Source organism: Homo sapiens, chromosome 3 (genome assembly GCF_000001405.40).
Source record: "Homo sapiens chromosome 3, GRCh38.p14 Primary Assembly".
Taxonomy (NCBI): Eukaryota; Metazoa; Chordata; class Mammalia; order Primates; family Hominidae; genus Homo; species Homo sapiens.
The window spans coordinates 183,008,420-183,582,007 of record NC_000003.12 but is presented as its reverse complement, the minus strand read 5'-3'; the positions used below and the strand labels follow the sequence as shown (position 1 = coordinate 183,582,007).

The 573,588-nt window shown below is 43.0% G+C and overlaps 5 protein-coding genes, 6 long non-coding RNA genes, 3 other non-coding genes and 3 pseudogenes across 44 annotated transcripts, besides 38 other annotated features; 8 read left to right on the top strand and 9 right to left on the bottom strand.

Moving 5' to 3' along the window:
* Positions 793–1,087: a silencer, noted in NCBI's record as "tiled region #1359; K562 Repressive non-DNase unmatched - State 22:ReprW". NCBI's record gives its function as "represses a minimal TATA promoter and a strong SV40 promoter by Sharpr-MPRA in K562 cells {active_cell/tissue: K562}" and the evidence as "EXISTENCE:reporter gene assay evidence [ECO:0000049][PMID:27701403]".
* Positions 1,758–2,007: an enhancer, noted in NCBI's record as "active region_20895". NCBI's record gives its function as "activates an Ori minimal core promoter by ATAC-STARR-seq in GM12878 lymphoblastoid cells {active_cell/tissue: GM12878}" and the evidence as "EXISTENCE:reporter gene assay evidence [ECO:0000049][PMID:35858748]".
* Positions 18,467–18,967: an enhancer, noted in NCBI's record as "H3K27ac hESC enhancer chr3:183280829-183281329 (GRCh37/hg19 assembly coordinates)". NCBI's record gives its function as "activates a minimal SCP1, AML or CMV promoter by ChIP-STARR-seq in naive H9 embryonic stem cells {active_cell/tissue: H9 hESC(naive)}" and the evidence as "EXISTENCE:reporter gene assay evidence [ECO:0000049][PMID:30033119]".
* Positions 18,968–19,468: an enhancer, noted in NCBI's record as "H3K27ac hESC enhancer chr3:183280328-183280828 (GRCh37/hg19 assembly coordinates)". NCBI's record gives its function as "activates a minimal SCP1, AML or CMV promoter by ChIP-STARR-seq in naive H9 embryonic stem cells {active_cell/tissue: H9 hESC(naive)}" and the evidence as "EXISTENCE:reporter gene assay evidence [ECO:0000049][PMID:30033119]".
* Positions 21,284–21,333: a silencer, noted in NCBI's record as "silent region_14942". NCBI's record gives its function as "represses an Ori minimal core promoter by ATAC-STARR-seq in GM12878 lymphoblastoid cells {active_cell/tissue: GM12878}" and the evidence as "EXISTENCE:reporter gene assay evidence [ECO:0000049][PMID:35858748]".
* On the top strand, positions 26,302–94,457 carry KLHL6 (kelch like family member 6). Of its 3 annotated transcripts, NM_130446.4 has the most exons (7): positions 26,302–26,647; positions 53,998–54,163; positions 73,500–73,949; positions 82,181–82,418; positions 87,727–87,929; positions 89,301–89,514; positions 89,780–94,457. In NM_130446.4, the coding sequence occupies exons 1-7, from the start codon at positions 26,355–26,357 to the stop codon at positions 90,079–90,081; spliced, it is 1,866 nt and encodes a 621-aa protein (NP_569713.2). In that variant the 5' UTR covers positions 26,302–26,354; the 3' UTR covers positions 90,082–94,457. The 3 variants fall into 3 exon arrangements, with proteins under 3 accessions (NP_569713.2, XP_011511576.1, XP_011511575.1); XM_011513273.4 differs by lacking the exon at positions 26,302–26,647 and having other exon boundaries at positions 53,998–54,203; XM_011513274.4 differs by lacking the exon at positions 82,181–82,418 and having other exon boundaries at positions 87,727–94,457.
* Positions 29,273–29,442: a silencer, noted in NCBI's record as "silent region_14941". NCBI's record gives its function as "represses an Ori minimal core promoter by ATAC-STARR-seq in GM12878 lymphoblastoid cells {active_cell/tissue: GM12878}" and the evidence as "EXISTENCE:reporter gene assay evidence [ECO:0000049][PMID:35858748]".
* KLHL6-AS1 (KLHL6 antisense RNA 1) lies at positions 29,682–33,273 on the bottom strand. Its single transcript, NR_046687.1, has 2 exons — positions 33,045–33,273; positions 29,682–29,955 (listed from the first exon to the last, which is right to left on the bottom strand). It is a non-coding gene; the product is annotated as a KLHL6 antisense RNA 1 (long non-coding RNA).
* Positions 40,920–41,029: an enhancer, noted in NCBI's record as "active region_20894". NCBI's record gives its function as "activates an Ori minimal core promoter by ATAC-STARR-seq in GM12878 lymphoblastoid cells {active_cell/tissue: GM12878}" and the evidence as "EXISTENCE:reporter gene assay evidence [ECO:0000049][PMID:35858748]".
* Positions 48,073–48,152: an enhancer, noted in NCBI's record as "active region_20893". NCBI's record gives its function as "activates an Ori minimal core promoter by ATAC-STARR-seq in GM12878 lymphoblastoid cells {active_cell/tissue: GM12878}" and the evidence as "EXISTENCE:reporter gene assay evidence [ECO:0000049][PMID:35858748]".
* Positions 48,852–49,111: an enhancer, noted in NCBI's record as "active region_20892". NCBI's record gives its function as "activates an Ori minimal core promoter by ATAC-STARR-seq in GM12878 lymphoblastoid cells {active_cell/tissue: GM12878}" and the evidence as "EXISTENCE:reporter gene assay evidence [ECO:0000049][PMID:35858748]".
* Positions 62,892–63,392: an enhancer, noted in NCBI's record as "NANOG-H3K27ac hESC enhancer chr3:183236404-183236904 (GRCh37/hg19 assembly coordinates)". NCBI's record gives its function as "activates a minimal SCP1, AML or CMV promoter by ChIP-STARR-seq in naive H9 embryonic stem cells {active_cell/tissue: H9 hESC(naive)}" and the evidence as "EXISTENCE:reporter gene assay evidence [ECO:0000049][PMID:30033119]".
* Positions 65,399–65,678: an enhancer, noted in NCBI's record as "active region_20891". NCBI's record gives its function as "activates an Ori minimal core promoter by ATAC-STARR-seq in GM12878 lymphoblastoid cells {active_cell/tissue: GM12878}" and the evidence as "EXISTENCE:reporter gene assay evidence [ECO:0000049][PMID:35858748]".
* Positions 68,586–68,635: an enhancer, noted in NCBI's record as "active region_20890". NCBI's record gives its function as "activates an Ori minimal core promoter by ATAC-STARR-seq in GM12878 lymphoblastoid cells {active_cell/tissue: GM12878}" and the evidence as "EXISTENCE:reporter gene assay evidence [ECO:0000049][PMID:35858748]".
* Positions 72,981–74,180: an enhancer, noted in NCBI's record as "CDK7 strongly-dependent group 2 enhancer chr3:183225616-183226815 (GRCh37/hg19 assembly coordinates)". NCBI's record gives its function as "activates an origin of replication core promoter dependent on BRD2, BRD4, P300/CBP, MED14 and CDK7 cofactors, with strong dependence on CDK7, by STARR-seq in HCT116 cells {active_cell/tissue: HCT116}" and the evidence as "EXISTENCE:reporter gene assay evidence [ECO:0000049][PMID:35650434]".
* Positions 82,854–83,050: a silencer, noted in NCBI's record as "fragment chr3:183216746-183216942 (GRCh37/hg19 assembly coordinates)". NCBI's record gives its function as "represses an EF-1alpha promoter that drives an FKBP-Casp9 reporter gene in an ReSE screen in K562 erythroleukemia cells {active_cell/tissue: K562}" and the evidence as "EXISTENCE:reporter gene assay evidence [ECO:0000049][PMID:32094911]".
* Positions 101,528–101,577: an enhancer, noted in NCBI's record as "active region_20889". NCBI's record gives its function as "activates an Ori minimal core promoter by ATAC-STARR-seq in GM12878 lymphoblastoid cells {active_cell/tissue: GM12878}" and the evidence as "EXISTENCE:reporter gene assay evidence [ECO:0000049][PMID:35858748]".
* Positions 103,274–103,809: an enhancer, noted in NCBI's record as "H3K4me1 hESC enhancer chr3:183195987-183196522 (GRCh37/hg19 assembly coordinates)". NCBI's record gives its function as "activates a minimal SCP1, AML or CMV promoter by ChIP-STARR-seq in primed H9 embryonic stem cells {active_cell/tissue: H9 hESC(primed)}" and the evidence as "EXISTENCE:reporter gene assay evidence [ECO:0000049][PMID:30033119]".
* Positions 118,807–119,157, top strand: TVP23CP3 (TVP23C pseudogene 3; annotated as a pseudogene).
* On the bottom strand, positions 125,995–134,400 carry SNHG33 (small nucleolar RNA host gene 33). 2 transcript variants are annotated; one of them, NR_038302.1, is made up of 4 exons: positions 134,243–134,400; positions 129,496–129,930; positions 127,915–127,996; positions 125,995–126,809 (listed from the first exon to the last, which is right to left on the bottom strand). It is a non-coding gene; the product is annotated as a small nucleolar RNA host gene 33 (long non-coding RNA). The 2 variants fall into 2 exon arrangements; NR_038301.1 differs by having other exon boundaries at positions 134,061–134,357.
* Positions 128,062–128,194, bottom strand: SNORA63E (small nucleolar RNA, H/ACA box 63E). The gene has a single exon (NR_145763.1). It is a non-coding gene; the product is annotated as a small nucleolar RNA, H/ACA box 63E (small nucleolar RNA).
* LOC124900564 (small nucleolar RNA SNORA81) lies at positions 129,276–129,441 on the bottom strand. The gene has a single exon (XR_007096340.1). It is a non-coding gene; the product is annotated as a small nucleolar RNA SNORA81 (small nucleolar RNA).
* Positions 130,018–130,149, bottom strand: SNORA63D (small nucleolar RNA, H/ACA box 63D). The gene has a single exon (NR_145727.1). It is a non-coding gene; the product is annotated as a small nucleolar RNA, H/ACA box 63D (small nucleolar RNA).
* Positions 134,198–134,733: an enhancer, noted in NCBI's record as "H3K27ac hESC enhancer chr3:183165063-183165598 (GRCh37/hg19 assembly coordinates)". NCBI's record gives its function as "activates a minimal SCP1, AML or CMV promoter by ChIP-STARR-seq in naive H9 embryonic stem cells {active_cell/tissue: H9 hESC(naive)}" and the evidence as "EXISTENCE:reporter gene assay evidence [ECO:0000049][PMID:30033119]".
* Positions 146,637–147,577: an enhancer, noted in NCBI's record as "OCT4-NANOG-H3K27ac-H3K4me1 hESC enhancer chr3:183152219-183153159 (GRCh37/hg19 assembly coordinates)". NCBI's record gives its function as "activates a minimal SCP1, AML or CMV promoter by ChIP-STARR-seq in primed H9 embryonic stem cells {active_cell/tissue: H9 hESC(primed)}" and the evidence as "EXISTENCE:reporter gene assay evidence [ECO:0000049][PMID:30033119]".
* On the top strand, positions 153,389–403,967 carry MCF2L2 (MCF.2 cell line derived transforming sequence-like 2). 7 transcript variants are annotated; one of them, NM_015078.4, is made up of 30 exons: positions 153,389–154,106; positions 192,229–192,312; positions 202,597–202,711; positions 240,378–240,468; positions 243,089–243,208; positions 258,657–258,773; positions 263,791–263,940; positions 270,236–270,360; positions 270,979–271,093; positions 272,173–272,292; positions 281,812–282,003; positions 284,841–285,032; positions 286,531–286,708; positions 292,788–292,888; positions 305,051–305,136; positions 350,991–351,057; positions 352,227–352,342; positions 353,642–353,711; positions 357,818–357,910; positions 358,570–358,662; positions 362,084–362,152; positions 365,914–366,039; positions 374,185–374,400; positions 375,794–375,886; positions 376,054–376,132; positions 386,753–386,786; positions 388,912–389,009; positions 401,849–401,937; positions 402,316–402,431; positions 402,505–403,967. In NM_015078.4, the coding sequence occupies exons 1-30, from the start codon at positions 154,031–154,033 to the stop codon at positions 402,626–402,628; spliced, it is 3,345 nt and encodes a 1,114-aa protein (NP_055893.4). In that variant the 5' UTR covers positions 153,389–154,030; the 3' UTR covers positions 402,629–403,967. The 7 variants fall into 7 exon arrangements, with proteins under 7 accessions (NP_055893.4, XP_016861432.2, XP_016861434.2 ...); XM_017005943.3 differs by lacking the exons at positions 386,753–386,786; positions 388,912–389,009; positions 401,849–401,937; positions 402,316–402,431; positions 402,505–403,967 and adding an exon at positions 382,580–383,905; XM_011512585.3 differs by lacking the exons at positions 153,389–154,106; positions 192,229–192,312; positions 202,597–202,711; ... (3 more) ...; positions 263,791–263,940; positions 270,236–270,360 and having other exon boundaries at positions 270,367–271,088.
* Positions 153,560–153,639: a silencer, noted in NCBI's record as "silent region_14940". NCBI's record gives its function as "represses an Ori minimal core promoter by ATAC-STARR-seq in GM12878 lymphoblastoid cells {active_cell/tissue: GM12878}" and the evidence as "EXISTENCE:reporter gene assay evidence [ECO:0000049][PMID:35858748]".
* Positions 170,113–170,407: a silencer, noted in NCBI's record as "tiled region #15184; HepG2 Repressive non-DNase unmatched - State 24:Quies". NCBI's record gives its function as "represses a minimal TATA promoter and a strong SV40 promoter by Sharpr-MPRA in HepG2 cells {active_cell/tissue: HepG2}" and the evidence as "EXISTENCE:reporter gene assay evidence [ECO:0000049][PMID:27701403]".
* Positions 181,117–181,618: an enhancer, noted in NCBI's record as "NANOG hESC enhancer chr3:183118178-183118679 (GRCh37/hg19 assembly coordinates)". NCBI's record gives its function as "activates a minimal SCP1, AML or CMV promoter by ChIP-STARR-seq in primed H9 embryonic stem cells {active_cell/tissue: H9 hESC(primed)}" and the evidence as "EXISTENCE:reporter gene assay evidence [ECO:0000049][PMID:30033119]".
* Positions 204,493–204,542: a silencer, noted in NCBI's record as "silent region_14939". NCBI's record gives its function as "represses an Ori minimal core promoter by ATAC-STARR-seq in GM12878 lymphoblastoid cells {active_cell/tissue: GM12878}" and the evidence as "EXISTENCE:reporter gene assay evidence [ECO:0000049][PMID:35858748]".
* Positions 204,593–204,652: a silencer, noted in NCBI's record as "silent region_14938". NCBI's record gives its function as "represses an Ori minimal core promoter by ATAC-STARR-seq in GM12878 lymphoblastoid cells {active_cell/tissue: GM12878}" and the evidence as "EXISTENCE:reporter gene assay evidence [ECO:0000049][PMID:35858748]".
* Positions 282,833–283,127: an enhancer, noted in NCBI's record as "tiled region #12547; K562 Activating DNase matched - State 5:Enh, and HepG2 Activating non-DNase unmatched - State 21:Repr". NCBI's record gives its function as "activates a minimal TATA promoter and a strong SV40 promoter by Sharpr-MPRA in K562 cells, with weaker activity in HepG2 cells {active_cell/tissue: K562 | HepG2}" and the evidence as "EXISTENCE:reporter gene assay evidence [ECO:0000049][PMID:27701403]".
* Positions 284,622–285,446: an enhancer, noted in NCBI's record as "H3K27ac hESC enhancer chr3:183014350-183015174 (GRCh37/hg19 assembly coordinates)". NCBI's record gives its function as "activates a minimal SCP1, AML or CMV promoter by ChIP-STARR-seq in primed H9 embryonic stem cells {active_cell/tissue: H9 hESC(primed)}" and the evidence as "EXISTENCE:reporter gene assay evidence [ECO:0000049][PMID:30033119]".
* LOC107986160 (uncharacterized) lies at positions 285,393–295,952 on the bottom strand. Its single transcript, XR_001741040.3, has 3 exons — positions 295,802–295,952; positions 294,140–294,403; positions 285,393–285,862 (listed from the first exon to the last, which is right to left on the bottom strand). It is a non-coding gene; the product is annotated as an uncharacterized LOC107986160 (long non-coding RNA).
* Positions 295,484–296,683: an enhancer, noted in NCBI's record as "BRD4-independent group 4 enhancer chr3:183003113-183004312 (GRCh37/hg19 assembly coordinates)". NCBI's record gives its function as "activates an origin of replication core promoter dependent on BRD2, P300/CBP, MED14 and CDK7 cofactors, and independent of BRD4, by STARR-seq in HCT116 cells {active_cell/tissue: HCT116}" and the evidence as "EXISTENCE:reporter gene assay evidence [ECO:0000049][PMID:35650434]".
* Positions 295,717–295,776: an enhancer, noted in NCBI's record as "active region_20888". NCBI's record gives its function as "activates an Ori minimal core promoter by ATAC-STARR-seq in GM12878 lymphoblastoid cells {active_cell/tissue: GM12878}" and the evidence as "EXISTENCE:reporter gene assay evidence [ECO:0000049][PMID:35858748]".
* Positions 295,787–295,996: an enhancer, noted in NCBI's record as "active region_20887". NCBI's record gives its function as "activates an Ori minimal core promoter by ATAC-STARR-seq in GM12878 lymphoblastoid cells {active_cell/tissue: GM12878}" and the evidence as "EXISTENCE:reporter gene assay evidence [ECO:0000049][PMID:35858748]".
* B3GNT5 (UDP-GlcNAc:betaGal beta-1,3-N-acetylglucosaminyltransferase 5) lies at positions 308,623–328,755 on the bottom strand. Of its 7 annotated transcripts, XM_047449057.1 has the most exons (5): positions 328,536–328,755; positions 324,568–324,680; positions 316,434–322,950; positions 315,884–316,042; positions 308,623–312,510 (listed from the first exon to the last, which is right to left on the bottom strand). In XM_047449057.1, exon 5 carries the CDS (start codon positions 312,207–312,209, stop codon positions 311,073–311,075), a length of 1,137 nt encoding a protein of 378 aa, XP_047305013.1. In that variant the 5' UTR covers positions 312,210–312,510; positions 315,884–316,042; positions 316,434–322,950; positions 324,568–324,680; positions 328,536–328,755; the 3' UTR covers positions 308,623–311,072. The 7 variants fall into 7 exon arrangements, with proteins under 7 accessions (XP_047305013.1, XP_011511529.1, XP_047305015.1 ...); XM_011513227.3 differs by lacking the exons at positions 315,884–316,042; positions 316,434–322,950; XM_047449059.1 differs by lacking the exons at positions 315,884–316,042; positions 316,434–322,950; positions 328,536–328,755 and adding an exon at positions 327,775–328,187.
* Positions 315,080–316,279: an enhancer, noted in NCBI's record as "CDK7 strongly-dependent group 2 enhancer chr3:182983517-182984716 (GRCh37/hg19 assembly coordinates)". NCBI's record gives its function as "activates an origin of replication core promoter dependent on BRD2, BRD4, P300/CBP, MED14 and CDK7 cofactors, with strong dependence on CDK7, by STARR-seq in HCT116 cells {active_cell/tissue: HCT116}" and the evidence as "EXISTENCE:reporter gene assay evidence [ECO:0000049][PMID:35650434]".
* Positions 318,202–318,906: an enhancer, noted in NCBI's record as "NANOG-H3K4me1 hESC enhancer chr3:182980890-182981594 (GRCh37/hg19 assembly coordinates)". NCBI's record gives its function as "activates a minimal SCP1, AML or CMV promoter by ChIP-STARR-seq in primed H9 embryonic stem cells {active_cell/tissue: H9 hESC(primed)}" and the evidence as "EXISTENCE:reporter gene assay evidence [ECO:0000049][PMID:30033119]".
* On the top strand, positions 323,592–323,708 carry RNA5SP151 (RNA, 5S ribosomal pseudogene 151; annotated as a pseudogene).
* Positions 329,453–332,791, bottom strand: LOC124906310 (uncharacterized). The gene is made up of 3 exons (XR_007096189.1): positions 332,438–332,791; positions 331,143–331,224; positions 329,453–329,473 (listed from the first exon to the last, which is right to left on the bottom strand). It is a non-coding gene; the product is annotated as an uncharacterized LOC124906310 (long non-coding RNA).
* Positions 347,692–347,905: a silencer, noted in NCBI's record as "fragment chr3:182951891-182952104 (GRCh37/hg19 assembly coordinates)". NCBI's record gives its function as "represses an EF-1alpha promoter that drives an FKBP-Casp9 reporter gene in an ReSE screen in HepG2 liver carcinoma cells {active_cell/tissue: HepG2}" and the evidence as "EXISTENCE:reporter gene assay evidence [ECO:0000049][PMID:32094911]".
* Positions 347,900–348,100: a silencer, noted in NCBI's record as "peak4957 fragment used in MPRA reporter construct". NCBI's record gives its function as "represses an SCP1 promoter by STARR-seq MPRAs in K562 erythroleukemia cells {active_cell/tissue: K562}" and the evidence as "EXISTENCE:reporter gene assay evidence [ECO:0000049][PMID:32103011]".
* Positions 402,658–402,747: a silencer, noted in NCBI's record as "silent region_14937". NCBI's record gives its function as "represses an Ori minimal core promoter by ATAC-STARR-seq in GM12878 lymphoblastoid cells {active_cell/tissue: GM12878}" and the evidence as "EXISTENCE:reporter gene assay evidence [ECO:0000049][PMID:35858748]".
* SNORD3P4 (small nucleolar RNA, C/D box 3 pseudogene 4) lies at positions 407,001–407,071 on the top strand (annotated as a pseudogene).
* LAMP3 (lysosomal associated membrane protein 3) lies at positions 418,195–459,793 on the top strand. Of its 4 annotated transcripts, XM_005247360.6 has the most exons (7): positions 418,195–418,388; positions 419,278–419,401; positions 427,617–428,326; positions 429,505–429,633; positions 441,413–441,470; positions 446,121–446,291; positions 449,052–455,224. In XM_005247360.6, the coding sequence occupies exons 2-7, from the start codon at positions 419,353–419,355 to the stop codon at positions 449,189–449,191; spliced, it is 1,257 nt and encodes a 418-aa protein (XP_005247417.1). In that variant the 5' UTR covers positions 418,195–418,388; positions 419,278–419,352; the 3' UTR covers positions 449,192–455,224. The 4 variants fall into 4 exon arrangements, with proteins under 4 accessions (XP_005247417.1, NP_055213.2, XP_047303923.1 ...); NM_014398.4 differs by lacking the exons at positions 418,195–418,388; positions 449,052–455,224 and adding an exon at positions 457,794–459,793 and having other exon boundaries at positions 419,274–419,401; XM_047447967.1 differs by lacking the exons at positions 418,195–418,388; positions 449,052–455,224 and adding an exon at positions 442,205–442,310 and having other exon boundaries at positions 419,274–419,401; positions 446,121–446,254.
* Positions 419,064–419,273: a silencer, noted in NCBI's record as "silent region_14936". NCBI's record gives its function as "represses an Ori minimal core promoter by ATAC-STARR-seq in GM12878 lymphoblastoid cells {active_cell/tissue: GM12878}" and the evidence as "EXISTENCE:reporter gene assay evidence [ECO:0000049][PMID:35858748]".
* Positions 419,886–420,095: an enhancer, noted in NCBI's record as "active region_20886". NCBI's record gives its function as "activates an Ori minimal core promoter by ATAC-STARR-seq in GM12878 lymphoblastoid cells {active_cell/tissue: GM12878}" and the evidence as "EXISTENCE:reporter gene assay evidence [ECO:0000049][PMID:35858748]".
* Positions 422,008–422,507: an enhancer, noted in NCBI's record as "H3K4me1 hESC enhancer chr3:182877289-182877788 (GRCh37/hg19 assembly coordinates)". NCBI's record gives its function as "activates a minimal SCP1, AML or CMV promoter by ChIP-STARR-seq in naive H9 embryonic stem cells {active_cell/tissue: H9 hESC(naive)}" and the evidence as "EXISTENCE:reporter gene assay evidence [ECO:0000049][PMID:30033119]".
* Positions 423,208–423,497: an enhancer, noted in NCBI's record as "active region_20885". NCBI's record gives its function as "activates an Ori minimal core promoter by ATAC-STARR-seq in GM12878 lymphoblastoid cells {active_cell/tissue: GM12878}" and the evidence as "EXISTENCE:reporter gene assay evidence [ECO:0000049][PMID:35858748]".
* MCCC1 (methylcrotonyl-CoA carboxylase subunit 1) lies at positions 465,812–566,790 on the top strand. 13 transcript variants are annotated; one of them, XM_047448586.1, is made up of 19 exons: positions 465,812–466,534; positions 487,403–487,449; positions 489,463–489,599; positions 495,220–495,315; positions 509,521–509,642; positions 510,651–510,798; positions 510,888–511,009; positions 524,586–524,697; positions 529,768–529,849; positions 536,468–536,595; positions 540,258–540,441; positions 542,873–542,982; positions 544,574–544,790; positions 547,931–548,017; positions 556,204–556,253; positions 559,454–559,591; positions 561,771–561,878; positions 564,671–564,742; positions 566,442–566,790. In XM_047448586.1, the coding sequence occupies exons 1-19, from the start codon at positions 466,497–466,499 to the stop codon at positions 566,568–566,570; spliced, it is 2,127 nt and encodes a 708-aa protein (XP_047304542.1). In that variant the 5' UTR covers positions 465,812–466,496; the 3' UTR covers positions 566,571–566,790. The 13 variants fall into 13 exon arrangements, 10 of the variants coding, with proteins under 10 accessions (XP_047304542.1, XP_047304547.1, NP_001350809.1 ...); NM_020166.5 differs by lacking the exon at positions 465,812–466,534 and adding an exon at positions 482,512–482,656; NR_120640.2 differs by lacking the exons at positions 465,812–466,534; positions 544,574–544,790 and adding exons at positions 482,765–483,520; positions 552,819–552,915.
* Positions 467,755–473,783, bottom strand: LOC105374247 (uncharacterized). Its single transcript, XR_924772.3, has 3 exons — positions 473,614–473,783; positions 470,840–470,931; positions 467,755–468,011 (listed from the first exon to the last, which is right to left on the bottom strand). It is a non-coding gene; the product is annotated as an uncharacterized LOC105374247 (long non-coding RNA).
* Positions 482,447–482,586: an enhancer, noted in NCBI's record as "active region_20884". NCBI's record gives its function as "activates an Ori minimal core promoter by ATAC-STARR-seq in GM12878 lymphoblastoid cells {active_cell/tissue: GM12878}" and the evidence as "EXISTENCE:reporter gene assay evidence [ECO:0000049][PMID:35858748]".
* LOC124906309 (uncharacterized) lies at positions 548,024–551,424 on the top strand. The gene is made up of 2 exons (XR_007096188.1): positions 548,024–550,778; positions 550,837–551,424. It is a non-coding gene; the product is annotated as an uncharacterized LOC124906309 (long non-coding RNA).

The following is a 573,588-nucleotide window of genomic DNA, read 5'->3' as shown; positions in this document are numbered from 1 at the left end:
CCACCTGCCAATTTGTAATTTCAGCAGTTTATTCTAAGCTTGGAAAAGCTGAGTGCACTTACCATAGGCCAGGCACCTGCAATAGAAAGGTTGGGCGGGGGGACAGTTTCCACTGTTTATGGAAGATGACGAAGAAAGTCATTGTGCTTGATTTTCATTGTATCATCATCAGAAAAGCAAAAGCAAAGAGTCAATGGCTCTTTGAAATGGCAGCTGTCTTTCAGGAGGATGAACATTAGAGAAAAACAGCTATGAAGTCAAGGCCTCTGCTCAATGAATAAATAGCCCATTTGTTCCTTGAAGGGTTTGCTTGAAGGCCAGCCTGGGTAACTTGGGGAGGAGGAGCTGAATGGCTCATCTGAAATCCTAAGGCAAATTTGCACTTGGGGGTTGGTGGTGACTGAAAAGATGGGAAAGGAGAAGGAGGGAGAGACACAAGCAGGGCCAGGGTGTCCTGGGTAGGGTATGGGTAGTGAGATATGTCTAGTTCTGGATGTTTTTGCAAAGGGACTTTTTTTTTTTTTTTTTTGAGACGGAGTCTTGCTCTGTCACCCAGGCTGGAGTGCAGTAGCACGATCTCAGATCACTGCAACTTCCACCTCCCCGGTTCAAGCAATTCTCCTGCCTCAGCCTCCTGAGTAGTTGGGATTACAGGCACACACCACTATGCCCAGCTAATTTTTGTATTTTTAGTAGAGACGGGGTTTCACTATGTTGGTCAGGCTAGTCTCGAACTCCTGACCTTGTGATCTGTCTGCCTCGGCCTCCCAAAGTGCTGGGATTACAGGTGTGAGCCACCACGTCCAGCTGCAAAGGGACTTTTGAGAATGAGTCGTCTGAGGAGTGTCTGAGCTGGTGCGGGGCAGCTCCCTCGTTCTCCTCACAGCAGCAACCTGCAAGTGAAAGGGCTGGTCCTGCTGAAATAACACCAGCGCCTAGATAAAGGAACAACCGTGGGGACAGAATGGAGACCCTCAATGCAGAGGAGGCTGGGACTGAGAGCTGCAGGAGCTGTGTGCACAGTCCTCCCTGCCCTGCCCCATTTGCAGAAATCTCAGGGAGAGTCCTGGACTTTCCACAGGACACAGGAATGGGATTGCAACCTGTTTTATCTAGACCTTAAAGGAGCAGAGCTACTCCAGCTGACACCAGGCCACATTTCAAGTCAGGTTTATTGAATGATGTGTTGGAGGAAATGCTTAAGATTCTGCATTTTCCTTATGCCTGAACTCTGAACCATTACCAGTTTATGGACATATGGAGGTAGTTGAAGTCAAAGGATATAGAGATTAGCTTATTTTAAGATAGTGAGTGACTAGGATGAGGGGATTTGTTGACCTGCTTCTTGAGAAAAGTGACTTATTGGGAACTTAAGCTCTGAGGCACTCAAAGGCCAGTAGACTGCACTTCCTGAGTGATAGAACTTTGGCAAGTTGTCGGAACACTGACCTTGATACTTATCCAGGGAGGCGCAGCGCCTTAGTTTCAAACCGCACGACTGGAGACTGCTCATTTTCCATTTCTGTACTGCCGAGAGCTTGGTGAAGTCACAGGTTTTGAAGAGTTACAGAGTTATTTGGAGGAAATAAGTTGCAATCTTGGAAGAGATTTGAGGAGTTTGAATCATGCTTAAGTTTCTGTGGCTGCCGCCGGAATCTTAGGAAATGATTTCCATACAGCTTATTAATTTCCCAGAAAACTGGTTTCCCTAGTGATGAGTGTTAATTTACAAGACCTGTAATGTAACTGCATGGATGGATTTTGCACCCAATGAGTGGGCCACGGAGTGGGTGGCAGGGCCCCCCTGTGGGAGTATGCTGAGGGGGCGGACTGGAATTAAAATCGGTCCACTGAGCTGTGTACCCTTGAGGGAGGCTGCATCTGCGGGGGAGGAAGGGTTGCCGTTTTCGTTTTCTTTTTCTTTTTCTTTTTTTTCTGAGATGGAGTCTTGCTCTGTCGCCCAGGCTGGAGTGCAATGGTGTGATCTCGGCTTACTGCAACCTCCACCTCCTGGGTTCAAGCGATTCTCCTGCCTCAGCTTCCTGAGTAGCTGGGATTACAGGCACGAGCCACCATACCGGGCTAATTTTTGTATTTTTAGAAGAGACGGGGTTTCACCATGTTGGTCAGGCTGATCTTGAGCTCCTGACCTTGTGATCCGCCCGCCTCAGCCTCCCAAAGTGCTGGGATTACAGGCATGAGCCACCGCGCCTGGCCAGGGGTGCCTTTTTCTAACACATCCACCTGGAGGTACCTTCCCCAAATTTGCCCAAGGGTGGCATCTAAGCAGGCAATTGAAGGACCTTAGTAAATGATGCCACATGAGGGTAGGCATCATTGTCCCCCTTTGGCCATCCTGACATGGTAATGGGGGTGGGAAGCCCCTAAGCAGGTACCCACATAGAGAGAGGCCAAGGAAAACTTGGATGTACCTTCACATGGATCCCTCGAGATTGATCAGTTCTCAGTGGCTCTGAGAAAACTGAAATACTTTAGCAGATGTTATTTAACTTTGGAGAGCAAATTTCCGTACGTTTCTGAATTAACATGGGTTTACCTTATCAATGTATTGCATTTTCAAAGATAAAAATATATTATGCCTTTGGGAAGCTGAAGTGGGCGGATGACCTGGGGTCAGCAGTCCGAGGCCAGTCTGGCCAACATGGTGACACTCTGCCTCTACTAAAAATACAAAAATTAGCTGGGCGTGGTGGCGGATCACGAGGTCAAGAGTTTGAGACCATCCTGGCCAACATGGTGAAACCTCCTCTCTACTAAAAACACAAAAATTTGCTGGGCATGGTGGCAGGCACCTGTAGTCCTAGCTACTCAAGAGGCTGAGGCAGGAGAATCATTTGAACCCACGAGACGGAGGTTGCAGTGAGCCGAGATCGCGCCACTGCACTCCAGCCTGGCGACAGAGCAAGACTCCATCTCAAAAAAGAAAGAAAGAAACAAAAACCTAATTGAATTAGAAAAGCCACAATCGTTTCTCTTTAAATCGAGTGAGAGTACATACCTAATTATCTGTTGGGTGTACCCACATCCTGTTCTCACTTAGGATGAATTTTGGAGAAGAGCAAATTTAAAATTATTAGTTATTAAAATGAGAGGCTAATAATATCTAGACAACAGGTGGTACTCAAAGCACTTCTTGGTTGGTTTATGGAGAGCTCTGCGGCTTAGAGAGGAGGACCGTGGTCACCAGTTGAAGTGGGATACTGAGACATGTGATGGCTTAGAGAGAATCCAGTTACCTACAGTTCTTCATCATCGAGATGACCCTTGTATACTTCAGACTCAACTTGTCTAAATGTAAACCCATCATCTCCTTCCTCAAACTTGCTCTGCCTCCTGCACCTTCAGTAAAGGATATCACCATCTGTCCAATGCCCAAAGTAGAAACTTGGATGTTTTCCTTGATTTCTCCGTTTTTTCCTACCTTGTCCCTTGCTCCCCAGGTTGCATCATTTACCGAATCCCATCAGCTCTACCTTTTAAATATTTCTTGAATCCATTCACTTTCCTCCATCCCCTCAGCCCCTTCCCTATTTCAGAGCTCTGTCTTCTCTCATCTGTGGGCAGCAGGAAGCAGCTTTCTGATTTCCTCACCTCTTGTCTTACCTCACTTCAAGCCATCCTCCACACCATAGCCAGGGTAGATCTTAAGTGTACATCTGATTGTCACTGGCTTTCTTAAAGACCAGCGTCCTACACTGCCCTCCAGTTCATGCCCAGGGTCCTGTGGCTCACATATTCCTTCAGGAACAGGCTCTGGGACCTCTCCAGTTTTACCTGTTGGCCACCCCAACCTCCATGCCACAATCAGCTTCCTTTAGATCTCTGAATGCCTCTTGCTCCCTCTTCCCTCTAAGCATTTTCTTTTTTTCACGTTGGTCCCTTTGTTTAGAATGCTTAACACTCTCCTATGTCTTTCAGCTTTCAACTTAGATGTAACTTCCTCCATGAAAGCTTTCTCTGGCTTCCTCGAGTCTAGGTCAGGTTCCCCTGTTACAGGCTCCCGGAGCATCCAGTATGCCCTCCATCACAGCCCTCACTCTGCATCATCTCTGCCGCCTAAGTCCCCAAAGAGACGATGAGACGCTTGAAGGTGGGGCTGTGACCGTCTCAGTGTTACGTCTCCAGCAATTACTGTATATATGGCTGGTACTCAATAAGTATTTGTCTATAATTGAGAGTCCACAATGAATGATTGCCCTCAGAAAGATTTGGTAGCAAATAGATTACGATTAAAAGAATTTTTAAAGGCATTTTTTTCCAACTTCATCTCTCTTCTTCTTTGCAGTTCGATCCTGCAAATGCTGTAAAGTTTTGACAATGAACGCATGTATGGGATAGCCTGGTATGATAGAAACAACTCCAGGCTTGGAATTCTAACAATGGCCAACATTTGTTGAACTCTCTATAATATGCCAGGCTATGTGCCAAACCCATTACATGCATTAACTTCTTTAGTCCTCCTAATAGCTCTGTGGGATAGCTACTCATCTTCATTCAACAGAGAGGAAATAGAGAGAGGCACAGGGAATCAGACCTCAGCTCAAATCCCTGCTCTGCCACTTACTGGCTGCATGACTTGGGTGAACAATCTCTCCCTCATTTCCTGAGCTATAAAATAGAGGTACTACTCGCTGATTCCTTGATTTGCAAATTTTAAGTTTTCTTATACCCCGTACATATCACACATGCATATTACATGGTGGCTTTTCATAGGTTAATTTCGAAGGCCACCGATACATTGCTGTGTATCAGTGGACAAATGACCTGCCACATGGTTTTGTTCCAGCCTGCCAGCCATTAGTTCAGCTTTAGCAGTGATCCTGTATGTGTGTTCAATTATTTAAATAATTGACTGTACCTTGCCCTCATTATATTATAAAAATGTGTGTAATGGAAATAAAATTCTGATACTAGTGATTATTAGAATAACTAACAATTATTGAGCACTGTGTCAGCGATGAAACTCTTGTCCCTCAGCTTCAAACTTGTCTCCCACTCTTCTATATTTGGCTGTGTGATGCAGGGGCTGGAACTCTGCAAACTGCATTTTTCCTTTGTCCCCTTCTTCCTGTTAGGCTCTATTAATAAAGGACCATTAGAGGGAGGTTGCAGGACTGGATGAGAAAGAAGGGACGTTTTCCCGTTGGCTTTCCATTTATTTCTGGTTGACTTCCTGTGCCTGTCACTATCATCCAGCAATGCTGCTTCTTCAGTCTAGCAGAAGCAGTTCAATCCAGCTTGCAGTTTTTCCAATTGGCAAAGCCAGCCTCATTGCATCTCTGAAGAGATGGCTGACAGCCAGCCGGTACCTCATCCTCAGAAGTCTGTGTCTCAGTCCCATGGGACTCCCCTCTGAGCTTCTAAGTCTTAATAACGGCAACCTCTTCCCTTTGTTCTCTCAGCCCTACAAGCTGCTTCCTGCAGTTTTTACCTCTGTGATAGCTTATTGTTCTCTTTTTGCTTTTTCAGTTACATCGTTCATTCTTTATTACCTAGCTAAGCATTCTCTGTGTTAAATTCTCACTGTTAAAACAACTCATCTGTTTTCCATCTCCTAACTGGACCCTGACATAAAGCATTTATCCAATTCACTTCATTCTAAGAATAATCCTAAGAATCTAACAATAATCCTAAGAAGTTGCTTATATCTATTTATCTATTGTAATTTAAAAAAATTTGTCATTGTTATTATTATTATTTTACAGATAGGAAACTAAAGGATACAGTGGTTAGGCAACTTGCCCAAGTTTACACAGCGAGAAAGTGGCAGAGCTTGGCTTTAAATCTACGCAGGCTAGTTCCAGGGCCCTTCATCTTAAACGTTAAGCCAGTGGTTCTCAAACTTAAGTGAGCATTACAATCACCTGGATGGTTTCTTTCTTTTCTTTCTTTTTATTTATTTATTTTTTTGAGATGGAGTTTCCCTCTGTTGCCCAGGCTGGAGCGCAGTGGCATGATCTCAGCTCACGCCAACCTCTGCCTCCCAGGTTCAAGCAATTCTCCCGCTTCAGCCTCCCTAGTAGCTGGGATTACAGGCGCCTGCCACCATGCCCGGCTAATTTTCGTATTTTTAGTAGAGATGGGGTTTCACCATGTTGGCCAGGCTGGTCTCGAACTCCCGACCTCAGGTGATCTGCCCGCCTTGGCTTCCCAAAGTGCTGGGATTACAGGCATGAGCCACCGCGCCCGGCCTGGATGGTTTCTTAAAACCTGAGTTTCTGGGTTTCATCCCCAGAGTTTCTGATTCAGTGGGGCTGGAGTAGGGCCTGCCCGAGAATTTGCATTTTTAACAAGTTCTCAGGTGATGCTCCTCTCAGGACCCAATTTGAGGACTGTACCACTGGGCTATAGATGTCAGGTTTAATGTAAGTAAGACAAAGATGGAAACAATTAAGCGGGCTTGACGTTGTGACTATCCTATCCTCAATTTAAGCCCATTGGACTTAAATCTGCCAAGTGTATATTATAAAGGAAAAAAAGTAAATGTTGAATTGAAGAGTTTGTCAGCCCTATGAGCTAGGTACTATTACCATCAATCTTATCTTACAAATGAGAAAACTGAGACACATGAAGTTTAATAACTTGTCCAAGATCACACAACTAGTAAATGATAAAGATGAGATTCAAACTCAGGCAGGCAGTCTGACTCCGAGTACCTTCTCTTAGCCATTGCACTATACTAATTCTCATAGGAGTGATAAATAGCAGTGTATCTCTGGGGAAAAAGAACACAACTTTTTTTTTATTTTTAGAGATGGGGTCTCATTTTGACACCAAGGATGGCACTCAGTGGCGTGATCATAGCTCACTGCTACCTCAAACTCATGGGCTCAAGGGATGCTGTCACCTCAGCCTCCTGAGTAGCTAGGACTACAGGTGCCTGCCACTGGGCCTGACTAATATTTTTATTTTTTGTAGAAATGGAGACTCGCTTTGTTGCTCAGGCTGGTCTCCAACTCCTGGGCTCAAGTGATCCTCCTGCCTTGGCCTCCCAAAGTGCTGGGATTACAGGTGTGAGCCACCACACCCAGCAGGATACAATTTATAATACTAGGATTGTCCTGGGAAAGGTTGCTGGTTCCCTCTGTGGACCAGCTTTACCAGGAGAGGGTCAATCAATGCATCCTTCACTGGGGACCTTCCAGGCAGCCCAATTCAATAGCACTCTGCAAATTGTGTCTGCAGTTGTGAGTGCAATCCTGCCCTTCGGCAGGCACAGTGGACCGCTGGAGTGTTACAGAGAGATCCTTCTCTAGACGGAATTAGGTAGCTCTCCTTTGATACTAGTAGCACTCATAAATTTAACACAATTGAGACAAAGATGGTCAGTTTTAAGCAAACTCAGAGTGGTGGGTTTTGTTTTCTCATTTGAATGTACGTTAGACATAAGCCCATTTGCTGAATTTTTTTTTAAAATTTTTTATTTATTTTTATTTTTTGAGATGGAGTTTTGCTCTTGTCACCCAGGCTGGAGTGCAATGGCGCGATCGCGGCTCACAGAAACCTCTGCCTCCCAGGTTCAAGCGATTCTCCTGCCTTAGCCTCCTGAGTAGCTGGGATTACAGGCATGCACCACCACTCCCCGCTTTTTTTTTTTTTTTTTTTTTTTTTTGGGACTTAGTCTTGCTCTGTCGCCAGGCTGGAGTGCAATGGTGTGATCTCAGCTCACTGCAATCTCCACCTTCCGGGTTCAAGTGATTCTCCTGCCTCAGCCTCCCAAGTAGCTGGGATTACAGGCGTACGCCACCACACCCAGTTAATTTTTGTATTTTTAGCAGAGACAGGGTTTCACCATGTTGGCCAGGCTGGTCTTGATCTCCTGACCTCGTGATCCACCTCCCTTGGCCTCCCAAAGTGTTGGGATTACGGGCATGAGCCACCGTGCCCGGCCTAATTTTGTATTTTTAGTAGAGACAGGGTTTCTCCATGTTGGCCAGGCTGGTGTTGAACTCCTGACCTCAGGTGATCTGCCCGCCTCAGCCTCCTAAAGTGCTGGGATTACAGGCATGAGTCACTGTGCCCGTCCTGAGTGTTTGATTTTTGAGAAAAAGAACTAAGTTGAAGACTAGTATAAAATGCTGAAAATATATGATTAAAGATTGGGTTGAGGCTGGGCGCAGTGGCTCCTGCCTGTAATCCCAGCACTTTGGGAGGCTGAGGCGGGTGGATCACTTGAGGTCAAGAGTTTGAGACCAGCCTGGCCAACATAGTCAAACCCCGTCTCTACTAAAAATACAAAAATTAGCTGGGCATGGTGGCAGACGCCTGTAATCCCAGCTACTCAGGAGGCTGAGGCAGGAGAATTGCTTCAGCCTGGGACATGGGGGTTGCAGTGAGCCAAGACTACACCATTGCACTCCAGCCTTACAAGAGCAAAACTCCATCTAAAAAAAAAAAAAAAAAGATTGGGTCTAAAAGGGTCCATACAATTTAGGACTTTTTATTTTCTCCTAGTAGCCTGCATGTTCCACATTCTATGGGAGTTTTTCTGTCCACAGGTTGGCCGTATGAGGCTGGACGCTCCTTGAGGGCAGAGCTATTCACTTCTATATCTCCTTGTGTCTAGCACCGTGGCTGGCACATGCTTGACATTTGATAAATATTGCTTAAACTCAAATTCCGGAAAGGGGCCAGTTTAAAAGTCCTCCTTGTTCATATTTTCTTGGACATGGTGATGACTCAGAACGAAGCCCACAGAGAAAGGGGCAGCCTGGTGAAAGGGGTGCACTTTGTCCAATTTAGACATAGAAATGACTTCCCGTTAAAGTGGGTTATTTTGAGAGGGTTAGAAATAATTTACATGTCAGTCAGTCAGTAGCCAAAATGGTTTTCATTATGTCTGGAGGAAATTCATGTCTCTGTTCTTCTTTGCCTAGGGTTTGAAACTTTGGTTATTTATTAATAGTTGCTATTTATTTAGCACTACTGTATGTCAGGTGCGGTACTAAGAACTTTCCATAATGAGCCCTCATTTAACAGCCACAACAAGGTGATGAGATGAGTAATCCATTTTATAGATGAAGAAACTGAGGATCCAAAAACTTAAGGAAATTACCCGAGGCCCTACTCTGGTAGATGCTACAAGTGCTGTTCAAATTCAGGTCTGTCTGACTCTGGAGTTCACGCCCTTTCCAGTGGGCACCGGTCTGCCTTCCTGCTTCCTCAAATAGGGCCCCAAGACCCCTAAAATGAGGTGATGGATCTTCTGGCTCTCCCCACACTAGGATTCTGTCTCCAAGTCTGAACACTCAAAATCCCAAAGATCTCTCTGAGAATGTGATGGCTAAAATTTTCGGTCTCCGGTTTGAATCTGATAATATACCTTCCCATACCATGCTGAAGGAGCACTTTGCAAAGTGGCAGTGGGACAGTCAGAAGTGAGCAGGGAGTTTTAAGTCCTGCCACCCTCAATTTCTCTTGCCATATTTGTACCTGGAAGGATTAGTGTAATGATAAACTTATTATGGATAAATTATATTGGCTATTTAGGGCATTTTGAATAGCGTTTTCTTATATATGCTGTCTACAATGCTGAGCAGCAGTGCTGTTAACCCTAACTGGGACTTGTCTGAAAGTCTTTTTTAAATGTGTTAAATGTTTCTACGTATTTTTTTCAGAATTATAAAACATCAGAGCTACTGTGTCATATTCAGGTTCCAAGACATTAAGTCTAGAAGAACTTTGGTTAATTCAGCGATCTCTGAATAATGTGGACGATACTCCCATGAAAATATATGAAAGCTTTCCTTGAAATGTAGAGTGAAAAAGCAGATTTTATTAACCTATTATTTTCCTCATTTTCCCCCTCTCATCTAAAAATATATTAAAATTCTGTAGCTTGAGAGTTCAAACAGACTTGAACAGATTTCTTTACTCTAGATGAAGTGTCTTAAAGATGGAAAGGCCTATTGGCAGCTTCAGAATGAGAGTGATTGGAAGTCCCTGGCCCCTAACTTCCTGCCCTGTGTGATACCTTGGTCTTGTCCTTAGCTGATCAGGTTCACAACATTAATTCTAATGGCACCAGCACAGCCAGAGGTGACCATCACTTGGGGGGATTTATTTACTCAATTGGAGGTTGTTGTAAGATTGAGTTCTTGAGGAAGCAATGACAGTGGGTGTAGGTAGCAGTGGCATCCAGTGCCCGGTACCAGCAGGGTCGGTGGTGCAAACTGCAGCATCTCACACTGGGGGATGATGAGAGTGGTATCCTAGCCAGGCAAGTCCTTTAGAGTGATTTTGAGCCTTGTTTTTGACTGCATCTTTCAAGTCTAGTTCTTCCTCCATGCTGGATTTTTGTGTGACCCCCATATGGTCCCTCAAACATTTTAAATTTAAAACATAAAAGTGGCTGGGCGCAGTGGCTCATGCCTGTAATCCCAGCACTTTGGGAGGCCAAGATGGGTGGATCACCTGAGGTCAGGAGTTTGAGACCAGCCTGAGCAACATGGTGAAACCCTGTCTGTACTAAAAATACAAAATTAGCTGGGTGTGGTGGCGGGCGCCTGTAGTCCCAGTTACTCAGGAGGCTGAGGCAGGAGAATGGCGTGAACCCGGGAGGCGGAGCTTGCAGTGAGCCAAGATCGCGCCACTGCACTCCAGCCTGGGCGACGTTGTGAGACTCCGTCTCAAAAAAAAAAAAAAAAAAAACAAACAAAACAACAACAACAACAAAAAACAAACGAAAGAAAGGTACTTTTTTTAGCTGATTTTTTAAACTTTTTTTTTAAATGTTAACATTTTAAAGTGTATGGTCCAGCAGTGTTAGAGTACATACACATTATTATGCAGCCAATCTCCAAAACATTTTTTTCTTTGTCTCTCTCTCTTTTTTTTTGTTTTTGTTTTTGTTTTTTGAGACGGGGTATTGCTCTCTTGCCCAGTCTGGAATAGATGCAGTGGTGCCATCACAGCTCACTGCAGCCTTGACCTCCTGGGCTCAAGCAATCCTCCTGCTTCAGCCTCCCCCGTAGTTAGGACCACAGGTGCAAGCCATCACACCTGGCTGAATTTTTTTTCTTTTTTCTTTTTTTTTTTTTGAGACAAAGTCTTGCTCTTGTCTCCCCAGGCTGGAGTGCGATGGCACAATCTCGGCTCACTGCAACCTCTGCCTCCTGGGTTCAGATTACAGGCGCCTGCCACCACGCCCGGCTAATTTTTGTATTTTTAGTAGAGACGGAGTTTTACCATGTTGGCCAGGCTGGTCTAGAACTGCTGACCTCAGGTGATCCATCCGCCTTGGCCTCCCAAAGTACTGGGATTATAGGCATGAGCCACCGCACCCGGCTGGCTGATTTTTTTTTTTTTTTGTAGAAACGAGGTCTTACTATGTTGCATAGGCTAGTCTTGGGAACTCCTGGGGTGAAGCAGTCCTCCTGCCTCGGCCTCCCAAAGTGCTGGGATTACAGGCAAGAGCCACCGAGTCTAGCCCAAAACATTTTTCATCTTGCAAAATTGAAACTCTGTACCCATTAAACAGTAACTACCCATTTCCCCCTTCCCCCAGCCCCCGGCAACCACCATTCTTTGTGTCTCTATGAATCTGAGAACTCTAGGTCCCTCATATAAGTGGAATTATGCAGTAGTTGTCCTTTTGTGTCTGGCTTATTTCACTTAGCATAATCTCCTTAAGGTTCATTTACATTGTAGTATGTGTCAGAATTTTCTTTCTTTTATTAGAACCCAGAAACAAATCCACACGCCTACAGTGAACTCATTTTTGACAAAGGTGCCAAAAACATACACTGGGGAAAAGAGAGTCTCTTCAATAAATGGTGCTGGGAAAACTGGATATCCATATGCAGAAGAAGGAGACTAGACCCCTACCTACTATCTTGCCATACAAGAAAATCAAATCAAAATGGATTAAAGACTTAAGTCTAAGATCTCAAACTTTGAAACTACTACAAGAAAACATTGGGGAAAATCTCCAGGACATTGGTTTGGGCAAAGATTTCTTGAGCAATACTCCACAAGCACAGGCAACCAAAGTAAAAATGGACAAATGGGATCACATCGAGTTAAAAAGCTTCTGCACAGCAAAGGAAACAATCAACAAAGTGAGGAGACAACCTACAGAATGGGAGGAAATATTTGCAAACTACCCATATGACAAGGGATTAATAATCAGAATAGATAAGGAGCTCAAACAACTCAATAGGAAAAAGTCTAATAATCCGATCAAAAAATGGGCAAAAGATTTGAGTAGACATTTCTCAAAAGAAGACATACAAATGGCAAACAGGCATAGGAAAAGGTGCTCAGCATCACTGATCATCAGAGAAATGCAAATCAAAACTACAATGAGATATCATCTCAACCCAGTGAAAATGGCTTATACCCAAAAGGCAATAACAAACGCTGGCGAGGATGTGGAGAAAAGGGAACCCTCCTACACTGTTGGTGGGAATGTAAATTAGTACAACCCCTATGGAAAATAGTTTGGAGTTTCCTCAAAAAACTAAAAATTGAGCTACCATATAATTCAGCAAGTCCACTGCTGCGTATGTACCCAAAAGAAAGGAAATCAGGATACTGAAGAGAGATCTGCCCTCCTGTGTTTGTTTCTGCACGGTTTACAATAGCTAAGATTTGGAAGCAACCTGTGTCCATCAGCAGATGAATAGATAAAGAAAATCTGGTACATATACACAATGGACTACTATTCAGCCATAAAAAAGAATGAGATCCAGTCATCTGCAACTATTTGGATGGAACTGGAGATCATTAAGTTAAGTGAAATAAGCCAGGCACAGAAAGATAAACACCCCATGTTCTCACTTATTTGTGGGATTTAAAAATCAAAACAATTGAACCCATGGAGAAAAAGAGTAGAAGGGTGGTTACCAAAGGCCGGGAGGGGTAGTGGGGAGTTGGGGGTGGGGAGGTGGGAATGGTTAACGGGCACAAAATATAGAAAGAATGAATAAGACCTACTATTTGATAGCACAATAGGGTGACTATTGTCAATGCTAACTTAATTGTGCATTTTAAAATAACTTAAAGAGTATAATTGGATTCTTTGCAACTCAAAGGATAAATGCTTGAGTGCATGGAGACTCTATTCCCCATGATGTGCCTGTTTCACATTGCATGCCTGTATCAAAACATCTCAGGTACCCCGTAAATGTATACACCTACTATGTACCCACAAAAATAAAAAAATATATAAAAAAGAACTTCCTTCCTTTTTAAGGTTGAGTAATGTTCCATTCTCTCTATACCACATTTTGTTGATCCTCTGTCAATGGACACTTAGGTTGTTTCCACCTTTTGGCAATTGTGAATAATGCTGCTATAAACACAGATTTTTTTCTTTTTAAATCCAAGATGCAAGCAAGATTTACATCCCAATATTCTGTTAATAAATTCTGCTTCTCCTAAAAATCAGTTAACGTTGATCTGTTGCTAGTCACCAGGGACTCAGACCAGCCAAATGTACGTGGGACAGCATACTACACTGTATGTGGTAGTGCTTGACTAATAAACCTGATTCTCTGTAATCCCAGCACTTTGGGAGGCTGAGGCGGGCGGATCATGAGGTCAAGAGATTGAGACCATCCTGGCCAACATGGTGAAACCCTCTCTCTAATAAAAATACAGGCCGGGCGCAGTGGCTGACGCCTGTAATCCCAGCACTTTGGGAGGCCGAAGCGGGCGGATCACGAGGTCAGGAGATCGAGACCATCCTGGCTAACACGGTGAAACCCCGTCTCTACTAAAAAAAATGCAAAAAATTAGCCAGGCATGGTGGTGGGTGCCTGTAGTCCCAGCTACTCGGGAGGCTGAGGCAGGAGAATTGCTTGAACCTGGGAGGCGGAGGTTGCAGTGAGCCGAGATGTTGCCACTACACTACAGCGTGGGCAATAGAGCAAGACTCTGTCTCAAAACAAAAACAAAAACAAAAAAAACAAAAAAAAACCTGATGCTAAATACATTAACTCAGAGGGGTGTTGGTGAGCGTGAATGCTGCTTCCACACCTGATGTATCCTGGCATTAGCCTCACACTACTGGCCTCTCTCCATTCTCACACTCCTCCCTCATTCTGCCACAAGGAAAATGGTGAAAATAGATGCTGTGTATATGGCCCAGCCTTTTCTTCTCCTCCACCTTTGGGAGTGGCTACTCTACAGCACTTTCTGCTTTGTAATTCTGGAGGTGAGATGGGGCAGGAGCCAGCCCTGATTCAGTGTTGCCATAACTGTGTGGATAATCTGTTGATTATACTGTTTGGCTCTCCGACTTAGCTAGAACGAAGTATTTGGTACTCATCTCCTAACTCTTTGTTTTACTTCTCAGCTGGTTCATCTCCAGGATGAAGGGGGGAAAGGTTGCTGCTTTTTTGGGCCCTTAAAACACCTCAATTATCTGAGAGACACCTGGATCCCAAACTTGACCATCTACCTACATGGTGAACCATTTCCTGTTGCATAAGTCTGCTCAGGACACCAAATTGCAATATGGAAGATGGCTAGATCTGAGCAGACCCATGTAAGAGAAATTTCGTGTTGCCAAAGAGATATTAGCATCAAACTAATTTGGCTTTCCAGACTCTAGGGACATTCCTGTTGAGATCACTAATTCCAGCTATGAGAAGCAGAGTATACCCCCGTCCCTGGCACCCTCTGCTACAGATACAAGGAGAATTTTTACGTTTTCTTTCTAGATTCCATTTAGAAAAAAACTCCAAACACTGCTTATTGCTGAAAACCTGGGAAAAATGGAAAAACACAAAGAATAAAACAAAAAAACATACAAAAGCTTATCACCCAGAAATAACCGCTTTAAAAGTTTTGGCACACTAATTTATATCTCCGACCCAAATGTCTTTCAGTTCTAAACTTGCATATTAAATATCCTACCTGATAGCACGTCTTGAATGTCACAAACTCTCCAGACTCAGCATGACCAAGCATTAACTCATACTCTTCACCCCCAAACCTGTTTCCTTTCCAGCGTTCTCCATTTCAGAGGGTTGGTACCTCTGTTTATCCAGCTGTTCACACTAGAAACCTAGGTCATTCTTGAAAATTCCTGTTCCTTTACCTTCCACATCCAATCCTTCACCAAGTCTTATTGATTTTAGCTTTGTTTTTTATTTTTTATTTATTTTTTATTTTTGAGGTGGAGTCTCACTCTGTTGCCCAGGCTGGAGTGCAGTGGTGTGATGTTGGCTCACTGCAACCTCCGCCTCCCAGGTTCAAGCTATTCTTCTGCCTCAGCCAACTGAGTAGCTGGAGTTACAGGCATTACAGGTGCCCGCCACCACGCTTGGCTAATTTTTTTTTTTTTTAAGTAAAGATGGGGTTTTACCATGTTGGCCTGGCTGGTTTCGAACCCCTGACCTCAAGTGATCTGCCAACCTTGACCTCCCAAAGTGTTAGGATTACAGGCGTGAGCCACTGTGCCCAGCCATGATTTTGCCTTTGATATTGCCCTCAAATGCATCTACTTGTCTCTGTCCCTAGCACTACTTCCCAGTTCACGCTGCCATCACCTGCCACCTGGATTAGTGTGATAGATTTTGGACTGGCTCTCTTCTCTTTTATCTCATCTGTGCTGGCCCTTAGTAATTTGTTCTCCATACTGAGACAAATATTTTCAAATTGCAAATTTTGATTATATCTTCCACACCCCACCCCACTTGCTCCCCCAGTCCCTTGGTAGTTTCCCATTGCTTGTAGGATAAAGACAAAACTGCTGAACCTGGTCCCTAGGACCCTGGATAATCTGGCCCTGCCTACCTCTCCCATCCCACATCATTCCCAGCCCAAATTTTCTTCACTCCAACCACTTGGCCTTCTTTCAGTTTCTTATACTTGCTGTAGTCTCTCCTCCAATGGGGCTTTGCCCCTGCTGTAGCCTCTTCCTGGACAACTCTTTTCCCTGCTGTTCATGTGGGTGGTGCATATTCTCCCATCACATCTTGGTCATCAAACAGGCCTTCACTGACCTCTTTGACCACGTCAAATTGCCCCTGAGAAAGGTTCTTCACCAAGTGCATCTCCCTCATGGCATTTAGAATGATTGCAATGTGTGTGTTTTTTTCTTACGATTGATCTCCCTCATTGGACTGTATGCTCCTTGAGGGTAGGAACTGTGTCACTTTTGTTCAGCATTGTATCTGGAGAACAGATTTTTGCACACCATTATATCACTAAATATTAAATATTTGATGATGAGTGAAGGCCTTTCCTTGTGGTCTTTTCATATATATATATGAAAATATGATTATGTGTGTGTATACATACACACACATAATCATATTTGCAAAAATGGCAACATAATGTACATTACTTTTTTTTTTTTGAGATGGAGTCTGGTCCTATCGCCCAGGCCGAGTGCAGTGGCGCGATCTCAGCTCACTGCAACCTCCACCTCCTGGGTTCAAGTGATTCCCTTGCCTCAGCCTCCTGAGTACCTGGGACTACAGGTGCATGCCACCAAGACTGGCTAATTTTATTTTTAGTAGAGACAAGGTTTCACCATGTTGGTCGGGCTGGTCTTGAACTCCTGACCTCAAGTGATCCACCTGCCTCGGCCTCCCAAAGTGCTGGGATTATAGGCGTGAGCTTCTGCACCTGGTCATAATGTACATTAGCTTTTTATAGCTTCCTCCCCTTAGCAATAAGTGAACATTCGGGGGCTGTTCTTATTGACAAAATCCACTTTTTGGAATTTTTGCTGTTTCCCATTTACTCCTTGACTCTTCATTTGCAAAGTACACTTTAGATTTGGATATGGATAGCAGACCTGAATTAGCACTGGCTGCAGCTATGGTATCTGATCCTTTCCTAGGGCCCATCAGTGCACCTGGTGACATCTCTGGTCTGTGGAGGATGGGAGCGCAGAGGTAGTATGTGGGGTCAGATGGATGAACTCCACACCACTGCTCTGCTTCTGTTTCAGGGAGGCTCATTTGGATGAAAAGAACAGAGTCTCAATCAAGCCACATTGAGAAATGTGGGCCCAGGCAGAAATCTCTCTAAAATTCATGAGCAGAGCCCTCATTGGAGCAGGAGGGTGGGTCCAGATCCACAGTGGGCTCAGGACTTCAGCAACAGGAGCCCATGGTCTTCCTTCCACCCAGCCTCAGGGTGACCTGTCTCAGCTACTTTCTGCATATTGGCTTCAGTCTCCTTTTTATGCCTTCTGGGTCCCTCTGCTTACTAACAGTTTTTGCTTTTCAGAAGTTTGGCTTGCACAGGGCTTTAGCTTGCCATGGCTCTGACCCTACCTCGTGGATCTCTTGATGAATCCTTTTGCCTCCTGTTTCTGCTGCCAAATGGCAAACTCTGTGTTCCTTATTTCAAATTTCAGAGAGAGGGAGGGAGGGAGGGAGGAAGAGAGAGACTCCAATGGTTCTATCTGATTTTTTTTGAGACATGGTCTCACTCTGTTGCCCAGGCTAGAGTGCAGTGGTGTGATCATGGCTCACTGCAGCCTCCGCCTCCCAGGCTTCAGAGATCATGCCGCCCCAGCCTTCTGAGTAGTCGGAACCACAGGCGTGCACCACCACATCCAGCTAATTAACAAATTTTTTGTAGAGACAGGGCCTCCCTATTTTGCCCAGGCTGGTCTTGATCTCCTCGGCACAAGCTGTCCACCTGCCTTGGCCTCCCAAAGTGCTGGGATTACAGGCATGAGGCATCAGGTGAGGCCCCATCTGACATTTTTGAGCCAGCTGTACGTGTCCTTGAACTAATCTCTGTACTTGGCTGTCTTTGGGTGGGGGGCGCTCACTCTAGTCCAAGTAATAAGGGGAAACAGCTGAGTCATGTGGTACCGGAAAATGGCTTCCTGGGGAATAGAGGATGTGGGCTGGTAACTTTTCATTAGAATAGGGCATGGGCGGCCAAACACTACTACTGACTTACCTGTGTGACCTGGGACAAAACAGCCAACTTTGGTTTTAAGCCTGGGTTTCCTCAGTTGTAAAAAGGAAAATAATCTATTTTATCAAGTTACAGGATAAAAGGATATAAAATGAGGAAAGGTACACAGAACACTTTGTAACATCTCAATAAATGGTGCTCTTAGTACTAGTATCATCTATAAAATACTTTTTTTCAAAATGGCTCTCTAATTCAGGCTCTTTAAAGGAACATTGTCCCAGATGGATAAATCCTTCTACGGATTGTTATGACTCTGGTTAGAATAATGTTCTGATGCAGAGGGTTGGGTGATGGAAATCTTTATTTCCCTGGGGAGGTGGTGGTGTATGGACCCATCTACACTGACTATGTGAAAATGATCCAAGATAACATGGGAAAAATAGATGGCCTGTAGATACTAACAAAGGGCATTGAAGGAGTTTTTGGTCTGAAGCCAGAAGCCTGATTTAGAATCAAATGTACACACTTTTTCTTCTACAGAAGGGTTTGCATAATAATAGCTAATGCTTACATAGTGCTTAATATATGCCAGCCATTGTTCTACAGGCTTCACGTATTTCCTTATTTCTATAACACATTGAGGTGGATACTATTATTACTTCCAATTTGTAGGTATATGAAACTGAGGCATTGACCTGTTTTGTTTTGTTTTTTTCTCTTTTTTTTTTTTTTGAGACGGAGTCTCGCTCTATCGCCCAGGCTGGAATGCAGTGATGCAATCTTGGCTCACTGCATCCTCCGCCTCCCTGGTTCAAGTGATTTTCCTGCTTCAGCCTCTGGAGCAGCTGGGACTGCAGGTGCGTGCCACCATACCCAGCTGATTTTTGTATTTTTAGTAGAGATGGGGTTTCACCATGTTGGCCAGGATGATCTCAATCTCCTGACCTGGTGATCCGCCCGCCTTGGCCTCCCAAAGTGCTGGGATTACAGGCATGAGCCACCGTGCCCAGCCTTGAAACTATAATCAACTGACCTTACTTTGACCTTATGCCTGTCTGCAGTCCTTGGTTCTCTGGGCTTGTATTGCTGTTCCTCTAGGACTGGAGTCTTGCCTTGCTCCTCCCACTTCCTTCCAGAGACAGTGTTCTTCCATGAACTCCAAACCGGAAGGCTAGCTCCCTTAGGGCTGCCACCAGACCCCTTAATAACTTGGGCAAGCCTGGTCAAGAGGCAAACCAGGACACAACGCCATCCTGGGACAAGCGTGAGGCTACATGGGATGGTCCAAAAGTTAGTATCTGTCGGGAAATTCCCTTTATGAGAAAACTAGATTGGCCTCAGGGCAGGTATAGAAGCTGGAAGGTGCCAAGCTGGGCTGCAGAAGTGGCTTTTTTTTTGCTTTATTTTTTTTGCTGATGGGAGCAGATGTGGCTTCTATAGCGAGAACTTGGAGGTGAGGACCACACTGGGGTCTGCAGAGGAAGAGTGGTACAGCATTTGGGCCTGGCAGATGAGTGTCCCAATACTGCTCTGCCTCTGTTTCGGGTAAGTGCGTTTGCCTGTAAGGAGCAGAGACACAATCAATCTACTTCATGAAAAGGGGGTCAGGCAGAATCTCTCTGAAATCCAAGAGTAGAGCCCGAACTGGAGCTGGAGGGAGGTGCACATGCAAGGAGGCCGCAGGACCTCGGCAATCTAAAGAGGAGGGTGGGGTCACAGTGGGGTGATAGTGAATGTTCAGCAACTGGCTCTCAAGGACAAAGCCCTGATTCATAGCATTTATCAATTTCTATGGTGTAAATATCCCTATCATGGCTAATTTCAACCAACACCAAGTCACTGCCCTTGAAGTGAGGAAGAAATGCACAAAATCAACTCCCTAGGGTCAGTACAAGTCTACTGCAGCATACCAAATGTTAATTTTGATTCTTTTCTGAATTTTCCAGGTTTTCAACAAGGTAACTTATTATTGTTTCATAACCAGAAAAACACCCAGCAAAAGTTAATTTTTTAATAAAAGAAATGTGGGGTTTTGGGGTGGGATGAAAAATGGGATGTGGTTTGTTAAGGACAAACTTCCCTGATTTCACTACTTGTTGAGGGTAGACGGTCAGCCTTGGCTTTTACCATCTCTTGCCTCTATGCCTTCTTTTTCTTTTCTTTTCTTTTTTTTTTTTTTTGAGACTAGGTCTTGTTCTGTTGCCCAGGCTGGAGTGCAGTGGTGTGATCTCAGCTCACTGTAACCTCCACCTCCCAGGTTCAAGTGATTCTCCTGCCTCAGCCTCCAGCGTAGCTGGTATTATAGGCCCCCACCATCATGCCTGGGTAATTTTTTTGTATTTTTAGGGGAGACAGGGTTTCACCGTGTTGGGCAGTCTGGTCTTGAACTCCTGACCTCAAGTGATCTGCCCACCTCCACCTCCCAAAGGGCTGAGATTACAGGCATGAGCCATAGCACCCGGCCTCAATCAATCCTACCTCAGCCTCCCATATAACTGAAACTACAGGCATGCGCCACTGTGCCCTGCTAATTTTTGTATTTTTGGCAGAGACGCTGATCTCGAACTCCTGAGCTCAAGTGATCTGCCCGCCTCAGCGTCCCAAAGTGCTGGGATTACAGGCGTGAGCCACCACACCCGGCCTTACTTCCACCATTTTGCGGACATTGTTTTAAGGAGAGGTTGCTCAGAACCACCTGGTAGGGGTCTTGGGAATACCTGGCTTTCCTAAGTTCAGGTCCGCAGCGGACATGTCAGGGTAACGCCTAGGGACCAGGCTGGGTGGTCCTGAATAGAAAGTTAAAAAATTATAACTCATATATGACAAGCCTTTTATTACGTTGACTAGAAACATTATGCTATGGAAAGCGTGTGTTGTACGCAGAATTTGTAAGAGGAAATAAAGCCTTAATGCCGCTCTTTTAAAAAGAATCCCCTCTGGATGAAATTATAAAACACTTGGCTCTGGGTTCTGCTTTGTTCTTGGATTTTGATATTTGGGCTCACCACTTCCATCAGGCTTGTCTTTCTCCTCCGGCAACTTCCCAACTTCCTGTTTGGGATTCAGGCAGACCCCGTGTCATTGTTTTGGATGAAGGCATCTATCTTTCGTTATTATTATGACGGGATGTGGTTGGCAAGAGGAGTTGGCCTGAGGAGCCCAGGGCCAGGCATTTGATGAGCAGGAGCCTGGGAGCACTGGGCACCCTTGAATCAGGCGGAGGAAGAGGCCAGGCCAGCGGCGTCTGCGGGAGGCCGCGATTGGGAGAGGCCGGCACACTCTACCTGGGAGCTGAGGATACTCAGAGGAACCCTGACCTGAGGTAAAAGCTGCAGCTTCTCTGTTTTCTGGGCCCTCAGGTATTAACTGGAACCAGAAAGAGGCCACAAGATGGCAGGCAAAGCTGGTCTTGTCTGAGGCATGGGTGGATATTTCATTTGCCTCACACTTATCAGGAAGACGTGAAGTCCTGAGTGTGCTCCTTCAGCATGGGGTGGGGTGTCAGGCGCTGGCTCAGGAGCTGGAAGTCTGGAACTGCAGTCCCATTCAGCTACTAACTAGCAAAGTGCTGGCATCAATGCATGTTGACTATTATTGTTATGGTTGTTATTACCTTTGTGTTGTCAAATAAAACATGGAAAATGATACAAACAAATGTATAGCTTAGTGAATTATTATAAGGCACACAATACTGTTGTAAACACCACTAAGGTCAAGAAATTGAACTTTGCCAACTACCCCAAATCTCTTTCACGTGTCCCTACCCAAACACAGCCCGGTGAAGGGACATGTTTGGTGTGTTCCATCCAGGTTTTGGCTTGGGATGTATTTAGTTGGAGGATGCCTCAAATGTTAGACCCTCAAGTGTAGATGTTAAGTAAGCAGTTGGATACCAATGTTTATCTAGTTATTGTAGCACAGAGCCTAGAGATAATCCAAGTTATCCAAGCCTGGAGATTATCCAAGTTATCTCTAAGCTTTGTGCTGTGATAATTAGATAAATATTGGCTTACTATTTGTTGAAACATCATTACAACCATCAGAAACATTAAGAAAAGATGTCTATTTCCCAGAACACAAAGAACAGGCAAAGATATATTAGGAAAAGTAAATGAAAAGAAAGCAGGAGTGGCAATAGAAACTCCAGACAAATCAGAAAATTATTTAAAGAAAAAAATTAACAGGATAAACAGGGATATTTAATACTAATAAAAGGTACAATCAATAGCAAGGATATAACAACACCGTACTTTGAACAGAGATTTAGAGCATTAAAATATATAAAGCAGAAGAGAGTGACTAGGGAGTAAGGTTTGATATCTATGTATAGGAGAAAGGTCACAGAAGCTGGGGATAGGGTATGGCATGGAATCTGTGTTGACCCTACCTCTTTCAGTGAGGCCCTCTTAGCTAAGCAGGAGGCCACCAGTGGGGCCAAGTGGGAGTCCTGGAGCCCAGCTCTGACATATGCAAAAATCTTAGACCCTCTTGAATTCCCACCTTTCTCCTCCTACCCTCCTGTCCTGTCTTACCTCAGTCTCCTTCATTCACCTGGCTTCATCTCTGCTTCACCTTGACACTGAAGTCTAAGGGCAGATTCAGTTTAACTAACTGGACCCTCCATAGTTTTTTTTTTTTTTTTTTTTGAGACGGAGTCTCACTCTGTCACCCAGGCTGGAGTACAGTGGCGCGACCTCGCCTCACTGCAAGCTCTGCCTCCTGGGTTCACACCATTCTCCTGCCTCAGCCTCCCAAGTAGCTGGGACTATAGGCGCCCGCCACTACACCCGCCTAATTTTTTGTATTTTTAGTAGAGATGGGGTTTCACCGTGTTAGCCAGGATGGTCTCGATCTCCTGACCTCGTGATCTGCCCGTCTCGGCCTCCCAAAGTGCTGGGATTATAGGCGTGAGCCACCGTCGCCAGCCGACCCTCCATAGTTCCATTGAACACAGCTTAACATATGACTTTTTTTTGCTTTTTTGTTTTGTTTGTTTGTTTGTTGAGACAAGGTCTCCGCTCTGTTGCCCAGGCTGGAATGCAGTGGTGAGAACATGGCTAACTGCAGCCTCCACCTCCTGGGCTCAAGCAATCCTCCCGCCTCAGCCTTCCAAGTAGCTGGGACTACAGATGCATGCCACCATATATGACTAATTTTTTTATTTATATTTTTTGTAGAGATGGGGTTTTGTCATGTTGCCCAGGCTGGTCTGGAACTTCTTGGCTCAAGCAATTTTCTTGCATTGGCCTCCCAAAGTGCTGGGATTACAGGCGTGAGCCACCACACCTGGCCCAAGCATATAACTTTTGGAAGCTGACCTTGGCCGCCTGCCAGGTCTCAATTTAAATTCATGACTATTAATCTTAAAAAGGGCGAGAAAGGAAAGATTAGGTCAGATCAGAAAGTAAAAATTTGCCCTCCCATTCATCAGGCTAGGAAGTCAGACACAGATGAAACATTAAAAAGAAACAACGTTTCTTCAAAGATTAGGTCAGATCGGAAAGTAAAAAATCTGCCCTCCCATTCATCAGGCTAGGAAGTCAGACACAGATGAAACGTTAAAAAGAAATAACGTTTCCTTAAGTGACTCCTTGCAATTATAAATGTGTCATAAGGATACCCTTCGTGGGTGACTACTTATTCTTACTGAGAAAAATTGTTTTCTAAAAATCACAGACCATCAGAAACTTTGTTGTTTGCCATTGTGTCAGTAAGAATGAGATCTCATAGTTGTCTGGAAGATCTAAATCACTTTGACACTGGGAAGCAGTCTCAATTTCCAACTCAGATACGGGGCTTCTGAATACAACATTCCACATCTATCTCAATTTTGTAGTTTCCAGGGAGAAAAGACTTTGGGTCCACTGTAAAGTCTAGACTTAATGTTTATCCTTTTACAGATAGTCCCACTGTGCTTTGAACCTATCTTGATACTGTTCATTTACATTTAACCTAAACTTGGGGCAGGTGCGGTGGTGTGAGCCTGTAGTCCCAGCACTTTGGGAGGCCGAGACGGGTGGATCGCTTGAGCCCAGCAGTTCAAGACCAGCCTGGCCAACATGGCAAAACCCTGTCTCCACTAAAGATACAAAAAATTAGCCAGGTGTGGTGGTGCATGCGTGTAGTCCCAGCTACTTGGGAGGCTGAGGCAGGAGAATCGCTTGAACCTGGGAAGCGGAGGTCGCAGTGAGCTGAGATCGCACCACTGTACTCTAGCCTGGGCAACAGAGTAAGACTCCGTCTCAAAAACAAACAAACAAACAAACCTAAACTCCAAATTTTCTTGTAATTTTTATTAGAGTAAAATAAACCTATAAATGTATTCGGAAAGAATTGGTCCTTTTAATAATATTTAGTCTTTCCATAAAGGAACTTGGTATATTTATTTAAGTTTTCTTTCGAAACTCTTAGTAAAGTTTGTTAGTTTTCTTTATGTTGCTGGTTGCTGTTATTGCTAGGCATTTACATATGTTTTATTACCATTGTGAATGGCATTATTTTTCCATGACTTTTTTTTTTTTTTTGAGGCAGAGTTTCGCTCTTATTGCCCAGGCTGGAGTGCAATGGCACAATCTCAGCTCACTGCAACCTCCACCTCCCGGGTTCAAGCGATTCTCCTTCCTCAGCCTCCCAAGTAGCTGGGATTACAGGTGTACGCCACCGCGACTGGCTAATTTTTGTATTTTTAGTAGAGATGGGGGTTTCACCATGTTGCTCAGGCTGGTCTTGAGCTCCTGACCTTGTGATCCCCCTGCCTTGGTCTCCCAAAGTGCTGGGATTACAGGCATGAGCCACCACGCCCGGCCGTCAGGTTTCTTTATATGCTCCATTATAATCTTTTGGGACCACAATTGTATATTCAGTCCATCATCGATTGAAATGTCATTGTGCTGGGCATGACTGTACTTGTGACCGTTAATTTTAGATGTCAAGTTTACTGGGCTAAGAAATACCTAGCAACCTGTTAAAGCATTACCATGGGGCGTGTCTGTGAGGTTGTTTCCAGGAGAGATTAGTGAGTCTGAGTGGACTCGGTAGAGAAGATACACTCTCAGTGTGGGTGGGCACCATCCAATCAGCCAGGGGCCCAGAGAAAACAAAAACAGAAGAAAGGTCGATGTCTCTATCTCCTGAGGCTGGGATACAGTCATCTCCTGCCTTGAACAACAGGACTCCAGGATCCCCTGCCTTTGGACTTCAGGACTTACACCAGTCTCCCCACCCCCTGGATTCTCAGGCCTTTGGCTTTGGACTGAGAGTTATACCATCTTCTCTGGTTCTGAGGCCTTTGGACTTGAACTGAGCTCTCAGCAGTCTGTCATGCGACTTCTCAGTCTCCATAATCACGTGAGCCAATTCCCCTAATAATTTCCCTCTGCTATGCCTCTCTAGGTATCCTTTTGGTTCTGTCTCTCTGGAGTCCATCATCGACTGAAATATCATTATGCTGGGTATGACTGTAATTGTAATGGTTAATTTTAGATGTCAAGTTTGCTGGGCTAAGAAATACCTAGCAACCTGGTAAAGCATTACTGTTGGGCGTGAGAGAACGCTAACTGATACGCTCCTATAACTTCCCCAGGATATCATGGGATTTTAATAATGACAGTTATTACTACTTAACTGAGACATGCAGAGGTAATGAAAATACTTCAGGATCCACCGTTAGATGCACGGTCAGTAGATGTTGGGCTAATCTGAGACGTGCTATGGCAATTCGGTGTAGACCCACCCTGACTCATCCTCTGAGAAGATGCTGTTGATGGAGTTTTGGAAACCATTTCTTCTGTGCCCCCAAAGCATATTCGAAACAATAGACATTTTTTTTGGTGGGGGAAGACATGAAAGTTTGCCATGACGTTGTTTTCCCCTGGGTAGGGAGGAGGATGAAGATAGACGATCTGCAGTGCCGCCAGAAATGAGAATGTCAGGGATAAGTGGGGTTTCCATGGTTTACAAAGCACGGTTGTTGGATCATTGTGGGGTCTCAGACTCCTGGGAGGAGGAAGTGGGAGGATCATAGACTGTCTCCTGTCCATCCCCTCGCTGACGACTTGGGTTATTGAGCCACTAGGAGTACAAATGTGAAGCAGGAGGATTATAGACTGTCTCCTGTCCATCCCCTCATTGACGACTTGGGTTATTGATAGCATTAGGAGTACAAATGTAACAGCCACCACCGGAGGCTTCCTGCTCACGGATATGAGGTGGGAGATGCACCAAAATAAACACACAGCACTCACAGTGGACTCTGAGAGGACACTCCTCTTCCAGAACCCCCTCCCACACACCTATTCTAAGTAATTTCTAACCCTGTGATTACTCACAGAAAGAAGAAGAATAGAAGTTGCTGGCATTTGTAGTAACAGGATGAGAAAGTGCGAGACTTCCTGTTATGTGTGTGTGACAGCTGGTGATAAGTGGAGGGCCCTGCACAGGAAATCCGCTCAGCTCCTGCAATGGGGCCTGCCTGACACTTGGGCGCTCCTTCAGTCTCGATGTTGATGGCAGGACAAAGGGGCGCCTGGACCATGGGTGATGTGGTCGAGAAGAGTTTGGAAGGGCCCCTGGCACCTTCTACAGATGAGCCCTCCCAGAAAACAGGAGACTTGGTCGAGATCTTAAATGGGGAAAAGGTCAAATTTGACGACGCGGGACTCTCCTTAATTCTTCAGAATGGCCTGGAAACCCTGCGAATGGAAAACGCTCTGACAGATGTCATCTTGTGTGTGGACATTCAGGAATTCTCCTGCCACCGCGTGGTGCTTGCCGCAGCCAGCAACTATTTCAGGTCAGCATGCCTAGGACCAGAGTCAAATTGGGTGCAAGTTGCAAGGAAGAGGTGTGTTAGTGTGAGAGCCCAATCTTGAACAGTTGGCCATGATATTTATGGTTTACATATATATTAAGGCTTGTGTGTCTACTTAAAATATAAGAAAGGACACTATCACACTTTATTTTATTATTTATTTATTTATTTATTTTTGAGACGGAGTTTTGCTTTTGTTGCCCAGGCTGGAGTGCAATGGCGCAATCTCGGTTCACCGCAACCTCTGCCTCCTGGGTTCAAGCGATTCTCCTGCCTCAGCCTCCCGAGTAGCTGGGATTTGCAGGCATGCACCACAACACCCGGATAATTTTGTATTTTCAATAGAGATGGGGTTTCTCCATGTTGGTCAGGTTGGTCTTGAACTCCCGACCTCAGGTGATCCACCCGCCTCCGCCTCCCAAAGTGCTGGCATTACAGGTGTGAGACGCTGCGCCCGGCTTATCACACTTTAAATTTTAGGATTTAGGCCACATTAAAAGAGAGATTGGCATCATTTAAAAGCAATGCTTACATTCTATAGTAAACCTTTTGTGTATATTTCCTTGTTCCAAAGGATGGAAAATTACTGAAGTCATGGGGACTTTTTTCCCCCTTGGTCTGACTGGTGTTGGAAACATAATGTTGTCTTTGTTAATCAACAGACATAGAGAAAAAGGATGTGGCCCCTCTTCTGGAGTTGTCAAATGACTTGTTACAAATTAGGGGCTTCTTTATGTGTAGGCAGTGTGGGGAAAGGGAAAGCAGTTACAAAGATGCTTTAGATGGGAGAGGCCTCTAGTTACGATAAACTGGTGATCTCATAGTGGGAAGGCCTGAAGTCAGGAGACTTGGTTCCTTCTTGACAGTGAAACTTTAGGCAAGTCACAAAGTGCTCTGAATGTCTGTTTCATCATCTGTAAGGTGAGCACAATGATGATCACCTTTCAGGGCTGTCATAATTAAACAAGAGCGTGAAAAGGGTCCTACACAGTGTCTAGCATATAGTAAGTAGATGCTCAATATATCTTTCTTGGAATTCTTTTTCTGATTCTGCTTGATTCAGCTAAGGATGACTTATTGAGTGTTTCCCATGAGCACGTCCCTGGGGTAGGAATTTTATAGCGCTGGGAACCCAGTGAATACACCTGATCCAGTGTTCTCCATATCAGCATGGACATGGGGGAACCAGCCTGCAAGGGCAATGTGGATAATGAAGAAAGTATTTGGGAACTTGAAAAGAAATACCCTTAGAATTCTTCTTAATGAGATTCTTCTTAACTCTTGATTCTGGCTGAGGAAATTGAAAACGATTAACCTATGAAAGTATTATGGAAAGCGTTTTCTTTCTTTCTTTTTTTTTTTTTTGAGGTGCTTGGGGGGAAACGTTTCTTTGTAATTCATAGAGCAGGATCAGCAGGTTGCTGTGGGACTCATTAGGTCTCCTGTGTTGATAAGACAAGGGGATATCTGGGTTTGAGGGAAGCAGTGGCTGCTGTGTGCCAGACAGACATAGTTATCTGATTTTATTTTTGTAACAGCATGATGAAGGTGGCTGATATTTCACAGATGAGGAAATGAAAACTCAGCATTATATATCTGGTCATTGCTGGAGCAGGGACTGGGTATGTTCTGGAAATCCTTGTTACTGCAATGCAAGCTGCCACTAGGTCTGGGACTTCATTCCATGGGAAGTGTGTAAAATATAAAGTGTAAACACAGCCATCAAAATGGGTTGATATAAACACATTACTTTCTCCACCAACCTTGATCACGTGCTTTCACGTTGACTGCAGCCCCTCTCAGGAGTGAGTGAAGTCAAGTTAGCTCAATGCCCTGGGGACGCACATTTAGGTTGATCCTTTTGTATCCCTTGCTATCATAAAATGCATACCTGGAAGCAGTTTTGTTAGCGGGTTGGCCTGGCTGTGGACCAGGCCCGCTGGCTGTGTGCCCTCGAGTTGATCACTGGTCTTCTCTGGTTCTTGGGTTTCTCATCCTAAATGGGAATTTGGGCTTGGGTCCTTCCAGCCCTGCTGATCCAGGATACTTAGGGAAAGTCTCTGCCGGTCGTCAGAGGAGGCAACGGCAATGAGAAGCTGGAGAACATGAGGGTGAAGGCATCTGACTGTGTATACAGAGCCTCTCCCAAAACTGCCTGGTCATGAGAGGAAATTCCTTCAATTCTTCTCTTCAGAGAAGTGACTTTTGCTTCTTCTCTTGGGATTTTCAACGTGACTTTCCTTCTACAATGAATACTGTCCTGGAGACAGGATTCTTTCTTCCGGTGCTACTATTCCTATCAACTCCTGTTTGTGGAGCGCTTACTGTGGGCCAGGCCCTGTAGCTTCTGTATCACATACTCTAGTCCACTCCACCCTCACAACAACCTGACAAGGCAGGGAGTCCTATCCCCAGCCTACCGACGGTGAGCCAAAGTCCAGAGTGTCACAGCAAATAAAAAGTAGCCAAGCTGGGATTTAGACCTAGGACTGACGTTAAATCTGACACACTCTCTCGCTTTGTGTCTGAGGTTTTGAAAGGGGTTCTTCGTATGCTCAGGTTTAGGGAGGTCAAAGAGTCTCTCTGTCTGAGAGGCTTTCTTTTTTTTTTTTTTTTTTTTTTTTTGAGACGGAGTCTCGCTCTGTCGCCCAGGCTGGAGTGCAGTGGCACAATCTCTGCTCACTGCAAACTCCGCCTCCAGGGTTCAGGCCATTCTCCTGCCTCAGCCCCCTGAGTAGCTGGGACTACAGGCACCTGCCACCACGCCCGGCTAATTTTTTGTATTTTTAGTAGAGACGGGGTTTCACTGTGTTAGCCAGGATGGTCTCCATCTCCTGACCTCGAGATCCACCCGCCTCGGCCTCCCAAAGTGCTGGGATTACAGGCGTGAGCCACCGCGCCCGACCAGTCTGTGAGGCTTTCAACACAGCTCTCTGTGTTTTGGAGGGCCTGGAAGCTGGTTATAAAATTATGTCATTTTTTTCCTTTATTCACTGAGAAAATAATTACTTTCCACTAAGGGACTGACAATAGTTTATTAAACAGTCCCCTACGGACAGACATCTGGACTATTTCTAATCCACATTTTGCTATTACAAACAATGTTGTAATGAATAACCTGAAACATGAGTTTTTTTCATATGCATTTCTTGAAGGGGGTTTGCTGAGTCAAATGCATCTGCAGTCTTAGCGGTTATTGCAACTTCTCTTTCATTGGGGTTGAATCATGTTGCGTTCCCCCACGGCATCACCAAAAGAGGGTGTCATCCAACCGCTGAAGTTTTACCAATCTGATAAATGAGAAAGAATATCTCAATTTAGCTTTAATTTGCATTTTTCTTATTTTTAGTAAGATCAAACATCTCTTCGTATGTTTAAGGGGCATCTGCAGTTCTTTTTTTGTTGAACTGTCTCTTCACTGCCTTTCTGTTTTTCATGTATTTTTTTAAAATTAAATTTTATTTTTTATTAAAGATATGCAAATAGTAAACAAAGCGTTAAATAGTATTTAAAGGCTTATAATGAAAAAACAAAAATTCCTATTTCCTCCTCCACCCTGTCTCATGCGCCAAAGGCTACCACTTTCAACTTCTATTTGTTTCTTCTGGCACTAGCTCTATATTTCTGCAAAATACACTTATACTGCTCTTTCTTGATTTTTCAGTGTTAGACATCATTCACTGATTTCAAATAAGGATTTAGTATCCTTACCTAACCTCTTACCATAAGCTTTCCTTCCCTGTAATCTTTCAACATAATGTTATCACAACAAGAGTTTACATTATTATGTTCACGAAAACCTTGTTCTCTGTTGAGCCAAATTACTCAATGATCACGTTTCTTTTCTTGTAAACCTTTTGTCTTTCCTGAAGTTATTAATTCACTCATTTTTTCATTTGCTTTGTTTTGGGGTGTCTTTTGCTCACAGGCTCACAAAAATCTTTCATATGGTCCAATGCATCAAACAATCTACCAGTTCCATTTCCTCAGAATCCTCCTGCCTTGCATCATGTTACACATGTTCCCTGGATTTGCACGCTGGCTGGGATTCACCTGCTTCTCCATCATTCCCCGGGACTGTCTGCTATGTTGAATGGAGCCTTCTCCCTTCAACCCCTATCTTTCTCTTCCCTGGTTTACCATCTTACCCTGATAAGCACATTCTCCAATAACTTCCTAAGAAAGAGTGCATGGGAAGTAATTTTTTTTTTTTTTTTTTTCTGAGACAGAGTCTTGCTCTGTCGCCCAGGCTGGAGTGCAGTGGCAGTATCTCCGCTCATTGCAAGCTCCGCCTCCTGGGTTCATGCCATTCTCCTGCCTCAGCCTCCCTAGTGGCTGGGACTACAGGCGCCCGCCACCACGCCCAGCTAATTTTTTTTTATTTTTAGTACAGACAGGATTTCACCATGTTAGCCAGGATAGTTTCAATCTCCTGACCTCGTGATCCACCCACCTTGGCCTCCCAAAGTGCTGGGATTACAGGCGTGAGCCACTGCGCCCAGCCCATAGGAAGTAAATTTTTAAGGCCTCGCATATATTTTTGTTTTGTTTTGAGACAGGGTCTTGGTCTGTTGCCCAGGCTGGAGTGCAGCAGCTTGATCATGGCTCACTGCAGCCTCCCTGGGCTCAAGCAATTCTTCCACCTCAGCCCCCCAAGTAGCTGGGACCACAGGATGTACCACCATGCCCGGCTAATTTTTGTATTTTTTTAGTAGAGATAGGGTTTCACCATGTTGGCCAGGCTGGTCTGGAACTCCTGACCTCAGGTGATCCACCCACCTCCGCCTCCCAAATTGCTGGGATTACAGCTGTGAGCCACCCACCACGCCTGGCCTTTCTTTGATTTTAAATAACATTTTGATATTTCACAATGATGTGCCTTGGAGGGGTGTGTGTGTGCGTGCGTGTGTGTGTGTGTATGTGTGTTTTACTCCAACCATTATGCTATGCATTTGATGAACCCTTTTAATCTGGAGAGTCACATCCTTTAATCCTGAACATTTCCTCATATTACTGCCTGGTAATTACATGGTTACTGTTTTCCTTGTTTACTATTTCTGGATCACTTATTCAGTAGATGTGGACTTCTAGAACAGTCTCTAGCTTTCTCATCTTCTCTCTCCTGTTGTCCATCCTCTTATCTTTCTGTTTTACTTTCTGGAAGATTTTTCTCAATTTTATCTTCCAACCTGTTGAGAATCTCAGTTTTTAACTTCCAAGACTTTTTTCTTGTTTTATGTATGAAGCTTCCTTTTTATAACATCCTGTTCTTGTTTTGTATAGGTCATATTTTCACTTAATCTCTTTGAGGTTTATATTTTTTAAAAAACCACTCTTCTGTTTTTGTTTGTTTTTTACTGTTTGTTTTCACTGTATTTTTCTCTTTGTTTTTGTCTCTTTTATTCTATTTTATGTATGTATTTATTTATTTCCTAGAGACAAGGTCTCCCTATGTTGCCCAGATAGTTTCAAACTCCTGGGCTCAAGGGATCCTCCTGACCCGGCCTCCCAAAGTGCTAGGATTACAAGCATGAGCCACCACACCTGGCCTCTGTCTTTTATTTTAGAGGCTATACTTAAATATCTGGTAGTCTTTGGATATCTGTTCCTATTTAAGAGTCAAGCACTAACATGGTGAAACCCCATCTCTACTAAAAATACAAAAAATTAGCTGGGCGTGGTGGCACATGCCTGTAGTCCCAGCTACTCGGGAGGCTGAAGCAGGAGAATTGCTTGAATCTGGGAGGCGGAGGTTGCAGTGAGCCAAGATCATGCCACTGCACTCCAGCCGGGGCAACAGAGCAAGACTCAGGTGTCCCGACCTGACGAGTGCCATTCAAGTTGGATTTAGCCATGAAATAAGTTACAAAAAACTTTACATTTATCAGCACTTTGGGAATTTTGAAACTACAGATAAGGGATTATAGATATATAATGCTGAAATATTTACTATCATATTGGTTCTGATCCACAATATTGGAAAATATTAAAAGTGGAAAATATAGGGCCTGACCCTGGTGTTACAATCATTGGCTTCACTTGAGTTCTCAAGTGTACCCACTGTGGCAGCAGCAATCCTCAACACATTTGCTGTTAGCCAGATTTTTAATACAGACCTACATGGCCTTAACTCATTCTTGTTTTTCTTGGCACTTATTCTCTTTTTTAAAATTTGTTTAAATTTTACTTTAAGTTCTGGGATACATGTGCAGAATGCGCGGGTTTGTTACATAGGTATACACGTGCCATGGTGGTTTGCTGCACCTATCAACCCATCATCTAGGTTTTAGGCCCTGAATGCATTAAGTATTTTTCCTAATGCTCTCCCTCCCCTTGTCCCCCACCCGCCGACAGGCCACGGGTTGTGTTGTTCCCCTACCTGTGTCCATGTGTTCTCATTGTTCAACTCCCACTTATGAGTGAGAACATGCGGTGTTTGGTTTTCTGTTGCTGTGTTAGTTTGCTGAGAATGATGGTTTCCAGCTTCATCCATGTCCCTGCAAAGGACATGAACTCATTCCTTTTTATGGCTGCACAGTATTCCATGGTGTATATGTTCTTGGCACTTATTCTATCACCTGGGCTTTCTGACTCTTTTCTGACATCTTACCCCATTATGGAGACAAAGCTCAGGATTACAACATCTACATGTGGCTTAAGAGTAGTCTCTTGCCCCACTTTTCTGCCATGCAGTAATTGGTTAATATGTAATAATGATTAACAAGTGCATAGATTGTGCTCACAATAACCTTCCCATTCCTGGCCTTATGCCTGATTTTTGTAGCTGGCGGGTAAAGTCCTCTCAACATAGCCTCAAGGAACCAGACCTAGAGACTGCGGTACAAGACAGGAGTGAGACAGGAATCCAGACAAGGATTCCAGGCAGCAGCATCAACAAAGGAGATTGCTAATGACTCAGCCTCAGCCTGGAAGCTTTTCTATGCATGAAGGAAGGGCCAGTCATGAGACAGGGCAGAGAAAAGCCTGATAACCCCTCCCCTCATCACTAGGACTCCCCTCCCTCTGCCAACCCTGGGAATCACAGCAGGGCTGCCCTCACAGGTCACTGTCACTTACAGAGTGTGCCATATTTTGCAGTGAGCTGGGCTTCCCAAATGGTGAGAACCAGTTTCTGGTTCTAGCCACAGTGAGGTCCCATATATTTTCAGAGCGCACTGTCTTTTCACCTTGCACACCCTGACCCTGCTTCCTTGTCTCTTTTTTAACCCTTTGATCCAGACTGATGTCCTAAGGCATGCTGGGTCCTTGCTGCTATGGGGGTCTGTCAGCTCAGCCCCCAGACATAAACTGGAATGAATGTTCCAACAGTATCCTGCCTGTGCATGTGTGTATGAGCACAAGGAGGCTCTGATTTTTACATTTCCTCCTCATTTTCAGCTTATGTAGCCTACACTAGCAAAAGAGTCTTGGGGAGCTGAGGGGTCATAGGAAATGACCTGTTAGCCACATTTCTGTTCTCTGTGAAGAGGCCTGTTTTCAGTTTAGACATCATGGGGAAACCACTCTTCCCATCAAAGTGAGCTCCCCCAAGGATGAAATGGACACCATGCTATCTACTTGATATTATGAAGACTGAATGAAATAAAAAGAATCCAGCAAAGTGCCTGAAAAAATGTAGGCCGTCCATATTCCAAACTGGGAAAAAATGCTTAATGCAAAGATTACCACGTCACGTATAAAAACAAAATACTGGAAGCAACCTAAATGTCCACAGTGAGAGAATGATTTTCATATTATGCCTCTGTTGAAATTGGTAGCAATATAATAAATAGTCATTATGAAAAGCATGGAGCACCGTAGGAAAAATATTATAATGAAAACAGGGGGCAAAGCAAGATGCAAAATTGCATGTAAACTATGGAAAGATATGCATGTGAGAAAAGGTAGACAAATAACACCAAAATGAAAACTGTTAACATTATCAGAAAGCCCCATAATCCCTTACCCAAAAATCTGGGAGCCAGATGTGCTTTGCCATTCAGAATTCTTTGGATATTAGCATATCTTAAATGTTATATAGCACCTCCAGCGCTCTTTAGTCTAATGCATTAGTACTTCAGCAGTGAGTATACAAATAGTTGTCCTAAGTGGAATAAATAAAGACTCTGAGGTCGGGTGCAGTGGCTTACTCCTGTAATCCCAGCACTTTGGGAGGCTGAAGCTGGTGGATCACCTGAGGTCAAGAGTTCAAGACCAGCCTGGCCAACATGGTGAAACACCGTCTCTACTAAAAAATATAAAAATTAGCCAGGCACGGTGGCGTGTGCCTGTAGTCCCAGCTACTCAGGAGGCTGAGGCCGGAGAATCGATTGAACCCGGACGGCGGAGGTTGCAGAGAGCTGCGATCATGCCACTGCATTCCAACCTGGACGACAGAGTGAGAGATTCCGTCAAAAAAAAAAAAAAAAAAGACTTATGGCACTGGGGTTTCAGTCCGGACTCGCCACTTGTTGGCTGTGTAAATCTTGGAGGAATTGCTTGGCTCCTCTGAGGCTCAACGCCGATGTCTACAATAGAGCGAGGCTAACAATTTACGTCTACCGATCCCAGCAAGTTGTGAAACGCGAATAGTAAAATGGATTCATTTATTAATTTATTTGCCCCAACACTTTATGCGTGGTAATAAGTCAGATTTCTTGGTTCTGAGAAACAGAAATCAACTCTGGCTTATTCGAGAAGAGGAATTTATGTAAATGATAGTAGGAACTCATAAAATCCCCAAAGAAGTTTGGAGAACCAAACCCAGAAGACAAACAGGTGCAAGGGAGGCTAGACAGGGGCCAGGACCGCAGCCCGAAGCCACCCAGGACTCCTGTGGGGAGGACTTCCCTGCTGCTGTACAATGCTGGGGCCACAGCTGCACAGCTGCAGCCACTGGCACTGCTGTCAGGGCTGTCTCTGGAAGCTGGAGGCTGCTGCTGCTTGTCCTGCCTCCACCCAAGCAGGCTTTCCTCCGACTGGGCTTGTTGATATCAACGGCTTCCAATTCAAAACTATTTGCTAGGCCTGCAATATATGCAGAATAGATGTTAAAGTATCATGAAAACTACACAGTTATGAGGGGATTCCGTGACCCTTGTCACATAGGCATCAGAGATATGGATCCTGAGACCCAAATATGCAAGAAGGTAATTATTAGCACGTTCACTCCTCTGCTCCCTGCAAAACTGTGAGGAGCCCTGGATACACTTGTAGGGATGTGTGGCATGAAGGCATCATCCATCATGGGTGGACTAAAAGCAGGTTGAAAATGCAAGCCATGTGAAGGCAGTGACCACCTTATTCTTCTCCTCGATGCCATTGCAATGGCTGACACTCAGCAGACATCCTGTAAATGCGTGAAGTGAACGAACGCTTGGATCTTCCTCCTGCAGGTCCAGTCACTGATTAAGTAGCATCCTGGCCAGAGCAGGAAGTCCTCACAGAGTTGTGTGGGAAGCTATTGGGCAACTTTAGAAAAGGGAAAGATGATAAAATGTGGCTATCACAGGAAAAATGGGAAGGAACAGTTCCAAAATCCAAAATGCCTCAGAATATTATGGATTGAACCGGTCGCTCATGTGACCACCTGCATACAGATGTGCCATGCATACAATGTGACTCTTGCAGTTCTTTTGTTTTTTTGCACTGGGAGTGGGGAGAGGGGTTCTGCACCAGGGCAGAAGTGCCATTAGGTCCTTTGATTTTTCAAGGAAGTGTCATCTCTGTCACCCCTACCCATGATGTCTAAACTGAAAACAGGCCTCTTCATAGAGAGATCCACAGCATGTGGATATTATTCCAATCAAGATTAGAAAATCTATTCTTCAATTTTAGATAATCTTCCATGCAGCTCCCAACTAAAACACAACAGAGAAATATTTTCATCATTCATAGCTCAAGTTGTGAGCTTTATCCCTGCATCAAACCCATGGATATGCAACTGTCCCTCCATGAAAATGTTTTTTCAGGACAAGGGTCTAACATGGTAAGCACCAAACAGTCCACGAAAAGAGCTGGCCACATGCAGAGCCTTTGTGTTTTTGGTAAAACTGCCATGAGCGCAACATCCATTTGCGCTGCCTCATATTCCTTTATTGGTGAGCATTTTTTGGTTTCGAGGGATAGGAAATCAAGTCAATCAGCTTAGGCAAAGAGAAAGGTATTTGGTCACATTATCAAATCATAGGAAGGGCTGGGATGCAGCAGAGCCCAGGGAGAAGAGGAACCAGGCCCTTTCGTGCAGCCTGCGTGCTCTTTCTCCACCCCTCACTTGGCTTCTCTCAGGTTGGGTTTCTCAGGCTGACTTCTGCCACACGGTTGGGAGTTTGCCTATTGGCTGCTATGAGACTCCTAGCCTTGGCTCTGGAGGGAAAATGAGGGACTTTCTCTACCTGTGGCTTGAAAAACCCCTGGGAAAGACTCTGATTGGCTCAGCCCCATTCAGTTACCCAATCCTAGGCCAATCACTGTGCCAGGGAGGTGGGGCACAATGATCAGCCCAGCCTAGGTTAGGAGTCCACCCTTGGCTAAAGAGCTGTGCGTGTGTGTGTGTGTGTGTGTGTGTGTGTGTGTGTGTGTGTGTGTGTGTGTTTGAGAGACAGAGAGAGAGACAGAAGATAGAAAGGCGGAGAGGCCTGTAATGACGTGAGAGCTCCCGCCTGAATCACATGATTTGAGTGGGGCCTGGATGGGGAGAAGAGCATTTCCCGATATGGAGAGATGCTGGACAAAAGGAAAAATAAAGTCCGCTAAAGAGGGGTAACAAACACTGCTTTACTTTCTTATTAGCCAATTTGTCGCACTTTTGCCTTTGCTGTGACTGTCAGGAAGCTCTGTGGATTAACTTTCCTGAGCCTTGGTTTCAGAGACATATTCTCCTTCGACTTTAATTTCTTAATTCTTGTGTTCTTATTTTTATTGTTACTGTTTTGTGTTTTATGATCCCTCTGCTTCTTTTGTAAAAGCCTTCTTAAATGCTTTTGGTGAGGCCATCTCCACGTAAAGATAAGTCTCCTTTGCTGTGAAAAAGTATCACTTAGGCAACCTACATGTCCTCTGCTAGCTGTAAAGGTTAGCATTCTTTTACTGTATTTAACTTCTATGGAAAACGTTAAGGCCACCATAATTACAAGAGTGCTGATACTGCTATGGCTTTTTTTTTTTTTTTTTTTTTTTTGAGACTGAGTTTCGCTCTTGTCGCCCAGGCTGGAGTGCGATGGCCTGATCTCAGCTCACGGCAAACTCTACCTCCCAGGTTCAAGCGATTCTTCTGCCTCAGCCGCCCGAGTAGCTGGGACTACAGGCGTGTGCCACTATGCCCGGCTAATTTTGTATTTTTAGTAGAGATGGGGTTTCACCATGTTGGCCAGGCTGGTCTTGAACTCCTGATCTCAGGTGATCCGCCTGCCTCGGCCTCCCAAAGTGCTGGGATTACAGGCGTGAGCCACCACACCCGGCCTGGTGCTACGGCTTTAAAACACAATCAAACCAAAACTAACAGGTTGCATCATAGCCCTTTCTGAAGAGATGCTCTGGGATCTACAATAAATAATAGACACTCAGCAGGTTTGCATATAATGATTCAGGTCCAGGGTCCAGTAAGACCTTATTGGATTGAAAAGATCATGTGTCTTGTAGAGTAAGCTCAGGTTTATGGAGGGCTGAGTATCAAGGGCCTTTTGGTGTTGGGGGAATTTTGGGAGAGGTGGAGGCCCAGTGGATAACTCCTGGAAGGTGGAATTTTATTGTATTATTGTGTATAGCGAACGCAACACAAAAAAATAGGACAGAAGAGAACAGAGATTAGGGAAAGTTAGGAAAGTGTCAGGTGACTAGCAGTGTCTTTAAAACTCAGGATAGCAGGCTGGGTTGGCAGACGATGTCTGTCTCATTAGCAGGTGGGCCTGGAAATGGAGGGGGAGAGAATTCTTAGTAACTGCTATGAAAATCCTCACTCCTCCCATGCTCCTCCAGTGTACCACCGATGATTAGCAGGCCTTCAGTTAAGGAGCACTGCATAGTATTATCTCTCTCTCTCTCTTTTTTTTTTTTTTGAAATGGAGTTTCGCTCTGTCGCCCAGGCTGGAGTGCAGTGGTGCGATCTCAGCTCACTGCAACCTCCATCTTCTAGGTTCAAGCTATTCTCCTGCCTCAGCCTCCAGAGTAGCTGGGATTACAGGTCAACACAACAAGATAGTTTTTGTATTATTAGTAGAGATGGGGTTTCGCCATGTTGGCCAGGCTGGTCTTGAACTCCTGACCTCAGGTGATCTGCCCGCCTCAGCCTCCCAAAGTGCTGGGATTACAGGCTTGAGCCACCTCACCCAGCCAGTATTATCTCTCTTAATGTGCAAATACCTGGAGGGGAAGGAATGCAAAATGTTAAACTTTCAGAACTACAGTGCTGAGTGGACTTAGTGAATTTCCATCCATCTGTCCATCCATCCATCCATCCATCCATCCATCCATCCATCCATCCATCCATGTATCCATCCATTTGACACAAATTTATTAAGTGCCTACTCTGTGGCAGGCACAGAGTTTACAAAGATGAATAAATTATGGTTCCTGCTTGACCTGGAAATCATCATCTAGTTAGGACAGAGAGATAAGTAAATTGATGTTTACTGTACAGGGTGATAAGTGCTATGATGCAGCTCTGCACAGGGGTTATGGTGGAGCTGGGGACAGGGGCTGTGAGAGGTTTGCTACATGGGAGCTATAGGAGCTTACAGAAGGGCATTAAATCAGACGGAAGAAAGAGCAGTCTGAGAAGGCTTCCTGGCAGAGGTGATATCTGAACGGAGTTTTGAAGGATGAGTAGGCATTGGCCAGAAGGGGCCAGAGGGGAGAAAGGAGAAGAGAGGAGCATTCCAGGCAAAGAGAAGCACATCCGGGAAGGTGCCACGCAGTGTAACCACAGGTAGAAGAGTAGGTTGAAATAAAGGACATGCACAGGCCAATAAGGCTGAGAGACAGGCATGGTCAGACCGGGAAAGGTTTTGTTGGGTGAAGCTGTGGAGTTTGAAACATGACTTACAGATAGTGGGAAGCCGTGGAAGAGTCTTTAAGTAGGAAAGAGATGTGATCCAAGATCTCCCTTAAAATAATCCTTTGCACTGTGGGTATGGAGGGTCCCATCAATCTAGGCAGACCCTTAGGTAAGTTGCAAGAAATTTCAGTGAGAGGAGATGAGGGTTGGAATTAAGGTATAGGCAGTGTGGTTGGGGAGAAGGCCTCCAGCAACATTCACATCCTCTCTGAGGGCCTGCAGGGCAGCCGGACCACAGAGAGCATGAGGGAGAGGCAGCGCTGCCCAGCAGGGAAGGGTAGGGGGAAGTGAGGTTAGGAGGGCTGGAACACAAAGCAAACTGACTCCACTCTTTGCTGAGGACCAGCTCTGAGCCTCAAGATTGGAAAGAGAAAGAGAAAGTGGTCTGACCTTATCAACCCTTCTCCTGCCCAGGCTATCCCGTTTTAGAGCAAAGCTCATAAACAAAACATCTCAAGTTCTGGACTTGCAATTCTTGAACACCTTGGAGATAGAGCCACAGCTATTATTAAAATATGTTCCCCTCTCTTATCCACATCTCTGATAGAGACCACTGCTGGCTTTTAGGGTGCCTTCCTTTGGTTTTTTTGTTTGTTTGTTTTTGTTGTTTTGTGTTTTTTAGAGGCTTGCTATGTTGCCCAGGCTGGACTTGAACTCGTGGCCCCAAGTGAGCCTCCTGCCTTGGCCTCCCAAGTAGCTGGGACTACAAGCATGTGCCACCACACTCAGCCCCTTCCTCTGAATGTAAATAAGTTACCTGGGAGGACCAGTTAGAAATGGGGGCCCCTTTCTGGGGGTTGCAATCCACGTTAGTGCACAAGGCTTGGCAGGTGTAGGGGGCGCTGGATTTTAGCTCAAGTCAAGCCTGGCCTGTGCACTCCTGCGTGTAGCCCAACTGTGGCAGCTCCTCCTTCACGTCTAGATTCATAACTGCTCCCCATCCCCAGCTGGAGGAGCTCCTGTCTTCTGTCCCTTTCCCTCTGGATTCTGTATCATGAAAGCCCAAGGGACAGGCCTGGCAGTCCAGATTCCTCTGTGGCAGCTGGCGGAGGGAGCAGCCTAGAACGCACATAGGATCATCTTTGCCTGTCACAAGGGATACCTTTTATGACTGGAGGAGCCTTAGCATTTGAATACCTTGGGGTAAAGACTGGGGCCAGTGCCAGCTTGCAAGTTTCTAAGTGGTTAGAACCAGGGAAGGCTCAGAAAAAATCTTTAAGCAGAGGCTGATCCCTAACTTCTGGACAATGACATGGTCACAGGGAAGCCACAGAGTCCTGGAGGTGGGAGTGGAAAGTGGAAAAAGAGGGTCATGTGGAGCCTCCGGGCAATAGCCTGGTCGGGATGTGGTGGTGGACGGCGAGCGCAAATGCGGACCCTGCTCCAGGCCCAGAGGGGAAGTGAGAATCTGAGCCGACCTCGTTGGTTTGTGAGGGAAGTGGGGTTTTGTTAGGGGAAGCCAGGTTTCATCTTCAGGAAGGAGGTGGAAGATGTGTAAAAACAAAAGCAGACAAAGGTAAAGAATAATCACCATGTTTTGTAAGTTAAACTCTCAGGTAGGAGAGCTTAGGGTAATCATCAATGGGGCCGGGTGTGGTGGCGTGTGCCTGCAGTCTCAGCTACTTCGGAGGCTGAGGTGGGAGGATTGCTTGAGGCCAGGAGATTGAGGCCAGCCTGGGCAACAGAGAGATCTTGTCTCAAAACAAACCAACAAGCAAACAAACAAACAAAAACGGGCCTGGAGTTCCAATTCAGAGAATCGCTGGGATTTCTTTTGTCCAATTGTATCACTCCGCCCTGCGAGTGACAGACATTCAGCTCAAACTGGTCCAAGCATAAAGGGGAAAAAATAATTTATTTGCTCATGGAATTAAAAAAAGTCTGGGGTAATGGTTTCAGGTATAGTTGGGTCCTTGTGCCCAAAGTAATGTTACCATGACTCAGTTTCTCTCTCCTTCTTAGTCCCGCTTTCCTCTGTGTGGGTTTCTCTCTCAGGGAATGTATTCACACATGAGGACAAGCAGGTAGCCAGCATCTCCAAACTTTCATGTCCACCAGCTCAGCAATTCTAGTGGGAAGAGACAGCTTCTCTTTCTCAGTAATTCCAAAGAAAGTTCTGGAATTGGCTCCAATTGAATTGGCTTCTTCCTATTCCCATCCCTGAACCAATCATTGTGGCTTGGGCTTGGACGGTGGGGTGTTTCCCAACGGAAGATCTGAGTACTCCTGCTAAAAGAGACAGGAGTAAGTTGGGCAGACAAAACAAAAACTGTCCATTGTATCTTTGTGACTGTATCGTCACTAAAGCCTGACCACAAGTATATGTTGTAATTGATGTTCTTTCTTGTCTGATCTTGCAGACAGAACAAGTCCTTCTTTCTGTCATAAACTTGGATGGCAGAATTTCATGGCAAGCTGAGGCATCAGCAATGGTCTGGTGGGACTTGGAGGGATTCTGCTTCCCTAGGAACATGGCCAGAGTTTTCTTCTCCACAGGGGCCGTGGGCAGTGTCCTTGAGGAGTGGTGAACTAGGGCAAGAAGCTTGGCAGAAGGGAGTTGTTTTTTTGTTTTTTTTTTTTGAGATGGAGTCTCACACTGTCACCCAGGCTGGAGTGCAGTAGTGCGACCTTGTCTCACTGCAACCTCTGCCTCCCGGGTTCAAGCAATTCTCCTGCCTCAGCCTCCCGAGAAGCTGAGATTACAGGCACCCGCCACCACACCGAGCTAATTTTTTGTATTTTTAGTAGAAATGGGGTTTCACTGTGTTGGCCAGGCTGGTCTTGAACTCCTGACCTCGAGATCTGCCAGCCTCGGCATCCCAAAGTGCTGGGATTATAGGCATGGGCCACCGTGCCTGGCCCACAGAAGGGAGTTATTCTGAGGCCTGCTGATGCTTAGAGTCAGATCGGGGCAGCTGTAGGCTTCCAGCTCCTCTGTCAGTTTGGAGCAAAGCTGGCAAACGGAATGGGATTGCCACCTGATTCGGGAGGCAGCCATAGGCCTCATGGAATTCTAGGAAGGCTGTGTCTTAGAAGATGAAAGGAAGGATCCATAGTGAGGGAGGACTTTCCGAAACATATCTTCCCTAGCACTATGGCCAATTGTTTCCATGACCTTGATCTTCATTCAGTCTCCTTCTCAGGAGGAAGTAGGGGTGACCTCTTTCTAGGGCAGAGGTTCTCAAAGTTTGCTTTGCAAAGGAATTATGAGTCGGAGCCAGGGACACCTAATTAAATACATACCTCCAGCCCTACTGCTAGAGATTTGGCTTTAGTAAGTCTAAGGTAGGTGGGGTACAGGATTCTGTATTCTGAATAAGCAACCCAAGGTTCTGATGCAGCTGGTTCAGGGAACACATTTTGAGATCCACCTCTTGAGGCTGGAGTATCTGAGGCCAAGGATGTAAGCAGGACTCCAGTATTGAGACAGGATCCATATGATAAAACTTAGGGGACAGCTTGAGCTCAGAAACAGGGCAGAGCTGAATGTTTAAGTGCTTCCCTTGGTTAGTATTGGCTCAGGTTTTGGTGCCTTGAACTAAGAAGTGCTGGGGACCATAGAGAGAGATGCCATGTCATGCTAGGTCACACTTGCATCTGCTGACTCCCTGCTTTCTTTGCAATGGAACCCCCTTTGATTGACTTCATTGTGTTTATATCCAATAATCCTTTCTTAACAATAGTGTTCATTGTGTAGTACATGCTGACTAGTTTAAAAAACTTTTAAACTGATTGTATACATATGGACATTGTATTCTTAAGTAGAATTTAACTCATTTTGCAACTGATGTTAAAGCCACCGCCACACAGAATATCTCAGTGAAACAGGGGAGTTCGTTCCTGGTATAAACGGGGAATGGTGAAGAAATAAGAGGAAGGACAGAACAGGGGGCAGACAGGTGGAGCCGGTGTAGGAGTGAGATAGTGGGAGTGATAGGTGTGGGTATTTGTTTATAGGGTTAGAATTAGGGTTACAGGAGGCAGGGAGTTCAGAGGTGTGGAGTTCTAGGGAAGGGGTCAGCTATAATGGAGTCGGGCTGGGTGAAATATTCTGAGTTGGTGAAGTTTAGGAACTACAGGAGCTTGTAGAGCTCATTGAAGTAGTGCAGGTACGTTGAATGTTCGAGTGTCCTCTTCAAGCTCTAGGCCCTGGACTCGGGAGTGTGATAGGAGTTCCCTAGTGGCGGTGGAGGGCCTCATCCTCCAGATATATTTGATAATTCTTGGAGGTACAGATTCCTGTCAAAAGCAAGTGCAAAGGGACTAGGAAGGACAAGTTGGTTGATTCATTCATTCACTCACTTTCCCTAGGGACCGTCCCTACTTGGTGGTGGCACTGCTCTGGCCCCTAGATACAGTGCTGAGCATGGCACACCCTCACTCAGCTGGCATTCTAGTGGGGTGACAATAATTAACAAATAGATAGGTAATCTAATTTCAGGATGTGCAGAGCTATGAAGAAAAATAAAGGAAGCGAAGAGGTGAGGGAGTGGCGATTTTAGATTAGGGGGAGTGTCGGGGAGAGCCTCTCTGAGAAGGCGATGTTTGGCAGAGACCTGAGGTGAGGAAGCCTGGTGGAGAATGGAGAGGCGTGTGGCCAGGCAGTGTTTGTGGCATGGCCTGACTTCATGCTGGGAGATTCTTGGGCCTGTGGATATTTTCATGACTGTTGTGGGAGACAAGCTTGCTGGGTCAGGCTCTATTTTGGGGTGGGCACTGACTCACCGCCCAAGTGTTGGGCAACTGGTATGCTGCTGTGAGATTGTTTCTGCTGTAAAATGAGGATCTTCCTAGCTACCTCTGTTTTACAACAATCTCATGAGAATTGGTCAGTGTCTTTCTAGAAAGTGTTTTTATTACACAATATCTTGCATGTATGCCACAGGATAAGTTGTCAGCAACCAACTCAGCTGTGTTCTCAGAGAGCAAAGTTTGGGCTGGTCCATTGAGCGCTGACACTGAGTTGATCCCCCGCAAAAGGCCTTGAACTCCTGCTGATTTTCTTGGTTTTCGTGCACTGCTGAGCTCCTGATTCAGAGCCTGAAGCCCTAGGTTCTGATTCCTACTCTATTGCTGACAACCCATGGGGACCAAGCTTTGTCTGAGTGTGTCCATGGATCTCCCAGAGGAGCAGCAGGAGGCCTGGGAGTATAGTCTATGAGGAATATGCAGATTTCCCCTTAGTTTCATCTTACCCATGTTCAGCATGGTGGCCATGGCCAGGGTAGTGTATTTAAGTGGCAGAAAATTCATGAAAATATTTCAAAGGGAGCAGAGAAATGCTGGGCCTTGGGGAGTCAAAGCTGGTTAAAAAGACCCCTGGAGAGAAGGACACTGTCTTGAGGGCACTTTCTTTCTCTCCCACGAACTGAGCTGAGATGTTTAGGCCGATTCGTGCACAGCGCTGGCCCTATGCTTGCTCTGGATGCATGGTCGACAGCAATGCAGCAAGTCAGACACGCAGTTACCTGATACGCACCCGGCCAAATGCTGAAGAGATAAGGGTTGTGAGTCAGTGTGGTGCTTGGTCCACTTACCCCTAAGTGTCTCCTACCAACCTTCCAAGATTCCTCTGATTTGGTCCAAAATACTTTCCCTGATTGAGTGCTGACGAGGTGCCAGGTATCGTGCTAACGCCTTGGTGTACTTCATCTTGCTTATTCTTCTGTGCAGCTCACTGAGGTGGGGACTATTATACCATTTTACAGATGAGGAAGCTGAGGTTCACTCACTTGCACTAAGTCACACAATGAGTGAGCATCAGAGGTCAGACTAGACACCAGTCCCTCCTCTGCCTGCCAACAGCCAGGTGGCTGCTCTTTTTCCCCTGCCCTCCCCAGGCTCCCGGAAGTCCCTTGGCTTGTGCACATGCAAACTCACACATACACAAAGCCAGATGTGCTGGAGAATTTACCTACTCCTGGATGGCCTGTAACCAAAGACAGTCAGTGTGGTCAGAGAGTATCACGGCCCTTGCCTCCTGGTGGGACAATTCAGAAGTGTCTTTTCCAGAGGTCCCTGCAGGATCAGGCTGAAGCCACTTTTTGCATGACTTTTGTCTTGCTGGGCTTCCTCCCCCCCTTGTCTTGCCCCCCTGTTCCCTTACGTCACTAGCAGAGGGGGTCTGCTTGCAGGGAATCCAGATGCCCGGTCAGACATGGGCTGAGCTGGGGCAGCATGTTATTAAGTGACTGTGATTCCAAACAAGAATTTGGGGCCAGGCACAGTGGCTGACACCTGTAATCCCAGCACTTTGGGAGCCCGAGGGGGGCAGATCATGAGGTCAGGAGATCGAGACCATCCTGGCTAACGTGGTGAAACCCCATCTCTACTAAAAATACAAAAATTAGCCATGCGTGGTGGCGGGCGCCTGTAGCCCTAGCTACTCAGGAGGCTGAGGCAGGAGAATGGCATGAACCCGGGAGGCAGAGCTTGCAGTGAGCAGAGATTGTGCCACTGCACTCCAGCCTGGGCGACAGAGCGAGACTCGTCTCAAAAAGAATTCGGAAGCCGTGGCTAGCAGTGACAGCCCAATTAAGAGTCCAGATGACCCTAGAGAGCCCAATAATATGTCACATGGGAAACACATTGACTTCATTTAGGAGCTCCTTGGAGTGCAAAGCATTAACTTAAACCATTGGAACATCCCTCCTTTAGACTTGATTATACAGATTCAACCAAATTAACCTCTCACTAATCTTCAAGTCACAGTCCGGGTGAAATAACATTTCTAAATGTCATGTTGGTGGGTCTCTAGAGATGTGTTGCCTCAGTTATATGAAGCTTATTTGACCCCATAATTAGTGCCCACCCTGTCCTGCTGAACTTCCTGTTTCCCATATATTTATTTATATGACATTCACGAGGGTGAAATTTGCTTTGCCTCCTGAGATGACTGTAGGTCTGGGTGACCCCAACACCTGAGTTCAGGACTGATGGCAAGAGCTGCACTGTCTAATATGGTAGCTACTAGCCACATGTGGCTGTTGGGCATTTGAATTGTGCCTACTCTGCACTGAGATGCTTTAAGTATAAAATACGCATAAGGCTGGGCACGTTGGCTCACGCCTGTAATCCCAGCACTTTGGGAGGCTGAGGCGGGCAGATCACAAGGTCAGGAGTTTGAGACCAGCCTGACCAACATAGTAAAACCCCGTCTCTACTAAAAATACAAAAATTAGCCAGGCGTGGTGGCATGAGCCTGTAGTCCCAGCTACTCAAGAGGCTGAGGCAGGAGAATCGCTTGAATCCGGGAGGCTGAGGCTGCAGTGAGCCGATATTGTGCCACTGCACTCCAGCCTGGGCAACAGAGAGAGACTCTGTCTCAAAAAAAAAAAATATATATATATATATATGTATATATATGCATACATATATACATACATACATACATATATACATATATACATACATATATATGATGGTCTTTGAAGACACAGTATGAGAAAAAGAATGTAAGTTATCGCATTAGTCATTTTAAAATATTTCTTACGTGTTGAAATGATATTTCAGGTATATTTTGGGTTAAATAAGATATGTTATTAAAGTTGACTTTTATTTTTTTCTTTTTACTTTTTAAAAATGGGGCCGGGCATGGTGGGGCTCATGCCTGTAATCCCTCACTTTGGGAGACCGAGGTGGGTGGATCGCCTGAGCCCAGGAGTTTGAGACCAGCCTGGGCAACATGGTGAAACCCCATTTCTACAAACATTGCAAAATTAGCCAGACATGGTGGTTCATGCCTCTAGTCCGAGCCACTTGGGAGGCTGAGACAGGAGGATCACTTGAGCCCTGGAGATGGAGACTGAAATGAGCTGTGGTCGTGCCGCTGCACTCCAGCCTGGGCAACAGAGTGAGACTCTGTCTCAAAAAACAAACAAACAAACAAAAAATGTGGTGACTAGAAACTGTAAAATGCTATAGATGACTCACATTACATTTCTATTGGGCAGCCTTGCTCTGGACACTCCAACAAAGGGAGGCTTAGAGAGTGATCTTCCAACTCCTCCAGGGAAGATATGCTGAGCTGAGAAGAAATCATAGGCTGTCTCTGAGAGCAGATTCTTTATAAAATCAGGAGGCAGCGAGGCAAGCCCTATATGACATTACTTTTAAAGTAATGTCTTTTAAAGTACTTTTAAAGTACTTTAAAAGTACAAAGTACTTTAAAAGTAAAGTACTTTTAAAGTACTTTAAAAGTAAAGTACTTTTAAAGGCTGGTGATTACGGTTCTGCAGACAGCTCTGTGCTGCTGGTCAAGAGGGTTTGTGGCTGAGGAAACTGGTCTGTAAATTGGTCACCTGCTCTGATATCATCACGGCTCCCCCAGCTCTGGGCGGGGATTTCTTCACTTTACAGAGGCCCCGGAATTCACCTTCGTTCTTTCTTTCTTATTACCATATTCTTGTGAGGAGAAAGAGGCCAGCTGAGGGAAAAGAGAAGAGGGGAGGGAAGGAAAGGTTAGGAGGGTTACCATTGATTAAAACAACAAGGACAGAGGGGGAAGGACGGAGGCGGAAGGACAGAGGGGGGACGATCACCTTGACTAAAACAAAAGGTCCAAAAAGTCAGCAAGTCAAGTGTCTAGTGATTTTCTGTATCTCTGTCTCTCTCTCGTTCTCTCTCTGGAAGTCTTTTGACTTTTGAATGTTTCTGGGAAGCCATAAACAGTTACCTTTGTTTTGCAGATTAGGAAAAGGGGTAAAGAAATGGATGAGTGGCCAGGCACGGAGGCTCATGCCTGTAATCTTGGCACTTTGGGAAGCTGAGGAAGGAGGATCTCTTGAGCCCCAGAGTTCACCACCAGCCTGGGCAACAGAGTGGGACCTTGTCTCTACAAAAATTAAAAAAAAAAAAAGTTGGGTGTGGGTGCCTATAGTCCTAGCTACTGGGGAGCCTGAGGGAAGAGGGTCACTTGAGGCCAGGAAAAGAAGGAAGAGAAAGAAAGGAAGAAAGGAAGAAACAAAGAAAAAGAGAGAAAGAAAGAAGAAAGAAAGAGGGAAGGAAGGAAGGAAGGAAAGAAGGAAGGAAGGAAAGAACTGATGATTGATTTCCAGAGATAAATAGGAAGTGTGGGATAGAGAGGAGGGGCAGGACTTAGAGGTGTAATCCCCTCCGTGTTGAGATGGAAGTCCGAGCGTTTGGAATTACATCACCAGAGCTCCACCCAGGGCCTTTGCATTTCAGTGACTTGGCTGGGAGATAACGGCTCCCTAACCTGTTCATGTGTCTGTAGCTTAGAAAGTCCAGTGACTAATGTTTGGAGATGTTCCCTAGCGGTGTGGCTACTGCCTCAATTAGTACATTTTCTGAGAAAAGGCTTTGACATTGTCACAAGCCTCCCAGCTCTTTATGGGTTCATCTGATACTTGACTCTAGTGGCACCCATCACCTGCAAACAAAAGTGAGAACACATGTGCTTAAAATGTTCTCTTTGAGTCCTGCCTTTGCTCATCAACCTTCAACGGCTCACCATTGCTCACTGAGTGAAAACCTAACTCCCTATCCTGCCTTCAGTGCCCTCCACAAGCAGGATCCAGGTTATCTTTCCAGACCATTGTTTCATCCCTCTCCTGTCCCCTGAGCTTCAACTGAATCACATGTCTGCTAGTTTCTCTTCATGCCTCATGCCCTTGCATCTTTATGGCTTTACTCACTGTGCTTGTTACCTAGAAATCCTATCCATAATCTTCACATTTCAGAATTTTCCTTCTCTATGAGTAGCCATTCTTGGCCTCCACAGCACTTTGTAGGTCTCTTATGGCCCCTCGTAGACTGTTATTTGGGCATCAATGCCCTTGCTAGTTTGTGAACTACAAGGGTCTGGGGTGGATACAGACTGCCAGTATTAGTCAGCTTGGGCTGCCATAACAAAATACTATGGACTATGTGGCTTAAACAACAGAAATGTTTATTTCCTCACACTTCTATAGAGTCTGGAAGTCTAGCATCAAGTTGCTAGCATGATCTGGTTTCTGGTGAGGGCTCCCTTCCTGGCTTGCAGACGGCCACCTTCTCACTGTGTCCTCACATGGCCTTTCCTCGGTGCGTGAGCAGGAGTGGTGAGGTGGGTGTGGAATCTCTCTTTCTGTTCTTATAAGGACACGAATCCTATCAAATTGAGATCCACCCTTATGATCTCATTTCACTTTAATTACTTCCTAAAAATCTTATCTCCTAATACATTCACATTAGGGGTTAGGGTTTCAACATATGAATTTTGTGGGGGACACAATTCAATCCATGACATTCCATACTTGGCCCCCAAATTCGTGTCCTTCTTATATGCAAAATACATTCATTATATCCCAACAGCTTCCCAAGTCTTAATTTATTCCGGCATCAACTCTGAAGTCCAGATTATGGTCTGAATATCATCTAAATCACATATGGGTGAGACTTTATGTATAATTCATCCTAAAGCAAAATTCCTCACCAGCTGTGAACCTGTGGAACAAGACAAGATGTATGCTTCCAAAATACAATAATGGGACAAGTGTGGGATAGACATTCCCATTCCAAAAGGGAGAAATATGAAAGATGGGGCTGGGCACGGTGGCTCACGCCTGTAATCCCAGCACTTTGGGAGGCAGAGGCGGGCAGATCACAAGGTCAGGAGATTGAGACCATCCTGGCTAACATGGTGAAACCCCGTCTCTACTAAAAATACAAAAAATTAGCCAGGCGTGGTGGCAGGAGCCTGTAGTTCCAGCTACTTGGGAGGCTGGAGGAGAATGGCGTGAACCCGGGAGGTGGAGTTTGCAGTGAGCCAAGATTGTGCCACTGCACTCCAGCCTGGGAGACAGAGTGAGACTCCATCTCAAAAAAAAAAAAAAAAAAAAAAAACACAGACAAAAAAAGAACAGAAAGAAGGAAGAAGTGATGTGTCCCAAGAAAGTCCAAAATCTAGTGAGATAAATTCCATTAGATTTCAAGGCTTCAGAATAATCCTTTTTGGTTTGATTGTCTTCCCTTCTGGCCCACTGAGGTGGCAGTGTCACCTCCATGGCTGGAGGTGTGAGTCCTCCCAACAACCCCTCCCCCGACTCCCAGGTGTCTGATGGAGGCTGTCTGGCTTCTTGAACCGAGGCAGTGGTCCTGATTATCTCTGAATCACCCTTAGGGTAATTTTTCCCTCTTCTGGAAGAATAGTGAGGGCTGGGTGCAGTGTCTCACGCCTGTAATCCCAGTACTTTGGGAGGCCGAGGTAGGTGGATCACCTGACGTCAGGAGTTTGAGACCAGCCTGGCCAACATGGCGAAACCCCCCATCTCTACTAAAAATACAAAAATTAGCCAGGCGTGGTGGCGAGTGCCTATAATCCCAGCTACTCCAGAGGCTAAGGCAGGAGAATCACTTGAACTTGGGAGGCAGAGGTTGCAGTGAGCCGAGATGGCACCACTGTACTCCAGCCTAGGTGACAGAGTGAGACTCTGTCTCAAAAAAAAAAAAAAAAAAATGCATGTTCACAGCTGAGTACCTCATTGTTTTTTACCGTCAAATCCAAGAAGTCTGACAGCCTTCCTTCAATTGTCTTGTCTCTTCCCCTTCAGTTCAAACTGGCAGTGTTTCTTTCTGTTCCTATAATTCCATAAGCATTTTATTAAATGATAGTCCAGCCACATTTTTGGCGTTCTCTTCAGAACATGCTCCCTCATTTTTCTCAGAATGGGTAGGCTGAGAATTTTCCAACTCTTTAATTTTTGGTTCCCTTTTGCCTAAACATTCTTTTTCTAATTCACCCCTCTCCCCTTGCATTTTACTACATGCAGTAGGAGGAACAAAGCTGCTTCTTCCATGCTTTGCTCAGACGTATCCGCAGCTAAATATCCAATTTCATTGTTTGCAAGTTCCACCTCTTGCAAAACAGCAGAACACAGTTTAGTCCTTTCTTTGCCACTTTATAACAAGGATCACTTTCCCTCCAGTTTCCAATACGTGTTCCTCATTTCCATTGGAGACTTCACCAGAATGATCTTTAATGCCCATATTTCTGCCAACATCCTATTTGTGGCAATCTAGACTTTTTCTAGCTTTTACCTCAAAACTCCTCTAACCTCCACTCATGACTCAGTTCCAAAGCTGTTTTCACATTTTTTCAGTATTTGTGACAGCAGCGCCCCACTTCTCAGTACCAAAATGTGCCTTATTCAGCTTGGGTTGCCATAACAAAACACCATCGACTGGATGGATTAACCAACATACATGTATTTTCTCACAGTTCTGGATCCTGAAAGTCCGAGATTGGAGTGCTAGCATGGGTGGGTTCTGGTGAAGTCCCCTTCCTGGCTTGCAGATGGCCACCTTCTCGCTGAGTCCTCACACGGGGCAGCACGTGCAAGAGAATTCTGGTCTCTGTTCCTCTTCTTATAAGAACATCAATCCTATCCGATTAGGACCTCAGCCCTATGACCTCATTTTTCTTAATTACCTCCTAAAACCCCTATTTCCAAATAGAGTCACACTGCGGGGTTAGAGTTTCCTTTCTTTCTTTCTTTTTTTTTTGAGATGGGGTCTTGCCCTGTTGCCCAAACTGGAGTGCAGTGGCACAATCTCAGCTCACTGCAACCTCTGCCTCCTGGGTTCAAGAGATTAGACATGACTGGCTAGTTTTTGTATTGTTGTAGAGATGGAGTTTCACCATGTTGGCCAGACTGGTCTTGACCTCAAGTGATGCACCCGCCTTGGCCTTCCAAAGTGCTGGGATTACAAGCATAAGCCCCCACCCCCGGTCCCCCACCTACTTTTAATTCATGCATTCTTGCTATATTTTAGGTACCATATAAGTTTCCAAAATTCCAGAAATGTTTTCAGAGCATGGTTCAGTTACATGCATTTTAAAAATAAATAAAATTGCTCACACATTCCCTGGGAAGGACCAACAGTTTAAATGTCAAAGTCCAAGAAGCATGATAAATTCTTATGGGCTTGGCATGGGGCCTGGCATGGGGTAAAAAAAAAAAAATCTCTATATCTCTCTTTTTTAAACTTTTATTTTAAGTTCAGGGGTATTTAGGTTTGTTATATAGGTAAACTTATGTCATGGGGAGTTGTTGTACAGATTATTTAATCACCCAAGTGTTAAGCCTAGTACTCATTAGTTATTTTTCCTGATCCTCTCCCTCTTCCCACCCTCTACCCTCCGGTAGGCCTCAGTGTGTGTTGTTCCCCTCTATGTGTCCATGTGTTCTCATCATTTAGCTTCCACTTATAAGTAAGAACATGAGATATTTGGTTTTCTGTTCTTGTGTTAGTTTGCTAAGGATAATGGCCCCCAGCTCCTTCCATGTCCCTGCAAAGGATACGATCTCGTTCTTTTTTATGGCTGCGTAGTATTCCATGGTGTTTATGTACCACATTTTCTTTATCCAGTCTATCACTGGTGGGCATTTGGGTTGATTCTATGTCTTTGCTATTGCGAATAGTGCTGCAATGAACATACACGTGCATGTGTATGGTAGAATGATTTATAGTCCTTTGGGTCCTAATCCTTACAATAAACTTAAAAAATAGCTATTAAAATCCCCATTTCAGATGAGAAAACTGAAGGTCATGGAGATTAAATGACCTGTCCAACTCCTGGGTTGGTGGAGCTGGTGTTCAAATCCTGGTCCATCCAATGCTACGATAAAACCTACATCCTTTCTATCCTCTTCCCCTGCAGCCAAGATGGCGGCTAAATATCTGGAAGTCCAGCCGTGGGGAGGGAGCAGGAAAGGCAGAATCCAGAGGCGAGACAGAGTCCTGAAATGAGGGAATTCAAGGCTCCAGCTGCATCTGGGAACCTACGGACATTGGGTTCAGCTGCTGGGGTGAGAGGCAGCTACAGGAGCCACTTGCACTTCTGGCAGGTATCTGGGCCTCAGCTGGCCAGGCCAGAATGTGGGGCCAGGCTCCAGGCCAAACGAGAGCTAGTGTGAGAGTCAGAAGCCCTGTTTGGGTGCTGGGTGGAAGAGAAAAGATGAAGCTTGGGGATTCCACAATGCCCTCAGATGAATCTCCTGCACTTTGAGCCAATAAAAGCCAATAAAATAGATCTGGGACTGACTTTGGAGATCACAATCGGGCATGGAGGAGCAGGGCAGTTCAGTTCAGCTCGGTAAGTACTGATGAAATGTCTAATGCGTAGGGGGTGCTGGAGAACAGAGAGCCACCAGCCCAGGACCTGACCTTGGGAAACCCCCTGTTCTGTGAGGGCCTGATGAGTCTGAAAGGGGATCTCTTTAGGCCTGGAACCAAGGGTCTCGGCACGATTCACATTCACACATTTCTCTTCCAGGGCCATGTTCTGCAACGATTTAAAGGAAAAGTATGAGAAAAGGATCATTATTAAAGGGGTTGATGCTGAGACCATGCACACTCTGTTGGACTACACGTACACCAGCAAGGCGCTGATCACCAAGCAGAATGTCCAGCGGGTCCTGGAGGCTGCTAACCTCTTCCAGGTGTGTGAACAAACTGGCTCAGTGCTCTTCTCTGAAGCAGGTGAATGCAGTAATTCTCCAGAGGCCAGACCTGGTCTAGCTCCCAGGCCTGTACCTGGGACATGGACACACACACACACACGCACACAAACACACACACACACACGCACACCCCTAGCTGGGCTTGTGCTTACTTGAAAGTTAGAAGATGCTCTTTTGGAAAATTTCTCAGAGGGAGTGAGATAGGGCATTGACTCCTTAATAAGATGAAGCCAGGGGAGCTTTGTGCCTAGAACCTAGGCATGGGTCCTGACTCCAAGAACAATAAGTACAACTTGCAGAAGCTTAATTGGAGCCAGTGGCTCTTCTGTGGTTTGGGGTTACTGATGTCTCCTGGTTTCATCGAGGGTGGTGTTTATGTTTCTGTTTTCTGTTCTCCTTTCAGTTTTGGGTGGCTTTTCAAAAGAGCTATAAAAACTTTTTAAATAGTAAAGACTATAATCTTTTGTAATGTATGTTTCAGATATTTTCCTGCTAGTCACTTGACTCATCATTTTAAAATATAGCTTTTTTAATGTACAAAAGTTTAAAACTAGTACTTAGTCATAGCTATTGATCATTTCCTGGAAGACTTTTGTCTTTGGTGTGCATTTTTAGCCTTTCCCTTGCTTGATCATATCCTTATTCAATTTCATTTAGTCTTGTTATGTTTACAACTTTAATATCCTTTTTTTTGGTTTGTTTGTTTTTGTTTTTGTTTTTTTTTTTAGAGAGAGTCTCGCTGTGACGCCCAGGCTGGAATGCAATGGCACCATCTTGGCCCCCTGCAACCTCTGCCTCCCGGGTTTAAGCGATTCTCCTGCCCTAGCCTCCCAAGTAGCTGGGACTACAGGTGCATGCCATCAAGCCCAGATGATTTTTGTATTTTTAGTAGAGATGGGGTTTTACCATATTGGCCAGGTTGTTCTTGAACTCCTGACCTCAAGTGATCCATCTGCCTCAGCCTCCCAAAGTGCTGGGATTACAGGCATGAGCCATCGTGCCCAGCCAACTTTAATATACTTAGAATCACTTGGCATAAATTATTTTTCTCCATTCCCCCCACCCCTTGCCTCATTTTTAATTTTCTCTCAAGTGATGAACTTCCATAGAGATGTTAGTTTTAATGAGAACAGTGGGAGAGGACAGACATGGTGCAGAGACAGAGTGAGCTTTATTTGTTGTTGATTTCCCTATTCCGGTAATCCCTTGCCTCAAAAAATCCTAAATATCTTTTACTTTCTAGGCAGAAATTAGCAAGTTTCTTTCTGAAGCGATTGTACTCAGTTTCCTTATAAGTGTCAATTCTTAAGAAAATAAGAGAAGATTGCTGTGGGCTTCCAAATATCTATTTAACCCACTGATTTCTGTTGACTCTGGGTTACTTGCTATGAAGTCTCAGACAGAGAAAACTGGGGTCATATTCAGGCTTCACGGCATCATAAGGGACAGAAGTTTATAGGTTGTTGAAATAACTTTGTGGTTTGTAAAAATTATTTATTTATTTATTTATTTGAGATGGAGTTTCACTCTTGTTGCCCAGGCTGGAGTACAATGGCACAATCTTGGTTCACCGCAACCTCTGCCTTCTGGGTTCAAGCAATTCTCCTGCCTCAGCCTCCCGAGTAGCTGGGATTACAGGCATGTGCCACCACGCCCGGCTAATTTTTTTTGTATTTTTAGTAGAGAGGGGGTTTCCCCATGTTGGCCAGGCTGGTCTCGAACTCCCGACCTCAGGTGATCCGCCCGCCTCGGCCTCCCAAAGTGCTGGGATTACAGGCATGAGCCACCGCACCCGGCAAAAAATTATTTATTCTTTTGAATGGATAAAACATACTCCCATTCCAAATTCAGAACCCCGGAAGGGAAGCAGTGACACTGCCTGTTTGCAGTGTCCTGCTGTTCTTCATATTCCATGCATATAGCAGTCTCTATATGCATATCACTCCCACTCAGGCTTCCATTTTTTCTAACACAACGTAGGCACACTATACATCCTGTTTCGCATCTTACTAGTTTTACTTCACATTCTATTTTGGGCATTGCCGCAGGTCTGCGTGTGGAAACTACCTTGTTCTTCTCAATGGCAGCATGATATTGTTGGGGTCACATTAGATGTGAAACATGTCCAGTTATTGCTAATGATCTCTTATAAGGCAGAGTGGCAGAGTAGAAAGAACACGGGCAAGCAGACCTAGGTTTAAACCCTGGGTCAGTCACTTATTTGCTATGTGGCTGTGGACCAGTTACTTAAATTTTCTGAGATTCAGATTTTTCATTTGTAAAATTAGGCTGATAAACACCCCACCTTCCAGGGAAAGCTATTATGAAGTTAGATGAGATGATGTTTTCAAAGTACAGCATATTTCCAGGAATGGACGTGTCTTCCCATCAGTTGTGTGGTTTTTACTTTACTTTGGATAGTTTGTGCCTTGGATAAATGGGGCTGACATTGAGCTATGAGAACATTTCCCTAAGGTATTCCTAAATTTTCCCCCCCGGGTTAGGATTGTAAGAGACCATGTTTAAAAGTGTGTGTGTGTGTGTGTGTGTGTGTTTTTTTTTTAGAGAGTCTCACTCTGTTGCCCAGGCTGGAGTGCAGTGGTGCAATCTCGGCTCACTGCAACCTCCGCCTCCCGGGTTCAAGTGATTCTCCTGCCTCAGACTCCCGAGTAGCTGGGATTACAGGTGTGCACCACCATGCCTGGCTAATTTTTGTATTTTTAGTAGAGACGGGGTTTCACCATGTTGGTCAGGCTGGTCTTGAACTCCTGACCTTGTGATCCACCTGCCTTGGCCTCCCAAAGTGCTGGGATTACAGGTGTGAACCACCATGCCCAGCCAAAAGTTTTTTTTATCATGTTCATACGATACATGATTAGAATGATGAAATGAATCAGTGCTTTATTTTAATTAACTCAGGGTTATAGGTAGAGAAAAGTGTGCCAGTGATGGCATTTTATCTGGTCCTTTTACAACATCTGCAGAAGTCAGTACCACCTCTGTGGGACTGAAATGAACAGGAATCAGATTATCTCAGTGCTCCCCGCCCCACCCAGTAATAAACGCTTCTTAATTTTCACCATTGGTGTGACTCAGCTGCCCTTAGTGTCTTCCTGTTACCCACCAATTGCTTCTCTCCCAGAATTTCCTGGTGCAGGAAGAGACAATCCGATGACCAAGCCAATCAGCTCTATCACTGTTTGGGAAGAGCTTTTCCTACCAGGCCAGGCAACGTCATGAGCTGCTGGCCAGTTTACAGCGTGGGTGCCTTGGGTTTACAGACCAATCAGCGATGCCATGAAACAGGACAGTTTCTTTTAGGAGGAAACTTTGGGTGTGGCAGGTACTGATTGATCTGCCCACTAGAAGAACTTTGCAATCATCTGGCCGTAATGCATTGGCCAATCATGAGGAGAAACACATTTTCCCCAACTAGTTTTTGGAAAGGTAAAAGTAAGAGAAGCATCTAAGAGGAAAGGCCTAAGGGACCTGTTCTCACATGCGGTGGGATCTTTGAAATGAATGCCACCCAGTAGGGGCTCTAGAGAAGCCAAAGGTCTCCCTTTCCTTAACTGGACCTTCAGGCTTCTGAGTCGTAGGTAAGCAAGCCAGCCCCAAACTATGGACCTGGGACAATGGCTGTAAGGACTTGGCAAAATTTTTCCATCTTGAAGGAGAATGATTTCTCAATCAGGGCACTGCCATGTTGTTTGAGAAGTTTGCCATGTTTGTTACTTTCATTTTTATTATTAAAAACTCATGAGGCCGGGCACAGTGGCTCACACCTGTAATCTCAGCACTTTGGGAGGCTGAGGCGGGTGCATCACCTGATGTCAGGAGTTCCAGACCAGCCTGGCCAACATGATGAAACCCCGTCTCTATTAAACATACAAAAAATTAGCCAGGTGTGGTGGTGGGCGCCTGTAATCCCAGCTACTCAGGAGGCTGAGGCAGGAGAATCTCTTGAACCCGGAAGGGGGAGGTTGCAGTGAGCTGAGATTGCGCCACTGCGCTCCAGCCTGGGCGACAGAGTGAAACTCCATTTAAAACAAAACAAAACAAAACACCTCATGAAATGTAGCCAAATACCACCTGTACCCCAAAAACTTATGGAAAAAAAACAAACAACAACTCATGGGAAAAAAAACCAACTCATGAAAGAGTAAGGGATTGGGAGCTTATCTGCAGGCAGCAAGAAGATGTGAGGTCAGGGAGACCATTCTCACCCTGCATTTGGTCTGGGATGTAAGGATCCCTACGGTACATAACAGTTGGTTAGAAGCAGCAACTTAGGAGAAGAAAACCAGGCTAAGTCCCGTGGCCAAAGTGAGGAAAAAGGGGGATGCTGGAGTGGGAGCTTGGTCATCTGGCCTGGGCCTGAGAAGAGCCCAGGAGGGGCTCCCACAGAACCCTCTGGGGCAGTGACATGGTGGCAGTTAGAGGAGACATTGGTGAAGGTCCAGTGTTGCTTATTTCCCTAGGATTGCCTTTGTTTACAATAGGATGAATGCGCATGAGGCTAATGCAGATGAGACAGCCACGTGGTCAGTGTCTGACTTGATGGCCTGGGTTGGCTCCTTGGCTTATGCAATGCCTGGGACATAGCGGGCATGCTATGAATATTGGTGGAATACATGAATATGTGAATAAATGCACTAATGAGTGTGTCACTCTTGTTCATTACTAGCTGGATGTAAGGACTTCTCAAAAACTGCTCAAGAAGCCAGGCGCGGTGGCTCACGCCTGTAATCCCAGCACTTTGGGAGGCTGAGGCAGGCGGATCACGGGGTCAGGAGATCGAGACCATGCTGGCCAACATGGTGAAACCCCGTCTCTACTAAAAATAGAAAAATTAGCTGGGCCTGGTGGCGTGCGCCTGTAGTCCCAGCTACTCAGAAGGGAATCGATTGAACCTAGGAGGCGGAAGTTACAGTGAGCCGAGATCGCACCACTGCACTCCAGCCTCGTGACAGAGTGAGACTCCATCTCAAAACAAAAACCAAACAAACAAACAAACAAACAAAAAACTGCCCAAGACTCCAACAGAAATTACTTGGTCTCCTTCCAGGCGACACTAAGAAGCCCAATCCTGGCTCTTGGAAATGGTGTGGGCCAAGAAAGGAGGAAATATTTCACAGGCTAATACTAATAATTGCTTCATTTTATAGGTGCCTGATGAAGTGCCAGGCACCTACTATGATATACTATGTACACACATGAATTTCTGTTGTCATGGACAGAGACTCACAGATTATATCTATTCAACACCATAGAAGCCAGTCAATCTAGGCAAGAAAACCAGCTGGATTATTTCCTTGCTATCATCTACATAAAATCAGCCTGTTGACTATTTGATGCACTCCCTCTCACACTTAAATTTGGTCAACCAGTGTTGCTGTGTGGCTACTGTAAGCATTAAGCAATCAGGGTTAGTCTACTGGGTCCACATGACAGCCACAGTGGCCCTTTTCAGAGCATTCACCAGAGTCTTTTTTTTTGAGACAGAGTCTTGCTCTGTTGCCCAGGCTGGAGTGCAGTGGCGCCATCTCGGCTCACCGCAACCTCTGCCTCCTGGGTTCAAGCGATTCTCCTGCCTCAGCCTCCTGAGTAGCTGGGATTACAGGAATGTGCCACCACACCCAGCTAATTTTTGCATTTTTATTAGAGACGGGGTTTCACCATGTTGGCCAGGCTGGTCTCGAACTCCTGACCTCAGGTGATCCACCTGGCTTGGCCTCCCAAAGTGCTGGGATTACAGGCCTGAGCCACCGTGCCCAGCCAGTAGCAGCTATTTTGCCTGAACTACATTGTTTAAAGTCATGTAAGTCTAGCCAGGCACGGTGGCTCACGCCTGTAATCCCAGCACTTTGGGAGGTGGAGGCGGGCGGATCACCTGAGGTCAGGAGTTCGAGACCAGCCTAACTAACATGGTGAAACCCCTGTCTCTACTAAAAATACAAAAATTAGCCAGGTGTAGTGGCGGGCGTCTGTACTTCCGGCTACTTGGGAGGCTGAGGTGGGAGAATCGCTTGAACCCGGGAGGCAGAGGTTGCAGTGAGCTGAGATCACACCATTGCACTCCAGCCTGGACGACAGAGTGAGACTCCATCTCAAAAAAAAAAAAAAAAAAATCAGGTAGGTCTTTTTACCCTCAATGTATAGATGAGGGGCATAAAATTCAGCAATGTTAAGGAAACGCTAAAGTCTCCACAGCTAGTAAGAGGGGAGCCTGGATTTGACTCCTGTGGTCCTGTGCGTAGCCTGTGTGTTCTCCAGTGCACATGCTCTGTCCATGCCTCAGAGTGACGCCTGAAACAAGCCATCACCCTGAAGGCAGCTAGGGCCTCCGGGGAGGGTGTCCTCAGGGAGGACTGCCCAGTGCAATGTTCTGAGAACCAGCAGTGCTCTGTGCGAGTGTGTCGGGGGCAAGACTGGCCCAGCACCCTCTGGGGAACCTTGGATGCCTGGGGCCACCTGTAGGGGAAAGAAAGAGATCAGACTGTTACTGTGTATATGTGGAATGAAGAAGACATAAGAAACTCCATTTTGTTCTGTACTACGAAAAATTCTTCTGCCTTGAGATGCTGTTAATCTGTAACCCCAGCCCCAATCCTGTGCCCGCAGAAACATGTGCTGTGTTGACTCAAGGTTTAATGGATTTAGGGCTGTGCAGGAGGTGCTTTGTTAAAAATGTGTTTGCAGGCAGTATGCTTGGTAAAAGTCATCGCCATTCTCCAGTCTCGAGAGTACCCAGGGACAGAATGCACTGCGGAAGGTCACAGGGACCTCTGCCCAAGAAAGCCTGGGTATTGTCCAAGGTTTCTCCCGACTGAGACAGCCTGAGATATGGCCTCGTGGGAAGGGAAAGACCTGACCGTCCCCCAGCCCGACACCCGCAAAGGGTCACACTCTGTGCTGAGGAGGATTAATGAAAGAGGAAGGCCTCTTTGCAGTTGAGATAAGAGGAAGGCATCTGTCTTCTGCTCGTCCCTGGAAATGGAATGTCTCGGTGTAAAACCCGATCGCACATTCTATTTACTGAGATAGGAGAAAACCGCCTTATGGCTGGAGGTGAGACATGCTGGTGGCAATATTGCTCTTTACTACACTGAGATGTTTGTGTAAACTCAAACATAAATCTGGCCTACATGACATCAAGGCACAGCACCTTTCCTTAAACTTATTTATGACACAGAGACCTTTGCTCACACGTTTTCCTGCTGACCCTCTCCCCACCATTACCCTATAGTCCTGCCACATCCCCCTCACCGAGATAGTAAAGATAGTGATCAATAAATACTAAGGAAACTCAGAGACCAGTGTCGGCGTGGGTCCTCCGTATGCTGAGCGCCGGTCCCCTGGGCCCACTGTTCTCTCTCTATACTTTGTCTCTGTGTCTTATTTCTTTTCTCAGTCTCTTGTCCCACCTGATGAGAAATACCCACAAGTGTGGAGGAGCTGGCCTCCTTCACCCGCAAGCATCCCCAGAATGAGTCTGCTGCTGGCCATTTAACAACTCTTTTGTCTTTATATTTCTCGGTGTTTGATCTCAATTGTTTATGCTTTTATTTTTAGGTATAACTTGCATTTAGTAAAATGTACACTTCTTAAAGTGCTTCCAGCTTGATGATTTTTCACATGTGTATTTCACCATGCAACCACCAGTCAGATCAACATTGACAACAGCCCTGGCATCCCAGAACTCTCCTTCACAGCCTCCCTAGCCAGTCCTTTCCCACGCTAATTACTGCTCTAGCATCTGTTGCCATGGGTTAGTTTTGCCTGCTTTTGAATTTCATATTGTTCTTTTTGAGTCCTAACTAGTACAGAGGGTCTGAATCTTAGGCTACAAACTCAAGTGTGCCAAAAAGAATGTGATTTAACCTATTATTTTTCTGTTTTCTTGTTTTTTTTTTTTTTTTTTTTTTGAGACAGGGTTTTGGTGTGTCACCTAGGCTGGAGTGCAGTGGCACAATCATAGCTCACTGCAGCCTTGAACTCCCAGGCTCAAGAGATTTTCCTACCTTGGCCTTTCAAGTAGCTGGGAATATAGCCATGCACCACTATGCCCGGCTTTTTATTATTATTATTATTATTATTTTAGAGACAAAGTCTCTCTCTGTTGCCCAGGCTGGTCTTGAACTCCTTGCCTCAAGCAATCCTCCTGCCTCAGCCTCCCAAAGTGCTGGAATTACAGGCATGAGCACTGTGGTCGTCCAAACCTGTTATTTTTCTATCATTGAACTTAATTTCTATCCTGAGCTCTCATTCTACCAGTGGCAGAAATCATAGGTAGTGACACAGGAAAGTTTAATCAATTCAGGATTCGGGTTGCTTATATAGTTCCAGGAAACATTTATACAGTGCCAGGGCATTGAAAAAAGAGGCATCTGTCCTGGGCTTACCATGGTCATTTGCATTATTGGTCCATGTGGCACCCACTGGAGCACCTGTGTTCCCATCAGTCTCTCTCTGATTTTTCATTCCTTTCTCACTGACATCAACAAGTCCCCAGTCCTACCTGATTCTGGTCATTGGTCCTTGCAGGTCACTTTGCATTCTCTCTGTCCTGTTTGCAAAGCCTCTTCAGGTCTGGCAATCCTCTCAGCTACATCTGTGCCCCTCTCAAGACAAAAGACACTTCCATTCCCTCTCCTTTACAAATCCAGAGCTACAGGGGACGTGGAGCAACTGCCACAGGGCCCCTTTGTCTGGAAACAATACACTCTCATCTCATCTGCTGCTGCCATACCGGACTGCTGCTTTTCTGCTTTCAGCTCGGCGATCAAGGCACATGTTCTTTTGTTCTCAGATTCACAACCTATAAGGGACGTTTAGCATCCCCCTCACTCTGGAGATTTGGCCTGGGATGGGAAGCAAGGCATCATCTCGGGAACCCACCCCTGCTTCTCACTCTGTTGTTAGACAATCTCTCTCTTGTCCCTCTTCCTTGCCTGGGAATCTTTATTGCCTCCAGGGTGGGAAAAGCTGACTCTTGCTTTGTCATCCGTTCTCTCACGTCTCCTGTTTTGGTATAAACTTTGTACCCAGACTCTTTAGGACTCTGGCTTTTGAGGCTGGAAGGGGTAGGTTCTTACCACTAACTGGTATTTCTTTCAAAACCACTTCTCTAGTTTAAGTTCTGAAAGTCTATTTAGAAACTCAAAAGCCAAGAATTATCTTCTTTTGCCTGCTCTATCACCCCTTCCCTGAGTAAGCCTGTGCTCGGTTGCTGCCTATAGGTTGTAAAATACAGGAAGTGGGGTGTGGGGTTTTTAATTGTAATGAAAATCCATATCGCTACCAGATTCTGACTTTAACTGCTCCCTAACTACCACAAATTACTAAGCATGTTCTAAGTGCAAGGTGTTTTGTGAGAAGCTGTCAGGAGAATATAAAGATTAAAAATGTGGAGTACAGATCACATTTTTGTAGCAATTTTGTCCCCTACATATCCCATTTGATGTTGACCATGTCTCTGTGGGCGAGCAGGCTAGGTAGAACCATCAGTGTGAGCCTGCGAGGTGAGTTTTATGTTCTTAGCACTTTCCAGATGAGAAAACTAGCTGAGAGAGAGAGAGTGTTCAGCTCATCAAGTGGTGGAGCTATGGGTGGAATTTTCAAGTAAACCCAGAACTTCCAACTCCATATATCCACTTCCCTCCACTATCCCTGAAAGATTCTCAATGAGCCTCCAGGCCATTGGGCAAACCAAGTAGAGCCCAGGGCAGAAAGGAGGGGACATTGAATTGGACCTCATAGGATGGTGGCAGTAGGATTGGGAGAAAAGTATTCCAGGCAGAGAGAACCTGGAAGTGGACTTGTTTCAGCCTTCTCTACCCACCACCCCACCTATTGCAGCTGCCTGTGTTCACGGGGCTGCTTCTCAGCACTTGTCTTCTGCTTCCATTCCTGCTCCTGTGCCCTACGCACACACACACAAACCACACCCTGAGCATCAATCATGTCCGAGATGCAATCATTCTACTTAATCTTTACAACAGTGTTTCTCCCTGGTCCTTACCTCATTGCTGGGCTGAATCACTGAGCCCCAGCCATGCCACTTGCCCCTTGAATATGTGGGTCACATGTATTGCCTGTTGTGCCCTGCTAGCCTGCTGGGGCCACCACCGTCTTCTCTGGAAACTCAGGGGCTGTTTGCTGATTGAACACAATTGTAAGCTTGCCACACTGCTGGTCTTTTCCCCAGTCCACTTCCACAGTTGCCTCAGTCCCTCAACACCTGCCCTGCCTTAGTGAGCAGGTCTTTTGCAGGTCTTAGTTCCTTCCTTTTCTGCCCACTCCATGAGGCTTCCAGGAACCAGCAGGTTTCTCAGCCAAGTCTAGAGCAAGGACTGAAAGGAGTGGCTAGAGGGAGCAGAGAATGCCCCTCCTGGGGGACTGTGAGACATACTGCCACGGGAACGGAGCTGGAGCATCGCCCGGGAGAGGGGAAGAGAGGTGAGGATGGAAGATTAGAATCAATGGTAATTCACAAATTTTTAGCATGAAGACCCCTTTTAAACACCAACACAGACCTCACAGGAGAGGAACTTTACTTTTAGTGTCTATTGCTGGAGAAGAAAAGTTTTGACAAAAAATTTACAATTGTCTGGGCACAGTGGCTCACACCTATAATCCCAGCACTTTGGGAAGCCAAGGCAGGCAGATCACTTGAAGCCAGGAGTTCGAGACCAGCCTGGCCAACATGGCAAAACCCTGTGTCTACTAAAAATATTATATAAAAATTAGCTGGGTGTGGTGGTGCGAGCCTGTAATCCCAGCTACTCGGGAGGCTGAGGCACAAGAATCACTTGAACCCGGGAGGTGAAGGTTGCATTGAGTTGAGATCACACCATGCACTCCAGCCTGGGTGACAGCATGAGACTCTGTCTCAAAAAACAACAACAAAAATTACAATGAATTCAGAAATACTTTGAAATAAATTTAAATGTTATTAATCTCATCACACCTTCACACATGCTGATTTGTCGGAGCTGAAGGTAAGAATATCAATGTCTTTATAGACCCTTTGCAATAACGCCAAAGCCACTTGGACACCATGATCAACAGAATTGCTGATGTGGACTAAAATAGGACTTCAGTGATTCTGAAGTGGATTTGAAGGCACCTTGAGGGAGACATGGAGTCACATGGGTGAAGTCCCCTAGGACCTCAGATTTTGGAGAACGTCATGGGGAAGCAGAGGAGGGGCAGTGGAGATGAGGAACAGGCAGTGCTTTCTCTTGGAGGCAGACACTTCTTGTGGGAACTGCAGCCACGTCTCAAGTGGTTTCTTTGATTGTATTTTTAGTCTCCTCATTTGAGAGTCAGGTGGCTGGCTGCAACCTTTTGCTCACATGTCCCCCCAAACAGGAAGCTGGCTGTCTTTTGCCATTATCTGTCATCTCTCAGCTCTGACAAACAAGTTCATGTGTCATCGGGACAGGCCGAGACAGAAAATTTACCTTGAAGTCTTGAATAATCTTGAATGTGAAGAAGCAAAAGCATATTTAAAAGAAACCCATTTCTGGTTCCCATGATTGCCCTGCGCATCATCAGTTTCCCAGCCATTGGTTGGGATCATGTGATGTTGCCCTACACCCCTCACACTAAAAGTGTTTATTGAAGTATATTTTGGAGGAACTTAGGCAACTTGGAGATCCCCCACCTGCCTCTGTCCTCATAAAGCCTCTTCAGACTCTCCTGGCATTTTGTTAGCTCAACAATGCAACAAGTTACAAAGGCACCACGATGCTGACTGGAGCATCAACTGTACTGCCTCCTAGCAGTGTGAACTTGCATCGCTCTTTGAATTCTCTATTTGCTCCTTTATACAAATGCTAATTCTAACACCTTCCCTTTTTTACCTGTTAAATAAAATACACTTGTTAAAAAATAAAATTTATTTGTTAAGTGAAATAATGACTGGGAATGTGTCTAGCACAGATCTTGGTGCATACTAAGTGATAAATATGTCCTTCCTCTGTCCCTCTTTCTCTTCTTTTTCCAGACTTTCTGCTAGATGCTGCTAGAAATAAATACCCAAGTATGACCTAGAAGCTGCTTTGAGATGCTTGTCTCAACTGACCTTAGTACTCTGGGTGCTCCACAAAAGGGGAAAGCAAGGTGCCCAGTGGAGCACAGAGGAGGGAGGGATTCCATGTTGGGGAATAGGAGAAGCCGTCAAGGAAGAAGTAGCTTTTAAGAATGAACTTCATGAATAGGTAGGATTTCTCTACAATTCTTCTTTTCCTTTTTATTTTTAGTTTTTTAGAGACAGAGTCTTGCTCCGTCACCCAGGCTAGAGTACAGTGGTGTGATCATGGCTCACTGCAAACTTGAACTCCCAGGCTCAAGCAATCCTCCCTCCTCAGCTTCCCAAGTAGCTGGGACTATAGGCATGCAACACCACAACAGGCTAATTTTTACATTTTTTGTAAAGACGAGGTCTCACTATGTTGCTCAGGCTGGTCTTGAAATCCTGGGCTCAATTGATTCTCCTACCTTGGCCTCCCAAAGTGCTGGGATTATAAGCTTAAGCCATTGTGCCCAGCCCTTAAACAATTATTGACCCAGAATTTTAAATGTCCAGAGGTGGGGTTCCAAGCACCGTCTAGTCAAGACTCTGGCTCTCTTCCTCTCTGGATCTTTTGACTTAGCTCTCTCTCTTGTGTTGGTTTTGTACTTAGGTGGAAGGATACCAGGGAGTAACTCACCTGTCCCCTGCCAACTAAGTTCCCAGAAAAATGCCACATGTGCAAATGTTCACATACTATTGTAGGGGTTCACAGACTTTCTGGATCGATCCATTGATCCCAGATGTAATAACTCTGAATCAAGAAAATAGCCCTGGCCGGGCATGGTGGCTCATGCCTGTAATCCCAGCACTTTGGGAGGCCGAGGTGGGCAGATCACTTGAGGTTAGGAGTTCGAGACCAGAATGGCCAACATGGTGAAACCCCATCTGTACTAAAATACAAAAAAATTAGCCAGGTGTGGTGGCGTGCCCCTGTAGTCCCAGCTGCTTGGGAGGCTGAGGCAGGAGAATCACTTGAACCTGGGAGGCAGAAGATGCAATGAGCCGAGATCGTGCCACTGTACTCCAGCCTGGGCAACAAGAGAGAGACTCCATCTCAAAAAAAAAAAATTAAATTAAATTTAAAAAAAGAAAGAAAACAGCCCTGTGTGGATAGAGTCATGGCTATAATATTTATGTCTTCCTTCTTCTTGAGGTAAACTTACAGGGGGATTTCTCTGTTGAAAATGGGGTGAGCTATCCTGAGTCTTTCCTTAAAAAGTTGGGCTCTGGAGTTGGGCTTGTCTGGGTGAGGCGCGTAGGATCATAACAGATGGTGATGATGAGGAAAGGCAGCTCAGGCCGAGAGATGGCAGGAGCGTGGAAAGGCACTGCAACAGGGCAGCTCCAGGACTGCTTGGAGGAGGTGAGGAGATGGGTGCAATTGTGGCTAGAGTTCTGAAAGGGAGGTTCCTGGTGATGACTGACAGCCAGATTGTGGAAGATTGAAGGGGTGGGGGTAGGACTGTCCTTGGTTTCAGGCAATGGAGTCCCTGGACTCTGGTCCATAGCATTTATCTCAAGTGTCCTTCCACACTCCGTGTTGTATTATTTGGTTAGCGTCTGCTGCCTCCACTGGTCTGTCGGCTTCAATGAGCGCAGGCGCTTTGTCTCTGCTCACCTCTGTACACCCAGCACTAGTTGGGAGCCTCCTACATAATATTAATAGATGCTCGCAGCCATAAAAAAGGATGAGTTCATGTCCTTTGCAGGGACATGGATGAAGCTGGAAGCCATCATTCTCAGCAAACTAACACAGGAACAGAAAACCAAACAACGCATGTTCTCACTCATAAGTGGGAGTTGAACAATGAGAACACATGGACACGGGGAGGGGAACATCACACACTGGGGCCTGTCGGGTGGTGGAGGGGAAGGGGAGAAAGAGTATTAGGACAAATACCTAATGCATGCAGGGCTTAAAACCTAGATGACGGGTTGATAGGTGCAGCAAACCATGGCACACGTATACCTATGTAACAAACCTGCACATTCTGCACGAGTGTCCCAGAATTTAAAGTAAAATAAAAAAAAAGAAATACATGCTCAATTCACATTCGGTCCATACACAGGTAGCTGGATGGATGAATTGCCAGGTGGAGTGAAGATCAATGCTTCTTCTAACAAATGTGAGCTTCAGTACTTGATTTGATTCTCCTCTGTGGTTTCCTTCTTTGCTCATCAACAGCCACCAAGCAGGAATAGGAACCGGCATCTTGTTGGCTAGTCCTTCCTGTGTCAGGGCAGATCAGGTCATCTGAGCTACCCAGTGACGTGTGCAAATGACGTTTGGCATCTGCCAAGCCTTTGTCCCCCACACACATTTTGTGACCTGCAGCAGCTTGAAATAGTATAAAAAACATGCATTTTTGGAATCAGAGATGACTGGTCCAAACTTTGCTTCTATCTTTTATTAACTGTAAGTCTCTGAGGAAATTACTTCTCTGAATCTGGTTTCCTCAGGGATGATAATAGATACCCTTTTCATGGCATTGTGGTGAGGATTGAGTAACTCTTACAGTTAGTATGTAGAGTCTGGCCTATAGTAAGTGCTCTTTTAGTGTTTACCTTTTATTTTCTCATTGCGTCCTTTAAAAATCACAATAATGTGTTTATTTTACGTATTTTTTCCTGAGTTTATAATGTTCATGCTCAGTATAGTAAAGTTGTCATACAACAAACTCTAAAAAAATTAATAACTTTATCTATAACCACTGCTAACATTTTGTATGTTACCTTCTAGTATTTTCTCTATAAATGAGAAAGTTGGTCTATTTTAGGTAGGTATTTCTTACACACAATTGGAGAGGATAGGAAGTGGTGAAGAGGGTAAAGTAATTCTCCCTTTCTTCCCTGAAATTGGATGGGAATTACAGTGTGAGCCACTGTGCCTGGCCTCTATGACTTTATTTTATATATATATTTATTTATTTATTTATAAAAATAGGATCATAGTCCCGGCCTGGTGGCTCATGCCTGTAATGCCAACACTTTGGGAGGCCAAGGTGGGTGGATCACCTGAGGTCAGGAGTTCGAGACCAGCCTGATCAACATAGAGAAACCTCATCTCTATTAAAAATACAAAATTAGCTGGGTGTGGTGGCACATGTTTGTAATCCCAGCTACTTGGGAGGCTGAGTCAGGAGAACCTCTTGAACCCGGGAGGCGGAGGCTGTGGTGAGCCAAGATCATGCCATTGCACTCCAGCCTGGGCAACAAAAGCAAAACTCTGTCTCAAAAAAAAAAAATATCATAATGTACATAATATGATTTGTGAAGTGCTTTTCTCATTTTATCTGCAAATATTTCAGTTATGTCTAAAAGATAAGGATTCTTCTTAAACATAAACATGAAACTATTATTGCACCTCAAATGAATAATAATTGTTTCATTATCACCAATAGAAACAACTACTGTTATCAGGTCTTATGTGGCCTCCCAGAGTAGTCTAAGTTCCTAGAAATATCTACTTAATTTTCCTCTCCTCTTCCCCTCACGCAAACGCTGGCATGGTGATCGTGGTATTTTGCACTGGGGGCTACCATTTAAGTGAGTTTCCTTTCAGCTCTCATAGATGTCTCTGTGAACAGGGCCAGATAGGGTTCTGGTGTCCAGTTCTGAGGGCTCACGAGGCTTGGTCTTTGTTGCATATTTTTAGTCTTTGAACTGAAAATCTGCCAACGACTAAACAGGTGTTAGCAGCCTTGTTCACAACTGTTTCCACGGTTGCTCATGCAAAGAGCAGAGCTGCCGGCAGTTGAGACCAGCAGACATGGGGTTCTGAGGCAGAATTCAGGCCTTCTGCAACTTTGCATTGTGTAGGGAAAAGAGAGATCAGACTGTTACTGTGTCTATGTAGAAAGGGAAGACATAAGAAACTCCATTTTGACCTGTACCCTGAAAAATTGCTCTGCCCTGAGATGCTGTTAATCTGTAACTGCCCCAACCTCTTTGCCCCAACCTTAAGCTCACAAAAACATGTGTTGTATGGAATCAAGGTTTAAGGGATCTAGGGCTGTGCAGGATGTGCCTTGTTAACAAAATGTTTACAGGCAGTATGCTCGGTAAAAGTCATTGCCATTCTCCAGTCTCAATAAACCAGGGGCACAATGCACTGCAGAAAGCCGCAGGGACCTCTGCCCTGGAAAGCCGGGTATTGTCCAAGGTCTTTCCCCATGTGATAGTCTGAAATATGGCCTCGTGGGATGGGAAAGACCTGACCATCCCCCAGCCCGACACCCGTGAAGGGTCTGTGCTGAGGAGGATTAGTAAAAGAGGAAAGTCCCTTGCAGTTGAGATAGAGGAAGGCCACTGTCTCCTGCCTGCCCCTGGGAACTGAATGTCTCAGTATAAAACCCGATTGTACATTTGTTCAGTTCTGAGATAGGAGAAAAACCGCCCTGTGGCGGGAGGCGAGACATGTTGGCAGCAATGCTGCTTTATTATTCTTTATTCCACTGAGATGTTTGGGTGGAGAGAAGCAAAAATCTGGCCTACGTGCACGTCCAGGCATAGTACCTCCCCTTGAACTTATTTGTGACACAGATTCCTTTGCTCACATGTTTTCTTGCTGACCTTCTCCCCACTATCACCCTGCTCTCCTACTGCATTCCTCTTATTGAGATAGTGAAAATAGTAATCAATAAATACTGAGGGAACTCAGAGACTGGTGCCGGTGAGGGTCCTCCGTATGCTGAGCGCTGGTCCCCTGGGCCCACTGTTCTTTCTCTGTACTTTGCCTCTGTGTCTTATTTCTTTTCTCAGTCTCTCGTCCCACCTGACGAGAAATACCCACAGGTGTAGAGGGGCTGGCCCCCTTCAGCATTGACCCTCGGAGAAATGCTTTATTTATTTATTTATTTATTTATTTTGAGATGGAGTTTTGCTCTTGTTGCCCGGGCTAGAGTGCAATGACACGATATCAGCTAACCGCAACCTCCGCCTCCCAGGTTCAAGCATTCTCCTGCTGCAGCCTCCTGAGTAGCTGGGATTACAGGCATGTGCCACCACGCCTGACTAATTTTGTATTTTTAGTAGAGACGGGGTATCTCCATGTTGGTCAGGCTGGTCTCCAACTCCTGATCTCAGGTGATCTGCATGCCTCGGCCTCCCAAAGTGCTGGGATTACAGGCGTGAGCCACCGCGCCCGGCCTAAAAAATGCTTTTTAAACTGACAATCCTATGTGATCTGACACAGAAAGATAATATTTTGCAATAGAGGTTGATCCAAAAAGTCAGGGATGTGTTCCCTGGAATGCTCTGGAGTAAAGTCCAGAGCCTAGGTCACCTTGGTCCACTCTTAGAACCAGTCCTGCCCCACTATCAACCTTCAGGCTCGATAGCCCCACTCCCCACAGCTCCTGCCAACCCTCCCCAGTCAGGTCTGTCCTGTCCCTACTCTCACCAGGACCTGCCTTCAGAAGGCCTCCCCCACCCCCACCAGGTCTTGCCCCCTCAGCCTCCCCTTTCCTCTCCCCCCATTAATCGATCAACCCATGGGCACCAAGAACTTGACCCTATAAGGAGTCCAGTAGACGGGGAAGGGAGCTAGGAGGTTGAAATTGTTCAAAGCTAAGCTCCAGAGAACAACAAATAAGAATGAACCAATGCATTTGAGACATGTCATCTGTAAAATGGATATTACAAAATATAATGGATATAACAGTGCTTTGTCATCTGTAAAGTGCCCTACAAGCACAAGGGACTTGAATTTTTATGAGGATGGTGATAACTTAAAAGTGGGACCTGAGAGCCAATCAATAATTTTACAAATTGATTTTTTAATGACAAAAGCGGTACGTATTCATTTTAAAGGATATATAAATAAATAAAACATATAAATAAACAAAAACAGAAAAATTCTCATAGTCTTCTTAGAGTGTCATACCTTCTATTATTTATATAGTATATTCCCTGTCCATCCCATGAGACCTGTTTCTGTGGGAGAACTATGGTTCCCTTGATGACAAATTTTGCCATGTGACTTACTCTGGACGGTTTTGTGTAAATGGATATAGCATGCGCCCCCTCTGAGCAGAAGCTTTAAAAGCCTCTGTGTGGTTCTGCCATCTTTTTCCCCTTCTGTCATGGGACCAGCATGTCTCAGGTAAGGGCTTTCCATCTTCCTGGCCCCTGGAATGAAGAGCCCCGTGAAGAACACATAGTGGGTAAGAGGAACATTTATTGTAAGCCCCTGAGACGTGAGGGTTGTTTGCTGCTGCAGCAGAATTTGCCTTAAGATACCTGATAACCCAAAGAGATAACAACCATTAATATTTTGACCTACATCCTTTCATCTTCTTTCTATGACTTTATTCTGTGTATGTTTTCTTTATAAAAATAAGGTCACAATGTACATATGATTTGTGACGTGCTTTTCTCATTTTATCTGCAAATATTTCACTTATAGCTCTAAAAAATAAGGATTCTTCTTCAACATAAACATGAAACCATTATGGCACCTAAAATGAATCATAATTGTTTCATTAGCACCAAATATTAGTCATTGTAAACATTTCTCCAACTTTAAAAAATATATATTGTTTAAATCAGGAATCCAAATAAGATCCATACTTTGCAATTGGTCAATGTGTCTTAAATCTCTGTTTATCTTTAGGTTCTCCCTCTCCTTCTCTCTCTCTTTTATCCCCTTGTAATGTATTTGTTGAAGAAACTGAACAAGTTGTTCAGTAGAGTTTTCCACAATCTGGATTTTGCTGATCATGTTCCCATGACGTCTTTAGCAGGTTCCTCTTTCCCTGTATTTCCTGTAAATTGCTGAGTAAATGTAGAGGCTTAATCAGATCCAATGAACAGATTTTAAAACTCAATACATTATGAACATTTTCTATTTCATTTAATATTTTCTACAACATGTGTTTTAAGTATCTACAGAGCTATCGACTGTATGAATGAATTATATGTATTTAGCTAGTCCCGTAAGTGTCTCATTGTTTTAAGTCGACTGTATGAATGAATTATATGTATTTAGCTCCTCCCGTAAGTATCTCATTGTTTTGTCGACTGTATGAATGAATTATATGTATTTAGCTCGTCCAGTAAGTATCTCATTGTTTTAAGTCTACTGTATGAATGAATTATATGTATTTAGCTCATCCTGTACTGTTGGACATTTAGGTTGTTTCCAATTTTTGGCTAATACACATAACTCACTGATAAACCTCCTTGTGGACTCACCATTTTCTGGCCTCCTTTCCACCCTTTCTATTTCATCAGTTCCTGCGGATGGTGGATGCCTGTGCCAGCTTCCTCACTGAAGCCTTGAACCCAGAAAACTGCGTTGGAATACTGAGGCTGGCTGACACACACTCGCTGGACAGTCTAAAGAAGCAGGTTCAGAGTTACATCATTCAAAACTTTGTGCAGATTCTGAACTCTGAGGAGTTTCTTGACCTGCCCGTGGACACTCTGCACCACATCTTGAAGAGTGATGACCTTTACGTGACCGAGGAGGCTCAGGTGTTTGAGACCGTGATGAGCTGGGTCCGGCACAAGCCATCAGAACGACTCTGCTTACTCCCCTATGTCCTCGAGAACGTGCGCTTACCGCTTCTGGACCCGTGGTACTTTGTGGAGACGGTGGAAGCAGATCCTCTCATCAGGCAGTGCCCAGAGGTCTTCCCGCTGCTCCAGGAAGCCAGGATGTACCACCTTTCTGGCAATGAGGTGAGTAGAAGATAAGAGGTGCTATATTTAACCAGCGAAGTAAGGAGTTAGCTAGGGGCTCACAGAGATGCAAGCAAAGCGGATTCAAAAATCCTTAGGGCATTAAGGAGAAAACACTGCCCTGTTCATTGCTGAGTCGGTCAGTTCCAGAAGCCCTGATTCCTGATCTATGAGGCCGATCCCACGTGTTCAGACAGTTACTGAGCGCGTTAGGTGAGATGTAGAAATCACCCAGCACCATGCCTGGCCCGTGCTTCCTCTTCCCAGTTGTGGAAGGGTGGGAGGTTGGGGGTCACACTGCACGCACAAACAAGAATGTGCCCTGGGCCGGGCCTGGTGGCTCACACCTGTAATCCCAGCAGTTTGGGAGGCCCAGGGCGGGTGGATCACGAGGTCAAGAGATCCAGACCATCCTGGCCAACATGGTGAAACCCTGTCTCTACTTAAAAATACAAAAAAATTAGGTGGGCATGGTGGCATGCACCTGTAGTCTCAGCTACTCGGGAGGCTGAGGCAGGAAGATCACTTGAACCCGGGAGGCAGAGGTTGTAGTGAGCCGAGATCACGCCACTGCACTCCAGCCTGGGCAACAGAGGGAGACTCTGTCTCAAAAAGCAAAGCAAAACAAAACAAACAAAAAACAAAAAAAACAAGAACGTGCCCTGTCTAGTCACTATTCCATGGGGGTGCTGCTCTTCCTTGCCCACTCTGGTGAAATCTTGTGTCTCTTGTATATACTCTGACATCACTTTGATTTAGACTCTCACCATCTGAATTTCTGGAAATTTCTCAAAACTCATCTTCCTCCCCCAAGTCTGGCCTCCCTCCAATTTATTCACCAGCTGAAAGATCTGAAACTCAAGTCTGATCATCTTGCTCCTGGGCTTGCCTTCTTCATTGGCTCCCCATCACTTTCAGAATAAAGCCCATACTTCCTGCCTACGTTCCCAGAGCCTGGTCTTGCATCATTAATCTCCTGCCTGCTTCTCTAGTGTCCTCTCCAACCTCCCACTTCTGCTCTAGTCCTAATGCACAGCTTGTGGTTCCCCAAAGTGGATGTGCTTTTTCTGCCTCCAGGTCAATCTGAATGTTGTTCAAATGCTTTTCTCTTCTTCATCTAGCTGACTTCTACTCCTACTTCAAAACTCAGTCCAAGCATCACTTTCTCCAGAGACTTCTCCTTTTATTTATTTATTTATTTATTTATTTATTTATTTATTTATTTATTTTTGAGAGGAGGTCTTGCTCTGTTGCCCAGGCTGGAGTACAGTGGTGCAATCATAGCTCACTGCAGCCTCGACCTCCCAGGCTTAAGTGATCCTCCCACCTCAGCCATCCAAGTAGCTGGGAGTACAGGCATGTGCTACCACACCCGGCTAATTTTTAAATATTTTGTAGAGACAAGGTCTCACTATGTTGCCCAGGCTGGTCTTGAACTCCTGAGCTTAAGTGATCTTCTCATCTCAGCCTCCCAAAGTGCTAGGGTTACAGGTGTGAGCCACCACACCCAGCCACTCTCCGTGTTCTCATAGCACTTGGTGCATTGCTCCATCACAGCACCAACTGCTGCATGGCAATGATTTGAATTTATTATATGTAAATATCTCTAGACTGGGAGCTTGTTATAGTAGGAAATATGTCTTATTGCACTTTACATCTCTAGATCTTAGAAGAGAGTCCTGAGACTGCTATATAGTGAATGAGTAATTAGTAAATGCTTGTTGAATGATTAAATGGGTACTACGAACGGTGAATAAACATGTCATTTGGATCTACCTGGTTCTCCTTAACAATTCCTGAAGAAGATTTTTCTTCAGAACTTTATAAAGACAAGAACAAATTTAGTGGAGAGGAAGTAATGATATAGGGACAGTTTGTTAACAGTTTGTACACATGAACACCCATACATATATCTCACTATGCAGTGGTTCTGGGATTAGCTACCAGGCTTTCTTCATTAGGCCATTGGTAGAAGCCTTAGCCAAACGTGGCCCAGGAATTGTCTGTCTGAGGTTCTTTTAGAGTTTCTCCCTTTTTCTGTGTGTTCTTTTCTAGTTTTTTTGTTGTCCTTAGATCCACTGTTCATTCATTCACTCTGCAAACATACCCTTAAATGTTTAGTAGAATTTACCAGAGCCTGGTGTTTTCTTTGTGGAAAGTTTTTAAACTATAATGTATATCTCTTTAATAGATATAGGACTATTTAGGATCTCTGTTTCTTCTAGAATGAATTTTGATAGTTTGTGTCTCAAAGAATTTTTTCATTTAATATAAGTTGCTGAATTTATTGGCATAAAGTTGTTCACAGCATTCCTTTATTATCTTGTTAATACCTGCAGAATCTATAGTGTTGTCACATCTCTCATTCCAGATATTGGTAATTTGTGTCTGCCCTTTTTTTTTTTCCTGATCAATCTGGTTAGAGGCTTATCAATTTTATTGATTTTTCTCAAATAACTAATGTCTAGTTTCATTTGATTTTCTCTATTGTTTTTCTGTTTTCTATTTCACCTATTTCCACTCTGATCATTATTTTCTTTCTTTCTGCTTAGTTTGGGTTTAATTTGCACTTATTTCTGTAGTTTCTTAAGGTGGAAGTGGAGGCCACTGATTTGAGACTTTCTTTCTAATATTGGCTTTCATGCTATAAATTTCCCCCTAAAAACTACTTAAACAGCATCCCATGTATTTAAGCACGCTATGCCTTCATTTTTTGCAAATAAATCCTGAACACCAATTCCTTGCCAGATATGGCACCAGGTACTGCAAAAACAGTCTGTGTCTTACCCAGGTACTGCTAAACAGTCTGTGTGTCAGAGAAGATGGGACATTTAACAAATGAAGGGTGATGAGTGGATTGATGGGGGGAGCCTAGGAAACCACATAGGTCCTATTCTATGCTGGATGTCTAGCAGACAGCCTGCATATAATTGCAGACAGGTTTCAGTCTCCGTAACTGCCCTCAGTTCAGCATTTATTCAGTGTCTCCCATGGAATACTACACAGCCATAGAAAAGAATGCAATCATGTTTTTTGCAGCAACATGGATGGAGCTGGAGGCCATTATCCTAAGTGAACTGACACAGGAACAGAAAACCAAATAATGCATGTTTTCACTTATAAGTGAGAGCTAAACATTGAGTACACATGAACACAAAGAAGGGAACAAAAGATACCAGGGCCTACTTGAGGGTAGAGGATGAGAAGAAGGTGAGGACTGAAAAACTACCTATCAGGTACTATGCTTATGTATGATTTCATCATACGGATGATGAAATAATCTGTACACCAAACCCCCACAACACACAATTTACCTATATAACAAATCTGCACATGCTGAACCTAAAAGTTAAAATAAATAGCACTTTAAAACAATTTAAACATATACTGTGCCTTGATCAACTATACTTCCAATATTTTTGCTATTTTTGTTTCTGCTTCCTATTTTCTAAGTCCTTGAAATGCAGATGATAAAGATTTTCTCTGATATAAAAGGTCCCTACCCTGTCTTCTGCAAAATTGCTGCAATGAAATATTTTTATTGCCTTTTGTATTTCCGAGGTGCTGGGGGCAGAGTCAGACATTATAAGCTTTAGATTTAGGAGGAGAGAGAATTCTGACATCTGGAAAATTCTTCAGTGGTGAGAACCTGGGCTTGGAGTCAGGCAGAGATCTGGGTGTTAATCTTGACTCCACAATTTATTTACAGTGTAATCTCAGGCAGTTACTTAGCTATGCTAAGGCTCAGTTCTGATCTGTAACATGGGGGTAATAATACCTACCAACTGATAGAACTGTCTTGAGAGTTAAGTAATGAATGGAACGCTTAGCACAGTGTCTGGTACAAGCTAAGTGCCCCACAAATGGAAGCTGTTGCCATTGCCACTTGGTTCGTTTATTGTTGCTCCATCTCTCACAATCAATCATTTTCCTTCTCTGGGGTTAAAACCAGTCTTTTCACTGTGTCTCAGGTTTTTGTGGCCTTATTTTCCCAAATCCTTCTCAAGGCACTTTCTCATCTTCATTTTATAGTTTGGACAACTGAACCAACCAACCAGCCACCATGACCTCCTAATTGGGGTCTCATTGCCAGTTGATTCCCTGAGTCAGTCTGCTCCCTGCTGGAATGGTCTTGGGTTGACTCCTGATGACAGTAGTGTGAGCCTGGAGGCTACTCTGTGAACACATTTCTCCCCGTACCCTTCATTTACCAAACTTTAACCCTCTTGTCCTATCATCATCTTTCCCATTTTTGTTTTATTTTGTTTTGTTTTTTCTTCAGACAGACTTTTGTTCTTGTTGCCCAGGCTGGAGTGCAATGGTGCGATCTCGGCTCACTGCAACCTCTGCCTCCCAGGTTCAAGAGATTCTCCTGCCTCAGCCTCCTGAGTAGATGGGATTACAGGCATGTGCCACCACCCCTGGCTAAGTTTGTATTTTTAATAGAGACGGGGTTCCTCCATGTTGGTCAGGCTGGTCTCAAACTCCCAACCTCAGGTGATCTGCCTGCCTCGACCTCCCAAAGTGCTGGGATTACAGGTGTGAGCCACCGTGCCCAGCCCATCTTTCTCTTCTAACCTTGCCCATCCTCTAAACTGGTGTTAACAACAGGAAATTTTAGAACACACCAAAAGCAAATGTCAGTCTCCATTTGATTTGGGAATGGTAGCTGGAACCTTCATTGAAAGAGAACTTTGGGGACAGAGGAAATTTGCCTCTTCATTTAACTGCCTCTTAAGTTTTCAGACATGAACCTGATCTATACCAAACATTACTCTGACATGTGTGATGTGGGGAAAGGGGAGCAGAGGCTCCAGCCCAAGGACAGCTTTGCTGAAACAATATGCTCACTCTGTCCCCTAGTATAAGATCTGTGGACAGTGAGCAGTCATTAAGGTGCAATTATCTGCTCTGTTTTTAACAATCTGAAAATAAACTGGTTATGCCTGATTGTTGCATGCAATTCATTGGCAAACACTTCCATATGTCTGCAACAAAGTGGCACGTCTCAGACTTCAGATTGACATTTGTCATGGCTTTGGGGTTAGTATTTTGCCAAATGTAGCTGAACTTACAATGTGGTAATGATGCCACCACTCGGCAGCTCCGTGGTGCTGAATTATAAGACAGGTCTCATTACCCTAGCCAAGCCCATCAGCTAGATGATTGTGTTAGTTCTCAATTGCTGCATAACAAATTACCCCCAAACTGAAAACTTTAAAATAACAAACACTTACTATCTAACAGGCTCTGAGTGTCAGAATGTAGGAGTGGTTTAGCTGGGTGCTTCTGGCTCAGGGTCTCTTATGAAGTTGCAGTAAAGCTCTTGGCTGGGGCTGCAGTAATCTCAAAGTTCATTATGAGATTCAAGCTCACACTTACTGTACTGTTGGCAGGCATCAGATCCTTGCTGGCTGCTGGTTGGGAGCCTCAGTTTCTTGCCATATGGGCATCTCTATATCAGCTGACCTCCCCCAGAGCAAATGACCTAAGAAAGACTGAGAGAGCAATCAGGATGCAAGCTGGTAGTGCCTTTTATAGCCTAATTTCAGAAGTGATGTATCATCACTTCTGCTGTAATCTGTTGGTCATAGAGACCAATTCTAGAACAGCATGGAGGGAACTACACAGATGTGAATACCAGGAAGCAGGGATCACTGGGGCCATCGTGGATGCTCACTACCACAATGATTTAGACTGAGTTACCTAGCTTGCCCATTCATTCACTCATCCATTCACTCATTTTTTTTTTTTTTGAGATGGAGTTTCGCTCTTGTTGCCCAGGCTGGAGTGCAATGCTGCGACGTTGGCTCACTGCACCCTCTGCCTCTTAGATTCAAGTGATTCTCCTGCCTCAGCCTCCCGAGTAGCTAGGATTACAGGTGCCTGCCACCACACCTTGCTAATTTTTTTATTTTCTTTTTTATTTTTAGTAGAGACTGGGTTTCACCTTGTTGGCCAGGCTGATCTCGAACTCCTGACCTCAGGTGATCCACCTGCCTCGACCTCCCAAAGTGCTGGGATTGCAGGCGTGAGCCACTGCACCCAGCTCACTCGCTCATTTAATCAATGTTTATAGATGCCCACAAGCTCCAGGTACTATTCTTGGTGCTGAGGATCCACTGGAGAAAAAGGGCTGTTCCTGCCATCAGGGGCCTTACGGTAAATTACAATGAAGCATGAAAAGGGCCGTTGTGGGGGAAATTCAGGGTTATGAGAATGTGTGCAAAGTTAGGAATGGCTTCCTGGAGAAAAGGGCAAAGTGACATGGTAAATTACTCACAGTGCCTTAAAGGGTAAGTGGATTGGGGTGGTAGCATGGGAAATTGAGAATAGAATATTATGGGGAGATCCAGGCAGCAGGCAGGGACCCAGGAAATTTAGCCAGCAGGAGGAGAGCCTTTCGTAGGTCAGGACCAAGGAACGAGGTGCCAGCCCTGGGGGTCAGGAGGTAAGATCACGGCTAGTCCAGTCCTCCTAGCAGCCTCTCAATCACCCAACAGGTTACTGGGTCAGGAGAGCAAGCATTGCAGATAAGACGAGGGGAGCTTCGGAGTGGAGGCTGAGGCCTGGTTCCCGGAAGTGAAGAAAGGGTCATAAGGGAATGAATTCAGGGAGGCCGGTGCTTTTTTCTAAGCATTGCCCTGAAACACCTAGATCCCCTCCGAAAGAGGACCACATAGATTAGTGCTGGTGGCTGTGCCTCAGCTGTGGGGAAGGTGGTTTAGGGACAGGAACCAGGGCTGACACCTGAAGAGAAAGTTGCAGAGCAGCAAAGTTTGTCTTTGGTGCCATTGCCCAGATCCTGTCCTGCCAGCTTGGTGCTCTCATGGTGCCTCCAGGTTCCCTGGCCCACCCCTTCACCCTTATCCCGGCACTGTTCTGCTGTCCATACCGTCAGGGCCAGCCCATTGCCTAGGCTTTGTCCAGCCACACCCATCCCCACTCTGCTGACCTGTAAGGAACAGCCCTGCCACAAACTTTACGGCCGTGGTCCAGCCTCAAGAACGGAGGATGCGGAACTCACTGTACCAGGCTCCTAGGCACAGAAAACCAACCGAACAAACAAAGACTGTTATGGAAAAGTAGAGGCTGGGAGTTGGCTGGTCTGACTATTTGTGGCTCTTGGTTGGATTCACTATCTGAGGGCTCAGTCTTTGCTACTGTAACCTATTTGTTACCACCTATGGGCAGAATCGAAGTTCTGTAGTCTGTGTTAGATCAGTCTAATTTTGCGGGAAAATTGGCGACTTTGGCCATCTGGGAAACGGTTGCTGCCTCTCCGCCTTGTGTCAGCACACCTATGGAACCTTCATCATGGAGCCCAGGGGATCAATGGAACCAGGGAAGGGCAGCTCTTCCTTTTATAGCAGTATCAACATGGCATCTACCACTGCTCCTACAGGCATAATTAGCTGTTGAGGGGCGAGTGTGTGCCAGGTGCTCTGCTCACGCCTCTACCTCATACCTTATGAATGCTCACAGTCATCTGATAGCACAGCAATGATTACAAGCAGTTTACAGAGATCGTGTTACTTCTCCAAGGTCACATGGCCATAGGTGATAGAACGCTGGTACATTTGACTTCTGAACCTCTGCTCTTTCAGCAGGGTTCAAATACCCATAGTATGGATTTCTTCACTTGTTCAAAGCTCTGAAAGGTCATATGCTGTATGTTGGAACCAGCCTTCCTCCCTCCCTGGCCACACCCTGATTCCTTCTAGTTCTTGTTTCCTAAGTCTCTGAATGCTCTTACGTTGTCACTGTCCAGGATGTCTCTTCCAGAAGGCTGATGGTGAGCAAAGTCTGAGGTATCATCAAGAAATTAAAGCCAAGGGGGAATGGAAAGTAGCGCCAAATAAAATTCCAGGATTTAAGGTTTCAGAGCAGGCAGGAGAGGAAAGGCAGGAAGTGCATCTGATAGTAAATAGACCCTCACCTCTTAAAACAGCAGCAAAAACAGGCAACATGTATTGAGTACCTGTTATGCACCAGGTCCTGGGCGAAGCACACTGTGTACATTATCCCATTTAACCCTCACAACACACCTATGAGGTAGTTACCTCTGCTATCCCGATTATACAGATGATGAAACTGAGGCTCAGGGAGGTGAAGTCACATGGTCATACCGTGGCAGATATGGGAATTGGACCCGACTCCTAATGGCTCCATAGCCCGAGCTCTGAAACTTTGTGTTGTCCCTGCCTTCATGTACCCCCATCGATTTCCAGATCATTTCGGAACGCACCAAGCCCAGGATGCATGAGTTCCAGTCTGAGGTGTTCATGATCATTGGCGGCTGCACGAAGGATGAACGGTTTGTGGCAGAGGTGACCTGCCTGGACCCCCTGAGGCGCAGCCGCCTGGAGGTGGCCAAGCTCCCGCTAACAGAGCATGAGCTGGAGAGTGAGAATAAGAAGTGGGTGGAGTTTGCATGCGTGACATTGAAAAATGAGGTCTACATCTCAGGTAAGCAGGAGTCATGTAAAGGCAAAGCAAGCTCCAGTAGCACTACATATATTCCTGAGTGGCAGCCAGGCAACCATCCTAGAAGAATTACTGTGAATTGGCAATGATCCGGCTCTGACTGAGACAGGATATGGACCCAGGAGCTCAGGTGGTCTTATCTTGGAGAGTACATTGCTACTTAATAAACAAAAAACTGAGCAACATTGTACTATTTTTTTCTTTTCTTTTCTTTTCTTTTTTTTTTGAGACAGCGTCTCGCTCTGTTGCTCAGGCTGGAGTGCAGTGGCGCAATCTTGGCTAGCTGCAACCTCCGCCTCCCGAGTTCAAGTGACCCTCCTGCCTCACCCTCCCGAGTAGCTGGGATTACAATCAGGTGCCTGCCACCATGCCCAGCTAATTTTTGTACTTTTAGTAGAGACGGGGTTTCACCATGTTGGCCAGGCTGGTCTTGAACTCCTGACCATAGGTGATGCACCAGCTTCGGCCTCCCAAAGTGCTGGGATTACAGGCGTGAGCCACCTCGTCCGGCCAGCGTTGTACTATTAATAGAAAACCTGGGGAGGAGGCAGACAAGTCTAGTCCTTCCCAGAAAAAGAAGAGGGAAAGTGGTAAGGGTTTATTCAGTGTCTGCTATAGGCATAGGCCCCTGAGCTACGCAGTGGGAATTCAGTAATGAGTAAACACGTCTGCCCTTCCCCTCCCATGTCTATTAGGTTGTACTTGGGTATAGTTCAGTAGGGCCCAATACTTTTTCATTACGAAAGTGTTTGCTTCAGTATTGATCGTTACTTTGTGTCTGCCTTTCCCATTAGACCTGGAGTTCCATGAGGGGCAACACTATAGCCCCTGTACCTAGCACTGTGCCTGACCTCGGGGTAAATGTTCAGTAAATATTTATTGAATGACGCAGTCTCAACCATCTTTACTGAGTGGGAGATACATTTATACTTTAATAACATTTAATTGCTTGCCTCTCACATCAACTCTGCAAGGTAGGTGTTTTTAAGGTAGGAGAAAACAGAGGCTCAGAGAGATACTCAGACATACCTAAGGTCGCACACTGGTAGGTGTCAGGCAGGACTTCAACCCAAGTTCTAAGCCTAACGCCCACACTCTTCCCCATCACATCAAAAGCCACCTGGCTCTCCCTGGGACCCTAAGGAAGGAGACAAGCTTCCCTTCCCCTTTCTTAGAGGCTTTTCTTGAATCTGAACTTGTGGGGAAAGCTGGACCCCAGAGCGTGTTTCCTCCAAAATCAAGGGCAGGTCATTCTTTGGATGCATTTATACCATTGATTAGGTTCTAGCTTTCTTTTAATCTTGTAGACGTTTATTTTATTTTATTTTTTATTTTTTTGAGACAGAGTCTAGCTCTGTTGCCCAGGCTGGAGTGCAGTGGCGTGATCTCGGCTCACTGCAATCTCTGCCTCCTGGGTTCAAATGATTCTCCTGCCTCAGCCTCCCAGGTAGCTGGGATTACAGGCACGTGGCACCACATCCGGCTAATTTTTGTATTTTTAGTGCAGATGGGGTTTCACAGTGTTGGTCAGGCTGGTCTTGAACTCCTGACCTTGTGATCCACCCGCCTCAGCCTCCCAAAGTGCTGGGATTACAAGCGTGAGCCACTGCGCCCGGCCTTAATTGTTGTAGAAGATCCAAACAATACTGAGCACGTAAAGTAAAATAGGGCAGTTTCTCTGTGCCATCACAATTCTATGGGTTTTCATTTTTTACAAAAATTGTTTTCTATTTGCTCAGGGTAAATAATTTTAGCTGCTGTTACAAATCCTAAGTCTCAGTGAATTAACACAATAGTATGCAGGGGTCGGGGCAGGACAGTCTGCTCCACTCAGGCACTCAGGGGCCTAGGGGCCTGCCATCTTCTGACACTGCCTCTTCCTACACATGGCCTTGATTTAGGGACAAGAAAAAAGCTAAGGGAGTTGAGAAGTCACACCTGCTCATAAAAGCCTCAGCCTGGAAGTGCCATCAATTTTGCTCACATTCCATTGGCAAAAACTAGCCACATGACCTCCCTTACCCTCCCCTCACCCCCTCTGGGTGCAGGGACCTGGGAAATGTAGTTTAGCTGTGTGCCCAGGAGGGATCAACAGGTGTGGTCATCATAGTCAGTCTTTGTCACATATACTACACGTGTTATTCTTTTTTTCTTTTTCTTGAGATGGAGTCTCACTCTGTTGTCCAGGCTGGAGTACAATGGCGAGATCTCGGCTCACTGCAACCTCTGCCTCCCAGGTTCAAGCAATTCTCCTGCCTCAGCCTCCTGAGTAGCTGGGACTACAGGCACATGCCATCATGCCTGGCCAATTTTTGTATTTTTGGTAGAGAGGGGGTTTCACCATGTTGGCCAGGCTGGTCTCAAACTCCTGACCTCAGGTTATCCGCCTGCTTTGGCCTCCCAAAGTGCTGGGATTACAGGTGCCCACCACCATGCCTGGTTAATTTTTGTATTTTTGGTAGGTGGGGGGCTCACCATATTGACAGGCTGGTCTCAAACTCCTGACCTCAAGTGATCCGCCCGCTTCGGTCTCCCAAAGTGCTGGGATTACAGGCGTGAGCCACCACGCCCGGCCCAATTTTTTTTTTGTATTTTAAGTAGAGACAGGGTTTCACCATGTTGGCCAGGCTAGTCTTGAACTCCTGATCTCAGGTGATCCGCCCACCTCAGCCTCCCAGAGGGCTGGGATTACAGGTGCGAGCCACTGTGCCCAGCCCACATGTTATTCTTTTGTCATAAATTTGTTGTTCACTTTTTAATGATACAAGCAATACCTGAAAGCATGCTTGTTATACACGGCTAAATCAACAGAAACTTGTACTTCAATTAACAATATCATCTGGACATGATGACATGTTGGTTTAATGGATATACATATCAAGTGATATAGTTATTACATGCAAAGCACATGGTGGGAGCTTAATTATGTTGGCCAGTATTATCACTACTGTTATTCTTTTTACCAGCTATATGGCAGTCTACCAAATGGATAAACCATAATTTTTTTAGCTTTCTTTTTTTGGTCTCCTTAAAAAATATTGCAGTAGGCATTCTTAGACACATATTTTTTCATACTTGTGCTGCTACTTGGAAAGTTTCCTGGAAGTGGTCATATGTGAATTAAGAATTTTGTATATATTGTGAAATTTTCCTACAGAAAAGTTGTACCAATTTACAGTTCAATCAGTGATGAATGACAGTGCTCATTTTCTATATCCTTGCTAACGATTTTTATTATTAGTCATTTAAATTTTTAATAGACTAGAATGGTAAATATATATTTACCAGATAATTGTATTTATTTTTAAAAATTATCTGTTCATACTCTTTGACACTTCCTATCAGTTTTTGTCTTGTTCTTACTAATTTTTTGGAACTCTTCTTATATATCCTTTGCTATTTGTGTTGCAAATATTTTCTCCTAGACTGTGGTTGTTTTTTACCTTTATATACTTGTTTTCTGTCCTATACAATTCTACATTCATGTCATGCTTAGAAAACCCCTCCTAACCCCAAGGTCATTAACATAATATCCTATACATTTTCCAGTTACTTCTGTAGCAGTAACATTTGAATTTTATTTTAAATGTAATGTAAAATAAGTATCTAACTTAATCTTTATCCAAATGAATAACCAATTGTTCTAATAACATTTATTTAATGATCTGTATATATTTTAGTCCGTTTCTGTGCTCTTGTTTTTAACTGATCAGTTTGTCTAGTACTGCACTGTTTGTATTAGGATAGCTTTATAGTATATTTTAATATTTGATAAGGAAAGCCTCCTTCTTCCCTTTTCTTTTTCAAAAGTTTCTTAGAAATTTTTCCAAACTTACTCTTCCCAGTGAAATTTAGAATTATCTCATCAAGTTCCCCTCAAAAGTCTTGAAGGCACTGAGTATATAGATTAACCTAGGGAGGGTTGACATCTTCACAATAAGGTGTCTTCTGATTTATGCACACAATATGCTTTCTCAGGGTTTTTTTTTTTTGTCCTAAAATAAAATCATAGGTTTTAATAAAGGTTGCATACATTTCTTTGAAAATTTACATTTATTTTATACTTTTTGATGCTACCTAAATGGGATCAATGTTTTGAATAAATGGAGACCTCTGAAAGGTACCCCACCCAAAGGAAAATAGCCAAACTATATGAACAAAAGATTCAAGGAAGAGGAAGCTCAGCTTCCCTCATAGTAAGCGAAAACCAAACTGACATAGTTTTTTTCCGTCAGACTTCAAAAAAATAAATAAATAAAAGAAAGAAAACAAAACCACCACCACCAACAAAAAGTGGGTATGAGGAAAAGTCAACCACCACAGCTGCGGAGGATGCCTTGGCTGCACCTATAAAAATTCAGGGTGCACATGGCTTTGACTTAGTAAACCCACTTCTGGGTTCCATGCTAGAGAAACACCCCTGACACAGAATGTGGTCAGTAATGTTCATTTCTCCACTATTGCACACATGTAAGTCTGAAAAGTAAATCTTTGCTTTAAGTAGTTGGTGGTAGTCTATGCTGATGGGAAAATGGAAACACAAAGCTGTTAAATATTTGATTAAAATCACCCAAAAAGTCAGTTCTCCTTTGTCTTTGTCTCTTTCCCCAGCTGCTGAATTTTGTATTTTCTGTTTTTTAAGAGAGTTGCCTTCAAGAAAATGTTTACCAGATCACTCTCAAATGATCTATTGTGAGCATCTCATACTTTTATAACAAAAATTATTTAGAAATAGGATAAATCCCACTGATTGTTTTAAACAGATCAGAGCGACAAACCAGGAGAATGTTGTAGGATTTCTTAGTGATTTTTCCAGGTCTGTATCTTTGCTTTTTGGTTTAAATAAAAAGTAAACATAGAATTTAAGCTGCCATGTAATTTGCCTTCTGCACAAACCCCACTGTCCCCGCCCAGCCTTGCTTCCTGCTCCCTGTGAGGGCAAACACTGAGTCCAGGCTCCCTCTGGTCCCTACCCACCCAGGCTGGCTTGGGTCCTGCCCCCTGAAGCCTTCTCAGGGCACTGCTCACTTAGCCACCTCTTCTCTGAACTCTCGCAGCACTGAGGTGGACATGACACAGTGTGGCACATCATCCATTCTGTCTCTCCCTGTTCCCCTGCATTTGCCTCATCTCCCCTGCCAGACATCACACACCTGCTGGGTTTCTTGTATCTCCCCTCAGGGTAGGGCTGGCCTGGGGACCTGGCACTTTTGGACATGTGGGATATTATGGGAGAAGCTGTATTTCTGACACATCTGATGGTTTCTTAAATGCTTTGTATCTCTTGCAGGTGGCAAAGAAACACAGCATGATGTTTGGAAATATAATTCTTCGATCAACAAGTGGATTCAGATTGAGTATTTAAACATAGGCCGCTGGAGGCATAAGATGGTGGTGTTGGGTGGCAAGGTCTATGTGATCGGAGGCTTTGACGGCTTACAGAGAATCAACAATGTGGAGACCTACGACCCCTTTCACAACTGCTGGTCAGAGGTATAGGACACGATTTCTACCAGTAACTGCCTGTATTATTACTTCAGTGCTTTTTTAAAAAGCTTTGGAACGTGCCTGCCGTGGTGGTCAGCTTTCTGATCACTTTACTTCCAAGGAGAACAGTTTTGGTGGCTCTGAGCTTCCCTCCTCCTAGGAGCTATTGCTTCAGTATTGCTGATCAAGTCACAGAAACAATGTCCTTCCAAGTGGTGAAGGTCTGTGTGGGCACCTGTCCTAATTTGGACAGAACCCCAGATGTGCACAGAGGCTCACCCTGTCCTTAGATGGGAGATCTCTTGGTCTGCATGTCTTGGTGTAGAGTCTTGTCTCCTCAGATGCCTTCTCTCCTATTCTTCTCCACACTGGACACATGCGGATCACTTTACTACACCGTTTATGAACCCAGAGTGATTTGGTCATGTTAGAAATCATCCCTTCTTTATTTTCCCATGGATGATGAGCCACTTACAGGCCTGCATGTCAGACTTTAGTAATGCAACCTCAGGTATATATCAGACCCAGGAAAAGAAAAGCCACCTCATCTCATTTCCAGGTTATTCCCAGTTTCAAATTTTCTTTCTCCTTATCAGATCAGATGTCCAAGCATGTTCCAGCTTAATGGAATGTACAACACAGTCATTGTAGGCACAAGCAAAGGTAGCCAGGTCACCACATCTAGCCAAGACTGTCAGCCTGAAAAGTGCTATATTGAGAGCCCTTAACATGTATGGGGGACATGCCCAGGATCTTCTCAAAACAAGCCCTATCACAGAGCTGCTCCACGATCTAAAAGGATCCTGTAAATAAATGGGCAAGAGGCTCTTGGAAGTCTCCTTTACTGTCCTGGGGTTCACAGGATAGAAGCACACGTCTGACTTAATCTCAAAATCCTCAATGCTGCCCCATAATGGAAGAGTCTGCTTACCTGTGGCCACCGTTTCAGCTTTTCTTCCTAGATATAAGCACCAAGGAAAATCAATGCTGGTACATAGTAGGCATTCCATAAATATTTTTCGAGTGGATGAGCACATGAATGAATATGAATATGCATGTATAAAACATCATTTTCCTCCCACACTGGCTGACTTCATCTGTATAAACTTATTCTTGCCTGAGAGCTGGATTCCGGGAGAGGCTGGCACATCCCAACACACAGCTTGCTCTAGCTTGCGTGGAGCCTGGAGGGAGGGTGGGAAATGCATGCTTTCATTCTTGCTGTGTCTTAAGAGGAGTCAAGCCCATGGGCCTTGTGACTATAGGCAAAAGATGCCCAGTTCTGTGTCCCGGAGCTCTGTCCTGTATCCTGGGAGCTACTGCAGCAATCTGGGCAGCATGACTGACAGCTTCTTCTTGTGCCCTGTGCCTCTACAGGCCGCACCCCTCCTTGTCCATGTCAGTTCCTTTGCAGCCACCAGCCATAAGAAGAAGCTGTATGTGATCGGGGGAGGGCCCAATGGGAAACTGGCCACAGACAAGACTCAGTGTTATGACCCTTCCACCAACAAGTGGAGTTTGAAGGCGGCCATGCCCGTGGAGGCTAAATGCATCAATGCAGTGAGTTTCCGGGACCGCATCTATGTCGTTGGTGAGTAATGGCTTCTTATTGGTCTGAATGGCTTAGAACCTGATGAGCGCCTGGCTGCAGCACGTAAACGGTGTGTCGCGGTGTCTCCAGCGCTGGCAACTCACTGCCCCTAGGACCCACTCTGGCTTTCAGGAGAGCCATCAATCGACTGTTTCTCTTGGCAAGAGGGTAGACTTGGCCTAATCAGAAGTTGAATTTTAGTGGTTAAGAGGGAAGAAACCAGAAAAATGGAGCGATGCCCACCGTGTTTCCTCCCTCTCCTCAGGTGGGGCCATGAGAGCGCTGTACGCCTACAGCCCGCTGGAAGACAGCTGGTGCCTGGTGACCCAGCTCAGCCACGAGCGGGCCAGCTGCGGTATCGCGCCCTGCAACAACCGGCTCTACATCACCGGCGGGCGGGACGAGAAGAACGAGGTTATCGCCACGGTGCTGTGCTGGGACCCCGAGGCCCAGAAACTGACAGAGGAGTGCGTCCTGCCCCGGGGCGTGTCGCACCACGGCAGCGTCACCATCAGGAAGTCGTACACCCACATCCGCAGGATCGTGCCCGGAGCAGTGTCTGTCTGACGGCAGGATGGGGAGCTGGAGAGCCCCCCCGACCCTCAGCGTACCCGCCTCACCTCTCACCCTCCTCCAGTCCCACTTCAGGCAGCAGGCTCGAGTTTGAGGCCATACATCAGGGGATCCCCTTGACTCACTTTGGGGGAACCTTGGAAGTCACAGTTTGGGGTCACTTGAGACCGGCCAGGAATGTTTGCATGACCTACCTCAGGAGGGGAGGCGAGGAAGAGTAATATTTAGCATTCAGGACCCACCCACCCTATGCCGGCTTCTGTGCCAGGCACTTCCTTTTATCGGTTCATTTAACCTGGTGACTGGCTCTTATCACTTCTAGTTTACAGGTGAGGGAACCAAGTTTCACAGAGGCTAAGTGGCGTGCCCCTGATCACTCAGATAGCAAGTAGCTACCCCAGGAGTCTAAAATCCAGGTCTTTCATCTCCGAAGTCAATGCTCTTTCCACCATGCTGCCTATCTCAGAGCAGGAAAAACAAACAAAAAACAACAACAAAACCTGGCTCTTGCTGGGCGTGGCGGCTCACGCCTGTAATCCCAGCCCTATGGGAGGCTGAGGCGGGCGGATGACCTGAGGTCAGGAGTTCAAGACCAGCCTGGCCAACATGGTGAGACCGCCCCGTCTCTACTAAAAATACAAAAATTAGCCGCGTGCAGTGGCAGGCGCCTGTAATTCCAGCTACTCAGGAGGCTGAGGCAGGAGGATCACTTGAACTTGGGAGGTGGAGGTTGCAGTGAGCCGAGATCGCCACACTGCACTGCAGCCCGGGAAACAAAAGTGAAGCTCTGTCTTCAAAACAAAAACAAAAACAAAAACAAAAACAAAGAAACCTGGCTCATTTCTTGTTTCGGCAAGTCTGCTAAAAGATTCACTCAGCACAGCAGGGAAATAAAGGTGTTTCCTGCTTTCTTTCCTTTTCTTTCTTATTCTGCATCCTCCCTCGTCCCCGCCCTTTACCAATATTTAAACCAAGGAGTCATTTGGGCTCCTTGCCAAGAACATCTCATAGGTTCTTCCACTTGAAAGGTCTGGGGGATGGGCTTGGGAAGGCCTGTTTGCTTTGAAAGAGATGAAATACTTGTGTTCTGTCCTCCTCCCATTGAAACCCTCTTTTTTTTTTTTTTGAGATGAAGTCGCCCAGGCTGGAGTGCAGTGGCATGATCTCGGCTCACTGCAACCTCTGTCACCCTGGTTCAAGTGATTTTCCTGCCTCAGCCTCCTGAGTAGCTGGGATTACAGGCACCTGCCACCGCGCCTGGCTAATTTTTGTAGTTTTAGTAGAGACGGGGTTTCACCATCTTGGCCAGGCTGGTCTTGAACGCCTGACCTTGTGATCTGCCCGCCTCGGCCTCCCGAAGTGCTGGGATTACAGGTGTGAGCCACTGGGCCCGGTCTTTTTTTTTTTAAATGATCATAAGATGGCCCATTTTGGACCGGAACTGTCATTGCCAGACAGAATTGTACCTTTAGCACATTCTGGTGCCCTGGCCTCTTAGTGTTCACCAGTTGTACTGCAATATAGACAAGATGTCTCTAGAGACTCAAACTACTGTTTTATTAAAAAAGTAAACACCTGAGCACAGCTGGCCTACACAGGAGCGACAGATTCTCCTTGATGGTACACTTTCTAGTTTTTACACAGTGATTTAGGTCCACGTTCCTGATACCCCATCCTCCTGAAGCCTTCGTTTTCAAGACTTTTAAAAAGCACTTCTACTTGGTTTTTTGATCAGTGTAGCTCAATTGTGACTTAAAGAACAGAATCTGTCCTTCACTGTAAGAGCTACAGCTTTCAAATGAGCTCACTGGAAATTCATTCTAATCCCCAAGCTGGAGAAACAGGTTAAGAGATCCTGTTTCATATGCTGTATTTAAAAAGCAACAATGATAACAACATAGTAACTGCGTTACCCAATGGACTTTATTTTCATCATATGATTTCAATTCTCTTTATAGAGTTTTATTTCATATCCGGTGTGGCTTGTTCTTTTCAGCAGTTTGGGAAGTTAGTTATTAGAGTTGATAGTGAATTGAATTTTCATTAAACAGTCACGGTTAGAAGAAGCTAATATTTGAAACAGATTTTAAAAACTTGAAAAATTACAGGTGAGATTTCTGTTTATGCCAGATTATTGAAGATAAATATAAATGTATGTTGGTGTGTGAAATGCTCTGTGCCTTAGAAGCGTGACAGTTCAGCTCTCTGCTGTGGAAAGTAACACAGGGCAATAGAAACATATTTGTGGAATTTTAGAACAAACTATTGCTGACTCATGAGCACTATAATAACCATCAGGAAGCTCCCAACTGAAGCAATGTAACAGTGTAATCTAGTTCAATTCAGCAAACATTCATGGAGTTCTTCATGTCTGTCAAGCCTTGAGGACACCCACGAATGGCAAATCTCCACGCTAGACACTCAATACAGGTAAATAGGCCACCAGTTAATATTCTTGTTTTTATTTTCTTCAAGTTAGCTAAAAATGAGATGCGTATGAAGTGAGGAGGCTGGATCCAAGTCTTGATTGCCTTTCAGGGGGTCAAGGTGGTAAGCTGTGCAGTGAAGTCAACCAGTGGCCATGGCTTACATGTTTGTCTCTTTGAGATCGCCACCAGAACCATTTGTGAACTGATTTGTGAAGGAAAAGTCAGTCTTACTCCAAAGACTATTGCAGGGAGGAACTTCCAGAGAGGAAATCCAATGACAATGGTACTGGCATACACAGGGAGCCTCCCTTCAAAAAGACAGCGCCCCTAGTCAGGGAGGGGATGGCGGTCCTTTGATAAGACCCATAGGCAAACTTCGAGCCCATCAGCAGGTCAACCCTATGCTGGGAAAGTGAGGATTTGGGATTTCTGTGCTATAAACCTGATTCTAAATGTAGGACCCAAGTTTCTGGACTACTTCAGAATACCTAAATGAATCATGGAAACACTCTTTATGATTTTTTACAACACCAGATATGCAGGTGAATTGTGGAAAATGTCATGTAGCTGACACTCAAGAAATAGGGATTCCTAATAATGGCATGGGTAGGGAACAGATACACCTGGTTAGAAGGTCTAGGGTTCTGTATATGAAGCTGCCAGTCTGTAGCTCTTCGAGAAAGAAAGTTCAAGTCATTTGGGGGAAACTTAAGAATAGTCATCAGGGTTTTAGCTTCTAGGCACCAGCCAAGGATGAGAACTTCTAAAATCTAAAATCCATTTCAAGAAATAAAGACGAACACATTTGCAGGAAGGTAACTGTTATAACCCACACCATCAGCAGGGGGAAAGCCAAGCTGAGAATAAACCCAGAGACAAAGAACCCTCGGACTCAGGCAGGACATGGCAGGATGTTCTGGCACAGCAGACTGGAGACTGAGGCAGGGCCTGTGAGTGGACAGAGCACCCCTGGCTGGGAAGAAGAAGATGGGGTAGGAGGAGGTCAGGTTCCAAGGATGCAGGTCTGGAAAATGATATCGGAGGCCCTGGAGTTTGTGAGCTTGGCTCTAGTCCCAAGAAGGGTGAGGGAGAATAAGGGTAAGGGAGTATTCTAGGCAAGGAACTAAGGAAGGAATCCCCTTCTTAGAGCAGAGGCACAAGTTAGAGCAGGCCCAGCATTTGGGCCAACTTACTGTGGGGCCTCTGAGCTGCTCAGCTGGGTCTCCTGTCCTAGAGGGAAGGTGGCCCAGAGTCTTTGGTGGAGCGGAATCTGTAGATGAGGTTAAGGGACTCCAGTTGCCAAGGTTGATCTGAAACAGGCAGGGAGCTAAGCTCATCAGAACACCAACAGATTCATGTTCTCGTCTTAGCTTTCATCTATTCTGGTCTCAATGGCTTCGGGAAACACACATATACACATACACCATGCCCTTGAACTCAAAGCAAACTACGCTCTCAGGGAAATACAAATATCACGTTCTTATAGCTGTAAAGTATAGCTTAGCTATTTATAGAAGACTATGAGGTACTGTTGTGAGTTATTTGCTTATCCTGTTTTATTCTGAAAAATGAAAGTGCTCAATAGAATTTTTAACGTTGGCAACACCATAAGGATTTCTTATGTTAAGTCCCAACTTGGGGTTGCAAAATCATTTTTTCCCTTAATACCTGGGTGTTGTATTAGATCTCATAATTTGACAAGTTAACCTTTTAGAAATCCACATATATCTCAAATCTGGCTACTGCAAAACCAGTTTTGACAGGTCAGATTTTCATATGTATAGGTATAAATAGCCAACACTCAGTGAACAAAATCCTTTAAGCATTTTGGTTACATAAAGTTGTATGTTTTAAGTGATCAAACTAAGAATATTGTTTATAGGTTTTAAAAACCAAACCAATAAAATTTTTATTTATTCAATAAAATATGCACAGAACAGATGCAAATGTGTTATATACAATCATGAAGTTTTTTTTTTTTTTTTTTGCTGTTTTTAGTTTATATAAATGAGTGGTGTCTGAATAGAAATTAATTTAGAAGGTGGAAATTTAAAACGTTTCATTTGGTTCATGGGACTTTAGATAAGTTCATAGGTTAAAATTCACCAGGTTTGATTTATAGAATGTCAAAGAGTAGACAGATTTTCCCTCCCTAAAGATGCATTGCCTCGCTGAGCAAGCTTTTACCAACCCATATGCAAACTGCGTGACTCTTCTCTTGCCTGGCCTCAGCTCTTCTTACAGGAGACCCCCTTCTAGGTTTTTGATTACAGGTCTGACCTTTTAGCCTGCGTCCACCATTGTTCCTGTGTTGTCTCTGAAGCCCTCCCTGGTCTGTGCTTCTCAAATTGGGGCACGTGTAACTTGGGGTATGAGACTTCCCTTTAATCACTGGAAACCTTGTTATCAATTTAGTTTGTTTTGGTTACAATGCAAGACTCCTGTGTATTTGAAAAGGAAAATCAGAGGCTTTAAAGAAATCTGGGGTTCCATGAATAGCTTCAGACCTTCCCCTCTGGGCATCCCCAGAGGTAGATGTTCTGCCTTAGGACTTCTTGGTGGAAACCCTTGGGAATCACAGACCCAGCTTCCTCACTGGTGGGGAATGTTCTGGAGTGATCTTGGGCCCTGGATCTGAGTGCCAGTGCACCAGCTGTGAGTCAAACGGAGTTTTGACCTTAACTTTGCTGCTGAGCCTTCCAATTTCCCCGCTGGGTCTAAGTGATAATCTCATGTCTGGGCAGTTTGGCCGGGGCCAGGCATCTGCCCAGCTTTTCTTAGTGCCTCCCCCTGCACCAGCTCCTCCCTGCTGGTGTATGGCATCTTCTGGACCAGCTCCTTTTCACTGGACGTGCAGCCTTCATACAGGATCTCAGTTCTCTCCCGCCCTCCATAGGCCCATGCCTTATGTTCCGTTCCTGCATGTGGCCACAGTTGAAAACTCTTTGGTGCTGGGGATGAATCCAGGTCCAGTCCCACCCTCCCCAGTCTCCCCACCATTGGCCTGGCTGCTTACCAGTCACTCTGTTTTTCACTTCCATGTTTGTTTACTGGCACCTGGGGATTTTCCTTTTCTCTTTGCACATTCAGATGTCTGCTTTGTTATTGATTCCCACATGAAACGCTGCCTTGAAACCCATGCCCAACCATCTCTACTCATCTGCCTGGATAGAGAATATGAGACTTCCTGCTTATAAATTCTTTGGGAAAGTTAAAGCTGGGTAGAGGGAAAAGGGGGTGGCCTTTGATGTGTAAGACAACTGGAAATCTCCCTTTGTAACACGAATCCTGGTTCCTCCACGTTTGGCAGTGGAAGGAGAAGCTCCCAGTGGGCACGGAAATTTGGACCTCATAGCCCCAACTCTTCCCTGTAAGGAAAGAGTCCCATACACAACTCTTCATTTAATTTCCTAAGGAACATCAAAGACCAGACTGGAACAGTTAAAACTTTACTTATAACTTAAACATAGGAAGGGAAGATACTCTAGATTATGAGGATGACAAGAATCAGCTATCTCTGAGAAGCAATGTTTGTCTTGAGAAGAAGTGTGTGTGTGTGCGCGTGTGCATGTGTACGTATATGGTTTAAAAATAAAAATAAACAAGCTGGACATTAGTTAAAGCAGTGAAAACAAATTTTATTCAGTAACTGCTGACAGTAGCGGAAAGAGCTGAGCTCTATTCTGATTTGTGCAGAGATGCTGACTGGGCCTTTTAAAGGGAGAATAAGGGAGGCAGGAGGTGGAGCGAGCAGGTTCAGGTAGAGTCAGGGAAGTGAAAAATGACAAAGTGTTGGGCAGAGTCAATATGATGAGACCAGCTGTGTCTGCTAGCTGGCAGTTCTCGAAGCTAGGATCCTCTCTCCTTCCTGATAATTACCTTGAGGGGAATGGCTTTCAGGTCCTTGAGAAAGACACCCCTGAGCTGTAGGCAACACATACATAGTAGCTCAGAGCAACAGAGGAAGGATTCACAATGGTAAGCCTCCTTTTTTTAGTAAATGCTCTAAAAAAGCAAGATCAGGGGCCTGTTGTCAGATGTTGGTGGAACAAACTCAATTCTTTTGACAGCCTTAAGCTTTCCCAGACAGCAACTCAAAAGGGGGCTGGGCCATCCCAGGGACGTGGCCTCAGGCTGCTAGAAGCCATGCGATGGTTTGGTGAAGTCTCTGAGCGCAGGGTATGAGTGGAGTGTTGGTACTGAGAGTTTCAGTGTCCCAGGTATACTTACCTTATGAAACAGATACAGTTAAAAGAACAGGTGTGCCCACCACCTGCGCTGCTGTTGGCAGCATTTTAAAAGAGAACTGACCATTTTCTACAATCCACCACAGGCCCACTGTGCGAGGCCAGGAGTGCCGAAGCCCCTTCTTCTAGAATCTGCTGAAGGCAACTAAAGAGAAAAATAGTACTAAAGCTTCTTTGACCCATACAGGCCAGAGCAGTGCTTTCAAACTTTCTTGAACATGTATCACAATAAGAAACACATTTTCTGTATTTCCTATTCTATTTTTTTCTTAAAATGCTGTTCACAAGCCACCAAATTAATTTCATCACCCACTAAATGGGTCACAGGTCACAACCCATATCTGAAAGGTACAAGGCTGGAGGGCACTGACCTGGGCAGACAGGGCAGGGGTGAGGGGAGATGAGGGTGGCAAAGCCTGGTGTATTAGTCCATTTTCATATGCTGTGAAGAAATACCCGAGACTAGGTAATTTATAAAGGAAAGAGGTTTAATGGACTCACAGTTCCACATGGCTGGGGAGGCCTCACAATCATGGCAGGAGGTGAAGGAGGAACAAAGACATGTCTTACATGGCAGCAGGAAGGAGTGCCTGTGCAGGGGAACTGCCCTTTATAAAACCATCAGATCTTGTGAGACTTACTCACTATCACGAGAACAGCACGGGAAAAACCTACCCCCATTATTCAATTACCTCCCACCAGGTCTCTCCCATGACACCTGAGGATTATGGAGCCACAATTCAAGATGAGATTTGGGTGGGGACACAGCCAAACCATATCATCTTGATTTAACAAAGCGGCAATACACAGAAGGCAGAGGGAAAACCTGACTGCGCAGAGAAATCTGTAAGTCTGGCCTTAGATAAACAGGATTTTTGTTGGTGAAATTCTGTTCTTTGTTTTTTTGTTAGTTTGTTTGTTTTGTTGAGTTTTTTGAGGTTTTTTTTTGAGTTTTTTGAGTTTTTTTGTTAGTTTGTTTTTTTGAGTTTGTTTGTTTTTTTCTGTCGCCCAGGCCGGAATGCAATGGTGAGATCTCAGCTCACTGCAACCTCCACCTCCTGGATTCAAGCAATTCTCCTACCTCGGCCTCCTGAGTAGCGGGGATTACAGGCACCTGCCACTACGCCCAGCTAATTTTTGTATTTTTAGTAGAGACAGGGTTTTGCCATGTTGGTCAGGCTGGTCTCGAACTCCTGGCCTCAGGTGATCCGCCTCCGCCTGCCTTGGCCTCCCAAAGTGCTGGGATTACAGACATGAGCCACTATGCCTGGCCGAAATTCTATTCTTTCATAGTAAAAATGTAGTAATAGGAGCATCTATTGAGTAATTTCCCTGAAACATGAGACCAAGCCAGAAATAGAAAAAAAAAAAAAAAAGAAAAAGATTAGGACAGTGACAAAACTAGTCTAGGAAGAAATGCTGAGGTTTTTAATTGTCAAAGTGCATTCTGGTAGAATGTCACATTCCGGGAAAAGGTCACTGGAGGAATCTGTAGGAAAAATGATGCCTTAGATTTTGTTCTGAGTTCTAAGTAGACATTAGTGAAAGAAGGAATGGGGTGAGTCTTTGTGAAACAATGCAACAAATATTCATTGAGCGCCTACTACGTGCCAGGCATGATTTCTGTCCATCTGTGAACAAAACAAAGCCTCTGCTCACATGAGCTAACATTCTAGTAGAGAGAGACAGGCAAGAATCAAACAAGCATATAATATAATGACAAGTAGAGATAAATGTCCAAAGAAAGTAACTCAGGGGAAGGGTGATGCATGCTACTTGAGCTAGGATGAACACAGCCAACCTTTCTGATAGAGACACTTAAACAGAGGCTTGAGTGAAGAGAGCATGAGAGGCCTGAGAGTATCTGGGGAAGCTTACTCCAGGCAGAGGGAAGAGCTAATGAGGCTCTGAGGTGGGAGGCTTCTGTGTATTTAAGGAACAGTCATGGCTGGGCACGGTGGCTCATGCCTGTAATCCCAGCACTTTGGCAGGCCAGGATGGGCAGGTCATTTGAGGTCAGGAGTTCGCGACCAGCTTGGCCAACATGGTGAAACCCTGTCTGAACTAAAAATACACAAAAATTTAGCTGGTCATTGTGGCATCCCTGTAGTCCCAGCTACTTGGGAGGCTGAGGCAGGAGGATCGCTTGAACATGGGAGGCAGAGCTTGTAGTGAGCCGAGATTGCGCCACTGCACTCCAGCCTGGGTGACGGAGTGAGACTCCATCTCAAAAATAAATAAATAAATAAGTAAGGAACAGTCAAGAGGCCTGTGTAGCCGGACTAAATTCAGAGCCATGGTAGGGAGTCTCAGAGGCCTGTGTAAGCACTTGGAATGTCATCAGAGTAAGGTGATAGCTCTTAAGACAGGTTCAGAAATGCTAGAGACTCACAAATGTTCCACACCTAAGCTTGTGGCTTGCAAATCCAAGTCAGCTATGTTCGCAGGTGCGTAACAGCAAGGAATTGCCACCCTGAGCCCAATGTTTTTATGAATCCAACGTATATTGAGTTTGTTCTCCAAATCCATGCTCTGTCTTGGGCATGATCCTGTTCTGGGCACTCATATTACGGTGGGCTGGGGCTGACTCTCCAAATTGCCTACTCACACACCCTAGGGTTGTTGGGGAAGCCTTTCCAGGAGCTACGATCCCAACTCATTCCCAGTGTAGGTGGAAGGCAGTACTTTGATCATGTGACCGCTTATCCATTCAGCATCTTGGTGACAGTGGGAACATCAGTGCTGGTGTTAGTGGGGATGGGCAAAAGGGGACAAAAGCCAGAACTCTTAAGTTAGTGTGCCCCAGGAAGCCCAGTTAATTTTTGAAAAGATCTTGTTGGCAGCCTAAAATCATGTGACCTGAGATCCAGCACATTAAAAAACAAACTAATAAAAATTTCAATGGCTAAATGCAAACCAACAAACTATTTTAAAAACCTGTAGGCCGGGCGCGGTGGCTCATGCCTGTAATCCCAGCACTTTGGGAGGCCGAGGTGGGCAGATCACGAGGTCAGGAGATCGAGACCATCCTGGCTAACACGGTGAAACTCCGTCTCCATTAAAAATACAAAAAATTAGCTGGGCGTGGTGGCGGGCACCTGTAGTCCCAGCTACTCGGGAGGCTGAGGCAGGAGAATGGCGTGAACCCGGGAGGCGGAGCTTGCGGTGAGTGGAGATCGCACCACTGCACTCCAGCCTGGGCTACGGAGCAAGACTCCGTCTCAAAAACAAAAACAAAAAACAACAACAACAAAAAAAAAAACCTGTAAAAGAACGTGTGGCAATTCAGATGCAAGCTAGAAATTAGGTGCTGAAATTTTTATTTCCAATTTTAGAGACTTCATCTCCCTGGGAGGTGGGTTGCAATCCTCAGCAGGAAGCAAGCCTGGAGATGTGCTGAGGGTTAGAAAAGGCTGCGGCTTTGTTACTCACCTCCACTCTAAGTCACCTCATCCTGAAAGTACAGTAATAATAGACTATGCCTCATAGAGTTTGGGTGAGGATTAGACGAGATCGTACACGTGGAATGCTTAGCTCATCGCCCAACAGATTGTAAATGCACCGCACATGTTAGCTGCTGTAATTGTCCTTACTTGACTGAAGGCCCACGGGGCTGGGGGCTGTTTTCTTGCTGGTTTTTATATCTATAGCACTTAGCACAGTGCCAGGTACACAGTGACACTCCAAGAATGTTACTATATCAACACCTACCGGGAGAAATGTATGGGTAGGGGTGGGGCAGTGTGGGGGTCCTGAGGAGCTGCCACCCCAGTAATTACCACCACCATTATTGATCACCTCTTGGACACTTTACACACGCCAGAGGTTGAACAATGAAAACCATAGATACCTTTTTGGACTCTGCCATATTTTTTAAAATTGGCAACACAGGGGTCATATCCCTACTTCACTGGACAGAAAAGAACAGGTACTGTTCCCTTTAGAAAAGGGCTCGTAAGCCAGGCGCGGTGGCTCACGCCTGTAATTCCAGCACTTTGGGAGGCCGAGGCTGGCGGATCGTCTGAGGTCAGGAGTTTGAGACCAGCCTGACCAACATGGTGAAGCCCCGTCTCTACTAAAAATACAAAATTAGCTAGGGGTGATGGCGCATGCCTGTAATCCCAGCTACTCGGGAGGCTGAGGCAGGAGAATTGCTTGAACGCGGGAGCCGGAGGTTGCAGTGAGCCAAGATCGTTCCATTGCACTGCAGCCTGGGCAACAAGAGTGAAACTCCATCTCAAAAAAAAAAAAAAAAAGAAAAAAGAAAAAAGAAAAGGGCTTGTAAGTCTGGTTTGCCAGTGTCCACTGACCTACTTGGTCCCGAAGGCACTTGAGTTTGCAGTCTCTGACGTACACCATTTTGTTTAATTCTTGCATGAACTCTGTGAAGTAAATTGATGCTATATGGATGAGAAAACTGAGGCTCAGAGACTTCCCAGAGTAAAGACTGAACGCAAGTGTGGGGGTCTCCAAGGCTGGCAACGCTTCTGCTCTGCCCATCGCTGCTTGCAGGGAGCGGGTATATGGAATGCCGTGAGGTGATGTCGCAGGTCTCATCTAAGTCCATGCTTCTATGATTCAAAGATTTTAGATCAAGCATGTCACAACTTTAGAGTCACCATGAAAAAAAAATCTGGAAATACTTATTACTAACTCACTCTGTGATCTGTGCAAGGCCAGGGACCTGTGCCATAAAACCCCCTAGTGGTTGAAGGTGACTTCTGAGTTTACTTCCACCCTAACAGACTCTCATACAGGAGGAAAGGCTGCACTTTTTTTTTTTTTTTTGAGACAGAGTCTCACTCTGTCACCACACTGGAGTGCAGTGGCGCGATGTCGGCTCACTGCAACCTCCGCCTCCCAGGTTCAAGTGATTCTCCTCCCTCAGCCTCTCGAGTAGCTGGGACTACAGGCACGTGCCACCACACCTGGCTAATTTTTGTATTTTTAGTAGAGATGGTGTTTCACCATGTTGGCCAGCATGGTCTTGATCTCTTGAACTCATGATCCGCCTGCCTCAGCCTCCCAAAGTGCTGGGGATTACAGGCATGAGCCGCCGTGCGCGGCCGGGCTGCACTTTTAAAAGTGTCCACGAGGGGACAAAAGATGACCACAAGCTCCTTAGTTACACTCCTAGTGATGGGGTGCCGCCAAGGACAGCCTGGGGTAATTTTCCTAAAAGGAAAGAAGCTCCTGTCTCAACTGCCAGACCTAGAGCTCTGTTGTGTCCTCACGGTTCCCTGCCAGGCCTCCCCTCCCAGAGGGAGCTCTTAGAGTGACTGCAGCTGGTCCTATCCCGGGATTATTGAGTCTTAGAGGCCATTGATTGCAAGATAGCTGATCCTGTGGCAGGAAAAATGGTACAATGCCTTAATGTTAGGCTTTCACAATTCATAAATTGGTCCTGCCAGCTTTTCTTTGCTTTGGAATTTGTCCTCTACCATCAGGGATTTGGCCACTTGCCCTACCCTTCCCTTGCATTGTTTAGCATAATCCAGGCTGTCCTTTTGCGGGTTCTCGGTAACAAAGCGTAATACAGCACTGTTTTCTTAGGTGATCTACAGCACTTATTTGTTACCTTGCAAGAAAGTATGAGGCTTTCTTGAAAGCAGATTCTCTAATCCTCAAGGCGTCTGAGAACTGCAGCCCTGGCTGAAAGCTGCTCATGAGAGACCCTGAGCTAGAGCCACTTAGCTAAACTGCCCCTCAGAAACTGTGAGATAATAAATGTTTGTTGCTTCAAGCTACTAAGGTTTGGGAAACTGATTACATAGCTGTAGAAAACTAATACATGGGGAATCGGTGAAGGGTGGAGGGAGGGCAGCGGGGAGTCTGCCTCAGGGATGTGCCCCCCACCTTCATCCTCCAGACAGGACTTCGGAGCACCTGAGGAAACCCTGAGAGACTCCTCTTTAGGGAAGTCATCCAGCCCCGGGGTCCCCTTATGCCAGGAGCAAACAGTGAGGACAGGAGAATGACCATCTATCTTGCTGAAAGCTCTGTGAGGGAGAGATGGAGGGACAGAGGGAGCCGTGCCCTGGATGAATAGGAAGGGCTGTGTCTCCAGGGTCCATGGCCTCTGTGCCCTGGATGATGCTGGGGCTGCTAGGGACCACAGAGCCACCCCCTGGGAGGCTGGGGTTGGCCTGGCTCAGGGGCCTTTGTCAGCCATAGACACCCACAGCCTGGGGTAGACAGGGCTGGCAGGCAACACAGGAACTGGAAAACCGGACAAGCTCCAGCCCCTCCGCAGGGTAAATGACAACTCCAGGTAAAATGATTAGCTGATTCCAGCCCCTCTGCAGGGTAAGTGGCACCTCCAGGTAAAATGATTAGCTGGTTCCAGCCCCTCCGCAGGGTAAGTGGCACCTGGGGTAAAATGACTGCCTGGAGCTGGCAGCTGCTTTCCCCTCTCTCTCGCGGGCCCTGCAGGGAAGCGTAGGAAGGGGAGGGGGCACAGCGCTGGGCACAGAGGGGCTCTCAGACCCTGGACTGAACTGTTTCAGGGGTCATCTAGCCCATTCCCCGCCTCCAGGCGAGGATTTGCCTGAGCCTGGAAAGAGGAAGGATCCTCCCAGCCCTGTCAACCCCAGATTCCACCTCCCTGTGGGGGGACTGTCAGCGCAGGCCCTGACAACCAGAGAAAGACACAGGACCCAGCTGGGCCGGTGACAGCAGGAGCTCCAGGTGCCACAGGTGAGGGTGGGGATGCCTGGAGCACCACGGGGGGCCCAGTTAGTCTAGAGCCAGGTTTTCCATACTCCTTAGAGTGCAACCTCAGGGAGACGCAAATTTTACCCAACACAGAAATACATTTATAGAATTCAAACACAAGCAGACGAAACAATGTTTACCCTTACAGTGTGTGAAGTCCTCATCTGTCCCACCTCATCCTATCGTGCTCTATTCTATCCTAGGAGACAAAGCAGGAGGAGGGCTGCGGAAGTGGGGGAGTCTTATCCAGGCCCTTGGGTGACACGTCTCTCCTGATAAAAACTGCAGCTGCTCTGGGCGTGCCCTCGCCTGTCTCCCCCCAGGCCCTGGGTTCCTGGCAGCAGAGACAGTTACCTATTGACCAGGCATCCCCCAGGGCTCCTGGAAGAATCCCAGAATTCTCAGAACCAGAAAAGCTTAGACAGCATCCTGCAGGCAAAGCCCCTTGTTCTCTGGGGAGTAAAGTGCGGCTCACAGGGTATCCCACCAGGGACAGTGATTGACCACCAGGCTGTGGGCCCTGTGGGGACTGGCTGAAGGCCCTGTGGGAGCTGAGTCAGGGCCAGGACCGGGGTGTCCTGACTCCTAGAGAGCAGGTTCCTTTCCTCACTCAGGCCTTCCAGTCCCAGCCCTGGGCTGATTTTTGCTGTCTTATATCATCTGCATATTTATTCCCCTGCTGGATTCACTGGCCATGGGCTCTGTGGTCCTAACAGTCTTAGGGACTAAGGAGCTGGCAGCACTGAGGGGACCCCAGAATCTCAGACTCAGGGTCTGGCCTCACAGACATGTGAGGGAACAACTCAAAGGCCCATTGCCCAGTGGCAAGAGGAGGCAATTCGGAGTCCGTCAGACCTGAGTGCAGTCAGACCTGATTCTCACTCTGTCACTTACTAGCTGTGTGATCTTGGGTAAGTCACTTAAGCTCTCTGAGCATCAGTTTCCTTATCTCTAACATTAGGATAAAAATATCTATTGTGTAGGGTTGGTGTAAGGATTAGCAAAAATGTATATGATGTGCAGTCCATGGCACATAATGGGAACTAAAAAATAGCACTTGTTAGCCAGGTGCAGTGGCTCATGCGTGTAATCCCAGCACTTTGGGAGGCTGAGGCGGGTGGGTCACTTGAGGTCAGGAGTTCAAGACTAGCCTGACCAACATGGTAAAACCCTGTCTCTACTAGAAAAAAAAAAAAAATTAGCCGGGCATGGCGGGCACCTGTAATCCCAGCTATTTGGGAGGTGGAGGCAGGAGAATCACTTGAACCCAGGAGATGGAAGTTGCAGTGAGCCGAGATCATGCCACTGCCCTCCAGCCTGGGTGACAGAGTGATACTCTGTCTCAAAAAAAAAAAAAAAAAAAAGAAAAGAAAAGAAAAGAAAGAAAAAAAGAAAAAATAGCACTTGTTATGACTATTGTTGATAGTAATTACAATAATACATTACAATAATACTAACTAGAGGGTCTCAAAAGTACTGTGGGTACGGCAGGTGTGCTATTACTTAGTTTTGGAGGAGATTTGGCTGCCATAGTTTTCATCCTAGACAAAAACGAACTTTTCATAAGCACAAAGGGGAGAAAGCAGATTACGTAGGTTATGAACAGCCTTAATAATAGAAGAAGAGGAAAACACCTACCTTAAAACCAAACCCAGGACACAGGCTCTTGCCAAGCATTCACCTTGGTTACAAGTGATAATTGGATCTTGGAAAATGAACAGAATGATTCTGGTCCCAGGCGAGGTCCTGTGATATGCTGGGAAGACATATCCCCGTTCTCTAGAACACTCCCAGTCCATGTATCAGAGTACATGTAAAGTGCGTGAATAGGTAAGGACAAGAAAAGTAGGAAAGGTCGGGAAAATCAGGTTAAGGACTGGGAAGCATTATATCTCTTCTCAGAGGACATCTTCATAGCTCATAATGTGTAGACATTAAATGACATGGGAAATTCAATTTTGGGGCTTACTGTTTTATCTAGAATTGCTGTTTTATTTTCACTAATTGAATGAGATCTCTTAACAAGTGAACCTAACATGTTAGAGAATTTAAATTATCCTGATCAAAAAATACATTTTTTGGTAAGTTATATAGTTTGAAAACAAAATTGTGACAAGATCAATAATTTTGCTCTAAATTTGGCATCTCCCTGCTTGTCCACTATGAGGAATGGGACCTCACAGATCCTACCTGCAGAGGCTGCTCTTCCCACACAGGTTTAAAATAAGGAAAATAGTTAGAAGGAAATAATTCAAATGTTCCTAGCATAAAGAAAACACAAAGCTGGGTGAGGTGTCTCATGCCTATAATCTCAGCACTTTGGGAGGCCAAGGCAGGCAGATTGCTGGAGCCCAGGAGTTTGAGACCAGGCTGAGCAACATGGTGAAACCCTGTCTTTACTAAAAATACAAAAATTAGCTGAGCATGGTGTTGCACACCTATGGTCCTGGCTACTCAGGAGGCTAAGGTGAGAGGATCACCTGAGCCTGGGAAGTTTGAGGCTGCAGTGAACCATGATTGTGCCACTGCACTCCAGCCTGGGTGACAGAGTATGGCAGAGAGAAAGAGAAAGACAGAAAGAGAGAGAGGAAGGAAGGAAGGAAGGAAGGAAAGAAGGAAGGAAGGAAGGGGAAGGGAAGGGAAGAAGGAAAGAAAGAGAAGAAAGAAAAGACAAATATTTAAGGTGATGGGCATCCCAGTTACCCTGATTTGATCATATGACTCTATCAAATTATCGCATATACCCAGAAAATATGTACATTGATTAGGTATCAATAAAAATAAAAGAAAAATCTAAAATAATAAAATGAGGAAACTGTATTTTTGTTTTGCTTCCATCTACATTTTTCTTCTCCTTTCAGAAAAGAAAAGTAAACCATTTATGCACAGCTTTTAAAGGACCCTCTCTAGCACAAGAATGGAGGCTGCCATTTCCCCATCTGATGGCCTAACCCTCAGGGGCTTTTCTCTTATCTCGGAGGACCAAACGGTATAAGAGGAAGCTTACCTAAGCCAGGTGCTGGACTATGAGCTTCTCCTCATTTATTCTGCACAGGGAGGCTTTATATAAAGAGTCTCTTTCATTTTGTTTAAAAGCTGTCATTTTGTTGCATAGATATTTTGTAGGTAAGAGCTCTGATAGAAGAATTTCAAAGTGTCTAAGTTGGCCAAGTGAAGATTCTGGCCAAGAGACTGAGTCTAGGGAAGCTAGTCCCAGCAAGAGACCTCTTTTGGGTGCCAGAGTTTCCATCTCTGGTAGTGAGAGCTAATGTGACCATCATATACTTCTTATGCAAGGAAGCAGGAAACATCTGGGTGAATGAATCAACACGGAGCATGGTCCAGAAAGGAAAAGCAGGAGCTGGGGGAACCCATGATGAAAATAGCCAGAGGTAGAAGGGTTTGTCTTCTCCTTTCCAGCCTGAGCAGGTTGCCATATAACTCAGCACCAGGGCCCATTTTTTCATCTACTGGGCACCAGGCATGATGCTTGGTGCCTTACCTATCACTTAATCCTCATTTACTTACTGTCCCTTGATGTGGGTACCTTGAAGATGGTAAGATGCACAAGGCAATTGCATTGAGCCACTAGGATTATTTAGTCAGCCTTATCTCTGTAGCCAACATTCTGCCAAGGGAAGGGGGCACTAACACAGAAATATAAGCCATAGTCCTAGCCTATATAGGACTTGCTATAATACTTCCATTGCTGAATTATTTTTTATTTTATTTATTTATTCTTTTGAGACTGACTTTTGCTCTTGTCACCCAGGCTGGAGTGCAATGGCATGATCTCTGCTCACTGCAACCTCCACATCCCGGGTTCAAGCGATTCTCCAGCCTCAGCCTCCCAAGTAGCTGGGATTACAGGTGCCTGCCACTATGCCCGGCTAATTTTTGTATTTTTAGTAGAGAAGGGGTTTCACCATGTTGGCCAGGCTGGTCTTGAACTCCTGACCTCAGGTGATCCACCTGCCTTGGGCTCCCGAAGTGCTGAGATTACAGGGGTCAGCCACCGCACCCAGCTCCATTGCTGAATTATACAAACTGGTTTCAAAAAGAAAAATAATTTGTCCAGCACGAATATCCAAACTTTGGAGCTTGTTTCTGGCCAATAAGGATCTAAATGGAATCCAAATGTCTTTTTATCATGCATCGGATTCAATAGAGAAAAGTCTTTGGACACACGGAGGGAAAAAACTTTACTCTGGTTGAAAGTATTCCGCTTTGATTTAGTTATATCCTGTGATTTAGCTAAGCCATGAACTAATTGAGCACACACAACTGGGAGAATAATTAAGTATTAGGAGAGAATTTCCCCTTGGTGTTTTATTTGTGAATTCATACACTCAATTCCAACTACTTCCTCTTCCAAAACCAGGTTAAAGTTGGACCTCATGATCCTTTAAAAACATAAATCAGATCACAGCATTTCTCTGCTCAAAACCCTCTAATCACAACCATTTCACTTAAAGCAAAGGTTCTCAAAAGGTCTACAGAGTTGTACATGGCCTAGTTTTTCATGATTTATTTCCCTAAGTTTGTCTGGTTTCTTCTGTCTTTTTTTCTTTTTCATTTCATTCTTCCTTTCTTTTTTAACACATCATTTCTACAAATAAGAAAAGATTGCCCTCTGCAGCACTCTCAATCGTCCTTCCCTCTTTCTATTTGCTACTTCAGGGGTCAGAAAATACAGCCTGTGGACCAAATGTCTGTTTTGTGTGGTCCACAGCTAAGAATGGTATTTACTGGTTTTTTGTTTGTTTGTTTGTTTGTTTGAGACGGAGTCTCACTCTGTTACCCAGGCTGGAGTGCAGTGGAGTAATCTCGGCTCACTGCAACCTCCACCTCCTAGGTTAAAGCGATTCTCCTGCCTCAGCCTCCCTAGTAGCTGGGATTACAGGTGCCCGACACCAAGCCCGGCAAATTTTTGTATTTTTAGTAGAAATGGGATTTCGCCATGTTGGCCAGTCTGGACTCAAACTCCTGACCTCAGGGTTCTGCCTGCCTCAGCCTCCTAAAGTGCTGGGGTTACAGGTGTGAGCTACCACGCCCTGCCTACATTTTTAAATGGTTGAAAAAATCAGAAGACAAATACTTTTTCATTGATGCATGAAATTATATAAAATTGAAATCTCAGTGTCTATAAATTGTATTGGAACACACCCACGCCCATTTGTTTTCTTACTGTCTATGACTGCTTTTGTGCTACAAGAGCAGAATTGAAGGCTGGGCATGGTGGCTCACGCCTGTAATCCCAGGCGTTGGATTTGGGAGGCCGAGGCGGGTGGATCACCTGAAGTCAGGAGTTCAAGACCAGCCTGGCCAACATGGTGAAACCCCTTCTCTACTAAAAATACAAAAATTAGCCAGGCATGATGGTGGTGCCTGTAATCCAAGCTACTTGGGAGGCTGAGGCAGGAGAATTGCTTGAACCCAGGGGGTGAAAGTTGCAGTCAGCCGAGATCGCGCCACTGCACTCCAGCCTGGGCAACAAGAGCGAAACTCCATTAAAAAAAAATGAGAACAAGGGCTAGCAAAACGCAGGAGGTAGCAAAACACAAATGATTCCAAACCTCAGACAGTGAAGCAAATGCTCTTCTTTCTTGGATTGCTTCTCTTGACCCCACCCACCTGTTCCCCTGCCCTTTCCTTCTGATGGGAACTTGGGATGATCCGTGCTGCATGGGGGAGGAAGGGCAGGTGAGGAGGGACGGGACCTGGGCTGACCAGCTAGCTGTTCTGAGCTGCCATGGGGTCTGTCTGGAATTTATAGACATTAGGTGTTAACCTGGTATCTCTGTGCCTCAGTTTCTTCTTCTGCAAAATGGGGAGCTCATCACCCCCTCATAGGTTGTGAGGCTTAAAGAGCTACTATATATGTTAAGCATTCATAACAGTGCCTGTTGTATAATAAACACACATGTGTGAGGCTGTTCTTGAATTGCTATAAAGAAATAGGTGAGACTGGGTAATTTATAAGAAAAGAGGTTTAATTGGCTCATGGTTCTGTAGGCTGTCCAGGAAACACAGCTCCAGCATCTGCTTCTGGGCAGGCCTCAGGAAGCTTTTACTCATGGTGGAAGGTGAAGCGGGAGCAGGCACTTCACGTGGCCAGAGCAGGAGCAAGAGAGTGTGGGAAGGGAGGGGCCACACACTTTTAAACGACCAGATCTCACGAGAACCCACTCACCATCGTGAGGACAGCACCAAACCATTCATGAGGGATCTGCCCCATGATCCAAACACCTCCCACCAGGCCCCACCTCCAGCCCTGGGGATTGCAATTCAACATGAGATTTGGCAGGAACAAATATCCAAATTATGTCAACATGAAAATAAGTAACCCGAAAAAGGAGAACTTTGTTTCCTAAGTGGGCAAGAAAAACCAGGCCGGGCGCGGGGGCTCACGCCTGTAATCCCAGCACTTTGGGAGGTCTAGGAGGGTGGATCACGAGGTCAGGAGATCGAGATCATCCTGACTAACACGCCGAAACCCCGTCTCTACTAAAAATACAAAAAATTAGCCGGGCGCGGTGGCGGGTGCCTGTAGTCCCAGCTACTCGGGAGGCTGAGGCAGGAGAATGGCGTGAACCCGGGAGGCGGAGCTTGCAGTGAGCCGAGATCGCGCCACTGCACTCCAGTCTGGGTGACAGAGCGAGACTCCGTCTCAAAAAAAAAAAAAAGAAAGAAAGAAAAAAAAGAAAAAACATGGACAAAAATTATATTTAGAAAAGGAAGCAGATGTTAGCAAAACAATTGTGTCTCAAGAATAAATACTCAGGGCCAATTAAGAAAAGCAAATGTTTGACTTCTCTGAGACCTACTTTATATTTCAGCCTTTTTAATGAGTTTTGACTTCTGCATAATCAGATTAGTTACTGGGAATTTTAAAATGACTTTTAGTGTAACTCCTTTAGAATTTGATAACACTCTATAATCTCTGTGTTATCAGTTTCCCGAGTGAAGATTCAGGGCTCATCTTTGCCTGTTTGTTCACTTGGCATTTCCCTGCTTTTATTTTTTCATGCTATTGAACAGAAATCTACACCCATGTTTAACTTGTGAGGAAAGATATAACAGTTTATATCTTTCAGCAATAGGTGGGGATCTTGTTGAATTTAGACAGTAGGTCTTACGTTGCCAGCAGTGAGAGAGAATAAAATAATTCAGATTTTCCCTCTGTCCCATACCTATGCTCAGTTGGAATTTAAAGTCTTTGAACTAATGTTAAATCAAGAACTAATTCTAATACAAATGCTCTGTGCGTGTGTGTGTGTGTGTGTGTGTGTGTGTCTAGAGGGACAATAGCTCCAAATGGCCCCTAATCTTTGCCCATGACTTGAGGTAAAGTTTCCTGGCTCAAGTCACAGCCACCAAACACTCCAAGACAGCTACTGAGTAGAATTTTATATTTTCTGTTCAAACAAATTGGAAGCTCTCAAATTGAATTAACAAATGATACAAAAACTGAGAGAAAATATCATTTTCTACACTTAAAATGTGGGTTATAAGTGCAAACTTTAGGTTGTTCCCTTCTTACTTAGGTGGACAGGATAAATCACTACTACTAAATGGTAACCATTTATGCTTCCCAGTGTCATTTACTACAATGGATTTACTAAGAAAAATCTGTGAAGTTGAAATTACAAGCTTTTCAGTAAATACTGAGTGATTTGTGATTTTTAAAAACATGTCAGTATGGCTCTTGGACTAGTTTTAGCAGGAGCATATTTGTTTAAAAAGGAATAGATCACAACAAACTAAAGAAAAAAATAATTAAAATGTAGAAATTGATGTAACAGAGAATTTACAGGTAGTTTTATCTTTCTTTTCTTTTTCTTTTTTTTTTGAGGTGGAGTCTCACTCTGTTGCCTAGGCTAGAGTGCAGTAGTGTGATCTCGGCTCACTGCAACCTCCGCCTCCCAGGTTCAAGCAATCCTCCTGCCTCAGCCTCCTGAGTGGCTGGGATTACAGGCACCCTCCACCATGCCCAGCTAATTTTTAGTAGAGGCAGTGTTTTGCCACGTTGGCCAAGCTGGTCTTGAACTCCTGACCTCAGGTGATATGACCATGACTTTTAAGCCTGATTCAGTTTCATCTTTAATACTGATGTGACTCATGGAGCATTCTGAATATCAGATTGATTTTTAATTAGAACGCCAGTCCCATTTCCTAATTCATATGAGCCTGTTCAGACTAGAACAAGAGACCTAAAATTTGAGTGTATTTTCCATAAAGAAGACAGAGAAGGCTGGGTGCGGTGACTCACACCTGTAATCCCAGCACTTTGGGGGGCCAAGGCGGGCAGATCACAAGGTTAGGAGTTTGAGACCAGCCTGGCCAATATGGTGAAACCTCATCTCTGCTAAAAATATAAAAATTAGCCAGTCATGGTGGCAGGTGCCTGTAGTCCCAGCTACTCAGGAGGCTGAGGCAGGAGAATCACTTGAACCCAGGAAGTGGAGGGTGCAGTGAGCCAAGATTGCACCACTGCACTCCAGCCTGGGTGACAGAGCGAGAATCCATCTCCAAAAAAAAAAAAAAAAGAAGACAGAAACATTCAGAAGAGCAGGTTTCATTATTTCCTCAACAAAGAGAGAAAACTGGAATCAGAATGGAATGATTAAATGAATTAATTTTTTTCTGATAGTCATAGAATATCCCCTGATTACAGTACACTAGTTTTTCTTTTGAATAGTGTTACCTACTTACATGAACTTTGGGGGTTATTTATTTATTTATTTATTTGAGACGGAGTCTTGCTCTGTCACCCAGGCTGGAGCATAGTGGTGTGATCTTAGCTCAGTGCAACCTCTGCCTCCCGGGTTCAAGTGATTCTCCTGCCTCAGCCTCCCGAGTAGCTGGCATTACAGGCGCCCGCCACCACGCTTGGCTAATTTTTGTATTTTTAGTAGAGATGGGGTTTCACCATGGGGTTTATTTTTGTTTTGGCAATGATCAAGCGTTAGGATCACTTTACAGTTGGATAGAACTTTGGATCCCCCTATTGGTGTTCTCTTCAAATTGCAGGTTTCCACTAAATGGTTCACGGAATTGTGAGTCACCAACAGAATTGAAAAAACGAAGCAGGAAAATATGTATCACCTATAGCAAGAGTAAATATTGTTTGGTGCAACTTTGTTTCGGTTATATATCTATGAATGCACAATCAAGAGCACCTTTAAGTCAGAAACCTTCAGTATCCAGGAAGCTACAGTAAGCAGGTGGAGACCAGGGTGTGCCCAGTGAGGCCACAGGGTTCCCAGGAAACCCTTCCCAGTACATGAACAGTCCCAATTTTAAGCAACGGGCGTGGAAAGTTGGGGAAAATGTATAAATCCATATGGCAGCCCCTCCCCCATAGGCCTGAAAGCAACACTGGTTTTTTTTGTTTGTTTTGTTTTGTTTTGTTTTTGAGACAGAGTTTCACTCTCGTTCCCCAGGCTGGAGTGCAATGGTACGATCTTGGCTCACTGCAACCTCTGCCTCCTGGGTTCAAGCGATTCTCCTGCCTCAGCCTCCCAAGTAGCTGGAATTACAGGCATGTGCCACCATGCCCGGCTAATTGTTTTGTATTTTTAGTAGAGACTGGGTTTCGCCATGTTGGCCAGGCTGGTTTCAAACTCCTGACCTCAGATGATCCACCCGCCTTGGACTCCCAAAGTGCTAGGATTACAGGCGTGAGCCACCGTGCCTGGCCGCAACACTGTTTTTAGTGGTGAATAGATACAGCATAGATTAACTGCTTTCCAGAGTTGCTATGGTCTTTTTTTCCCTCCTGGTTATTGATGTCGGCCATTAGGGTTGGCAGTTTACAATAATTGATTTGTGCATTACTCTAAGTAATTTGAGCATTACTCTGAGTGATGCCATCCATGTGTGCATTACTCTAAGTGATGCAACTTAAACTCATGACCTAAGTGCATGATAAGTGTGAGTGTCAACAGCTCATCTTTGATTTGGCCTGTGGATTCTCTATTGTGTTTAGTATTGAGATAGTGCTAGTTTAATTTTAACACAGTGAGTAATGTGATCATATTTTCTAAGAGTTCAGGAAATGAAACTGAGAAGGATTACAATACCAAAGCTAGCATGATATAAACATCATCATAAAAGAAAGTTAAATGACTGTTATTTTAATGATGGATGGAAGGACTGTTTTCTACACTGTATCAAGCAGTACATCAAATTGCAGCAGCAACAACAACAAAATAAGGATAAGGAAGGTAAATAAACAAGACAGTACATTCTGCACACTAGACAGAAAAGCATTTGGGATTAAGAGCGGTGAAGAAGGGGATGGGAAAGCATATATGAAGACTGAATCTCACATGTCTGAGCTCAGACAGGCAAGTCCTTCTAAATCAATCAAAAATTTCATCCCCTCCCAAAGACACTTACCAGTTGAAAATAGCAGCTGCTAAATAAGTTTGGGCAGAACACGTGAATGACCATATATTATCATTTCTTTGATTGCTTTGTGAGACCCAATAAAATCACATTCAGATGACTGATTCAGGTTCCAACTAAAATCTCCCAAGGGTGAGCAAAAGGGATTTTTTTTTTTTGACAGGGTTTTGCTCTGTTACCAGGCTAGAGTGCACTGGCATGATCATAGCTCATCACAGCCTCCATCCTGGGTTCAAGTGATCCTCCTGCCTTAGCCTCCCCAGTCGCTAGGACTATAGGTATGTGCCTCCATACTTGGCTCATTTTAAAATTTTTAGTAGTGATTCATCACTTGCTATGTTGCCCCGGCTAATCTTGAACTCCTGGCCTTAAGCGATTCTTCTGCCTTGGCCTTCCAAAGTGGTGGACTTACAGGCATGAGTTACCACACCCAGGCCAGAGGAAAATTTTGATAATGGATATATTGGCCCCTTACAGTGGAGAACTGCCATCTGTCAGATATTACTACAGGGGTTTTCTACACTGTATCAAGCAGTATATCAAATTGCAGCAGCAACAAAAAAATGTTCTCCCTCGTTTGTAGGTACTTGGTTTGAAAAATGCAGTTTGAAATTATCTTCTTTATTTCTGTGAAAATTTTCATAAAATGGGAGAAAACAAAAATTGTTGCTATCTTATCCAAATAAATACCAACTGGACTTTGACTGTCTCTGCATATATTTGGCAGATAGTACATATAATTTTGGCAAACTCGATTCTGTTTATGAACTTCTTAACAGAATGCAAAGATCTTACCTGCGAAAAATCCTGCATATCCTGTATACATAACACTGTTAAAAAGGGGTGTGATTTGGGAGGCCGAGGCAGGTGGATCATGAGGTCAAGCGATCGAGACCATCCTGGCCAACATGGTGAAACCCTGTCTCTACTAAAATTACAGAAATTAGCTCGGTGTGGTGGTGCATGCCTGTAGTTCCAGCTACTCGGGAGGCTGAGGCAGGAGAATTGCTTGAACCTGGGAGGCGGAGGTTGCAGTGAGCCGAGATCGCGCCACTGCACTCCAGCCTGGCAACAGAGTGAGACTGTCAAAAAAAAAAAAAAAAAAAAAAAAGGGTGGGGTGTGTGATTTGCTTACCGTGATACTGAGGGTTTTCACAATGAAAGTTTTGGTCATTTTTCAATGTTCTCAAAATGTGCAGAATCACTTAATGAAATTCTGACATTATAAAAATGGAAGGAGATGGCTTCCTTAGATTGTGCCTACAAGACAGCTATCATTGTTGCCAGCCATATGTTAACAGAAGCAAAGGACCTGACTGACAAACAGCTGATCAGTCAAAACAAGCCTGTGGCTGCAAAGCGAGTGGGCACCCTTGGAGAGCTGGAAACAAATTCCTGCAAGTCTGAAAACCTGCTCTTGCTCCTAAGTAAATCCCAAGTATTCCATGCTCAAATACTTTTGTTGAGAGGATACTGAGCTTGATGTCCTCATGGACTGGCACCGGGAATCAGTGTAATGGGGGTTGTATAAGAGCAGCGCAGCAAGGCAAAGTGAATTTTTACACTAGAATGTGTTCAGTTTTATTACTATATAAAAGACAAGACAGATGCCCTAAACTGGCTGCAGGTAGTTAGAGAATATTATTGGAAAAGGAAACAGAAAAAGTATTCTGTATTATGGGACCAAAAAATATGTTATTTTAAATTAAATGTAGGTCATAAACTGTTTATTCCAAATGTATTCATGTTCTGTTTTAAAGTGTTCATTTTAAGAATACGTAATAATAGTCTGCCAAATTTAATTATGCAACAAAGAGAATTAAAATAAATTGCTATATCAGAGAATAGAAACATTATAAAATATTGTTATATTTTCTCACACATATTATTTGTTTAATCAGTACTAGTATTTGCTACTACTGTCACTGATAATTTCTTATTGTTCTTTTGCTTAAATAATAGCATTTATGTAACATAAAAGTAAACAATACAGAATAATATGTAATTTCAAATAAACTCCCATTTTTCATATTTTTATGTTAAAGTAAACACACACATATATTTATTTTATGTTACTTTATTATCTGTCCTTTTCGTCTAGTTTGTGTTCCAGGTTGGCTCTCTAAAACTGGGTTGCCCTATGATACAGTGTAATACAAGCATATCCTGGGCATATCAGGGAACTCATCGGAACACTGAAAGCTTTTTTCATGGCCCGGGGCAGTGGCTCACGCCTGTAATCCCAGCACTTTGGGAAGCCGAGGCGTGCAGATCACGAGGTCAGAAGATCGAGACCATCCTGGCTAACACAGTGAAACCCCGTCTGTACTAAAAATACCAAAATTTAGCCGGGCGTGGTGGCGGGCGCCTGTAGTCTCAGCTACTCTGGAGGCTGAGGCAGGAGAATGGCGTGAACCCGGGAGGCGGAGCTTGCAGTGAGCCGAGATCGCGCCACTGCACTCCAGCCTGGGCGACAGAGCAAGATTCTGTCTCAAAAAAAAAAAAAACCTTTTTGATGAGTAGGAATTTGCCACGCAGGACAAGTAAGAAAAGGTATTTCATTTCAGTAAAGGGATAAGCATTTTCTTTTTCTTTTCTTTCTTTTTTTTTTTTTTTTTTTTGAGACAGTCTTGCTCTGTCGCCCAGGTTGGAGTGCAATGGCGCGATCTCGGCTCACTGCAACCTCCACCTCCCGGGCTCAAGCAATTCTCCTGCCTCAGTCTCCCAAGTAGCTGGGATTACATGTGCCCGCCACCACACCTGGCTAATTTTTGTATTTTTAGTAGATATGGGGTTTCAGCATGTTGGCCAGGCTGGTCTTGAACTCCTGACCTCAGATGATCCACCTGCCTTGGCTTCCCAAAGTGTTGGGATTACAGGTGTGAGCCACTGCGCTTGGCCCAGATAAGCATTTTCAAACAGGTAGATATATGAGAGCTGATAAAGTGTATTGTAGCAGTTAAAATTGCTACTTGGCAATCATCCTGTTTTATATCATGTATACGTATTCTGCTAAAGGTCATATGTAAACAAGAAGTATGTCCTGATGGTGAAAAACATTTATTACAAGGATGAGCTGGGAAACAGGAGTGAGCCCAAGCCTGCGTGCCTTCATGTTGCCCCTCTCGGGTAGGGTTCCCTGCTTGTTGAATGAAGAATCTCCCTCCTTAGAACCTTTGCTACCACCTGTTAAATTAAGTTTAGGCTAAAGCTGCCTCCTTACATATTTTAAGTTCAGCCTAAAGGTTTCTCCATACATAGTGAAGTGTCACCTAACTGGATATGTAAACAGACTGTAATCTAGTCTTGTACCAATCACTGAGTTTCGGCCAAAGGTGGCCAACTGTTCGAACTGTGTTCAAATAAGGCAAACACTATGATGTAACAATCCAGCTGTTTCTGTACCCTGGGGGCTGCACAGTAAATGGATTAGATAAAACAAGACCAAAGGTAGGAAAAGTTGGATATGTTTGCTGAAGTCTAGATTAGGGAAGAGGTTCAAGGTAATGAGGTTAGTAGCAATGTGGCAAGATGGTAAGTTCAGCTTTGAACATGTTGAGGTGCCAACAGGTCATCTGACTGAACACACCTGGGGAACACTGGTCTGATGCTTGGAGGAGCAGATGGGACATCTAAGAAGAGTGTGGAGAGAGCCGGGCGCGGTGGCTCACACCTGTAATCCCAGCACTTTGGGAGGCTAAGGCAGGTGGATCACGAGGTCAGGAGTTTGAGACAAGCCTGGCCAACATAGTGAAACCCCGTCTTTACTAATATAATACAAAAATTAGTTGGGCATGGTGGCATGCACCTGTAGTCCTAGCTACTCGGGAGGCTGAGGCACGGGAATTGCTTGAACCCCGGAGATGGAGGTTGCAGTGAGCCGAGCTCACTGCACCACTGCACTCCAGCCTGGGCTACAGAGTGAGACTCTGTCTTAAAATAAATAAATAAATAAATAAATAAAAGAGTGTGGAGAGGATAGCAGAGGGTCACATTTAATGGCATGTGAAAGGAGCCTTGGGAGTTAGAGAGGTGGGAGGAAGAAAGTGGGAATGGGGCCCTTGGAAGGGGAAATGTGGAGGAGGAAGGAGTGCCTTGTGCTACGAAGTTCAAAAAAGTATCAAAGGTGTCCTTGAATGGAGATAATGAATGATCCCCACCCTTGCTGAATAAAATCCACATTAATTAGCAGGGTACTATAGGCTAAATATTTGTGCCCAGCCCCCCACCCCACACATGCACATATTGAAATCCTCACCTCTACTGTGATGTGATTGGGATGTGAAGACTTTGGGAGGTGATTATGTATAAGGGTGGAGCCCTCATAAATGAGATTAGTTACCTTATAAAAAAAGACTTTGGAGAGGCCGGGCGCGGTGGCTCACGCTTGTAATCCCAGCACTTTGGGAGGCCGAGGCGGGTGGATCACGAGGTCAGGAGATCGAGACCACGGTGAAACCCCGTCTCTACTAAAAATACAAAAAATTAGCCGGGCGTGGTGGGGGGCGCCTGTAGTCCCAGCTACTCGGGAGGCTGAGGCAGGAGAATGGCATGAACCCAGGAGGCAGAGCTTGCAGTGAGCTGAGATCGCGCCACTGCACTCCAGCCTGGGTGACAGAGCGAGACTCTGTCTCAAAAAAAAAAAAAAAAGACCTTGGAGATCTCCCTTGTCCTTTCTGCCATAGAGGACAGGGGAGAAGATGACCATCTATGAGGAAGTCAGACACGGAATCTGCCAGTGCCTTGATCTCAGACTTTCCAACCCAGATGAACTAAGAAATTGGGACCAAGAAATGGGGATGTTGCTGTAATAAATATCTGAAAATGTAGAAGCAGTTGTGGATCTGGGTAAGGGGTAGGGGCTGGAAGAGTTTTGCAGTACCTGCTAGAAAAAGCTGATATTGATGTTGCAATGTAATGTCATAGGTAGACTAATGGTTGGCCTGCATTGGTGGAATGAGCCATTGGGTATTTGAGTCCAGGAAGGCTAGGAAGGCATCCCCTCAAGAGAACAAAGCTGTGCCAGAGGCAGCATCATCTTCTGGTTGGGGCTTATCTATTCAGTGCTGTGGGTGATATTCTCCTTTGATGCTCTGTTTCATTTCAGAGTGCGGTGGTTCGCAGTGATCATCAGAGCTGTGGTGCAATAAGGTGCCAAGCTATCTGGCTACATCAGGTGTAAAATGGGTAGCAGAAAGAATTTAACCAGCACGGCTATGTCTTATCTTGGAAAGTTCATAGGACAAAATATTGGAGATAATCAGACTCCCTGAGTAGAAAGAGAAAACATACATGTTCTGTTACATCAGGGAGCAACTAACAAGATTCTTGACTCTGAACCTTTTAGAGTTCAGTACATGCTGCAAATAAGTTGGATTTGTTTTTCCACTGACAATTTTTATTTTAAAAGAGGAAAAGCTGTGTTCATACTAAGTTTGCTTTTTTTTTCTAACAGTTGAGGCTTGAAGGCATGATGCAGCTGGAAACATTATTAAAATGTATTTTATGGTATGCACATGTATGCATATACTTATGTAATGTCCATATATCACAAATTAATAAAAATGTTTGTGTTCATAAACATATGTAATGGAGACCTTTGCATCATTTTGATCTGTAGAACACAGACAAATGTTCTTAGCCTATCTCAAAGTTCTATGTGTTTACTTATTATTTCTGTACATCATTTTCAGAAGAAAGGTTTGTTTCCATAATAAAAGTGAGCACTTTGGCTTATGTAGAACTTAGAAATAATTGTAAATTTTACAACTTAATATGCACTTCATGGTGAAATTTCTCATCCTAGAGATTCGCAAGCAAGTAAAAACCAAATTCAGGCCAGTGGTGTTAACTAGTTTCTAAAATTTTATTTGTTTTTATTTGTAACAAGTCTTTTTCTTAAGGCCCAATTAATATAAACAGAATCTTCATAGTTTAAGGGAAACGCAGAGATTTCTGCCGTTGTATTTATTTTATGGACTGGATAGCAAGATTTTACTTCTTGGAACTTATGGAAGCTCTTCAGTGGTCCTTGGTCCAGTGAAATCTTTTACCACTAAAAGAGCATTATTCTTATGTTATAGTGAGAATAATCATTAAATACTTGACCTAATAAAGGTCTAAAATACATTTTATTTTATGCATATTTTTTCTTGCTATAATGGGGACATTGTAAATCATGCATTTGTATTAATGACTTTTCTTTTTTTTTTTTTTGAGAAGGAGTCTCACTCTGTTGTCCAGGCTGGAGTGCAGTGGTGTGATCTCGGCTCACTACAACCTCTGCTTCCCAGGTTCAAGCAATTCTTCTGCCTCAGCCTCCCGAGTAGCTGGGACTTCAGGCATGCACCACCGTGCTCGGCTAATTTTTGTATTTTTAGCAGAGATGAGGTTTCACCATATTGGCCAGGCTGGTCTCGAACTCTTGACCTCGTGATCCACCCACCTCGGCCTCCCAAAGTGCTGGGATTACAGGCATGAGCCACTGCTCCCGGCCAGTGACTTCTTTTAAACTAAGAAATACATATAATTTCAAATTAAACCAACCTATAAATCACTGTAGGCACCTGCAGATTGTATTATAGGTACTATAAACTCTGTTGGAGTCTTTGAAACCATTCTTCCCTTGTCTTGAAGAGTGGTGCACATTCTTAGCCAAATAGCACTATGGTCCCATCCTATAAAATCCAAGAAGCCTGACAGCCTTCCTTCGTTTCTTCTCATCTCCTTCCCCTTCAGTTCAACTGGCAGAGTTTTTCTCACAACTGATTATTTATCATAACTCATTCATAAAATTCATTATTCATAATTAATAAAATTAATTATTTTATGAATGTATTTGTACATTGTTAAAACATTTTAAGATGTTTTGTTTGCTGTAGTCACACCTTTGAAGGTACATAACTTTATATTTGTATGCAACTATATTGTTTACAAAGCAAAAAAAAGGAAAAGAAAAAGCTGATATTGCCACTAAGTGACTGGGAAAGGTGATTCGGGTGAGGGCTCAAAAGGAAGCGAGGCTTGCTGGAGAGACGGCCTCCATCTTCTTATAGATACCTAGGTGATATGGTTTGGCTCTGTGTCCCCATCCAAATCTCTTGTTTAATTGTAATTTCCAATGTTGGGGGAAGGACCTGGTGGGAGGTCGTTGGATCGTGGGGTAGTTTCCCTCTTGCTGTTCTTGTGATAGTGAGTGAATTCTCATGGGATCTGATGGTTTAAAAGTATGTGGCACTTCCCCCTTCACTCTCTCCTGTTGTCACGTGAAGATGTGCTTGCTTCCCCTCCCCCTTCCACCATGGTTGTAAGTTTCCTGAGGCCTGTACAGCCTGCAGAACTGTGAGTCAATTACATCTCTTTTCTTTATTAACTACCCAGTCTCACGTAGGTATTTATAGCAAAGTGAGAATGGGCTAATGCACTAGATAAACATGAACAGATTTTTGGTAGAAATATGGACGGTACAGGTCATTCTGGTGAGGTATCAAATGGACATGAGAAACATGTTACTGGAAACCTGAGGAAAGGTGGTCTGTAGTATAAAGTGGCAAAGAACTGGGCTGAGTTGGGTTCATGTTCTACTGTTTTGCGGAATGTAGAACTTGAGAGCAATGAAATTGGATATTTGGCTGAAGAAATCTCTAAGCAAAGTGTTGAAGGCGTGGCCTGGCTCCTCCTGACTGCTTATAGTAAAATGCCAGAAGAGAGAAATGACTTAAAGACAGAATTTTAAAGCAAAAAGCAAGCAGAATTTAAACAGTTGAAAAATTCCCAGCTATCCATATTGTGAAAAATGAGAATGCTCAGAGTGTTGCCAAGCAACCATTTGAAAGGGAGATTAGAATGGATGTGAATCATGAATTTAATTAGTCACACCAGGAGAAAAAGTAGCAGTTGAACTGACACCTAAGAAGAATGTGTGGAGGGGAAGAAGATGGGAAGTAAGGAAGGAAGGCTGTCAGACTTCTTGGATAGCCAAATGGGACCATTTGGCTAGGAATGTGCACTATTCTTCAAGACAAAGGAAGAATGGCCCTAAAGGCAATTCAGGGACGATCAGAGCTGCCTTCTTGGTCTCAAAAGGGGGATCACTGGCTTGCTTTTAATAGGCCAGATTGCCTCTGTCCAAACCTGTGTGAACTACCTAGTGTTCTGGGGACAAAATCCCTGCCAAGTGGAGTTGTGAGAGCAGAAACGCCACCTCAGTGGGACTGAATGGCAAGACCTTCTCCCCAGTGGACCTGGAGGGCAGAGCATCAAGCCAAAGAGAATTATTCTTGAGCCTAAAGTTTCATAGAGTTTGTCTTACAGTTTGGACATCCTTGAGGCCTATTATAACTTTCCTCTTTCTTATTTTTCTCTTTTGGAATGGAGATGTCCATCCTATACCTGTTCTATTATTGTATTTTGGAAGCACATAGCTTGTTTTGTTTTACAGGTTCACAGCTAGAAAGCAATTTGCCTCAGCATGAATTGTACTTTGAGTCTCTCCCATATCTGATCTAGATATTTAGATAGGACTTTAGATTTTAGACTATAGAGTTGACCTTAAGATCATACTATGGAATGAGTTAAGATTTTGGGGGCTGTTAGGATGTAATTAATATATTTTGCATGTGAGAAGGACATGAATTTGCTGTGGCCAGGGGTGGAATGCTATAGCCTGAATGTTTGTTTCCTCCGACCCACCGAATTCAAATGTTAAAATTCTAACCCTCAGTGTGAGGGTTATTAGGAGGTGGGACTTCGAGGGGATGATTAGGTCAAGAGGGTTGTATCCTAATGAATGTGATTAGTGCCCTTATAAAAGAGACCCTGGAGAGCTCCCTTGTCGCTTTCATTATGCGAGAACACAGGAAGAAGGTGGCCATCTATGAACCAGGAAATGGGTCCTCACCAGACACCAAATCTGCTAGTGACTTGATCCTAGACTTCCCAGCCTCCAGAACTGTGAGAATAAATATCTATTGTTTGTAAGCCATCCAGTCTATGGTCATCTCTTACAGTAGCCCGAACACACTAAGACACAGGGCTGTAAAGGCTACTTAGTAAATTATGTAGTTATGCCTTTTCCTAATACAGCACGTTAGGGTTTGTTTGCTGGTTTTGCTTAATTTTGATTTAAAAAAAATTTTTTTTTGAGGCAGAGTTTCGCTCTTGTTGCCCAGGTTGGAGTGAACAGTGCAATCTCAGCTCACCGCAACCTCTGCCTCCCAGGTTGAAGCGATTCTCCTGCCTCAGCTTCCCGAGTAGCTGGGATTGTAGGCACCCACCACCATGGCCGACTAATTTTTTATTTTTAGTAGAGACGGGGTTTCTCCACGTTGGTCAGGCTGGTCTCAGACTCCCGACCTCAGGTGATCCGCCCGCCTTGGCCTCCCAAAGTGCTGGGATGACAGGCAAGAGCTACCACGACTGGCCTGTTTTGATTTTTTGTCTCATCTTTATGCAGCTCTCTCCACCTGTCTCCTACACTTTGTAGGGAATGGACATCAGGGTAGATGCCATTTCCTGCAGCTTATTCATTGGATCTCCTTTTGCACATTTATTTACTGAAGGCAGTGATAACTTTTAATTGATATGATACTTCCAAGGAGTCTAGCATTTACCTTGTGACAGCAGCAGTTTTATGGTGAAGAAAATGGCAAGCACCAATACTGGGACTGAGAAAGGACAGGGGCTCTTTCCCGAAATTCATTAACATATTATTTTCTAGGCGATACTATTTGGTAGAACATTCATTGCATGTCAGACAAGTTCTTTTAACAAATTATAAACTGTGGTCAAGACAAAACTTGATTTCTTTTTTTTTTTTTTTTTGAGACGGAGTCTCTCTCTGTAGCCCAGGCTAGAGTACAGTGGTGCAATCTCGGCTCACTGCAACCTCTGCCTACCCAGTTCAAGCAATTCTCCTGCCTCAGCCTCCCAAGTAGCTGGGACTACAGGCATGAGCCACCACACTTGGCTAATTTTTGTATTTTTAGTAGAGATAGGGTTTCACCATGTTAGCCAGGCTGGTCTTGAACTGCTGACCTCAAGTGATCTGCCCACCTCAGCCTCCCAAAGTGCTGGGATTACAGGCGTTAGCCACCATGCCTGGCCCTTGATAAATAATTTGAGTGGGAAAAATAAGAATCTGATGTCTGTCATCAAAACATGACAACACCAAATGCTGGAGAGGTGTGCAGCAACAGTACTCTCATCCACTGCTGGTGGGAATATAATAGCACAGCCAAGCTGGAGGACAGTTTGGCAGTTTCTTACAAAATGAAGCATACTCTTACCATATGATCCAGCCATCACGCTCCTTGGTATTTACCCAAAGGAGCTGAAAACTTATGTCTGCACAAAAACCTGTGCGTTGATGTTTATAGCAGCTTTATTCATAATTGCCAAAGCTTGGAAGCAACATAGATGTCTTTCAGTAGGCAAATGGATAAACTGTAGTACATTCAAGCAATGCAATATTATTCAATGTTAAAAAGAAATGAGCTATGAAGTTATGAAAAGACATGGAGGAAGCTTAAGTGATATAAGTGAAAGATGCCAATCTGAAAAGGCTATATACTGTAGGATTCCAATTACATGACATTCTGGAAAAGGGAAAACCATAGAGACAGTAAAAAGATCAGTGGTCGGCTGGGCGCGGTGGCTCATGCCTGTAATCCCAGCACTTTGGGAGGCTGAGGCGGATGGATCACGAGGTCAGGAGATCGAGACCATCCTGGCTAACACGGTCTTTACTAAATCCCGTCTTTACTAAAAATACAAAAATTAGCCGGGCATGGTGGTGGGCGCCTGTAGTCCCCGCTACTTGGGAGGCTGAGGCAGAAGAATCGCTTGAACCCGGGAGGCAGAGGTTGCAGTGAGCCGAGATCACGCCACTGCACTCCAGCCTGGGCGACAGAGCGAGACTCCGTCTCAAAAAAAAAAGAAAAGAAAAGAAAAGAAAAAATCAGTGGTTGCCAGGGGTTGCGGGGAGGGATGAATCAGTAGAGCAGAGGATTTTCAGGGCAGTGAAAATACTCTGTATGGTGCTATAATGGTGGACACCTCATCATAAATTTCTCTAAATCCATAGAATGTACAATACCAAGAATGAACCCTAATGTAAACTATGACTTTGAGTGATAATGACATGTCAATAGAGGTTCAGTGATTGTGACCCATGTACCATTCTGGTGTGGGATGGAGAAGTGTGGGAGACTGTGCGTGTGTGAGAACAGGGAGTGTATGGGAATTCTTTGTACTTTCTGCTCAGTTTTTCTGCTGGCCTAAAATGGCTCTAAATAATAAAGTCTATTGTTTTAAAAAAAAGATCACGTTCAATGTCAATTTTTCTTTTATAGGACCCATTATATCTACTCTGTGTTATTGTTACGGAAAAAAAAACTTTACTGATTAATATTAGTCCATTAACAAAGAAAACTTTGCTGTTATGTAACTACTTTGCATGTACCAGAAAATTTTTGCCACACCAGAAGAGGGAAAAATCTTATGTTCAATTGCTTCCTTTTTCTCATAAGAAGCAGATAATGCTTGGCAGACGGTGCTGATGAACACCCTCATTGATCAGTCTTTGTGCTAGTGCCAAGCAGCAGCTAACTTGGAACTTTTGTTGTTGTTGTTGTTTTGAGACAGAGTCTCGCTCTGTCGCCCAGGTTCGGAGTGCAGTGGTGTGATCTTGGCTCACTGCAACTTCTGCCTCCCGGGTTCAAGCGATTCTCCTGCCTCAGCCTCCCGAGTAGCTGGGATCATAGGCACATACCACCACGCCTGGCTGATTTTGTATTTTCAGTAGAGACAGGGTTTTACCATGTTGGTCAGGCTGGTCTCGAACTCCTGACCTCAGGTGATCTGCCCGCCTGGGCCACCCAAAGTGCTGGGATTACAGGCATGAGCCATCGTGCCCGGCCTATGAGCCACCGCACCCAGCCCAATTTGGAACTATTAAACCTTTTTATAAAAAGCCACATTTGTATGTAATTTTGTAACTGGAATAAAATATTTACTATAGAGTACTATTTCATTTCATCTTCTTCCTTTGCAAATATGGAGTTATGGCAAAAAGTATGATTTTTAAGGAATAAGGACCAAATCACTTTAAAGAAAAAATACTTTATTGTAATTTATTGAACCTTTAATATATAATATGGCAATTTTTCTGGGATTTAACTCTAGGACATGATTGCTGCTGGTATTTAGCAAAAGGCTCGGGTTCACACCTAGCGCTAATAAAATGCTTTTCTGAATAAAAACATATTATCAAACAAAATGAATTCAAATATATTCTTTAAAAAATTATTTTAAAGTTTGTTCTATTCAGTCTAACACAATAAAGGGAGATACCATGGTTTAACGTAATTAGCTGATTTTATACACTGCATATCTTTAAGTCCACTTAATAATAAGTATATTATTAAGTGATAGAGAACACTCAATATAGCGATTTTTACAGAACTAGGAAATAAATTTCTTTTTTTTTTTTTTGAGACAGAGTCTTGAGGAAATACATTTCTAAGAAGGATTTTTACAGACACTCATCTTTCATACCCAACCACAGGGTCTAACTCTAAACAGGATAAAACCAATTACTTTCGTCCCAAGAGCTCATGACTAATGACAGCGTAAATCTATGCTATCAAAACCTGCGTCTCTCATCTGTTACGAGTATTCAGGCAGGATTCAAATATTCTCAAAGAAAGAAACACAGTGCATGCTGTGATCGCCTGCTCAGCAACAACAAGCACTGCATCCCAAACTATCTCCTCCCAGGAATTAAATGAGGCCAGTTGTGTACACTGGCATTTCCTCCACTGTGGTACTGCAGAAGGTCTCAGTGTCACAAAGAATCCTTTTGTCTTCTTTAATATTTATGGTCACAGCTGTCTTCCCAAGTTGACCCCGACTGCCAGTTCTGAACAAAAGAAAACATATGAATCAGAATATTATTCAGCAAGTACTACGTGAACCACTGAACAATCTGAGCTACTAGTTAATCATCAGTGGCTGTTTATTTGCCAGAATTATATGTAGAGTGCTTCTAAATGGAATACAAGATACTGATCAAAATATCTAGAGAAAAACAAAAGATTTCTTTTGCATTTAGTATAAACGGAGTTAAGGCTCATCTGGCTGCGAAATGAACATTATTACTTATAAAGCAGATGAAAGTATTGGGTTTAGGGTAGTAAAATTAAAGCCCCTACCAAAGTGGGCCAGCCAAGAGTGGGTGTCATGTCAGTCTGGGACAGAAGTAAATACCAGGCACAAAACAAAAGGAACAGTTATGAATCCATTTTGATACACTTTCAGAATTAACTACAGATGCCAGCTCTGAAATGTTCACTGTTGTTTAGGACTATGCTGTCCAATAAATAGTCACTAGCCACATATGGCTATTTAAATTTAAATTAATTAAAATTAAATGAAATAGGCTGGGCGTGGTGGCTCATGTCTGTAATCCCAGCACTTTGGGAGGCCAAGGCGGGTGGATCACTTAAGGTTAGGAGTTCGAGAACGGCCTGGCCAATATGGTGAAACCCTGTCTCTACTAAAAATACAAAAATTAGCCGGGAGTAGTGGCGGGCACCTGTAATCCCAGTTACTCAGGAGGCTGAGGCAGGAGAATCGTTTGAACCCAGGAGGCAGAGGTCGCAGTGAGCCGGGATTGCGCCACTGCACTCTAGCCTGGGCAACAAAAGCAAAACTCCATCTCAAAAAAAAAAAAAAAAAGTTGCATTAAGCGCATTTCAATAGTCACATGTTATCTGTCACTCCTGACTCCTTCTGGGCAACAAGAACCTCAGATATGATAGTATATTTATGCTTCAAAAAGCAACTGCTGCATACTCTTCTAGGCCACATAAGAGTAATGAACTATATATAACAGCATAGTTCACTGTGGAGTGTGATCTTTATCCCCCTACAACTTCAGCTGGCAAAGTCTACTATAAACTTTCCCTCTAAACCAAATTTTGCTAGATAGATACTGTCATTAAATAAAGAAATGGAATACTTACCAACAAGTCAGTAGCAGTCAAAATATGGTTTGTCCTTTATCTGAATTCCCTCCTGATAATGTTTTCTTCCTTCTGTCGCTACCTGCAAAACACCACCAACCCCTAATTCTCAAGAGTCATTTGTCAAGTCAGTACTTAAATTGGTAAACATGTATGAGACCAAACATCCCTGCTGCTACAGCACCATGGCAGACAGGGCTTGAAAGGTAACAGTTTTATTTTGAGCAGGGGGCAAAGACAATGCAGCACTTCACAGCTACAATGTAACTAGATCCTGCCTCAGTTTACTAAGAAAATACAGTGGACCCTTGAAGGAAACGGGTCTGAACTGGGCAGGACCACTTACACGTGGCTTTTCTTCTCCTTCTGCCACCCTTTAGACAGCAAGACCAACCCCTCCACTCTCTCCTCCTCCTTAGCCTACTTGACATGAACATGAGGAAGATGAAGACCTTTATGGTGATCCACTTCCACCTAATGAATAGTAAAAGTATTTTCTCTTCCTTACGATTTTCTTAATAACATTTTCTTTTCTCTAGTTTCTTTTATTGTAAGAATACAATATATCATATGTATAACATACAAAATATGTGTTTAATCGACTATTATTAGTAGGGCTTCTGGTCAACATTAAGCTGTTCATAGTAAAGTTTTTGGGGAGTCAAATTATATGCAGATTTTCGACTGTATGGGGGTTGGTGCCCCTAATCATGTCGTTCAAGGCTCAACTATAATCAGATATTAATAGCATCTTAATTAGCAATACTAGGGAAGAGCAGCTCTTATCACACCAGAAACTGGCATATGCTGTTTCTTAGAAGCCCGGATACCTTTCACTCTGTGTTCTACAAGGAACAACCTGACTGGTCAATCTCTTGTCATAAAGAGCATACAATTTCCTTCCTTATAGTATTCCCAAGAAGAAAATGTTAATTCATGTCAGAGTTGGAATAAAAAGCCATTTGATTTCTATACCTCATCCCTACCATTGGAAGAGAATAGTTATTCATTGATTTTACTAATTCTGCTTAAATATAGATATTACTGTACCAAATCTTAGAACAAAGTACCCTGTTGTTAAAAAAGAGGTTCAACTCAGGCCAGGCACGATGGCTCACGCCTGTAATCCCAGCACTTCGGGAGGCCGAGGCAGGCAGATCAGCTGAGGTTAGGAGTTCAAGACCAGCCTGGCCAACATGGTGAAACCCTGTCTCTACTAAAAATACAAAAAACTAGCCAGGCATGGTGGTGGGCACCTGTGATCCCAGCTACTTGGGAGGCTGAGGCAGGAGAATCACTTGAACCCAGGAGATGGAGACTGCAGTGAGCTGAGATCGCGCCACTACACTCCAGCCTGGGTGACAGAGTGAGACTCCATCTAAAAAAAAGAAAAAAAAAAGGTTCAACTCAGTTTTTCTATCTGGTACAGCTGTTTTTTTCCTTGGGTTTTCTCTGATAGCTTTATTACAAATGGTAAGACACGATACTAGTTTCTGCAATTTTAGTACAGAGCTTAAACAAGAAGGTAAATTTTAAATCCCTGGCTATGGTTTTTATGTATATCAATTAGAAAAACATTACCCTCTTTCAAAATTATTGTAAAACACTGATTCTTTCAAGGGCCAATTCTTCCTTCTTCACCAGAATTTGAAATAGATCTGTCATGAACTTCTTGGTAACTTCCAACATATTAATATTGAGGCAGAAAGCAACACAATCTTTAAAAAGAGCCAATAACTGACCAGTCTCAGTGGTTCACGCCTGTAATCCCAGCACTTTGGAAGGCCGAGGCAGGCGGATCACTTGAGGTCAGAAGCTCGAGACCAGCCTGGCCAACAAGGCGAAACCAGGTCTGTACCAAAAATACAAAAATTAGCTGGGCATGGTGGCACATGCCTGTACTCCCAGCTACTACTCGGGAGGCTGAGGCACGAGAATCGCTTGAATCCGAGAGGCGGAGATTGCAGTGATCTCAGATAGTGCCACTGCACTCCAGCATGGTGATGAAGTGAGACTCTGAAAAAAAAAAAAAAAGACAATGACTAATTATATTGGCAAATCAATTAAGGAGATGTAATAGTTTCATAACAATACTTAGAGAAATAATGTTTGAGACCAAGCGTCCATGTCTTACTATAGAACCGAGTGAGACAGAGATTGTGGGAAACAATTGCTTTGAGCAGGGGGCAAGGACAACATAGCACTTCACAGCTATATTGTAACAATGAATCCAACCTGCCAGCTGGAGAAAACTCATGTGCACACATGAGTACTTGTATTTAATTTCTAGTAAATCTCATGGATTTGATCCTTAATTCCTTGGTTCAACATTTTTATCTGCTTCATCCAAAACAACCTGCTCCTTTTGAAAAGTTAGGAAAAAATGTTTCACTTAAGTGTGAGTTGGACATTGTGATATCCTTCCTAATAGTACAGAGTGGAAGGAGGGTAGAAGAGTAACTTTCTAGCACAGAACCCTTTCAAATACTACCTCAGCCATGTAATTAAGGTCAACAGCAACCATCATAACTCTCAATCTGATGTGATGAGAATCACATTTTAGGCTGGGTGCGGTGGCTCACACCTGTAATCCCAGTGCTTTGGGAGGCCAAGGCAGGCGGATCACCTGAGGTCGGGAGTTCGAGACCAGCCTGACCAACATGGAGAAACCCCATACAAAAAACACAAAATTAGCCAGGCATGGTGGTGCATGCCTGTAATCCCAGCTACTCGGGAGGCTGAGGCAGGAGAATTGCTTGAACTCGCGAGGCAGAGGTTGCAATGAGCCAAGATTGCACCATTGCACTCCAGCCTAGGCAACAAGAGCAAAACTCTGTCGCAAAAAAAAAAAAAAAAAAAAAAAGAGAATCACACTTTATATCTGTGGTCTTCCTCCCCAAAGCCCCAAATTCAAGTCTAATCCAGAGGAAAACATCAGTCAATTCTAACAGAAAGATATCCTACAAAATACCTGAGTAATACTCCTCCAAACTGTCAAGGTCACCAAAAATACGAAAAATCTGAGAAACTGTCACAGCCTAGAGGGGTCTAAAGAAACATGACAGCAAAATGGAATGTGGTATCCTGGATAAGATTCTGGAACAGAAAAAGCACTTTACATAAAAACTAAGAAAACCTGAATAAATTGTGGACCTTAGTTCATAATAACACATCAATGTTGGTTCATTAATTGTATCACACTGGTCGGGCGAGGTGGCTTACACCTGTAATCCCAACACTTTGGGAGGCCAAGGCAGGTGGATCATGAGGTCAGGAGTTCGAGACCAGCCTGGCCAATATGGTGAAACACTGTCTACTAAAAATACAAAAATTAGCTGGGTGTGATGGTGTGCGCCTGTAGTCCCAGGTGCTCGGGAGGCTGAGGCAGGAGGATCACTTGAACCCGGGAGGTGGAGGTTGCAGTGAGCTGAGATCATGCCACTGCACTCCAGCCTGGGTGACAGAGTAAGACTCCGTCTCAAAAAAAAAAAGAAAAGAAAAAAGAAAAAGAAAAAAATGGTATCATAATAACCATAATATAATTACACCACAAATTTACCATACTAACATAAAATGTTAATAACAGGAATAATAGGGTGCAAGGTATATGGGAACTCTTTGTACTATCTTCTCTGTAAACCTGTAACTTTTTTCTGGAAACCTAAAACCATTTTAAAAATAAAATAAAGTCTATTTTTCGAAAGTCTTAGTATCACCTCTAGATATTCATGTGTAGCAACTTGCTTCATTAGGCTATTTTCCCTCCCATATCCTAAATATCACTGGCTAAAAAAAGGCCTAGGAAAAATCAAAATAGACATTTCCTACATTATTATTCTGTGTTTAAGATGTATAAACAGGGAATAAGCTCTGCATTGACATCTCCAGGGAAGTTGTTCCGATATGTATTCACTGGTTATCATTTACCTTAAAGATAATTATCTTTCCAGTAGGAAACCATGACTTATACACAGCCTTGATCTTAATGAAGCCTATTGCTTTGTTAAAACAAGCTTTACTTCATAGCTAATACAGCAGTGAGCTCTGAAAACAGATAGCATGCAGATATCCCAAATGACAAAGATTCCCAACTAATAACACATCACTGCGGTTTTCATGTTGCACACTGCATTTAAACTTGACAACAGTGAACAGAAAAGGCATGGATCCCAGTCTACCCAGAAAGAAAGCTTCAGTTTGTCAGTCTGTTGAGATACAGTCCTATAAACCATATCTGCAACCCTAGTTTTTGTTTAATTTGAAACAAAAACTCCCTGCATACAGGGACAATAGTTAAAAAGAAGGTTCTGAATGGACAACTTTATACTAAGTCTTAAGTATGATGTTTTATATTTTTATAAAACCCGAAGTATCTGGGAAGTTAGGTCTCCCTGAGGGCAGACCTTAACTAATGACTCGGTAGAGACATAAACACACCAGCCTGCTGGTTCTCTGGTAAGGACGACTCCAGGGATTGACCATGCACACTGACTTAGAGTTAAGCAGCACTGAGCCACCTCCAGGGGAACAGGCTTAGAGCAGCTTGCTCACTGGCCTTCCTTCCCTTTCTATTCTATTTCTCTATTACCCTGTGATTTTTTCCTGGAAACTTTCTAATTATTTGCACAGGAATTCCTGTGTTAGGGTTTCCTTTGGGGCCCTAAGACACATGATATAATAAGTATTTTTAAACGGATGACTCTTATCTTTAAAAGCAGTATAACTTGCTACTTTTTTGACATATTCTTATGTAAAAGATAAAGTCACTTTGCCACTGCTGAATGTAAACAGAGAAAATTGATTTGGAAAAGTTTTAAAATTCAAATTTAAATATGAAAGATCTTCATCCTTTACCCGTGATACGTGCTACAGATATTTTCTCCCAATCCAGTTTTTTTTTTCAGTTGTCTTTTGACTTTATGATGTATTTGCCATGCTATTTGTTTTATGTGGTCAAATTTATCAACTTTTTATTTTATTGCTTATGGTTTTTTGAGTCATAGTTAGAAAGCCTTTTTCTTTTTAGTACTTGTATTGTTTCATTTTTCACATTTAGATCCCTGATCCATTTAGACTTCATTTTTGTTACGCTATAAGGTGTAGATCTAATTTTATCTTTTTCCAAATGGCCAACCAGTTGGCCCAGCTCTGTGTATTACAAAGCCCAACTCTGCTCCAATGATATGTGATAGCACCTTTATCTTTAACTTTCTACCTGCACTTGGGGTTATTTCTGGATTTTCTATTCTATTCTACTTGTCTTTTTATATTATTCACACACTAGTTCCACATCTTAATTATAGAGACTTTGTAACCTCTATAGTCATAAAACCTCTATGACTGCCTTCATAACCTGTATAATACAGTTTTAATTACAGAAACTAAAGACAAACATAACTGTAAACCAATATTGAACTCTGGCTAGTTGGTCTGTTTTTACACAGTGGTATGGGTTAGCAATTTTGAATCTACTTTTTGCACACGATTGAGCAAAAAAGTGAATATCTTGTGGATAAGGAGAGCCAGCTTTCTCACTCTCAGAAAACAGTTACAATTACAGAAAGGGCAAATCTGATTGAACCGTGAGATGCTGCACTGGAACTGAGTTAACAGTATGAAGTCAGCTGTTTTTTAAACATACATGTAGATAGATAGATATAAAACAGATATAGATGTGCCTGGATTGATGCATGTATGGATGTGTGTGGGGAGGGTGTGTGTATACATATAAATATACATGTATATATACGTACATACACACACATATGTACATAAATATGTGTGTTTGCATCTCTCTCTCTCTACATATATATATACATAAAATTTCCTAGCGTTGTCTGCTGAGACAGTCTAGAAGCGATGGCATCCTAGTAGCAACGAACACAACCTACAGCCCAGATACGGCTGTAAAATAGCATTCTCCAAAAAAAGGAACCAGGATTCTTTGGAGAAATGTCTGATTCCAAGGCAGGAGCTAAGTACAAGATGAGCCTGGAACATCTTGTGTCCTTAAACAGAGAATGACGGGGGGACATGTTAAAAGGACACGGGAACCAGAAGTAAGCAAATGAATAAACGGGGGAGAAAGGAAAGCGCTTCCTTACTATAGAAAAAGAGAAAACAGAAAAGCATTCTGTAGCTCGTACCGTGTGGGGGCGGGGGAAGACAGAGGCCTGGCTGCAGAAGGACGCCCTCTGGAAGGGGGACTGGAAGCCGAATCCCCTGACAAGCGGTCGCGGTCCTGTCTTTCCGCTCGAGCTTCGTTCTCCCTTCACCACCCACCCCGCGCCCCCACGCACCGATCCACCGCGGCTTTATGCCTCGTCACCTTGGCAACAGCAGCGGGCTCAGGCAGTGTCGCCACCAGTTTCTTGCACCCGCCAGCAGCACTGACGCTGCAGAGGTTGCCGCCATGTCCCCTCGGACCGGCCGCTTGGTGAAGTGCGGCTGCGTCTCCGTTGTCGTCCACATCACCTCCGTTCGGTGTAAAAGCCTCTTGTCCTCCTCTGGCCACCGTCCAGGTCTGAACCAAGAAATGAGCCAATCCCAGCGAGGCATTCGGGTGGGGGGCGTCACCGTTGAAACCACTCGGCTACAATCTGCCAATCGGGCTCGTGCCCGCGGGGTGTGGTCTCGGCCTCCGGGACCCTGGGGGTCTGCATCTACTCCGGGGTGATGTTGGGGGCTGGGAGGATCTGCTCTGTCCCCAGCCTCCTTAGGCCCTGGGTGTCCCTATCGCCGTTTCCGCCCAAGAACCGCAAGGGCCCACCCTATCGCAGGCTCCAGGGCAAGAAACCCTCCTCTTGACCTTCAATCTTTAGAGAACTGAGGTGAAGAAACGGGGCGGGAGACTGTCGTAGGATACAAAGGAGTGGAGAATAAAACAATGCAAAATTGTATAACATTTTCAAAATGTAAAAAAAAAAAAAAACTGATTAAGAAATCCTCTTAACCATCTCAAAACTGAGATTACTGAATATCTTAAAAATGAAAAAAAAAAGAGCAAGCTCTGCATATTAGTACCTGTGGGATATACCAATACAGTGCTTTTAAAAATTCAAAATAAAAGTAAATTAAATAATTCAGAAAAAATAGCAAGGTAAACCTAAGAAAAGCCGAAAGAAGGAATTCGTAAGAATAAAAGAAGAAAATAAAAAATAGAAATGGAAATGGGAATACTAATAAGAGATTTGAAAAAGGCAACAATAGGGTGGTTGGCTCAAGAAAGAAAGAGGAGCACATCAAAATACAAAATGATAAAGGGGAAATAACCATAGATACAGGAAAACTTAAAAGCATTGCATGATCAGTCAGTTCTACATAATAAATTTGAAAACTTGAATGAAATGGACAAGATTCCAAGAAAATATAATTTACCAAAACATTCCAGAGATAGAAATTCTAAGTAGACCAATTACCATAGAAGAAATAGATGTTGGCCGGGCGCGGTGGCTCACGCCTGTAATCCCAGCACTTTGAGAGGCCGAGGCGGGCAGATCACCCGAGGTCAGGAGTTTGAAACCAGCCTGACCAACATGGAGAAACCCTGTCTCTACTAAAAATACAAAATTAGCCGGGCGTGGTGGCACATGCCTGTAATCCCAGCTACTCGGGAGGCTGAGGCAGAATTGCTTGAACCCGGGAGGCGGAGGTTGCGGTGAGCCGAGATTGTGCCATTGCACTCCAGCCTGGGCAACAAGAGCGAAACTCGGTCTCAAAATAAAGGAAAAAAAGAAATAGATGTTATTAGAGAACTGCATTTCTCCATAGCTGAATCCACAGAAGCACCAGGCCCAAATTATTTCATAGGATAATTCTGTGAAAACTTAAGGAACAGAGAGTTGGTTGCTGTTGATTCTGCCTTAAGCACAGAAAAAAGAGGAAGCATTTCAAATTCTATTCATGAAGTGAGCATAACATTTATACCAAAGTCTCATAAAACACCCATACAGCATATACGTATACATTGACCATAGAAATTCTTACTCATGGCCGGGCGCGGTGGCTCACGCCTGTATCCTAGCACTTTGGGAGGCCAAGGCAGACAGATCACCTGAGGTCAGGAGTTCAAGACTAGCTTGGCCAACATGGTGAAACCCTGTCTCTACTAAAAATACAAAAATTAGCCAGGCTTGGTGGTGTGTGCCTGTAATCTCAGCTACCCAGGAGGCTGAAGCAGGAGAATCGCTGGAACTCGGGAGGTGGAGGCTGCAGTGAGCCAAGATCACACCACTGCACTCCAGCCTGGGAGACAGAGCAAGACTCCATCTCTAAAAAATTAAAAAAAAAAAAATTCATACTCATGAATATTACTGGAAAAATCCTAAATCAAATAAAAATTATAATAAAGTATTTCTATTTTACTAGAAATAGCTGGGTACAGTGGCTTGTGCCTGTAGTCCCAGCTACTTGTGAGGCTGAAGTGGGAGGATCCCTTGAGCCCAGGAGCTCTAGGCCAGCCTGGGCAATGTAGTGAGACCTCCCATCTCTAAACATCGTTATAAAGAAAAAGAAAAATTTGTCATCTCCAAAATGCAAAAAAGGTATTTGTTAAAATTCAACATACATTCTTGATTTTTAAAAAAACTTGTAAAATTCAGCAAATGATATTGACACAACTGGGTAGCCATCTAGAAAAAGTAAAGTTGGATCCCAACTCAAACTCATACCTCACATCAAAATAAATTCCAGATAAAGATTAAATGGAAAAAATGAAGTATAAGTGTACTTCATTAAATCCTCATACATTCTGTAGCACAGGAAATTTTATAAAGCAATACCCAAATGCCGTAAGAGAGAAAATGATACATTCAATTACTTAAAAAAATTTAAAAGCAGCAAAAGTACATAAACTAAAAGTGGCAGACAGCAATCTGGGTGAAAAATTGCAACTCATGTCACAGACGATGGACTAATTTCCCTAATACATGAGAAAGTACCTATAATTCAACAGTATTAGCAGCTCATTAGAAAAATCAACACAATATCAACAGTTCACAGAAAACACCAATACAGAATAAAAGGGCTCAATTTTATTCAAAATAAAAAAATATATTTCATTTTAGAAAATATAAGTTTTAAAATATACTGTAATTGAGGAAGTAGCAGGAAAACAGGCATTATTATACTTTGCTGATGGAAGCAGAAATTGGCAATAATGCTATGAAGAACAGTTTAACAATAAGTACCCAAATTGCAAATTTACAAACCTTTGACCTAGCAATTCTATTTCTAGGAATTTATCTTACAGGTGTACTCCTACATGCTGAAATGACGGGTGACTAAGGAAATTCATTTCTAAATTCATATAGCAAAGATAAGAGAGTTTAAATGCCCATCAGTGCAAAACTGATGAATTATAGGATAGCCATACATACAATGGGTTACTATGCAGTCATTGAAAATAATTGAAATTCTAGAGTTTCTGCATCATGTATACTGATATGGAATTATCTGTAAAATATACTGAAGGATAAAAAAAAGCAAGATACAGAAATGCATATATTATGCTATAAGTTTTATTTAAAAAATCAAAAGGAAACATAGACACGATTACTTACATGTATACACAGGTGTTTCCTCTGGGAAGGAAAATGTGGTGGCTCAGAGAAAGAAGTAGGAGAAATTCCTTTTCATTGTATACTCTTTTGACTCAAATTTTGTACCACATGCATGCTTTAGCTATTGTAATGAACACATCCAAAGAAAAAAATCAGTGAAATTAAAGATATATCAATAAAAACTTCCCAAACTGAAAATAAAAGAATAAAAAAAAGAACGAAAAAAATCGAACAGAATATAGGCACACCTCAGAGATATTACAGGCTTGGCTCCACACCACTGCAACAAAGCAAGTCACACTAAATTTTTGGTTTCCCAGTGCATATAAAATGCTAATGAAGTGAGCACAAGCTGTTGGAAAAATGGTGCCAATAGACTTGCTTGACACAAGGTTGCCGCAAACCTTCAATTTGTAAAAAGCATAATATCTGTGAAGTGCAATAAAGTGAAGTGTAATAACACAATGTATGCCTGTATCCAAGAATTATGGGACAATTACAAATAGTGTGACATATGTATTAGAAGCAAATTTTTGGTGCCACAAAAGAAATAGCACTAAAACATAAATTTAATTTTCTCAGCAAGGCAATTTTACTTCTATAGAAGGGTGTGACTCGTGGATGGAGCAATGGCAAGAGCACACCTGAACAAGGGAGGGGAAGGGGTTTTTATTCCTGACATAGGTAGCCCCTACTGCTGTGTTGTTCCCCTATTGGCTAGGGTTGGACCAAACAGTCTAAGTTAATTCCAATTGGCTATTTTAAAGACAGTGGGGTATGAGTTGGAGTGACAGGGTGAGTAGCTTTGGCGAGAAAGACAGTTATGGAACAGGTGACTAAAGGTGACTTAGGTCAGAGCAAGTGACCAGGGGTGACTCAGGAAGGAGCAGGTGACCAGGAGAACACATGTGAACGACTGATTAGAACTGGTGGGTTATTTACTGAAACTAGGGGCAAGGACACGAGGAGAACGAGGAAGTTAAACTTTAAAATGAAGAACAAAGAACGGGGAGCTGAACACATTGATACATTGTTTCTTTGGAGAGGATCTCAGAACTCGTTGTACTTAACAATTTACAGGCTCAAACCTTTGAAGAGGAATTTATTATATCCTACATATGCATAATGGAAACAACAGAAAGATCAGAAAGAGTGAAAGGAAAAATCATTTGAAGAAATGTTTGAAGTGATAATGGCTGTGACTTTTCCAAAAATAATGGCAGATACCAATTCACAAATCCAGGAAGGTGACATAACACCAACCACGATAAATGAACAAAAAAAATCAACATCTAGACATATATTCAAATTGCAGGAAATCAAAGACAAAGAGAAAATCATGAAAGTAGCCAGAAAAAAAAGCCACCTTACCTTTGGAGGAATTACATTAGACTTCTCAGAAACTATCCATGCAAGAAGAGTGAAGTGAAATATTTAAATTATTGAAAGAAAAAATGATCAATCTGAAATTCTGTATTGAGTGAAATTATCCTTCAAAATGAAGGAGAAATAAAGACATTCTTAGAAAAATGAAAGCTGAGGGAATTTGTCACCAATAGACCTGCCTTGCAAGAAACATTAACAGAAGTTCTTCAGAAAGAAGGTAAATAATTCAAAAGCTCATATTAAAGAAAGAGCATTATAGAAAGAATAAATGAAGGTAATGTATAACCTCTTATTTTTCTGATTCTCAGTTTATTTAGCAGTTAATAGTTTGTTAAAAATAATAATAGCAACAATGTGCTGAGTGATGATCGCTTCTAGATAAGTGAAGTAAATGACAGAAACGTCATAAAGGATGAGAGGGAGGAATTGGGAATACTCTGTCATTAAGATACTTGTACTACATATGAAGTGGTGTAATGTTATTTGAAAGAAGATTTACTTATATTAGTTGTAAATGTAAATGGAAAACTCTAGGACATCACTAACTTTTTTTAAAAAGATGTATAATTGAAACTGTAAGGGAGAAAAATTTTTTTCCTCTACCCTTCATACTTCTTAGGTGGGACCCCTTGTAACAAATGAAGATTAACCATAGAAAAACAAACAAGTTTATTAACATAACATGTGTTAAATAAAATTTATAGGAGGTGACTGATTTAAATTGAGATCCTTTCCTATGCCCAATAGACCAAACCAAAATGGAATCATACTAAAGTTCCATGCTACCAAGCTGAAACTAAGTTATTTATCTGACTTTTTGAGAAATCAGGAGAGAAAAAGGGAGTAGGGGAGAGGCGGGAGGGGTGGGGGGGAGAGAGAGAGAGAGAGAGAGAGAGAGAAAATATCCAATTCCCAAACAGGCCAGTTTTAGCTAGCATGATAAAAAAAGTCTCTTCTGCTTTAACCTTTGACTTTGAAATGACCAATCCATTTTTGTTGTTGTTGTTCTCTGTTTCTGCTTTCCTTAGAAACAGAGGAAAACCAACATTTCTTTCTATAAAACCAGCTCCTTCTGCTCAGCTCATCAGAACATCCATTCAACTTTTTTTTTTTTTTTTTGAGAGAGTCTCCCTTTGTCTCCCGGGATGGAGTGCAGTGACACAATCTCGGCTCACTTGCAAGCTCCACTTCCTGGGCTCATGTCATTCTCCTGCCTCAGCCTCCCGAGTAGCTGGGACTACAGGTGCCTGCCACCACACCTGGCTAGTTTTTTGTATTTTTAGTACAGATGGGGTTTCACTGTGTTAGCCAGGATGGTCTTGATCTCCTGACCTTGTGAGCCACCGCGCCTGGCCCATTCTATTCTATAGATTGAAATGTTGCCTGATTCTGGAATTGCAAATAAAAGCTAATTAAGATCTTTAAACTAAATTTGTTGTAATTTTGTCTTATGACTATGTATCCTTGTCTATATGTGGGAGATATCCAGGGAAAAATGAGTAACTCTCAAAGAGAGTTACTTAGTTTGGTGCTGTCCTTACAATAGTGAGTGAGTTCTCATAAGATCTGGTTGTTTAAAAGTGTGTGGCACCTCCCTCCTTGCTTAGAATTCAAGCTTAAATACTATCTTCAGCTGAAATAAAGAAAGAATGGTGTCGGGGAGGCCAGTTATAGAGAAGTGATCAGGAAAAGTATGGCAGGAAAAGTATGGCAAACAAGAGTAAGGTCTGTTATGCAGATTTAAGTTGATACCTTTTCCATCAATGAGAATTTTTTTTTTGTGATTTAATTATCCTTGTCTTCCTGGTTCAGAGAAGGAAGACACCCTTACAAATGGAGATTGTTCTTTATAAATGTGAATTGCCCTTACAAGAGGTGATATAGTTTGGATCTTTATCCCCTCCAATCTCATATTGAGATGTAATCTCCAGTATTAAAGGTGTGGCCTGGTGGGAGGTGCTTGGGTCATGGGGGCAGATCTCTCATGAATGGCCTGGTGCTGTCCTTGCAAAAATGAGTGAATTCTTGTGAGGTCTGGTTGTTTAAAAGTGTGTGGCACTGGCCGGGCATGATGGCTCATGCCTGTAATCCCAGCACTTTGGGAGGTTGAGGCAGACGGATCACCCGAGGTCGGTGGTTCGAGACCAGCCTGACCAACATGGAGAAACCCCGTCTCTACTAAAAATACAAAATTAGCTGAGCGTGGTGGTACATGCCTGTAATCCCAGCTACTTGGGAGGCTGAGGCAGGAGAATCACTTGAACCCGGGAGGCGGAGGTTGTGGTGAGCTGAGATTGCACCATTGCACTCCAGCCTGGGCAACAAAAGCGAAATTCTGTCTCTTAAAAAAAAAAAAAAATGTGTGGCACCTCCTTCCTCTTTTTCTTGCTCCCTCTCTCACTATGTGACACTGCCTGCTCTCCCTTTGCCTTCTACCATAATTCTAAGCTTCTGAAGCCCTCAGCAGAAGCAGATGCCAGCACCATGTTTCCTGTAAAGCCTGCAGAACTGTGAGCTGATTAAACCTCTTTTCTTTATAAATTACTCAGTCTCAGGTATTCCTTTATAAGAACACAAGAATGGCATAACACAAGAGGGTAAATGTTACTCTTGTTTTCAGAGCTTGTCTTGTGTCTGTTGTTTTTCAAAACGATCAGCTCAAAGTAATCCTTATGTCAATGAGGCACATTTTGGGGTGACATATTCTGGTTTCCTACAATATGCCAACAGAAGAGAAAAAATGGAATCATATAAAATGCTGAATTAAAACCAGAGAAGGCAGAAAAAGAGTGGAAGACAAAAAAAAAAAATAGAACACAAGCAACAAATAAAAAAAGTTACAGATATGGTGGATATTAACTTAACTATATTAATTATCATTTTAAATCTAAATGGTTTAAATACACAGTTAAAAGAACAAGACTATTAGAATGGATTAAAAAAAAAAAAAAAAACCCACAAGATCCAACTGTATGTTGTCTACAAGAAACCCACTTTAAATATAAAGACATATAGAATAAAGGTAAAGAACTAGGCAAAGATAAGCCATGTTGACTTTAATCAAAAGTAGGCTGAAGTAGCTATATTAATTTCAGATAAAGCAAACTTCAGAGCAAGTAAAATTATCAGCAATAAAGAGGAGCATTATGTAATTATAAGGCTCAATTCTCCACAAAGGTGTAACAATCCTTAATGTGTATGTACCTAACAAGAGAGTAGCTTTTTTATCCTCCCCCTTTTCCCACAGTTCACCCTCAAGCAGGCCGTGGTGTCTATTCCCCTTTGTGTCCATGCATTTTCATTGTTTAGGTCCCATTTATAAGTGAGGATATGTGGTATTTGGTTTTCTGTTCCTGTATTAGTTTGCTCAGGATATGTCCTTCAGCTCCACCCATGTTGCTGCAAAGGACATGATCTCATTCTTTTTTCTGGCTTTGTGGTTTTCCATGGTGTGTATGTACCATAGTTTCATGAATCAGTCTACTATTGATGGGCATTTAGCTTGATTCCATGTCTTTGCTGTTGTGAATAGTGTTGTAATAAACATACAGGTGCATATGTCTTTGCGGTAGAATGATTTATATTACTTTGGGCATATACCCAATAATGGGATTACTGTGTCGAATGGTAATTCTGACTTAATTTATTTCAGAAATTGCTTTTCACAATGGCTGAATTTACATCCCCACCAGCAGGGTATAAGCATTCCCATTTTCACCCCTTGATTCCTGGGCCCATGAATCCTGCCTATGGGAGAAAGAATATCATATTTTGAATGTTAATTCAGAGCATATGCATATCTTGCCCCAGCCCTGCAAGGTATCACCACCTCACTGGTACTATAACTGAGTCTTCAAGAAGCCATTCCACTGTTCTATCAAGCCAGCTGCTCCAGGATGCTGGGGAACATAAGATCAGTAAATTCTATGATCGTGGGTCATTCCACACTTTATTTCTGTTAAGTGAGCTCCCGGATGAGAAGCAATGCTGTGTGGAATACGATGGCAGTAGATGAGGCATTCTTTAACTCCACGGATGGTAGTTGCAGCAGAAGCATTGTGTGCATGGAAGGCAGATCTGTATTGAGAGTGCCTATTCCAGAAATTTACAAATGCTGCTGCCCCTTCCATGATGGAAGTAGTCCAATATAATCAACCTGCCACCAGGAAGCTGGCTGATCTCTTCAGGGAATGGTGCCTTATCAGTGTTGGTCTCTGCTGCTGGCAGATTGGGCACTCTGCCAATTGCAGGTTGGGTGAATGGAGGTTCATGTTGCTCAGCCCATGCATACTCTCTATCTCTTTCACCATGGCCACTTGGTTCATGAGCCCACTGGGCAATGACTGGAGTGGCTGAGGAAAGAGGCTGGCTGATATCCACAAAACAAGTTATTTACTTGACTATGAAAATCCTCCTCTGCTATCACCCTTTTGTGACCATTCACATGGGACACAAATATCTTCACATTTTTGCCTATTCAGAGAGGTCTATCCATATACCTTTTCCCCAAATTTCCTTGCTTTTACAATCATGTCCCTTCCAAGTTTCTGACCATTCAGCCAAACCATTGGCTACAGCTCATAAATTGCTATATAATCACATGTCTGGACATTTCTCCTTCAAAACAAAGTGACATGTGCACTGTTTAAGGTTCTGCCCACTGCAGTAGGGGGGATTTCCCTTCACTACTGTCCTTCAAGAGTGTCTCAAAAGGGGATGCAGAGCTGCATCTGTCCACTTTCAGATGGTGCCTGCATATAGTACTGCGTCTGTAAAGCAGGCCCAAGTTTTCTCTTCCTGTCAGCTGATCACAGGGGACTTCACGTGAGGCCATAAGTGCAGCCTGGGAGAGAGGAGAGAGTGTAGCAGGGTGCAATGAGCATTTCAGTCCTTCTTCTTGTAACTAACCTGTGCCTTCATAGCTCAGGCCTGATCACATCTATGTCGCTTTCATTTGATGATGGAGTGCTGCTGTTCATACCCAACTGTATGGCCTGGTGGGTCAGATAACACCCAGTTGATGTTGGGCAGCTCAGGTTGCATGGTAACTTGGTTGTCTATGGTTAACCATTGAGTCAATAGCATGCCAAGAGCTGTTTCTCAAAATGAGTGTAGTTATTTGTAGAGAGTGGCAGAGCTTTGCTAAAGAAAATCCTACGGGCCTGTGTTGCAATTCACATAGGGTCCTGCCGTAGCCTCCAAACAGCATCCCTACCTGCTATTGACATTTCAAGCACCATTTGGATCTGCTGAATCATGTGGCTCAAGTGGCAGAACAGCTTGCACAGCAGCCTGGACCTGTTGCAGAGCCTTCTCTTATTCTGGGCCCCACTTGAAACTAGCAGCTTTTCAGGTTACTTGGTAAATGAGTTGGAGTAACACACCCAAATGAGGAATATGTTGCTTTCAAAATCCAAAGAGGCCCACTAGGTATCGTGCCTCTGTTTTGGTTGTGGGCCAGATGCAACAACTTATTCTTTACCGTAGAAGGGATATCTTGGCATGCTCTACACTACTGGACCCATAGAAATTTCACTGGTGTAGAAGGTCTCTGAATTTTCGTTACATTTATTTCCCACCTTCTGACATGCAAATGTCTTCCCAATAAATTTAGGCAAGTTTCTACTTTTTGCTCACTAAGTCTCTTCAGCAATAATGTCATCGGTGTAATAGACCAGCATGATATCTTGAGGAAGAGAAAGACAGTCAAGATCACTGTGAGTTAAATTATGACATAGGGCTGCAGAGTCAATGTACTCCTGAGGTTGGAAAGTGAAGGGGTATTGTTGGCCTTGCTAGCTGAAAGCACACTGCTGCTGGTGGTCCTCATGAACAGATATAGAGAAAAAAGCATTTGTCAGATCAGTAGCCACATACTGGGTAGCAGAGGGTGTGTTAATTTGCTCAAGCAAGGAAACCACATCTGGTACAGCAGCTGCAATAGGGGTCACAACCTGGTTAAGCTTCTGATAATCCACTGTCATTCTCTAAGATCCATCTGTCTTCTGCACAGGCCAAATAGGCAAGTTGATGGGGGATACGGTGGGAATCACCACCCCTGCATCTTTTGAGTTCTTAATGGTGGCTCTAAGCTCTGCAGGAATACTGCATTCCTCCAGGGATGCAATATTACTTCTATTTCCCTAAGTAGAAGCAGTTCCAGTGGCTTCCATTTGGCCTTTCCACCGTAATGGCCTTTACTCCACAGGTTAGGAAACCTATATGAGGATGCTGCCAGTTGCTGAGTGTATCTATTCCAATTATACATTCTGGAACTGGGGAAGTAACCACAGGATGGGAGTCAGAGGCCCCATTGGGCCCACTGTAGGACATACTTGAGCTAAAACTCTTAGTCTGTTTGGGCTGCTGTAACAAGATACCTTAGACTTGGTGGCTTATAGACAACAGAAATTTATTCTTACACTAATGGAGGCTGGGAGGTAAAAGATCAGGGTGCCAGCATGGCCAGGTTCTGGCAAAGGCCCCTCTTTCAGGTTGCAAAATGCCAACTTCTCACTGTGTCCTCATGTGGCAGAGGGGACAACCAAGTTCCCCTCAGGCCTCTTTTATAAAGGCACTAATCCCATTCATGAGGGTTCTACCATTATGACCTAATCACACCTCAAAGCCTCCACCTCCTAATACTATCACTTTGAGAGTTATGACTTCAACATATGAATCTTGGAAAGACAAAAACATTCAGACTACAGCAAACTTCAGTGATCACCTGATCTCCATTAGCCCCTATTCTGACTGGTGGGCCACAGTGATGTTTTTGGTGTCCTGGAATTAGTGTCAGTTCAGAGTCCTATAATCCCTCCAAAGTCTTATTATTTCCTTTTCCCTAATGTATAGCTACCTTAGTAAAATGCCACATGTCCTTTGGGGAAGGCTGGGAGAAAGATTAACAGTATAAAATTTTGCTTGGTTTTGGCTTCTTTCCAAAAGGGGACCCAATTTTATCTTAATTCAAGGGGTTCTGGGACTGTAAACTGGCTCAAATCCTGGAATTGAATGAGGGGTTGTGACTCTCCGTTTTTATGATTCAAGTCAGACTTTTGTTCACTTGACCTAGAAACCTTTCTGCTGATACAAATCAAGTAAGAATTTAGTAGGCTTCCTATCTGTTCTACTTTTGGAAAGATCATGATCAACTAGCAAATGCTGAGGTCTGCAAGAGTCAGACTGTTTCAGTTCCTGCTTTGACTTTGCTGTCCCTTGCGGTAATCACATTCACCTCACCTTTGATGACTGAGTGCTGCCACTTGGTCCCTGCCACCCTGAGATCCAATTACTCCTATTGCATTGAAGTTTCCCAACTCAGTGACTGTAGTTCCCACTGTAAGGCCTGGCTACAGAAAAGAAAGATCACAGAGCTCTAAGAATGCCAGGGCTCCCCTCAGACATTTCTCACAGTTGTGGTGAAAGAGGTATCTCTTGTACCCTGCCAAGGTGGGTGAGTAGGTCTTAAATGATGAATCTGCTCTAACAATCCAATCTCCCTAAGCCTTTGAATCCCTTCCTCTATATTAAGCCAAGGCAGGTCAGGAATTTCTAACTCACTTTAGGGATTAGGATTTCAACACATAAACATATGTTGAATGCATGAGCCACCTTTTTGTCCATGCGTCAGCCAACCAACCAAATAGACTGTTAGAATCCTTTCTAACTCTAAGCTGTAATGTTAAAGGCAGAATCTCTGCTCTATGGGCCCATATCAATACACTCAGCCTGATCCAGCTTTATGTTCTTTATGTCAATATCTCATGCCTTTAATATGCATTCCCACATACGTTCCCCAGATTTTTGTCTGTATAAATTAGAAAACTCAAGTTATTCTTTTGAAGTATAGTATACCCCTGCATGGGGCATACTTTGTAACTCGCCTGCTGAATGAGTTACAGGGGGCCTGCTGGGACTTGAGTTATAGGTCTAGAAGCAAATGGATCCTGAAGAGAATCAGCATTGTTTTGCAAAGGCAACTGACCCAGGGGAGGCCATCACAGTTTTCTCTGGGAATGCAGGGTTAATCCCTCAGATGGCAGTAAGGAGGATACTTCTACTGGCAAAGAAGACTCCTAAGAATTTAGGGGCAAAATGTCCTCAGCATTACACACACAAAATGTGTGTTGTAATTCAGTCACTTGTGAGATGAGATAAAACCACAGAGGGACACACATGGGAAGAGAGAGTGGCAGTGCAGAGGTAGAGGCAGATGTGCTGCCCTACCCCCCATGTGTGCACATCATGCACACATACACCCCTATGCCAGGGTGGCAGGCTGATTTCAGAAAACAAAAAGATGGCAGTGGAATGACTGTTAGGATGGTGTGAGCTCAGGTAACATCGTAATGCCTAACCTTGTTTTTACTAACCTTGTTTTTAGACTTTCTTTTTCCTTTAATCACCTAACTTTGTTTCTACCTGAACTGACTCTCTTTTAGCTAAAAGAGCCCGACAGACTTTATCTTGGCTCTTTCACTGGCAGCCCCTTCCTCAAGGACTTAACTTGTGCAAGCTGACTCCCAGCACATCCAAGAATGCAATTAACTGATAAGATACTCTGGCGAGCTATATCCGCAGTGCCCAGGAATTCGTCCGATTGATAACGCCCAAAGCCCCGCGTCTATCACCTTGTAATAGTCTTAAAGCCCCTGCACCTGGAACTGTTTACTTTCCTGTAACCATTTATCCTTTTAACTTTTTTGCCTACTTTACTTCTGTAAAATTGTTTTAACTAGACTCCCCCTCCCCTTTCTAAACCAAAGTATAAAAAACAATCTAGCCCCTTCAAGGCTGAGAGAACTTTAAGCGTTAGCTGTCTCTTAGCCACCAGCTAAATAAACAGACTCTTAATTCGTCTCAAAGTGTGGCGTTTTCTCTAACTTACTCAAGTACAACAACGTGTCACTTCTTTTGTTTTTTTTTTTTTGAGACGGAGTTTTGCTCTTGTTGTCCAGGCTAGAGTGCAATGGTGCTATCTCGGCTCACCGCAACCTCCGCCTCCCAGGTTCAAGCGATTCTGCTGCCTCAACCTCCTGAGTAGCTGGGATTACAGGCATGAGCCACCATGCCTGGCTAATTTTGTATTTTTGGTAGAGTCAGGGTTTCTCCATGTTGGTCAGGCTGGTCTCGAACTCTCGATCTCAGATGATCTGCTCAACTCGGCCTCCCAAAGTGTTGGGATTACAGGCGTGAGCCACCGCGCCCGGCGTCATGTCAGTTCTTAGGTTCGTCTATTCAATCAGCTGTGGAGTAAGTGGGATCTTTTCCAACGCCACTTTTCATTCTCTGGCACTAACTGGGTGTCCAGCAATTCAATTCAAATCTGATTTTAACTATCTAGAGTTAGAATAGACACCACAGGTTAAGGGCACAGTCCCATAAGACTGCCCCTCAATTAAGACACCAATTACAAATCCTCAGCCTGGTTGGGTATAAATTGAGAGTTCCCCTGACTTCCTCCTCAGGTTTGATAATTTGCTAGAATGACTCACAGAACTCAGGAAAGTGCTTTACTTATCATTACCAGTTTACTGTAAGGGATACAACTCAGGAAAAGCCAAACGGAAGAGGTACACAGGGCAAAGTATGGGAGGTGGTGGTCTGCAAAGCTTCCATGCCCTCTCCAGGCGTACCACCCTCCCAGCACTCGATGTGTTTACCAATCCAGAAGCTCCCAGACCCCATCATTTAGAGATTTTTTTTTTTTCGAGACAGGGTCTCATTTTGTCACATAGGCTGGAGGGCAGTGGTGTGATCTCAGATCACTGCCGCCTCAGCCTCCTGGGCTCAAGGGATTCTCCCTCCTCAGCCCCGCAAGTAGTTAGAACCACAGGCATATGCCACCATGCCCAGCTAAGTTTTTGACTTTTTTGGAGATGTGGTTTCATTGTGTTGCCCAAGCTGGTCTTGAATTCCTGAGCTCAAGTGATCTGCCTTCCTTGGCCTTCCAAAGTGCTGGGATTTACAGGTGTGAGCCACTGTGCCCGGCCTCATTTTGGGATTTTTATGGAGGGTCTGATCTGTAAGCAGGATTGATTAAATCATTGGCCCTTGGTCGTTAACTCAACCTCCAGCATTTTTCCCTTTCCTAGAGGTTGAGGGATAAGGCTGAGAGTTCTAACCCTCTAACCAAGGCTTGGTCTTTCTGGTGACCAGGCTGTGTTCTGAAGCTATCTAGAGGTCTGCTAGGAGTCTCTTCATTAGAACAAAAGACACTCCTATCACATTATCATTAAGGAAATTCCAAGAGGCTTAGGAGCTATATGCCAGGACCTTGGGGTGAAGGCCAAATCTCTTTCTCATAGCACAATCATACTATGATTTGCAACTAAGAAGTTTGAAGAGCTGTCATCTAGGCCAGTGGTGCTCAAAGGGTAATCCCAAGACTAGTACCATCAATTTTCCTGGGGACTTGTTAGAAATGCAGATTCTTGGGTACCAATCCAGACTACTAAATCAGAATCCTGGAGGTGGGGTCCAGAAATCTGTTTTTGTAAAAATTACTTCTATTCCCAGGTGATGCTGCTGAAGTCTGCGAACCACAGATGTAGATGAAACTGGGGGCCTCCTTGATACCTCAGGAATCTCCACCCTCACCTGTGGCATCAGGGGCTGAGGAGGCTGTAGTGCCAGCCACTGCTCTCTAAGGGAGGTCCTTTGTCTGTCTTTCCTTTGTCAGAGGTTGCACTGACAGTTCACCCATAGTGAGGTGGAATCTACAGGGACGTGGAGCTTGAGCAATTCTTTTTTTTTTTTTTTTTTGAGACAGAGTTTCACTCTTGTTGCCCAGGCTAGAGTGCAATGGTGCCATCTCAGCTCACCGCAACCTTCATCTCCCGGGTTCAAGTGGTTCTCCTGCTTCAGCCTTCCGAGTAGCTAGAATTACAGGCATGTGCCACCACACCCGGGTATTTTTAGGAGAGGCGGGGTTTCTCCATGTTGGTCAGGCTGGTCTCGAACTCCCAGCCTCAGGTGATCCACCCGCCTCGGCCTCCCAAAGTGTTGGGATTACAGGCGTGAGCCACCGCGTCTGGCCAGCTTGAGCAGTTCTTTACCGGAAGGGAGAGAATGGTCTAGGTTTTGTAAAGGACAGAGTTTGGTCCTTTACAGTGGTATCTGCAAAATGAGGCTAAAGCCTTTAGAGTGTTGTTGTGAGGCCTCAATGGTGTTTGTAAAATGTCTAACATCATACTAGACACAGAACGGTCACTTGCTATATGGTGGTGGTAGTTGCTGTACCTGACACTGCCTATCACAACCATAGCGGATGTTCAGTAGATGTGAGTGATTGTTAATTGGTTCACTGGAGAAGGAAGCAGGCTTTTCTAGCTTGTTTCTCTGATTTTGCCAGCTGAGATGTCTTAGTCTGTTTTGTGCTGCGCTAACAGAAAACCATGGGCTGGGCAATTTATAATCAACAGAAATTGCTTTGGCTCCTGGTGTTGGAGGCTGGGAAGTCTAAGATCGAGGGGTGTACCTGCTGGGAGCCTTCATGCTGCATCATAACGTGGTGGAAGGCATCACATGGGTGAGAGGAAGGGAGAAGGGGACCAACTCCTCCTTTTATCAGGAACCTACTCCAGAGATAACAGCATTAACTCGGGACAAAGCCCTTATGACCTAATCACCTCTTAAAGGTCTTCTTTCTCAATGCTGTTGCATTGAGGATTGAGTTTCCAACACATGAACTTTGGGGAACACATTGAAACCACAGCACAAAGAGGCATAATATAAGAGATCATAATTAGGAAGGAGAAAAACAGGCAGGGAAGGTGGGAGGGTGGGAAGAAAGAAGACAGAAAGAATGTCAGTGTTCATGAGAACAATGGAGACAATGACCATTTTCTTGGAAGAACAAGGAGGTATGAGCTATTGAACACTATGTGGTCATTTCTTCTTCTTCTTCTTCTTTTTTTCTTTGAGATGGAGTCTCACTCTGTCACCCAGGCTGGAGTGCAGTGGTGCTATATTGGCTCACTGCAACCTCTGCCTCCTGGGTTCAAGCGATTCTCCTGCCTCAGCCTCCTGAGTAGCTGGGATTACAGGCGCCCACCACCGTGCCCGGCTAATTTTTGTATTTTTAGTAGAGATGGGGTTTCGTCATGTTGGCCAGGCTGGTTTCGAACTCCTAATCTCAGATAACCCACCCACCTCGGCCTCTCAAAGTGCTGGGATTACAGGTGTGAGATAATGCACCCAGCCGATCATTTCTTCTTAATTCCAGTTATAGGATTTCAGAGCTGGAAAAGGGAACTTGGAGATCACAGACCCACTTCCTTACTGCCCAGGGGAAGCAGTGAAGGCCCTGAGAGAGTAAGTGTCAGAGATAAGAGCAGAATTAGTTTCTGAGGATAGGCACTGCCTGCTACATCTCACCATAACTTGAGCTCATTTATCTCCATGGAAACCTTTGAGGACTGTGAAAGTACCAAAGATGTGGGCAGCACTCTGAGTGTGATTTATTTCCTTTCTGTTTTCTTTTTGTTCTCATTCTTAATCATAAGCTTCTCCTCCCTCCTTTTCCTCTCCTCCATTCCTTCTCTTCTTCCTTTTCATGTTTCTCACCCATAAGGACCCGGCCTAAGCCAGGAAGCTGAGGTTACTGGATCTTCAAAGTGGCTCTGACACTCCAAGTCCAACATACCCCACATCATTGTCTTCTTTACTAGGCGTTGGTTTCTGCTGACCAAAACTCACAGTTGGCTGTGACTGGGCACCAGGGTTCTGACTACTATCAGTAGGAAACATCTCATTTGGTTCCTTGAAAATTCTTGTGACCCTTGAACGCCGGAAACATAATTCAAAAGCTGCCTCCCCTCCTGCGGATCTTTAACCTTTCTTTTTTTTTTTTTTTTGAGATGGAGTCCCATTCTGTTGCCCAGGCTGGAGTGCAATGGCACGGTCTTGGCTCACTGCAACCTCCGCCTCCTAGGTTCAAGCAATTCTCCTGCCTCAGCCTCCCGAGTAGCTGGGATTACAGGTGCGTGACATCATACCCAGCTAATTTTTGTATTTTTAGTAAAATGGGGTTTCACTATGTTGGCCAGGCTGGTCTTGAATGCCTGACCTTGTGATCCGCTCGCCTTGGTCTCCCAAAGTGCTGGGATTACAGGCGTGGGCCACTACGCCCGGCCTTTTAACCCTTTTTTGAATCTCTTGCAAAAGGTGGTTGTGAAAATGGTTGCTCAGTGGCCGGGCATGATCACTTGAGTCCATGTGTTTGAGACCAGCCTGGGCAATATGGTGAAACTCCATCTCTAAAAACGAAAAAAAAAAAAAAGAAAGAAAAGAAAAAGAAAATCCTTGCTCTGTTTTGCAGGCAGAGTGCAAAGTGCCCAAACTTCACAGGGGGAAGAACCTCTCCACAAATCTCATGACACAGGTGAACTGACCTCGCTTCTCAATCACAGCCCACAATTGTTAGAGAAAGCATTAAAAAGGGCTGGGCGCGGTGGCTCACGCCTGTAATCCCAGCACTTTGGGAGGCCAAGGTGGGCGGATCACGAGGTCAGGAGATCGAGACCATCCTTGGCTAACACGGTGAAACAAACCCCATCTCTACTAAAAAATACAAAAAATTAGCCGGGCGTGGTGGCGGGCGCCTGTAGTCCCAGCTACTCGGGAGGCTGAGGCAGGAGAATGGCGTGAACCCGGGAGGCGGAGCTTGCAGTGAGCTGAGATCGCGCCATTGCACTCCAGCCTGGGCGACAGAGCCAGACTCAGTCTCCAAAAAAAAGAAGAAAAGAGAAAGCATTAAAAAAATACCCTCAGCCCCCTGTGATGGGTGGCTACTCCTAGAATTTGGATCCAGGGTGTTTGCGGCTTGGCTTTTTACATATCGAAGAGGAAAGAGATGGCTGAGAACATCCGCCTGGGTGGTCCCGCCATTCCGCCTGCTGAGTATTCAGGGACTCCCGCTGTAGAAAGGATTGGGGGACAACCTGACCGAATTCGCATTTGCTCAGGCGTTTCCCGTAGCGCTCTGCTGAACTGGGGTTAGTCTTTTGCTGCCAGTCAGAAAGTGTCTGGGCCCAACTAGGGAAACCACGGGATAATGGGCTGATGGGGAGGAGGACCAGCATGGAGGATGTGCCACAGCCCCTCCAGAAGGTAGCACTGGCGTGCCTGACAGGTGACAGACGGAGCAGAGGCAAGGGCGCAGCTGCACGAAGGAAAACGCCCACATAGGGGGTGAGCGCGCCCACGCGTGCTCAGCCTTGTCGGAGCGCAGCCCGGGCGCCGGGCTCCCAGTGCAGGTGTGGCCAGCGGAGGTCAAGAACTGCGTGGAACAACCCCAAGTGGGGGAAAACACACGCCAGCCGCCCCCGGGGTCAGGAGGTGGGGCAAGCAGCGGCGCCTCACCCAGCCTCCCGCTCCGGGTCCTGCCGGATGGCGGCAGCTCTCCGGGCCAGCCCCCTTCTCTCCGCGGCTCCTCCGCAGACACCCGGCGCGGAAGAAGGAGGGGCGGAGACCTGGCCGGCGCGCGTCTGATGATCCGGACCCCGGTGCGACTGGAGCGCCTCAGTCACTGTCTCCCCGCCCCACGGTTCCGAGTAAGGACCGGAGCTCCACTCCGGGGGTGGAGCGCGGGCTCCCCGCAGGGAAAGGTGCGCAGCGTTCCCGACCCCAAAACGAGCGGCGCTTGGGAGCGTGCGTGCCTCCCCGAGAGCCCCGGGCGCCACCCGTGGGCTGGACGAGGTGGGCGCTGGGGCGTGGGGCCGGCGGCGCAGAGAAGCCACGGCCACCTGCCGCCTCCCCTGCACCTGGCGGAGCATCCCTCACTCTACAGTCCCTGGAGGCGGCGCCGGAAACCTGGCGGCCGGGACCGCGATTCTGGAAGCCCCGGAGCTCGCCCGGCCGGAGGAGCCGGGGCGCGGTTCCGGCGAGATTGGCGACTTGCTTCCTTTTGCAGAACGGCCGCTCCTCTCTCGGTCCAGCTGCGACGCTGGGAAAGCGCCAGACTTGGTCTGTCACGGGAGCCCCCGCGGGGCGTGGCGAGGGAGAGCTGGCCTAGGCTGCGAGGGACTCTCGTTTCTTGCCTGGAGAGCCAGGAAGAGGGCGAGGGCAGAGCATCCTTGGGCGGAGATGCCTTTAAAAAATCATCCACCGCAGCGGTAGAAACAGTTTTGTTTGGCTTTATTTATACGGAATGGTTTTTCAGTGAAATGCTGTCTTGCTTAAAAGAAGAGATGCCTCCCCAGGAGCTCACCCGGCGACTGGCCACAGTGATCACTCATGTCGGTAAACGAAGCTTTAATTTTTCCTGCGTTTTATTAATGGCGGGTGAGGATGGTCTCTGGGCTTCATCTGGCTCCTGGCCTCACCCGCTGCCCCGGGGCAGCGCGCTTCCTGGGGGGTTGCCCGGCATCTGGGCCTCGCTGCTCTGGGTCCTGCCTGCGGTGCCCAGCGGGGGGCATCCCTGGGGCGCGCCGCTGGTGGGGGTCGGGGGGCCGAGGCTGGTGCCTTCACCAGGTGGTTGCCGAGTCCGTTGAGCTCCAAACCGAGGGCTGCTGGGCTGTTACCATCCGTTAGCTGCTTCTGACGGGAGTAGGGTGGGTGGGAAGTTATGTTCTGGTTTTGGGGATAGTGAGAAAGGAGAGGGCATAAGAGGAACGAATGCCAGTGCTTTTCAGCAGAAATGATTGCCACGCCACTGAAGGCTTGTTTATAAGAAAGTGCAGGGAGAGGCAGGTTACATGGGAGCGCCCCTGCGCAGCTCGGCCGCTAGGCCTGTTTTACTGTGCTGCCTGGAGGGTTAAGCACACCCCTGATGATCCCCGCGAGAAATCTCTGCAAGCCAAGGAGACTGAGCAATTTTAATCTTCTTCCCTGAGTTGAAAAGAGGAGCAAAACATGCATTGCTTGCTCCTGAAATAAGGGTTGTGATGGAACGTCAGGCCCCACAGACTAAGTAAGGGCAAGAGGACATTGAGACAGTTCCCAGTCAGTTTTTTCTTAGCACTTTCTTCCCCTTGGCCTTCCCTGGACCTCCCTCAGTAAAGACACACATTCAGGTTCAGAACCTCTGGATGTGGGCAACTGGAATTATCGGGATCATTTTCTCTGTTGCTGACTGTGCTTGGAGGTCCTCCCATGAATGCAAATCAGCTTTTATTGATAAAGCCAGGAACTATTTGCCTTGGTTTTCTACACATTTGTGAAAGCTGCTTTCTTGGTACTTGCATGTTAAATGTTGCCTCAATTAGTCCAACGTGTTTGCTGTAATAATCGTGCACATCTCAAATGATACACTTGTGAGGACATACTTTGTAAAGATGATTTATATGGGAAGGCCCAGTTTTGATAATTCAAGTTTAGAAAAAAGTTTCTGGTGCCAATTGTGGGCACTGAACTTTTACGACAAAAGATCAGTAGGATCCTACCAGGTAAGGTTGAATGTGAAATATTGCTGAAGGCAGTGTGAAATAAGAGGAAAAAGAACTTGTAATGAAACAGAATTCGGAATCTGCAATATGATGAAAGTTGAAATGATTGTGCTAAAACCCAGCACAGGCATGAAGTTGTGGTATAGAGAAAGAGCAGTGGACTCGGGGTGTGACCGTCTGGATTTGAATCTTTCCCTGGACAAGTCATTCGACCTCAGGTTGAAAAATAGGAATTTTAATAGTACTTTCCCACTCAGCTCAAAGGCTACTTGTGAAGATAAGTAAGATAATTTGGGTAGAAATACTGTGTACACTGTGATTATACAGACATTTCAGTTATTAGACATATCCCTGGTCCCTCTGTCACGCCACTAAAGATCTTTGGTGGGTTACTGGGCCTCTCTCAGGGCGAAGCCTCCCATCTGTTAAACGAGGGGTTGACCTGGATGATTTTAAAGGTCCCTCCTATTTCTCTGGAGCAGGCTCTTCTTGAAAATCTGGCAGGCAGTATTCCTTGACTAACACTTAGCTGCCTGTGGCGCCCAGGCTATGGTATTTTCTTGCCTACCTTGCTCCCTCCCTCCTTCTATAGACAGCTCCATGCAGGATACACATAGGAATTTGTTGTAGTTTCTCCTTTCAACCTCTAATGACCCTTGGCTTTTGTGTGCTTTGCAAGATTCTGTCTCCTCATACTTAATCTAATAAAACCTGTGAAATGGGTGGGGTACTCATTACTACCCCTATTTTACAAATGAAGGAATTGACTCAGAGAGGATCATCTTTTTTGTTTTTTTTTTTGAGATGGAGTTTCGCTCTTGTTGCCCAGGCTGGAGTGCAATGGTGTGATCTCGACTCACTGCAACCTCCGCCTCCCGGGTTCAAGCGATTCTCCTACCTCAGCCTCCCGAGTAGCTGGGATTACAGGCATGTGCCACCACGCCCGGCTAATTTTTTTTGTATTTTTAGTAGAGACGGGTTTCTCCATGTTGGTCAGATTGGTCTTGAACTCCTGACCTCGGGTGATCCGTCTGCCTTGGCCTTGGCCTCCCAAAGTGAGAGAGGATCATCTTTTAAGGTTTCAGGGGGAGTGAGTGGCAGGCTCAGGGCAGGAAGGTAGCTCTTCATATCCCCTACTGGGGGACCTCAAGGTGGAGCGGGCGTTTCTCTAACCCTGCAACAGCCTCAGCCTTCACGGAGGGTCACTTTGGGTAGCCAGTGGAGCTTCTCAAGGGTAGATTGGCTCTATGCTTGCCTGTTCTTTTCAGGTATTTCCTTATCAAGTAGCTTCTGAGGAGGTGATCATGAGTTGGGGAAGGTTTGAGAGGTGCTTGGAGCAAGGCTTTGGGTTGGAACATTCTCCGGGTCCTATCCTAGCCACTTGCCAGGGTAGCCACACTGTCTTCCGTATTCACTCGGCCTCCTCTGACCCTGAGTCACTTTCTCCTCCAGCAGGGGTTTCTGCTCTTTCCATGTCCCTTAGACTTGGTAATTGAGTCATCTCTCTTCACCCACTCCCATATTTCCATAAGTGTCTTGGCTGCTGTTGATTCAGTTTCAGAAACACCTCGCAGCTTTCTTTCCTCATGTCCATCCCCACTGCTGCCTGCCTCAATCCTACTTCAGGACTTCATTTCCTTTTAACTAGCCGTTGTGCAAACCTCCTGTCTCTCTGTGTCTGCCTCTGATGTATACTACGAGCCAAACAAACACGACACTCTATATTCCAAAGCCTTTAATAATACCTGCACCTAGTCATTCTCTGCAGCCTAAGATACAAGCTCTTCACTGTTTGGCCTATAAAGTTCTAGCTTTATCCCCTAATAGTTGAGATTTCTACACCTATGGTTGGACAACTTGAACTCTTCAGTTCTTTGGCTCTGTCCCATTATGTTTTCCAGACCTTTTCTCACCTCTAAGTATTTGCACTTTTACCCCCCACCTGGAATAAGTCTTTAGTATATTTCTCACAGAAATAGTACACACCTTTGAAACCCAATACAATGCCATCTCCTTCATGGTATCATTTCTGATCTTGCTGGTGGGACATGATGACTCCTGACTCTGAATTCCAAAGTAAGCTTTGTTCTGCTCGCATTGTGCCCATCATACTCTCCCCTGTATTATGGTTACTGGGTTATTCGTGCGCTTGTTTAACCTGCTCTGCTTCTAGACTCTTCATTACTTACGAAGAGTCTTATGTACCCTAGATAGCCACTTAACACAGGGCCTCACTCTAAGGAGATGCAGAATAAATGTTTGCTGAATAGATGAATGATTGTGTTTTGGAATGGAGTTGGAGTATTGAGTACCAGGCAGTTTTTACACTTTTAAGGACAGCTATAAAATATTTGTAGATAACTATTTTGTCTCCAAAACCCCATTTGAAAGTAAACATGAAGCCCTTCATGTGTTCCTCATGTGATGTGCTTCACTCTAGGGGCCTCTTTCTTTGGATTTTGTCCATTAGTCAGGAACTCTTATAAAATATGCAGTTCACATGTGAACACATGTCTAGATGTGTTTTCATCCATGCAGGACACATGTAGGACCATCCTTTCCCCTTGATTCTGGACCATAGAGTCACATTGGTTTACAGAATTTCAGTGTCAGAAAAATATTGTTTGATTTTCCTCATCCTATCCCTTTTCGGTTGTTGAAATATCTGCAAATTTGCTGTACTGCTATTTATATGTGGAGGTGTGCTGTCTAAGTAACATGGACTATCTATGAATGCATCTCAGATTGCTCTAGGATTTTGATAGACAGGGCACATATGGCTCACATGGGGGCTTCCAATAACTAGAAACCCATAGTCATCAAGATGGGCCATGTCGCCGGGCGCAGTGGCTCACACCTGTAATCCCAGCACTTTGGGAGGCCGAGGCAGGCAGATCACCTGAGGTCGGGAGTTCAGCCTGACCAACCCTGTCTCTACTAAAAATACAAAATTAGCCAGGCGTGGTGATGCATGCCTGTAATCCCAGCTACTTGGGAGGCTGAGGCAGGAGAATCGCTTGAACCCGGGAGGCGGAGGTTGCGGTGAGCTGAGATTGCGCCATTGCACTCCAGCCTGGGTGACAGAGCAAGACTGTGTCTCAAAAAAAAAAAAAAAAAAAAAAAACAAATAAAATTTAAAAAATGGTCCACGTCAGTAACTCCCCATAGAGGTTTTGCATTTCCAGCATGGCTCACTTTCCACCTTGCCCCCTCATATTAGACATAATTATTTTACATTTTGATCTTATCATTGTTCTAAAATGACTTCATATGTTTGGCTACACCCAATTAACTGTGAAGCAGAAAAGAATATCCTTTGAAACATTCCTTATATCATTGGAGATCGGATTGGTGGCTATTTTGGTGACAGAGGCTCTAGGATACTGATCTGTAACCCAGGTTGCTACTTCTGGGACACAGTCAACATTGATAACATGCAGCCAGAAAAATACTAGACTGAGAAATTCAGCCCGTGGCTCATTATTATACAATGTTGTTAGCAGCTGAAATGTCTAGAGTCCATGCCTCAGCTGTTGGTACTGAAAGAAGAGTCTAATTAGAGTAGGGTATCTGCTAATCAGGTGGGAATGTGCCCAGTGGGGATGGCTGGACATGTTCCCCCATCTGACTATATTTGGGCTATTTTTCGATTAGGCTCTGTAGACACTGTGCCTAGTGTTCACAGACTCTTCAAGGGCTACTAAAAATGTTTGAACCCTAAAAAAATTGATCGACAAATTTAAAAGTGCAAAATAAAATTTAAGAAACATTTAAATGTCTACAAAAGCTCCCTTGCCCTTACCATTTTGTCACATTTAAAAAGAAACAGTTGTGGAGTTGGAGTTCCATTTCCAGAAATGCCAGTGTGAAGAGTCCCAGGGATCCATTCCTCAGTGAAGCAACTGTACTTGGTGAAAATTATTTTAAAAGCCAGGCTTCTAAAGCCTCTGGAAGTTGTTTGAAGGGCATGCAGCAAATGAAAAAAAATACATTTATTCAAGAAAATCTACTAAATCTTGGTAATAATAGTGAGTGTCTATGGTACCTGAGCATGACCTGCTCTCATCCTCCCAGCTCCTCTCTCCTCAGCTTTTAGTCAAGGGATATAGTCCCTTGCCAGGAGGGGCAGGTGTCCAGCATTTCTCATCTTCTCTAACTCCAAGTTGCTGAGGCCAAGTTCCTGGAGAGCCTACAGCTGAGAGGTCAGGGTCTGCTTCTTTCCACCCAGCCCCCATTCATAGGACAGAAGCTTTATCCCAGGTACAGCGGGCTGAGAATACTGAGACCTGGTTGCTTTTGCCCCAGCTCCCTCATGAAATGGAGATTCAACATTGAGAGAGGCAAGCCAAGACCAGTCTACTGCCCTGGCTGAGATTTTGCCTGGAAGTAGAGACAGTCTGGAAGAATAGAGGGTTTGAAGCTCTCCCCCAAATAACTGACTTTAGCTAAAACTGAGTGTGGGAAAGCTCAAGTCTAAAGGCACTCTTGAATACAATGGAGATTTTGAGAGTAAGAAATTAAGAGGAGTCTGGTAGCTTTGTGAGAGCAACAAGCTAAACCATAGGCCAGCTTGTTTATCAGAGAGTCCTCTGAACCAGGGAAAGAGGCAACTAGAGTTATATGGAACCTAAAGATTGGCCTCAAAAACTATCTTTGCCTGAATTTAATTGAATAAGACTGGAGCAATTTTATGCCCCAGGGCATTGTTGAAAACGATAAAGCAAGCAGTAGGTAGGTGGAGTTTAACAGCTGAGTATGATATAAACAAAGGCAGACAACAGAGAGATCAGAAAGGGAGACAGGCAGTACAACTCTGTTAAACCCACACAGACTATGGGCACAACCAAAGCAACATTGTCTGAGGAGGGACATCAGTGTCTTTACACTTCAAGGGAAATATACTTCACTAAAACAGTCTAGCTATGTCACTAAACAAGCAAACAAACAAAAACAAGCCCCAGAGATGGGGAAAAGAGGAATCAGTATTCATGGTTGCTATAGTATATTACCTAAAATGTCCAGTTTTGAACCAAAATTTATGAGACCTTCAAACAAACAGGAAAGTGTGACCCTTAAATAAACAAAAAGCAGGCATCAGAAACTGCCTGTGAGAAAGCCCAGGTGTCAGATTTAGCAAAAACTTCAGTACAGCCGCAATAAATATGTTCAAAGGGGCCAGGTGTGGTGGCTTATGCCTGCAATCCCAGGCCCAGGCAGGAGGATTGCTTGAGGCCAGGAGTTCAAGACCAACCTGAGCAACATAGCAAGACCTTGTCTCTATAAAAAACGAAAATAAGTGAAATTAAAAATTTACTAGAGGAGCTTAACAGTGGATTTGAACTGGAAAAACAAAGACTCAAGGAACTGAAGATAGATTTGATAGAGATTATGCAATCTGAAGGAGAGAGAAAAATGAATAGAGCCTTAGAAAAATGTGAGACACTAGTAAGTGCACTAATATAAATGGAATGTAAAGAGAGGAGCTACAGGAGGAGCAGAAAAAGTATCAGAAGAAATAATGATTTAAAAAATTCCCCAGATTGATGAAAAACATTGTACATCAAAGAAGCTCAATGATGTTGAAGTAGGAAAAAGGTAAAGAGATCCACACCCAAACACATTATTGTAAAAATGCTGAAAGTGAAAGATGAGAAAATTTTGAAAGAAGAGAAAAATGACTCATCACATACAAAGAAACTTTAATGAGGGTAACAACCAACTCTCATCAGAGATGATAGATGACAGAAAGCAAAAAGTGCTAAAGAAAATTGTCAACCAAGAATCTTGTATTCAGCAAAACTGTCTGATATAGTTTAGCTCTGTGTCCCCACCCAAATCTCACCTTGAATTGTAATCCCCACATGTTAAGGGAGGGACCTGGTGGGGGGTGATTGGATAATGGGAGTGGTTTTTCCCCAGGCTATTCTTTTGACAGTGAGGGAGCTCTCACGGGTTCTGATGGTTTTAAAAGTGGCAGATTCCCCTGCATGAGCACTCTCTCTCCTGCTGCCTTGCGAAGATGTGCCTTACTTCCCCTTTGCCTTCTGTCACGATTATAAGTCTCCTGAGGCTTCCCCAGCCAGGCGGAACTATGAGTCAGTTAAACTTCTTTCCTTTATAAATTACCCCATTTCAGGTTGTATCTTTTTTCTTTTTTTGAGATGGAGTCTTGCTCTGTCGCCCAGGCTGGAGTGCAGTGGCGCAATTTCAGCACACTGCAACCTCCCACTCCTGGGGTTCAAGTGATTCTTCTGCCTCAGCCTCCCAATTAGCTGGGATTACAGGTGACCGCCACAACGCCCGGCTAATTTTTGTATTTTATAGAGACAGAGTTTCACCATATTGGTCAGGCTGGTCTCGAACTCCTGACCTTGTGATCCACCTGCCTTGGCCTCCCAAAGTGCTGGGATTACAGGCATGAGCCACCGCACCTGGCCAGGTTGTATCTTTATAGCAGTGTGGAAACAGACTAATACAGAGAATTGGTACTAAGAGTGGGGGTACTGCTATAAAGATAACCTGAAAATGTGGAATTGACATTGGAACTGGGTAACAGGCAGAGGTTGGAACAATTTGGAGGGCTCAGAAGAAGACCGGAAGATGTGGGAAAGTTTGGAACTTCCTAGAGACTTGTTGAATGGTTTTGACAAAAATGTTGATAATGATATGCACAATGAAGTCCAGGCTGAGGTGGTCTCAGATGGAGATGAGGAACTTATTGGGAACTGGAGTAAAGGTCACTCATGCTATACTTTAGCAAAGAAACTGGTGGCATTTTGCCCCTGCCTTAGAGATCTGTAGAACTTTGAACTTGAGAGAGATGATTTAGGGTATCTGGCAGAAGAAATTTCTAAGCAGCAAAGCATTCTTTTTCTTTTTTTTCTGAGGCAGAGTCTCACTCTGATGCCCAGGCTGGAGTGCAGTGGCACGATCTCAGCTCACTGCAACCTCTGCCCCCCAGGTTCAAGTGATTCTCGTGTTTCAGCCTCCCGAGTAGCTGGGACTACAGGTGCATGCCACCATGGCTGGCTAATTTTTGTAATTTTAGTAGAGATGGGGTTTCACCATGTTGGCCAGGCTGGTCCCAAACTCCTGACCTCAAGTGATGCACCCACGTTGGCCTCCCAAAGTGCTGGGATTACAGGCATGAGCCACTGTGCCCAGCCACAGCAAAGTATTCAAGACTTATTCTGAAAGTGTTCAGTTATATGCATTCACAAAGAGATGGTTTGAAATTGGAATTTATGTTTAAAAGGGAAGCAGAGCATAAAGGTTTGGAAATTTTGCAGCCTACCTGACCATGTGGTAGAAAAGAAAAACCCATTTTCTGGGGAGGAATTCAAGCTGGCTGCAAAGATTTGCATAAGTAATAAGGAGCTGAATGTTAATAGCCAAGATAATGGGGAAAATGTCTCCAGGGCATGCCAGAGACCTTCATGGCAGCCCCTCCCATCACAGTCCCAGAGGCCTAGGAGGAAAAGATGGTTGTATGGGCCGGGCCCAGGGGTCCACTGCTCTGTGTAGCCTTGTGACATGGTGTCCTGTGTTCCAGCCACTCCAGCTGTAGCTGTGGCTAAAAGGGGCCAAGTTACAGCTCAGGCCATTGCTTCAGAGGGTGCAAGCCCCAAGCTTTGGCAGCTTCCATGTGGTGTTGAGCCTGTAGGTGCACAGAACAAGAGGTGAGGTTTGGGAAACCTCCTAGATTTCAGAGGATGTATGGAAATGCCTGGATATCCAGGCAGAAGTCTGCTGCAGGGGCAGAGCCCTCATGGAGAATCTCTGCTAGGGCAGTGTGGAGGAGAAATAAGAGTCCCCAGTGGGGAACTGCCTAGTGAAGCTGTGAGAAGAGGGCCACCATCCTCCAGACCCCACAATGACAGATCCACCGACAGCTTGCACTGTATGCCCAGAAAAGCTGCAGGCATTCAACGCCAGCCTGTGAAAGCAGCTGCAGTGGCTGTACCCTGCAGAGCCACAGGGGCAGAGATGCCCAAGGCCTTGGGAGCCCATCCCTTGCATCAGTTTACCCTGGATGTGAGACACGAAGTCAAAGGAGATCATTTTGGATCTTTAATATTTAATGACTGTCCTATTGGATTTCAGACTTGTGTGAGGCCTGTAGCCCCTTTGTTTTTGCCAGTTTCTCTAATTTGGAATGGGAACATTTACCCAGTACCTGCACCCTCATTGTGTCTTGGAAGTAACTAATTTGCTTTTGATTTTACAGGCTCATAGGCAGAAGGGACTTGCCTTGTCTCAGATGAGACTTTGGACTTGCACTTTTGAGTTAATGCTAAAATGAGTTAAGACTTTGGGGGACTATTGGGAAGACATAATTGGTTTTGAAATGTGGAAAGGACATGAGATTTGGGAGGAGCTGGGGTGGAATAATATGGTTTGGCTCTGTGTTCCTATCCAAATCTCATCTTGAATTGGAGTCCCCACATGTTGAGGGAGGGACCTCCTGGGAGGTGATTGGATCATGGGGGTGGTTTCCTCCATGCTGTTCTCATGATAGTGGGGGAGTTCTCACAAGATCTGATGGGTTTATTTATTTATTTAATTTTTTGAGATGGAGTCTTGCTCTGTCACCCAGGCTGTAGTGGAGTGGCATGATCTCAGCTCACTGCAACCTCTGCCTCCTGGGTCCAAGTGATTCTTCTGCCTCAGCCTCCCAAGTAGCTGGGACTATAGGTGCGCACCACCACACTCAGCAAATTTTTGTATTTTTAGTAGAGATGGGGTTTTGCCATGTTGGCCAGGCTGGTCTCGAACTCCTGACCTCAGGTGATCTGCCCATCTCAGCCTCTCAGAGTGCTGAGATTACAGGCCCCGCCACAAGATTTGATGGTTTTAAAAGTGGCAGTTTCCACTGCACCCTCTCTCTCCCTTGCCACCCTGTAAACATATGCTTTGCTTCCCTTTCATCTTCCACCATGATTGTGAGTTTCCTGAGGCCTCCCTTAGCCATGTGGAACTGTGAGTCAATTTGACCTCTTTCCTTTATAAATTACCCAGTTTCGGGTAGTATCTTTATAGCAGTGTGAAAACGGACTAACATAGTATCTTTAAGAAATGAAAGCAAAATAAAGACATTCCTGGATAAACAAAAACAGATAATTAATTGCTAACAGATCTACCTTTTAAGGAATACTAAAGGAAGTTATTCAGGCTGAAAGCAAGTGATCCCAGGTGGTAATTCAAATCCATATGGAAAACAAAGAGCATCAGTAAAGATAATTATGTAATTATGTAAGACACTGTAAATGCATATTTCTTCATTCTTTTAACTGATTTGAAAAGCAATTATGTTAAACAAAAGTACAAATGGTCCCCAGCTTACAATGATTCAACTTACAACTTTTTGACTGTACAATGGGTTTATCAGGATGTAACTTCATCATAAGTTGAAGAGCTTCTTATGACTTATGATGGGGTTACAGTTTCTACTGAATGCATACAGCCATTCCTTGGCATCCAAGGGGGATTGGTTCCAGTACCCCCCAGTGTTTACCAAAATCTCTGGATGCTCAAGTCCCTTTTATAAAATGATGTAAATGATTAACCTATGCACATCCTCTTGTATACTTTAAATGATCTCTAAATTACCATTTTTTTTTTTTTTTTTTTTTTTTTTTTTTGAGACAGAGTCTCACTCTGTTGCCAGGCTGGAGTGTAGTGGTGTGGCACGATCTTGGCTCACTGCAACCTTTGACTCCCTGGTTCAAATGATTCTCCTGCCTCAGCCTCCTGAGTAGCTGGGATTACAGGCACGCCCCACCACGCCAAGCTAATTTTTAAAAAAATTTTTAGTAGAGACAGGGTTTTACCATGTTGGCCAGGATGGTCTCGATCTCCTGACCTCGTGATCCACCCGCCTCAGCCTCCCAAAGTGCTAGGATTACAGGTGTGAGCCACCACTCCCAGCCTGATCTCTAAATTACTTATAATACCTAATACAATATAAATGCTGTGTAAATAGTTGCTGTACTTTATATTTTGAATTTGTATTTTTTTATTGTTGTATTGTTTTTTATTTCTTTGAATATTTTTGATCTGCAGTTGGTTGAATTCATGGATACAGAGCCCACAGATACAGAGGGCCAATTATATTGCTTTTGCAACATTATAAAGTTGAAAAATCATAAATCAAGCCATCATAAATTAGGGATTGTCTGCTGTGTTGCCAGCATTAAGTGCATTTTTGACTTACAGTTATTTTGACCTATGATGGCTTTATCAAGACATAACCCCATTGTAAGTTGAGGAATGTCTGCATATAATGTACTGTTGGGTATATATATTCAGTAATATAATATATTTAACAAGAGCACAGGGGAGGTGGGTAGGAGAAAAGCTGCATTTGGAATAAAGAAATGACTCCAGAGGGTAGCTCAAATCCATAGGAACAAATGAAGAGAACCAGGAATAGTAAATAAGGTTAATGTTACAAACTCTATAAATATATACTTGTTCTCCTTTCTTGTCTCAGATTCTGTAATAAACATAAAGTTATATAACATAGTAATTATAACAACATATTGTTGGGTTTATAACATACGTAGATATACTATGTATAACAATAATAGCAGCAAAGTGGGAAGAAGGATTAGCACTATATAGAAGTAACATTTCTGTATCTCAAGTTTAATTAAGTTAGTATAAATCTGAAGTAGATTTTGATAAGATGTATATGAAAAACTATAGAATAACCACTAATAAAATTACTTAAAATATAATGAAAATATTATCAAAGGAATTAAAATGCTATACTAGAAATTTTTATTAATGTAAAAGAAAGCAGTAAATGAAAAAATATGAGATATAGAGAAAACAAAACATAAAATGACAGACATGGATCCCACTATATCAGTAATATTAAGTGTGAATGGATAAATGATCCAATCAAAAGGCAGAAATTGTCAGGCTAGGTTTAAAAAATAAGAGCCAACTATATAGTGTCTCCTGGAGACACACTTTATATTCAAAGATACAACTAGTATATTCAAAGATATAAAAAAGTAAAAGGATGGGAAAAGATGTATGATACAAACTGTAACTATACAAACACTGGGGTGATGATACTAATATCAGATACAGTAGACTTAAAACAAAAAAAGTCACTAGAGATACACAAGGATATTTTATAGTGATAAAAGGCTTAATCTATCACCAAGATATAATAATTACAAACGCCTAAAAATGGAGCTCCAAAATACATGAAGCAAAAACTGACAGAATTGAAAGGAGACATAGAAAATTCAACTATTGGCCGGGTGCGGTGGCTGACGCCTGTAATCCCAGCACTTTGGGAGGCCGAGGTGGGTAGATCACTTGAGGTCAGGAGTTTGAGACCAGCCTGGCCAACGTGGTGAAACCTCGTCTCTACTAAAAATACAAAAATTAGTCAGGTGTGGTGGCGGGCACCTGTAATCCCACCTACTTGGGAGGCTGAGGCAGGAGAATCGGTTGAACCTGGGAGGCAAAGATTGCAGTGAGCAGAGAGACTGCACCACTGCACTCCAGCCTGGGCAACAGAACGAGACTCCGTCTCAAAAAAAAAAAAATTCAGTTCAACTATTAAACATAATAGTTGGAAACTTCAGTATGTCACTTTCAGTAATGTGTAGAACAAACAGGCAGAAGATCAACAAGGAAATGGAAAACCTACACAACACTGTAAATCAACCAGACCCAACACAGAATACTCCATTCAACAACAGCAGAATATACATTTGGAATATTCTCAAGTGTTCCAAGGAACATGGAACATTCTCCAGGACAGACCATATTCTAGACTCTAAAACAGCCTCAATAAATGTAAAATGATTGAAATTATACAAAGTATGTTCTTTAATCAAAATGGAATAAAATTAGAAATCAACAACAGAAGGAAATGTGAAAATTCACAAAAATGTGAAAGTTAAATAGCATGCATATAAAGAGCAAATGAGTCAACAAGAACTCACAAGGGAAATACTTTAAGATGAGAGAGAATCAAGACACAGCATACTCAAACTTAGAGGATGCAATGGGAGCAATGCTGAGAGGGAAATTTATAGCTGCAAATGCTTACATTAAGAAAGAAGAAAGATCTCAAATCAATAACCCAATCTTCCACACTGAAGACACTAGGAAAAGAAAAGCAACCTAAATATAAAGTAGAAGGAAGAAAATAGTGAAGATTAGAGGAAATTAATGAAATGTAGAGTAGAAAAGCAATACAGAAAATCAACAAAATCAGAAGTTGATTAATTGAAAAAATTAACCTTTAGCTATAGAGTAACAAGAGAAAAAAGAGAAGGCGTAAATGACTTGAATGAAAGAGGGGACATTTCTACCATCCTTACATAAGCAAAAAGGCCTGTAAAGGAATAATACGAATAACTATATGCCAACAAATAAGATAACCTAGATGAAATGGACAGATTCCTAAAACTATACAAACTACCAAAAATGACTCAAGAAATAGAAAATATGAATAGACCTATAACAAGTAATGGGACTGAATTAGTAATTTTTTAAAAACTTACCCACCCGCACAAAAAAGCTCAGGACCAGATGGCTTCACATGAATTCTACCAACCATTTAAAGAAGAATTCGTACCAATTGTTCACAAACTCTTCCAAAAAATAGAAGAAGTGAGAATATTCCACAACTCATTTTATGAAGTCAGTATCACCCTAATACCAAAACTAGAGAAAAATGCAACAGGAAAGCAAACTATAGGCTAAATCTCTTATGAATATACAGTTGACCCTTGAACAACATAGGTTTGAACTGTACGGGTCCACTTATACGTGGATTTTCTTCCTCCTCTGCCACCCTGAGATAGCAAGACTAACCCCTCCTCTTCTTCCTCCTCCTCAGCCCACTTAAGGTGAAGACAACGAGGATAAAGAGCTTTATGGCGATCCACTTACACTTAATGAATAGTAAATATATTTGTAAGGAGTAATTGGAAGGACAGCCGAGAAAGGAATGAGGCCAACAGACCCAAGTTCAGGCAAGCTGATTTATTGTCAGTCCTGCTGGTCTACCTCCTGACAAAAGCAGAGGAGGCAGCCCTGCTTACAGACTACTGCAGGGCTTTACAGGGCGAGGAACTGGGTCAGGGTCAGGGAGCTGAGTTGGGGGTGCAGGCGTCTTGACCGCATCCTGGAGATATTTTTGCCAGCTTTGTTATGCGAGGTGAGCAGACATGTTAACTGCATCGTGTAACTGCCTGGACAAACAGTTACTGGAGGGGTCAGTGAAGTGGGGTTTGTCTTTAGCCCTGGGGGAGCTGTGAGGAGGTCACAAAGGACTGCATTGTAAGACCCATGGGAAGGGAGGGCAACAGCCTGGTTGGGGTGACCCTAACAATATTTTCTCTTATGATTTTCTTAAAATATTTTCTTTTCCCTAGTTTTATTATAAGAATACAGTTTATAATACATATAACATACAAAATTAGTGTTAATCAACTGTTAATGTTATTGGTAAGGCATCCAGTCAACAGTAGGCATTAGCAGTTAAGTTTTGGGGAGTCAAAAGTTATACAGGTATTTTCAACCATGAGGGAGTTTGGCACCCCAGCTCCTACATTGTTCAAAGGTCAACTATAGATACAAAAAGGCTCAACAAAGTTCTAGCACCAAATCCAGCAACATACAAAAAAGATTATACACCATGATCAAGTGGGATTTTTCCTAGGAATGTAAGGTTGGTTTAGCATCCAAAAATCAATCAATATAATACATGTATCAATAGAACAAAGGGGAAAACCCACATAAGCATCTCAGTAGAGGCAGAAAGGTCATTTGACAAGATTCAACACCCTATCTTGATAAAAAACAAACACTTCTAGGAGTAGAAGGAAGTTTCCTCAACCTGATAAAGGGTATTTATGAAAAGCCCACAGTTAACATCATAGTTAGTGCTGAATGACTGAATGCTTTCCCCCAAAGACAGGAACAAGGCAAGGATGTCCGTCCTCACCACTTCTATTCAACATTGCACTGGATGTTCTAGCCAGAGCAGTTAGGAAAAAAAATAAAAATAAAAAAAATAAAAGGCATCCAGATTGGAAAGGGAGTAAAACTATCTGTATTTGCAGATGACATGATCTTGTATATAGAAAATCCTAGGGAATCCACTAAAAATACTATTAGAGAAGGCCAGGTGTGGTGGCTCATGCCTGTAATCCCAGCACTTTGGGAGGCCGAGGTGGGTGGATCACTTGAGGTCAGGAGTTTGAGACCAGGTTGGCCAACATGGTGAAACCCCGCCTCTACTAAAAATACAAAAATCAGCTGGGTGTGGTGGCTGGCAGGTGCCTGTAATCCCAGCTACTCGGGAGGCTGAGGCAGGAGAATTGCTTTAACCTGGGAGGTGGAGGTTGCAGTGAGCTGAGATCGCACCACTGCACTCCAGCCTGGATGACAGAGGGAGACTCTGTCTCAAACAACAACAACAACAACAACAAACAAACAAACAAACAATTAGAGAAGAGCCTGCAAGTAGCTGTGAATTCCCTTTGCACTGACTCCTAGGGGCTCTACATGCTCCCATTAGTCTACTCTCACTCAGTCTTATACAATTAATTTAAAACTTCTAGGTGATTGCTTCTTATTTGCTTGTATGCATTTAAGAAAACTTATGATTTTGTAGTTTATCTGGGTTTTTGTTGTTGTTGTTGTTAGGGTAGTACTGAGCCTCCTTCTAGCATTCTGGCTTCTAGTGGAAGCAGAACATCTCCTTGGCTTTTTAACCTTCTGTGCATTTCACAGAGAAAACGTAATTCACGTACACAGCTTTCCTTCGTCATAGCATTGTCCAGCATGTTACAGAGTTTGCCATACTACCATCTTTGCAAGCGATACCAGAAAACTGGGTCTCAAAGTTTTTCTCTGTGCTTAGCCAGATGTCAAGGATCTTGAATGTTAAACAACTGTAGTTCATTTTCAAGGATGCTCAGCTTGATAAAATGCTTCCTATCATTTGTTATCCAGGAACCAACTAAGGCAAGGACCTCTGATGTCAGGGAGTCTGGGTAGCTGGCCTCTTATCAGGGCTTCCTGTACTTCTCAGCTATGGCTACAGGCCATCCTTTGTGTTCCAAAGGCTCATGTGTGTTCCCTATTAAAAAAAAAAAAAAGCTTCAAGTAGCCTAACATTTCTACAGAAATTACACTTAATTAATATAGCTAATTTAAAAATCTTTGCCAGATACTTGAAATCATTGAGGATCAAAATCGAAATGGTCCTGCTTGTTTTGGAATTTTTCTTTGAAGGGTGAGGCTGTTATCACATTGGCTCCCTTTCGGGTGTTAGTGAATATGACCCAGCCAGAGGGCCTCTGAGCCCAAATCTGGCACCATGGACCAGCTCTTCCCAAATGAGTGTAAGTGCTCTTTCTGCTGATTGTGAGAAATGGGGATTGATTGATTTTAATGAGTCTGAAAAGGAAGACTATCTCATTGTCATGGACTTGTGAAATTAAAGCACTTATTTCATACTGGCAGGCAATAATTATTATAATCAACTTAAGAGATTTTGGAATTTAACACACTGACATTACCAAAGACATGCATATGTAATTCACATTAACAAAGCCAAAAAAAAAATTAGCTCCTTTTGGAGCATCTTGCTGGTAAGTGGCAGGACCAGGATTTGAACCCAGGTGGTCTTGGCCTCAGAGTCTGAGTTCCTGACCACTGCTAGTCTGTGCTGAGTGCTCTCCAAGCTAGGGAGTATCTCACAGAACCTCAGAGCAGGAGGTCCCCCTGGGCCTCATCAGCAAGGTGCACAGTCAGGAGCTAAGACAGCTGTTCTCTCTCTGGTGTCACCTGGTCACTGTGCTCTGCTTCCCTCCTGTGTCTATACCATTCTTCTGCTTTTCTCTGCAGATCAGCTCTTTATTCAGCTGTGGATTTAGAGAGTGGCTGGATCTTGGGATGGGGGTAGAAGTCCTTGGGGAAGAGGGCTTTGGGGTGAACAGTCACCCTAAAACAAGTCTAATAACTTGGGAAGTACTGGCATTATGCTTTCAACTTTTAGAATCATTAAGAATGTAAAATACTTAGACGGTTTTACAGGCTGGCCTGGGAAAAACAGGAACCTTGCCCCATATTCAGTGTGCCACCTCCCCTGTGTGACTGCCTAGGTGCTCGGGCACCATAACTACATTAAGATGTCACTGGTCAATGAACGGATGGTATTTAGACAGCACCCACCACGACCAAGGCACTGGCCCGGGCATATGGCCCACAAGCTGTCATGGGGAGAGAATTATGGGGAATCTGAGGGCCTGAGCTCTTAACACTGGCTGAGTCACCCATGGGTCCCTGCTTTATCCAGATAACAAATGATCTGAGGGGTTTGGAGAGGACGCTTGTAGGCCACTGGACTGGAGGGGAGTTCAAGGCCCAATATGATAGTTATATTAAGAAAGACTGCAAAAAGTCACAAGTTGATGCTTGATCAATTGCCAATATAGATAGTGCTGTGAGAGTTTGGAGGCTGAAGTTATTGTGAGCTTCAGTGACTGGAAAAAGCTTCATATGAGATGTGACTTGAGCTGATCTTGAAGGAAGGAAAAGATTTAGATAGATGGAGAGGGGAAAGCTATTTAATTGGCGGGATAAGGGGAATAGCCACTTTTAGAGATTGCATTGGTCTTTCTGCACTAGTTGTCCAATTTATTGTAGTCTCTGCCTAGGCTTCCATGGTCAACAACCCTTCCTTGGACAACAAAGCTCAACAGTGAGCTTTACCTTGAAAGAAAGAATGACCTCAAGCTTGAAGGCAGACCTATGGTGTCTCACTGTTTTTCCTTCCTCATATAGATCCTTTTCTAGGAGTTAAGAGATTGGGAAAGGCTAGAGGATATGGAAATAACATTTAAAATGATGTTATTGGCTGGGTTCAGTGGCTCACGCTTGTAATCCTAGCACTTTGGGAAGCCAAGGTGGCTGGATAACCTGAGGTTAAGAGTTTGAGTCCAGCCTGACCAACATGGTGAAACCTCGCCTCTACTACAAAATACAAAAATTATCCAGGCATGGTCATGGGCACCTGTAATACCAGCTACTCAGAAGGCTGAGGCTGGAGAATCACTTGAACCCAGGAAGTGGAGGTTGCAGTGAGCTGAGATTTCACCATCGCACTCCAGCCTGGGCAACAGAGCAGAAACTCCATCTCAAAAAAAAAAAAAAAAAAAAGAAATTTTAGCTACCATTTATTTCCTGCCTTTTAGTGTCACAAGTTGTGCTTTATTATGTACATTTTTATTTAATTAAGTTTAATGGTAAGTGCAGTCTATTTATATGGAGGAGAAATTTGAGGCTTAAGCAGGTTAGGAAGCTTGCCCAAGGTCATAGCAAGAGGAAACGTCAGAATCAAAAGTCAGGTCTGGCTGGCTTTGAGGCATTTGAATGCTCACATTTGCTTTAATTTCCCATGACAAAGTGATATATAAACCAGTAAATGACAAAGTGCTATTACTGAGTTTTGAAAAATCTTTTGAAAAAATCAAATAGAAAATGAAAGCATTAATCCCTGAATCTTAAGTATTTTATGAGCCACTCGAAAAGTTGGCTTATTAATAGTCACTTTCTTCCAAAGAAAAACTGTTAGCTAAAGCTAGAGGATTTACTTTGTAGTCTTTAAACATGCAGAAATAATACATACATAATTCTTAAATAAGGATAATAAGCCTGTTAAGGAAGAAATGTTTGCCTAATTGCATTTCCCATGCTAAGCACTAGAGTCTTAAACAAACAAAAAGTCTAATAATCTAATAAAGTTATAACCTCCCATTATCATGGCAAGGTGGCAGCACCACTATGCACTTTTATTTAGTATAGAAGACTTTCTGTATTTAGAGGACTTTACTGTGAGGGAGTTATAAGTACAAACTGTATGCATGTGGACAAACTACAGGTGTTCAAAATGAGCACAGAGGCTTAGAAGAGTTGCCTCTGGATTTCTTTGTTCAGTTATTTGAACTGAACCTGTCCAGCCCAGGTTTTGGATTGTGTGTCTGTTTTTTTCTACCTATTGTTAGATCAGTTCACATTCATTTTAGCTTTCTCTTTCAATACCCTGGGAAGCTAGAATTAATTAAATTGCTGTGGGGAAAGAGGTCCTTCTGCCTGTTTCTCCTCTTTAATCCCCAATTTAAGACTAACCATATTTCATGAAGGCCTGCGGGAGCTGGGCACTGGGCCAGGTCTAAGGATGGGATATGAAGGAGTGGGGATAACCCCTGCCCATGGCCATAGGTCCCTAGGGGCCAGAACCAGGCCACCACCTCCACTGCTGCAGCCGCAGCATCCTGCGCAGCTCCTCAGGTGTAATGGGGGCCAGGAGGAATGAAGGAATGTCCTTCTGGAGCCTGCGGTCTAATGGGGAGGTAGACATTAAGCAAACATAAGACAGTATTTAGGCAAAGTTAGCCATCATTCCCAGGTCGCTCGTGGAGTCCCAAGCCTCCCCAGGGTTCTCTTTCATTGTTGGGCTGATGTTGTGGTCTCCTGGCCTCTCTACTCTGGGCTCCAGTTTTCACAGTGGCTGCCTTTCTTTTGCACTTGGTTGGTTTAGTTGTGAAATCCAGCTCTTTCTCCCAGTGTCTCAAAAATCATGCACACAGAAGATTGGGGGGGACAAGGTAATTTTCCGAAGATGGGAGAGCAAATGTTTACCGTCTAGCAACACAGACACTTTGAAATGGAGCCGGAGGCATCTTTGTGTCAAAAGTGTCCCCTGGCCACCCTAGCCCTCAGGGTTTCACAGGCCCTTACCCTCACCAATTTACTGGCACCTCCCATACCCCATAGCATCTTTCTCTTTCCTCTTTTTTCTCCCCCGCCGTGAAGAGGGTTTGGTGCAGGACCTAGACTAGAATGACAGGCCTTATGAACTCTTGCATTCTCATCCTCCTATTCTTCATTCCATTTTATTTCTATTGCAATATTTATACCTCTAGCCTTGCTTGCAAAGGAGGAACAAGCCCGCAGGCTGTGAAATGGGATTTTAGACCTTGACATATTCTGCAGAAATGAGAAGGAAAATTCCACTACACAAACCTCATATGTGAGGTGACCATTTTCTCCCTCAGTGCCTTGGGAAAACTGACCCAGATTTTAAAAAGAAAGATCATGTTTCCTGGTCATTTTCTGTGGCTTTGCAGTAGAATCTAAAAAAGAAGCAGAAGAAAGAGGGAGGAGAATGAGCATTATGTGATATTTCATAAGGGTTTCAAAACCTCTGTTTATAAAACTAACATATCATCCATATTTAAGGTTTGGAAGACTCAAGATGTCAATTCTTCCCAAATTGATCCATGAATTAAACACGACTTCAATAAAAAATCTATTGTATATTTTTGTAGAAATTGAGAATCAGCTAAAAGAGATACTATAGTAGGCAAAAAGAACTATAATAACAATTTTTTTTTAAAAGAGTACATTTGGAGGACTCACATTACCTAATTTTAAAACTTACTTTAAAGCAAAGTAATCACGACAGTGTGGTATTGGCAAAAGGATAGACATATAGATCAATGGAGCAGAGGAGATATTCCAGAATAGTATCATACAAATATGGCCAAATGATTTTTGACAAAGGTATAAAGGCAGTTCAGTGGAGTATGATGTAGTGGCAATTTCAACAAATGGTGCTGGAACAATTAGACATCTGTGTGCAAAACAATTGAATCCTTATGTATACCTCACCCCATATAGAAAAATTCACTCAAAGTGGATCATGGACCTAAATGTAAAACCTAATAAAAAATCTGTTAGAAAACATAGGAGGAAATCTTTGTGACCTTAGTTGGTCACAAAGACCAAAAGTCTGGTTCATAAGAGAAATTTGATTTAAGTTAGATTTTGGTAACGTTGACATTTTTTTTTCTCTGCAAAAAATACTGTTAAGAGAATGAAAAGACAACCCACCATCTGGGGAAAAAAGATTTGTGAATAGGCTGGGTGTGGTGGCTCACGCCTGTAATCCCAGCACTTTGGGAGGCCAAGGTGGGTGGATCACCTGAGGTCAGGAGTTCGAGACCAGCCTGGCCAATGTGGTGAAACCCCGTCTCTACTAAAAATACAAAAATTAGCTGGGCATGGTGGCAGGCGCCTGTAATCTCAGCTACTCGGGAGGCTGAGGCAGGAGAATCGCTTGGACCCGGGTGGCAGAGGTTGCAGTGAGCCGAGATTGTGCTACTGCACTCCAGCCTGGACAACAAGAGCAAAACTCTGTCTCAAAAAAAACCAAGACTTGTGAATAGCATATCTGACAAAGGACTCGATCCAGAATGTATAAAAAGAACTCTCAAGCTGAGTAATAAAATACTCAAATGACCCAATTTAAAAATGGGCAAAAGATTTGAATGGATACTTTATCAAGGAAGATATAAGATATACAGATGGCAAAAAACACATGAAAATATGCTCAATATCAGTAGTCATCAGTGAAATTGTGTACCTGTTAGAGTGACTAAAAAAAATGACGATACCAAGACATGGTGAAGATGACAAGGGACTGGATATCTTACACGCACTGTTGGTAGGAATGTAAAATGGTACAGCCATGTTGGAAAACAGTTGGCAGTGTCTTATAAAGTTAAACATACATTTAATATACGACTCAGTAATCGCAACCCAAGAAAATGAAAACTCACGGTCACTCAAAAATCTGTTCATGAATATTTATAGCAGCTTTATTCTTAATCAGTAAAACCTAGAAGCAGGGCCAGGTGTGGTGGTGGCTCACGCCTGTAATCCCAGCACTTTTGGGAGGCTGAGGCAGGCAGATCACTTAAGGTCAGGAGTTCGAGACAGCCTGGCCAGCATGGTAAAACCCTGTCTCTGCTAAAAATACAAAAATTAGCTGGGCATGGTGGCTTGCGCCTATAACCCCAGCTACTGGGGAGGCTGAGGCATGAGGATTGCTTGAAGTCGGGAGGCGGAGGTTGCAGTGAGCCAAGATCACGCCACTGCACTCCAACTGGGCGACAGAGTGAGACCCTGTCTAAAAAATACAAAATGAAACTGGAAACAACCCAGGTGTCCCTCACCTGGAGAATTGATAAACTGAGGTACATCTGTCCAGTGGCATATTCAATAATGAAATGATTTATTGATACAGATGATAATATGAATACATCTGAAATATATTATGCTAAGATAAAGATGTCAGATTCAAAAGGTACATACTAATCTTTCTATGATACTGGGAAAAGGTAAAACTATAGGAATGCAGTGATTTCCAGGGGTTAAGGGTGGGTGAGTGGTTTGACTCACAGGGGCAATCAACTATATTGTATCCTGATTGTGTCGATGCTTAAACGACTCCATGCATTTGTCAAAACTCATAGAACTGTATTCCCAAAAGAGTGACTTATACTATTGGTTAAAAAAACAAATTTAAGAAGAATTAGCAAACAAAAACAATACAGAAAAAATAATACATGCTCATTGTTCAATATTTGGAAAATACAGAAAAGTACAAGAAAGAAAGTCTATAATCCCATTTTCTAATAATAATCAGTTACCTTTTGAGCTATATCTCTCTAGCTTTTTGTTCCTTTGGCATTTTTACATAGTTAAGATTATATGATCTAGCTTTCTTTATATGTATAATACATATTACAGATAGAATTATATAGATTATATTCTGCTTATGAAAACTATACTGTACATTCAATTATATTGTAAATTCTATTAAGACATCTCCATAGATAATATTTTAACGGCTTTATAATTTTTTGCTACATGATTTCACCATAAATTACGTTGTTCATATAGGTTATTCCCAGTTTCCCAATGTTATTTTTAAGATGCAAGGAGCATCTTTAGTCAGAAATTTTTGCACACATTTCAGATTTTTTTTTTCTTTCTGTTTTTGAGATGGAGTCTTGCACTGTCGCCTGGGCTAGAGTGCAGTGGCAAGATCTCGGCTCACTGCAACCTCCGCCTCCCAGGTTCAAGTGATTCTTCTGCCTCAGCCTCCCGAGTAGCTAGGATTACAGGCGCCCACCACCATGCCCGGCTAATTTTTTTGTATTTTTAGTAGAGACGGGGTTTCACCATGTTGGCCAGGCTGGTCTCGAACACCTGACCTCGTGATCCACCCATCTCGGCCTCCCAAAGTGCTGGGATTACAGGCGTGAGCCACCACGCCCAGCCCATATTGTTTTACAAGTAGAATTCTAGAAAATATTATTGGATTAGAGAGTGTAAGTGTGAAGTTTTTAAATACGTTTTGGTCAGATTGCCTTCTGGGAAACTTACACCCATCAACAGGATGTGGGGTTCTTGTTTTCACTTGATCTGTTTATCAGCACTTGTGATTTTGTATGACATATGAGCTAATGACAGAACTTACAGGGTTGTTTTAAAACAATGCATGTTAAGGGAATGATGCCGTACCTGTAATATTAGCCTTCTGGTGATGCCTATTTTTATTGTTTCTTATTTGAATTTTTGCTTGTTTGATAGATAAATGTGTTATTGTATTCATTTTAATGAATTTTAAAAAATTATGAGTGAACTCTAATGATTTTAATGTTTTTATTAGCTGTTTTATTAATATTTGGCTTGGGACCAAGGTATTTGTGCATAAATTTTTTAAATGTTAAAGTTATTAAACCTTTCTTAAGTTTATAGAAGGTTTTTTTATTCTACAGTTTTCTGTTTATAATTTTGTTTTTGATGTCTTTTAACATAAAAGGTTTAAAATTGTATGTAGTCAAATCTATAGATCTTTTATTTTGTTGTTTTATAACCATCAGCTTAGCTGAGCCTCAAACCACTTTTTAAACATTTTTTTCTTCTTTCCCTTTTCCTCTTCCCCCTGTCCGTTTCAAGATATAACTTTGACACAAACTGCATGTATGTTACCTCTCATCTTAAAAGACAGCAATGGAATGTGCTGTGAACCTCCACTCCCTTTCCTTTCCCATACTATACTCTCATGCCTTATGAACATTTATTTACCTAATGCTTATTAAGCACAGACCATGCTGTCTTATCTGGTCATATATTTCCGTAGAAGCTTCAGGAGTCAGATCCTGATAGGGACCAGGCACCTCCAGAATTCTCTCTTCAACAAAAGATTCCTTCGAGGATGGAACCCACACCCAGCTGAAGACTGACTAATTTACAACCTGGCAGGATCCACAAAGGTGCCAGCCCCTTCACCAAATGAGACAATAATTCAAGAAGGCCACTGGAGCAAGTCTCGCCACCTGGCATCTCATAGGCCCATTTGCCTCTTCTACTTTCCAAGCTCTTTGTTTAAAAACCCCCATGTTCCCTCCACAAATTGAAGAGTGGAATTGCTTTCTACTCTTCCCCTGCTAGCACGGATAATACAATCTCACTCTCTCTTATCACAAGTCGTCATTATTTTTGACTTCTTTCCACAAACGGTGAGCGCTAAGACTCTTTTGCTGGTTATAATTTCTTCTGTTGCTTTTATTTTATTTTATTTATTTTGAGACGGAGTCTCACTGTTACCCAGGCTGGAGTGCAGTGGTGCAGTCTCGGCTCACTGCAACCTCTGCCTCCTGGATTCAGGTGATTCTCCTGCCTCAGCCTCCTGAGTATCTGGGATTACCAGCACCTGCCACCACACCCAGCTAATTTTTATATTTTTAGTAGAGACGGGGTTTCCATGTTGGCCAGGCTGGTCTCGAACTTCAGGTGATCTGCCCGCCTCAGCCTCCCAAAGTGCTGGGATTACAGGGATGAGCCACTGCACCTGGCCTCGTCTGTTGCTTTTTATATCCTTCCTCAAGTAAAGAATAAGTAAATAATCATCAAGTGTTTTTTTTTTAAGTATCTTTTAGTGGTTTTATTTTTTTACACAACTTTTAAATTTCGTATATATATATATATTTTTTGTCTATGATATGAGGCGAGACTCAGTTTCCTCGGTAGCATTTATTAAGTATTTTTTCATTGATTGGCAATGCCTCACTCTTTACATATTGTTATTTTTGAATTTATAATCTATTTCTTGGTCTTGTTTCATTCTTTTTATTTTATTAGTGCTAACATAATAACTTTAAAATACCTGCCAGGAGAAATTCTCTTTTTCAAGCATTTGTTTTTTTAAAAACCTTTTTTTTGAGACATGGTCTCCTTATGTTGCCCAGGCTTGTCTCGAACTCCTGGGCTAAAGCGATCTCCTGCCTCAGCCTCTCAATGTGCTAGGATTACAGGTGTGAGCCACTGTGCCTGGCCAAAAAACCATTTTCTTAACCCTTCTACCCTCTAGCCTTTTATATTCTTTTTTTTTTTTTTTTTTTTTTGATGGAGTCTCGCTCTGTAGCCCAGGCTGGAATGCAGTGGCGTGATCTCGGCTCACTGCAAGCTCCGCCTCCCGAGGTCACGCCATTCTCCTGCCTCAACCTCCCGAGTAGCTGGGACTACAGGCACCCGGGAAAAACCCACCACGCCCGGCTAATTTTTTTTTGCATTTTTAGTAGAGACGGGGTTTCACCATGTTAGCCAGGATGGTCTTGATCTCCTGACCTCGTGATCTGCCTGCCTCGGCCTCCCAAAGTGCTGGGACTACAGGCATGAGCCACCGTGCCCGGCCTATATTCTTTCAAATAAACTTGATAATCATTTCATTAATTCCCCCCATCCCCACAAACTTACTGTACTTTTAACAACAACAAAGAACTAGCTCTAATTACTCAACAGAGTAGTCTCTAATCTTGAAGTGCTTTCTAGTACAACTGCTTTGGGAAAAGATTTGACAGTTTCTTATAAGTTAAATATACACCTACCCTTTGACTCATCAATACCATTTCTAGATATTTGTCTGAGAGAAAGGTAAACATGTCTACACACAGGCCTTTACATGAAGATTCACAGCAACTTCATTTAAAACAGCCCAAGTTGGGGAAGAACCTGAATGTCCATCAGTAGGAGAATGAACAAGCAGTAGCTGTCCATACAATGACATGAAACTCAGCAATGAAAATGAATGAACTACTGATACCTACTGTGGATGAATCTCAAATGCGTTATCCTGAGAGAAGCTAGACACAAAAGAATCAATACTGTATTATTAACACCATATGATGTTTTGGAACAGGCAATACTAGTCTCTATCGAAAAAAGTCACAGTGGTGGTTGCCTGGGAACCAGGGTTGACTGGGAAGGGACTTGAAGGTATCTTCTGGGGTTATGGAAATGTTCTGCATCTTGAAAGAGGGATGGGTTACATGGATGTATTCTTTTGTCAAAGCTCACCGAAATGTATAGTTTCATATTTGTACATTTTTATCCCTCCCCCCAAATTAAGTTAAAAACCTTTAAAAAAATTTTTTTTTTAAAAAAGTCTTCCAGTTTCTTGTTGGCCAATGGCAAGGCTTACTCTGAAATTTTAGCTTGAATGATACAAAGATGAGAAGCTTGTGTAAAAACATTTATTACTTGCTGATTGGCTATTTCACATTGTGCTCTTTCTTTAACTATGGAAACACATTATTAATAAATACCATTAAGCATGAGGAACCAAAATAAAATGCATCAGGAAAAGGCAGCCTCTCTCTGAGTATATCATCCTCTCTGCACGGCAGTTTGAAAGGTGAACTCACTTTCCCCAAGTGGTAGTGAGTAGGCTCTTGATCACATCATGACAGGCAAAGAATATCCTTGTTTGAGAATCAGACTATACTTGCACCTGATCTTCAGGAGTCGTTCAGGAGGCGCTCTACATCCTGTCTCAGGATCTGAACCTTTACCGTTTGCCGTGTCAATTTAAGGTGCCTGCTCAGATAGTGAATCTTACTGGCTGCAGCGTTAAGCCTCTGGATTTTATTACTGGCAGCCTAGAGAGGTTAGAAGAGAAGGAGGGTAGAATTGTGGCCTGGAATAAGTTTTTATTTTTTTTTTAAATCATCCTTTACAAAGTTTATCCCTATCGTTTTATTTTAAGTATCTGGTGGCCTGATTTGTGTCTTGTGATGATGTGATACTTCTAAAAAAAAAAAATTCTGATTCTCATTGAGGCTAGGATGTCCCTCGCTGTCATCCCCCAGTTTTCCTTTTGTTTCTAAATGAGTACGTCTGATAATCTGCTGGGGCTGTAATCCTGTGAGCACTCACCAATCAAAAGGATCAACTCTCGGCCACGAAATGACCTCGAGTGAACTTCAGGGAGATTAACCGGGAGAAAGGATTGAACATTTCTGTGTGAGTGCAGTGCCTAGAGAGAAATGGAGAGCGAGCGAGGTGGCGCCGTTTCCTGGAATCCAGTCGTGGTCTGGTGCATGAAGTGTGAGCAGCAAGATCCTAGATACTCACCTTACACCTTGGTGCGGATAACAGAGGCAGAGATGAGGGCCTATCACCGTTTAGTAGGAAGTTGCATCAGGCTGGAATATATGGCAAAAAAAGGTAGTGTGGAAGCAAGGATGCATGTGTTTTATGTATGTGTTTTATTTCTCCTCATTCTTAGCATAATGATTTAAAGCGAAGAAATTTTACATTAAAAAAAATCTTACTTTGCAGTACCGTCTCAAGTTTTTTGTGAAGAAGTTTTAAAATGACTTTTTTAAAAAAAGCATTAATTAGCTATTACAATATTGTAGATGGTCATTTATTGATATGTTCATAGGTAGATTCATAATAAAAACATTTTCTGAAAAATTAGGTTATAATATGGAACGTGTAAGTATGAGCTTGTTTTGAAAGCCTACATATGTCTGCACATACATATATGTGCACTGAATATTGTATACCAATGAGATAACTACTTAATTTTGGTTGAAGGAATAAGTTTTACTTAATTTTGTTTGGTTGTATTTTCTATTTTTTAAAATTACCAACATATCTTGCTTTTGTCCAAGTGGTAGTAAGTAGGATCTTGGTCACTTCATGGCAGGCAAAGAATATCCTTCATTTGAGAATCAGATTGTACTTGCAGCTGATCTTCAGGAGGAGTTCAGGAGACGCTCTACATTCCGTCTCAGGATCTGAACCTTTACCATTTCAATATTTCTATATTTCTTCTATTAAAATGAAAATAAGAATCCAGATTATGAAATTCATATTCCTGAAGAAAAATGTCAAGTCTGAAAGGCTTCATGTTAGATGCATGAACTGATAACAGACTGATGGTCTCAGAGTAGAAAAAGAAAAGCGCTTCCCTTCGATGGGCTGGTGAGAAGAATCATCATTTCTAAGTGTGCTTTCCGTGTACTTGGAAGCCAGCAGGACAGATGTTCTCAAAGCTGAAGCAGCTACTTGTTTCTAAGACTGCTTCTTTTAGAAATGCACTTATTGGTATGCTCCCACCTTTTTTATTTTTATTTTTTGCCTTGAAAATGTTTATAATACATTTATTCCCTTTGGATCACAGGCCAGAAAAGGTGATTAAAGCAAATGTCTTAGGCTCTCTCATTACTCTTTATACTTGGAACCTGTTTCTTCAACAGTGGGAAGTTATTAAATGAAGTGTGCTTTAAAAATAATCATTGTTGCAGTATACTTTCTGATTGAGACATGATTCATAGTTATATACCATATACTTATATAGTAGATAATGCATAAATTATATTCTCAAAGGCAATGGCTATTATATATTTGCTACTTAGAGAAGGACAACTTGTTAGATTTTGCTTTCCATATTTAAACATGTGTGCTCACCTGCGCATGCACACAAATCCTTACAAGGCTTGAATTGAAGTGTATATATATGATTGCCCTAATTTTATTAAAATTAAATTATTACAAGAGCTTTCCAACTCTGTTAGTAGTGAGGAGAGGAAATAATTTGAAAGAAGAGTAAGATTTCCAAATCCTAAGCTCACAGCATTATATATGCCTTCTTTTTTTCCCTACTAAAGAAGATTATGAAACATTCACCTATATTCTTTAGCTGTCAGTCATTTTATTCTGTGACTCAAGACAACAGTGAAAGTTGAGTATGTTAATGTAAGTTTTGTGAGTATCTAAAAGACCTTTCTGACATTACTGCCACGTTATATTCATGAGATACTGTCAGCTGACTTTTCGGACTAAAGCAACACTGATTAGGGGAATTAAACTAGAGATAACATGCTGATTGGAATATGCGTTAATAAAGACCCATAGTTTATGTAATTGTTGGGGAGTCAGGAGAGTTAGCAATTGGGTGTTTGCTTTTCCACTGACTGTCCCTCCTCCCTTTTTTCTTTTTTTAAAGAAAAAAGCATATTATATTTATAACATATGATTATAAATATATTATATTAATATTATAAAATGAATTCCTCTAAGTTAGAGTAGCGCCAGCTGCTGTAACAAACACCCAAATTTCAATGGATTAATAGATTCCAATACACTGTCCTCAGTCAGAGAGCTGTCTTCTCTCAGTGTTTTAGGGACCCTGGCTGCCTCTATCTTGTGGGTCTGCCATTTGCAATACTTGGAGTTGTCACCTTGCAGCCTGGGAGAGGGAAGAGAGAGTGGCGAAAGCAAACTTGTTTTTTAAATACCCTAGCTTAGAAGTAAGACATCATTTTTGCTTACCTCCCATTGGCATTCACAGTCACATGACAATAACTGAAGGTAAAGGGGTGGGTGGGAGATTGAGTCCCTGGCTAGACAACTGCCTTTCAGTGGTAAAGCTACTGTATGGAAGAGGATCTGTGACATTTTGATGGGCAGTTAGCCATCTCTGCTTCAATGGCTCATTGCAATTGAACTTAGGCAGTACCTCTATACATATATACATATAAACATAAACAACATTCTGTTCTCTATCTCACTTTCTTTTTAAAAAACTTAATGTATTTTAAACCTCCTTTCCTGTCAGTAGCATAGATGTATCTGATTTTATTTAATGCCTCCGTAGTATTCTATGGCTTTATCATCATTTATTTAACCAATCCTCTATTAATGGTCATTTGCAACAAAAGAACAAGCTATAATAAACATCTTCAAACCCATTTATTTTGTACTTGTGTTAATATTACCTTAGAAATCCCTAGACATGGAATTTCTTGGCTAAAATGCTGCATATTTCATATTTTGACAGATTTTCAAATTAATTAATGGAAAGATTGTACCTATTTATATTTTACTCATAGATAATCTGCCTACACTCTTACCAACCCAATCTTATTCATTGTTAAGATAATCACTAATCCATCAGGCAGAAAAGATCTCATTTTGTTTTAATTTAGATTTCTTTATCCATGGTTTGAATGTATGTGGCCCTCCAAAATTCATATGTTGAAACCTAACCCCCGAGGTGATGGTATTAGAAAGTGGGGCCTCTGTGAGGTGGACAGGTCATGAGGAATCCACCTTTGTGAATGGAATTAGTGCCCTTATAAAAGAAGCTTCAGACAGCTGCCTCCCTCTTCCATCTCTCCTGCCACGTGAGGACTCAGTGTACACCCCTTTCGCCCTTCCACCATGTGAGGATGCGGCAAGAATGCACTATCCTGGAAGCAGAGAGGAAGTCCTTGCCAGACACGGAACCTGCTGGTGCCTTGGCCTTAGACTTCCCAGTCTCCAGAACCATGAGAAATAAATTTCTACATTTGTAAATTACCCAGTCGAAGGTATTTTGTTATAGCAGCAAGAACAGACTAAGACTTGTGGTTAAACATGTTTCAATATAAATTTATTGGCTATATTCTATGAATTGTCTGTTTTCAGTCTATGCCTATTATATTAGTTTCCTGTGTCTGCTGTAACAAATGACCATAAAACTTGATGGCTTACAACAATAGAAATTAATTTTTCTCACAGTCCTAGAGGCCACAAGTCCACCATCAAGGTGCTGGTAGGGCCACTCTCTAGAGGCCCTGGGGATGATTCAGTTTCTTGTCTCTTCTGGCTTCTGGGGGCTGTAGCTATTTCTTGGCTTGTGGTTGCATCATTCAGATATCTGTCTCCATCTTCACATGGTTTTCTCCATGTTTCTGTCTTCCTCTGTTTCTCTGTCTAACCTCCTTTCTCATCTCATCATACTATTCCATATTATTGCATGTATACTGAATATACAATAATAATAATTATTATTATTGTTTTGTCCACAGACCATTTCCAGCCAATAGGCTTCACTGTTTATGGGCCAGTGATATGTGAATTAATAATAAATATATACAGAATCCATAAGTCATTACTTATTCCATAAAATATATTTTTTCTTGCCTTCATGTCAGCAAAATCAGTGTTGGTATAGCTGAGATTTTCACTTTGAACTGTTGAGAACAGTCATCTAAAGTCAATGTGATCTAAGTAAAATGTAATTGTGTTTAACAAGTTCAAACTTTGAGTATATTTGCATGATGAATTACCAAAAGAAAACTAAGAGCATTGATGCTTGGTTCTATTGGACTGGCTATGTCATTACCAAAGAATCTACAGCATCATGCTATGTGAGAGGAAGGATTTCTCAAGTTAATTCATTTATTTTTTCTCTTATCTAAGCACTTCCACAGTTCAAATCCTCCCTGCACTCTGAAGCAGTGTGTGTCCCTGATGTCAGCAGTGGTGCAACCCACAAACCACCCTAGCATTTGGATGCGGTCACATTTTCTTTTGAGGACATAAACCAAGAGCTGTGGAGTATTTCCCTGGGTCTGAGCAGCGTTAAAAGAGTAGATTTCCAGGGCTATGTGCACCTGCCAGCATTGAGCACTGGACCATGAGTGCCCAGGGCAGCCAAGTGTTCTTTAATACATATGTTCATGGGGGGAGGGTGTGAGATACTGAGCCCTCCAAAGTGAGGGTCTGGGCAGGCGGTGCCACGAGGAACTTTCTGGAGGTGGGGGGAGGGGAATATTCCATTTCTTTCTTTCTTTCTTTCTTTCTTTTTTTTTTTTTTTTTTTTTGAGACGATGTCTTGCGCTGTTGCCCAGGCTGGAGTGCAGTGGCATGATCACAGCTCACTGCAACCTCCGCCTCCCAGGTTCAAGCAATTCTCCTGCCTCAGCCTCCTGAGTAGCTGGGATTACACGCACGTGCCACGACACTGGCTAATTTTTGTATTTTTATTGGAGACGGGGTTCTACCATGTTGGCCAGGCTGGTCTCAAACTCCTGACCTCAGGTGATCCTCCCACTTCGGCCTCCCAAAGTGTTGGGATTACAGGCATGAGCCACTGCACCCCGCCGAATATTCCATTTCTTGATCTGTTTGATGGTTACATCAGTGTATATTTGTCAAAATTCCTCAAACTGTATGCTTAAGGCTTTGTGCATTGTATTGCATGTAAATTATACTTCAATAAAGTACCAATAGCATAAAAAATAAAGGCTACCAGTGCATACTTTTCCGTATGTAAACTAAAGGGGTAACCACATATAATTCCATCACTTTAACACAACTGTTTCATATATTCTTTTCTCATACACCCACACATATGTGCATAAACATATCACACGCTTGGTTTTTTCTTTCTTTTTTAAAATCTGACTATAATCTCACCACTTGTAGGATTTTTGTGTCCTTGACATTGTATCTTAAATCTTTTTCGGTGAATGTGGGTCTTTATACTTGTATAATGATTGGTTCCATTTTTTCACTCTGGTAAAAACATCACAGTCTATGCCATTACATATAAAGTTTTTATTATGTTCTCATGATACATTTTCAGATATAGGATGAGTGCATAAAATATTATGGAGATTTTAATGACTGTAATGGTTAAGACGTTGGGCTTTGGAGGTCAGAATGAGCTGGATTCAAGTTCTGGCTCTGCATGATCTTGGACAAGCTACTTCAAATCTAGTTCAATATCATCCTTAGAGTAGATTTAAGGATTAAATGAGGTTGCATATATAAAGTACTGGTATGGAATCGACCACATAAGTGCTCAATAATCACCAGGTAAAAGATTGAGAAACGACTTTCCAAGAGGATGCTACCTGCTTCACTCCCTGAGGTTCTGCAGAAGTACTGATTTTCCAATATAACCCCAGCATTGTGTATTAGAATCTCAATTATTTTATGGATGAAGTGAGATATTTTGTTGCTGTTTAAGTTTCATTTGTTGATGACTAGGAAGTTGGACATTTTCTAGTGTTCTTGATTTTTAAAATCTTTAAATTTCCTTCTAAACAATTATTCTGTCTGCTTTCAAAAGCCTTTACTTCATTATTCATTATGGATAAGATAAAAGTCACTGTTATGGGGCAGGTTAAGCATCGCTATAGCGCAGGACCCAGTAAAAGAAGGAAATATGTTTGTGTTATTTCTGACCTGGCCAATAAAACAGAGCAGTGAAATGCATTATGCCCCATGGGCTGGCTTTTTGTACCAGCCCGGCAACTGGTGTCTCTGAGCCTCTGGTCCAGAGTTTCCTCAGTGGTCAAGTCCAGTCTGGTTGTGGAGGTAGGAGGGTGGGGCGGGCTGGAAGAGGTTCATTTGAGTGTTAGGGCACATTCCTTTTCTGTCATTGTGCAACTGATTCAACCAGTTAATCTGTGACGTGCAAAGTTAGTGTCCAGCTCACAGCTGGTGCCCTATTCATGTTATTAACAGTTAGGGTCTTGTTACACAGCGCCTGAGAGCAGAGATCCTGGTTCATGGCTTGTTACGCGTTGTTGCAAACTCAGTTGTTGAGATCTAGTTTGATCAACTGGCAGATCCTTCTGTTCCTTCTGTCCCCTTGAGTCTCTGGGCAAAGCAGTAATGTCACAGGGTCTGCCAAACTTGGGGCAGCTGTTCTCTGCTCCAGACCATACTTTTTCCCCCTTAACCTAGGTATTTATTTATTTAGTTCTTTTTCTTTTTTTCCCCTCAGATCATACTTGAATCTTTTAAATCATAGTGTGACAGAAATTTCAGAAGAGCAAGAGTGGGAGGCTAAGGGTCTCACTGCCCTTTATCCTTTAGCAGTTGCAGCAGTCAGACAGTGTTGAGATATCATCAGCCCTGTTTCCTGCCCTCTGTTGTAAGGAGGATGGCTCCAGTCATTAGCAAAGGTCCTGGCTCCAGAGCGCATGCTGCTCTCTCAGCCTGGGAAGTGGGCAACACAGGGATATTGCTTGCTGCCTGCAGTGGAATTCCCATGGGACATGCTGGACTATTATTTCATCGCGTAAGAGTCTGGAGGTTGTGTTTGGCCTTTGATACCGTCTGTATTTCTGGAACTGTGGGCTCAGGGTAAAATAGAGTCACACTTCTGTGTACTTATCAAGGATAGAAAAGAGACAAGTTTTTCCCTAGTATATTTGTTTGCCCAGGATAGAAATTGTGTTGAAATTGAATTATCACTTCCCTTTGCCTTGTGTGGGTAACAAAGAGACAAGTTTCTGCCAGGCGCAATGGCTCACACCTGTAATCCCAGCACTTTGGGAGGCCGAGGTGGGTGGATCACCTGAGGTCGGAAGTTGGAGACCAGCCTGACCAACATGGAGAAACCCTGTCCCTACTGAAAATACAAAATTAGCCGGGCGTGGTGGCAGGTGCCTGTAATCCCAGCTACTCAGGAGGCTGAGGCAGGAGAATCGCTTGAACCCGGGAGGTGGAGGTTGCAGTGAGCCGAGATCATGCCATTGCACTCCAGCCTGGGCAACAAGAGCGAAACTCCACCTTAAAAAAAAAAAAAAAAAAGAGACAAGTTTCTCCCTAATCTGTGCATGCCAAAAATGGCAAAGAAGCAGGAAGCCTCCACAGACCTCTGTGAGGCCAGGGCAGGTGTGTAACAGGCACCAGCGCCTTGGTGGGTCATGGTTCTGCTCACCTGTTCCTGGGAGAAGGAAAAACCCTTTTACTGGTGAGAACACTGAGACTCAGAGTGTACTTGCCCTGATCACCTATCTAGAAGGTGGCAGAAAGGGCCTTTGCATGCAAGCCTGTCTGAATCTGAAGCAGATCCTTTCCCATTGCAGTGGAGGTGTTCTTTCAGAACCAAAGACTTCTTGTACTTCCTCCCCTACCTACCTATACAGGAGTGGGAGGCAGGGCCTGCCAGCCGCAGGGTGATCTTTGTGTCTCTTGGTGTAGAGCATAAGTGTACTTTACTGGGGGCAGAACAGAGCATGCCCTATTCCAACAGGACCACAAGTGTCAGGCAACTGAAGGCTGGGTGTATCTGCAGTCATCTCCATGCCGAGTCAGAGGATGAGTCTGGGAAAGCCTCATGATCTGTTGCAGCTGGCCAGGTTGGGTCATGTGGCTCCTTTGCTAGGAAGACTTCAAGGATAACCATGTCACTTCCTGGCTGGAGAGCAAGCACTCTCAGCAAAACCTGCACTTAAAGCAAAGCAGCTCATTGCTATTCTTAGAAAAACAAATTATGAATTTTAGTCCTGTTCATTTGATAGCCACAGGAGGCTAGCGAGAAAGGTCTCTTGTCGGGGGCTGGGGGGATGGGCAAACCTCAGATTCCCATGACACTAGTCAGCCTCTCAGGGTTGCAGGAGCCTTTGCAACTCAAGGCCAAGGGTCTGGGAACTCTATCACGCGTGGCCGAGGTTTGCCCTCTTAGCGTCAGGTGATCCGGGCTCTACAGTTATTTGTTGTGTAACCACAGGCAAGTTTAGGATCTCTCTGGGTCTCCATGTTGTCATTTGAAAAATGAGATGGCGTGGGGATCGTTGACTTCGCTAATGTCTGCTCCCCTTTCAGATCTTACATCTTTAAAATGTTTAATTTAAAGCACACCTCAAATATTGACATGTAAGAACAATAAATTACACCTTATGATTTTTGTTTTTCTCTCGGTTCATCATCTCTGAAATATGCTTGCTTGGCCAGGCGTGGTGGTTTGTGCCTCTAATTCTAGCACTTTGGGAGCCCAAGGCAGGAGGACTGCTTGAGCACAGGAGTTCAAGGCTGCAGTGAGCTATGATTATGCCACTGCACTCTAGTCTGTGTGACAGAGCAAGATCCTATATCTTAAAAAAGAGAAATCAAAAAAATGCTCAGGTATGAACAAATAATACTGAAGCTCTATTTCTGAGTATGCCACTGTCCTAGACCACTGGGAGATTGTACTCTGAAAACTCTTTAATTACATAACTTCCGTTTCTGCTGAAATTCTCTATGTTGTTGTCTACTTGTGTTTTACATTTTATTACAGAAAATTTGAAACGTAGCAAGAGAATTATGTAACAAACCCCTGTGGACCCATCAACCAGCTTCAATAATTATCCACATTTTGTCAGCATGTTTCATCTACCCCCCACTTCCACCCCATGCATAGTTTTAGTGAAGGGGAGTGCTGGAGTATTTGTCAGCAAATCTCAGACTTCATATCATTTCACTGTTAAATGCTTCAATTTGTGTTTCTAACAGAGAAGGCCCCCTTTTTATAAAATGTGACTACCATGCCGTTATTACACCCACCGAATGAACAGTGACGAAGGAGTTCTTTGAACTTTTAGTGAATTCAGGGTGGAAGTGGTATTGGGATGAAGAAGCTCTGGTCTAGATTTATCCCCTTTACCCAAAACAATGGGGGAATTCATTGAAGGGGATCTTGGGGCTTAAGCTGGCACTTGGCCCACCCCTTACAAGACTTTCAGAAAAAAACAAAAAAAGGCTTTTAGAAAGCAAATTTGGGAAAGGCCTGTCTGTTCAGAACAAGGGATATAACTAGCATTTGCTCAGCACCCTCTATATACATCTCCATATATATTATCTCCTTTAACCTCCACACCAAAAAGCTGAGAGTAGACCAAGACTCAGAGAGGACCTTCCCAAATATTACCTTCTGATTGGTCAACACTAGAATATCATAATGTTACCATGACCCCATAATGAATCAGTAGGAAATTCCCACCTAGCATCAGAGCACAGGTTGTTTGGTTCATGCCTTAATCTAACTAGATGTTTAACTCCTGTAGAAACAATAACCAGTTCATTCATTTTTTGTTATTGTTTTTGTTTTGTTTTGTTTTGTTTTGAGACAGGGTCTCCATCTGTTGTCCAGGCTGGAGTGCAGTGGCACAGTCATGGCTAACGACAGCCTCAAACTCCTAGACTCAAGAGATTCTCCTGCCTCAGCCTCCCAAGTAGCTGGGACCGCAGGCATACATCACCATGCTTGGCTAATTTTTAAATTTTTTGTGGAGACAAGATCTTACTCTGTTGACCAGGCTGGTCTCAAACTTCTGGCCTCAAATAGTCCTTCCCCCTCGGCCTCAGTACCCAGCCACCAGTTTATTCTTTAAGATTCCCTGGGAAATAATTGAATGAAGATAATATCTTAGGCAGAGATAACATGAAAATGCCTTCCTCTCTTCAGCCTAGGTTGAAAGATTCCAGTTGGTCCTCCCCTCTCTCTAATTCCTTTTCCCCAAATGGAAATGAGGGCAAATCACAGGGCTTATAAGTCACTTTCTAGGGTTAGAGGAACTTTGTAGATTTGTGCTTGAAAGGATTGGATTTTTGCATTGGAAACCTATATAACTTATTATTCAGTTAGGAGAATCTTTAAATAGAAAAATGAAAAAGTGCCTTCTTATATACATTTAGCAGTAGGAAGAGGCCCCTTAAAGTATTCTGGAAGGGGGAAAAAAAGGAATGGAGATAAGTAGGGGAGGAAGGAAGTGAGGTAGGGAGGAAAATAAAAATTAAAGAACCCTCATGAATCCCAGATTGATTTTATGACCTGTTTTGAAAGGAGCTCTAGTAACTTATGTTGTTTGTGTTTAAAATGTCCTTCTGCAGACCCAAAGGTGTAGGCAAATACCTGCCTTCGTAATGAGGTCATCCAGCAGGTTTTCTGTGAAGCTGCTGGAGCTTAAACTTCAGGGTTCTTTCCTTGTATTGGTCCCTCCCAAAGCCTTGGTAGGGGCTCTAGAAATGTGTTCCACGCTCAGATGCATAAGCTCCAAAGCACACAAATCCAGATACAGCCCTGGATCTCAGCAATCAAGTTCTCAAGGGAATGTTGTGCCAGCACCGTCTCTTGATAAGTCCCAGATTTCCCAATAGTACAACTTGCCTTTGTTTCTTTTTAATTTCTTCTTGTAATTTGCACATGTTTAACTAACCCACTTTGTATTTCATTTGTGCAGATGAAATTATGCAGCAGGAAGTCAGACCCCTGATGGCGGTGGAGATAATAGAACAACTTCACAGACAATTTGCCATTCTTTCAGGTAAGGGGCACATTCATTTGCATTTCCAGATTTTGATGGGGGGGTCTTGATGGGAAGGTCCAGCCTCTTGAACCTTGAGGAATGTTATACTCAAATCTCACTCACCCCTTAGGCTTCACCCGGGACTAGAACAGGCTGAGGCCTATCCTGCCAGAAGAGGGTGGGATCTCATACATATTATTCCCTTTGCTGTTTGGTGCAATCTGATCTTTCCCAAAGGAGCACATTTCTTTGTGGTTGTAAATAACAGAGCTGAAAAGATTTTGAGGAAAGAAAAAGAGACAACTACTGACATCAGCTGCCACCATGATGTTCTTCCAATGTTCCTTTGGATGTTCTTCCAAGATTCAGCCTTACAAAGGTCTTAGTTCTAAGGGTTCCCGAGCGTTGCTGAGGTTGTTTGTTCTCTGGGAGAATTGTCTTTTACTCTTAGCTCATTTAAGGGATTTCCATCAAGCATTTGATTGGGAATGAAGAGAGGCTGTTCTGACTAAAAGTCTAGCATTTTTTGAGCCTAGACACAACCCTGAAAGGTTGTCATGACTTGAATACTGTTCTTTCTTATTCGCTCAGCCAAAGGTGACATGACTTTAATTACTAAAACTAGAAGTACATGCCAAACCCCAAATTATGGTTAGACCCAACTTAGGAGAATGAAGTGGTGACATTAGATATCCTTAGTATATAACATGGAGGGATAAAGTGGCAAGTTACTCTTTTCAACTTTTACATCTGTTCTGAAAAAAACAACAAAGCCATCTTAGTTACATCACAGAGAGAATATGTAGTTGGTGTGAATTTTATTCTACAACATGGGATATTAAAAAAAAAGTCACATCTCTTTCTTTTCTCCAAATCACATTTAATCTGCTCCAAGCTCCTCATCCCACTGATTTGAAGGAGATGCGAACTCAGTTATTATTGGGATATTTCTCCCCACCCCAGCATTGCCTCCTGGGTGACCACATCTTACACAATCCAGGACATTCTGGGGGAATTCTCTGGTCTTTCCGCCATATCAGTCACTGCGCACATAGTCACTGAAAGCTCCATAAATACAGGGTCCTCCTTTTTCTTCTTTCTGTCTGTATTGCCAATGCTTAGATCAGAGACTGGAACATAAAAGGTGCTCAGTACAAAAATATCCAAGTCCCTGTGGTCTATTCTGCGAGGCCGGTGGTCTCCCTGCTCCCCAGATGCCTAGTTAGGCACCATTGGCCCCTGTGGGAGGACCTAACCAGCCTCCTGAAGGCACAGTCTCATGGCTTCCCACTGTGAGTCTGGGCTTGCGCAAGACAAAAGGCAGAATGGGGTCTGTTCTCTGGGTTCCTGGAAACTGTTGCCCTACCACAGAAGGCCCCGAGACCACCATGCAGCTCAAGGTCTGGAATGGATGACAGGGTGGGCTGGGGTCAGGTAGATTCCTAGAGCCTTAGACTAAAGCTCTGAGGCCTCAATGCATGATTCTGGCTTATATAATTACACAATGGCTCATCTCAGGAATCAGTCTAGTGACAGATTAATTAATACATTTATGATCCAAATTTATCTCCTTTGAGTATTATTGAGGCCTTTCTTTCTGTTCTTATGACTTAGAGGCAATATAGAAAAAAACATGAACTGGTATCAGACAGCTCCAGATATGAATTTGGATTCTGTACTTACTAGCAGCATCACCTTGGGCAACTTACTTCTCTAAACCTCAGTTTCCTCATCTGTATGATGGGGTTATTGTAACTTCTTTTTTTTTTTTTTTTTTTTTTTGAGATGGAGTCTTGCTCTGTCATCCAGGCTGGCGTGCAATAGCACGATCTCAACTCACTGCAACCTCCACCTCCCAGGTTCGAGTGATTATCCTGCCTCAGCCTCCTGAGTAGCTGGGATTATAGGCACCCGCCATCATGCCCGGCTAATTTTTGTGTTTTTGTAGAGATGGGCTTTCACCATGTTGGCCAGGCTGGTCTCGAACTCCTGACCTCAGGTGATCCACCTGCCTCAGCCTCCTAAAGTGCTGGGATTACAGGCATGAGCCACCACACCCAGCCAGTAATTTTGAGGATTAAATGACATAATGTATGAAAAACACTTAGTATTGCAACTGCTGAATAAGTGTTTCTCTTTTTTTCTGATATCTTTTTATAGTTCTATAAAATGTTTATTTTGGGGTTCTATTACAAGTAAGATAATTTTTATAAGGAACCAATGTCATGCTCACAATAAATATGGTATACAATGCCACCATTGAGTCAGGAATAGAGATAATTGTCACTCCCTAACGTAGAACAGAGAACTGTGGAAACACACACTGGGCGCAGAAGACACTTCTGCTTTAGGAAGGTACTTTGACCATAATAAAGATAACCCTTCATTTCTGAGTTCCTTTTGTCATTTAAGTTTGTCTTCTTTTTTTCTTTGCTTTTTTTTTTTTTTTGAGACATGGTGTCGCTATGTTGCCCAGGCTGGGGTGCAGTGGCACCGTCTTGGCTCACTGCAGCCTTGACCTCCCAGGCTCAAGTGATCCTCCTACCTCAGCCTCCTGAGTTAACTGAGACTACAGGCAGGCATTGGCGCACACCATCATGCCCAAAATTTTTAAATTTTTTGTAGAGATGGGGTTTTGCCATGTTGCCCAGGCTGGTCTGGAACTCCTGGGCTCAAACAGTCTTTCCATCTCAGTCTTCCAAAGTGCTGGGATTACAGGCGTGAGCCAGAGTGTCTGGCCCAAATTTGCCTTTCTTATGAAGCAGAAGCATGGATTCGCTGTGATAGTAATTACAGCCTTGCAAGTCTGCAAGAATAGCGGCAGCCGTGGGTCTCTCTGAGTCAGCACTTTGTTTGGAATCAGAGGCCTGCTTTTCATCTTTAACCATCTCTCTTATTCTGGCAGAAACAGCAAGTGTCAGCAAGGAGGCTGTTGTGGGGGCCTGTATAGTTGTTGCTGTAAAACAGAAATCTCTCTAATTAGGTCTTTTCCCATGGCTGTGGTAGCCTAAGAGCTGCAGCCTCAGCCTCAACTCATAGCAGCTTCCTTTTCCTGATTCAGGCAAGTAAGGTAAAGATTTTCCCTACAAAATTTTCTACCAATTTCACTGATCTCTGGAAGGAGCCAGAGACCCTGTCAACCGGGAAGGCTGTGAAGGAGAGGATAGAGCCTTTCCCTCAATGCAGCCCTAGCTGCCTGGTCTGCTGAACTGTGCATGTGTTCCCACGGCTGGTAGAAGAGCAGAGGCTCATTACATGAAGCCTGACCCAGATTTGTGGCCCGATGGTTTGCGGCCTCTGGATGCGAAGCCTGTGAGCAGGGCCACCAGCGGGAATTGGATATTGACCAGGGCTGGGGCCTCTGGTAGCTCTGACGTTGGAAGACACCTGCATGTTCACAGTGAACTTGGGATATTTCTAAATTCAGGGCTTAGCTAGGAAACAAGAGAGTATAAGCAGGTTAGTGTGGTGGAAACACTCTGGGCTTTGGACCCAGACAATTCTGGGTTCACATTCCAACACAACCAGTAGGTGGCTCCAAACCCCAGTTTTTCATCTGTAAGAAGAAAAGTTTCACTCAGCATGGTATCTGACTACAAGGGAACTTAGCCTCTGAGACTTGTTGGTTTGTTTTTTAAATTGCATAACGAGGTCTGACGATAGAAACTCTTGGTATTGGATCAGTGGCTCAATGACATTAAGGCTGACATCTTTATGATTCTCTTGATGTTTTCTTCTTATTTGTCAACTCTTGATTCAAGGTGGCTGCTGCAATTCCAGACATTAGGTCAGTGTCCAAAGCAGGAAGAAGGAGAAGGAAAATGCTGGCTTCTTTGGTTCTGTTTGTAGAAACTCTTGGCTGCCTTCTGCTTATGTCTCATTCCAGAATTCTGTCACACAGCCATTCCCTGGCAGCAAGAGAATCTCAGAAGGCAAGCATTTAGCTTTCTAACTGCCACAGGAGACGGTGGTCAGGGAAAAGGGGACTGGGAGTGAATTAGCCATCAATCAACGTTTGCCACAGCTCCTTTCCTTTAATTATAAGGAATTGTCCTTTTATATTTATCTTGATGGTTGTTTCCCACTTGGAATTATTGTGAACTGAATCTCTCTCTTTCACTTTCTCTCCCTCTTTGCTCCCTTTCTCTGCCTGTCTCTTGTGGCAGCTTGAATCCTTTTGAAAATAATTGATGAAGAAATCAACTGCTCAATACTCTTAGGCTTGTAGAGTCCCCAGTTTCACCTCATACACACCAATGAAGCCCAGGTTTGGTGGAGGGTAGGGCTCCCAGGGGTGAGTGGGAGGCTCCTAACTGAAACAATGGAAAATGTCAAACCAAGGAAGAGATCGGAGCCCCAACTCCTAGCTTACATATGGAGCTAGTGACCTGAAACCTGGGAGGTGAGAACCAAGGGGCGACATCTAGAGCAGGACTGTTTAATAGAAATACAGTGTGGGCCACACATGTACTTTAAAATTTTATGGTAACCATATTAAAAAGGTTAAAATAAACAGATACAATGAATTTTAATTATATATTTTAAATTTACCCATATCTAAAATAATATTTCCACATGTACTCGATATTCAACATTTTTGGGATTTTACCTTTTTTATTCTAAGTCTTTGAAATCTAGTTTGTGTTTTATACTTACAGCATATCTCAATTTGGACTGGTTCCATTTCAAGTGCTTAATAATCACATGTGTCTAGTGGCTGTTGGATTCGGTAGTGCAGGTGAGAGGGAAGGTTCTCAGTCATGTTTGACTGAATATCTCCTTTTTATAACAAATGATTTGTATTGCCCTCTGCCATCCTAACATAAAATTTATAGATACTATATCTGCAAGGGTGGGCTCAACAACTACAACGAATATACTCCAAAGAGTATAGAGCTCCAACTGTAACCACCCTAGGGGTTCACCTTGCCTGCTGCCCAGACAGAACCAGGGGAATTACAATAGAGAAAGAGTAATTCATGCAGAGCCGGTTGTGTGGGATACTGGAGGTTTGTTATTACTCAAATCAGTCTCACCAAGCATTCAGGGAACAGAGTTTTTAAGGATAACTTGGTGGGTGGGGGGAAGCCAGTGAGCCAGGAGTGCTGATTGGCCAGAGATGAAATCACAGGGAGTCGGACCTGTCTTCTTGTGCTTAGTCAGTTCCTGGGCGGGGGGCCACAGATCAGGTAAACCCATTTATTGATCTGGATGGTGCCAGCTGATCCATCAAGTGCAGGGTTTGCAAAATATCTCAAGCACTGATCTTAGGAGCAGTTTAGGGAGGGTCAGGACCTTGCAGCCTCCAGCTGCATGACTCCTAAACCATCATTTCTAATCTTGTGGCTAATATTAGTCCTACAAAGGCAATCTAATCCCCAGGCAAGATGGAGGTCTGCTTTAGGAAAGGGCTGTTACCATGTTTGTTTAAACTAAACTAAATTTCTCCCAAAGTTAGTTCAGCCTACGCCCAGGAATGAACAAGGAGAGCTTGGATGTTAGAAGCAAGATGGAGTGGGTTAAGTTAGATCCCTTTCACTGTCTCAGTCATGATTTTGAAAAGGCGGTTTCAAAACACACATAACAGAAATTAAGTTCTTACTCTTTTACCAGTTCTGCATGTATGTTCCTGGTCAGCAGACAACTTTTCTCCATGTGGAGGTTCAGGAATGAAGGCTCCTTTGAGTTTCTGGTTCTTATTGTTGTTATGCGTGTCTGGGGAGCAGACAGGCTAAGAGAACATGGAAGGAGCATAGTGCTTCTTAAAATTCTCAGCTCAGAGATAGCATACAGCACATTCCATTGACTTGAACTTGTCACAGTCATTTGAACAAACTTAACAGCAAGGGAAGCTGGGAAATGTAGTGTAGCTATATGCCCAGGAAGGGAAAACTTAGGTGAACAGCCACACCTACCTATGCACATATTTTTAAAAATTAAAAAATAAAATATAAGGAACTGTAAAGGAGGAATCAAAGGAAACTAATTATAGTAAAGTAACATATCTTTCAATAGTATGTATTTCCACATGCATGTCTAGCTACATGAGAATAATGAAAGAGGTGCTTGCCCCTCAATTTGGAGTCACCAAAAATGTGATGGGTGCAAATGCTGGGATGTGGTGGGGTGATCAGATACCTGGAGTGACTTTATTAAGATTAAAAAAAAACCTCTTGGCCGGGCATGGTGGCTTACGCCTGTAATCAATCCCAGCACTTTGGGAGGCCGAGGTGGGCGGATCACCTGAGGTCGGGAGTTAAGAGACCAGCCTGACCAACACGGAGAAACCCCATCTCTACTAAAAATACAAAATTAGCCGGGTGTGGTGGTGCATACCTGTAATCTCAGCTACTTGGGAGGCTGAGGCAGGAGAATCGCTTGAACCCGAGAGGCGGAGGTTGTGGTGAGCCGAGATCGTGCCATTGCACTCCAGCCTGGGCAACAAGAGTGAAACTCCATCTCAAAAAATAAATAAATAAATAAATAAAATAAATAAATAAATATAAAAATTCTTTATGATTATTTGTAAAAACAGAGTCTAGGTTCAGAGCATTTTAAATGGATTTTTCACTTAAATTAAGCCTCTGGTAAGACATTTGGAAGTCACGTAGCATGTGGGGCAATTCTTTGTTTTATTATGGAGAATGGGTCATTTAGTATCCTAGGCCCTGAGATTTCCAAAGTGCTTACCAGGGAATGGTTCTGCCATTTCCCCAGTTAAAACCTTGTGTAGAGGAGAAAGGGAAAATAGATACTGGAAGGCAAAGAGCAGTAGGAAGATGCTTTGCAACCTTCCCCATCATTGGTCTTTGCCATCTTCCTGTAGGATTTCCTGTATTCTCAATTCACCTGTGCATGAAGCCTTCATGCCAGCTATCACCAGGGCCCTTTCAGCAATCACCTTATGTACCCCAAGCGCTTAATGTTTTCTGCACTAAAACTATTTGTCTTTCACTTAATGAAAAGGTACAAAATCATAGTAGGAGGAGTAAAGTTTATTTTAAGTTATCATTTTACTTAGTACCAAATAATTTGGGGTTGTTTGTATTCCTTGCATTCAAGGAATGCACTGGACTTTGGAATAATTATTCTTTCTTCCTATTGCATTACCGCGTTTCCTCAGAAGGTGGCACTAGATGCCATGTTGTAGGTTGCCCCACAGTTAAGTCCAGCTCTGTTTCCTTGATGCTTCTGCCTCTTAAGACTAATATTCAACAGTAGGTGGGTGTGCACAGTTAACCTTAGGGCCTCTCTGCTGTTCAGTATTGGTAGTAACCAAGGTAGAAGAAAACTTCACCTTTTTTCATTTAGGTGAGGATGGCTTTAATACAGTCAACTATAAAAAGGTAAAATTGGCCGGGTGTGGTGGCTCAACGCCTGTAATCCCAGCACTTAGGGAGGCCGAGGCAGACGGATCAGTTGAGGTCAGGAGTTCGAGACCAGCCTGGCCAACATGGTGAAACCCCGTCTCTACTAAAAATACAAAAATTAGCTGGGCGTGGTGGCATGTGCCTGTAATCCCAGCTACTCGGTAGGCTGAGGCACAATAATTGCTTGAACCTGGGAGGCGGAGGTTGCAGTGAGCGGAGATCACACCACTGCAGTCTAGCCTGGGTGACAGAGCGAGATTCCATCTAATAATAATAATAATAATAATAATAAAAGGTGAAATTAAATGGCATAATCACATTCTAGTGAATATTTTAGGGTATTTCAGTTCCTTGAAATGTTTTAGCCAGTCCCTCAGCAAATGTTGATTATGCAATTACTACAGTGTTATAATGCATCTTAATTTAGCTTTTCAAAGACGCAAATTCTCTGAATGCACATTTCTCTGAAACTTCCCATAGTTGTGAAACTGCAAAGAGGAAGAATATTATTAGATGAAAGCTGTTAATATCCTCATCAGTCACTGTAATGAGGTAGTTCAATATACTTGTCTTGATAAACATCTAATCTGTAGATCTCATCTTTGGAAATTTAGAGTAAACATATAGGATTAATAAAGAGGTACCTTCTGTGGAGGGATGACTGACCATCCAGACAAATCTCACATGGTTTCGTTCTACAGCAATTGGTTTCTGAGCACCTAAGACCCATATTAACAACACTCACAAGAGACTCATGCAGAAAAACCACAGCGCTAACTTATTCTTTACATAATATACTTATGTTTGCTCAATAACACATTCCTTTTCTTGAAACAAGTTTACAATTTACTTGGAAAATCAGATTATAAACAGAAGATTCTTATCAGGCTTGGAGTCAGCACCAGAGAGTTGGCTGGATGATCTTACAGTGGTGTCATCAGATAGACTGGTAACGTGGGTTGGACTCTCAGAGTGGGCTGGCCCTCTCTCCTTAGAATAGCATTGGCTGTACACTGCCCGCCTTTGCTCCTCTGAGTCCTCCTCTTCTATAGTTTCTTCGTGGACCACACATCCTCATTAATCACACAGTCCCCACTAACCACACCCCACACTGATATGTGTGTCTCAGATATGTTGAATACATTCAGTCATTTGTAGTTGGCCTTGCCTTGAGAGCCATGATTCCTCTTCAAGTGGTTTCTCTTCAAGGACATAACTTGGGAGGTGCATGCAGCTTAAGCTCCTATACTACTGGCTAGGGCAGAGGTTCCCAAACCCTCTCAATTCTCTGCGCCTTAGCATCTCAGTCTTTTTTTCATGGCCCCCCTAGGCCAAAAGCAATAACTAACATGTCAAACAACTTAATATGTATCTATGTCCTAACAACTTAGTAGCTGTTTGAAAAAATAATACATATAAATTAAAATATTATTTTTTCTCTCATTTTTATTCTTAAATAACTACAACTATCTTAAACCTTGCAATCAAACTAGATATCACCACCTTTATGTCTTGTTCCACATTGATTTGCACACTGTTTTTGCTTTTTATTCCAGCAAGTACCAAACCCCCAGCTTTATAAAGATGCAACACCATCTGCAAGAATATAATGCAATTTGATGTTGAAGTTGGGAACTACCTGGGCTGGGCGTGGTGGCTCATGCCTGTAATCCCAGCAGTTTGGGAGGCCGAGGCGGGTGGATCACCTAAAGTCAGGAGTTTGAGACCAGCCTGGCCAACGTGATGAAACCCCGTCTCTACTAAAAATACAAAAATTAGCTGGGTATGGTGGTGCACGCCTGTAATCCCAGCTACTCACGAGGCTGAGGCAGGAGAATCGCTTGAACCTGTGAGTCAGAGGTTGCAGTGAGCCGATATTGCACCACTGCACTCTAGCCTGGGCGACAGTGCGAGACTCTGTCTCAATAAAAGGAAAAAGAAATAGGGAACTACCTCAAGTAGTTCATATGGTAGTAGTAGTGCATATGGTGTCTGACAGATGTCAACTGTCACTGTGTTTCCCTCAAAAATTTAAAACAGTCACAGTGCTCCCATGAATTTACTGTGGTTCCCTGCTTACCTGCGACACAGTTTGGGGACTGTGGGGCTAGAACTTAGTCAAATGGCTCCATGCAGCTGCAAGGGGACTGGGAAATAGAATCTATTGAATTTGGTGGTCTCTGCTCTGAATTAAATGTGAATTTTCATATTTTTACTTTCACAGGGATATCTTAAATTACTATTTATAAATTCTTGAAGGGAAGCTGATTATTGCTTCCTTGTAATAATAATAATTATAATCATGGTCACCATTTTTTGAGCAGTTTTATATAATAAGCACCCTGCTAAGGTGCTTCTCATTTGTGCTGTCATTTAATCCTCACCTTACCATGTAGGTACAAGCATTATTCCTATATAATAAAATGGTAGGTCATATATATCTATATATATACATACATATATATGTATATATAAATATGAAAGAAACACATTAAGTATCTTGCCAAAAATCATATAGCAACAATGTGGCAAAGCAGATTTGACCCAGGCTGTCTGATTTTAGCGTTAACTCTCTTAACCACCATGCAATATTACTTTTGACATTTACTGACTACAAAAATGAAGAGCAATATTACATATTTGTGTTGGCATTATTTACTATTCTACCTATGCTGAATAATTAAATCAGTATTTCCTTTTACACAGTAACTCTCTTCAAAGGATTCAAAAATTGAATTCTTACAATGCCATGGAGCCAGCATGAATGAGAAGAGAGACTTGTTCAAAATAACTGTGTTAACTTCTCCCAAATTCTAGTCTGAGATAATATAGGTAGGAAAAGAGGTGACCGATATTCTTTCGCCCAACTTCCCTGCAGAGGTGTGACAGGACAACATTTTGCTAACATTTTGACCACCTGTTTTTGTTGCAGGAGGCCGAGGGGAGGATGGCGCCCCCATCATCACGTTCCCAGAGTTTTCGGGGTTCAAACACATCCCAGATGAAGACTTCCTGAATGTCATGACCTACCTGACTAGCATCCCCAGGTGAGCTGAGCACAGTGTCCTGCCGCCTTAGGCACTGGCTTTATTCCACACTTCCCATGTGGCAGGGCTGGGTTGAGACATATACTTCCATGAGCATGGTGTACCCTGGTATGCATAATAACCCAGCTGGCTTCTGTCACCCATCAGTCACGAGCAAGGAATGTGGAAAGGGACTGGAAAACAATGACAAACAAGCCTCAGTTTTGACTCTCTTGTGCACACAGGAGGGACAGAGTAAACATGGTCGGGTGGATGGAAAACTGAGCAGCTGTGTTGCCTTTGTTCCTTAGGCTATTGCTTTATTTTCATTTTTTATTTTTGAGATGGAGTCTTGCTCTGTTGCCCAGGGTGGAGTGCGGTGGCACGATCTTGGCTCACTGCAACCTCCGCCTCCCGAGTTCAAGCAATTTCCAGCTAATTTTTGTATTTTTTTTTTTTTTTCAGCAGAGAGGGGTTTCACTATGTTGGCCAGGCTGGTCTCGAACTCCTAACCTCAAGTAATCCGCCTGCCTCGGCCTCCCAAAGTGCTAGGATTACAGGCTTGAGCCACCGTGCCCGGCCTAGGCTGTTGCTTTAGCTAAAGGTTATTCTGGCTTCCTGGGTCGCGTTGTCTAGGACACATGACCCTTGTTTAGGGAACTCCAACTGTGTCAGGAGTTATTTCTCTCTCCGAAATAAGAAAATTAGGGGCAGATTGTTGTCATTTGCATTGTCAGATGGAGAAACTAAGGCACAGAGCAAGGAAACTACAAGGCCAGGGAAAAAAACTGTGCTTGTAGCTGAGCCCATGATAGAAATGCTTTCTGGCATCTTCTTCCACCCTCTCCAGCCTGGGCCTCAACTCTTTATGCCGCTTAAATCGGTATGGGCCCAGGTCTTCGAGGGGATGGAGTGTGGGCAGAGTCCACATTGGTCACCACCATTTCACAGACCGGGGCAGAGCGGGGTCTAAACCCCCTCCTTAGGCAGTGCTGTGTCCACCTCCAGCAGAGAAGACTTGGTTGGGAAAGGCCTTCCCTCCATGGGTTTGCATTGCTTATGAGCCCCCACCCCTCCCTTGACTATAGTGTGGTTTAGAATGTACACAGTGGCCAGGTGTGTGGTATTTTGCCTGCTTTCCACCTGCCTTCTATGATTTAGAGGTAAACAGCAGCTTTGTGACTGAGAGGCTGCCTGGCGTCTGATACCACTTGTGGAGATTAGGAAGTTGATTGCTTTAACCAAACCCACTTGAAAAATATGTTTTTTCTTTTACACCTTTTTCTTTAGTTTTTTCTTTTGCCCATCTTATTTCTTCAGAGAAGGTTATGGATTTATTTTGAATGCATTTCTTCAAAGTTAGTACTTAAATATATTTCATCAATTTCCTCCTTTCCTCCTCCCTGCCACTGCCATATGCCACGCGTTAATGCAGATATAAGGATGTGGGGAATCCTTTGTTGCTGTGAGGGAAAGACACCACACCTGTCTCACGGCTTTGCTCAGGTGTTTCTCTGTGGCACACCTCTGCCCCTCTTCTAGGCCTGACTCATGCACATTCATCAACCCTCAACTCTGACCTCATCTCTTCGATGAAACCTTCCTTCACCCCAGTTCTGCTTTCACAGAGTCTTTTTTTAAATTTCCACAGAACCCCGAGGTTTACCTTTGCCTATGGAAGTTATTTGTCTATGGAAATTATTTCTGCCTCTCCCAGTAGACTGTGAACTTCTTAAGAGTAGGGGCCAATGCTTTGCTTTTCTTCTCTTTCGTTTTTAAAATCTCCAGCCCTAGCACAGTGCCCAACACCTGGTTGGTTCTCAAAAGTAATGTTGGTAGAGTTTTCAGTTTTGATAATGAGTCATTCCAAACAAATGGTATTTGTTGTAGGGTGATGAAGGGGTTAAAATATGCTATTCTGTACTATGCGCCATAAAAAAGAATGAGTTCATGTCCTTTGCAGGGACATGGATGAAGCTGGGAGCCATCATCCTCAGCAAACTAACACAGGAACAGAAAACCAAACACCACATGTTCTCACTCATAAGCAGGAGTTGAACAATGAGAACACATGGACACAGGGAGGGGAACATCACATACCGGGGCTTGTTGGAGGGTCGGGGACGAGGGGAAGGAGAGCATTAGGACAAATACCTAATGCATGCGGGTCTTAAAACCTGGATGATGGGTTGACAGGTGCAGCAAACCACTGTGGCACATGTATACCTATGTAACAAACCTGCATGTTCTGTACATGTATCCCAAAACTTAAAGTAAAAATTTAAAAATGCCATTCTGGAATATTGACTATTTAAGTTAAAAGCACTTGAAAAACAGCAGGTACAAGAATATCACTTTGACCTTTGTGCTGTTTCTTAAGAGGAGAAGATGGAATTCCTATGTGAAAGACACTCTCTAGGGACTAGAAGGAAAGGTAACTTAGAGAATATTGCACAGACCTTGTTAGAAATTCTATTTTTTAAGCTTCCCCACATAATTTAGTCACATTTTCATAGTTTATTATTCTTTGTTCAATCCAGTATAGAAGTAACTGACTCTAACTGATTCTTTGGGTCTTCATTTCTTTATGAGGGCTCTTGTGCCATGTAAAACATTTATGAATAAATGTCTATGCTTTTCTCATGTTAATCTGTGTTTTGTCGATTTAACTCTTGGACCCAGCCAGGACCCTAAGACAATAGAGGTGAAGTTTTTCCATTCCTACAGTGAGAAGGGGGACCCTGACGGAGGGGAACCCCAGCTCTTCATTCCTGCCTTTATCAACCTGGGTTTTAAGAAGTTGAACTTGAACTCTGTCTTTGGCCCAGTGGCATTTCAGGACAATATCCCATCAGTTTAGCAACTTCTGTGGGAGCGGCAAGGAAGAGGGTGAATAGGGATGTAGACAATAGGAGGAGTGTCCCCTGTCCCCATTCTCCTTATATTTGTTTTAAATTCGATGTCTAGTTTTACTTAATCCCCAGGGATACAGTCAAATGCTAAGTTAAATGGAGGATTTTCCTTTTGCATTTGCAGCCTTTTCCAAATCACGCTGAAGATAGCTCAGCCCCCCGGACTGTGTGGCAAGAAGCAGGCAGGGTTATCACCCCTATCTCACAGATGGAGATGAGGAGATCAAACAGGGGCTTCTGTTTTGGATTTCTTTGTTCTACTGTAGGCTCCTGGTACAATTTCTTGTGACCTAGGGAATATTTTCTTTTCCTAGAATGCTGTTTGTCTTTCGGGAAAGAGTGGCTGTCTGGCCAGTTCTTCCCCTCGCCTTTCTTCTTCCGCTTTTGCTCACACTACTTGCTGCCCCTCCCCTGTTCCTTTCCACAAAAAGTGGAGACAAAGGGTGAGAAGGCCTGAAAGGGGAACTTGACTTGGACCTATGTCTAATTTCCATGTCAGATTTCAAAGAATGAAACCACCCTTGTTCGTTTTATGACTCCTGTTTATCACAATTTGCATCTTTTTGTACGTTACATAGTTATCCAGTACCAGAGTCCTTCCCAATTGCAAAATGTTTTATAGACAGGTGGCAGAGGGCTCGTGGATGGATAAAAAAGAATTGATACACTAGAATAGGAAAATGGCAGGATACTTGGGGTTGGGAAATGCTATCTTTGTGCCTGAAATTAATTAGGATCTCGCATTGTGAGTGGGTTGGGCAGGTACAGAAAGGCTTCCCACAGTAATTCATTCTTCAGCAGACCTCTATGAGAGCCCACAGCATGTAGGGTGCGGTGTACGATGCTGTAAAGGACTGAAAAACCTCAAGACGATGTCTCAGACCGCAGGAAACTCATTACATGACTCTGTTATCAATATCTTTTGTGAAATATGTAAACAAAGTGCTATAGGAGCTCAGAAAACAGAAAGTCACTTCGACAGGAAAAAAAGGGAAAACTTCAGGAAAAAAGGGGGTTTCAATCCAGACCTGTAAGAGAGGGTTCTTGGATCTTATGTGGGAAAGAAGTCAAGGAGAGTCACAAAATGCAGTGAAAGAAGCAAGCTTATTAGAAACTACTGTTACAGAGTAGGGTGCCCTCAGAAAGCAAAAGGAGGAACGCATTGACTTTAAGTTTTTCTTATATAGGGATCTTGTCTATATAAAGATTAAACTAAGCTGTGCCTATGTGCGGATGGGCAGACAGTGTGACAAAACTTATTATTCTATTGATTTAAAGAAAACTATCCTTGACATTTTAGTGTGTGAGAACATCAAAGCATAACTATAATTTTTTGAAAACATATATTGTTATGGTATTGGGACATCTGGACTTTCTGTTGTTGTAGTATCCTTAGGCTGTTTTCTCAACCATAAACATCTTATGACCATGGGTCCTGGTTGGCAAGGAATGTGCCTTGTTACTCTCAAGATGGAGCTGAACTTAAAATTGTGTCACTTTCACTCTCCTAGGCTCCTGCCTCCCTAACAAAATGTCCTTGAGGGGATGGTACAGTTGCTACAGATAGATACAGAAGGGAGCATTCCAGAGAGAGAAAAGGATAGTGTTGAAGAGCTTTGAACACAGCCCAAACCTGGATTGAAATCCAGATCCTATTGCTCACTAGCTAGGTGGTCTGGGGCAAATGACATGGCTTCTATTTTTTCTTTCTTTCTTTCTTTCTTTTTTTTTTTTTTTGAGACGGAGTTTCGTGCTTGTCGCCCAGACTGGAGTGCGGCAGGGCAATCTCAGCTCACTGCAACCTCCGCCTCTCGGGTTGAAGTGATTCTCCTACCTCAACCTCCCGAGTAGCTGGGATTACAGACACGCACCACCACGCCCAGCTAATTTTTGTATTTTTAGGAGAGACGGAGTTTCACCATGTTGGCCAGGATGGTCTCAATCTCTTGACCTTGTGATCCGCCCGCCTCAGCCTCCCGAAGTGCTGGGATTACAGGCGTGAGCCACTGCGCCCAGCTGACCTGGCTTCTATTTCTATCTAACGCAGGGTCTGAAGTTTTCAACAGAGCATATTTGGGGAATTACAGAGCATCCCAGTTCACCAGAACAGAGTGAGGCTGCTTTTCAGACAGTATTGAGAAACGAGGGCTGGAAAAAGTTGGAAACAGATTGGGCAAGGCCTTTACCCCCAAGTTAAGGAGTTGAGGCACAGTGAGCAGGAAGAGGCCATTTTCCTGCAAGAGGGTTTGAGGAGCAGAGTGAGGAGCAGATTGATCTGGTGGTGGTGTGTAGGATGGATTGGAGAGAGCAGGAAAGGGAGGCAGGGAGACCAATTAGGGGATTCTACACTGAGACAGGTGCAAAACGAAGAGGGATGATGGCATGAGAACTGGATAGGAAGGGATGGACAAGAAGACAGGCACTGGGGACTGGTGGAGGTCGGGAAGGAGGAAGAGGGAGAAGCTACGGAAGACGCTTGGTTTTAGGAGCCTTACAATTATCTCGTATTACTCTAAGTCTGGTGTGTGGAGTATTCTGTGTGGAATTCAGGCCTCATTTTGGGTTTGATGGTCTCATCGTGATTTATTTTAAAACTTTTTCTAATCAAAGCCATGCTAAGACAATGGTTCTCGACCTCAACTGCATTTTAGGATTGCCTAGGGAGATTTTAATTCCCAATGTCCAGACTATAATTCAGATGAATTACATCAGGATTTCTCGGGGTGAAACCTGGATTTTCAGCGGTGTCTAAATCTCACCGGTGATCCCCATGTGCAGCCAGGGATGAGAGTGTCTGTGCTAGGAGCGGATAGGGAGAAGCTATGGTGAGACAGAACAGACATTTGAGGGGTGTGAAGAAGAAAACCTGGAATCCGACTTAGCTTTTGGATAAAGTGAGGTGGCAGTGAATGTGCAGAAATTGAAAGTTGGAGGGAGGGCTGTTCCCACGTCCTTTACTTTTGCTATCACAGTTCTGTATTTCTTTCCTTAAAATCAATATATAAAAAGATTCAATTTCTTGAGCTTCCTTGACCCTGGAATTTCTTTGTGAATTATGTATAGTACTGTACATAAGGAACTATTGAATTACAAACCTTCCCACATGAATCTTATGGTATTAAAATAAATAAATATTCAAAAATACACAGAAATCATTACCACATCTCTATTCTGTTTCCAAAAACAGCTGAGGGCCAGTTTTAGCCCATCAGGTGCCGTCTGCTATATAAATTGTACTACTAGTGGTTTTCACAGTCCAGCTTATAACAATAGCACAATAAATCCTAGTGGTCACTTTCTCAGAATGTAAGATATCGTCATTTAAAACATGTCACCTGTGGCTACAGAGTAGAGCCAGATGGTCTGAAAAGACATTAGTAAAATATTCTGAGCCACAGAGATGGAGCTGAACTTGGGTCACCCTCAGTCTCCTAGGCTCCTGCCTCCCTAACAAAATGTCCTTGAAGAATGGGACAGTTTAACTGCGTTTCAATCATAGTTGTTGGTCCTACAAATCAACATTTGTATAACTAAGCATGGATATTTATCACTGTGTTTCTCTACTTAGTTTCCTTATTTTAACTTCCAGTTCTGGGTTCATTATTAGAAACGGATTGGAGAAAGTACTTTTATTAGATGGTACAAGAGCAGTATTTCATATCAATGGTTAATTTTGTTATTGTTTCTATTTCTTTCTTTCTTTCTTTCTTTTTTGAGACCGAGTCTCATTCTGTTGCCCAGGCTGGAGTGCAGTGGCGCAATCTCGGCTCACTGCAACCTCCGCCTCCCAGGTTCAAGTGATTCTCCTGCCTCAGCCTCCTGAGTAGCTGAGACTACAGGCACGTGACACCATGCCCGGTTAATTTTTGTATTTTTAGTAGAGACGGGGTTTCACCATGTTGGCCAGGCTGGGATTGTTTCTATTTCTAAAGGACTTTTCTATACGGAATCTGTTGAGGGACCTATTTAAGTTAGAGTAATTTTTCTACATTCATTTTCCTCACATACAGTGTGATGAATAGTCTTTGGTGTTCGTTGTGTCCTCTTTTTATGATAAGTGGCCTAAAATGGGGTCTGATATTAGTACTCTAGGAAGGAATAGGAGAAGAATAGTGTTATTATTTGGCCTGTGAATTGTGATGAGACTTACTCCTTTGTATTGAAAGACTCAGTGGGATTATAATAACTACTCAGCTTTAGAAACCAGCCTCGTCAGAGAAGTGAGTGCAATCTGGGCCTCTTACTATTATGAAGTGTGAAGGGAAAATAAATCTCAGGACCCCCAAATCATTAAGCCAAAGGGTAGTGAAGCTGGGAAGTGCATCAGACAAACCTGCCTCCCATTTTATTCCTAAAGAAGATAGCTACAAAGATAAAAAAAAAAAAACGATATACCTCCCTAAAGATAAAAAATACTATATACCTCCCTCACAATTTGCCCACAAGGAATTCCTCGTGGAAAAAAGACGGACAGTACTCAGAGTTATCCCTCTGCCCCTGTGAAACAAACGCCTATCTGATTGCTTCCTCTGCCCTCCTGTTTCACTAAGCCAAACTGAGGCATAAGTGACTATTCCTCTACCCTCTTCTCACATGTAAATTGTGTATTGTGTAAAAGGCTAATCAGAGGCCGGGTGCGGTGGCTTACACCTGTAATCTCAGCACTTTGGGAGGCTGAGGAGGGTGAATCACTTGAGGTCAGGAGTTCAAGAACAGCCTGGCCAACATGGTGAAACCCCATCTCTACTTAAAAAAAAAAAAAAAAGAAAAATTATCTGGGCCTGGTGGCATAAGCCTGTAATCCCAGCTACTTGGGAGGCTGAGACAGGGGAATTGCTTGGACCCAGGAGGCGGAGGTTGCAGTGAGCTGAGATCACCCCACTGCACTACAGCCTGGGTGACACAGTGAGACTCCGTCTCAAAAAAAAAAAAAAAAAAAAGGCTTCTCAGAGACTCAAAAGACTGCAACCTTTTGTCTCTTATCTACCTATGAACTGGAAACCCCCCTCACCCGTGGAGTTGTCCTGCCTTTCCTGAATGACTAATGGACATCTTACGTGTATAGATTGATGTCTCACGTCTCCTTAAAATGTATAAGAGCAAGCTGTGCCTCCAGCACCTTGGGCACTTGTTGTCAAGACCTCCTGAGGCTGTGTCACAGGTGCGACCTTACCCATGGCAAAATAAACTTTCTAAACTGATTGAGACCTGTCTCAGATACTTTTGGGTTCACAGAAGGCAATGGAAAATACTGTTTTTCAAGTGTCTAAACAACATTAACGAGCAAAAGTGCTGCTTTGATGGAGTAGCTGGGGTGAGGTGTGGTTTTCGCTGGACTGGCTGTGGAACTGTGACTCAAAGGGTCAGGGAGATGAATTCATTCATCTGACTCATCAGGATGTACATCCAGAGTGTACAGTCACGAGTACAGAGTGTACTTGTCAATCCAGAGTGTACAGTCATGTGGGCAGCTGTGTTGCCCAAGGAGGGTAGATTTGCTTCAGAGCCCTCAGGGAGGATACCAGAGAGGCTAGATTTTGGGCACCCAACTGAGGCCTGAAATCAGAAGGCACTCCTTGGTTTTATTAAGAGTAAATGGTGGCACTGGCAAGTAAGTCTTACATGTCACGAGAATTTAAGTAAATTGTAGTAAAGGGCAGGAAACAAAGTTAATATGCCAGGCTCTTGTCCTTCTCTATTTAAAAACTAGGGGTCTGATGTTACTTCTTCCCAGTGGAATGACCTCATATGTGTATGATGGCTTTTCTTTGTTCATTTGCCTGGGTGATTGTTTTAGAATACCTCCTCACTGTTCTGCCTTTGCGTCATCTATTCTGTTTTGTTCAGATAGAAACCCACGTTCCATCTTTCGACATTTCAATTTAGATTGCTTCAGAAATTCAAAACACAACTTTTGCTTGAATTTATGAGTGCTAATGATTGTAAACATCTGGAATTTGGTCTTAGTGGAATTCTTGATGCATGATTTTTCTTCTTGGTCACTTGGCAAGCCAGAGACCCTGGGCCTTGCCCGATGCCCCACCCGGGCATTGCTCGGCCACACTACTGAGGCCCAGCTCACCTGTGTTATAGCTTGCATCCGCATCTGCTGGTTCCACACGACAGTGTAGAAGAACAATTAGGAAAGGGTAGGTATATGTAAAATACATGAGGGGTGGGGATCCATCACAGGAAAGCTCGACAAATGGGAAGACAAGTTCTCAATCCGGTCTGAGGATTTAACTTGTAGCTTGGCTTTCAGGCTTTAAACTATCTTCGGCTTGGAGAGGGGGTTTCACCGGGGACCTGCCCATATCTGCCTGGGCATTTGGCTGCCTCCTGCCACTCTCATGATCAATTATAAAGATGATAGCCACATACCATAACAAGCAGCCTCCTCTCCTATTTATTATGTGATATGGGTTGTTACAGTGAAGAATTGAGATGAAGTTGGAGAAGTTAGTGGGTGAGCGATTAGCTATAAAATTTGTGAATGTTGCCTTTTTAAAATCAAACTTTGGATGTAGAGTAGACAACTGTTTGCCACGCCCTTCAACATTTATTATGCAATCAAGAAAGTTTTCCAAGACTATGAGCCAGAGAGGGCTTGACTTTTTACTATTTATTTACTATTGTCAACTAAAGAATGAGGAGGTTCATAAATTTGGAAAGGAGAGCTTTATTTCTCATAAAGAGTTCCAACCTGCAGGGTGACCATTCTGACAGGCTGGGAAGCATAGCCTCCTGCCAGAAGCTGGAAATGGACTCTTCAAGAGAGGGTCTAGAGGGAACAGGAATTTATGTTGAGCAGGGTGGCCAAATATACTTCAGTAAGCTATAGGAAGAGTCTGAATATTTATACAAGGAGAAACGTGCACACACACAATTGAGCTTCTTGCCCCTTCATGGGTCTCATGTACAAAAAAATGGCAGCATTAGCATGATCTGAGGGTGGAATATTTGGCCCTCTGATGTCAAAAAGGGAAGCAGAAGACATGAAAACCCTTACTGCACATTCTCCATAGACTGGCCAGAACCACTCTGTGATCAGTGGCCTCTTATCAGGCAAAAAAGGAGAAGCAGTGTTGGGTGGTTGGTTAATATCAGTGGTAGAGTCTTTTGAAAGGGCTGGTTTCTGTGAAAGCCTTAGGGAAGAAAGCCTAATTGTGGTTAGCAAGGGAGGGGGATAACGAGGCGTGTAAGACTGCTCATTCCATCATGGCCTAGAACTCGGTTTTCAAGGTTATTCTGAAGTTCCCTTGGCTAAGAGATGGTCCATTCGGTCAGTTGGGGGACTTAGAATTTTATTTTCAGCTTACACTATTTATTAAGTGACTTTTTACTATTATTTACTATTCTATTGTGTCAAGAATATGGGGAAGGATTCTAGTACCACTGCCAGAATTAGTCCACACACTTCTTAAAGGATTCTAAGCATTTGCACAAATACCTTTCTGATTGAATAATCTTTATGAATTTCATGGGTTCATAAAGATTATCATCCTCACGGAGATGATAAACATGGCATCAAATTTAGTAATGATGTACATTCAGTATTATCAATCAGAGTAGTCCAGGTCAGAGGTCGGCCAACTTTTTCTGTAAAGAACCAGAGAGGAAAAATATTTTAGGCTTTTGTTTTGTTTTGTTTGTTTGCTCTGTCGCCCAGGCTGGAGTGCAGTGGCACAATCTCGGCTCACTGCAACCTCTGCCTCTTGGGTTCAAGCAGTTCTCCTGCCTCAGCCTCCTGAGTAGCTGGGATTACAGCCACCTGCCACCACGCCTGGCTAATTTTTGTATTTTTAGTAGAGATGGAGTTTCACCATGTTGGCCAGGCTGGTCTCGAACTCCTGACCTCGAGTGATTTGCCCGCCTCGGCCTCCCAAAGTGCTGGGATTACAGGTGTGAACCACTGCACCAGGCCTATTTTAGGCTTTTTGAGCCATAGTGCCTCTACCTCAACTACTGAACCCTACTGTTGTAGCTCAAAAGCAACCATAGACAATACTTAAATTGGCTGTGTTCCAATTAAACTTTATTTACAAAGATGAGAGTGGGGTGGATTTGGCAGATGGATGGTAGTTTGTTGGCCAGTGGTCTAGATTAGTGGTTCTCATGCATTAGGACACAACAGAATCACTTGGAGGACTTTTTAAGACACAAATTGCTGGTCCCAACCTAAGATTTCTGATTCAGTAAGTCTAGGGGTAGGGCCAAATAATTTGCATTTCAAACAAGTTCCCAAGAGATGCTGATGCTGCTGGTCTGGGGAACACACTTTTTGAACTGCTGGTCTAGTCCAAGCTCATTTACAGAGGTGGATATTAAGACTATGAAGAAAGAACTTGGGTAAACTCACAAGCTGGTAAAGGAAAAACTTAGGGCTTGATTAGGATTTAGATTTTCTGGCCCCTGGCTCAGTGCTGTTCCACCATGTCATGCAGTTTTCAAATGATATAATGGTGGTTAGCTCCATGATACTAACATGCATATTTATGTCTGTATTTCTTGATTCATCGACTTTAGACAGTATCTTGTGTTTCTTTACTGTGAAAAATGAGTTTTGCGTATTATGATGCTTTCTCTCACCTCACTCTCTCTCATTCTCTCATTTTTGTTAGTTACATTGTTATTTTTAGATCACATACTGGTGATCTAATTGAAACAACATACTTAACTTCTTTTTGGTGATCCAGCTACCTTAGATAGTATCTGTTGATTTTCTACCACGTGTTTCCATCTTTCTCTATGCTTGTCCTTCATGTTCTTCTGCCTATTATATAATGTTGCTAAGATGTAGAATGTATTTACATTTATTCTACAAATAGATTCTTTTTGTCTGACTATAGGTTGATTTTAAGTAATAGACATCAGTAGGCCGGGCACAGTGGCTCACGCCTGTAATCCCTGCACTTTGGGAGGCTGAGGTGGGTGGATCACCTGAGGTCAGGAACTTGAGACCAGCCTGGCCAACACGGTGAAATCCCATCTCTACTAAAAATACAAAAAAAAGTAGCCAGGTGTGGTGGCAGGTGCCTGTAATCCCCAGCTACTTGGGAGGCTGAGGCAGGAGAATCGCTTGAACCCAGGAAGCAGAGGTTGCAGTATGCCTAGACGGCGCTGTTGCACTCCAGCCTGGGCAACAAGAAAGAAACTCCATCTCAAAAAAAAAAAAAAAGAAAGAAAGAAAGAAAAGAAATCATTAAAATGCATTTATATGCATTCTGTGATGTACATTATGTATACATAATAGATTGGACCTCTCAAGTGACAGTTGTAATCCTGTGTCATTAAACCTGTATCACTGAAAGGAGGAAGCTACAAATGGTAAAGTAAAATGGGTTCTCTTTCCTTATACCCCATCAGTTACTCAAAATCATGCCATAATTTAATTCATTTCAGAGTCAGACAATGACTTTTTTATGTGCATTTTCACCTGGCATTTCTAATTGCCCTTCTTTTTTCCCTATTTACAGAAGTGGCATATACCTTTATTGCATTATTACTATCTTGCAGATTCTTTATTATAGAGTGTGTAATGCATACACTTACTTCTTGAAGATATTCTTTTGAGGCCCTCTGGTCTGCTCTTATAATTCAGGATTGTTGCTGTCTAGATCTACTGCAAGCTGTCAACCAGGAAGTGTTTTTCACTGAGTCTCTGGGAAAGTCCCCTCTATTTTGGATTTCATTTTCATTGAAACACTTAACAATTATTTTATCTTCCAAAAGCACGTATGGTAAATAATTTTTTTTTTTTGAGACGGAGTCTTGCTCTGTTGCCCAGGCTGGAGTGCAGTGGTGCGATCTCGGCTCACTGCAGCCTTTGCCCCGCTGGGTTCCAGCGATTCTCCTGCCTCAGCCTCTCGCGTAGCTGGGATTACTGGCACACACCACCATGCCTAGCTAAGTTTTGTATTTTTAGTAGAGACAGGATTTTGCCATGTTGGCCAGGCTGGTCTTGAACTTCTGATCTCAGGTGATCTGCCTGCCTGCCTCAGCCTCCCACGGTGCTGGGATTACAGACATGAGCCACCGCGCCCAGCCGGTAAATAAATCTTAACAGTACCTTGAACATTTGAAAATGGCTGTATTTGTCCTCGTATTTGATCAGTAGTTTGGCTGGGAATGGAATTTTTTTATGTAAAAAACATTGATCCATCGATTTGTAGCATCCAGTGTTACTGATAACAATGCTAATCCTTCTCACAAAGATCTGTCTCATTTCTTTATAGGTAAACTGTTTATTTTGTTGTAGGTTTGAAATTTCAAACCTTTTTCCTTCTTTCTCCTGGGCCTTCAAACCTGCATAAAGTCTTTCTTAGGCTTAGAATTCTTTTCACTATTGTTTCTTTGAGTATTTCTCCCCTTCAACTCTATTTTCTGTTTCTGTTTCTATTTTTCATCTCTTTATCACTTTACTTTTTACTCATATATATATGTACTGAATTGTCTATTCATGTTTTTGCGTTATTCTATTGAGTTTTTGATTTTTATTTTTCTCTCATTTTTTTAAAGAATTCTTTATGTAATTGGTGTATTAGCCCTTTATCTGTGAGGTATATTGCAAATGTTTTTCTCTCACTTCTTAATTTGTCGTTTGTCTTTGCTTAGGATGTTTTTTTGCCGTGAAGAATTTTTATGTCATCAAATGTATTGATTTTTCTTTTATTGTATCTGAATTTTGAGTCATTGTTAGAAAGCTTTCCTAAATCTAGCTTATAGAGTAATTCATCCATGCTTTCCTGTAATGTAGTATGCTTTCTATTTTTACTGTCAGCTCTGATGAGATTGTTTGTGGTTGGTATGAAGTATAGATCCAAGTTTATCTTTCTCAAAATGGCTATTCAGTTATCTGAACACCATTAATTTTAAAAGTCCATCTGTGCCTCAGTGACTTGAGAATTAATTGGTGTGTCTGTCTATTCATAAATGAGCAACAAACTTTTAATTATAGTGGATTTACGTTGTTTAATATCTAGTGAAATTAATCACTTCTCCCCATCCCTTAAGCTTTGCCTTCTTTTCTAGTGTTTTCCTAACTGTTCTTTCCTGTTTTCTATTTGTCTAGCTTCATAAAAAAGAAAAGAAAAACTTGTTGATCTTGTCATTGGGACTGTGTTAAATTTATAAATCAGTGTAGGGCAAAGTGAAATTTTTCTGGTGTTAAAATCATCCTATCAAAAAGAAGTGTCTTTCTATTTGTTCAAGTCTACTTTTGTGTCTTTCAGGAATATTAACAATTTTTTTCTGACATAGTTTTGTACTTTTATTGTTAAGTTTTTGATCTCTTGTTGCTATTGTAAATGGGATCTATCCACCATTATATCCTTTAACTAGTAATTTTACTTTCTGTACTGTCTTTATTAAGTTTAGATATCAATATTACACTTGCTTTATAAGTAGTATTTTAAAGTCTTCTTTCATTTTTTAGAGCTCTGAAACAATTTTGTGGCATTGAGACTATGTGTATGTGGTCATTGATTTTGTAGAATTCGCCTGTGAAACCATCTGGGCCTTGATAACGTTCAGCTAAACTGGTCCTGTTTAAGTTTTACATTTCTGATGAGGTTAATTTAAGTAACCTATATTTTCGTAGGAAATTACTTATTTATATCCAGGTTTTCAAATTTTTTTGCATAGGGATGTGCAAAGTCGTTTCTTAGGGATTTTTAATTTTTTGCTTCAGTTCCTTTTGCCATTTCTTATTTTGTGTACCTGTGCTTTCCCCTTCCTCCCCTTCTCTTTTTTCTTCTTAAGTTAGCTAGTGGTTAATTTATTTTGTTAATTTTAAAAGTAGGAATTTGATTTACTAATTAGATCTATTGGTTTTTCCATTCTCTACCTTATTCATTTCTGCCTTTATCTTTTGTTTTTTTTATTTTTGAGATGGAGTCTCGCTCTGTTGCCCAGGCTGGAGTGCAGTGGCGTGATCTTGGCTCACTGCAAGCTCCGCCCCCTGGGTTCACGCCATTCTCCTGCCTCAGCCTCCTGAGTAGCTGGGACTACAGGCACCCACCACCATGCCCAGCTAATTTTTTTTTTGTATTTTTAGTAGCGACGGGGTTTCACCGTGTTAGCCAGGATGGTCTCGATCTCCTGACCTTGTGATCCGCCCGCCTCGCCCTCCCAAAGTGCTGGGATTACAGACGTAAGCCCCTGCTCCTGGCCTCTGCCTTTATCTTTAATATTGTCTTCCTGTTCTTCGGTTTGGTTTGCTTCATTTTCTCTCATTTATGAGTGAATAATTTATTTCATTCATTTATCTTGATGATATAAATGTTTAAGTCTATGAATTGTCTCCATTCACTGCTTTAAACAAACCCACAAATTCTGATATGTAGTGTTTTCTTTGTCATTACATTTTAGAAATTCTGAAATTTTACTTTACATTTTCCCTTTACCAAAGAGTTATTAATAGTAAATTTTTAAAATTTTCAAGCATTTTCTTTGTGGCCTTACATTGTGATCAATTTCTGTGGATGTTCCATGTGTACTTTAGAAGATGGTGAATCCTCTGTTACTGGCATGTAAAGCTGAAGACATATTCATTATATCTTCCTTATTGATTATGTCGTGTAGGTCTTTTATAACTTTACTGATATATTGTCTCTTTGCTCTGTCTTGTACTTAAAGTAGTATATTAAAATCTCCTGTTTAAAGTGTATTTCTTTCTACCTGCTTTTGAGACAGGGTCTCAAAAGTGGCGCAATCATGGCTCACTACAGCCTCGACCTTCCTGAGCTCAAGTGATTCTCTCACCTCAGCCTCCTGAGTAGCTGGGTCTACAGACATGCACCATTATGCCTGGCTAATTATTTTTTTGTAGAGTTGGGGTCTCCCTATGTTGCCCACGCTGGTCTCAAACTTAGTAATACGTATTTAAGTTTTTCCATGTCTTCTCATGGCTTAAAGCTCATTTCTTTTTAGTGCTAAATAATATTCCAGTATCTGGCATGCCACAGTTTGTTTTTCCATTCGTCTGCATCATGAGTATTTTCAGTTTTGGCAATTATGAATAAAGCTTCTATAAACATCTGTGTGCAGGTTTTTGTGTTTATATACATCTCTGGCTCATTTGGGTAAATACTAAAGAGCAAAATTAATGGATCTTATGGTAAGAGTATGTGTAGTTTTGTTATGGTAAGAGCATGTGTAGTTTTGTGAGAAACTGCCCAACTGTCTTCTAAAGTGGCTGTGCCGTGTTGCATTCCCACCAGCAGTGAACGAGAGTTCCTGTTGCTCTTTGCCAGAATTTGGTGTTGTCAATATTTAGGATTTTGATTTTTCTAATATATATATGGTAGTATCTCATTGTTGTTTTAATTTGCAATTCCCCAATGACATATGATGTTGAACATCTTTTCATATGTTTATTTGTCATCTGTAAATCTTCTTTAGTAAGGTGCTGTTTAGGTCTTTTGCCCATTTTTAAATTGGGTTGTTCATTTTCTTATTGTTGAGTTTTAACAGTTCTTTGTATATTTTAGATAACATTTCTTTATAAGATATAAAGACGTAAAGAAATGTGTCGTCTTCTTATTCTACTGAAAGTAAACATTTTTTATTCCAATTTTCTTTTTTTCTTCCTTATAGTAGCTTTATGTAGATGACTACTGCTTGCATCTTGCGTTTAATTGACAGGGCTGGTGGTTTGGGGTGGTTTACAAGATTTCTAGTTCAAGATATATCATCTTCTGTTAGTGTATCTAAACATAGTTTCTTTGATAGATGGCCTTAAAAACTTTTTTTTCAGAGGTTAAGGGAAGGGATTTGTATCCTCATCTTTTTTTTTTTTTAATCCTGTAAGATGCTAAATTGTACCTATTACTTCTTTTTGCCTTTACCAGACAGCCACTGTCTTGCTTTTCTTTTCATTTTCTCTCCCAGAAGCTATGCCTTTCCAAGAATGCCTCTTTGATTCCTTCTCTAGTCAGTGCCCTGATGCTCTGGAACTCTTTTTCAGTACAGATTATCTCTTCTCCAAAGTTCTTGAGACAAGAGGCTGGGTGTGGTGGCTCACGCCTGTAATCTCAGCACTTTGGGAGGCCGAGGCAGGTGGATCACGAGGTCAGGAGTTCCAGATCAGCCTGGCCAAGGTGGTGAAAGTCCATCTCTACTAAAAATACAAAAATTAACCGGGTGTGGTGGTGTGCACCTGTAGTCCCAGCTGCTCAGGAGGCTGAGGCAGGAGAATTGCTTGAACCCAGGAGGTGGAGGTTGCAGTGAGCTGAGATCACACCACTGCACTCTAGCCTGGGTGATGGAGCAATACTCCAACTCAAAAAAAAAAAAAGTTCTTGAGACAAGAAGTATTTCAGATGTTTTCAGATTTTGGAATATTTGCGTATACCTAATGAGATATCTTGGGGATGGGACCCAAGTCTAAGCACACGATTGACTTATATTTCACATACATATATCCTGAAGGTAATTTTATACACTATTTTAAATAATTTTGTGCATGAAACAGAGTTTGTATACATTGATCCATCAGAAAGCAAAGATGTCACTCTCTCAGCCACCCATGTGGACAGTCTGTGCTTGTTTGGCATCACTGTTATTCTTGAATCTGAACTTACATGCTACTGATAAACAGCTATTATCTTATACTTATTCACACTTAAGTATTTAATAGTAAATAATAAGACATGCCATTATTAGAGCAAAAACAAATAATGTGTTCAGAGTAACTGTACTTGTCCGTTCTCACACTGCTATAAAGCACTACCTGAGACTGGTTAATTTATGAAGAAAGGAGGTTTAATTGACTCACATTTCCACAGGTTGTACAGGAAGCATGGCTGGGAGGCCTCAGGAAACTTACAATCACAGTGGAAGGCGAAGGGGAAGCAAGCATGCCTTACCATGGCGGCAGGAGAGAGAGAGTGATAGGGGAGGTGCCACACACTTTTAAACCATCAGATCTCATGAGAACTCACTAACTGTCATGAGAACAGCAAGGGGGAAATCTGCCCCCATGATCTAATCACCTCCTACCAGGTCCCTCTCTCAACATTGGGGATTACAATTCCACATGAGATTTAGGTGGGAACACAGAGCCAAACCATATCAGTAACTAAGCAGTACAGTAGCATTACCAGCATTCTTGTATCTGCTGTTAAACAACAGCAACAAGGACAAACAACAGCAGGCTTTCAGTTTCCACCTATGATGCCATGTTTTGATTAAAAGGTTATTGTACATTATGTGTTTCCTTCCTTCCTTCTTTCCTTCCTTCCTTCCCTTCGCTCTCTTCCTGTCTCTTTTCCTTTTTCTTTTCTTTTTCTTTTTTCTTTTCTTGTCTTGTCTTGTCTTGTCTTGTCTTCTCTTCTGTCTTATCTGGTCTTTCCTTTCCTTTCCTTTCTTCCTTTTCTTTTCTCTTTTCTTTTCTTTTCTTTTCTTTTCTTTTCTTTTCTTTTCTTTTCTTTTCTTTTCTTTTCTTTTCTGAGTTTCACTCTTCTTGCCCAGGCTGGAGGTGCTATCTCAGCTCACTGCAACCTCTGCCTCCCGGATTCAAACGATTCTCCTGCCTCAGCCTCATGAGTAGCTGGGATTATAAGCATGCGCCACCACACTCGGCTAATTTTCTATTTTTAGTAGAGATGAGGTCTCACCATGTTGGCCAGGCTGGTCTAGAACTCCTGACCTCAGGTGATCCACCCACCTCAGCCTCCCAAAGTGCTGGGATTACAGGAGTGACCCACCACGCCTGGCCTAGTACACTGTATGTTATTTTTCTAGGTGAGAAGAAACATCAGAAGTAGTTGAAGGCACAGGAAGAAGTGGATCCTCTAAGGATGAGGAGACATTCTCTCAAATGGCTTTTTTTTTTGAGACAGGTTCTCATTCTGTCACCCAGGCTGGAGTGCAGTTGCATGCATGATCATAGCTAACTGCAGCCTTGAACTCCCGGACTCAAGCAATCCTCCTACTTCAGCCTCCCAAGTAGCTAGGACTACAGGCATGCCACCATGCTCAGCTAATTTTTAATTTTTTGTGTGGGGACAGTATCTCGTTCTGTTGCCCAGGCTGATCATGAACTCCTGGGCTCAAGTGACCCTCCTGCCTCAGAGTCCCAGAGTTCTGGGATTACAGGGATGAGCCACCCCCTTCTACCCCAATCTGGCCTGGATGGCTTTTTAAAATGTTTCCTCCAGAGTCATCTGCCTCATTAACAGTGGGTTTTATCTTAGAAGCTCTCTTTGATTTTGTAAACTGGCATAATTTCTTGTTCTGTTGTGAATGCAGCTGCTGTAGTCCTTCAATAAGCCCATTACACATTTTCACCGTGTCTTCTAGGCACGTTTTTCTGCAGTGTTAACAGCATCGTCTTTACCATCACTATTATCACAATCGGCTTGATTCAGAACCATTTTGGCTATTTCATCATTGGTTAATGAATGAACAATTGGAGCCTCATAATCAATGTTAAAAATTTCAATACCCACGTTTTCCAGCTTCGTGATGGACTCTGAAGATACATCTTTTGCACATGTAAGAAGGTTAGACATCATTGTTTCCTCACTTGACATGTGGAATTCTTCAAAGTCCCCACCTTATTCATCATCATCACTGAACAGGCCAGAGGTTGTGTCAGGTCTTGGTGCAAAACTGTGTCTTTAGTCACTGTGTTCCAAGCGTTGACAACAGCCTATATGGCACCCTTCATGCTAAACTCTGTTTGAAAACCTCCACACCCGTGCCTTAGTTTACTGAGTTTACTGCTGCTAGCATGCTGTTCAAGAAAGTGTTTATATATTTATTTTCATCGACCTAAGGGTACCTTGTTCATGGCTGAATTAATGTAGTCACATTTGGGGGAAAATACATGACATAAACATTATTTTTCTGAAATCAGATGAGTTCAGGTGTGTTCAAGGTGATATGGCCATAGACAGTAAATGTTATTTTTGATGAGAATTTCAGCTGGAGTGTGAGCAGAACAGTTGTTAAAGAATAAGAAAATCTTTCAGTCATCATTCAGTCCAGTTTCCCTGCAGAGTGCATGAGCCACTGGTATAAAATCTTTGTGAAACGAATCAGAAAGGATGTCCCTGGTGATCCATGACCTTTTGTTAGTATAGTAATGGACTGGTAAGAAATTCACTCTGTGAAAGCAGTGAGCACACGAGCTTTTGCCTTCTGAGTGCCTATTGTGTTAGCACATCCCAGCACAGTTATTCTGTCTTTGACATCCTTAATTCCTGTAAGGGCTGTCTCATCAGTGCAGTCAATGTCTTTCTGGGGGAATAGTGCAAAACAGTGATATTTCATCAGCATCCCAGGCTTATTCTGGCATCAAATTTTCATCAGCAGTGACCTTGGCAAACTTGTCAATGAATTTCTGCACTGCTTCAGTAAAGATTTAGAATTTAAGAAAAACAGAAAAAAAAAAAAAACCCAATGAACTTTTCCACTGCTTCATGATCAGCAGATGCTTTATCTTTTAACATTTAATGTTATCTTTTCTTATATTTCTGGGCCAGGCATGGTAGTAATCATACCCTGTAATCCCAGCACTTCGGGAGGCCAAGGCAGAAGGATTACTTGAGGGGTTCAAGACCTGCCTGGGCAACACGGCAAGACCCTGTCTCTACAAAGATAAAAAAAAAATATTAACTGGAGGTGGTGGAACATGCCTGTAGTCCCAGCTACTCGAGAGGCTGAGGTGGGAGAACTGCTTGAGCCCTGGAGTTCGAGGTTGCAGTGAGCTGTGATCAAGCCACTATACTCCAGCCTGAGAGATAGAATGAGATCCTGTTTCTGAACAACAACAAAAAATTTTCCGTAACCAACCTGTTGAATATTCACACTTCCCTTCAATTTTCAGTTCATTGTGATAGATTTTTCCTTGTTTCATGAGCGGCACACCATTAAGTTGCACAAGTTCACTGCAGTGCTGATGGATCTACTCTTTCGATACATGATCAAGAGATTCATTTTTAACTTTATGTAGTGTTTTTGTATTTTTTGTTCATTTCTGTTCATCACTTTTAGCATGGAGCATCAACAGTTTATCTTTCTGTATCTTTAGGTCATATATGGTATGCATTCTAACACCACACTCTTCTTTTTCTTTTCTTTTTTTTCTTATTTATTTATTTTTCTTGTGACAGAGTTTCGCTCTCATTGCCCAGGCTGGCGTGCAATGGTGGGATCTTGGTTCACTGCAACCTCTGCCCCTCCCAGGTTCAAGTGATTCTCCTGCCTCAGCCTCCCAAGTAGCTGGGATTACAGGTGCCCGCCATCATGCCCAGATAATTTTTTGTATTTTTTTAGTAGAGAAGGGGTTTCACCATCTTGGCCAGGCTGATCTTGAACTCCTGACCTCAGGTCATCTGCCCTTCTCGGCCTCCCAAAGTGCTGGGATTACAGGTGTAAGCCACGGCACCCGGCCACTAATACCATACTCTTCTGTAAGATGTTTCTCACTTATGCTGCTGTCCAGTTTCTCCAACAGCTTGAATTTCTGTGCTATAGATAAACATAAGCTTCCTCTTTTTCTTATCACTGTTACTCATAGGGGTGTCTGCCGGCCTTTTTTTTTTTTTCTGGACATTTTGAAAAATATCTTTACATCATGGAGAAGAGAATAAGTGGAAAACCACAGTGAGTATTACTTGTAGGTCTTGGTCCCATGCAGAGCATTGGGGAACCTGCCTTTGATGCATCTGGCCTGTACACATGCCATTTTATTACCCTTCATGGGCGTGCTTGCATAGGGGAGTCAGGGTGTGCATGGAAAAGATACACTGCAGCTGAACAGGGCCGGACAGTCTTTTTCCCCTTGAGGACATGGAATAAATGGTGTGTCGTATGCTTGCGTTTTAACTGCAAGTTGTTACATGAAGTCAGGTGTTGGGTTTTTCCACTTTTGGTGTCACGTCAGTGCTGAAAAAGTTTCAGATTTGGGAGGATTTTGGATTTTGGATCTTTGGATTAAGGATGATTGACCTGTATCTTTGCACTTAAAGTGGACTCTTTTTGTTTTGTTTTGTTTTTCCTGTGAGTAGTTTTATCTCAATGGCCTCTTCTCTTAGCACTCCTTAGATCGCTGCAAAAGCTAGTAGCAGGAGCTCAAGAAGTAGTTCTGTTGAAAATTAGTATCTTGCTTGTTTTTTTAAAAATGTTTATAAGTAGCTTGAAGTTTGTAGTGTTCTTAATCTTCTAGTTATTCTCAAGGCATGGGATTTGTGTGGCCCTATTTGTTCTTTTGGTTTATCTGCATGGTTCTGAGAGGATATGTGACAATTCAGATTTTGCTCAGCTACCCAGAAGTCCCTCTGTTTTATTTTTGATAAACTTCAAATCACTGATTTCAGATCACTAATGCTTTCATTACTAGATGACTAATCAGTTATCTCAGATCACTGATTTGTTATCAGCCATGTGCATTTTTCAAAAACTCTTCTATACATTTTTAGGTTCTAGCATCATATGTTTAATTTCTGAGAACTATTTCTTATTCTCCCATTGCTCCCTTTTCATAAGAGTGTATTCTTGTTTTATGGATGGAGTATTCTTTCAACAGTCTGAGATTACTGACTAGAAAAAATATAAACTTTTTTGTAGTTGTTTTCATTGTTTCTAGATTGGCTGTTCTGTTTGTTCACCTCAGTCTTTCTCTTTGATGCTTTGCTTTTATTCAATTCAGAAGATCTTTGGTTGCCTTTTTATATTTTTGAAGGGTTATGTTGTAAATATAATTATCTGACTTGGATTTCCTTTGCAATTGGGTAGCTCTGTTTAACCAAGGTACTTGCACTTGAATGGGAGGAAATTGAGGTCAGTAGACTCTGCAACAGTGAGTGGGTCCTATAAATAGATTTTCCTTTAGGGATGCTTGATTAGGGAGTAGGCAATACTTTTATTTTATTTATTTATTTATTTTGAGACGGAGTCTTGCTCTGTTGCCAGGCTGGAGTGCAGTGGCGCAATCTCGACTCACTGCAACCTCTGCCTCCCGGGTTCAAACAATTCTCCTGCTTCAACCTCCTGAGTAGCTGGGACTACAGGTGCATGCCACCACGCCCAACTAATTTTTATATTTTTAGTAGAGACAGGGTTTCACCGTGTTGGCCAGGATGGTCTCAATCTCTTGACCTCGTGATCAGCCTGCCTTGGCCTCCCAAAGTGCTGGGATTACAGGTGTGAGCTACAATGCCCGGCAATACTTTTTTTTTTTATAATAAAGAGTACTTTGCTCTAGAGGCAGAGTTTTTTTTTTTTTTTTAAGTCAATTTTATTTCTAGAAAGACCTGCTCTTTGTATTCTTCTTTTGAGTCTTTCTTGCATATGGTCTGAAGTTTCTTCAGGCACTGCTCTTCCTCCTCCTTAGCTTCAACTCCTATAGCCTAGGCACTGTCCTGGCAAATCTACTTTGTGAAGGAAGAGGTTTGCAAGGCTGCAGATGGGGCAAATGCTACAGCCAGCTGCTCTTTATTCACAAGGGGAGGGGAGGGGGGAAGGAGGGGCCCACTGCCCTAGTCACTCCAAGTGAGGCCCCAGAATGAACATCACCTGGAAGCCTGTCAGAAATGCAGAATCTGGGGCATCACCCCTAGCTTCATGACTTGAAATTGCTATGTTTAACAGGACCCTCAGGTGACTGGTGTGGACTTGAAAAGCATTGTTGATGGCCGGGTGCGGTGGCTCACGCCTGTAATCCCAGCACTTTGGGAGGCCGAGGCAGGCGGATCACGAGGTCAGGAGATCAAGACCATCCTGGCTAACACGGTGAAACCCTGTCTCTACTAAAAATACCAAAAAAAAAAAAAAAAAAAAAAAAATTAGCTGGGCGTGGTGGCGGGCGCCTGTAGTCCCAGCTACTCGGGAGGCTGAGGCAGGAGAATGGTGTGAACCCGGGAGGCGGAGCTTGCAGTGAGCCGAGATCGCGCCACGGCACTCCACCTATGCGACAGAGCGAGACTCCGTCTCAAAAAAAAAAAAAAGGAAAGGAATTGTTGATTATGGTAGCTAAGTAATTATTTTGCTATTCCTGCTTTCTGCCCCCCTCTACTGAAAGAGTAAGACTGTGTTGGAGTTGCCTCTAAGAGGCCTTCAAGCATTTTCCCCTCCATTTTCTAAGGTCAGTATCCTTAGAAAGAGGAATTCATTCATATCCACAAGCAACAAGATCTGATCCTTTTCTAGTGACATTACCTGTCTCTTGCTTCCTCCTCACAATCCCCTAGTTTTTTTCATTTTCAAACATTTCATGTAAATTCTAGAAATCAATATCATGTAAAGAAAGTTGTGGTGGAGTGTGTGGAGGGGATGGGATCCATTAGACTTATGAAAATAAAATAAAATAAATAATAAATAATATAATGAATAATAAATAATATTATTAAAATAAATAGAAGCATTTTATGCCAGTGCTTTAAACAATTATTTTATATCACTTCACACAGTACAAAGACCTGGAAACATGCTTTAATTCTTACATTTATTTCTGTATTTATTCATGCATTCATGATGGATTTATTCCCTTTGCATGCTTATAGGGACTACGTTATTGATCAGTAACATACCTATGTTGACTCAAAAGGGCCAAACTCTGTAAAATATTTGAAGAACTTTATTCTGAGCCAAATGTAAGGACCACGACGCCATGACACAGCCTCAGGAGGTCCTAAGAACATGTGCCCAAGGTCATTGGGTAATAGCTTGATTTTATACATTTTAGGGAGACAGGAGTTACAGGCAAACAACAATCAATACATGTAAGATGTACATTGGTTTGGTCCAGAAAGGTGAGACAACTTGAAAACTTGAACCACTGGGTGAGAGACTTACAGATCATAGGTGGATTCAAACATTTTCTGATTGGTAATTGGTTGAAATGGTTAAGTTATTATCTAAAGAGTAGAAGTCAGCAGAAAGAAATGCTGGGGGTTAAGATAAGTGGGGTGGGGTGGGAGGGTGCAGGTTGTGGAAGCCAAGGTTCTTGGTATGTAGCAGGCTTTAGAGAGAATAGATGGTAAATGTCCCTTATCAGACCGTAAAAGGTGCCAGACTCTCAGTTAAATCTCTCTCCTGGATCAGGAAAAGACCTGGAAAGGGAAGGGGATTCTCTGCAGAATGTAGATTTTCCCCACAAGAGACAGCTTTGCGGGATCATTTCAAAATATGGCAAAGAAATATATTTTGCAGAAAAAATAATTCTATTTCTTTCAGGGCCTGCTGTCATGTGACGCTGTACTAGAGTCAGGTTGGAACTTGGCATCTTATTGCTATAAAGAATCTGTTGTGTTAGTCTTAAGATCTCTTTTAATGTTAATGCTGGACATTTGAGCCTGAATTCCAAAGGGAAGAGGGTATAATGAGGCAAGTCTGACCCCGCTTTCTGTTATGGCCTGAACTAGTTTTTTAGGTTTCTTTGAAATCCACTTGGCCAAGAAGAAGGGTCCATTCAGTTGGTTGGGGAGCTTAGAATTTTATTTTTGGTTTACACCTACTCCTCTTCCTATTAAAAAAAAAGTGTGGTGAGAGGATGGAATCTGAAATGTGGAAGCTCTATAGAAAGGAATATTTGACTGAATATGGGGAAAGGGCTGCCTTATTTTCTGGACACCCTAGCAGAGAATTACGTTGGCTTGGAGGCAGTGGAGGCCCTGGATATGGTTTGGATTTGTGTCCCTGCCCGAATCTCAGGTCAAGTTGTAATCCCGTGTTGGAGGTGGGGCCTGGTGGGAGATGAATGGATCATGGGGGCAGATTTCCCCTTTGGTGCTGTTCTTGTGATAGAGTCCTCACAAGATCTGGTTGTTTAAAATTGTGTGGCACCTCCTCCCTCACTCTCTTCCTCCTGCTCCAGGCACGATAAGACGTGCCTGCCCCGCTTTGCCTTCCACTGTGATTGTAAGTTTCCTGAAGCCTCCCCAGCCATGCTTCCCATATAGCCTGCAGAACCGTGAACCAATTAAAACTCTTTTTAAAAAATAAATTACCCAGCTTCAGATATATTTTTATAGCAGTGCGGGAACGGGCTAATACATCCCATTACTGGATGTGTCTGGTGGAACTGGGTGGGCATCTTGCAGGGATGTGGAAGGGGATTCCTTCATTATTAAAGCACGGAACTAAGGCATTGACCATGTTTCTTCCTTCTGTAAAGCGGAAGTATCCTCTAAATATGGTCTTTTCTATGAATGAGTGTAGCTGATTCCTAAAGCTTCAGTTTTCTATAACTCTACATTGTTTATTCATGAATCACTTAAGAGGCTTTGGGTTTTTTTTAATTTTTAAATTTTTTAAATGGAAACTACAGAAAAATTTAAACATTTGCGAAAGCCAACAGACTAGTATAATAAACACCTATGTTTCTATCACCCAGCTTCAACAATTACCAACTCATGGACAATCTGTTTCATGTGTGTCTCCACCCATGTTCCTTCTCATCGTTACCTCGAAGCGGATAACATATCGAACATTTTCTGATTGGTAATTGGTTGAAATGGTTAAGTTATTATCTAAAGAGTAGATTTTGCCTACAAATATTTCAGCATGCATTTCTACAAGACAGAGGTTCTTTTTAAAACATAATGATAATACAATCATCACATCACAAAATATACTTTAATATAACCAAATAGTTCAGTCATTTTTCATATATCTCCAAGTATCCTTTTTTCTAATAAGTTAGTTGAAATCAGGATCCAGAAGGGAAGTGAGGAGGGGTATACCCTGCCATTGGTTGCTCTGCAGATTCTCTCTTTTTTTACTCAAGAGCTACTGATGTCCCTCAAAGCGCTGTTCTTTGCTGGCTTTCCTGTGCAGTGGAAGCACGTCTGCTTCTCTCCATTGGCTTGGGCAGGGACTTGCCATTATACCACAGAAAACATTAGAGTCTCAGCCTTTAGTCCGTTCTTTTTTTTTGAGACAAAGTCTCTCTCTATCGCCCAGGCCGGAGTGCAGTGGCACAATCCCAGCTCACTGCAACCTCTGCCTCTGGGGTTCAAGCAATTCTCCTGCTTCAGCTGCCTGAGGAGCTGGGATTACAGGCACGCACCACCATGCCCGGCTAATTTTTTCATTTTTAGTAGAGATGGGGTTTTGCCATGTTGGCCAGGCTGGTCTCGAAATCCTGACCTCAGATGATCTGCCCGCCTCAGCCTCCCAAAGTGCTGGGATTACAGGTGTGAGCCACCACGCCCGGCTTCACCTTTAGTCCATTCTAAGTGAAGATGCTAGTTCTCCTACATAGAACATGGAGAGTGACTTTCCACTCAGGATGAGGCATTGAAGAAAATAGCAAAAGATAAGATGAGGTCAGATGAGAGAGAAAGTATGATGAAGATGCTGAAGTACTTGAGAGATCGACAAAATCATCCCATATGTCTTCCATTCTTAATTTGGTTGTATCTTATCATATCTTCCAAACCCTATAAAAATGATCAACCCAATTCAACTGAATTTGTAGAAGCATATCCATGGTCCCTAGCGACTTGAAGTCACTATACAGAATCAGTAAATCATAGAATGTTAAAATTGGAAGGAGGGCTTGAGATGAGCTTCTGTTAGCCCCCACCATTTTGCAGATGAAGGTGCCAAAAGAATGCCACAAGACTAGAAAGCATTATGGATACTTTATTTCTGAATTAGACTAATAAATTTAAAAAGACATAGGCTAATCATCTTATCTCCTATACCAGGAACAACTCTGGGCACTGCCATTCAAGAGGGAATTCCTAAATTTGCTTAAGTTCACAGTGTAACCATCAGCAAACATAGACAGTCCTGAATAGTAGTTTGATTTCTTCCAGTAAGAAGCCCCATGTGCAGTATATCTATGACAATCATATTAGTGCTTGGAATTAGGTATTTGAATCAGAGTTACCAATTGTCCTGATTTTCCTGAGACTGTTGTTTTTAGCACTGAAAATAATGTGTCCCAGGAACTTCTCAGTGCTAGACAAACAGGATGGTTTGTCACCCTACATTTGACTCAGTTCTGATGGCAATGCAATAAAATTTCAATTGACCAAAATATTTTCTATACCTTGCTTACCAAAAAAGGCAAATCATAGGAAAGTATATTAACATCAGAGCTAGCCTGGCACAGTGATATGACCTGTAGTCCCAGCTACTTGGGAGGGTGAGATGGGAGGATTGAGATGGGAGGATTGCTTGAGCCCTGGGGTTCTGATAAATAAATAAATAAATATATATATATATATATATATATATATATATATATATATATATATACTTAAGAAAATAAATATCACACACACCACAATGCTTCTTTGCTATTTTGGGATCAGAACATATTTACCTCAATCTCTTATACTTACATATTTATATTTAGTGATTTTCAGAATATCAGGTGTGACTCATCAAAAGTTCAATTACATTTGTGACAGAGGAGTTACTAAGATTGGAAAATGAAGGAGTATAGTGTTACAATATTTTCTATAACAAGACATAATGAATTTTGTGGCATGAGCATTGGTCTTGGAGTCTGAAGACTTCTAATGACTCTTTTTTTTTTTTTTGAGACGGAGTCTCGCTCTGTCGCCCAGGCTGGAGTGCCGTGGCGCTATCTGGGCTCACTGTAAGCTCCGCCTCCCGGGTTCACACCATTCTCCAGCCTCAGCCTCTGGAGTAGCTGGGACTCCAGGCGCCCGCCACCACGCCCAGCTAATTTTTTGTAGTTTTAGTAGAGACAGGGTTTCACCGTGTTAGACAGGATGGTCTCGATCTCCTGACCTCGTGATCCACCTGCCTCGGCCTCCCAAAGTGCTGGGATTACAGGCGTGAGCCCCCGCGCCCGGCCTCTAATGACTCTTAACTCTGCATATAGGGTGTGACTTTTGCAAGTTATTTTTCGAAGCATTCTTGAGGATTAGTTTCCTTGTCTATTAAATGAAAATGTTATCACCAACCTCATAGAGCGAGTATGACAATCATATCAAAGAGTATTTGTGCAGGTGTCTGACACATCATAGGGCTTTGGTGTTAAAAAGAACAAGAGGGGTAAAAACCAAGTGTTACCTTAAGAAATACATTGGCCAGAAACCCCATTTCCTGTGCATTTGGTTTAGTTGACGTTTTCATACCTTTGTTGAATAAGAGAGGGTGAAAAAAAAAAATCCCACCCCAGCAGTCATTACTGAGTGTTGTCTAGCATGTATACCTTATGGGAGGATGATTTAAAGTCATTGTCGTGATTCCTTGTCTCTTTCTGAACTGTGGCCTATATACAATTATGTCAGGAGACACAGCTCTTTCTGTTCACAGGTATTTTTCCAGCAGATCCCACACTCCATTTACCCAGATGCTCTGGTTGGGTCTTAGTCTGTGTGGAGCGAAGAGGAGTCTTGTTCTGAGGAACATTTGCCCTCAGTTTGGCCGGGGAGACCATATATGCCAGCAGCTGCTTATTTCATAGGTGAAAGAATAGCCTGTGTTTATAAACGATCTAATATTTGCTAAGCCTCTCCCAGCTTCACCTTGTTTAAGAGTCCTGGTGGCTCCCTTAGAACTTCCTTCAATGATTACGTGGTTCAAGTAGAAAAGAAAAAAAAAAGGAGCAGCAAAATATACAAAATCAAGCTGCCACAAGGTACAAGCAGGTTTGCTGTGAAAAAAACAGTGGAAGGGGAGCAGTGGAATAGGGTGAAGAGCATCAGTATCAGACAGCTGAGTCTGAAAGCCAGGCTTGCTAGTGTGATATCAGGCAAGTTATTCTGTTCTATCAGCCTTGGTTTCTTCTGCTGTTAAAAGGAGATAACATCTGTTTCGTTAGGTTAAGTGAGACAGAAAACAAATAAGTCTGACAAATGATAGGAACTCAATAAATAGCAGCTATGACTATCTAGAATGATTGTTGTTGTGTTTGACGTTCACACGTTTTTGCTAGTGCAGCAGAACTGTTTTGCTCATTCTGTGTCCCCTATGATCAGTGCCCAGTAACATTCGGAAGCTAAGCAACCACCTCTATATAACCTATGAATCAAAGAAAAAAATCACAAAGGAAGTGAGAAAACATTTTTACCGAGCAATAACAAAAACAGTATGTCAACATTCATGTGATATAGATAAAAGTAGTGCTTAGGAAGAAATTGTAACTTGAAATACTTATATTGGAGAAGAAGAAAGGCTTAAAGTCAGTGCTCTAATCTTATACCTTAAGAAGTTTGAAAAGAGAATAAGAAACCCAAAGAAAACAAAAGGAAGGAAATTGTAAAGGAAAATAAAAAGAACCAAAGATAAATGAAATAGAAAAGAGAGGAATAGTAGAGTTCCAGTTTAATTCCATGGTGATCAGAAGTGCACCCTCTATGATTAGCATCATGTAAAATTTGTTGATACTTGCTTTATGACCCAGACAATGGTCTATCTTGTTAAATATTCCATGAGCATTTGAAAAGAATATCGTCTGCATTGCTAGATGTTGTGTTCTTCCAAGTCGGGTCTATGTTCTTACTAATTTTTGGCTGCTTGTTCTATGAATTACTGAGAGAGGAATACTAGAATCTCAAACTTTGTGGATTTATCTGTTTTTCTTTTAGTTCTACCCATTTTTGCTTTGTGTCTTTGGGGCAATGTTATTGTACGCTTAGACATTTAGGATTCTTATGTCTTCCTGATAAAAAGGCCCTTTTATATTTATGAATAACTTATCTCTGCCGATACTCCTTGTCATAAATACTACTTTGAAAAATATTCACATAGCCACATTGGCTTTCTTATGACTAGTGATAGCATGGTGTATGTTTTACTACCCTTTTCTTTCAATCTAACTCTCTCCTCATACACAAAAGTGTATCTTTTGTAAGCAGTGTATTTACTCCGTCTCTACTTGCCTTTTTAAAAATTTATTTATTTATTATTATACTTTAAGTTTTGGGATACATGTGCAGAATGAGCGGGTTTGTTCCATAGGTATACATGTGCCATGGTGGTTTGCTGCACCCATCAACCCATCATCTACACTAGGTATTTGTCCTAATTCTCTCCCTCCCCTCGCCCCCCCTACCCGACCCCCGACCCACTGACAGGTCCTGGTGTGTGATGTTCCCCTCCCTGTGTCCATGTGTTCTCATTGTTCACTTCCCATTTATGAGTGAGAACATGTGGTGTTTGGTTTTCTGTTCCTGTGTTAGTTTGCTAAGAATGATGGTTTCCAGCTTCATCCATGTCCCTGCAAAGAACATGAACTCGTTCTTTTTTTATGGCTGCATAGTATTCTATGGTGTATATGAACCACATTTTTTTTATCCAGTCTATCATTGATGGGCATTTGGGTTGGTTCTAGGTCTTTACTATTGTAAACAGTGCTGCAATAAACATACTTGTGCATGTGTCTTTATAGTAGAATGATTTATAATCCTTTGGGTATATACCCGGTAATGGGATTGCTGGGTCAAATGGTATTTCTGGATCTAGATTCTTGAGGAGTTGCCACACTGTCTTCCACAATGGTTGAACAAATTTACACTCCTACCAACAGTGTAAAAGCGTTCCTATTTCTCCACATCCTCTCTAGCATCTGTTGTTTCCTGATTTCTTAATGATCACAATTCTAACTTGTGTGAGATGGTATCTCATTGTGGTTTTGATTTGCATTTATCTAATGACCAGCAATGATGAGCTTTTTTTCATATGTTTGTTGGCCACATAAATGTCTTCTTTTGAGAAGTGTCTGTTCATATCCTTCACCCACTTTTTGATGAGGTTGTTTTTTTCTGGTAAATTTGTTTAAGTTCCTTGTAGATTCTGGATATTAGCCCTTTGTCAGATGGATAGATTGCAAAAATGTTCTACCATTCTGTGGGTTGCATGTTCACTCTGATGATAGTTTCTTTGCTGTGCCAAAGCTGTTTAGTTTAGTTAGATTCCATTTGTCAATTTTGGCTTTTGTGGCAATTGCTTTTGGTATTTTAGTCATGAAGTCTTTGCCACGCCTATGTCCTGAATGGTATTGCCTAAGTTTTCTTCTAGGGTTTTTATGGTTTTAGGTCTTATGTTTAAGCCTTTAATCCATCTTGAGTTAATTTTTGTATAAGTTGTAAGGAAGGGGTCCAGTTTCAGTTTTCTGCATATGGCTAGCTAGTTTTCCCAACACCATTTATTAAATAGGGAATCCTTTCCCCATTGCTTTGTTTTTGTCAGGTTCATCAAAGATCAGATGGTTGTAGATGTGTGGCGTTATTTCTGAGGCCTCTGTTCTGTTCCATTGGTCTATATATTTGTTTTGGTACTAGTACCATGCTGTTTTGGTTACTGTAGCCTTGTAATATAGTTTGAAGTCAGGTAGCATGATGCCTTCAGCTTTGTTTTGGCTAGGATTGTCTTAGCTATACGGGCTCTTTTTTTGGTTCCATAGGAAATTTAAAGTAGTTTTTTCTAATTCTGTGAAGAAAGTCAATGGCAGCTTGATGGGAATAGCAGTAAATCTATAAATTACTTTGGGCAGTATGGCCATTTTCATGATATTGATTCTTCCTATCCATGAGCATGGAATGTTTTTCCATTTGTTTGGGTCCTCTCTTATTTCCTTGAGCAGTGATTTGTAGTTCTCCTTGAAGAAGTCCTTCACATCCCTTGTAAGTTGTATTTCTAGGTACTTTATTCTCTTTGTAGCAGTTGTGAATGGGAATTCACTCATGATTTGGCTCTCTGTCTATTGTTGGTGAATAGAAATGCTTATGATTTTTGCACATTGATTTTGTATCCTGAGACTTTGCTGAAGTTGCTTATCAGCTTAAGGAGTTTTTGGGCTGAGACTATGGAGTTTTCTAAATATACAATCATGTCATCTGCAAACAGAGACAATTTGATGTCCTCTCTTCCGATTTGAATACCCTTTATTTCATTCTCTTGCCTCATTGCCCTGGCCAGAACTTCCAATACTATGTTGAATAGGAGTGGTGAGAGAGGGCATCCTTGTCTTGTGCCAGTTTTCAAAGGGAATGCTTCCAGCTTTGCCCATTCAGTATGATATTGGCTGTGGGTTTGTCATAAATAGCTCTTATTATTTTGAGATATGTTCCATCAATACCTACTTTATGGAGTGTTTTTAGCATAAAGGTGTTGAATTTTATCGAAGGGCTTTTCTGCATCTATTGAGATAATCATGTGGTTTTTGTCTTTGGTTCTGTTTATGTGATGGATTACATTTATTGATTTGCATATGTTGAGTGCATCCCAGGGATGAAGCCGACTTGATCGTGGTGGATAAGCTTTTTGATGTGATGCTGGATTCAGTTTGCCAGTGTTGTATTGAGGATTTTCGCATTGATGTTCATTAGGGATATTGGCCTGAAATTTTCTTTTTTTGTTGTGTCTCTGTCAGATTTTGGTATCAGGATGATGCTGGCCTCATAAAATGAGCTAGGGAGGAGTCCCTCTTTTTCTATTGTTTGGAATAGTTTCAGAAGAAATGGTACTAGCTCCTCTTTGTACCTCTGGTAGAATTTGGCTGTGTATCCATCTGGTCCTGGGCTTTTTTTGGTTGGTAGGCTATTAACTACTGCCTCAATTTCAGAGCTTGTTATTGGTCTATTCAGGGATTTGACTTCTTCCTGGTTTAGTCTTGGGAGGGTGTTTGTGTGCAGGAATTTATCCGTTTCTTCTAGATTTTCTAGTTTATTTGCATAGAGGTGTTTATAGTATTCTCTGATGGTAGTTTGTTTTTCTGTGGGATCAGTGGTGATACCCCCTTTATCACTTTTTATTGTGTCTATTTGTTTCTTCTCTCTTTTCTTCTTCATTAGTCTGGCTAGCAATCTATCTATTTTGTTAATCTTTTCACAAAACCAGCTCCTGGATTCATTGATTTTTTGAAGGGTTCTTCAGGTCTCTATCTCCTTCAGTTCTGCTCTGATCTTAGTTATTTCTTGTCTTCTGCTAACTTTTGAATGTGTTTGCTCTTGCTTCTTTAGTTCTTTTAATTGTGATGTTAGGGTGTTGATTTTAGATCTTTCCTGCTTTCTCATGTGGGCATTTAGTGCTACAAATTTCCCTCTAAATCCTGCTTTAGCTGTGTCCCAGAGATTCTGGTACATTGTGTCTTTGTTCTCAGTGGTTTCAAAGAACTTATTTCTTTCTGCCTTAATTTCGTTATTTACCCACTAGTCATTCAGGAGCAGTTTGTTCAGATTCCATGTAGTTGTGCAGTTTTGAGTGAGTTTCTTAATCCTGAGTTCTAATTTGATTGCACTGTGGTGTGAGAGACTGTTTGTTATGATTCCCATTCTTTTACATTTGCTGAGGAATGTTTTACTTCCAATTATGTGGTCAGTTTTAGAATAAGTGCTATGTGGTGCTGAGAAGAATGTATATTCTGTTGATTTGGGGTGGAGAGTTCTGTAGATGTCTGTTAGGTCTGCTTGGTCCAGAGCTGAGTTCAAGTCCTGAATATCCTTGTTAATTTTCTGAATCCATCTAATATTGACTGTGGGGTGTTAAAGTCTCCCAGTATTATTGCGTGGGAGTCTAAGTCTCTTTGTAGGTGTCTAAGAACTTGCTTTATGAATCTGGGTGCACCTGTATTGGGTGCATATATATTTAGGATACTTAGCTTTTCTTGTTGCATTGATCCCTTTACCATTATGTAATTCCCTTCTTTGTCTTTTTTGATCTGTGTTGTTTAAAGTCTGTTTTATCAGAGACTAGGATTGCAACCCCTGTCTTTTTTTTCTTTCCATTTGTGTGGTAAATATTCCTCTATCCCTTTATTTTGAGCCTGTGTGTGTCTTTGCACATGAGATGGGTCTCCTGAATACAGCACACCAATGGGTCTTGGCTCTTTATCCAATTTGCCAGTCTGTGTCTTTTAATTGGGGCATTTAGCCCATTTACACTTAAGGTTAATATTGTTATGTGTGAACTTGATCCTGTCATTCTGATGCTAACTGATTATTTTGCACATTAGTTGATGCAGTTTCTTCATAGTGTTGATGGTCTTTACATTTTGGTATGTTTTTGCCGTGGCTATTTGCCTTTTAAATGGAGCGTTATAGGCCATTTCCAATTAATGTGATTATTAAGATGGTTGGGTTTTAATCTGCCAATCTGTGACTTGTTCCTTTATTTCTCCTTTCCTGCCTTCTTTTGAATTATTCAAATATTTTCAGTATTCTGTTTATCTCCTTTATTGAGTTTTTAGCAGTTATTTCCTGATGTCACAGTATGTGTTTTTGAATTAGCACAATCTACCTGGGATTAATTTCATACCACTTTATATACAATATAAATAGTATAGTTTAATTTCACCCAATACTAGTTTCAATAGTACTTTTTTTGGGGGGGGTGGTGGTTTTGTTTTTGTTTTGGTTTTGAGCCCAGTCTATCTCTTGTGCTCAAGCAATCCTCCCAGAACAGCCTACTGAGGAGCTGAGACTACGGGCACACACCACCAGGCCTGGCTAATTTTTTTAAATTTTAGTAGAGATAGTATCTTGTTGTTGCTCAGGCCGGCCTTGAACTCCTGAGCCCAAGCGATCCTCCTGCCTTGGCCTCCTAAGGTGCTGGGATTACAGGTGTGAGCCACTGCACCTGGCTAATAGTAAGTAAAAGTAATTTTACTTACTGCATTCCGTTCTTCATGCTATTGTTGTGACATATTTATTTTATAATAATACTGTGTTATTTTTACTTTGATTAGTTAGTAGTCCTCAGAGAAATAAAAAACACAGTTGATAATACTTATTCACATATTTAACGTTTACATAACATTTACATAACTCTCTATTTCTTCTTGCAGATTCAAGTTGCTATGTTGGGCTGGGCATGGTGGCTCACGCCTGTAATCCCTGCACTTTGGGGATTGAGGTGGGTGGATCGCCTGAGGTCAGGAGATTGAGACCAGCCTAACCAACATGGTGAAACCTGTCTCTGCTAAAAATACAAAAATTAGCCGGGTGTGGTGGTGGGCACCTGTAATCCCAGCTACTCAGGAGGCTGAGGTAGGAGAATCACTTGAACCCTGGAGGCAGAGGTTGCAGTGAGCCAAGAGAATGCCACTACACTCCAGCCTGGGTGACAAAGTGAGACTCCGTCTCAAAAAAAAAAAAAAAAATCAAGTTATCATGTTGGATTATTTCCCTTCAGATTCATTCATTTGCCTGCCTATTCTCAGAATAGGCAAGCACCACTTTATGTAAAAGTCTGCTCTAGTATTTGCTCTCTATGGAAGGTCTTAAGTCTCTCTGGAATTTGTTCATTTATATTTCTTTGTCTTCAGAGTTCTCTCATATTTAAGGAAAAATATGAGCTTTTAACTTCACCAGTGTTTTGTTTGTTTTTGGTAGGAGTGAAAGTCTTCCTAAACATCAGCTGAACCTATATTTCTTCAAGTATATATCTAATGACAATACATTCTCTCACCTCTATTGTCTGGAAATGTCCTTATTTCACTTTCATTTTTAAAATGAATTTTCAGCAAGATAACCTGGGTCAGTATGGGGCTGTGAGAATCGATTAACCCAATGATGCTTAACTGAGATTAGCTTCTTATGTTTTCCTGCAGGTTTTGCTTAGACCTTCTGCCTCATTCACATATACACACTTTTGTAGGGTAAAGCCCACCTTTTACCCAAAATTGAAGGTTTACTATAGGCCAACTACTTATCATGTACTATATCTCTTTTAATCTCTGTGACAAGCACATAAGACTTAATAGAAGTGGAGAAAAGAAAGAAAGAATAATAGTGCTTATACAGTATTACCAAGTGCCAGGCGTTGTCCTGAGCATTTTACATGTTTGTACATATATGCATACACACACACACACACACACACACACACACACACACACACACACACACACATTTAATCTTCACATCAACCTCATAGGTAGATACTATTTTATTATTTCAGATTTACAAACGAAGAGTCTGAGAAACTACAGGGGTTAAGTAACTACCCCTCAACCCCCAAAAAGCACACACAATATATAAATAGAATTCAGAATTCAAATCTAGTCAAGTTGGTTCCAGAATCTGTGCTTTTAACCATCTCATTACTGGTAATATGATTCTCATTTTACAGAGAAGAGCACCGGATTTTAGAAGAGTTAGGTGAACTCCTCTGTGTGTCACTGCTAGTAAGTGGCAATACTAGCGTTTGAACCAGGCCCCAAAGACCTTGCTCTTTCCTCTGTACCGTGCTTCTTCCCAAAGGAGAGAAAAAAAATGTTTTCACTTTTAGAATTCTACTTTCGAAAGATTCTGTGAGAATTTCGTGAGGACTTGAGAGGGGACCAAACAGCTTCCTTTTGGTCTTAGTGACAATGATGTCTTCTCAAGCATATTGTCTATTGGCCTATTTATAGCCAGGCACTGCCAGGGGGTTGCTTTTCCCACTGACGTGTTAATTCTAAACACCTCTCTCATTACTCCCTCTCAGACTGCTCTAGAGCCTCATAGCTGAGCGTGTTACTGTACTGATAGCTCTGTGAATGTTTGCTTTGGGAGCGGAAGGATGGCAGAGCTCAACCTCAAGGTCCTCCGCCTACATTGGGAATATGTGATGCTCACCTGACACGTGCATATTTCCTTTGGGCTTGAACACGTGTTCCTTTGGTGTTTCATGCATTTGCCAGCCAGAAAGGGAGTCCTCCAGTGGGTCTGAGAAACAAAGTATCTATTTTGTTAAGATTACCAGGCTTAGACTGGGAGAGGGAGTTGGTTGTGCTGTGCAGGGTGTTTACACGGTGAGCCTGGAGTGCTGTGGAGGCTTCAGGGTGTATTCTGCTGTGGGAGCCACATGGAGCATATGGGTCTCACCTAATCTCTGACACTGACCACCCTTCTTTGCAGTGTGGAGGCTGCCAGCATTGGATTCATTGTTGTTATCGACAGACGAAGAGACAAGTGGAGCTCCGTAAAGGCATCCTTGACACGAATAGCTGTAAATATTTATTTTTGTGCTTTTATTATAAAAGTCATTTAAATTGTCTGTTCAACTATTTCATATCAAAGTCCTGGGGAAAAGGCAATTATTTTATGTCAAATTTTGGGAAGGTCTTTGTAACAGGTGCTGTTATGTCACATCCCTATCTCCTCTGCCATCTGCAGGTCACCTGCAAACAATTCTGAGCATGTCAAAGACTTCCTAAGTCTCTCTACCTTACTGACTTCTCTGGTCACTGAAGAGGGGCAGTTGGGGAGTGCTGGAAAGTTAATGCCCGGGGAGTAACCTGCAACCACTGAGTTAAAGGATTTGGTAGATAAATATCTCAGCTTCCAGATCCGCAGTGGGGCAATTCTGAGGTGTGTTCCACACAGTATCCCAGAGGGTCTCAGCCCCCTTTGCCTACGGCAGTAACCCCCTCATTGAGACATTGCCACTCTATTCATTGTTGTCTTCCTCCCTGCTCCCTCATTCGTGCTTCCTGGAATCACTTCCCCAACAAACTACCTGTACTTAAATCCTTGTCTGAGGATTTGCTTTGGGGGCAATTCAATTTAAGACAGTATTTATTATTTCAGTATTATTATTATTTTTGAAACAGTGTCTCACTCTGTCGCCCAGGCTGGAGTGCAGTGGCGCAATCTCAGCTGACTGCAACCTCTGCCTCCCGGGTTCGAGAGATTCTCCTGCCTCAGCCTCCCAAGTAGCTGAGATTGCAGGCGTGCACCACCACGCTTGGCTAATTTGTGTATTTTTAGTAGAGACGGGGTTTCACCATGTTGACTAGGCTGGTCTCGAACTCCTGACCTCAAGTGATCTGCCCACCTCAGCCTCCCAAAGTGTTGGGATTACAGGCTTGAGCCACTGCACCTAGCCAAATTATTTATTCATATATTAGAAAGACAATGGTAAAACCAGACACAATGATATTTAAGTAGCATGGTGGGAGGTGTGCTTGCATTTGCATTAAATTATATCACCTTGGATTGGCCTCCTTTTGCTTATAGTCTGATTTTGATCCCTATCTGTTGTCTTTCAGCAAGTAGATGTGTCCTTCCTCTGTAGGGACCTCAGACTTGTGAACTCCACCACAAGCAGAGACACCTTAGGGCCAGCTAAGTCAGCATTTTTACCTGAGCATAGGCCCTCTGGGGCAGTTGGGACTGGCTAAAGAGGATGGATGTGGTAGTGTGGTAAAGCAGGACAGGAGAGGGATATTTGAAACCTCACTTAAACCTGCTTGCAGAAGGAGTCACACATGCAAACATGCACACACACGGAGTCCCTCTCAGATCGCTCTAGAGCCTCATCCAAATTCACAAATTATGTCTCAGCTAATACTTTCCGTCTTGGCACAACAAAGCGCAAGGTTCTTCTGTTAGGAGCTTGCATTTAAAGATGGGGAAGAGAGTCCTCCCATTGCCGCATGGATTGTTTTCTCCCTTTAGTTTAGTTGTGGATATAGGATTTATCTTTGGGATAACTGCAGCCATGATTGATGCCCATGACTATTCCAGAGGTCTGGCCTCTAGAGAGTTCTGGCTTTCCAGGGTCCATACATAATACATGAGTAATCTAATGTCTGAGCCTAATTTGTCCCAGAATTACGTTGATCACTTTATATGTAAAACATGCTGTAGTGCAGGGATCCCCAAATCTGGCTACCTGCCAGAATCTCTTCAGGTGCTCGTTGAAAATACTGATACCTAGATTTCATCCCAGTCCTAATGAATCAAAATAGTCTGGAGTAAAGACCTGATTTAGAAAAAAAAAATCCCCATAGGAGGTTGCTTTGGGGGAACCACTGGAAGAATGGAAAGCCATGGCAGTTTCCATGGAGACCTGGGTTCCTAAGTCTGCCCCGAAGCATTACATGAACCTGCTCAGAATCTTGCCTTGCGATGTGGGCGATACTTTCTGAAAGCAACTTAGCAATAATATACATCAAGAATACTTAAAATACGAACTCTTTGATTCAGTAATTATTTTACGACTCTAGCCTAAGAAAATATTCCAAGATGTGGATAAAGGTGTTCGTCTCAGTATTATTTACAATAGTAAAATTATCAAAAAGCCTAAATGATTAACAATAAGGGATTGGTTAAATAAATTGTACACCCGTAAAAAATAATATTTCCAAAGAATTTATTAATAACAGGAATAAAAGCCTATGGTATAACATTAAGTGAGAAGGCCGGTTACAAAATATTTTAAGAATATGAGCCATGGTAAAGATATTTAAACAGAGAAAACATCCTATAAGTGAACAGATGGAAATATTAAGTATGGCTATAAAAACCCATGGGTGAGTTTTCACTTTCTAATGTATAGTTTTATTAATTTCCCAATTTTTCTATAAATAATATGAATTATTTTTATAATCAGAAAACATTTTTCTTGCTTGTTTGGTTTGCTTTGTTTTTTTAGGAGGGGTTAGGATTATCTGACCTCTAGGGTCTCTTTTAGCCCTGAAATCTGGTGAAATTTACATCCATGGCATCCGTTTTAACTTTTCCTTCTGTGATCTTAATCTTGGGCAAGGGGAGACCAAAGTAGACCCTGGTAACGAATATGACATTTTTCTCTCTCCTCCTGACACTTTTCCTGATGCTTGCAGGTGGCATTTCCAGGAAACTTACAGCTCATATTCATCCTTCGTCCATCTCGCTTTATCCAGAGGACATTCACTGACATTGGCATTAAATACTATCGAAATGAGTTTAAAACGAAAGTGCCGGTAAGCAAGACCTTTCATCTTGTCTCATTTGGTTAGGGCTTCTGGCTAAGATGGCATTTGGGCAGGGTTTCTGGGCAAGATAAGATTCAACAGGTAGAGAGGGAGAAAAGGGTTCTCTGGGCTGAGGGAACCGCATGTGTGAAGGCATAGAGGCAGGAAGTACACAATGGACTGAGGCCCATGGGAAGCCTCATTTTTGTTGGAGCACGTAAACAGTAATCTTTTGGAGGAAAGAGTAAGAAACAAGGACTAGATCTTCAGTGTGAGGAGGCAGGTTTTGGATTTTATTCAGTAGACAGTGGGGATCCAGGGAAGGTTTTCTTTTTTCTTTTTCTTTTTTTTTTTTTTTTTTGAGATAGAGTTTCGCTCCTGTCACCCAGGCTGGAGTACAATGGCACAATCTCGGCTCACCACAACCTTCGCCTCTCGGGTTCAAGTGATTCTCCTGCCTCAGCCTGCCAAGTAGCTGGGATTATAGGCATGCGCCACCATGCTTGGCTAATTTTTGTATTTTTAGTAGAGACGGGGTTTCTCCATGTTGATCAGGCTGGTCTCGAACTCCTGGCTTCAGGTGATACACCCGCATCGGCCTCCCAAAGTGCTGGGATTACAGACATGAGCCACCATGCCAGCCCCAGGGAAGGTTTTCTAGGTGGGAAGTGACATGGTAAAATTAGTCTGAAGGTGGTGTCTAAGATGATAGAAAGGGACTTGGGAGGAAGCTAAGTTGTACAGGTGAAACAAAACACGGATCTAAAATATAGGGGTGACATAAATCCAGGAAACTAAAGTAAAAAGTCAACATTGTGATTCTCAGAAGAGAAAAACAAATTAAAACTAAAACATTCAAAATTTTACCTATAACTTTGGCAAACAGATATGAGAAAACAAGCACTCTTATATTTCACTGGTAGGAATGGATTTGGTAATGAGCAATGTGAAGGACTAATTATCAGTATTTATAGAAAATTCAAATGTACACCCTCTTTCACCCATCTGTAAAGTTATTCTACAGATATTTTCACACATCTGCATGAAGCTGCTTAGACAGCGATATTCATTATTAAGCTGTTTATAAAGGTAAAAGATTGAGAATAACGTAATGCTTGACAATAGGGGACTGGTTAAATAATTAGCTACCCAATCAGTGAAATACTTTGTAGCCAATAAAAGTGGTAAGTTATGGTACAACCACAATGGAAACGGCTGATAGTTTCTTTTTTTTCTTCTTTTTTTTTTTTTTTTTTGAGATGGAGTCTTGCTCTGGTGCCCAGGCTGGAGTGCAGTGGCGCAATTTCAGCTCACTGCAACCTCCACCTCCTGGGTTCAAGCCATTCTCCTGCCTCTCCCAAGTAGCTGGGATTACAGGTGCCTGCCACCACGCCCAGCTAATTTTTGTATTTTCAGTAGAGACGGGGTTTTACCATGTTGGCCAGGCTGGTCTTGAACTTCTGACCTCAAGTAATCCACCCGCTTCAGCCTCCCAAAGTGCTGGGATTACAGGCGTGAGCCACTGTGCCTAGCTGATAGTTTCTTTAAACATACACCTAACCTATGACCCAACCAGAAGAAATGAAAACACAAATTCACAAAAAGACATACACAAGAATGTCCATCAGCTGGTCAGCGGAAAAGTATATACAAGTTGTGTCACATTTATATAATGTAAATACCATTAAGCAATAAAAAAGAGTGAAGTACTGATGCGTTCAACAACATGGATACATTTCAAATATATTCTCTTGAGAGAAAGAAGCTAGACACTGAACAGTATGATTATGATTCCTTTTAGAAAAATTTCAAAATAGGCAAAACTATGTTGTGATAGAAAATCAAAACAGTAGCTGCTGTTAGGGATGAGGGGTGGTGGAGACTAATTGGAAGGAGACAAAAGGAACTTTCTAGGAAATATTCCATATATATATATATATATATTTTTTTTTTGAGATGGAGTTTCACTCTGTTGCCCAGGCTGGAGTGCAGTGGCACAATCTTGGCTCACTGCAACCTCTGCCCCACACAGGTTCAAGCAATTCTCCTGCCTCAGCCTCCTGGGTAGCTGGGATTATAGGCACCCGCCACCACGCCTGGGTAATTTTTGCATTTTTAGTAGAGATGCGGTTCGAGACCAGCCATGTTGGCCAGGCTGGTCTCGAACTCCTGACCTCAGGTGATCCACCCACCTCAGCCTCCCAAAGTGCTGGGATTACAAGTGGGAGCCACCACGCCCGGCTAGGTTCCATATCTTGATTGGGTGGTGTTACATGTCTATATACATTTATCAAAATGAATTGAACTCTATCCTTAAAATTTAAGCATTTTAGTCCATTGAAAAATAAAAAATAGATAACATGAGTCTATAGTGATTACATATTACATTTTCTAATATATATTCTTGGATGTTTTATGTTTAGTTGAAACTAATTTCAAACTCAACAGAAAAGTTGCAAGAATAAGAATAGCACAAAGAATATCACATGCCCTTTGTCCAGATTCACCCACCCATTGTTAACATTTTATCATCATCTGATTATTTCTTATCATTTGCTTCTCTCTATATATACTTATATGATATATATATACACATAAGAATGTTATATATTTATGTTTACTTAGAATAATATTTTTACAGTTACATGTATTATGTATGTATTACCTTAGTTTGTTCGTGCCGCTATAATAAAATACTGCAGACTCAATAATTTATAAAGAACAGAAATTTATTTGTCACAGTTCTGGAGGTTGGGAAGTCCACAATCAAGGTGCCACCAAGTTTGGTGTCTGGTGAGGGACCCAGTCTCTCCTTCCAAGATGGCATGCTGTTGCTCCCTCCTTGGGAGGTGACGAACGCTTTGGCCTCACATGGAAGGAGAATGGAAGAGCAAAAGAAGCAAACTCACTCCCTCAAGCCCTTTATGTTTTGTTTTGTTTTGATTTTAGAGATGGGGTCTCTCTCTGTCACCCAGGCTAGAGTGCAATAGCTTAGGATCATAGCTCACTGCAGCCTCGAACTTCTGGGCTTGAGCGATCATCCTGGCCAGGTTGCTGGGACTGCAGGCACACACCACCATGCCTGGCTGATTTTTTAATTTTTTTTAGAGAGGGGGTTTTGCTGTGTTGCCCAGACTGGTCTCAAACTCCTGGGCTCAACCTATCCTCCTGCCTGGGCCTCCCTAAATGCTGGGATTATAGGTGTGAGCCACTATGCTCAGCTACCCTCAAGCCTTTTCTAAGGGTGTTAATCCCATCCATGAGGAAGGAGCCCTCATAACCTAATCACCTCCTAGCCCCACCTTCCAATATCATTACCTTGGTGACTAGGTTTCAACATATGAATTTTGGAGGGCAACATACATTGAAACCATAACATGTATTATAGTGTATATGTATGTTTAGAATATGTTTATGTATTTATATGTAGACTATGTTTATGTATTTATATGTATTGCTTCTGTATATGTATTGTAATGCATATGTATTTATCTGTATACTTAGAATAAATATACATATAAAGAGATCCATACACAATATATTTAATATGAATACATATATACAAGATATATGTAGAAGATCTACTCTAGGATTGGGTCGTGGATTTAGTTATCATATCTCATTAGTTTTCTTTAATCTAAAACATTTTCATAGCCTTTCTTTGTCTTTTTTCTTTTTCTTTTTTTTTTTTAAGACAGAGTCTCTCTCTGTTGCCCAGGCTGGAGTGCAGTGGTGCCATCACAGCTCACTGCAGCCTCCATCTCCTGGGCTCAATGTATCCACCCACCTCAGATTCCTGAGTAGCTGCTACCACAGGTACGCACCACCAGCACGCTGCACCATGCAGGCTATTTTTAAAATTTTTTTGTAGAAATGGAGTTTCACCATGTTGCCCAGACTGGTCTCAAACTCCTGGACTCAAGCCATCTGTCCGCCTTAGCCTCCCAAAGGGCTGAGATTACAGGCATGAGCCATTGTGCCTGGCCCTTTCTTTGTCTTTTTTTTTTTTTTTTTTGAAATGGAGTTTTGCTCTTGTCGCCCAGGCTGGAGTGCAATGGCGCAATCTCAGCTCACTGGAACATCTGCCTCCCAGGTTCAAGCAATTCTCCTGCCTCAGCCTCCCGAGTAGCTGGGATTACAGGTGCCTGCCATTACATCCGGATAATTTTTGTATTTTTTTTTTAGTAGAGACAGGGTTTCACCATGTTGGCCAGGCTGGTCTCGAACTCCTGACCTCAGGTGATCCACCCACCTCAGCCTCCCAAAGTGCCGGTATTACAGGCGTGAGTCACCATGCCCGGCCCTTTCTTTGTCTTTTATGCTACTTAAGTGATACATGTCCTTCTTGGAGTATCGCCTGGAGGCCCACGGTGCTCATCTGTCCCCTATTGGTGATGTGAATTTTGATCCCCTAGTCAAAGTGTTGTCCACTTTCCCAAATATTAAATAGATTCTTTCCCTTGCAACTAACAATCTTTGCAGAGACACTTTAAGATCATGCAAATATCCTGCTCCTCAAAAAAGTCCAATCTCTCTTTAGTATCCATTAAAGATTCTTGCCTGAAACAACCTTTATTTATTGGTTACAAAATAATGATTATCCAACTCCAGCACTCTCATCATTTACTAATCAGAAGTTGGTATTTTACTGTAAGCTAGAGCTTTCCCTTCTCACCTATTTGTCTATTATCGTTTTGGATTCTTAGTTTTTCAGTGGTTTGTCATTCATTGCCATTCTCAATTATCGTGGTGCTCCAGCTGTCCCAGATTTGGCCAGCGGGAACCCCTTCAAGCTGACTCTTGTGTCCTTGTGACATGTCCCTATCATTTTTTTTTTTTTTTTTTTTGGCACTTCCTTACTTTCTGGCCTAATATGATCATCTAGGCCCCTCTCAGGCATGCTCTGATCCAGCTTTGTTACCGGCCATTTCTCTTAAGAGCCCTGGTTCCTTTTGGTGTTGAAAATATTAGAGTCCAAGATCTGGATGCAAGATGTGCTATTACTACTTGGTATCTTTGTTTTTAGGCTCTTTCAGCAGACAGAAGCTGTAAATATATGCACGTATATGCACATATACATGTACACATTTGTAATTACAAATATCCTAGAAATCACAACTTCATACTGATACCTTAAATTTCAGTCCATGTAAGATGTATATTTAAGTGAGGGTAAAGTCAAGGGGAGAACAGTGTATCCAGTAAGTTCCCATTTGGATAAAATAAGAGGGCTATATGTATGATTGTGCATAGATCATCTTGAGAAGGATACACAAGATATACAAGAAGCTGGTTAAAGTGGTTGCCTTCTGGATCTCCACCTAGATGGCTGGGAGTAAGTGGGAAGGGGGAGGATTTTTCTATTTAGATAGACTTTTTCTGTTCAAATTTATTACTATCTATAAATATTATCTGTTCAAAATTAACAAAAAATAGCTTTAATTAAAATTACTCTGAAAGAGGGCTGGACGCAGTGGCTCAAGCCTATAATCCCAACATTTTGGGAGGCTGAGGTGGGCAGATCATCTGGGGTCAGGAGTTCAAGACCAGCCTGGCCAACATGGCAAAACCCTGTCTCTACTAAAAATACAAAAATTAGTCAGGCATGGTGGCATATGCCTGTAGTCCTAGCTACTCGGGGGGCTGAGGCAGGAGAATTGCTTGAACCTGGGAGGCGGAGGTTGCAGTGAGATGAGATCACACCACTGCACTCCAACCTGGGCGACAGAGCAAGGCTCTGTCTCAAAAAATAAATAAAAATAAAATTACCCTGAAAGAATATTAAACCCATCTCAGTGAAGACTTGCCATCTTAGACAAGGGATTTTTCTCATTTTTCTCTCTCCTTTCCTACTCTTATTTTCCTTGTTTTGGTTCCATCCTGTATTAATAATCAAATTTCTGAAAATCCTTTCTTTTCTACTTTGGGGATTAGCCAAACTCAAAATGAATTTCCCATTCTATTTTAAATACTCATTTTTGAAACACTTGAGTGTTTAAGGAAAATGTGAGGCCTGAGTTCTTTGCTCAGTTTTCCTAACTTGAGTAACTGTTGATGTTTGGGAAGAGATGGAGACTGACAAGAAGCCGATGACGTGTCATCATCTTCACGAGTCCCTTCGTGACTCCCCTTCAGAAATGAAGACTCATCAATTCTTCTTGCCACTCAAAAACGTTTGGAGTTGGAACTGAGCATTTGACCAAATGTCACGCGTATTTCCCTGATTGCATATAAAACACGTGTTTTATACATATGATACATATGATCTAGGTGTGCTCATATGTACACAGATACATTTGTGACTTATGCCCTCCTTCTCAGGTGATGCATCTACACCTAGGAGGGACTGAACATCTACTTTATCTCGATATTCTGACTTTAGCTACCTCTATTTGTGGTAGTGTAGGTTGATTCCCTGCCTGACCTGCTTTTAATTTTAAACTTAAAATCAACTTTTGAAAAAGCTCTCAGTCACCCAAACCCTGGGCACATTGAGTAGGGCATTCTTTAATGCAAGTTCACTCCGTAAGTAACCATTTCACCTGACGCACAAGGTCACACTCCCTGGTAGCGCTGATGCTCCAGAAACGGCAGAGTCTGAAGTTATCAAGCTTAATGAAATCTAACTTCTCAATACGTGTTGCCTTCTCAATGACAGTTCAAACTGTCAGTTTATCTTCTTTATTTTTAAAACGTGTTGTGATATTAGCACTTTACTTTGTAGCTTCCTAGCCTCTCTTATATTATAACATCTTCCTGGTCATTTCTAGTTAGATAATTACATTTTCACGTGTTGGGGGGAAAGGAGTTTATTTTGTGTGACTGGTATAGGAATCAGGTGGGTCAAGGATGTAATTGTAGCCAAGTGACAGCCTCCCTCTACCTTTATCTATGGAGGGGAAGTACTTTCATGTAGTAAATGGTTTTTGTTTGTTTTTGTTTTGTTTTGTTTGAAACTGTGTCTTGCTCTGTCACCCAGGCTGGAGTGCCGTGGCTCCATCAGGACTCACTGCAGCCTCAACCTCCTGGGCTCAAGTGATCCTCCTGCCTTGGCCTCCCAGTAGATGGTTTCTGAGTCCCTGTTGCTGGCCAGGCACTTCCCTATTCTGGAACAGCTGTACTCATAGCAGCCTCATAAAACTGTTAATGTGAAGTCACCAAGGCAGTCTTGTAAAACTCCTGAAGAGGCTATGATCGTGGAAATTGGTTGCTTAAAATGGAGTTTGTGTCAGAATACAGGAAATGCTTCTTGTGCAGTTAAAAGACCATGTATTTCTTTGAAAGAACGGTTTTAAGCATCTATAGATAAGAACACAAATGTATACAGAAAAGGAAAAGAAACAAGACATTTTTAGCTTTTAACAATTGTTACAAGAATATGCACGTATGGTAAAGTTGGTGGGGCCACAGGAAGAGACAGGCTTGGAAGGAAGAAGTTTATAATATCCACATGTCCAGGGGTCGGGGTCACCTCACGCCGCATGGGCTACTGGGGAAGCACCAAGCTTTGGTCAGGAGGCAGAAGAAGGAGGCAGAGGAAAGTCTAGGACAGAGCGTTTACTGGAGTTCTGCAGGCAAAGCAAGGCAGGATTTAGTATGGACTAGTTTGAATAACTCCTGCAGTCTTTGGGGTATAAGGATTGTCTCTTTGTTACATGGCACCTGGCCCTGGGATGACTTAGGGCAAGGTAAACAATGGCCTGGTGTGTGAGAGTTTGATAAGGTGGTGGTTGGGGATTTGGATTTGAGACTGGTTGTTTTGCGTATGAAAGACCTGCTCCCAGCTAACCCCTTCCCTGTCTCTAAGAAGTGGTTAGCCCTGGGGTGGGGGTGGCGGGGCAGTCTCTTCCTAGTCATGGAGGCCACAAATGCCAGAGCCTCAAGAGTACAGAAAATAAGAAAATGTGGCTCATGTAATTGACCCTGTAATGAGAGGATGCCAAATAGACAAAAACAGAATCCAAGAAAAGACAGAAAAAATGTTTTAAGGCCAGTTTTACATGCTTAGTGTGTCCTGTGGGTTTGATGAGCACAATTATTCTGCCTTTTTTCTTCACTATATAGAATATAAAAACTTTTTAAACATTTCTATCCTGTAAAGATTAAAAGAAGAAAAAAAATGTGGGGAAACTGCCTCTCATTTGTTTTTGAAAATTTACATCAGGTAAAATTCACTCTCTTTGGTGTACAGTTCTATGAAGTTTGACAAATGCGTGGTGTTATCCAGTCACCACAATAAAGATACAGAACAGCCCCATCACCACGCAAAACTTCCTCACTCTGCCCTTTTGTAGCCAGCCCCTCTCCCCATCCCTAATCCCTGGCTGCCACTGATCTGCTCTCCATCCTTATAGTTTTGCCTTTTTGCAGAGAGTCATACAAATGCAATTCCAGCCATGTGCTGCATAACAACATTTTGGTCAACAACGGACCACATATACAGTGGTGGTCCCATAAAATTATAAAACTCTATTTTTACTGTACTTTTTAAAAAAAGTTTTTCCTTTCCTTTCCTTTTCCTTTTCCTTTCCTTTTTTTCTTCTTCTTTTTTTTTTTTTTTTTTCAAGACAGGGTCTTGCTCTGTCACCTGGGCAGGAGTGCAGTGGTGTGATCATGGCTCAGTGTAACCTCAGACTCTGGGGCTCAAGCTATCCTCCCACCTCAGCCTCTTCAGTAGCTGGGACTACAGGTGCGCACCACCATGCCCGGCTGATTTTTTTTTTTAATTTATTTTTTGTAGAGACAGGGGTTTCCTTGTATTGCCCATGCTGGCCTTGAACTCCTGGGCTCAAACGATCCTCCTGTGTCAGCCTCCCAAAGTGTTGGGATTACATATGTGAGCCACTGCCCCGGCCCCTTTTCTGTGTTTAGATGTGTTTAGATACAGAAATACTTTCCATTGTGTTATACTTGCCTACAATGTTCAGTACAGTAACATGCTGTACAGGCTTGTAGCCTAGGCACAATAGGTTACACCAGTTAGCCCATGCATGTAGCAGGCTGTCCCATCTAGGTTTGTGTAAATGCACTTTATGACTGAATAGCAACAAAATTGCCTAATGGCGATTTTCTCAGAATTGATCTCTGTCATTAAGTGACACATGACTGTGTATACTGGGTAGCCTTTGAGTCTGAGTCTGACTTCTTTCACTTAGCATAAAACAGTTGGGGTTCATCCATGTTGCTGGGTATGCCCATAGTTCTTTCCTTTCATTGCTGAATATTATCTCACATTATAGAGGTCCCTGTTTATCTGTTCACCATTCACCAGGAAAGAACATTTGAGTTGTTTCTAGTTTTTAGTGATTAAGGATAAAGCTGCAGCCAAACATGGTGGCTCACACCTGTAATCCCAAAACTTTGGGAGGTTGAGGTGGGTGGATCACCTAAGGTCAGGAGTTCGAGACCAGCCTGGCCAACATGGTGAAACCCCGTCTCTACTAAAAATACAGAAATTAGCTGGGCATGGTGGGTGTGCCTGTAGTCCCAGCTACTCTGGAGGCTGAGGCAGGAGAATTGCTGAGGCAGAGGTTGCAGTGAGCCGAGATCATGCCACTGCACTCCAGCCTGGGCGACAGAGCGAGACGCTGTCTCAAAGAAAAAAAAAGAATAAAGCTGCTATAAACATTCACATACATGTGTTTGCTGGGCCACAGAGTAGGTTTATGTTTAACTTTAAAAGAAATTGCCAAACTGTTTTTGCAAAGTGGCTCTATCATTTTGCATTCCCACCAGCAATGTATGTGAATTCCAGCTACTTCATACTCTTACCACCTTTTCAAAAACGAGGGTATTTTTTTAATTAGTCATTTAATAGGCATGTTGTGGTATCTCACTGTGGTTTTAATTTGCTATTTCCTAATGATTCATGATATTGAGCCTCTTTTCATGTATTTATTTTCCATCTGTATATGTTCTTTGGTGATGCTTCTGTTCAAATCTTTTGCCCTTTTTTAATTGGGTTTTTGTTTTCACATTGTTGGGTTTTGAGAGTTCTTTATATGTTCTGGATATAAATCACTGTCTGATATATGACTTGCAAATATTTTCTCTCAGTTTGTAGGTTGGATTTTCATTCTCTTAACAGTGTCTTTTGCAGAGCAAATGTTTTTAATTTGGATGAAGTCCAGCTTATCAGCTTTTCTTTTATGGGTTATGCTTTTGGTGCCATATCACAGAACTCTTTGCCTAACCCAAATATTTCTCCTAAAATTTCTCTGAGAAAACACTTTCTCTACTCACACAACACTTCTGACAACTAATGTGTAGGCTGCTTTTTTTTTTTTTTCACACCAAGCAGTTCTCCAACTGTCTAGACACCAATCAGGGGCTCTACAATTCAATTCAGACACTGAAGTTAGCATCAGATCCCACAAGTTGAGGGCTCAGTCCCTCAAGACTGTCCCCACTTCAGATGCTAATTTTAAGTCTGGGCATCCTGTACTTCTGACCTACCAGCTGTGGATTAGGGGGGTTCTGACAGCCTCCTCCTTGGGTTCTATAATTTGCTAGAATGACTCACAGAACTAAGGGAAACACTTTACTTATGTTTACTGGTTTATCATAAAGGATATAACTCAGGAACAGCCAGATGAATGAGATCCATAGGGCAAGGTGTGTGGGGTGCACAGAGCTTCCACGCTGTCTCCAGCATACCACCCTTCCAGGACCTTGGTGTATTCACCAACCTGGGAGCTCCTTAAATCTCCTTGTTCTAGAGTTTCTATAGAGTTTAATCTTCTTCTTCCCAGAGGTCAGTGAGTGGGGCTGAAAATTCCAAATTATAATCACTTATTTTTTCTGGACACCAGCTCCATCCAGAGGCTATCTAGAGTTCCCACCCTGAGTCACCGCATTCATGTAAACTCAGGTGTGACCAAAGGGGTTCATTATAAATAATACAAGATACTCCTATCACTCAAGAAATTATAAGAGTTTTAGGAACTCTGTACCAGGAACCAGGGACAAAGACTGAATACATTTCTTACTATACCACAGTTTTCTTCTACATTTTCTTCCAAGTTTAATGTTTCATGTTTAGATCTATGATCCATTTTGACTTAATTTTTGTATAAGATGTGAGATATGTCAGCCTAAATAACAGACAGGGAGAGGCTCTCTAAAAGAAAATATTTATTCAGGAACAGGGCATTGAAATGGGAATATGTGTGACATAGTAAACTACGTGCTTATTCAGGAAGGTAGAGGGAGACAGAGGTTTTTAAAGGGAACATGAGGAGCATTATGTAATTGTTTCGAGATCATTATTCTTGGCTACAAAGATCAATAACAAGAGCGATGCCAGTCGGAAGTTGGACAGGCAGTTGAATGTTGCAATGGCCTGTGTGCCAGGTTGTAGTTTTTGCCGTCCTTTGTGATAGTTTTGTTATCAGGCATACAAGTGTGAGAACCCTTTCTTTGCAGTCTTCCCTGGCCTATTGGTTAGGTTTTATTTATTTATTTATTTATTTTTATTTATTTTTTGAGACAGAGTCTCATTCTCTCACCCAGGTTGGAGTGCAGTGGTGCTCTCTCGGCTCACTGCAACCTCTGCCTCCCAGGTTCAAGCGATTCTCCTGCCTCAGCCTCCCAAGTAGCTGGGATTACAGGCGACTGCCACCACGCCCGGCTAATTTTTGTATTTTTAGTAGAGACAGGGTTTCACCATGTTGGTCAGGCTGGTCTCGAATTCCTGACCTCGTGATCTGCCTGCCTCGGCCCCCCAAAGTGCTGGGATTACAGGTGTGAGCCACCATGCCCGGCCTATTTATTTATTTTTTAATACTAGTGACTCTGTTTTGATTCTGGCTACTTTCATAGGTGTGGGTCAAGATTCCTATTTTTACATATGAATGTCCGGTTGTTTCAGCACCATTTGTTTAAATAGAATTATTTCTCCATTGAATTACCTTTGCACCTTTGTAAAAAATCAGATTAGTGTTTGCCGGGGTTCAGGGAGGGATTTTGGGGGTGGGAGATGACTGAAAGGTGCAGCACAAGGGAGGTCTTTGTGGCGATGGGACAGTTTTGCATCTTGCTTGTACTGGTGGGTACAGGAAACAACATATGTGGGAAAATGACAGAGCTACATACACACACATTATAAGCATATCAAATTCCTGGTCTTGATATTGTACTGTAATTATGTAAGATGTAACCATTGGTGGTGAAAGGTGCCTAGGACCTCTCTGTACTGCCTTTGTAACTTCCTATGAAACTATAATTATCTTTGCAACTTCTTGTGAATCTATAATTACTTCACAGGATAAAAAGGTTTGTGGGTTTTTTTTTGTTTTTTTTTTTTTTTTTTTTTTTTGAGACGGAGTTTCACTCTCATTGCCTAGGCTGGAGTACAGTGGTGTAATCTCGGCCCACTGCAACCTCCGCCTCCTGAATTCCAGCGATTCTTTTGCCTCAGCCTCCCAAGCAGCTGGGATTACAGGCACCCACCACCATGCCCGGCTAATTTTTGTATTTTTAGTAGAGATGGGGTTTCCCCATGTTGGCCAGGCTAGTCTCGAACTCCTGACCTCAGGTGATCTGTCCGCCTCCGCCTGTTAAAGTGCTGGGATTACAGGCATGAGTCACTGCGCCCAGCCTCTTCACAGGATAAAAAGTTTAAAAAATCAATTGATCGTATTTGTGTGGGTCTATCAGGACTTGCTTTTTTTTTCCCATTGATCTATTTGTCCATCCTTTGTCATTACCACACTCTTCTTTACTGCAATTTTATTAAGTTTTGAAACTGACAAAACTTATGTGACTCATTCAACTTTTTTCTTCTTTTACAAAATTGTTTTACCTATTTGATGTCTTTTGCATTTCTATATGAATTTTAGAATCAGTTTGTTAATTTCTATAAAAAGTCAGCTGGGATTTTGATTATGGAATTGTTTTGACTCTACAGATCAATACTTAACAGTATTAACTCTTCTAATATAATCCTTTGTTTTTAATTTTCACTTTTCGCTTTCAACTTAAAATTCCTCTTCGTCATCTAAAGCTTAAGATGAGAAAGCAGAGTTTTGGCAAGTGTGGGATATCACACCTCCCTCATGGTACAGAAAATATGCAGCCTGGCAGGATAGGTTTCTGAAACTCCAGACCCTGTGCAAGGTTACTTTTGCCTAATACAATGTTGCACATTGGGTCTTTTTTAAAATGTCGATTATTACCATAGCAACTCATACTCCAAGAAGCAAAATACATTTTTAGCTTGATAATTTCTAACGACCTGTCCTAAAATTTCTAATTTTAGAAAGAATAAATACCTTTTAAAAACTCCCATAAGTGGTTTAAAATTTTTAGGTGGGAAAGGCACAGATAGATTCAGGTTTTTATCCATTCTCATATTATAAAGATACATTTTAAAAGCCCCAAACCATTTTCAGAAGTGGAGGAGCAAGACATGGGGCCTGACAAGGTTAAGGTGGTGATAGGTGGTAATCAAATCCCACAGAGCCTGAGTCTCTCTAGAACAGGGTCTGTCTTGTTTACCTTATTATCCCCCAGTACCTGGCACTTTTTTTTCTTTTATTATTATTATACTTTAAGTTCTAGGGTACATGTGCACAATGTGCAGGTTTGTTACATATGTATACATGTGCCATGCTGGTGTGCTGCACCCATTAACTCGTCATTTAGCATTAGGTATATCTCCTAATGCTATCCCTCCCCCCTCCCCCCACCCCACAACAGTCCCCGGAGTATGATGTTCCCCTTCCCGTGTCCATGTGTTCTCATTGTTCAATTCCCACCTATGAGTGAGAACATGCTTTGGTTTTTTGTCCTTGTGATAGTTTGCTGAGAATGATGGTTTCCAGTTTCATCCATGTCCCTACAAAGGACATGAACTCTACATTTTTTATGGCTGCATAGTATTCCATGATGTATATGTGCCACATTTTCTTAATCCAGTCTATCATTGTTGGACATTTGGGTTGGTTCCAAGTCTTTGCTATTGTGAATAACCTGGCACTTTTTTTTAGTAGTTCAATACATATCTGTTGAAAGAGTAAATCAGTTTTGTTGCATAATTTTGGCCTATAGACTTTAGGCCACAATTTTTTTTTTTAAGAGATGGGGTCTCCCTCTATCACCCAGTCTGGAGTGCAGTGATGCGATCACAGCTCATTGGAGCCTCAAATTCCTGGGCCCACGGAGTCCTCCTGCCTCAGCCTCCTGAGTAGCTGGGATTACAGGTGCAAACCACCGTACCTGGCTGGTCTCTAATTTATATTCTCATTCCAAAGTGGATTCATTCCTTGACTAATACTTTACAATAATAGAAGGAAGTCCATATTCTTATGTCCTCTGACCAAGAGTTAATTTTCAAAATAATCAACAGGGAGTGAAAAAATATAATGTCATAGTTAAAGGCTTCAAAGATGTGTTTCAGAGATAGGAGTGAGGAGTCCTTGTCCCACTCAGGAGTGAGTAGAGGGTGTGATATAGTCACTGAGTGAGCCAGAACCACACCCAGGCCAGAACTACTGCCAAGGAATAGAAAGGGGCAATTGGGGATGCGTCAGCTTCCTCTGGATGTGTGAGTGTTCGCTCATCAGCGGAACTGCTAGCTTATAAAACCCAATGCCCTGTCACCTCCAGATCCCCTCAGTGCAAGCTAAAGTAGGGACACATCAATATTCTTCATCGGGGCGCACCAGTGTAGTGAGTCTTTTCAATGCATACTCTTTGTGTTTCCCTGTATTCTAGTTTTATTTTCACATTTACCCGACCAGCTTTGATTGGGCTTCTCATGGTAGACTTTCAGGCCATTGCACAACACTTGATTTTGGTGGCTGAAAGGTGTACCTTAGCTTGGGAACTTATGACTGAAAATTCACGTAAAGCAAGGCCTGACTTCTAGGTAGCCTGGAACTGTGTTCCCTGAGCCAAGTCAACATTTTGTCACAGGCTATACCACGCTTTGGTATTTCTCACTCAAAAGCAAAAAATGGAAGAGACTTTAAAATATTTCCCTGCTGGATATAGTAACTTTTTTTTTTTTTTTTGATGTGGTCTTGTTCTGTCGCCCAGGCTGGAGTGCCATGGTGCGATCACTGTTTGCTGCAGCCTTAACCTCCAGGCCCAAGCAGTCCTCTTGACTTAGCCACCCAAGTAGCTGGGGCCACAGGTGCATGCCACCATGCCTGGCTAATTTTTTTTTTTATTTTTTTTCTAGTGATGGGGTCTTGCTATGTTGCTCTGGCTGGTCTCAAACTCCAGGCCTCAAATGATTCTCCCACCTCAGCCTTCCAAAGTGCTGAGATTACCGGCATGAGCGACTGTGCTTGGCTGTAACCATTTTTAAATATAAATGCCTGATAAAGCAAAGTTGGAGTATCATTTAAATAATAATAGAATATAAAATATAATTATGATAAGAATAGAATGTAAATGAGCTATTATTTAATGATCAATGAGGAGTATGTTTAATTAAATTTTTACCTTACAGATCATCATGGTAAACTCTGTCTCTGACCTTCACGGCTACATCGACAAAAGCCAACTGACCCGGGAATTAGGGGGGACTTTGGAATATCGCCACGGTCAGTGGGTAAATCACCGCACTGTGAGTACCAGCTTACGTGTGCTTTTCACTGTCTCTCCTTGTTTTCTGGAAGATGGGGTGGGGGAGTTAAAGATCAACTGCCAGGAGGTCACCCTGTGACTGCCTGACCTTGGGGTGGTTGGGATTTCTCAGCCACAGGGTGGGGAAGAAGGAGTGTGGAAGGGCGAAGGCTGGGATTTCTCCTGTTGACCACCTTACCCCACTGCATCTCCCGGTGTGGGGGTTTTGGGACACTTACCTTCGAATGCACCTGGGAAGTTTCCAGAAACACCAATAGCCTGTTATACCTCAGAGAAACTAATTTACTTCATGTGGGATGGGTCTTAGACATTAACACACCACAGAACTCCCCAGATGATTCTAACGTACATACATATTGACACCCATGAAGTCAGAAGAAGCTACATTTAAATAGTGTCACCCCCCGGGGACTACTATAGGTGAGAAGGTGGGAGGGGGACAAGGATTGTAGAACTATTGGGTACGATACTCACTACCTGGGTGACAGGATCAACTGTACCCCAAACCTTGGCATCATGCAATATACCCATGTAACAAACCTGCACATGTACCCCCGAATCTAAAATCAAAGTTGAAATTAATTTTAAAAAATTGTCACAATAACATGTTGTCTGATGTTGGGTGAGTTTCTAAGCATTTCTGAGCTTGTTTCTTCATCTGTTAAAATGGGACTAACACAGTATTTCTCTATAGGGGATAATTTTGCCTGCCTCCTACATTTGTCAATATCTTTAGACTTTTTTGTAGTCATAACTTAGTGGGGAAAGTTAACTGGTATCTGGTGGGTCGTCAGGGACTCCGCTGAACACCTTACAATGCTCAAGACAGCCTCCCACAACAAAGAATCCTCTGGCCCAAAGTGTGAATAGCCAATGCTGAGAAACCCCGGACTAACGAAAGCCTCCTGAAAGTTTGATGTGGGGAATAAGTGATGTATTGTCTGTGAAAGCACCTGATATATAGTATTTTACTTTTTCCTACCTACTGATACTGGTGATTGTTATGCTAAGTTAGGAGTTTCAGTAATATTGAGGAAAAAGATCAAAACTCATAGTCATGGCTTGAATGTTGGCGTCCCCTCAAAATTCACATGTTGGAACCTAATGTGATAGCATTAAGAGGAGGGGGCTTTTGGGATGTATTAAGTCATGAAGGCTCTGGCATCATAAATGGAGTTAGTGCCCTTGCAAAAGAGGTTGAAGGGAGCTGTTATGCCCCCTCTGCCCTGTAAGGGCACAGAAGGCATCCTTTATGAGGAACAGACCTCCACCAGACACCAAATCTGCTGGGGCCTTGATCTTGAACTTCCCAACTTCCAGAACTGTAACTGTGAGAAATCAATTTCTGCTGCTTATAAATTACCCAGCCTAAGGTGTTTTTGTTATAGGCCATCCCTGGCCTAGTATGTAGCCATGGTTTGTGGTTGTGTATGTGCTGAACATTTTCTAGTGAACTTTAAAAAATACAACTAGTATTGAAAGACCAGAGATATTCTTTACATGCCTTTTACATGTATATATTTTTTATACACACACATACAGTCGTGTTTCATTTTATTATGCTTCACATTAGTGGGCTTCACAGATATTGCAATTTTTTTAAATTGAAGTTTCGTGGCAACTTTGTGTTGAACAAGTCTATCAGCACCATTTTTCCAACAGTATGTGCTCACTTCGTGCCTCTCTGACAAATTTTTGCAATTCTTGCAATATTTCAGAGTTTGTTATTACTATTATATTTGGTTTCTTTTTCTTTCTTTCTTTTTTTTTTTTTTTTGAGACAGAGTCTTGCTCTATCACCCAGACTGGAGTGCAGTGGCACAATCTCAGCTCACTGAAACCTCAGCCTCCTGGGTTCAAGCAATTCTTCTGCCTCAGCCTCCCAAGTAACTGGGATTACAGGCACGCGCCACCACGCCCAGCTAATTTTTGTATTTTTAGTAGAGACAAGGTTTCACCATGTTGGCCAGGCTGGTCTTGAACTCCTGACCTCAAGTGGTCTGCCCGCCTTGGCCTCCCAAAGTGCTGGGATTACAGGCATGAGCCACTGCACCCGGCCAACTGTTATATTTGTAACAGTGATCTGTGGTCAGCAATCTTTGGTGTTGCTATTGTAATTGTTTTGGGGTGCCGAAAACTGCATCCATGTAAGACAGTGAACTTAATGGATATATGTTGTGTGTGTTCTGACTGATCCACCAACTGGTCATCACCTGTCTCTCTCCCTCTCCTCGGGCCTCCCTACTCTCTAAGACAGAACAATATTGAAATTAGGCCAATTAATTACCTTACAATGACCTCTAAGTGTTCAAGTGAAAGGAAGAATGGCCTGTCTCTCACTTTAAATCAAAAGCTTGAAACGATTAAGCTTAATGAGGAAGGCATGTCAAAAGTTGAGACAGGCAGAAAGCTAGACCTCTTAGCCTAGCCAGTTCGCCTAGTTGTGAATGCAAAGGAAAAGTTCTTGATGGAAACTAAAAATGCTACTCCAGTGAATACATGAATGATAAGAAAGCAAAATAGCCTTCTTGCTGATATGGAGAAAGTTTTAGTGGTCTGGGCCTGGATAGAAGATCAAACCACCCACAACATTTCCTTAAGCCAAAGCCTAATCCAGAGCAAGGCCCTAGTTCTCTTCAACTTTATTAATGAGAGAGATGAAGAAGCTGCAGAAGAAAAGTTTGAAGCTAGCAGGGGTTGGTTTGTGAGGTTTAAGGAAGGAATTCTTCTCTGTAACATACAAGTGCAAGGTGCTGCTACAGAAGCTGCAGCAAGTTATCCAGAAGATCTAGCTAAGATCATTGCTGAAAGTGGCTATACTCGGCTCGGCGCAGTGGCTCATGCCTGTAATCCCAGCACTTGGGAGGCCGAGGTGGGCAGATCACCTGAGGTCAGTAGTTCAAGACCAGCCTGGACAACATGGTGAAACCCTGTCTCTACTAAAAATATGAAAAATTAGCTGGGCGTGGTGGCGGGTGCCTGTCATCCCAGCTACTCAGGAGGCTGAGGCAGGAGAATCGCTTGAACCCGGGAGGCGGAGGTTGCAGTGAGCTGAGATCGCGCCACTGCACTCCAGCCTGGGCAACAAGAGCAAAATTTGTCTCAAAAAAAAAAAAAAAAGAAAAGAAAAAGTGACTACACTCAACAACAGATTTTCAATGTAAATGAAACGGCATTCTATTGGAAGAAGATGTCATCTAAGACTTCCATAACTAGAGAAGTGAATGCCTGGCTTCAAAGCTTAAAAGGACAGGCTGACTCTCTTGTTAGGGGCTAATGCAGCTGGTGACCTTAAATGGAAGCCAATGCTCATTTACCACTCCAAAAATCCTAGGGCCCTTAAGAATGAGGCTAAATCTACTCTGCCTGTGCCCTAGAAATAGAACAACAGAGCCTGGATGGCAGCACTTCTGTTTACAGCATGGTTAACTGCATATTTTAAGCCACCTGTTGAGACCTCCTGCTTAGACAAAAAGATCCTTTCAAAATATTACTGCTTATTGGAGATTCACCTGGTCACCTGAGAGCTCTGATGGAGATGTACAAGGAGTTGAATGTTTTCATGCCTGCTAACACAACATCTATGCTGCAGCTTGTGGATCAAAGAGCAATTTCAACTTTCAGTTTTACTATTTAAGAAATATGCTTTGTAAAGCTATACCTGCCATAGATAGTGATTCCTCTGATGGGTGTCAGTAGAGCAAATTGCAAACCTTCTGGAAAGGATTCATCATTCTGGATGCCTTTAAGAACATTAGTGATTCATGGGAGGAAGTCAAAATATCAGTATTAACAGGAGTTTGAGAGAAGCTGATTCCCACCCTCATGGATGACTTTGAAGGGTTCAAGACTTTAGTTGGGGAAGTAACTGCAGGTGTGGTGGAAATAGCAAGAGAACTAGAAGTGGAGCCTGAAGATGTGACTGCATTGCTGCAACCTCATGATAAAGCTTGAATGAATGAAGAACAGTTTTTTACGGATGAGCAAAAAAAGTGATTTCTTCATCTTTCTGGTGATGACGTTATGCACATTGTTGAAATGACAACAAAGGATTTAGAATATTCCATAAACTTAGTCTACAAAGCAGTGGCAGAGTTTGAGAGGATTAACTCCAATTTTGAAAGAAGTTCTATTGTGAGTAAACTGCTACCAAACAGTTTCGCATGCTACAGAGAATTCTTTCATGAAAGGAAGTCAATTGATGTGGCAACTTCATTGTTGTCTTACTTTAAGAAATTGTCACCACCATTCCAGCCTTCGGCAACCATCACCCTGATCAGTCAGCAGCCATCCACATTGAGGCAAGACCCTCCGGCAGCAAAAAGATTGTGATTTGATGAAGGCCCAGAAGATGGTTAGCATTTTTTAACAATAAAGTATTTTGAAATTAAGGTATGTGGAATTTTTGACATAATGCTATTGCACACTTAATAGACTACAGTATACTGTAAACATAACTTCCCTTTGCACTAGGACACAAAAGAATTTTTGTGACTCACTTTATTGTAACATTGGCTTCATTGCAGTGGCCTAGAACCAAACCCACAATATCTCTGAGGTTTGCCTGTATATATAACTAGGAATAATATAACCACACATATACAGTACATATTGTTTTATAAGTGAGATATATAGATTCTTTTCTGTGTGACAGTGCATTTTCTGGGTGTCACCTCTTTGAACGAGAGACTCAGAAAGTTAGAACTCAAAGGAATCTTAAAGATCGTGTGACTCAATCACTTTATTTTATAGATAAATAAACTGACGTTCAGTGTAAAGAGGTGACTTATCCAAAGTCATTTGGTCAACTAGTGGCAGCATTGAGACTAAAACCAGCCTCTTTTTAATCTCCCTATCAGAATCAGGTCCTCTATACCATTTCCAAGGTGAGGTGATTATTCACTAATTTTATCAACTAAATCTGTTGTCTTTCCATCAAGACAGCATGTTGGTGAATGTTAATCTCTCCATATTGTTACAATTGTCTGACCTTCCAGGCCATCGAAAACTTTGCCTTGACCTTGAAGACCACTGCCCAGATGCTGCAGACGTTTGGGTCCTGCCTGGCCACAGCAGAGCTGCCCAGAAGCATGCTATCCACGGAAGACCTTCTCATGTCCCACACAAGGCAGCGGGACAAGCTGCAGGTGAGCGGTCAGTGACCTCTCAGAGGCCAGTGTCTGTGCCAGCAGGTATGCCTGCCTCTCGGAGAGAGCTGGAAGCAGAATTAACAGTTAAGCCCTCGTTTTCCTTCTTCTTTAGTGACTTGGAAGCCACTGATCATCTTAAACCTTCCAGACAGGCAGTTTGTAATGAAAGAAATCTCTTGAGACTGGGTGGTGAGTGAGTCTCTTGAGACTGGGTGGTGAGTGAGTCTTTTGAGACTGGGTGGTGAGTGAAGAACGGTGGGAAGCAGCACAGGGAAGGGCTTTTCCAGCTTTGTCCGGGTGAGCTGAGGCATGTGAGCACCCTTTCAAGGGTTGCCCTCTCGTGATCCTGCTCAGGACAGAGCAAGACAGAACGTGCTGAAATTGCAGGGGTAGGGGCTGGCTTTTGAAGTATAAGCTTTCCAGCAGTGGTTGTAAAGTTTTGGGGCAGACTAATAAGCGGACTTATTGCTTCACTTTCTCAGGAGTGCATCTTTTTATTTGGGGATGAATTTGAGAAAAAGGACTACGGAAGGCACCCTGTCCTGAGTTGAAGGTCAGGCACCTATTAAATGATTCGTAAAAGCACGTCAGAACCTGCCGAGAAAAGGGAGCTTGGCAGGTTCTTTCACTCATGCAGTACAGGGAAATCTTCCCGGGGCTTCTCCCTGGATGAGTGTTGGCACCTTTCTACCTTGAGAAGCACAAACAGAACGAACCCATTATTTCACAGAAGCCCAGTTTTCAATAGGGCAGCAAAATGAGGATTGGACGGTCAGTGTATGTGTCTTGGCCTCATGGAACTTGGGAAGAGTTGAACTGTTGTGTCTGTGACCAAAAATTTGCAAAAATGCTTTGCTAGATGGTTGATTTGTTCGTTTATTCAACATTTATTGAGCACCTACCACTACTTGCCAGGAAAACCAAAAACTCAACCTTAACGAACACAGTCTAGTTAGGAGAGTCTCAGAGTCTAGTAATTGAGGCAAATTAATGCTTCCATGTGACAGGGAACACCATTAAATTCAGTCTTTAAGGAGGTTGTTATTCAAAAAAACAATGGCCGGGCGTAGTTGGTTCACGCCTGTAATCCCAGCACTTTGGGAGGCCGAGGTGGGCGGATCACTTGAGGTCAGGAGTTCAAGACCAGCCTGGCCAACATGGTGAAACCCTGTCTCTACTAAAAATATAAAAATTAGCCAGGCTTGATGGCAGGTGCCTGTAATCCCAGCTACTCAGGAGGCTGAGGTGAAAGAATTGCTTGAAGCTGGGAGGCAGAGGTTGCAGTGAGCCGAGATCTCGCCACTGCACTCTGTCCTGGGTGACAGAGCGAGACTCCATCTCAAAACAACAAAAACAACAACAACAAAAGAGAAAAAATATATTCCAAAGATTACTGTCAGTAATCAAAATATCTGGAATGGGCTGGGTGCAGTGGCTCATGCGTGTAATCCTAGCACTTTGGGAGGCTGAGGTGGGCAGATCACCTGAGGTCAGGAGTTCGAGACCAGCCTGGACAACATGGGGAAACCTTGTCTCTACTAAAAACACAAAAATTAGCTGGGCATGGTGGCAGGCACCTGTAATCCCAGCTATTCAGGAGGCTGAGGCAGGAGACTCGCTTGAACCCGGGAGATGGAGGTTGCAGTGAGCCGAGATCATGCCACTCCACTCCAGCCTGGGTGACAGAGTGAGACTCCATCTCAAAAACAAAACAAAACAAAACAAAACAAAAAAACACCAAAATAAAACAAACAAAAAAAAAAAATCTGGACTGAAATTGTAAAATCCTGATGACATCATGAAAATTTTCCCTGAAAATGCCTCTGAGAAGCTTGGCCTTTGCTTTTCCAAACCTACTGGCTAAGTTCACGTGATTCCTAGGAGGTATGAGTTGCTGAAAGCAGGGTCCAGGTGCCTCCATGAAGTGTGCTAGGAAGGAGTTTGCAGTTGCACAGGCCCACAGGTGGTCCCTGACCAAAAGGAGTCTGCAGAGTGGTCCTGTTGGTGCAAAGGGGTGTCATGGGAAGGACGCCCAGCGCGGCAAGGACTGTGAAACTGAGCTGTGTGCCTTGGGCTCATGAGCACGGTGCGTTCTTTGCCTCAATCCAAGAAGGGCGTGGAGAGGTCGAAGAGCAGAAGCACCGGGATGACAATGTGGTCAGTCAGGAAGGTCTCTGGAGAAAAGGTTAAAACATTTAGATTTTTAGATAAGGACACATAACTAGGGGGTGAAAACCAGCCAGTCAGGTCTTGCTGTATATGCTGGTGGGCAAGGCAGAGGGGTGGGGACAGGGAAGGCAGATGAGTGGGTGTTCTATAGTTTCTCTACACAGGCAAAGAGTTCTGCAGAGGTAAAAAGGTGGGAAAGAACCAGCTTCCAGGATGGAGTAAGAGGATTTCCTTATGCATGCTAACCAGCTGTTCTCAGAATTAAAACAGGCAGCTCTGAGCAAAGGAGGCTAAGACTTCTCTCAGGTTATGGGTTGGAGTAACCTTGGAGGCCACATAGTTAGAAGTATTATTTGACATTTATACTCTATTACATTAATTTGGTTAAACACCCCCTATCCAACCTGTAAGACAAGTGAAAGGAAATTAGAAGGTTCCATTTAATTGGCCTTTTAGTAAAAGAAATGCTTGCATTTATATTCCATGCAGCTCTAAAATCATGGTGAAGACCTAAAATTATTTTAAGACAAAATTCTCAAAGCGATTTAATTTGTCCAAGTGTTTACCTCGATTAAGAATATTAAGTGAATTTGGATTTAAAATATTATCTTTATTTTACCAAGTAATATTAACATCCTTTAAAAGACAATACAGGCTGGGCACAGTGGCTCAATCCTGTATGTAGTCCCAGCACTTTGGGAGGCCGAGGCGGGGGTGGATCACCTGAGGTCAGGAGTTCGAGACGAGCCTGGCCAACATGGTGAAACCCCATCTCTACTAAAAATACAAAAATTAGCCGGGAATGGTAGCTGGCACCTGTAATCCCAGGTACTCAGGAGGCTGAGGCAGGAGAATCACTTGAACTCGGGAGGCAGAGGTTGTGGTGAGCTGAAATCACTCCATTACACTCCAGCCTGGGCAACAAGAGTGAAATTCTGTCTCAAAAAAAAAAAAAAAAAAAAAAAAAAAAAAAAAAAAAAAAAAAAAAGAAAAGAAAAAAAGAGATACTGTTTAAACTTGTATTAATAACTTAGTAGGTTTTTGTGGTTATTTATGCATATTTTATTTTACCGTGAGTGGTCTTTTACCTACCTTTTAATCAAAGATTCTATATGTCGTCAAATAATTTCTTTTCCAGCTGGAAAAGTGAAAAACTATTATAAGATTCATTCTTCAGTACAGTGAACTTTTATATCTATTTAATTATCTATAAAAGTTGTAGCGTGTGATATACCATTTTCTCCCAGCCTGGAGAGTGTTTTTTCCTAAACAACTAGCACAGCTTAGGGGATTTGGCTTGATTTCTTGAATTCCTTTCTCCTGGGATTTTTGAGATCTCTTATCTTAGGTATATGTGTCTGGTCGCCCAAACAATCAAACAGAATAGGAGAGCCATTGAGTTGGAGAGGTTTTCAGCCTTACTTGCTATTTCTCCAGGGAGTTGTTACTATTTTGTTCAAAATAATCTTCCAGTAGAACCTCTTTTCTTTTGGCCCTTCAGTATATTAAACCAGTATGTTCACACAGAAAAAAATCTCTAAACATCCACAGTGGAACAATCGTATCAAACTTCTAAGCAAACTGATGACTTTAAAGAAGGCTCTTCCCCAGAAACATAAATTCTTTCCCCCAGCCTGAGCTACAGTTTGGGCCTTAATGTATTCTTACAATCAGAGAGTGCTCCCGACTTCAGTAAGTGCTATTTTCTCTCCAATCAAATTGCGGGCACCTTGGGCTTCATGATAAATTTGAAACCTTATTTTCTCTGTGATTTCACTCTCATCTGAGGGACAGAAAGGAAGAGCAAGTCTTGTAAACACAAGCAGCTTTAGCCTTCCCTGGGAGAGCTCAGCTCCTGATGAGTGAGACAAGCAGACAGGACTCAGCTGCCCGTCATTCCTGCTGTGTGCCTTTCCACCCATCAAGGAGAGTACGAGCAAGTGCTCAGGGCACACGCACAACGGCACCTCCACCTCGTCTGCCAGTTGGATCCTGTTCCAAGGTGGTGGTGGGGCTCCCATTTTCTGAGGAAAGGGAACTTTGGTAGGCAATGAGCTATCTCTCAGTTTATAAGCAGTCCTTACCCTGCCACCAACGGGACCCTGTCTGCACAGGGAAAAGGAGACTCTCCGAAAGGGAGCATGAACTTATACACATGTTCTGGAAGATAGTGCCCTGAGTTTCTCCTCCAGCCTGAGTGCGGGCAGTAAAAAAATTAAATACCCAAAAAGTTTATTTTCTTTCCATGGAAACTGAAACTCCATTTTTAAAAAGGCTGAGCAACTTCCCCTTACCCTTTCCAAGTACCGTAGTTGCTCCATCTTTCCGTCTGTGTTCATGACAGATTTTTGTAACCCTACTCAAGTTGACCCTGTGGTTGAATCCCAAAGCAGTCACCAGGTCACAATTTTTGCTTGTATCCTTTTTAAACAGTGTAAAGGGGATATATAGTGTGTGACATCACTTGTGAAGATTCACCTTCCCTGTCTCACACACTTTCCTCATTCATGCTCTGCCGCACTTTGGATGTATCCCTCTTCCCAGCTTCCCCCTCCAGTGTCTCCTTCTGCTATACCAATATGGCGTTTCTCCTTTAGCCTCTCCACCTTTCTTCCCAACTCTTCCTCACATATGGATATGTGTGTGTGTGTGTGTGTGTGTGTTGCTGGAAGCTCAGCAGCAGTTAAGAAAATGAGTGGGAAAAGCCAAGACCCTCTTTAGTAGGTGGGATGAGGAAATGGCTAAGATACTGACCCAAGAGTACATTTTTCCATCATATCTAATTTGTCTTTATTCATCTGCAACCTGACTTCTTTTAGGCTGTTATTAATTTATCCAACCTACAAATATTTCATGAGCATTGATGAGATAAGAAATGAGGGCTGACACATGAGAATGGAAAAGAAGAGATATGCCTGATTCCCAGGCAAAAGTGCCAGCCATGTGGCTAATGTGGGGCACTGTTTGGAGTGGACAGAGCCAGAGGAGGTGTCCAAAGAACCCTGAAGGGCCAGCTCAGGGAAGCCAAGTCCATCATCAGCCAGATCCAGGGCCAGGTTTGAGGATGGGTATGGCAATGTAACCCTTCCAGGGGAAATTCTGGAGTAGGATGGGACACAAGGAACAAAGGTACCAGCTTGAGAGGGTCCAGGACTTCTGTGTGATCAGAGTGGGGAGGTCTAAAACTCTTCCCACAGGGAATGAGCTCTAGGCTGTGTGAAGACCACACAGGTGGCTGGGCCTAGAGGAAGTGATTCAGTGTTTGCGTGCAGAGGTGATCCCTTGATTTGTTTTAGAAGTATGGGCCTGTTCTAATGCTCAAGGGCATACCAAACCAGCCTCCTCTGACCCAGGAACCAAACCCATAATTCCCAAGCACAAAATTCTAGGTCAGGCTCTGCCACTTTTGTTTTGCAGTCTGGACTTTCTTTATGGGTAAGGCTCAGGGCAACGAATGATGACCTGCACTGTCCAAGGAAAGGACTACAGCTGTTGGCTTTGGAAGGAAGTAGCCTTCCACAGCTGCATAGTACTAAGTCTCTGTTAAAAGAGTAGAATGGGGGGTTGGCTTGGAAGTATGAATCTTTCCATGTTAAAATGAAATTGCTGCCCATATCTGCCAAACTTAAATAATTAAACAAGGCCATAGTTGGTTGGCAGGTGGAGGGAGAGGCAGGTGTTTATTGATGAGACCAACTGAAGTATTTTTATGATCAACTAGCAGTTATTACATTATTATTGCTCAGTAGTTTCTAGCGTTCAACATTCAGTATCTATCATTTTCTTGTTTCTGGTCACTATCTTGGATTAAAACTAGATTGTATTAACTAGTTTTGCTTTTAATTTACAACAATAGCTTGAGATATACAAAAAGCAGATGTTGATTTTGAAGAGGAAAAATATACTTTTTTTGATGTATACCCTTTCGGATATTTTGAATTTTGTATCATGTCGGTGTGTTACCTGTCAAGGATAAGTTAATTGATTAAAGCTGCATCTTGACTTCATCAGCATTTAATTTCCTAAATGAAAAATGTACTGATCTACTATTCTCTTCACCTCAATTCTACCAAGAATTTGTTTTTTCTAATTCGTTCTAAGAGAGACTACTTTTATTTTCTAGGATGAGCTGAAATTACTTGGAAAGCAGGGGACCACATTGCTGTCATGCATCCAAGAACCAGCAACCAAATGTCCCAACAGCAAACTCAATCTCAACCAACTTGAGAATGTAACTACCATGGAAAGGTGAGTGAGTGAAGTGGAATCAGCCTTTTCAGGAGAGAATATGTAGACCTAGATGTTCTGGAGCAACCAAGAACAGATTGGAACAGCCAATATTGGGTCTTGGTGGGGCCAAGGAAGAAGAATATTTGAGACAACAAAGGAAAAAAGAATACGTCCGTCTGGCATCCACATACAGAGATCTTTTTATGAGCATTCTATTCCCCCCTCTTCAATGTATATGACATGTTCCCACCCTAGGATTTTGAGGGAGAGGGTAGTATTTACTGGGCTTCATTTCCAAGTAACAGTTTAGCTTGGAGCTGTGCTTTATATTCGTGTAGTCTCAGGTAGAAAGAAAGAAGGCATGAAGGTAAGATCAGCCGGAGCACATTCTAAAGCACAGCAGCTGCATCTGAAGCAAAGTCACTGCCTGCACTGTGGATGTCCTGATTGGAAAATGAAAGGTGCAAAGCCTGCTGAGCCAGAAGAAAGGCATAGGTGACACATGCTTTCATAATAATGAGATGGTCACAATTGACACCACTGACCGAAGACACAGGTGTTCTAGCCATAGGCCTATATGGATGCCTGTGGAAATGAATGCTAACCTAACATCACTTTCTCATTCTTTCTTGAAAGGTTATTAGTTCAACTGGATGAAACAGAAAAAGCCTTTAGTCACTTTTGGTCTGAGCATCATCTGAAGCTTAACCAGTGCCTACAACTACAGCATTTTGAGCACGATTTTTGTAAGGTATTCTTTTCTTGTTTACTGTAACTTTCTTTTCTGGTACCGGGACCTCTGGTTTTCTCTCCCTCCTCACTCTTTGGTATGGGGTTTCCCTCTTTTCCCTAATCCAGCTTTCTCCTTATCTCCTTGCTTCTTTACAGACCACCCCCTCCAACCCCCTTCTCACTTTTTCAGTGGAGTCAAACTGTTCTAGAATCCCATTTACCTGTTGATGTACATGGCATTTCAGTGATGGTTTATCTTCCTTTTTTTTTTGAAACAGGGTCTTGCTCTGTCACTCCGGCCGGAGTGCAGTGGTGTGATCATGGCTCACTGCAGCTTTGATCTTCTGGGCTCAAGCTATCCTCCCACCTCAGCCTCCCAAGTAGCTGGAATTACAGGCATGCCCCACCATCACACCCGGTAATTTTTTTTTTGAGTTGGAGTCTCACTCTGTTGCCCAGGCTGGAGTGCAATGGCGCGATCTCAGCTCACTGCAACCTCCGCCTCCCAGGTTCAAGCGATTCTCCTGCCTCAGCCTCCTGAGTAGCTGGGACTACAGGTGCCCACCACCACACTCAGCTAATTTTTTGTATTTTTGGTAGAGATGGGGTTTCACTGTGTTAGCCAGGATGGTCTCAATCTCCTGACCTCTGTGACCTACCTGCCTCGGTCTCCCAAAGTGCTGGGATTACAGGCGTGAGCCACTGCGCCCGGCCCAGATAATTTTTAAATATTTTTGCAGAGACGAGGTCTCCCTATGTTGCCCAGGCTGGCCTCGAACTTCCAAGCACAAACAATCCTCCTGCCTCAGCCTCCCAAAGTGCTGTGATTATAGGCATGAGCCACTGGACCCAGCTGTCTTCCTTTTTGATTGATTATCTGTTGAATATAGTTCTAATAGTTCAGCTACAGGTGAATTCTGCACCCCCAGCTTAATTTGAAAGTTAGTGAGCTGCAAAAAAAAAATTTTTAACATATATAGATATATACAAGTCTTGAATCCTTTTTGGAATTTTGAGTTTTCTTGAAGCATAACAAACCTATACCTTCAGGTGAGTGAGTGTTGGTTTACTTCTGGACTGTTCTAATGTTTCTTGTAGGCTAAGCTTGCCCTGGATAATTTGCTGGAAGAGCAAGCAGAGTTTACAGGCATTGGAGACAGCGTGATGCACGTGGAGCAGATTCTTAAGGAACACAAAAAACTGGAGGAAAAAAGCCAGGTTTGCTTTCTGACATTTTTGTGTACTGGGAGGGAGGTTGCTGTGGACAATGATGGATCATGTCCAGTCATTGCTATTGGAAGGTTGCTAAAGGACACAGGAATGCCCAGTCCTGCCCTTCAGTCACCCCAGGATCCCAAGGAGAGAGGCACATTAACAACTGCTATGAATAATACGGGCAGCACAGAGTCCTATTAAAGCTGCCGGAACATACAGTTGCAGTTGGACGCTCAGGTCGGGTGAGGACTCTGGACCAGCCCTGCCCTCTCACGTGGTCAGCAGCCAAGTGGGAGAAGGTCACAACAGGCTCATCACTCACCAGAACAATTATATCAGAGGCTCACCCATCAGCTTGAGCTCCTCCCTGGAGCCTGGACTAGGGGGCTGGGGGTTGTGGGGTTGGTAGTAAGGATGGGAAACTTTCAAAGGAGAAACCAGAAAAAAAAAAACAACTAGTTTTATACCTGGAGCAAGACAATTAGATGGGGGAAATTGGTCCATGTTAGTTCCATTGCTACACAGAATTGGCAAAGCTTTCTCCTTTCTCATGTCCCAAGAGTTGTAAATGTGAAACTTGTAAAAGAATATGTATTTTACAGTCCCATACTGGAATTAAACAGTGTCCCAGATCCGCACACAAGTCAGCATTTAGAAATGATTCCATTTTAAGTGTTTACAGATTTGGTTTATTACAAATGAAGAAAGCTGAGTCGTCTCTTTCCAGAGAAGTTCCTTTCTGCTTGTTTGAAATTAGGTTCTCTATATTTTTGGGTCTTGGGGACCAAGTCCCCTGTGGTTAGCGCTTCCTTTCTTAGCTAATCTGGAGGCATGTTTCTCAGACGGCAATTTTGCAGTACTAGAGATTTGCCAAAGTGTGAGCCTCTGGCCAGCAGCACAGATGTCACCTGAGTAAGCGCTAATTAGAAATATAAAATCTCAGACCCCACCCTGGAATTGGAATCTGCATTTTAAGAAGATCCCCAGGTGATTGACTTGTACGTTAAAGTTGGAGACACACACCCCTAAAGGATACAAAACAAAGTATACCAAGGCCACACTGACTCTAAGAGCTGTTGGTTGTAGATTCTGAGCTGCAGGTGCTTGTGCACATGCATGAACACACAAACCCAGCTGTGTATCCAGATCCCCATTCAGGAATCCCATCCCTTCACAGCGAGCGCTCTTTCTCTTACCAGTGACCATTTGACAGATAAACTAGTGCTAAAGACACATGAGTCATCAGGAACATTTATCAAACAATGGAAAAGTTGAATTTCATATATATGATGACTAGATACCTTAGATTCTCCAGGACAGCCCCAACCTTATATCATTTTAGTTTTTTCAAAATAATTTTTTACTGAATATAGATACTATATTTTTTTGCTTATTCATATATTAAGAAAAAGTGCCTCATCAAAAAAAATGCCTTCATATATATATGAAAGTAGCTACTGACCTATCCAGAGGGTTATTTATTCATCAAGAGGTATTCCTTATCCTAGGTTCCGTGGGTGCAGCGGTGAGCCAGACAGTCCAGAATCTGCCCTCATGGAGCTTACATTCTACTGGAGAGAGACAGTTCACTAAAAAGCAATCAAATAAATAATAACATCAGATAGTAACAAGTGATATAAAAAAGAAAACAAGATATAATAGAAAGTGACTGGGGATGCTACTTTAGCTAGAATGGTCTGGAAAGGCCTGAGAAGACGACCTTTGGTCTGAGATCTGTTTGATCTGTGTAATCATGCAAAGACTTAGGGAATAGTATCAAAGCAAGAGCGAGCTGCAGGTGCAAAGGTCCTAAAGTGGAAATGAGCTTGGTGAGTTCAAGGAACATTGCTAGAGCAGGTGGGCCAGGAGGAAATGAGTGAACAGAGATGAGCAGAGGCCAGGTAGTCCTGTTGCACCCTGAGATCTTTTGTGAGGATTTGAATTTTATTCTCAGTGGAACAGAAAGCCCTTGGAAGGCGCTCTGGGCTGTGTCTTGAATAGTGGCGATGGATCTGCATGACTGCATCACATTCTTTCTTCTGCCCACTTCCTTGAACTTGTGGTCCTTGGTATATACTTCAAAAGTTGCTGACCAGAGTTAGGGATGAAACCTGTGGTTATGGAACACAGGAATGCTCTGTGAACCCATGACCCACCTTTCGTGGGCAACATTCTTGAAGCAGCTAGACTAGCCCACTGTGGATGACCTGTGACTTGCAGGATTTGCAGACCTGTCACATCCTATGACTTGCAGATCTTATTTCTAAACTTGCTTCCTGAAGGATGTAGTACACCTGTGTCTCTGCCTTTGCGTAAATCAAACAAAGCTGTCTCATCGTAACTGAGATCGTTTTCAATATATCTTCCCTCAGACTTCTCAGACACATGGCTTCTTCAGATGATTAGGGCTTGGCTAATCTTTCCATTTGTCCTTTAAAGTGTTAAAGGAACAAGACTGTGTCTGGCCACAATCTGACAAATATCTGCCTGGAGTTTGTCCTTTACTCGGCACTAAGGGGCCAGCTCCCTCCCAGCACAGCCACACGCTGGCTCTGGGGTGTTGCCAGCTTCCTTATTCCACACAGTGACATCATTCTCACAAGTAACCTCAGTCAACTCACTAACCAGGCTCCTGTCGCATGCTGATTCAGCCTGTTCTTTATCTTGTTCTCGTTTGAGGGTTTAGCAGTCTTTTGAATGCTCCTTCCTGATTCTGAAAAACAGTAGTTTCAACCACTTACAGAAGGTCTTCTATAAAAGCAGAACTTGCTGCAGGGTTTTGACTGTGGGCCGTACTGAGACCCTTGCTGAGGGGCCAGCAGGGAACAGACCAGGACAGGGTGGAGGAACCACCTGATTTCAGCCTTGACCTCTCCCCATAAGGGTGCTGTGTCTAAGAAGGCATGGAACCCAGGCCATTAACATCTAAGGATGTCATCTTGTTGGAGGGTCATGGCTTTGTGTACATGTGTGAAATTTTCAAACACACAGAGAAGCAGATAGACTGGCACAATGAACTCCAAGTGTCCATCATTCAATTTCAACAACCATTAGCTTTCTGCCTTTCTTGTTTCATCTGGCCCACCTCCCCATACACACACTCCATCCCTGTGGATCCTCTGTGGGTTTGTTCTAGATTCCCGGATAGAGTAGCATCACTCGCTTTCTCGCCACTTTCTTCCCTAGTAGGCACTCTCATCTCTCATCTGTTATACCAGCAGAGTCCTCGGGGGGAAATAAACTTATTTCAATAAAGATTTCTGATTGCAACTTCTAAGCTGAAACTTGACGATCCAGCCTTCTGGAATTTTCAGCATCTGAAAGATCCCAGATGGGCTTGTGATCAGAAGATTTTAGCCATTTTTTCCCTCACTCTTTCTTTTTTACTTTGGAGATTTTGATGACTATTTATCCTGAGTGGGAGGTATATAAACTAAAAAAATAAGCTTCAATTTGGAGGTTTCACCATAAATTTCTTTGCAGGCACCAGGAGGATTTCATAGCACATGTGTAGAGGCCAGGTGGGCTGGAAGGTGACAAGAACACAGGCTTTGGAAGTCGGATAGGGATGGATTCAAATCTTGGCTCTAACAAGTACCAGCTGTATGACCCTAGTCACGTTTCGTAGCCTTTCTGAATATGGTCCCCCTCATCTGTAAAGCAGAGGTAATAATTCCTGCCTCACAGAGACCTTGTGAAGATTAAATGAGTTAGATGTGTGGTAGGGACTTCATGTGGTCAGCTTGCAATATGGTTGGTGGTCAGTAGTCAGTGGTCAGAAACTATTGTTGTCCTTTCAATTCTGTAATAGTGACCTTCCAGCCATGTGGTGGCTGAATCCGGGTTGCTCCTTAGTTGCCCTTTTTTTTGAGACGGAGTTTCACTCTTGCCGCCCAGGCTGGAGTGCAGTGGCACAATCTCAGCTCACTGCAACCTCCGCCTCCTGGGTTCAAGCGATTCTTCTGTCTCAGCCTCCCAAGTAGCTGGGACTACAGGTACCCTCCACCACACCCGGCTAATTTTTGTATTTTTAGTAGAGATGGGGTTTCACCATGTTGGTCAGGCTGGTCTCTAACTCCTGACCTTGTGATCCGCCGGCCTTGGCTTCCCAAAGTGCTGGGATTACAGGCGTGACCCACTGCGCCCGGCCTCCTCAGTTGCCTTTATGGGCGTTTCTCCCTAGACCCATTTGGACCTGTTACACACATCTTCCCTCTAACATCTCAAATGTCTTCTGGAAAATTCTGAAGGGTGAAATACTGTATGCTGAGGGAAGGGCAGGCTCTGATCACCACAGGGTGATTTGGAAGTATCCTGTGGTGAATTTCCCTGGACCCAGAAAATTCTGCCCTGTTCTTAATAAATTAGGCAGCTGGACTTAAAAAAAAAAAAAGTGTCAACAGAGACTTTCATGCCAAGTCTCATGTTTCTATATTTGACTAAAGTCAGACAAGTTCGAGCAACCAAATGAGGTCTCTAAGTTTAGGCAGAACAAGTGCAGCCATTTTTCTCTGTGTATGTTGGTCTGAGCCAGATCCTGGAGCAAGACTGCCTGGGTTTGAAGCCTGGCTCTTCTCTTTCCTACCTGGGTCACCTTGGGCCATTGTGCTCCACTTCCCTTTGGTAAAACAGTACCTGTATCAAAGGGTTTGTTGTGAAGAGTTAAGGAAATAAGCAAATGTAAAGCATTCAGAACAGTGCCTGGCATCTGTTAAGCTCTCAGTAGATGTTAGCTGTTGTTATTAACATTACAGAGGTAGAGGGATAAATTCTGGGCTATGGAACATGTGCTAGGTTCAGTCTGCGGTAGCTGAGCAGTGCTAGGAAAGGTCTGTCATTCATTCGACATCTATTCTGCAAATATTTATTCATCTCCTACCATGCCAGGTACTGTTTAAGTTCTGAGGACACAGCAGTGAACCAAAGAGTCAAAAATCACTGCCCAGACCAGGCGCGGTGGCTCACGCCTGTAATCCTAGCACTTTGGGAGGCCGAGGCGGGTGAATTGCCTGAGCTCAGGAGTTCGAGACCAGCCTGGGCAACATGGTGAAACCCCATCTCTGCTAAAAATTAAAAAAAAAAAAAATTAGCCAGGCATAGTGGTGGGCGCCTATAGTCCCAGCTACTCGGGAGGCTGAGGGAGGAGAATCGCTTGAACCCCGGAGGCAGAATTTTCAGTGAGCCTAGATCAAGCCACTGCACTCCAGCCTAGCTACAGAGCAAGATTCCATCTCAAAAAAAAAAAAAAAAAAAAAATCACTGCCCAGGGAATGAGTATTCCAGTCATCTTGTAGGGGTGGTAACCAGTGCACCTGGGCCTTTGCTGTTTAGAACAAGTGTTCTGGGTATTTTTGCCTCAGTCCTTTTAACTAGCCACTACTTGATTTGTGTCACTTGTTTCTATACCAGTACTCCTCTTTGTTTTGTGCAGCATTTATTTGTAAGTACCTAAGATGCAGCATGCACTGTTTTCAGTTGAATAAGAGCTGGTTCTGGACCATAGGTGTCTGTGGCATAGCGCAGGCAGCAGATAAGTGGTCACAACATAATGAAGCAGGTGCTCTGATCAAGAGAAGCACAGAGAAAGTTTTCTGGAGAAGGTGAAGTCTGAAATATGATTTAGATCGAGTTGGCCCCAGAGGAGTATGGGTGAGGGGGAGTAGGGAAGGATGGGCTTTCTAGGCAGACAGCAGGTGGAGAAGGGATGGAGGCCTGAAGCTGCCTGAATATTTGGGGAACAATAAGTGGATAATTAGTATGGTTGCAGCAGAGAATGGAGTTGAGGAAGTGGAAGAGGACTTGGTAAGTCAGGCACACCCAGGTATGAGCTAGATAATGAAATTCCCCGTGTGCATTGCTCAAGAGTTTAAGCTTGCTCCTGAAGACCCTGGGCGCCCAGGAAAGGGCTTGAAGCTTGGGAGTGATGTAGACACAATAAGATATGTTGGAATTGCTCCTTTGTCAGCAGTCTGGAGCATGATTTGAAGGAGAGCCTGAAGAAAAGCAGGGAGACCAGTTGTCCCCATGAGAAGCCATGAGGCCTGAGCAGACAGTGACAAGGAGGTGGCAGAGATGGGGTCAGAATTTGAAAGGCATTAAGAAGGCGACGGTCCCTGCGGGGCTTCGTGAATGACTGGGAGGGTAAGAGGAAAGGGGTTTGGAAATTGTTGAAACCATAAACCAGTGCAAGTTAAGAGAGGGGCAAGATGTACGCACCTGGAGTTACCGTGACTCCTTGTGTTACTGTAAACAGCTAAAGCAGTGCAGTGATGCACTGGATGCTTAGTGTGGCTGGCAAGGGGGCTCATGGGCTCTCTGCTCCTGGAGACCTTTTGGAATGTGGCAGTCATCTGTGCTGATTGCTTCACAGAGTTCCAGCCAAGCAGGTCACCGCATCATGTAGCTCATTGGCTCATTCATTTATTTTGTTGATCAAATATTTATTGCATGCCTACTAAATGCTCTCATGGAACTTACATTTTGGTGGGAGTGAGTGGAGGAGGGAGGAATTCTTTTTTTTTTTTGGAGACAGAGTCTCATTCTGTTGCCCAGGCTGGAGTGCAGTGGCACAATCTCAGCTTACTGCAACCTCCGCCTCCCAGGTTCAAGCTATTCTCCTGCCTCAGCCTCCCGAGTAGCTGGGACTACAGGTGTGTGCCACCATGCCTGGCTAATTTTTTGTCTTTTTAGTAGAGATGGGGTTTCACCGTGTTAGCCAGGATGGTCTCGATCTCCTGACCTCATGATCTGCCCGTCTCGGCCTCCCAAAGTGCTGGGATTACTGGTGTGAGCCACCGCGCCCAGCCAGGAGGGAGGAATTCTACATTAAAGTAAATAAAGAAAATAGTTTTTAGATAGAGATAATGCTGTTAAAGAATTAAAGTGTGGGAGAGGGCCTAGGTGACTGGGCGAATAGGTTGTAGAGAATGACTTAAGATATAGTCGCCAGGGAAGCGCTGTGAGGAGGTGACCCAGGAACTCAGCTCTGCATGACCCAGGGAAGAACAATCCAGAGAAGGGTCGAGTCAGGAGCTAGTTTGGTGACCAGCCGTAAGCCGTATCTCTCGGCTGGATTCCTGCAGCAGCCCCTTAATGAGTCTCCCTGCATTTCCTCTTATTCTGGACACTGTACCGGGAGTGGTCCTTTCAAAAACATGATCGAGATCCTCCCTCCAAACCCAGGGGCTTTCCTCTCACCCCGGCTATGGAACCCCCTCTTTCCTCTAGTTAGTCTTCCACTCATTTCCTTCTTGCTCCCTCTGCTGCAGCCACACTGGCCTCCTTCCTGCTACCCAAACTTGTCAAACACGCCTTCACCTCCCAGCCAAGTACTGCACGGCTTGTCCCTGACTTCAGGTCTCAGCTTGTATGCAGAGCGCTCCCAAGACCATGCACACATTTCTTCGAAGATTCACTAGGAGGATTCTGCATGTAGCTGTATTAGAGTTATGATCTATTAAGATGAGAAAGTACTAAGCAAAATTAGCAAAGGAGAAAGGCATGCGAGGTGAAGTCTGGAGGAAACCAGGCACAAGCTTCTTAGAATCCTCTCCTGTGGGAGTCTCACAGGACATACTTCCTGCCCCCGTCTGTGGGTTGTGACAACATGTGTGAAATGTTGTCTACCAGGGGAGCTCATTAGAGACTCAATGCCCAGAGGTTTTATTGGTGGCTGGTCATGTCAGCAGCTTCTGTCTGGCAAGTACCAAGATTTCAGACTCCCAGAAGAAAAAGCAAGTAATCACCATAAACCATACTGTTTGCACAAACAGTTCAGGGATCATGAACCATTCACATCAGGGAATGGAGGAAACCTTCCCAAAAATCTAAGTTCCTAGATGCCAACAAAGGGCCAATCTTAAAATCGGGTCTTTCTTTCTAAGGCTGTAGTGTCAGGCTTTCTTTTCTCTTTTTTTTTTTTTTTTGGAGACAGAGCCTAGCTCTCACCCAGGCTGGAGTGCAGTGGCACGATCTTGGCTCACTGCAACCTCCTCTTCCCAGGTTCAAGCAATTCTCCTGCCTCAGCTTCCAGAGTAGCTGGGACTATCGGCGCATGCTGCCATGCCTGGCTAATTTTTTTTGTTTTAGTAGAGATGGGGTTTCCCTGTGTTGCCGAGGCTGGTCTCCAACTCCTGAACTCAGGCAATCCGCCTGCCTCGGCCTCCCAAAGTGCTAGGATTACAGGCGTGAGCCACCACAGCCCGGCCTAGTCTCAGGCTTTCTATGTGAAGTCTTTTCTGCATAGCTTGAGTACTCCTTCTCAGGGAGACTGTCTCACCATCCGATTTAAAATACTAGCTCCAGCACTCCCTGCCCTCCCCACCATCTAATTTTTCTCCACATACTCATCACTGTCTAAGATACCATATGACCTACACATGCACTTGTTTATTGCCTCTGTCTCCCATTAAAATGTAAGCTTCATTTCATGAGGTGGGGGTTTTTGCCTGCTTTCTTTACCAATGAACTCCCAGCACCTATGACAGTGTTTGGCAAATAGCAGGTTCTCAATAATATGAGAAGGATGAATGAAGGAATGCTTAAACAAACAGGAAAACTTGGCACGTGTGGTTAGAGCGAAGTGTCATGCAGAAAGAGGTAGGAAATGTGATTGAGCAGACAGGGTCAGTGTAGACAGGGCCCTTACAGGCTTTGGGAAAGGGTTTAGACAAGCATATTTCTTTTTTTTTTTTTTTTTTTTTTTGAGATGGAGTCTTGCTCTGTCACCCAGGCTGGAGTGCAGTGGCGCAATCTCAATTCACTGCAATCTCCGCCTCCCGGGTTCAAGCGATTCTCCTGCCTCAGCCTCCTGAGTAGTTGGGATTACAGACACCTACCACCACGCCCATCTAATTTTTGTATTTAGTAGAGACGGGGTTTTTCCACGTTGGTCAGGCGCGTCTTGAACTCCTGACCTCAGGTGATCCGCCCACCTCGGCCTCCCAAAGTGCTGGCATTACAGGTGGGAGCCACCACGCCCAGCCTAGACAAGCATATTTCTTAAGTGTCATGACCACCTTTGAGTTGTCCAAATCCAATTTTCACCAGTGTTTCAACTTCAGCTCACCCCCCACTCTCCTCAAGGACAGGTGTCAGTCCCTCTTCTTGTTCCTTTAGTTAATAGGGGTATTCAAAATCTCTTATTATGTGCACTCCATGCTTTTCTGCCCTAGAGTTTATTGCAATTGTAATAATTTAACGATTTGTGTAATTTAGTTGATATCTGAATTCTCCATTAATCTGAAAATTTTGGGCTTGTTAACACTATATCCTCGATGTCTAGCCCAGAACTCAACAGGTATTTGAATGAATGACTGCTGTTGTTCAGCATGTGGACAACTCTGGGCCAGGCTTAACTTCCTGGGCCTGGAACCATTCCGAGCTTTCTCAGGTTCTCCAGCCTTCATCCTGGGTTAGCATCTCCACAGCCTCCCTCCAGGCTTGGAGCACACAGTACCAGGCAGCTCTCAGCCTCATGATGCTCTGACTTCTGACGCCTGGCTGTGGGTGTTCACTTTGCAGGAGCCCCTGGAAAAGGCCCAGCTGCTGGCACTGGTTGGGGACCAGCTCATCCAAAGCCACCATTATGCAGCAGATGCCATCAGGCCCCGGTGTGTGGAGCTCAGGCACCTCTGTGACGATTTCATCAATGGAAACAAGAAAAAATGGGACATTTTAGGAAAGTCCTTAGAGTTTCATAGACAGCTGGACAAGGTGAGCAAAACACAGCCAAGAACATGATGTCTGCAAGATTTTCTGTGAAGAAGCTTCCATCATACTCGTCCTCCCTTCCTTGTGTGATTGCTGAGAGGCTTGAGTGCTTTATGTGAAAAGATGTTCGAGAGGCATTAAAAACTGTGCAGATCCTGGGGTGTAGAAGTATACCTGGCACGAAGGTAAAAAGTGCTCTGGCCATCCCACCACATCCCATTAAAGTTAACTGAAGCCCATTTCTATCTGTGTGGAGCCGGACTTTAAGAGTGTGTTTTGGCTTGGCCCTGTGGGAACACTTCTTGATTCCCTTTCAGGTGTACAGAGAACCAAGCACTATATTTGCAGAGTGCTTCCCTCATATAAAGGCAAAGGGTTTTGACTCTTTTTGGAGAAGCTTAAGTAATAACAACCATTTTATACCCCCTACCATGTATCGAGCACCTACTGCATTCCTACCAGGAACATAATTATGTCATCTATTTATAATCCTCAAGACAACCTCTGAGGAAGGTATTAATGGCCTCATTGTGCAGAGGCAGAAACTGATACTCTGCTGGGTCTCAAAATGTAGCACACGAGAATCACCTAGTGAGCTGTTATATGGCAGATTCCCTTATGCACTGCCCTGAAGACTCAGCGTCGATAGGTCTGGAATACTGCCCAGGAACTAGTATTTTAGTAAAGTGTCTAAATGATTCTGGTGCAGGTGGTGCAGGGATGTCACCAAGAAACCCTGGGGTAAATGACTGCCCAAGACCACACATGGTGCACACAGGGGAAGCCAGAATTAAAGTCAGGCCTGCCAGATTCCACACCAAGGCTTCACAGGATAGACAGCAAGGGCGCATGCCAGGGGCCCACAAGGAGAGGGGTGCCCTTTGGAGGTGACCTCTAGGGTATGTTCCCAGTCAGCAGGAGCAGCGGTTTCTGGAGTCTTCCCTGTGAGCTGGTCCCAGGCAGCATGTGGCTGACGGCAATGAGTCAGCATGCTCCATCCCCACAGCTGTTCCTCTTGCATGGCAGGGGGCACCCACCCAGGCGCTTACCTCATCCCATTGCTAAAGGGATTTTAATGTCAATGAAATATAGTTGTTTCAGAAGCAAGTAGCTCCGAAGGGGCTGGTGTGCAGCCTGCTCTGTGTGCTGAGCTCGCTGTGGGATCAGCTGCTGTTTTCCCAACTCCATTTTTGCTCCAGAGATTATAAGCCTGGTGTGTGTGTGTGTGTGTGTGTGTGTGTGCATGTGTGTTTGAGAGAGAGAGAGGGAGACAGAGAGAGAGAGAAAGCAAGTAGCCATAGTAACTCTACAGAAAATCCCAGCCTAATGTTTTTTGCAGATCTGGGCATGATGTGTAAAGAGAAAGTTTTCACAGCATATATCAAAGCATGAGTTCATATTATTGTGGAAATCCAAAAATGTAGGAAGAAAAAGGTTACTCATGGGCACGTACATATCCCACTATCCCCCATCCCTACATAATGGTAATTATTAATTCTGAAATATCTTTATGATTTTTTATTATTCTAAATGTGGTACATATTCACTGTAAATAATCTAGGAAAAAAATAAGACAAAAACTTAAGTTGCCTATCATTTTCCCACTTAGAAAGACAACCACTTTGGCGTGTTGCATTTTGATCTTTTTTCTCTGTATAGTTACTTTATATTGCTTTTCAGGTCACATGGTAAATGGAAATGCAGAGGTATTGGCACTGGAAACTTCTTTTCATATAACTCTTCAGGTAGCATAAGGGCTCCCTGTCTTTCTGTTCAAGTGTCTCAGTGGAGTTCAAAAGAGCAAAGAAAATGAGTCTTTTTTAAAAATTGAATAATTAGAACTCATCACCTATCTAATGTCCTCCCAGCATCCAGAAACTCTTGAGTATCGCTGTGCTGAGTTACAAAGCTTTGCATTCTTGCTTCCTTACGAAAGACAAACGCCAGTAAATGCAAATAGGGATCACCTGGGAATCCAAAGATGAAAGTTGTGTTTTTGTTAAAAGGGACATGCCCTTCTCCCAGGAAATGTAAGGGCCAGGTCTAATGTCTTATTAATCACCCTGTGTTCTGGTAACCAATTCGGATGCAAGAAGAGTGGACTAGCAGGTAAACCCCAAAAGCCATTGATTACATTTCTCTATGGTTAGACCAGCCTAAGAGATATTTAGCTATAAGGCTGGGTGGGTGCAGTGCCTCACACCTGTAATCCCAGCACTTTGGGAGGCCGAGGTGGGAGGATTGCTTGAGCCCAGGAGTTCGAGAGCAGCCTCGGCAACATGGCCAAAACCTGTCTCAAAAAAAGGAAAGAAAGAAAGAGAGACAGAGAGAAAGAAAGAGGAAGGAAGGAAGGAAGGAAGGAAGGGAGGAAGGAAGGAAAAATTAGCCTGGTGTGGTGGCATGCATCTGTAGTCCCAGCTACTCAGGAGGCTAAGGTGGAAGAATCACCTGAGCCTGGGGTAGACCTCTCCAGGCTGCATTAAGCCATAATTGCACTACTGTACTCCAGCCTGGGTGACAGAGTGAAACCCTGTCTTTAATTAAATATATATTTAGCTGTCTCCTCCTGGAGATGTAGCAATTACTGTTAATGGAAGAGACTCATTTTGCTGACCGAGTGACTTCCCTGAGAAGTGGACAGGTATCAGCTGGTTTGGGTTTGTCCCCCTCATAGTGTAATTTACAGTGGTTAGACCCCTTAAACTCGATGCCGTCCCATGACAATTTCCCATTGTCTGGGAATCCTTGTAGACACCTTACAAGCTCAGACCTGCTGAGGATTACGGTGGCTCTGAGTTGTGGTCAGGCGAAGTGCACAGGGCACTGTTTCTTTCCAAAAGGTCAGCCAATGGTGTGAGGCAGGAATCTACCTCTTGGCTTCCCAAGCTGTAGACAAGTGCCAGTCTCGAGAAGGGGTTGATATCGCCTTGAACGACATTGCGACATTCCTGGGCACAGTCAAGGAGTACCCGTTGCTCAGCCCCAAGGAGTTTTACAACGAGTTTGAGTTGCTGCTCACCCTCGATGCAAAGGTAATGCTTCCGGGTTATTTTGATCCTGTGGTTGGGAAACGGATAGGGGAGGGAGGGACTGTACCTTCTTCCTGATAAAGTACACACAGGGTACTGAGCAGGCTGAATTGAGTGGGCTCACTGGTTCCGAAGCCCTCCGGCGGCCTCTTAGACTCTCGGCCTGAACGTCCTGGCATACTGAGTCTTCGTCTGACTCAAATCAGTCATTTCTCTATTAATGCTTATGAGCATTCCTGATGTACCATGTGCTGTGCTGAGTGCTGAGGATACCATGATGATTAAAAATAGGCATGCTTCCATCCCTCACTGAGCTTACAGTTTGTGGGAGAGGCTGACATTAACAAAATAATCACACAAAAATGTGTTACAAGCTGATATAAGTGCTGTCAAGGAGGGATGCAGGGTCAGGCATGTGACAGAGGAACTTGACCTGGACTGGGGTCAGAGAAGGCTCTCAGGAAGAGTCACTTGAGCCTGGAGAACGAATAGACAAGATGGGAGAGCCTTTCCAGACAGGAGGAACAGCATGTGCAAAGGCTTCAGGGCTGGAGGGAGCCTGGCACAGTGCAGACCAAAAGGTCAGGGTGCTGGAACCTAGAGAGCAATGGAAGTGTGTTTTGGGTGAGGTTAGAGAGAGGCAGGCAAGGTAGGCTTTGTGGGCCACATGAGCGAGTTTGGATTTAAGCAGGGAGATAACTTGATTGGATTTGCATTTGAGAAGCATATTCTTCCATGAAGCCAGCAGGGTTGTAGGTAGCACACCTTCCTCTGAGAGCCACATCATCACCTTGTCTGCACCTCTGGTTTAGGAGCTTCTTTTAATCAGCTTCCTGGGCACAAAGAAAGGAAGAGAAGATGCAGTGGAGGAACAAACAGATTATATCCAGCCTGTCTAACTGTTTGTGTAATTCTGGGGAATGCCCTGAAGTCCATCCATGGACTCAGGCCAAAATTCTTTGCTCTGTCTAACATGACACAAGCCACATTGTATTCTAATTGTTTGTTTGTTTGTTTATTTCTGAGATGGAGTCGCTCTGTCGCCCAGGCTGGAGTGCAGTGGCATGATCTCGGCTCAGTGCAACCTCTGCCTCCTGGGTTCAAGCGATTCTCCTGCCTCAGCTTCTCAAGTAGCTGGGATGACAGGTGCCAGCCACCACACCCGGCTAATTTTTGTATTTTTAGTAGAGATGTGATTTCACCATGTTGACCAGGCTGGTCTCAAACTCCTGTGCCAGGGTGTTCCAGGCACTGGAGACGCCATAGTGAAAGGATGTAGTCATTGTCCTCAAGGGTCTCAAGTAGGAGAGGCTAATCCTTAGATACCCAATTCTGGAGCATGGCAGGACCTGCAGCGACTTGCATAGTGATGCCCAGAGGGGGTCACCTGAGGGAGGTAGGGATGGGGGGAGTAGGGGAAGGTGGGAGAAAGGGAATGCTTCGTGTCCTCAGGCTGTATACAGAGAGACCTGTTCATCATGATTTGCTTTTGTTACTGTAGGCCAAAGCCCAGAAAGTTTTGCAGAGGCTGGATGATGTCCAGGAAATATTTCACAAGAGGCAAGTGAGTCTGATGAAACTGGCAGCCAAACAGACTCGTCCAGTGCAACCTGTGGCCCCACATCCTGAGTCTTCACCAAAATGGGTGTCATCAAAAACCAGCCAGCCCTCCACCTCGGGTAGGTTATTTGAGGAAAAGAAGCTTTGTGGCTTTTGTGTTTCATCAGCACCATGAGGACTGTGACTGGTTGTCTACAATGGATAATGGTCGCTGTTTTAACAGATACTATTTAAAACAAACTACAGATATAGCATAGTGCAGACATGGAAGACATAAACACTTAGATAACACCAAGTGCCTGGATGCAAGGAGAAACACACAATCTACTGAAGGAATAATAAAAATGCATCATAAAGGCCGGGTGCGGTAGCTCACGCCTGTAATCCCAGCACTTTGGGAGGCCGTGGCGGGTGGATTATCTGAGGTCAGGAATTCGAGACCAGCCTGGCCAACATGTTGAAACCCATCTCTACTAAAAATAGAAAAATTAGGCTGGGCGCGGTGGCTCACGCCTGTAATCCCAGCACTTTGGGAGCCTGAGGCGGGCAGATCACGAGGTCAGGAGATCGAGACCATCCTGGCTAACACGGTGAAACCCCATCTATACTAAAAATACAAAAAATTAGCCAGGCGTGGTGGTGGGCACCTGTAGTCCCAGCTACTCGGGAGGCTGAGGCAGGAGAATGGCGTGAACCTGGGAGGCAGAGCTTGCAGTTAGCGGAGATGGCGCCACTGCACTCCATCCTGGGTGACAGAGCGAGACTCCGTCTCAAAAAAAAAAAAATATATATATATATATATACACACACACACACACATACACATATATGTATATACACATATATATACACACACACACACACACATACATATATATACATATATATATATAAATAAATTAGCCTGGGCATGGTGGCGGGCGCCTGTAATCCCAGCTACTCAGGAGGCTGAGGCAGGAGAATTGCTTGAACCCGGGAGGCAGAGGTTGCAGTGAGCAGAGATTGCGCCATTGCCCTCCAGCCTGGGCGACAAGAGCAAAACTCTGTCTCAACAACAACAACAACAACAACAAATGCATCATAATAATAACATAATAATAACAGCATAAAATAGACCCCATTCAGGACCTTTAAAAGGCCCATGTTTTATTAGCAATGGAGTAGTAAAATTGGTTCTTTGAGCAAAGATTTAAAAAATAGGTAAGTTCTTATGCCAATCCCACATGGTCCTGATTACCATAGCTTATTAGTCAGCCTTTAAGATCAAGTCATGCGATGTTCCAACGTTGTTCTTTTTCAAGGTTGTTTTGGCTATTTTAGGTCCTTTTCATTGTTCCATAAATTTTAGAATCACCTTTCAATTTCTGCTGGGATTATGATAGGGATTACACTGGATATATGAGCTAATTTGGAGAGAACTATTATCTTACCAATATTGACTTTTCCAATTCCTGAATATGTTATAACTTATGTTTTTTAGGTCATCTTTAATTTCTCTCAACAATGCAGTCGTTTTGAGTGTAAAGGCCTTAGGCATTTAACATTTTTTTAACCCTATAATGAATGGAATTTACCATATATAATTAAGAATAGGAATAGATTTCTATATAGAAATATAATCCTATCATCTGTGAATAGGGATGCTTTTACTTTTTTCTGTTTCAATCTTTATACTTTTTTTCTTGTCATATTATAATGACTGGGACCTCCACTACAATGTCAAATAGAAATGGTGAGAGCAGACATCTGTGTGTTTTCCCAATATTAGGAAAAGAGTTCAAGTTTCATCTTTAAGTATGATGTAAGCTATAGGTTTTCCACAGATGTCTTTTATCAGATTGAGGGAATTCTCTTCTATTTCTATTTTTTAGGAGAGTTTTTATCGTGAATGATTATTGAGTTTTCAAATGCTTATTTGGTCCATGTATTGAGAGAATGATATGGTTTTTCTTCTTTATTTGTTAATATGGTAAATTACAATGATTTGTTTTCAAATGTTAAAACAACTGTACATCCTTGGAATAAACTGCCCTTGGGCAGGATGTACATGTCATTTGTTTGTGTCGTGTATTGTGGACCTCTGTCATTAAGCACATACATATTCATGGTTTTTATGTCTTTCAGATATATTAGCTCTTTTATAATTATGAAATGTCTCTCCTTCCCTCCTTACCTCTAGAAATACTCTTAAAGTCTATCTTGTGCGATATTGTCACAGCCATTCCAGTTTTCTCATGCTTAGTGTTTGCAGAACATATTTTTTTTGTTTTCTATTCTTCTGTCTTTGTATTTAAAGTATATTTGTTGTAGGCAGCATATAGTTGGGTCTTGCCTTTTTATACACTGTGACCTCTGCCTTGTAATTGGAGTGATTAGATTTTTATGTTTACATCCATCATCATTATTGATATAGTTGGATTTAGAGTTCCTGTTTTGTTATCCTACATGTCTCATGTGCTTTTTATTCCTCTTTTCCTCCTTTCCTGCCTTCCTTTGGGTTAGTAAATATTTTTTAATATTTTGTTTTAATTCCTCTATTGGCTTGTTATCATATCTCTTTGTACTGTTTTTCACCAGACTGGGGATTACCATATGCATCCTTAACTTGTCATGATCTATTGAATTAGTTTCATACCATTCTATGCAAAATATAGGAAATCATACTACATACTACAATGTCATACTTCCATATGCTCCCCATCCATCCTCTGTGCTATTCTTATCATAAATATCACATCTATATATGTTAATCCCCCACTATGGTATTATAATTTTTGCTTTAAATAGTCATGTATCAAATTAAGAGAAATACATACGTGTGTGTGTGCATGTGTGTGTGTGTGTGTGTGTGTGTGTGTGTGTACATACCCCCTTATTCACCATTTCTGGGGTTCTTCATTCCTTATTATAGATTTGAATTACTATCTTGTGTCATTTCTCTTCGGAATAAAGAGCTTCTGTTAGTATTTATTGTTGGGGAGTCTACTAGCAACAAATTCTTTTCTTGTCTTTATTTTTTCCTTTTTGTGGAGAACGGGGTCTTGCTATATTGTCCAGGCAGGTTTCGAACTCCTGGGCTCAAGCTATCCTCCTGCCTCTGCCTCCCTAAGAGCTGGAATTACAGTTGTGAGCCACCATGCCTGGCCTGTTAGCAATAAATTCTTTCAGTTTTTGTTTATATGAAAATTGTGGGGTGTTTTGGTAATTCTCCATTTAGTACAATTTACGATCCCTTGTCTTCCACCATGTATCCTACTTTTTAGAAGTAAGCCTTGATAACATTTAGTGTATTTCTTTCCTGAATTTTTATCTGCAAACACACACACACACATCCACACACATACACTCTCACACACTTGCACACACATACCACAGACATACCCAAACATACACAGAGACATCCTTCTTAGATGATTGGAAACAGAACTTGGTTCTCTTGACCTTTCGTCTGTCCTCAAGCTAAACTATGTTCACATCTATGACTTGGCCTCATTCGTTGTTTCCAGGTACATATGTTTGTTTCAAGTAAATAAAGCAGGAATTACAGGGTTGTTTCTCAGCTTTTCAAATACAAGATTTCATAATAGATAACACTCCTTCCCAGAATAAATAGGTCTTTGTCAAGTCTGAACAGGTTGTCATTGACCTAAGTCAAACAACTAGCTCGTTTTGCAGAACAATCCTGCACTTTTGTTTTTGGTAAGTATCTACTGAGTGTGGACTCCAGCAAGTCACTAAAAGGATTTTCAAACATTTTTGTCTGATTCCTTAGTAACTGAGTCTGTGCCAAGATAAGCAATTGTATTTCACAGTATAAAGAAGATGTGTGGAGGGGCTTAAGAGCTGGAATTTCAGCTCTGACTCTTGTTAGCTGGATGCCTTGGCTACAACTTCTAACACCTCTGAAGTTCATAAGGAACGTGAAAAAACTTTTTAGTGCCATGTGGCAATAATAGCTAAAATGTGTTATGCATTGTATATGATCTACATTCTTCACAAATGAACTCATTAAAGCCTTATCACAGCCCTTTACTGTAGGATTTCTCATTTTTCCCTACTTTACAGATGAAAAAGGTAAGGTACAGAGGTGACTGTAATCATGTTTGTCTCGTGCATGGAAGAGCAAGGTTTGAACACTGGCAGTGTGGCTTCTGTGGCCCCGCCTTTCACTGCTTCACTCTACTTACAGTGTCAAGGACAGGCGCTTCTCAGTCATGGTGTCACAAATTATAGTGCATGCATTTCTAGCATCTAGTTATTGTGCCTGGAATCACTCACTTTATAGAGATCCCACAGAGAGGGAGGAGCCCAAAGGATTGTCTGTTATTACAAAGCAGCATTAATGGTAATATGTATAACCTGGGGTAGCAGTGTAATTTTCTGCGATTTTCAACATAACATCTATGAAAAACCCATAGAAAGCCCAAGCTGCTTCCAGTTGGCTCACAGAATGGAAGGGTTGGAAGGGGCCTCTGGAGATCAGATGGTCAACCTCCATCAAGTCTACCATAGCTAAGAATCAGGGTGATATATTGGTGGCATTCAATGAATGGCATTTTGGTCTTGGGACCTACAAATGCTAAAATTGGCTGGGCACAGTGGCTCACGCCTGTAATCCCAGCACTTTGGGAGGCCGAGGCAGGCAGATCATGAGGTCAAGAGAGTAAGACCATCCTGTCCAACGTGGTAAAACTCCGTCGCTACTAAAAATACAAAAATTAGCTGCGTATGGTGGTGCGCGCCTGTAGTCCCAGCTACTTGGGAGGCTGAGGCAGAAGAATCGCTTGAACCTGGGAGGCGGAGGTTGCAGTGAGCTGAGATCACACCACTGCACTCCAGCCTGGCGACAGAGCGAGACTCTGTCTCAAAAAAAAAAAGAAAGAAAGAAAGAAATGCTCAAATCCTGCCTGGGATTAATCATGTCTCCTGTGAGTTTCCCAAGGGACCAGCATATGCAAGGGTGGTGACTGTGACAAATAAGAATTCAAAGTACCTCTTATCTATTAGCCTTGTGGCCATCACCCACAATGCTTGGCAAAGCTGGTAAGGTGGGTTAGGAAGCCTTGAGGCCTTCTCCTCTCAAGTCCCAATTTTACTACCAAATGGCCATGGAGCTTGAAGAAAGGATATTTCCCAGGTGGGGAGAAGGGAGATAGAGTGGCCAAGAGAAAAGAGCAAGAGCAGCAGGCATGGCCATCCTCTTACAATACAATCATAGTATGATTGTGTGTGTACATGTATGTGTGTAAAAAGAGGGAGAGCATTTGAAAGAAGACTGTAAGGAAATATACTAAGTGATTGTGCTTCAGCGTTAAGAGTTTAGTGTTTTTCAGATTTTCTGTAATAAGCAAAAATTAATTACCTTTATAATGGAAAATATATTCAATACAATGTAGTACCTAGAATTTAGTCTTTGAATCCAAGAACAACATCAAGTGCAACATTATGCTGTACACATGATGCATGCCAAAGCAGCAGTGCATAAAAGAATCCATAAAGTTTGTAATATGGAAGACTTCATGAGGAAAGTGGCCTTTTTGTTTGTTTGTCTGTTTGTTTGTTTGAGATGGAGTCTAGCTCTGTTGCCCAGGCTGGAGTGCAGTGGCGCAATCTCAGCTCACCGCAACCTCCGCCTCCCAGGTTCAAGTGATTCTCCTGCCTCAGCCTCCCGAGTAACTAGGATTACAGGCACTTGCCACTGTTCCCGGATAATTTTTGTATTTTTAATAGAGACGGGATTTCACCATGTTGGCCGGGCTGGTCTCGAACTCCTGACCTCAGGTGATCTGCCCGCCTCAGCCTCCCAAAGTGCTGGGATTACAGGTGTGAGCCACCAAACCCAGCCAAAAGTGACCTTTTAGCTGGGCCTTAAAAATGGGAATGACAGAAAATCTACTATTCTTTACCACATTGCTATATGTACAGATTTGTTGTAGTTTAATGTTTCATATGGTGCTGGGTGTGACTTTTTTCTCTTCTGCTGAAATGTCAAGTCCCTGGAGTCAAGGATTCTATTTCTCCTCTGTGTCTCTCCTTCACCTCCAATTTCATCCAGCCCTAGGAAATCAACGCAGCAGCTCAAGTGAGCTTTTATAGTTAGCCACATTGACGTGGTCCAGCTATTTGTCCAAATCAGACAAAGTGCACTGAGTTATAGTTTATAAGTTAAATAACCACACTAATGGCAGGTTCTCTTAGTCCCTCTAGCTCGTCCTCTGAGAACGTCTGAGGAACCTTATACGGAGACAGAGTTGAACTCCCGGGGAAAGGAAGATGATGAGACTAAATTTGAAGTCAAGGTAAAATTACCTTTATTTTACTTATAGAACTTCCTGACAAGAGGGAAGATTGCTGTCACAATTATCAATAAATCAACAAATTGTGTTTCCTTAATCTGTACCTAAGGCACATAGCACAGACTAATGCTTTCAAGAACTGGGGTTTATAGGATTTTTTTTCTTTTCATCCTTTTCTTTCTTCTTAACGGCAGCTAGAAGTGAAAGCTATTTGGTCATGTATGTGATTATTGGTAGATACTGTTGTAGTAAAAGAAAAATCATTTTATTTATTTCTGTAATCTGCCTTCATATTTAAAATTGGCAGAACAGTGTATGGTTCATGTATAAAAAGAGCATGACAGGCCGGGCGCGGTGGTTCACGCCTGTAATCCCAGCACTTTGGGAGGCCGAGGTGGGAAGATCACGAGGTCAGGAGTTTGAGACCAGTCTGGCTAGCATGGTGAAACCTTGTCTCTACTAAAAATACAAAAATTAGATGGGCGTGGTGGCAGATGCCTGTAATCCCAGCTACTCAGGAGGCTGAGGCAGGAAAATTGCTTGAAACTGGAAGTTGGAGGTTACAGTGAGCAGAGACTGTGCCACTGTACTCCAGCCTGGGCAACAGAGCGAAACTATGTCTCAAAAAAAAAAAAAAAAAAGAGCATGACAAAATTGCACAGAGCTGCACACACACATGCACACACACAAGTGCGTGAATAACTGGTGAACCCTGAATAGGCTCTGTGGATTGTGCCAGTGTCAATTTCTTAGATGTTAACATTGGATGAGGTTTGGAGAAAGGGGACATGAGACTTTCCATTTCTTTGCAACCTCATGTGACTTAATATAATTATTTCAAAATAGAAGTTTAAAAAAAGCATAAGGTTTGGAATCAGGCAGATCTGGGTTTAAGCAACATAACCTCTTGAAACCTCAGTTTCTTGCTTGTACAAATGGGTATAACAACAGCTACCTCCTGAAAATATTTTGAGCACAAAATGAAAATTTGAAAATTGCTAAGCACTGTATAATTTTAAAGTAACATATATTTAGAAACTGAAGTGTATTTAATTGTGAATTGTGAATATAAGTTGCTGTATAGCAGCCCCCGAAGGGGTTCCCTTTCCCCTGCCTCACTAAAATTTAAATATTTGACTGGCTGAATGGTTCTGAAACCAGAGGCCATGGGCTCAAATGAACTTCAGCAACATTTATGATCCATCATCAATCCCCAAAGTATCTGAATATGAACCCCAGAGGAACTCCACTGACCTTGAAAGAGTCCGGAAGAAAGTGAGTTTTAGGCTTTTCTTCTTGGAGGCAGAAACAGAGTGGGAACGAGGGTTCTCAGCAGACTTTTCTTAGAGAGAGAGAAAGCTGCGTCCGTTTGCCAATTTGTTTAGTCATCCTGTATTCTGGGCAGATTAGGACGTAGCCACCGCTGTCCATAAATCCCTCCTGGTTGGAGGAATTGCATCACCATGTTTTCTCAAGTTAGGAAACTGTATGAAATTTCATACTGTCCTGATCAGCCACCTAAAAAAGTAAATAGCAATTTTTAAAAATAGATTCACCTGATTTAACACCCAGGAGGTCTGTGGAATCATTGAGTAATATTAAAAGGGTTTCATTGTGGTCCTCTTCAAAAGTGAACATCAGCCTATCCATTTCTGCACCCTGGACTTCTGGGAGAATGTCATCTCTGAAGGTGAGGACTGTGTCACATGATCACAGCTCAGATTTGGCCCCTGAGCTCATATGCTGCTGCCTTGACTCACGCCGTGATGTGAACTCACTTCCTATCTCTACGACCTACTTTGCCCATCTTCAGACAACATGTTTATGACCTGTACACTATAAAAATGCTACGGGAGTTTTAAGCATATGGAAGTTCTCATATAAAGGAATCCAAATTAGAGTGATTTATTTCAATAATTGTGAACAGTAAACAAGTGCTATTTTTTTGTTGTTGTTGTAAAAGAGAAACATAGACAGTGTAGGAGCAGCGGTGGGGATAGAATCAGAGGCCTGTAGGTGTGGAAAGTGTTGAGTAGAATCCAAGAAGCCCTAGTCACCCAACTTTTGGTTTCTTCCTTCTTTTGCCATGTTGTTTATTTAATTCAGACTCCAAACCCATCCTGTTAAGTTGCCATCTCCCTCTGTATTTAGGCAACTCACCAAACAGTATGGGTACTGTTAAACAAGCACAAGTCCATGTTACAATCATCCTTCTGTGCTTCAGTTGTTTTCTTCCTTATTGTTGATTTGTTTGCGTATTTAATGAAAAGCTTCTCCCACAACAGTGTATGTTAACAGTCAAGGTGGTGGAGGAAGCAGAGTAGGAACAGAGGCTGGTCAGATTTCTGCTTAGAAAGACCAAGGCTTTGGGAGGAAATGTAAGCAGAATCCATAAAGTCATGAACAACATGAGCAGGAAGAAAGTGGATTTGTGCACTAAATCCCCAAATCCTAGACTTGGGAATGAATTTAGGACCAATAAATGCAATTAGTGTTTCACACATTGTGTATTATAACCAGGGAAATTGTTATTCCAAAATATGTAAGAAAACTAGTAAGAAAAAGATAGGTTCAAAAAAAAGGTTTAGATTCATGTCTGTGTGGATCATGGATTATTAAAAGGGGGACAAATCAATTGACTAACATCAACAATAATCATTGCAGCTTGTGTTTAGTGGCCACTGTCCGAGAGAGATGGCCAGGTTGCATTGAGCATGCATCTAGCTCTGGGTGGCGATTCTGACATCCTTTTGGCCTTAGGTCTAGAACTCAAAGATGAAATGAAACCCAGCCAGTCTAGTAGAGTGAATCATAGCATTGTGATAAATGCCACCCCTTTGCCCTTGAGAGTAAATATACCGAGAAAAAAAATAGCTGTGAACCAAAACCATCTATAATACAGTCACTGATACTCACCACCTACAGCTAAAATTATGACATGGTTTGATCATGATCAGAGAAATCATTTCCTTTTCTGGAGGGGTGATCCTTGCCATGCTGGTTCTGGGGAGCTTGAGAAGCTAAACTTGACAGGGCAGCTGAGACTCTTCCGGGGCCATCTGGCAAGGGTGATGCCCTGCACTTGGCTCACTGACGTCATCTGGGAAAGCCCGGTGGTGGAAGCGATTCGCTGTGCTTGTTGGCAATAGTGATGTGACTATTTCCTGTTCTTCACTGGCTGAAAGGTGAAAGCATGACTCACGGGAACTGCTTTCCCCGGGCTGCCAACATCACAGCCTTTTTGTAAGCTGGAAATAAGTCAGAGGCTGACAATTTCTTTTTCCTAAATGTGGACCTACAGAATTAAGAAAGAGCTAGCAGTGTTCCTTTGGTGCCTGTTAAAGTTATTTAAAGGAGCAGAAGCCTATTCTGTGCTCCCAGAAGATGAAAAAAAAGAAAAAATAAAGTAACAAAAGCCTTTTCAGGATTCTGAGCAAAGAGCCTCCTAAATTAAAAAAATAAATAAATAAAAGTTTTTGAATGCAGGGGCTGGAAGGGAATGGAGAGGTGAGTGAAGGGTTGCTATCACTGGCTGAAGGCCAGACATTGTACTGGGTGCTGTGTGTACCTGAGTCCATCCCTAGTCCTCAGAACCTTGTGAGGATGATGTTTTCCGTTTTATCAGCAGTGCCATGAGACTCAGAGGTTGAGTTTCCCCAAGGGTCATACAACTAGTAAATGTTGGAGCTGGGATTTGAAACTAGCTGTTTACTAATCTGGCAGCTTACTTAACTACCTAACTTATCTATCTGATTATTTATTAATACTTAATGTACCCAACCAGCAGCTTATTTAATCTCTTGTGCCCTAAATGTCCTTTTCTGCCAAATGGTGATAAATCATAGCAATTTCACAGGTGGCTGATTAAATGAGAAATGTGTGGAAGCAGCTAGCACTGTACCTGACACCTAGCAGGATCTTGGTGAATTTTAGTTCCTCATTTAATCCTGTGTTTAGAGACAGAATTGTCAGTGTGAAAGATGAAAGAAGGTCAGATTCAGGTCTTATACAGAATTATCCTATTGTTGAATATGTACCTTACTGCCAAATGATAACAGATCAGGGGGCAAGTTCAGTTCCTTGTCTTCTCATTACTTTGACTCCCAAAAGTTTTATTAATATTTCTGATTCTCAACAAGAAAACTATTTGAATATAAACACACTTCAATGCTTGCCTTCTGTGATATTTGAAGTCTAGTCAGTGTCAGAGCTAATGGGAGATTCAGGGACGCCACCAAATCCTGGGGTGGCCCTCAGCCAAGTTCTCTGAAGTTTCCAGAACAAAGATTCTCATGGTTTCTTGTGTACCAGAGCTCTGAGAAGGTTATGAATTATGCAGATTCCCAGGGCCCCACTCTCTGAGATTCTAATTAGGGAGGTGTAGGGTCGGGTCCTGGAATCTAAATTTTTTTTTTTTTTTGGAGACAGAGTCTCACTTTGTTGCCCAAGCTGGAGTGCCATGGAGTGATCTCAGCTCACTGCAACTTCCGCCTCCCAGGTTCAAGTGATTCTCCTGCCTTAGCCTCTAGAGTAGCTGGGATTACAGGTGCCTGTCACCATGCCTGGCTAATTTTTGTATTTCTAGTAGAGACAGGGTTTCACCATGTTGCCCAGGCTGGTCTCGAACTCCTGACCTCAGGTGACCCACCTGGCTCAGCCTCCCAAAGTGCTGGGATTACAGGCGTGAGTCACCACACTCAGAATCTGAATTTTTAACTTACACGTTTGGTGACAAGAATGCAGGTGGTATAAAGATCTCACTCTTTGTAACATTGTCCTAGAGGTTACATTTATAGGTCATGAGGACTTGGGATAAAGGAGAACTCATTAAGTTGGATCTGGATTTCTCAGGCTAGTATAGGGTCTAAAGTTGAGAGGAGTGAGGTGGTGATTACATTAATCTATGAGAATGTATTTTTGTTGAGGGAGCTGAATAAGATAAAAGAGAGAATAACATTAAGATCAACGTTGGCCTTGCTCTTTCACCAATAAAGAAATGACATCACTAAAATATTTGGTGTGTTCAACTGGGTACATGGCTTATTCAGCTCAATTTAATATATACTAAGGCAATTGCTGTGAGTCATATGAAAATGATTGTATCATCAGGCCTAAACTCAGGAAACTTGAAACTTTCATGGGGGAAACAACATATTTCTAATAATTTATAATATAAAGCAGAATGACGTTTCTACAGTAAAAGGAATATATAATGTGGTAGAGAAAGTAATTCCTCACAAGGACATCAAGGATGGCTTTCAAAGGAGGTGGCATTTGAATTCAACTCTAAAGAATAAATAAGGCTGGTCGTGGTGGCTCACACCTGTAATCCCAGCACTTTGGGAGGCTGAGGTGGGTGGATCACCTGAGTTCAGGAGTTCAAGACCAGACTGACCAACATGGTGAAACCTCGTCTCTACTAAAAATACAAAAATTAGCTGGGCATGGTGGCGGGCACCTGTAATCCCAGCTACTCAGGAGGCTGAGGCAGGAGAATCACTTGAACCTGGGAGGCAGAGGGTGCAGTGAGCCAAGATGGTGCCACTGCTCTCCAGCCTGGGTGACAGAGTGAGACTCCATCTAAAAAAAAAAAAAGAATAAATAGAACTCTGAAAGGTGGGTAAGACACTGAAGGGCATTCCAGAATGAGGAAGGGTATAACATCTCAGAGGTCTAAAGGGCCTAGGCTATCCTGGGAATGGCTCAAGAATGCTGGGAAGGTAGATGAGAGACAGTTTACTGAGGCTTTGGTTGAGGAATGTTGACAGGAGGAGGAGGGCACCTGTGTATTACGAAGCTGACTCTGGTAGACAGTAAAGAGCAGGTTAGATGAAGGCAGGCAGGCTGACCAGCCGCTGGCAGTTGTCACAGTCAGCTGAGACATCAGTGGTGAGAGCTTACTAATAGCTATGGCAAAAAGAGGTGAGCAGAAATCATACCCATTGACTGAAACGTTCTCCCTAGTGGCTAGAACACGACTATCAGAGAAAATGTGTAGAATGAAGGAGGGGATCAAGGCAGAGAAGGTAGGGGGAGGAAGCATGATACCAAAGATAGTTTTGACGTTTCCATCTTGGATTCCTCATGGGATGAATTTGTTGGCCCGATAAAGTACTTAGGAAGAACATAAGAAGTAAAGGCTTATGACAGCTGAGTCCAGGTTGTGGGGGGTCTCATAGATTGTTAAGAGCACCTATACCCTCTGTCAGTTGGGGCTAATGCTGCCCCAGAGGCTGCAGCCCTGCCCACACCATTGATGCTACGATAGTCAACCCACTGGCCTTGTAGCTGTGTGGCAATTATTTGTAAACTAGCTTTGGGACCAAATTTGCTTGGACAAAGACTGGCCTAATAAAGTACTTTTCTGATTTGTGATTTTATTTATGGGTTAAGATTTACAGACATAAAAATTGTTACAATGAAATTTATCCATGGAGCTTAAAATCAGATGAAACCAAACAGCCTGAGAAGATTCAAAGATGTACGGGCAGCTTCCTTTCAGTGTCCTTGGCACACTTACTGCCTTTACATTTTCTTGGTTCGGGAATGGGAAAGAGTTATCACATAACATGTTTCTCACTTCCTGATATTTTAAACAGAATTACATATTTGCAAATTTATTAAAACATTTGCAGTCAGCTTTATAAGAAGATGTTTTTCCTGTAAACAAACTATTGCCAATAGCGTTTAGAGTATTAGTCCAGACGATGAGGTCAGGAGATCGAGACCATCCTGGCTAACATGGTGAAACCCCGTCTCTACTAAAAATACAAAAAATTAGCTGGGCGTGGTGGCGGGTGCCTGTAGTCCCAGCTACTCGGGAGGCTGAGGCAGGAGAATGGCATGAACCAGGGAGGCAGAGCTTGCAGTGAGCTGAGATTGCACCACTGTACCACAGCCTGGGCGACAGCACAAGACTCTGTCTCAAATAAAATAAAATAAAATAAAATAAATAATAATAATAATAAAAGCCAATTTAACCAGTAAGTAAATTGAACTCATTACTAACAATAGTAGCTGGGAAATTTAAGATCTTAGGGATTAAAAAGACCCTGAGGCTGGGGGTGGTGGCTCATGCCTGTAATCCCAGCGCTTTGGGAGGCTGAAGCAGGATGATCGCTTGAGCTCAGGAGTTCGAGGCTGCAAGCTTCAGGAAGCTATGATCACACCACTGCCCTTCAGCCTGGGTGACAGAGCAAGACCTTGTCTCAAAAAAAAAAAAAAAAAAAGACCCTGTGAAAATTTTGAAATAGGCAAAATTGCATTTAGGATCCAGTCTCTTATCTTTCTCTATTCATTTCTCATTTCCACAAAGCCTCAGGAACACTGAGGCTTGTTCCTCAAGCCTGCCCTTCCCCTCCAACGGGGCTTCAGTCCATACGATGTCCTAAAACCTTCCTCTCCTCATCCTTTCCTCCAGGAATCGCCCTCCCAAGGCAGCTGATCTGGACTAAAGGTAGAGGCAGTCTGAGCTAGTTCACCACAATGCATGAATGATGGGCAGTCCGAAAGCCCTTTAACTCTCCTGGAAATAGTTGTGGTTTTAAAAAGGGGACAGACTGCCCAGTTTTCCAAAGGAATATTTAAGTGGCTTTTGCGGCCAATGAAAATGGAAAGTAGGAAAAGAAGTGCTAGGAAGAGCCAGGGAGATGGAGCAAATAGGGCAGACAAACCATCTGTGAATGTGCTGCTAGGGTAGATTCTCTTCCTGTTCTCCATATCAAAACCCAGTGAGTTTCCAAAAAAAAAAAAAAAAAAAAGGTGAGGTTCCCCCTCTTTTGCCCGTCAGTTCTGGAGAGGAAGACAGAGCCACTCATTCCTGTGGCTAGTATTTTTTACTCTGGGGCTGCGTCATGTAGAACACCCTGGACTGAGGCTGTGGGCAAATGCCTTTGCCTTTATTTCCTTCCCTTCTTCTCACCCTTCTCCCCTGCATCCCATTTGGTAGAGAACGTTTTGATAATTATTGATTCTTACTTGACATACCTTTTCACTTTATTTCTCATTTCCATAATTAATTTACATAATTAATTAATTAAATTTACAATGCCAGAAAATGCTGAACCTTTAACATTTTATTATCATTCTCTATGCTTTAAACAAAGAAGGTGGCACGGGCCCTTGAAATCTGCTTTTTTTTCTCTCCTCAGAATTGGGCCTAATAGCTCCTGTTTTTAAGAAAATTGATTATAATAGTGAATAATACTTTCACCTTAAATTACCAGATACCCTTGTTTTTGTTTGTTTGTTTGCTTGTTTGTTTTTTTTTTTTTTTTTGACAGAGACTCACTCTGTTGCCCAGGCTGGAGTGCAGTGGCGTGATCTCAGCTCATTGCAACCTCCGTCTCCCGGGTTCAAGCGATTCTCCTGCCTCAGCCTCCCGAGTAGCTGGGAGTACAGGCGCGCACCACTATACCCAGCTAATTTTGTGTTTTTAGTAGAGATGGGGTTTCTCTATGTTGGCCAGGCTGATCTCGAACTCCTGACCACAGGTGATCTGCCCCACCTTGGCCTCCCAAAGCGCTAGGATTACAGGAGGGAGCCACCACGCCTGGCCCAGATACCCTTGCTTTAAAAGAGTTGGAACTGAAATCACTTTCTACACATTCCTAAAATCACAAAGTAAAATCATTTAACTTTGGGGAAAAGTTAATTTAATTTTGTTCAAAGGTTGGTATCTCCCCTTTAGGGAAGAAAAAAAAAACAATTTCAATAATCGATTGAAAATCAGCTATTGGGACTTTTCAAAATCTAAGTTTAAAAAGGGTTTATATGTCCTTTGGAGAAACTGGAAAAATATAATTTTTTTACAAAATTCCTCTAGGCGTTTTTTTCAATTTTGAGAGCATGCATTTCTTCAAAATATAGGGGAGAAAGAACAATTAGATTATAAGTGTTTTGGAAAGATGTAAGAAGTTACCTTTCAAGGTGCTCCTGGAGAGCCTGCGTGTTGGTAAGCGTCACTTTGAAACTGGAGAGGCTGGAAGTGGGGAGGTGGAGGTTTGTGGGGTGGATATGGGGGTTGGGGCTATGTGAGGGGAGTTGGACCCAGAGCAGTTCCCTGTCTCATTGCCACCCCCTCCTTTTTTTTTTTTGGAGACGGAATCTTGCTCTGTCGCCCAGGCTGGAGGGCAGTGGCACAATCTTGGTTCACTCAACCTCCACCTCCGGGTTCAAGTGACTTTCCTGCCTCAGCCTCCTGAGTAGCTGGGACTACAGACATGCGCCACTATGCCCGGCTAATTTTTGTATTTTTAGTAGAGACGGGTTTTCACCATGTTGGTCAGGCTGGTCTTGAACTCTTGACCTCGTGATCCACTCGCCTCGGCCTCCCGAAGTGCTGGGATTACAGGCGTGAGCCACCATGCCCAGCCAATTGTTGTATTTGTAACAGTGATCTGTGATCAGCAATCTTTTTTGCCATCTTTTTGCCACCCTTTTTCTTCAGGATAAAATGACCATAAGGGGAGAGGGGCTGTTCCGCCTGATTGGCCTCCCAATAGGGCAGGCCATGAATGACATCCCTTTCACAACAGCAGCTGGTTGCCAGCCCTCCCTCTCCTAGGTATACCCTAGGGGCAATTCAGGGTGAAGGAAGGGAAAAAGGATGCAGTGTCACAAGAAACGATTGTTGCTCTGATTTGGAAGAGTATCCTTTTATCATTCAATGGAGCTCATAAGGAATCCCTCACTAAGAAATATGGCAGCAATTGCTGAGTTAGTCTATGGTCAATTTTTTAGTCTACTATTTGAATAAAAGAAAGGTTTTACTTGAATATGCTCTCTTCCTCCTAGAGCTTTCAAAATGTGTAATTTTAAAATTTCCTAAAAGTACTTTGGCTACAATTCACCTTTCGTCTCAAAAAAAAAAGAAATAAAAAATTAAGCAAATAAAAATAAAAGATATCTCATCAGTTACGATGTAAATGAAAAAATGTGTGTGTGTATGTGTGTGTGTGTGTGTGTTATGTACTTCTTGTGAGTTGTGGTCAGGCTTTGAAAACCACTATGCTAGAACACAACTAATCTGTCTATACCTTAATAAAACATGGTATACTGTGCAGCTTTTATGAATGCAGTCTCTGGATCTGCTGTGGGTCCTTCTCATTGCATCCTCAATGGCACCAGTGTTATATTCCATTAGACTTGCTTGGCAGAGGAGACTCCCTCTACCTCCACACCAGCCATCTGACACATGTCAGCAGAGCAACGTGCCAAGGCATTTCTGCAAGCTCCTGAGGGCATCTCATGCATGACAAAATCTATAAATTAGGGAAATCTCATCATTCAGTGTAAAAGATGACAAGGTCCATTACCTACTCCTGAATCATTGTTATTTTTCCATCACTAGGTTATTATGAAATAAGACTCTATGATCCACCCTGCATACAATAGATCAACGGAGTTCGAAAGAGCACAATTCATTTTATAATTGGGAGCAGGTTTCACAGTGAGAGGAAATTTTGTTAGTAATAATGGTCACTCTTTATGAAGGGCCTGTATTACACGCTGGGGATCCAAAGATGAGTAAGACTGAGTTCAAAGTCCAGTGGGGAATTCAGGCATAGTAATGTCATAGATGAGAAACTGCAAAAGGATACAATGTAACATTCACTGCTGTATTAATTAGTTCAACTTTATATAGAAAATGTGAAGAAAGACTTTTGGTAGTGTGGTGAAAATAATTAGATTGAATTTGACTGGGACTGGTTCGAATTTGAATCCTGGGACTGATACTTACTTTTATGTACACACACACACACATACATAGTGGCTTTCAAAGCCTGACCACAACTCACAAGAAGTACATCATAACACACACACACACACACACACACAATTTTTTCATTTACATCGTAACTGATGAGATATCTTTTATTTTTATTTGTTTAATAAACAATATAATAAAAAATATATATATATATATATTTTTTCTTTTGAGACAGGGTCTCACTGTGTCGCCCAGACTGGAGTGCAGTGGTGCAATCTCAGCTCACCGCAACCTCTGCCTCCCAGGCTCAAGTGATTCTCCTGCCTCAGCCTCCCAAATAGCTGGATTACAGGTGCCTGCCACCATGCCCGGCTAATTTTTGTATTTTTAGTAGAGATGGGGTTTCACCATGTTGGCTAGGCTGGTCTTGAACTCCTGACCTCAAATGATCCACTGACCTCAGCCTCCTAAAGTGCTGGGATTACAGGCATGAGCCACTGCACCTGGCCAACTTTTATATATTGACACATGAAAAATATTATCTGGTCCCTAGTCAGATATATATATTAGAGGGAACTAAAATTTAGATTCTTATTGGACTGACATCCTATTTTAAAAGGAAAACATATATATATGTTTCCTCCACTTTAGGAGGCTGAGGTCAGTGGATCATTTGAGGTCAGGAGTTCAAGACCAGCCTAGCCAACATGGTGAAACCCCATCTCTACTATAAATACAAATATATATATATATATTTGGAATATAAGATTGCCATATTGTTTTAGAGCTGAATTGGCAAAACTAGTATCCCAGGTACTTCTTTAGTTAGACTTGTTATCACGCATCTGTGAAAGCCTACACTGGGCTTACTTCATCTCTGCCTCCAGCACTTTCTGGTCTCAGGGCGAGTGCAACTTTTCCAGACCTTGATTTCTTACAAGAAAAAAAAAAAGGAGATGTTGAATGCAGTGATCGCTTTACTGTCCTCTTATGAATCAATAGGGGTGGGGCAGTAAAGTATGAATAGCCCTTCATGATTAAGGGGAAAGGACACCTGCTTTTTTTTTTTTTTTTGGATATGGCATCTCGCTCTGTTGCTGAGGCTGGAGTGCAATGGTGTGATCTTGGCTCACTGCAACCTCCGCCTCCCAGGTTCGAGCAATTCTCCTGCCTCAGCCTCCAGAGTAGCTGGGATTACAGGCGCCTGCCACCACGCCCGGCCGATACCTGCTTTTGGGAAGGAGTTTTTAGTGTGCCTAAAGGAAGCCAAAAAGGGCAAACCATAATGGATCCAGAGTGGCTGGGGAAAACCTGAGAAAGCGGCATGAGAAACTGGATATTTTGCTTATCGAGAGACTCAAAACCAAAATCAAACACAGAAATTGGGAGAGAGAAAAATATAGATTAGGAGGTCCCTACAATATCAAATCTTACCAAAATTTCTTTCACTTCAGAGTGAAGAAATCTTTGAAAGCCATCATGAAAGGGGGAACCCTGAGCTGGAGCAGCAGGCCAGGCTCGGAGACCTTTCCCCCCGCAGGTAAGACTGCACATCCGTGGGTGCAGGGGGCGAGGGGGTGCGGGGCATGGGTGGCGAGGATCCTCTCTTTTACACCTCAGCACCTGTCTTTCCCAGATAAGAATCATAATATTTATCCTCTATACTAACCTTCATTTATGTACCTGAGAACAAAATTTGTGGATCCCACAAAAGCAACAAGCAAAAGAGCTTAAAGTGACATCTTAGAAACCAAACTTCTAAGAATACAGTGTTTTAAAAAATTGGGCTATCAAGAGAATATTACATGTAAGCTAATGTTGATATTGACTGAATTATTGGTTTAAACACATTTAAAGTCTCTTGGTTCCCCAAAGACACAAATTTATACAAATGCTGTTTTTGCTCTGTAGAAAGGTGTTTGCATCCTCAGAAATGCTGTGCCATTTAGAAAGCCTAAATTAGGGAGGTAAAAGCCAAAAATAACACGGGGAAATTTATTTTAAAAAAATATTTATACTCAGAATCCCCATCATGATACCTGTTCTAGTGCTAGTCACATTATTTATACCCACGCTGGTTGACTTGTAAGCTTTTATCCATGGCGTCTATCATAATGCTTGACTCTTAGCAGGCCTCTGAAAAATGTCTGTAGAATGAATGAACAAACATCTTTAGGAATGTGCTCCTTGATTAAACATAATATTAACTAGACTACTTTATATTCTTTCACTTACGGTGTATTCAAAGAAACATGTGGGCTCTTACTGATTGCCATGTTCCTGGAGTTATAATGAATGGCCCAATTCAGCATGTGGGCGTTGAATGGTATAATCTCTGAAAAACACCATTTGGCAATGATATGTTCTCTAGTTTTCCTTAAGTGACAGTTTATCTTTTGAGACTTTTACTAAAACTCATACCTACTTTTGTAAGAGTCTTAGTGTTCTTTAAGTTAGTTGATGAATTATTGTATTAACTTATAACAGGCCAGGTGTGGTGGCTCAGGTCTGTAATCCCAACACTTTCCAACACTTTGGGAGGCTGAGGTAGGAGGATTGCTCGAGCCCAGGAGTTGAAGACCAGCCTGAGCAACATAGTGAAGACACCATCTCCACAAGAAATTAAAACATTTAGCGGGATGTGGTGGGGTGCACCTGTAGTCTCAGTTACTCAGGAGACTGAGGTGAGAAGATTGCTTGAGCCCAGGAAGCTAAGTCTGCAGTGAGCTAAGCTGTGATCACACAGCTGCACTGCAGCCTGGGTGACAGAGCAAAACCCTGTCTCAAAGAGGAAGAAAAAAAACAAAAAACGTATGGCAGACTGCCAAATCATACTTATGAGAAACACAAAGGAATAAAGTTACAGCACTCAACTAAAGAAACAAAAATATCTTTATGTTCTTGCAAAAGAACTTTGAGAAAAGGCAAAATTAGCCACTGAGTTAATCAAGAGGTAGAATCTGTAAGACTACTGTTTTTGTTCTACCACCAGCTTTGACTAAATACCTTAAGATCACCAGTCTTTGCTGCAACTGTTTAATCTGTATTTCCTTATTCCTTTTTGATTTTATAGATTTGAGTTTTGCTGCATAACTAAACAAATTTGCTTGGTATATAGAAGGCTTTCAGATTTTGGGGAGATGATTAATTATTCAGAACCCTAAGTGGACACTGTACAAGGCATGGTTGCCTTCAGAACTTACAGCTCGTAAAAAAACACATGGAATGATTAGTAGGTAGTACGATAATATATGTGACTAAATATAAATTTGGGGAGAAGGGAAGGAAGAGATGCTTAAGGGAAGAGAGGAGGTAGAATTGGATTTCCAAAATTTCAACAGGTATAGGAAAAACAGTGCTCTTGGCAAGGGAAACCAACTTAAGCAAGGTATGGTCATGATTGACATTTGTGATAGATAATAGTGGCAGTGATAAAAAAAAAAAAACCAAGCTATAGGGAATGAAGGAGGAAAAGTTTACGTAGGGCGTTGAAAACCAGGTAGAAGAGTTTAGATTTGATGCTGGAGGCAGTGAGGAGTCTTTGAGGTCTGGAGTAAAGGAATATTGTAATGAAAGCTATGATTAAGGATTGTGTCACTGCAGAATGCGGAAGTGATCGGAAGGAAAACTGACTCAAAGAGACATCGAATATTCCTCTCATTATTATCACAGAATGAATAACCTTGCATATCAAGAGTTCTCTGGTTCTATTCTCATTGCAGCTATAGCATCCAATTAAAGTCCCCAAATATAGGTCATTAATTAATTCTTCCAAGTCATCACATTTTAGTACCAACTACAAACACTCCTACCACGACTTGCAAGTAAAAAGTTCTACCATAAACAAATAATTCGGATGCTTACAAGTTTTAAATATAGATTGAGTTACACAATATGCCATGTGAAGAACTGAGCAGGAATCAGGTAAAAACAGATGAGAGCACATTACATGCAACTATATCGAAGCACCAGACACTCCAAAGTAGGTGTAAGGGCATTCCTGATATTAAGAGATTAGGGTTAAAATTGACTGTATTTCAGACAGCTAACCGTGTCAAAGAAAAGGAAAACGTAACCTTTTCAAATGGTATCTTAAAGCGCTATAACTACAGGTGATTTCATCCCTCTCTCAACAGATTATAGTCATGCATTGCTTAACAATGAGGATAAGTTCTGAGAAATGCATTTTTTTTTTTTTTGAGACAGTCTCGCTCTGTCGTCCAGGTTGGAGAGCAGTGGCACAATCTCAGGTCATTGCAACCTCCCTTTCCCAGGTTCAAGCAATTCTCCTGCCTCAGCCTCCCGAGTAGTTGGGATTACTGGTGTGTGCCACCACACCTGGCTGATTTTTGTATTTTTAGTAGAGATGGGGTTTCACCATGTTGGCCAGGCTGGTCTCAAACTCCTAACCTCAGGTGGTCCACTTGCCTCGGCCTCCCAAAGTGCTGGGATTACAGGCGTGAGCCATGGCGCCTGGCCAATAAATGCATCTTTAGGTGACCACATCGATGTGCAAACATCCCAGGTTATACATACGAGAACCTAGATGGAATAGCCTACTAGACACCTAGATATATGGTAGAGCCTATTGCTCCTGGGCTAGAAACCTGTACAGCATGTTGCTGTACTGAATACTGCAGGCAATTGTAAGACAATGGAAAGTATTTGTGTATCTAAACACATCTAAATATACAAAAGGTACAGTAAAAATCTGAAATAAAAGATAAAAAATGGTACACCTGTATAGGGCAGTTCCATTACAATTTCATGGGACTATCATCATATATGTGATCCATCGTTAACCGAAACGTCATTTTGTGGCACATGACTACATTAGGAAAGAACATCTCCCCATCCAGATATTCCAGCATGAGTCATTTAACAAAAAGTACATCTTAGGTGGCTCTATAATGCAGAGAACATGATAATCCTATAGGAACAGGGCTAAGACCATGTAGTACATTAAGACAGAAGGAATGATTATATAAGCAATGTTCATGAAAAAGTTTAAATACACATCTCATGATAATTTTTCAGTTGTTTATTGGAAACTATAGATTTTTTTTAAACTCACTAATTATTTTGCCATACAAGAGCAAAATTCAAGTAATACAAATATTTAACATTTTGGTATAAAATTAACAATATGGAAAAAAGATGCAAACCAACCAAAAGGTAAAAAAATTTTAACAATAACACTGTGTATAACCATCTTCTATTCAAGTGACCATCCAAGCTGATAGTTTATTTTCCCTTTGTTGACATTTTTTAAAAAGATAGCCCTACACTGGAGCACCAAAAAGTTTTTTCCTTCTTTTTTAAAAGGTTGGAACCCTTTTATTTACAGATACTCTTCTCAGTACTTTAAGTAAGTGTGATGAAGGAATCATCTAGCAACTTCCTTCTTAGAAAAAAAGGAAGTGCCTTCATATTTCCTTGAAATTTAAACTTGTTCCATTCTATTCTAAGCAAAAATTAAAAGGACACAGTTCAGAAGAGCTCTTTCAGCAAATAAATAATTGTTTCACAAAAGCACTGCTGTAAACAAGATCACTTTGATGGCCAGAGACACTTATGTTTTCAACCAATGGCAACCTTAAACACTTCCAAGTATAGATACACAGGGTATATATGGGCAAAAGGCAATACATCATTAATCAATCAACTAATAAAAATTAATTATAAGCTTGTTGCTTGGTCAAATATGCTTTTGTTCTCTATGTTTTTTTAATTGGTCAGAAAACTTAAACTGTAATGATCTAAAACCCTGTATCTACTCTGAAAGTAACTACAACCTAGAATGTTTGACACTGTAGTTTTGACATTAGTTAAAAATTCTAAATTATCTAAGCAATGTAAACAAGCCTCAAATTTCAAAATAGAAAAAAATTAAAATTTCTGTAAACATTAAAAAGCTACCTGCTAAAAATTGTAAGTATCATCATTCAGTTGTGTATACTGAGAAATCTTTTTTCGTTTTGTTTTGCGTGTTTCCGACATCACCTTATTATATGAGACATCTGATTTTCCCTAACAGGTGCCTCTGCAGTCAAAGGCCTTAGAGTGAGTTCAGTCACTCTTGCTGAAGTCATTATTTTGGCCTTCATATAATCTCCCTAGCAGTAGACACCACCTAGTTCTTTCTGTAGTGAAGGGAGGTAGTGTGTATTATAGCCACATTTTTATCCTGCTTTGTAAAATAAATGTAACTTACTCTATTAGATCTCAGACACATCTCTTTGATTACAAGGAACATGCAGCTTTAAAAATGCTTTAACCCCAAACTGGCAACTTTTCTATCACTTTTTTACTCTGTTTTCAAGTTTGAAATATTTAGAAAATAAAGATCACCTCTGACAGTTATTGATGAAAAATAAATTGTTTTAGATATTATAACTTTGATGTTTAATGCTCTCAATTTAAAACTCTGAACTTGGAACAAAGTGCTGTGGTTTATAAGACCTTGTTGGGGAGGAGTGGGTTAATTTTAGTAATCAGTACAAGGATTTAGACACTAAGATTTCATTTTATAAAATTATGGAGACATTAGGCTTGTAATGTTCTGTCTTTCCATTTGAAGTCTCTCCATTATTATATTCCTCTATGTAAATTACATTCAAATAACAAACTTAAACACAGACCAATATTGAATATTTAAAAACCAGTTGAAAACGTCATTAAAATCAGCTTATTTGAATTAACAATGGTTTCTCCCTAGAGAAGGACCCTATGAGCAACCAGCTGCCCGTGTTATGTGTCATTTTCTAATACTTAAAAAAAAATCCATTAAAAACATATAAAGTATTAGGGCAACATTAATCACTTTTCTAAAAGTTCACATTAAACTTTGAAAAAAGATGCAAAAAAAGGTATTTTAATGACTCTAACACCAGTAGCTACATGGATGTGGTAAGACGTGATTTGTCTGTTTATAATAACATTGTACACATTTTTCTACATCTCCTCTTAAGAACAAGAGACTGTTTTACCAGATTCATGAACTTTCTCTCCTATGCTGACCTTTCCCTGCCCCTACTACCTCCACCAAGTGCTCTTTAACAAAAATAAACTTGCTTACCTGGTCTAACAATATATTCATTTCCTTGAAATGTTGTACTGTACGTTCATTTGGTATTTTCCAAAAGCAATTATTCTAACATCAAAACTTCTTAATAACATCTCTACACCTCAAGTATATATGTGGCATTACATGAGAACTTGAACTTCCCTTTAGTTTTGTTTTCACTAATAATATAAACCTTTTCTAAATACAAATTCTTTGAAATGAACTTAGGCAATGAAGTAGATAAGTGATATTAAACAGCTTCTAGAATCAAAGAAACATTCTGATGGACTAGGCTTTCAAAATATTTGTCTTTCGTCCTCATTTTACTTAGGGTATAGACGAACATTTAAAGGTTTTTTTCATCCAGGTTTGACTCAGTGACAGTGAAAACATACAACATTCAAGTACTATTAGATAAACGCAGCCCTACAAGGGTATGTGTCCACATAGCTAATTTTACAAAGGAGAATTATCTTCATTAATCTGCAGTATATTTGACCAAAAAAACCTTTGGAAATGGTTTTTACTTTAGGATCTGTAGCATTCTTCCAAAGGTCCTGGAGATCTTCTAAGTGTCCATGAGATGTCATCATTTTTTCATAGATGCAGGGATGATAAGGAGTTTTACCCTCTCCAGAAAAAAACACATGGTCCTGCGGTACTATCCCTATTTTATTGGCACAGAGGCCCATGAACACATCGTCTATGTAAAGACTTGAATTTAGTGTCTGTGATGCCTCATAGACTTTGGCAGCTACATCACCGGAGATTACATAGGCAGCTCCGGCTGTGTAGTCAGGGTAAGCTGGCCACTGGTACATTTCATAGGACACGTAGTATTTGCTGCTTTTATCTCTAATGGGAGGGGCACCACGATGAACACGACCAATCCAAAAGTCTTGAACACCAATTTGTTCTAAACTTTGAAGGTACTCAATCAGATTTGGCATGTGAATAAATATGTCATCATCAGCAGTCATAAGAAATTTGGCATGTGGACAATAGGTATTTGCCCAACTGAACTGCATAAGTAATTTCAGAGTAAGATTGTAGAAAGAATCAACAAAGTCTTGCTGAATTATATCATTGTACCTTTGATCTTCCCAAGCCAGTTTTCTTTGTAGTTCTTCTCCCTCCAGTGGATTAGGAGTTCCTAAGGCAAACAGAGTTTTGATGTTGGCATTCAGCTGAGACCGAACATAATTTTCATTGCCCCACGTCCTTCTAATTCCGGAACGTCGATCATAGTTTTCAGGAGCAGTTTTTACAAACAGTAAAAGGAGGACGTCTTGAGCTTGACACTTTTCCTTGTGGTTAATCAAGTATTGGTAGCGAGGCCCCGCTGAGGTGTGCTTAAGAGACAGGGTATCATTCACAAAGTCATAGCTATTTATGAGGTATCTGTAAGAATATGACTTCATATGGCTCACAATGTGATTATCGATTGGTTCCCAAAAAAACATGAGGCTCGCTAAAAAACAAGTAGCAAATAACTGAATAATTAACTGCCATTTTTTGACTCTTCTGCCACTAACCAACATTCTCATATCCACTCAAGTCTGTTTTTAGTTAGGATCAGTTTTAAACAGGCACGGGCTTCTTCGAGACCATAGAACTTCGTGTTTCGTAGAGTAGGTGTCCATCTTAATACATGTTGGTCATTAAAAATGGAAGTCTTCTTATTTTACAAAATAGTTTCTTTTAGTCCCATTTTTCTGAGATTGCGGAAGAATGGAACACCCTGTAGAACGAGGACACTGGCACGTCAAAATTCTTCCACACGGGCATCCTTCAGGAAGCGTGGTGGGCGGCCTCATGCGGCTCTCCCATGTGAATATTCCATGCCACCTATCACAGTCAAGAAGAGAAAAGAATCACAATCGCGTGGGTTACTAAGGTGCTGGAAAGAAACATATTCCTAATTCCTTAAAACCAAATGTAACCTGCCCTGTCTGCACAAAAGGTGATGAGGTAGTTAGTACTTAGCAGAGGCATACGGCTGTTTATTTTTTTTAAAGGAGGACAGGAAAAGGGAAAAAATTGCTTTACACTGTCTTCCCATTCAGAGTACAGAGACCTTTTTCTACTCCTACTCTTAAAAAAAAAAAAAAAAAAGCTTCCCAAACGGCTATAATCGTGTATACTTAAGTTCAAATTTCACAAACAGGTACATTCATGAATATACTGACTTGAATATGGTCAGGATGAAAGCAGATACATAGATCAAGGCAAAATCTTCAATGAAAAGAAAATTCACAGCAGTAAAAATCCATTAAGGCTTGCCCCAGACAAGGCAGGAATAAGAGTAAGACTTCTTTTTTCTTTTTTTTTAAATTAAGGTTCATAATCAAGGAGTCACAGTTTGCTCCTTGAAAGCAAACTCTCAGTAATCAAAATTACTTTGTGAGCCCCAGATTTATACAGCCACCTTCTTTCTGTACTTTTTTATTTGGAAATGCAGCAGGCGCCTCAATGTAACATGTTCTAAACTGGGAAGCAACAGAATGTAGCCAACAAGCACTGCCTTTGTAGTCAGGCAATTTGAACACCAATGCCGCCTTAGCCACTTACGGTTTCTTGTACCATATCATGCGCAGAAATTTGACAAATTGGGGTAAGACCGTTTAACTCGAAGTCTTTATGCAAATTAAATGGGAATATACATGACAAATGAAGGGAAGTAGACAGATGATTACCTAGCACACTAGGGTACTCAAGTGTCATTTCTCACCCATTCTGTTATCTTCTCCCCTAAAACCTGCTGTTCCTGTTTCTCTTTACATGTGCCTAACTGCACTTCTTTCATCTATGCCTGAAATCTGGAACCGCCCCCCCCATTTTCTCCACTTCCATTATTTAAATGTTTAATCCTGTGAATCACTTCTTCTAAATCTCTCTTCACCCCTTCATGTTATCATCACTTCTCACCCAGACTAGATGATCCCCTGGCCAGCCCACCTTCCACTTTACAGTCAGCGTGACCTTTGTAAAACTTGGATTTAACCACGAGACAAACTGAGCTCTTTTAACTCCTTCAGAGCCTCTCCATTAGTTAGTGACAAGATGAAGTCCAGCCTGGCCCACAGGACCCTTTAGGATCTGCCTCTCCAGCTGTTTGGTCCCATCATTTGACAATACCAAATTATTGGCTGAAAGCACAGTCACACTTGCCATTTCATATGCCCTGGTCTTTACACCAGCAGTCCTGTGGCCTGGCTACCTTCCTCCCTTGCTAATATGAAGTCTACAGACATCCTTCTCTGGGAAGCCTGAATTGGGATCAACCCATTCCCTGAAAGATGCTTCTCATCTCATCTGTATTGCCCCAGCACCTTCTTATACCCCATACAGAGACTTTTTAGGCACGATGTTGTGGACACCCTACACTCAGCATCCAGCTCAGTGTGTGACCCCTGGTAGGCATTCCCCAAATGTTGGTGCAAAGAACCATGCCGGGGGTGGAGCCACTGTTTACTCAAAGTGATGGTTACTGGGGAAGGATTGGAGGTCAGGACCCTAGCCAGGTGCCACCTCGGATGAGGTCCATGCCATGGCTGCTTACACCAGGTCCTCTCTTTTCCTCCACCACTGGGACGCAGCACCCTCCTTCCTCAAGAATTCTGTCCCCCGTGCTTACCACAGGTAAAACACTTCCTTGGATGGAAAGGTAGGCTCTCTTCCTCGGGGGTGGTACATTAGTTTCCTGGGCTTTGGACAGGACTGACGGGGAGAGAGCCGTGTAGGCTGAGCCACATAGCAAGCCCCAGGGCAAAGGCCCTGCTTTGTGCCCAGAGATCTGTTCTCAAGTCCCCCCGCCGGTTGACCCCTGATAGAAAACCAACTGTACACACTGAGTGCCCTGCAGAATGGGCCTAGCCTCAGCTGTGACACCTCCATCCCCACTTCAGAGCTTTCGGATCCAGCTATATTTCCCACCCCCATGATCACTCCACATCAGGGTGGAGGCAAAGGCCAGGTATGTAAAATGTCCAATGAGGACTAGAGATTAGAGCCAAGCCCCATTCAGACTTTGTCCAGAGATAATCAGTATAGGGCACACTTTATCGCCAAGGGCATTGATTTGAAAACTGCACGCACCACTTAGGAAGCCACAACCAGCATTTTTTTTTTTAAATACAGAGTGTACTGAGAGTAGTAAGAGCAAGAATCATTTTGTGAAACTTTTGGGTTTTCTGTGTGTGTGTGTTCAGGGGTGTAATGGGAAATGTGTTGCTGTGCTTTAATATCACAAAGGCTGAAGGCCGGCCATGGTGGCTCACGCCTGTAATCCTAGCGCTTTGGGAGGCCGAGGCAGGAGGATCACTTGAGGTCAGGAGTTTGAGACCAGCCTGGCAACATGGTGAAACCCCATCTCTATAAAAAATTCAAAAATTAGCCGGGTGTGGTGGTGCACACCTGTAATTCCAGCTTCTTGGGAGGCTGAGGCAGGAGAATCACTTGAATCAGGAAGGTGGAGGTTGCAATGAGCCGAGATCGTGCCACTGCACTCCAGCCTGGGTGACAGAATGAGATTCCATCTCAAAAAAAAAAAAAAGACTGAAACACTGCTCTAAGGAACAGATCAATATCAGTAATTTCCCCCTTTGGACAGGCTGGTCATTTCTGGACTGAATGCTCTAGAGGAAGGTGAGAAAGACGTCAGAAAATATCAGTTTCTGATGGTGGCATCTGCCTAAAATTTGCGAAATCACTTTCATTCAGGGGCCCACTTTCTCTCAGTTGCTCTCTCAGTCTTTCCACAGTGCTCATCCAGATAACAACCATCCTCTGAAGCCCCAAAACAAGGGCCCTCTGGCCTCCTCCACCATACATCTGGAAGGAACTGGAGGCTTAAAGCAAGGTAACAGAATTCTTGATGGCAGATTTTAAGCCAGCATACACATTTTTGAGAATTCTAGGAAAATTCTCAACTGAAAAGCATCTGCAGTTTCTACTCTAATTGACCCTGGGAAGGGAACAAAGAGGAAAGTAACCTTTGGAATCTCAGGGATCAAAGGGAAAACCAGCTGCCTATTCCTGAGCAGCTGTGCCCGGCAAGCTCCAATGCCAGCTTGCTTTGCACGTCCTACAGTTGTTTGCAAGTCTGAGCTTCTTGCTAGACTTTGTGCCCACAAGTCCAACTGCTCCCACACCCATTGTGCATCTATCTGACTCATTAAAGGTGCTAGTATCTCTCCAGTGAATCAGGCCTATTACTCACCAGGTTGGTGCATTGCTGCTGTTGCTTATATGGCTACTGTAAGCCGGCAGCTGGTTCAGAACCTTCATTTTGTCCCCACCCTCAACATGTACGTATTTATCTTATTTTCCTGTATTTTTTCAGCTGTTCCAAATTGACATCAACAAGTCAAAATGCTTTCTGAAAAATGACAAAAGACCTGTCACAAAGCCAACATCCCACGCTACTTATTTAGTTCAGCACAGCATGTGAAGCTGTAAAATGAGAATTCTCCCCCTCAGTAGTTTGAATTTTTTAGCCACCATTTACATAAATCACAACCAGATCTCACTGATAATACTGGAATGATAAGGGGAAGATTTAGGAAAGGTAAAACTCCTCAATACTTGAATGATAAGGGGAAGATTTAGGAAAAGTAAAACTCCTCATTTGTATTACACAGCTTCACTTGTATAACAAAAGAACATCTGAATTCCTCCAAATTGAACATAGTCACTAGGAGGCCTTTCCCAGCCTAAATCAAAAGCACTGCCCTCCCCCGGCCTGCGCCCGATCTAAATTGATCAATTACAAGTCAACACTGTTGCGCCCAGCTCCGGCTTTGCGGATGGAGACCACGCACATACAACTGGCGCTCACTCTTCTGGTTTCTTTCGGCGTCTTAAAGCTTCTCTAAAGCACAGCTTCCAGCTTTCCTATTCAGAGTGCAGGGGAGGGACCTAGGAAGAAGCCCACAAGCCTGCCGATCTGGTAGAAGAAAATGCTGGGCCTGGCAGGAAACAAAGCAAGCCCAATGCCGAATGCGCAGCTCAGCAACCATCCACAACAGACTGCTGTGGGTGCAGCTTCCTTTGTGTGCCTGCAGCACGGGTCAGTGGCCAATCAACAGACTAGAAACTCAAGGGTTACCCCTGTTTGGGGCCAGATTTATTGTGTAACCTTGGGCAACCCTCACCTCACTCTGATTCGGTGCTTTAATCTGCAAATCAGGGATGAATATCCATGTAATGTCACCGAGGGGCAGTAAAAATTATAAATGACTTCAGAGCCTGCTGAAAATAGGAAATAGAAAAAGCATGGGAGAGAAGAGGACAAAGAATTGCTTAGAAGAAAATATGCAGATATCTCAGATACAACCTGGGTTTGCTTCTATTTGGACTGAGAAGAAGGGACAGGTATTCTTAGTATTATCTTTTCTAATAGAGGTAGTCAGAAGAATAAAGAATAGAAGTAGGAACATCAGAAAAGAGGTGACAGATCCCAAATACTTTTCAGTCTAGGAGCCGTGCCCCTCAGTTACTCATAAGAATATTCTTTCACAAGAGAGCTCTTTAAACTTTTTGGGAAAAAACTAGTTAGAACACCCAAAGGCTACAAGTTTCCCTGCAATAATCCCTGATTGTTGTAAACCTTACCCCTGCTGTCAACTCATTTCTTTGTTGAGTCTACTTTTGTGATGCTGAGATAATATGTGAAACCTGCTATCCGTTTTGAAGTTTTAATCAAGATGGGGAGGTCCACACTTCTAAGTACAAGTTAAACAACCTCAGTCTCCAGTTGTTTCAATTAATCCTACAAGTATATGAGTATTTACTCTGCGGGTTCTTATACCAGACACAGTGGGAGATCATGAAGAAGTATTTTACAGTCTCCAATCTCAAAGCATTTACACTCTATTTGTGACAAGACTCGTAGTTCCCACATGAAAGCATAGTTCCCACAGACAACAATGGGCAAATCCTGGTAAGGTACAGTGTGTCTGCATGACACCAACCCCAGGCACAAGAGGGAAGTCTCTGGGACTAGTAGAGAAATCGGTGGGGGTTGGATTAGTCAGGATTTTAGGAGGGCCTGAGGACGACTAGGATTTAGGTGGCTGCAGGAGTAGGAACAATCTTTGTTTTAGACAAGAACTGTGTATGGCAGATAGAAGATTTGAAAGCAGAGAGGTGGGAACCTGCTTATGGAGAACCTTGAAAATCAGGTAGAGGAGTCTTAGGGGGGTACAGAAAGCAGCAGGAAGTCATAGAAATTTCTGGTTTTGTTTGTTATAGTAACTCCCTTGCTCAGTATTTATTAAGTTTGAGCAAGAGGGATTAAACTGGCTAATGGTGGTATGGGGTGAAATGCAGAATGCCTGAAGATCAGGACGCTGGTTTCTCAAGGGCTCACACTGATGCCGGATGAGGTGAGGAAGGCCTAGTCGAGGGTGGTGGAAATGGGGACGGAAGGAAGGCATAAAGAAGGCCCTTTCAAGAAAATCAAAGACCTAGCAGGACCTGATGAATGACCTGGGATGGCGAGTAAAGGAGGAAGAAGAGAAGTAAGAGCTAATTTCAAGCATTACCAACAAGGGAGGGAAAACTGGTTTCCTGAGTTAGGAGTGAAGGAGTATTTGATTTTAGACTCGCATTGAGTTCGAGGCGATGGAGAGACAAGAAGGTACAGATGTCCAGGGGGTAATAATCTAAGACGAGTTAGACAGGACTGGAGAGATCCAGGTGGGTACTCTGAGCATGAAGATGACTAATTTCATGAATGTGGATAAGCTCTCTAGGTGGAGAGACAGCAATGGGCCTGGAGGAAAAATAAACTCCGGAGAAGGAGAGAAAGGAGGAGTCAATGAAAAAAGGGCTCATTCATCAGAAAATTAAGATGGGGTTAACAAATGGGTAGAGTGGGTAAGCAGGACAAACAAGGCCCTGGTCTTGGAGCTCTAAGTGGGGAAGAGAGACATTGACCATATAGTTAGGGTTGTGCTGGGTGCTACAGGAGGGTCTAAAGATGGACCCTGCCCCACTTGGGGGCTGGTTTGAGGTTGGGGAGGGCAATTTCCAGGAAGAAAAGCAACAGTGAACTGTATTTCTGCATTTTATTCAGTAGACTTACACCACACTCAAGTCTAAGGACACCTTATGGTGTGTATACCATTTTGATCATGTGATCTCCCAACACTCAAGACACCTTATCAGCCAGGAAGTTGTTTACATGGCTTCACTGAGAACTGCATTTCTTCTGAGACCTCAAATTCCAGGATACTCACTCTATAGTACACTCACTCCTCAGCTGCAACTTCTAAATATTCATCGAGAACCTTCTGCCACCCCACCCTGCCCAGCAGTCTCCTGACCTTTCTTCCTCACACACCTCCCCCGTTTCAGATGCAGAATCATTGGACACCTTTGCCCTCCCACCCCAACAACCCCAGACCCCAGCGCCCTCCCATCTTCCTGTTCCTATGACACCTCCAGGGCTGCTGGGGAAATGGGACTTACCAGGCAGGCAGCGTCACCACAAATGGCACTATCTAGCTTTGAGCAGTTTTCAGTGCTACGTGACTGTTCCTGAACTTGTCCCGAACCTTCTCCCTTTCCCAGTCTCTTCAGCGGCCATGCTAAATCTCCCCCTCCCAGGCTCTGTCCCCCCCACCCTGAAGACTTCACCTCCTGTCTGCTTCCTAGAGAAAGGAGGAGACATCAGACACACCATCAGCTCCTCCTCCCCTTCTGGGCCGCCTCCTCATGGGCTCCCTAGTTCCCCAACACTCACCATTCCCTCTATAAAACATACTGATCGGGCCGGGACTAGGGGGAGACAAGGGAGCCACTTATTTTAGGTGCACAATTTAAGGGGGTACCAAAAACTCCGTAGTCAGTATAATATTTTGATGCAATATTTTTAAAAAATCAAAGTTACTGAAAAAAATCCACAGTGAACAAAATGTCAAAACGGTAAACCAAGACAGGCTCCAACCCTGCACTTATACAGCCCTGCCTCACCTGACTCCCCTAATCCCTGTCCTGCTGACTGGGGCCTGCTGGGGGCTGAATATTGCCAACTTCCATGGACATGTCTGCATTCTTAGTATATGTATGTATACCAACCTAAAGTATCATAAAACAAGACTAACCCTTAGTGTATATAATAAAGTATCATAAAACAAGACTAACCCTTAGTGTATATAATAAAGTATCATAAAACAAGACTAACCCTTAGTGTATATAATAAAGTATCATAAAACGATACTAATCCTTGTATTAGTATTATGATACTTTAATTTGGTATATATATATATAATATATATGCATTCCTCATTCCTTTATATCTTTTAAACTTTTATTAATAAATATTCATATATATATATATATATGAATGCCCAATTCTATTCTTTTTTTTTTTTTTTTAATGCTGGACATGAAAACCTCCTAAAACGGTTGTCTGAACCATGAATGGATTGTGTTCTACATAGCTGAAAAACACCAATCTAGAATGGAATCAAACCTCTACCATAAAATCATCCTCTCTTACTTCAATTATTGCCAAAACAAGAACAAACCCAGAAATTCTATATAAGAAGGCAGTATAATTTAATGGAAAGACTAACAGATTAGAAGAAAACTAAGAAATTTAATCATTCCATTCTAGCTCTGGTTTTTTCCTTGCGGGGGAAATAAAATACTGTAGTGAAACCTACATAGAAAACAAGACTGAACTGATAATTTTCTTCATTTAAAAAATCAATTTAATACTTGGAATATCCCCATGCATCATGAAAATATAATGATCCCTTTAAAAGTGATATGCTTAGAAAGTAGACTATATAAGGCTCCTCCGGTGAGTCACAGTTTTTAAAAAAATTTCCTTTATATCCTCATTCCTTTATATCTTTTACATTTAAACTTTTATTACTTAATAAAGTCCCACGTGGGAGAGTTTTTAGTTCCTGTCCACACATAACTAAAGGAAAGAAAGATAAAATCTTCTGTACCATCTTTATGCTGCATTTTGTTCTATATTCCAAGTATTTTTTCCTGGCTTCTTCTCGTCATCTGTTTCCTGTTAAGTATAGCTAGGACCAATCTTCAGAAGCCAAACTGCCTTGTTGAGAGAGATCAGGAATAAAAAGCCCCAGATTTACTGGAAAAGCTATAATTTGATCTTCCTAGATTTTTTCTTAATAAATTACTTACAATAATCGGTGTTAAGAAATATAACTAGTTACTATTTGGTACTAATTGCCTAGTCTGTTTGCTCAAGGAGGAAGGAGGCAATGTGAAATGTGAATTTATAACTCACATTTTAAGGTGAAACATTAGATATCTTTGCAACTGTTACATTTCCAATATAAGACCTCTAAAAAAGAAAAGAAATTCTACCTAATGGCTGTCTTCAAGTGTTTTTGTGCTGGGGCTTTAGCTATATGGAACTTTATTTCAAGCCATGGGCAACAATTAGAAGCCATTTGGAATTCTTATCCTCCTGCAGAGAATACATTTGTAGAGTTAGTTCTTGATTCAGTGTTAGTCCAAAGACTTTAAATTCCACTATGGCAATCATGGCTTTGGGATAGAGGGGAAAGCTGGGTAATAAAACCTACAATGTGAATCCAGGTACAAGATCTCCACCTATGTAAACTCACTTATATCTCTTTATAAGTTAAACATGGGTGTAGATCTGTTTCCTGGTTATGGGGGAAGTAAAGACGGGGAATTTCAAATGAACAAATGGGTAAAGACAGACCCTAAGTCTTTATTAACGGGACTGGTGGCATGGGATTATAGATTATTCTTAGATTTTAGGGAAGTTATATGAACTCAATAATTCCCAGTAACCAGTTTGATTATGCAAAATTTGAAACAAATAAAAAAGCTGACATATAAAGGAGGTCTCAGAGAGGTCAAACACTCGCTTTTCTGAGCTTGGCCCTCTGTGCTCATTCTTGCAACACACTTGTTTGGGCTGACACGGTTGCTTGCTCTTTTAAATATAACTGTTGTCAGTTTTTTTCTTGCCTACTTAAGAAACTTCTCCTTTTACCCAGTCTAGCAACAGTTACTACCATGGGTATGTCTACTATATACCAGGCCCTGTTCCAAATGCCTTACGAATGTGGTAGCTCTTTAAGCCTTACAACAACCTTTGAGGAAGAAAGGATCTCCCTCCACATTTTGCAGAAGATACTGAGGCATCGAGATACCGAGTTAACCATGTAATGTCAACAAATTCCAGACCCTGTGGCAGCTTAGAGCAGCTTGTGAGTCCCAGCCCCATCCCTGTGTTCCTCACCTGCCCTTTTTCCTTGGCATGGGCACAGGTGTTCCTGCAGTTCTCATCGGGAGGGGAGGGCAGGGGAGGAGGTGGGCAGGGTCAAGAGAAGCAACCCAAGATGGATGAGAATTTGCTTCACTGCCAGAAGTGTGAAGTCATTTCTGTTTTGCTGCATTCTGTTAGCACTGTTCTTACTTCCTTCACTAACACACTCTTTTTCAAACCTTCCATTTCAGTTTTCCCTCCTTCTTCTTCTTGGTCTCACTAGTACTAGACAGTGGGCAGAAGTGACCTCATCAGTCTGTGTCCTTTGGGTGTAGTCTTTCAACCACAAAAAAGATTCAGGGACTCCAAGGATGGAGATCCAAAGTCGCAGGAGGGTGACAAAAAGAGGTGGGGTGGAAGGAAGGAGAGGAGGCAAAAAAGTACCGGACTCAGGGAGGATGTTTTAAGCAAGTATTGGGTAAAATGAAAGGCGAGGAGTCAGACACAGACACCCTGGCCTGGAAAAGCTGCCATTCTCTAATGAAAAAGCTGTATCAAAACCGTTTTCATGTGTAAAGGCAGGGAAAATCTGAAGATATATTCAAAGTCAGCTCATAAAATGACACGTAAGAAGTAAACCTGATGAAGAGATGTAAACCAGTTATCCATCATAAGGTAGATGAATAAAAAATACAAGTTCTCCTATCAATAAGAGTAAGAATTATTGCCTAAAATGCATACCCAGCCCTTTAATGTGATATAAAACATGCTACAAACAGCCACTACTCCTAGCCCCACCCCTGCCACCCCACTAGGACTCCTCAGACACAATGACTGCTTTATTTGAGTCACTAGAAGAACAACGTTCACTCAAGCTAGAATTTTTCAAACATTCTTGAGATTTGTTAGGCTGGCTTTGCCCCAGAAAAACTGACTAAGATACATTTGAAATGTTGCATTATGTTGGGTGGGCTTCATCCACAAATCTGTTATTAGAAACCCATATGCAGTTGGTCGTGTACGTTCATGGGTTCCGCATCCTCAGATTCAACCAACTACAGATCAAAAACATTTGAAAAAAAAATTTATGGTCGTGTCTGTACTGAACATGCACATTTTTTTCTTGTCATTATGCACTAAACAATACCGTGTAACAATTGTTTACATAGCATTTATATTGCATTAGTTATTATAAGTAATCTAGAGATGATTTAAAGTACATGGGCCAGGTGTGGTAGCTCATACTTGTAATCCCAACTACTTGGGAGGCGGAGGCAGGAGGATCATTTGACTCAGGAGCTCAAGGCTACATGCCTCTGCACTCTAGCCTGGACAACAGAGTGAGACCCATCTCTAAACACATAAAAATAAAAAAAAAGAGTACATGGGAATATTGCATAGGTTATAATATAAATGCTGTACCATTTTATATAAGGGACTTGAGCATGCATGGATATCAGGGGCGGGGGGGTGGTGTCCTGGGACTAATTCCCCAAGGATACTGAGGGACAACAAACTATGGACCCCAAACCAGGTGCTCTGTGAATGAAGAGCTTTCCTCTGAGATGAGGGAAGCAGGGAGAAGATGGAAACTGGGGAAGGCTTTGTGGGAGAGGTGGCAAATGAGCAGGAGCTAGAACAGAATTCAAATGTGGGTTTGGGGAGGAAAGGAGGAAGACACAGCTCAGAAAGAGAAGTCTACAGCCATACCCCGCTGAATGCACCTGATCCTGGCTGATCTCAGAAGCTAAGCAGGGTTGGGCCTGGTTAGTACTTGGATGGGAGAAAGAAAAGGAGAAGGGAGGAGTAGGGCAAGGAGCATTTCAACTGGCTTAAAGGGTGAAGTGGGCCGGGTGCGGTGGCTCATGCCTGTAATCCCAGCACTTTGGGAGGCCGAGGCGGGCGGATCAGGAGGTCGGGAGATCAAGACCATCCTGGCTAACATGGTGAAACCCCATCTCTACTAAAAACACAAAAATTAGCTGGGTGTGGTGGAGCATGCCTGTAATCCCAGCTACTCGGGAGGCTGAAGCAGGAGAATCGCTTGAACCCAGGAGGCGGAGGTTGCGGTGAGCCGAGATGGCACCATTGCACTCCAGCCTGGGCAACAGAGCGAGACTCCGTCTCAAAAAAAAAAAAAAAAAAAAAAAAAAAGGGTGAAGTGGAGGGAGCAAGGAATAAGACATTCCAAGAGAGACTACGCAGGAATTTTTTTTAAGCACATAAGAGAAAAAGTTGTGGCTTGAGTGGGGAAATGTCAAATCACTTAGTTTGGCTAGAAGTTAGGGTAAAGGGAAAAAACGGAAAAAAGGAGATCAGAAAGTTTAGCTGTGGTTGAATAATAATAAGAAAAACCAGGATTCAGAAACAGGATGACGATATAACCCAGTGTCTGCCTGTTGCCCAGTGGCAGTTCCTACGTCCCATTCTGGACATTGTCTTTAGAAGCAACACTTGATAGAGGGTTTATAACACAGAGGTACAAAAAGTAGAAGATGGTGTAAAACAAGAGGTATATGTAACATGTTTCTGTCTTGGTGGATCAACATTTAGTCTAAGTTAACTACCATTTATTAAGTGCCTGCCCTATTCTAGGCATTACAGCGGGCAGCCCTGAAAGTAGGTTAATACGTATATTTAACTAATTCAACAAACATTAACTTATCACATACTGTGTAGTAGGCCATGGGCAGGATAGGATGCTAAAAAGACTTCAGAGATGTTTCAGGTGTAGCTCTTCTATCAAAGGGTCAATAAATATTCCAGTGCAAGCTGGAATCTGGACCTGATGGTGGTGAAAGAGAGTAAAAAAGCCGAGAGTGTTTAAATGCCAACAAAAGTAGATGTATACTGTGCCTCTCCATTTACTAGTCACATGAGCTCGACTTGTCTCTAAACCATGTACCAGTGTTTTCTCAGGATCATTTGAGATAACTTGTTGACAATGTCAGTCCAGATTAGATGTTCCATCTGTGCAAATTTCCTTTCTCTAGAATCTGTTTGTGTAGCTTTACCAGGATGGGTTAGTTAATGGATGGCTGATTTTTTTTTCAGGTTTTTTTCTTTTTAGAATACTGAGCTATACTCATAATATGCTTCTTCTCAAAAAACATTAATTAGGTAGGAGTTTTTAAAAATACTGATCTGATGGCTAAGGGCCATTTAACACATCGCAAATACTGTTGAGGCAGAAGTATCATCCCTAATTGACTGAATATGGTCCTTCTCATGTTCCCCATTATTCCATTAATGGAATAACGGTCTTCCGTTATTCTTGTTCCCACAAGCACTTAAAATACATTTCAATTAGGATGACACAGGTATAAGATTATATGGTCCTCTAAAGTAAGAGAAGGAAACTTGAGGTGAGTCCATCCTTGAACTTACTTTGCTTAGAGCACTATGAAAAAGTTATAGGAAGTTATAGGAAAGGAGCAAAAGAGTCAAATCTGAAATATTAGGTGGATCTTAGGCTGTAGAACAGTATTTTGAACTTGAACTTTTGGGCTTTGTTGCCTACACACTTGGTAGAACATTCTCTTTTGTAGAGAACTGGCTTCTAGTGTTAAAGCCTTCTATGGAAGAGAAATCTGAATAAGTTACATATCAAAGCCAGCAACTGAATTTGTAGAATTAAAATGTTTCTAAAAAATCGCTTTTTTATTCAAATCTTGTATCTCACCTGATCAAGTTTCTTATCCTTTAAATATAAAGATTCTTACATCCCCTATATATATGTAAACTAATACATAATAATTAGATATTGCATACCGTAAGGAAAGTAATTCTAGATTTACACTGTTCTGGTTACATCTTCGCTCACAGAGATTCGATATCAAAGGGCAGAGCTCTTGTAATTTACTGTGCCTCAGTTTCTGGAACACAGATACAATGAATTCCTCTCCTTACAAGGTTATTCTAACAATGCATTAAAATAATGGCTATGGAAATATTTCAGAAAAGGCATAATGTATTATAAAAATTCAAAGCTGAGATCTATTTACTTCAGCATATATAAAATTCCCCCTGAATAGGGGACATTTTGTTACTCTGAGAAGAGACAATTTCCCTCTGAATTTCTCCCAGTTTCTTCCTGATACCTCCTGTGTTCTGAAATGCAGATTCTAGTGCAATTGGGCCTCAGAAAGAACTGGACCCTTTACAATGTGAAAGTCACCAAGTGCAATGATTCTAGCCAAAGTGACCCATTTTAAAAGATGACCCATTTCAAAACCCATGAGTTATTATTCAAGCTGTTCTATTTTTGAGAATTAGAAAGTTTTCTTTTTCTTTTTTTTTTTTTTTACAATCTCACCATTTGAATGTCTTTTATGAAAAGAGAAAACTGATCACCATTTTAATGAAATACAATGTTTCATTTTTTACTTGATGGGGCCTGCACTTTATTTTGAAAACTCTTCTGCACCTTCTGAGTTTTCTCTGGGCAGAGCAGTTATAAGCATCTCTACCTCCTACTCATCCTCATCTCCCACTTTCTCAGGAACAGCTGCTCTGAGCTTTGGCTTGGGCCTTTCCTGTGATAACACTGGTTCTACCTTAGAGCCTTGCAGGGCCGGGAAGGGTCAGCCTGAGTCAGCCTCCTCCTCAGAGTGCTCAGTCAATGCTCAGAGCGTGTGCGGGAGGATAAGGAAGAGTGAGAAGGACAAGCAGGTTAAGTACAGAATGGAAACCTTTCTGGTATTGCGTTTAGCTTGCTTTAAAAGCAAAGAGTTGGCCCCAAAAAGCAGCTTTCACCTCCTCACTTGTGACCAGATAGAAAATCTACCATAAATTTATTTTGAGAAAGTTATAACGTCTGCTGCTGATCACTAATCACCCTTTCAGAAAGTTCAGGGTGGAATCATTTCGGTGCCACCACTTAATACAACTACCTTCAATCATCCTTTTCTGGGTCAACTTCGGCTTTTCACATTCCTCTCCCATCCCCCACAGGGAACAGGCAAGGTTTCCCAAAATAAAGGCACAGACGCACAAATCCAATTCTGATGGATGTACTTTCATCAGATAATTACCATAAATATGAGCCTCAGGCCACCATCGGCCACTGTGCGGTTACCACATCGGTGTACCTTTAACATGATCCATAACCTAAGAAAACCAACACCGGCCAAGAATGTACAGGGTGTAGTCAAGAGTCGAGTTGAAAACTGTTACTTTTACCTATATGGTATCCAAGCAAGCAATTGCCTCTGTCACATCAGGATTCAAAATGAAATGAGGCAGAGTCAAAGGAAAGAGTGGCCACGACCTCCCCGCCAGGGAGATCTGCGGCTGCAGTCTCCCCGCCTGCCCACTTCCCTGTCCCCATTTCCCCCGCCAGTAACTCGCCGAAAGCGTTCTCAGGTTGGCGGTTTCTTCTTTCCAGCCCGACACGGGCTTTCGACTCGAATTCAGCCCTCCAGCCGGAGGCGGGTGGCCGCAAGCCTGGGGCCCCCGGCCGGCAACCGAATTGGTGGGCGCGGCGTTCGCCTCGCGGCTCCCGCGCACGGGCCTGTCCCGCCACCGAGGAGCCGGAGCTCCTCAGGGACGGGGACCCGCAGGCCCCGGGAAGCCGCCCCAACCGGAGCTGCCCGGCCCCCGAGCCTACCTGCCGCACCTGGGCGGCGGCCCGGCCTGGGTCCCAGCCGCTGGCCACCCGCGCGGGCAGGCCGGAGGGAACAAAGGCGTTCCGGGGAGGGGACGAGCCTCCTTCTCCGCCGCGCTTTCAGAGGGCGGGCTGCCGGGGCCCGCGGTGGGAGAGGCCTCCCCGGCTTCCCGACTTCCCGGCGCTGGGCCGTGCGCGGTCCGGGCCAGGGCGGCGGGCCCCGATCCGGTGTCCACGCCAGCCACGCGCCCCCGGCCCAAGCGCGCGTTCCCACCTGAAGTCCTGGCGCCACCCGCCGGGCGAGGGCCGGCGTGCCCTCACCTCCTCGCCACTCTTCTCCTCCAGAGACCTCGCTCGGCCCGGAGTGGGCAGACTCGGAGCCTCCCGCGCCGGAGACCGCGAGCCGCTCGGCCGAGGAGGCGCGGCGGGGCGGGGGCGGGGCGGAGGGGCCGGCCCGCAGCCCCCAATGCCGGGAGCCCGCGCTGGAGACCCAGGGAGCCCAGCTCGGGGCCGCGGCACGGAGAACGAACCATCCGTGGCCTGGAGACGTATCCCGCCGAGCGGCCAGAACTTTCCCCATTTAGCGATCCGGAAAGGAAGCCAACACTCCCACCCAGAGAGGCCTCGGCCGCGGAAAGATGCGGCCGCGGCACAGCCGTGTTTTCACCACGTAACTGACCACAGACTAACTCCGCGCGGAACCACCGGCCCAGGGCGCTCCGCCAAGAGGCGGACTGTGCTGGCCTCGCGGGCCCTACGCCCAGGGAACGCCGCGGTTCCTCCCACACGGGACACCGGTTCCGCAGCGCCGCGGATTAGGATGGTCTTTTACTTTCCGAGCGGGAGCTCTAACGCAGGCTCAGGCGGGTCTTGTTAAAAGGTTTCTGGTCACACCACTTATGCGTGGAGCTCTGGGGGCCTCAGTAACAAAGTAAGGAAACTTACAGCAAACTAGGGCTGCACTGCCGCTGTCCGTTTCTAAAATACGAGAAGAGGGGGAAACCCCGCCCCAGGCCAGCTTCCCAGTGACTTTACCTCCAAGTCCAGCTTCATTTCAAGGGCAGTTTAGAGCGAAACTCACGAAGTTCAAGCCCAGCTCTTTAAATGTCCAAATCGGAGGTCGGCTTTCCTTCCCGCATCGGAGCTAAAGTCGCTGGTCTCAAGAACAAAACTTGCGGGCTTTAAATCTTGGGCGAGGACTGGACGGGCAGCGCTGGACTGGGCTCGCTTCCCCGGCGGGATGCGGGCTGTATGCGGGCGGGATGGGGGCGGGCCCGGGCGGGGGCGCGAGGCTCCCAGCCGCGCGCCCCGCACTCTCGGCGTCACGGCCCGAGCCCGGCCCCGCCCGCCAGCCGCCACCCTCCCGGCGCGTAGGTGAAGGTGATGGGCCCCGCCCCAGTTTGTTCTTGTCTGTAGATGAGAATTCCAGGAAGTGTTTCCCTGCCGCTCGTCAGTTAATTGCGATCACTTACTCAAATGGCCAACTGGAAGCCAGAGTGCACATGAATGTCCTCTTTGAGCTATTTTCCTCCTTTAGAATACTTCATGCAGGTAACCAGACAATATCGAGAGATGCGGACTTCTACTCAACGAGAGAGATTATAAATGAATCCTGGATGCGCTTGATTTCTTGTTTCCCGCATGTTGTTAGACCTCTCCCTAAAGCCACAAAACATTTAACGGAGATAATATTTTGAGCGATTCTGTTATTGTACATATTTCAGAACATGACAGAAAAGCAAAAGATTAACCCAAATACTTTAGTAAAATAAAAGCTTTGAGTTTGTCGTAAAAGGAACAAGACAGGTAATGAGTTAAATGTATGATTGTCGAATCAGGGTTTAAAACAGTGGGGCCAGCAGACACGGTGGCTCACACCTGTAATCCCATCACTTTGGGAGGCTGAGCCGCAGGAGGATTGCTTGATCCCAGGAGTTAGAGACCAGCGTGGCCAACATAGCAAGACCCCATCTCTAAAAGAAAAAACACACACACAAAATGAAAACTGTTGTTCATTCAAACTAGATTTTTAGGAAGTTTTTAAATTGCTTTCCTTAAGCTGGTCAGCATCTTTTAAATCATGCAGTTCTTTTCATATGCTGCCTACACAGGGCATGGCTCAGCATCTCCCAGACTGTGGCACTGCATGTTCATCAGACCACAGACAGAAATATTTACATGTGTGATTTGCAAAGGAGTCATTGACAGTGACCCACAAATAAGCTGATTCATTGTTAATACAGCACTAATGACATACCTTCTCTAATAAAATGCTGACTGAAATCCCACATGCATTTCCCCCAGCCATCACATGTGTATGTTGTATATCTGTGCAAATATTCAATTACAATTATATTCCTTTCAGATCATTTGGAGCTAGGTCCATGTGTCAGTATACATATGTTCCACATACATGAGCACATAGAACTGTACCCACGAGAAATACAAACTGACCAAAACAGTGGTAGACACACATACAAATCACATATTCACATCATACTAGATACAGATAAACACACCAGATAGATAAATGGTTTCAAAAGTATGTCTGGAGATTGGAAATACGATGCAAGTTTTTTGGTGGTAGGAGGGAGAGATGAGAGGGTGTGAAGGAGAGATAGGCAAGGTCAAGTAGTCCAGAATGCCCACTCTGGGATCCACACAAGCTCAGATCACACATGCGAGAGGACAGGCAAGTCCCCTTTGCTTGTTAGGGAAGATTTCCTAGAGCAGCCTGGCTTCCTGTCCCACCCAGAGAGAGGGGAAGAGAATGACAGATTTGATGGTATTGATGGTGCTATGCTCAGTTACTTTTATCAAGAGGGAGTGCATGAAGATATTGAGATGTGTTAGAAATAAACTTAGGTAATAATAATGATGCTGACTTGGCCAGCATGAAGAAGGAGGACCGTGTTGGCATGCTTTCCTTATCCAAGTAGCAGCTGGTAAGCAGAGAGCCCTGTGATTAGATCTATACATGACTTTGGAATGACCAAAATCTGCATGTTAGACTCGGCAGGGATAGATAAGGCACAGAAAGAGCAGAGGAGTAGCAGATTTAGGAGAGATGATCAGAGAGTAAGGCACATGCATCATTAGTAGTGGGGAGGGGAGACTAAACCCTGAGTACAAGAGAACCTGGGAGATGGTGGGAGCAACAGGGGCCCAAGGAAGAGGCCTGTGTTACTAAAATCATGAAAGGAGAAGCAGGTCTGATAACCGAGTGGCTTAACACAGCTGAAGTGTAGCAGCAGTATCAGGCTTGACCTGTTTAGCGAAATTTGTCTTTCTGGATTCTGTTAGACCAGATTTCCTCACAGGCCCTATAGGGAACCTGTCCAGTGAATCTGTGAATTCAAACACATCACGGGCCATGTATTCTGAAGCAGGCCGGTGTTCATTCAAGGCCTGGGCTGTTAGAGAGACTCTGGTTGTTTCCTGACCTGGCTTCCTACACAGGATCTCTGGCAAGTTAGCAAACTTCTCTGTGCCCACAGTAATACCTGCCTGCAAGGGTGGGTGAGGATTAGTGCAATCGCAGTGACGGGTGGAGTGCTGAGCTCAGAGCCTGGGCTATCCCAATGGGCGGATGAATGGTCAGCATCCTTGAGCCCATCACAGGTTGCAGAAAGCTCCTCTCACCTGGCAGAGGTAGGCTCATGCTGTGTCCTGTCATCGTGCTGTAAAGGATCTGCTGTGTTTCACACCTCTGGGAATTTCACATCTGTTGATACAGCATCACCATTCAGACGATGCCCTATCTCCTTGGCTCCGCCGCCTCTTTCTCTGCCCCCCGGCCACCTCCCACCACACGCAGCCTTCCTTGGTGTTCTCTTCTCCGCACACATGCTCCTTGCTGATCTCACCCATTGTCTTTAATCTTGACTTACATTTCTTTCTTTTTTTTTTTTTTCTTTTTTTGAAACGAAGTATCGCTCTGTCACCCAGGCTGGAGTGCAGTGGCACGATCTCCTTTCACTGTAACCTCTGCCTCCCGGGTTCAAGTGACTCTCCTGCCTCAGCCTCCCGAGTAGCTGGGATTACAGTCATGCACCACCACACCTGGCTAATTTTTTATATTTTTGGTGGAGATGGGGTTTCACCATGTTGGCCAGGCAGGTCTTGAACTCCTGACTTCAAGTGATCCGCCCGCCTCGGCCTCCCAAAGTGCTGGGACTACAGGCGTGAACCACCGCTCCCAGCCCATCCTGATTTATATTTCTAGCCCAGATTCTCAGCTTCAACCTTAAGTGTCTTTGGGTATGTCACATCAATCTTCAGCTTAATATGTCTAAAATGGGATGTATAAATATGGGATTGGGAAATGGTTAATGGACAGGACTTGAATGCCCCAAAAGCAAGAATCCTCCTTTTTCTCACCAGTGACCCAGCCCAGGCTGTTATGTGTCAGTAACAGTCAGTAGTATTTTGTCACTGTATAAGTTATATGTCTTTTGCCTCAACTAGCTGTGGGGAGGGGAAAAAAGTTGTATGTCTGTTTTCCCAACTACTTTGAAAGTCTTCAGATCTCTTGTGGGTGGACACCATGCCCTGCTCTTCTCTGAGTCTCTCAGAGACTCCCCGTCTCCTTGCCACCCTCACAATAATGCCTGTCACAGAATGAATGCCTGGTAACTGCAGGTTGAATTGAATTTTTGCATAGCACTTCCACACTCATCAATTATTCAAACTTTTGTTCCAAGAATCCCATCCGTAGTACAGTGGCCCTGTGTACGTCTCCTTTGATGCCACCAAGGCCCAAAAGCTGACGCTGGAGACACACTAGCTCTTTGCTGCAGCTCCTGCTACTGCTTCTATGGCCTGGCACCCTTCAGCATCCTCCCTCAATTCCAGGGCCTCAGCAGTTTGATGAAACCACACTAGGTACACCCAGAACTGGAAGGTGAAGGGAACTGACAGCACAAGGCGGCACTCACCCGCAGGCCACTCTGAGAACCCGGTTTCTTCCATTTTCTTCTCTTCTGCATGGGGGAGGGGCCTCCTGGAACTGATCATCTCCTTCACACCAACGCATAAGGAAATCTCTTATGTGCCATCTGACACTCAGTGGGGCCTCTCAGGGACAGGGACAGGGACAGTTTCGGAGGGGCAGGCCCTGCTGGCTGGGACCCTCCCTGGTCCAGTAGAGCTGTGCTGTCAACCCTCCAACAGCCCCTGTGAAAATGGCCTGATACCAGCCCCTGGCAGTGAGTGTCTCAGCATTTCTTCTCCTTTTCCCAGCAGCAGATCAGACACACACTCCACACTCCCGGAAGCATACAGGGTTCTGTGCAGGTCCCAGAGGGCTGCCTCTAACTCAGCTCTTTCTCTCCTACTCAGGAGGGCACATGCAAATTGAGTGAGGGAGTGACATTTTTGTAGGAACAATCTTGAGTGCTGATTAACACATATTTTAAAAGACAATTGGCACTTAGTTTAGTCACAGCTATCTAAACTAAGCAAAACAATTTGTGTCCTGTGATGGGGTGGTACAGGGGGAAGGAAGACAATTACAGCCCCTGGAAATGATTATTGACAGCAAGATGGGGGCTACATGGCTGGCCCAGAGGCGATCATTTGTGTTGGGAATTTTGCACTTAGGTTTGGTTGTACTGATATTTATGGAACAACTAAAATGTAATTTTCTTTTTTTAAAAATATACATTTTTTTTGAGACAGGGTCTCGCTGTGTTGCTCAGGCTGGAATACAATGGCCGGTCACTGCTCACTCAGGCTTGACCTTCTAGGCTCAAGCAATCTTCCTGTCTCAGCCTCCTGAGTAGTGGGGACTACAGGTGCACCCCATCACGCCCAAATAATTTTTTTTATTTTTAGTAGAAATGGAGTTGCTCACTATGTTGCCCAGGCTGGTCTTGAACTCCTGGGCTCAAGCGATCCACCTGCCTCCACCTGCCAAAGTGTTAGGATTACAGGTATGAGCCACTGCACCAGGTCTGAAATGTAATTTTCTATTTCCCATTTTTAAATACTTAGTAATTACTAAGTGATAATTTCCTGCTTTACAGAGAGTACACGGTTCAAATCCCACTCAACCAATTTCCAAAAGGCAGTTAAAAGTCTTCCTAGGGTTTACATTGAGTACTCTTTAATACAAGTAGACTATTAGATAAAACTTGCTATGCTGAGATTTTCCTTATAGCAGTACTTCTAAAAAGCCAATTCTAAAGTCTATGATAAATTAATGTGATCTGAAACCATATACATTTAATGAATCAGTCTTGGTGGTCAGATGGTCCAAAGTTGTAAAGCCCAATATTAATACCTAATTGGCTCTGCAGATTTAGGGCTAAGGAATCCTAGGAAGAGAGAGCAACATCTCTGAGAGAGATGTTTGCATCATATTTAATAAATAAGTAAACCCTCTTGGGAAAAACAGGAATCTATTAGAATAATAGAATATCTGCTGGTAGATAAAGACACAAATAGATCTGCAAAAAGGGGCACAGGGCAGGGAAAGCAGTGTGGGTCTTCCCAACATTTTCGGCTCTTTGACTATTTCATAGACATGCTTTTTATCTTTGGGAATTTCCTTTTTGCAATAGATTTCCTTTTGTTTTGTTTTCAACTTGGTACAGTTGACCCTCAGTATCCATGGGGAATTGGTTCCAGGACCCTTGCAGATAACAAAGTCCACAGATGCCCAAGTCTCTTATGTAAAATGGTGTAGTATTTGCATATAACCTATGCACACTCTCCCATATGTTTTAAATAATCTCTGGATTACTTATAATACCTAATACAATATAAATACTATGTAAATAGTTGTTATGCTTTTAAAATTTGCATTATTTTAATTGTTATATTGTTATTATTTATTTATTTATTAATATTTTCAATATGAGGTGAGTTGAATCCACAGATGTGGAACCTACAGAGATGGAGGACTGACTATAATTGTTTCACAATTTCTTTTCTTTACTGAAGATTACCGAGTTACTTGGATACTCCTGTTGGGATTACTACCAGTAGTACTCTTTCTTGGGAATTGAAGTAATGAGGTTTTCCTATCCGCTGTATTCTAGGAATCTCCTTGGTATGCCAGACATCTCTCATACCATGTCTTGTTATATTTGATTGCAGATGTGCTTCTGAACCAGAGTGTTGAGATTTCAGCCACATTCCTCAAATGCCAGGCATACACGGATGAGCCAGCCCTTTTTCTGTAACCTGCTTCTCTGTGTCCTTGCTGTACAGGCCCTGTCTCTTAAGGAGCAGAGTCAGAAAAGTGGGCACTGTTTCAATGGACTGACATTCATGCTCGACACATTGGTTCCTCTGTCACTATTAGATAAAACTTGCAGGCAGTTTGACCTCAGCCAAGTCACTTAGTGCTCGGAGCCCTGACTTGCTCTTCTGTGAAATGAAAATAACAATTAGTACCTACTCTCGTCCACAGAATTGGCATGCATCCTATAAATCTATCAACCATCCATTCAATTAACACTTATTGAGAATTCACTTGCTTGCAAGACACTGGGGCCAAGGATGAATAAGACAGGACATCTGCCCTAGAGGAGTTCTTGTTAGGGATTTAATGGATCAAGTAAGATAACGCACACATTAAAAACAAAAAACAAAAACAACCTTACTTCATGCCCATTGGGTTAGCTATTACGTTTTTTTAAAAAAAGAATGATAATCTAAATGTTGACCAGAAAGTGGAGAAATCAGAGCCTTTGTGCACTGTTGGCAATATAAAAGATGCGGCTGCTGTAGCGGGTGGTATGGCAATTCCTCAAAAAAGTTAAAAATAGAATGATCCTATGATCCAGCAATCCCACTTCTAGGTATATGCCCAAAATTGAAAGCAGAGACTCAGACAGGTACTTGCACATCAGTGTTCATAGCAGCATTATTCACAATAGCCAAAAGGTGAAAACAACCCAGGTGTTCATCAACAGAAGAATGGATAAGCAAAATGTGGTAGACACATAAAATGGAAGATATTCAGCCTTAAAAATGAATCAAATTCTGATAAATGCTACAACATGAATGAACCTTGAAAGCATTACGCTACGTGAAATAAGCCAGACACCAAAGGATGAATATTGTATGATTCCACTTATATGAGACACCTAGAATAGGAAAATTCATACAGAAAGTAGAATAGAGGTTCCCAGGAGCTGTGGGGAGGTGGAGAATGAGGTCATGTTTAATAGGTACAGAGATTCAGTTTGGGATGATGAAAAAGTCTGGAAATGGCTAGTGGTGATGGTTACACAACATTGTGAATGTACTTAACACTACTGAACTATACACTTCAAAAAGGTTTAAATAGTAAATTTTATGCATATCTTACCACAATTAAAAAAAACTTTATAATACCTAAAATGCCATACAAATGCAAGCATTATTAACTTGAATTAAGATTAATAGGATTGTGTTTATGATCAATCTCTTAAAGTGCTATATGCACAAAGTTACATTGTCATTATTTATTGTGTGATATTGAAGAACATCTATTCAGATAAACTTTAAAAATAATTTATATCCCATCTTCTTCCAAAAAGAATTTGAGGTAGTTTACCATAAAATCATCAGGGTAATGAGAACAAATCCTATTAATGTAAGACAAAATATAGAAACTGAGATACAAAGCAGAGAAGAAGGAAGAGAAGGCAGATTACCTGAGCAAAACTCAACTGTTATCCTCCTAGGAACCAGGGAAGTGTTCATATTCATCAGATCTTTTATTCTTAAATGTCATTGGTTTCAATATGATCCTCGTATGGGTCTATAGTGCTTTGTGTTGTTACCATTAACAGTTCTAGGAATTTATTTTATAATCAGGAAACACCTAATCAAAACAGAAGAAGGATGTAAAACTTAAGAACATGTTTTCCTGAGACCGAGCCCTCAGGACTGTATTGAGACCGAGCCCTCAGGACTGTATTCTGTGTTTAATGAAACAGGTTCCTGGAAGGGTATCTGCCCTGCTTGCCACAGCCCCATCAATCTCCTATACCTCCCCTGGCCAGCACTCATCCACACTCGTGGCCTGGCATGACAACCATCTCCTCAGCTAGCTCCCCCAGCCTCCCAGCCCCCATCCAAACTCTGCTCTGGGCAGCCTGGATCCTGTAAGGCCCTGTGTGTGGCCATGACTCCAGCCCCTGCTGGAGTTTACTCCTCATGGCACTCCTGTCTTCCTGGATAAACCCTGTACCTCTTGTAGAGGATAGGTCAGACTTCACCTTCTCCAACCCAATCCATTCCCCTTCTCCTTTCTGTTTCTATGTGGCACTCCAGTTACACATTAACTGTTAGTTAATCAGGGTTGCAAATGAATAAAAGTCTTGTGACCTTTGTTTCATTTATTGTGAAAAGCAGGGGCCATTAGACAAAAGATTACATCAAACAGTCTATTAGAAATGATAACATATTTATAGAATGATACATGAGGGCCAAGAGGGGAAGTCAAGTTTATCTAATCCAGCCCTTTGACATACAAAGAAACAGAATCTGAGAAAGGAAGTGACTTACCCTGTATCCTAGAGGTAGAAATAGAACTGGAACCCCAGTTTCTTGAAACCCTGTGTTTTTATAACACCATGCTAATTTCATTCTAATTTGTGTTTTATTTAATAATCAGCAAACAGTTCTTTAGATGCACCCCAAACATAGGCCAAGAGCAACTAGGTAAAGTAGCAGAAACAGTACTTGCTTTGCAAAAGCCATAGACCTTGGGCAATGTTTCAGAGCCCTGGGCCTCTATTTGAACTGTTTCCTGATTATTAAATAAAACACAAATTAGAATGAAATTAGCATGGTATTATGCAAACACTGGGTTTCAAGAAACTGGGGTTCCAATTCTATTTCTACTTCTGTTTTTACATCTGTAAAATGAAGAGATGAGCTGGATCGTCTTTAAGTTTATATCTGCTTTTAGCATTTTATGAACCTACTAGACGATTGGCTTAACCCCACGGCATTAGTCAGTGTTCTCTAAAGGTACAGAACTAATAGGATAGATGAATATATGAAGGGGAGTTTATTAGGAGAGTTGACTCACACAATCACAAGATACCAAGTCCCACAATAGGCATCTGCAAGCTGAGGAGTCAGGAAGCCAGTCTGAGTCCCAAAACCTCAAAAATAGGGAAGCTGATAGTGCAGCCTGCAGTCTGTGGCCAAGTGCCAAAGAGCCCCTGGCAAATTACTGTTGTAAGTCCAAGAGTCCAAAAGCTGAAGAACTTGGAGTCTGATGTTCCAGGGCAGGAAGCATCCAGCACTGGAGAAAGATCTAGTCCTTCCACCTTCCTCTGCCTGTTTTTTTTTTTTAATCAGATTTTGGTACTGGGAATGGTTCTAGAGGAACAGAATTTTAAGGATGGATTTCTTTTTTTTCTTTTTTTTTGTTTTTGAGCTGGAGTCTCACTCTGTCACCCGGGCTGGAGTGCAGTGGCGCAATCTCAGCTCACTGCAAGCTCCGCCTCCTGGATTCATGCCATTCTCCTGCCTCAGCCTCCCGAGTAGCTGGGACTACAGGTGCCCGCCACCATGCCTGGCTAATTTTTTGTATTTTTAGCAGAGATGGGGTTTCACTGTGGTCTCAGTCTCCTGACCTCGTGATCCGCCTGCCTTGGCCTCCCAAAGTGCTGGGATTACAGAAGGATAGATTTCTTTAGTTGGTTTTTGGGTTTCTGGAGTTGGTTGCTTAATATGATTAGACCCCAAAATGCTAAGGACTCTACTTCTAATTGTGTGGAGAACACTGATAGTCCTTGGCACGAACTGTTCAAACACTTATGCAAAAGAAATGCATTCAGTACTCCTGATTCACCACTCATGAGAGGCAAGGAGTTTAATGACTCTATACATAATACCTTTGACCATATATAGAGGACCAAGGAATATAACGAAGTTGGTTGGTTGCTCCTAAGTTCACTGGACAAACTGATAGAAGAAAACCATGAACTTAGGGATTCTAACTCCCAGCTCCAGAAGCATACACTGAGCCTCAAATCTTCTAAGATTGTCCAGAGTGAGAGTCTTATCTCTTGTAGAGAAAGAGCTGAAATTGTGGAAAATCAGATACAAGCTCTTATCATGGGAGCGGCTGACCTGCAATGAAAGGTGCATGCACAGCCTCACCAGGTGTCTACTGTTAAAATGAGGGCATTGATTGGAAAAGAATGGGACCCTGCAACTTAGAATGGGGATGTGTGGGAGGATCCTGATGAAGCTGGGGACACAGAGACAAACCATATCATTTCACCCCGGCCCCTCCCAAATCTCATGTCCTCACATTTCAAGACAAATCATGCCTTCCCAACAGTCCCCCAAAGACTTATTTCAGCATTAACTCAAAAGTCCACAGTTCAAAGTCTCATCTGAAACAAGGCAAGTCCCTTCCACCTATGTGCCTGTAAAATCAAAAGCAAGTTAGCTATTTCCCAGATAAAATGTGGGTGTAGACATTGGGTAAAAATACCTGTTCAAAATGGGAGAAATTGTCCAAAACAAAGGGGCTATCAGCCTTATGCGAGTCTGAAATCCAATAAAGCAGTCAAACCTTAAAGTTCCAAAATAATCTCCTTTGACTCCATGTCTCATAGAGATTCAAGAGGTGGGTTCCCACCACAGCCTTGGGCAACTCTGCCCCTGTGGCTTTGCAGGGTACAGCCCCCCTTGTGGTTGCTTTGATGGGCTGGTGTTGGGTATCTGCAGCTTTTCCAAGCACATGGTGCAAACTGTTGGTGGATCCACCATTCTGGAGTCTGGAGGATGGTGTCCCTCTTCTCACAGCTCCACCAAGCAGTGTCCCAGTGGGCACTCTGTGTGGGGACTCCAGCCCCACATTTCCCTTCCATACTCCCCTAGCAGAGATTCTCCATGAGGGCCCCACCCCTGCAGCAAACTTCTGCCTGGACATCCAGGCATTTCTGTACATCCACCTCAATTCTTGACTTCTGTGAACCCACAGGCCCAACACTACGTGTAAGCCACCAAGGCTTGAGGCTTGCATCTCTGAACCAATGGCCTGAGCTGTACCTTGGCCCCTTTCAGCCATGGCTGGAGCAACTGGCATGCAGGGCAACAAGTCCCTAGACTGCATAGAGCAGGGGTCCCCGGGCTGGGCCCACAAAACCACTTTTTCCTCCTAGGCCTGAGCCTGTGATGGGAGGGGTTGCCACAAAGGTCCTTGACATGCCCTGCAGACATTTTCCCCTTTGTCTTGGTGATTAACATTTGGCTCCATCTTACTTATGCAAATGTCTGCAGCAGGCTTGAATTTCTCCTCAGAAAATGGGTTTTTCTTTTCTATCACATCATCAGGCTGCCAATTTTCTGAACTTTTATGCTCTTCTTCCCTTTTGAGCATAAGTTCCAATTCCGAACCATATCTTTGTGAATACATAAAACTGAATGCTTTTAACAGCACTCAAGTGACATCTTGAATGCTTTGCTGCTTAGAAGTGTCTTCTGCCAGGTGCCCTGAATCATCTCTCTCAAGTTCAAATTTCCACAGATCTCTAGGGCAGGGGCAAAATGCTGCCAGGCTCTTTGCTAAAACATAGCAAGAGTCTCCTTTGCTCCAATTCCCAACAAGTTCCTCATCTCTATCTGAGACCACCTCAGCCTGGACTTTATTGCCCATATCACTATCAGCATTTTGGTCAAAGCCATTCAACAAGTCTCTAGGAAGTTCCAAACTTTACCACATCTTCCTGTCTTCTGAGCCCTCCAAACTGTTTCAACCTCTGCCTGTTACCCAGTTCCAAAGTTGCTTCCACATTTTCAGATACTGCAGCACCCCACTCTACCAGTACCAATTTACTGTATTAGTCTATTCTCATGCTCCTAATAAAGACATAGCTGAGACTGGGTAATTTATAAAGGAAAGAGGTTTAATGGACTCACAGTTCCACATAGCTGGGGAGGCCTCAAAATCATGGTGGAAGGCAAAGGAGGAGCAAAAGCATGTCTTACATGGTGGCAGGCAAGAGAGCATGTGCAAGGGAACCGCCCTTTATAAAATCATCAGATCTCCTGAGACTTATTCACTATCATGAGAACAGCACAGGAAAAACCTGCCCTCATGATTCAATTACTTTCCACTGGGTCCCTCCCATGACATGTGGGGATTATTACAATTCAAGGTGAGATTTGGGTGGGGACACAGAGCCAAACCATATCACCCACCAAAGAATTTGCCAGTACACAGAATAGCATACACTTTCACCTCCTTTCCTCCTCCACACTGTTCCCCTTAGGGACAAACCTCCTTCTTCTATTCCCCCTTACTTTTTAAAAAACTTTTTATTTAAAAAAACTGATTTTTTACTTAAAGAAAAACCTCTGCTTAAACTTCACTCAACACAGAGTTGGCAGTGTCTCCCCCAACCCCTGGTTTAATTAGTTGCCCCTCCTCTGCACCTGACTTTTCTGACTAGCCTTACCTTATCACACTCATTGGAATCATTGATTTTTTTTATCTCTTCCATTAGACTCTAAATTTATTAAGGTCAGGATTATGGTACATTTCTCTATCCCAAGTGCCTATCATGGAGCCAGGCTCATAGTAGGGCATCAATACATGTCTGGTCAATTAGTACAATAGTTTTTGGGTGGGAAACAAGGATGAGAGTGTGGTACTGATTTCAGCTGAAGCTGTTGGAGTTTTAAGGATGATTAGAACTTGAAAGAAAGTGGAAAATAGCGATAACACTGGCTTAACAGAAGTGGGGTCTAAAAGGAGTGGGTCAGATGAGTGCTATTTAGTTGAATAGGAGACCATCTGCAGTAGAATCATCCAGGGCACTTGTGAAAATTACAGATTCCATCTTAGCTCCCACCCACCTCTCCCCATTCTGATGTGTAAATCTGGTTTTACCTTTAAAGCAAGCTCCTTAAGAAGATTCTTACCACATGAACAGAGAGTCTTAAACTCTTAGAAGGAACTCTGGCAGCTGTGGGCAAGTTCTTGAAGAGAGAATGAAGACAGGATAAAAATGGAGCTTTGGGGGACTAGGCGTGGTTTCTCACACCTGTAATCCCAGCACTTTGGGAGGCCTAGGTGGCAGATCACCTGAGGTCAGGAGTTCGAGACCAGCCTGGCCAACATGGTAAAACCCCTAATACAAAATTTAGCTGGGTATGGTGGCAGGCAACTTTAACCCCAGCTACTGGGGAGGCTGAGGCACGAGAACCATTTGAACCTGAGAGGTGGCAGTTGCAATGAGCCGAGATCATGCCATTGCACTCCAGCCTGGGCAACAAGAGTGAAACTCCATCTCAAAGGAGCTTTTGGAAGGGCGTAGCCTGGTGGTCTGCAAAATAGACTGGTGGAAGAGAAATCTCAGAAGGATGAGATTCTATGAGTGCACTAAAGTGTTTAAATGACAGGAATTGAAAGCTTGCTCTGTGGGGTGTCACCAGAAGTGGAGAGTCAGTAGTCACCCAGGAAGCATGTTGAGAGATGATATAAGGAGCCTGGGTGACAGAGAGAATATAAGGGATGTTGGAGGGGGGAGTTTGAAACAACACCTGTGTTTTAGGGACCCTAGAAAAATGTCAGTTCCACTGAAACACATGCTACTTCTGTCTAATTAGTTCTATTTCAACTTGATGTGACTGAGGTGTCTGGGAGGCATCCAGGTGAAAATGATATAGACCATTGGCAATGTGGGCTCAAGAGTGACCAAAGGTCTAGGAGGAAGACAAAGATGTGGGAGAGTCAACAGCATGAAACAGGAAGGACAGAAGCCTGGAAATCTGAGTTCGGGTTCTTGAAAAGTAAAAATCTGTAATGCTTTCTGACATGCATAATGTGATGATAGGATAGCAGGAGTAAGTGAAAACTCTTGATGGCAAATTGTGTTGACAATAATGAGCAAAAATAGACCTCTGGCAGACTGGATCCCTATTGGAGAACTGAGAAACGGCGGGGAGGCGGGGAAGGGGGGGTGACAGGGGCAGTAGTTCAAAGGGGGAGCAGAGGAGGGCACATGAACAAAGAAGAAACTTATCAGGAAATCCTTAATGATCTTTCTTGCTAAAAAGGATTGCATTTTTTTTTTTTAGCATATTCCTTTCATTCCTGCCCCTTGGTTGTGGTGTCATTTGAAACAAGCATGAGGTGTCATGTAGAATGGAACCAGATATCCAAAGCTCTGTTTTCATGCTACCCTGAAATATGGCTTCAGAGAAGAAACATCCCTTTAAAACACATTATACCTCCATTTCCCCTTTAATGAGCTAAGGGCGGCGTCTGTTTTGAAACGTAAAGCAAAGTGCCCGGATGTAAACTAACGCAGAGTACATTAGTGCAGGCTGCTCTTGCATCCTAAGCTCCCTTTGGTATCCTAAGTGCAGTCCTCTAGCTCTGAGTAGATTGCCATCAGGACAGAAATTGCTGTTGGTGCTGAAAGGTTATTTTTAATTACTTGAATACTCCCAGTGTTTTCTGTTGTTCATCTGCATGATATACACTTGATGATTTTAGATGGTAAATCCTTGAGAGTCTTTTTTTTTTTTTTTTTTTTTTTGAGACGGATATCGCTCTGTTGCCCAGACTGGAGTGCAGTGGTGTGATCTCGGCTCGCTGCAAGCTCCACCTCCGGGGTCCACGCCATTCTCCTGTCTCAGCCTCCCGAGTAGCTGGGACTACAGGCACCCACCACCACGCCTGGCTAATTTTTTGTATTTTTAGTAGAGACGGGGTTTCACCGTGTTAGCCAGGATGGTCTACATCTCCTGACCTCGTGATCCGCCTGCCTCGGCCTCCCAAAGTGCTGGGATTACAGGCGTGAGCCACCGCGCCCGGCCGAGAGTCTTTTCTGTGAATAAAATTACATGCTTTGGAACAGGGGTGTCCAATCTTTTGGCTTTCCTGGGCCACGCTGGAAGAAGAAGAATTGTCTTGGGCCACACATAAAATACATTAACACTGGCCAGGCGAGGTGGCTCACGCCTGTAATCCCAGCACTTTGGGAGACCAAGGAGGGTGGATCACGAGGTCAGGAGATCAAGACCATCCTGGCCAACATGGTAAAACCCCATCTCTACAAAAATACAAAAAGTTAGCTGGGCATGGTGGCGCACGCCTGCAGTCCCAGCTACTCGGGAGTCTGAGGCAGGGGAATTGCTTGAACCTGGGAGGCAGAGGTGGCAGTGAGCCGAGACTGCACCACTGCATTCCAGCCTGGCAACAAAGCAAGACTCCGTCTCAAAACAAAACAAAACAAAAAATACATTAACACTAACGATAGCTGGTGAGCTAAAAAAAAAAAAAAAAAAAATCGCAAAAAAAATCTCATAACGTTTTAAGAAAGTTTACAAATTTGTGTTGGGCCACAGGCCGCAGGTTGGACAAGCTTGCTTTAGAATAATAAAGCAGGGAATTCCAAAATTGACCACATAGTTGGAAGTAAAGCTCTCCTCAGCAAATGTAAAAGAACAGAAATTATAACAAACTATCTCTCAGACCACAGTGCAATCAAACTAGAACTCAGGATTAAGAATCTCACTCAAAGCCGCTCAACTACATGGAAACTGAACAACCTGCTCCTGAATGACTACTGGGTACATAACGAAATGAAGGCAGAAATAAAGATGTTCTTTGAAACCAACGAGAACAAAGACACCACATACCAGAATCTCTGGGACGCATTCAAAGCAGTGTGTAGAGGGAAATTTATAGCACTAAATGCCTACAAGAGAAAGCAGGAAAGATCCAAAATTGACACCCTAACATCACAATTAAAAGAACTAGAAAAGCAAGAGCAAACACATTCAAAAGCTAGCAGAAGGCAAGAAATAACTAAAATCAGAGCAGAACTGAAGGAAATAGAGACACAAAAAACCCTTCAAAAAATCAATGAATCCAGGAGCTGGTTTTTCGAAAGGATCAACAAAATTGATAGACCGCTAGCAAGACTAATAAAGAAAAAAAGAGAGAAGAATCAAATAGACACAATAAAAAATGATAAAGGGGATATCACCACCGATCCCACAGAAATACAAACTACCATCAGAGAATACTACAAACACCTCTACGCAAATAAACTAGAAAATCTAGAAGAAATGGATACATTCCTCGACACATACACTCTCCCAAGACTAAACCAGGAAGAAGTTGAATCTCTGAATAGACCAATAACAGGCTCTGAAATTGTGGCAATAATCAATAGTTTACCAACCAAAAAGAGTCCAGGACCAGATGGATTCACAGCCGAATTCTACCAGAGGTACAAGGAGGAACTGGTACCATTCCTTCTGAAACTATTCCAATCAATAGAAAAAGAGGGAATCCTCCCTAACTCATTTTATGAGGCCAGCATCATTCTGATACCAAAGCCGGGCAGAGACACAACCAAAAAAGAGAATTTTAGACCAATATCCTTGATGAACATTGATGCAAAAATCCTCAATAAAATACTGGCAAACCGAATCCAGCAGCACATCAAAAAGCTTATCCACCATGATCAAGTGGGCTTCATCCCTGGGATGCAAGGCTGGTTCAATATACGCAAATCAATAAATGTAATCCAGCATATAAACAGAGCCAAAGACAAAAACCACATGATTATCTCAATAGATGCAGAAAAAGCCTTTGACAAAATTCAACAACCCTTCATGCTAAAAACTCTCAATAAATTAGGTATTGATGGGACGTATTTCAAAATAATAAGAGCTATCTATGACAAACCCACAGCCAATATCATACTGAATGGGCAAAAACTGGAAGCATTCCCTTTGAAAACTGGCACAAGACAGGGATGCCCTCTCTCACCGCTCCTATTCAACATAGTGTTGGAAGTTCTGGCCAGGGCAATCAGGCAGGAGAAGGAAATAAAAGGTATTCAATTAGGAAAAGAGGAAGTCAAATTGTCCCTGTTTGCAGACGACATGATTGTTTATCTAGAAAACCCCATCGTCTCAGCCCAAAATCTCCTTAAGCTGATAAGCAACTTCAGCAAAGTCTCAGGATACAAAATCAATGTACAAAAATCACAAGCATTCTTATACACCAACAACAGACAAACAGAGAGCCAAATCATGGGTGAACTCCCATTCACAATTGCTTCAAAGAGAATAAAATACCTAGGAATCCAACTTACAAGGGATGTGAAGGACCTCTTCAAGGAGAACTACAAACCACTGCTCAAGGAAATAAAAGAGGACACAAACAAATGGAAGAACATTCCATGCTCATGGGTAGGAAGAATCAATATCGTGAAAATGGCCATACTGCCCAAGGTAATTTACAGATTCAATGCCATCCCCATCAAGCTACCAATGACTTTCTTCACAGAATTGGAAAAAACTACTTTAAAGTTCATATGGAACCAAAAAAGAGCCCGCATCGCCAAGTCAATCCTAAGCCAAAAGAACAAAGCTGGAGGCATCACACTACCTGACTTCAAACTATACTACAAGGCTACAGTAACCAAAACAGCATGGTACTGGTACCAAAACAGAGATATAGATCAATGGAACAGAACAGAGCCCTCAGAAATAATGCCGCATATCTACAACTATCTGATCTTTGACAAACCTGAGAAAAACAAGCAATGGGGAAAGGATTCCCTATTTAATAAATGGTGCTGGGAAAACTGGCTAGCCATATGTAGAAAGCTGAAACTGGATCCCTTCCTTACACCTTATACAAAAATCAATTCAAGATGGATTAAAGATTTAAACGTTAAACCTAAAACCATAAAAACCCTAGAAGAAAACCTAGGCATTACCATTCAGGACATAGGCGTGGGCAAGGACTTCATGTCCAAAACACCAAAAGCAATGGCAACAAAAGACAAAATTGACAAATGGGATCTAATTAAACTAAAGAGCTTCTGCACAGCAGAAGAAACTACCATCAGAGTGAACAGGCAACTTACAACATGGGAGAAAATTTTCGCAACCTACTCATCTGACAAAGGGCTAATATCCAGAATCTACAATGAACTCAAACAAATTTACAAGAAAAAAACAAACAACCCCATCAAAAAGTGGGCGAAGGACATGAACAGACACTTCTCAAAAGAAGACATTTATGCAGCCAAAAAACACATGAAGAAATGCTCATCATCACTGGCCATCAGAGAAATGCAAATCAAAACCATTATGAGATATCATCTCACACCAGTTAGAATGGCAATCATTAAAAAGTCAGGAAACAACAGGTGCTGGAGAGGATGCGGAGAAATAGGAACACTTTTACACTGTTGGTGGGACTGTAAACTAGTTCAACCATTGTGGAAGTCAGTGTGGCGATTCCTCAGGGATCTAGAACTAGAAATACCATTTGACCCAGCCATCCCATTACTGGGTATATACCCAAAGGATTATAAATCATGCTGCTATAAAGACACATGCACACGTATGTTTATTGTGGCACTATTCACAATAGCAAAGACTTGGAACCAACCCAAATGTCCAACAATGATAGACTGGATTAAGAAAATGTGGCACATATACACCATGGAATACTATGCAGCCATAAAAAATGATGAGTTCATATCCTTTGTAGGGACATGGATGAAATTGGAAACCATCATTCTCAGTAAACTATCGCAAGAACAAAAAACCAAACACCGCATATTCTCACTCATAGGTGGGAATTGAACAATGAGATCACATGGACACAGGAAGGGGAATATCACACTCTGGGGACTGTGGTGGGGTCGGGGGAGAGGGGAGGGATAGCATTGGGAGATATACCTAATGCTAGATGACACATTAGTGGGTGCAGCGCACCAGCATGGCACATGTATACATATGTAACTAACCTGCACAATGTGCACATGTACCCTAAAACTTAGAGTATAATAAAAAAAAAAAAAAAAAAAAAAGAGTCATACATTTTCTCCTATTTTATAAAGGTATTTGAAAGGAAAACAAGAGAAGCAAGGAAAAGCAATGGCCTAACACTGATGTGAGGGCTCTTTTTAAGTCATATATTAATTTGAATGTATTTAATGAATATTGATTTGCCTACATTCTTCAGTGGAGTTCCTATCCTTGGCATTTTATCTCTTGCACTCCAACAGGTAAAATGAAGCAGTTGGATGAGATTTCTAGACTTTTTTTCCAAACTGTAATCCAGAATATGACCAAGGGATTTCTTTTCCTTCAGAGATGTGAATATTTTCCTGTATTAGAGTCCTAAAAGCTCCTAAGAGTCTCTTAAGTTCATAGATCATTTTTGGATAATAACCTTGACTTCTGTCCACCTCCTGGTTATTTCTGCCTTCTGACTTCCTTTAATTGTCAATGCATCCTGAAGCCAGCTTGCCAAGTTGCTTAAGCCCAGTGCTTCATGAAGGCATAAGAGGCTGATTGTACTCAGGTTTTCCATGAATGCTTAACTGTTGCTGTGGTCCCACTTGATGCCAGGGCTCGTAGAAACATATTGGTATTGAGGCCTGTACTTCCTTCTGACATAGAAACCGTTGTTGTTTCCGGGTGATTTATAAAAGGCATAGGAACCTCTTTCTCAGTGACTTAGTAAAGTATGATGTTTAAGTAACTTTTTGGGAGTTTTAGACTTCCGGAAATTACATCCTCTGTGGTACATCTTGTTTATCAGTCTTGTCTTATACAAGTATTTATAAATAGACACAAAAATGATTATAAGAAAGAATAATGAGCTGTAAAATATGTGAATTGTATTATTTATTTATATCTATCAAATAGGGTTTACATATCATTACCTCCAGTAACATTCATTTTAAAATATTATGTAAACCCTATTTTTCCATTATAAAAGCAGTAAATGTTTCACTTTAAAAAAGATTGTAGAAGGGTATAGAGTAAGATGTAGAAATTCTCCTTTCCCATACTTTAGCTTTCAGTACCACTCTCCAAAAGCAATCACTTTTAACAATGTGTTAAGTTTCTTTGCATAAATTTTCTGAGCATATACAGTTTTACGTATATTTCTACATACACATTCATTTTTTACACAAATAGTCATACTATGCTTACTTGTCTACGTCTTGTTTTGTTTTTTCACTAAAAATACCTGGCCTCTGTCATATCAGTGTTTTAGTCAGCCTCATTCTTTTTAACAATTGCATGGTATTTCATCATTATATGTATGTACCATATATATGTATATATATATACACACACACACACATATATCTATCTATATCTATATGTATGTATATATATATTTTTTTTTTGAGATGGAGTTTCACTCTTGTTGCCCAGGCTGGAGTGCAATGGTGTGATCTCGGCTCACTGCAATCTCCACCTCCTGGGTTCGAGTAATTATCCTGCGTCACCCTCCCAAGTAGCTGGGATTACAAGCATGCGCTACCACACCCATCTAATTTTTTGTATTTTTAGTAGACACAGGGTTTCACCATGTTGGCCAGGCTGGTCTCGATTTCCTGGCCTCAAGTGATCCACCTGCCTCAGCCTCCCAGAGTGCTGGGATTACAGGGGTGAACCACCATGCCCGGCCCATGTACCATAATTTTTTGATGAGCATTTAAGTAACCAGTTTATATCTGGTTGTTGTTGAAGTTATATTGTCCTAATTATAAACAATGAACATTCCTAGAAGTGAAATTACTGAACCAAGGAGCACGTGTTTTACATTTGGGTGAGATGTTTCTAAATTACCTTCCAAAGAGCTTGCACAAATTTACACATTTTACCAATATTGTGTGAGGGTTTTTCCACACCCTCATTTACCAGTCTTTCTATGAGGTTTGAAATGTTTAATATTCTAATAGATGAAAATTGTTGCTCTTTTAAAATATGCCTTCGTTGAATGTATGTACTGAGTATTTTTTCCACGAGTCTCATATCCATTTGAATATTTGTGTGAATCTCCTATTTTGTGTCCTTTCCCATTTTTTTCTATTGGATCATTTGTCACATCCATTTTTATGAGAGAAAAACAAATCATTTTCTAGGAGAGGCTGCCATTTAATAGATAATCCATCAATAGTTAACAAGAATAAATATATATATTCTACACAAGGACACATGTATAAACACTCATCTACTTGGACTCCTAAAAGAAATAATAAATATGGCCACGTAGCCTGAGGAGAGAAAGAAAGTCTGTCTGGGATAGATGTGGGGACTGGCCTTACTCTTTCTACTGGTTTTCTATTGCTATATAAAAACTGACCACAAACTTAGGAGACCTACAGTTTCCCTGGGACAGGAGTCCCACAAGGCTAAAGTCAAGGTGTTGGCTGGCTGTGTTTTCATGTGGAGCTCTGGATCCTCTTCTAAGTTCGCGTGGTTGTGGCAGGACTCGGTTCCTTGCAACTATAGGACTGATTTCCCTTCCTTGCTGCCTGTCAGCTGGGAGCCACTCTCAGTTCCTACGGCTGCCCACATTCCATTCCATCTGGCCCCCTCCATCTCAAAAGTCAGCAAAGGGGAATCTCCTTTGTGTTGAATCTTTTTTATGCTTCCAGTCTCTGACCACTTGACCCATATAGATCTGAGTTCATATGATTAGGACAGGCCCAACTGGATTACCTATCAAATGAACAGCAAAATCCTTCCACAGCATCCCCTAAATTAGTGTTTGATTGGAAGAGGCGTATGTGCAGTGGGGCCAGAAGTCTTGGGGACCGTCTTAAATTCTGTCCACCACATCTTCCACCTGCATTCCTTGACAGAAGCAGACAGAAGTCATATCTTTTGCCTTAGGAAATCACAGTGAAACATCCAATGCCAGAGGAAGGAGCTAGCATACATCTAACCCCATGTACAACAAAATACATCCATATGGGTCAAAGATCTGGATCTGGCCTGGCACAGTGTCTCACACCTATAATCCCAGCAGTTTGGGAGGCAAAGGCAGGAGGATTGCTTGAAAGTAGCAGTTTGAGACCAGCCTGGGTAACATAGCAAGACCTCATCTCTACCAAAAAAAAAAAAAGGCGTTAGCTGGGTGTGATGGTGCATATCTGTAGCCCTAGCTACTTGGGAGGCTGAGGCAGGAGGGTTGCTGGAGCCCGGGAGTTCAAGGCTACAGTGAGCCATGATCATGCCACTGCACTCATTCCTGGGCAACAGGGCAAGACCCTTTCTCTTAAAAGGAAAAGAAAGCTTGATGTGAGCAGAAAGCTGGAGAGAAAATCTAGGAAACCACTTATACAATGTATACAATATAGGGGGTGGGGGTGGGGTCAGGCAGACCTTCCTTGACTAAGGATCCAGACCTGGTATTTCTGACTCCAACATCTCCCTTCTTGACCCCCACACTATATGGCCCACCCAGAGGACAGGTCATTCACTGGCTGCCTAAAGGATTTTGAGTTCTCTAACCTTGCTGTTTCTTCTTGATACCAGTGTGATCACAGTGTGCGTTTGTGAGATGCTGACCTTGGGTGTTCAATAGAACAGAATGAACTGACCAGAAACTAAGTAGGTGAGCCACTAAAAGGGAACTGTATTGATGAGCATTATTCTAACAGAATTCTAAAAGAACATTCTCCTCTCCCTGTCTCTCTCTCTTTCACCCTCCCACCTGCTGCTGTGATTCAGGCGCATTATACGTGACTTGCTTGAGACTGAAGAGATTTACATAAAAGAGATTAAAAGCATAATTGATGTAAGTAGATTTGGGGAGTGGGGTATCAAGCATATATTCAAACTGCAGATGTTTTGTTGTACAAAGAGACTCAAAATAGTTGCCAGAAGTCTCCAGAATTCCCACCAAGGTTTCAGGTCTTAGAATATTACAAGTGTCTCCAGTAGGAATAAGAACATCCCTGTGGTTTCTTGATCCATGTAGCCAAATAGTTTCCAAAGAATTAAGCCAGTTCACACTGATTCCAGCAAAGCCCAAATAGGTTTACCATCTTCTTGCCAACAAAGGATATTATAAGTGTTCCTGATACTTTAATAAGGGAAGATTATTTCTTGTTTTTTTAAAGTAGTCTTTTTCTTAAGAGTAAAAATGCATGTTTTCCCTATTTTCCTAAGGGAATAATCTTAAGGAAAAAATTATATGTACGCGATTATTTATAATCACATTTTTACCATAAAATATTAGAAGCAACCCAAATGTCCATAAAAAGGGAATGTTTAGTAAACTATGATATATATGCTGAGTAAACATTATTCAGATATTAAAAAATAATTATTGGGCCGGATGCAGTGGCTCACGCCTGTAATCCCAGCATTTTGGGAGGCCGAGGCGGGTGGATCGCCTGAGGTCAGAAGTTTGAGACCAGCCTGGCCAACATGGTGAAACCCTGTCTCTACTAAAAATACGAAAATTAGCCAGGTGTGGTGGTGTGTGCCTGTAATTCCAGCTACTTGGGAGTCTGAAACGGAAGAATCACTTGAACCCAGGAGGCGGAGGTTGCAGTGAGCCGAGATCACGCCATTGCACTCCAGCCTGGGAAGAAGAGCAAAACTTCGTCTCAATATTAATAATAATCATAATAATAATAGTAATTGTATTAGTTCATAAAACAGTGGGTACATTTTCCCTTCTTTTAGATTAAACCTGTGTAACATAAACATTTTTAAATATATTTGTTCTTCCCACAAAAATGCCATTTTATGATCATTGCCATTAAGCCATCTCCTTCTGAAAGTGGGCACATGAGGAAAATGATATCAAAAGAAAGTACTCAATACGATAGCTTTCAAGAAACAAGTGTGCTATATTCTTCAATCATTTCACTAAAGTTTTGGGTTTTGCAGTAGCTAATTCAGATGATCTCTGGTATGTTCCTGTTTGTAACACCTACCTTGTTTGCACCTCTGCAGGGATATATCACTCCAATGGATTTTATTTGGCTAAAGCATCTAATTCCAGATGTTCTTCAGAATAACAAGGACTTTCTCTTTGGGAATATTAGAGAACTTTACGAATTTCACAACAGGTATATAATAATTCATGTTATCAGAAAGAATGGAGAGTAAGAGAAGGGTGGAAATGAGACTGATGGAATTGAGAGATGAAAACACTTAGATGTTTTCAGGTTTAAGCAAGTGGTTTGGAGTCAGTGGATTGGATTGGGGTGGGTTGGAGTGAAAGGAGGGGAGAAGCCCCACAGGATCCCTGGAGAGAAAGGGAAGAGACATCAAAGGAACAGGGACCCAGTGTCAGACATCCATGTTGTATGCAGTTGAGTGTTCCTTTGTTTATTTATTCATGCATCAGCATTTTTTGAGCACCTGTTCTGTGCCAGGCACTGTGCTCAGCATTGGGAATACAAAGATGACCAAGATACACATCTCCATACTACTATCATAAGGGGATGCTGGGAACTAGGGTGTTAGAAAATGCTGACTGCTCAAACAAGTTGTACTTTTAACTCGGGGCTGCTTGGATATTGAGTTCTAGAGAATTGCAGGAATAAGGGACTTTGGAAATCATCTTCAAACCCTTTCATGTTACACATATGGGAATGGTAACTTGTTAACTCTCTTTATTCGCTATGATGACCCCAAGATTGCACACCTAATTCACAGAGGGAGAAAAGCTGCTTGGTGAATTGAACCACAGTTGCTTCCTAACCCCATTCCTCGTCCGTTGGTCAGACGCAAAACTGAAATGGAAACCCATTTCTGTTGATTTCCCCAGAGAAGTTATGTAGCCTCTTTGAGCCCCAGGTTTTATATTTATAAAACCCTATCTTTGGTTGAGGATTAAATGAGATACTATTTGCGGAGCACTTAGCTTATGCCTGGCTTATAGTAAGCTGTCAATGATATTAGTAATAGCAACAGCAGCAGCAGCAGTTCTTATGAACGTTACTTTCATGTAAGAGAGAGCATCAGTGAATGTATCCAGTCTATCTATGACTAGTGCTTAGAATTACCCGAACAGCTGTGTTCTGATAATTGGAGATGATCCTGACCCCCTGTGCCTTCTGAGTAGTTCTCATTTCTCCTCTCTTTCCCAACTAGTTCTTCTCATTCTCTTTCTTATTTTTCTTTTTGTGAACCTAAGGCAACAGATCGAACAACTTAAAGTTGTGAGTGATTTCAGGGTAATTGTAGTAATACCTCAGAATACAGCTTTTTTTTCTGAATCAATGTGTAGAAGATAAGAGCAAGAAGGCCTGGAGAACATTTTTCTAGGCACCTCTTGAAACCTTATGTGATTGTACTTAAAAAATTAATTACCTACATGTCAAAATCAAAACATTATTACTTGTATACTTTTATTTTTCTAGGACTTTTCTAAAAGAGTTGGAAAAGTGTGCTGAGAACCCTGAACTTCTGGCACATTGCTTTCTCAAGAGAGTAAGTCTGTACTCCCAGTAAATAATCATGTTAAAGTCAGCCCTTACATTTCTGCGTTAAGTGGCAAGGACAAATGGAAACATCAATGGTCTAAAAACATATCTGCTTCCCTCCGACTCCAAGCTTTACTGAAGTATAATTGGTAAATAAAAATTGCATATATTCAAACTATACAACATGATGGTTTGATATACTTACACCCTGTGAAATGATTACTGCAATCAAGTTAATGAATACATTCATTACCATTGTGTGTGTGTGTGTGTGTATATGTATATATATATAATCCAAAAACAGTTGAGCTCATTGAAGTAGAAGGGTGGTTGCCAGGGGCTGGAGTCTAGAGGAAGTAGGGAGATGTTGGTCACAGGGTACAAACTTGCAGTTATGAGATGAGTAAGTCCTGGAGATGTAACGCACAGCATGGCGACTATCATGGAATAATACTGTACTGTACACTTGCAATTTGTCAAGACAGTATATCTTGTATCTGCCCTTTGAATGGAAAACATGAGTTGGCCTCCCAACTTTATCTGACTTTATCCAAGGTGAGAATGAGTCCAATTTGACTGAGCTCACACTGATATGTGGGAGTAACCGCAAGCCTGGCTTCCTGCAAAGCCCCATGAAATGGAAGGCTGGCCATCCATGGTCCCCAAAGCAGAGGATCCTCTTCTGAATGACTCAACTACGTTTTAAAACAAGAATCATACAGCGAGGTTAGAGTCCCACAATAAAGCTGTACTAATGCTCTCAAGAGGAGAAGCACTGGTGTTAAACTAAAAACCTCAGGAAATACATTTTCTTTCCATTCTATTTTTTACAACATAGAGGATGATTCGAAAATTCTAAATCTACAGCCTCCTTTAGGCTTAGTACTCAATTTATGAACATCTTGGCCTACAACATTATACCTCCAACTACCCCTTCTTCCCACCTCCCAGACTTCTTCCCTCTTTCCCTGTTTCTCCACCCTGTTTTAGGCAACAAATAGGCTATATGGGCCAGTGGGAGCTGCCACAGAGAAATGTTCCACCCAACATCAATCCCCACCAGGTACTTTCTAGGACACGACCATGGAGATGATCCTGACCCCCTGTGCCTTCTAAATAGTTCTCATTTCTCCTCTCTTTCTCAACTAGTCCTTCTCATTCTCTTTCTTATTTTTATTTTTGTGAACCCAAGGCAACAGATCAAACAACTTAAAGTTGTAAGCAACTCATATTATGACTGAGGCTGAGAGCAATACTTATGATAACTGGAAGCAAACAAAGCCTCCAGGTTTCAAGATATTTGACATTAATGGAGAGAAGGAATCTTCCATGCTCAGAGCCTTTTGGTGGCCCCATATGGCTTTCCATGTCAACTCATCATAGGCTTTGTGTCAAAGCACCAGAATTCAATGTACACTGAAAACTATTTTATACTCATTCTGATTCATTAATTTTTTTGAACTATTACATTATTAGTGCTTTATATACTATTTTGAATTTTTGCACTTAACAAACGACTAATGTGAAATCTAGTTTCAGAGATTAGAAGTATTTTATGGTTATGTATGTCATTACTGCAAAGATTATTTAAATTGCTCAATGAGAAATGGGCAAAGTTCCTGTGGGAAAGTGGATATTATCAAATTGTTCAAATATGAGGAAATTGTCAGAGAATTATTAACTAAATACCTTTTCTGAATTCCTCTCCTAAATTGTAAAGTTTTACAAAGTTTTTTGATAGCGCCCCGCCATGTTGGGAGGAACATTGTAAATCATTAACCCAGCCAGAAAACACTGACTTAGCCCTATGTGATTTATGATGTTAGAGACAAAATACAAGTAGTACTTTTTTTTTTTTTCTTGAGACGGAGTCTCGCTCTGTCACCAGGCTGGAGTGCTGTGGCGTGATCTCGGCTCACTGCAACCTCTGACTCCCTGATTCAAGCGATTCTCCTGCCTCACCCTCCCTCGTAGCTGGGATTACAGGCATGTGCCACCACGCCCGGCTAATTTTTGTATTTTTAGTAGAGACGAGGTTTCATCATGTTGGCCAGGATGGTCTCCATCTCCTGACCTCGTGATCCGCCCACCTCGGCCTTCCAAGATAATGAATTTTGAAATAGTTTTCTGACCAAGTGTTTTAATCAGCCTCTTTAGCCTGTATCTTCTGAAACAATTCTCCTCCAGAGACCATGTTCTATATAGAATAATATTTGTCCATAGTGTACTGTGGGTTCCAAGTACTCTGAGATCTCACATGGTAAAATGGAAAGAGCACTGGAATGGGTGCTCACACTGATATGTGGGAGTAACTGGTAAGTCAGGAAACCCGATTTATCATGTTGGTCAAGCCACTTGCTATCTGCATGACCTCCAGTAAATAACTTAAACTTTGGAATCTCACTTTCCTCCTCCACACAACAGGCTAATAGTACCAATATGTACAGTTGTTGTGGGAAACAAAATAATGTATGCAGAGGATTCCATAAAGTAAAAAGTGCTTTGACAATAGCCACCATTTTTTGAGTACTCTATCCATTGGGCATTTGTGGAGAGGTTTCTATACATCATCTCATTTAATCTCACAACAGTCACAGGAGTTGACTACTGTTATGGGCCCACTTAACAGATGAGGAAACTGAAGTCTAGGAAGGTTAGGTAACTTACTTTAGGCCATATGATTTGTATTTGGCAAAGCCAAGAACTGAACCTGGACCATCCGCCACCAGAGCCCCGCAGTCTTAATCCGTAAGCAAGTATGTATTCTTGTGTGAATATGAGTTTCTGGTAGCAATTTTATAGCCTCCTGATTCATTCTATAAGGAGATTAGGAGAATTGGGCACTTTTGTATGTTGCTGGTTAGTGGACATCCTTTCTCTGAGGAATTTTGGACTGTTAGCCTTTAGAAGAGCAATTTAGGTCAATACTATATTGTTAAGCTCTGAGTTATTATTCTAGCTCCTTAACCAGTCTGAACATTTTTCAAGGGCCATCTGTCTTAAATGTGTGTGCCATTTTTTTCCTGGAGGGAATAGCAAAGGACGGTTGCTGTAGTTCCTATGCTGAAATGACCACTTACAACCTATTGGGAGAAAGAAAGAGCTACAGAAATGGAAGTCATCCACTATAGCAATGTATTTGGGAGTAGAACAGGCATCATTGAAGCTGAGAGGGAAGGAATCATCTGTGTTGACATGAAGGAAATCCAGAGTTGGGCTGAGCAGGAGGACAGGGACACAGACTTCTGCAAGGAGGTGGCTACATGGGCTTCTCCACCAGAATGGCATGGGATCTGTGGCCAGCACAGCCGCTGTGGGCCAGGCTCCCTGATAGAGCGAGTGAAGCTGGCAAGCTGACGCCAGAGGCTTGGAGTGTGCTTTCTCTCCGGGAGATTGGCAGATATGTGCCCACCTCTCAGCGTCTTTGATACCATGAGAATACAGGTTGAACAGCACGTTGAGTCCTCCTTGCTCTCTAGCTCCGAAACAGTCACATAACATTTCCTGTCTCAGAGTCTTGTGCTGCAGGTTGAAAGTGATGTTTGAGGCGGAGCCTGTCACTTTGAGGGTTGCCCAAATGACTGAGCTCCGTATTGGTTGCCCGATCTACCACATCTCCCCTCTGGCATGTTTCCATCTTTTGGTTGTTTCTTGGGCTTCTTTGCAGGGTTGGTGTCACGATGACCACAAGGAGAGGGTGGAGAGAGAAGAGAGGGGGACCATCAAACACCAGCCTCTTTTCTGTCAGTTTTACTACTCATTGCAGACCTGTTGTGGGGAGATGTCGATGTCCTGGACAAAGGGCAGGAAAAGAATGATAAAGATAAAAACCAATTCCTGTTTGTGAGTCTACTTATGTATTTACCAATAGCCCTTGTAGATGCTCCCAGAGCACTCTGTGCCTATCTATGTCTGGTAGTTATGGTTGTTTAAAGCCTTCTGTTTATCTCTCCATCACACACACATCCCAACATAAGATTACTTACTGTACACCCCCAATTCCTTACACATTAGAATACTCTGGCTTGTTGAATGAATGAATAAACTGTATCATCCTGTCCACTTACTGAAAAATGCTGCCTGATTAATTTATTCTAATTTTTTCCCACCTAGAAAGAAGATCTTCAGATATATTTTAAATACCATAAGAATCTGCCCCGAGCTAGGGCAATCTGGCAAGAGTGTCAAGACTGCGCCTACTTTGGGGTAATGTTGAGAAGACAAACTTCTTCCTGGAAAATGTTTCTATGCATCAAGTTGTTAAAGAAATCAAAAGTGGGACTAGGGAGAGGAACTTGGCATTGCGATTTATGTTTATTTAAAGTGTCCCATACTTTGAAATTACACATGAAAAGTTGTAATGGGATAGGCCTGTGAGGAGCACCTATATCTGGTGAGAAAACCAGTGTCTTCTTCTAAGATGGGTTTTAAAAATGAAACTAAGTAAAAAATGTCACACTTTGGGCTCCCTGGAATGATGTCTACAAACCGTCTGTATCCTTCAGGCTCCAAAAGGCCTGAATAGACTCTGGCAGCCCCCAACTTGAAGATAGGTGGCCTCTTTTTCAGAAGGACTTGAAATGCCCCACTGTCTTCTAGTGAACTTGCTTTCTAAAAGAAATAAATGGTTCTGCTTCCCTAGATGCCTGTAAAAATATTAGCCGAGCCGTCCTCTTTCCTCTTTCTCTTATTTCACACACTGTTCCTAGGGGAAAGAACAACCCCACAGCCTTATGGAGCTGCTCGACACAGCTGCCCCTGTTGTCCAGGAAAAGCAATTTTGTGTTTTGTACCTAAATGCTGCCACTTTTATTCTGTGTGTGTTGTTTGTTTTGCTTTATGTTGTTTCTATTTGGCTTTTAAAGGTATGCCAGCGCCAACTGGATCACAATCTCCCTCTTTTTAAGTATCTCAAAGGACCAAGCCAGAGACTTATAAAATACCAGATGCTGTTGAAGGTAAAATCAATGAGACAGTGCTTTTCCTTGGTGGGAAACCAGACGCCTGCACTGTGGTGCCCATGTCGTTACACATGTAGAGCTGTGCCTTGGTCTTCTAAGGCTGAAGATACGTCTATCCTGCAGGCTTTTTCTTTCCTCCAACTCTAAATCAGCCCTCTTCAATGTGGAGTAAGACCAAAGAATCATAGAGTTGGAGGGCACCTGAGGGCCTCACTAGTCCAATGTCTAGCTCAGGGCATGAATCACTAAGGAGTCTGGCTTAGGGGAAGAGAGCTCTTTGGGAGCGAGAGTGTGATTTTCCCCAAAGTTACTGTTTTATGGGCATTTTAACTTGTGGAAGGGAGAAGACAAAACTGAAGTCTTCTATCCTTTTGCAGCACTGACCTCCATTCTTAGATTTAGGATCTTACCCTGAGAGCAGCCTAACAGAATGAACTTTGCTATATCTGAACCCTGAACCCCTAAGTGGTTTTCTCTCTCTCTCTCTGACCTTTACCCCTCCTTAGTGATAAGTCATTGACACTAGCACATCTGCAGGCAAGCATTCTCAGACACTCCAAACAGGATATGAGGGCCTATCATGGCTGGTTTTCTAGGTGTGAGCTTGAGAGAAAGGTTTGGGCCACCACGATAAGTTGTCTGTTGAATTAACCTCTATAAGGCATTTAGGTAGCTCTTGCCCAGTGGCCACTATTTCTTAATAAAAAACAAAAACAAAAACAAAAACAAGCACCTACTGTTTACTGGGTACTTCCCCACGTGTATTTCTTTTTTCTTTCTTTCTTTCTTTTTTTTTGAGACAGAGTGAGACTCTGCCTAGGCTGGAGTGCAATGGCGCGATCTCAGTTCACTGCAACCTCTGCCTCCCAGGTTCAAGCAATTCTCCTGCCTCAGCCTCCCAAGTAGCTGAGATTACAGGCACGCGCCGCCATGCCTGGCTAATTTTTGTATTTTTAGTAGAGACGGGGTTTCACCATGTTGGCCAGGCTGGTCTTGAACTCCTGACCTCGTGATCTGCCCACCTCAGCCTCCCAAAGTGCTGGGATTACAGTATTTCTTATTTAATCTCCACAATCAGACATACCAGCCATGCTCTGGACTGTGAAGAAACTGAGGCTCAGGAAGGTTAAGCTCATTGCCCAACAGTCTCCCCTCAGAAAAAGTTACCCCTTTCAGGCCAGACATGATAACACACACCTGTAGTCCCAGCAGCTACTCAGGAGGTGGAGGCAGGAGGCATCCCTTCAGTCCAGGAGTTCAAGACTAGCCTGGGCAACATAGCAAGACCTCATCTGTAAAAATAATTTTAAAAACATTTTTTCAAAGTTACTCCTTTCAAGCTTTCCATTAGCAGTTTCAGCCTCGGTGTACTCTGCCATTTGTCAGTTATGAGACCTTGCCCTCTTGGGCCTTAGTTTTCCTCTATGTAAAATGAGGGTACTAGAACCTCCTCCATAAGATCGTTATGAAGCAGATGATTAGCACATGCGGAGGGCTTGGCACAGCCCAGGAAGCTCTGCATGATGTGTAGCTGTTATCTTAGACATTGAGACTGTCACACCACCATAGAAATGAGGATAATGATCTGCTTCTTTCAGCGAGCAGCACCTCAGAGCATGTTTGACCCAGCACTCACTCAGGGCCTCATGCTCCTCTGCATGTCCCATTGTCACTGTCATTCCTATTGTAGAAGTCCAACCTCTGGGCCCAGTGAGGCATGAGCAGGACGAAAGTGATGGTCCTTCCTCCCTCAGCCTAGGTTCCAGCTTTCCCACAGAGGTGACATTTACATAGGAGCTAGGTTCGGTACCAGACGCAGAGGGCTGTGGGGCATCGTCATTGGAAACACAGACTCGAGAGTTTAACAACCTGGGTCTGAATCCAGGCTCTGACCCTTCCAGGCTGCGTGAACTCAGGCAAGTTACTTAACCTCTCTCAGCCTCAGATTTCTCACCTATAGAAATAAGATAATAATAGTACTTTCCTGGTATGCTTGTTGGGAGCATTAAATGAGATAATACAGGTTAAAAGGACTTAGAAGGTTTTGTTAGCTGCCTTTCACTGAAGAAACAAGAGATAGAATTACTACAAAATATTTTGCGGGGGGTCTGTGAGGAGCCGTGGGAGCTACCCAAGGCAGACCAGAGCAGTGTCCCCACAGCTAAGCTTGCTGGTGCCTGTGAAACCAGCTCAGGCCATTACGTGCCTGCAAAGAAAGGAACGACCTTGTAATCCTATCTAGGACCTTCTCTATCCCCAGGGGCAGAGCTTATTTTGCATCTCGCACACATGTGCTGGCTTGAAAGAGCATGAATGTTGGACTGATTGCCTCATGCTTTAGAAAGGATCATGGGATCTTGGGGAGAGGGTGATGAGTGATAGCTTATACCATTAAAGACAGACTCATGAAACATTGGGGAAAATGTGAACAAAATATGTAACAGATGATCAGTATGCTTAATGAATCATGTGCTCTTGGAAATTATAATAAAAAGATGCGCAAAGGACATAGCAATTTGCAAAAGAATAAACACTAGTAGCAAACGTTTTTTTAAAAAAGTTCTACACCTCTAGTTATCTAAGGAAGTCAAATTAAAACAACAGTGAGGTAGGATTTCTCTTTTCATTCAATTGGTAAAGATTTTTGATTAAATGGTACTACCCCTTGTAGGCTAGGGGCTGGTGAGACAGGCTTTCCTATACAGCTGGCAGGAAGACAGTCCTTCTCTGAAGAACTTGGAAATATGCCTCAAAACTCTTAACATTTACAATTCCACTCTAGGAATTTAGCTTTAAGAAAAATGCACAAAAGTTATTATCATTATTATAGTAAAAAATATTGTTGAACCTAAATGTTTAATGATAAGGGGGACTATAATTCGATTATGGTTTATCTATAAGATATAACACTCTACCACAACCAAAGCCCATGTTTTAAAAAAATATAATATCATGGGAAAATATTCATGAGATATTGTTGAATGAGAAAAATGGTTTATCTCTAAGATATAACACTCTACCACAATCAAAGCCCATATTTTAGAAAAACATAATATCATGGGAAAATATTCATGAGATATTGCTGAATGAGAAAAATGGTTTATCTGTAAGATATAACACTCTACCACAATCAAAGCCCATATTTTAGAAAAACATAATATCATGGGAAAATATTCATGAGGTATGGTTGAATGAGAAAAAGTAGTCTACAAAATAGTGTGTACAATATGATTCTAGGTTTGTGGAAAGGACCCTGTGCCAAATACATCATTTATTCTTTCCCTCTTACACATTTACACACGTTCTCAGTCAGCTTAGCATTGGTGGCAGATAGTTTGCACAGTAGATTTTGTTGACAATCTACATTTTGATGGCAATGTACATTTTAATTTTCAACAAGACTTTTGGGTTAATGCAGGGTCTGCTGGATTTCGAGTCTCCTGAAGATATGGAGATAGACCCAGGTGAACTAGGAGGCTCGGCTAAGGTACTCAATATTAAATATTACATTTTATATAACTAACTATTAATGGTGTTTGTCTATGGGTCGGAGGATTTATAGCAATTTTACTTGGTGGTCTTTATTATCTAGATTTTCTAAAATAGTATGTATCCTATAACTCACAGTCAAGAAAAAAAACAAAAAAATTAAAGGCAATTTTAAAGTAGGGATTTGCAGCCCAAATGGAAGTGGTAATATATTTTCTTCCTTCCACATAATTTTTTTTTTTTTAGACAAAGTCTCACTCCATTGCACAGGCTGGAGTGCAATGGTGCAATCTTGGCTCACTGCAACCTCTGCCTCCCGGGTTCAAGCGATTCTCCTGCCTCAGCCTCCCAAGTAGCTGGGATTACAGGTGCCCGCCACCATGCACAGCTAATTTTTTTATTTTTAGTAGAGACGGGGTTTCGCCATGTTGGCCAGGCTGGTCTTGAACTCCTGACCTCAGATGATCCACCTGCCTCGGCCTCCCAAAGTGCTGGTATTACAGGCGTGAGCCACTGCACCCAGCCAAAAAAATTTTAATGGGAACAAAATTAAGCAAATACGTAAAATGCATACATAAAAGACTGGAAGTAAATAGATATGATAAAATGTCTGCTGTGGCTTTCCTGAATGGTAGGATTATGTTTTCTTCTTTGTACCTCTTAGTATATCTAATTTCTATATGTTATGCCTTGTTCTCCTCTGTGTGTGTGTGTGCGTGTGTGTGAACTCTAAGAGTCTGCCAAAGTTCCCTTAGAATAAATGGTGACCATGACCACACCAGGTTAGGAAGAAATCTGTGTTATAGCAGTGCGGTTTCTCTTCCCTTTCCTATAGAATATTCTGGTTTTAGCAAGAAACACTTGAGACATGTCTTATGGGGCAGTCATTTGCATGCCCTTTCTGCTCAGAATGGATGACAAGGACCTGTTGAAAACAGAAGCAGCTCAGGACACAGGTCATATTTTTACAGCCTGGAGCAAGAGGAGCTAGCCCTAGTTAGAGGAGTTTAATAATGTTTTAAAGGATTTTTCTGAACCCTACATTATACAGTTCAAAACCCTAGCCACCTCGTGTTTTGTGAAGGAGGGTTAGCGGAAGGAAGGGGGATGGGAAGAGGTGAGGATCTGAAAGGAAACTGAGCATTCAGTGTTTGGTAAGGAGGAAGATGCCTGGTATAAGAACTTTAAAAAAAAATTATTTCTTATTTTTTTATTTTTTTGAGACAGAGTCTCGCTCTGTCACCCAGACTGGAGTGCAATGGCGCAGTTTCGGCTCACTGCAACTCCGCCTCCCGGGTTCAAGCTATTATCCTGCCTCAGCCTCCTGAGTAGCTGGGATTACAGGCACCCGCCACCACGCCCGGCTAATTTTTGTTTTTAGTAGAGATGGGGTTTCACCACGTTGGTCAGGCTGGTCTCGATCTCGTGACCTCGTGATCCACTCCCCCCCTCGGCCTCCCAAAGTGCTGGGATTACAGGCGTGAGCCACTGCGCCCTGCCAAGAACTCTTAATCCCTTATTGATGTTGTTAAAATAAATTCAGGTGAGAGTCTGTTTTCTTTTACCAGGAAGCGAAGCTTCTTTATTATGAATGAGAAGCTACGAATCCATGATACGTTTTTCAGAGGCAGCAGCACGATCTATTCCATTCATCAGCCCTGTCACTCATGTCTCTCATCCAAAGATGCAAATACCCAGTGCTTCCGCATAGATTAAGAAAATATTAAACCCTGTGACTACATTGTGCTGTAGAGGACAAAAAGAGTCAGGGCCAGATGCGGAGCAGCAAAGGGGCTAGCTGTTCTTCACTGCAGAACTTGAGATGTTAAAAAAATACATTGAATAAACCAAAATTTTTTTATGTGTATTTACCAGGTAACAGATAAATACAGCATGTAGGTAGCAGGGAGATAAAATACCTCAAGCCCATGCAAAAGCCTTTAGAGCTGAAACAATCACCCCAATCACATCCTAAATGTCACTGTGGTTGTAATTGGAACATTGGTCTCTTTAATTAGTTACTGCTTTTCCGCTGAATGCTGAGTCTTTATGTTCGGGAGGTGCAGAGCGCTGGCTTATCTCTTTGGCATCTTTAATGGTGGTGCAATGTGGGGAGGGCCAGGGACAAGTGGAGGAAGGAAGGACAGAGTTGGGGGAGATTCAGTGTGGAAATATGATGTTATAGCTTTTACATGTAAATCATTAGTAAATTTCCACTTAGCAGCCTCTATGGAGTTCTTTGTCTCTATAGGAGTTTACAAATGTCCTCCTCTGGGATGATTTTAAGTATAATTTTTCCCACAGGAATAAGGCTTCCACATTAAATATAGGAATATGATACTCAGATTGTATTCTTTTTCTTTTTCTTTTTTCTTTTTTTGTGAGACAAGGTCTCACTTTGTTGCCCAGGCTGGAGTGCAGTGGCGCAATCTTGGCTCACTGCAAACTCCACCTCCCGTGTTCAAGCAATCCTCCTGCCTCAGCCTCCTGAGTAGCTGGGATTACAGGCACACACCACCACACCCAGCTACTTTTTTTTTTTTTTTTTTTTTTTTTTTTGAGACGGGGTTTCACTCTTGTTACCCAGGCTGGAGTGCAATGACACAATCTGGGCTCACTGCAACCTCCGCCTCCTGGGTTCAAGCTGTTCTCCTGCCTCAACCTCCCAAGTAGCTGGGATTACAGGCGCCCACCACCACACTAAGCTAATTTTTGTATTTTTAGTAGAGACGGGGTTTCACCATGTTAGCCAGGCTGGGCTCAAACTCCTGACCTCAAGTGCTCTGCCTGTCTCAGCCTCCCAAAGTGCTGGGATTACAGGCATGAGCCACCCGCCCGGCCATATGGTATTTTTTTTTTCAGTAAGCCCCAGGGAATAGGGGTATAAAAGAGAGAGAAGCCTATTTAAAAGGAGCTAGGTTTTTCCATGCTTTAAAAAAGCTAAATTCTGGCCAGGCACAGTGGCTTACGCCTGTAATCCCAGCACTTTAGGAGGCCAAGGTGGGTGGATCACCTGAGGTTAGGAGTTTGAGAACAGCCTGGTCAACATGGCGAAACTCCGTCTCTACTAAAAATACAAAAATTAGCCAGGCATGGTGGCGCACACCTGTAATCCCAGCTACTCGGGAGGCTGAGACAGGAGAATTGCTTGAATCCAGGAGGCAGAGGTTGCAGCGAGCCGAGATCGTGCCTCTGCACTCCAGCCTGGGTGACAGAGTGAAACTCTCTCTCGCTCTCAAAAAAAAAAAAAAAAAAAAAAAAAAAAAAAAAAAATATATATATATATATATATATATATATAATATATATACTTATATTTTATATAATATATAATATATAAATATTTAATATATATAATTAATATATAAACATATAATTATATATTAATATATAAATATTTAATATACTATATAAATATTTATATAATATATATACACATAAGAAACATATAGAATTCAGCTATATAGCTGAATTCTATATGTTTCTTATGTAGCAGGAATATAATTTCCATGATTTATGAACTTCATTCGTCACTAGTACAATGCACAGAGGTAGATGATTTTGCTTGTCTCTATGCCGTATACCTAAATCAGTAAGCATCTTTAGCCACCATGCTTTGGGAGCAGGGAGACAGATCAATATCCACCCTTCTCAGTCAGGGTTGGCTGGATCCCTGGCTCCTCATCTCTGTCCTGTTTTCCTTCTTCACTTTGCAGATGGTATACTTTTGATTTCCAACAAGGCATTTGTTTTCCACAGGATGGGCCAAAGAGAACCAAAGATTCAGCATTCTCAACTGAACTACAACAAGCTTTGGCAGTGATAGAGGATTTGATCAAGTCCTGTGAGTTGGCTGTGGACCTAGCAGCAGTGACTGAATGTCCGGTATGTTCCATAGTAGTGTTAGAGCATCTCACACAAAAGGCAGGTGCAATACTACACAGTGAGGAAATGCTCTGGCAAAGTCAGAGAGATCGTCTATGGTAAAGGAATTGGACTCTGAGGACAGTCGCCTAAATTGCTCAGTAAACCCGCACTACAAGATTCCAAGCTGTCCCTTGGCATCTTCAGGAATCTTGGATTTATTCCTCAGGGTTCTGAATGTGGGACTGACCCACTGTCTGGACAAACCAGAAAGTCAAGGGCCAGAACATATATGGGCAGAGGAAAAGTCCTGGAGGAGCAATTTATTTTCTAACTCATGGCACTATTAAAATAGTAAAAGATTTGTCTTCTTGTTTCAGAGTTTCTCTAAGAAAAGTATTTTGGAAACAGGTCCTATATTCTTGCCCCAATTTTATATCACAGATCCCAGAAGAGGCCCCAAAAGTATATAGTGTACATGCATTAATCCAAATAGTCTAAAGAAAACCCAAGAGATGCAGTTAGAGGCCAATGCTGGGGAGTTGAGCTCCAGCGTCAGTGTTAATCCGGAGCAGGCTGGTCCCAGGCATTCCAGGCAAAACATCCCCTATAACTGTATGATCTCTTTGAGACTGGAGCATAGTTAATATTCGACTTGTTTTGTTTTTTACTTTGAAGTACTCTAGATTTTTATTCAGATGTGTTTGTTTTATTTCACTGTCATAATAAATTACCATAAGCTTGGTGGCTTAGAGCAGCACAAATTCATTATTATTATTATTTTGAAGTTCCAAGGTCAGAAGTTCAACACAGTCTCATGGGCTAAAATCAAGGTGTTTCCTTTCCTTTTTGGAGTCTAGCATCTGTCTCCTGGAATTTTCCAGCTTAAAAAGGCCACCCACGCTCCATGGCTCATGGCTTCTATGAGCAGAGGTAATAAAGCACAAACCAGCAATGGCAGGTTGGGTTCTTCTTCTTTTTGTTTGTTTGTTTTTGAGACAGAGTCTTGCTCTGTCGCCCAGGCTGGAGTGTAATGGCATGATCTCAGCTCACTGCAACCTCTGCCCGCCAGGTTCAAGCGATTCTCCTGTCCCAGCCTCCTGAGTAGCTGGGACTACAGGCACTTGCCACCACACCTTGCTAATTTTTTTTTTTTTTTGTATTTTTAGTAGAGACGGGGCTTCTCCATGTTGGTCAGGCTGGTCTCGAACTCCTGACCTCGTGATCCACCCATCTCCGCCTCCCAAAGTGCTGGGATTACAGGTGAGAGCCATCGTGCCCGGCCAAGTTTTTCTTACATCACATCTCTGTGACCCCCTCTTCTGCGTTTTTGTCACTTGTGATTATATTATACTTTTTCCTTCTCTTTTTTTTTCTTTTCATTTTTATTTGGTTTTGAACATACCATGTATTGAGGTCTTGGTAGAGGAAATGACTTTTCTTTCCTTGTCATAAATCAAACCATGAAAGTTATTAAGGTCCGAAAAATGAGTTATTTTTACTTCCCACGCTGGTATTTCTTGGGCCTGGATCTCAGAAACTTAGCCCCATGGGGTTTGCTGTGATCCCAGCCATGATGCTGTTACTGTCCCCTGGGACTCCAAGGTGTCTCTGATGACAACTGATGCATGATTCAAGAGGATATGCATAAACTGCAGAGTAGGGTTAGGGTGTGTATAAGGATCATTTTCTTGGTAATAATTCTTCTTTCTTCGCCTGAGGAAAGTCAAGGGAACAATTTGTTAGGTCAATCCAGGGCATCTTTCTGTTCCTTTTTAAATCTTGAATTACGTATTAGACATCCCTATTAAATTTCATTTCCCTGAATCTAATGAATGTCCTGGAAACAATACACAGGGCAGGAAACAGTGTAAATAACATAGGAGGAGGAGGCTGTGAGAAAAGAATGGTTAAAACATGAGCAAATAACATTCTGCCCTAATTTCATTCCCAGCCAGTTTGCATGCAAATAGGATGAACCAGCTTACAGAATTTGGAGATTTTACACGCAAAAAGCAAAGGACCTTTTTTGACCATGTGTCCTCAGAATTGTGCCTCTGCCAGATGCTTTTTGGTACCTTTTCTACTAAGACTTAACTTACTTTTACATCTAATACATCAGCTAATTTCTCCTGACAGTTTTGTATAATCCTGTTGAATTATGGAGGAGTAGATATTGGAATTTTCAACCTTCTGATTCAAAAGAAGATCCATGGAAAGAAGAGTTAACTCACTCAAGATTACATGGCTGTCACCTTGGACTATTTCTTGTTCATTCCCTATCAGGGTGCTATTCCACTCTTTATCTGTTTCTGATTAGAATTGACTGACAACTGCCTCTAACTCAGCTCAAATGATTCTGAGATTCTTTGTCTCCATTTTGTAGAGTTTTATTACAGGTGTTTATGATCACCTGTAATAAATTACAGCTATATGCATGGCTGAGTCCAGTTTAACCTCTTAGTTTCTCTGCTTGAAATTTAATATTAACCTGGTTTTATAAAGGAAAGAAATTGAATGTGATAATTAAATTATCACAATTAAACAACTAGAAAGCAACTAGAAAAAAATCCCTTCTGATATTTATATTTTCTTGTTTTTCTGTGTACTCAATTAGTCCTGGGTCTAATTTAATCACAGAAGTTTAAAATTCTTTTCCAAACAAGTTTGTTTTGTGGAACACTGAGTTATAATTTACTTCTATCTATTTGCAAAAAAAAAACAAAAGTTTTTTTTTTTTTCAAATCCAATGCATATTAGAGATGCATTTAAATTCTGACTTGCCAGGGATAAGTTCCAAAGTTGACTTGTAAAGATTGAATGAAACAGTCTTCCTTTTTGGAACAAATTTATATAAACCACTAAAGGATGTACTTGTATTGTAAGTTCATTGTGAGCTAGGGCCAGGATTTTATTTCTATTTCAGTTTCCTCTTTCCTTACCACAGTGTTAGCTGCAGAGATAGGGCTAAGTAAATAATCCTAGTGACCCAGGCAAAGTATCTTCTTCATTCCCCACCCCCCCACCCCCCCCACCCCCCCACAATACCTATATTACAGGCGGTTGCCGGGAGTAAGTGAGAATTAAATGATGGGTAAGGCACCAAGCACTGTGCCTGGCGCCCAACAGATGCCGAATAAACAGCCCTAGTGGTACGTTATATGGGGACCTGCTCAAGCTGGAAAGGAAGATACCTCTTTGCCCCTGACTATTGTAATCACAGGCTCCCACAGCTTCTGCTTTTCATTTCTGGACTCAGGCTCTGTGTGGACGCATTTATACAGATGTTTCCTGCTTCTTTGTGCAGTAAGTTTGTGACAGTCATATTAACTCTTACTACCTGGAATGGAAACACGGGCACCCAAAAGAAGCTCTTGCTGAGGCCAGCTTCCCTAGATTCACTCTCTCAGCCAGACTCTTCATTTGGCCAATGTAGTCACATTTGAAATCCTTGTATCGGGGCTCTTACCTGCAGAATGCCCAGGTGTGAAAGTGGTAGCATTTACTAATTGATTTTGCTATCACTTCTTGTACAGAGGAGGCCATCTAACTTATCGCTCGCTCATTTGAGGTAGCCGCTATGTTCCATCTCTGAGTTCACAACCATCAGGTTCTTCCACACACCGTGTGACATGGCCACACTTCTTTGTTACTGGTGGAAAACAGTTGGAAGTATATTCGTTTCCTAGGGCTGATGTCGCAAGGAACCACAAAGTACGTGACTTAAAACAACAGAAATTTATTCCCTCACAGTTTTGACGGCTAGACGTCCAAAGGCAAGGTGAGAGCAGGCCCACGTTCCCTCTGAGGGCTCTCAGGAAGAATCCTTCCTTACCTCGTCTGAGCTTCTGGTGACTGCCGGCAATTCTTGGAGTTCCTTGGCTGACAGCTGTGCCACTCCAATTTCTGCCTCTGCCTTTGCATGGCTGTTCCCTCAGCGTGCGTCTCCATTTCTTTGTTTTCTTTTTTTATAAGGATACCAGTCATTGGATTTGGACCCATCCTAACCCAGGGCAACCCCATCTTAACCAATTGTATCTGCAAAGACCCTCTTTCCGAATAAGATCATATTTTGAGGGTCTCATAGACATGAGTTTTTGGGGGAACACTATTCAACCCAGTACAGGGGCGTCGCTGAATGAACTCCTTGGATAAATCAATATTCCCTCACAGTGATGAGTATTTTGTTTCCTGTCCCCTACTCCCAAGCACCACTAAATGCCAATAAATAAATAAATACTAGGGAATGCCAATAAATAAATAAATACTGGTGAACACGTATCTGAAAGAGGTTGTGCAACGTGGTCTCCGACCTTGAGATCAACTACAGTCTAGTTGGAAAGAAAAGGTACACGTGACGGAAAAGGTCATTCTTGCTCCTGCTCAGGGAATGTCCCTGCAGCTTCCTGTTGGAGGCGGAGCAGCTCCACACAGCACAGTGAACAGTGTGTGTGCCTGCCCTTGGTCAGCACCGTGTAGGGCATGTGCTCACCCGCTGGAGATCGGACCTTGGGCGTGGAGATGGGCAATACCGTCATATGTGTGGTCCTGAGAACATTTGTGCAACATGACCCAGAGGATATGTGCCCATATGTTTCTGCCAGACTTGAAAGACCCAGCGACTCCCCCCGAGTCACTTCCAGTAATAATGGGCTTACTGGAAAGCTGACCTGCAGCTTCTCAAGAAGTCACGATGGCAAAGCCAAGTTCGCGGAGATGGGAACTGAGCAAACCCAGGATCCACAGCACCTCTGGGGCCTGGGCCTGGGGAGGGAGCCGGGGTTCTTACCTGTGTGACCCGCCTGTATATGTCAAGTGCACCCACATGCCTGCTCGCCCCCCCTCTTACCACCTACTGACTGTTTTTTTCCCTTCCGTCAGTTTCTTCCTCTTCCTCATAATTTCTAATGACTCACCTTCTTCATAGTTCTGTTTCCTTCTCGTTTATTCCACTGCCTGCTTTCCCCTAAAGCATCTCACAGCCCCGTCTCCTGCTGGTCACCACTTCCTCCTGTTTTCTTCAGTTCAGGGAGAGATCACATTGCCAACCCCCAACCCTGGCACATTGTTTTTATGCTGGGGGCCCTATGGTCAGCTGCTGGTACCTCTCTGGATTCACATCCTCTGATTACTTGCCTATGAAGGTGCAGCAGCATGGCTGTGGATGGGGTGATGAGGAAAGTTCAGAGGTAATAAAGCACAAACCTTGCTGCCTGAGGCTGCCTCTTCAGCATTTCTGGTTGGGGCTGTTTCCTCTACAATAGCCTTGTGGATGCCTTAACTCACGTCACCCCATCTTCACAAGTCATTAGAGAGTGTACACCTCGACTTATTCCCCCTTCCCCTATCATCCTAGCCTCTTCTAGAATTACTTTGACAGCTGAGCCTCCACACTGACCAAATGTGTTCTTACAAGCAGCTTTACCTAAAACATGTTCCTCTTTCTATCATAGGGCGTGGTTGAGGATGTTGCTCAGTGACAACATATCACTGGGAGAAATGTTTCTTATGTCTTAGTAGGAATAGCTGTGCTTTTCCTGAACAACCGGTTTGTGTATGTCTTCAGACATAATAAATCGTACCACTCACCATGTTTCCCTCTGTATTGCTATTAGAAAGTCAGAGCCAAGTTTACATCAAGTTTAAATGGCTTTATTATATGCATTTTACATATAACCTCTTCATCTTTTCTTTTATCTTCTACACCTTCTGGAACAGTTCATCTGATTTATTGTCTTTATATTTAGGGATGGTGATCTCCCTATGTTGCCCAGGCTGGCCTCAAACTCCTGGACTCAAGTGATCCTCCTGCCTCAGCCTCCCAAGTAGTTGCGACTACAGGCAGGCGCCAAGCTCCCAACTTCTTTATTTTTTCTTCACCTTAATTCCCTCGGTTATTTTCTATCTGTCTATACTGTATATATTTCTGTAAGATGCGTCGAATGTTTAAAATGAGGTAGAGAGTGAATACATTGTAAGATAGAAACTACAAGTTTGAATATCCCTTAGCCAAAATGCTTGAGGCCAAAAGTGTTTTGGAGTTTTTTTTTTTTTAGGGGAGGATTGGAGTATTTGCATACGTACTGAGTTATGTTGCAGATGGAACCCAAGTGTAAACACGAAATTCATTTATGTTTCATGACACCTTATACACATAGACTGAAGGTAATTTTACATATTTTAAATAATTTAGTGCATGAAGGCCGGGAGCAGTGGCTTATGCCTGTAATCCCAGCACTTTGGGAGGCTGAGGTGGGCAGATCACCAGAGGTCAGGAGTTCGAGACCAGCCTGGCCAACATGCTGAAACCCTGGCTCTACTAAAAATACAAAAATTAGCCGGGCATGGTAATGCACGCCTGTAATCCAAGCTACTCGGGAGGATGAGGCAGGAGAGTCCCTTGAACTCAGGAGACAGAGGTTGCGGTGAGCCAAGGTCGTGCCACTCTACTGCAGCCTTGGCAACAGAGTAAGACTCCGTCTCAAAAAAATAAAAAATAAAAAATAATTTTGTGCGTGAAGCAAAATTTTGACTGTGTTTTGACTGCCACCCATCACATGTGGTCAGGTATGGAATTTTTCACCTCCAGTGTCATACTGGTTCTCAGAAAGTTCCAGATTTTGGAGGATTTCAGATTTTTTAAATTATGGATGCTCAACCTGTGCTGATAACATTTGTTTATGTGGCAAATATTAAGTATCTACTTCTACCAGTTGCCTTTACTAAAACATATTTCCTGCACTATTTATGTCGATATTGATTATGAATTGAATGGATTTAAAGGAAAAAGCAGTCACTAAGGTCTGTAGTGATTACATTTGAGTGGGTCCTTGATGGATGCAGATAGAGTGAAAAAATTCTCCAGGGTCCTCATGGACCTATCCACCCTTCTGTTTTGGAATGTGGTGAACTGTTAACACAGAACAGGAGCATTGGCTTTTAGGAAAGAAGGCCTCGTGGCTGGGAGTTTGAGGGTTTTATTCACCACAGTCTACATATGTAAATTTTCCAAAGAAGAAAATAGAAAATTAACATAGGAAATAACGCCATAGACACCATAGAAATGACTAGAGTTTATTGCTCTTGAAGTTTTTCTTTTAATGTTTCAGAAGTAAAGTCAATTCCTTTTTAAAAAAGATACCTAGAGTTTGCCCAACATATAAACAATAAATTATAAAAATGCCCAATCAATTATGAATGAAGTACATATTTCCAGTATTAACTCAGAAATCATAGGGATTGATCTCAGCTAGAGGTCACTTAGGGAGATTTCTTTGTCTTGGTCCCCTTCAAATAATTTGTTCCTTTTGGTGTTTTTATTCAGGGAAATGAATTCTTATCTGCTTTAAGCAATCGAAGTTTTGAAAAATACCAGATAAAATGCCTCGCTCCCAGCTCATCTTGGTCCACTGTCTTTTGAAGAGAGCTCAGAGAAGGCAGGGTCATCTCATTTGGACTTTCAACCAGACATATGACAAAGGCAGCCTTGCTGGTGGAGACAGGGGCATCACAGTTTATGCCTAGAGTCAAACAGACTTCTTAAAAATCTGTCATTTGGTATTATCTTGGCACTGTTGACTCACTCTGAAAAACTCAGAGTTGAATGCAGTTACTATTTCCATTACAATGTTGTGAAGATTAGATCACAGTAAACTTTCTCTTTTCAGAACAAGCTTCATTTTCTCAGGTCCTCATATACCTGAAGCAGAAGTTAGGATGCAGATGGAACACACAGATGCTCATGGGTCCGCAATGCAGCCAAAATTCTATCTCTACTGGACATAATTGAAATGTTAATTTCTTGTCCCTTTGAAGGAGACTGTCATGTATCAAACATAGCACAGAGGAAATTGAATTCTGCTAGTTAAAATTGAGTCAAAAATATCACAGTCCCCGTATCTCTAGCTCAAGCATTTCTAACATTCTTTATGTATAGCATTACCTTTCATAGCTGAATTGATTTCCTTATATAACTAAATGGCACCACGCTCAGTGAAGCTCAAAAAATTGTCGTTTTGATTTAGTGACAGACCAGCCTGAATAGCACTTTTAGAATTGTAAACCTCAAAGAAGCATGCTTTATAAAATTTGAAAACAGGCCACAAAGGCTTCTTTCTCTGTCAAGTAATTTTACAGCTTCTTTTCCTGTATGTGTGTTTCCAAAAGGACGATATTGGAAAACTAGGCAAGCTGTTGCTGCACGGCCCTTTCAGCGTCTGGACAATTCACAAGGATCGTTATAAAATGAAGGATTTGATTCGATTTAAACCCAGCCAGAGGCAAATCTACCTATTTGAAAGGGGAATAGTGTTCTGTAAGATACGAATGGAGCCTGGGGACCAGGGATTATCTCCTCATTACAGCTTCAAGAAGACCATGAAGGTAAAGGGAGTCCTATTGCATCTGGGAGTCGCCCTATGCAGAAAAGAGAGAGATCGTTTTCCTTATTTTACAGATGAGGAAGCTGCAGTGTAGAGAGGTGAAGTTAACTTGCCAAATACCACACCACAGGGCTAGAATCCATAGCCGGGTCTGTCTGACTCCAGGGTCAGAGCTTATGGGCCAGGGCTGGCATAGGAGTGCCTTTGTACTAGAGAAAAAAGACTATATGGCAGCCAGTCTGGACAAACTAATTAGTAAAAGTACCCTCTTTCTTCCAGGCAAAGAGGTAAAAGAGAGTTGAAAGACTTAGTGATGAGAACATGGGCTGGATTTCATCTTAGACTTGTCCTTCTCAACGGTGTATCTTTGTGTCTAAGTGCAGGCATTGTCCTGACCTTGGGGTCTAAGGCACCCAGGCCCACACCAAGCATTGTTTTCTCACCTGTTTAGAAACTGTTTCATAGCCAGTTAGCTCTCAGGCTATGAAACACACACACCCACATACAGGAGCCACACCCATATATATTTATGCTGTTGTGATTAAAGCTGTTAATTTGTTCATAGTAGCCTTTGTTTTCTTTCTCCCCTTCCTTCCTTCCTTCCTCCCTCCCTTCCTTCCTCCCTCCCTCCCTCCCTTCCTTCCTTCCTTCCTTCCTTCCTTCCTTCCTTCCTTCCTTCCTTCCTTCCTTCCTTTCTTTCTTTCTGTCTTTCTTTCTTGTCTTTCTTTCTTTCTTTTCTTTCGACAGAGTTTTGCTCTTGTTGCCCAGGCTGGAGTGCAATGGCATGATCTTGGCTAACTGCAACCTCCACCTCCCGGGTTCAAGCAATTCTGCCTCAGCCTCCCAGGTAGCTGGGATTACAGGCACGCACCAGCATGCCCAGCTAATTTTGTATTTTTAGTAGAGACAGGGTTTCACCATGTTGGTCAGGCTGGTCTCGAACTCCTGACCTCAGGTGATCCGCCCACCTAGGCCTCCCAAAGTGCTGGAATTACAGGACTGATTACAGAGGCATGAGCCACCATACCTGGCCTTGTTATTTATGTTTCTGAATAGATCCTTATTCAGTTACTATTACGTAGAAAGTTGTAAAATACACGTTGAAGGAGAAATGATCTCTTCACTGAAAGGTTGAGGGCTGCAGCGCCTCCTGCATAAAGATACAGTAGAAAGTTAACAGTCTGTGTTACCTTCTGAAACAGATGAGACAGAAGACACTGTACCAGATTGTGTTTTATGCTGTCTTGGAGTCATTAAGAGAGGAAAGCAAAAACTTGAAAGGAAGATGAAAGAAGAGAGCTGTCAAGGATAGAAAGGATTAGAGTGATTGACAGGGACTATTTTAAAATCAGAAAACGATGGTATAGAACATTTCTCTTCCCTCTTTATAATAGCTGATGACACTTTCAATTCGCCAGCTTGGAAGGGGGAGCCATAGAAAGTTTGAGATTGCCAGTCGAAATGGACTTGAGAAATACATCCTGCAGGTAACGCTCATGCCTTCCCCATGGGTCTCCTCTACTCTTTCCTTATTGTGTTCCCATGACTTGACAAGTGTTTTCTATCTCATTAGTCTAACGGTCACTGGGAGAATAAAAACTCTGCAATTAATACTCATGGTAGTCTTATAGTGTTTTCTTATGTGTGATTGCAGGCAGCTTCAAAAGAAATCAGAGACTGTTGGTTTTCAGAAATAAGTAAATTATTGATGGAACAACAAAATAATATCAAAGGTAGGTTACCCCTGCTGACTTTCGTCTGTCGAGTTATACTGATTTCAGCTCAGTGGGGGATGTGCAAATTGGGGATATTGTGAAAGAAAATGGTTTGCTGGGAAAACAACTGTGGCCACATTTTCACAGTCCCTGGAAGCACCTATGCTTGATTTCCACTGTGGTGGAGGTGGAGGGGTTGTGTGATTGTGTGTGGTTGTGTTGGTTTGTCCCTTTTGGTTGTGTTCCCCCCACCACTTAATTGCCAAGGTCACCTTTAATCAAAAATCTGATGGCCACCCAAGAAAATGTTAACAGAGATTCAAATGGCCAATGCTACCTTTCAGACACTGTACTACTTTTTTTAAAACATCAAGATATAATTAACATGCCATCAAATTCACTGTCTAAAATATACAATTCAGTGGGTTTTAGATTATTCACAAGGCTCAATAACCATCCCCAGTCTAATTCTATTTTTTTACTTCTTACTTTTGTTTTTTGTTTTGTTTTGTTTTGAGATGGAGTTTTTGCTCTTGTCGCCCAGGCTGGAGTGCAGTGGCACCATCTGGGCTCACTGCAACCTCTGCCTCCCAGGTTCAAGTGATTCTCCTGCCTCAGCCTCCCGAATAGCTGGGACTACAGGCGCGCCAACACGCCTGGCTAATTTGTGTGTTTGTAGTAGAGACAGGGTGTCACCATGTTGGGCAGGATGGTCTTGATCTCCTGACCTTATGATCTGCCTGCCTCGGCCTCCCAAAGTGCTGGGATTACAGGTGTGAGCCACTGCGCCCAGCTGTTTTTTGTTTTAAAGTATTTAACAGCCTAATTCTAATTATACTTCCAAAATATTTTCATAACTCTCCCAACAAAAAAATTCTGTACCAATTAGCAATCATTCTCCATCTCTCACCTTTACCCAGCCCCTGGCAATCACTAATGTATTTCCTGTCTCTATTGGATGTTTTCTCTACACATCACATATATGGCCCTTTCTGTCTAGCTTCTTTCACTTTGCGTATTTTTTTAAGTTTCATTTATGTTGTAGTATCTATCAGTACTTCATACCTTTTTATGGCTGAGTAACAGTCCATTGTATGGATATACCATCTTTGTTTATCCATTCATTAGTTGATGAAGATTTGGGGTTTTTCCCCTTTTTGGATACTGTAAGTAAAGCTGCTGTAGATATTTTTGTACAGATTTTTGTATGAATCTTTATTTCCAGTTTTCTTTGGTGTATATATGTAGAATTGCCAGACCATATGGTAACTTTTGTTAACTTTCTGAGGAACTTCCAAATCATCTTTCAAAACAGTACCACCATTTCACATTCACACCAGCAATATAATAGTTGGGTTCAATTTTCTCCATTTCCTTACTAACACTTGTATTGTTCATTATAATAACATTATTATTATTATTATTATTATCATTGCCATCCTAGTGGGCATGTACTAGTATCTCATTGTGATTTTGATTTACATTTCCCTCATGGCTAGTGATGTTGAGCATCTTTTAACATGCATATTGGCCATTGGTATATCTTCTTTGTAGAAATGTCAGTTAACTCATTTGTATGTTTTTTAATTGGCTTGTCATTTTATGGTTGAATTGTAAGAGTTATTTATATATTCTGGATACTGGACTTTTATCAGATATATTATTTGCAAGTATTTTTTCCCATACTGTGCATTGTCTTTTTACTCTCTTGATAGTGTTCTTTGCAAAGAGTTTATAGTTTTAACTCTTACAGTTAAGCCTTTGACTCATTCCGAGTTAATTTTTGTATATGATGTGAATTAGGGGCCCAAGTTCCTTTTTTTACATGTGGATATCCATTGTCCTAGAACCATTGATTGAAAAGACTATTCTTTCCCCACTTTGAATGGTCTTGGCATCTTTGTTGAAGATAAATTGGCTTTAGGTATAGAATTCCTTGTTGACCCTCTTTTTCTTTAAGCACTTTGAATATGTCATCCCATTGCCTTCTCAACTCTGTGATTTCTGATAGAAATCAGCTGTTAATCTTATTGAAGAGTCCTTCTATGTGCTTGCTGCTTTCAAGATAATTTCATTGTCTTTGTTGACAGTTTGATTATGTTATCTCTAGGTGTGGATCTTGATCTCTTTGAATTTATATTTCTTGGAGTTTATAGACTTTCTTGAAGGTATAGATTAATGTTTTCATCAGATTTGGGAAATGTTCAGCCATTGCTTCTTTAAATATTATTTTAGCCCATTTATCCCTCTCTCCTTCTGAGACTGCCATTATGCGTCATTAGCGTGCTTGAAGGTATCTCACAGTCTCTGAGGCTCTATTCATTTTTCCTTCATTCCTCTTTCTTTCTCTTCCTCAGACTGGATAGATTCAATTGACCTATTTCTGAGTTCTCTAATTCTTTCTTCTGCCTGCTCAGATCTGCTATTGAGCCAGCCACTCTAGTGAATTTCTCATTCAATTATTATACTTTTGAAATCTAGAATTTCTGTTTCGTCCTTTAAAACAAATCTTTATATTTTCTATTTAATGAGGATTTGTTCTTGTGCTTTCCTTTAGTCTTTATATATGATTTCCTTTAACTTTTTGAACATGTAAAAATAGTTAAAGTATTGGTCTAGTAAAGTCAGTATCTTGGCTTCCTCAGGAACAGTTTTTTCTTTTTTCTTTTTTTTTCTTTTTTGAGACAGAGTCTTGCTCTGTAGCCCAGGCTGGAGTGCAATGGCATGATCTCAGCTCACTGCAACCTCCGCCTCCTGGGTTCAAGCAATTCTTCTGCCTCAGCCTCCCGAGTAGCTGGGATTACAGGTGCACGCCACCATGCCTGGCTAAATTTGTATTTTTCTTTTAGTAGAGATGGGGTTTCAACATGTTGGTCAGGCTGGTCTCAAACTCCTGACCTCTGGTGATCTGCCTGCCTTGGCCTCCCAAAGTGCTGGGATTACAGGCATGAGCCACTGCACCTGGCCTAGGAACAGTTTGTATTGACTGGTTTTTCTTTTTCCCTGGGTATGGACTGCATTTTCTTATTTCTTTACATGTCTCATTATTTTCTGTTAAAATTGCACATTTTAAATAACATAATGTAGCAACTCTGGAAATTGGACCTTCCCACCTCTACTGTTTGTTGGTGTTGCTGTTTATTGTTGTTTGTTATAGTGACTTTTCTAAACTAATTCTGTGAAGTCTGTATTTATGTGCAGCCATTGAAGCCTCTGTTCAGTTAGCTTAGTGATCTAAATACTAATGACATGACAGAGATTTCTTTAAACACCTGAAAGCAGTAAGTCTTCTAGTCTTTGCCAAGGGGCTCTGTGTGCACATTAGGGCACACCTTCACACTCAGCCTGGCACTTGACAGTTCTAGCCTAGCTTTCACTTTCTGTTTGTGCAGATCATCAAGATCAGCCAGAGGTAAGATCGTGGGGCCTTCGCAGATCTGTCCTGAACATGTTCACAGGAAATGTGTGCATGGTCTTCTAGAGTCTCATAAATATTTTGGAGCCTTTACAACCCTCTATGAGCATCTTATTCCTGAGCATTTCATTTTAAACCTTCTGATTAGCCCATGTTTGCCCCACTGTTAGCCAATACCTCGAGCAACCAAGAAGTTAAACAATTGCCTGTAATCATTTTCTACAAAGGCCTTTGGGGAAAAGACTTTTCACATTGGGCAAGTTCTGAGTCAGGCCTAATAAAGACAGACTTGCAGGTCAGGTATTCCTAGAAACCCGTGGACAGATCAAATAATGATAATTCTCTAAGAATGAGGCTCCATAGTTCCCCCATTCCTGTTCTGCCCCTCCCATGGCTGCCAGACTGCTGATTTTCACTATCATTGCAGGCTGTTCATTTCTAAGGCTACCACCAAGGAAGGGGAGGATAGAAATAGGGCAAGTTAAAAAGCTCATTAGTCATACTGAGACACAGCCATTTTCCTTGAATAAATGCTCTCCAGATTGCTGCAAGCCATCATTTAATTTCCAGTGTTCTCCGAAGACAAAAACCACATGATTATCTCAATAGATGCAGTAAAGGTCTTCAACAAAATTCAACAGCCCTTCATGCTAAAAACTCTCAATAAACTAGGTATTGATGGGACGTATCTCAAAATAATGAGAACTATTTATGACAAACCCACAGCCAATATCATACTGAATGGGCAAAAACTGGAAGTATTCCCTTTGAAACCTGGCAGAAGACAGGGATGCCCTCTCTCACCACTCCTACTCAACATAGTGTTGGAAGTTCTGGCCAGGGCAATCAGGCAGGAGAAAGAAATAAAGGGTATTGAATTAGGAAAAGAGAAAGTCAAATTGTCAAATTGCAGATGACATGATTGTATATTTAGAAAACCCCATCGTCTCAGCCCAAAATCTCCTTAAGCTGATAAGCAACTTCAGCAAAGTCTCAGTATACAAAATCAATGTGCAAAAATTACAAGCATTCCTATACACCAATAACAGACAAACAGAGAGCCAAATCATGAGTGAACTCCCATTCACAATTGCTTCAAAGAGAATAAAATACCTAGGAATCCAACTTACAAGGGATGTGAAGGACCTCTTCAAGGAGAACTACAAACCACTGCTCAACAAAATAAAAGAGGACACAAACCAATGGAAGAACATTCCATGCTCATGGATAGGAAGAATCAATATCGTGAAAATGGCCATACTGCCCAAGGTAATTTATAGATTCAATGCCATCCCCATCAAGCTACCAATGACTTTCTTCACAGAATTGGAAAAAAACTACTTTAAAGTTCATATGGAACCAAAAAAGAGCTTGCATTGTCAAGATAATCCTAAGCCAAAAGAACAAAGCTGGAGGCATCACGCTACCTGACTTCAAACTATACTACAAGGCTACAGTAATCAAAACAGCATGGTACTGGTACCAAAAACAGAGATATAGACCAATGGAACAGAACAGAGCCCTCAGAAATAATATCATACATCTACAACCATCTGATCTTTGACAAACCTGACAAAAACAAGAAATAGGGAAAGGATTCCCTATTTAATAAATAGTGCTGGGAAAACTGGCTAGCCATATGTAGAAAGCTGAAACTGGATCCCTTCCTTACACCTTATACAAAAATGAATTCAAGATGGATTAAAGACTTAAATGTTAGACCTAAAACCATAAAAACCCTAGAAGAAAACCTAGGCAATACCATTCAGGCCATAGGCATGGGCAAGGACTTCATGACTAAAACACCAAAAGCAATGGCAACAAAAGCCAAAATTGACAAGTGGGATCTAATTAAACTAAAGAGTTTCTGCGCAGCAAAAGAAACTACCATCAGAGTGAACAGGCAACTTACAGAATGGGAGAAAATGTTTACAATCTACCCATCTGACAAAGGGCTAATATCCAGAATCTACAAAGAACTTAAACAAATTTACAAGAAAAAAATCAACCCCATCAAAAAGTGGGCAAAAGATATGAACGGTCACTTCTCAAAAGAAGACATTTATGCAGCCAACAGACACATGAAAAAATGCTCATCATCACTGGCCATCAGAGAAATGCAAATCAAAACCACAATGAGATAACATCTCACACCAGTTAGAAAGGCAATCTTTAAAAAGTCAGGAAACAACAGGTGCTGGAGAGGATGTGGAGAAATAGGAACACTTTTACACTGTTGGTGGGACTGTAAATTAGTTCAACCATTGTGGAAGACAGTGTGGCGATTCCTCAAAGATCTAGAACTACAAATATCGTTTGACCCAGCCATCCCATTACTGGGTATATACCCAAAGGATTATAAATCATGCTGCTATAAAGATACATGCACACGTATGTTTATTGCAGCACTATTCACAATAGCAAAGACTTGGAACCAACCCAAATGTCCATCAATGATAGACTGGATTAAGAAAATGTGGCACATATACACCATGGAATACTATGCAGCCATAAAAAACAATGAGTTCATGTCCTTTGTAGGGACATGGTGAAGCTGGAAACCATCATTCTGAGCAAACTATCGCAAGGACAGAAAACCAAACACCGTGTGTTCTCACTCATAGGTGGGAACTGAACAATGAGAACACTTGGTCACAGGGTAGGGAACATCACACACCAGGGCCTGTGGTGGGGTGGGGGGAGGGGGAAGGGATAGATAGCATTAGGGGATATACATAATGCAAATGATGAGTTAATGGGTGCAGCACACCAACATGGCACATGTATACATATGTAACAAACCTGCATGTTGTGCACACGTACCCTAGAACTTAAAGTATAATAAAAAAAAAAAAAAGGAAAAAAAAATTTCGATATTCTGAAAATAAATTTTCTAACCATTTTTGGCCAGTTTTTTCCATGCTTTCACAAAGAAGAGAATTTGGGGACGGGTTTTTTCTCCACCATTTTCACTGATGTCACACACTGTACTCCTTTCAACAATTACAAATCATCTTTAAGCAGGCTTTATCCTTTCACTTTGTTTGCAGGGATATTTGGTGGGAAAATCCACAGCGAGCTTTATCAATTGAGTTCTGACCTTCCCCTCAGGTAATGTTACTAGGGTGAAGAAATGCCAGTTTCATGTGGAAAGTCTATCTTCCATCATTTATACTGGCAGTGGTTTGCATTTTGGGTAAGAAAAATCACATAAAAATGAAAAGATAACTTTTTTCTTTAGAGATAGCAGGAATGCAACTGGCTCACACTTTTTCTAGGTCTTCTATGATCATCAGCTGCTCAGGAACGTGCAAAGCTGGGTGTGCATCATAAGATAAGGGAAAAGGTAAACCAAGCAGTGTAACTGGAAAGCCACCACATCAGTTTTCTGTCACAAAAACCAAGCAACATAAGTTCTTGATTTAAACTGTAGGTAACTGCCAGGAACTAGTAACAATATTATGTCATTGATTTTACTTTGTATACAGATAAGATGGGAAAAAAACTATGGTTTACTTTTGTTTTACAACTATTAATATTATGTTAAATATATGTCATGGTAATTGAGTAGGAGTGTCCTAGAGGCTTAACACAGAATGATATGGCAACTCTAGTAGAAAAAGTCACTTGTTCCCTGCAGAAACAACATTCTAGTCACAAGCTTGTTTAGAAATCCTTACTCACTAGGTCAGTGTTTCTCAAAGGGTGGTTTAAGGACCACCTGCATTCAAATTATTTGAAGGGCTTGCTACAAATGCAGATTTCTAGGTTCCACCCCAGAACTATAGAATAGCTAGGGTTAGTCCTGGGGACATACATTTTAGCTTATTAAGGTTTCTAGGTAGAGACCTTTTACTACAATTTTTAAAACTCCTTTACTGAGGTATAATGACACGATAAACCACACATATTTAAAGTGTACAATCTGATAAGTTTTGACATCTGTATACATCTGTAAGGCATCACCACAGTAAGGATAATGAACATGCCTATCACCGCCAAAGGTTTGTTCACACTGCTTTGCATTCCCTTTCTCCTGCCCCTCCCTCACCCACCCCAGGTGACCACCAATCTCCTTTCTGTCACTATAGGTTAGTTTGCATTTTCTAGAATTTCATAAGAGATAATACACTATGTACTTTTTTTTTTGGTCTGGCTTCTCTCCTCTGCATAATTATTCTGAGATTCATCTATTTGGATTTTGTAAACAATAGTACATATTTTGGTTGTTGCTGAGTAGTATTTCATTGTTTGGCTAGACCCCGTTTTCTTTATCCATTTACTTGTTAATGAACATCCGATTTGTTTCTGCTTTGGGGCTATTTTGAATAATGCTGCTATGAACATGCAAGTACAAGTCTTTGTGTGGACATGTGTTTTCATTTCTCTTGGGTAAATACCTAAGAGTGTAATGGTTAGGCCATATGGTAGGTGTATGTTTAATTTTTTAGGAAATTTCTAAATAGTTTCCAAAGTGATTATAGTATCTTCCATTCCCATAGTAATGTATGAGAGTTCCACTTGTGCCATGTCCTCACCAATACTTGGTATTGTCAGTCTTTTAAATTTTCAGATTTCTAATAGGGGCATAGTGGTATGTCATTAGGTTTTAATTTGCTTTTCCCTAGTAACTAATGGTTGAGCATCTCTTTATGTGCTTCTTTGCCATCTTTATCTCTTCTTTGGTGAAGTGTCTGTTCAAATCTTTTGCTCATTGTTTTCTTATTATTGACTTTTGAGAGTTTTTATGTATATCCTAGATATATGTCCTTTTAATGCTTTGTAAATATTTTCTTCTAGTGTGTGGCATCTTTTTCTCTTAAGAGTGACTTTTGAAGAGCAAAAGACTTTAATTCTTATAATATTTAATTTTAAAAACTGTATGTATCATGTTTTCGGTATCCTGCCTAAGAAATCGTTATCTAAAAGCCATAAAGATTTTCTCCCTGTGTTTTCTTCCAGAAGTTTTATAGTTTTACATTTAGGTCTCTGATCCATTTTGAGTATTTGTTTGTTTGTTTGTTTGTTTCTGTTTTTGATTTGTATGTGGTGTGAGGTATGGATCAAAGTTCAGTCCTTTGCATACTGATGTTCTAGTTTTTCCATTGCCAGTTGTTAAAAACACTATTCTTTCTCCAATTGATGATTTATGTAAGTGCATCTATTTCTGGATGCCTGATTCTTTTCCATTGATCTATTTGTCTACCTTGACATCAGTCCCTCACTATCTTGGTTACTGCTGCTTTCTAATAAGTCTTAAAATGAGGTAGTTAGAGTCCTATAATTTTGTTCTTCCTTTTTAAAGTTGTTTTGATTATTCTGTGTCCTTTATACTTCTATATATATTTTAGAATCTGCTTGCCAACTTCTCAAAAAACCTTATTGAGATTTTGATTAGGATTATGTAAAATCTCTAGAACAATTTGGTGAGAATTGACTTCTTAACAATATTAAGCTTAATCTAAAATTTATATTTTAACTGACTCCCCTGCTGCCTTCCTGGCCCTGCAAAAAAAGACAAGTTTGTTATGAAGATATGACACTTATTCAGTTGACAATTCGGAAAGAGATTTCTCAAGCCCTCCTTAAGGCCTGAACTGTGCTTTATAGGTTGTGACAGGAATGCAAAAATCTAGATAAGAAGCAAAACCAGGACCCAGCACGTGGTTTAGATAAAAAGAAAACACTACTGAACTGAAAGGCCCAGAGGTGTTGTGCCAGCCCCTTCCTTTTACAGATGTGCAAGCAGAGGGTCAATTTTACATAACTTATCCGCAGCAGAACTGAGTCTCCTGAGCCTGGTGCACCAAGTAGGCTCTGATGAAATGTCTCTGTGAGTGATGCAAATGGCAAGGGCTTTAAGAATTTAGAGAGGGCCCACAGTGGATGGTGAGTGAGCGGGAACCAGGGCCCTGGGCTGAACCAGGAACAGAATGCAAACTCAGGCTGTCTGGATACCCTTGAGGGTATCCGGGCAATGTTGAGAAGATGGTGTCCCAGGTTCCAAGATCAGGAATATCAGGACTGTCAGTACCTTACGCCTGCCGAGCACTTTACAAAGCTCTGACATATAAACATTACCACCCAGATTCATTTTTACACCATCCTACAACACCTTTCAACCTTTGTGGATTGTTAAGCATAATAACCCTGTACACTGGCCAAAGAATACAGTGACCTTAGGGCCATGGGTGAGAGGAATGACACTGGGAGCCAATGAGGGATGTAGAGAGAGGGCCTCTCGGAGGTAACCAGACAGAAGAGGACATTGTATCCAGGTGTTATGGAGTCAGCTAGGGCTTGGGCAGGGAAGAGAAGAGCATCACTGATGGGTGAGACACAGCAGCACAAGAAGCCGAGGAGGGAGGCAGGCACTGAGGTTTGGGACAAGCTCCTCAGCTGTGGCATGACTGCCTGTGATCTAGAGGTGAAGGGAGACTGCGGGGAAAGATCAGGCCCCAGCCAGAAGAGTGCAGGGGCAGGCAGCAGGGTGGGTGGGAAACAAGGCAAAGCCTCAGTCCCGGCAGAAATCAAGGCCACGGTCCCATCCTAGCAACTGGGCAACATGTGGCAGTCACATCGGTAGTAAAAGGTGGGCCCAGGAACCTTGAAAATCACAGAGGTGCCTCGAAGTGAGCACATTCAGTGACGATCTGAGCCTAGCCTGGGAGAGTCAGGTATAGGGTGAAAGGAAAAAGATTGAGATGGCCTCAAATATCGGGCCGAGGAATTTGGCTTTTATGCTGTGGGAGGCAGTGGGGGGCCTCTGGAGGTTGAGATCTGGTGTTATTCTCATACCTGGGACAACACTTTAGTAAAGAATGTGATTCTTATCGCTCTCCCAGGGACTCATGATTTTTTCCCTCATCAAGTCACATAATTTGGGCTCACATGGAAAAAATGAGCATTTGAGCACTGTTTATTCCTTAATTCAGTATTAATGGAGCTAACAGTAGAAACTTGGACAGACCCAGAACCAATGCATGCCAGAAACTCAGCAGGATGGGGTAGAGACGTTGGGGAGGATGCCAGGACCACGTGAGCCCAGGGACTGTAGCAGCGTTTTCTGAATTCCTGGGAAAATATGATCAAGACCTACACACCTTTATATATTTTTATAGTATTCTCTTTATGCATATATGTGTATTTAAAAATCACTATGTAAAATCAATTCAAATTAGCTTAAATTTGAGAGTGCTGTTTTTTGTTTTTTAAAATTTTAGACCAAGGAAATCCACAGTTTGAAATGAGCACGAGGTGAGTACTGATTTTTTTATTTTAAAGGCATGTCAAATGCTTTGGATGTTTCATATTGAGTCCATGTCATTGCTTTTATTGCTTTTCTTCCCCCAACACTTGGCTTATTACAAGGGATTTCCAATTTTTAAAAAATATTGGCTGGGCGCAGTGGCTCACGCCTGTAATCTCAGCACTTTGGGAGGCCAAGGCAGATGGATCGCTTGAGCCCAGGAGTTTGAGACCAGCCTGGGCAACATGGTGAAACCCTGTCTCTAACAAAAAAAAATACAAAAATTAGCCTAGGTGGTGGCGTGCTTGTAGTCCCAGCTACTCAGGAGGCTGAGGTGGGAGGATCACTTGAGCCCAGGAGGTCAAAGCTGCAGTGAGCCTAGATCACATCACTGCACTCTAGCCTCTGTGACAGAGCGAGAGCCTATCTCAAAAATAAATAAGTGCATAAATACATGAATAGATATAAAAAATTAAATAATAAATCAGTTCGCAACCCCACTGCTAGCCTAGGATATTAAATCAGTTCCCAACCCCACTGCTAGCTAGGATATCTTTTCTGGTGCATGCTTGCTGTATTGCCAGTTGAGGTAGATCTGCCAGTTCGAAACCTCCCCTAATTGCCCTTGCTTTTGGCTGTTTTCTTGAGCTTTCTATTCCATTCCTATTTTCACAAGGCTGCCCTGCCTCCTACTTTACTGAGTGGGCAAACGCACCCTCTGATGTTACCTCCTCCGGCTTCCCCTCTGGCTGCTGAGTTCCACTTAGAACTCTCCTGATCATCTTCCTTTCTTTATTCCCCCTTGTCTGGGAGGAAGATGTGCTCACACTTCTTTCAGGGTTAAGTCCTCACTGGTGCTCCTTGCCTCATCTATTACTGCGACTTACAATCTTCGTCTATAATTCCTCTTCCTGTCCAAAGCACTCAGGGATACTCAATATATGTTTGTTGAAAACGCCTGTCTACTGTGATCCAGTTCTGATACAGTAGTCTGCTTAGTTTTTCTAAGCTCATTTAGCCTGATCCTCATGGAACCCCCGCTAGACCCTAACCCAGAAAGATGAGAGAAGTGGAAAAGGTGAGGGCTCTAGAAAGCAGCTGTTTCTCCCCCTCCTCTCTGCCCCCACACTCTTACGGAGTACTCTATTGCAGCATTTAATAAGCTATAATTTTATGATGTGTTTACATTTTCTCCCTATGAGACCATGAATTCCTCTAGGGCATGGAGTTTGTCTTATTAGTTTTAGCTTCCCTCAGGCCTCATCTACCAGGGCCAGGCACTTTTGTAGGTGCTCAGTAAATATTTAGTGAATAAACAAATGAAAGCACTCATTGAATAATCAGATGAGGCCAGCAAACCACTCTGCAAGCAAGGCCGGGGGTGATGAGGTTTAGCTCAGGCATATCTTATTCCTCTTGGACCTCCAATGCTTAGTAGGTGTTTATTCACTGGATTCGTCTAACCCAAAAGAGTTACTATAATAGTTGGCATTTTGGGTCAGTAAAGAGGAAGGAGGGAGCTGTAGTGAGCCAGTGAAAACATTTTTGAGAAGACAAAGGGGATTATTCCTCCTCATCTCTTCCCCCTTTAAGATTTGTAGCCATGTAATCCCAGCACTTTGGGAGGCCAAGGCGGGCGGATCACAAGGTCAAGAGATCAAGACCATCCTGGCCAACATGGTGAAACCTCGTCTCTACTAAAAATACAAAAATTAGCTGGGTGTGGTGGCACACGCATGTAGTCCCAGCTACTTGGGAGGCTGAGGCAGGAGAATGGCGTCAACCCAGGTGGCAGAGCTTGCAGTGAGCCAAGATTGCGCCACTGCACTCCAGCCTGGGCAACAGAGCGAGACTCTGTCTCAAAAAAAAAAAGAAAGAAAAAGAAAAAAAGATTTGCAGCCAATTAGATGTTTGCTGTGTAATCCAACAAGAAGTGTCCTTTGGACATTTCCTTACTGCGTATCACCTACTGACCTGAGGCAGGTCTTCAACTACAGGTGAGGGAGGAGCAGCAGGTCCTCGAGACCTAGACCAGAGATACACTAGGTGGGCCAGCGTTACTCCAACTGGTGGGGGAGGGATGCGTGTGTCATTCCTTCCAGTGACTCAATATTCATGTTTATTTCTCTAAAGCAAAGGCAGTGGAGCAGGATCCGGACCATGGATTAAAAATATGGAAAGAGCTACCACTAGCAAGGAAGACCCGGCCTCCAGCACAGGAGGGATTAAAGGTAGGGAGGGTCCCATGGGAGAGTGGAGCACAGAAGCAGTGGGGTGATGCCAGCTGCTTAGATGCTAAGGAAGACATCACCTAGGGCCCAGCCCTTCTTTAGTTAAATGAGGGAGAAAAAAGAAAGCATTTTACCACCATGTGGTTTAAAATCAATTTCCTGCTATTCATTTGTGTAGAGCTAATGGGGCAGAATTAACATGAAGGGCAAATGTCTCACATTGAGAAGTACAGGAGCACCCCCTTATCCACTGTTTCACTTTCCAGGTTTTAGTTACTCTTAGTCAACTGCTGTCCAAATATCAAATGGAAAAATTACAGAAATAAACAATCGATGAGTTTTAAATGATATGCCATTCTGAGTAGTGCGATGAAATCTGGCGCCTTCCGCTGTGTCTTGCTTGGTACACGAATTATCCCCTTGTCCAGGGTGTCCCTGCTGTCTGTGCTCCCCACCCCGCCAGCCTTAGTCACTTATAGCCATCTTGGTGATTAAATCGACTGTTAGGATCACAGTGTTTGTGTTCAAGTGACTCTTATTTTACTTAATAATGGCCCCAAGGCCAAGCACGGTGGCTCACGCCTATAATCCCAGCACTTTGGGAGGCCGAGGTGGGTGGATCACCTGAGGTCAGGAGTTTAAGACCAGCCTGGCCAAGATGGTGAAACCTTGTCTCTACTAAAAATACAAAAATCAGCCGGGCGTGGTGGTGTGCACCTGTAATTCTAGCTACTCCGGAGTTTGAGGCAGAGAATTGCTTGAACCTGGGAGGCGGAGGTTGCAGTGAGCGAGATGGTGCCACTGCACTCCAGCCTGGCCGACAGAGTGAGACTCTGTCTGAAAAAATAAATAAATAAATAAAATACTCATGCCTGTAATCCCGGCACTTTGGGAGGCTGAGGCGGGAGGATCACGAGGTCAGGAGATCGAGATCACCCTGGCTAACACAGTGAAACCCCATCTCTACTAAAAATACAAAAAAAAAAAAAAATTAGCTGCGCTTGGTGGTGGGCGCCTGTAGTCCCAGCTACTCGGGAGGCTGAGGCAGGAGAATGGCGTCAACCTGGGAGGCGGAGCTTGCAGTGAGCCGAGATCACGCCACTGCACTCCAGCCTGGGCAACAGAGCGAGACTCTGTCTCAAAAAAATAAATAAAATAAATAAATAAATAAACAAACAATGGCCCCAAAGCACAGTCGTGATGCTGGAAATTCAGATATGCCAAAGAGAAGCCGTCAAATGCTTCCTTTAAGTGAAAAGGTGAAAGTTGATTTAACAAGAAAGAAAAAAAATCACACACCGAGGTTGCTAAGATCTATGGTAAGAAGGAATCATCTGTCCATGACATTGTGAAGAAGGAGAAAGAAATTTGTACTCATTTTGCTGTCGCATCTCAAACTGCCAAAGTTACGGCAGCAGCACTAAGATGAAAAAGGCGTTAAACCGGTGGTGGTGGAAGGCGAATAGAAACATATTCCCACTGATGGCAGTCAAGTTTGGCACTCTCTGCGGTTTCGGGCATCCACTGGGGATCTTGGAAGTAGCCCCTGAGGATAAAGGGGGACTACTGTACCTGTCATTATAAAAGTGTCTAGATCCAAGGAATGTACAACAGCCAAAGTGAACCATGATGTGAGCTACAGACTTTGGGTGAATATGATATATTCAGTGTATACGTTCATCCATTGTAACAAATGTGCCTCTCTGGTGGGGGATGGTGATAGGGAGGCCATGCATGTGTGAGCACAGGGGATATATGGGAAATCTTTGTACCTTCCTCTCAGTTTTTCTGTGAACCTAAAACTGCTCTAAAAAAATAAAGTCAGCCGGGTGCGGTGGCTCACGCCTGTAATCCCAGCACTTTGGGAGGCCGAGGTGGGCGGATCACCTGAGGTCAGGAGTTGAAGACTAGCCAGGCCAACATGATGAAACTAAAAATACAAAAAATTAGCCGGGCATGGTGGTACACGCCTGTAATCCCAGCTACTCGGGAGGCTGAGGCAGGAGAATTCCTTGAACCCAGGAGGCAGAGATTGTGGTGAGTCAAGATCGCGCCATTGCACTCCAGCCTGGGCAACAAGGGCGAAACTCCTTCTCAAAAAATAAAATAAAATAAAGCCTTCTAAAAAAGTTTTTAAAATAAACCACATATACAGTATTACAGTAGAGAGTATTGACAGCCTGCCCAGACCCTCTTTATAGGCTGTTGGCCCCATGTCTCTGCTGCTGTGAGGTTAGCTGACAATGGCTCACCGTTGTGCCCTTCAGGCAGTTGCCCTCAGCTGCCCAGGGTCGTCCAGCCAGGAAATGCCTGTGAGGTTATGTCCTCCCCTAAGGGTGGCTTATGGCCCACCAATGGCTTACTGATTCAGGGTACAGAAGCCAGTCCTTCTGTCTCAAGATGGTAACCTGTGGTGCCATCCATGCTCCAGTACTGCCCAGGGGATCAGGCTGATGCTAGACTTCTGCTAAGCCCACGTCTGTGCCTGGCTTCTTCCCTGCCCTAGCTTCGGCCTTCACTGTCTTCCAGGTTTCATCTGAAAGCCGTTTTTCAATAACACATTTGCATAATCTGCTTCTGGGGAACCTGACTGAAGACCGTTAGTAGCAGGAGGGGTCCCAGAATGGATGGGATTCTGGTGTTGGCTCACTGCAGGCCAAATGGCCATGAGGACCTCATTATTGGTGTTAAGTGGCGTGTTGAGAGTCCTGGTACCTGGCCTGCTGTAGCAGTTCGATTGCTCAGACCTTCACCTGTGGTGACCTGGGATCAGATACAGGTGGATGGGGACACACCAGCTGGTGCAATGTCTCTAGCATTTGAGAGCTTTGAGGAAAATATTATCTATCAGGAAGGTAGAGTTGGGAGGCTGTTGCTAAGAGCCTCCCGTTGATGCACTGAAGGGAGAAAGTAACAGGGTCAGACTAATTATCGATTTAAAACACAGGATCAGAATCAGGGGGCCTCCCTGCCAACATTTAGCCTCTCATCTCCTACAGCAGAGGCAGACTGGGCTGGTAAAAGTGGCAGAATTTGAGAGAAGGAAGAATTCTCAGCCTAGGCGAGTCTGCCATCTGGTCATTTTGGACTCCTAGTGCCAGTAGATGAGTCATTAGATCCTGAGAGGGAAGATAAGGGACCCAAAAACTGGGAATGAGGATGTCTGGGTAAATGCCCTTGACCTCCTGGGCTGGCAGCAGTGGCCTACTTCGCCTTGTACTACAAAGTACAGCCAAGGACCAACTGTAGCAGCAGGCGGCAGCCGTAGATTTAGTTAAGTAGGATTCTTGCTGTGTTCCCTAGTGGAAGTGTCTCCCTCAGGTACTGTCCCTTGAGGAGTACCTCCTTCTGATGACCAGGACCCATTTCTCCTTCCAGTATGGTAACTGCTCTCTTTGCCTGCTGGTCTCCTGGCATGAGGACAAAGAGATAGGATTCCTCATGCCAGTAGGGCTAGGGCCTGGCTGGGGGAAGGGAAGAAGGTGAGATTCACTTAAGACGGTTCCCAGTCCCCTAAGACTATGCGGAAGCCTCAGATGAGGCATACAAGGCAATGTTTGCCCTTTCCAAGATCTGTCCCCACCTCCCTTCCTGAACCCTTTCAGAATAATAACTAGGATCAAATGACAACATGACCTGACTGGAGAAGGGGCACACAGGCCTGTGGGGGTTAACTCAAAATGTGAGAGTCTTTGAACTGTGCTTTAATGCCCCCTAAAGAAGGTGCATAGCAGAAGTCCAGTTAGTGCACTTCCTCTTAGGCACCCCAGTGCCTGCACCATGGGCTCGGAAATGGAGAAGCCTTGGTAGCAGAATTGAACCCAGCAGTGCTCGGCCCCAGCAGTGAGGGCTCCATGTCTTCAAGACTGCTCTAGCTGCTACCACTTTTAAATGTCCGACATGCCAGCAGAGGTCAGTGCTGAGCCCCCAGTTTGGTACTGTCCCTTGAGAAGACAAGTTGATTTTACCAGACCCCTTCAGGTTAGAAAGTACAGTGTGTGATCAATCATAAGCGTTGCTTTTTTTTTTTGCGATAGAGTTTCACACTTGTCGCTCAGGCTGGAGTGCAACGGCACCATCAGGGATCACTGCAACCTCCACCTCCTGGGTGCAAGTGATTCTCCTGCCTCAGCCTTCCGAGTAGCTGGGATTACAGGCTCATGCCACACCCAGCTAATTTTTGAATTTTTAGTAGAGGAGACAGGGTTTCACCATGTTGACCAGGCTGGTCTTGAACTCCTGACCTCTAGTGATCCATCCCCCTCTGCCTCCCAGAGTGCTGGGATCACAGGCATGAGCCAGCGCGCCAGGCTGTATAACACTGCTTTGATCAGGGGACTCAGTATGGCAAAAGAGAATCAGCCATAGACGTGATCACAGGACAGAGTCTTACCACTGCATTCAGAAGCTGGTGCCTGACAGAGTAGTGGGACAGCCTCTTGAGAGTGAGGCGGGGCAGCAGTTTGGACATGGCACTGCGGGGATGGAGTGCTGTCCCTCAGGATGCAGCATACAACTGAACCAATGGCTGTATTATGGTGAAGTGCCCCCAAGAGGCAGAGTATATGAATCTGGGAGCCAAGAAGTCAAATGAGTTGTGACCTTGCCCATCATGACTCTAGTGATGAACACGGGGACATTGTTTTCTCCCCATGTCTCCAACTTTAACCTCAGTGGGTCTCAACAAGGGAGATGCTTCCACTAGGGAACACAGCAAGAATCCTACTTAACTCAATCTGTGGCTGCCACCTGCCACTGCAGTTGGTCCTTGGCTGTGCTTTGTCATCATTCCCTCCTACTCATTCTAGACATCCCTCTCCCCATCAGGCACTTCTACTGGTGGCATGTATAGTGGGGGTCCTAGACTCTTATCAGGCTATGGTTCTTGGACTTGGCCATCATAGTTACAGCTGGGCATGGGAGTATTGCGAGATGTCCTAGTGGATCACCTGAGCATCAGACATGTCCCTCTCGGCCTTTGTTAAGCAGCAGCCCTACCTCCTCACCACGACTAGGACCCGTTTCTCCTTCCACTATGGTAACTGCTCTCTTTGCCTGCTGGTCTATTGACATGAGGAGAAAGGGAAAGGATTCCACGTGCCAGCTGGGATGGGGTCTGGGTAGGGGAAGGGAAGAAGGTAAGATTCAGTAAGGACCTACACAACTTCCAGATGGGACAGTCAGCAGACAGGTGGGTGTGCTGTTTACTGGCAGCTTACAGTAAAAATAAAGGGCTGGGCGCGGTGGCTCACGCCTGTAATCCCAGCACTTTGGGAGGCCGAGGCGGGAGGATCAGGAGGTCAAGAGATTGAGACCATCTTGGCCAACATGGTGAAACCCCGTCTCTACTAAAAATACAAAAATTGGCTGGGCGTGGTGGCGCATGCCTGTCGTCCCAGCTACTCGGGAGGCTGAGGCAGGAGAATCACTTGGACTCAGGAAGCGGAGGTTGCAGTGAGCTGAGATGATGCCACTGCACTCCAGCCTGGAAACAGAGCAAGACTCCATCCAAAAATAAAAAAATAATAAAATAATAAAAAAAATAAAGGTTATAAGCTAAGACTGTTTTACTGACTTGGATGGTGCTGAAAATTTTTAATTCTGAATTCACTTTGCCTCTGATTTGCAAAGTTCTGGCCATGTGAAAGACATAAAAATGAGAATAACTGTTGTACCTCAGAGCTAACAGAGGAAGAACCTGTCTGCCAGCCTTACTACAGGTCCCTCGTCGGGTACCTCAGGGTCTCCAAGGGGGCCTAGGAGCTATCCGGTATAGCACGTCATGGTTGTTTCTTTGCCAATTTTTGTGGCATTTCCTTTTGGGCCTAGATAATTTAGTTACTTTCATTATCTTTTTTTTTGTGTTATTCAAACTTATTGGGGCACTCTAGTATTTCAATGAAGAAAATAAGTTCTAGCAAACAGCCCTCTCTGGAGAGATGGTGGGTTATTTTACATATCTGACCAATTGGTTTTAACTATTTTAAGTTTCCTTTTCTGATTATTAAAGGAGTACACATGTAGAATGTCAGGAATTTAGAAAATACAGGAAAGTACAAATAAAAATACAAATCCAACATAACCAGATATAATCACCATTAATATCTTCTTGCAGACGTTGTCTATAGAAATGCATGATTTGGTCAGTTGTGGTGGCTCATGCCTGTAATCCCAACACTTTGGGAAGCCAAAGCAGGAGGATCACTTGATATCCAGGAGCTTGAGACCAGCCTGGGCAATATCGCAAGACCCCATCTCCACAAAAACTTTTGAGACGGAGTTTCACTCTTGTTGCCCAGGCTGGAGTGCAATGGCACGAACTTGGCTCACTGCAACCTCCACCTCCCAGGTTCAATTGATTCTCCTGCTTCAGTCTCCCGAGTAGCTGGGATTACAGGTGCCCACCACCACACCTCGCTAATTTTTGTGTTTTTAGTAGAGACGGCAGTTTCACCATTGTGGCCAGGCTGGTCTCAAACTCCTGACCTCAGGTGATCCGCTTGCCTCGGCCTCCCAAAGTGCTGAGATTTACAGGCATGAGCCACTGCACTGGACCTACAAAAAATTTTTTTTAAAAATTAGCTGGGCATGGTGGTGGGTGTCTGTAATCCTAGCTATTTGGCAGGCCAAGGTGAAAGGATTGCTTGAGCTCAGGAGGTTGAGGCTGCCGTAAGCCATGATTGTACCACCGCACCTCTCCTGGGCAAGAGTAAGGCCCCATTGCAAAACAAAGATATGCATGATTTTTTTTAAATGGAGCCATACTAAAATTGGGGTGACCTTATATTTTAATCTTATTGGAAATTTTCCATTAAAATTCTGATGAAATGGGCAAGGCTTTGACTGAACCAAACTAGACGTATTGGCTTGCCCTTCCCTCCTGCCACTCATCTTTGGGCTTATTCCAATCCAGAACATTTGAGGGCAGCTGGTGGCTGAGCTGGGAGGTAAAGCTAGGTTATAAAGTTTCTTTGACCTACAGCCCCTCCCTCCCCCAAGCTTCCAGCAGCTCTGAAAGTCTAAGACAGCCAGCTCAGACTGCCTTAGGAGCTGGCAGGGACTTTGACAACAGAAATGCACGGGAAAAAAAAAATGTGCCCTGAGAATGTCAACATGTGGAATCTGAAAGCAATTAATTAGATGTTCTCAAGAATGATTCACTTCCTCTTAGCCAAAGATAGGCTTGCAAATGAAATAGACGTTTCAGCTATAGACCAGCCTAAGATATCCACGTTTATACTCTGGGCCACCAAGCAAAATATTGTAACCGAGCCTAGTACCCCTGGAAACATTTTGGAACTCTCTCCTGTTGGGAGCTCTGGAGAGCTACTGGGATGGATCAGACAGAATGTGACACCATGTATTAAATCCTAGAAGACAGAGAGGGGAAATTGGTTAGCAGCACACACAACACAATGATGAAGGGCTCAAACTCAGGTCTCAAAGACCCAGCCTCAAGTGCAGCTCCATCTCTTTGGATGGATTCTATAGCCTGTCTGTGCTTAAGTTCTTTTTATCATTCATTTTACAAAATGGAGATAATACTGTACAGTCTTGCCATGAGGATTAAATGAGATGAAGCCCTTAGGCTTGCGCCTAGATCTCTGAAAGCATGGAATTGTTAGCAGTTAGTTACCCCCTGGTTCTTCCAAGTGAAAGGAAGGAAAGCCCAGGGGGTTTAGGCATTGCTTTTAAGCAGCTCACCACTTCCCACCCCCAAGTGAAAATGATATCCTTTAGTTCATGTGATAGAGATGGTCCTTAAAAAGTTGTGCATAATTGGCCAAGCGCGGTGGCTTACGCCTGTAATCCCAGCACTTTGGAAGGCCAAGGTGGGCGGATCACGTGGTCAGGAGATCGAGACCATCCTGGCCAACATGGTGAAACCCTGTCTCTACTGATATTACAAAAAAATTAGCTGGGCATGGTGGCATGCGCCTGTAGTCCCCAGCTACTCAGGAGGCTGAGGCAGGAGAATCACTTGAACCCGGGAGGCGGAGGTTGCAGTGAGCCGAGATCGTGTCACTGCACTCCAGCCTGGCAATAGAGCGAGACTCCGTCTCAAAAAAAAAAAAGAAAAAGAAAAAAAAAGTTGTGCATTGAGAAAAATCTAGTTTGAAAGACAATAAAAATAGAATTTGCCCATTTAATATCTATGGATTGAGAGCTACCGCTGAACCAGCAGGATCTACAATGGTCTCTTTGTGCCATCCACTGGACAGTAAGGGAAACACCATGATTTTGTCTTCAAAGTCTATAATTTACCAAAAATATGTATGCTGGTGAGAATAATTTCAGCTCATTACTAGGTTCACTTGTTAATAAATTTCATTCCATTTGTTTAAGCAAAATAAAAAAGCTTAGAATTCTAAGCACTAAATGTGAACACTAGATTTCCTAAACCATTCAGCTTATCTGATATGCACCAGAAAGATTGTCGACTAAGGGTTTCAAAAGAGAATACTCTCACCAGTCCTTATCTGCAGGAATTCTCATCGCCCACCTTTCCCATTCTTGTCCTTCTCCACCAATACTCCTTATGCTTATCTGATACATAGACTGAGAGTGCCCCAGAGACTCAGGGTGTATCTGCTCCAACACACCACTAGATCTTGGCTGGGACAAAAGTCGTTCCATTCATTTTCCAAGAATACAACTATCACTTAGAATTTTGCTATAATCAGCTGGGCATGGTGGCTCACGCCTGTAATCTCACACTTTGGGAGGCCAAGGCAGGTGGATCACCTGAGATCAAGAGTTCGAGACCAGCCTGACCAATATGGTGAAACCCTGTCTCTACTAAAAATACAAAAATTAGCCAGGCATAGTGGCATGTGCCTGTAGTCCCAGCTACTCTGGAGGCTGAGACAGGAGAATTGCTTGAACCCGGGAGAAGGAGGTTGCTGTGAGCCAAGATCACGCCACTGCACTCCAGCCTGGGCGACAGAGCGAGACCCCTGTCTCAAAAACAAACAAAAAAACAAAACAAAACAAAACAGTTTTGCTATAATCAGATTGAATATTTGTCAAGAGCCTGTGTGTTTGGCATGGTTTTTCTGAGGGGTGTGTGTGTGTGTGTGTTTGCTCTGTTTCTTTTTAAAGCCATTTATTATCCTTATAATGTTTCTTTCCCTGAGTGTTTATGAGGATGAGACAATGGCAGACAAACCTCCCTGAAATGTAAGTAATAATAGCACACCTGGAGTGCCCAGAGCTGTTTTGAGACCCTCTCTTTAGTATTATTGTAATTGCTATACACAATAATCATAACAGGTACTATTTGTTGAATTCCTATGATGTACCAGGCATTTTTCTTTATCAGAAGATTTGCTAATCCTCATACCAAGACTGCAAAATCGATGTTATTATCTCCATTTTAGAGATAAGGAAGCTGATGCTCAAGAGGTTAAGTGATGTATCCAAGATCACACAGCTAGTGAGTGACAGAGTGAGAATCAGGTCTGACTGCCCTCAGGTCTGACTGACTCCAGAGCACCTTCTCCTGCCATGGGGCAATGGGCCTCTCAGTTGTTCCCTCACATGCCTGTGACTGGCCAGATCCTGAGTCTGAGATTTTGGGGTCCCCTCAGTGCTGCCAGCTCCTTAGTGCCTAAGACTCTTAGGGCCTCAGAGCCCATGACCAGTGAATCCAGCAGGGGATTAAATATGCAGATGATGTAAGACAGCAAAAGTCAGCCCAGGAGGTGGGCATGATGGCTCACATCTGTAATCCCAGCACTGTGGGAGGCTGAGGTGGGCAGATCAGTTGAGCTCAGGAGTTCAAGACCAGCCTGGCCAACATGGTAAAACCCCATCTCTACCAAAAAATACAAAAATTAGCTGGGTGTGGTGGCATGTGCCTGTGGTCCCAGCTACTCAGGAGGCTGATGTGGGAGGATCAGTTCAACCCAGGAAGTCAAGGCTGCAGTGAGCCGTGATCACACAACTGCACTCCAACCTGGGTGACAAGCCAGACTCTGTCTCCAAAATAAATAAATAAAAGCCCAGGGCTGGGACTGGAAGGCCTGGGTGAGGAAGGGAACATGATCTCTAGGAGTCAGGACACCCCGGTCCTGGCCCTGACTCAGCTCCCACAGGGCCTTAAGCCAGTCCCCACAAGGCACACAGCCTGGTGGTCAATTACCATCCCTGGCGGGGCACCCTGTGAGCCGCACTTTCCTCCGCAGAGAACCAGGGGCTTTGCCTGCAGGATGCTCTCTAAGGTTTTCTGGTTCTGAGAATTCTGAGTTTCTTCCAGGAGCCCTGGGGGATACCTGGTGAATAGGTTACTGTCTCTGCTGGCAGGAACCCGGGGCCTGGAGGGAGACAGGCGAGGGCACACCCAGAGCAGCTGCAGTTTGTCTCAGGAGAGACGTGTCACCCAAGGGCTTGGATGAGACTCCCCCACCTCCGCAGCCCCCCCTCCTGCTTTGTCTCCTAGGATAGAACAAAGCATGATAGGATGAGGTGGGACAGATGAGGACTTCACACACTCTAAGGGTAAATATTGTTCCGTCCGCTTGTGTTTGAATTGTATAAATGTGTTTCTGCGTGTATGCTGTGTTAGGGGGTAAAATTTGCATCTCCCTGAGGTTGCACTCTAAGGTGTATGGAAAACCTGGCTCTAGACTAAACCAGGCCCCCCGTGGTGCTCCAGGCATCCCCACCCTCACCTGTGGCACCCGGAGCTCCTGCTGTCACTGGCCCAGGTGGGTCCTGTGTCTTTCTCTGCGTTGTCAGGGCCTGCGCTGACAGTCCCCCACAGGGAGGTGGAATCTGGGGTTGACAGCACTGGGAGGATCCTTCCTCTTTCCACGTTCAGGCAAATCCTCGCCTGGAGGCAGGGAATGGGCTAGAGGAAACAGTTGACTGTTTCAGATGACCCTGAAACAGTTGAGTCCAGGGTCTGAGAGCCCCTCTGTGCCCAGCGCTGTGCCCCCTTCCCTTCCCCGCTTCCCTGCAGGGCCCGCGAGAGCAGGGAAAGCAGCTGCCAGCTCCAGGCAGTCATTTTACCCCAGGTGCCACTTACCCTGCAGAGGGGCTGGAACCAACTAATCATTTTACCTGGAGGTACCACTTACCCTGCGGAGGGGCTAGAGCTTGTCAGGTTTTTCAGTTCCTGTGTCGCCTCCCAGCCCTGCCCACCCCAGGCTGTGGCTGCCTATGGCTGACGAAGGCTCCTGAGCCAGGCCCAACCGCCAGCCTCCCAGTGGGTGGCTCTATGGTCCCTAGCAGCCCTGGCATCATCCGGGGCACAGAGGCCATGGACCCTGGAGACACAGCCCTTCCTATTCATGCAGGGGATGGTCAAGGGCATGGCTCCCTCTGTCCCTCTATCCCTCCATCACAGAACTTTCAGCAAGACAATCATTCTTCCATTCTCACTGCTTGCTCCTGGCATAAGGGGACCCCAGGGCTGGATGACTTCTCTAAAGAGGAGTCTTGGGTTTCCTTAGATGCTCCCAAGTCCTGTCTGGAGGATGAAGGCAGGGGGCACATCCCTGAGGCAGTTTCTCCTCTGCCCTCCACCCCTTGCCCCTCCCACCTCCTGGGACTAGGAACTCAACCAGGACTTGCTTCAACCTGAGAGGAGGGTGTCCAGCCCCCTCGGAGCCTGCCAGAGTCAGGCAGGATTTCAGAGGGGCCTCCAGGGAGGTGCTGCCCAGCTGCCCCCCCGCCCCCATGTTACTCACACAGCCCCCACTGATCTGCTCTGGGGAGGGCCTGGGGCCCAGAACGTGGCTTGTTGGGGGCTTGGGGCAGCAGCCCAGGAGACGCTACTTGTGCTGCCTGCTCACCCAGATAACTGCAGCTCCCTCCACTGCCGCCTACCGCCCTCTGGCCATGCCTCTGCCCAGAATGCCCTCCCTCTCCAGTCCTGTCTGCCCCTCAAGTCCTGCCCAAACCTCCCTGAATTCTCGCCTGAGCAGACACTTTCCTAGCACGGCTCCCGCCGCGTAGACTACTCAGCTGACCCTCGGTCTGGGGCTGTCCTGTGTTGGGACCTTTCTGCAGATGCTCTGCTCCCTACCCTGGCTTGTGAGCCATGTGGGGCAGAGACTCCATCTCACTCAGAGCGAGGGTAAAGAGCAGGAGTGCTGGAGAAGACAGCTGCCCTGCCACAGGCCAAGAGGACTTGGCCAAGTGACCATTGCTGTCTGTTTCCCCAACTGTAAAGGGGGCTGAGACCCTTACAGGGTTGTGAGGCTTAAACTTTGACAAATGCCTAACATACCACCAGGCACAGGGCAGTTGTTCAGTATTTGGCAGTGGCTGCTGTTCCCCACAGTGTCCAACACCGCCCCAGGGATGTAACATGTGCGCCATAGACAAGACTGATGGATTAATTAATCAGTTCACTGCAGAGAGAGGCAGGATGGATGCACTTGCTTGTTCCTCTGATTTTCCCTTATGGGGAGCAGTGACACTTGGCAGAGGCTGCCAGGGAGATGGGAAATGGACATTAATTAGGGGAGAGAAAAGGAGGCAAGGAGGGGAGGGTGAGAAAGAGACAGGGGAGGAGGAAGGGAAGGAGGCGTGGTTAGAAGACTGGCAAACACAAAAAACAATGACTGTTTTCTTGGAGGAACGGGGAGGTAGGGCCATGAACAGCATGTGGACGCGCCTTCTCGGTGAATTACGGCATCTCGGCGCTGGAAAAGCAGCCTGGAGATCACAGACCCCCTCACAGCCCAGCGCAGTGCAGGCCCTTGGAGAGCAGGAGTTAGAGATGGGGAGGACCGTGCCTGCAACAGGCACTGCCTGCTACACCCTGCCATGGGCAGAGGGGATGTCCTCCCACCCCACAGAGGCCCCATCCTTCCCTTTCTCTCCCTAAGGCTGCTCCAGCAGGGAGTTTAGCTCCATGGACACCTTTGAAGACTGTGAAGGCGCAGAAGACATGGAAAAGGAGAGCAGTGCTCTGAGTGTAATTACTTCCCTTTTGTTTCTTTCATCTTCTTCCCTCCTTCCTATTCATCAGCTCCTCCTGCCTCCTGTCCCTAGCCTCCATCCCTCTCCCCCTCCTCAGGATTCTCACCCATAAGGACCTGGTTAAGCCAGGGAGCCGAGGTCACCAGACCCTCAAACTGGCTCTGACCCTCCTAGTCCAGCATGTCCCCACGTGGCTGTCTCCTTGGCGGTGCGCTGGTGTCCGGTCATAACTGGGGCTCCCGCTGAGAGCCCCGTGGCCCAGGTGGGAGGGCTGGGGTGGGCCTCAGCCTGCCAGCGGGAGTCACCACCTTGCCCGGTCTGGCCACAGCCTCCAGCAATAACTCTGAGGGTGCACCCGTCCCCTCCCTTCCAGCTCGCGGGCCTTTTCCAGTCGGACGACAGTCACGAAACCTGTTCCTCCAAATCTGCTTTCCTGGAGAGGGGAGAAAGCAGCCAGGGAGAAAAAGAAGAACGCGATGAGGAGGAAACGTGAGTGTGAGCGAGGAAAGACTAAGCGCCTCTTTGGGCCACGGCGTCTCTGACTTTCTTCTCGGAATTGCAGGGCGACCCGCAGCACCGAGGAGGAGCGCGCTGGGGCGTCCACGGGCCGGCTGGCTCCTGCGGGGGCGACGGCTGGTTTCCAGGCGAGGGCGCTGCGCCCGAGGACCTCCGCCCAGGAGAGCTGACCTCCCTGCGGACGCCCCCGCTCCTCGGCTCCAGAGCGCCCGCATTCCCGGGAGAGGCGGTGTGGGGGCCCGGGCCCTGCCCAGCTACGCAGAAAGCAGCCGGAGCCTCGGCGGCGGCAGAAAGGGGACAACCAGGGCCTCCTCCGAGGAGCCCGAGGGGTGTCCTGGGTGCGCGCCTAGCTCCGCACGGGGGACCTCGGAGCTGCTCTAAGGCGCCTGCAGAGGCGAGCAGAGCCCGCAGCCCACGCCTTCTCGACCGCGCACTTCGATATTCGGAGCCGGGCAATTCTTTGCTGCGTGGGCTTCTCTGTGCTCCCACGGTAGGATGTTTAGTAGCACCCCTGGCCTCTACCCACTAGGTGCCAGGAATGCGCCACCCCATCCTCCACCCCGCCCCCAAATCGTGACAATCAAAAATGCCTGCAGACACGCCCGCATTTCTCCAGGGCGGGGTGGGAATCGGTTGAGAGCCGCTTAGCCCGAGCCTTGGAGGAGCCGGAGCCGCTCCAACCCGGCGGGGGCCGCAGACTGGGAGCTCCCGGTCCGCCTCCCAGCATCCCTGCGAGCGTTCATGGGGTGTTCGTGTTAGTGCCAAGATTGCTTCGTTGTAGAGAGAGTTCGTTCCAAGTTACTTTCTGAGGTATTTTATGTATCGATTTATTAGTTTTTAAATGAGTTTTGTTAGTTTCAGTTGTATTTTATTTTTAGTTTTATTAGTTGATTTTCATTTCTTTGTAGCTTTCTGGTTATTTAATTTTATAGTTTCAGTTACTGGTTTATAGTTACTTTATTTTCAAAGTTATTTAGTTGTTCATTTTCAGTTATTTATATGTAGTTGTTTTGTTTTAGGAGTTACAGATGTTCAAATTAATTTGCTTGGAATTTATTTATTTATTTATTTATTTATTTTTCGAGACGGAGTCTCGCTCTGTCGCCCAGGCTGGAGTGCAGTGGTGTGATCTCGGCTCACTGCAAACCGCCTCCCGGGTTCACGCCATTCTCCTGCCTCAGCCTCCTGAGTAGCTGGGACTACAGGCGCCCGCCACCACGCCCGGCTAATTTTTTATTTGGATTTTTAGTAGAGACGGGGTTTCCCCGTGTTAGCCAGGATGGTCTCGATCTCCTGACCTCGTGATCCCCCTGCCTCGGCCTCCCAAAGTGCTGGGATTACAGGCGTGAGCCACCGCGCCCAGCCGGAATTTATTTTTAATTATCTTTACAATTATTATCTGAGTTATTTACCTTCATAGTTATTTCACTTTATCTTATTGGAGTTTTTGAGTTATTTATTTTTACAGTAACTTATTTGACTATTAAACACTCACTGGAAGTTCATGAACTACTGTCAAGTTATTTATTTTCAGAGTGAAATGTTTTAATGAAGGGTTTCCCCTAGTTATCTGGTTTTCGAGTTGCTTATGTTCACAGGTATTTATTTTCAGTTATTTTATATTTGAGTTGTTTATTTTTATGTTCTTTTTTTCAAGTTACTTGGTTTTTAGTTATTTCATTTTCAGCATTACTTCATATTTGAACATTATATTTTCTGAATTTTTAAAGAGTTTTTGAGGTATTTAGTTTTTGAGCTATTTTCAGAGTTATTTATTCTCAGTTATTTCTTTTCAGCTTTGTATTTGCCATTCAAATTTTTTTTCTGTTCTTTATTTAATTGTCAGATTTTTTTTTCTTTTTTTTTTTTTTTGAGATGGAGTTTTGCTCTTGTCACCCAGGCTGGAGTGAAGTGCCGCAATCTTGGCTCACTGCAACCTCCGCCTCCCGGGTTCAAGCAATTCTCCTACCTCAGCCTCCCAAGTAGTTGAGATTACAGGCACCTGCCACCATGCCCGGCTAATTTGTTGTTGTTGTTGTTGAGACGGAGTCTCTCTCTGTCACCCAGGCTGGAGTGCAGTGGTGCAATCTCGGCTCACTGCAAGCTCCACCTCCCGGGTTCACGCTATTCTCCTGTCTCAGCCTCCTGAATAGCTGGGACTACAGGCATCTGCCACCACGCCTGGCTAATTTTGTTTTGTATTTTTTTTTTTTTTTAAGTAAAGATGAGGTTTCACCATGTTAGCCAGGATGGTCTGGATCTCCTGACCGGGTTTCGCCATGTTTGCCAGGCTGGTCTCCAACTCCTGACCTCAGGTGATCCATTCGCGTTGGCCTCCCAAAGTGCTGGGATTACAGGTGTGAGCCACCACACCCGGCCCTCAGAATTATTTAGAGTTAGAATTCTTAGTCTACTAGTCAAGTTTCAATCAAGAGACACTGTATCAGTTATTTCAAGAGAGAATTTAATATAAATAATTGTTATCCAGCTAGTAGAGATTTAAAAAAAAGTAGTGATAATGAGATATCATGAAGATTTTGACTGCAAGCTCCCAGCCCAAGGACTCATACAACAAAGAAAAGAGGTTGAAAATATCAAAACTCAGAAATATGAAGGTGGCCCTAGGGCTGGGGGTTAGTCCTCTGAGGAGGAGGCACTATTAATTGTACACGTGGCCCAAGGGCTCAGAGCTCAAGGTCCAGGAGCTGGACGCAGAATTCTGGAGAGGGGACATGGCCAGCCCGTGCTGCTGTCTCTGAATGGGCATCAGCAGGCTGGTTATAGGAGTGCTAGGAAAATGGCAAGCTGGAACCAACTCCCGCTACTGGAACCAGCTGTCACTCTCAGGGTGGAGACAGGATGCTGACAGTGGGGGTGGGGTGGGGTGCACACAGGAAGGAGCCCATGGTGACCCTGCACCCCAGAGCTGGGAAGGGTGGGCTGGAAGCTTAATTACCAGCACACTCAGCTTTAGAGTTACATAGAGTTATGTTAGGATTCCGTTAGTTTTGGAATTGTCAGGGGTGATTTGATTTCACATTTTCATGGGATATGGGATTGGGATGAGTCTTCAGTCTCCTGGTTTGTTTCTGGAATAGAGTGGGCCACACCTCCCAGGAGTCTCCCCCAGGGAACTCAAGACAATCACTTTAGAATTCAAGAAAACAAAAATAATGTGTCTCACTTCGTTCATAAAGAAGGCCTTTGACAACGTGGCCAAAAAGGGGCAGAGCCTAAGGGACAGACTCTTAGAAAGATGCCCTTGGAACAGGGTCCCGCAGAGTGTTCCTCTCAAATTCTTTAGAACTTTACACTGTTTTGTGGGGCCACCCTCTCCCACGCCCTTTCCTAACAACAGTGTCTTTCTTGATAGAGTATGTTTCAAATTTGTAGACTGTTTGCACAATAAAATAAAGTTCCTCCCAAATCAAGAATCTGTAATCTTAGGTTCTTCTACCTGCATTATTCTTCAGCCCACATTGTTCCATTTGACCATCAGAATGTTTACATATGTATATATGTCTGGATGGATGGAAGGATGGATGGATGGATGGATGGATACACTTATTTTATTCAATATCTATTTCCTGAGCATTCCCCTGCCCTGAGGATGGTTCTGGCACCAGGTAGAGACCAGGGAGGTATGAAGATGAGTGAGGCTCTCATTCCAGTGGGGGAGACAGATGTGGAAAAATAATCACAACACAATGTGGCAAATTCTCTGGGAGCATAAAACACCATCACTGACTCTTCCTGATACCGTCAGGAAGGGGTGACATTAGAACTGGGTCTTACTGGCAAGTGTTCTTCTCCTGGTGGAGAAGGAGAAGGGCATCCTGGCAGAGGGAATAGCATGAGCTCAGGTACAGGGGCACAGAGGAGCTGTGCATGGCAGGTAGGACGAGTTGATGGAGGCTGCTGGGTCACAGGGTTCAGAAAGGCACTAAGCTTAAGAGCTGGCCCTGGTGCTTGACAGATCCTGCTTCATTTGGTCCTGCAGCAAGTCTGCAAGATAGTAGGGAGCAACCTCAGGAGTCCCATGCTTCTCCTGACCTTACTTTTCCAAACACAGTTTACATTTCTGGATATCTTAAGCTCCTTCTTGATTTTATCCATCTCCCACTTTTCACGTGTCCATCGGAGGTGAGTTGCCCCCTCTCCTTCACCTTTTGATTCCTGCTGCTTACACATCTGTAGGGATGGAGGAGGGTTGAGACCAGAAAGCTGTGAAGTGCAGACTTCCTCTGACAAGGGAGGTGGAGGAGAGCAGGGCAGAGACCTGCTTGTGGGAATGGCATGCAGAAGTTCTGCAGACCAGCACAGTGGGGAATGGGCTCCGGACATCACCAGCTGTGACTGCCTCCAGCTGCATTCAGCAACCATGGAAAGGTCGTGGGGATGCCTTTCCAAAAGTGGGAGGCTGCTTTAGATCCAACCCAGGCTTATGAATGCAACAGATTGGGATTTTTTAAAGCACGTAGAGCCCTTTGCAGCATTAACAGCAATAAACATGCCTCCCAAGTCAAAAGAAAATATAGTCCTAAGACTATACTTTCAGGGATCATTTCTATAGTTCGTCACTAGAGAAGTTTCTCTGAACGTGTAGAGCACTGATGCAGCCAAAAAACACATGAAAAAATGCTCATCATCACTGGCCATCAGAGAAATGCAAATCAAAACCACAGTGAGATACCATCTCACACCAGTTAGAATGGCAATCATTAAAAAGTCAGGAAACAACAGGTGCTGGAGAGGATGTGGAGAAATAGGAACACTTTTACACTGTTGGTGGGACTGTAAACTAGTTCAACCATTGTGGAAGTCAGTGTGGCGATTCCTCAGGGATCTAGAACTAGAAATACCATTTGACCCAGCCATCCCATTACTGGGTATATACCCAAAGGACTATAAATCATGCTGCTATAAAGACACATGCACACGTATGTTTATTGTGGCACTATTCACAATAGCAAAGACTTGGAACCAACCCAAATGTCCAACAATGATAGACTGGATTAAGAAAATGTGGCACATATACACCATGGAATACTATGCAGCCATAAAAAATGGTGAGTTCATGTCCTTTGTAGGGACATGGATGAAATTGGAAATCATCATTCTCAGTAAACTATTGCAAGGACAAAAAACAAAACACCACATATTCTCACTCATAGGTGGGAATTGAACAATGAGAACACATGGACACAGGAAGGGGAACATCCCATTCTGGGGACTGTTGTGGGGTGGGGGAAGGGGGGAGGGATAGCATTAGGAGATATACCTAATGCTAAATGACGAGTTAATGGGTGCAGCACACCAGCATGGCACATGTATACATATGTAACTAACCTGCACATTGTGCACATGTACCCTAAAACTTAAAGTATAATAATAATAAATTAAAAAAAAAGAAAATATAGTCCTACACAATCTGTTACAATGGTGGTGTATTTTTACACTTTTTATAATACACATCTATGCATTCAGTCTTGACGTGTGTGTGTGTGTGTGTGTGTGTGTGTGTGTTTCTCAGTCAACTTCTCTGCTTACAGTGTCTATCACAATATATCCATTTCCCTATGAGAATCCATTTCTCTGTGAGAACATGTAAGAACTTCAGATGGTCTCTCATCTTAGCTGAACAGAAGAGTCTGTTGGGTTCTGACCACTTGCCTCAGGAAACACATCACTTGTATCCTCTCAAACATTTGACTGTTGAATAGCCAGCCACTCACTATGGAAACACCCCCCAAAGCATTCTCAATCCTTTGGATCTCGGCCCTTTTCTGGATCTATGAGGATGTCCATACTTAATAATTCTAGCAGAATGCAAATTGGCCAAACCTCACAAGCCTCATAGGAAGACCCTGTTTGCAAATGTCTTGCCACAGGTGGGTGACCAGGGGAGTCATTCCAATACCAGTCATTGCTGGAGGTTCCTGGGGTATTGTCCTCCAGTGATCCAGGATGGTCCAATATGACCTTTCACTCCAGCCTCCTTGTCAAAGCCCCAAGCTGCTGCTCTGCTTGCTGGTGTCGTCTGGGAAAAAGCTACCCTTTGGGGCTCAGAGACTCAGACTCCCCACTGAGCCCATGGTGGGCTGCAGGGTGGGACAGGAATCATGGGATAATTCTCATAAAATTGTGCCAGGTACACCGTCTGTTCCCAGTGGACACGACATTCCCTATTCTACACCTGGACACACTGCTCATTCAGGAAATAGTTGTGCATTTTTAGACTTCTTAAAAACAGGGGAAAAAAGAGTGGCTTTTCTGTGAGTGACATTTGTGTCACCTTGTTTAAGTATAAATGGAAAAGAATCCAAAACCACCAGATAAAATCCCTCAGACTTAGAAGTTGTTCAGATCCTCCGTGGCTATATGATGTTGCCTGTTGTCCACCAGAGGAACTTAGATTTCAAAATACTGCTGACAATTGGGAATGCTGTGACCTCAGATTAAAGTGCCCTGGCTGAAGCATTAGAACTAAAAGCAGACCCAGATCTGTAAAATCTGATGGGAGTCTGAGTTCATGTTAAACATCAGCCATGCATTATGAAATATTAGAAAAGTTAGAGATCCTCTAAACCAGCCTTCCCAGAGTATACTTTGCAGAATATGCAGAAGAGTGTAAGAGCTTTTTTTTTTTTTGAATGAAGTCTCGCTCTGTTGCCAGGCTGGAGTGCAGTGGCATGATCTTGGCTCACTGCAACCTCTGCCTCCTGGGTTCAAGTGATTCTTCTGCTTCAGCCTCCCCGGTAGCTGGGATTACAGGCATGTAAGGAAGCATCCTTCCTGGCATAGACCTGGGGGTGAGGAATATCAGTTGCTACAAGAAAGACACAAAACCATGCTCAGATGCTATTGGCCCATCTCTCCTACAAAGGCCTTAAAAGCCTGGAGGAAGGGTAACAAATACTGACGCTCCTAGGGGGCTGGTAAATCCAACACAGATGGAGAAAAAGGAACAAAAACTTGAAAAACAAAACAACAACAACAAAAAACCCTCTGATTCTGGGGAAGGGGCAGGAATATGTGCTGAGCCCAAAACTACTGCTGCGGGGAGGGACAGAGAGGCTTGGTCATACCCTTCAAGGCCCAGGGACACAGTACCTGCAGGAATCAGAACTGAGAATCACAACCAAGCACCTCACCTCTCAGATCCCACCACCCCGCTAATAAGCACTGACTAACAAGTAACGATGGAATACTCCTGGGAGAGCTACAAGTGTATGGAGAGAGAAACTGACAGCAGAGAAGACCTAAAGTTGAAGGTGGAGCAGACATTAGGGAAGACCTTTGGGCAAACAAGCCCATTTCCTAAACACAAGGTAAGATTTGAAGTGCCTGGTATAACTAAGGTCACCATAGCAACAAAAATCCCAAGGATCTAAACAAAGGAATAAAGACTGCAAGAAACGGTAATCACATGAGTAAGTATAAAAGCTTTTTTCCCCATATATATTTATATATATTATATATATTTATATATTATATATTTATGTATATTATATATATTTATATATTATATATATTTATGTATATTATATATTTATATATAATATATATTTATATATTATATATTTATATATTATATATTTATATATTATATATTTATATATTATATATTTATATATTATGTATATTTATATATTATATATTTACATATTATATATTTACATATTACATATTTACATATTACATATTTACATATATTTATATATTATATATTTACATATTATATATTTATATATTATATATTTATATATTATATATATAATATATCTTATATATTTATATATTGTATATATTTATATATTATATACATATTTATATATTATGTATATTTAAAGATAATTGTTTAAATTTTAAATAAGAACAATGTGTTGTGAAGTTTCTAATTTATAAAGAATTAAAATGTGTGACAACACGGCCAGGTGTGGTGACTCACACCTGTAATCGCACTTTGGGAGACCAGAGTGGAAGGATCACGTGAAGTCAGGATTTTGAGACCAACTTGGGCGACACAGTGAGACCTTGTCTCCACAAAAAATTAGCCACACATGGTGCCACACACCTGTGGTCCCAGCTATTTGGGAGGCTGAAAGTATTCTAAGTCGAAAATGCATTAAATTTACCTAACCTTCCAAACATCATGGCATAGTATAGTCTACCTTAAATGTGCTCAGAACACCTACATTAGCCTACAGTTGGGCAAATCATCTAATACAAAGCTTGTCTTATAATAAAGCATTGAGTGCCTCATGTAATTTATTGAGTATTTTGCTAAAAATGAAAAACAGAATGGCTGTATCAGTTGTTTACCCTTGGGATTGGGTGCTGACTGGAAGCTGAGGCTTGCTGCCACTGCCCAGAATTGTGAGAGAGTATCTTGTCCCATAGCAGTAGCTTGGGAAAAGATAAAAATTCAAAGTATGCCTTCTACTGAATGCATACAGACTTCACACCATTCTAAAGTTGAAAAATCATAAGTTAAACCATCCTAAGTTGATACCATTTGTTCTTGAACCATACTATCAATTGAAGGGGTGGCCTGCCCCTCCACACCTGTGGGTATTTCTAGTCGGGTGGGATGAGAGCCGGAGAAAAGAAATAAGACACAGAGACAAAGTATAAAGAAACAACAGTGAGTCCAGGGGACCGGCACTCAGCACACCAAGGACCTGTACCGGCACCAGCCTCTGAGTTCCCTCAGTTTTTATTGATTATTATTTTCATTATTTCAGCAAAAAGGAATGTAGTAGGACAGCAGGGTGATAATAAGGAGAAGGTCAACAAAAAACATGTGAGCAAAAGAATCTGTATCATAATTAAGTTCAAGGGAAGGTACTATGCCTGGATGTGCACATAGGCCAGATTTATGTTTCTCTCCACCCAAACATCTCAGTGGAGTAAAGAATAACAAGGCAGCATTACTGCAAACATGTCTCACCTCCCACCACAGGGCAGCTTTTCTCCTATTTCAGAGTTGAACAAATGTACAATCGGGTTTTACACCAAGACATTCAGTTCCCAGGGGCAGGCAGGAGACAGTGGCCTTCCTCTATCTCAACTGTAAGAGGCTTTCCTCTTTTACCAATCCACCTCAGCACAGACCCTTTATGGGTGTTGGGCTGGGGGACAGTCAGGTCTTTCTCATCCTACGAGGCCATATTTCAGACTGTCACATGGGGAGAAACCTTGGACAATACCCCGCTTCCAAGGGCAGGGCTCCCTGCAGCTTTCCGCAGTGCATTGTGCCCCTGGTTTATTGAGACTAGAGAATGGCGATGACTTTGACCAAGTATACTGCTTGTAAACATTTTGTTAACAAGGCACGTCCTGCACAGCCCTAGATCCCTTAAACCTTGATTTTATACAACACATGTTTTTGTGAGCTCCAAGTTGGGTCAAAGTGGCTGGGGCAAAGTGGCTGGGGCAAAGCTACAAATTAACATCTCAGCAAAGCAATTGTTTGAAGTACAGGTCTTTTTCAAAATGGAGTCTCTTATGTCTTCCCTTTCTACATAGACACAGTGACAGTCTGATCTCTCTTTCTTTTCCCTACATCAATTAGTTTAACCTAATTAACATTTATAGGTCACTGAATCCAACAATGAGAGAATACACACATTCTTCTCAAGTGCACACAGAACATTTAACAGGACAGTCCACTATTATGAGTTAAATTGTGTCCCTCCAAAATTCATATGTAGAAGTCTTGATATGGTTTGGCTGTGTCCCCACCCAAATCTCAACTTGAATTGTATCTCCCAGAATTCCCATGTGTTGTGGGAGGGACCCAGGGGGAGGTAATTGAATCATGGGGGCCGGTCTTTCCCATGCTATTCTCGTGATAGTGAATAAGTCTCATGAGATCTGATGGATTTATCAGGGGTTTCCGCTTTTGCTTCTTCCTCATTTTCTCTTGTCACTACCACGTAAGAAGTGCCTTTCACCTCTCACCATGATTCTGAGGCCTCCCCAGCCATGTGGAACTGTAAGTCCAATTAAACCTATTTTTCTTCCCAGTCTCAGATATGTCTTTATCAGCAGTGTGAAAATGGACTAATACAGTAAATTGCTACCAGTAGAGTGAAACGTTGCTGAAGATACCTGAAAATGTGGAACAACTTTGGAACTGGGTAACAGGCAGAGATTGGAACAGTTTGAAGGGCTCAGAAGAAGACAGGAAAATGTGGGAAAGTTTGGAACTTCCTAGAGACTTGTTGAATGGTTTTGCCCAAAATGCTGATAGTGATATGGACAATAAGATCCAGGCTGAGGTGGTCTCAGATGGAGATGAGGAACTTTTTGGGAACTGGAGCAAAGGTGCCTCTTGTTATGTTTTAGCAAAGAGACTGGCCACATTTTGCCCCTGCCCTAGAGACTTGTGGAACTTTGAACTTGAGAGATTATTTAGGGTATCTGGTGGAAAAAATTTCTAAGCAGCAAAACATTCAAGAGGTGATTTGGGTGCTATTAAAGGCGTTCAGTTTTATAAGGGAAGCAGAGCATAAAAGTTTGGAAAATTTGCAGCCGGACTATGTGACAGAAAAGAAAAACCCATTTTCTGGGGAGAAATTCAAGCTGGTTGCAGAAATTTGCATAAGTAGCAAGAAGCCTAATGTGAATCCCCAAGACCATGGGGAAATGTCTCCAAGGCCATGTCAGAGACCTTCACAGCAGCCTCTCCCATCACAGGCTTGGAGGCCCAGGAGGAAAAAGGGGTTTTGTGGGGCAGGCCCAGGGTCCCCATGTTGTGTGCAGCCTAGTGACTTGGTGCCCTCTGTCCCAGCTGCTCCAGCCATGGCTGAAAGGGGCCAATGCATAGCTTGGGCTATGGTTCAGAGGGTGGAAGCTGTGGGGCCCTCAAGGAGAACCTCTTAGGGCAGTGCAGAAGGGAAATGTGGGATCAGAGCCCCCACACAGAGTCCCTATCGGGGCACTGCCTAGTGCAGCTGTGAGAAGAGGGCCTTTGTCCTCCAAACCCCAGAATGGTAGATCCACTGACAGCTTGCACTGGGTGCCTGGAAAAGCTGCAGACACTCAACACCAGCCCATGAAAGCAGCCTGGAGGGAGGCTGTACCCTGCAAAGCCACAGGGGTGGAGCTGCCCAAGACCATGGAAACCTACCTTTTGCATTAGCGTGACCTGGATGTAAGACCTGGAGTCAAAGGAGATCATTTTGGAGCTTTAAAATTTGACTCCCTCACTGGATTTCAGACTTGCATGGGCCCTGTAACCCCTTTGTTTTGGCCAATTTCTCCCATTTGGAATGGCTTTATTTACCCAATACCTGTACCCCCATTGTATCTAGGAACTAACTAGCTTGCTTTTGATTGTACAGGCTCATAGGCGGAAGGCCTTGTCTCAGATGAGACTTTGGACTGTGGACTTTTAGGTTAATGCTGAAATGAGTTAAGACTTTGAGGGACTATTGGAAAGGCATGATTGGTTTTGAAATGTGAGGACATGAGATTTGGAAGGACCAGGGACAGAATGATATGGTTTGGCTGTGTCCCCACTCAAATCTCAATTTTAATTGTATCTCCCAGAATCCCCACATATTGTGGGGAGGGGGGGACCAAGGAAGAGGTAATGTATTCATGGGGGCTGGTCTTTCCCGTGCTGTTCTCATGACAGTGAATAAATCTCATGATATCTGGTGGGCTTATCTATCAGGGGTTTCTGCTTTTGCTTCTTCCTCATTTTCTCTTGCCGCCACCATGTAAAAAGTCCCTTTCGCCTCCCACCATGATTCTGAGGCCTCCCCAGCCATGTGGAATTGTCCAATTAAACCTCTTTTTCTTCCCAGTCTCAGGTATGTCTTTATGAGCAGCGTGAAAATGGACTAATACAAGTCTTAACCCCAAGTATCTCAGAATGTGACTATATTCGGAGATAGGGTCTTTAAGAGGTAAAACGAGTTCAAAGAGTAGGCACTAATCCTACCTGACTAATGTCCTTATAAGAAGAGGAGATTAGGACAGACAAAGGCATGCACAGAGGGATGACCATGTGAAACAAAGGTGTCTACTAGCCAAGGAGAGAGGCCTTAGAAAGAACTAACCCGGGCCGGGTGCAGTGGCTCACGCCTGTAATCTCAGTACTTTGGGAGGCCGAGGCGGGTGTATTACCTGAGATCAGGAGTTTGAGATCAACCTGGCCAACATGGTGAAACCCCGTCTCTACTAAAAATACAAAAATTAGCCAGGTGCAGTGAGAGGCACCTGTAATCCCAGCTACTCGGGAGGCTGAGGCAGGAGAATCGCTTGAGCCTGGGAGGCAGAATTTGCAGTAAGCCGAGATCACACCACTGCATCCCAGCCTGGGTGACAGAAAGAGACTCTGTCTCAAAAAAAAAAAAAAAAAAGGAAAAAGAAAAAACCAACCCGGCTGACACTTTGATCTCACATGTCTGGTTTCCAGAATTATAAGAAAGCAAATGTCTGTGGTTTAATTACCCAGTCTGTGGCACTTTGTTATGTCAGTCCTGAAAACTAATGTAACCAACCATAGTCTTGGTCAAAAAACAAATATCAATAAATTTGTAAGATTTAAGTCCATAATTATGTTTTCAACCACAGTGGAATTAAAAATCAATAAAAGAAAGATATCTGAAAAACTATATGTTTGGAAATGAAATAATGCTATTTTAAATAACCATGAGTCGAGGAGATAGCAAAAGGAAATTAGGAAGTCTTTCTAATTATATGAAAATGAAAACATATTAAACTTGTGGGATCCAACTAAAGTAGTAATTAGAGGGACGTTCATAACAGTAAACCTGTTTATTAGAGATGAAGAAAGATTTTATACCACTGGCCTCAACTTCCATCTTTTTTTTTTTCTTTTTTTTTTTTTGAGACAGAGTCTAGCTCCTGTCACCCAGGCTGGAGTGCAGTGGCGTGATCTCAGCTCACTGTAACCTCCACCTCCCGGGTTCAAGCGATTCTCCTGCCTCAGCCTCCCGAGTAGCTGGGATCACAGGTGCCCACCACCACACCCAGCTAATTTTTGTATTTTTAGTAGAGACGGAGTTTCACCATGTTGGCCAGGCTGGTCTTGAACTCCTGACCTCAGGTGATCCTCCCACCTCAGCCTCCTAAAGTGCTGGGATATCCCAGGCAAGTTCCATCTTTGAAAACTATTGAAAGAGGAGCAAATAAAACACAAGTTAAGTAGAAGAAAGAAAATAATAAAGATCAGGTAGAAATGAATAAAACAGAAAACATAAGAACAATGAAGGAACTCGATGAAATGAAATTTTTTTTTTTTTCTTGAAAACATGAATAGAATTGATCAACCTCCAGCCAAACTTATCAGGGAAAAAAGAGAGAAAATACAAATTATTAATATTAGCAGGGAAATAAGAGAGAAAATACAAATTATTAATATTAGTAATAAAAGAAGTGACATCACTACCTATACTACAGATATTGTAAGACAAGGGATTGTTATGAAAAGCTTTATGCTAATAAATCCAACAACTTAGTTGAAATAAAAACCTTTTTTTTTCCTCTTCTTTTCTTTTTTTTAGACACAGGGTCTGGCTTTGTCACCCAGGCTAGAGTGCAGTCGCTTGATCGCAGCTCACTACAGTCTTGACCTCTCAGGCTCAAGCAATCCTCCTGCTTCAGCCTCCCAAGTAGCTGGGACTACAGGCATGTGCCACCATGCCCAGCTAATTTAAAAAATTTTTAATAGTGGCAGGGTCTCCCTGTGTTGCCCAGGCTGGACTTGAACTTCTGGCCTCAAGTGACCCTCCCACCTTGGCCTCCCAAAGTGCTTGGATTATAGGCATGAACCACTGTACCAGCCAGAAAACGTTTTTTGAAAATAATAAACTATGATACTGCGATATAATAATATATCTTTGGTCTCTGTCCCAGTTTCTAAGACAGAGCTCCTAAAATCCTTATATGCCAGAGTTCTAGGAGAATCTTTTGTTTTAATACTTGGTCTTTGACCCTGGTTCCTGAAACAGAGCTCCTAAATCCCTTGGAATTTCCAGGGTAAGAGGAGCAGCTTTATTTTATTTATTTTTTTTTTTTTGAGACGGAGTCTCCTTCTGTCGCCCGGGCTGGAGTGCAGTGGCGCGATCTCCGCTCACTGCAAGCTCCACCTCCTGGGTTCACACCATTCTCCTGCCTCAGCCTCCCGAGTAGCTGGGACTACATGCACCTGCCACCACGCCTGGCTAATTTTTTTATATTTTTAATAGAACTGGGTTTCACTGTGTTAGCCAGGATGGTCTCCATCTCCTGACCTCGTGATCCGCCCGCCTCGGCCTCCTAAAGTGCTGGGATTACAGGCGTGAGCCACTGCGCCCGGCTATGTGCTTAAAATCCTAGACTCTCAAGGCAGACAAGATTTATGGTCAGGTTTCGGTATTTATTATCTAAGTGACTCTGGGCAACTCCCTTCTTTGTGCTTAGTTTCTCCATCTGCGAAATGGGGCAGCGATAATAACAACAGTGTCCATATAGAGTGGCTATGGCGCTTAAATGGAATAAGAAGAGTGCCTGGCACACAGTCTATACCCACTTAATTATCGTCTTTTGAATAAACTGTCTCAAAGATCAGAAAGCAGGTAGTTGCTGAAACTAGGTTGACTGGCACAAGTTAACCCTCACTTTTCACCATAAAAATTCCATTCTGAAACACACTGCAAGCTTTGGTTAAGTTTACTTGATTAGTGTTTGGAGCAACATAGTAAGACAAAATAGTTGTAGCCAAAGTTATTTTTCAGAAAATAATTTGAGGCTAGGCTGAAAGCCCTCAATCTAGTGATAAGGAGGGTCTCCTAATATACTGCTTAAATGTGTATTCCCCACTGGGACTCAAGCCCTGTCAAAACATCGTTGTTTTGACAGACAATCCAATTAATAGAGGAAGGAGATAAGACATTAAAAGGTTGCCTGTCAGCGTTGTTGAGCCGTGGGCCGTGGCTTACGCCTGTAATCCCAATGGTTGGCTAACGCAGGAGGATCATTTGAGGCCAGGAACTCGAGACCAGCCTGGGCAACACAGCGAGACCTCCTCTCTACATAAAATAAAATAAAATAGCTGGGCGTGGTGGCACGCGCCTTTGGTCCCAGCTACTCAGGAGGCTAAGGTGGGAGACTCACTTGAGGCCAGGAGGTCGAAGTTGCAGTGAGCCGAGATCACGCCACTGCACTCCAGCCTGGGTGATAGAGCGAGACCCTGACTCCAAAAAAAAAAAAAAAACGATATTGTGTGTTTTTTGTTCCAGGATTTTCTGGTCTGTAAAACCACCTGGGGCCAGGCACAGTGGCTCACGCTTGTAATCCCAGATCTTTGGAAGGCCGAGGCGGGCGGATCACCTGGGGTCAGGAGTTTGAGACCAGCTTGGCCAACACGGTGAAACCTGGTCTCTACTAAAAATACAAAAAATTAGCCGGACGTGGTGGCGCACATCTGTAATCCCAGCTACTGTGGAGGCTGAGGCAGGAGAATCGCCTGAACCCAAGTTTGCAGTGAGCCGAGATCACGCCATTGCCCTCCAGCCTGGGCGACAGAGTGAGACCCTGTCTCAAAAACAAAAACAAAAACAAACAAACAAAAACAAAGAAAGAAAAAGAAAAAAGAAAATAAAAAAACACACTGGGAGTGGGCATTATTATGTCCGTTTTACAGCTGAAGAATCCAAGGCTCCTAGAGGTTCCCCGACGCCGCACGCCGGGGAGTCGGCAGCGCGAGCTCCCAGCCAGACCTAGCGCCTCTGGGCTGTGCTCCTGTTGCTTCCCGCAAACCGCGGTCCTGGCGAGGCCTGGGCGTGGAGCGCGGCTGCCGCAGACTCCCTGGGAAGACATGGAGTCAGGGTGCTTAGGGGTTTTTAGGCTCCTGCTCGCCTAGTGGCTGGCTTTCTCCCGGCTGAGAAGCGTCTCTGGGTTCCCAGAAAGGTACCCGAGCTGTTAGAAAAGAGGAGACCCTGGGCCGGGCGCAGTGGCTCACGCCTGTAATCCCAACACTTTGGGAGGCCGAGGCGGGCGGATCACAAGGTCAGGAGATCGAGACCAGCCTGGCCAACAGGGTGAAACCCCGTCTCTACTAAAATACAAAAATTAGCTGGGCGTGGTGGCGGGCGCCTGTAACCCCAGCTACTCGGGAGGCTGCGGCAGGAGAATCGCTTGAACCAGGGCAGTGAGCCGAGATCCCGCCACTGCACTCCAGCCTGGCGACAGAGCGAGACTTTGTCTCAAAAAACAAAACAAAACAAAACAAAACAAAAGAAATAAAAAGAAAAGAAATAAAAGAGGAGACCCTGGCCGGGCTCGGTGGCTCACGTCTATAATCCCAGCACTTTGGGAGGTCGAGGCGGGCGAATCACGAGGTCAGGAGCTCGAGACCAGCCTGGCCAATATGGTGACACCCCGTCTCTACTAAAAATACAAAAATTAGCCGGGTGTGGTGGTGCATGCCTGTAATCCCAGCTACTCGGGAGGCTGAGGCAGAAGAATCGCTTGAACCCGGGAGGCAGAGGTTGTAGTGAGCCGAGATCGCGCCACTGCACTCCACCCTGGGCGACAGAGCGAGACTTCGTCTCAAAAAGAAAAGAAAAAGAAAGGAGGAGACCCAGGGTATGAGCGGAGGAGGCCGGCGCTGCCGGGACCACGCGCGTGCGGTAAACGGTCCCAGAGGCCCGGGCCCCGGCGGCTGCGCCGAGTCCCCGCCCCTCCCTGCTCCGTAGGGGTAGGAGGGGGCCGGCGGAGTTTCCCTCCCCGCCCAGCGGCCCTGGGCGGGCTTTTCGGCTGCTTCTCATAAGCAGGTGGTTTCGTTTCTCCGGCACAGGTAGGTTTCTCTGGCACCGATTCGGGGCCTGCCCGGACTTCGCCGCACGCTGCAGAACCTCGCCCAGCGCCCACCATGCCCCGGCAGCTCAGCGCGGCGGCCGCGCTCTTCGCGTCCCTGGCCGGTGAGTGGCCCTCAGCGCTTCCCGCGGTGGCCCTGACGTGTCGGTCCCCTTTCATCTAAACGCACTCTGGAGTCCCGGGCGCCACAGGACGGGCTGCGGGTAGGGAGGTGTGGCGCGTCCAAGGGCTTCCCAGCTGGAACTTGTTTTCCGTGAGTTACTCAGAGCAGGTGTCAACCCCAAAGACAGTGACACTGTCCCTCGCTTCCAAAAGGGTTCTGGACACCTTCTCAGGGAGAGTTTGTAGAGGTCACTCGGATTTAAGAGATGGAGACCTGAGCTAGGGTTTAGGAATGGGAGTCTTGGCTTTGTTATCCGGGAAAAGCGCTCCTGTCTTGCTTTTCCTTGCATCAGATGTGGTCTGACAGATTGTGCCATTTCAGAAAGGTGTAGGAAGAGTGTCAAAGACTTTTTTTTTTTTAAATGATCATTGTACTTCCCATCCCAGATGCCGTCTGGGACGCTGAGTTTATGATTATTTTATGATCCGACCCTCCGCTTTCTCCAGAGCTTTTCCCCCTAGACATTGAGTCCTCGGGTGCTGTGGTGTTGTCCCTGTGATGAAGTTTCCTGGTTACTCGAACGTCATGAGAGAACTGTCTCCGTCCCTACCGCCCGGCTAACATGCTCAAGCAGGGGGCGCGGTGGCCCTTGCTTGTAACATGAATGCTAGGAATGTTAGGGAAGAGGTGAGAAGGGTCGTGCCAGCTGCCCTTGCCTAGGCAGTTCTCCCCTGCGCCACACTTTCACACTTACAGTTTCAGGTTCTTTTAGGGGACAGAAGAGGAAGTCATCATCACGCTCCACAGGGCAAGCTATTAAAAAAGCAAAACAATCTCAGCCTAGCGGTAACCCACAGTGACCTGTATGTGAGCGCTCCTTGAATGGATGGATAGGCTCAGAAACACAATGGTATTGACAGGCCAGGCGTGGTGGCTCACACCTGCAATCCCAGCACTTTGGGAGGCTGAGGCCGGCGGATCACTTGAGGTCAGGAGTTCGAGACTAGCCTGGCCACCGGTGAAACCCCGCCTCTACTAAAAATACAGAAATTAGCCGGGCATGGTTGTGGGCGCCTGTAATCCCAGGTACTCGGGAGACTGAGGCAGGAGAATCACTTGAACCCAAGAGGCGGAGGTTGCAGTAAGCCAAGATCATGCCACTGCACTCCAACCTAGGTAACAGTGAGACTCTGTCTCAAAAAAAATAAATAAATAAAAATAAAAATACAGTGAGTATTGACAAATGCAAGGGCAAGTGGAGAGAAAATGCCCACATTACCGGTTCCTTTCTGAGCTACAAATTCTCAGAGGTGAGCTAGGTGAAGGATGCATCAGAGGTTTCTTCCTCAGAGGTGGAGGCCTTTGAGGGGTGGCACGGAACTGGATTCAAACCCTTGCCCTGACCCTTCCCAGCAGGGAGGCCTTGTTCACATCACCCAACCTTTCGGGTGCTCAGTTCCCTCACTGAAAAATGGGGAGAATAATATCCTCTGCTAGGAGTACTGGGGAAACAAATGAGGTAGCACCTGGACAGCAATTACTGCAGTGATTTTGCTCAGTGATGTTAACTCGTATCTCCTGTTTGTCCCTCCAGTCCCTCTCCCATTCACCTCACAACCTGACCTTGAGCCCCTTCTTCACTCAGTACAGGGCTCATCAGCACATGGTAATTAACAATGATGGACATGGCTTCCTGGCACTCTCTGCATGCCAGGCACTGTTCGCAGTGCTTTAATCCACAAAACAGCTTTGTAAGTACTGCTATTGTCTCCGTTTTACTTGCGAGGAAATAGAAGCACAAAGAGGTTAAATAACTTGCCCCTGATCACATAGCTAGCTGGTGACAGAGTCGAGCTTTGAACCAGAGTCTGTGCCCATAGCAGCTAACCTATGTGCTTTACTCATACATCTACTTACCTATAACTTATTTAGTCTCATAAGAACCCTGAAAAGTAGGTGCTATTCTTATCCCTATTTTACAGATGGCGGTACTGAGGCAGAGGCAGGTTAAGGAATTGTTCATGGTCTCCCAGTTAGTGAGTAGCATTCCTGAGACTGGCATTCAAGACATCTGGCCTTGGCTGGGCACAGTGACTCACACCTGTAATCCCAGCACTTTGGGATCCTGAGGTGGAAGGTCGCTTGAGGCCAGGAGTTTGAGACCAGCCTGGACAACATAGTGGACTGTGTCTCAAACAAAACAAAACAAAAACGAAGTCTGGCCTTGGGGTTCAGGCTCTACGCTACTGTGCTACATGATCCTGCATGCATAGGCTCAAGAAATCCTTGTTGAATTGGAAATGAGCAAAAATCATCAGAAAGTTTTGCTAGGAGAGACGGAGCTTTTGGGTAAACTCTCTGAGTAATCTTTACCCAGTCAACTTGCTTCCCTGATCTCAAATTTTTCCTCCAGAAAATGAGGGGATTTAAGTTCACGTCAGTTAAGTTTAGGTTCAGTTACACGTAAGACACAAGCCAAAATAACAGTAGATTAAACAAGATAGTTGCTTGTTACTCTTTCATGTGAAAACATGTCCAGAGAAATTCAGGTCAGTTCTAGTGTGGGAGTGCTTCACTGGAGATCCGTCATTAGGATCCGACATATAGGTATGTGACTTCTACCCTCAAGGCCTCCTCACGGTTCCACATGTTGGCTGGAGCTCCAGCCATCACATACAAGTTGCAGGTTGGTCAAAGGAGGAAAAACAGAAGGGCTGTAGAAAGGCAGTCCACACAGGTGATTGAGCTGCCTTCACCCAGCCTTCCCAGAAGGCCCACATGATCTTAACACTTCCCTTCTTTTGCTAAAACTCAGTCATATGCTCCCACCCAGCTAGAAAGGAGGTTTAGACATAGAACTCTTTATTCCAGGCAACAAGTGCTCAGCTGAAACTTGAGGTACTGTTAGAAAGAAGGGGAGACTGGGTTTTGGAATAGTCAGCCAGCAGTCTGTCACAGGGATAGTGGCCCTTCTGCTCTAGGATTTCCTTGACTCTCTCTGCTGCACCCTGCTGGGGCTGCTTCTGCTGCCCCTAGAGGTGCCAGAAAACATGCTGGGGGCTAAACTGTGATTCCCTGAACCTGGACATGGCCGTGGGGCTCCAATGACTCCCTGACTGTGCTCCTCAGAGCTCTGCAGACAGTGTGTAGTCTCCAAGGCCTGCCAGGCCTGCTCCCTGCTGGTCTCCCCTCCTCACCCCTCCCTTCCCATACCGTCCCTGTGTTCCCGTCATGCTGACCCCTTGCTGTTCTCCAGACATACAAGACTTCTGAAGCCTCTGCGCCCTTACACATTCTCTTCCTCCTGTCTGGAAACCATCTCCTCCTTTGTCTGCCTGAAGAATTTATCCTTGTGTTGGATTCCCACCCTACCCACACTCTCATAGTATCTGGGGATTTGATAAAGACACTTGTCAGTCGGGCACAGTGGCCAATGCCTGTAATCCCAGCACTTTGGGAGTCTGAGGTAGGCAGATCACTTAATCCTAGGAGTTTGAAACCAGACTGGGCAACATGGTGAGACTGTACAAAAAATGCAAAAATTAGCTTGACATGGTGGCACATGCCTGTAGTCGCAGCTACTGGAAAGGCTGAGGTGGGAGGATCGCTTGAACCCAGGAAGCTGAGGCTACAGTGAGCCCTGAGCATGCCACTGCACTCCATCCTGGGTGACAGAGTGAGACCCTGTCTCAAGGAGAAAAAAAAAACAAAAACAAAGACAAAAAAAAACACTTGTCACACTGAGAAGTGTGGTTTACTCATGTGTCTGCCTCACAGGGCCCCTGAGAACAAAGACCTACCCCCAGTGCCTGGTACAGAGCCTGCCTGAGAGGAGACCCGTACATACTGTTGAGTGGTGTGGCAGGGAAACCAACCAAAGGCTGTCTGGGAAGGGACTGGCTGTCAGGAAAATACCTAGAAACAATCCCTTGTGAGATCACTGACTTTCTCAGGGGACTGGGCAATGACTCATCTCACACCCACTGGTTGTAGGGGAACCAAAACCTTCTAACGCCTCTTCATGCAAATTTCCATCTAGTGGAGTCCAAGCAATGGATCAAGGCCCTGGGGTGCTTGTTTGCCAAGTCTCCTGAATTTTGGAGAGGGGAGGCTGGGGTGGGGTGGGGTGGGGGTGGGCAGATGAGTGTGTGAACACCAGCACTATGTTCTGTGTATAGAGGGAGGGTCCAGACAAAGTCTGGGCTATGCCTGCCCTTGCTTCTGCCCACTGCCCTCTTTCTAGGCCTCAGACAAACCTGTGACCTTGACTAAACCTCTATAGGGCCAAACATCCCATTTAAAAACTGTGACCCAATTTCGACAGAAATCAGTCATATATGTGTGGTCGTATACATAGACCATGTGTGTGGTCATATACATTATAGAGTAGCTCTCATGGTCTTTCTGAGCTACTTTACAATGCAGAGATACCTACCCCAGTTGAATCACCTGCCTATCTTTTATACCCCACACAGGGAGAAGAGGAGAGTGGGAAGGGCCAGAGGAGGGAAGGAGAAGGGGTGAGAACTATACTTCTCTGACAGGTTCAATCTCCAACACCCATGAACTTGGCACTTTTGGTTGAGCCATTTGCCAGCCCAGCCTTCTGTCTACCACCCAGAGACACACCTACACCTACACACCGTATCAAGACATCTCAACTGCCATCACCTCTAGCCACCCCACCAAGGCTTCCTACATAGGAAGCACACCTTGACCGGGTACCACATATCTTCTTGGCTTGTTTAGGATGCCGTTCATTTGTGAACAATTAAGTCCTTTTTTTATTTATTTGAGTTCATTCATTACCACTGAGAGAAGAGTTCTAGTTGCATCTTGAGGAAGGCTTTTTTTGTTTTTTTTAAGGGTGCACTACTGAGTTTAGGAAACTGAACTCAGTTGAGAAGATTCTCTTTAGCTTATAAACACCAGCCATACACAGTAGGATTTTATCAAGGATATAATCACTTCCCCAAGAGAACAACTGGCAAGTGTTTTCTAGTCTCCTGGAGGTCTCTGTAGCAATCTTTACTTTTCACCACGAGATATTCCTGGAAGCCACAGTTGAGAGTGAATTCTCTTTCTCCATTGTAATAGTATGAATCTAATGGGGCTTTCGTTGGTGTTTGACCAGAGAACCAGCAACGCGGGTTTTACCCAAATGAATTGCTAAAATAAATCTTCAACAACACTCAACCTCCATTATAATCTCAAAGTGAAAAATCTTTCTCCAAGCTCCATGACATGGGCATAAAAGTTCTACGTGCAGGGATTTTACAAAAGTTTGTAGGTAAACCTATAGCCCATCAAACCTACCACTCTCAAGTATCATGCATTTAACTTATCCAAATGGATATTTTCGATTTAAAAAAAAGACCCTTAAAGAATGATCTCAAATAACTTAATGTCATTAATAGTCATCGGTCTTTTTATAAGGTTATCAAGGCAATTTGAACTGGTGCTTTGGTCTTTCCTATTTTGCAAACCAGCTGTACAGAAATAATTCACAGGTCTTACTACTGGGCTTAAAGTTAGAACTTTTCTTCTGGAAAATAATCCCCTTTTCAGCACATGAACTTTTGAAACCCTCACCAAGGATCATCATTATGAGGTTTTCATGAATTGGGGTCACTGGAGGGCACCCTCCTGTTCCTCTCTCCTCTGCTTTTGTGTCTTCTCTCACCATTCTTCCCAGCGACACCCCACCTCCACCACCCCTCAAACCCAAGGGCAAGCTTTGATTCAGATGTACCGGTGCTCAAGTCTCCGCCCCAACTTTGACCAGTTGTGTCATTATGGTCAAATGGCTGAAATTTTCCAAGCCTGAGTTTCCTCATTTGAAAGATGGATAAAGTAGTACCCACCAAAGTGTTTTTGAGAGAAGTTGGTAAAAGATGACCCTTGACCTAAGGCCTTCTATGTAGTAAGTGTCCAGTAACTTGGAATTTTTATTGTTATTAATATGAGAAAAGTAACCACTTAGAAGTGTATTGAATGGTGGAGGGAGATAGAAAAGGCATATATGAATTATTTTTACTGGGTATGAACTTTAGGACTTTGTAAATACTAGCATAGCGTGATCTCCTTTCCCTTTCTCAGCCCAGCACAGGACAGCTCCAGCTCTCCTGAGAGTCTGTGGGTAAACACTGAGAAACCACAAAATTGAAGGGACGCAGGCATCTCTCAGTGTGCCTGACCACAGACTCCTAAAGACATCGTCTGTTTGTTGTTGTTGTTGTTGTTTTTGAGACAGCGTTTTGCTTTTATTGCCCAGGCTAGAGTGCAATGGCATGATCTCAACTCACTGCAACCTCAGCCTCCCGGGTTCAAGCTATTCTCTTGCCTCAGCCTTCCAAGTAGCTGGGATTACAGGCACTGTGTCACCATGCCCAGCTAATTTTTCTATTTTTAGTAGAGGTGGGATTTCACCATGTTAGCCAGGCTGGTCTTGAACTCCTGACCTCAGGTGATCTGCCCACGTTGGCCTCCCAAAGTGTTGGGATTACAGGCGTGAGCCACCGCGCCCGGCCCAACATCTGTGTTTTGTCCACTTTTCTGGATCCCTATGTGCCTGGAAGGAGGCAAGGATAGACCTGTTCTAGTTGGAAAAGAACGGAGGACCTCTGCCCTTAAGGACAGCCTCTGGAGAGAACCTGTGACAACAGTAGACACCGTCTGTGTGCTTAATGGTCCATGAAGAGTTTTACTTAAACCAACTCATGTGAGCCTTACAATAATCCTAAAAGGCCTACAATGCTGTTGTCCTCATTAACACATTCTGTCATTTTTTCGTTCGACCCATATTTACTGAACACTGTCTATGTGCAGGCACTGACGGTAAAAATGGTACACACAGTTTCCACCTTCACGGTGCTCTTAATCTACTAGGAAAGTTCCACAACCAACAAATAAACCAATAAGCAAACATTTAATCAGGGAAAATATTTGGCTGGTACATACTGGCCAGGCTGATTGTTAAATATTTGAATACCATCCCCATATATACTTACAAGTTGTAATTAATGCAGTGAAAGCAATGAATTTAACACTGCAGTGGAGAATCATGGATATGGGGAACTATTTTATATAAGGAGGACAAGGAAGATGCTCTGAGGAGCTGCCATGAAAGCCAGAACACAAAGGACAACCCACCTGAAATATCAGAGCAGTTATGACTTCTCTTTCTTGGTTGAGAAAGACTGGGCCACTCCAAAAGTTAAGTACGAAAATGACAGGAATTGGTCTGTATTGAGAAAACAACAAGTGACAAGATAAAAAATGGAAAGGACTGTATTGTGAAGAGATGAGTCTCCTGTCATTGGGAACAGTTAAGTCTAGATTGGATGAACGCATGGCAAAGATCTGTAGGTGTAATTCAAACATCAGATTAGGGTTTGGGGTGGGGCACGGTGGCTCACGCCTATAATCCCAGCACTTTGAAAGGCTGAGGCAGGCGGATCACAAGATGAGTTTGAGACCAGCCTGGACAACATGGTGAAACCCCATCTCTACTAAAAATACAAAAATTAGCCGGGCGTGGTGGCAGGTGCCTTTAATCCCAGCTACTCACGAGGCTGAGGCTGGAGAATCGCTTGAACCCAGGAGGCAGAGGTTGCAGTGAGCCGAGATTGTGCCACTGTACTCCAGCCTGAGCAACAGAGCAAGACTCTGTCTCAAAAAAGAAAAAAAAGATTGGAGTTTGGACTAGATGACTTTTAAGACCCCTTTCAAACCTGGGATTATATGATTCTGTGAAAACTGTGTAACTCTGTAAATCTTTATTACCATCATTCATGCTGCCCCAGCTCTATCAGGTCATACAGCAGCTGTTCACCCAGGAACACTATTTTATGTCAGCTGTCCGGATCCACATTTGAAGGTGGAGAATGAAGAGGCATTGACACTTAGATATCTAGCTGAGCATGATCACTTTGGCGTGTATTAGTACCACACCTCACACAGGCAAAGGGGCTGGGTGCTGTGGAACTGTCATAACCCTGTAAAAGGCATGGATACAACCAGAACATTACAATTGTGTCCTGGGGGTAGAATCTTTGGTGATGTTTGCTTCATTGTTGTACCCTTGCAAATTTCCCCCAAGTATAAAAATATGCATGTTAGGTTTTTTTATGAACAGACATTAAGATGGGGATGGGAGAGGGAACCTTGTAAGCAATCGGTTAGTGTTTTTAACACTTTTATTTCCTAATTTTCAGTAATTTTGCACGATGGCAGTCAAATGAGAGCAAAAGCATTTCCAGAAACCAGAGATTATTCTCAACCTACTGCAGCAGCAACAGTACAGGACATAAAAAAACCTGTCCAGCAACCAGCTAAGCAAGCACCTCACCAAACTTTAGCAGCAAGATTCATGGATGGTCATATCACCTTTCAAACAGCGGCCACAGTAAAAATTCCAACAACTACCCCAGCGACTACAAAAAACACTGCAACCACCAGCCCAATTACCTACACCCTGGTCACAACCCAGGCCACACCCAACAACTCACACACAGCTCCTCCAGTTACTGAAGTTACAGTCGGCCCTAGCTTAGCCCCTTATTCACTGCCACCCACCATCACCCCACCAGCTCATACAACTGGAACCAGTTCATCAACCGTCAGCCACACAACTGGGAACACCACTCAACCCAGTAACCAGACCACCCTTCCAGCAACTTTATCGATAGCACTGCACAAAAGCACAACCGGTCAGAAGCCTGTTCAACCCACCCATGCCCCAGGAACAACGGCAGCTGCCCACAATACCACCCGCACAGCTGCACCTGCCTCCACGGTTCCTGGGCCCACCCTTGCACCTCAGCCATCGTCAGTCAAGACTGGAATTTATCAGGTTCTAAACGGAAGCAGACTCTGTATAAAAGCAGAGATGGGGATACAGCTGATTGTTCAAGACAAGGAGTCGGTAAGTTGGGGCCACAGGACTATAACACTATCTTCAAAAAGTCTGAGTGGAGGTTGCCTTGCTAGGAATGAGCATTCCCCACATCCTGTGTCTTTAAATGAAACCAATAGCTGTGAGCTCATCTCTCTCCAAGGTGCTCCATTAAAAGGTGATTATGTTTTAGGATATACATGAAAATAGAAACTAATAGCAACTGTTTGGAGAGAGGAAGGCAAACAAAACTTTAAATATTCACACACCTCACTTTTAGCCAACATGGGCAGAGTGTCGTAGAATGTTCAGCGTTGATCTCAGCCCCTCCCTCCCACTCCAGAAGACTTAAAAGCCTCATATCCTTTCCCGTGAAATGAGAGATTTAAGTCAGATGGTCTCTATGGTTCCGGGCAGTTTTGACATTAATGTGGAAATCCACATGAACAAGAAAACCGAGGGAGAGGGATTGCGATTATTTGATATACTAAAGGAATCACTAAAACAATATTTTCTTTCTTTTTTTTTTTTTTTTTTGAGACGGAGTCTCGCTCTGTTGCTCAGGCTGGAGTGTAGTGGCACAGTCTTGGCTCACTGCAACCTCCACCTCCCTGGTTCAAGCGATTCTCCTGCCTCAGCCTCCTGAGTAGCTGGGATTACAGGCACCTGCCATCACACCCGGCTAATTTTTGTATTTTTAGTAGAGACGGGGTTTCACTAAGTTGGCCAGGCTGGTCTCGAACTCCTGACCTCATGATCTGCCCGCCTTGGCCTCCCAAAGTGCTGGGATTACAGGCATGAGCCACCATGCCCGGCCAATAATATTTTCTCTTTCTGCAAACTTTAATGATTTCAAATAAAACTTCCACATCTAGGTTGCCATTTGAGACAGAGGTACCTTACAGAGCAAACCCTTCCCTCTAGTATCATTTAACATGTTTAACTTAACATAAATTCCATGCAGCTTATCAGGAACATACCTGCCATCAATTATTTACAAAAGAACTCCTCTCTGTGGGAGAACTCCTCTTTAAGAAAGCTTTTGAACATAACAGTTTGAAAACGAGAGGTGTTGTCTGGGGACTTTGCAGTTCTCCAGCGAATCCTCAGCCTTAAGTTTCAGGCTCACAAACTAGCCTGTGCATCTGGTTCCCTAGCTAGAGTTTTCCTCTACATCTCATTTAGCTGATCTATCTAACTTGATTTAGGTTTTTTCACCTCGGAGATACTTCAACATCGACCCCAACGCAACGCAAGCCTCTGGGAACTGTGGCACCCGAAAATCCAACCTTCTGTTGAATTTTCAGGGCGGATTTGTGAATCTCACATTTACCAAGGTGAGGCCTGAGCTCCTTTGCACAAACTGCATCTGGTACAGCTTTCCCTCTCCCTCATCCTGGGGCCAGGTGGTGCAACCCCACACTTCAGTTTGAGATCTTTGCTGATAAGAATGAGGGGTTTGGGGATGGAGAGGAGGAAGTGTCAACATCTTATGTTTGTCTTCTTCCCCCTTCAGCCTCCTTCTGTGCAGCCCAAAAAGGGCTTCAGGGCCTCTTATGGGAGACTTGACCTCTGGGGAACGTAACCACCCGTGCCCTTTGCAAACCAGCCAAAGGAGGAAGTTGTGCAGATGAATAAACCTGTAGAAATTCCCAGTGGGCCCCAGAGGAACAGGATTATTCGGAGGAACAGGATTATTCTAAAACCGAAATCAAATGTCAGAACAGGTTCTTTCCAACCACAGCAGGCAAAATTCAGGGCCAGAGCAGGCTCTGGGTTTCCCAGACCATACCCTGGAAGGGACAGACAGGGAAGTGATGTGGACAGAGCAGTCATAGATCGAGGTCAGAGAGTCTCACTGCGGATTTGGCTCTGTTGCTTTCTCTCCTTGTGACACTGGGCAGGCAACTTAACCTGTTTGGTCTTTAGCATTTGAAAAATGGAGGAAAGGACTTAGAGATTGCCTCTGTAAAGAGCATGCCCCAGCTGGGTGCGGTGGCTCACACCTGTAATCCCAGCACTTTGGGAGGCTGAGGCGGGCAGATCACCTGAGGTCAGGAGTTCGAGACCAGCCTGGCCAACATGGTGAAAGCCCGTCTCTACTGAAATATAAAATATTAGCCGGGCATGGTGGCGGGCGCCTGTAATCCCAGCTACTTGGGAGGCTGAGGCAGGAGAATCACTTGAACCGGGGAGGTGGAGGTTGCAGTGAGCCGAGATTGCGCCATTGCACTCCAGCCTGGGCAACAGGAACAAAACTCCATCTCAAAAAAAAAAAAAAAAAAAAGAGCATGCCCCATACACGGGAAGTGGCGGATGCTCAAGAGCCAGCAGCTGCAATTGCAGTGATTGAAACAGGCAAATGTCTTGCAGACCAGAGGGGGCTGGTCATCCCACTCCCCTGGGAGAGACTTGCCCCCGCTTGCCTCAGAGTGTCCTTCAAATAGCCCCAGTAAGAGCTGAGGAGGAGGCACTGAGAGACCCCTTGCAGCTGGGATTAGCTGCATGATCTCAGGGGAGTTGGGGCTTGTTTCCCAATCTGTAAAATGGAAATAATTACATCTACTTAGTAGGACCCTTGGGAGGATTAGAAATGGGGTATGTAAACTGTCTAGCACAGTAGATAACAATGTTCAGTGAAGAGTGGCGGTTATGATTGTCATTATTAACTTGATCACAAAGACTTTATTCTCCTGGAGCATACAAGGTAGAGTTGCGCTTGAGAAGTCAGTGGTTTCCTTTTGGGACCAAGTGGGAAAGACACAATCCTTCATATGTCAACCGTCACACAAAATGGGAAGACATTCAGGGTAGAGTAACTGCTCTATCCCTGGAAAATTGAAGTTAAACTATAGAGATGACAAGAATTTCTTTAAAAGTCCCTGGGCTGGATACAGTGGCTCAAGAATCACTCGAGGCCAGGAGTTTGAGACCAGCCTGGGAAATATATAGCAAGACCCTGTCTTTACCAAAGAAAACAAAATAAAATTAGCTGGGCATGGTAGCACATGCTTGTAGCCCTAGCTACTCAGGAGGCTAAGGTGGGAAGATTGCTTGAATTGCTTGAGTCCAGGAGGTTGAGGCTGCAGTGAGCAATGATTCAATGATTGCACCACTGCTCTCCAAAAAAAAAAAAAAAAAAAAAAGTCACTTTGGCAAAATAGCAGAAGATACAGACATAAACATTTATGCTTTGGTTCAGGGCTCAGTTCCACCCAGACCCAGACCCACTGCCCACTGCCCATGTGACTCATTGACTAATGGAAGGCATCAATAAACTCCAGCATTTGTGGCACACAAGGGCAGCTGCCATCAGGCCTTAGGCAGACCTGCAAACAGAGATTTCTTTGACACTTTCAACCTCTCTTTATGTTACTTTCTTCTGTCTGCTGATGCTCCAACCCTGCCTTTCCTATTCCTTCGGGCTGGATTCTGACCAAACTCCACCCAAGTGTTGAGTCCCTGCCTTTCTGAAAATCCTTTGAGCTCCCAAATTACCTCTTCCTCCAAGGGTAGGGGCAGGAAATGAGTGTCCAGAAAGAGCCAGAAGCATCAGCAGGTCGTCCTCCCCTCCCTCCATTCACCCAGCTTCAGGAAGGGGCAAAGTGAGCCACTCTCAGCCCATGGCCCCGAGTGTTGCAATAGCTGCTTTGCTTGAGTTTCACCAGCCACATGTTCCTTATTCATTCCATTCCCCATCACAAATTCCCAAAGTAGCTGACCTTCGCCGGGAGGTAGGCAGAGAGGCTCACAGAAGGTAAAAATTCCCACTGGCCTTAGTTATCCCAGGAACTTACGCATTTACTTTTTATTAAATTTATTTTGATTTTTTATTTTATTTTTAAATGTTTGTGGGTACATAGTAGGTGTATATATTTATGGGGTACATGAGATATTTTGATATAGGCATGCAATGTGTAATAATCACATCAGGGTAAATGGGTTATTCATCACCTCAAGCATTTATCCTTTGTGTTACAAAAAATCTAAATATACTCTCAGTTATTTTAAAATGTACAATAAATTATTTTTGACTTCAGTCACTCTATTGTGCTATCAAGTATCAGATCTTATTCATTCTGTGTGTGTGTGTGTGTGTGTATACATATATATATATATATATATATATATATATATTTTTTTTTTTTTTTTTTTTTTTTTTTTTTTGAGTTGGAGTCTCGCTCTGTCACCCAGGCTGGAGTGCAGTGGTGCGATCTCGGCTCACTGCAACCTCCGCCTCTCAGGTTCAAGTGATTTCCCTGCCTCAGCCTCCCAAGTAGCTGGGACTACACTACAGCCACGCACCACCACGCCTGGCTAATTTTTGTATTTTTAGTAGAGACGGGGTCTCACCACGTTGGCCAGGATGGTCTCGATCTCTTGACCTCGTGATCCGCCCCCCTGAGCCTCCCAAAGTGCTGGGATTACAGGCGTGAGCCACCGTGCCCAGCCCATTCTGTCTATATTTTTTTTACCCATTAACCATCCCCTTTTCCCCCACCCCACCCATTACCCTTTCCAGCCTCTGGTAACCATCATTCTACTCTCTATCTCCATGAGTTCAGTTATTTTAATTTTTAATTTCCACAAATAAGTGAGAAGGTACAAAGTTTGTCTTTCTGTGCCTGGCTTATTTCACTTCACATGATGACCTCCGGTTGCATCCAGGTTGTTACAGATGACTGGATCTCATTCTTTTTTACAGCTGAATAGTACTCTATTGTGTACATGTACCATGTTTTCTTTATCCATTCATATGTTGATGGCCACTTGGGTTGCCTGCAAACCTTAGCTGTTGTGAACAGTGCTAGAATGGATGTGGGAGAGCAGATCGCTTCGATATACTGATTTTCTTTCTTTGGGGTATATATCTAGCAGTTGGATTGCAAGATCATATGGTGGCTCTGTTTTTAGTTTTTTGAGGATCCAAACTTTTCTCCATCTTGGTTCTACTAATTTACATTCTCACCAGCAGTGTATGAGGGTTCCCTTTTCTCCACATCCTCACCAGCATTTGTTATTGCCTATCTTTTGGATAAGAGCCATTTTCACTGGGGTGAGATGACATCTCATTGTAGTTTTGATTTGCATTTCTCTTATGATCAGTGGTGTTGAGCACCTTTTCATAGACCTGTATGCCATTTTATGTCTTCTTTTGAGAAATGTCTGTTCAGATCTTTTGCATTTAATTTTTTTAATCAAATTATTAGATTTTTAAAATCAAATTATTAGATATTTTACTGTTGAGTTGTTTGAGCTTCTTCTATGTTCTGGTTGTTAATCCCTTGTCGGATGGATGGTTTGCAAACGTTTTCTCTCATTCTGTGGGTTGTCTCTTCACTTTGTTGATTGTTTCCTTTGCTGTGCAGAAGCATTTTAACTTGATGTAATCCCATTTGTCCAGTTTTGTTTTGGTTGCCTGTGGTTTGGCGTATTACTCAAGGAATCTTTGCCCAGACCAACGTCCTGGAGAGTTTCCCAGTGATTTCTTTTAGTGGTTTCAAAGTTTGATGCCTTAGATTTAAGTCCTTAATCCATTTTGATGTGATTGCTGTACATTGCAAGAGATAGGAGTCTAGTTTCATTGTTCTGCATATAGATACCCAGTTTTCCTAGCACCATTTATTGAAGACACTGTCCTTTCCTCAATGTATGTTCTTGGCACCTTTGAATTTCTGCATTTTAAAAAAGAACTTGGCTGGAGTGGTGACTCACACCTGTAATCCCAGGACTGTCAGAAGCCAAGGTGGAATGATTGCATGAACCCGGGAGTTTGAGATCAGCCTGGGCAACATAGCAAGACCCTATCTCTACAAAAAATTTAAAAATTAGCTAGCCATGGTGACGTGTACCTGTGGTCCCAGCTACCACATGCAAGCTGAGGTGGGATGATTGCTTGAGCCTAAGAGGTCAAGGCTGCAATGAGCTATGATTGTGCCGTTGCACTCCAGCCTGGGTGATAGAGTGAGACTCCGTTTCTAAAAGACATCAATCAATAAGAGCTTGTTTAAGCCAAAACAGGGACCCTGAATTCAAGAATTACAGGTGCTAGGCATATAACCTAATGAGCAAAGCAAGCTAGTAAAAAAAAAAAAATTGTTTTCATTGAAACAAGCAGTCCTAAATTTTTATTTTACCAGTTTTGATGAAGATCAAAATATGTCTTCATCAAAAATTAAAGACAAGAAAGATTTCAATTCCCATTCAATCTAATAAGAAAAATATTAAAGTAAGCACAAAGTAATGAAGCAACTGAGAAGGACTCAGAAATTGGGAGACAAAAGGGAGGGACAGGAGAGTGCTCATCTCCCTAGGAGTTAGCTCTGCAGATGGTGCAAATGGCAGGGCTGGTGTCTAGCCCCGGGGATTATCAGTGTCTTTTATGGCATTTATTTGGGATGGTCCAATGTCCATTCTCAGTGACTTCCCTTCTGTGCCAGTTGTTCAATATTTTTTTTTTCTTTGTTTTTAGACGGGGTCTCACTCTGTTGCCCAGGCTGGAGTGCAGTGACACGATCTTGGCTCACTGCAACCTCCGCCTCTTGGGTTCAAGCGATTCTCTTGCCTCAGTCCCCCGAGTAGCTGGGACTACAGGTGCATGCCACCACGCCCGGCTAATTTTTTGTATTTTTAGTAGAGATGGGGTTTCACCATGTTAGCCAGGATGGTCTCGATCTCCTGACCTCGTGATCCACCTGCCTCGGCCTCCCAAAGTGCTGGAATAACAGGCACAGTTGCTCAATATTTTACATGTCCCCTCAATCAGGTGGTAAGGAGAGGGTGGTATTGCCAGATCTTCTGATTGTTCCAGATAAGGCAGAAATCTAGATCTTTCCAGAAAAGCACTTTTTTTAATGTTGGCAACACATTTTTAAAAATTTGAGGGCCGGGCACAGTGGCTCACACCTGTAATCCCAGCACTTTGGGAGGCCGAGGTGGGTGGATCACCTGAGGCCAAGAGTTCAAGACCAGCCTGGCCAACATGGCAAGACCCTGTCTCTACTAAAAATACAAAAATTAGCTGGACGTGGTGGCGCATTCCTGTAATCCCAGCTACTAGGGAGGCTGAGGCAGGAGAATCGCTTGAACCCAGGAGACGGAAGTTGCAGTGAGCCGAGATTGTGCCATTGCACTCCAGCCTGGGCAACAAGAGCAAAACTCTGTCTCAAAAAAAAAAAAAAAAAAAAAATTTGAGCACCATGCTGGCCAAAAAACATACAACTGAAGGCCAGATTTGGCCTGTGGATTCTGACCCTGTGACTTCTGCCCTAATGGGTGTATTGTATGAAGTGTATTTAGGTAAGAAAGCCTTCTAGATTTTTCCAAAAGAGAAATGGACTCAACCATTCAGTCAGTCGCTTTTGAAATGTTGCTGCTTTCTAAACCAGCACTTCTCAACAGCAACAGTATTAACATTTGAGGCCAGATAAGTCTTTGTGTGGGGACTACCTTGTGCCTTGAAAAATGCTCAGCAGCATTTCTGGCCTCTATCTCCAAGATGTCAGGAGCAACTGCCCACCCCAGTCTGACAACTCAAAATGTCTCCAGACATTGTCAAATGTCTCCTAGGAGGCAAAAATCATGTGCAGTTGAAAACCACAGCTCTAGAGAAAAAGAGAACCTTAGAAAATGTGAGTTTATTCATTATAATATAATAGATGTTATGAGAGCTAAGTTGTAGAATGATAAATGGATGTTGATTAGGCCTGATTTATCAACTCGTTTATTAGTAAGAATTTACTGAGCACCTACTTTGTCCCTAACAATGAGCTTGGCTATGAAAGAAAAATAACAGAAATATAGGCTATAGTTCCCGCTTTCAATCTGTAGGGTTTTGTTTGTTTGTTTGTTTTTGAGACCAGGTTTTGCTCTTGTCGCCCAGGCTGGAGTGCAATGACATGATTTCGGCTCACTGCAAACTCTGCCTCCTGGGTTCAAGTGATTCTCCTGCCTCAGCCTCTCGAGTAGCTGGGATTACAGGTGTGCACCACCACACCCTGCTCATTTTTGTATTTTTTAGTAGAGACGGGGTTTCGCCATGTTGGCCAGGCTGATCTCGAAGTCCTGACCTCAGCTGATCCGCCCAACCTCGGCCTCCCAAAGTGCTGGGATTACAGGTGTGAGCCACTGTGCCCAGCCCAATTTGTAGTTTTTTAAATTGAAATACTACCAATGACAACAACATAAAGAAAAATCAGTCACTTAACCTTGTTGTTCAATCAAGGCAAATTATCCATATCATTCGCTTTGTGACCATGGACAGGCTGCTCATGATCTCTGAGCCTCAGTTCCTCTTCTATAAGATGGAGCCAACGAGTGCTTATTTTGCTGGGCTGCCATGAGAGTGTGCTGAGCTAAAGAATGTAAAAGTGTTCAGCGTGGTATTTGGCCCCTAGAGGGGTCAGGAGAGGTGGATTTCCTTTCTTTTTTTCCCGCAGTTTCATTTTTTAAAGAACTGAAAACCTTTCCCTGTCAGTGTCTCATTTGGTTAGGGTGACATGCTGAAAGTTGTTCAGACCCTTCCAGTTCAAGATCACATGCATCTCTCCCCACACCTCCCTACAACATCCTTCCTGGTGGGATAGTTGCTTTTAAAACATTCTGCAGTAACTTCATTCTGTGCACAGGACTATCCCTTTCTCCTCCACCCCTTTGGCCGGGCAGCTCTAGGTCTCCAGCCCTGGCTCGTGAAATCAACCATCAAGAGAGGAGAGGTGCGAGGGTCAGGCAGTGCACTGGCCGACTGAGGTCCTGGAATCAATGCTGCAGACCCACCTGTTGTTTCCCCAGAGCTTTTTTTGTTTTTTGAGAAAGGGCCTCCCTCTGTCACCCAGGCTGAAGTGTGGTAGCACGATCAGGCTCACTGCAGCCTCAGCCTCCTGGACTCAAGTGATCCTCCACCTCTCAGTCTCCTGAGTAGCTGGGACTACAGGTACATGCCACCATGCCCAGCTAATTTGTGTATTTTTTTCTAGAGACAGGTTTTCATTATGTTGCTCAAACTGGTCTCCAGAGCCTTTGAGGGGCATTTGGAACCCTCTTGGCCTACGAGCTGGGCTTCTGAGGACTGTGACCAGTGTTCAAGTGTTGACACCCTCACAGTGCACACTTAGAACTCCCCAAGTGATCTGTACTTTCCATGCTCTTTTTCCCCTGGTACTTTTCCCTCTGCCTAGAAGGCCCCTCCCACCCCTCAGCTCCTTTAGCATCCATCCTTAAAATAACTCAAATATCATCACCCTGTGAAATTCCCCCTTCCCCACTTCCACTTCAGGTAAAATGAGAGACTTCCTCCTCTTAGTTCCCTGAAACTCTATTCATTGTTCCCCAAACTTCATCAATGCACTTGTCACACATTTTGCCATCCCCAAGGCAAAGTCTATGGCTCCTTCACGTCTCTTCTCTAGTGCTCACCCCGACTTCGCATATAGTATATCTTTAGCAATGTTTGATAAACAAATGTATCAATGAAGGAGAAAATCTAAATTTTGCAGAGAACTCTGGGTCAAAGTGCCAAAAAGTAGATCACAGGTTCCTTTTGCTATGTCCAGAACAAAGCTTTCTTGATTTAGTCACAACAATGCTGAGCGAAAAGGACATGATTGATGCTGAAGACAAAATCCACATCCTGAACAGCTGGGACTATGAAACTTCCACGGTGTGTTTTGCAGAAGTGGACAGGGGGACCTTAGGACCCCATGGTTATTGGCATGCTGGCGTCCTGGGCAGGATGAATTGGGCTGGTTGGTGCCAGACCCCCGTATGTCTGCAGAAAGGTAGACATGTTGGTGGACCCACAGTTTTGCTAAGGAGGATGTTAAGGTTCCTTGACGGATTAACAAAGGACCACAGAGCCTAAAATATTTCTGGAAAAAAGTTTACCAAAGACGATTTTATTTCCTTTAAGAATATTCAGTAACACTACAATTCTACAGAATAAAGTGGTACAATTGTCTAAGCCTCATTCCATAGCATAAATTGTGTAAAACTTGGAATCTTTTTTTTTCTTGGAAAGAGACACTTAATAGGGATGTATGAACAGAAGCCATGTCTGTCTTGAATGGTGATGAGACAAGATGGTATATCCCCACGCCATTAACCCTGAGACCCAGGGCTTAAATACCATATGGAAAGGGTGAGTCAGAAGAGATGTGTAGGACAATTGAAGTATGATCATGTCAAGTCAAGCTTGTAATCTTAAGAAAACTAAATATCCCCCTGTCCTTTTGTTTACATGAATCCACCTAACAGATACTTTTCCTTTACTCTAAAGATAGACATCATGGCTAGACATAGTAGCTTATACCTCAAGCCTCATTCCTTGTCAACCCAACACCTTGAGAGGTCAAGTAGGGAAGATCTCTTGAGGTCAGGAGTTCAAGACTAGCCTGGGCACCATAGTGAGATCCCATCTCTATAAAAAAATTTTTTTTAAATTAGCTGGCTGTGGTGCCACGTGCTTGTAGTCCCAGCTACTTGGGAGGCTCAGGCAGGAGGATCACTTGAGCCCAGCAGGTTGAGGCTGCAGTGAGCCAAGATCTTGCCACTGCACACCAGCCTGGGCGACAGAGGGAGACCCCAACTCAAAAAAAAAGCTAGACATCAGCTTAGTCCTAGTCAATGTTTCACTAATTTTGACTCAGTCAAAATGGAAAGAATTCTGAGTACAGCTTCCAGACTCTGTCCTGTGTGTCCTTAAGATGAACTCAGAGTGAATGTGAGCACCCTGCTTACGGAAGGCCTCATTTTTTGATTAGCCCTAGAAAGCGCAGATTCTTGTGGAACAGCAGTGGCCCTGCCCATCAGGGACGGGTTCACAGGTGTTCTGCCTGTGCATCCGGAAGGGCTCAGACTTGTTTTCATGCTTTGCTGTTGCCCCATGAAATTCTTGATTTTTGAACACATGGCCCGGCACTTTCATTTTTTACTAAGCCCCAAAAATTCATTATGTAGCCAGTCCTGCTTCCCATCAATGGTTATAGGTTTCAGCTGCATTTCAGGGAATGTGAAAGTAAATTCTCACATAATGAATTTTTGTTCTATACCCACACATCCCATGGAGGAAAATGTAGGGCAGGATCTTGCTTTGTCTCACCTACAAACTACATGCATCTGCGGTAGATGCTTAACTCTTCTGAGCCTCTTTGTTCTCAGCTGTAAAATGGTCTGTTAATATCGATTCTGTCTCGGGGTCGTTGTAAGGATCAAGTGAGGCAATGTCAGTGAAAGCATGCACGTGGCGAATTCTGAAACTCTCACAGAAATGCCAAGCATTCTTCCTTTAGGAGGGACAGGTCAGGGAGACACCAAAGGGAAGATTCCAAGAGGCCTCTGAGGAGTCTTTGCTGACCTCATCACTATTCTGCTGCTCCTCAAATCAATCTCACAGTGCAGCCCGAGCCATTTACAAAAACAAAGCTATGCTCATGTCACTGCCCTGCTTAAAACCCTTCGATGGACGCTCTTTGCCCTTAGGGATGGGGCGGGGGCCTTGTAACCCGGACTGTGGACCCTGAAATATAAGTCTCTCTTATATTAAAAGAGGCTCCAAATTTTAAAAATGCCCCAAATAAATGGTATATTAAAGCAACACAAAGATGGTCTCTTTTTAAAAGAGATGTTTCTCCCTAAAGCAAATGGATTGTCTAAAGGCATTGTTCAACTTGCCTTCAAGAACCAAGAGACTGAGCACCTTGACGGAGGCAACCAGGTCCTCTCCCAGGACCAAGAACAATCCCTGGCATGGAGTGGGTATGAAAGAGACGTTAAAGGCTAGACTTGAGGCAGGCAGAGCTGGAGGTCATATCTTCCCCTGCCACCTCTTAGGGCTGTGACCTGGAGCAAGTCACCCAGCCTCATTTTCTCTCATGATTATTGTGAGGATTAAATAAGGCAAGTGCTTGGAAGTGCCTGCGACAGTGCCTAACACGGGGTAAGAAGCTATTGTGTGGTAGGTGCTATTCAATGAATTGTAGGATCTAGAGCTCAGTGTATCAGTATCAATGACCTTACTAAAACAGTTTCTATTTATGGAACCCTTTGATTGTATAATGAATCAACATTTTATCCACTAATACACAAATGAGCTATAATGTGGTCAAGATTAGTATTGTTAAGTTTCTCTAATGACTATATTTGAAACCTCTAAAAGTAATTCAATTTCAGGTTTTGATTTGGGTTGCTCTGCCATTTTTGCATCTCTTAACTTGTAAATGGTTTTCTAAGGAATGTTTAAAACTGAGAACACTGTGGATCACCTCAATTAAAAAATAGAAACTCCCTTTTCAACTTACCCTTCTACACCCCAATTCAGTTCCCTAGAAGGTTTCAGACCCTTTGTTTTTATAGGGCTGTTTTGTAGTTTGTTTTTGTTTTTCTGGAAAGATAATTCCTAGATGAAATGTGGGGGTGCTGCTTTAGGTTTTAAATACAACCACTTGGGGTTCTCTTCTAGAGAATACCCAGGGATCTCAGGGTAAGGCATGTCTTCCCATAATCCCTCCCACTGGCCCCATTTAGCCATTTTGAAGACATAGACCCATTAATCTGTGTAAAGCCATTCACACCCTACATAAGAACATGTACACACCATTTTGTATACATTGTTTTTCCCAGAGGGTTTATGGACCCCGGGAGGTCCTCCCATGGTATCCTTAAGGATGAGCCTTCTAAGCCAGATGGAAGGTCTTAAAAATAAAAGGAAAGGATGAGTGGTCTCAGGATAAGAATTCCTACCCTTAGATATTAATTGCTAGTAAACACTTAATATATGCTCCTGCTCCTCCATCTTCCCAATGGACTTGCATTTTAACAGGGAGAAATTTGGCCCAACCGAAGGGACTCAAATTGTACTGGTGGAATTTGAATACCAGGCCCTAGCAACTAGTATGCAGTAGGGAAATTTGGGGCCAGGGGAAAACTGTTAGTTATTATTTATTTATTTGTGGTATGTTTACTTTTTTGGAATTTTCATACACAATTATGACCCAGTACCAAGTAACTCCCCAGCCCTTATATCCAGATTTAATAGCTGGAATCTTAAACAAAGTTTATAAACCAAGATTGTAAACATATGAGTAGAGATAACCCAAAGGTTAACACCCTACTGTTTTACAGGATGAAGAATCATATTATATCAGTGAAGTGGGAGCCTATTTGACCGTCTCAGATCCAGGTTAGTAATTACAGAATGCCCATTCGACCAGCCATGACGCTGTTTCTGTTGGTTAGCTCACCTTTCATCCCATTGAATCTTCTCATGTTTGATGCTGCTTTTTTTTTTTTTTTTTTTTTTTTTTTTTGAGATGGAGTCTTGCTCTGTTTCCCAGGCTGGAGTGTAGTGGCACGATCTCGCTCGGCTCCCTGCAACCTCTGCCTCCCGTGTTCAAGCGATTATCTTGTCTCAGCCTCCCAAGTAGCTGGGATTACAGGCGTGTGCCACCACACCCAGCTAATTTTTGTATTTTTAGTAGAGATGGGATTTCACCACATTGGCGAGACTGGTCTCAAACTCCTGACCTCAGGCGATCCACCCACCTCAGTCTCACACAGTGCTGGGATTACAGGCGTGAGCCACTGCACCCGGCCGATGCTGCTTCTAAGGAACAGACTGAGAAAGCAGCCAGCAATGTGATTTTGGGGGACTTTACTACGCCTCTGTGTGCTGTAATTTGCCCATCTGCTCATAAAGGAGGCTGGACTAGATTACGTCAGAGATCATGATTGGCAACAATAAAGAGTTTAGTGGCTTTTTGACAGATTTGCTGTCGATAGTGCAGCTTATTCTATACTCTGGGAATCATACATTCATTCTACTAAAATGTAGTTAGTGCCTGCTAGGTGCCAAGCCCTGTATTAGGCACTGGGGATCCATAATTTTTCAAACTAATAGTTCTTACCCTCATGAAGTTTACATTCTAGAAGAGGAAGAGGACAACAACACATTAAATGATAATACAGTACTGCCCCCCGACCTTATTCGCGGTTTCACTTTTCATGGTTGGTGCAAAAACAGGTGAGTACAGTACAATTAGAGTTTCTGAGAGAGAGAGCTCACATGCACATCACTTTTTTGTAGTGTGACAATTTTTCTATGTTATCATTAGTTATTGTTTGTAATATCTTACTGTGACCAGTTTATACATTAAACTTCATCACAGGTATATATGTATATGCAGGAAAAAACAGTATATCTAGAGTTCAGTACTATCCATGGCTTCAGGCATACACTGGTACACTGGGGGTCTTGGGTTGTATCCCCCAAGGATAAGGGGGACTCCTGTGCTCTGTTAAGTAGTGATAAGTTCTTTTTTTTTTTTTTTTTTGAGACAGTCTCGCTCTGTCGCCCAGGCTGGAGTACAGTGGCTTGGTCTCAGCTCACTGCAATCTCTGCCTCCCAGATTCAAGCGATTCTCCTGCATCAGGCTTCTCAGTAGCTGGGATTACAGGCACCTGTCACCACGCCTGGCTAATTTTTGTATTTTTAGTAGAGACGGGGTTTCTCCACGTTGGTCAGGCTGGTTTCAAACACCTGACCTCAAGTGATCCACGCACCTTGGCCTCCCAAAGTGCTGGGATTATAGGTGTGAACCACTGCACCTGGCCCAGTAGTGATAAATTCTATGAACAAACACAAGCAGGGGGAGTGGAGAGGAATCGAAAGCTATTTTAGGTGGGACATTAGGGAAGCCTTCAGGGGAGAAAGGCCCTCTCTGAAGACGTGAAGTTTGAGCAGAGAGATTCAGCTCTTTGGGGGTATCTGGGCCTAGGGAAGCCCTTTCCAGATGGCAGGAAGAACAGATGCACAGGCCCTAAGGGGTGAGCTGGCTAATGTGTTCAAGGACCTGCAGAGTGCCAGTGTGCCCGGAGAGAGAATAAGCAGCAGGTGAGGTCGAGGGACAGAGAGCCAGGCCAGGGCATGCAGAGCCAGTGGCAAGGCAAGGGTCAGGACTTTGGACTTTATTCTAAAGTGTGAAAGGATGCCACCGAGGGGTCTAGGGGAGAGAAGAAAATGATACCTCAGATTTACATTTATAAAGGTTCACTTTGGTTGTTGTGTGGAGTAGTGGGGGAAATTCAGAGAACTCCTACAGTATTCACTTCTCGTGTGAGAAGCAAAGCTCCCACTCACACAAGATGTCTCTCAGAGGCCTCAAATGTTTCCCTGGAAAGTTAAATAACCTTTATTTGTTTGTATCCCCCTGTGCCAGGTACCGTACTAAGAGTTTTCATGTCTGTTTTCCCCTTTTCAAAGCTCTATCCTTTGACTAGCTTAAACATTATTTTACCAATTAAGGAATTTATGCCAAAGAAACTTGCCAAGAAATGAAAATGTGGAGTAATGTCTACTTAAAATATCAGCTACATTGTAGTGATATGTTCAGGGGGATTTGCCAATGATTGTTAAATGTAAGTAAGATAGCATAGTTGACAACTCATTTTCATATATGTTAATTCACTTAGATCTGTCTCCTCACTTAGGATAGAGAATAAATATTGTGAGTGCTAACATAAATTTGCTAATGTTATCACTAGATATGGACCAGATTTTAGCCAGCAATAGAATAGAAATCTCTCAAGAGGTAGGGGAGTCCGGGTGCAGTGGTTCACGCCTGTAATACCAGCACTTTGGGAGGCTGAGGTGGGCAGATCACCTCAGGTCAGGGATTCAAGACCAGCCTGGCCAACATGGCAAAATCCTGTCTCTACTAGAAATATAAAAAAAAGTAGCCCAGCATGGTGGCGGGCACCTATAATTCCAGCTACTCAGGAGTCTGAGGCAGGAGAATTGCTTGAACCCGGGAGGCAGAGGTTGCAGTGAGCCAAGATCTCACCACTGCACTCCAGCCTGGGTGACAGAGTGAGACTCTGTCTCAAAAAAAAAAAAAAGGTGGGGGGAAGGGGAAGTCTGATCAAAAATTAATTTAAAGCTGAGGGTGTGGGAAAATCAATTCTAGGTCTTGATCCTAATGGCTGAGCAGGAACTCAAGGAGTCACAGTAATGATGATTTTCATGTTAGTGGGGGTATTAAGAATAGTAATCAGTTGTAATTACGGTAGTGACAGTTGTAATGTTAGTGGGGATGGTAGTAGCAGACTACCCAGGATATAACACGTGACCCGGCAGTGTACACAGAGAATTCAGTACATTGTATAGGGCATTTGCATGTACAGACGCTGGCATTAATGCCACCTTGTTAATTCATCGTGGGACTATTCCTTACTGTAACTACTAAGCAGACCAGAGAGTTGGGTCCTCTGGCCAGTGAAATTTCTACCATTCAAGAAGCTACAGTATAGTCAGAAGGGTGCTTAGCAAGCATGGAATTAGAGAAAATGGAGTTCATTGTATGATTAATTATTTTTCTTTTATTATTATTATTTATTTATTTTTGAGACTGAGCATGGCTCTGTTGCCCAGGCTGGAGTGCAGTGGCACGATCTCACCTTACTGCAACCTCCACCCCTCGGATTCAAGAGATTCTCCTGCCTCAGCCTCCCTGAGTAGCTGGGATTGCATGTGCCCACCTCCATGCCTGGCTAATTTTTGTATTTTTAGTAGAGGCAGGGTTTCACCACATTGGCCAGGCTGGTCTCAAACTCCAGACCTCAAGTGATCTGCCTGCCTCAGCCTCCCAAAGTGCTGGGATTACAGGCATGAACCACCAACCACCATGCCCGGCCTACTTATTTATTTATTTATTTTAGAGACATTCTTGCTCTGTGTCCCAGGCTGGAGTGTGGTGGCATGATCATAGCTCACTGCAACCTCGAACTCCTGGGCTCAAATGATCCTCCCACCTCAGCCTCCCAAGTACTTGGGACCACAGGTGTGTGCCACCATGCCTGGCCTCAATGATTAAAATGTTTAACTTCATCTGCCTGGAAGCCTCCACTTCCTTGAACAGGGTGTACCTTTCATAAGAGAGGGCCAGTCCTTAGGCAGGTTTCTCTCCCCAGGTGGCGATCAGAAGGGAAGAGATGGGCTTCTCCCTTCTCTCTGTTTCTGTGGATGGATGCAACAACCCCTCCTAATGAGTTGTTTTTTTTTTTTTTTTTCTGAAACGGAGTTTCACTGTTGTTGCCCAGGCTGGAGTGCAATGGCACAATCTCGGCTCAACACAACCTCCACCTCCTGGGTTCAAGCGATTCTCCTGCCTCAGCCTCCCGAGTAGCTGGGATTACAGGCATGTGCCACCGCGCCCAGCTAATTTTGTATTCTTAGTAGAGATGGGGTTTCTCCATGTTGGTCAGGCTGGTCTCGAACTCCCGACCTCAGGTGATCTGACCGCCTCGGCCTCCCAAAGTGCTGGGATTACAGGCGTGAGCCACCGCGCCTGGCCCCTAATGAGTTCTTGACCCTGCTCATCTAATACATTCAGCCTGGTGATAAGCATTTGCTGACTGCATGTCCCTTCACTGATTCATTAAGGGTTCTGTGACTTTCTAAGTCTCAGAAAGCAATCTTCTTTTATCTCTAAAATTTTGGAGGCGCCTCTCTGTAGCCCCCAAGTACTGACTAGTTCCCACCCACTCTGTCCCCAATGATTTAAAGTAACCAAAGAACACATTCTCAAAAGTTCTCATTTCATTATTTGCGCATTCCAGTTTATGTGAGGTGTCTCCCTTATACCCCAAACAGAGCAGCTGAAAAAGTCTCCAAACCGCACCAGGGTGTTTTTTCATGGGGAGAAGGTGGCAGAACCCCCAGAAAGCCCCTCGGAAGGAAGGAAGGCCATTTAGCTGTGCACAGGCAGCCCGGCCACAGCTGGAGCTCAGCGGTTACATCTCAGGACTCTTATGCATCTATCTGTCACCTTTTCAGAGACAATTTACCAAGGAATCAAACATGCGGTGGTGATGTTCCAGACAGCAGTCGGGCATTCCTTCAAGTGCGTGAGTGAACAGAGCCTCCAGTTGTCAGCCCACCTGCAGGTGAAAACAACCGATGTCCAACTTCAAGCCTTTGATTTTGAAGATGACCACTTTGGAAATGGTAAGTTAAGGGTCGATCAGGTTGCAAACATACACTTTAGAGACCCCAGGGTAGATCCAAAGTGTTTTCTGTCTGCAGCTGTCGAAGGAGCAAGCATCTCATGAGCTTCCTGGGATGGTGTGATTCCACATAGCTCACAGGGCCAGGCTCCTCTGGCCACCTCAGAATCAGGCACCTGCACCCACCCAGTCACGGCTGTCCCGCAGCGGGTTGCACTCTCTTCGACTCACGCACATTCTTACTCATTTAAACACTCACGCGCTCAATCAAAACAACAGAAATACCACCTGCGACTTCCCTTTATGTCCTGTTGGGTGTAAATTCAGATATGTTTGGAGAACACTTTAAAGATCCTGAGTATCAGTAATGTCTGAAATCAAGATTTCAGAATAGTTTCTTCCCCACCTGCAGAGGGAAAAGAGCAAGATGCAGCAATTCAAAATAGAAGGAAACTCTGTTGGACCCCCTCATCTCAATTACAAGCTGTTGGAGCCCCTCGTCTCCAGTTATAAGCTGTCACACCCAACAGTGTTTCCTCATAGTCAGTTTTAGTTTCCCTCTAACTTCTGCCTTGAGTTCTGACCATCACAGGCAGAGCTTGCCTGATGACTGCCCTGGAGGAAAACAGGTCCCTGGGCAAGGGCCAAGAGCAGACCAGGGTGACTTTCCAGAAAAGCCCTCTTCTCCCTTCCAGGAACACATTGTTATAAGGATTTCTGCCTATGACCAGGAGAGTCATATGCCAGAAAAAGCCCTCTTCTCCCTTCCAGGAAAACAGTGTTACGAGGATTTCTACATATGACCAGGAGGGTCATGTACTTCAATTTCTAAAACATCCCTCTCATAATAACTAAAAAATGTGATGAGTACTTCCCAGTTATCAAAAATAGATTTAGCTAGAAGTTTAGCCGTATTTTAAATGTCTACAATATGAATCTGATTTTGCTTTGGGTTCCATCATGAAATTGCAGATGTGTGTAGCAGAAAACTTCTCCTCATGTACTCAGTGGGAAGCATTTGGCAGAGGAAGGACTGGCCATTGCTTGCCTTGGGTCCCCTGGTTTCTGTAGGCTTTGTCGGAGTCCCACAGTCATATGAGAATTTGCCAGTAGAGGTTGGCCCCATTTGTCATCCACTCTCAAAAATGCTAGTGTTGGAAAACTATTTCTTTCTTTTACAATCATTATGAAGGTTTGAAAAACTTCTGTAATCGTGTGATCTTAAAAAAAGGTACACACTTGCTCTTCTTCCCCTTCAGAACCTCTATGAAGCAGGAAGTGATCAGGTCTGGGAAACTTCTTAGTGGCAGAGGTAGGAAATAAAACGTTTCAGCAGTGCACGCCAGTGTTCACAGGGATGCATAGAAAAGCTCGCTTGTCTTTACATTTTTTTTTTTCTTAAAACCATCATTAACTGGATAGTTTTCCAAACAACAGACTTCAGAGTTCTCCTTAACTCCTCTCCCTCCAGCACCCTCTCATACAAATAGTCACAAAGCCCTAACAATTCCACTTCCAAAATGTTCCCCTTGTTCTCCCACTGTCACCGTATCAACTCAACGCCATCTTCTTAGTCTTTGCACTTCAAATTTCACTAAAGATGCTCAAATGTGAAGAGGTATGTCATTCTGTAAATAGGATTTTCTACTAGAGAGTAAGAGAAGGGGGAAAAGAGGAGCAAGTTACCATACTATATGGTGTTTAAAAGACACATGTGCAAAGGGTTATGGGAGCCCAGAGGAAGTTGTGACTGACAGCATTGGTGATGAGAGGGTGGACTAAAGAAGTCTTGAGTGATAGGCGATTTTTAAACAGGGGATCGAAGAACTGGAGAGGAATCCAGCAAGTGTCAAAGCTGAGCCTTGTAAAAGATAATGGTCATCCCAAACAGTAGACTCCTGACTCCTAAAATCTCCTCCTCCCTAAAATCCTGGAGCCTGCAAACATTGTGTTTTGTTTATTGAGTTTTAGGGTTTTTGCTGTCCTTTTCTTTTGCTGTTTATTATGCTGATTTAGGAGCCCCAAGCTATCTGAGCAGCCCCTGTAAGAAACACAGAGTTAGGACTGGGCGTGTTGGCTGACTCCTGTAATCCCAGCACTTTGGGAGGCCAAGGCAGGTGGATCACTTGAGGCCAGGACTATGAGACCAGCCTGGCCAACATAGCAAAACCCCATCTCTACTAAACATACAAAAAACTAGCCCGGCATGGTGGTACATGCCTGTAATCCCAGCTACTCGGGAGGCTGAGGGATAAAAATCACTTGAAATCAGGAGGCGGAGGTTGCAGTGAGCCGAGATTGTGTCACTGCATTCTGGCCTGGGTGACACAGTGAGACTCTGTCTCAAACTATTACTAGAGTTGGAGAATATGGCTCCGGGAATTACTCTAGTTTGAGAGTCAAGACATAACTCTGATCACAACCCTCTAGGCCAAACTAGCATTTTCTCAAAGTTGGATCTGCCTGGAAGCAGCATCAGAATTCCCCTGGCCTCAGCTCAGACCCACTGAATTATCATTTCTTGGGCATGTGTCTGGGCATCTGCAATTTAATAAGCTCCCTAACTAATTACCAGTGCTACACGTGTCAGATCCACTGTATTGACCCTTTCCCTCTCGTTTTCACCCACTGTTGTCTGAGCCCCAACAGCTCCATCTTCCCCTCTGTCTTCTTTTCTCCAAAGCTGAGGCAGATGTGGCAGTGCCACTTCCCAGCATTTGTGGCCAGTCTGTAACACTTGTTACTCTGACTTCAATTACAGCGGATGAATGCTTCAGTGACAGAAACAGGAGAGAAATCCCTGTGGCCATGGGCCTGAGTATCACAGGACTGCTTGTCATTTTGCTAACCGCATGTCTGGTGGCCAGAAAGAGGCCCAGTAGAGGATATGAACGCATGTAAAGCCCCACTTTCTTCAAAATGTGCAAAGTTAAGGTCTTGGGAATTCCAGCATCATATTCAGCCTGAAGTGAAAGGATTGACCTGTCTCGTTGCCTGTTGCACCCTCCTGAGCTGATTAGGAAACCTAACTTTCCACCAAAGGGCTACCGCAGTGCTGGGAAACAGCACCTCCCCTACTTCCTCCTGTTGCTTTGGGGAGGCCATGCCAGGTGTGCTTGATGCCCTCTGCCATACCTGAATATACCAGTGCTGGCTTCCGGAATTAGGGGCAATAGGCAGAGACATGAGTGGGGTGCTTGTGAGAAGGGAGAAAGCGAAAACCCGGAGGGAGAATTGTGGGGAAGACGTTTACAAATTGACTGATTTTTCTTATACATTTTCAAGAGTCCTGATTTTCAGTTTTTAAAAACATTACTTTAAAAAAACCAATGCATTTCAAAGTTGATTACAAAATGATTTTAAACTCCTGGATTTTACCCAAATTTTGTTTACTTAAATTATAGATGATCTTAATATGCTATTATTTTAAAAAAACATATCCTACTCTATTGTAATGTATTATCAGTTTAAAAAATTAGGAAACTGCCTATTTCACTTTTTTAATTTAAAGCACATATCAAAGATCATGGCAAAAAAGGAGGGGCTCAATAAATGTTAGCCCTTCAGTTGCTTCAATTTCATGTGTTGTCTGCCTTCTTAGCTACTTTTTTCCGGGTTTGTCGGCTTTTCTTTGATGTTATTTTATTCTTGTAAATGTGTCCATTTGGACCATTGCAGGACAGGAGGGAGACAGAGCAGGGAGACAATATGGAATGGCAAGCAGGAAGAGGTAGACCTGCCTGGAGGATCACTCACTTCCCTTTTACGCAAACATTCACCAAAAGCAGTACATTCCTGATGGGGGACGGTTGATATCTGAGGGAAAAATTCTATTAAAATATGGCTTAGGATGTTATTCATGGTTTCCTATTACATTGATGGGGGTTTTTCATTCAGAGAAAAAGGAGAGGTATGTTCTTAATTGATTCTACTGACTGGAAGTTTTCTTGTTTTTCCAAATTTTCCAGAGGTGCCATTCATTATTTTTAACATGACATTTATGAAATTTGGCAACAACTCTAAAACTACTGCCTACTTAGGAAATGTACTGACTCTCCCAGGAGGCATTTTTGCTCTCCTTGTTTTCTTAGAATTGGGGCTGTGGGGAGGGCACACCGCAGCTTCAAAAGAGCACTAAGAGCCCCTGAAGACATCCAGAGTGTCAGAAAATGTCTGTTTCCCTCTTAAAACAGATGTTGATGACAATCTGATATGAGGACCCGGGAGTTCCCCAAAGAGACTCGGGCTTAACAGCAAGAGCTTGGCTTTGGAGAGCTGTGATCTCCTTCCACCTCCTCCTTCAAACTGGCACCTGCTCCAGGCTCCCCTGTGTCCAGTGTTAAGGGCACTCGAAAGTTCTGTAGGGCAGAGGACAAGGTGTTTATTCACCAGCCACTCACTCTTCTGCAGAATGATTAATGTAAGATTTACCTTCTAGCATGTGGAAATTTCTCCCCTAGCAGATGAAACAAGAAGCAGAATTTAAAATCAAGTATAGAGGGATATGACCACTTAAATTTAATTTTCCTCCCTACCTTCTTCAGTGAGTTCTTTTGGATGATGGCCACTGCTTGGACTCCTGCTATCTATTCCCCCGACCCCAGTACTGATTATTTTTAGAATTAATTTGAATTAGCATTCTGGTAACCACAAAAAGCAAAGGTTTCATTGGAATGGCCAGTAAATAAACGCTTGGATGTGTAATTTACTCACAGTCCTGCCCACTTTCCAGGTGGAGAGCAGAGGGGGCAGTGGAGCTGGGCTCCTCACCTGCCTCCCCTCCTAACCACACACACATTCACCCTAAGAAGCCTGTGATGAGAGGGAAAAAAATTCTGTGAACTCCTCCATTACTAAACCTGGAGGAAAAAAAAAAGAGTGGGTTGCTTTATTTTCTTCGTTTTCCAACCTAGGGTAGTGAAAATGGCTCCCAGGAAGACTGGGAAGAGTAAAGGGAGGGACAGACGGAGGTGAACTGGGGAAGAAACCCCAAAGCAGACGATCGCTCCAGGCTGCAGCTAGTTTCCATGCTACAAAAAAGAGAATAGAATCCAAATATCTAACCCAAAGGGAAACATTAACTGATCTCAGATGCAATGGAAAGAAAGACCATAATTCACCCAAACGGCATCATAGGAAATGGAGTATCTCGACTGCCACGCTCAAGCATGAGCAAGATGAAAACAAACTGCATGGCCACTGTGCCAAAATACTGCAGCAAAATAAGAATAGTTTGAAATTAAATTAAGAAAAGGAGTGAGGCCAGGCACGGTGGCTCACGCCTGTAATCCCAGCACTTTGGGAGGCCGAGGCGGGCGGATCATGAGGTCAGGAGATCGAGACCATCCTAGCTAACATAGTGAAACCCCGTTTCTACTAAAAACACAAAAAATTAGCCAGGCGTGGTGGCAGGCGCATGTAGTCCCAGCTACTCGGGAGGCTGAGGCAGGAGAATGGCGTCAACCCGGGAGGCAGAGCTTGCAGTGAGCCAAGATGGCACCACTGTACTCCAGCCTGGGTGACAGAGCGAAACTCCGTCTCAAAAAAAAAAAAAAAAAAAAAAGGAGTGAGGGTGTATTAGTTTGCTAAGACTGTCTTAGTAACATACCACAGTCTGGATGCCTTAAATAACAGAAATGTATATTCTCACAGTTCTGGAGGCTAGAAATTCAAGGTCAAGGTCTCAGCAGCATTGGTTTTTCTGAAACTTCTCTCCTTGGCTGTAGATGGCCTGTGTCTTCACGTGGTCTTCCCTCTGTACCTGTCTGTATCCATATGTCCTCTTTGTGTAAGGATACCATTCATATTGGATAGAGGCCCACCCTAATGACCTCATTTTAACTTACTGACTTCTTGAAAGACCCTGTGTCCTAATACATGTTCTGTGGTCCTGGAAGTTAGGGCTTCACCATGTAAATTTGGGGGCAGGGAGGGGATACAATTTAGTCCATAACAGAAAGTTAGAAATGAAAATAGTAAAATACAAAGAAAACATAATTCAAGGAACAGAAAGAAATTCCTGACAATTGCTTGATGCTGAGAATCACTTAATGTGAATTCCAGGTAATCAGAGTTTAAAGATAAGATGTTAAAATGAAAGAGTAAGAAAACAAGATGAGTGTCAAAGCAATACACTGCATAATGTATAGAAACAGTCAGAGGCAGAATAAATAGGGAGGAAATTATATTATTTTCATAGAGAGAATGACTGAGATCATTACAGGTAATACAGATAAACCTTATGATTAAAGCATTACAGGGAAGCTACTAGATATAGAAGCTATTCAGCCCATCCAACATAAGTATAATTGGTGCCTCTGACGTATAGACCTCAAAAATAGAATGAAGATATATTTGAAGATTTAAGGAAATTTCCTTGAGATAAATAATTGAAGTTGGGATTAAAAGAGCATGTCCCAAAAAAGAATTGATACCAAAAGTTTTACACTGGGACATATTGGAAACAAGCTATAAAACTTCAAACATGAAGAAGTCTTTAGGCCTTTATGGAAAATAAAATAAAATCAGCTATAAAAAGGGAAAGTTAAAGTTGACCTCCAATTTCTTGACAACATTTAAAGCCAGCAAATAATTTCTACAATGATCTAAGAAAAAGAAAGTGTGACCCAGTGTGACCCAAAAATATGAAGTATAAAGACAATAGGCAGATATTCTTTTGTTTGTTTGTTTGTTTTGAGACAGAGTCTTGCTCTGTCGCCAGGCAGATATTCTTAAACATGAAATAATTCAAAGGATGCAACACAAATAAGCCCTTATAAAAAAATATTTGTTGACAATGAAATTCACCAAGAGAGGAAATGAGTCGCAATATAAACAAGGAAATAAACAGCCTTCAGGAATAGAAAAGTCACAGTAGGCCTGGCCTAGTGGCTCACACCTATCATCCCAACTCTTTGGGAGGCTGAGGCAGGAGGATTGCTTGAGCCCAGGAGTTTAAGACCAGCCTGGGCAACATGGCGAAACCCCATCTCTACAAAAAATACAAAAATTAGCTGGGTGTGGTGGCACATGACTGTAGTCCCAAACTACTTGGAAGGCTGAGATGGGAGGATGTTGATCCATTTATATATAAAACATACTAAACAATTATGGGCCTGGGAACACAAACACACCTTCACATATATGAAATGATATTTGTACGTGGTTATTCATTACAACATTATTTATAATAGCAAAAAAATGAAAACAAGCCAAGGGTCCATCAATAGGGGCCAGATTTTAAAACTGTGATTCATCCCACAATGGAATCCTATACAGCTACAAGAAGAATGAGGATGCTATGTATGTTTAAGGAAAGAGTTCCAAAATATGTTATATCAAAAAATCATAGTGCATAATAGTATATTCATTATTGTTCTAGCTGCACAAAGAAACATCAGAAATATAAACAAGAACTAAGGAAAGGAATCATCTAATGGGGACAGGGAGAACTAAGAGGAAGGGGCAAGGGTGGAAGTGAAACTTCTCAATGCACAGCATCTTGTATTATTTTGACTTTTCAAATCATATGACAGTGTTAAATCGTCAGAACACTTTTTTTTTTTTTTTTGAGATGGAGTGTCGCTCTGTCTCCCACGCTGGAGTGCAGTGGCGTGATCTCGGCTCATTGCAAGCTCCGCCTCCCAGGTTCATGCCATTCTCCTGCCTCAGCCTCCCAAGTAACTGGGACTACAGGCGCCTGCCACCACAACTGGTTATTTTTTTATTTTATTTTATTTTTCATATTTTTAGTAGAGACGGGGTTTCACTGTGTTAGCCAGAATGGTCTCGATCTCCTGACCTTGAGATCCACCTGCCTCAGCCTCCCAAAGTGCTGGGATTACAGGCGTGAGCCACCGTGCCCAGCCAGTCAGAACACATTTTAAAGACTACAGGAATGATAGTTATCAAATAGAATTGAAGTGTCATAAACCTGGACAATGGATCAAGGTCAAAGATTGTTTCCTTAAGTTGAAATAGCAACCAAAACGTTGTTCACACAGGGCTTGGGGGGCGGCTGCTGGCACTGTGGGCTTCTTAATGAAAAAATTTAAGCTAAAAACATCAAAAATTAAAAGTTTTTAAAACATTTTTCATTTAACAGGCCATTGAAATGCATGGTACAAAAATCAGTGATAAGGTTATTATAAAATGAAATGGACAGAATAAATGTTTGATTTAATTTTCCATCTATGAGAATTTCACAATAAAATCAGTTTACTTTTTAAAAAAGAAAAAAAAAACATAGACAATGTTAAAAACAGTGACATAACTATTCAAAATTTGGAGTTGTCTGGGCACAGTGTCTCACACCTGAAACTTTGGGAGGCCGAGGTTGGAGGATCACTTGAGGCCAGGAGTTCAAGACCAGCCTGAGCAACATAGTAAGGACCCCATCTCTTCAAAAAAGTTAAAAAGTAGCTGAGTGGGGTGGCATTTGCCTGTACTACTAGCTACTTGAGAAGCTGAGGTGGGAGGATGGCTGACCTCAGGAGCTGGAGGCTTCAGTGAGCTATGATCGCACCACTGCCCCCCAGCCTGGGCAACAGAGCAAGACCCTGTCTCAAAAAAAAAATTGGGGGAGTTGAAGAGAGGGGAGATGGAAGGGACTCTGTTAGTGCTACTCTTTCAAAACAGTATCAATAGATAATGTTTAAACTGGAAACGAAGTTTAGTAAACACAAGTCCAATTTATTTCATAACCTCTTAATGTATTTCATAATTGTTTAATGCATACTTCATAATCTCTTTTTAGAACTCTAAAGGGACCCTTTATGAACCAATATTTCCCATGACAAAGAAACATTGGTTTGTGATAATTCCTTCAAGTTCTTTTATCCTATTAAACACAAGTAAAATTGAAATTAACAAATGTAATAAAATAGTACTTGTATGATCCTATCTTAATAAAAGTATTTCTATTTATTTTTCTAACCTATCTATCCTTGTAGTTCTAAAGAAAGAGGCCTGAAATAATGTTTCTCCATATTAGCAATGACATTTCTTGGTGGATGGTCTTGGGGTAATTGGTTTTACTTTTTTGTTTGTGCTTTTTCTCTATTATTTTAGTTATTTATAATGAGAATAGACTATTTAAAATAGAGTGATTTTGCTTTAAGCATGCACGTGAGTTTGCACACATGCACACGTGTGCACACACACACACACACACACACACACACATTCACAGAGGAACTACATGCCCAAAAAGGTTTATAGTGATTGATTCAAATAGAAGAAATGGGGTGATTGGATCAGTCACTTCTTTTCTTTGTGTACTCTTTTGCATTTTAGAAATGTTTAAACAATGTTAAATAATTTAATAGCTTAACAAGAGAGAGTAAAAGTTGCCCTCCACTTCCTTCCCAGTCCTCCTGCCAGTTTTTGGTGTATCTTTTCACACTGGACCCACAAGCACATGGGTTTGGGTTCACATGATACTTCACGGAGCTTAAGGAACTTCTGTTACAGAACACCGAGACCTACCACGTTCTTTTTAATGGCTATATTATTTTCTATTGTCTGAATACTATTTTAGTTTTTACGTATATTTAAATTGTCTCATAAAATGGACAGTGCTGTAATATACCTTTGCATAGTGTATGAATATATCTTTGGGATAATTTCCTAGAGATAGAATTATTGGGTCAACAGGTGTGTGCATTACATTTTGTTTTAACTTTTTGTATTTTTTCCCACTCATTTTAATTCCTTAACTTGTCAAAGTTCTTTTTTCGTTTAAGAAATATAGGCCAAGTGTGGTGGCTCACGCCTGTAATCCCAGCACTTTGGGAAGTCAAGGATTGCTTCAGCCCAGGAGTTTGAAACCAGCCTGGGCCACATAGCAAGACCCCATCTGTAAAAAATAAAAAATTGGCCCAGCATGGTAGCACACACCCCTAGTCCCAAGAGGATGAGGTGGGAGGATGGCTTGAAGTCAGGAGTTCCAGGCTGCAAAAAAAGAGAAACATATATAAGTAACAAAGTTTCATGTACTCCAAAAGGTCTTATCATGGAAAGCAACATTTCTCTGTCCCTCTGCCTCCCTGCCCCAAGATACAAGATACTTTTAACTAATTTTAACAATTTCTTCTGATTGCTATCTCCATAACTCTAAAAAATAAAAGCTTATCATGATAGTTCCTAATTGATCCATTTTAGACTTCCTGCTATAGCACATAAAGATTTGTGGTTACACAACTATTTTTGGGTAAATCAGTAAGGTATTAAGGCACACATTATTATAGTTTTATAAATATTGTCTGCTGTCAAGCCAAATCGTGTACTACAATCACAGTTTCTTTCTTGTCCAAATTTTCTTTTTCCTGGAATCTTTAATTAATTGCCACTCTGTCTTCTCTGACCTCTTCTGATACTTTTTTTCTCAGATCTCAGGTACACTGAATTGGGTTGATGGTGATCCTTGGTTCAGGACATAATTTCAGTGTTAGTTCGTACAATGACCTCACACATGTATCTTTTTAGCTATAATGACTAAGACATGGTTCTTCATTTATTTGCTCTTTTCTCCCAGTCTCTTCATTAGAGTATTCTATCAACTTCCCCTTTTACCCCAGACCCCTCCGTCTTTCCTCGGTTGAGATTTATTAGTCTCTGACCCAATCAATTACATTAAATGAATTGAGTAAGCGTTTTCTAATGGTATAAAGAAAAAACAGTCTTGATAAGTTTGTAAACTCTCACTTTTAAGCTCTCATAAATAATTTGGTCTGTTTTCTAATATTAGCTAAAAGTAATACAATAGAACCTTAGGAGTGACAAAAATGTTTTATAAAGTGGATAAAAATCATGTTTCTCAAGAGATCATCTGTAATCTGGTCACTGGTCACACAAATGTTTTTTGTTTGTTTGTTTGTTTGTTTTTGAGATGGAGTTTCGCTCTTGTTGCCCAGGCTGGAGTGCAATGGTGTGATCTCGGCTCACCGCAACCTCTGCCTCCCGGGTTCAAGCAATTCTCCTGCCTCAGCCTCCCGAGTAGCTGGGATTACAGGCATGTGCCACCACGCCCGGCTAATTTTGTATTCTTAGTAGAGATGGGGTTTCTCCATGTTGGTCAGGCTGGTCTCAAACTCACGACATCAGATGATCCGCCCGCCTCGGCCTCCCAAAGTGCTGGGATTACAGGCGTGAGCCACTGTGCCCGGCTGGTCTCTTTTATGTAAGCATATCCCACTTAGCAGGGAGTATGCCTGGAGTGACTTCTTACTCAGTTCAGGAAATAAGGATTATGATTATTGAATGTTAATTACTAAGAAAATATGGTTATTTAATCTTCTGACAGTCTTACATATTATTTGCTTACTTTATAAATTAGGAAATTGCAAGGGTAAATTACCTGCCCAAGGTCACAAAGCTAGTTAATGGTGGAGTTAAAAGTCAAGCTTTGTTTGATGCCAAAGCTCATCTTCTTTCCCCTCTAGCCTGCTTTCTGGACTGCATCACCAAACCTTACCCACTGTATTGTATTTGTTTTCTCTCTTAGTGGATGAGTGCTCGTCTGACTACACAATTGTGCTTCCTGTGATTGGGGCCATCGTGGTTGGTCTCTGCCTTATGGGTATGGGTGTCTATAAAATCCGCCTAAGGTGTCAATCATCTGGATACCAGAGAATCTAATTGTTGCCCGGGGGGAATGAAAATAATGGAATTTAGAGAACTCTTTCATCCCTTCCAGGATGGATGTTGGGAAATTCCCTCAGAGTGTGGGTCCTTCAAACAATGTAAACCACCATCTTCTATTCAAATGAAGTGAGTCATGTGTGATTTAAGTTCAGGCAGCACATCAATTTCTAAATACTTTTTGTTTATTTTATGAAAGATATAGTGAGCTGTTTATTTTCTAGTTTCCTTTAGAATATTTTAGCCACTCAAAGTCAACATTTGAGATATGTTGAATTAACATAATATATGTAAAGTAGAATAAGCCTTCAAATTATAAACCAAGGGTCAATTGTAACTAATACTACTGTGTGTGCATTGAAGATTTTATTTTACCCTTGATCTTAACAAAGCCTTTGCTTTGTTATCAAATGGACTTTCAGTGCTTTTACTATCTGTGTTTTATGGTTTCATGTAACATACATATTCCTGGTGTAGCACTTAACTCCTTTTCCACTTTAAATTTGTTTTTGTTTTTTGAGACGGAGTTTCACTCTTGTCACCCAGGCTGGAGTACAGTGGCACGATCTCGGCTTATGGCAACCTCCGCCTCCCGGGTTCAAGTGATTCTCCTGCTTCAGCTTCCCGAGTAGCTGGGATTACAGGCACACACTACCACGCCTGGCTAATTTTTGTATTTTTATTATAGACGGGGTTTCACCATGTTGGCCAGACTGGTCTTGAACTCTTGACCTCAGGTGATCCACCCACCTCAGCCTCCCAAAGTGCTGGGATTACAGGCATGAGCCATTGCGCCCGGCCTTAAATGTTTTTTTTAATCATCAAAAAGAACAACATATCTCAGGTTGTCTAAGTGTTTTTATGTAAAACCAACAAAAAGAACAAATCAGCTTATATTTTTTATCTTGATGACTCCTGCTCCAGAATCGCTAGACTAAGAATTAGGTGGCTACAGATGGTAGAACTAAACAATAAGCAAGAGACAATAATAATGGCCCTTAATTATTAACAAAGTGCCAGAGTCTAGGCTAAGCACTTTATCTATATCTCATTTCATTCTCACAACTTATAGGTGAATGAGTAAACTGAGACTTAAGGGAACTGAATCACTTAAATGTCACCTGGCTAACTGATGGCAGAGCCAGAGCTTGAATTCATGTTGGTCTGACATCAAGGTCTTTGGTCTTCTCCCTACACCAAGTTACCTACAAGAACAATGACACCACACTCTGCCTGAAGGCTCACACCTCATACCAGCATACGCTCACCTTACAGGGAAATGGGTTTATCCAGGATCATGAGACATTAGGGTAGATGAAAGGAGAGCTTTGCAGATAACAAAATAGCCTATCCTTAATAAATCCTCCACTCTCTGGAAGGAGACTGAGGGGCTTTGTAAAACATTAGTCAGTTGCTCATTTTTATGGGATTGCTTAGCTGGGCTGTAAAGATGAAGGCATCAAATAAACTCAAAGTATTTTTAAATTTTTTTGATAATAGAGAAACTTCGCTAACCAACTGTTCTTTCTTGAGTGTATAGCCCCATCTTGTGGTAACTTGCTGCTTCTGCACTTCATATCCATATTTCCTATTGTTCACTTTATTCTGTAGAGCAGCCTGCCAAGAATTTTATTTCTGCTGTTTTTTTTGCTGCTAAAGAAAGGAACTAAGTCAGGATGTTAACAGAAAAGTCCACATAACCCTAGAATTCTTAGTCAAGGAATAATTCAAGTCAGCCTAGAGACCATGTTGACTTTCCTCATGTGTTTCCTTATGACTCAGTAAGTTGGCAAGGTCCTGACTTTAGTCTTAATAAAACATTGAATTGTAGTAAAGGTTTTTGTAATAAAAACTTACTTTGGAGATTTGTGCATGTCATTTATTTTTTATGATTCATTTTTGTGCTGTATAAATTTTGTTTACAATCATCTTAGGTTTTTGCTCCGATCAATAAGTTAAATCATCTTTCTATAATTTGTTTCATTCTATTCTCCATTGCCACATTATCACTTGGTAGGAATTCCTGAGAAGATAAACCACATTAAAGTTACATATGAAATGTCTCAACTCTTAGCTTAGACTGACTGCATTACTAGTTTGCTTAAATGTCGCCACGTTTGTTCATTCATTCATTTGATCAGCATTGATAAGGATTTGCTAAATGCCAGATACTCTTGTAGGAGCTGAGATAAATAAGAGGTCCTATATTAGTTACCCATAGTGATCTGAGAGAAAGAGAGAGAGGGCTGGGAGCGGTGGCTGACACCTGTAATCCCAGCACTTTGGGAGGCCGAGGCAGTCAGGTCACGAGGTCAGGAGTTTGAGACCAACCTGGCCAATATGGTGAAACTCCGTCTCTACTAAAAGTACAAACAAATTAGCTGGGCATGGTGGTGTGCACCTGTAGTCCCAGCTACTCGGGAGGCTGAGGCAGAAGAATCGCTTGATCCCGGGAGACAGAGGTTGCAGTGAGCCGAGATCATGCCACTGCACTCCAGCCTGGGCGACAGAGCGAGACTCCATCTCAAAAAAAAAGAGAGAGAGAGAGACTGACCAAGATGAAAGCCGTCATATTTTTATAACCTAATCACAGAAGAAACATACTATCGCATGTCTGTTTATGGTTCACACAAACCATCTCTGGTACACTGTGGAAGGGGACTACACAAGGGCTCGAATATCAGATTTTAGTCCATTCTGTGCCATTATCACAGAATACCACAGATTTTTTGATAACTTACAAGCAATAGAAGTTGATTTGGTCATGGTTCTGGAGCCTGGGAAGTCCAAGATGGAAGGGCCAAATCTGATGTGCATCTTCTTGCTGCCTTGTAACATGGTAAAAGGCATCACATGGTGCGAGGACACAGAAGAGAGAGCAAGAGGGGGCCCCACACTTGTAATAATAGCATTAATCCATCCACGAGGGCAGAGCCATCATGACCCCACTGCCTCTTAAAGGTCCCGCTTCTCAACACTGTTGCATTGTAGATTAAGTTTCCAACATATGGTTTGGGGGACACCTTCCAACCACAGCGCCGGGAGAGGGAGGAACCCCTGGAGGCAGCGTGGATGCTGCCTACCTCAGGTGCCTACTGTCAAGGTGAACATTGTGGAATTCGTGGTTTACTTTTTGGAGGGAACTTCAGTAAATAAATTCCAGTATATATACTAAGATAAGTGGATTAATAGGAACATATACAAGGGATGATGAGAGCAAGGCCCTTTCCAGCCTGCTTCCAACCCTGCCCCAGGTGTAGCACCTCCTCAGGAGCACAGCCTCCCAATCCCTGGTGATGAAGGTCCATTGACCACAGGGTCTGGTGTTGACCCATTGGTCTACAGCACTGACGTCACGGCTTCACCTTCCTAAAAGAAAGTAGCCAGGATGGCTCCAGCCCCTACCCAATCTGCCCCACCTTTGTTCTTCTCACACTTTTCTTGCTTTGTAAGGTCCTAGATCCCCCCTCTGGACTCCTGTTTGGGGCTCTAAGCTTGAAGGCCAAGAAGGTCTGAGGACACAAATACATGAGCCACTCCTTCCTGACCCGGGTCTTGGTTCTCTAGGATGATTTGCTGTGAGGTTTCCCTCTGCCCACTAAGTAAAAGGAATATAAACTATAAAAAGAATGGAAGAAGAATCTCTGCCAATGAAAAAAGAGTTTCATTTTATAATACTCCAGCCCCTCGCTCATCAACAAGTCCCTTCACCCCACCTTAGTGCCTCCAAGAGATGCCAATTTTGGTCAAGTGTTGGCAGGCATAAATAAGAGATGTTTAGGCCAGGTGCCATGGCTCACACCTGTAACCCTAGCACTTTGGGAGGCTGAGGCAGTTGGATCACCTGAGGTCAGGAGTTTGAGACCAGCCTGGCCAATGTTGTGAAACCCCATCTCTGCTAAAAATATAAAAATTAGCCAGGCATGGTGGTGGGCACCTGTAATCCCAGCTGTCTGGGAGGCTGAGGCAGGAGAATCATTTGAACCTGGGAGGTGAGGTTGCAGTGAGCCAAGATCGTAGGACTGCCCTCCAGCCTGGGCAACAGAGTGAGACTCTGTCTCAAAAAAAAAAAAAAAAAAAAAAAAAAAAAGAGATGTTTTATTTTGTTTTTAACTTAACTAGTTTTATATTAAGACCAAGATTGACTAAAGATAAAATTGTGAAATAAATTCTGTTATCAAAATTATAAAATCTCTTTTGCTTTCCAGATATTCCCTCATGCTGTCCTGGCAAACTTTCTTCTTAAGTGCTCATGTATTCTTCTAACTTCCTCATACCTCCACCAGCCCCACCACCCCACCCCAACATGCTTTGGCTGACCCCAACAATGTTATTCACTCACTCAATTCCATTTTTTTTTTAAACGGAGTCTCACTCTGTCACCCAGGCTGGAGTACAACGGCACAATCTCGGCTCACTGCAACCTCTGTCTCCTGGGTTCAAGCAATTCTCCTGCCTCAGCCTCCTGAGTAGCTGGGATTACAGGTGTGCACCACCATGGCCAGCTAATTTTTGTATTTTTAGTAGAGACGGGGTTTCACCATGTTGGCCAGGGTAGTCTCAAACTCCTGACCTCAGGTGATCCACCCTCCTCAGCCTCCCAAAGTGCTGGGATTACAGGGTCGAGCCACCGTGCACAGCCATTTTTTAAATTTTTTATTTTATTTTATTTTATTTTGAGACAGGGTCTCGCTCTGTCACCCAGGCTGGAATGCAGTGGTGTGATCACGGCTTACAGTAGCTTCAACTTCCCAGGCTCCAGCGATCCTCCCACCTCAGCCTCGAAGGTAGCTGGGACTACAGGTGCGTGCTATCACACCCAGCTAATTTTTAATTTTTTTTTTTGTAGATACGTGGTCTTGCTATGTTGCGCCAGCTGGTCTAAATTTCTGGGCTCAAATGATCCACTCACCTCTGCCTCCCAAAATGCTGGGATTACAGGCATGAAGCACCAATCCTGGCTCATTATCATGTGTTAGTAACCCATTGTGGAGTCGTCTTTTATCCCTCCCAAGGCCACGTGCATTTTGTCAAAAGACATTACCTTAATCCAAAGGCATAAAGCTTCGACTAAGTGCAATGGCTCACACCTGTAATCCCAGCACTTTGGGAGGCCAAGGGAAGCAGATCATTTGAGGCCAGGAGTTCGAGATCAGCCTGGCCAATATGGCAAAACCCCATCTCCACTAAAAATACAAAAATTGGCTGGGCATGGTGACACGCACCTGTAGTCCCATCTATTCGGGAGTCTGGGGCATGAGAATTGCTTGAACCCAGGGAGCGGAGGTTACAGTGAGTTGAGATAGCGCCACTGCACTCCAGCCTGGGTGACAGAGTGAGACTCTGTCTCAACATCGACAACAAAACAAAGGCATAAAGTTTTATGTGTGAGGTTTTAGGCCTGAGCACAAGATTAGCAAGAGGAATCTTTCAAGGCAGCAGGATCTCCTGGCCTCCATCTATTCTCACCACCTGCCAGGAGTCCCTACCCACACTTCCTGTTAAGATAGCTCTGATTATAAGCTTGTTCTATACTCACCTGCCTCTGTAGCTTCACTAGCTATTGGATGGACACTTTTAATTGGACAGTTTTAAAAGACATTACCGGCTGGGCGCGGTGGCTCACACCTGTAATCCCAGCACTTTTGGAGGCGGAGGCGGGTGGATCGCAAGGTCAAGAGATCGAGACTATCCTGGCCAACATGGGGAAACCCCGTCTCTACTAAAAATAAAAAAATTAGCTGGGTGTGGTGGTGCACACCTGTAGTCCCAGCTACTCGGGAGGCTGGGGCAGGAAAATCTCTTGAAACCAGGAGGCGGAGGTTGCAGTGAGCCAAGATAGTGCCACTGCACTCCAGCCTGACAACAGAGTGAGACTGTCTCAAAAAAAAAAAGTCAGCCAGGCATGGTGGTGCACACCTGTAATCCCAGCTACTCAGTAGGCTGAGGCAGGAGAATTGCTTGAACCTGGCAGGCGGAGGTTGCAGTGAGGCAAGATAGTGCCACTGCACTCCAGCCTGGGTGACAGAGCGAGACTCCATCTCAAAAAAAAAGAGAGAGAGCTATTGCCACGTTTGCCCCAAAGCCACAAGCATCTTCCACAGGCAGCTCCCAGACAATGACTGAGCATGCAGGGATACTAAGGTGAAACCATTCCCGGGACACATTGTCCTCATCTGACAGCTGACTTTGGCTTGAGAACTTCTCAACTGCCAGAACTTCCCCAGACTGCACGGCAGAAATGCTTCTGCCCAGTGCTCTTTCCCTTTCTCCTTCATGCAAGTTCAAGCTGGCATCATGGTCTGAAAACTCTCCAGCACCTTGGCTCCCTCACCATTTTCTCCCACAGACTTTTCACCTGATAAAGTCTGGCATGGTTAATCCCATCTTGGCATCTTTTTCTTTAAAGTCCCAGACTAACGTAAGTGGTGCTGAAAGTGCCCCAAGAAAAGAGGCAGTAGGAAGGGGATTTGGAACTGGCTCACCCATCACCCAGCAGATGAGGGGATACTGTCCTGGTTGATAGGTGGACGCAGATAGTTCCTGGACCTGGGTGGCAGCTCAGTTGCTAACGATTTCATTGGTGGTGACCTGAGAAAAGATGCTTTTGGAGGGGAATGCTGTAGCAGGTGTGATTTCACAAGCATTTAACAATATGGGAGAACAATGCCTACCAAGACAGCAGAATGGGCTGTCCTACTAAATTGTGTTGATGGCCCTGCAGGGGAATAACAGACTGAGGGCTGTTAACAAGCAGTGAATCACCAAATATGAGAGTAGGAGAGCCTTGGGAGCAGCTTACAAAACAGGCATTATCTTCCGCAGTGGCAAGACAGACTCGGTTTTGAACAGCTGGTCAAAAATCTAATTGCAAGCTGGGCTTGATGGCGCATGCCTGTAATACCAGCACCTTGAGTGGCTCAGGTGGGAGGATTGCTTGAGCCCAGGAGATTGAGACCAGCGTGAGCAACATAGAGAGACTCCTGTCTCTACAAAAAGTTAAAAAATTAGCTGGGCATGGTGGTGCTCACCTGTGGTCCCAGATATTCGGGAGGCTGCGGTGGGAGGATAGCTTGAGCCCAGGAGATCAAGGCTGCAGTGAGCAGTAATCTCACCACTGCACTCCAGCCTGGGTGACAGGGCAAGACCCTGTTTCAAAAAAAAAAAAAAAAATTGCAAGTCTACAGAGCCTCAAAGAGATTTGAGTGTCTGGTGCAGGCAGGTCTGGTATACAAAGTGCAGGGCCCTGGTGGGGAAATCCGGGATCCTGAACCATAGCTCAGGGGCACTGAGATGGATTCCGCCAGTGATATTTGACTCTGCAAAAGCCCAGAGCCTCTGGGATTTCAGATGTAGCCCAGCCTTCCCTACTTCGTGCTAGCACATCAGTTTTCTGGAAGATGCTACTGAAGCCTCTCTCACAAGGCAAGAGGTGACCCCTCAGGAGTTGCCTCACCTCTTCTCCTCCTTGCCAGGCTGAGAACTAGTATGAAAATGCAGCTGAACACATGCTGGGCCTGATTGAGGCAGGAGAATCGGGAAATTGGGGTTAGCAGGGTTTCAGCAAGTGCAGCCAGTGCGCACGGGCAGGGGAACAGTAGGTGCAGCCAGTCCGCACGGGCAGGGGAACAGCAGGCGCAGTCAGTGCGCACGGGCAGGGAAACAGCAGGCGCAGCCAGTCCGCAAGGGCAGGGGAATAGCAGGCGCAGCCAGTCCGCACGGGCAGGGGAAAAGCAGGTGCAGCCAGTCCTCACGGGCAGGGGAACAGCAGGTGCAGCCAGTGCGCACGGGTAGGGGAACAGCAGGTGCAGCCAGTCTGCACCGGCAGGGGAACAGCGGGTGCAGTCAGTGCGCATGGGCAGGGGAACAGCGGGTGCAGTCAGTGCGCATGAGCAGGAGAGCCGCAGGTGCAGCATATAGATCACATCCTCGCTCCCATGACAACAAGCCCCTTTAGCCCCCCATTGGCCGCCGGCCAGTCCTTCATGGGGTGTGGCCAATTGGAGGCTTCTGAGGGTTTCCTAGGGGTTTTGCTGGGTTCTTTCTAGCTTAATTTAAAAAAAACCCTACTTGAGGGGGCTCTTCAGCAACTGCTTGCTCGAGCCCACTCCCACTCTGTGACCGTCTTCAATAAATCTGTGCCCACTCCGTGGTGTTGTGTTCAACTATTTGTCCAATACGCCAAGAACCTGGACATCACATTTAGGACTTTTTTTTTTTAATTTGAGATGGAGTTTTGCTCTTGTCACTCAGGCTGGAGTGCAGTGGCGTGATCTCGGCTCACTGCAACTTCCGCCTCCCGGGTTCAAGCGATTCTTCCACCTCAGCCTCCCGAGTAGCTGGGATTACAGGCGCCCAACACCATGCCCAGCTAATTTTTGTATTTTTAGTAGAGATGGAGTTTCACCATGTTGGCCAGGCTGGTCTCCAACTCCTGACCTCAGATGATCCACCCACCTCAGCCTCCCAAAGTGCTGGGATTACGGGCGTGGGCCACCGCACCTGGCAGCATTTAGGACCTTCTCTCTGGTAACATAAGTAGGGGAAGAGACAACACACACCCAAAATGGCAAGAATCCGCTGGCACGGACAGGCTGGACCCAGGTGAGTACTCCTGGGGTTGGATTTTGAAGGTGCTTGGTCAATAGAGCCAAAAGGTAAATCTGGGTGAGCAAGAATTCACTGACCTCAGGGTAGATTCTTGAACATGGTATTTAACACCCAGCAAGAACTCCAGGGAATGGACACTTGCTGAGATGGCTCTTAGAAGCCTGGAAGAAATGATAGCCAATTCTAAGCAAAGCGGAGATGCCTGGGTGGCCCTGGCAGATGGCAGAGGAAGGAATAAGGAGGTTGAGGAGAGTGTTGAATTGATGTGTTTTAGTAAGGTCAGAAGACATGCTAGAGGATTGTTTTCCATGAGAGGGCTTAGGATACATCTTTTATCAAGGCCGTCAGAGGGGTGCCGGCATCCCTGGGCACGTTGGTGTGGCTCTTTTTTGTAACACAGTTGGTAGGAGAGAGGTCCCAGAACTGGGAGTGTGGGAATGATGGGTCCCCTGAAACAAAGCCAGGCGGCAGCATTTAGCACCACGAGCCGGGAGACTGTCATTACCATAACAACTGGCAAGGTAGAGGGGCATCCAAAGGAGCTTGGTTTGCAGGACTGTGGATGTGGTTAATGGAGCAGGGAATCCCTAGGAGCAAAATACAGGGGCAGCCAGCATGGGTCCTGCTTAACATCTAAAGCAACAGCAACAACAACAGACAGTGGAGAGGCAGGAGGCTAAGGGTGGTCACTCCAATAAAACACCACGATTCCTTGCTCCGTTTCCAGAACCGAGGCAATTTTTAGATCTAGAGTCACTGTCTGAATAAGTGGCTTGCTCTCTAGGAGGAAGAGCCTGTGAAGATTCTTCCCCTTCTTCCCCCAAAGGGACTTGAGAGGAAAATACTGTCTTACTTCTTCTTTCACACCATAACAATCAACACAGAAAACTGCTGTGATCAAATGTGTATGTTTCTCCCCACCCTCAAATACCGAGCAAGCCATCAGTTCTGCAGTGGACACCAGATGGCTTCCTTCAATTCAATTCTGACACTGCCTGGAGACAGCATCAGATCCCATGTTGTACCCGAGCGAGTTAGAAAAACGCCACACTTTGAGATGAATTAAAAGTCCTTTATTAGCCAGCGACCGAGAGACGGCTAACGCTCAAAATTTGGCCCCAAGAAAGGGGCTTGATTAACTTTTACATCTTGGTTTAGGAAGGGGGGCGGGGGGTCTAGTTAAAACAATTTTACAGAAGTTAAGTAGTCAAAAAGGTAAAAGGATAAATGGTTACAGGAAAGTAAACAGTTCCAGGTGCAGGGGCTTTAAGACTATTACAAGGTGATAGACACAGGGCTTTGGGCGTTATCAATCAGACGAATTCTTGGGCACTGCGGATATAGCTCGCCACAGTATCTTATCCGTTAATTGCATTCTTGGATGTGCTGGGAGTCAGCTTGCACAAGTTAAGTCCTTGAGGAAGAGGCTGCCAGTGAAAGAGCCAAGATGGAGTTTGTCTTGTTCTCTTAGCTAAGGGAGAAACAAGGCCTGGTGAATAAGGAAAAAACAAGGTTGGGCATTACACCCACGGGTTGAGGGCTCACCCCCCAAGACAGCTCCCCACCCGCTCTGCACTTCTGATGCCAGTTGCAAGCCCTGGGTTATTTTGCCTGTATTTTTGACCCACCAGCTAAAAATCAGGATTTCCACAACTCCCTCCTCAGGTTCTATTAATTTGCTAGAGTGGCTCCCAGAACTCTGGGAAACACTTTTACCAGTTTATTATAAAGGACCCTTTTTTTAAATTTTTTTTTATTTTTTTTTGAGACAGAGTCATCTTCTGTCACCCAGGTTGGACCACAGCGGTGTGATCACAGCTCATTGCAGCCTTGACCTCCTGGACTTAAGGGAACCTCCCACCTCAGCTTCCTTTTTTTTATTTTTTATTTATTTATTTTTATTATTATACTTTAAGTTCTAGGGTACACGTGCACAATGTGCAGGTTTGTTACATATGTATACATGTGCCATGTTGGTGTGCTGCACTCATTAACTCGTCATTTACATTAGGTATATCTCCTAATGCTATCCGTCCCCCCTCCCCCCACCCCACAACAGTCCCCGGAGTATGATGTTCCCCTTCCTGTCCAAGTGTTCTCATTGTTCAATTCCCACCTATCAGTGAGAACAGCGGTGTTTGGTTTTCTGTCCTTGCGATAGTTTGCTGTTCTACTTCAGCTTTCTAAGTAGCTGGAACCACAGGCTCCCACCACTAAGCCCAGTTAATTTTTTTTTTTTTTTTTTGAGATGGAGTCTCGCTCTGTCACCAGGCTGGAGTGCAGTGGAGCCATCTCGGCTCACTGCAATCTCTGCCTCCCGGGTTCAAGGGATTCTCCTGCCTCAGCCTCCCGAGTAGCTGAGGTTACAGGCGCCCACTACCACGCCCAGCTAATTTTTGTATTTTTAGTAGAGACGGAGTTTCACCATCTTGGTCAGGATGGTCTCGATCTCTTGACTTCGTGATCCGCCGGCCTTGGCCTCCCAAAGTGGTGAGATTACAGGCGTGAGCCACCGTGCCCGGCCAATTTTTTTTTTATTTTTTATTTTTTTTTATTTTTTAAGATGGGGGTCTCACTACATTGCCAGGCTGGTCTCCAACTTCTGGTCTCAAGCAATCCTCCTGCCCAAGCTCCCAAAGGGCTGAGATTACAGGTGTGAGCCAATGCGCCCAGCCTTCAAAGGATATTTTAAAGTATACAAATAGACAGATGAAGAGATACATAGGGTAAAGTCTGGAACGGTTTGCATGCTGGTATACATGCTGAAATATTTATGGATGAAATTAAATGATGGTTGAAATTTGCCTCAGAAAAATCTGATAGGAAGTGGTGATAGGTGGGATATAGATGAAAAAGGTTAATCGTGAGTTGATAATTATTAAAATTGTATAATGTGTACAGGGATTTATTATATAATTCTACCCACTCTTGTAATGGTAAAGCTTTTCCATAATAAAAGGTTTTTTAAACCAGGGGAGAAAAACTCATATGCATGAGAGAAAATGTCTTGTCTTTGCTTGATGTTGTGTCTGCTGTGATGGTAGGAGCCACTGCAGCCTTCTTTTGACACTTGCTGAAAATGGTAGAGCAGGATAGAAAGCACATGGCCACATCCTTGGTGATAACATTGAGCTATTGAGTTAACCAGTCCTGGAAACACCCTACCTTCTGTCCTTGTTATGTGAAATAAATTTCCCTCATTTTTAGTTGGATGTTCTGTGGCTTACAGGCAAAAACATCTTAATTGACACGGGGAACAACAAGAAATTTGTAGGATTAACAGAGTCATAGAGCTTAATTTAAAATGATGAGATTGATGATGAGGAAAATGCCTGGGCCCTTTTTAGGTATTAGAAAGCTGAGCTGGCATACATTTGTTTTCAGAATCACTGAACCCTGCTCTATTTTACAAAATGGATTTTCAGAAGACCAGAGAGACTCAGAGCACTTCCATTTATTGAGGAATGTTTTTTTTTTTAAATTTAGGAAAGCCAAAACAATGTTTCAAAAATGGCGATATATTTTACATGTTGACATGTAACAAAATAACATTTTAACACAAAAATTACAATGCAAAGTTGTGGCTATTCATAGGATAATTATAAGATAAAAATAAAATATCCATTCATGGCACAGTGTAGGGAGTGTGGTCTCGCACTGAGGCACAGGTTCAAATTTCTGTCCGTCTGATCACTGTGTTGCTGGGACTATATGAATGACTTCATTTGGAGAAGGTTTAAATTTAAAACGCTTTTTGAATGCAAAGTCTGGGTTAACAGCCCTTCTGGACCTCCTGGTCTTTCCTGCAATAGGCCTAAGAATAACTCACATGCATGTATCACTTTATAGTCTTCAAAGGTCATTTGAAGGCTGGACGCGGTGACTCACGCCTGTAATCCCAGCACTTTGGGAGGCCAAGGCGGGCAGATCACCTGAGGTCAGGAGTTCGAAACCAGCCTGGCCAACATGGCAAAACCCCATGTCTACTAAAAATGCAAAAATTAGCCAGGCGTGGTGGTAGGTGCCTATAATCCCAGCTACTCGGGAGGCTGAGGCAGGAGAATCACTTGAGCCTGGGAGGCAGAGGTTGCAGTGAACTGAGATTGCGCCACTGCATTCCAGCCTGAGCGACAGAGTGAGACTCCATCTCAAAACAAAAAAAAAAGGTCATTTGACATAACTTATTTAATCTTCACAATGACCCTGTAAGGTAACAAATACAGGGTGCTGCGTATTGCATTGGGGTTCCCAGCCAAAGGGGTTGACAGAAGCGGAAATCCAGACTTGTACTCGACTTACCATGCTGTGTATCCTGTCCTGAGTTTGCCTGTTCCAGGAGAATAAGGAACTCTTATATAATTTTCCCAAAGAGACACAAGCAAACAGCAGTCCTGATGATATAATACATATGTAAACATCTTTATCATCATTAAAAAGCATGTCAAATTGTACTGGTACAAAAACAGATGCATAGACCAATGGAGCAGAATAGAGAATCCAGAAATAAAGCTGCATACCTACAATCATCTGATCTTCAACAGAGTTAATAATAATAAGCAATGGGGAAAGGACTCCCTATTCAATAAATGGTGCTGTGATAACCGGCTAGCCATATGCAGAAGATTGAAACTAGATCCCTACCTTTCTCCATACACAAAAATTAACCCAAGATGGATTAAAGACTTAAATATAAGATCTAAAACTATAGAAGTCCTAGAAGAATACCTAGAAAATACCATTCTGAACATCAGCCTTGGCAAAAAATTTGTGACTAGGCCGGGTGCGGTGGCTTACGCCTGTAATCCCATCACTCTGGGAGGCTGAGGTGGGCGGATCATGGGGTCAGGAGATCGAGACCATTCTGACTAACACAGTGAAACCCCGTCTCCACTAAAAAATACAAAAAATTAGCCAGGCGTAGTGGCGGGCGCCTGTAGTCCCAGCTACTCAGGAGGCTGAGGCAGGAGAATGGCGTGAACCTGGGAGGCGGAGCTCACAGTGAGCTGAGATCGCGGCACTGCACTCCAGCCTGGGTGACAGAGTGAGACTCTGTCTCAAAAAAAAAAAAAAAAAATTGTGACTAAAGGGATCTAAAATTATAAAAGTCCTGGAAGAATACCTAGAAAATACCATTCTGAACATCAGCCTTGGCAAAAGATTTGTGACTAAGTCTCCAAAAGCAATGGCAACAAAACCAAACATCGACAGGTAGGACCTAATTAAACTACAGAGCTTCTACACAGCAAAAGAACCATCAACAGAATGCACAGATAACCTACAGAATGGGAGAAAATATTTGCAAATTAGGCATCTGACAAAGGTCTAATACCCAGAATCTATAGGGAACTTAATTAAACTAGCAAAAGACAATCCTATTAAAAATGGGCAAAGGACATGAACAGACACTTCTCAAAAGAGGACATACATGCAGCCAACAAATATATGAAAAAAATTCTCAATATCACTAATCATTAGAGAAATACAAATCAAAATCACAATGAGATCCATCTTGTACCAATCAGAATGGCCATTATTAAAAAGTCAAAAACATAACAGACAGTGAGGCTGTAGAGAAAAGGGAACGTTTATACACTGCTGGTGGGAATGTAAATTAGTTCAGCCACTGTGGAAATCAGTTTGGAGATTTCTCAAAGAACTTAAAACAGAACTACCATATGACCCAGCAATCCCATTATCGGATATATACCCAAAGGAATATAAATCATTCTACCAAAGAGACACACACACTCATATGTTCATCACAGCACCATTCACAATAGCAAAGACATGCAGTCAACCTAGGTGCCCATCAACAGTGGACTGGAAAAGAAAATGTGGTACATATTTACTATGGAATACTACACAACCATAAAAAAGAAAGAAATCATGTCCTTTGCAGCAACATGGATGCAGCTGGAGGCCACTATCCTAAGCGAATTAACATGGGAACAGAAAACCAAATACCACATGTTCTCACTTACAAGTGGGAGCTAAACGTTCAATACACATCTATACAAACATTAGAACAATAGGCACTGGGTACCACCAGAGGAGAGATGGTGGGAGGGAGGCAATAGTTGAAGAACTATCAGGTACTATGCTCACCAGGGTGACGGGATCATTTGTACGCTAAACCTCAGCAGCATGCAATATACCCATATAAATAACCTACACATGGCCAGGCACGGTGGCTCACGCCTGTAATCCCAGCACTTTCGGAGGTCGAGGTGGGCGGATCACCAGATGTCAAGAGTTCAAGACCAGCCTGGGCAACATGGTGAAACCCCGTCTCTACTAAAAATACAAAAATTAGCTGGGCATGGTGGCCGGCGCCTGTAATCCCAGCTACCTGGGAGGCTGAGACAGAAGAATCACTTGAATCCAGGAGGCGGAGGTTGTAGTGAGCCGAGATCGCGCCACTGCACTCCAGCTTGGGCAACAAAGAGGAAAACTCCATCTCAAAAACAAAAACAAAACAAACAAACAAAAAACCCCACAAACCTGCATGTGTAGCCCCGAACCTAAAAGAAAAATTTTTTAAAAACCCAGCATATCAAAGTCCTTCAATACATATGATGCTGTAATGGGTCATTCCTTTGGGCTTTAGTTTTATCCCAGATATACCTATTGAACACCAAAGAGGCTACTGGGGCTGTTCTACACTTCGGTTGGAGCAAGTGCGAGGATGATGGATCAGTATAACTGCCCTTGCCCCAGAAATTGGAAATAATCATGCCTGATCTAAAACAGGATCAGTGGGTGGAGTTATAGAGAGAACAGCACACCAGCTTCTAACTCTGTACCTCCACTTCCACTTCCTCCCCCCAGTATTTTCTTCAGTCAGATTTAAACATTACTTCTTGTTAAAGTCATGTCTGTTTCTTGTAGAACTTTGCGAAGTGCAGAAAATTATTCAGAAGTAATGTTGAGAAGGAGTGGTGGAGAATGAAACACAATTCTACCTCTCGGAGACAAAACCATATGGAATGTCAAAAAAAAATATTTACAGTGAGGAAACCTGGCAGACACCAATTTAATCAAGTGATAAAGTTAACATCATGGAACAAACTCACATTTTGTAGCTCCAGATATGATGCACTGAAATGGGTATGACATCACTTCTGTGGTATTCCTGCCAAAAGGGAGGAATCTAATTACCTAAATCTAATAACCTAAATCTAATCATGAGGAAATACCAGATGAACAGGTTAAAGAAAAATAAAATTGGAGGCCACAGTTTGGATATTTCCCTAGGCCAACAACCCACAGCCATGTGTAGTCAAAACCTAAACTATCCTGATTTCCCTGAAAATGCTAGCCCTAACCATAACACACTTTTTCTTCCTTGTCAGCGTAATAACATTAAGCCAATACAAACAAGCTTATGCAGCTTTATTTGCACAACAGAGATCAACGTACTTCCTCATTTAGGAAGCTGCACAGAGGTCTCTAGTTTGGGAACTGTTATTTTGTATGCTCAATAATCTTTTTGAGAATTTAAATTTAATCTGATTTTATTTTTGGCAAACCCAAATTCAAGGATATTGTACAAAACAACTGGCCTGTATTCATAAAAAATATCAGCATCATCAGCATCTTTTTAAAAACGGAGGAATCAGGCTGGGTGCAGTGGCTCACACCTGTAATCCCAGCACTTTGGGAGACTGAGGCGGGCGGATCACTTGAGGTCAGGAGTTTGAGACCAGCCTGGCCAACATGGTGAAACCTCCGTTTCTACAAAAAAGAAAGAAAAGAAAACTAGCCAGGCGTGGTGGCATGCGCCTGTAATCCCAGCTACTTGGGAGGCTGAGGCATGAGAATCACTTGAATACAGGAGGCAGAGGTTGCAGTAAGCCAAGATTACACCACTGCACTCCAGCCTGGGTGACAGAGTGAGACTTCATTTCAACAACAACAACAACAACAACAACAAATAATAATAATAATAATAATAATAAAAACAAAACAGAGGAATCAATACAAATTAAGTGACCTAAGAGTCAATGCAATGTGTACTACAGTGTTTTCTTTTTCTTTTTCTTTTTCTTTTTTTTTTTTTGAGATGGAGTTTCGCTCTTGTTGCCCAGGCTGGAGTGCAAAGGCACGATCTCAGCTCACTGCAACCTCCACCTCCTGGGTTCAAGCGATTCTCCTGCCCCAGCCTCCCCAGTAGCTGGGACTACAGGTGCATGCCACCATGCCCAGCTAATTTTTTTTTTATTCTTAGTAGAGATGGGGTTTCACCATGTTGGCCAGGCTGGTCTCAAACTCCTGACCTCAAATGATCCGTCCGCCTCAGCCTCCCAAAGTGCTGGGATTACAGGCGTGAGCCACTGCGCCTGGCCACTACAGTGTTTTCTTTTGGAACAATTGTTGAAAGTCAAAGTAGGTCTGTAGAATAAATAATAGTATGTATCAGTGTTAACTTCACAATCTTCAAAAATATTCTGTGGGCAAGTGATAAAATCTCCTTGTTTTAGGAAATATGCAGTGACATAGTTAGAGGTAAAAAAAAAGGCATCATGTCTGCAGCCTGCTTTCAAATGGTTCCAAAAGAAAATGTGAGTGTATGCATGTGTGAGTGTGTGTGTGTACACATATATATCTATATCTGCATGAGGAGAGGGAGAGAGAGAAAGATAAAGCAAATGCGATAAAATAGAAACATTTGGGCTGGGCGTGGTGACTCATGCCTGTAATCCCAGCACTTTGGGAGGCTAAGGTGGGTGGATCACCTGAGGTCAGGAGTTTGAGATCAGCCTGGCCGACACGGTGAAACTCCGTCTCTACTAAAAATACAAAAATTAGCCTGGTATGGTGGAGCGCCTGCAATCCCAGCTACTCAGGAGGCTGAGGCAGTAGAATCGCTTGAACCTGGGAGGCTGAGGTTGCAGTGAGCTGAGATTGCACCCCTGCACTCCAGCCTGGGCGACAGAGCGAGACTCTGTTTCAAAAAAGAAAGAAAGAAAGAAAGAAAGAAAGAAAAGAACAAAGAAACATTTGGGAAATCTAGGTGAAGGGTACTATTCTTGCAGCTTTTCTGTAAGTTTGAAGTTATAGCAAAACAAAACATTTTAAAATTATGTGTTTTTCTATAGTATCAGCCTAAATAAGGAACAGAGAGAGGCTCTATAAAAGAAAAAGATATTTATTTTGGAATAAGCCATTGCAATGGGAGTAAGCTTTTTAAAGGAAAACATGAGGAGTATTATGTAATTGTTTTGAAATAATTATCCTTGGCTACAAAGATGAATAACATGGGTGATGCCAGTCCAGGGTTCCATAGGCAGTTGCTGGACACATGTTCTTGCAGAAGTATTTTTTGTGTAAGGTTGTGATGGCCTTTGTGCAAGGTTGTAGTTTTGGTAGTCTTTTTTTTTTTTTTTACGGACTCTCTGTTGCTCAGGCTGGAGTGTAATGGCGCGATCTGGGCTCACTGCAACCTCCCCCTCCCAGGTTCAAGTGATTCTCCTGCTTCAACCTCCTGAGTAGCTGGGATTATAGGCACCAGCCACCATGTCCGGCTAATATTTGTATTTTTTAGTAGAGACAGGGTTTCACCATGTTGGCCAGGCTGGTCTTGAACTCCTGACCTCGTGATCCACCTGCCTCAGCCTCCCAAAATGCTGGGATTACAGGCGTGAGCCACTGCACCAGGCCAATTTTGGCAGTCTTTTGTGACACTTTTTGTTATCAGGAATACAAGCCTGAAAACACTCTCTTCATAGCCTTCCCAGCTCTATTTGTAAGAGTTTTTTTTTTTCTTTCTTCTTTTTTACCATTAGTGACTCCTTTTTGATTATGACAACTTTCACAATAGCTAATACAGGCCTAAGGTACGAAACGCAAAAGATGCAAAAGGGTGTACAATAAATATTCACCTCCATCATCTCTGTCCTCAAGCCAACAACTTTTCTTGCCTAGAGGATATTTCTACATATATAAGCATATGGGAATTTTCTTTCTCCTATTTTTACATAAATGATGAAATAATAATCATGGTTTTTTATTTTGCTTTTTTCACTCATCAGTGTGTTTTATGAGTACATATTGCTCTGTCTCATTCTTTTTTAATGACTGCATAGTAATTCATTGTTTTTCTGCATGTACTTTTTTTTATTTTGAGACAGAGTTTTGCTCTTGCTGCCCAGGCTGGGGTGCAATGGCGTGACCTCAGCTCACTGCAACCTTTACCTCCCAGGTTCAAGCAATTCTCCTGCCTCAGCCTCCCAAGTAGCTGGGATTACAGGCATATGCCACCACGCCCAGCTAATTTTGTATTTTTACTAGAGATGGGGTTTCTCCATGTTGGTCAGGATAGTCTCGAACTCCCAACATCAGGTGAGTCGCCTGCCTCGGACTCCCAAAGTGCTGGGATTACAGGCGTGAGCCACCACACCCGGCCTGCATGTACATTATTTAATTAGTTTCTTTAATCAGTTTGCTATTTCCAACAATGCTATAATAAATTTCCTTAATCATATATCATTTCAAACATCTTTGGGTATATCTGTAGGTGAATTCCAAGAAATTCTTTTGCTAGGTCAAAGAGTTTGTGGATTTGCAATTTTGATAAATATTGTAAAAGTACTATGCAGAATGGTTGTGCCAATTTTTACTTGCAACAGTAAAGTGTGATAATATTCCCACACCCCTCACTAATTACAGTGTGCTAAACTTTATGTTATCTGCTAATATGATAGGTGAAGTATGGTGTATTATTATTGTATTTCTCTTATTTGGTGTGAGATTAAGTATGTTTTATATTTGCTTACTTTTTCTATTCTGTGAATTCCTCATATTCTTTGACCATTTTCTCTTTCATTACAGATCTTTTTTCTTATCGGTTTATAGTTCTTTATATATTAAGGAAAGTAGCCCTTCATCTGTGATAAGAGTTGCAAAATTATTCCGTCTGCTGTTTGACTTTCTCTATGTGTATGTTTTGCTGTGCAGATTTTAAAACTTTTTCATGTAGTTGAAGCTATCCTTCCTTTTTTTTTCCATTATAGCTTCTGAGTATTGTGTTATACTTAGAGAAGCTTTCTCTGGCTGGGCACAGTGGCTCATGCCTGTAATCCCAGCACTTTCGGAGGCCAAGGCGGGTAGATCAGTTTAGGTCAGGAGTTCGAGACAGCTTGGCCAACATGGTGAAACTGAGAGGTGACAGCGTGCTGGCAGTCCTCACAGCCCTCGCTCGCTCTCGGCGCCTCTTCTGCCTGGGCTCCCAGTTTGGCGGCACTTGAGGAGCCCTTCAGCCCACCGCTGCACTGTGGGAGCCCCTTTCTAGGCTGGCCAAGGCCGGAGCTGGCTCCCTCAGCTTGCAGGGAGGTGTGGAGGGAGAGGTGCGAGCGGGAACCGGGGCTGCGCGCGGCGCTTGCGGGCCAGCTGGAGTTCCGGGTGGGCGTAGGCTTGGTGGGCCTCGCACTCGGAGTAGCCGGCCGGCCCTGCCGGCCCGGGGCAATGAGGGGCTTAGCACCCGGGCCAGCGGCTGCGGAGGGTGTACTGGGTCCCCCAGCAGTGCCGGCCCACCGGCGCTGCGCTGGATTTCTCGCCGGGCCTTGGCTGCCTCCCCGCGGGGCAGGGCTCGGGACCTGCAGCCCGCCATGCCTGAGCCTCCCCCCGCTCCGTGGGCTCTTGTGCGGCCCGAGCCTTCCCGATGAGCGCCGCCCCCTGCTCCACAGCGCCCAGTCCCATCGACCACCCAAGGGCTGAGGAGTGCGGGCGCACGGCGCGGGACTGGCAGGCAGCTCCACCTGCAGCCCCAGTGCCGGACCCACTGGGTGAAGCCACCTGGACTCCTGAGTCTGGTGGGGACGTGGAGAACCTTTACGTCTAGCTCAGGGATTGTAAATACACCAAGGTTTGTAAACACACCAATCAGCACCCTGTGTCTAGCTCAGGGTTTGTGAATGCACCAATTGACACTCTGTATCTAGCTGCTCTGGTGGGGGCTTGGAGAACCTTTGTGTGGATACTCCGTATCTAGCTAATCTAGGCTAATCTCCACGTCTCCAGGCTGGGGACGTGGAGAACCTTTGTGTCTAGCTCAGGGATTGTAAACGCACCAATCAGTGCCCTGTCAAAACAGACCACTGGGCTCTACCAATCAGCAGGATGTGGGTGGGGCCAGATAAGAGAATAAAAGCAGGCTGCCCAGAGCGAGTAGTGCCAACCCGCTCGGGTCTGCTTCCACACTGTGGAAGCTTTGTTCTTTCGCTCTTTGCAATAAATCCTGCGGCTGCTCACTCTTTGGGTCCACATTGCCTTTATGAGCTGTAACACTGCAAAGGTCTGCAGCTTCACTCCTGCCTGAGCTAGTGAGACCAGGAACCCACCAGAAGGAAAAAACTCCGAACACATCCAAACATCAGAAGGAACAAACTCCAGACGCGCCACCTTAAGAGCTGTAACACTCACCGCGAGGATCTGCGGTTTCATTCTTGAAGTCAGTGAGACCAAGAACCCACCAATTCCAGACACAAAACCTCGTCTCTACTAAAAATACAAAAAATGAGCTAGGTGCAGTAGTGGATGCCTGTAATCCTAGCTATTCGGGAGGCTGAGCCATGAGAATCATTTGAACTTGGGAGGTGGAGGTTGCAGTGAGCCGAGATCATGCCATTGCACTCTAGCCTGGGCAACAGAGAGAGACTTCGTCTCAAAAAAAAAAAAAAAAAAAAAAAAAAAAAAAAAAAAAAAAAAAAAACTTTCTCTGCTCTAAGACCTCCCATAATGTCTTCTAGAACTTTTATGCTTTCATCTTTTATATTTAATCTTTCATCTACTTGGAATATTTTGGTGTTAGGTGTAAGAAGTAAGCAGGGATCCAGCTTTTTTTTCCAGAGGGCTAATCACTGGTCCCAATCACTTCTTGAATTACTGAGTTTTAAAATCTAGAATGAAGGTCAGATTTTGTCAATGACCTATTAAGCCTCTGTGAATATAAGTTTTTCTCTTTTAAACTCTTAATATTCATTTTATTAATTGATTTCTTAATAGTGAATCATCCTTATACTTCTGGAATAAACCTTGCTTATTTACAGTGTGTTATTCTTTTCACATGCTACAGGATACTTCAGTTATTTTTTTTGCTTCTTTTTTGGAGACATTCTCTCACTCTGTTACCCAGGCTGGAGTATAGTGGCATGATAAGAGCTCATTGCAGCTTCAAACTCCTGGGCTCAAGTGATCCTGCCTCAGTCTCCCGAGTAGCTGGGACTACAAGTGTGCATCATTACGCCCAGTTTTTTTAAAAAAATGTTTGTGCAGATGCGGGTCTCACTATATTGCCCAGGCTGGTCTCAAACTCCTAGGCTTAAGCAGTTTGGGAGGCCCACCTCAGCCTCCCAAAGTGATGGCGTGTCCGAAATTGGTGGGTTCTTGGTCTCACTGACTTCAAGAATGAAGCTGCACACCCTCGCGGTGAGTGTTACAGCTCTTAAGGCGGCGCGTCTGGAGTCTGTCCCTTCTGATGTTCAGATGTGTTCGGAGTTTCTTCCTTCTGGTGGGTTCGTGGTCTCACTGGCTCAGGAGTGAAGCTGCAGACCTTCGCGGTGAGTGTTACAGCTCTTAAGGCAGCGTGTCCGGAGTTGTTCGTTCCTCCCGGTGGGCTCGTGGTCTCGCTGGGCTCAGGAGTGAAGCTGCAGATCTTCGTGATAAGTGTTACAGCTCATAAAAGCAGCGTGGACCCAAAGAGTGAGCAGTAGCAAGATTTATTGCAAAGAGCGAAAGAACAAAGCTTCCACAGCGTGGAATGGGACCCGAGCAGGTTGCCAATGCTGGTTTGGGCAGCCTGCTTTTATTCTCTTATCTGGCCCCACCCACATCCTGCTGATTGGTAGAGCCCAGTGGCCTGTTTTGTCAGGGTGCTGATTGGTGCGTTTACAATCCCTGAGCTAGATACAAAGGTTCTCCACGTCCCCATCAGATTAGTTAGATACAGAGTTTCGACACACAGGTTCTCCAAGGCCCCACCAGAGCAGCTAGATACAGAGTGTCGATTGGTGCATTCACAAACCTTGAGCTAAACACAGGGTGCTGACTGGTGTATTTACAATCCCTGAGCTAGATATAAAGACTCTCCACGTCCCCACCAGACTCAGGAGCCCAGCTGGCTTCACCTAGTGGATCCCGCACCGGGGCTGCAGGTGGAGCTGCCTGCCAGTCCTGCGCCGCCGTGCGCTCGCATTCCTCAGCTCTTGGGTGGTCGATGGGACTGGGCGCCGTGGAGCAGGGGGTGGCGCTCATCGGGGAGGCTTGGGCCGCACAGGAGCCCATGGAGTGGGTGGGAGGTTCAGGCATGGCGGGCTGCAGGTCCCGAGCCCTGCCCCGTGGGAAGGCAGCCAAGGCCCGGCGAGAAATCGAGCGCAGCGCCGGTGGGCCAGCACTGCTGGGGGACTCAGTACACCCTCCGCAGCCACTGGCCCGGGTGCTAAGTCCCCCATTGCCCGGGGTCAGCAGGGCTGGCTGGCTGTTCCGAGTGCGGGGCCCACCAAGCCCACGCCCACCCGGAACTCCAGCTGGCCCGCAAGTGCCGCACACAGCCCCAGTTCCCGCTCGTGTCTCTCCCTCCACACCTCCCTGCAAGCTGAGGGAGTGGGCTCCGGCCTTGGCCAGCCCAGAAAGGGGCTCCCACAGTGCAGTGGGGGACTGAAGGGCTCCTCAAATGCCACCAAAGTGGGAGCCCAGGCAGGGGAGGTGCCGAGAGCAAGCGAGGGTTCTGAGGACTGCCAGCACGCTGTCACATCTCAATGGGGGGTTACAAGACATGAGCCACAGCACCCAGCGTAGTTAATATTTTATTTAGAATTTTTCCACTGATACTTACATGTGAAATTGGTCTGTCGTGTGTGTGTGCGTGATATCTTTGTTGATTTTGGTATCAAAGTTATGTTTACTTTTTAAAAAGAGTTTGGAAGACTTCCATCTTTTTTGTGCTCTGGGACAGAATTAATAGCATTTGAGTCAATTACTCATTTGTGTGGAATTTTCTTGCAAGACATGGAGGGCTTTTGTAACTTTTAGGGGTGAAGGTGAAGGTGAAAGTGGGCCATGGTGGTAGCAAGGATAGTTCTTTGATAAACTTCTCTATTTTTTCTGTGGTAACGGTTTGCTTAAATTTTGTCTCTTCCAGGATCTATTTTGATAAATTGTATTTTCTTGTAACATCATCCATTTCATCCAGAGTTTTAAGTTCACTTGAAGTTAAGCAAAATTAGCATCTTACAAATCTATAATTTGTTTCCTGTGTCTGTGATTTTCCCCTGCTTGTTTTTTAAATCATGTCAAATGTGCATTTTTCTCTATTTCTGATTAGATAACTATTTTATTTTTTGTGAACCTGTGGGTTTATTAGTCCTTTGACACTGGTTTCCTGAATTCATTTATTTATTCCTTTATCTTCCCTAATTTCTCCCTCCTGCTTTCCTCATGAAGCATCTACATGTAGTGTTTACAGTTTCTTTATTCTCTAGATGTTCCTCAGTTTGCTCTTTGACTTCCTCTTTTTCCCAATAGTCAGTTAGAATACCTGTTTTAAGCTCAGGTGGTTTAAAGATTTTCACTTTAGCTTATTTATTTTTTCATCCCTGAGAGCACTAGAGAATTGTGTATCCTGCTGTCCATCCGCATTTGGCTTCTTCCCCAGGGTTCTTCTCCCAGAAGGTGACGAGAGCGAAGAAACCCCACGGGATGCAGGAAGAAACAGTGACAGGCAACCAAGAGGGGGAGGATGGAGAAAACCCTTGCCTTAGTCAGAGCAGGCCCCAGGGGACGCAGAAACAAAGGCCACACCCCCACGAGCACGTGGCCAGACTGCCCAATCGTCGCTACTGAAGCCGGGCTCTGGTCTTTGATTGGTGTTCGTGGAGACGCCCTCACATTCTTGGATCAGCCCAAAGGTAGGCTCAGGCTCCGACGGTGGCCGGCGGGGGTCACGAGGCTTCGTAGTGGAGGAACGGGTTTGGCGTGTGGGACGCAGCTGCCTCTGTACTGGGGAGTCACGGAGTGGCCGGGCTCCAGGGACATGGCGGCGGCCTCTGCGGTGTCGGTGCTGCTGGTGGCGGCGGAGAGGAACCGGTGGCATCGTCTCCCGAGCCTGCTCCTGCCGCCGAGGTGGGTGGAGGGGCCATGGCTCAGTGGGCAGAGGCGGGAGCGAGGGGTGCACGGACCCGCGTGAGCGGTGGGAGGTGCGGCGGAACCCAGGGTCGGTGTGGGGAGGACGGTAGGAAAACCCCAGGCACTTTCGGAGGGGTTCTGCCGGCAGTCACGGCGTCGGGAGGAAGACATCCCCACCAGCCCTTCCCTTTCTCCCCGCTTCCGCACATCCACGCTTCAGCGCGCCTTTGGCTTCTGTTTTTCCATTTCTGAGGACTGGGCCCGCCATCCTCCAGGCTCCCCTCGCCGTCGCTGCAGCTCGTAGCCGTTTACATCGGGCTTTCGCAGCACCCCTTAGGTGGGAGCGTTGTTATAATCCGGTTCCGGGGAAGCCCAAAGGGATCAACGACTTCCTCAACGAAACACAGCTAGTAAGAAATGGGGCCGGGATGCCCTCAAAGCCATTTTTCAGTTCAGCTGTGCCCCATCAGGTGTCCAGTTCAGAGAAAGACTCCTGGAGTTCCTTCTCATTGTTAGAAGAGTGAAGTTGTCAAGAAGAGCAAATGTACCTTCCACAGAGCTGGGAAATTATTTTGTCAAAAACTCTTGTACCCAAGTTTGAACAACGCTATCAGATGACTCAGTCTAGCTCACCTGACTCCAGCTCTGTTTCAAATTTTGAGCTCTAAGCTTTGGTGGCAATAACTCTGGCAGTGAAAAAACCCTCAGGCTTGTAGATAGCTTTGCTTCTTTGTCTTCTTTTGCTTCATCGTTATCATCCTTCATCATTCTGGAAAGATTGACAGTTTAGTGTTCAAGGGCACAGACTCTGCAGTCAAGGCTGAGGTCTTAGTTAGCTACTCACTAGGTGTGTGACTTTGGGTAAGTTACTTAATATTTCTTCTTTAATTTCCTCACCTTGGAGATGATACGAGTACCTTGGGTTGTGAAAACTAAATGAATTAATTCATGGAATGAGGTTTAAGCACAATCTGGTACATAAGATCAGTCTATAAATGCAAACTCAACCATTTATATGAACGTTTGCTTGCTTTTATTTTCCAGAAATATTGTAGATGCCCTTTTTAGTTACTTAATTGTAGGAGTGCCCCAGAGAAACATAAGAAAGTTGTTGGAAGTTGGCGGGGCGCGGTAGCTCACGCCTGTAATCGCAGCACTTTGGGACGCCGAGGCGGGCAGATCACGAGGTCAGGAGATCGAGACCAACCTGGATAACACGGTGAAACCCCGTCTGTACTAAAAAATACAAAAAATTTAGCCGGGCGTGGTGACACGCGCCTATAGTCCCGCCTGTTAGTCCCAGCTACTCGGGAGGCTGAGGCAGGAGAATGGTGTGAACCCAGGAGGCGGAGCTTGCAGTGAGCTAAGATCACGCCACTGCACTCCAGCCTGGGCGACAGAGTAAGACTCCGTCTCAAATAAAAAATAAAAAAATAAAAAAAAAAGTTGGTGTAAGTAATGTTAATGTTCTTCTTGTTCTTCTGGTTTTTCTTTTCTTAGGCCTCCAGGGCTCTTCAGGATAGTACCATAGACCCATTTCCTGTCTTCCCTTTCAAAGCTTAGCTATTGTCTAAAGAACTATCCTCAAGTATGTCACTCTGGAGAGTGTTAGAGTTGTTAATGGCTTATAGAAGTAAAACTCTTTGCCAGGAGACTTGGTTCATGCCTGTATTTTCAGCAGTTTCTCAGCACTGTGGGATCCAAGGTGGGAGGATTGCTTGAGTTCAAGAGTTCAAGACCAGCCTGGGCAACACAGTGAGGCTTCATCTCTACAAAACATTAAAAAATTAGCCAGGCGTAGTGGCACACACTTGTAGTCACAGCTACTTGGGAGGATGAGGAGGGCGAGGACGGCCTGAGTCCAGGGGTTCCAGGCCGTAGTGAGCCATGATCACACCACTGTACTCCATCCTGGGTGACATCCCATCTCAAATAAAACAAAAACAAAAAAATCTTAACAGCACAGATAGTTTACATTATTTTTATGTTATGAATCTTTAGTAGCTCACAGAAAATAATCTCTGGTGGCAGAATTATAGACATGACAATAAGCTGGTATAGAGCTACCTTGAATCAGGGAAGCAGCTTCTTTTTTTTTTTTTGAGACGGAGTCTCGCTCTGTCGCCCAGGCCGGACTGCGGACTGCAGTGGCGCAATCTCGGCTCACTGCAAGCTCCGGGGAAGCAGCTTCTTAATCTTGTTTAAGCCATTGCTTTTAAGTTGCAGCTTAGATAATTGTGAAAAATGGAATAGATGATCAGAACATTGTTGGGATAGTGGATTACAGTTAAGTGGGATCTCTGTCTCTTTCTCCCTCTTTTTCCCTCTCTCCCTTCTTCTGTCTTCACTAGAAGATTGCAAAAGAAAGCTTTAGGTCAACAGTAGCCTTGAAACCGAATCAGTCTTAAGCTAGCTTTACCAACAAGCAACCATTTAATAGATACATCTGCCCAGAATAGGCCTTGAAACTTATCAGAAGCCTATCTGAAGAATGTAAAGGGAAGACGATGCTATGAGCTAGAAAATACCTCATAAAGATCAGGAAAGATGATCCCCCTCCTTCAGGATCAAGAAGGTAACATCAGCTGAAATGGAAAGGTGTGGGAAAGCAGCAGCCTCGTGAGGAAGCTAGCTCACGGAACTCTCCTGCCAAAGCTGTGGGTCTTCCCAGCAGCTCCTCATGGATGGCAGCATCTGAGTGTGCATTGTAGGGCAATGAGTGTATAGACGCATATAGATGTGTAGATGTCTACTGCATCTCCGCTCCAGTGAAATACTAGTCCTGCTCAACTACATAGTCATATACATAATATGTATATACTACTGCCTAGTTACATAGTTTCTAATGCACACGCTGTGCTTTTATCTTGTGCTTTGTGAATAATCTAAAATGGTTAGTTAGTCCTTTATAACCACATCTTCCAGGTATAGACAAAAAGATAGGTGGAATTGCTTCTGTAATTTGTTTGTTTCCCTGCATATGCTTTTTATTTATTTATTTATTTTTTTTTTTGAGATGGAGTCTCACTCTGTCACCCAGGCTGGAATGTAGTGGCACGATCTTGGCTCACTGCAACCTCCACCTCCCAAGTTCAAGTGATACTCCTGCCTCAGCCTCCCAAGTAGCTGAGATTACAGGTGCGCACCACCACACCTGGCTAATTTTTGTATTGTTAGTAGAGATGGGGTTTCACCATGTTGGCCAGGCTGGTCTCGAACTCCTGACCTCAGGTAATCCCCCCACCTCAGCCTCTCAAATTGCTAGGATTACAGGCGTGAGCCACTGCACCCAGCCCACTTATCCTCTTTAGCTGAAACTTAATAGACGTTATACTTTTTTGTTCCTAAAGTGAATCTGGCCTGTTTTCTGTCAGCTCTTGGTTACTTTATTTTATACACAGGTATCACGAAACTTAAAAATTGTTGAGACTTCTACCTCATTAAAATACCTCAAGTCATTTTGTCTCCCCATTTCTCCATTTTTTTAAATACAAGGACTTGGAATAGAATTGTATAGTACTTTTAAATCTGAGAGGTACCTTCAAGATCACCTCTTATAGTCTCATCTCGTGTGTGAGAACACTGAAGCCCAAGCTATTAAATCTTGCATCCTCAACTGGGATGATACCACCGCTAAAGGGTGGAAATTGATTCTTAGGAGAGCCAGGAAATCTTAGATTTTGTCATGGTTTACGGCTTTCCAAAGCTCAACCTTACCCCACCCTTCCTACAAGGAATAAAATCTTTTAAAAGTTTTCTCATTAGGAGAGTAATAATGAAAAAAAAGTTGGAGAAACACTGATGTAAAGTGACTCGACCCTGGGCAAGCTGGTCATTGGAGGGACTCGGATGAGAATGCAGCTTTTCTGGTCCCACAGCCAACATTCTTTCTGTTGCCCCTGTTTAACTTCCGTTTATTTCTCTGGTCTTACTTTTTAAACATGTCTCATGTTTAAACTTGATTGGTATTTTTCAAACTGTAGATTGACCAGCATATTTTAATAAAATAGGATACAACTGAAAGAACCAAAAGAGTTTTGTTCTTTTTGTTTTTGTTTTTTTTTTTGAGACGGAGTCTCGCTCTGTCACCCAGGCTGGAGTGCAGTGGCCCAGTCTCGGCTCACTGCAAGCTCTGCCTCCTGGGTTCACGCCATTCTCCTGCCTCAGCCTCCCGAGTAGCTGGGACTACAGGTGCCCGCCATGACGCCCGGCTAATTTTTTGTGTTTTCAGTAGAGACAGGGTTTCACCGTGTTAGCCAGGATGGCCTCAATCTCCTGACCTCATGATCTGCTTGCCTCGGCTTCCCAAAGTGCTGGGATTACAGGTGTGAGCCACCGTGCCTGGCCAGGGCAGAATGAGTCATTTTTAACAAAACATCTGTTTTCATTAAGTGTGTGTCCTGGGTAGTTTGTATTGTGAGTTGTAGCCAAAAAGGTTTCAAAAAAGCTAAACTAGATGATGTTGGTATACCTTGGTTGTTTAATCATCTCTGACTGTGGTCTTATGCCAGCCTCAGGAACAAGCAGGCTAGGTGACTCATTCAAGGACAGGTAGTACGAGGGAAAACAGCCAGAACTCTAACTCTTGAGTTCTAGATTAGTTTTCTACCCACTAAGAAAGTCTTACTAAAGCACTGTTAGTTGGCTTAAGGTTTCATGTTTTAAGAAACTGAAATTCTTTTGAAAGAACAATTGTGTTGCCTATTCTGTTTAATTGTAATTCCTTTTGGATTTATGTTATAGGACATGGGTGTGGAGGCAAAGAACCATGAAGTACACAACAGCCACAGGTACTGACAGACTTTGTTGTTCTATTTGATTTTGCTTCAGACTGGAAGTGTTTAAGAAAGGGAAATGTTTAATCCCTTAATATATGCATAATAGAATTAGTTATCATAAATTTTGGATTTTCACGATAATTTTCTAGGAAGTGTTAAGTCATGGTTTTCACCTCTTTTGTATCAAATCTCTCTTGCTGTTAAGTCTAAAATACAGAGGGCAGCCGGGCGCAGTGGCTCATGCCTGTATCCCAGCACTTTGGGAGGCTGAGGTGGGTGGATCACCTGAGGTCAGGAGTTCGAGACCAGCCTGGACAACATGGCAAAACCCTGTGTCTACTAAAAAATACAAAAATTAGCTGGGCGTGGTGGCGGGTGCCTGTAATCCCAGATGCTTGGGAGGCTGAGGCAGGAGAATTGCTTGAACCCAGGAGGCGCAGGTTGCAATGAGCCAAGATCTCGCCACTGCACTCCAGCCTGGGCGACAGAGCAAGACTTCGTCTCAAAAAAAAAAAAAAAAAAGTAAAAATAAATAAATAAAATACAGAGGGCAATAATGGAGAACATTTTATATTCGTTTGTTCTTTCTGTCCATTTGACCCTCTTAGTGTATTGGATTGGAAAATCATAACTACGATGGTCTAAAGCAGTTCTTTGAAAAAGCTATTTTAAGTAGCAAAACCTTTTTTTCCAAATAAAATTTAACATGGAATTCCCAACTATGAAACATATAAAAGTGTAATAAAGTATAACTTCTAGCTGATTGGATATAGCCCTCTACCTACTGTGCTCTCCTTCCCCTGCCCACACTCATACATATGTCATCCATCAGCCCCTGTGACAACTCTTGGGCTCCATAGAGCCCCATCGAAAAACACTTTTAAATTAGGTGCAACCTTTTTTTTTTTAAAAGGAGAAATAACTTTATTATGTTGAGCCTATGGATTCTATTGAAGAAATAACTTTATTATGAACTGTCAAAGAACATTTATTTCACGTGTGATATTAGAAGTACATTTTATATATGCAGTAGCTTGTCATTATGGTGCCATGCCAGTAGACTGGTACAAGAGTCACTTGTGTTGCAAGAGAACCACACACACCTATGTACATAGGGATAGAGGCAGAGGAGCAGAGTGACTGAAAGCTTAAATTCTGGAGTGACGCAGATCTAGGTTGAAGTCCCAGATTGTTTCTTTAGCTGTGTAATTTTGGGAAAATAATAGCTCTTTCAGCATTAGTTTCTTCATCTTTAAAATTGAGATAACAATGATAGTATCTATTTCATTAGGATTATTGTGAAAATTTAAGTCGATGTTGAGTCTTTAGCACAGGACCTGAGGCACAGAAAGTGCTTATTAAAGATTAGTTAGTATTGGCCGGGTGTGGTGGCTCACACCTGTAATCCCAGCACTTCGGGAGGCCAAGGCAGGTGGATCACCTGAGGTCAGGAGTTCGAGACCAGCCTGGCCAATGTGGTGAAACCCCGTCTCTACTAAAAATACAAAAATTAGCCAGGCGTGGTGGCAGGCACCTGTAATTTCAGCTACTCAGGAGGCTGAAGCAGTAGAATTGCTTGACCCTGGGAGGTAGAGGTTGTAGTGAGCCGAGATCACACCATTGCACTCCAACCTGGGGGACGAGAGCAAAACACTGTCTCAAAAATAAATAAATAAGTAAATAAATAAATACATAAAAGAGTAGTTATTAATGATGATAATTTAACACTATTATAATTTGATCCTTGGCATAACAAAGCATCTTTTAATTTTATTTTATGTTGCTTTGTATTTTAAGTTTAAAAAGCTGAGTAATTTATGTTAATGAGTACCTTGAATTTAAGAGAAAAGAAGTGCACTGTCTAATATTAGTTAAAGTGGTCATTTTGGGCTCAGTTATGCTAGTTTTACCAAAAACCTTGAACTTATCAGTCGAGTCCTTATCAGCCAGTTAAGATCGTATTCTCATTCTCATTCTTTGCTCTCCAGTAACATTTCTGTGTGATTTTCATGGTGTTTTAAACAGGAAGAAACATTACCAAGGTCCTCATTGCAAACAGAGGAGAAATTGCCTGCAGGGTGATGCGCACAGCCAAAAAACTGGGTGTACAGACTGTGGCGGTTTATAGTGAGGCTGACAGAAATTCCATGCATGTAGATATGGTATGTGTTAAAAATTGGAAGCCACGTCTTACGTTTATTCGTTTACTGTGTCAGTATTTTCGTTCTTTATGATGACAGTTGATATTTGCTAGTGTTATCAGGGTTGAAGTAGGTAAGTTCAAACTGCTCACTGCTAATTCTTGGGAACATTTTTCAGATATAACATCAGTTGAACTAAGCGGTGTGCTTAGTAGAACAGTTGATTTACAGGCAAGGTCTTTATCTCCTTGAGGATTGGTTAAAACGGTTCACAGAATGTTGCGGATCCACTGACTACACTTTGAGTAGCTCATGTCCAGATTCCGTATATACAAGGAGAAAGATCCAGGCTCTATTCTTTTTTTTTCTTTTTTTTTTGAGATTGAGTCTCGCTCTGTTGCCCAGGCTGGAGAGCAGTGGCACAATCCCGACTCACTGCAAGCTCCGCCTCTCAGGTTCAAGCGATTCTCCTGCCTCGATTCTCCTGCCTCGACGTCTAGAGTAGCTGGAACTATAGGTGCCCTCCACCACGACCGGCTAATTTTTTGTATTTTTAGTAGAGACAGGTTTTCACCGTGTTAGCCAGGATGGTCTCAATCTGCTGACCTCGTGATCCGCCCACCTTGGCCTCCCAAAGTGCCAAACAGGCGTGAGCCACCGTGCCTAGCCAATCCAGGCTCTATTCTTAGCACCTGCTACTTACTGGCTGAGTGATCTTAGCCAAGTCACTTCATGTTTCTGAGCCTTGCTTCATCTGTAAAATTATAACTAATAAGACCCAACTCCCTGAAGTTTGTGAATGTTACGGGTGAGTTATTACTAGTTTTTTTTGTTTTGTTTTGTTTTGTTTTGTTTTTGTTTTTGACAAGAGTCTCACTCTGTTGCCCAGGCTGGAGTGTAGTGGCGTGTTCTTGGCTCACTGCAACCTCCACCTTCCAGGTTCAAGTGATTCTCATGCCTCAGCCTCCTGAGTAGCTGGATTACAGACACACACCACCACGCCTGGCTACTTTTTTGTATTTTTAGTAGAGACAGGATTTCACCATGTTGGCCAAAATGGTCTCGAACTCCTGGCCTCAAGTGATCCACCCACCTTGGCCTCCCAAAGTGCTGGGATTACAGGCGTGAGCCACTGCGCCCAGCCTATCACTAGCTTTTATCCACCAGAAATAACTCCAAGCATAGGTGACTCCCACTGTTGGACTTCATTATGCCTGCAGTAAGACTCCAAGCACTAGCATCAATTCATGATGAGCAGCCTCACCTGGGCTTTTATCACTGTACAGCAGGCCCTTGTGGCTCTCTAGCCACTGTTTTTCTCACTCTGTGCAATGAGTATTTCAAACTTGTTTCGCTTCATTCCAACCTCCAATTCTCCCTCTACCCACCTTTTTGCAGCAGGATGATCTTGATTTCACAGAGAAAATAAAATTGAGGTTCCTGCCACAGAATCTGCTGACTTAGTTATGTCTGCATCCATCTTTCCCATCGAAGGTCAGTGCTCTGGATCCCTTCTCTTCTTGTCTTTTTAAGAATTTTCCCGGCTGGGCGCAGTGGCTCACACCTGTAATTCCAGCACTTTGGGAAGCCGAGGCAGATGAATCACCTGAGGTCAGGGTTCGAGACCAGCCTGACCAACATGGAGAAATCCCGTCTCTATTAAAAATACAAAATTAGCTGGGCGTGGTGTCACATGCCTGTAATCCCAGCTACTCGGGAGGCTGAGGCAGGAGAATCGCTTGAACCCGGGAGGCGGAGGTTGCAGTGAGCTGAGATCGTGCCATTGCACTCCAGCCTGGGCAACAAGAGCGAAACTCTGTCTCAAAGAAAAAAAAAAAAAGAATTTTCCCAAAATAAGAGAGTAAATTTTAAATGTCTTACCATGAAAAAATATTAGGTAAGTGAGATGATGCCTAGGTTAATTGGCTTGATTCAATCATTCCACATTGTGTGCATGTGGCAAAACATCACATTGTACCCCATAAATGCATACAATTATGATTTGTCAGTTAACAGTATTAATAAAACATAAAGCAAAATGAGACATTCCTGTGTCAAAAAGAAAAGGATCTTCTATTTTTCAATGATGGGTCTTCAACCACTCTCTACTAGACTGATACTATCCATGTCCCTAAATCCAGTGGAGTCTCCAGGGCTGAGCTGACTTGACCCCTCAGCAGCATTTAGCATCCTAGTACACTGCTCCCTTCTTTTAGAAATAAATTCTTCTCATGGCATTCTCAGCCTCTTGCCTTCTTGTCTTCTCTCAGTGTCCTTTATCTGGACCCTACCCATCTACCAGACCCTACCCATCTACCAGACCCTTATGTTGAAGTTTCTTGGGACTTGGTCCTTGGCCCTCTTTTCTCAGTGTGCACTCTCATTCTGGATCATTTTATATACTCCTATAGCTTTGAGAAAAACTCCCAAATTTCTATTTTTAGTCCAGACTTTCTTTTGAGCATGATACATATATATCCAACTGCCCATTCAACATCTCCACTTCAATATTGTCACAGGTACCAAACTAGTGTGACTGAAATTGAACTCATGACCTTTCACCTATACTGAACCTGCATTTCTTACAGAATTCCCTAACCCCGTAGAGTACAACACCATTGCTAATAAAAACAATAATGTCAGAGATCTAGAAGTCTTTGAGCATTTTTCTCTCTTCTTTCCTACTCTAGATCCTTCCCCCCTCATCTAGTAAATGACCAAGTACTGTTAATTGTATTTCCCAAACATTTCTTTCCACTTCTTTCCACCCCCTCCCACCTATAACTTAACTCAAAGCCACAGTCACCTTTTTTTTTGAGCCAGGGTCTCACTCTGTCAGCTAGGCTGGAGTGCAGTGGCACAGTCACAGCTCACTGCAGCCTCAACCCCCCAGGCTCAAGCAATCCTCCTACCTCAGCCTCCTGAGTAGCTGGGACTACAGGCACTTGCTACCATAGCCGGCTAATTTTTAAAATTTTTTGTAGAGATGATGTCTCACTATGTTGTCCCAAAGCGCTGGGATTATAGGGATTATAGGCATAAGCCACCATGCCCAGCCCCACTATCACCTCTTGCTTGACCAAATGCTGCAGCCTCCTAAGTAGCCTCTCCACCTCCACTCTTAACTGTCCCCCACCCCCAGCCAACAATCTATTTTCTGCTTTTCAGCCAGACTGAGAGTATAAAATAAAAATGTACTTAAGTTACTCCTCTTCTTAAATGCTTTAAACCTTTATAGGGTGCACCAGCTTATCAGTAATGTAAAAGGTGGATAATATTCAGTGTTGATGAGGGTGGTTAGAAACTGGTATGTTGATGGAAATATATATTGGTAAAACCATTTCAAGGCTGATTAACCAGGAGCTATTAAACTATGCATATCCTTCAACCCAACCCTACAAACATTCCTGTAGGTTTCTGTCCCACAGACGTGCTCACATATATTGTGCTAAGAGAAGCGTGTACAGGAATGTCTGCTTTAGCCTTGCCTGCATCCAGTTTTTTGCCGTTATAACCTAAGTGCGCATTAAGAGATACATGATTAAATGAACTATGATACTGCCATACTATGGAATAGTTTGCAAATGTTATACAAAATGAGGTATAGACATGTGTACTAGCAAGAAAAAGAGTTCCCAAGACATACCGTTAATGGAAAAAGCAGTTGCAGAAGATAATTATATAGTATGATCCTATTTATGTAAAAACAAGAACTAAAACTGCATGTGTTTATATAAACATATATGACTAGTTAGGAATATGGATATGGAACAATATGTCCCAGGTTTATTATAGTGGATGTTCTATCTGGAAGGAGACTGCAATGGGGGGAGTACCAAAGGGCTACTTTGCGTTTGTATTATAATTCACTTTCTTTAGAATGAGAATAGATTTGTGTTTTGTGGAGTTAAAAGTAAAAAACAGGCTGGGCACCATGGCTCACGCCTGTAATCCCAGCACTTTGAGAGGCCCAGGCAGGCAGATCACCTGAGGTCAGGAGTTTGAGATTAGCCTGGCCAACATGGTGAGGCCCTGTCTCTACTACAAATACAAAAATTAGCTGGGCGTGATTGTGTGCACCTGTAATTCCAGCTACTCGGGAGGCTGAGGCAGGAGAATCGCTCGAACCCGGGAGGCAGAGGTTGCAGTGAGCCGAGATCGCGCCACTACATTCCAGCCTGGGCGACAGAGCAAGACTTACCTCAAAAAAAAAAAAAAACACACAACAACAACAACAACAACAAAACATTTAAAATGGTCTCTTTGTGTGCTCCCTTAGGAGAAAGCCCAAAGCTTTTTAACCTCTCACAGGCCCTTTGAAATCTGTGCCCAGCTTTCTGTCCAGCATCCTCTCTGGCCCCTGGACCCCTTGCTCATTGTGTTCCAGCCACACAAGCCTTCTTCGGTCACTCAGCTGGACCAGTTTTCCTCCCACCTTTATGTAGGTTGTTTTCTGTGCCTGAGAGCCTCATCCTCAGCTCCATTCCTGTTCTCAGCTCCACATTCTTGATCTGTTTGCCAGGCAAAGTCTTGATCATCCTTTTTTTTTTTTTTTTTTTTGAGAAGGAGTCTCGCCCTGTTGCCCAGGCTGGAGTTCAGTGGCGCAATCTCGGCTCACTACAAGCTCCGCCTCCCTGTTCACGCCATTCTCCTGCCTCAGCCTCCCGAGTAGCTGGGACTACGGGTGCCGACCACCACGCCCAGCTAATTTTTTTTTGTATTTTTAGTAGAAATGGGGTTTCACTGTGTTAGCCAGGACGGTCTCAATCTCCTGACCTCATGATCCGCCCGCCTTGGCCTTGCTGGGATTACAGGCGTGAGCCACCATGCCCGGCCAGTCTTGATCATCCTTGAGGAGCCTCCCCTGACTTCCCTTCTAGGCATTTCCTGATCACCTTCAGACCAGATCAGGCCTTCCTCCTACAGCATTTATGCCCTTGGTTTTTCCTCCATGACGTTCATCACAGTTGTCATTAAGTGTGTGAATGTATTTTTAATGTCTGTCTCTCCCCCTAGACAGGGACATTTGTCTTGTTCACTATGGTACAGGCAGCTCCCACCTCAAAGTGTGGCACGTAGTAGGCCTTCAGTAAGTCTTGGAATGAATGAATGATGTGCTCTAAATGGTCTACTTCAAGGGATGCTATGATTTTGTGTAAGTTTTAAGGAATAATATAAAATAATTCACAAATGTATGAAAGCATTATCATACTCTGATAATTATATAAACTTTAATCAACTTTGTAAGCTTTTTTCTTTGTGTACATCTGTCACATATTTTGTTTCTATTATCAAATATAAATTTTTGGCCTTGAATACATTTAAGGTTATTATTGTTTTAGTAATAATATCATGACTAATGTCTGTTGCTTTTTATCCTGAGACACTTTAGTTTCACACCAGTGTGTGGCTTATGCATGAAAACCAAGTTTTGTTACCCTCTTCATGCAAAAGATTCTAAGACTGGCTTATTTTTATAGTGTAGACATACATTGGTACTTCAGTTTTTCAATTCTTGCACTGTTCTTGAGGGAGTGGCATTTTTATTTACAATAATAAAATGACCCTGAAGCAGTTCTGTATAGTGTATGAGTATGTACTAGCCACAAAGTCTTTTAAGCATGTGATGTTTCTTAAACAGGCAGATGAAGCATATTCCATCGGCCCCGCTCCCTCCCAGCAGAGCTACCTATCTATGGAGAAAATCATTCAAGTGGCCAAGACCTCTGCTGCACAGGTGAGGGTTGTGAAGAGATTTGCAGTGCAAAAGGAATACGTTTTGTGCAACTGATGCAAAGTTACTTATAGAAATTTTCTATTTTTAGCCTTTCCCAAGATCTTTACATTTGATTATTGGATTATCATTGTAAACTAGGCATGTCCCATCTCATTTCTCAGCCAGTCTGCCTTTTTACTGGATCCTGTGTACTTTAGATCCTTTGGGAAATAGGTGGAAAGAGGGTCTAAATTACAAGTTAAAATTAGGAGAGAATTCAGCTCTTCTATCCTCAAAACTACAAGCTCAAATCCTTTGGGAGAAATAGGTAGGTAGGGCTCTGAATTACAAGGTAAAATATAAGCAAGAAAGAAATATATTTCCACCCCAACTTCCCAGTCTCATTCTAGGGCCACGTAGGGAACTTAAGGAAGACGATTCAGGCAAATGGAATTGCCAAGACTCTGAGATGAAAACAAGCTTGGTGTTCAAGGGAGAAGAATGTTCAGTGTGGTTGGAGTGAAGGCAGTAAGGGGCTGTGTCATTCAGGTATAGTCAGTAAAACCAAAATTCCATTTGACGTTTCAGCAGAAGGAACTTAGTTTAGGAATTAGTTCCACCAGTGTTAGAGAGCTGAAGGCAGGGTGGGGATGTTGAAATTACCCTTTAATAATAACAGAAATTGAAAACCACCCTTTGGGCTGAAGGAGAGACTGGGGGAGGGACTTTCTGCAGCTGTTCTCAGATCTGTGGAGGGGCCCTGCCTGGCTGCCGAGGGCTTAATGAGGCTGGTTCTTGGAGTTCCAAAAGAACCTGAAGACTGGAACCAATGGCCGCTTCCCGGCGGTGAGGAGAAGGAAAGCTTCCTTGTTCAAGTTTCCCTACAGTGACCCCTACTGGTGAAACCTAACAGGAAGCCCACTGGCAAACAGGCAGAGCCCCTTCACAAGGCACCACGTAGAAGGCTGGATTTGCAGCTGGGAGAACCATCTTACAGGAAGAAAGTGGTAGGAGACGATGGAGCAGAGAGAGGTAGGGGTAGCATCATTTAGAACATTCTTTTTTTTTTTTTTTTTTTTTTTTAAAGACAGGGTCTTTGCTCTGTTGCCCAGGCTGCAGTGCAGTGGCACAATCATGGCTCGCTGCAGCTTCCAACACCCAGGCTCAAGTGATCCTCCCACTTCAGCCTCCCAGGTAGCTGGGACCACAGGCGCATGCCATCACACCTGGCTAATTTTTTATTTTTTGTAGGGATGGGCTTTCTCCATGTTGCCCAGGCTGGTGTTGAACTCCTAGGCTCAAGCGATCTGCCTGCCTCAGTTCCCAAAGTGAGAACATTATAGGTCTTGATAAGGAGTTTGTATTTCATTCTGAGTAGCCATTGGGAGGTTTTTTAAAGCTGGGGAGTAAAGCCATCTGCTTTACTTTTTAATAAAATCGCTGTGGCTTCTGGGTGGGGAAATGGATGATTGAAGTGGGGGCAAAGGTAGGGACAACAACATTGAAAGAAGGCAAAACAATTAAAAGTAAATTGCCGTAGTGTTGCCCATCACCCTCACCTGAATTCCTTCTCCTTAGAAATTCTTCGTTGTCTCCTCTAGCACATTGATCATTCCGCATTTGATTTCTTGTTCTAGTCATATTTATACTTAATTAGTGCTTTGTTTAACGAGTTTAATGTAGATGTTGGCTCCTCCATAATTCCTTTGTGCTTTCCTAAGGGAAGAACTCATATCTGACACCTTTTTATTTTTTTAAGCATACCTCCTAGCAACCCAGTGAGCTTGTACATAGTCCTCAATTTGTTTTTATTTTTGTTTTTTGAGACAGGGGTTCACTTATCATCCAGGCTGGAGTGCAGCAGTGAGGGTTCAAGCAATCCTCCCACCTCAGCCTCCCAAGTAGCTAGAGCTACAGGCTTGCATCACCATGCCCAGCTGATTTTTTAAATTTTTGTAGAGATGGAGCCTCCCTGTGTTGCCCAGGCTGGTCTCAAACTCCTGGCCTCAAGTGATCTTCCCACCTCAGCCTCCCAAAGTGTTGGGATTAAAAGTGTAATCCACTGCGCCCAGCCAAGTCCTTAACTAAATTAGTGAATATGTATAGTTGTTTTGTATTGATGTATCTCTTCTTTAGAATAGTGTTCTTAAACTGAATAGGTATTAATTTATACAAATGCATATTTAAAATATGCTTGTTTATGAAGCTTTTTTGGTTACAGCTTGAAGTAAAAGGTCCTTAGGAGGGTAAGGAGATGATAATAGTACGTGGAGATATACATATGTATCTCACATGTCCTTAGGAGTTCAGGCCCTTTAACATAAATATCAGTTTGTGCATTTATCATGTATTTAAGCATAAATGCCATGGTAGTATTACCTTCATCTTATGGGCATAACATCTAATGCACAGAAGGTTGCATGATGTTATTCCAAAGCATCTAAATCTTGCTACTCAAAGTGTGGTCCATGGACAGCAGGTTTGACATTATGAGCTCGTTAGAAATTCAGACTTTTAAGCTGGACACAGTGGCTCACATGTGTAATCCCAGCTACTCAGAAGGCTGAGGCAGGAGGATTGCTTGAACCCAGGCCAGCCTGTAGAAGATAGCAAGACCCCATCTCTGAATAAAAAACAATAACAGCCTTTAAGTCCTACCCTAAACCCACTGTAATTTGCATTTATGCAAAATTTGCATTTTTATCAAGATCCCCCAGTGATCTGAAATCAAAACTTGTCTAATCATTGAAAGAGAAAGGATTAAACAAGAGTATTCTGACTCCCAGCCCCATTCCCTATTCATTGGACCAGACTGAGCAGTAGAACTTTCTTGCCCTGCATTTTGGAAAAAGGGAAGGTGTTGTTTAATTAGAAATTTTTATTAATTAAAAATTACTTCTTGTAGGCCAATGAGCTTCCTTTTTGTTTTATTATTGCTTTCTTTTCTAAGCTGCCTCCTGAAGAATTGAAAATCCACTTTCTTTTTAATGACCATTTTTCTGAGACCATTTTTTAGTTTAAATAAGAACCTTCTAGCAAATGTATGATATGCTAATTCCAGGGACTTTATCAAGCTTGTACCTATTTAGAATAGTATCATGTTAGTTGCTGTAACACAATGAGAAAGGAATAATACTTATTTTGAAGTATATTTCAAAGAATGTTTGAAAAGAATAACATACTTTCAGACAGTATTTTTAAAAGAATAAAATATTTTCAAAAAATAATCATTTTGCCTGGATATTGAAGATTTGGGGTGGCTTGCAAAAATTAGTGGTGAAAATAAAGGATAAAAGAGCAAAAGCCAAGTAACATGAGTGAATGAACATTGGAATTAAATCAGAAAATTTAGCCTAAGTAAAGCTGTTTAGCTCTTTGGGGCAGACCTGATCAGAAAGGAAATTTGGTGGGTTATAATTTACAAAGTTCTCCTCTAATAAAAAGATACTTGCCGATTAGGAGAGCAAACCTTCCTTTAATGTTGACTTTAAAGAAGAAACTTATTGGCCATCTAGTAAAGGACATTGAATAACACTTGTATAGTGATTTGAAAGAAGTTTTCTAAAAGTCTAGAATTGTTCTTAATGTGGCCATTTTGACATACTTTTATAGAAATTAAAGTAAAATTTACAAGTGAGCTAAATTTCTGGTGATGTCTGGTGATATGGCTATATTGAGAAACTCAAGAAGATGTAAATATTTTTTAGGCTAGCCTTTTTTTTTTAAGACGTTGTCTCACTCTGTCTCCCAGGCTGGAGTGCAGTGGTATGATCATGGCTCACTGCAGCCTTGAACTCATGGACTCAAGTGATCCTGCCACCTCAGCCTCCCAAGTAGCTGTGATGGGACTGTAGGCACACGTCACTATGCCCAGCTAATTTTTTGTTTGTTTGTTTGTTTTTGAAACAAAGTCTCACTGTGTTTCCCAGGCTGGTCTCAAACTCCTGGGCTCAAGTGATCCTTCTCTCTTGGCCTGCCTACGTGTTGGCGTTACCGACGTGAGCCACCGCCCTGGCCACACTCGTTCTCTCGATTGCCAGTTGTCTTCAGTCTTCTCTGGTTGGGAAAGAGGTTGTAGTTAACCCTGTCTGCAGATTAGAACCACCTGAGCTTTTAAAGAGACTGTTGTACTGCCTTGCGGAAGAGGCCTAACTGTAAGGAAGCATAAAGCAGTCTCTGGAATGCTTGTGATGTTTTGATTCTTGAGTTGAGCACTGGCTGCACAGGTGTATTCAGTTTAAGTAAACAATGGACTTAAGAGCTGTACACTTAGGGCAAATGTGCTTTTCTATATGTGTATTATACTTCAGTCCCCTCAGTTATCTGAAGTTGCTCCTGAGCATGAATGTTTTATAAAAGTGCTCCATTTTTTTTTCATGTGCTACCAAGAGTTAGGAACTTTATTACAGGTACTTGAAAATCACTGACAAGTAACTTAAATGCATATAGCAAGTCATTTACTGAATACAGCTACTCTGTGGTTGACCAAAAGGAAACCCATATGTTTTAAGTATCACAGACGAAGGTAGGAAATTCTTGGTGTCCGGTCCCAGGGTCTGTCCAGCCCATGCTGATGTCTGAGGAGAGTGTGTGGATGAGCAGAAAGAACACTTGGGGGGCCGTAGGCAGGTGAATATGGTTTTCTTCAGCAGCAGCTCTTATTAGCAGCTTAGTTAGACTAGGTCTCTCATACTGTTCACCTTTATCTTAGCTGTCTGCTCTGGCTCTGTGGTTCCTGCCACTCCCATGCCCGCAGCTGCACAGCTGGCTCTCCCTTGCCTTCAGGGTCAGCAGCTTAACTCTTTCTCTCTCTGGGCATGAGCAAGCCAAGCTGTGTCCTGGCTCCCACCTGTCCGGCTGCAAGATGGACAACTTTGGCACTCTCTCTGGGTGCCAGTGCTCCCACCATGTCAAGCCATGTTGAGCCGAGTTGAGCCCCAAGAGCCCCTGAACAGCATTAGCAGGGCAATTATACCTTTTACAGACAATAGTGGCATATGAGCTTACACAAACAGGTTATATAACAAGTGCAGTATGTGCCTGTGCCCTAAATTTGCTGAGTCATGCAGGTCTGGATGTCCACCTCAGCCTATTCCTTGACCAAAGCACATCTATGTACCTTACACTTGGTAATAAGAATTTAAAGACCATGACTTGTCCGCTTCACCATGGAAAGGACACTTCTCATTTTTGCTTGAAGGCAGAGCCAGTTTTTTGTCAAACTCTGCTTGAGGGTAGAACCAACAACTTTGCTTGTGTGTGTCTTCTTGAACAAGTTACAGAGCAAAGTAAATACAAACTAAAAGGTTGGAATAAATTATTTTGGCAGAGATTTAAGGAGGACAAGAGATACTAGTTTTCTGTGTTTACTAATAAAGGCATGTTAGTACCGTGCAATGAACAATCTCAACAGGTTTGCAATCCTATGACCCACCAGGGTGAAGTGGCAGCTCAATACATGCCTGAAGCAAGGGAATTAGCCCGCTGGTAATAGTAGTGGTGCTGTTGTTTTCCCTTTTAATCCATTCAAATGCTCAAGAACATCATGGTTTGGTTATATTAAATTGTTCTTCCTAAGAGAAATTAGTTAAACTTCTTAAGGCTGTTCCCAGAGTGTACGACTGAATTTTATTTTCACAAGGAGATGGCTCCTTTTGTTTTTAGTTATTGATATGGTTTCGCTGTGTCCATACCCACATCTTATCTTGAATTGCAACTCCTACAATTCCCACGTATTATGGGAGGAACCCGGTAGGAGGTGATTAAATTATGGGGATGGGTCTTTACTGTGCTGTTCTCATGATAGTGAATGAGTCTCATGAGGTCTGATAGTTTTAAGAAACAGGAGTTTCCCTGCTCAAGCTCTCTCTTTGCCTGCCGCCATCCATGTAAGTTGTGACTTGCTCCTCCTTGCCTTTCCACCATGATTGTGAGGCCTATCCAGCCACTAAACCTCTTTCTTTTGTAAATTGCCCAGTGTCAGGTAATGTCTTTATCAGCAGCATGAAAACAGACTAATACAGAAAATTGGTTCCAGTAGAGTAGGGTGCTGTGAAAAGATACTTAAAAATGTGGAAGTGACTTTGGAACTCGGTAACAGGCAGAGGTTGGAACAGTTTGGAGGGCTCAGAAGAAGACAGGAAAATGTGGGAAAGTTTGGAACTTCCTAGAGACTTGCTGAATGGCTTTGCCCAAAATGCTGATAGTAATGTGGACAGTGAAGTCCAGGCTGAGGTGGTCTCAGATGGAGATGAGAAACTTGTTGGGAACTGGAGCAAAGGTGACTCTTGTTATGTTTTAGCAAAGACTGGCAGCATTTTATTCCTGCTGTAGAGATTTGTGGACCTTCAAACTTGAGAGAGATGATTTAGGGTATCTGGCAGAAGAAATTTCTAAGCAGAAAAGCATTCAAGAGACGACTTGGGTGCTATTAAAGGGATTCAGTTTTATAAGGGAAGCAGAGCATAAAAGTTCAGAAAATGTGCAGCCTGACAATGTGGTAGAAAAGAAAATCCCATTTTCTGAGGAGAAATTCAAGCTGGCTGCAGAAATTTACATAAGTAACAAGGAGCCCAACGTTAATCCCCAAGACAATGGGGAAAATGTCTCCAGGGCATGTCAGAGGTCTTCATGGCAGCCCCTCCCATCACAGGCCCGGAGGCCCAGGAGGGAAAAAATGGTTTTGTGGGCCAGGCCAGACTGCTGTGTACAGTCTAGGGATTTGGTCCCCTCAGTCCCAGCTGCTCCAGCTGTGATTAAAAGGGGCCAAGGTACTACTTGGGCTGTTGCTTCAGAGGGTGGAAGCCCCAAGCCTTGGCAGCTTCCATGTGGTGTGAAGCCTCTGGGAGCACAAAAGTCAAAAACTGAGGTTTGGGAACCTCCGCCTAGATTTCAGAGGATGTATGGAAACTCCTGGATGCCAGGCAGAAGTTTGCTGCAGGGGTGGAACCCTCATGGAGAACCTCTGCTAGGGCAGTGCAGAAGGGAAATGTGGGGTCAGAGCCCCCACACAGAGTCCCTATTGGGGTACTGCCTAGTGGAGCTGTGAGAAGAGGTCCACTGTCTTCCAGACCCCAGAATGGTAGATCCACCAACAGCTTGCACCATGTACCTGGAAAAGCCACAGACACTCAACACCAGCCTGTGAAAGCTGCCAGGAGAGGGGCTATACCCTGCAAAGCCACAAGGTTGGAGCTGCCCAAGACCATGGGAACCCACCTCTTGCATCCATGTGATCCAGATGCGAGACATGGAGTCAAAGGAGATCATTTTGGAGCTTTAAGATTTGACTGCCCTGCTGGATTTCAGACTTGCATGGAGCCTGTAGCCCTTTTATTTTGGCCAATATCTTCCATTTGGAGGCTGTATTTAACCAATGCCTATAACCCCATTGTATCCAGGAAGTAACTAGCTTGCTTTTGATTTTACAGGCTTATAGGCGGAAGGGACTTGCCTTGTCTCAGACGAGATGTTGGACTGTGGACTTTTGAGTTAATGCTAAAATAAGTTAAGACTTTGAGGGACTGTTGGGAAGGCATGATTGGTTTCAAAATGTGAGGACATGAGATTTAGGAGGGATGAGGAGCGGAATGATATGGTTTGGTTCTGTGTCCCCACCCAAATCTCATCTTCAATTGTAACTCTCACAATTCTCATGTATCGTGGGAGGAACCCAGTGGGAGGTGATTGAATTATGGGGGCAGGTCTTTCCTGCGCTGTTCTCATGGTCATGAATGAGTCTCATGAGAGCTGATGGTTTTAAAAATGAGTGTTTCCCTGCACAAGCTCTCTCTTTGCCTGCCACCATCCATGTAAGACATGAATTCCTCCTCCCTGCCTTCCGCCATGATTGCGAGGCCTCCCCAGCCATGTGGAACTGTGAGTCCAATAAACTTCTTTCTTTTGTAAATTGCCCAGTCTGGGATATGTCTTTATCAGCAGTGTGAAAACAGACTAATACAGTTATGAAAGAAGAGCATTTATCTAGTACACCAAAAAGTTCCATCAAATTCAGAATCTGTTAAAGGAGACTAGTAACAAACACTCCGGAAATGAAATTAAGGAAACAGTTACATTCACAATAGCAATCAAATAGTTAGGAATAAAGTTAGCAAAAGCAGTTCAAGACATATTTACTGAAAACTATAAAACATTGCTGAGAGATACTAAAGAAGTTCTAAATAAACAGATATTTCATCAGAACACTCAATATTATTAAGGTGGCATTATATATTTAATGCAGTCTTTATAAAAATCCCAGCAGGCTTTAAAAAAAATAGAAATTGATAAGCTAATCCTAAAATAGCCAAAAAGCCTAATATATACCTAAAACAATTTTTGAAAAGCTTATGTAACTATTTTGTAGGATTTAGACTCTGTTTCAAAACTCATTATGCCAGGTGCAGTGGCTCACACCTGTAATCCCCAGCATTTTGGGAGACCAAGGTGGGCAGATCACTTGAGGTCAGGAGTTCAAGACCAGCCTGGCCAACATGGTGAAACCCTGTCTCTACTAAAAATACAAAAATTAGCCAGGCATGGTGACAGGTGCCTGTAATCCTAGCTGCTCAGGAGGCTGAGGCAGGAGAATCGCTGGAACCCAGGAGGTGGAGGTTGCAGTGAGCCAAGATCATGCCATTGCACTCCAGCCTGGGAGACACTGCGAGGCTCTGTCTCAAAATATATATATAAAGCTACAATAACCAAAACAGCGTGGTATTGGTATAAGGATAAAAACAGGTCAGTAGAACAGGATAGAAAATCCAAAAATAAACTCACATATGTAGTCAATTGATTTTTGAATAAAGGTGCTAAAGTAATTCAATAGAGGAAAGGAGAGTTTTTCAACAAATAGTGCTGGAGTAATTTGACATCTCTTTGTAAAAAGATGAACCCGAAGTCTAGATCCTAGACTCTTGCCTCACACCTTAAACAAAAAAAATTAACTTACAATATATCACAGACCTAAATGTAAGAGCTAAAACTATAAAACTTCTAGAAGAAAACATAGGAGAAAATCTTTGAGACCTTGGATTAGGCAAAGATTTCTTAGACATAATACTATAAGAAAGGTTCACGAAAAAAAATGATAAAATTGACTTCAAAGCTTGAAACTGTTGCTAGGAAACCTAATTTTTTAAAAAAATGAGCAAAATATTTGAATAGATCCTTCACCAAAGAAGTTATACAAATGACCAGAAAGCCCATTAAAAGATGTTCAACATATTAGCTGTTAGGGAAATACAAATCAAAACCTTGGTGAGATACCACTTCATACTCACTAGGATGCTATAATCAAAAAGAGATGATAACAAGTATTGGTGAGGACTTAGAGAAATTGGAACCCTTCTATGTTACTGATGGGAATGTAAACTGGAGCAGCCACTTTGGAAAACAGTTTTGCAGTTTCTCAAAACGTTAAACATAGAGTTACTTTATGAACTAGTAACTCTACTTCTTCAGTATATACCCAAAAGAAATGAAAACACATCCGCACAGAAATTTATACCTGAATGTTCATAGCAGCATTATTTATAGTAGCCAAAAAAGTAGGAACAATGCAAATGTCTATCAACTGATGAGTGGATAGATAAAATGCAGTATAGCCATACAATGGAGTATTATTTTGCCATCAAAAAGGAATGAAGTACTGATTTGTGTTAAACAAAAAATGGATGAACCTTGAAAATATTACGTTCAGTGACAGAGCCAGTCACAAAAGACTGCATGTATTATATGATTCCATTTATATGAAATGTTCATATAGGTAAATCTATAGAGACAGTAGATTCACAGTTGCCTAGGGCTGGGGGTTTATGGGGAGTGAGGAATGGCTAAGAGGCACAGGATTTCTTTTTGCAGTGTTAAAAACTTACATTATTAGATCTTAGTATTTTAGATTATAGTGATAATTGTGCGACTTTGAGTATACTAAAAATCATTGGGTTGGCCGAGTTTATGGTATATGAATTATATCTCAACAACTATGTTTAAAAAGTGCAGTAACACTATGCACCCACTAGATTGGCCAAAATCAGAAAGACTGATAGTACAACATGTGGGCAGGGATATGGATACACACTTTAAAGCATCATAAATTGCTGGTAGAAATGCAAAATAAAATCATCGCTTTAGAAAAGTTAAATGTATTCTTACCATATTAGGACCAAACAATTGCACTCCTGGGTATTTACCCAAGAGAAATGAAAAATATGTTCACACAGACTTGTCTGTGAATGTTTATAACACCGTTATTCATAATAACCACAAACTGGAAAATAATTCAAATGAATGGGTAAACAAAATGTGGTATATCCATATAACAGAATCCATATTATAAAAAGAAATGAGCTACTGACACACTCCATAACATGAATAAACCTTGAAAAATTATGTGAAGTTAAAGAAGCCAGACACATAATACTATGTACTGTATGATTCTGTTTATATGAATTTTTTTAAAGGCAAAACTATAGAGACAACAAGTCAGTTGTTGCTTGGGTATTGGGAACAGATTGCACATGGGCACATGGGAACTTTTTCAAGTGATGCAGGTGTTCTCAAACTGGATTGTAGTGATCCAATTGTAGTTGCACAATTGTATAGATTTACTAAATTCACCAAACTATAAATGCATGAATATTATGTATTATAAATCATATCTCAAAAGAAAACCCAAACCAGGGAGGACTAGGACATAGACCTGTTTCATTTGCCTAGTATAGATGTTTGACCATTTTATATAAAATACTCAAATTGTGGGAGAAAATATTTGCAAAGTTTGCATCTGACAAAAGTCTAATATCTAGCATCTATAAGGAACTTAAACAGATGTGCAAGAGAAAAACAACCCCATTAAAAAGTGGGCAAAGGACAGCCGGGCACAGTGGCTCACGTCTGTAATTCCAACACTTTGGGAGGCCGAGGCGGGCAGATCACACGGTCAGGAGATGAGACCATCCTGGCTAACATGGTGAAACCCTGTCTCTACTAAAAATACAAAAAGATTAGCAGGGCGTGGTGGCAGGCACCTGTAGTCCCAGCTACTTGGGAGGCTGAGGCAGGAGAATGGCGTGAACCTGGGAAGCAGAGGTTGCAATGAGATGAGATCATGCCACTGCACTCTAGCCTGGGTGACAGAGCAAGACTCTGTCTCAAAAAAAAAAAAAGTGGGCAAAGGACATGAACAGGCACTTCTCAAAAGAAGACATACATGTGACCAACAAACATGAAAAAAAGCTCAATATCACTGATCATTAGAGAAACGCAAATCAAAACCACAATGAGACACCATCTCACACCAGTCAGAATGGCTATTACTAAGAAGTCAAAAAAATAACAGATGTCAGGAGGTTGTGGAGAAAAGGGAACGCTTATACACTGTTGGTAGGAGTGTAAATTAGTTCAACCATTGTGGAAAGCAGCAGGGTGATTCCTCAAAGAGCTAAAAGCAAAACTGCCATTCAACCCAGCAATCCCATTACTGGTTGATACCCAGAGGAATATAAATTATTCTACCATAAAGACACATGTGCATGTATGTTCATTGCATCATTCACAATAGCAAAGTCATTGAATCAGCCTAAATGCCCATCAGTGACAGATTGGATGAAGAAAAGGTGGTACATATACACCACGGAATACTATGCAGCCATAATAAAGCATAAGATCACATCTTTTGCGGGAACATGGATGGAGCTGGAAGCTATTATCCTTAGCAAACTCCCACAGGAACAGAAAACCAAATACTGCATGTTCTCACTTAGAAGTGGGAGCTGAATGATAAGAACTTAAGAACACAAAGAAGGAAACAAAAGACACTGGGGTCTACCTGAGTGGGGAAGGTGGGAGGGAGAGGAGCAGAAAAGATAACTATTGAATACTGGGCTTAATACCTGGGTGACGAACTCTGTACAACAAACCCCTGTGACATGTATTCACCTGTGTAATCTTCACATGCACCCCAAACCTAAAATAAAAGTTAATAAAATAAAATTGAACTTTGGTTTAAAAGATATAAAACTCTAAACTGGCTGCAACATATGAGTATCCAGCATTTTATCTGTATCTGGCATTGCATTGTTTCCTGTCACTAGGATGTGGGTTTTTCTATTCGTATGAGTTTCCCAGATATGTGAAGCTTACCCCTTTAATTTTGAAATGTTCTTTGAGTGTAACTATTTTGAAACAGGATTGGCTGAACCTTTGTGTTTTTACATTGTTTTGGTCATAATTATAATACTCGCTCACATTTTAGAAGAACAAATCCCCTCAGGGCTACTGATGTTGGAGAGGGTGTGGCTTCATCACTCATTAAATCATCCAAGTCTTCTCTGCCTTTTGCCTCCTTCTGTTTCTTCCCTTTTTGCTGTCAGCGTGTTTACTTTTAGAAATCTTGCTGTCCTTCAGTTACTGAATTTCCTCTTCTGTGGGCTAAAATCCCAGTAAGTATGTTTGTTAAAATTCTGAGTACACTGGAAGTAACTAGGCTGAAGTCTGAGGGATGCCCTTTTCACTGAAAGTACACGTACAGTTGTCCCCTTTATCCACGGTTTTGCTTTGAGTGGTTTCAGTTACCTGCAGTCTACTATGGTGTGAAAATATTAAATGGAAAATTCCAGAAATCAACAATTGATAAGTTTCAAATTGCACGCCATTCTGAGTCACACAGTGAGATCTTGCACAGTCTGCTTTGTCCCTCCCAGGATGTGAATCGTCCCTTTGTCCAGTGTCTCCACGCTGTCTCCACTCCCCATCTGTTAGTCACTCAGGAGCCATCTAGGTTATCAAATTGACTGTCATGGTACCACCATGCTTGTGTTCAAGTCACCCTTATTTTATTTAAATCATGGCCCCAAAATGCAAGAGCAATGATGGTGGCAATTCACTTATGCTAAAGAGAAGCCATGAAATGCTTCTTTTAAGTGAAAAGGTGAAAATTCTCAAGGAAAGAAAAAAATATGTATGTTGAGGTTTCTTGGTTCTTGGTAAGGACCAAGTTTCTATCTGTGAAATTGTGAAGAAGGAAAAACAAATTCATGTCATTTTCCTGTTGCACCTCAAACTGCAAAACTTATGGCCACAGGGCATGGCAAGTACTTAGTTAAGATGGGAAAGGCATTACATTTGTGATTGGAAGACATGAACAGAAGCGTGGTCAAATTGGTATCAGTCCAGTTCTGTAGTATTCATAGTTTCAGGCATCCACTAGGGATCTTGGATAAGGGGACACTCCTGTAGACTTTAATACATGACTTTCATTTGCTTCTTAGCTTTTTTTCTGGAAAGATGACATTGATGACCTGAAGATAAGTGAGGTATTTATTGAGCTAGTGTTCTGTTTGGGGCTTTTGGATGCCATGATTTCAATTCTAGGCCAGTTTTACACAGAGACAGAATAGACAAATTCCCCTTACCACTCTGAAGCCCTTTACTTCTTGACATTCTACCCTAATTGCAATATTATTTTAAATTTAAGTATATAGAAACTTCTGTACCATATGATCCAGCAATTCCACTTTTGGTATACAGCTAGAAGAATTTAAAGCAGGGACTCAAAACAGATACTTGTATACCAATACTTGTTGTTCACAGCAGCAGTATTCACAATGTGTAGAAATAACACAATGTCCATCAAGAGATTAATGGATAAACAAAATGTGTACAAACTGGATATTATTCAACCTTAAAAACAAATGGAATTTTGATACATGTTACATGAATGAACCTTGAAAACATTATGCTAGGTGAAATAAGCCAAACTCAGACAAATTATTATACGCTTCCACTTACATGAGGTACTTTGGCTAGAGAAATTCATAAACAGAAAGTAAAATCCTGGTTACTAGGGACTAAGGAAAGGGAGGGAATGGAGAATTATGTTTGGAGATTAAAACATCCTGAGGATGGATGGTGATGACAGTTGCCCAACATTGTGAGTGTACTTAATGCCACTGAATTACATACTTGCAAGTAACTAAAATGGTCAGTGTTTTGCTATGTATATATTATCACAATAAAAAGAAATATAGATTCATCTGGTTTAGGTAAGCCTTCAGAGCTTTCATATGAATATTTCAGATATTTCTTTGGAAACAGAGTTTAATAGAGACCATACTATTACCAGTGTAGGGAGAGGCCTCCCAGAGGAAGACAGCTTCACCTGCATTAAGGTGTTGCCAGTTGAGCACTGATGAGTAAATTTTTTATTTTATTTCTCATTTCTAGGCTATCCATCCAGGATGCGGTTTTCTCTCAGAAAACATGGAATTTGCTGAACTTTGTAAGCAAGAAGGAATTATTTTTATAGGCCCTCCTCCATCTGCAATTAGAGACATGGGTATAAAGAGGTATGAGTTTATATCTTTTAAAATATAACTGTATGAAGGTCAGTTGAAATAGTTTGGGCCAGGCATGTGGCTATGCCTGTAATACCAGTGTTTTGGGAGACTGAGGCAGGAGGATAGCTTGAGGCCAGGAATTCAAGACCAGCCTGGGCAACTTAGTGAGACCTTGTCTCTCAAAATTCTTTTTTTTAAATCAGCCAGGCCTGGGCACAGTGGCTCACACCTGTAATCCCAGCACTTTGGGAGGCCAAGGTGGGAGGATCACTTGAGCCCAGAAGTTTAAGACCAGCCTGGGCAACACAGGGAGACCCTGTCTCTACAAAATTTTTTAAAAATTCCAGGCATGGTGGCACGTGCCTGTGGGTCCAGCATCTTGGGAGGCTGAGGTGGGAGGATTGCTTGAGCCCAGGAGATCAAGGCTGCAGTGAGCTGTGATCACACCATCATACTTCAGTCTGGGTGACAGAGTAAGACCCCATCTCAAAAAAAAAAAAAAAAATTCAGCTGGGTATGGTGACACACACCTGTAGTCCCAGCTGCTTAGGAGGCTGAGGCAGAAGGATCACTTGAGCTCAGAAGTTTAAGGCTGTAGTGAAGTATAATTGCACCACTGCACTCTGGCATGGGCAACATTGTGAGACCCTGTCTCTAAAAAAAAAAAAGAAATAGTTTGTTTTACCTATAATATTTTAATTCTACCCTTCTGTTGTCATAGGCATAAGTTATTTATCTGTGACATAGAGAAATTCTATTGAGTTACAGAAAATACTTAATGTTTCTAATCAATATATTAGTATTTTGGGATTAAAAAATAGGGTGAGATGAGCTACCACATGAAATGAGGGAAACTAACTAATAGACATATTAAATTTGTATTATTTTGTCGTCTCAGACTCGATGTTTTCTTTAAAGAGTTCCATTGTAATTTATAGACTGGGCTATATTTATGTTTGTCTTGAATGAAATAATTTGTAGAATTTGGGGCATGTTGTTTTCTTTCCCACTCTAAAGCACATCCAAATCCATAATGGCTGCTGCTGGAGTACCTGTTGTGGAGGGTTATCATGGTGAGGACCAATCAGACCAGTGCCTGAAGGAACACGCCAGGAGAATTGGCTATCCTGTCATGATTAAAGCCGTCCGGGGTGGAGGAGGAAAAGTAAGATTGTGCATGCTTGTGTTTGCCAATTCAGGCTTGTCTTCTTTGTTTTATTTATGTTGTAGTCATAATCATCTTTTCTCTCTTAGGGAATGAGGATTGTTAGATCAGAACAAGAATTTCAAGAACAGTTAGAGTCAGCACGGAGAGAAGCTAAGAAGTCTTTCAATGATGATGCTATGCTGATCGAGAAGTTTGTAGACACACCGAGGTGGGTTGGCCTTATTTTTCTGACTCAGAGTTTAAAAATTAAATTATAAAAATAATGCATGCACATTCTATAAAATATAAAACTGTAGTAGTATATAAGTATATTATTACAAGTTTCCCAGTTCTGTCCTGTGATGTAACCACTGATTGTAGGATGGTATGCATTCTTCCAGCCATTTTCTATGTGAATAGAAACCTATATACATATACATACAGCAAACAAAATACATACCTAAGAACAGTGAATAGAATTTTTTTTTTTTTTTGGACGGAGTCTCTCATTCAGTTGCCCAGGCTGGAGTGCAGTGGCACGATCTCGGCTCATTGCAACCTCTGCCTCCCGAGTTCAAGCGATTGTCCTGCCTCAGCCTCCTAAGTAGCTGGAATTACAGGTATGCCCCACCATGCCTGGCTAATTTTTGTGTTTTTAGTAGAGATGGGGTTTTCCCATGTTGGTCAGGCAGGTCTCAAACTCCTGACCTCGTGATCCACCTGCCTCAGCCTCCCAAAGTGCTGGGATTACAGGCGTGAGCCACTGTGCCCGGCCAGTGAATAGAATCTTATACACTAATATTATATCACAGACATCTTTCCATGTCAGTAATTGTAGATCAGCCTCATTCTTTTTGTTGGTGACCTAGCGGTTCTATGATCTTGATATACCATTAATTCATTCAGTATGTTTCTTGTTGATGAAATTTAGGGTTTTTTTTCAATATTAGCAAATTATTGTAATAAATTCAGCTATATTTATAGAACTCTGTCAGTTGAGATGCTCAGGAAATGGAAGTAATTTTCTAAATTGAATTACAAGTGATATGCTGTTAATAGGAGCTAACACTTACATTGCACTTACCATGTGCCAGATTTTAAATATTTTACACATGCTAAATAATCTTGCTGTCCTTCTAATTCTAATATAATTCTTACAACAACCTCATTAGGTAAGTACTGTTTTCATTTTACAGGTGAGGACACTAAGCAACAGAATGGTTGTGTTGTGTTACTTTTCTGAGGTCACTCAGCTGTTAAGTAGTAAAGCTGAGATTTGAACCCAGGCACTTTGACTCCAGAGTTCATATCTAAGCCACTGCACTAAGCTACTTCTCTGGGTACCACTATAGCAAATGCAGTGTGAATCCCTATTTTTTTTTCTGGAATTTTATTTTCATGTTTGTTGTTTAAGATGCTGATTATAAAGTTTCTCATTTCATAGATTTTTATGACAATTGTTAAATTTTATATATATATGTGTGTGACCTGTAAGTCAAGTGAAAAGAATAATTTATTTGGGAACCATGACTGGAAAGAGATTTACCTTGAAGGTAACAGACTTGAAACTTCAGGCCCTTCTTTGACATTAATCTCTTCCAAGACCCTGACCTAATTTTGTATTTGCAGTTTTGTATTCTTCTCCTTAGAGAAGACCCCCAAATTGTTTTTTGTTTCAGGCCCTATAAAACAACTGTCCTGAGCATGGCATAGTAAATGAAATTCAATTAAGGCAAAAAAAAAGGGGGGGGCATTTCTAAGGTACATTGAAGGCTTCCTTTCAAGAAAGAATAGGCTAGCCATCCAAATCAGCATGCTCTTAAGTTAGAATTGTGGAGACATCAATAGCTTATTTCAGTAACTTATTTCAGAGACATCAATAGCTTATTTGAGTTATTATGTAACTCCATGCCTGCAGCATTTTTTGAATATGTAAGTTCTTTACTTATGAAATGTTAGCCATACATTGCGTCACATTATAATTTATTCCCCCAATAGCTGGAAAGCCCCTGGGAATCAAAGACCTGGTAGTATATACATTTTTATTTTTTGTATATATTGCCTGGCATACTACTTTCCTTGTAATAGGCATCAGTAATATTTTTTGAACTATAGAAGTAATATGAATACATTACAAATTTTTGGAAAATGCAGAAGATGGAAAACAACCCATAATTGTATTCTCCTAATTATTATTAATATTCTTATATACAGTCATGTGTTGCTTAATGACAGAGATACATTCTGAGAAATGCATTGTTAGGCAATTTCATTGTTGTGCACACATCATAGAGTGTCCTTACACAAACTGAGATAGTATAGTCAACTACACACCTAAGCTATGGTATAGCCTATTGCTCCTGAGCTACAAACCTGTACAAACGTTACTGTATTGAATACTGTAGGCATTTGTAACACAATGGTAAGTATTTGTGTATCTAAACATCTCAAAACATAGGAAAGGTAATGTATTGTGCTATTATGTCACTAAATGATAGGAATTTTTCAGCTCTATCATAATCTTATGAAATCACCATCCTATATGCAGTCTGGCATTGATGGAATGTCATTGTGTGGCACATTGTGTGACTCTATTTCTATTCTGTATTTCTAGTAATAACTTCTTTTTAATTGAAAGCAAGTTTATTAAGAAAGTAAAGGAATAAAGAATGGCTACTCCATAGACAGAGCAGCCCCAAGGGCTGCTGGTTGCCATTTTTATGGTTATTTCTTGATGATATGCTAAACAAGGGGTGGAGTATTCTTGCCTCCCCTTTTTAGACCATATAGGGTAACTTCCTGACGTTGCCATGGCATTTGCAAACTGTCATGGTGCTGGTGGGAGTGTAGCAGTGAAGACGACCAGAGGTCACTGTTGTTACCATCTTGGTTTTAGTGGGATTTAGCCAACGTCTTTACTGCAACCTGTTTTATCTGCAAGGTCCGTATGACCTGTATCTTTTGCTGACCTTCTATCTCTTCTTGTGATTAAAAATGCCTTAACTTGCTACTGGGAATGCAGCCCAGCAGGTCTTAGCCTTATTTTACCCAGCTCCTATTCAAGATGGGAGTTGCTCTGGTTCAAATGCCTCTGACATTTCCCTTTTCCCTTTTGTAAGAGCACGCTTAATCCTAAGGGTTGCAGAGGGACAAAGATCCATCTTCTGTAACTTCTTCAGGCTGAATGGGGTGATGATATTCCTGCCTAACTATTAGGATCTCTTGTGTTCAGTATAGAGAGAGGAGCTTAGTTAGAAAGCATCGGTATGTTGAGGGCCACTCATAACTCATGAGTTCCAACAAAAGGTGATATCTGGAAGATTACTATGTGTTTTTAAAAAAAAATTTGGTAAGCTTATCCTGCATTTCTACACAAAGAGTATAACAGTAATATATTCCACAACAGTAGAGCAAAGTAAGCAAGATTATCCCAAGTTAACTAAGTTAGAAGGCTTTCCACTAACTGGGCAACTGTTGGAACCAAGCCGATATGAGGTTGCTAGGTGATTCCAATACATGCCCAGGATTAGAATATTGATTCAGATATTTGCATTACCAGTCCCTCCTGTTTCTTCTGAGCAGCATCCAGGGATCACTGGTTGGTCCACAGGAATAAGCAGGGTTAGTCTAAATTGTAGGAAATCTCAAAAACAACTGATGAGACCAAAATTTAATAACAAATGTGCCATAGTTCTTGAAACATAATTTTTCTCTCTCCGGTTTCCCATTTTTACTAAAGACAAATCATGGTAAGACTGATTTGCTTTATTATACATGGCCTGATTATTTGTACAAAGTGCAGCAAGAATAATTATTTGCCATACAGGCTTTTAAAATTGGTTTTGATATAACTCTTCCATAAGGAATGTCAGAGAAGACCTTTTTTGTATTTAAGCCCAGCCCAGCCATGGGTTTATACCCTCAAATACCTATGAGTTGGGTAAATTTTTCTCCTCTTGAGGTCTCACGATAACTTGGGGCTCCTGAGTCTTTCAGAAAGTGACATTCTTTACTTACTACAGGTTAGGAACCCTATATAGAGACTGTGTAGACAAGGAATGAGGCCAGTTTTCCCCAGGGGCTTTTATTGGCTTTACAAGTCAAGTTTGATTCCTTAAAGGAAAGCATGCCATTCCAGTCAAAGCCTTGGTAAAATAACCAGTTTCTCCAGTTGTGTCCCATTGCAAAAGAAAGCAGATTCTTATTGCATTTATGCAAATAACTATATTGCCGTAAGTTAAGATAGTCACAAATAATTTCCAAATTCTGGAGAAATCAGATAGAGAGAAACAAATATGCTCCAAATTTTGTTTATGAGTGTGCACATTACTTAATTGTTTAAAAAGCTGTCAATAGCTTAAAAGAAAAGTTTCCTTTACTCTGAAGAACAAAACAGAGGATCAGCAATGTTTTAAGCAAAAAGTCAAAAAAGATTACTTCAGACTTCTGTTAGTTTAGTCTGTACAGTTAACTCCTGTTTTGCTTGATATACATGAACATTTCAACTTTCCATGAGAGTCCTGAAAGTTTCTTTTTCCCTTTTCTAATGTCACAATCTCCAAAGTTAAATGAAACCTGCATTCAAGAACACCTATTAGAGTTGTATAGTTGATTATAAATCACCTTTTGGGGCTTGGTGGCTCATGCCTGTAATCCCAGCACTTTGGGAGACTGATGCAAGTGGATCACTTGACCTGGAGTTTGAGACCAGCCTGACCAACATGGTGAAACCCTGTCTGTAATAAAAATACAAAAATTAGCCAGGCATGGTGGCATGCACCTGTAATCCCAGCTACTTGGGAGGCTGAGGCACGAGAATCACTTGAACCTGGGAGGCGGAGGTTGCAGTGAACTGAGATTGTGCCACTGCACTCCAGCTTGGGCGACAGAGTGAGACTCAGTCTCAAAGTAATAATAATAATAATAAATCTCCTTTTGAAGAGGATCAAAACAAGACAATTGTCTGTGGATGGCAAAAAGTTTTAGGGCAGCCACAGTTAAAAACACAATTGACAAAGAAATTTGGTTACCTCTGTTGCATACAATGGTTTTATGTAACAGTTATAATTATACTGATAATGTACACTAAGTCATATCAGAATTATAGGAGTTTCCCATTATTTTGGAACACATACTAACAACATATTTATATAAATATAGCCCAAAGAAAGCTAAACACTATTTCACATTTGACACTGCTTCCTGTATGACTCTTATGCCAAATAAGCCAAATTTCACCTTTACATAACTGTACTATTAATGTTAAACCCAATTTTCAATAAAACCTTATAGACATATCTACCCAATTTTAATGTTTGACCATAAGGTGAGGTTCTCATAAACCTTTTATAACCCTTTACAAATTTTTGTTAAAGAGCAGATCAGTGCCTTAAGAAGAACCTGTTGTGCTTTTATTCCAATGTTCAATTTACAGAAAAACTGAATACCCCTTTAACTTTAGACAATATGTTCACACACAGAATTTCTTTTACAAGATTAATTTTTTACAAACCTTCCACAACTTGCTTAAACCTTAAGCATTATCTTATTTAACTTAAAACAATCCTTTAACTTTTTAATCTAGACAAAAAAAATCCACATTCCTGTGCCTTCTTATAATCTTTTACCAAAAACGCATTTCAAAAACAAAACAAAACAAAACAAAAAAAACGCATTTCACTTTCCTTACACACCTTACATGTAGAATTGTTTCAATTTCTCAAAGATTACTTAAATCACATAAATTAAAGGCATTATACTTTTTACTTTTCCGACAAAATATTTGATATAAGCACTTATTTTTAAACCAGTTAACCAAAGCTCTTTCATATCACACACACAACACATATAAATACACAGACAAACAGAAGAAAAGGACTCATTCCCTAAGCCAGGAACTGAATCCTGAACCCGGTATACCATTGTGAAAAGACAAAGCTAGGCCACATGGTTACAAGGTCAAGCTCCCAAGGACATACAAGACAAGAGGGGAAACCTCATCCAGTTTTTTTTTTTTCAGGGACCTGCAGCAAAGTTTATAACTGACTAGTTTGCTGGGCCATCTTAAACAGTGGGCTTATGGTGTTCTAAGCCTGTGTTTTATCCTAAGGTATCCATCTCTATGACAGAACAATTCAGAAAGACATGCAAAGCACACCAGATTCACTACAGCTTAAGACTAGCCTCACAAATCCTTTTTTTATTAATCAAAACTTTACAGAGGAGATAAACAGTGATTTTTGCCATTCATTCAACCAGTTTGCACAGAGAGAGAAAGGGAAGGGAAGGGAGAAAAGCATTGCTTTGTGGCAGGATGGGGAAAGCAAGGTGCTCAGAGAGACCAGAGAAAGACCCGCCCATTGCAACCGACACTAAATAAAAAGTTCAGGTGGCCACTTGTCAGTTAAGAAGGGATCTTTTGCCCACCATGGCTCTGAGGCGCCTCCTGCCGGTGCTGCACCCCTACATTACCCGCTTCGCCCTGCTGTCCACGGAGCCGGCTGCCCGCGAACAGCCTGCCGTGGGCCCAGCAGCCATGCCAGGACGTGGGTCGGCCGAGGCAGTGTGGCCGCCGGTGCCCGCAGTGGACTTCGGCAACGCGCAGGAGGCGTACCGCAGCCGGCGAACCGGGGAGCTGGCGTGCAGCCCGCTGGTGCTGCACTTGTGCGCCTGGCCCGTGCTGGTGGCGTGCCATGAGCAGGCGCGCGGGGTGCAGGCAGGGGCGCGGGGCTTCTGCCCGTCCCAGAAGCCTTTACGGAGCTTCCTGGGTGCCCACCAAGCGTCTCCTGGAGCGAGGGAAGCCAGGAAGGGAGGCGTTTCCTGCAGTCCCTCTCGGACCTCGCAAATTTTCCTACTTGTCGATGTCTACCAACTAAAAACAATGATCATTTTAATATTTACGATATATACCACTTGTGGGAATACAGAGTTATCACTTGGAATTAAAAAAAAAAGGGGGATCTTTTCTAGCAGTCCCATCAGCTCTCAAGTTTCTCCTTTTAGGGAGGTAAAAGCTCCCCATGTCCCACCATCCTGTACATGCCTAATCCTATCACCGACCGCCGTCAGCAAAGAGTGCAAGGCAGATTAATTCAAACAGAATAGCAGTTAACATCCATAGTGCCAAACCCATTCTTAGCCGAGAGGGATTTTACTGAGAGGAGCCCCTAAATCTTAGGAAGGAATCTAACCTTCCTAAGTTGGGCTTCAAACCCAAGTTCAGTCAAGCATCCTTGCCTTTTATTGAGAGGGGTCTTTAACCCACTCTGTCTTAGGAGAGACTTTAACTCCACCAAGTTGGGCCTGTAACCCAATCCTATCCTTTGCCCGGGTGTATGCACCCCGCTTACCCAAAGTTGGCCAATCAGTGCTGCAGTCTTTGGGTTGGAGGGTCTCCGCAGTATCGTCCCTTCCGTAGTTCATCAGAAAGACGTTACCAGACCCCACCGCTTTGGGTCGGGATTTCCTTAGTATTGTCCCTTCTGTGGTCACCAGAAAGATGTTACCAGACGGGGGTCCTGATCCAGACCCCAAGAGAGGATTCTTGGATCTCACACAAGAAAGAATTCAGGGCGAGTTCATACAGTAAAGTGAAAGCAAGTTTATTAAGAAAGTAAAGGAATAAAGAATGGCTACTCCATAGAGAGAACAGCCTCTAGTAATAACATTTAAATATCCTGATAATCATACTGTGTATTCTTTATGTCCTGCTAAATAATTACCTGTTGAACTAATGGAGTGCCAGAAGATTGTCAAAATAGTGCTGATAACTGAGAAGAGTCAATATCAAGATATTACACAAATCTTATCAAAACTATTTAGTGTATCTGAAAGACTGGGATAAGAAACCACCTTTAAAGTATACTATTTTGGAAGAAAAAACAAATCAGATTTCTTCCTCAGTTCATATATAATACATATTCTAGATGGATTAAAAATGTAAATAGGGCCAGGCGCAGTGGCTCACGCCTGTAATCACAGCACTTTGGGAGGCTGAGGTGGGCAGATCACGAGGTCAGGAGATCAAGACCATCTGGCTAACACAGTGAAACCCCGTCTCTACTAAAAATACAAAAAATTAGCCAGGTGTGGTGGTGGACGCCTGTAGTCCCAGCTACTCGGGAGGCTGAGGCAGGAGAATGGCATGAACCCAGGAGGCGGAGCTTGTAGTGAGCCTAGGTCACACCACTGCACTACAGCCTGGGTGACAGAGCAAGACTCTGTCTTAAAAAAAAAATGTAAATAGGAAAATGGATATGTTAGGACTCTTAGAAAATATCAAGGCGCTCATGATAGGACTCAACTGCATCTGTCTGTCTCTCTGGCCGTACTCTGGCAGTGGCTGAATTAGGGCAGCTGGGATTTGATGCACCTCCTGGTTCTCAGACACTTATAGACACTATGCTCCAGAAACTCTAAGTTAGATAAAGCTGCACAGAAAAGGGTCAATCAGAAAAAGGTAAATAAGACTGATTGAATGACTACAGAAATCCTAACAGAACACAGATCTTCACTGAACTTCCCTTATAAGCAGCCAAAGGAAAAGTGTTTCCAACTTCTAAGACCTCAGACAAGGCTGGGCACAGTGGCTCACGCCTGTAATCCCAGCACTTTGGGAGGCCATGGCGGGCAGATTGCCTGAGCTCAGGAGTTCGAGACCAGCCTGGGCAACACGGTGAAACCCTGTCTCTACTGAAATACAAAAAATTAGCCAGGCATGGTGGTGTGTGCCTGTAGTCGCAGCTACTTGGGAGGCTGAGGCAGGAGAATCGCTTGAACCTGGAAGGTGGAGGTTGCAGTGAGCTGAGATTGCACCACTACACTCCAGCCTGGGCAACAGAGCAAGACTCCATCTCAAAAAAAAAAAAAAAAAAAAAACTGAAAAAACAAAACTCAGGCAAGAATTGCTCTGTGCTCTTGATGTGGCCCCCACACATTCCCTTCATAACCTGGAATCCCTGCTGTAGTGTTTCCTCTTACCTGGAGCACCTAAAAGATGAGGGAGAGTCAGAAGTGGTATGTGTTAGTCTGTTCTCATGCTGTCAATAAAGACATACCTGCAACTGGATAATTTATAAAGGAAAGAGGTTTAATGGACTCACAGTTCCACATGGCTGGGGAGGCCTCACAATCATGGCAGGAGGTGAAGGAGAAGCAAAGGCGTGTCTTACATGACAGCAAGCAGGAGAGCCTGTGCAGGGGAACTGCTCTTTATAAGACCATCAGATCTCGTGAGACTTTACTATCACAAGAACAGCACGGGAAAAACCTGCCCCCATGATTCAGTTACCTCCCGCCGGGTCCCTCCCACCACACATGGGGATTATGGGAGCTACAATTCAAGATGAAATTTGCTTGTGGACACAGCCAAACCATATCGTGGTAGAACTTTACAATTGGAATTAGAAAAACAAACACTTCAGCTCCAACATGTAAAGAGCTTGAAAGTTATCAGTCATATCCAAAAAGCAAGAAAAAGGCTAAACAAAATGAAAGTCAGTGGTTTTAGAACCATCAGAGAATTGAGGCCATGGGGCAAGCCTTCACTCTAAAATCTGGACAAGCATGCAAGTATAGTGAGTCACAGCCAGATCAGTTTACCTGCTGGAGCCCTAACACTTGCATGGGAATTTTGAAAAATGGCTGAGGCTAAGTGTGGGCCAGTGTGCAAGTGAGAAACTCCTTGGGGCCCTGTCTTAGAGGGACCTCCCACTTTCATGGGTTTTGCCTCCAGGAACCTCACCAAGTTCCCACAGTAAAAATCCAAGAAAAAAAAATCCCTCATGTTTTACAGCAGTGGGAGGGGAAAAGTAACCAATTTGAAAGAGATCCAGAGCATTCTATTCTCCCTAACAGAAGAAATCCTAACTCCAAGGGAGATGTTGCCAGAACCTTTTTTGTTCAGGGGGAAGGTAGTTAGCCAACCACAACCCCCTTTAGTCTTCCCATTTCACCTAAGGGGAGGGGGAAAAAAAACAACTTAGAAATACTTCGCAGCACAAACACAGGACCACTAAAAGACTTGAGATTTAATCACAAGTTTATAGAATGCTTTCCCTCCCCCATACCCTACCACCATGTTGCAATGGTCTAAATATTTGTATCCCTCCAAAATTTACATGTTGAAACCTAACCCGCTATCCCCAAGTATTAAGAGGTTGGGGCCTTTGGCAGGTTATTAGGTCCTGAGTGCTCTGCCCTGATGAATGGAATTGGCTTCAGTGAGCGCAGGCACTTTGTCTCTGCTCACCTCTGTACACCCAGCACTAGTTGGGAGCCTCCTACGTAATATTAATAGATGCTCGCAGCCATAAAAAAGGATGAGTTCATGTCCTTTGTAGGGACATGGATAAAGCTGGAAACCATCATTCTCAGCAAACTGTCGCAAGGACAAAAAAACGGAACACCGCATGTTCTCACTCATAGGTGGGAATTGAACAATGAGAACACTTGGACACAGGAAGGGGAACATCACACACCGGGGCCTGTCGTGGGGTTGGGGGAGCGGGGAAGGACAGCATTAGGAGATATACCTAATGTAAATGACGAGTTAATGGGTGCAGCACACCAACATGGCGCATGTATACATATGTAACAAACCTGCACGTTGTGCACATGTACCCTAGAAATTAAAGTATAATAAAAAAAAACTATAAGTGTATTTGCAAACATATTGGAAAACATGGAAAAAACAATGAAAAGGATTTCAGTCGTATAGCAAAATAGCTGATTTGTGTTATGTCAATAGCTTTCTTCTCACGTTTGTTCTGTCTGCTTCCTATACTTAGCAATAAGAAGATACTGTAATTATTTCACTTATCTACCCCTCTGTTCTTAAGTATCTCTTTTTCCTATAATTTTGTTATGTAAAAGGTAAGGTTTAGAATGTGCCACTCAGACCTCAACTTTCCATTGTGGATTATGCAAGGCCACAAAGATTTCGTACAACTATGATGGGACAAATAAATACAAATTTGTGAACAACAACAACAACAAAAATCAGTGATCCTGAACATAGATAAATAGAACTTTCCCAAACGGAAATGCAAGGAGAAATAAAAATGAAAGAAAAAAGAGAGAACAGAATATCCAAGAACTGTGGGACAATTTAAAAGGATGTAACACGTTATTTGAATACCACAAGAATTAGAAAGCAGCAGGAGAGATATTTGAAGTAGTAATGGCCAAGAATTTTCCGAAGTTGTTGACAGATGCAAAACTACAGAACCAGGAAACTCAGAGGACACCAAGAAGAATAAATACCAAAATATATACATCTATGCACATCATCTTCAAATGCAGGAAAAGAAAGACAAATAGAAAATACTGAAAGAAGCCACAAGGAAGGAAAATACTAGAGGAATAAAAATAAGAAATCTTATCAGAAACCATGCAAGAAGAGAGTGGAGTGAGATATAAAGTGTTCAGAGAAAAACTACTAACCTAGTCTTCTGTATCCAGTGAAATTATGCTTCAAGTATGAAGGAGAAATAAAGACTTTCTTAGACAAACAGAAATGAAGAGACTTTGTCACCAGTAGACCTGTCTTGCAGGTCATATTAGTAGATGTTCTTTAGAGTGAAATAAAATGTTTTAGGTCAGAAACTTGGATCTACATAATAGAAAAGAATTAGAGAAGGAATAGGTAGAAGTAAAATATTTTCCTATCCTAACATAGGAATATTTTCCTATTTTGAATTGATTTAACAGATAACAGTTTGTTTAAAATAATGGCAATAACGTATTTGGTGATTATATAGCTTGTGGATAAAGAGGAAAAGTCAACAAGGCAAGAAAACTAAAAAGAAAAAATCAGCTCCAAGAATTTTATTAAGAGAATGTATTGGACAGGTTGGAAAATTCAAAATGGGAACATTCAGAAAAGATGATATATCAAGAAGATAAATTCTTTTTATTTTTGAGACGGAGTTTCACTCTGTCACCCAGGCTGGAGTGCAGTGGCACGATCTCGGCCCACTGCAGCCTCCGCCTCCCAGGTTCAAGTGATTCTCATGCCTCTCAGCCTCCTGATTAGCTGGGATTACAGGTGTGTGCCACCACACCTGGCTAATTTTTGTATTTTTAGTAGAGACAGGATTTCACCATGTTGCCCAGCTGGTCTTGAACTCCTGGCCTCAGGTGATCTGCCTGCCTTGGCTTCCCAAAGTGCTGGGATTACAGGTGTGCACCAACCGTGCCCAGCAAGAAGACAAATTCTTTGAAGTGGTTAAATAAAATACTTCATGAAGTAAACAAGAATAGAAATGAACTATTGTACTGAAGCAATACATTTATAAGACTTCCTGGCATTTTTTGTCTCTTCTATGTTTGACAGTTTTTATTTTAAAAAATCAACAGGAAAACATATTTGCTGATCACTTCTGTATTATGGCGTATTATGGTGGTAAATAGGTGAAGTGAACTACAGTGTGACCATATCACAAACCTACCGAGAAGAATTTCATGTTCACCAAATAGTCCATATTAGCCTTATTTCCACAAAAGTTATGTGCATTCACTCTTAATATGATTTGTCATAATTTTACTATTTTATAATCAACATGTAATTACCTTTGTTGGTTGTTGTTGTTTTTTCCTTAGAGATGGGGTCTGACTTTATCAGCCAGGCTGGAATGCAGTGGCGCAATCGTAGCTCACTGCTCACTGCCACCTTGAATTCCTGGGCTTGAGGAATCCTCCTGCCTGAGCCTCCTGAGTGGCTAGGACTACAGGCATGTACCACCATGCCTGGCTAATTTATAAAAAAAAATTTTTTTTAGAAACAGAGTCTCACTATGTTGCCCAGGCTGGTCTTGAACTCCTGGGTTCAAGCAGTCCTCCTGCCTTGGCCTCCCAAAGTGCTGGGATTTATAAGTGTGAGGCACTGTGCCCGGCCCTTTTTTGGGTTTTATTATGATTTATTGTTCATGTATTTCTGAGATACTAATGGTCCATATTAATTTAATACATTTAACTTTTCTGGATGAGCCATTTTAATTTCAGTCTTCTATATTCATAAAATCTAACTGTAAGAGTTGCTTAAAAACAAAAAGTCATAAAAAATTTTTCATTGGTCTTTTGACAATATAGGAAGTGACTATAATTTGTAATTTTGATGTAGTCAAATTTGTCAGTCTTTTCTTTGACAGTTTGTACTTTTTGTTACGTATCCCTACTTTAGTCTCTATTTTCTGTCTTTTAAAAATATTTATTCATTCATTCATTCATTCATTCTCCTTTAGGTTGGAGAAGTGTCTTAATTGCCATTTTATGTAGAGAGATTTTTTCTCTTTAATATTCATCCTACAAATGGTAACATTTTCATTGAGTTTTACAAGATTATAGTTTCTTTGTTTTGACAGGGTCTCTCACTCTGTCACCCAGGTTGGAATGCCGTGGCACAATCTCAGCTCACTGCAACCACAACCTTCTGGGCTCAGGTGATCCTCCTACCTCAGCCTCCTGAGTAGCTGGGACTACAAGCATGTGCTACCATGCCTGGCTAGTTTTTTTGTAGAGATTGGGGTTTCACCATGTTGCCCAGGCTCATCTTGAACTCCTGGGCTCAAGCATTCTGCCTGCCTTGGCACCCAAAGTGCTGGGATTACGGGCATGAGCCGTCTCATTTGGCCTGTGGTTCTTTTTCTAAGTCCATAACCTCTAATTTGAGGTCAAAATATCAGATCTTACTTAAAGGAAGTAAAAATGGAGAAATCCTGGTGATTGTGCCTAACAGTTTAGCTTAACGAATGTGATATTTATCACCCCTAACAAATATATTAACATACATGTTTGCTTTTATATAGGCATGTAGAAGTCCAGGTGTTTGGTGATCACCATGGCAATGCTGTGTACTTGTTTGAAAGAGACTGTAGTGTGCAGAGGCGACATCAGAAGATCATTGAGGAGGCCCCAGCGGTAAGGACCTTGGAAAGAAATTTGTAAGCTTCTCCGTAATGTGAATCTTACTCTGATTTTCACATCAGAAATCTGTGAATCTGGTGTCTCTCACCCCTCAAACTCCTGCTGGACAACTGTTGCCTAATAGCAGTGTAGTGAAAAGACCTCCTGTGGTATTGGGGATGAGGAGGAGATTGATGTTCTGGGGGTAGACACAACAGGGTCATGTTCCTTCTGGATAAAATATGGGAAAATCTACTCTGATTCACCTATCTGATTTACAGCGAAAAGCTGTCTAGTGAGGTTTCAACGCACATTTTAAATTGTAATGAATGGCCAGGCGCGGTGGCTCACGCCTGTAGTCCCAGCCCTTTGGGAGGCCGAGGTGGGTGGATCACCTGAGGTTGGGAGTTCAAGACCAGCCTGACCCACATGGAGAAACCCCCATCTCTACTAAAAATACAAAATTAGCCGGGCTTGGTGGCGCATGCCTATAATCCCAGCTACTTGGGTAGGCTGAGGCAGGAGAATTGCTTGAACCTGGGAGGCGGAGGTTGCAGTGAGCCGAGATCACGCCATTGCACTCCAGCCTGGGCAACAAGAGCAAAACTCTTGTCTCAAACAAAAAAACAGAAAATTATAATGAACTAGAATTAATTACTGGAATGGAATGATCTGATTAATTGAATCTATTTTTTGTGGAAAAGCCTTTTTTAATTACCATTTCAGATGTTCTCAAAATATGTGAGAGATTTTCCTGCCTTACTGGTTATATTATAGAGAAGAGAGAGTCTCTCGTTTGGCAGCGTTTGCTCATTTAACATTTGTTTATATCTCTTTGAGCCTTACTCTTGATTGGTTTAGGTGATTATCTGGGTCAAAGCCTACTACTAGGACTACCTATTTTTGGATTTACATTTCTGTGGAGGTTGCTACTGCCATGGGTTCTTGTTCAACGTTATATAGATTTTTTTTCAATAAATATTTATTTCCAAAAAGTCAGGGATCAGAGGTTTCTGGTTAATCAATACATTTTTCTTATACCATATTCAAATTTTAATTTATGTTGCAGAATATATTTAACTTATGTTGTAGAATATATTATAACATTATATATTATACCAGAATATGTTATGCCATGAATATTGACATATTAAATGTCAATAGAAATTGCAGTAAAGCCTTATTTTCAAGTCGTGATTACTTAAATTTATATCTGTATAGCACTGTTTTTAAAAAGTTAAAAACTTTGTTTACTTCTAGACATACATTTATTTTAATGTACCTTTCTTATTAACTTGGAATCTCAAGGTTTCCCATTATTTTAAGATAATCATTAGGCACATCACTCAGATTGCTTATCATCCTGAAACAAAATAAGGATTGTTGAAAGTTACCATATTGATACGTATAGTTTTGTTTTGTTTTTTTGAGACAGGGTCTCGCTTTGTCATCCAGGCTGGAGTGCAGTGGCATGATCATAACTCACTGCAGTCTCCAACTCCTGGGCTCAAGCAATCCTCACCTCAGCCTCCAGAGTATTTGGGACTACAAGTGCATGCCACCATGCCTGGCTAATTTTTTTTTTAATGTATTGTAGAGATGGGGTCTTACTGTGTTGACCACGCTGGTCTCAAACTTCTGGCTTCAAGTGATCCTTTAACCTCAGCCTCCCAAGCACTTGGATTACAGGCCCGAGCCACTGTGCTCAGCCTGAAACATATAATTATAAGTGGACATATAGTTATGAAAGCTGTCATGTAGATACAAGGGACAAAGATACGTAATTATGCTGAGTAATATCTGCAATGCATAGAAATTAGTAGCAGAATCATTAAACTTTGGTATATTGACAGTTAAACTATCATAGGACAGTTTTTGATGAAGTATATAATATTAGCTTTTTATCCTTTTTTTTTGAGATGGAGTTTCGCTCTGTCACCCAGGCCGGAGTGCAGTGGCGCGATCTCAGCTCACTGCATCCTCCGCCTCGCGGGTTTAAGCAGTTCTGTGCCTCAGCCTCCCAAGTAGCTGGGATTAAGGCACCCACCACCACACCCGGCTAATTTTTTTTTTTTTTCTATTTTTTAGTAGAGACGGGGTTTCACCATCTTGGCCAGGCTGATATTGAACTCCTGACCTCGTGATCCACCCGCCTCAGCCTCCCAAAGTGCTGGGAGTACAGGCTTGAGCCACCGCACCCGGCCAGCTTTTTATCCTTTTTAATGCAGAATTTGGTACACAGAAATATAATACAGTCATGCATTGCTTAACAATAGGAATACATTCTGAGAAATGCGTCCTTAGTTGATTTTGTAATTGTGTTAACATCATAGAGTGTACTTAAACCTAAATAGCAAAGCCTACCACACACCTAGGCTGCTGGTAGAGCCCATTGCTCCTAGGCTACAAACCTATATACAGCATGTTACTGTACTCAATACTGTAGGCAGTTGTAACACAATGGTAAGTATTTGTGTATCTAAACATATATAAACGTAGAAAAGGTACAGTAAAAATACAGTATAAAAGATTATTAAAATGATACACCTCCTATGTGGAATACTTACCATGAATGGAGCCTGCAAGATTTTCAGTTGCTCTGGGTGGGACAGTGAGTGAATGTGAAGACCTAGTACATCACTGTACACTTGGTAAACACTGTATACTTAGAGCCAATTAAATTTATAAAAAATATTTTTATTTAATAAATTAGCCTTAGCTTGCTATAACTTTTTTGCTTTATAAACTTTTAAATTTTGTTTTCACTTTTGACTCTTTTTAATAATACTTAGCTTAAAACACAAACACATTATGCAGACATACAAAAATATTTTTTCTAGGCCGGGCGCGGTGGCTCACGCCTGTAATCCCAGCGCTTTGGGAGGCCGAGACGGGTGAATCACGAGGTCAGGAGATCGAGACCATCCCGGCTAACACAGTGAAACCCCGTCTCTACTAAAAATACAAAAAAAAATAGCCGGGCATGGTGGCAGGCGCCTGTAGTCCCAGCTACTCAGGAGGCTGAGGCAGGAGAATGGCCTGAACCCGGGAGGCGGAGCTTGCAGTGAGCCGAGATCGCGCCACTGCACTCCAGCCTGGGCGACAGAGCAAGACTCCTCTCAAAAAAAAAAAAAAAATTTTCTTGGCTGGGTATGGTGGCTCATACCTGTAATCCCAGGGCTTTGGGAGGCTGAGACGGGCGGATCACTTGAGATCAGGACTTCGAGACCAGCCTGGCCAACATGCTGAAACCCTGCCTTTACTAAAAATATAAAAATTATCTGGATGTGGTGGCAGGCGCCTGTAATCCCAGCTACTCGGGAGGCTGAGACAGGAAAATTGCTTAAAACAACCTGGGAGGCAGAGGTTGCAATGAGCCGAGATCATACCACTGCACTCCAGCCTGGGCAACAGAGTGAGACTCCATCTCAAAAAAAAAAAAAAAAAATTCTTTATAGCCTTAATTCTATAAGCTTTTTCCTATTTTTTAATTTTTTTTTGTTTTTTTTTGTTTTTTTTTTGAGACAGAGCCTCACTCTGTAGCCTAGGCTGGAGTGCAGTGGTGCAGTCTTGGCTCACTGCAGCCTCTGCCTCCTGGGTTCACGCCATTCTCCTGCCTCAGCCTCCAGAGTAGCTGGGACTACAGGCGCCTGCCACCACACCCGGCTAATTTTTGTATTTTTAGTAGAGACGGGGTTTCACTATGTTGGCCAGGCTGGTCTCGAACTCCTGACTTCATGATCCGCCCACCTTGGCCTCCCGAACTGCTGGGATTACAGGCATGAGCCACCGTGCCTGGCCCCTATTTTTAAATTTTTAAATTAAATTAAAATTTTTTGAGATGGGGTCTTGCTGTATCACCCAGGCTAGAGTGCAGTGGCACAAACATGGTTCACTAGACCCCTGACCTCTTGGGCTCAAGTGATCCTCCCACCTCAGCCTCCTGAGTGGCTGGAACTATAGGTGTGTGCTATCATGCCTGGCCAATTTTTTTATTTTTGTAGAGACAGGGTCTCGCCATGTTGCTCCATGGTTTGATTCTTGCCAGGCTGGTATCAATCTCCTGGGCTCAAGTGCTTCACCCGTCTCGGCCTCCCAAAGTGTTGGGATTACAGGGGTGAGCCACCACACCCGGCCTGTTTTAACTTTTTAACCTTTTCTGTTAAAAATGAAGACACAAACACACCCATTAGACTAGACCTAAACAGAATCAGGATCATCAGTGTCACTGTCTTTTCTCCACATCTTGTCCCAATAAAAGTTTTCAGGGTCAATAACATCTATGGAGCTGTCATCTTCTATGATAACAATGCTTTCTTCTGAAATATCTCCTGAAGGAACTGTCTGAGGCTGTTTTACAGTTAACTTTTTTTTTTAAGTAAAAGGGATACACTTTAAAATAACTATAAAAATTGTATAGTATAGTAAATTAAAAAAACAATAGCGTAGTTGTATTATCAAGTATTATATACGGCACATGATTGGGCTGTATTTTTTTTTTTTTTTTTTTTTTTTTGAGACAAAGTCTCACTCTGTCACCCAGGCTGGAGTACAGTGGCGTGATCTCGGCTCACTGCAAGCTCCGCCTCCCAGGGTCACGCCATTCTTCTGCCTCAGCCTCCTGAGTAGCTGGGACTACAGGCGCCCGCCACCATGCCTGGCTAATTTTCTTTGTATTTTTAGTAGAGACAGGGTTTCACCGTGTTAGCCAGGATGGTCTCAATCTCCTGACCTTGTGATCCGCCCGCCTCAGCCTCCCAAAGTGCTGGGATTACAGGCGTGAGCCACCGCACCTGGCTGATTGTGCTATACTTTTGTATAATGGCAGTGAAGTCGTTTTGTTGACACCAGCCTCACCACAAAACACATGAGTAATGACTGTGCTGTGATGTTATGACAGCTACAGTGTCACTAGGTGATAGGGATTTTTCAGCTCCATTATAATCTTATGGGACAACTGTTGTATATGTGGTCTGTTGTTGACTAAGAAACGTCATTATGTGGCACCTGACTGAATTGAATTTTAATGGAATTTCTAGTAAGGCAAGCTACTAATGGAGATTTATTTACATATTTTTTTCATAGCCTGGTATTAAATCTGAAGTAAGAAAAAAGCTGGGAGAAGCTGCAGTCAGAGCTGCTAAAGCTGTAAATTATGTTGGAGCAGGTAGGTTAAGATTTGCTTCTAATGGAAGAGACGTAACAGTGTTTAATTTATGTTTTAGAAGGCAAGAGAAACACAACTTTTAAATCAGTTGCTTTCAAGCTGTTTTGACCATATTCACAGTAAGAAATACATTTTATATTGAGACTTAGTATGTACACATAAATGTTTATTTTTACATACATATATATTTGAAACAAATGTTTCATTAAACAGTACTTGTCTTAATTATATGAGTTTTGATATTTTGTATTCTATTTTAAAATCACTAGATTGATTTTTTTACTTCTTTATGGTTAATAAACTTTCTCTTTTAGAGCAGTTTTAAGCTTACAGCAAAATTGAGCAAAAGGTACAGAGAATTCCCATATACCCCCTGTCCCCCACTCGGATACCCCCCAACACACAAGCTCCCACAGTATCAATATTCCTGCACCAGAGAGGTACGTTTGTTACAGTCAGCGACCCTACATTGACACATCATTATCACCCAAGTCCATAGTTTACATTAGGGCTCACTCTTGGTGTTGTACATTCTGTGAGTTTTGACAAATGTATAATGATATGTATCCACCATTGTACTATGGTATAGAATAGTTTCAGTGCCCTAAATATCCTCTGTGCTCTGTCTATTCATCCTTTCATCCCCCCTAAACCCCGGCAGCCACTCATGTTTTTACTGCCCCCATAGTTTTGCCTTTTCAAGAATTTCAGATAGCTGGAATCATACAGTATGTAGCCTTTTCCGATTGGCTTCTTTATAATATGCATTTAAGTTTCCTCCATGTCTTTTCATGGCTTGATAGCTCATTTCTTTTTTATGCTGAATAATATTTCGTTGTCTCGATGTCTCAGAGTTTATTATCTATTTAGCTACTGAAGGACATCTTGGTTGCTTCCAAGTTTTGGCAATTATGAATAAAGCTGCTATAAACACCCTGAAAACAAACAGGCTTTTGTATGGACATAATTTTTTAGTTTATTTGGGTGAATACTAAGGAGCGTGCTACTGGGTCACATGGTAAAAGAATATTTAGTTTTGGAAGAAACTGACAAACTCTATTCTAAAGTGACAGTACTATTTTGCATTCCTGTCAGCAACAAAAGAGGTTTCCTGTTGCTCCAAATCCTCTCCAGCTTTTGGTGATGTCAGTGTTTTGGATTCAGGCCATTTGGTATCTCATTGTTTTAATTTGCACTTCCCTAATGACATACAGTGTTGAACATCTTTTCATATGCATACTTGCCATCTTTATATCTTCTTTGATGAAGTGTCTGTTCAGGTCTTTCACCCATTTTTTAATCAGGTTGTTTGTTTTCCTATTGTTGAGTTTTAAGAGTCCTTTGTATATTTTGAATGACAGTTCTTTATCAGATGTGCCTTTGCAAACACTGTCAGTCTGAGGCTTGTCTTCACTTCTCAACTTTCCCTTTCTTTTTTTTTTTTTTTTTTTTTGAGACAGAGTCTCACTCTGTCTCCCAGGCTGGAATGCAATGGTGTGATCTCGGCTCACTGCAACCTCCGCCTCCCAGGTTCAAATGATTCTCCTGTCCCAGCCCCCTGAGTAGCTGGGATTACAGGCACGTGCCATCACACACCCAGCTACTTTTTTGCATTTTTAGTAGAGGCGGGGTTTCACCACTTTAGCCAGGCTGATCTCAAACTCTTGACCTCAGGTGATCCGCCCACCTCAGCCTCCCAAAGTGCTGGAATTACAGGCTTGAGCCACCGCGCCCGGCCGACTTTCCTTTTCACAGAGCAGAAGTTTTAAGTTTTAATGAAGTCCAGTATATAAATTATTTGTAGATCATGCCTTTGGTGTTGTATATAAAAAGTCATCACCATACTCAAGCTTGTCTAGGTTATATTATACTCAGCTGGCCTTGTGCTTTCTGTTTTGGAAGGTTATTAATTATTGACTTAATCTCTTTAATAAATATAGCTATTCAGATTCTCTTTTTTTAATTTAATTTTATAGAGACAGGGTCTCATATTGCCCAGGCTGGTCTTAGACTCTTGGCCCCAAGGGATCCTCCTGCCATGGCCTCCCAAAGTGCTGGGATTACAGGCGTGAGCCACCATACCTGGCCTATGCTCACTGCAACCTCCACTTCCTGGACTCAAGTGATCTTCCCACCTCAGCCTCCCAAGTAGCTGGAACTACAGGCATGTGCCACAACACTCAGCTAATTTTTAAATTTTTTAGTAGAGACAGGGTCCCCCTGTATTGCCAAGGCTGGTCTCAAACCCCTGAGCTCAAGCAGTCTTCCCACCTTGGCCTCCCAAAGTGTTGGGATTACACACATGAGCCACTGCACCTGGCCCTAGGTTCTCTCTTTCTTGTAGGAGTTTTGACAGATTGTGTCTTTGAAGGAATTGGTTCATTTCATCTAGGTTATCAAATTTGTGGGCATAGAATTATTCATAATATTTCTTTATTATCATTTTAATGTCCATGGGACCTGTAGTAATAGACCTCTTTTTGTTCCGTTACTAGCAATTTGTATTTTCTCTCTTCTTTTTTTCTTAGTTAACCTGGCTAAAGGTTATTGTGCTTTTGTTTCTTTTCTTTTTTCTTTTTTTTTTTTTTGAAACAAAGTCTCATTCTGTCGCCAGGCTGGAGTGCAATGGTGAGATCTTGGCTCACTGCAACCTCCGCCTCCTGGGTTCAAGCAATTCTCCTGCCTCAGCCTCCCGAGTAGCTGGGAACTACAGGTGCACGCCACTACACCCAGCTAATTTTTATATTTTTTTAGTAGAGATGGGTTTCACCATCTTGGCCAGGATGGTCTTGATCTCTTGACCTTTTGAGCTGCCCGCTGTGGCCAAGGTTACTGATTTTATTGATCTTTTCAAGGAACTGGTTTGGGTTTTGGTGATTTTTTTCTATTGATTTTCCATTTTCAATTTCATTAATTTTTGCTTTAATTTTTATTATTTCTTCTGCTTACTTTGGATTTAATTTGCTGTTCTCTTCTCATTAATTAAAATATAAGCTTAGATTCTTGATTTTGGTATTTTCTTTTCTAATATATACATTCAATGCTATAAATTTCCCACTAAGCACTGCTTTTGATGCATTCTACAAATTTTGAAAGTTGTATTTTTATTTAGTTGAGAATATTTTAAATTTTTTCTTGAGATTTCTTTATTGATTCAGGTGTCATTTAGAAGTGTGTTGTTTAACATCCAAATATCTTAGGATTTTCCAGATATCCTTCTGTTAGTGATTTCTAGTTTAATTCTGTTATGTTCTGAGAGCAGACACTGTTATGATTTATATTCTTTTAAATTTGTTAAGATGTGGTTTATGGTCCAGAATGTGGTCTATCCTGGTGAATATTCCTTTCTAGCTTGAGAATGTGTTCTGCTGTTGTTGGATGAAATAGTCTATAGATGACAGTTGTATCCAGTTGATTGATGGTGTTGTTGAATTCAACTATGTCCTTAGTGATTTTCTGCCTGCTGGATCATCCATATCTATTTAATAACAGATGGGTGTTAAAGTCTCCAACTGTAATAGTGAATTAATCTATTTCTCCTTACAATTCTTTTTTGCTACATATATTTTATGCTCTGTTGTTAGGTACATGCATGTTAAAAATTGTTATGTCTACCCTTTTATCATTGTTTAATGCCCCTCCTTATCCCTGATAACTTTCCCTGCTCTGAAGTTTGCTCTAAAATTAAGATGGCTACTCGCACTTTCTTTGGTGTTAGCATATTCTTTGTCTGTTTTTACTTTAAGTCTATAAGTCTTTAAAGTGGATTTCTTGTAGGTAACATATATTTGTCTTTTGTTTTTTAATCTACTCCAACAATCTCTGTCTTTTAATTGGTATATTTAGACATCAACATTTAAAGTGATTATTAATGTACTTTGATTAATATTTACCATATTTATTATTGTTTTCTATTTATTCCCCTTGTTTGTTCCTATTTTTATCTTTCAGACTTTTTCTGCCTTTCATGGTTTTAATTGAGCATCTTCTATGATCCAATTTCCTCTCCTTTTTTAGCATATCAAGTACAGTCATATGCTGCATAACACCATTTTATTCAATATAACAATGGTTCCATAAGATTAAAATGCAGCTGAAAAATTCCTATCCAGTGACATTGTGGCAACTGTAACATCATAGTACAATGCATTACTTTCTTTAGGTTTAGATATATGTAGATACACAAATACTTACCACTGTGTTACAGTTGCCTACAGTATGCAGTAACATGTTATTATTGTTTCAAATATTACTTCTGTTCCTTCCTTTCTTCTCCTTCTGGTATTCTCGTTCTGCGTAGTTAATACCTTTTGTAGTTGTCTTGCAGTGCTAGGTATTGTTCTGTTTAAGGTTTTTTTTCTCACTGTTTTTCAGAATTGGAAGTTTCTGTTGTCATATCCTCAAGTTCAGAGGTTCTTTCCCTGCCATACCCAACGTACTAATGAGCCCATCAAAGCATGCTTCATTTCTATTAGGGTTATGGTTTTTTTTTTTTCAATTCTAGCATTTCCTTTTTATTCTTTCTTAGAATTTTCACCTCTCTGCTTACATTATCTATCTGTTCTTGCATGTTGTCTACTTTTTTCATTAAAGCCCTTAGCCTGTTAATCACAGTTTAGAATTTCTGTGTCTGATAATTCTAACATTCCTGCCATACCTGATGCTTCTTCAGTCTCTTCAAACTGTGTTTTTTGCCTTTTAGTATGCCTTGTAATTTTTTGTTGAAAGATGGACATGGTGTACTGGGTAAAGAGAATTTTGCTAAACAGGCCTTTGGTAATGTGATAAGGCTGGAGGGGGCATGTTCTCTTGTCCCATGATCAGATCTCAGTCTTGCTGAGCCTGTGCCCCTGGTGTGTGAACTTCACCAGTGCTTCCTGGTATGTTTTTGTTTTGTTTTCCCCCACCCCTTAGGGTGGACAGTATGTCTGGCAAAGGCTGGAGTTGGGTATTTCTCCTCCCCCAGTGAGGTTAGGCTCTGATAAAATCCCAATCGTTTAGGCTCTGATAAAATAGTTTTTCTCAAGGGTAAACCTTGAATGTTTTGGTGTATTTCAAAGTGGTTTCATTTCCCTTCTGAGCTGGAAGCATGGGAGGATTTTTCTCTGATATTCACTGTGAAGACCTGGTAGAGCTCCTGGAGGTAAAACTCACAAAAGTGTGAGGTCCTCCTGTAACTGGGTCGCCTTGGAGTTTTTAACTCTCAGAGTTGTCCACACTGAGCTACCAGGAATTTGTCAATTACAGCTCAGGCTTCTCCTCATGGCATCTCTGTATCTGCCTGTCAGTTGTCTGTCTCTCTGGTTCTGAGGACAAGCAGCTTGCCCTGTGACCTGATTTCTCTGACAAATTTAAAAATTGTTGATTTTCAGCTTGTTCAGCTTTTTACTTGATAGGACAGAGTGGCAGCTTCTAAGCTCCTTAGATGCCGGATCAGATTGATTTTCAAATTGATTTTAAGCTGGGCACAGTGGCTCACACCTGTAATCCCAGCACTCTGGGAGGCTGAGGCAGGTGGATCACTTGAGGTCAGGAGTTCAAGACCAGCCTGGCCAACATGGTGAAACCCCATCTCTACTAAAAATACAAAAAAATTAGCTGGACATAGTGGTGTGCGCCTGTGGTCCCATCTACTCAGGAGGCTGAGGTGGAGGAATTGCTTGAACCCGGGAGGCAGAGGTTGCAGTGAGCCAAGATCACGCCATTGCACCCCAGCCTGGATGACAGAGTGAGATTCCATCTTAAAAAAAAAAAAATTGATTTTAAAATCCACTAATGGGTTGTGACCACACTTTTAAAAACAACTTTACATTGTATTCACTTTAAGCTAAGAGAAAAACACAGAAACACAGAAGACTACAAACTATATGATTTCATTTATATAAAATTCTAGAAAAACTATAGTGACAGAAAGCAGATTGGTGGTTTCCTGGATCCCAGGGTTTAGTGAAGGGACTGATTCCAAATGGGAACAAGGGAACTTTTTGGATGATGGAAATGTTCTGTAGTTTCATTGTGGTTCTGTGATTGTATTCAATTGCTAAATCACATGCCTACACTTCAAATAGTTACAGTTTGTTGTCTAAAATTAAACCTTAATAAAGTTAGGGGAAATTTTTTAGAGCTTAATAGAATGCCAATAGATATTAACATAAGGTTTAGTTGCCAAACAATCTTTCAATGGGTTACCAGCAAAAGGGCTTTAAAAAGAAATTCCTAGGAGCCCACAATCAGGGAAAAAAAAGTTTTCTTTTTCTCCATGGGGTTAGGGTGAGATGGGATGTCATGGTATGAGGCTCCCAGGATCTTGGTGCTCTGAGGCAGTAACATGTGGTCCACCCTTGTTCTCACTGTTACAAGCTGAAACGGATTCATAATTTGGGCTTACCATTTGCTCACAACCCCAAATATACTTTTCCGTTGCCAAATTTCATGCAGCTCTCTATTTTTGACTAAGATTCATATGCTGCTGCAAATGCGAGATGTTTTCTTCATGAAATGCAAAGTGTTACCATTGAATGAAGACAGCGGTAAAACTTGATGTGATGCATCATGGAAGATTTTGGTTTGCTACTGATTATACACTATTGAATATGACCATTGTTTTTTACCTTTTAGGGACTGTGGAGTTTATTATGGACTCAAAACATAATTTCTGTTTCATGGAGATGAATACAAGGCTGCAAGTGGAACATCCTGTTACTGAGATGATCACAGGAACTGACTTGGTGGAGTGGCAGCTTAGAGTGAGAATATTTTTTCTATTAAAAATCAGCCTTGGCTGGGTGCGGTGGCTCAAGCCTGTAGTCCCAGCACTTTGGCAGGCCAAGGCAGGTGGATCACCTGAGGTCAGGAGTTCGAGACCAGCCTGGCCAATGTGGTGAAACCCTGTCTCTACCAAAAATACAAAAATTAGCCGGGCGTGGTGCCGGGTGCCTGTAGTCCCCGGTACTCAGGAGGCTGAGGCAGGAGAATCACTGAGCCTGGGAGGCAGAGGTTGCAGTAAGCCGAGATCGCGCCACTGCATTCCAGCCTGGGTACTCCATCTTAAAAAAAAAAAAAAAAAGATCAGTCTTGATGGGAGGGATGTGAGGGCTGAAAAACTACCTAAATGGTACCGTGTTCACTGTTTGAGTGATGGGTTCATCAGAAGCCCAAATCCCAGCATTATGCAAAATACCCATGTAGCAAACATTCACGTGTACCACCTGAATCTATAATTCAACAACAACGACAACAACAACAACAACAAAACAGTCTTGAGAATAGGTTACTACCTTCTGGCCTCCTAAAACAGGTGTCATTTTGGACGGGGTTCAGTTCTTGGTGGTTATGAGGACAGGAAGATGGGAGGTTAAAAGTGAAGCCACATTTGATGCTGTAGCTTTTTTTGGCACTTTAGGGACTCAGATTCACTTCCCCCTAGGCCCGGGCAGCCAGCAGGTGAGATTGTGTCACAGGGGCTTGCTCACAACCACATCACCTCAAGGTCAAAGCCTCATGGTCTACCTAAGGCCACAGCATTCTGGGCCAGGCCATCATTCGGTTTCAGATCAGGGCAGATACTAGGCAAGATGAAATGAGCTAAGGCAGAGTTGGGAATGAAGAGCCAAGGAGATGGTCTAGAATGATCCAAGTAAAGTGCGGATTTATGGCTGTTGCGGGCCCATGAGTAAATGTTCATTCAGAGTAAATGTTTGGAAACTTTTAAAGCATTTTGGCATTGCTATGACATGCCTACTGTATTTTTCAAACATGTAAGTTTATAACTGTTCTTTTACTATGGATAGTTTGAGAAGCACTGGTGTAAACCAGAATTCCACAAAACATACTTCTCAAATATTAATAATAGCTTAGTCTGTTTTTGTTCTCATAAGAACAATAGATTTTACTTTAGCCTTCTTTTTCCTAACATGAAAAAAATCTGTTAAGTAATATAGACGGTCCTGATATATGTAGGATTCGTGGTTCCTTGTATATCCTGCATCTAAATTGTTTTTTCCTGGTGTGACGCCAAAATCTTGATTATTTTGGTAATTTTATCTTTTCAGAACTTCTGTAGATAATAATATGATACTCCTTTTGTTGGTTCCTTGGGGGTGATTGGTGGTTCTAATTGAGCCAAAAGGTTCTTCTAGGGCTCTATATCCTAGGGTGTTAACGAAAACCAGGCACAGCAAGCTGGTAAGTTTTAGTGAGTGTCAAGAAAAACTGTAGTGGCTTTGGAAACTTCTGGAAGGAGTGTTTATATTTCCAGAATTCAAGGAAAAGGAGGATAATTTTTCTGAAGCAGTAAATCAAGAGAGTTTCGACCTTGGAAATCATAAGAGAAAAAAAGGTTTCTAAGGATTAAGGAAGGAGAAAGCTTTTGGGTATTAAGGAAACCAGCAGACATCTATTTCTTGTAAGAGCTTGTCAAGGCTCTTCAGAAAGAGAAGCCAGCTTTTATCATCTGGGGAGGGACACTAGAACTTAGGGAAGCTGCTGGACCTGGTTTATAGAGTTCAAGGCATTTGGCATCTGGCCTTCAAACAGAGGTAAAACAAAGGGGCTCACCATTTGGTGAGTCAAGAGTCTAAGCTCGAGGACCTGCCTGTGCAGTCAAGCCTTCCTAGAACAAGGGTTGAATGATGACTGATGTAAGTGTCCTGGGTTCAGGCTGCAGATACAGATAGTTAACAGTGTTCAGGGAAAGCTGGTGAAAATGTCAAGGTTAGGGGTTCCGGAGAGCCAGTGTCAGCCTGAGAGAACTCAAATGGCACATATCTCCAAAGACCCAGAGGCATGATTGGGGCCTGTCTTTTCTGGGCTCAAGTGGAAGCCAAGCTTGGAGGAAAATGGACAGGCAAAGACAAGTCAAGGTGAACACAAGAGACAGAGTTTTGCTCTTTTTGCCCAGGCTGGAGTGCAATGGCGTGATAGCTCACTGCAACCTCTACCTCCCGGCTTCAAGCAATTCTCCTGCCTCAGCCTCCCGTGTAGCTGGGATTACAGGCGTGTGCCACCATGCCCGGCTAATTTTTGTGTTTTTAGTAGAGACAGGGTTTCACCATGTTGGCCAGGCTGGTCTTGAATTCCTGACCTCAGGTGATCCGCCTGCCTCGGCCTCCCAAATTGCTGGGATTACAGGCATGAGCCACCACACCTGACCCAGAATTATTTATTAAAACGTTAAAAAACTGGTTCCAAGTCTATTGTGAACAGTGCTGCAATAAACATACACATGCATGCGTCTTTATAGTAGAGTGATTTGTAATCCTTTGGGTATATACCCAGTAATGGGATTGCTGGGTCAAATGGTATTTCTGGTTCTAGATCCTAAGGATGGAATGATAATAGGTAACATAGTGCTGACTGTATGCCAGACACTTTTCTCTGAAGCATGGAAAGCTTAAGAAACTTGTCTAGATGACAAAGTAAGTATAGAGACAAAATTTGAACCTAGGCAATCTGTCTGCAGAGCCTGAGGTGTTTTCAAAATATACTGCCATAAAGGTATTTAACTTAGTTCCGTTTCCTTTCATTCTTAACTGCTGTGCATCCTGATCTTTCATATTTACAGATTCAGAAAAATGAAACTTTTGCTTCTGTTTTATACTTACCGGTTTAGTTCAATGTCATGCTAAGTTACTTAGAGTCTAGATTTTCCTGTATCTATATTGCTTTCTCAGGTTGTCATTTTCTCATCTTGGAAAAAAACTTAAGAGTAAAGAGAGAAAGTGCAATGTGTCCTCCAATAGCCATTTCCAATTTATACTAGTTAATTGAAGAGAGTGATTTGTTGTATTGGTACATAATAACTAAAATAGTAATAATTATAGTAACAACAAACAATAGTGATCACCCTGTTTGTAATCTGGTATCATGCAGTACATATCAACATAACAAAATTGAAAAACCATCATTTTCCCCTTTCTGTTTTGCTTTATCACCCACTTACTGGTGAAGATTACAGCGTAGGATGACAATGTCAGCTACACTTTTTGCTTGGCTGTGAATCTAGTCCTAAACACTAATAATATACTATTTTTTAAAAAAAATTGATTTGGGAATTAAGTGCTAATGTTTTAAATGAAAACTGAGAGTGTGTTGCTAGTAAGAAGTTTTGGTTTTGATTATATTGAACAAACACTGATTTTTATATTTGTAAGTTAGCCATCACTTTGCCTGCTTTTGCCATTTAAAAACTCCGATACCCCAAATGATAGACTGTTGCCAAGCTGCATCTGTTTTTTAATTTTTTGTTTTGCCCAATACTCAAATGAGTAGACAAAATAATAGTTTTTATTTGGCTGCATTGCAAAACCTAAATGTACATTTTACCTAGAAAAAAAGCAAGACCATTGATTTACTAAGTCTGGTAGCCGCTATACGGTAGATTTCATAAGAAACACTATTCTATTGCCAGATTGCAGCAGGAGAGAAGATTCCTTTGAGCCAGGAAGAAATAACTCTGCAGGGCCATGCCTTCGAAGCTAGAATATATGCAGAAGATCCTAGCAATAACTTCATGCCTGTGGCAGGCCCATTAGTGCACCTCTCTACTCCTCGAGCAGACCCTTCCACCAGGATTGAAACTGGAGTACGGCAAGGTAAAGTGAAAGAAAATGAAAAGTCTCACTCTTTTTAAGTTTTTAGTACATTATTGTTTTTGGACACATTCTTATCCCTGAGTCTTACAGAACTGTCTAGCATATTTTAAAATAAAGAATTTAAGTGATTTCTCAGTAACCATTACTTTTTGCCTCTGGAATTGTTATTTTTAAAGAATAACAAGTATTTTTCAACAACGGACTCCTTTTTTTTGAAATTCAGCAGTACTTGGTCAAACCTAACCAGGAAATATTTTGTGTGTACTGTTCTTGACCTTGCCTCATTCCAAAAATGATTTAAGATGACTGATATCTGCTATGCACAAGGCAGACTGCCTTCAAAGGACATAAAGTCAAGTTGGAGAATTAACACATAAACTTAGTATAAGCTAAACAATAAAAAAATTAAAGTAAAGAAACAGTGGAAGAGCTATCACAGTTCAGCATATGATTAATAACAGTGGTCATAACTAGTGATTATTTAGGACTTCCTACTTACAGGCACTGCTCTAGGTGATTTTTCTACTTGTGTTCCTTTCACCATGAGAAGTACCCTGTAAGTAGGCATTATTATCATCCCTGTTTTCTAGATGAGGAAACTGGAGCACAGAAGAGTTAAGTGACTTGTCCAAGGTCATCCTTGGAGCCAAGATTCAGACCCAGGCAGTCTTGCTCCAGAGTCAGTGCTCTGAGCCTCCACGGTCTCCTGTCATCTTAATTTCAATTGCTGGAATAAGTTATACAGTGATGGGATATAGCAATTCTCAGGGGTAAGAGGTCACACTAGACTGATATAATTAGGACAAGTTTTTTGTTTGTTTGTTTTTTTGTTTGTTTTTGTTTTTGAGACAAGGTCTCACTCTGTGCCCAGGCTGGAGTACAGTGGTGTGATCTCAGCTCACTACAACCTTTATCTCCCTGACTTAAGCAGTTCTCAGGCCTCAGCCTCCCGAGTAGCTGGGATTACAGGTGTATACCACCATGCCTAGCTAATTTTTTTTTTTTTTTTTGTATTTTTAGTAGAGACAGGTTTTCACCATGTTGGCTAGGCTGGTCTCAAACTCCTGGCCTCAAGTGATCTGCCCACCTTGGCCTTTCAAGGTGCTGGGATTACAGGGGTGAGCCACCGTGCCTGGCCAGGACAAGTTTTTAAGAGGATGTCTGGAATGGATTTAGATAGGTAGATTTAAACAGCATAATGAAGAGTGAAGAAAAGAGAAAAAGGTATGTTTGAAGAATAGTAAGAAAATATATGACTGGAGACATGGGTTGAAGGCAAATCCTAGTGTCCTAAAAGCCAAAATGAGGATTTAGATCTTCTTAAAAATAAATTGGCAGCATTTTGAGAGCTCTGGATAAGCCACAGCAAGATTTGGTAGTTAGTAGACTTTTTAACTTAGCAAAGCATCTTAACTCTGCTTGCCCCACCGGTTCCTTCCTTTTTTTTTTTTTTTTTTTTTTTTTTTTTCTGAGATGGAGTTTCACTCTTGTTGCCCAGGCTGGAGTGCAATGGCACGATTTTGGCTCACTGCAACCTCCACTTCCCAGGTTCAAATGATTCTCCTTCCTCAGCCTCCTGAGTAGCTGGAATTACAGGCACCCGCCACCACGCCCGGCTAATTTTTTGTATTTTTAGTAGAGACAGGGTTTCACTATGTTGGCCAGGCTGGTCTTGAACTCCTGACTTTGTGATCTGCCCACCTCGGCCTCCCAAAGTCTTGGGAGTACAGGCGTGAGCCACCTGTAGGCACCTCTAATCTTATCAACGAGGACTCTGGGGTTCAAAGAGGTCAAGTGACCTGCCAAAATCCTGGAAAGACCCTGCAACAACGTTCTTTTCAACACACCACATCCTTTCTACTTGAACCATTTCTAACCAGTGGAATGTGCCCTGGTTCAGATTCTTGTTCTCTAGGACTGTAACCATCCCAGTGATGATAGCTGCCATTGGTTTATCAGTTTTGCCAGGTATGGCACTTGTCACTTTATTGTCACTCCTCCCAGCAACCCTGCAGGACAGAGGAATTATTAAACTTGCTTGACTAGTACGGAAACTGAAAGAGTGGAGGGGAGGGGAATGCTAAGGGCAGAAATGAGGGGAATGTGAGAGGGTGGAGGGAGATTGTGTTGACTTTGAAAATGAGAAGGGAAAAGAAGATTCAGAAGAAGATAGGACAGGGAAAGCCAGCTTGTGTGCCATTGAATCACCACGTTAGGGCCTGGTGCTGTTGGGTGGCCCACCTCGTTACACCTGGTGAGTTTTCAAAGCCCTCTGAACCTCAGGGTCCTCATGAATAAATTTGTGTTGTTATTTATCATGCAGGGGTTTATGAGGATTAAGCGTGAAATGTACATAACAAAATGTCTTGCTCGTTGTATTTTATTCCTTCGTGTTTTGACTTGAAGAGGTTACCGTGGTTTTCAATTTCAGGAGACGAAGTTTCCGTGCATTATGACCCCATGATTGCGAAGCTGGTCGTGTGGGCAGCAGATCGCCAGGCGGCATTGACAAAACTGAGGTACAGCCTTCGTCAGTACAATGTGAGTGATCTGAGACCGTGCCAGTGACCTTGATGTGTTTGGTCAGCACCAGAGGTCAGCCTTTGTCTTTGGCAGGGCCTTGGTCTCGTCAGCATATTTTCTATTTCCATCAATTGCCCAAACAAAATAGTTTCACATGGGAGAATTTTGCGTGGGCCAGAACAGGGTTTGAGGACTTCTTCATTTCAGTTACAAAAGAAAGATTGCAGAAGTAAAATTGTTAGTGTCAGTGCTATGCTTCGGTGAAATCCTATTCACTCTGTAGATAAGGCCAGCTATACATGGTACCTTCGTAGGTTTTTTATTTTTCCTAAGAGCTGTCCACAGTAGAAAATACTTAGGAAATAAAAGCAGATGTTTTCCTGAATGTTGTTTTCGCTACCCAGTATGCCTGCAGTCCAGTAGTTTTTCTCTAAAGTAAAATAATTATGTTCAGTTTCATCCCTTTAATAGAGTTTGTTATTTTTCTGTAGAACATTAATTTCCTTGGTGCAGAAAGTCCCATACCACATTGATTTGGCTCATAGAAGGATTTATTAACCCAGTTATTCAACTTGTTATTGTTAATAATTGATCAAAGCTCTGGTCTCTGTGGCTCCAACCACACTGGCCGCCTCACCGCTTCTGAGACTCACTCAGCATGGAGCCATGCATTCCTGTCCAATCTTCCAGAATGTTCTTCCCCCACATGATTGCAGGGCTCCCTCCTGACTACCCTGCTCTCCTGCTCTGAGCCCTTTCCCAGGCTGCCCCATTTAAAGTATGACCTTTTGTTATTCTTTATCCTCTTAGCCAGCCTTCATTTTCTTCATAGCATGTAACATTATATTCAATACCTGTTTACAGATATTGTTACTTGTTGCCCTAGAATGTAAGCAGAGACTGTGAAGGCAGGGACATCATATGTTTTGTTCCTCACTATGTCCCCAGTGCCTGGATCAGAGCCTGGCACTTAAGAGATGCTCAGGAAATGGCTGTTAAATGAATGAAGGAATGGATGAGTGAATGAATGAACCCAAAGCTCAGATAGCTGGTTTTACTTTTGATCCCATTTATTGGTGTATTTGGGTTAATTTTATACCTTTTAAAATTTTTGTATCGGTATATAAAATTTGGATTTTATTGTTGGAAAGAAGCTCTTTTGAGGGCATTTAATCCTATCCTCTCCCCAGTATAGCAATCCAGCTTGCTGTTTGCAGTCTTCCTATTCTGTGGAAGTGTTCTGAGCAGCAAGTCTTCGATACCTTGCAAATGAATTTCATTTATGTTTCTTAACATTTATTATGTTCCTAACCTGAGTCAAGTAAGTGCCTCGGTATTTCCAGCATCCTCTTTGTCATATTAAAATGTAATTTTTAGTGTCAAGTCCAGATGGATATAGTAATAGCGGATGGACATAGTGATAGTGAGATGGTTTTTTTGTGTTTTTTTTCCTGAGAATTGTCCTGTTGCCACATGGTACCTTAGTAGGTTTTTTATTTTTCCTAAGAGTTGTTCACAGTAGAAAATACTTAGATAAAAAGAGCAGATGGTTTTCTGAACATATTGTTTTCCCCACTCAGCAGGAACTGGGGGTTTATTCTCTTCCTAGATTGTTGGACTGCACACCAACATTGACTTCTTACTCAACCTGTCTGGCCACCCAGAGTTTGAAGCTGGGAACGTGCACACTGATTTCATCCCTCAACACCACAAACAGTTGTTGCTCAGTCGGAAGGCTGCAGCCAAAGAGTCTTTATGCCAGGCAGCCCTGGGTCTCATCCTCAAGGAGAAAGCCATGACCGACACTTTCACTCTTCAGGCACATGGTATGGAAGGCTTTTCTCTTTCCTCTGCTTGTCAAGTTTTGCAAATCATCATTGAACATGCTTTTCTTTCTGTATGGCACACTGACCTCTCTTTTCTCCTCTCAGTGACTGACACCATTCTTTTCAGATGTGTTTTTTAGTATGAAGGAAAGCTCTTCACTTACCATGGATGCACCCATAAACACTATTTAACCCATTAACTGGAGTGTAACTAATCACCTAACATTGTAGAAATGGATCTCTTTGGCCAGGCGCGGTGGCTCACGTCTGTAATCCCAGCACTTTGGGAGGCCAGGGCGGCTGGATCATGAGGTCAGGAGATCAAGACCATCCTGGCTAACACGGTGAAACCCCATCTCTACTAAAAATACAAAAAATTAGCTGGGCGTGGTGGCACGTGCCTGTGATCCCAGCACTTTAGAAGGCCAGGGTGGGCGGATCATGATGTCAGGAGATCAAGACCATCCTGGCTAACATGGTGAAACCCTGTCTCTACTAAAAATACAAAAAATAAGCTGGGTGTGGTGGCACGCACCTGTAGTCCCAGCTACTCGGGAGGCTGAGACAAGAGAATCGCTTGAACCCGGGAGGCGGAGGTTGCAGTGAACCGAGATCGCGCCACTGCACTCCAGCCTGGACAACAGGGCGAGAGTTCATCTAAAAAAAAAAAAAAAAAAAAAGGAAATGGATCTCTTTTCAGTCAAACACTTGTTCTCCCCACATCCTACACTAATTTCTTATCACTTCTTTTGTTCGCCACTCCTCATAGCCCTACTTTGTTTTGTCCTCTGTACCTGCAGCAACTCCCTTTGTCCCAGAGTCTCAAGACAATCTAAGACTGGAGACTTAGATTCCCCAGGGTTACCCATGACTTATTGTCGAATTACTTCCGCTTTTTCCATCCTGTGATTGAATGTCTACCTAGAGACTTCATAGTGTCATAGAATCCAAGCATAGGAAGGGCCATAGTGGGGTTCATCCTGGCTACCACACATATGCATTGCATCCCTACCCCAGCACACCCACTAAGCTGTTGCCCAACTTCTTCCTAACACCTTGGGAAACTGGAAGTTCATTACCTCATCAGGTAGCTTACAGTTTCAGTCAGTTCTCCATTAGAAAGTTCTGCCTTTAAACCAAACACCGCATGTTCTCACTCATAGGTGGGAATTGAACAATGAGATCACTTGGACACAGGGTGGGGAACATCACACACCGGGGCCTGTCGTGGGGTGGGGGGAGGGGGGAGGGATAGCATTAGGAGATATACCTAATGTAAATGACGAGTTAATAGGTGCAGCACACCAACATGACACATGTATACATATGTAACAAACCTGCACCTTGTGCACATGTACCCTAGAACTTAAAGTATTAAAAAAAAAAAGTTCTGCCCTTTAAATTGATACAAAATCTCAGCTCTCACATACTTTTTGCATTTCAGGCTAGCTCTGACTTTCGGAGCAAACAGAATTTTTAAAAATCTGATCTATTTTTCTCTTTTATTGGTAATTATTATATTACCCTATACAGTTTGAGCATCCCAAATCCCCAAATCCAAAATGCTCCAGAATCGGAAGCTTTTTCAGCACTAACATGATGCTCAAAGGAAATGCTCATTGGAACAGTTCAGATTCCAGATACTTGGATCAGGGATGCTAAGCCAGTTAAATATAATGCAAATAATCCAAAATCCAAAAAAAAAAAAAAAAATCTGAAATTCAAAACACTTCTGGTCCCAAGCATTTTGGGTAAGTGATACTGAACCCGTATTATTATAGGATCCTATCATTAGAATCTTTAATTTCTGAATTCATTTAGATTCATTCAAGATAGCTGTATGGAAAGCTTAAAATGTAAAATGTTTTAAGTCCCGAAAACTGCATCTTTAGAAGATTTGTGCTCTATCCTCATTTTATCCTTTTACATTGAATGAAAATGCATCTAAATACGTCCCATGTGGTATTCCTGAGCCTGACCTTAACGTTTTTAGAATGGAACGTTGTCTTACTGTGACCTTCCTTTTGAAAGTTTATAATTGGTACAGATATGAGGTTCAGAATAAATTGCATCAGCTTAGCTATGCTGAAGCTCCTGGATATTGTCCAATAGAGGATATACACCCAAATGCCTATAAGGGGCCAGGCGCGGTGGCTCATGCCTGTAATCCCAACACTTTGAGAGGCCCAGGGCGGGTGGATCACTTAAGGTCAGGAGTTTGAGACCAGCCTGGCCAACATGGTGAAACCCCATCTCCACTAAAAATAGAAAAGTTAGCCAGCTGTGGTGGCACCCACCTGTAATCCCAGCTACTCTGGAGGCTGAGGCAGGAGAATCACTTGAACCCAGGAGGTGGAGGTTGCAGTGAGCCAAGATCATGCCACTGCACTCCATCCTGGGCGACAGAACGAGACTCGTCTCAAAAAAGAAAAAAAAAAAAGGCCTATAAGGGCTGGGCCAACAACATAAAAACATAAAAGAGTAAAAGAGGCCAGGTGAAAGAAAAATAGTGAATAGTAGAGACTGGTGACCTGGAATGAATTTGCCCCATCAAAAGGTGGTGACTGTGGTACAGTTTATGCCACTATGGGATTAGAGTTTAGATTGCAAATATTCAGATTCTTCAATAGAAGCTAGAATTTTTCACATGAAATTTCATAAGATGTAAACAAAACCAGCCCTTTAAACTTAACAAGAAGAACAAAAAAAGCACATCTGAGCTGCCAGTTTAGGACGTGTGTTTTTTTGTTTTTTTTTTTTTTTGAGACGGAGTCTTGCTCTGTCGCCCAGGCTGGATCCGGTGCAGTGGCGCAATCTTGGCTCACTGCAAGCTCCACCTCCCGGATTCACGCCATTCTCCTGCCTCAGCCTCCAGAGTAGCTGGGACTAGAGGCGCCCGTCACCATGCCCAGCTAATTTTTTTGTATTTTTAGTAGAGACGGGGTTTCACCGTGTTAGCTAGGATGGTCTCGATCTCCTGACCTCATGATCCGCCCGCCTTGGCCTCCCAAAGTGCTGGGATTACAGGCATGAGCCACTGTGCCCGGCCAGCACTTGCATTTTATGTTTTCTTTTGTAAGGTGTAAATTTCATAGGCTTGATACTCATAAGTTTGTTACTGAATTTTAAATTTTTTCTAGATCAATTCTCTCCATTTTCGTCTAGCAGTGGAAGAAGACTGAATATCTCGTATACCAGAAACATGACTCTTAAAGATGGTAAAAACAGTAAGTAATGTTTCATTAAAAGAGAAATGTGAGTCATAGAAATGTATCACATTAATCTGAAAAAGAGGATTCCAGCCTGGCCATGATCAGTCAGTTACATTTTTTAAATGCCTAGGCTAAACATTGGAGGGAAATATGCCAATATAATAGAATTGATTGGCTCTGGGTAGTAGAGTTGATGGTATTTGCTTTTCTTCTTTACACTTTTTAAAAATTTTGTAAATATTCTAAAAATATGTCATAAAATAAACATAGCAAAACAGCTGAAATGAAATATGCCAGAATGTTAGAAATATGCCCAAAAAAACCTCTTTTTCCCCAATTCTTTGTACTTTTTTTTTTGCTTTGCAATTTTTCTGCAGCGAGAATGTATTACTTTTAAATAAGAAAAACAGTTTTCAAAACTATGTCAGAGAGGGACGATTACCCACTGCCCATGCAGTGTTTCAGGGGTTTCAGGTGGAAGTGGGTCACTGCAGAGCTGTAATTTATTAAGTGCCTTATCTGATGTAAGTTTTTATCTTCACAACGTAAATGAGGGGGAGTCGCTGTTATACCCACGTATGGAAGATGAAAGCATGGATGGTAAGGCACAGAAGTGAAGTAGTTTAGTCAAGGCTAGTGAGTGGCAGAACTAGGATTCACACCTACTCTTTGTGACATTGACTCTTAGGCTGTTTCCACCACTTTTCCAGTAGAAAATTGATTTTTGATTGTAAACTAATTTGAGTTGGCTCGACTTAGTGACTGATTTTCTTTAACTGATGTCAAAAGAGGCTGACGCTTAAGCCAGAAGGCAGTTTATAAACTTTTGGCTGGAGCAGTGTAGCAGCAGGACCAGAATTCTATGATAGCTGGTCACTGTATCCCTTCTGCTGTGAGACAGTTTGTGTGGGAGGCCCAATGGGCAGAGTCAGAGCTCAGAATCCTGGCTAACCTTGAATGTGACATGTCATTGAACTGTGACAGTTCTGGTATAAAAATATGCCTCCCAGGTAGAGCAGAATACTTTCACCAGCTGATCACAGAACGCTCTTCCTTGGACAGAGGAAAATCTCTTTTACTTCACCTCTATGAAGACACTCACCCAGTAACAAATTTTTTTTTTTTTTTTTTTGACACAGACTCTGGCTCTGTTGCCCAGGCTGGAGTGCAGTGGCACGATCTTGGCTCACTGCAAGCTCCACCTCCTGGGTTCGTGCCATTCTCATGCCTCAGCCTCCCGAGTATCTGAGACTACAGGCACCCACCACCACGCCCGGCTAAGTTTTTGTATTTTTAGTAGAGACAGGGTTTCACCATTTTAGCCAGGATAGTCTCGATCTCCTGACCTTATGATCCACTCACCTCAGCCTCCCAAAGTGCTGGGATTACAGGCGTGAGCCACCATGCCAGCCAGTAACAAATATTTTGTTCACACAAGTTTATTGGGTTACAGCTCTTCAGTTATTTTTCAATCCTGAGCCTAGATGGTCATTATCTTAAGTGCATTGGGCATATTGTTAAGCCTTTATAATGAAAATTTGTAAACATCTTTATATAGTAGCATTCTGCAAATGGTTAACCCATCCATTTATGCTCATTTCATCCTAAAAAATACAACCCCCCAAATCTGGAAGTATCTTATTCTAGACTCCTATATGCTGAATGCAAATATCAAAAGCGGTAAAGTTTCACTGGCTTCTTCAACCTGAATTGAACAGAAGAATTACATATTTGATTGTAATTCATATAGGCCAACTGTGTTATTTGGCATGGCTCTTCACTAAAGCACCAAGCACTGATTTGAAGTATGTTGCATTTTTTGGAATTAAAAAAAGTTTTCATGAAAAAATAAATACATAATTGAAAAGCCAACATGATTGCTGTTCACTACACCCTTTTGGCAGTATTCTATGAAAATAATCCAAGTCTGTATGTAAGAGCTTTCAGAAAATGATACATAGCTAAGTCTCCAAAAAATGCTAATAAGCAATGACCACAATTAAATAGAATGCATGAAACAGGAAGCTTAAGAGACCAGGCTGGTCACAGTGGCTCACACCTGTAATCTCAGCACTTTGGGAGGCCAAGGCGGGAGGATTGCTTGAGGGCAGGAGTTTGAGATCAGCCTAGGTGACATAGTGAGATCCTGTCCCTATTTATAAAATAAAAATTTTTAAAAAGGAAAAAAAAAAAAAAAGATACCAGAAGTGCCAGGCACGGTATCTCCCACCCGTAACCCCAGCACTTTGGGAGGCTGAGGCAGGTGGATCACGAGGTCAGGAGATGGAGACCATCCTGGCTAACATGGTGAAACCCTGTCTCTCCTAAAAAGTACAAAAAATTAGCCAGGCATGGTGGTGGGCGCCTGTAGTCCCAGCTACTCAGGAGGCTGAGGCAGGAGAATGGCATGAACCTGGGAGGTGGAGCTTGCAGTGAGCCGAGATTGCACCACTGCACTCCAGCCTGGGCGACAGAGCGGGACCCTGTCCCAAAAAAAAAAAAAAAAAAAAAAAAGGTGCCAGAAGCATTTATGAGTCCAAAGCAGAAGCAACTTCTAGTGACCACAGTGAGAATGACCAACTATTTTAAGTATTCAAGGCTTGCAAGCTATTCTTACTTTGCTACTAGAGGCCACGTTTCACAGAACCCTGCCTAAACTCAATGATAATAGCTAAGATTTATTGAGTTTTTGGTTTATGTCAGATACTGTATTAAACACTTTCCAAAGATTGTTTCATTTGCATTTTCAGAAAAGGCCAATGAGATTAGTGTTATTGTTAGTGTGAACTTTATAAATTACTAATCTCTGTGAGCCAAGGTCAAGGCTCAGAGAGATTAGTAATTTTCCAAAAGTCACACCAGAAGTTATTGGTGGAGTCAGGGTTTGAACCCACACTCCAGGATACACGTGCTGACCTAATACTGCAGGTGCCACACTTGATACCTTCTTAAATGCATGAGAGGATGTTTAAGGTCCTCTTATATGTGACAAGAGATATCTAGGGTAGGAGTTTTTTTGGTAGTGTCTTTACTGTGATCTGTTGGCATTCGCGCCAGTTAAATACATGTCGTATTTTATAAATTCAAAGAAAATGGCCGTGGTGTAACTGGAGGCACTTTCTGATAAGAAGAGTAAAAGCCTGTTGACATGATATAGGGTGGAGAGTTTTATTCATTCATACATTCAATACAAAGTTTTTGATAAAATAGATATGCCAAGTGATGTGGAGAAGAGAAGGAAATGTCTTTGTCCCTGCTTTTTTTCTGTTAAGGAATTTGCCATTTGGAAGTGTGTATGTTGAGAAGCTGGAGAGCATGATGGTCAAGAGTGCGGGCCCTGGAGTTCCTGTACTTTAGTATTTGACTTTTGTGAACATTTTTATTTTGATAATTTTTCTGAAACAACTGATAGAGAGGAAAATCACTCTTTGTAAACCAGGATGAGGAGAGAATCATAGTGGGTGTTTTGTATGCAGAAGGCTAAATGTTCAGAGGAGGGAGAAATTAAGCTGCCCAGGCCAACTCTTCCCAAGGACAGTGAGGCTGATGTGAATGGGCAATGGGGTTTCTGTGCTGTGGCAGGGCACCAGCAGCGTAGTGAAGGAGAAGCGTGAGCACAGAGCCACAGTGCAGGGAAAGCTGGGGGCATATATGGGGAATTTTTTTTGTGTGTATTGGTTTTTTGTGTTTTGTTTTGAGACGGAGTCTCTCATTCTGTTGCCCAGGCAGGAGTGCCGTGGTATGATCTCGGCTCACTGCAACTTCTGCCTCCCGGGTTCAAGCGATTCTCCTGCCTCAGCCTCCCAAGTAGCTGGGACTACAGGTGTGTGCCACCATGCCCAGCTAATTTTTGTGTTTTTAGTAGAGATGGGGTTTCACCATGTTGGCCAGGCTGGTCTCGAATTCCTGACCTCAGGCTATCCGCCCACCTCGGCCTCCCAAAGTACTGGGATTACAGGTGTGAGCCACCTCCCCAGGCCTAGAGAATGTTAATTGTCCCACTTTCCTATTTGGGTGGAGCATCAGGCCGTCCATGGAGGAGAATGGTAGGAAATAAGACTGAGAGGGTGGGGCCTCCAATATCAGGCCAAGTATTTGGAATGGGGTCGGAACATCAGCTCTGACTATTGAGATGAGAAGCAGGAAGACCCCAGAGGACCTCCTCAGATTCAGCCAGGCCTGAGGCAGTGGGGCCTGAGGCAGGGTAGAGCAGTAGGAATGGAAGGAAGAGATGCATAGGATAGGGAAGAATTTGGCAGCTTTGTAGTAACTGTCCCTATTTATAAAATAAAAATTTTTAAAAAGGAAAAAAAAATAAGATGCCAGAAGCATTTATGAGTCTAAAGCAGAAGAACTTCTAGTGACCTCAGTGAGAATGACCAACTGTTTTAAGTATTCAGGGTTTGCAAGCTATTCTCTGCTACTAGAGGCCATGTTTCACAGAACCCAGCAGTGGAAACTGTTGCATGTGAAAAGCGAAGGAGTACGAGGCATGGATGTTGCATGTGGAAAACAAAGGAGGATGAGGCAAGGATGACAGGTTTCAAGCCTGGATGACAAGGAGCATAGGGATGCCAGTCAGGGAGCTCACAGGTCTGGAGAAGAAGGTAGAGGGAGATGATTTGTCGGCCCCGCCATGTTCGTCTTAAGTCACCAGTGGAGCATCCAGCTGGTAATGACAATAATCGGAGGTCACCTGGAGAAGGAATGTCGGGGCTGGAAACAGATTTGAGCTGGCAGCATCAAAATGATCATTGAAGTATCAGAAGCAGACAAATTGATTTTGACCTGTATATTCTACCCCACAAAACTTTAGGTTTTCGTCTCCTCGGATAATCAACCATTTCCATACTCATGTAATCTAGGCATACTCTGGAGTTATTACAGGTTTGGTTCCAGACCACTACAATAAAGTGAGTCAAAGTTTTTGGTTTCCTCATGCATATAAAAGTTATGTTTATATTATACTTTATTGTGTGCCAATAACATTATGTCTAAATAAAAACAATGTATATACCTTAATTAAGAAATGCTTTATGGCTAAAAAAAAATGCTAATGATTATCTAAGCCTCCAGTGAGATGTAATCTTGTTGCTGGCATAGGGTCTTGCCTCAATGTTGATGGCTGTGATTGATTTATAGTGGCAATTGCTGAAGATTGGGGTGACTGTAGCAGTTTTCATAAAATGAGATACCAAGGAGGTTTGCTGCATCTGCTGACTCTTCCTTTCATGAAAGATTTCTCTGCAGCATGCAGTGCTGTTGAGATGCAGCAATTCAGTCACATCTTCAGTCTCCACTTCTAGTCCTAGCTCCCTTACTATTTCTACCACATCTGCAGTTACTTCCTCTGCTAAAGTTTTGAACCCCTAAAAGTCATCCATGAGTCATTAACGTCTTCTAAATTCTTGTTAATGTTGATAATTCGACCTCCTTCCATGAATCACAAATGTTCTTAATGGCATGTAGAAGGTTTTCAATTTACTTTGCCTAGATCCATCAGAAGACTCACAATGTATGGCAGCTATTGCCTTACAAAATATATTTCTTAATAAGACTTGAAAGTTGAAATTACTCCTTGATCCGTGGGCTGCAGAAAGGATGTTGTCTTAGCAGGCATGAAAACATTAATCTCCTTGTATGTCTCCATCAGAGCCCTTGGGTGGTGACTATGTGCATTGTCATTGAGTGATAATATTTTGAAAGGAATCTTTTTATCTGAGCACTATTGAGTAGGTCTCAACAGTGGGCTTAAAATATTCAGTAAACCATGATGTAAACAGAAGTGCTGTCATCCAGGCTTTGTTCCATTTATAGGGCACAGGTAGATTTAGCATCATTCTTAAAGGCCCTAGGATTTTCAGAATGGTAAATGAGCATTTAATTCAACTTAAAGTCACTGGCTGCATTAACCCCTAGAAAGAGAGTCAGCCTGTCCTTTGAAGCTTCGAAACCAGGTATTGACTTCTCCACTCCAGCTATGAAAGTCCTAGATGGCATCTTCCTCCAAAAGAAGACTGTTTTGTCTCCATTAAATGTCTGTTGTTTTTTGTAGCCACATTTATCAATTATCTTAGCTAGATCTCCTGGATAATTTGCTGCAGCTCCTCTGTCAGCACTTTCTGCTTTATCTTGAACCTCATGAACCAGTCTCTGCTAGCTTCAAATATTTTTTCTGCAGCTTCCTCACTTCTCTTGGCCTTAATTGAATTGAAGAGAGTTAGGGCCTTGCTCTGGATTGACTTTGGCTTAAGGGAATGTTGTGGCTGGTTTGATCTTCTATCCAGACCACTAAAACTTCTCCATATCAGCAACAAGGCTGTTTCACAGTATTTATTATTATCATTATTATTATTTTAGAGATGGGGTCTTGCTTTGTTTCCTAGGGTGGTCTCAAACTCCCAGGCTCAAGCAGTCCTGCTTTGGCCTCCCAAAGCACTGGGATTACAGGCGTGAGTCACTGCTCCCAGCCCAGCTATTTCACCTTTTTATCCTTCATGTGTTTACTGGAGAAGCACTTTTAACTTCCTTCAAGAACTTTTCCTTTGCATTCACAACTTGGTGGTTTGGCATCAGAAGCCTAACTTTTGGCTTATCTCAGCTTTTGACATTCCTTCCTCACTAAACTTAATCATTTCTAGCTTTTGATTTAAAGTGGGAGATATGTAACTCTTCATTTGACCACTTATAGGCCATTGTAGGGTTATTAATTAGTCTAATTTCAATATTGTATTGCCTCAGGGAATAGGGAGACCCATAGAGAGGGAGAGAGACAGGGGAATGGCTGGTCAGTGGAGCAGTAAGAACACACACAATATTGATTGAGGAAGTTCTCTATCTTACATGGGCGCAGATTGAGGCACCGTAAAACAATTATAGTAGTAATATCAGAGATCGCAGATGACTGTCACAGATATAATAATTTAAAAGTTTTAAATATTGTAAGAATTACAAAAATGTGACATAGAGACACGAAGTGAGCACATGCTGTTGGAAAATTATGCTTGACATGGTGTTGCCACAAACTCAATAGGTAAAAAACATAGTATCTGCAGAATGTGCAATAAAGTGAGATGTGCCTGTAACATGAATCATTTATTAGGTGTATATAGTCTTACCATTTCTAAAGCATTTTCATATTTGTTTAATAATTGTTACATTTTTATACCCATTTAATGGCTCAGAAAATCAAGGCTCGGAGATTTAGTGAGTCAAGATGACAGAGGTGATCAGGTGGCAGATTCCATTCTCAACCAAAAACTTCTCTTTACCAATTCATTGCATTTTTTTTTTCTTGAGATGGAGCCTCACTCTGTCACCCAGGCTGGAGTGCAGTGGTGCGATCTCAGCTCACTGCAACCTCCACCTCGCAGGTTCAAGCTATTCTCCTACCTCAGCCCCCTGAGTAGCTGGGATTACAGGCACGTGCCGCCATGCCTGGCTCATTTTTGTATTTTTAGTAGAGACCGGGTTTCACCATGTTGGTCAGGCTGGTCTCAAACTCCTGACTTCGTGATCCCCACTCCTCTGCCTCCCAAAGTGCTGGGATTACAGGCATGAGCCGCCGCACCTGGCCTGCATTTTTAAAATTATAATACTGCAGCCTTTTTGTTGAGGGAAAAATACGTAAAATATTCGACAACCTTAAAATATCTAAAACTCAAGCCTGGATGTGGTGACTCATGTCTGTAATTCTAGCACTTTGGGAGGCCCAGGCAGATGGATCACTTGAGTCCAGGAGTTCAAGACCAGCCTGGGCAATATGGTGAAACCTCATCTCTACAAAAAAATCAAAAAATTAGCCGGGCGTGGTGGCACGCCTGTAGTCCCAGCTACTTGGGAGGCTGAGGTGAGGGGATCACCTGACCCCAGGAGGTTAAGGCTGCAGTGAGCTGTGATTGCACCACTGCAGTCCAGCCAGGGTGACAGAGTGATACCCTGTCTTAAAAAATAAATCAAAATAAAAATAAAACCCCTGAAATTCCATTTTAAAAAAGAAAAGTTTGAAATTCATCTTTATTGGTACTAGCTTGACAGATGCTTTTCTAACAAAATACTTTATTTCCAAGAAGTTCAAAGTTGTTGATTTTCCTTTGAATAGTTGGTTGTCTTTAGGTTGAGAGTGAGATTCTTTATATCTCGGTTATTAAATAAATGAATGTCTTCTAATTTTTCTTCATTTTTTCCCTTTTTCCATAAAGATGTAGCCATAGCTGTAACGTATAACCATGATGGGTCTTATAGCATGCAGGTAAGCCTTACTGGTTTTGTTCTACAGTGCAGAGCTGAATCTGACCGCTTTTATACTGAATAGGGTCTTTCACTCTCTGGTTTCCCTTAAGCCTTTGACTATTATGACTGTAGTTAAGAGAATATCTTATGCTTGTATTTCAGACCCAATTTGGGGAAATTACCCCCTATACAGTTTCTAACTGATTGTTTACTCAGTTGGGCTGTGATTCCTTTAAGAATAAAAACTTGGCAAAAAGTAAAAGCTCAAATCAGACATTCACAAGCCCCTAAAGTGTGTGCCTGTATTTACAGCAAAAGCAGCAGTTTTCACATTTTTTGTCTCAGGAACTGTACACTCTTTAAAATACCCACCAGAGCACTTTGGTTTGTGTTAATTATATCTCTTGATATTTACCATTTAGACAATTTAACTGAGAAAATTTAATTTCTAATTTTTTAATTGTGGTGAAATACACATAATGTAGAATTTACCATTTTAACCATTTGCATTCAGTGCATTCAAGTTGATATGTAACCATCACAACCATCCATCTCCAGAACTTCTTTCTTCTTGTGGAACTAAAATTCCGTACTCACTGATTAAACAGTTAACACTCCGTTCCTTCTTCCCCCATCCCCTGAGAACCACGATTCTACTCTCTGTCTCTATGAATTTGACTACTCTAGGTACCTGATATAAGCGGAATAATGTAGTATTTGTCCTTCTGTAATTGGCTTATTTCACTTGGCACAGTGTCTTCAAGGTTCTTCCATGGTGTAGCATATGTGAGAATTTCCTTTTTTTTTTTTTTTAAGGGTGAAAAATACTCTGTTGTATGTATATACCACATATTCTTTATCCATTCAGCCATTAATGAACATTCGGGTTGTTTCTAGCTTTTGGCTATTGTGAATAATGCTGCTATGAACAGGGGTGTACAAATACTTCTTTAAGACCCTGTTTTTTGTCCTTTGGATATATATCCAGCAGTGGAATTGCTAGATCATATAGTGATTCTGATTCTTTGAAAAACCGCCATACTGTTTTCCATTGCAGCTGTAGCAGTTTACAGTCCCATCAACAGTGCACAATGGCTCCAATCTCTTCACTTCCTTGCCACTACTTATTATTTTCTGGGGTTTTGTTTTTTTTTTGTTTTATAATAGCAATACTAATGAGTGTGAGGTAGTAGTATCTCACTGTGACTTTGACTTGCATTTCCATAATGACTAATGATGTTGAGCATCTTTACTTATTGGCCATTTGTATATCTTGTTAGAAAAATCTCTATTCGAGTCCTCTGCCAATTTCTTAATTTAATTGTTTTGTTGTTGTTGTTAAGTTATAGGATAAATTGAAAAAATTGTAAAACCTAATCACAAGTACACATTCCATTAGCCATCAGAGTGATAACATTATCACACGTTCAGTAGCCTCTGGAAAATTCCACTGTGTACTTATGAGAGAATGAGAGTATAAAAAACAAATAATATCTTAATCTTTTTTTCTTTTTTTTTGTTTTGAGAAGGAGTTATGCTCTTGTCACCCAGGCTGGAGTGCAATGGCATGATCTTGGCTCACCACAACCCCCACCTCCCAGGTTCAAGCGATTCTCCTGCCTCAGCCTCCCAAGTAACTGGGATTACAGGCATGCACCACCATGCCCGGGTAATTGTGTGTTTTCAGTAAAGACAGGGTTTCACTGTGTTGGTCAGGCTGGCCTCGAACTCCCGACCCCAGGTGATCCGCCCACCTTGGCCTCCCAAAGTGCTGGGATTATAGGCGTGAGCCACCACGCCTGGCCTTCTTAGTCTTATTATGACTTTGTGGATGCCCTAAAAGGGTATTAGGGACCCCAAGGAACACATAGGTCATATTTTGAGAACCTCTAGTGTAAAGTTCATGGTAATCCTCAATTAGAAGAAGACCATTACATTGGCAAAATGGAATGCTTAAATGGTTTAAAAAAAAAAGTGGGAATTCAATCAAATTCCTATAGTAAGGTACAACTTCAGGGAATAGAATAAATCATTTTTAATATGAGCTAAGAGATGTCAAATCCTGCAGAACAGATTTATCAGTGGTATGTATTAGACCTCCCAACACTTTGAGACACATTGATTTTCTTTCTGTGAGATTCAGAAAAACCATGGAAAGTCTGCCTACTTGGGTATGAGGGTTATAATTCATATTAATGCCTCTGGTTTGAGATTATTTCTTGTCCCTGTTAGCTGGTAAAGTAGATTGCCAATTTGTTCTAATCTGCTCATGGAACTACATTCACAATTTTAAAATGTGTTTTCGTGAATCTTTAAACAAAACTGTTTTCAATCTAACCTTTATGTCCTAAGAGTTCCACAAACATTCAAATGGCTGTTTTAGTAGGTTACAAAGCATAGTAAAATGTCATATTTAACTTAGGATAGATGAGAACCAATGTGTAAATATTGCAGTGTGACCTATTTCACCTTAGTGTACGTAATATATTTGAAAAGAATAGCCATGTGACTTCTACACTAGCATTGTGGGAATTGAAATGAAGACTAGAGAGAGAAGATGTAAATGGATTTTTTACCTCAGGGAAATTTTAAAACAGGTTCCATGTCCTTTTATCAGCTTCCTTGAAACATTGTGAACTTTGTTCTTTGGCATATGGTCTCTGAGAGTGAGAAAATTATGGCCAATCTCCAGCTAATTTATGTTCTTAAATCATAACTGAAACCCATGATTGGGCCTACGTGTTGATAAGATAAAAGAATATCATCTAATTATGTGATTCTGGCATTTTTTTGGTGACTGACTTTGGCACAGGAAAACTAAATTTGACTTCAAATACTCAGAAATAAGTTTATATTACAAACATGTAATATATGCAAATGAATTTTAATAATTTTGCATAACTTGGTTTGTATTTTTGTTTCATATTTTTAATGCTATCTTTATATGTTTACGTGAACCTTTATCTATAGCATTATGGTGCTATGGATAAGTTATATAACTTTTTTTTCCCTTTTAATTATCTTCCTGTCATTTCTATGTAAAGTATCTTGGTTAGGAATAGGGGAAAAGTTCCATGACTTTTTAAAAAATATATGTTATATATGTTTAAGACACATTTTATGTTTTAAAACTACCAATAGTGAAGAATTGATTCTGATCTTATTAATTCTGTAGTGTTGTTCATTTATTTTAAAAATCTTATTTTTCATTTTTTTCAGATTGAAGATAAAACTTTCCAAGTCCTTGGTAATCTTTACAGCGAGGGAGACTGCACTTACCTGAAATGTTCTGTTAATGGAGTTGCTAGTAAAGCGAAGCTGATTATCCTGGAAAACACTATTTACCTATTTTCCAAGGTAATGTCTCTTCTTTATAATATCCCTCCTGGGGCATGGGAGAAAACTGTTTGACCAGAGACATTCCACTGAAAGAGATTAGAAAGATCCAGCTTCCTGTGACCACTGCTGTGACCTTTTTCCCTCAGTTTCCCCCACCATTCTGTGTTTCTTTGCCAAATTCCTGCCCTCTGTAGTTTCCCATTCACTTCTCTCGTTCACACAGATGCTCATTGATAGACACATACCCATTTTCTTCCTGAATTCTGAAACAAATCCTTCCATTTTCTTTGTCAGAGCATATCTCCCTGCTCAGTGGGTGGTGGTATCTCAGGGCTTTGATGTCTGAACACTTTTCCCCACCCACCATCCCCCTGACAACTGGAATCCTGGTGATTTTGGAGGAGGTGACCACTGAGAGAGGAGTCTGTGGACCAGTTGTTCCTTGTGGGGAAGGTGGACAGTAGGAAGGTGGATGGCATTACTGGTGGTCTCTTGACAGTCAAAGGATAGCCGAGGCAGGCTTTGCATGGTTTTGGTTAGAAGCCTGCTGCCCAGTGAGTCCTTAACCTTCGGCCTGGGCAGAAAGAGGATAATGCATTATCATATATGCTGTGGCCTCACAGTGCTTTGTGATGAGATTCCTTTAGTAGTCTAGTAATTAAACTACTATATATGGAGTTGAGGATGATCCCACTTTGCCAGGCATTCCTTTCCATAGCCAATTACGCTACAGTAATATGATGATAGAGGCCGTATAATGGAATGGTGAAAAACTCAAGTTCTAAAATGTGAAGCTGCTTTGGTTCAAATTCTGCCTTGCCACTTAACAGCCATGTGACCTTGGCCGTTAAACTCTCTGGGCTTTAGCTCTCCTATCTATAAACAGTTTAATAATAACAGCAGTAACAGTAATAATAATAGGTGCAGTGGCTTGTGCCTGTAGTCCCAACACTTTGGGAGGCCAAGGCAGGCAGATTGCTTGAGACCAGGAGTTTGAGACCAGTCTGGGTAACATAACCCCATCTCTACAAAAAATTTTAAACATTAGCCAGGCATGGTGGTGTGTGCCTGTAATCCTAGCTACCCAGGAGGCTAATGCAGGAGGATTAATAGGCTCAGGAGTTCAAGGTTGCAGTGAGCTATGATTGTGCCACTGCACTCCAGCCTGGGTGGCAGAGTGAGACCCTGCCTCTAAAAAATAATAATAATGACAGTACCTTCCTCATAGAGTTGTGATGATTCACGACATGATGTGTGTGTTAAAGACAGTTCCTAGCATACTGAGCATCTGAGAGTGGGGATGCTACTGAAAATGGCTTCCAGACAGTGGCTACTTGTTGTCTACAGTGAATGCTTTATTCTTATTTTATTTTTTGAGATGGAGTCTTGCTCTGTTGTCCAGGTTGGAGTGCAGTGGTGCCATCTCGGCTCACTGCAAGCTCTGCCTCCCGGGTTCACTCCATTCTCCTGCCTCAGCCTCCCGAGTAGCTGGGACTGCAGGCGCCCGCCACCATGCCCAGCTAATTTTTTGTATTTTTTAGTAGAGATGGGGTTTCACCATGTTAGCCAGGATGGTTTTGATCCCCTGACCTCGTGATCTGCCCACCTTGGCCTCCTAAAGTGCTGGGATTACAGGCGTGAGCCACGGCGCCCAGCCTAAATCTTTTAATATACTGTGAGGCATGTATACCGTTACGCCTTTACAATGGGAAACCAAGGCTGAGAGAGGTTTAATAATTTGCTCAAGGTCATAAAGCTAGATTAGAACCCTGGTATTAATGGTGACTAATTTATTTTTTTTTTTGAGTCAGAGTCTCACTCTGTCACCCAGGCTGGAGTGCAGTGGCGCAGTCTTAGCTCACTGCAGCCTCTACCTCCCAGGCTCAAGTGAGCCTCCTGCCTCAGTTCCCAAGTAGCTGGGACTATAGGCGCGTACCACTACACTGGGCTGATTTTTGTATTTTTTGTAGAGATGAGGTTTCGCTATATTGCCCAGGCTGGTCTTGAACTCCTGGGCTCAAGCCATCTGCCTACCTCAGCCTCCCAAAGTGCTGGGTTTACAATCGTGAGCCACTGGGCCTGGCCATGATGACTAATATTTAACAAATTGCTGGGAAACAATTATTACCTCAGGTATATTAGTAAAAATATAGTGATAGGATGTTGATTCGGTTTTCAGTTTGTTTTCTGTTTCTAGGAAGGAAGTATTGAGATTGACATTCCAGTCCCCAAATACTTATCTTCTGTGAGCTCACAAGAAACTCAGGGCGGCCCCTTAGCTCCTATGACTGGAACCATTGAAAAGGTAATCACATGACATCTGTAGAATGATGTTCAGTAAGTTTTAATACGTGGCTTTGTTAAACTTGTCATTTATGTCCTTTTCCCTTTCTAAACCTTGCTCATTGGAAAGCATCCACTTCACAAAAACAAGAGGATCTATTACAGATTCAAATTGTTTATTACAGTCCTCACTGAAAATACCCATTTACCTAATTTATGAAAAAGACTGCTGTTTTTGAAGGCAGGCATTTGCATCAAAGTACAAATAATCTAAATTGTCTTTTTATGATTAAAACTGAGCATTCATTAAGCATTATTCAAAAAAGCTGGTTTTGAATGTTAAATTTAATAGCAGCAAATTTTTCATGAAATAATGACATTTTCTTTTAGTGTACGTAGTTGCATCTGCGTTAATGTAAAAGGCTGGTATTGGTGAAGAACAGTACGGTTTGGTGTTGAATGCAGTATATAATTCACAGTTGCAGTCCATACTGTCTGAGTCAGTTCAGGCTGCTAGAACAGAATACCATAGACTGGGTGGCTTTTAAACAATAGAAATTTATTTCTCACGATTCTAGAGGCTGGGAAATCCATCAAATCACCAGCAGATTAAGTGTCTGGTGAGAGTCTACTTACCGATTTCATAAACAGCCATTTTTTCTCTGTGTCCTCACGTGGTGGAAGGGACAAGGGACCTCTCTTCAGGCCTCTTTCATAAGGGCACTAATCTCTTTCATGAGGCCAGATCCCTCATGACCTAATCACCTGCTAAAGGCCCCACCTCCAAATACCATCATCCTGGAGGTCAGGATTTTAACAAATGAATTCTGGAGGGATATAGACATTTAGACCCTAGCACATACTGATATAACATCAAATGGTGATAGATCAGTATCCGTAGTCTCCTTTTATATACTTGAATACAGTAGAGTCTCCTCAAATACACTTAAATCATAAAAACTCAACTGTATATGCTTGGAACAAAAAAAGAAGAAGAAGAAAATAACTACTTAAATAGTGTGGGTGATTTCAGCCACTATTCTCGTTTGGAAATATTTACCCCAAGTGGGTATGAGCTAGGAGACCTGGATCTGCCTTTAGCTCATTTGATTTCAGTTCCCACAGGCCTCTCATAGTGCAGGCATCTCTGCACAACTCTGTTAGTCTCCCACTTAGTAGCCATGTTAACCAAAACGAAAGTGAGACCATATAGGATCTATGAGTCCATTTATATGTATACAAAAGAAAATAGAAATCTCTTTCTGGGGTTGCTAATAAGTTTGATTCTGTTGCATGAAGATTGTCTTCACATTTACTACACAGGGCTCTGAAGACTTCAAACACACTTACTATACTTAGCCCTAGACAACCCCAAAACAAGAAAACCAGTCAAGACCCTCATCCCTCTTCCCTCTCTGGGGAAGACATTTAAGTATATTAGTCCTTCCCTACTGGCAATGTGTCTTGTTTCTACATTCTTGAAAAAAATGAAAGGATTTCAAAATACATGGAGTATATTCATGTGATTCAAGTAAAACTAAGTGGTTTTGTGGGTGGGGACAGGGGACTAAGCAGTGCTACCCATGGACGACAGTGCCAGCAATGCCAGATTGACCTGTAGGGCTCTCATTTGACTAGTGCATTTGGGCTGTAGGCCTCTGATTTGACCAGTGCATTTGACCTGTAGGCCTCTGATTTGACCAGTACATTTGGGCTGTAGGCCTCTGATTTGACCAGTGCATTTGACCTGTAGGCCTCTGATTTGACCAGTGCATTTGGGCTGTAGGCCTCTGATTTGACCAGTGCATTTGACCTGTAGGCCTCTGATTTGACCAGTACATTTGGGCTGTAGGCCTCTGATTTGACCAGTACATTTGACCTGTAGGCCTCTGATTTGACCAGTGCATTTGGGCTGTAGGCCTCTGATTTGACCAGTGCATTTGACCTGTAGGCCTCTGATTTGACCAGTGCATTTGGGCTGTAGGCCTCTGATTTGACCAGTGCATTTGGGCTGTAGGCCTCTGATTTGACCAGTGCATTTGACCTGTAGGCCTCTTATTTGACGAGTACATTTGGGCTGTAGGCCTCTGATTTGACCAGTGCATTTGGGCTGTAGGCCTCTGATTTGACCAGTGCATTTGACCTGTAGGCCTCTGATTTGACCAGTGCATTTGGGCTGTAGGCCTCTGATTTGACCAGTGCATTTGACCTGTAGGCCTCTGATTTGACCAGTACATTTGGGCTGTAGGCCTCTGATTTGACCAGTACATTTGACCTGTAGGCCTCTGATTTGACCAGTGCATTTGGGCTGTAGGCCTCTGATTTGACCAGTACATTTGGGCTGTAGGCCTCTGATTTGACCAGTACATTTGGGCTGTAGGCCTCTGATTTGACCAGTACATTTGGGCTGTAGGTCTCAGATTTGACCTGTACATTTGGGCTGTAAGCCTCTGATTTGACCAGTGCATTTGACCTGTAGGCCTCTGATTTGACCAGTGCATTTGGGCTGTAGGTCTCAGATTTGACCTGTATATTTGGGCTGTAGGCCTCTGATTTGACCAGTGCATTTGGCAGATGGCACAACCACATGGGCTCTACTTCTGCTCTGTAAGTTTATATACCAAATCTGTGGACCACAAAGGACCTCTGTGTTGTTTTTTTTCTTTTTATTTATGTTTTATTGTTTATATTCATGGTTTGCAACATGATGTTATGAGTATATATAGACAGTAAAATGGTTACTATAATGAAGCAGATGAACATATCTAGGACCTCTGTGTTTTCAAATATTAACCTGTCACACTGAATCTCAAGGTGTTTGTCAAAGCTGGAGACAAAGTGAAAGCGGGAGATTCCCTCATGGTTATGATCGCCATGAAGATGGAGGTAAGGAAATCATGAGTTCATTTGCTATGAGGACTTTGGGAGCAATCATACCTAATGGTTCTTTTGCCTTATTTTGTAAGTTAATACCACCTTAAATATGAAAAGCCATGATTGACGAAGCATTAATTGTAGGAAACAAAACCAAACTATCCTTCTTGTAGAAAAGAGTTTTACTTTAACTTTGTGAAATTGCACCTGTCATTTCTGATTCTGAAATTAATGAAATTATCAATAGCTTGGAATCAGGCGATAATCCAACTGAATGTTAACTGTTGGTATTTTCTAAGATAATCCAACTGAATGTTAACTGTTGGTGTTTCTGGAATGTTAACTGTTGGTATTTTCTAATGTTAACTGTTGGTATTATCTTGGTTCTAAGGCCGAACCAAGGATGCCAGGCATCAGTTTCAAAGTGAAAACCGCAATCAAATTAAATTAGCTGTTTAGGTTTTTAGATGGTTCAAATGGTAGGTCAGTGATTCTTAGCCCTGGCTGAATATTGCAGACAGTCCTCAACTTACAATGGTTCAATTAAGGATTTTTCAGCTTGACAATGGTGCAAAACCATACACGTTGAATATGCTCCTCAGCTTACATTGGATTTATCTGGACCTGACCCCATCGTAAGTCAAGGAGCATGTGTACAGTCACCTGGGGAGATTTGAAAAAATTCTTCCCCAGACCCATTGAATTGCAATCTCCAGGAGTAGAGCCCAAGGATCAATACTTTTGAAAGGCTGGGCGCAGTGGCTCATGCCTGTAATCCCAGCACTTTGGGAGGCAGAGGCAGGCGGATCATTTGAGGTCAGGAGTTCACGACCAGCTTGGCCAACATGGTGAGACCCCATCTCTATTAAAAATACAAAAATTAGCCAGGCATGGTGGTGCATGCCTGTAATCCCAGCTACTCAGGAGGCTGAGGCAGGAGAATTGCTTGAACCTGGGAGGCAGAGGTTGCAGTGAGCCGAGATCTTGCCACTGCACTCCAGCCTGGGTGACAGAGCGAGACTCCGTCTCAATTTAAAAAAACAAACAACAAGGCCAGGCGCAGTGGCTCACGCTTGTAATCCCAGCACTTTGGGAGGCCGAGGTGGGTGGATCATGAGGTCAGGAGTTCAAGACCAGCCTGGCCAACATAGTGAAACCCCGTCTTTACTAAAAATACAAAAATTAGCCAGGTGTGGTGGCACACACCTGTAGTCCCAGTTACTTGGGAGGCTGAGGTGGGAGAACCGCTTGAACCCGGGAGGCAGAGGTTACAGTGAGCTGAGACCATGCCGTTGCACTCCAGCCTGGGTGACAGAGTGAGACTCCGTCTCAACAGCAACAACAACAAAAAACAAAAAAAAAAAAACAAAAGCAAGCAAACAAAAAACTGTTGAAAGCTTCCTAGGTGCAATTCTCATGTGAAGCTCAAGTTGAGAACTGCGAGCTACACCAGAGCTTCCCAGTCATATCGTTGAAAGGTTACTGCTGTGTCCCAGTGTTCATTCCTCTCAACTTGTTACTGTTCTCCCTGTGTGCTGTGATGTTAAAAATAAAAACAACAACAACAACAAAGCGTTGGAAAGCACCGAGAGATGACAAAACATCAAAGTTGGCTACAGTTTTCATTTTTGGTCTCCCTTTCTTGACTTGGTGTATACTCAGTCCTCATTAGTATTGCAGCTATCATTTGTCCTGTCATGTGTCTCTGCAGCATACCATAAAGTCTCCAAAGGATGGCACAGTAAAGAAAGTGTTCTACAGAGAAGGTGCTCAGGCCAACAGACACACTCCTTTAGTCGAGTTTGAGGAGGAAGAATCAGACAAAAGGGAATCGGAATAAACTCCAGCAAGGAAATGGCCAGTTAAGTAGTGTCTTCTCTCTCCACCAAAAAGAGGAAGTGCCTCCAGCTTTTCTGGGGGTCTCATAAAGAGCAGTTTTACTAAATGATTGTATGCTTATGCTGAACACCTTTCATATTGGAGAATCATGCATTTGGGTCACTAATTATCTCAAAATATTTCATACTAATAAAGTTGAATTATTTTTTATTGGAAGCCAATGTTTGTTTCTGCCTCAAATTTTTTACAAGGTAGTCTCTTTTAGGAAGGGGGGAAGAGAAAAGGACATTTAATTAAATGAATTACTTTCCAGTTGCTGTTATGATGAAAATGAGCAGTAATATGTTTCAGAGACAGGTGCCCTGGAGTTCAACAACTAAGGTTTTGTCTGGCCAAAAAGCAACTTGCTAGGTAGTTTAAAAGACATGGATATTAGTCGGGCGCGGTGGCTCACGCCTGTAATCCCAGCACTTTGGGAGGCCAAGGCGGGCAGATCACTTGAGTTCAGGAGTTCGAGACCAGTCTGGCCAATATAGTGAAACCCGTCTCCACAAAAAATAAGCTGGGTGTAGTGGTGAACATCTGTAGTCCCAGCAACTTGGGAGGCTGAGGCAGGAGAATCGCTTGAACCTGGGAGGCAGAGGTTGCAGTAAGTCGAGACCGCACCACTGCACTCTAGCCTGGGTGACAGAGCGAGACTCTATCTCAAAACAAATACATAAATATAAATAAGTAAAGACACGGATATTGTTTCTAGTGTTTGTGATTGGAAAGTTTCTAACTAGATTGCCTCTGCCTTTATTGTACTTTCTAAGCTTATAAAAATATATGTATTATATATCTATTACATGCTAAAATATATTAATATTTAATATAACATTTTGGTAAATTTGAAAAGCATAATTTTACAGAAAAAGTTGGTAAGAGTTAAAAGCCTGAGCCTGCTGAATGCTTTTTTTAGAAATACTTTTTTCATTATGAAGAAAAACCATTCAGTTTACTTTTGTCTAGATTCTGTGTTACTTTTACTAACAGATGTGCAGCCCTTTGCATTTTTATGTATTCATTGAAGTGTTAAATATTTGTTGAATTGAGTTCTTGCTGAATACATAAGACTATGCTAAATGTTGTGGAAAATACAGAGAAATATAAAAGATGGTCTCCGTACTTTAAGATGCCTATAATTGGAAAAGTAAAACATAAATCATGTCTGCTATGATTAGAATGGGTCCCCTATGTTTCACGTGTTAAAAACTTAATCCCCAAGTTCATGTGTTGATTAGAGGTAGGACTTTCGAGAGGTAATTAGGATTGGATATGGTCATCAGGGCGGGGCCCCCATGATGGGACTGGTGGCTTTAAAAGAGGAAGAGAGACCTGAGCTGGCTCGCTCTTGCCCTCTTGCCATGTGATGCCCTCCACCATGTTATGACACAGCAAAAAGGCCCTCACCAGACACCGGCCCCTTGATCTTGAACTTCCCAGACTTCAGAACTGTAAGAAATAAATTAGTTCATAAATTATCCAGTCTGTGATACTCTGTTTCAGCAATGCAACATAGTCTATGACAATGTCGAAAGTTACAGTTTTAGCAAGGGTGCCGTTTCCCCTTTCCAAACAAAACTTTCTCTGTTTAAAAGAGGGAAAAGCAGCCGGGCGCGGTGGCTCACACCTGTAATCCCAGCACTTTGGGAGCTGAGGCAGGCGGATCACAAGGTCAAGAGATGGAGACCATCCTGGCCAACATGGTGAAACCCTGTCTCTACTACATATACAAAGATTAGCTGGGCATGGTGATACGCGCCTGTAGTCCCAGCTACTTGGGAAGCCGAGGCAGGAGAATCGCTTGAACCAGGGAGTCGGAAGTTGCAGTGAGCCGAGATCATGCCATTGCACTCCAGCCTGGTAACAGAGTGAGACTCTGTCTCCAAAAAAAAAAAAAAAAAAATAGAGGGAAAAGCAAAAGGTGCTGTGATGGAAATTTCACATTGCTGTTTGCCCCCTTTCGGAGAATGCTGTTTGTATCCTTCAGTGGAACATGGTTGAGTTCACTGTTTCATTGTTAAGTGACTGTGTTGGGGATATGTGTATTGAAGGAATTCGAAGCCAGCTAGCCCAATTACCCACATATTGGTAGAATTCTTTCTTTAGGATCTTTGCCAGTTCTGGTGCTGTGTGAGCAGAGTTATTTTGCACATGAATGCATCTGTTTGTGCTACAGACACTTACAGAGCATTTGCTCTACACTAGGGCCTCTGGAACAGAGATGGTAAGAAATGATTTCTGCTCTTGCCCTATCTAATGGGAAACAGGATCCAGCTGCATAGAAAAATGTAATATAGGCCGGGCGTGGTGGCTCACGTCTGTAATCCCAGCATTTTGGGAGGCCGAGGCAGGTGGATCACCTGAGGTCAGGAGTTCGAGACCAGCCTGGCCAACATGGTGAAACCCCATCCTTACTAAAATTACTAAAATTAATTGGGCATGGTGGCACATGCCTGTGGTCCCAGCTACTCAGGAGGCTGAGGCAGGAGAATTGCTTGAACCCCAGAGGCAGAGGTTGCAGCGAGCTAAGATTGTGCCACTGCACTCCAGCCTGGGCTATACAGCGAGACTCCATCTCAAAAAAAAAAAAAGGTAATATAATTGACAGTAAGTGGTATAATATACCAGTCTACTAGGTGCCATGTGCGGTGAGGTGAGTGAGGTACTAAATTCTGCTTTGGGTCAGGAGGCAGAGGGAGAGGCAGTGATGTCTGAACTGGGCTTTGGAGGATAGCTGTTTGCCAGATGGAGAAAGAAGGTGGTGAGTCCAAGGCCACTGCAGGCAGAAGGACTGGCAAGGTCTAGAACAGTAAGGCATGAAGGCATGCAATGTATTCGGGGCACAGAGTGGATGGCCTGGGCCACTAGGCAGAGAAGGGCAAGCAAGGGACGCAGCTGCCTAGCAATAAAAGGCCTTCTCTTGTCCCAGAGGACTTCATTCTGGAGGCAGTGAGGAGCTGCTGGAGATTTTCAACCAACTTAAGTTTTTCAAGTTGTATAATGTCCACAGTCTGGAGTACAGGCCGGAAAGTGGAGAGAGGCTGGAGACAGTCCCAAACAGACACCAGATATGTGGGCCAGGCTGGCTGCAGTGGCTCAAGTCTATAATCCCAGCACTTTGGGAGGCAGAGTCTGGAGGGTCACTTGATGCCAAGAGTTGGAGACCAGCCCCACGCCGCCTGCCCCATGTCTCTACAAAACATTTAAAAATTAGCCAGGCATGGTGGTGCATCCCTGTAGTCCCAGCTACTTGGGAGGCTGGGATGGGAGGATCGATTGAACCCAGGAGTTTGAGGTTACATTGCTCTGTGATCACATGCCACTGCACTCCAGCCTGGACGACAGAGTGAGACCCTGTCTCAAAAAAAAAAAAAAAGACAAGAAAAAGTACAGGTCAGAGTGGGGAAAACAGACTTTGGTGCACATCTTGACTTAAAAGTACTTCTCTGTTGGATAAGACCCATTAGAGGCATGGACCAAAACAGAGTCATTAGTTGGGAAAAAAGCAGCTTGCTACCTTCTCTTTGACAGCAGCATGGCTCAGGTATTTAATAACCAAGAGAACAACAACATTTAAGCACCCCAATGATTGCTTTTTGATCACAGGGGAGAACACACAGCATTGTAGTTGAAATACAGCGGTTAAAATTCTTGCATTCAGGCCCTAGCTTTGTCACTTATTAGCTGTATTGCCTTGGGCAAGTCATTTAACCTCTCCGAGCTTTATCTGTAAAATTGAGGTGGCAGCACTACCTCACAGGCTTGTTTTGGAGATTAAAGGAGAAAATGTAGAGGTTGCCTTTAGCATTGTACCTGGAAAATCATTTATACTTCCCTGGTAGTTATTACCAACTCTGGTTCTTGCTAGGGAGCAATTAAGAAACTGCTTTAAATTCAGACTAGCTGGTTACTCTTGCCAGGAAAAATCCCAGGTCCCAGGATGGTGAAAAATCCTGCCTGGATATGCATCACCCTGTCCCCTCCCTACCCTCCCTTCCCCAGCTGTAGCCTGCTCCGGTGTGACCCAGGCACCTGTCAACCACTTAACAGACTGTGTTGCTGCCGGACTGTGGGGGGAAGCCTCCGTCAGTAGCTAGAGCTGTGTGCTGGTGGGACAGCGGCCCGCCCACTTGCATGAAGGCTGGGTAACTTGGAAAAACTCACTTGGAACAACTCACCTAGAACAACTCACTTGTATGAAGGCTGGGTCCAGACTTGCTCCACCTGCTGCCATCAGTTGTCACGTGTGTAGCTGGTGCTGGAGGGGAAGCCTGTGTCCGGCTTGCGCCTCAGTGTGGGCAGGCATCATACCTGCTGCCGGACAGCAGAGTAGGGTGGTCTTTCATTTAGCTGAACTCTTTCCCCCCTTTCCCCCTCCACAATCAACTTCTCACTCCTGCACACTTACTGTTAACCCTCAACTAGTCCTCTTAGGAATATTAGAAGGTGAAATGTGCATCTGAGCCCTGCGTAGCCAGGGCTCTTCTGCTGTTGTCATTAAAATATTCACAGCGTTGTTAGTCATGTTTGCACGTCTATTGCATCTTTCATCAGAGGGTCTCAAAAAAGCACTTCTAGGCCAGGTGCGGTGGCTCACACCTGTAATTCCAGCACTTTGGGAGGCCGAGGCAGGTGGTTCACCTGAGGTCAGGAGTTCGAGACCAGCCTGGCTGATATGATGAAACCCCATCTCTACTTAAAAAAAATACAAAAATTGGCCGGGCGTGGTGGCAGGAGCCTGTAGTCCTGGCTACTCGGGAGGCTGAGGCAGAAGAATTGCTTGATCCTGGGAGGCGGAGGTTGCCGTGAACCTAGGTTGTGCCACTGCACTCCAGCCTGGGTGACAGAGCAAGACTCTGTCTCAAAAAAAAAACAAAAGACACTTCTAGATATTCACACTAGGCTTCAAAATACCCCAGAAGAGGAAAATGTGATTTAAACTGTGTGGTAGAAGAGGAGATGGCTGTCCCCAAATGCTTTGCTCCTTGCCTAGTGCGGAGAACCTTAGGGTACCAGTCCCCTCCTGCTAATAACATACTGTTCCCTCAGGGCTGACCCCAGGGTGCTGCCCCTAGAGGTTAGTAGTTTTTCCCCACCAGACTGGGAGTATAGGGCATCACAAGAGGCCCTGCCCACAGCTGTCAGCTCTCAAAGCCACAGGCTGAGTGGAAACACTCTTGCCCACCCTCCCCCAACCCCTGGGAATGTCCCTGGGGACACCATGCCTTCTGGACCAAGGGGTGCCTGGGCCTTTAGGAGATTATAACCCTGATACCAATGATTACCTTGTCACCCTGACATTTGTCTCCCATTTGCTGGATCCCTGGGGACTCAGAATGCCTTGGTGCCTCTAACTGGCTCAGTCTCCTGCAGCGAGTTCCAAGTGAAGTGTGCACTCTCCTCTGCCACCTCCAAGCCACAGCACAGACGTTAACTCCCTCCCTGCTAAGAATGGCTGACGTCATTCTCTGTATCTACCACCCCTCGCTACCATTTCGCTAAACTGTTAGATTAGATTAGATATAATTCTTATTCCAAAACCAGCTTCCCACAGAAACAAAAAACCACTAACAAAAACAGGGTAATTTGGGGCTTCTCCCTCTTCCCAGTTATTCCTTCATCATGACCAACTATGTCATAAAAGCATTACGGTTTTTTCCATTATTGAAAGCAGGCAGTTAAAAGTGCTACTCCAGTGAACACACAAATGATAAGAAGGTGAAACAGCCAGGCTGGGAGCAGTGGCTCACACCTGTAATCCCAGCACTTTGGGAGGCCGAGGCGGGAGGACTGTTTGAGCCCAGGAGTTCAGGAGTTTGAGACCAGCCTGGGCAACACAGGGAGACCCCATCTCTACAAATAATTTAAAAAATTAACTGGGCGTAGTGGTAGGCATCTGTGGTTCCAGCTACTTGGGAAGCTGAAATGGGAGGATTGGCTGAACCTAGGAGTTTGAGGCTGCGGTGAGCCGTGATCGTGCCACTGAGTGACAGAGCAAAACTCTGTCTCAAAAAAAAAAAAAAAAATCTATTTAGAATGGGACTTTTATTAAAACATTTCTCCAGACTAACTGATCCTCTGTTTGACTTACAGAAGAAGACTAATCACTTGAAACCTTAATAGAAATAATATGTTTCAACGTTGCTGAGGAATTTGTTAACTTCCCAGACGAAAATTCTGGGATTAGGTGGTGAATAGAATAACAGACAGTGAGGGCCAACATTCAGAGATTTGCATTTCATGAAAGGACTTTGGAAATATCTGAAATTTGGGGAAATGTACTTAGGAGGTGGGGTCAGTAACAGTTTAGGTCTTATATACACAAGGACAAAATTTCACCCTCCTCCTAGAACATTAGGGAGATGGATTAATGGGAGAGATGTGACTCACCAAGGGCAATATTACATTTATAAACACTGAAAGAATATACTAGTTTAGAAAGTTTTATCATCAGCCCTGCTTTTTCAGATGTTTTTATTCTTGCATTTTTTGCACATTTTTATTATTTGCTAATGTAATTCTCCTTTCCAAAGAAAATCTGACTTGCTTAAATGAATGTTTAAAGAAGTTAAAAACTGCACAGTGGAATCCACATTTAAGAAACCCCTTTATGGGCAAAAGTATTTGTCTCTTTCTCAAACAGAAATTTTATGTTGCTGTTAAAACAAAAGTGGCTTGATTTCTTAGATACACCAATAAAACAAACAGTATAATGTATCAACAGTATAATGTAACATTTAATTATGATTTCTTCTTTTTTACTTCTATTTTTTTTTTAGACAGGGTCTTGCTCTGTCACCCAGGCTGGAGTGCAGTGGCCATCATCACAGTTTATGGCAGCCTCAGCCTCCTGGGCTCAAGTGGTCCTCCCACCTCAGCCCCACAAGTAGCTGAAACCACAGGCATGCACTGCCATGCCTAGCTAATTTTTATGTATTTATTATTTATTTTTGTAGTCTCCCTTTGTTGCCCAG

Excerpts from the sequence above, each read along its gene's own strand:
- B3GNT5 (XM_011513228.3), bottom strand. The coding sequence starts at position 312,209 with ATGAGAATGTTGGTTAGTGGCAGAAGAGTCAAAAAATGGCAGTTAATT.
- MCF2L2 (NM_015078.4), top strand. The coding sequence starts at position 154,031 with ATGCTGTCTTGCTTAAAAGAAGAGATGCCTCCCCAGGAGCTCACCCGG. Across the intron at positions 351,058-352,226 it reads AGATTAAAAGCATAATTGAT|GGATATATCACTCCAATGGA; the intron begins GTAAGTAGATTT and ends GCACCTCTGCAG. Across the intron at positions 353,712-357,817 it reads CACATTGCTTTCTCAAGAGA|AAAGAAGATCTTCAGATATA; the intron begins GTAAGTCTGTAC and ends TTTCCCACCTAG.
- LAMP3 (XM_005247360.6), top strand. The coding sequence starts at position 419,353 with ATGCCCCGGCAGCTCAGCGCGGCGGCCGCGCTCTTCGCGTCCCTGGCC. Across the intron at positions 428,327-429,504 it reads TTGTTCAAGACAAGGAGTCG|GTTTTTTCACCTCGGAGATA; the intron begins GTAAGTTGGGGC and ends AACTTGATTTAG. Across the intron at positions 429,634-441,412 it reads TGAATCTCACATTTACCAAG|GATGAAGAATCATATTATAT; the intron begins GTGAGGCCTGAG and ends ACTGTTTTACAG.
- KLHL6 (NM_130446.4), top strand. The coding sequence starts at position 26,355 with ATGTTGATGGCAGGACAAAGGGGCGCCTGGACCATGGGTGATGTGGTC. Across the intron at positions 82,419-87,726 it reads AAATGAGGTCTACATCTCAG|GTGGCAAAGAAACACAGCAT; the intron begins GTAAGCAGGAGT and ends TATCTCTTGCAG. Across the intron at positions 89,515-89,779 it reads GGACCGCATCTATGTCGTTG|GTGGGGCCATGAGAGCGCTG; the intron begins GTGAGTAATGGC and ends CCCTCTCCTCAG.
- MCCC1 (NM_020166.5), top strand. The coding sequence starts at position 482,568 with ATGGCGGCGGCCTCTGCGGTGTCGGTGCTGCTGGTGGCGGCGGAGAGG. Across the intron at positions 495,316-509,520 it reads CCAAGACCTCTGCTGCACAG|GCTATCCATCCAGGATGCGG; the intron begins GTGAGGGTTGTG and ends TCTCATTTCTAG. Across the intron at positions 542,983-544,573 it reads ACAGCCTTCGTCAGTACAAT|ATTGTTGGACTGCACACCAA; the intron begins GTGAGTGATCTG and ends TTCTCTTCCTAG.